The following is a 553116-nucleotide window of genomic DNA, read 5'->3' on the forward strand; positions in this document are numbered from 1 at the left end:
TCTCTCTCTCTCTCACTGTCCACTCTGCCTGTCAAAAAAAAAAAAAAAAAAAAAAAGAAAAAAATATATACATGATGTAAATATGATTATTATCATCATTTTTTGGGTGAGGGAATTAGGGTTAATAGAGATGGTAAGTCAATAAGTAGTAGACACAGAATTTGAACACAGGTCTTGGGTCCCCAATTTTTATGACTTTTTGATTATTTAAGAGTGCAAGATTAGCCTCTAGACATCTAAACAATAATAAATCATTAGATGAAAGACATATTTGGGTCCGGCGCCGTGGCTCAATAGGCTAATCCTCCGCCTGCGGTGCCGGCACACTGGGTTCTAGTCCCGGTCGGGGTGCCGGATTCTGTCCCGGTTGCCCCTCTTCCAGGCCAGCTCTCTGCTATGGCCTGGCAGTGCAGTGGAGGATGGCCCAAGTGCTTGGGCCCTGCACCCGCATGGGAGACCAGGAAAAACACCTGGCTCCTGACTTCGGATCAGCGCGCCACGGCGGCCATTGGAGGGTGAACCAACGGCAAAAGGAAGACCTTTCTCTCTCTCTCTCTCACTGTCCACTCTGCCTGTCAAAAAAGAAAAAAAAAGACATATTTGATAATCCTTAGCATGGATTAACTGTAGTAGAATTAGTATTCTCTCATGAATTTTAAGAAGTTCTCTTTTAAAAAAATATTTATTTATTTGAAAAAGATGGAGAGAGAGAGAGAGAGAGAGAGAGAGGTCTTCCATTTACTGGTTCACTCCCCAAATGGTCATAATGACTGGGTTGGGTCAGGCCAAAGCCAGGATCTGGGAGCTTCTTTCCAGGTCTTCCACATGGGTGCAGAGCCCCAAGGACTTGGGCCATCTTTAGCTGCTTCCCAAGGTGCATTAGCAGGAAGCTGGATAGGAAGTGGAGCAGCCGGGACTCGAACTGACATCCATATGGGATGCTGGTGTGGCAGTCATCAGCTTTACCCACAATACCACAACTTCAGCCCCAAAAAGTATTGTGTTTTTTTTTTTTTAAAGAAAACTTGATTATCTTAACCAAAGGAGTAAGGTTAATACCACCAGTAATAAGTAATATGGATAATACATGGTCCTGATATGATGTAATGAGAAGGATGTATCACTTCTATGATATTTGTCACCAAAATTCATAAATCTGTTCTGAGAAAACATTAGGTAAAGGCAAAAATGAGAGATATTCTACAAAGCTCCTAATTATTCAAAAGTGTCAAGTGTAAGAAACTGTCACAGATAGGCTATAGAGACATGACATCTAAATGGAATGTGGTATTCTGAATTGGGCCTTGGAACAGGAAAAGCACATTAGTGTAAAAAATACAGTCTATACAATTTATTTATTTGAAAGATTTATTTATTTGAAAGGCATAGTGATGGAGTAGGAGGAGAGATCCTCTATCCACTGGTTCATTCCCCAAATGCCCAGAACAACCAGCTGTGGGCCAGACTGAAGCTAGGAGCCAAGGACTTCATCTGGATCTTCTACATGGGCAGCAGGGACTCAAGTACTTGCATGATATGCTGCCTTCTAATGCATAAGAAGCTGGATTGGAAGAGAAATAGCTGGGACTTGAACAAGGCACTTTGATACAGGATATGGGCATCACAAGAGATGCCTTAACCCACTGTGCCACAGTGCCTGCCCCTCTGGAATTTATTTAGTAGCACTGTAGCAATGTTAATTTCTTAGTTTTGATAAATGTACCATGCTTTGTGAAGTGATAACATTAGAAGGAGATGGATAAAAAGCATGTAGGAATCTTATGTATCTTTCCTGGTATTCTATAAACAAATAATTACAAATAAAACTTTAATAAAGTACAAGTATACCTTATTATTTATATTGGGAAAAAAGGTGAAATGAAGTTTCTCTTAAAAACTGAATGAAGACCAAAGAACATGGAGATTTTAGAAATATATTTGAATTAGGCTAAACTCCATGAATTGTTACAGAGGACCATCTATGAGAACAGATAGGTTTAAATGATTTTTTTTGATGCTCATGTTTATGGATAGAGATTTTCTCTACATTTCTATTCTCTCAGTTTGTAATACTCAAATGAATTTGTTTATTTTAAGGAAGGAATCATCGAGAAAAGAAAAATAAGTAGATTTTGCCCCTCCTAATTCAATATTTATTTTCCTCTCCTTCATTTCTCTATAGTGGACAATTATTTTGGGTAATGGATAGATATACAAAATGAGTAGTTAGGTCACAGGGAACAAAGTTTCTTCAGGAACTGTATATAGTTAGCAGCCTGAGGGGTGAATTGTAGGGAGGTAACAGGGTAAGTGGAAAGAAAGTTTTTTTTTTTTAAGATTTTTATTTTATTTATTAGAGAGAGAGAGAGAGAGAGAGAAAGCTTCCATCCACTGGTTCACTCCTCAAATGGCTACAAAAGCTGTAGCTGGGCCAGGCCAAAGCCAGGAGCTTGGAACTTCATCTGGGTCTCCCACATGGGTGCAAGGGTCCACACACTTTGGCTGCCTTCCATTGCTTTCTCGGGTACACTAACTGGGAGATGGATCAGAAATGGAGCAGCTGAGACTCGAACCAATGTTGGAGAGTTCATATAGGATGTTCATTTGGGATGCTGTCATTGCAGGCTACACCTTAACCATTGTGCCAAAACGCCAGCCTCTAGCACTGGTTTTGACTTAGGTCTGTCACTTTGTTGCATGACTTTGGGCAATTCTTAACCTCCAAGAACAGCTTTTTATTCTGTAAAGTGGTTGCTGTGAAGATTAAATAAGGTATGTAATGTACCTATACATAAAATATACAAAATAAAAATAAATTCAAAATTATTGACTATAGATTATGTATTTAGATCTTTGCTATGTATGGATTATTGTGAATATAAAAAAACACACACGAGATGGGGGCCAGCATTGTGGCACAGCCTGTAAAGCTGCCACCTGCAACACCGGCATCACATATGTGTATTAGTTCTTGTCCAGGCTGCTTCACGTCTAATCCAGCTGGCCTGGGAAGAGCTGTGGAAGATGGCCCAAGTGTTTGGGCCCCTACCACACATGTGGGAGACCTGGATAAAGCTCCTGGCTCCTGGTTTTAGACTGGCCCAGTGCTGGCTGTTGTGGCCATCTGGGGAGTGAATCAGTGGATGAAATTCTCTCTTTCCTTCTTTCTCTGTAACTCTGACTTTCAAAATAAATAAATAAATCTTTAGAAACAAACCCACATGAGATGGAATCATTTATACTCTCAAGGAACTTTCATCCTTTGGGGAGAGATAAAATCTACACAGATGAAACAATCAGAGATAAAAGTTAACAGAACTTGTTGTAGCACTAAATTATGTTGGAAAGATAGTAAAATCCGTTAATAGAAAGTAGAAAAATTATTTTTAATAGAAGATTTATCTATTTGAAAGGCAGAGTGACAGAGGGGAGGAGGAAGAAGGGGGGAGAGAGAGGGAGAGAGGGAGAGGGAGAAAGAGAGAGGGAAAGAGAGAGAGAAAGAGAGAGAAAATTGATCTTCTATACACTGGTTCACTCCCCAAGTGGCTGCAATGGCCAAGGTTGGGCTAACCCTGGCCAGGCCAAAGCCAGGAGTCCGGAATTCCATCAGGGTCTTTCACGTGGGTTCAAGGGCCCAAGCGCTTGGGCCATTTTCCACTGCTTTCCAAGGTGAATTAGCAGGGAGCTGGTTTCGGAAATATGGGATGCTAGCATTGCAGGCAGCAGCTCAATCTGAGGTACCACAATTCCGGCTCTGAAAGTAGAAAACTTCTGGATGGCTTAAGCTTTATGAAAGGAGTGGCCCTGAGAAAAGCAGTTAGTAATTGGTATACAGAGAAATAATCACTAATATGTTTGGATTTTAAAGTTTATGAGTTTTCACAAGCATTGTTCACTCAACATTGAAAATCATTAGGTGAGATTTTTTTAAGCTCCATTCTAGGGGCAAAACAAAACAAAACCTCTAGGGGAAAAAAAAAGCTAAAACAAACTCAGAGAGCTTTTATCAAGGGGTAGAGTCAAGTCAAATGCAGGAATGCTGACTATGAAATCTATGCTTTTATGAAATAGCTTCAGGTTGGCCAAGCCCTGGCTGTGCAGCCATTCAGGGAGTGAACCAGTAGATGGAAGATTTCCTCTCCCTCTACTTCTCTCTCCCTTTTCCCCTCACCCTCCATCTCTCTCTTCCCCTCTCCTCTTCTCCTTTCCTCCTCTCCCTTCTGTCAATCAAATAAATAAAATTAAAATCTGAAAAAAAAAACCAGTACTTTCCACTTACCCTGTTATCTCTTTTATTTTATGAAATTTTATGCTTTTTGTGCAGTTTCATGATTGTTTTCTCAGTTATCGCATGAAGTAATCCTGAAAGAAGCTGAAGCCAGACGGACTTACTTCCATAGAAGGGTCCTGCGTTGTGGTAAAGTGGGTAAAGCTGCTGCCCGCAGGGCCATTTTCCCATATGGATGCCAGTTCAAGTTCCAACTCCACTTCTCATCTAGCTCTCTGCTATGGCTTGGGAAAGCAGTAGCAGATGGCTCAAGTGCTTGGGCTCCTATACCCCATTTGGAGACCCAGAAGAAGCTCCAGGCTCCTCGCTTCTGATCGGTCCAGACAGCTCTGGCTGTTGCAGCCATCTGGGGAATAAACCAGCAGATGGAATACCTCTCTCTCCCTCTCTGCCTCTGCCTCTCTGTAATGCTGCCTTTCAAATAAATAAGTAAATAAATAAATAAATAAATAATCTGTTAAAAATGTTCCTATGGCAGTACTAAAACTTATCTGCTTAAATGCATTCTTCCCATCTTTATATGTCACTATATTGTTTGAATTTCCAGATGGAGAGGAGGGAGGGAAAAAGGGAGTGCCACAGGATTGGAATGATTTCTGAGGTGCACACATGTCAAGCAAAGGGTTGGCCTCAACTTTTCAGGGCTGTATTTATTTTGGCCATGTAACCAGAAAGTTATTCAACTGCTTTGTACTGAGGGTGATTTATATGAATGGGGCAAGTGAACTGCCACTTTTACATTGTTGGCATTGTTTCTTCTCATGATTTATATTTATGCCCAATTTTGGAATTTTTCCTTTGGGATGGCAGATCAATTCATGTAGTTGACTATGGAAGCCTTTATTCCTCATTTACTTAATTCTGATCTAGACACAGATTATCACATAAGAATTGTAGGCGGGACTAATTTCACTTAAAAAATACACAGAAAAATACACTTAAAAAATACACAGACACTGCCTGGAATAACTGCAATCCCATAATAAGAGTGCCTGGGTTTGAGTTCTGGTTCTACTCCTGATTCCAGCTTCCTGATAATGTGCACCCTGGGAGACAGCAGGTGATGGCTCAAGTAGTTAGGTCCCTGCCACTCAATGGGAGACCTAATTTTGGTTCTCAGCTTCTGGCTTTGGCCAGGCCCAGCACTGGCCATTGTGGGCATTTGGGAAGTGAACCAATGGATAAAGCTCTGTCTCTGCCTCTCAAAAATAAATGAGCAAACAATGACCAGGAACCTATTGACCAGTGCATTTATAGAAAGGGAGAATAAAGACAATAAAATAAACCTAGACATTAAAACAACATAGTATATTTCTTTATGTTCAGGGAAAAATGAACACTTAACTGAGACTTTTCATGAATACATACCCAGTTTAAGAAACCTTGGCCTTGATTCTATATGATGATTTCACTAGTTTCTATTTTAGCTCTATAGCCTAAAATCAGCAATCTTACTTAACATTCTCAGGCTTTTATATCCTTTCCAAAACAAGTAAATGCCCCGAATTACAAACTAGAAGCTGATATTTTTCCAAGTCAAGGTTGAGCATATTCTACTGTTACCTCCCTCTAGCCTGTATGACAATTGCAAGTGATCACATGTTACTGTATATGATCAATGATTTTTTAAAAAAAATTATTTATTTACTTGGAAGAGTTACAGAGAGAGAGAGAGAGAGAGAGAGAGAGAGAGAGAAACTCTTCCATCCACTGGTTCACTTCCCAAATGGGCACAACAACCGGGGCAGGACCAGGCCAAAGCTAGAGCCAGGAGCTTCTTCTGGACCTCCCATGCGGGTATAGGGGCCTAAGGATTTGGACCATCCTCCGGTACTTACTGAGGTGCATTAGTAGGGTGCTGGATCTGAAGTGGAGCAGCCAGGACACAAACTGTGACCATATGGGATGCTGGCATTGCAGGTAGTGGCTTTACCTGTTATGCCACAACATCGGCCCCTCTACCATGTATAATTTTTTTTTTTTTTTGACAGGCAGAGTTAGAGAGTGAGAGAGACAGAGAGAAAGGTCTTCCCTCTTCTGGTACACCCCCCAAATGGCTGCCACACTGCGCTGATCCGAAGCCAGGAGCCAGGAGCCAGGAGCCAGGAGCCAAGAGCCAGGTGTGCGGCCCACCCCCCAACCCCTGGTTGCCCATGTGGGCGCAGGGCCCAAGCACCTGGGCCATCCTTCACTGCCCTCCTGGGCCACAGCAGAGAGCTGGACTGGAAGAGGAGCAACTGAGACAGAATCTGGCGCCCCAACCGGGACTAGAACTCCGGGGTACCGGTGCCGCAGGCGGAGGATTAGCCAATCAAGTCGCGGCGCCGGCTTTTAATAGTTCGATATACAAAGTTGGACTCAAGTTTTCCCATTTGAAAGATGTCTCAACTCTAAAAAAATTGATGTTACCACTGCAGCAAACAAAGGTTTTTATTTCTGATAACTACCAATTTAAAATGCTCAATCTTAATGTACCTAGGAAGGCAGTGAAAGATGGCCCAAGTGCTTGGGCACCTGCCACTCACATGGGAGATCCGAGGGAGTTCCTGGATCCTGGCTTTGGCCTGGTCCAGACCTGGCTATTACGGCCTTTTGAAGAGTAAGCCAGCAGATAGAACATTCTTTCTCTCTGTCCCTTTGCCTTTCAAATAAAAATAAATAAATAAATAATGTATGTTTAAAAAAATGCTCTTCTTGGAGCAGAGATTCTCACCTTCCTCAGCTTCCACGTCTCCCACAGGCGTGCTGTTAAGGCTAAGGATGCAGGCATCAGGGGCCTGGGGTTGGGTGTGGCTGTATGTACGCAGGTTTTAACAATGAGAGCATAGAGACTGCATATGAGACTGTGTTTTGGGGAAACTGTTAGAGAAAAGGTACATTTCTTAAATGCTGTTTGTTCGATTATGAAAGTGTATTGAGCTGGTTTGAAGCTGGATGTCTGTGTGTTGACTAACCACGAGCGTCGCAGAATCCGATTCCCGCCCCAGCCAGGGGGAGGCGGTACTCTCAGACCTTCTGCTGAAATCCAAACTGGAATAACCTGTTGCGGGTCTCCAACTCCCGCAGTTACAGGTTGGCATCTGCACTGATCCCCGCCCGCTTCGTCGCGCGCCCGGCGCTTGACAGGAGGGCAGTCACGTGACAGCCGCAAAGCGGTGCTTTGCGACCTCGATGACAGGCAAAATGTGCGACAGCCCTGGTGCTAGCCAACCAGGGGCGGAGGCGGCGGCCAGGGAGGAAGCGGAGGAGGCGGAGGCGGCCGTGGCGTCCGCCCGCCTGCTCGTTCTCTCGGTTTCCCCGCCCCCGCCGGTCTCGCCGCGGTTGAAAGGAGCCGGGTGCGCGCTGTCGCAACCAGCTTACATCCTGGCCGGCGACAGTAAGACCAGTCTCGCATCCAGACCAACCTCCCTGTCGGGGCGGCTGCGGCACAGGCTGTGCGGGGCGCGGGCGGGCGGCCGGGGCGCCTGAAGGTTACCGAGTGCATGAGTACCTAGCGCCTCCCGAGCTGCCCCGCCCGCCGGCCCGCCGGCCCTCCCGCCGGCTCGCCCGCCAGCCCCTCGGCGCCCGGCGGCGGCGGCGGCGGCGGCGACGGCCGCAGGAGGCGCCGTCTTCCTCCCAGGTGCGCGCCTCGTTCCAGGAGCGGCGGAACTCGGCGGCCGCCATGGCGTCCAACATGGACCGGGAGATGATCCTGGCGGATTTTCAGGTGAAGTATCTTCCGTGTGTTCTCCTTCCACCTCCAGCCTCGTGGGTTCCTGCTGCCAGAAGGGAGGCCTCTTCCGAGCGTTTGTTTGAACGCTGCGGTGTTGTGGCTCGGCTTTTATACGCCTGTGGCTTGGGGTGTGTGTGTGTGTGTGTGTGTGTGTGTGTGTGTGTGTGTGTGTGTGTGTGTGTGTGTGTGTGTGTGTGTGTGTGTGTGTGTGTGTGTGTGTGTGTGTGTGTGTGTGTGTGTGTTGTGAGCCGTAGGGAAGCATATAATTCTTAGGCTGTGTTGTGGTGAAATTTGTTCAGTACAGGTTGAATGGGATTTTTGAGGTGAGGGGAGTGTTACGATTTTTGGGTAACTGGATGTGTGGAGTGTTTTCTGCATTATATGGGGAAGGTGTAGACTTTGGGGCTATTAAGTGTGGAGCCATTAAATATGGGGTGTTTTCAGTTCGTTGTTCCGTGAGGAGAGTATGGAGTGTGTGTGTGGGTAATGTGTGTGGAGCGTGTGGTGTTATGGGCGTGGTGTATTGTATTAAATGAGTAAAAGAATAGAATGATGGGGAGTGGTGAGGGTAGGCAGGGCATTGTACTCTTCAAAGAGGAATAAACATTTGAGACTTGCATGCCTTATTGGAATCTTTGGTGGGTAATAAGAAGTTAAGGAAGAGGCAGATAGACTGTATATTCCAGAGTGTGTCTGCTGTGAATTCGCAAGCTTAATAAACTACCGGTTAAGATTTGCGGATTCCCCTCTACACACTTGAGTTGCTTGCTTGGTGTAGTTTCTTAAGGAACTTAAAGGATAAGTAAAGGTTATTGATTTGCTGAACCCAGCTACAGTGACACTGGCATCCAAGTATTTTAGGGAGGCCCTTTGAAAATAGAGCTGTATTCGTCATAAGACTCAGAGTTAGAACTAATACCCTATGAACCCTACTTTTGCATTTTGGTGTTTGGCCAAGAAGATATTTTGGTGAGATATTTTAAACCATTTTGGCATTAACTTAGAAGCTACTGTCAAGTACAGGCAGTCTCTTAATTCTTTAACACTGTCTTTGCACGAGGTCTGTGGTCTAACACTAGCAGAGTGGGTTTTCCTTACTGAGATTTTTGCTGCCATACACCTTTACCCCCTTTTAAAAGTCCTTTACTTTTTACATTTTAATGTTCTGATGACTATTTTCAGAGTTTGCTCCTTTGGTTATCCAGTGGTATCTCATATATTAGGAATATGCACATATGTACATATTGGTTGTACTGTAACTTCCAAACTCAGGAGGATTCTTAAAATAAAACTTGGTCACAAAATTAGGTGTTTTGTAGGTTTAGGATTGTCCTGAGGTTTTTGTCTTCCTAAATCGTTTCGTTTTTGTTTTTCGTTCTCCAGTTCAGTCTTTTTGTTGTGAAATAGGACTGTATTTTTTTCTGTTCTAAAATTGTTGTGTTCTGATGGAGAAGGCTTTGGACAACAAGAAAAAGAATATTTTATCTCAGTGAAAGGTTTAAGGTAATTGTAACTTTGTTTTGGTGTCACCAAATTTTTTTACCTTCAATAACTTGTAGCTGCTTTCTCTCATAGTATTTGGCACAATTATTATGCTTACTGTTAACCCTGTATTAGCCACAGGACAGTAAATTTAGGATTCTTGTACTTACTGGCAAAGTAAAGTTTTCTGAAAAAAACAACAGGGATTTTGGTTTGGAAATGAAAATGATTATTTTTTTTAAAGAATTTTTACTTATTTATTTGAAAGGCAGAGAGAGAGAAAAAGGTAACTTCCATATGCTGGTTCACTTCCCCAAACGCCCCCATTAGCCAGGGCTGGACCAGGCCGCAGCCGGGAACCAGGAGTTCAGTAAGAGTTTCCCATGTGTATGGCAGGGACCCAAATACTTTAGCTATTACCTGTTGTCTCCCAAGGAACAGGAAGCTGGATTGAAAGCAGAGCCAGGACTTGTACCCAGGTACTCTGATAGGAAGCAGGGCATCCCAAATAATGTCTAAACCAATCACCTGCCTCGCAAACTGATTATTTTGATCATAACAAATCCTAGTAAGTTTTTCTTTTCAGATCAGTGACACTGCTGGGTACAGTTGTTCATATGTGGAAAAATAGCTAATGTCATGCAGTGAACAGTTTGCCACATATTGAGGTTAATTTTATATTGTCAAATAGGTAAGAAAATATTATTGGTGGATTAAAATTTATATATTTATTTTATGTTTATTTATATATAAATAAATTTATAAATATACTCTATAAATATATAATTTATAAATATATATTTATATACTTATATTTATATATTTATTTTATAAATGAATAAAATTTATTTATAAAACTATAAACATGGGGCCCACATGGGGCCGGTGCCATGGTGTAGTGGGTAGGGCCCCTGTCTGCAGAGCTGGTATCCCATATGGGTGCAGGTTTGAATCTTGGCTGCTCCTCTTCTGACCCAGCTCTCTGCTCTGGCCTGGGAGAGCAGTGGAGGATGGCCCAGGTCCTTTGGCACCTGCACCCATGTGGGAGATCCGGAGGAGGCTCCTAGCTCCTGGCTCTGGATTGGTACAGTTCTGGCCATTGCTGCCATCTGGGGAGTGGACCAGCAGATGGCAGATCTCTCTCTATTTCTGCCTCTGCCTCTCTCTAACTCTGCCTTTCGAATAAATAAATAAATCTTTAAAAATACACATGTTAAGCACATTAACCTTTTGTGTATTCTAGTATCTATAATTCTGGGGCTGGCATTGTGGTGCAAGGGGTAAAGCCTATGACACTGTCATCCCATTTGGCCACTGGTTTCTGTCCCAGCTGCTCCACTTCTGTTGCAGCTCCCTGCTCATGTGCCTGGGAAAACATCAGAAGATGGCTGAGTGCTTAGGCCCCTGCCACTTACATGGGAGACCCTGATGGAGTTCTTGGCTCCTGGCCTTGTCCTGGCCCAGCCCTGGCTGTTCTGGCCATTTGGGGAGTGAACCTAGTACATGAAAGATCTTTTTCAGTTTCTCTCTCTCTCTCTCTCTCTCTCTCTCTCTCTCTCTCTCTCTCTAACTCTGCCTTTCAAATAAATAAAGTAAGTCTTAAGGAAAAAAAGAGCCTGTAATTCTCTTATTAATGATGATACCATATCAGTTTACTCTTCCTAGTCTTAGTTTACAGTGGATTATTCTCCCTGTTTCTTATATTTTTTATAGGATTAACTTTTTAAAGTTTTATTTAAGTTATGCAAGTTTTATTTATTTTATATATACAGATTTAGGAACAAAGTGGGACTTTCCCTCCTTCCTGCCTCCCCTTCCCCAGCTTCTCACTCTCAATTTTTATAGTGATTTGTTATCAGTTTACTTAGTGATCATATAGTTAACCCTACTGTAAGTAAAGGAGTTCAGCAAATAATATGTAGAGAAAACAAACCTAAATAAAACAAAACTAAAGATTGTTTCTCAAGGGAAGAAACAAGTGATATAAACAATCATCCATTCTCAAAATGTCCATTTCCCTCTAATACATTACTAGAGGATTAACTTTTAAAAGTAAGCATTTGTCCAGTTATAAAAAAGCCAGCTACTTTATTTAGAAATTACAATTCAAAATTTGGCATATGGATATTGAATGACATTGGCTTCTTCTATAACAGGACAAATAAATTTCCCCACCCATAAGTGAAATTAGTAAAATTATATTCTATGTAATATAATTATCAATTATAGCTTGAGAGATCAGTGCTGTGTTAGTAGTTTGATTTGATTAAAAATAAGTGTCAGATTTTTATCATTGCTGGATAATTGGTTGCAGTAAATGTAATGTCTAAATATGAAAAAGAATTTGTGAAGGATTTTTTTTTGACAATTTCAGCTGATGAGAAAAAGGACTTGTGGGAGCTGGCCTTGTGGCATAGTGATTAAAGCACTGCCTGCAATGCTGATATCTCATATGGGTGCCGGTTTGTGTCCCGGCTACTCCGCTTTTGATGTAGCTCCCTGCTAATAGTCTGGGAAAAGTGGTGGAAAATGACTCAAGCCCCTGTGGGAAACCTGGATGAAGCTCCTGGCTTTGACCTAGCCTACCCCTGGCTGTTGTCATCTGGGGAGTGAACCAGCAGATGGAAGATTTTTTTCTCTCTGTCTCTCCCTCTCTCTGTAACTCTGACTTCAAATAAATAAATCTTAAAAAGCAATATAGAAGGACTTCTGTTAAAATCATTGGAGAAGTGGTAGTAAGTAGTGGATAGAAGATTGTAGCTCAGACTTAGTGGGATAGGTTGGGAGCATTATAGCTTAGTGAGCTTTTTACAAAACAATTATATTCAAAATTGAACTCTAAAAGAACCCCTTCCCCCTGAAAAAAACCTCTCCCAATTAAGAAAATGAATTGTGGTTAAATACATATAGCAAAATTTTCTATAGTAACCATTTTGATATTTCTTTTCTTTCCTTTTTTGGGAAGATAGAAGAGAAACAAAGATTTTTCTTTCGTCCACTGGCTAGCTTGTTGAATGCCAATTACCATTCCAGAAGCCTGGAACTTAGTCTGGGTCTTCCACATGAGGAGCAGGGACCCAAGTACTTGAGCCATCTTTCTGTCTTGTAGGCTGCACATTAGCAGGAAGCTGGGATCAGAAATGGATTTTGGACTTGAACATAGGCACTGCAAGCAGCATCTTTACCACTGTGCCAAATGCTTGCCCTTAACATTCTTAATTATATAGTCAGTGGCATTAACTGTACATATTGCTGTACAAACATCACCATCACCCATTCTCAAAATGCTGTTCATCTTACAAAACAAACTCATTAAACAGTAACTCCCTGTACCCCACTTCCTCCAGTCCCTGGTAACTACATTCTACTTACTATGTATGAATTTGAGTATTCTAGATACCTCATAAGTGGGATCATACAATATATGTCCTTTTGTGGTTGGTTTATTTCACTTAGTGTAATGTTCCCAGGGTTTAAGTATGTTGTAGCATATATCAAAATTTTATTTCTTTTTAAGGCTAAATAATGTCCTATTGTATTAATATACCACATTTTTATTCATTTTTGAATAAACATTTTTAGGTTGTTTCTACCTTTTGACTGTTGTGAATAAGGCTGCTTTGAACATTGGTGTACAAATACCTATTTGAGTTCCTCCTTTTAGTTCTTTTGGGTATATACCCAGAAGCAAAATTAGTGGATTATATGCTAATTCTTGAGGAATTGTCATATCATTTTTCCATAGTGACTTTGCCATCAAAATTTTGAATGCAGAGAGTTTAAGCATCCTATTTAATCAATTATTTTAAATTTGAACTCAACAACCAAATTTTTGATTTGGAATATTCTATGAAAATTCTGCTTTAAATATACATAGTGTTAACATAAAATATTACTGATAAAGGAATGAGTAGAGTAGAACACCCAGAGTTCTCTCTGGCAAGAGCCAGGAGGGATTGTAATTCCTGTATTAAAAAATAAAGAGAGGAGCTGTTTCTGTAGATAGGCTTGCTATGCAGGCATCTAGAATGGGTACTGGTTCCTGTTCCAGCACAGTGGGCTGTGGTTTGGTTCAGAGTCTCAGTTGCTCTGCTTCTGATCCAGCTCCCTGCTTATGTGACTGGGAAGGTTGCAGAAGATGGCCCAAGTATCTGGGCCCCTGCCACCCACTTGGGAGACCAGTAAGAAGCTCCTGGCTCCTGGCTCCGACCTTGCCAACCCAGGTCTTAGTGGCTATTTGTGGGGTGAGCCAGTGGATGAAATATCTCTTTCTCTGTCTCTCCCTCTGTCTGTAACTCTGCCTTTCAAATAAATAGGTAAAATTTAAAACAAAACAAAACAAAATCCAGAAAACAAAAAACAAGGAGACACTGATGAATCATGTCTATCCCACTCTGCTTAAAGTTTTTGTAACAGGGGCTGTGTCTCAGTGGGTTAACACCCTGGCCTGAAGCGCCGACATCCTATATGGGCGCCGGTTTTGAAACCCTCTGCTATGGTCTGGGAAAGCAGTAGAAAATGGTCCAAGTCCTTGGGCCCTTGCACCCACGTGGGAGACCTGGAAGAAGCTCCTGGCTCCTGGCTTAGGATCGGTACAGCTCTAGCCATTGTGGCCAGTTGAGGAGTGAACCATTGGATGGAAGACCTCTTTCTCTCTCTCTCTCTGTCTCTCGCTCTCTCTTTTTTGGATTGCTTAAATATGTGAAAACAGTTATCTAAACAGTTGCAGTTGCTATCAAATAATGAGTAATATTAGTTACCTTTTACTTTGTGTCCTGATGAACCATAACAATAAAATGAGTTCTCTTTCCTTTAACCTTTTGATAAGTGTTACGCCAATTTGTTTTTCCTCTAAGATAAATTTTTTTTTAAGACTTATTTATTTATTTGAAAGGCAGAGTTACAGAGAGAGAGAGAGGGAGGGAGGGAGGGAGGGAGAAAGAAATGGATCTTCCATCGGCTGGTTCACTCCCCAAATGGCTGCAGTGACTGGATCTGGGTCAGGCCAAACCCAAGAGCCAGGAGCTTCTTCCGTGTCTCCCATGTGGGTGCGGGGGCTCAAGAACTTGGGCCATCCTCTGCTGCTTTTCCAGGTGCATTAGCAGGGGGCTGTATCAGAAGTAGAGCAGCCAGGACTCAAAGTGGTGCCCATATGGGTTGCCAGTGCTACTGGTCATGGCTTAACCCCCTGCACCACAGTGCCAGTCCCCTAAGATAAATTTTTAAAAGATTTATTTTTCTGAAAAGCGGAGTGACAGAGATCTTCCATCTGCTGTTCACTTCCTGAATGCCCACAACAGCTGTGGGGTAGGCCAGGCTGAAGCAGGAGCTACAAACTCCATCTGGGACCCTCGCGAGGGTGGCAGGAACCTGAGTACTTGGGCCATCATCTGCTGCTTTCCAGGTGCATTAGCCAGAAGCTGGATTGGAAGTGTGTAACAGACTCCTCCCATGCACTCTGATATAGGATGCTGGTATCCTAAGAGGTGGCTTAACCTGCTGTACCACAACTCTTGTTCCTCTAAGATAAAATTTTATAACACAGAGTTTTATTTGGGATGTGTCCTTTTAGATTAGTCTCACATGCTGATCTTATATATTTCCTATTTATGTTTTAGATTGCTGATAATATAGAGGCAGGTTATAGCTCTACTCAAGTGAAAGAAAAAAATGAAAAAGTCTCACTGGTAGTGATAATTTATTTCAGACTTTCTCAAAAATAAAACCATATCTGCCTTGTAAAAAAAATATTTTGGAACCTCCTTCCAGTGGTCATAGATTGAGAGTCCCTTTATTTCTTTTCTAAGTTGGCTTTAATTTTGATACTACTTTCAGTTATGTTTCTTGTACCACACAATTGTGCCTTTCTTCTTACTCTTGGTCTTTCCAACTAGTAATACTTTTGCTGCCTATGTTACTTTATAAATTTTCTTCTATTAGACTATCAACATGGGACTTTGAAAGTTTCACTTGCATGTGAGCTCCTCTTTGAAGTGTGGACTCTTTCATGACATTTCTCTATTGCAGTCACTTGCAAGTAGTTTCTGCTCCTTCATAGCCTTTCTCCTTCTAAATGAAGTTGTGGATACTCAATTTTTTTTAAGTTGACACAAAGAGTTATCTTCCACATAAGATGCTGGACTGTGTGGGAAGAAATGTGTTGATCTTAATGGATAGGTATCCGTTGGGATGTTGTGGATTAGGGACGAAACTAGATATTCATGAAGCATTATATTTCATTCCTGGTAGATTAATTTGGGCAGGAGATAGAGTACTATGGCTGTAAGTAGTCTTGTTATTAATCCTTTCTTTCCTTTCTCCTCTCTCCTCTGTCCTCTTTATTTGAAGGACAGATGATGTATTTTAGTGTCTGAATTATAGATTGTTGGGAAAACAAGGTTTTGGCATGCAGAATGTCATTTATTGGTTGGTGGTTATGGACGTGGACTTTGGGTTCAGATCACTTGTATTTATACACAACTCTGCCAGTCACACATGTTGTAATCCTAGGCTAATCATTTCATACCTCTATGCTTCAGTTTCCCCATAAAAAAATGAGTTAAAACATGTAAAATGATTAGAACATGTCCGACATAGAAAGTATTCGGTTAAGTTTTAGCTGTTAACATTTTTGACAGTTTTAACTTTTGTATACATTCAAGGCAAGTTTAGAGATGATCTGTATGGAGCTTGTCAGTTTTCATTTGGTGGAAATTTTAACCCATAAAATGAAGTGACTTATCCAAGTTCACGGGTTGGTTTGAAGCAAAGATTTTATACAGGTACTAGGAAGAATGTTCATTTTCTACCTCATTTGTCAGATCCCTTCAAATTCTTAAGAAAAACAAGACATACCATTCAGAAATTTCTCCAAGTGAGGAAATTTAATGTTAAATTAACAATGCCTGGCATTTAAGTAGGCATTCAGGAAGGAAGGAGAGTGGGGAAGAGAAAGCTGGCAGTATGTCTCATCAGACTTACTATACTACTTAGTGTCTTTCTTCTAGGCTCACAGGTAGACAAAAGTCGTGGAATGAACAGTCTCTAGATTGGGTTGATGCCTTTTGTTTGTTAGACTGGTTTTATGAACCTTGCAGATCAGCTGCCTCTTTTTGTAAATAAAGATTTATTAGAACAAAGCTATATCTACTTGTTTACCTATTCTCTGTGGTTGCTTTCTTGCCACAGTGACAGAGATAATAAGTAGCTGAGACAGCTTTTATTGCTTCCAGGGCCATTAAATTAAAGTTTTTCTTACCTACCCCCAGGAGGGGCAGATAGCATTGCACATAGATAGAGTGACTAGAGCTATATTTGTTTTGTTTTGCTGTGGTTCTCTGAGCAAGTCGTTTATTACCCTATGTGGACTTCAGTTATTCAATCCATAGAATGGAGAACTTCCTAAAGTCCTGTCTACCTGTAAACAGAAGACTGGACTAGATCAGGCCAGATAGTGGCCAAACAATGATCTTTTGGTAGCAGCTCAGGATATTTAGTTGTAATGCAGATAATTGATATAGATGAGGGGTCAGCAACTATAGCTTGGGGGCTAAACTGCCACTTTTTTTTTTTTATAAATAAAGTATTGGAACACAGTCATGCATGTATTTACATGTTGTCTTTGACTAATTTTATGCTCAGTAGTAGCAGAGTTTAGTAGTTAACTACATGTCCTGCAAAGCCCGAAATATTTACCTTGCTCCTTAGAGGAAAGGTTGCTGATCCCAGATCTAGATCAGTGATTTTCATCTGCCTAGTTTGGGCTACTTTATTTTTATGTATCTTGTGCATATTTCTCTTCTTTTGAGTCTTAAGTTTGATTACCAATGATCAGTTTATATGTTTCTTCTCCCTACTGTCAGCTCTTTTGGGAGAACAACTGCTTGGATCTTAACTGTTCCTATATTATCTAGTAAGAGATGCTCATTGAATATTTATTGAAGAAATATTGTTAGTATGGGTTGTTATGGTACAAATAGAGTAGAATTATAAATTTTTATGTGATTTTAAGCTTCAATTGTTGACATGGTTTGGAATAATAAAATGTCATCGAGAGAATAAAAATTTAACTGCTGAATTGAAGATTACAACTTTTTTTTTTTTGATTCATTCTTTTTTTTTTTTTTAATCTTTTATTTAATGAATATAAATTTCCAAAGTACGACTCATGGATTACAATGGCTTCCCCTGCCCCGATACCGTCCCTCCCACCCACAACCCTCCCCTTTCCCACTCCCTCTCCCCTTCCATTCACATCAAGATTCATTTTCGATTATCTTAATATACAGAAGATCAGCTTAGTATACCTTAAGTAAGGATTTCAACAGTTTGCTCCCACACAGAAACATAAAGTGAAAAATAATAGATGATTTTTTTTTAAATGATGATGAAATCAGATCAGACCTATTGTCATGTTTAATCCCAGTGAGAGTCAAGTTGGGAATTGATAATTTCTTTTTTTTTTTCTTTTTTTTTTTTTTTTACAGAAGATCAGTTTAGTGTACATTAAGTAAAGATTTCAATCGTTTGCACCCCCATAGAAACACGAAGTGAAATATACTGTTTGAGTACTCGTTATAGCATTAAGCCTCAATGTACAGCACATTAAGGACAGAGATCCTACATGAGGAGTAAGTGCACAGTGACTCCTGTTGTTGACTTTACCAATTGACACTCCTGTTTATGGCATCAGTAATCTCCCTATGCACCAGTCATGAGTTTCCAAGGCTATGGAAGCCCCTTGAGTTCTCCAACTCTTATCTTGTTTAGACACGGTCATAGTCAAAGTGGAGGTTCTCTCCTCCCTTCAGAGAAAGGCACCTCCCTCTTTGAAGACCTGTTCTTTCCACTGGGATCTCACTCACAGAGATCTTTTTGCCAGAGTGTCTTGGCTTTCCATGCCTGAAATACTCTCATGGGCTTTTCAGCCAGATCCGAGTGCCTTTAGGGCTGATTCTGAGGCCAGAGTGCTATTTAGGACATCCGCCATTCTATGAGTCTGCTGAGTATCTCACTTCCCATGTTGGATCACTCTCCCCTTTATTTATTCTATCGGTTAGTGTTAGCAGGTACTAGACTTGTTTATGTGCTCCCTTTGACTCTTAGTCCTTTCATTATGATCAATTGTGAACTGAAATTGATCACTTGGAATAGTGAGATGGCATTGGTACATGCCACCTTGATGGGATTGAACTGGAATCCCCTGGTATGTTTCCAACTCTACCAATTGGGGCAAGTCAGCCCGAGCATGCCCCAAATTATACATCTCTTCCCTCTCTTATTCCCACTCTTATGTTTAACAGGGATCACATTTCAGTTAATTTTCAACACTTAAGAATAACTGTGTGATAATTACAGAATTAAACCAGTCATATTAAGTAGAACAGACAAAAAAACTACTAAGAGGGATAATGTATTAAGTTGTCCATTAGCAGTCAGGGCTATGCTGATCAAGTCACCATTTCTCATAGTGTCCATTTCACTTCAGGAGGTTTCCTTTTTGGTGTTCAGTCAGTTGTCACCGATCAGGGAGAACATATGGTATTTGTCCCTTTGGGACTGGCTTACTTCACTCAGCATGATGTGTTCCAGATTCCTCCATTTTGTTGCAAATGACTGGATTTCATTGTTTCTTACTGCGGTATAGTATTCTAAAGAATACATATCCCATAATTTCTTTATCCAGTCTATCGTTGATGGGCATTTAGGTTGGTTCCAGGTCTTGGCTATTGTGAATTGTGCTGCAATAAACATTAGGGTGCAGACCGCTTTTCTGTTTGTCAATTTAAACTCCTTTGGGTAAATTCCAAGGAGTGGGATGGCTGGGTCGAACGGTAGGGTTATATTCAGGTTTCTGAGGAATCTCCAGACTGATTTCCATAGTGACTTGACCAGTTTGCATTCCCACCAACAGTGGGTTAGTGTCCCTTTTTCCCCACATCCTCTCCAGCATCTGTTGTTGGTAGATTTCTGTATGTGAGCCATTCTAACTGGGGTGAGGTGAAACCTCATTGTGGTTTTGATTTGCATTTCCCTGATTGCTAGTGACCTTGACATTTTTTCATGTGTCTGTTGGCCATTTGGATTTCCTCTTTTGAAAAATGTCTATTGAAGTCCTTGGCCCATCTCTTAAGTGGATTGTTGGTTTTGTTTTTGTGGAGTTTCTTGATCTCTTTGTAGATTCTGGTTATTAACCCTTTATCTGTTGCATAGTTTGCAAATATTTTTTCCCATTCTGTCGGTTGTCTCTTCACTCTCCTGACTGTTTCTTTTGCAGTACAGAAACTTCTCAATTTGATGCAATCCCAATAGTTGATTTTGGCTTTGACTGCCTGTGCCTCCCGGGTCTTTTCCAGAAATTCTTTGCCTGTGCCAATATCTTGAAGGGTTTCTCCAATGTTCTCTAATAACTTAATGGTGTCAGGACGTAGATTTAGGTCTTTAATCCACGTTGAGTGGATTTTTGTGTAAGGTGTAAGGTAGGGGTCTTGCTTCATGCTTCTGCACGTGGAAATCCAGTTTTCCCAGCACCATTTATTGAATAGACTGTCCTTGCTCCAGGAATTAGTTTTAGATCCTTGATCAAATATAAGTTGGCTGTAGATGTTTGGATTGATTTCTGGTGTTTCTATTTTCTTCCATTGGTCTATCCATCTGTTTCTGTATCAGTACCATGCTGTTTTGATTACAACTGCCTTGTAGTATGTCCTGAAATCTGGTATTGTGATGCCTCCGGCTTTGTTTTTGTTGTACAAGATTGCTTTAGCTATTCGAGGTCTCTTGTGCCTCCATGTGAATTTCAGCATCATTTTTTCCAGATCTGAGAAGAATGTCTTTGGTATCTTGATTGGGATTGCATTGAATCTATAAATTGCTTTTGGGAGAATGGACATTTTGATGATGTTGATTCTTCCAATCCATGAGCATGGAAGATTTTTCCATTTTTTGGTATCCTCTTCTATTTCTTTCTTTAAGGTTTTGTAATTCTCATCGTAGAGATCTTTAATGTCCTTGGTTAAGTTTATTCCAAGGTATTTGATTGTTTTTGTAGCTATTGTGAATGGGATTGATCTTAGCAGTTCTTTCTCAGTCATGGCATTGCTTGTGCATACAAAGGCTGTTGATTTTTGTGCATTGATTTTATATCCTGCCACTTTGCCAAACTCCTCTATGAGTTCCAATAGTCTCTTAGTAGAGTTCTTTGGATCCTCTAAGTACAGAATCATATCGTCTGCAAAGAGGGATAGTTTGACTTCTTCCTTCTTGATTTGTACTCCTTTGATTTCTTTTTCTTGTCTGATGGCTCTGGCTAAAACTTCCAGAACTATGTTAAATAGCAGTGTTGAGAGTGGGCATCCCTGCCTGGTGCCTGATTTCAGTGGAAATGCTGCCAACTTTTCCCCATTCAATAGGATGCTGGCTGTGGGTTTTTTATAAATTGCTTTGATTATATTGAGGAATGTTCCTTCTATACCCAATTTGCTTAGAGTTTTCATCATGAAAGGGTGTTGAATTTTATCAAATGCTTTCTCTGCATCAATTGAGATAATCATATGGTTTTTCTTTTGCAGTCTGTTAATGTGGTGAATCACATTGATTGATTTGCGAATGTTGAACCATCCCTGCATATCAGGGATGAATCCCACTTGGTCTGGGTGGATGATTTTCCTGATGTGTTGTTGTACTCTATTGGCCAGAATTTTATTGAGGATTTTTGCGTCTATGTTCATCAGGGATATTGGTCTGTAATTTTCTTTCAGTGCTGCATCTTTCTCTGGCTTAGGGATTAAGGTGATGCTGGCTTCATAGAAAGAATTTGGGAGGATTCCCTCTTTTTCGATTGTTCTGAATAGTTTGAGAAGAAATGGGATTAGTTCTTCTTTAAATGTCTGGTAGAATTCAGCAGTGAATCCATCTGGTCCTGGGCTTTTCTTTGTTGGGAGGGCCTTTATTACTGTTTCAATTACTGTTTCAGTTATGGGTCTATTTAGGTTTTCTATGTCTTCATGGTTCAATTTTGGTAGATTGCATGTGTCCAGGAATCTATCCATTTCTGATAGGTTTTCCTGTTTGCTGGCATACAGGTCCTTGTAGTAATTTCTGATGATTCTTTTTATTTCTGTGGTGTCTGTTGTTACGTTTCCTTTTTCATCTCTGATTTTATTGATTTGGGTCTTTTCTCTTCTTTTTTTAGTTAGTTGGGCCAATGGGGTGTCAATTTTGTTTATTTTTTCAAAAAACCAGCTTCTCGCTTGGCTGATTTTTTGTAATGTTTTTTTGGATTCAATCCTGTTAATTTCTTCTCTGGCTTTAATTATTTCTCTTCTCCTACTAGATTTGGGTTTGGTTTGCTGCAGTTTTTCTAGGTCCTTGAGGTGCGCTGAAAGCTCATTTATTTGGTACCTTTCCAATTTCTTGATATAGGCACCTATTGCTATAAATTTGCCTCTCAATACTGCTTTTGCTGTATTCCATAAGTTTTGATATGTTGTGTTGTTGTGTTGTTGGAAGATTACAACTTAAAGTGATCCATTTACAGAGACATACAAAACATCTTCCTGGGCTGGTGCTGTGGCATAGTGGTTAAAGCTGCTGCCTGCAGTGCCAGCATCCCATGTGAGTGCTGTTTGGAGGCCCAATTGCTCCACTTCTGATCCAGCTCTCTGCTATGGCTTGAGAAAGCAGTGGAAGATGGCCCAATTCCTGGGGCCCCTGTACCCATGTGGGAGACCTGGAAGAAGCTCCTGGCTCCTGGTTTTGGATTGGTGCAGCTCCTGCTGTTGTGCCAATTGGCGAGTGAACCAGTGGATGGAAGACCCCCCCCCCGCTTCTCTTTCTGCCTCTGCCTTTCAAATAAATAAATCTTTAAAAGAAAACAAAACAAAGGCCGGGGCAGCTCATTTGGCTAATCCTCCGCCTGCGGTGCCAGCACCCCGGGTTCTAGTCCTGGTTGGGGTGCTGGAGTCTGTCCCGGTTGCTCCTCTCCAGTCCAGCCCTCTGCTGTGGCCTGGGAAGGCAGTGAAAGATGGCCCAGGTGCTTGGACCCTGCAGCCGCATGGGAGACCAGGAGGAAGCACCTGGCTCCTGGCTTCGGATTGGGGCAGCGCGCCAGCCGTAGCAGCCATTTGGGGGGTGAACCAATGGAAAGGAAGACCTTTCTCTCTGTCACTCTCTCTCACTAACTCTGCCTGTCAAAAAAAAAAAAAAAAAAAAAGAACTTTCCCAGTGGTATACAAGTACTACTCACAATAAAAAGGAAAAAAACTATTGATAAAAAAACAAAAACAAAAACACCTTGCCTCCATTTTATCTTATATAGAAGAGCTCAGTTGGGTAATGTGGCAAATAACAGGGCTTGAGGCCAAGAACTTTTTTTTTTTTTTTTGACAGGCAGAGTGGACAGTGAGAGAGAGACGGAGAGAAAGGTCTTCTTTTGCCGTTGGTTCACCCTCCAATGGCTGCCGCAGCCGACGCACCACGCTGATCCGAAGGCAGGAGCCAGGTGCTTCTCCTGGTCTCCCATGGGGTGCAGGGCCCAAGGACTTGGGCCATCTTCCACTGCACTCCCTGGCCACAGCAGAGAGCTGGCCTGGAAGAGGGGCAACCGGGACAGAATCCGGCGCCCCGACCGGGACTAGAACCTGGTGTGCCGGCGCACCTTGCGGATGATTAGCCTAGTGAGCCGCGGCGCCGGCCCAAGAACTTTTTAAGATTTGAATGCCTTTATTGAATTGCTGTGTCAGTCACTCTTTCTGATTACAGTTTCACTCTCAAACTTTAAGACGTATTAATTTCAAAATCGTTCATTATGTTAAATCACTTGTCATTAACTTTAAAGTGAGATCGAGATAATTTCAAAAGGAAGTGTGGCAGAATTAATGCAGAGTGATTGGGCCTGTCTTCATACTTACTTGTGGTGATAGAGGAATAATTGAGATATAAAGGATGAGATGTCAAGTTGTGGTAAAGGAAGCCGGAAGAGTTTTCAGGCTGTGTGTACCATTGCTGGCTTTTGAGTTAGGCTTGAGTCCCTTTTTTTTCTTTTCTTTCAGTTCACCCTAATTCCTTGGGTGATTAAACTATTTAATTGAGGAGTGTTAATGAGAGGAAAACTTCTTCTCTTGTGCTCTCCCAGCTTTCTTCCCTATTTTCCCTCAAGGGAATGTAGTGGTCGAACCTGTTTTCTAAAGTAAGTTTTAGGTGTATCCTTTGGCATCTAGTTAAAGTGACGTGGAGACTGATCAGCTCTTTTTTTTTTTTTTTTTTTTTTTTTTGAAGATTTATTTATTTGAAAGGCAAATTACAGAGAGGCAGAGAGAGAGAGAGGTCTTCCATCCACTGGTTTGCTCCCCAGATGGCTGCAATGGCCGGAGCTGTGCTGATCCGAAGCCAGGAGCCAGGAGCTTCTTCCAGGTCTCCCACGTGGGTGCAAGGGCCCAAGGACTTGGGCAATCTTCTGCTGCTTTCCCAGACCATAGCAGGGAGCTGGATCGGAATTGAAGCAGCTGGGGCCCAAACTGGTGCCCATATGGGATGCTGGCACTGCAGGCGGCAGCTTTACCATTACACCAGAGTGCTGGCCCCAATCAGCAGTCTTATTTCAAGTCTAATAGAGGAAGAATAATGCAATTGACTAAAAGCTTTTTGTTTGCTTTGGATGTGACTGATAATATGTGAAACTCTTAACATGTAACCTTTGAAGTGATCCTGTGTTGTGATATAGTGATATAGTTCTCCATAGTTTCTGTGTTTCTTGTGAGTAGAAGCTCTGACTGCCTTTGTTTCTATTATCTTTTCAATGATGTACATTTAATGAACAGGCTTATATCTCCTTCTGGAGATCAGGGTAGGCATATGTATTTTCTACTCTAAAAGATTGGATCCTTTAGGCTCTGAGTTGCCTTTCTGTAATGTAGTCTACTGTATGTGCATGTGTTGGCCTACTTTGCATTGCCCTGTGGGAAATGGGACTGGAGAATCAATCAGTACAGGTAAATTCTGGTACCCCGACTGCTTATTATTTCTGTGAATCATAAAATTCATTGTCTCTCTGACTTGGGGGGATCAGTGTTTTGCCAAAACCCACGAACCTTTGCACGTTCAGTTATCTGGTTGCAAAAGGGTGAATCTTAGATCATCCACAGTTCTCGACAGTTTTGGCAACAAGGATGACTTATTGATAAACACATGACTTCGTGTAAGAAGAAAGGTTAATTAAAAGTTTTGGAAGTCTGTGGTAATTGGCAGAAACATGTTTACCAAATTGTTAAGTTGTTCTTTACTGCCTGTTAACTGAGGAGGACTGGAGAGGTGAATCCCAGGAAGTAGGTTTGAAGATGACTGCAAGAATATTCCTGTGGTTGCTGCTAACTGTCCTTCAGAAGGAGGGTGGATTTTTTCTTACCAGTTTGGAAGTCGGCTTCAGAGTCCTTCCAGTGTACTGAGTAAGATGCATTCATCTAGCAGGGTGGTTCTACCCTCTGTTAGATGGCAGTTACAGATGTGTATATACCTTCCCTGAGTATGAAAGGAGGCAGTTTTGCACTTTCTGGAGCAGAAAGTGAAGTTATTAGAACTTGTTTTGTCTGAGAGATGGGTTACATAATATCTTATGGCTCAGCTTCTTTGGAGGAAGCTTTATCCTCTACTTTAGTGTCTGAAGTGAACCACTGGTTCAGTGGGGCCCTCAGTTCACAGAAGTTTTACTCTAAAACTGGGCCTTGTTTGCTGATGGTTTAGTCAAGCTGAAAACTGATTGTTTCCGCTCAGCTTTTGGGACGGTTCATTCCCTGCTCCAGCTTTACCAACTGATAATGGATATTATTGCTCTGTTCGTTGGTTAGAACTGAAGGCTGTTCTTAAAGCTCTGGGTGGTAACTCTCCTTAATGAAACTTACTATATTTTTATTGATCCTTGTCTTACTAATTGCCTAGCTGTTTGGTCTCCCACTTGGAAAACTGTAGACAGGCGGATTAAAGAAAACTCTCTTTAAAGCTGTGTACAATGAAAGCAGTTTTTAGCTGCTGATCAAACCACCTGGATCATTCATGTAGGGCTCATTTTCTAATTGAGTCTACACTGCCAAAAGCTACCTTTGTTGCATGTATTCATTGTATCAGCTGTAACAGCACACATCAACCATCATAAACTGTGCACAAAGTAAGACTCTGTGTTTTTGACACAGAGGGTACCATAATATGCCAGACTTCTGATCCCTGCCAAAAGTTGACTTGTCACATGATGAGAGAACCTAGTTGCATGGGGCCTGGTTCTTACCTGCACCTGGCAGATCTAGTACATTAGATCTTTGATCTTTCTCTTAGGGCTGTCCGTGTTGTGTCACTGTTGTTTACACTTTTTCTGTTTGTAATGTTGCTATTCTAGGTCAGTCACCTGACTTTGGGCACATTATGTAGTCCTAGAAACTAGTTTGTATTATACATTTGACTTTCTGGACTGTTTGAAGCCTGACAATGATGCATGCACCTGTTATTGCAAAATCCTTTCAACATTGAGTTGACAATCAGGTATTTGATGGACCTTCTGTACTCCCTGCAACCTGAAGGCATTCATGTGGATGAATGTTGAGTGTTGCAATAGCTTTTCCAAAAATTGACTCAAATTTCTCACTTTTACTTCCTTCTGGTCCATGTACCTTAGTAAAGGATTGTTCATGAACATAGCTGTTCCCCAGCAGTGATCTTCTCATCTTGTCAAATTCCTTGGTAGTGATGAGTAAGGTAGGTCCAAGTTATTGCAGGGTTGTATAGCCCTGTTTTGGAAAATTCAGGATTCTACCATGACAGTTTTTGGGCATGATGTTTCTTTTTTCCCCCAACAGTTACCCCATGGCTAGCTTTGTTGCTTTACATTTTCTTATGTGGCAGTTAGGATTATTTCTTGTTTGATATGTGGATTTACTTGTTGGATTAATAAGGTACTAGATAAGCAGGATAATGACCATTTGGTCGGGTATACTGCTTGCTGAGTCACCCAGGGTGGCACATGTGGGCCTGGGGGCCATAATTTTTTTTTAAGGATTTATTTATTTATTTGAAAGGCAGAGAGAGAGAAAGAGAAAGACAGGCAGAGACACAGAGACAGAGAGATCGATCTTCCATCTGCTGGTTCCCTCCGCAGATAGCTGCAATGGCTGGAGCTGGGCTGATCTGAAGCCAGGAGCCAGGAACATTTTCCGGGTCTCCCATGTGGGTACAGGGGCCCAAGTACTTGGGCTATCTTTCTCTGCTTTCCCAAGTGCATTAGGAAGGAGCTGGATTGGAAGTGGAACAGCTGTGAGTTGAACTGGCACCCAAATAGAATGCTGGTACCACAGGTGGCACTTTACCTGCTACGCCACAGCACCAGTCTCAATAATAGGTTTCTGTAGACTTTATAGAAATTCTCTTGTCGAGGGTGAATGTTTAGCTTAGTGGTTTGGATGCTTGTGTCTTGTATCAGAGTGTCTGACTTCAGTTCTTGGCTCTAGCTCCTAACTTGAGCTTCCTGCTAATGCAGACTTTGGGAGGCAGCAGGTGATGGCTCAAGTAATTGGTTGGGAGACTTGAATTGAGTTCCTGGCTCCTGGTTTTGGCCTCAGCCATAGGTGATTGGTTGGTGGCATTTGGGGAGCAAACCAGTGGATGGGAGCTCTGTCTGTCTCTCTGTCTCTCAAATTAATAAGAAAGTAATAAAAAATTATAATTAAAATTCCTTTGATCCTTTTGCACCTCACATCGCCCGTTGCAGCATCCAGGTGTAAGAAATAACTAGAAAAAAAGGCAGTTAACAGCTCCTGGAATGGAACATAGGGATATTGTGACAGTGGGTTGAGAGCAATAATCTTGACACTGAGAAAACCTTGGACACCTAGCAGTTTTGGGGGAGGAAAGACATTAATATTTTCTTTCTTTAGAATCATCTTTTATTATTTATTTTTATACCTAATAGTGAGAGAAGGGCTGGGCCAGGCTGAAATCAGGAGCCTAGAACTCCATCTTGGACTTCCATGTGGGTCGCAGGGGCCCAAGCACTTGAGCCAAAATCCACCTACTCCCAGAACCTGGGTTGGAAGTGGAGGTGCTGGGACTTAAACTAGCTCTCCAGTAGGGAATGAGGGAAACCCAAACTGTGATTTTTACCTGCTGCACCACAACGCCCGCTCCCAAAATCATCCTTGAAGCCTTTCTCATGAAGGAAAATGCCTTGATGTAGGTCTTCCAAATTGTTGCAGTCACATTAAATTTGACTGATTGCTGTGTTTGCCTTTTCTCCATTAGATGACTCTGATTTGTCATTCCTTTTAACTTACAGAGAAGCCTCTTGGAAGCAGCAGGAGTTGGTGCTAGCTTCAGTACCTTCCATGCAAAATATCTGTCAGCATGTATCTTGATATCTTTCCTTATTCCTGACTCCTAGCCTTCACTCAGATTTTGTGGGACAGATGATGGCCACCTGGTTTTTGGCCTGTGCAAAAATGGGACAGATTGAACCATGAGAGGAGTCATTCAGTTAGTCTAGGTGGTTGAAAATTGTTCTCTGATTTTTTGATTTATTTGTTTGAAAGGCAGAGTTACAGAGGAGGGGAGAAAGAGGGAGGGAGGGAGAGAGAGAGAGAAAGAGAAAGAGAGAGTGAGGTCTTCCATCCGCTAGTTCACCCTCCAGATGGCCACAATGGCTGGAGTTGTGCTGATCTGAAGCCAGGAGCTAGCAACTTCTTTCTGGTGTCCCACCTGGGTACAGGGGCCCAAGGACTTGGGTCATCTTCCACTGCTTTCCCAGGCCATAACAGAGAGCTGGATAGGAAGTGGAGCAGCTGGGACTCGAACTGGCACTGCAGGTGGCAGCTTTACCCGCTATGCCACAGTGCTGGACCCATGTTCTCTGATTATTTTTGTCTGAAGTAATTGACAGCACCAAGTTGGCCCTTGAAAGCATTAAGCCTTCAATTCATTGACTATAGTGTTTTTCCCTCCTATTTATTTGGAAGGCAATAAGAGAGAGGGAAAGAGGAGGAGAGAGATGAAGAGAGTTCTTCCATCTGATGATTCATTCTGTAAATGCCTACAGAGGTCAGTCCTGGCCTAGGCTGAAGTCAAGAGCTTGGACCTCAACCTGTGTTTCCCACATGTGACTGGGCCAGGTACTTGAGCTATATCTGCTGCCTCTGAGGGTGAGCATTAGCAGGAAACTGGATCAGAAGATACCCTCACATAGGATAGAGCATGTGGACATTCCAAGAGGTGATTTAACTGTGGCACCAAACACCCACCTCTAGAATTTTGTGGATGATAACATTGCTTGAAATTTTTTCTTATGGACTAAGGAAATTCCATTGTTCCTGGAATAATGCCTTGGGTGAAGTGGAAAGTTCAATATAGAAATTTAAGAGATAGCCACCTGGCTTTCTCAGGTAGACCATGATGGTTTTAGGGATTTCTTTATCTTATTTGGATGTAGGTTCCCAGGGAATGTGGTTGAAATACGTTCTGAAGGTTGACCTCATCCTGCTACTTGGAATCTTAGTGATAGTAATCTTAATTAAATGATATATTAGGACAGATTGAATAGATTTAGAGGCCAGACATATGTCATTTGGCATACTCTTGAGAAATTTCATCAGTAGCCAAAATGATTAGAGATGAAGAGTTGATGTTATCAGAATACAGTTTTGTCTGTGTCTTGTCTGTTACATTTCTGCACATCTTATGAATAGTGAATAGTGGCACTGATTGTTCCAGACCTTTTTTTTTTTTTTTTTTTTTTTTTTTTTTTTTTTTTGGACAGGCAGAGTTAGACAGTGAGAGAGAGTGACAGAGAGAAAGGTCTTCCTTTTTCTGGTGGTTCACCCCCAAAGTGGCTGCTACAGCTGGTGTGTTGCGGCTGGTGCGCTGCGCCGATCCGAAGCCAGAAGCCAGGTGCTTCCTCCTGGTCTCCCATGTGGGTGCAGGGCCCAAGGACCTGGGCCATCCTCCACTGCACTCCTGGGCCACAGCAGAGATCTGGACTGGAAGAGGAGCAACTGGGACAGAATCCGGTGCCCCAACCGAGACTAGAACCCGGGGTACTGGTGCCGCAGGCGGAGGATTATCCTAGTGAGCTGCGGCGCTGGCCCCAGACCATATTTGAAGAATGTTTCATGGTGTCCAGCCTATTTGGCATGTCCTTCCAGACCAAAAAGGTAGGTTGCTTAGAGCCTGGAAAATGAAGATACTAAGGAACTTCAGAAAGGCAGTGGGAAATTGAATTAAAAGATTAAAAATAAGAAAAATAAAAACTTCGGTGTAAGCTTTATCAAGTTAAGACACTTTTATAAGTTATGATAGAAGTCATTTAGTCCAACTCTAAATAACTGAGGGTTTTGAGAATTTCAGCATGTTAATGCGATCTTTTTTTACATTATTAACTGAAGAAAATTGGGTGCCCTGTAAAGATTTGTTTTTAAAGATTTATTTATTTATTTGAAAGGCAGAGTTACAGCGAGGCAGAGAGGCAGAGAGAGAGAGAGATTGAAAGAGATTGAGATTCTTCCATCTGCTGGTTCACTCCCCAAATGGCTGCAACGGCCAGAACTGGGCCGATCTGAAGCCAGGAGCCAGGAGCTTCCTCTGGGTCCCTGCTGTGGGTGCAGAGGCCCAAGGACTTGGGCCATCTTCTGTTGCTTTCTCAGGCCATAGCAGAGAGCTGGATTGGAAGTGGAGTAGCTGGGACTCATATGGAATGCTGGCATTGCAGGTGGTGGCTCTACCTTCTGTGTACTACAGTGCTAGCCCCATAAAGATATTTTTATGATTAGCAAACAGAAGCCAGAAGGCTACAAAAAGTACTGTACGATGGATGCCTCATGATTTCCTATTGAAACTCTTAGAAAATTATTTTGTTGGATGAGAGGAATGAGCAGAAACATTGTTCTGTTGGAGAAGGACTCTTAACTTTTCTGGGCATTTTTCTGCCTATGTTTTGGCTGATTTTCTTAAAACATTGTGCTAATGAGGTGTTTCATTCTTTGGTCCTCTAGAAAGTCACCAGTCAAAATGCTTGAGCATAACAAAAAACTGTTGCCGTGACCTTTGCTCTTGGTAGGTCTGTTTTTGCTTGGACTATACTACTTCCATTTCTTGGTAGCCATTACTTTGTACTTTATCTTCAGGATCAAACTGGTAAAGTCATGTTTCATTTCCTGTTACAATTTTTGGAAGAACTATTTCAGGATCTTTATCTTAATTGTTTCAAATTTCCATTAAGAGGTGGACTTTTGTCTGCAGCTGATCTGGGCACAACAGTTTTGGTACCCATTGGGTAGGAAATCTTCTCCACTTTAATGTTTCAGTGAGAATTATGTAAGCTGAACCAGTTGAAATGTCCTTGATGTTGGCTATTGTTTATGCTGTTAATCATCAATCGTGTTCAATTAGGGCACAAGCAAGATTACTTTTTTTTTTCCTTGGAAATTGGTGTGGATAATCTGCCACTGTGGGATTCCTCTTCAATGATGTCTTACCCCTTGTTAAAGTGAGCTGTCCAGGCATGAGTATGTGGCACAGCCAGTTAAGCTACCTCTTGGGATGCTCACATCAAATGCCTGGTTTGAACCCTGACTACTCTGTGCTTCTGATCCAGTTTCCTGGTAATGTGTCTGTGAGACAGCAGTTGGCTCAAGTACTTGTGTTTCTGTTACTCATAAGGGAGACTTAGATGGAGTTTCTGGCTCCTGGCTTCTGCCTGGCCTAACTGTGGGCATTTGTGGAGTCATCCAGTGAATGGGAGATCTCTCTGTCTCTGTCTCTTCTCTCTTTATCAGTTTTTCTTACATATAAATAAACAAATTAATAATTCTTTGGGTGGGGCAACCCGTCCATTTGTAAACTGTTGATTTCCAGGGGCATTGTCCCCAGAAACTTTTCCCGAAGCACCAGTGATTCCACTTTTCTGCCAAAGTTCATCATCAATTTGATGTTTGTTGTTGCTTTAGTTTTAGCAGAATTCATGTTGCTGTGATTTTTTTTCCCCCTTAACTGATGTTTTATTCTTCTTAGTGTCTCAGTCTAGACTCTGTTCAGACATGGCCAAAAAGGTTGAAATCTCTGCATAGGTTTTTTTTCATAATATGCATTTCAATGAATTTTTTGAAGACCCCCCAGCCCATAGTATCTCCAACAGCAAAGGAGCAACACTTAATGTCCATTATAAGATTCATATTTCCTAGGCTCAGGGTTTCTCTCCTGTAATGCAGCCTACTGTGTGTGCAGATATCACCTGGCACCCTATGGGCCTACCCCACCCCTACTGGTAATGGTCATAGGAGCTGATGTGAAAAAAATGCCTGTACTCTGGTTACTGTTATAGTTGTGAGCAATAAAAAATATTTTATTCTTGACCCAGGAATCTAGTGTCTTCCAGCATCTATGAAATTGTAACAGACTGGGCTGGCGCCGCGGCTCACTAGGCTAATCCTCCACCTTGCGGCGCCGGCACACTGGGTTCTAGTCCCGGTCAGGGCGCCGGATTCTGTCCCGGTTGCCCCTCTTCCAGGCCAGCTCTCTGCTGTGGCCAGGGAGTGCAGTGGAGGATGGCCCAAGTCCTTGGGCCCTGCACTCCATGGGAGACCAGGATAAGTACCTGGCTCCTGCCATCAGATCAGCGCGGTGTGCTGGCCTCAGTGCGCCGGCCACGGCGGCGGCCATTGGAGGGTGAACCAATGGCAAAGGAAGACCTTTCTCTCTGTCTCTCTCTCTCACTGTCCACTCTGCCTGTCAAAAAAGAAAAAAAAGAAAAAAAAAAGAAATTGTAACAGACTAAGTTGGGTGAGACATCAGCTGCTTTGTTCTTTCTTTTTTTTTTTTTTTTTCTGACCATTTTCTTTCTTCTGGGCTCTGTGATAAATATTTTATCTGCTTTGTCTTATCTAATTGGTATTCTTCATCTAATCTGAGGTAGCCATTATTTCCATTTACTATGAGAAGTTGGGATTGGTGTAAATACTGCAAAATGAAAAAAAGATTAAATAATTATTTAATAAAAATAATGAGGTGCAAGGCTAGAATTGGAACTCAGATCTGTTTGACTATGAAGTAATGGATCTTATGTTTACATTTCTCAAAAGGGTATGTTAAACAATACTCAAAGCTATGGAATATATATGTTTAATTTTCTAGAATAGGTAAAAAGAAATATGTGGTTTAGAAAAACATTAGAAAGCAGTTATGTAAAATTTGCATTAATTTGAATTAGAAAATCATATTTTAAAGAAAGCTATAGCTTACTTCTCTTTTGATTGTTTTCTCCCCTACTCTAGTGGGGGAACACATTTCCCTTTTTCTATTGTTATGATACAGTAGTGGAAAAAATTGATAGTACTGCACTTTATTATCTTGTCTTTTAAGAAACAAATTAAACTGCATTATGATATTTTTTGATTCTTTTATCTTATTGTAGCTTTGTGGAACACAAAAAGAATGAGTAGTCAAGGTTTTCTAGTTTTCATGGAATGACCAAGATTCAGAAAGAATGATTAAGAAGAAAAAAATGGGTTTATCTTGAAATTGTGTGGCAGTGATGACTATGGATTATTTAGTACTCTAGCCAAGTGTTCTTGTTACTAGTATTTTCAAAAATTCATTTTTCTAATTTATCAATGTCTATAAAATATTATGTTACTTAAGTCTGTATTAATGCTAAATAATTTTTTTAAAAACAGTTTTATGTTTATTCAAAAGGCAGAGTTACATATAGAAAAGGAAAAACAGAGAGAGAGATCTTTCATCTGCTAGTTCACTTCCCAAATGGCTACAACTACTGGGGCTGGGCTAGGCTGAAGTCAGGAGCCAAGAGTTTTATCCACATCTCTCAAATGGGTGGTGGGAAGTCCTTAGGCCATCTTCCACTGGCTTTCCATGTGTACCTGCAGGGAGCTGGATGAGAAGTGGAACAGTCAGGATTTGAACTGTGATCAAATGGGATGCTGGCATTGCAGATGGTGACTTAATCCGCCGAGCCATAACACTGGCTCCATTGCTAAGTCATTTTTGCCTCATTTTTCTGGGAGTACTATCAGTTTTTTTTAATAAGATTTGTTTTATTTACTTGAAAGTAAGAGTTACACAGAGAGAGAAGGAGAGGCAGAGAGAGAGAGAGAGAGAGAGAGAGAGAGAGAAATGTCTTCTATTCCCAGTTGGCTGCAATGGCCAGAGCTGCACCAATCCGAAGCCAGGAGCCAGGAGCTTCCTCGGGGTCTCCCAATGTGGGTGCAGGGGCCCAAGGACTTGGGCCATCTTCTACTGCTTTCCCAGGCCATAGCAGAGAGCTGGACCGGAAGTGGAGCAGCTGGGTCTCAAACCAGTGCCCACAAGGCTGGGGCTTTAACCCACTGTCCCACAGTGCCGGCCCCTATTGCTTTGTAATTATAACATTTTGTCAAAAGATTGCTAAGATTGTACTTGTGTTTGCTGTCACTGGAAAACTTAAGGGGTGTACTAGTGTCTTTCAAAACTAGCAGGTGTCAAAAGCAATATAAAAGACAACCTTAAGGAATAAATTTCATATAATAAATGTCGATAATTGAAGGCAGGTATTAGTTTGGCAAAGAGATGCTAATACCATTTGTCTTCTTTAAAAAACAATTTTTTAACAAAGTTAGAAACCTAAAATGGTGTAAAATATATGTTAAACAGAAAGAAAAGCTCAGTTAAGTGATGTATCATTTTCTGTGTGCATTGATACAGTCTGTTTTTGCAATGACTTTATTTTTTATTCTACCTTTATTGTATGAATAGAACAGCATGAGATAGTGCTTAAATATAGCTTATTTTAAGAATGGAGAAGGGCAGTCATTGGAGTGTAGTGGGTAAAGCTGCCGCCTGCAATACTAGCATGACATACAGGTGCTAGTTCGAGTCCTGGCTGCTCCACTTCTGATCTAGCTCTCTGCTTATGTGTCTGGAAAGCAGTGGAAAGATGGCCCACAATGCTTGGGCCCCCGCACCCATGTGGGAGACTAGAGGAAGCTCCTGGCTTCCGGTTTTCGTTGTGGCCATTTGGGGAGGGAACTAGTGAATGGAAGATCTTTCTCTGTCTCTCCCTCTCTGTCTCTGCAACTCTGCCTATTAAATGAAATGAAATTAATCTAAAAAAAGAATGGAGAAATTCTGCATAAGGTATTAGTTTACCCACTTACACATATGTGGAGAATAAAGTTAAAATGTGGGTTATGCCAAAAGAAGTATGTTTTTTATTATTAGGATTAAAGATTTTGTTAGGTCATAAATCCCACCCATAACCCAAGTATAATTTAACTTGCCAAGATAAAAATATTATATGCTAAGAAACAGCCACTTCTTTTTCCAACAACATGTCTATCAGAAGGGTTTTTCTTTATTTTGTGCATTGTGTAAGTATGTGTGTCTTTATAGTAGAGCTTGGTATTTCCAGTGGATGGATCCTGAAGGTGCCCTGAGTTAATATGGATACAGTGTTATCCTTTGATGAAAGGGCACTGGTGACTTACTAGCTGTCCCTAGAACACAGTACTGTGTGCTTTTTTACCAAGTTTTTAGGAGGCCTTCATGAAAGTAGCTTCAAGGAACTCCTTGCTGGCCAAGGGAGATCTGCAGTTGCTATTTGTTACCCATGGGTAAAAGATGGAACTGTAGAGTTGCTTTTAGTTGCTTCCCACAATTGCCATAGTAATCCAGGTAGGATGGTTGGAGCTTGCCCAACAAGGTATTTATTCGGAAATATCTCTTTTATGGTTGTTATTGTGACAAATGCTATTTGGTATATAAGGGATTTTGGTAGTACCAGTGATAGTTTGTAATAAAAGCAGTGTTTTAAATTCTTACTGCTGGGGCCAGTGCTGTGGCATAGCAGGTTAAGCTGCTGTCTGCAGAGTTGGCATAACAGATGGGTGCCAGTTGGAGTCCCAGCTACTCTACTTTCTGGTTCCTGCTAATGCACCTGGGAAAGCAGTGGAAAATGGCCCAAGTCCTTGGGCCTCTGCACCCACGTGGGAGACCCAGAAGAGGCTTCTGGCTCGTGACTTTGGATTGGCCCAGACTGTGGCAGCCATTTGGGGAGTGAACCATTGGATGGAAGATTTCTATCTCCCCCCACCCCTCCTTTCTCCATTCAGTGCTTTCTTTCAAATGAATAAATAAATCAATCTTAAACAAAGATCCTTACTGCTTTAAATCAGTATGTACTGAGAGCAAAACAGACATTCATTTGTTTGATAAATATTTAAATGGCCTCATTTTGTGATAATTGTCTTCATATTTTCATTTACTTGACAAAATATTATTGGCTATATTTTCTGTTCTAGGCATTATATAGTTGTTCCTTGATCTTTGTGGGATTTTTTTTTTAGAAGTGTGTTTTTTTTAAGATTTTATTTGTTTGAGAGGTAGAATTACAGGCAGTGAGAGGGAGATACAGAGAGAGAGGTCTTGCATGTGCTGGTTAACTCCCCAAATGACCGCAAAGGCTGGAGCTGAGCTGATCTGAAGCTAGGAGCCAGGAGCTTCCTCGAAGTCTCTCACATGGCTGTAGGGGTCCAAGTGCTTGGATCATCCTCTACTGTTCTCCCAGGCCATATAAGAGAGCTGGATCGGAAGAGGAGCAGCCGGGACTTGAACTGGCACTCATATGGAATGCTGGTGTCACAGGTGGAGGATTAACCTACTATGCCACAGCGCAAGCCTCCTTTGTGGGGTATTGATTCCAGGATCCCCCATGGGTACCAAAGTCTGAGGATGCTCATGTCCCTTATATGAATGACATTTGTATTCAACCAGTGCCATCAACTTGTATAGTTTAAATCATTTCTTGATTGCTTATAATACCCAGCATAATGTAGGTGTTATGTAAATAGCTGTTATACTGTATTTTTAAAGGGATAACGACAAGAAAAAAATTCTGTATATGTTTAGTAAAAAATTAAAAATATTTTCATATGTGGTTGGATGAACTTGAGCATGTGGAATGCCTACTATATATAAGAATAGGTAAATAAGATTTAGAGAGGTGATAAAAATTGATTGGGTTGATACTTTAAAAATTCTCATAGTAATTACAGTACAAAATAACAATAGAGAAATGTAGAACTTAGTTCTAGTGCTTAAAATAGATACATTCATATAATAGTCTATATTAGATTATATCAAAAAGCAGGATATGATTAGGTATCAGGTAGTGGGTAAAAACTATGCAAATCTGGTAGCAAAAAATCATGCCTAAAATCCTCTATGTATCTTTTTTTTTTTTTTTTTACTTTTAATTTATTTTTTGACAGGCAGAGTGGACAGTGAGAGAGAGAGACAGAGAGAAAGGTCTTCCTTTTGCCGTTGGTTCACCCTGCAATGGCTGCCGCTGCCAGCGCGCTACAGCCGGCGCACCGCGCTGATCTGATGGCAGGAGCCAGGTACTTATCCTGGTCTCCCATGGGGTGCAGGGCCCAAGGACTTGGGCCATCCTCCACTGCACTCCCTGGCCACAGCAGAGAGCTGGCCTGGAAGAGGGGCAACCGGGACAGAATCCGGCGCCCCAACCGGGACTAGAACCCAGTGTGCCGGCGCTGCAAGGCGGAGGATTAGCCTAGTGAGCCGCGGTGCCGGCCTGTATCTTTTCTTATATCCAACTTTTGCTGGGACATCTTTGGTAATTAGAAGATCATTACTTTGTAGGTAGTTAATTAATCTCATAAATTTTACCTCTTTATAATCTATTGATTTACTCTATACCTATACAGAATTTCTCCCGATAGCTCCCCTGCCCTGCATGAAGGCAACTATGTTACCATCAAGTTTTTTTTTATTGTTTTTTTTTTTTTCATTTACTTGAAAGGCAGCCTGACAGAGAGAGAGAGAGAAAGAAAAAAAGAATGAATATATCTTCCATTCTATCTGCTAGTTCACTCTCCAAATGGCTGCAGCAGTCAGGCTGGCCCAGGAAACTGGATCGTAAGTGGAGTAGTCGAGACTGGAGCTGGCACTCAGATATTAGATGTAGACACTGTAAAGGATGGCATAACCTGCTGGGCTACAGATGCCTGCCCCACCTTTACTTTTTTTTTTTTTTTTTTTGACAGGCAGAGTGGACAGTGAGAGAGAGAGACAGAGAGAGAAAGGTCTTCCTTTGCCGTTGGTTCACCCTCCAATGGCCGCCGCTGCAGCCGGCGCACCGCGCTGATCCGATGGCAGGAGCCAGGAGCCAGGTGCTTTTCCTGGTCTCCCATGGGGTGCAGGGCCCAAGCACCTGGGCCATCCTCCACTGCACTCCCTGGCCATAGCAGAGAGCTGGCCTGGAAGAGGGGCAACCGGGACAGAATCCGGCGCCCCGACCGGGACTAGAACCCCGTGTGCCGGCGCCGCAAGGTGGAGGATTAGCCTATTGAGCCACGGCGCCGGCCCCCACCTTTACATTTTTTAAAAGGTTATTTATTTAAAAGATTATTTATTTAGAATATGGAGGGAGAAGGAAGAAGTGTGTGTGCGTTTGAGAGAGACAGACAGACAGAGAGACAGACATTAACTCCCATCTGCTTGTTCACTCCTCAAATGCCTATAAACAGCTGGGGCTGGTTAGGCTGAAGCTGGGAGCTGGGAACTCAATCCAGGTCTTGGTGGTTGGCAGGGATGTAAGAACTTTGGCTATCACTTGCTACCTCCCAGTGTGTGTATTAGCAGGAAGCTTTTTTAAAATCAAGAACAGAGCTTGGACTTGAACTCAAGCACTCTGATGTGGGATACAGGCATCCCAAGTGGAGTGTTAGCCACCATGTCAAACACCTGCTTCTACATTAAATTTTGTTATCCAAGCCCTGGTATACCAGGTATTTTTACCACTTTTGTAACTCAGGTTTTTCTTTTCCTTTTTTTTTTTTTCTGGTGGATGTATTTATATGTTAATGATGCATCTCAAAGAGGGAGCTCAGGAGTGAACACAATATTCCAAAAGAGGTTTGGAGTGGAATAGAATGGCTCTCTCCTAGTTTTGTAAATTGTATTACTATTAATGCAGTTACCTCATAATTATGACCGTTCTGACTGGATGGTAACATAAAGTCCCACATGAGTAAGTAAGGCATACCTCCCTTGGTTTAAATTTTGTTTACTTATTTTGTTTTAGTTGAAAGAGTAACACAAAGATACAGAGGTCTTCCATCTGCTAGTTCACTCTTCTCGGGACTGCAACAGTCAGGGCTAGGCCAGGCCAAAGCCAGGAGTCAGGGTTTCCCATGTGGGTGACAGGGTCCTAAGTACTTGAGCCATTTTCTGCTGCTTTGCATGTTGCACATTCTTTTGCAGAAAATTGCCTAATACATACTTGTTTCTTATTATTGGAGACTGTAAATTATTGATACTTTGTTTAAAAGCATATTTATGGTTTCATGTCAGAAATGTCATGTCAGGAAATGCAGTCTATTGTACTGTTATAAAAAAAAGCTAAGTATAACTTGTATACTCTAGATCCTGAAGTACTATGAAGCTTTAGGGCTGGAGCTGTAGGTTTGTTTTATTTGAAAAGCAGGGTTAAAAAGAGAGAAAAGGAGAGACAGAGAGCAGTCTTCCATCCACTGGTTCACTCTCCTAATGACTACAGTGACCAGGGTTGGGCCAGGCTGAAACCAGGAGCTTCTTCCAGATCTTCCACATGGGTACAGGGTCTTCCCCTGCTGCTTTTCCAGGCACATTAGCAGGGAGCTGGATCAGAAGTGGAGCAGCTAGAATTTGATTTGGTGCCCATATGGGATGCCATTGGCAATGGTTTAACTTACTATACCACAATGCTGGCCCCGGAGCTGTATCTGTTACCCACTGTATTTGTAGACTATTGCACTATGCCTGGAACATGGTAGATGATAAGTATTTTTTGGTAGTTTTATTATTATTTTTTCTAGTTATTGACCCCTGGAAGTCTGTGAAAACAAGTGTGTAATGAAATCCCCAACATGTAGTAAATGTTGCTCCCTCTTGTTGTGGCTAGAAAGGAGAATATGAGCATTTATGATGAATATATTTTCTAGTTTTTGTTATTGGAAGATTTATTATAAACAGTATAATATTATTATATACAGTATAAAATTCACCAAATTTTTCTTATTGGAAGGACATTAATGTAATCTAATCAACTCAGTGTTTTAGTCCACATAGTATAAAAATTATCAAATTTTTTCCTTTTGGTGGGATATCAATATAATTTATTCAACTCAATTGCTTAGTTCAGATATACTTAGAAAACATGTATTCTTGCTCAAGTATCATTCTTTATGCTATCCAGGATGAAATTTATATGCTAGTACAGTTATGCACTGCACAATGATGTTTCAGTGACATACTGCATATTTGACAAGGGGCTCCTAAGATTATAATGCACATTAAAAGTTCCTATTGTGTATTGACATCTTAACTGTAGAAATATGATAGTGTAATACTTTACTGAGTATTTGTGGTAATGCTGGTATAAACAGACCTACCAGTCCTATGAAAGTAGTGCATTTAAATATGTATAGTGCATAATACTTGACCGTGATTGTAAATTAGCACAGTATTGGTTTATTTACTGTACTGTATTTTATTTAATTTATTTGAAAGACAGAGCTGCAGTGAGAGGTAAAGGTAGAGAGAGAGGTCTTCCATCCTCTGGTTCACTCCCCAGATAGCCGCAACGGCCGGAGCTGTGCTAATCTGAAGCCAGGAGCCAAGAGCTTCTTCTGGGTCTCGCACGTGGATGCAGGGGCCCAAAGACTTAGGCCATCTTCTACTGCTTTCCCAGGCCATAGTAGAGAGCTGGATTGGAAGAAGAGCAGCTGGGACTAGAACCGGCACTCATATGGGATACCAGTGCTTCAGGACAGGGCTTTAACCTGCTGCGCCACAGTACTGGCCCCTACTATACTGTATTTTTTTTAAATCACTATTTTAGAGTGTATTCCCTTATACTTAACAAAAAAAAAAAAAATATAAGCTCGCTGTATGCTGTGTTATAGCAGTAGCAACTTCACACATTTTGTGTTTACTGGGTCTCTTGATTATATTAAGAGGCCACATTGAGGGCTTGACTTACACCAGGCTTGTATAAGTGCACTCCATAGTGTTCGCACTCCATGGTGTCTAAAGATGAATTCTTCAGAACTTATACTTTTGTTAAGTGATGTATGGCTATACCCAAGTCAGAAGTTATACAGAACTTTGAATTTTATTTATTATATCATATGTAATGCAGGAACTTTGTAAGTGTATACTTTCTTGCTTTCCTGCATGTAAATTAAATGAATCATTAAAGAACTTCATTCTGTCTTATTTCTAAAACTATTAGATATTGTTGATTATTCTGTGAGAATGTTATCATATTGTTTCCTTTAATGATGTTAAGCATTCCTTATTTTGATTAAAATAAAAATGCCTTAATCATCTTGCTAGCTCTTACAGTTTTTAAAGTTGGTACTCCTCACCATCTTGTAATGTGTATAGTATCTATTTCTTTAAAGATTTATTTATTTGAAATGCAGAGCTACAGAGAGGCAGAAGCAGAGAGAGAGAGAGAGAGAGAGAGATAGAGGTCGGTTTGGGATTTCATCTGGTTCAGTCAGTGACAGATGGAACTCTACAATATTCAATATTCAGATGGCAAAGAAACATATCCTAAGTGTATAGTTTGATGAACCTATATAAAAATAAAATTGTAGCTTACACTACAGAGAAAAATGAGGCATTGTGGTACAGCAGGTTAAGCTGCTGCTTGTGATGCTGGCATCCCATATTTGAATGCCATTTCAATGCCTCACTGCTCTACTTCTGATCCAGCTTTTTGCTAATGTGCCTGGGAAGGCAGTGGAAGATGGCCCAAGTGCTTGGGCCCATACCACCCGTGTAGAAGAATAGGATGGAGTTCTTGGTTCCTGGCTTTGATTTAGCCTAGCTTTCAATCTGGCCATTTGGGGAGTGAACCAGTAGATGGAAGATCTTGTTCTTTCTTGTTCAAATACGTAAATCTTAAGAACAAAAACAGAAGACACAGGGAGAAGACAGCCATCTATAAACTAAAAAAAGATGCCTCAGAAGAAAATCAATCTGCTCACACCTTGACGTTGGATTTATAGTCTCCAGAATTGAGAGAAAATAATTTCATGTTTAAACAAACAAGAAACAAATAAAAGGAAACAATATAAAGTCCAGTAATCTCTTTGTTCTAGTCAGTATCCCCGTACCCTTCAGGATAACTTGGTATTTTGACTTATAATTTTATATATGTATAGTTTTGCCAGTTTTTATACTTGATTTGCATGAAACAGTAAAGTGTTTTTTTAAATTTTGGTAAAATATAAAATTTGCGATTGTAACCTTTTTTAAGTGTACAGTTCAGTGATATTAAATATGCTAATATTGTGTACCATCATCCCCATCTATCTACAAAACTTTATTTTTCCAAACTGAAATGCCATTCCTGTTAAGTGTTAACTTTCCATTTCCTTTTGTATCTCTGAATTTGACTACTTTAGGTACTGTACAGATGTGGAATTGTACAATATTTGTGTTTTTATACCTGACTTATTTCACTTAGCATAATGTATTTTTTAGAAGATTTATTGGGGATTCCAGGATGATTGAATAGTGAAAGAATATACTGCTTTAGGCGAGGGGAAAATAGTAGCAAAAAAGTGTAGGAAGGGCATTCCATGCAAATTTTACAGAATGAAGAGGGATGCCATGGGTCAGCGTGCAAGGTGTGGACGTGCAGCAACGATCATTGACACAATATACAGTCCCCATAGCTGAGAGCTGGAGGAAGTGCCAGCTTTGGAGAGTGAGGTGAGAGCAGGCTGTAGTAGCCTCTGCCACTGGTGATATTACTAGAGGAAAACCAGGCAGAGCACACTGTTTTTGAGTCCAGTTTGTAGCCCTAATGGGGGACAGGGTACCCACCTAACCCAGTGAAAAAAGGGCACGTTTCTTTCTCCTTCTTCCCCGACAAGGGAAACTGTAACTGGTAACTGGCGGGGGAAAAGTCGCCATTTTGACATCAGCAGCTGTGGCAGCTCTTGTGTATGCATGTGATCAGGGATTTTACCAGAGGGAAAAATCCATGTTCCCTATTGACTTTGAGTCTGGCTGGGAGGGTTGATGGGGGCTGCCCACCCATGTAGGACTCTGACGTGCCCCCAGCCTCTCAAATTATCAGAGGCTCCAGGGCTCAAACTGCCAAGAGAGAGCACCCACAGGCAGCGTGCTCTGGGAACGTCTTTGCTGTCTTCAGGGGTGGGATAGGCTCGTGGGGTGGAGTAGATCCTCTGCGCCCTGTGATTTCGAGATGTGCTGAGACTGCAATAATTTTGTGACTGCACAATAGGGCACAGGGTGTAGCTATGTCTCTGGGCAATTGCTGTGTGCGGTACCAGAGGCTCAGAACTCCCTGATTGCCTGGGGTAGGTCATTGCAGTGGGATCCGTGCTCACACTGAGGACTGTACAGATCCTTTGTGTGTGGTTCATTAGGTAGTGCAGGTGAGTGTTGTACCCGCTGTGGGCTAACCCCAGTATTGATCATCTTAGAAGAGAGGAGGTGAGGATGTGATTACACCAACAGAGGTGATTGCACCTTACAGCCTGCTGACAATAGAGGAGATTTACCATGCCCAATTTGGGTGTTACCCTGCATACCTGCCCCACCCTAGAACAGTAATCAGAGGTCCCTGGCCACACCCAGCACACCCCTCTTAGTATTCACAGAAAGAGCAGACACTCCACTAAGCCACACATGCATAGTTCAAAGATAAAAGCTATCAAAGGGAAAAAAAACAGCAAGTATTTCCACAAATACCTGAAAATAAACTCAGAAATTCAAGAAACAAGAATAAGGAAGACAGCATTACTCCCCCAAAAGACCACAGTATTAGAATGTGAAGACCAAGAGATTGATTAAATGCTTGAAAGGGAATTCAAAAGATTGACCATAGGATTATTCAGAAGCAGTGAGAAGCAAATTAATGAGTTAAAGAAATCCACACATGACATGGAAGAAGAATTTTCACATGTGTAACTCGAAAAATGTCAGATTACTTTCAGAGGCTCTCCAATTAGACTCACAGCTGACTTCTCATCAGAAACCTTACAGGCTAGGAGAGAACAGAGAGACATAGTCCAAGTCATCAAAGAAAATCTGTGTCAAAGTACAAAGGAAATCCAAAGCAAATAATAGAAGTATTTATGGAAAAATTGCAGGGTCAGGTCATTACTTATCAGTAATAACCTTGAATGTAAATGGCCTAAATTCTCCAATTAAAAGATTAAATACTTTAGTATTGGGGACTTCAAAACCTCACCTTCATCAGTGGACAGATCAACTAGACAGAAAATCAACAAATAAATAACAGAGCTACAAACCAAATACCAAATTACTAGGAGGAAAGAAATAATTAAAATTAGAGAAAAATAAACAAATTTGAACCAAAATAACAATACCAAAGATTAGTGAAATGAAGAGGTGGTATTTTTGAAAAAATACACAAAATTGAGTAACCATTGGCCCAACTAATCAAAAATAAAAGGGAGAGGTGGGAAGAAGACCCAAATTATAAAATTAGGCATAAAAAAAGGGGATGTAACAACAGATACCACAGAAATAAAAGAATTATCAGAAATTACTACAAACAGCGTTATACAAGCAATCTAGAAAATGTAGAAGAAAGGGATACATTCCTGGACACATACAATCTGTAAAAATTGAGTCATAAAGACATAGAAAACCTAAACAGAGGAATGACAGAGATTGAATTAGTAATAAAGGCCAACTCGACAAAGAAAAGCTCAGGACTGGATGGCTTCACTGCTGAATGGTACCATGCTTTTTAAAGAAGCATTTTCCAGTTCTTCTCAAGCTTTTCAAAACAATTGAAAGGGAAGGAATCCTCTCAAATTTCTTCTGTGAGGCCAGTATCACTTTAATTCCAAAACCAGAAGATACAACTATAGACCAATATCCCTGATGCATATAGGTGTAGAAATCCTCAAGCAAACAAAAACTAGCTAACTAAATCAAACAGCTCATAAGAAAGATCATTCATCTGGGCTAAGTGGGATTTGTCCCTGCTATGCAGGGATGGTTCAATATATGAAAAACAATAAATGTGATTTATCACATTAATAAACTAAAGAATAAATATGATTTATGATTTATGATTGGGGCCGGCACTGTGGCGCAATAGGTTGATCCTCTGCTTGCGATGCCTGCATCCCATATGGGCACCGGTTCTAGTCCTTGCTACCCCTCTTCAAATCCAGCTCTCTGCTGTGGCCTGGGAAAGCAGTGGAGGATGGCCCAAGTTTTTGGCCCCTGCACCCGCATGGGAGACTGGGAAGAAGCACCTGGCTTCTGGCTTTGGATTGGTGCAGCTCCAGCTGTTGCGGCCATTTGGGGAGAGAACCAATGGAGGGAAGACCTTTGTCTCTCCCTCTTACTCTCTGTAACTCTACCTCTTAAATAAATAAATAAAAATCTTTATAAAAATAAAAATCCCCATATGATTATCTCAATAGATGCAGAGAAAGCATTTGATAAAATACAGCATCCTTTCTTGATGAAGACCTTAAGCAAATTTTGGATATAGAAGGAACATTCCTCAACATTATCAAGGCATTCTATGACAAACCCACAGCCAGCATCTTATTGAATGGGGAAAAGCTAGAAGCATTCCCAGTATGATCCAGACCAGACAAGCATGCTCACTTTCACCATTGATATTTGCTATATCCCTGGAGGTATTAGCCAGAGCCATAAGGCAAGGAAAAGAAATCAATGTGATACACATTTGAAAGGAGGAAGTCAAACTATCCCTAGTTGCCAATGACATGATTCTATAAACGGGGAAATCAAAAGACTCCACTAACAGACTACTGGAACTCAGAAGAGAGTTTGGTAAAGTGACAGCATATAAAATTAACACACACATATCAATAGCCTTTGAATACACAGACAATGCCAGGACCAAGAAAGAACTTCTAAGATCAATCCCATTCACAATAGCTGCAAACTGTTAAATACTTTGGAGTAAATATACCCAAGGAAGTCAAATATCTATGATGAAATTTACAAAACACTAAAGAAAGAAATAGAAGGTGACACAAAAATATGGAGAAATCTTCCATATTTGTGGATTGGAAGAATTAATGTTATCAGAATGTCCATACTACCAAAAGCAACGTACAGATTGAATGTGATCCTAATCAAAATACCAATGATATTCTTCTCAGATCTTGAAAAAATGTTGCTAAAAATCATATGAAAACACAAGAGACCCCCGAGTAGCTAAAGCATCCACAATACCAGATTTCAAGAGATGCTACAGGGCAGTTATTATCAAAACAGCCTGATTCTGGCAAAAAAAAAAAAAAAAAGACATGTAGACCAGTGGAACAGAATAAAAACTCTAGAAATCGAACCACACATCTACAATCAACTTATCTTTGACAAAGGAGCTAAAATCAATTTACAGATTCAATGTGATACCAAATAAAATATCAAGGACACTCTTACCAGATATAGAAAAAACAAAACAATCTTATACACCAAAAAAAAAGCCAGAGGCATCACAATACCAGATTTCAAGACATAATAGGGCAGTTATAATCAAAACAGACTGGTATTGGTAAAACAAAGCAAAACAAAAAAACAGGTGATTGACCAGTGGAACAGAATAGGAACTCCAGAAATCAACTCACATGTCTACAACTTATCTTTGATGAAGGCACTTAAATCAATTTCTGGAGCAAGGACAGTCTCTTCAACAAGTGGGGCTGGGAAAGCTGGATCTCTGCATGCAGAAGCATGAAACAAGACCTCTACCTCACAGTTACACAAAAATCTACTCAAAATGGATCGAGGACCTAAATCTGTGACCTGATACCATCAAATTACTAGAAAATATTGGAGAAACTCTGCAAGACATTGGCCAAGACAAAGACTTCTTGGAAAAGACCCCAGAAGCACTGGTAATCAGAGCCAAAATTGACAAATCATATTACATCAAGCTGAAAAGTTCTACACTGCAAAAGAAACACTCAGCAAAGTCAAGAGGCAACTGATAGAATGGATAGAATGGCAGAAAATATTTGCAAACTGTGTAACAGGAAAAGGATTAATATCCAGAATCTATAAAGAGCTCAATAAACTTAACCACAAGAAAATAAATAACCCAATCCAGTTAAGAAATGGGCAAAGGACTTGAGTAGGCATTTTCACTTATTTTTTTTTAAGATTTTATTTATTTATTTGAGAGGTGGAGTTCCAGACAGGAGGAGAGACAGAGAGGAGGGTCTTCCATTGCTTATTCACTTTCCAGATGGTCGCAAGAGTTGGAGTTGGGCTGATCTGAAGCCAGGAACCAGGAGCTTCTTTCAGGTCTCCCATGTGGGTTCAAGGGCATAGGCATTTAGGCCATCTTCCACTGCTTTCCCAAGTGCATTAGCAGAGATTCAGATCTGAAGAGGAGCAGCCGGGAGATGAATTGGCACCCATATGGTATGTCAGCACTTAAGGGAGAGGCTTAGTACCACAGTGCCAGCCCTGAATAGGCATTTTTCAAAATTAGAAATTCATATGGCCAACAGTCACATAAAAAATGCTCAGGATCACTAGCCATCAGAGAAATGCAAACCAAGGACATTCTTCTCAGACCTAGGAAAAAATAATGCTAAAATTCATATGGAAACTCAGGAGACCCTGAATAGCTAAAGCAATTTTATACAACAAAAACAAATCTGGAGGCAACATAATACCAGATTTCAAGGCAAAATACAGGGTAGTTATAATCAAAACAGACTGGTATTGGCACAAAAATAGACATGTGGACCAGTGGAACAGAATAAAGACCTCAGAAATTAATCCACACATATACAACTAACTAATCTTTGATGAATGAGTTAAAATGAATCCCCAGAGAAAGGACAGTCTTTAATAAATGCTGCTGGGAAAATGCAAATCAAAACCATAATGAGGGCCGGCGCTGCGGCTCAATAGGCTAATCCTCCGCCTAGCGGCGCTGACACATCGGGTTCACAATAACTAAAATATGGATAACCTAGATGTCCATCAGTTGTAGACTGGATAAAGAAATTGTGATATATATATATATTATATATGTACATACATACATACATAGATATAGATACGGGTAGATAGTCTGGAATATTCAGCCATAAAAAAGGTTGAAATCATGTCTTTTGCACCAAAGTGGATGCAACTAGAAACCATTATGACATGTTTTCTCTGATTGGTGTACCACAAATGTAATGTATAGGAGTGAAATTGACATTTTGTGATTTGATGATTGTTTATAGCCCTTGTCTCCACTGTTGAGGAACAGTGTTTTTTACTTCTTACTATTTGGTCAACTCTTTACTTAGTGTAGGGTTAATCTTATGAGACTAAAGTAAACCGAAGGTAGATCATTATATTTTATTTATTTTTTGACAGGCAGAGTGGACAGTGAGAGAGAGAGACAGAGAGAAAGGTCTTCCTTTGCCGGTGGTTCACCCTCCAATGGCCGCCGCGGCTGGCGCGCTGCGGCCAGCGCACCGCGCTGATCCTAAGGCAGGAGCCAGGTGCTTCTCCTGGTCTCCCATGGGGTGCAGGGCCCAAGCACTTGGGCCATCCTCCACTGCACTCCCTGGCCACAGCAGAGAGCTGGCCTGGAAGAGGGGCCACGGGACAGAATCCGGCGCCCCAACCGGGACTAGAACCCGGTGTGCCGGCGCCGCTAGGCGGAGGATTAGCCTAGTGAGCTGCGGCGCCGGCCCAGGTAGATCATTATAAAAAGAGAGGGAATAAGAGAGGGAAGAAAGAGAAAGGGTGGGGGCGTGTGTGGAAGGGAGGGTGGGAAATATTCTATTTCTAAATCTGTATATATAAAATACATGAAATTTGTTTACCTTAAAATAAAAAGATTTATTTATTTATTTGTAAGAGTTAGTGAGATAGGGAGAGAGATCCATTTGCTGGTTCACTCCGTAAGTAGCTACACCTGCCAGGGCTGAGTCAGGCCAAAGCCAGGAGCTAGGAGTTTCATCCAGGGCTCCCCTGTGGGTGGTAAGAACCCAAGCATGTAGCTGTCTTCCACTGGTTTTCCCAGATCATATGCAGGGAGCTGTATTGAAAGTGGAGCAGCTGGGAAACAAACCAGTGCCTATATGGGATGATGACATCACAGGTGGAGGCTTTACCTGCTAGGCCACAATGTTGGCACTGTTGTAATTTTTTTTTTTTTTAAAGATTTATTTATTTATTTGGAAGGCAGAGCTACAGAGAGGTCTTCATCTGCTGGTTCACCACCCCTCTCCCCCGCCCCCAGCCAGATGGCCACAAAGGCCGGAGTTGAGCTGATCCGAAGCCAGGAGCCAGGAGCTTCCTCGAGGTCTTCCCACACGGGTACAGGGTCCCCAGGACTTGGGCCATCTTCTGCTGCTTTCCCAGACCATGGCAGAGAGCTGGCTCAGAAGTGGAGTAGCCGGGACTTGAACCAGCACCTATATGGCACGCCGGCACTGCAGGCAGCAGTGTTACCTGCTATGCTACCGCGCTGGCCCCTGTAATATTTTTAATAAAGAATTATTTCAAAAGCAGAGGGAGAGAGGGAGAAGCAGAGCACAGGAGAGAGTTTGTTTATCTGCTGATTCACTGCAATACCTGGGACTGGAGCTGGCTGAAGCCAGTAGCTTGAAACTCCATCTGAGTCTCCCATGTGAGTGGCAAGGGCCCAACCACTTTTGCTATCTTTCGCTGCCTTCCCAGGTGTGTAAACAGGGAACTGGATGGGAAGTAGTGCAGCAGGGACTTGAACCAGCACTCCATATATGGGATCCTGGCATACTGGTGTTGTAAGCAGTGGCTTAACTTGCTGTGCTACAATGCTGGCTCCCCACTTGGTATCTTGTTATAGTGTCAGTTTCCTACTGTTTTATATACATTCTGTATTTTGTTTATCCATTCATCTGTTGATGGATAATTGGGTTGCTTCTGCAGGGCTTAGAGATTAGGTACTTAAGGTAAGGCCTACTTAATTAAGTATTTTAACTGACAGAGAAGATGATAAGTACAGGAAATAATTTGAGCATAAGGTGAACATAGTGAATATGCATCAAATATGAAAAAATATTAAATGTTTTGTGCACCTGGAATAGAAAGGTGACTATAACATGGTTCATGCATTTCAGGAGAGTAAAATCTTGTAGGGAAGGTAGATGACCGTTATGAAAACAAAATAGTTTGATAAATACCAAGACTCACTGGAGTGTAATAGGGAAAAGGAAGTATAGTCCCAGAAATAACTCCAAAATATAATTTGGTTTAACTGTCAACACAAATGATTTAATGTAGGATTTCTATTACATACATTGTGTAACTTTGTATGAAGGTAGATGAGTTTAAGGCAGTACTATCCAATAGAAATATAACATGGGTCACACATGAAGGTACTTTTGAAAATTTATGGAAAAATGGAATTGAAAGATTAGCTTATTTCAGTGCAAAGTATATTGAAATTCATGCATAGATTTTTCATAATATTCATTTTCTGTGAGCTTTTTGAAAATTCCTCTGTGCATGGATTCCCACAAAATTTTTACACCAGAGCGAACTTCTTTTTATTTAATTTTCCATGAACTTTAATTTTTTTTTTTTTAATTAGCGAGGGAGACAGAGGGAGAGAGAGATCATTCCCATCCTCTCGTTTACCCCTGAAATGTCAGCAATAGCATGGGCTGGGCTGACCCTGGAGCCAGAGCTGATAACACAGTCCTGGTCTCCTGTGTGGGTGGCAGTAACTCGATTACTTGAGCCATCGCTGCTACCTCCCTGGATCTGCACTGGCAGGAAGCTGGAGCTCAGAGCTGGAGCCCAGAATGGAATCCAGGCACTCTGATGTGGAATGCATGTATCTTTTTTTTTTTTTTTTTTTTTTTTTTTTAATTTGATAGGCAGAGAGACTGGGAGATACCTTCCAGTCACTGGTTTATTCCCCAATACTTAGAATAGTTGGGACTGGGTCAGGCTGAAATTAGGAGCCTGGAATTCAGTTCTGGTCTCCCTTTTTGGTCACAGGGACCTAAGTACTTAAGCTGTCATCTGCTGCCTCCAAAGAGAGCACATTAGCAGGGAGATGTAATTGGGAGCAGAGTGAGCAAAGTCCAGGACTTGAACTCCAGGTACTTTGATATGGCATGCAGGCATCCTAAATTGTATCTTAGATGGTGACTTAACTGCTAGGCTAATCATTCTCCTGCTCCTTCCATTAATTTATTAAAAGAGATTTATTTATTTTATTTGAATTTTAGAGTGACAGAGAGGAAGGGGAGAGGGAGGGAAGGTGTGGGGGAGGAGGGGGGAGAGACAGAGAAAGAGATAGAATCTTTCATCCACTGGTTCACTCCCTCAAATGCCTACAACAGCCAGCATTAGACTGGCTGGAGCTGGGAGCCAGGAACTCCATCTGGGTCTCCAGGGGCCTAATTACTTGAGCCCTTATCTGCTCCTTTCCCTGGGCACTTTAGCAGGAAGTGGATTTGAAGCCTGGAGTAACTGAAACTCGAACTGGCACTTCTATATGGGATGTGGGCCTCCCAGGCAGCAGCTTAACTTGCTATATCACAGCAACCACCCCTTCAAGAACTTTCTGAAATTATATATAAAATATATATTATATATATAATTTTAAATTTTTTGGTAGCCATGTTTAAAATATGCATAAATTAATTTTAATAATATATTTTATTTAAAACAGTGTATCCAAAGTAGTATTTTAACATGTAATTGAAATAAAGTTATTAGTAAGGCATTTTCTTTTCTTTTGTTAAGTATTTACTTATTTTTCATTTTTATTTGAAAGAGAGAATTCTTCCAATGGCTGGTTCACTCTCCCAATGGCTGGTTCACTCTCCCAAATGCCCACAACAGCGAGGATGGGGCCAGGCTGAAGCCAGGAGCTTGGAACTTGGTCCTTGTGGGTGGTGGGGACCTAACCACTTGAGTCATTATCTGCTGCCTTCTGGACTGTGCGTCAGCAGGAAGCTAGAATGGAAACTGAGGATCCAGGACTTGAACCAGGCTCTCTGATATGGGATGCAGGCGTTCCAAGTGGCATCTTAACTGCTGTATCAAATGCCTACCCTGTCTGGGGACTGGCATGGTGGTTTAGCAAGTTAAACTATATAGCCTTTGTCATTGACATCCCATATCGGAGCTCTGGTTGGATTCCTGCCTGTTTTGCTACTGGTCCAGCCCCCTGATAATTGCCGAGGGAAGCAGTGGAAGATTACTCAAGTACTTGGGCCTTTGCTACCCAGTTGGGAGACCTGAGTGGGGTTCCGGACTCCTGGCTTTGGCCTTGCCCAGCTCTGGCTATTGCATCCACTTGGGGAATGAGCCAGTGGCTGGAAGATCCCTTTCTCTTTCTGCCTTGGCTTGTTGTGGTCACTGTGCCTTTCAAATAAATAAAATCTTAAAAAGGTAAATGTATTTTTACAATGACTTTGAAGACATTTTTTAGCCATTCAGTTATCATATGTGGCTAGATAGGTATTGTATTAAAAGCAGTAAGAATTTCTGGAATAATAATTTCTAAAGACTTTTTGTCTATAATTATAGAAGGATCCTGATCATGATAAACTAATCAGCTATTCCTTCTATCTATGACATAAAATGAAATATCATAATAGGATTTTTCATGAGTTTTCAAATTATACAATATTGAAAGTTATCTTAAAAACTCTTTGAGGGGCCGGCCTGTGGTGCAGTAGGTTAATCCTCTGCTTGTGCCGCTGGCATCCCATATGGGTGCCGGTTCTGGTCCCGGCTGTTCCTCTTCCAGTCCAGCTCTCTGCTGTGGCCTGGGAAAGCAGTGGAGGATGGCCCAAGTGCTTGGGCCCCTGCAGCCACATGGGATACCAGGAGGAAGCACCTGGCTTCTGGCTTTGGATCGGTGCAGCTCCGGCTGTTGCGGCCATTTGGGGGGTGAACCAATGGAGGGAAGACCTTTCTCTCTCTTTCTCTCTCTCTCTCTCTCTCTAACTCTCTCAAATAAATAAATAAATCTTTAAAGAAAAACTCTGAAATTCACTATTTCCTTAAAAATTAAGTACTTTGAAATTTCATTAATCAAAGTTATTTGGAAATGCTGTGGTTTCAGTTTGTAGTGATGCTTCAAGAACTATGTAAAAGGACTGCTTATAGCACTTATAAACCATATGATTGGTAACTGACTGTAATAGTTGATTTTAATGAGGCACAAGTGTGTTTCAGGGAATCTTATGTATTATTTATGATAAAGCATCTTAGAATTAAAATAATTTATCTTGGATTGTTTATTCCCTTGCATCTCATCCCCTTCATGGGCCCTGTTATTTTTCTGTTGATTACTTCTGTTGTATTTTCTGAGAACAATAAATCTTAGCCCTGCAAGTAGAATCCTGATTTTAAGCAGAATTGCTTTTTTCCTCCCATGATGAGCAGCTGGATTAGAAGAACACAGATTGAGATTCTTTTCTTTTCTTTTTTTAATTTATTTTTTATTTGGTAAATATAAATTTCCAAAGTACAGTTTATGGATTACAATGGCTCCCCCCCCCCATAATTTCCCTTCCACTCGCACCCCTCCCATCTCCCGCTCCCTCTCCCATTCCATTCACATCAAGATTCATTTTCAATTCTCTTTATATACAGAAGATCGATTTAGTGTATATTAAGTAAAGATTTCATCAGTTTGCACCCACAGAGAAACACAGAGTGTAAAATACTGTTTCAGTACTAGGTATAGCATTACTTCACATTGGACAACATATTAAGGACAGATCCCACATGAGAAGTAAGTGCACAGTGACTCCTGTTGTTGACTTAACAATTTGACACTCTTGTTTATGGCATTAGTAATCTCCCTAGGCTCTAGTCATGAGTTGCCAAGGCTATGGAAGCCTTTTGAGTTTGCCGACTTCAATCTTACTCCGACAAGTTCATAGTCAAAGTGGAAGTTTTCTCCTCCCTTCAAAGAAAGGATGGCCCCGTTCTTTGCACTGGGATCTCACTTGCAGAGATCTTTCATTTAGGTTTTTTTTTTTTTTTTTTTTTTGTGCCAGAGTGTCTTGGCTTTCCATGCCTAAAATACTCTCAAGGGCTCTTCAGCCATATCTGAATGCCTTAAGGGCTGATTCTGAGGCCAGAGTGCTATTTAGGACATCTGCCATTCTATGAGTCTGCTGTGTATCCCACTTCCCATGATGGATCGTTCTCTCCCTTTTTGATTCTATCAGTTAGTATTAGCAGACACTAGTCTTGTTTGTGTGATCCCTTTGACTCTTAGACCTATCAGTGTGATCAACTATGAACTGAAATTGATCACTTTGACTAGTGAGATGGCATTGGTACATGCCACCTTGATGGGATTTTATTGTAATTCCTTGGCACGTTTCTAACTCCACCATTTGGGGCAAGTCTGATTGAGTATGTCCCAAATTGTACATCTCCTCCCTCCCTTATTCCCACTCTTATATTTAACAGGGATCACTTTTCAGTTAAAATTTAAACACCTAGGAATAATTATGTTAATTACAGAGTTCAACCAATAGTACTAGAACAAAAAAAAATTACTAATACGGATAAACTATTACATTGTACATCAACAGTCAGGACAAGAGCTGATCAAGTCACTGTTTCTCATAGTGTCCATTTCACTTCAACAGGTTTCCCCTTTGGTGCTCAGTTAGTTGTCGCCGATGAGGGAGATCATATGATATTTGTCCCTTTGGCACTGGCTTAATTCACTCAGCATAATGTTTACCAGATTCCTCCATCTTGTTGCAAATGACCGGATTTCATTGTTTTTGAATGCTGTATAGTATTCTATAGAGTACATGTCCCATAATTTCTTTATCCAGTCTACTGTTGATGGGCATTTGGGTTGGTTCCAGGTCTTAGCTGTTGTGAATTGAGCTGCAATAAACATTAATGTGCAGACAGCTTTTTTGTTTGCCAATTTCATTTCCTTTGGGTAAATTCCAAGGAGTGGTATGGCTGGGTTGTATGGTAGGGTTATATTCAGGTTTCTGAGGCATCTCCAGACTGACTTCCATAGTGGCTTAACCAGTTTGCATTCCCACCAACAGTGGGTTAGTGTCCCTTTTCCCCCACATCCTCTCCAGCATCTATTGTTGGTAGATTTCTGAATGTGAGCCATTCTAACCGGGGTGAGGTGAAACCTCATTGTGGTTTTGATTTGCATTTCCCTGATGGCTAGTGATCTTGAACATTTTTTCATGTGCCTGTTGGCCCTTTGGATTTCCTCTTTTGAAAAATGTCTATTGAGGTCCTTGGCCCATCTCTTAAGTGGGTTGTTTGTTTTGATGTTGTGGAGTTTCTTGATTTATTGTAGATTCTGGTTATCAACCCTTTATCTGTTGCATAGTTTGCAAATATTTTTTCCCATTCTGTTGATTGCCTCTTCACTTTCCTGACTGTTTCTTTTGAAGTACAGAAACTTCTCAATTTGAGGCAATCCCAATAGTTAATTTTGGCTTTGACTGCCTGTGCTTCTGGGGTCTTTTCCAAAAAGTCTTTGCTGGTGCCAATATCTTGAAGGGTTTCTCCAATGTTCTCTAATAATTTGATGGTGTTGGGTTGTAGATTTAAGTCTTTAATCCATGTTGAGTGGATTTTTGTGTAAGGTGAAAGGTAGGGGTCTTGCTTCATGCTTCTGCATGTGGAAACCCAATTTTCCCAGCACCATTTATTGAATAGACTGTCCTTACTCCAGAGATTAGTTTTGGATCCTTGATCAAATATAAGTTGGCTGTAGATGTTTGGATTGATTTCTGGTGTTTCTATTTTCTTCCATTGGTCTATCCATCTGTTTCTGTACCAGTACCATGCTGTTTTGATAACAACTGCCCTGTAGTATGTCCTGAAATCTGGTATTGTGATGTCCCCGGCTTTGTTTTTGTTGTACAAGATTGCTTTCGCTATTCTGGGTCTTCTGTGTCTCCATATGAATTTCAGCATCATTTTTTCCAGATCTGAGAAGAAGGTCTTCGGTATCTTGATTGGTATTGCATTGAAACTATAAATTGCTTTTGGGAGAATGGACATTTTGATGATGTTGATTCTTCCAATCCATGAGCATGGAAGATTTTTCCATTTTTTGGTAATCTCTTCTATTTCTTTCTTTAAGGTTTTGTAATTTTCATCATAGAGATCTTTAACTTCCTTGGTTAAGTTTATTCCAAGGTATTTGATTGTTTTTGTAGCTATTGTGAATGGGGTTGATCTTAGAAGTTCTTCCTCAGCCATGGCATTGCCTGTGTATACAAAGGCTGTTGATGTTTGTGCACTGATGTTATATCCTGCTACTTTGCCAAACTCTTCTATGAGTTCCAATAGTCTCTTAGTAGAGTTCTTTGGGTCTTCTAAATAAAGAATCATATCATCTGCAAAGAGAGATAGTTTGAGTTCTTCCTTCCCAATTTGTATTCCTTTAATTTCTTTTTTTTTGCCTAATAGCTCTGGCTAAAACTGCCAGAACTATATTGAATAGTAGCAGTGGTGAGAGTGGGCATCCCTGTCTGGTACCAGATCTCAGTGGAAATGCTTCCAACTTTTCCCCATTCAATAGGATGTTGGCCGTGGGTTTTTCATAAATTGCTTTGATTGTATTGAGGAATGTTCCTTCCATACCCAGTTTCCTTATGGTTTTCATCATGAAAGGGTGTTGTATTTTATCAAATGCTTTCTCAGCGTCTATTGAGATAATCATATGGTATTTCTTCTGCAGTCTGTTAATGTGGTGTATCACATTGATTGTTTTGCGCACATTGAACCATCCCTGCATACCAGGGATAAATCCCACTTGGTCTGGGTGGATGATCTTTCTGATGTGTTGTTGCATTCTGTGGGCCAGAATTTTATTGAGGATTTTTGCATCTATGTTCATCAGCGATATTGGTCAGATTATTTTCATATAATTGTTATTAATGAAAAACAAGTAGAAAAATACAGCATGCTATAAATGCTAACATATTTTCTGTTGTTCTTTTAATGCTTTAAATAGTTCATTATGTCACAGCAGATTAAATCCTTAAACTGTAACAGTATATAGGGAAAGTGATGTAAATTCTACTAGCAATCCACATACAAATGTGAATAACTGTGTGTGTGTGTGTGGTTGTATAGTTCCACACTCACTATATATATGTGTGTGTGTACACACACACACATGTAGAAACATATCACCCCCAACTTAATGATAGTTTGACTTAATATTTTATTATTTTAGTTTTAAAGTGTTTTGAAAGTGATACAGATTCAGTGGAAGTCCTTCTTTGAATTTTGAATTCTGATCTTTCATGTAAAGTGATATGATGCTGAATAGCAGCAAGCCAAACCTCCTAGTTAGCTAAAAGACTGACTGATCTTCTGAAGTGTACTGTTATTAAGATGCGATGTTCAGGCCGGTGCCGTAGCTCACTAGGCTAATCCTCTGCCTTGCGGCACCAGCATACTGGGTTCTAGTCCCGGTTGGGGCGCCAGATTCTGTCCCGGTTGCCCCTCTTCCAGGCCAGTCTCTGCTGTGGCCGTGATTGCAGTGGAGGATGGCCCAAGTGCTTGGGCTCTGCACCTGCATGGGAGACCAGGATAAGTACCTGGCTCCTGCCATCGGATCAGCGCGGAGCGCTGGCCATTGGAGGGTTAACCAACGGCAAAGGGAAGACCTTTCTCTCTGTCTCTCTCACTGTCCACTCTGCTTGTCAAAAAAAAAAAAAAAAAAAAAAAGATGCGATGTTCAGTCAGCTAGGTGGATTAAATACACTTTTTAAACTTTACTAGTTTCTAGCAGATGGAATTTGATTTGTAGATATAACTCTAAGAACATAATGATATTCCCTTCCTCCCTTTCCCTTCTATCTTCCTTGCTTCTCCCTCTCTCTTTTTTTAGTTAAGATAATATTTTATAAATTTACATTATAGTAAAAAGGTTTAATACATCACCAAATAAGAAATTTAATAAGTAGAAGGCAAAAGACCCTAGTTTATTGGGAGTATAGTCAACAGCTATAAACAATAATTGAATCTAAAAAATGAACATTTCACGCATATACAGCAAATTTTAAGGTAATCACAGATCGTTAAAACTATAGTAGTATAAGATTTTTTCTCTTTTTGACAGGCAGAGTTAGTGAGAGAGAGAGAGACAGTGAGAAAGGTCTTCCTTTTTCCGTTGGTTCACCCCCAAAGTGGCCACTATGTCTGGTGCATTGTGGCCGGCGTGCTGCGCCATTCTGAAGGCAGGAGCCAGGTGCTTCCTCTTGGTCTCCCATGTGGGTACAGGGCCCAAGGACCTGGGCCATCCTCCATTGCCTTCCCGGGCCACAGTACAAATCTGGACTAGAAGAGGAGCAACCGGGACAGAATCTGGTGCCCCAACCTGGACTAGAACCCAGGGTGCCGGCGCCTCAGGTGGAGGATTAGCCTAGTGAGCCGCGGCGCCAGCCATTAGTATAAGATTCTTTTATTTATTTATTTTTTTGACAGGCAGAGGGGTAGTATAAGATTCTTAACCATTGGCTTGACAAAGTATAAAACAAAGTTTCACAAAAGCTGAATTTGCAGCATTACTAATACACATAGGCATTTCTTTCATTTTTGTTTGTTTTTTTAAATTTTAGCCCCCGCATATAAGGGAGAACATGTGGTATTTGTCTTTCTGTGGCTGGCTTATTTCACTCAACATGATGTCCTCCAGTTGTGCCCATTTGATGCAAATGGTAGATCTTTTGGGGGGCTCCGTTTTAAAATAATTTTTATCTTTTTAGTGACACTGTTTATAATACATTGTACTCCTGATTTCTTAAGAGTAACTAAGTAAATTAAAGATAATGATTGAACTGTGTTATCTGAGTATAATGTCTGTTTTACCTCTCCCTTGAATGGACTTTATTTTGTTTCTCTGTATATTTTATAATTTTTTAAGGACTGGAAATTTTAAATTTATATAGTGTGTGTGTACACACACAGACACACACATACATACACATGTAGTATAACTCTGGATATCAGGTTCTTTCCACAACTCTAGTTTTTATTGCTTGTTGTGGGTTGCAGTTGTTTGTTTAATAATTACTCTAAACAGTTTTTGTAAAGTTTGTTTTCTTGTTGTGTGTGATCTTTGTCTTTGTCTGCTCAGCTGTCTGCAAAATATCCTACACTTGATGACTTAAAGAATGTTCATTTAAGGCTGCTGTAGCATGGTGGGTTAAGCTGACTCCTGCAGCTCCGCATCCCATGTGGGTCCTGGTTCGTGTTCTGGCTGTGCCACTTCTAATCCAGCTCTCTGCTATGGCCTGGGAAGGCAATGGAGGATGGCCCAAGTCCTTGGGCCCCTGTGCTCGCATGGGAGACCCAAAGAGGCTCCTACTCCTGGCTTCGGATTGCGCAGCTCTGATTGTTGGCAGCCATCTAGCTCCCTTCTAATGCGCCTGGGAAAGTGGCGGAAGATGGCCCAAGTCCTTGGTGCCTGCCACTCCTGTGGGAAACCTGGAAGAAGCTCCTGGCTCTGGACCAACCAACCCAGTTGTTGTGGCCATTTGGGGAGTGAACTAACGGATGGAAGAGCTAGCTCTCTCTCTTTCTTTCCCTGTCTGTCCTCCTCTCTCTGTAACTCTCCCGTTGAAATACATAAAAACAAAAAAAATTTTTTTAAAGGGACGTTTATTTTCTCAGAGTTGTGGATGCTGGGTGTTGGAGATCAGGGTACTGGCATGATCATTTTCTGATAAGGGTGCTCTTGTTTGCAGGTGGCTGCCTTTTTGCTTTGTTTTTACATGATAGGTAGAGAGACAGATAGACAGTGTTGTGGTTTGAATATAGTTTGCCCCTTTGGGAAATGTGTGTTAAAATGTAATCTCTGTTGTGAGATATTAAGAGGGTGGAAACAATCTACTGTGGTTTTAGAGGTGAAGCCTTTAAGGATGGTTAGGATTAGAGGTAAAGTCGACAATTTGGAGCCATCATGATTGAATATTGGTGCTTTGTAAGAAGCGGGAGAAAGCCAAGGCACGGACCCGGGCATGCTCCATGTCTCCTGCCATGTGATACCTTGCGTTGCCTTGGGACTTTAGCAGTAAGAAAGCTGTCACTATAAGGGTACTATCCCATCCTGAGGATCCCACTGACATGGTCTCATCTAACCTTAATTACCTCTCAGAGGCTTCATCTCTGAATACCTTCATATTAGTGTTTCGGACTTCAACACATGAAACAGTCTCTTTTAATTCAGATGTGGTCTCCTAGTGTTTTTGAGGTTTCCTTGAACATCTGGGGTAAACACAAAAAATTAAAAAGGAAGAAAAGGGGCTGGCACTGTGGTGCAGTAGGCTAAGCCTCTGCCTACTATGCCAGCATCCTGGAGGGGCTCCGGTTGGTATCCTGACTGCTCCACTTACGACCAGCTCTCTGCTATGGCCTGGGAAGGTGGTGGAGGATGTCCCAAGGCCATGGGCCCCTGCTCCCCTGTGGTAGACCCAGAAGGGGCTCCTGCTCCTGGCTTTGGATAGGCGCAGCTCTGGCCATTGCGGCTATTTGGGGAGTGAACCAGTGGATGGAAGACTTCTCTCTCTCCATCTCTACCTCTTACTTCTCAAATACACAAAATATTTTTTAAAAATTTTAAAAAATGGAGAAAATATAGAGAATGGTGAGTAACCTTTCCTAGTCTTTGCATATTGTCTCTGTTTTGGGGTACAACATTGATTTGAGCTGAAATCCAGATAGACAGTCCCTAATGCTATAATTCCAATATTTATTAGAATCCCAGAAGATCAATATTCATAAGCTCCAAAACTTTTTTAAAGATTTATTTGTTTTAGATTTTTTTTTTATTTAGTTGACAGAGCTATGGCCAGTGAGAGAGAGAGACAGAGAGAAAGGTCTTCCTTTTGTTGGTTCACTCACCAAATGGCCGCCACGGCTGGAGCTACGCTGATCCGAAGCCAGGAGCCAGGTGCTTCTTCCTGGTCTCCCAAGTGGGTGCAGGGGCCCAAGCACCTGGGCCATCCTCCACTGCCTTCCCAGACCACAGCAGAGAGCTAGACTGGAAGAGGAGCAACCAGGACTAGCACCCAGCGCCCATGTGGAATGCCGGCACTGCAGGCGGAGGATTAACCTAGTGCGCCACTTCGCCGGCCCCTAAAGATTTATTTTTGTTTATTTGTAAGGCAGAATGAGAGAGAGAGGAGGAGAAACAGGGAAAGAGATCTTCTATCCACTCACTCCCAAAATGACTGCAATTGACAGGGCGGGGCAAGGGGGAGTCAGGAGCCTGAAATTCCACTTGGCCCCATAAAGTCTAAAATATTGAAAGATCAAAATCTTGAAAATATAGAAAGAAATCATTTAAAAATTCCTTAAAAAGATGTTTATTGGGGGCTGACGTTATGGTGCAGAGGGTTAAACTGCAACTTGTGATGCTGGCGTCTCCTATCAGAGTGCTGGTTTGTGTCCTGACTATTCTGCTTCTGTTTCAACTCCCTGCTAATGGGCCTGGTAAGGCAGCAGATGATGGCTCAAGTCCTTGGGCCCCTGCCACCCATGTGGGAGACCAGGTTTGCGTTCCTGGCTCCTTGGTTTAGCCTTGCTCAGACCTGGCTGTTTTTGACCATTTAGGGAGTTAACCAGAGGATGGAAGATCTCTCTCTCTCTCTCAATCTCTGTAGTTCTGCCTTAAAACAAAGTTGTTTGTTTAAGTTTTTAAAAATGTTTACTCATTTTTATTTATTTGAAAGGCAGAGAAAGAGAGAGTGTGTATGTGATTGATTCCATCTGTTGATTCACTCCCAAATGCCTGCTACAACTGGGCCAGGTTAAAAGTAGGAGTCAGGAACCCCTTCCAGGTTTCTCATGTGGGTGAAAGGGACTCAAATAACTGAGTTATCAACTGCTGCCTTCTAGGTACATTGGCAGGGTGCTGGATCAAAAATAGAGTGGGACTTGATCCCAGCCATTGTGATAAGGGATGCAGGCACCCCATACCAGGCTTACCTGCCATTCCCACAATGCCCACTCTAATATTTACATTTTAAAGGAGGATTTGTTTGAGAAATTAACATATGACAGAACACATCATAGGCCACATTACACAATAAAATAGTAATTCCATACATATTTTGAAAACACAGGTATAATAACAGTCACATAGGTATAACAATTATGAGCAGAAAGAAACAGGTAAGCTTGGGGTTGGTGTTGTGCCATAATTAGGTAAGCCACTGCCTGAGACACTGGCATCCCATATGATTGACTGAGTCTCGGCTGCTACATTTCTTATCTAGTTTCCTGCTAATTGGTCAGGGAGAGCATTTAAAGATGGCCCAAGTCTTTGTGACCCTGCCACCCACCTGGGATACCCAGATGAAGCTCCTGGCTTCAGCCTGGCTCAGCTCCAGCCCCAGTTGTTGCAGCCATTTGGGGAGTGAACCAGTGGATAGAAGATCTCTTTGTCTCTTTGCGCCACCCCCCATAATGCTGCCTTTCAAATAATTAAATAATTAAGAAAAGAGAAATAAGTATACTGTATAAACAGCTATCACTATGGTTGGTAATTGAATGCACCTAGCTTTATTGCTGGTTATTGAGAATACCATGGTGGACTTCCTAAGTCTTTTGATGGGTTTCATCAAAAAACCAGAGTGAGTCACTGCATCATATGGATATCTTTAGATATTATATCTTTCACAAATGTGGATGTACAAAAAAGGCTATCTCTTCAATTGCTGAGGACGTTTCCATGTTTTTATGTAACCACACAATGCCTATAAACAAAGTCAAATTTTTTAAAAAGATTATTTATTTTGAAAGAGTTAGAGAAAGAGAAGGAGAGAGGGATCTCTGTGTTGGTTGACTCCCTAGATGTCTACGATGGGTAGTCTTGGGACAGGCCAAAGCCAGGAGCGTCATCCAGGTCTCCCAAGCGGGCCCAAGCACTTGGGCCGTCTTTTGCTGCTTTTCCTGGCATTAGTAGAGAGCTATATTGGAAGTGCAGCAGCCGGGACTTGAACCGGTACCTATTTGGGATGCTGGCATCATAGGCGACAGCTTTACCTGCTGTGCCACAGTGCCAGCCTAACAAAGTTAATGTTGTGATAATGCATTTACTTTTTTTCTTTTTTATTATTTATTTGAAAATCAGAATTACAGATAGAGGGAGAGACATAGAAAGTGAGATTTTCCACCCACTGGTTCATTCTCCAATTGGCTACAGCAGCCAGGGCTGGGCCAGGCCAAAGCCAGGAGCCAGCAGATTCTTCCAGGTCTCCCATGTGGATGCAGGGGCCCAAGCACTTTGGCTATCTTCTGCTGCTTTTCCCAGGCCATTTGCAGGGAGCTGGATTGAAGTGGAGCAGCTGGGACATGAACAAGCGCCCATATGGTATGCCGGTTTTGCAGTTAGCAGCTTAACCCACTATTCCACAACCCTGGCCCCAGTAATGTATTTTTGAAGTCATGTTTGAAAAAAAGAAATTTAAAAAGCCTAAAATGCTGATGGAAGTCCTGGAGTGAAATGGTTGGAAGCCTGGAGTTCTGATGTTCAAGGCAGCTGAAGAAAACTGTTAATCTCTCTTCGAGAGAGAGGCCATTTTACCTTCTGGATTGGTTCTCTCTGGGCTCCTTGACCAATTGGGTGATGTTTGCCAATATTGATCTTCCCTAGTTCCCCAGACTGACACATTAATCTCCTCTGGAAATACCCACACAGATACAACGAACGTAATGTTTTCCCAGGTTTCCAAGTATTTGCTGTATATAAACATGATGTACACCAATATCTTCCCCAGAATTTAGCTCTTTATATGGCCCCTTTTTCAGTTTGCATTGAGGTTTTCTGGGTTTCTGCTTTAGGTATTAACATTTGGGATTTTACTCTTTCAAGGTTGTTATTTTGTAGATTTTAGACTTCTGGGTCTTTAGACAGTGGAGATACAGTGATTCTAATGTTTGGAAATGGTATCTCTCTGTGTTTGTTTGCATTTCCCTAAAGAGTAATGATGTTGGGGGCCAACACTGTGGTGTAAGGGGAAAGCTGCTGCCTGCAGTGCGGGCATCCCATATGGGTGCCAATTCAAATCCTGGCTGTTCTACTCGTGATCCAGCTCCCTGCTAATGTGCTTGAGAAAGTAGTGGAAGCCAGTGCCGCGGCTCACTAGGCTAATCCTCCGCCTTGCGGCGCCAGCACACCGGGTTCTAGTCCCGGTGGGGGCGCGGATTTTGTCCCGGTTGCCCCTCTTCCAGGCCAGCTCTCTGCTGTGGCCAGGGAGTGCAGTGGAGGATGGCCCAAGTCCTTGGGCCCTGCACCCCATGGGAGACCAGGATAAGTACCTGGCTCCTGCCATTGGATCAGCGCGGTGCGCCGGCCGCAGCGCACCGGCCGCGGCGGCCATTGGAGGGTGAACCAACGGCAAAAGGAAGACCTTTCTCTCTGTCTCTCTCTCTCACTGTCCACTCTGCCTGTCAAAAAAATAAAAAAGAAAGTAGTGGAAGATGGCCCAAGTGCTCGGGCCCCTTACCCACGTGGGAGACCCAGAAGAAGCTCCTGGCTCCTGACTTCAGCCTGGCCTAGCCATGGTTGTTGCGTCCATCTGGGCAGTGAACCAGCAAATGGAAGGTCTCTCTCTCTCTTTCCTTCTCTCTGTATTCCAATAAATAAATAAATCTTGAAAAAATTGAGTTTTGTAAATTCTTATGTTCTGTTTATAAATCTTCTGTTTGACATGTTTTGCAGACATTTACTCTTAGTCTATGAGTTGGCATTTTGTTCTTTTGATAGTGTCTTTAAAAGACCAGTGGTCTAATTTTAAATGAAGTCTATTTTATCAGTTATTTGAAATGTGCTTTTTGCTGTCATGTTTATTGTTTGCCTAATCTGGTCAAAAATATATCCTGTTTTTTTTCTGTTTTGAATATTTATTTATTAGGAAGGCAGAGCATCAAATAGGGAGAAATAGTGAGGGAGGGAGTCATACCTTCAGTCTGCTGGCTCACTCTCCAAATGGCCACAACAGCGAGGTCTGGGCTAGGCCAAAGCCAGTAGCCAGGAAATCCATCTGGGTCTCCCACATGGGTGGCAGGGCTCAAGTATTTGGGCCATCTTCCACTGCTTTCTTGGAAATGGAGCATCTGGGACTTGAACTGGTTTAATATCCCTTTGGATATGGGATGCTGACATATAAGCAGTGGCTTAACTGTGCCAAATGCTGTCCATCCCCTTCTATGTTTTTTTCTATAACAATACTACAAATATAATAAAAGTCACAGGTAATTTGAAATTTTTCAATGCTAAAACAATAAGGCAGTGAGCATTATTAATTTTAATATTATGCTTTGTTTAAGCCAATATGTCAAAAATTATTTGAATGTGTATTCAGGATAAAAATTATTAATGAAATAGTTCACATTTAAATGTTGTACTAGATTCTACGTATTGTTTATTTTACATTTGTGGCACATCTTAACTCAGTAGACTTGTTAACCACGTGTATCTATTGGTTCCTGTATTAGCATATATCTAGAAGTTTTATAGGTTTTGACTTTACTTTAAATTTATCAGCTACTTTTAAGTTAACTTTTATATAAAGTACGAGGTTTGAGTTAAAATTTGTTTATATGTCTTAGAAATTTAATAAAAATTGTTCTTGTTTATTAGAGATCTATTCAAACATGATTTTATTGCTTTATTTTTATTTCTAGTAATGGAAATTTATTGTATAATTAACAGTTAAAAATATATGTGTAAAATGCTCACAGGTGTGTTAGGCTTTTAGTGTCTTAAAAAGGTTCACATACCTATCTGAACTTAAATTACATATTATGCCATTTACATTTTTAAGTATAACCTCATTTCAAAAATTATATATAAATGCTTTTGTACTTGGTTTCTAGGCATGTACTGGCATTGAAAACATTGATGAAGCTATTACATTGCTTGAACAAAATAATTGGGACTTACTGGTAAGTACTTTTTTCTTTCTCTAATAAGTAATCAAAATTTATGAATTTTTGAATATCTTTAACATTCATTATAGATGATTCTGCATACCACAGACTCTCTGTAAATCTAATCTAAATGAGCAAATCCAAATTTCATGTCTTTAATATGAAGTTTATCTTTAGTTTAATATTAAATTACTATGAATACTAAGAACATTTAGATGATTTCTAAAGTTATTCTCTTACCTTTCTCTATGTTATGGTTTATCTTCACATGTGGTACTTTGGTGGACATGCCTGGAAGGAAAGAAAAGTCAGACTTGTCTGAATAACTCTGGTTATTCTTTTCTTGGACTTTTACAAATTATTATTTCTTTCTACACCTGTTAAAGAATTGGCATTCTGCTGTGGTTTTTATCATAAATTTCAGGCAGTTTATTAGAGGTAGTTGTGATTTTTTTTTCTGTTTTAGTAATAATTCAAAAGGCAAAGTATAGTATAGCACTCAACTAAAACTGCATTGTATAATGGTATTGGAGCTTTAGTGGTTGTATTAGGATGACACAGATATTCCTCACTGCTGCAATTTTTAAATGTTAATATTCAAAAGTCAAAATTTCAGATATGTACTTGTAGAAGTGAGATTGGATATAAGTACATATTTACATATGAGTATATTACATGGATTTATATAAATAACTTGTTTTTGGGGCCGTTGCTGTGGCATAGTGTGTGGGGCTGCTGCCTGCAGTGCTGGCATCCCATACGGGTGCCATTTCAAGTCTTGGCTGTTCCACTTCTGATCCAGCTGTCTGTTATGGCCTGGGAAAGCAGTGGAAAATGGCCCACGTGCTTGGGCTCCTGCATGCATATGGGAGACCTGGAAGAAGTTCCTGGCTCCTGCTTTCGGATTGGCACAGATCCGTCCATTGGTGGCCAACTGGGGAGTGAACCAGTGGATGGATGACCCCTCTATTTTTCTCTCTGCCTCTGCCTCTCAGTAACTCTGCCTTTCAAAATAAATAAATAAATCTTTAAAAAAATAAATTTTTTATAAAAAGATTTATATATTTATTTGAAAGGCAGAGTTACAGAGAAAAGGAGGGATAGAGAGAAAGATCTTCCATCCTTAGGTTCTTTTGCCAAATTGCTGCAATCGCCAGGGCTGTGCTAGGGTGAAGTGAGGAGCCAGGAGCTTCATCTGGGTCTCCCACATGTGTACAGCACCCAAGTTCTTGGGCTGTCTTTTGCTGCTTTCCCAGGTATATTAGCATGGAGCTGGAGTTCAAGTGGAGCTGCTGGGAATCAAACTGGCCAGCATTGCAGTTGATGGCTTAACCAACTATGTCACAACACTGGTCCCCTATAAATAACTAATGAAAACTATTTATTTAAATAGCAAGGATGAAGGGAAGATGAAGGGTGGAAGTCAGGGAGATCTTCCATCTGCTGGTTCACTCTCCCAATGCTCACCAAAGCTAGTGCCAACTAGGTTGAAGCCAGGAGCTGAAAACTCAGTCTGGGTTTCCCAAATGAATGGTAGGATTTAATTGCTTGAGTCATTGCCTGCTGCCCTGCAGGGTGTACATTACCAGAAAGTCAGGAGACTGAGCTGGATGGGTCTTGAATCTCAAGCATTGTGATCTGGATAGAGGTGTTCAAGTGGCATCTTATTTGCTTTGCCAAATGTGTACTCCTATAAGTTACTCTTGATCATTTGTGTACCTTGTATAGATGTAGTAATGTTATGTTTTTAGATTTGAAACATAAAAAGCTTTTCCTGTCAAACTATAAAAGTAGTAGTGCTCATTATAATAAAATAAGAACATAAAAATTACAAAGAAGAAAATGTTACAAGTTGAGCATTCCTAATCTGATGTCTTAAATGTTCCAAAATCCAGAAATTTTTGAGTGGTGATTTGATGGCCAAAAAATTTTGGAGTTCGGAGCATTTGTATTTCATATTTTATGATTGGGTGTGCTTGATCTGTGTAAATATTCAAAAATCTGAAACATTTCTGCTCCTAAACACTTTGGATAAGGAATACTCAACATGTAATAATCTTCAATCCAGTCACTTGAAGATAATACTTGTTTTGCACTTTAAGGTAAATTATTCCAAAGTATCTCTTTTAATTTTGTGGTTAAATTTTTTTTCTAGTGTAAATGAAATTATTTTATACCTACTATTTTGTAGTCTACATTTTCACTTGGCATATCATGAATCTTTTTCTAACACAACGTGGCTGTTCATCATTCTTTTTTAGGTTTGCCTAGTATTTAATAGTGTGTTTGTAGCGTAATAATTTTACCAACTAGTCCTATACTAACGTACATTTAAGAATTTTGCGGTAGTTTGTCATTATGAATATTACAGTAGAGAACATTCTTGTTCATACATATTTCATATTTAATCTATTACTTTCCTAGTAGAAATTGAATTCATAATTGAATTTCTGACTCAAATTATGTGCATCCTCTTAAGGTTTTGGATTTTTTTTTAAAGATTTATTTATTTATTTGAAAGAGTTACACAGAGAGAGGAGAGGCAGAAAGAGAGAGAGGTCTTCCATTCGCTGGTTCACACCCCACTTGGCTGCAACGGCCAAAACTGCGCTGATACGAAGCCAAAAGCCAGGAGTTTCCTCCAGGTCTCCCACATGGATACAGGCGCCCAAAGACTTAGGCCATCATCTACTGCTTTCTGAGGCCATAGCAGAGAGCTGGATCAGAAGTGGAGCAGCTGGGCCTCAAACCGTTGCCCATTTGGGATGCTGGTGCTTCAGGCCTGGGCGTTAACCCGCAGCGCCACAGCGCTGGCCCCAAAGTTTTGGATTCTAATTGCCTAATATAATTCCAGGATATTTTCAGTAAATTAAGTTTCTACCAACTACGTATACTTTTGAAATTGCTTATTTCATTAAAGTTTTATGAGTATCTTATCCAAAATGCTTGGAACAGAAGTGTTTCCATATCTTTCTTGTGTTTGGAACTTCTTGAAATTTAGATCTGACTTCAAATTTATATTTAACCACTGTGCTATATGTTTTTCAGCAAAGCATGATGTTAATGACAGATGATTTTTGTGTAAAGTAGTAAGTAAGGAGCAGAAACATTTGGAGTTATGTCTTCAGGATTCTTGTATTCAAATTTCTTTTGCTGTAACAAATGCTTTTCTTTATTTAGTTTATATACCTTTGGGGTATCTTGTGAAAAATTCTTTGAAGCCACACTTATGGTAATGACACGAGAGATATAGGATGGACAAAAGGAAAGTTGTGGACTATGATGCAAGTTCTTTCCTTATCTGCTTCCTGTTGGTCTGGTGTTCATAGGTTTGAAGGTTAAAACACTCATTGTTTGTGAATATTTTCTCAATCCTGTCTGTCTAATATTGCAAAAGCAGAATTTTTCCAGACAGTGTTTAGTTATTGAATGGTAAGATTTGCTTTGCAGCTGTTTCTGAGTCAATTGATTTAAGAAAATATTGTAATAGCAGTTAGGTTGGACAAACTGGCATGAATTGCAGAATTGCACCATCGTGGTGTATTGGGCCCAGGCAAAAGTATTGAGCTGTCTTACGCAACTTCAGACTTTGGCTTTATTTTAAAATATATCTCCTAACTGACTTTGCTCTGCAGAAAATCCACTTTTGTTCCTGGTAATGATCTTCTCTGCTTCATAGCTATCTGCTCTATGCATTTCTCATTGCTCTTGTTTTCATACTGTTTGCAACTTTTAAGTATTTTGAATAATACATTATTTGTTCAAAATTCCTCTGTAACTTTTTATATAATGTCTTCTGTACTCTGCCTGTGCATTACAGTAGGGGCTTAAAAAATGTACTAATGTATACTCTTTAACTGTGTTAGTTATAGAGCTGTTGTAACAAAGTACTACAGACCAGGTAATTTATAAAGAATAGCAATTTTGAGTCCCAGTTCTGAAGGTTGGAAACCTAAGAGCACCTAAGAGTGTTGTGCTGGCTACTGCTAATTGCTTCCTCCTGTATTGGAACATTGTAGAGGTGTCACATGGTGAGCAGAGCAATCATGTTAGATAAAGCACACTTTAATAACAAAGCCATTTCCTTGTTAACTCATGAATCCATTAATTCATGAATAGAGGGAGCAGAACTCTCATGACCCAGTCATCTCCCTAATGTTCCCCCTCTTAAATACCATTAGCATAGGATTTTGGGGTTAGGTTTTGAACAACACATGAAATTTACAGGACACATTAAAATTACAGCACTGATTTTGAGAACAGTATTGAAAAATCAATAAGATACATTGTCTCTTACCTATGTATGTATATTATACTCAGGAATGAGAATAACTTCTTGAAAAATAATGACTACAGATATTTTATAGATTTTGACACACAAATAACAAATATTCTTTATGAAAATATAGGCCAAACCCAGAATTCTTGTCATTAATCTCTTTTTTAAAAGATATATTTATTTGAAAGAGTTCTGGTGGGGCTGGGGAGAGAATGAATGAATGAATGAATGAATGAGAATGTCTTCTATCCACTGGTTCACTCCCCAAATGGCCTCAATGGCCAGAGTTGCATACCAGAGCTGAACATATCTGAAGCCTGGAGCCAGGAACTTCTTCCAGGTCTCCCATGTGGGTGCAGGGGCCCAAGGACTTGGGCCATCCCCAGGCATGCAGTAGCAGGGAGCTGGATCAGAAGTGGAGCAGCTAGGACTCAAGCCAGCTCCCATATCGGATGCCGGAGCCGCAGGCCAGGGCTTTAACCCACTGTAACACAGCACCAGCCCCCTTGTCATTAGTCTGTTTTTTTGATCCTACACATTATTTTCATTATATATGTTGCCTAAAAAGAAGTGCTGCGAAATCTTGTGTTTTAAATTCTTATTTTGGGGGGGGGACTGAAGTAGGTTATATATACTAAAATTCTGAAAACAAAGAACTTGAACTTTAATCCTTTTGGAAAGTATCTCGGCCTAATGTTTTACTTGACATGAACCCTTAGCTTTCCCCTACTTCCACCTACTTCAGACTGTTGCCATATTTTCATTTGTCCTGAACTTATAGTTGAGAGAAGGTGAATGTCATTGGAATAAAGATTCCTTCCTTGATGATGAGTATTTTTCTTTTATACCTAGAAAAATAAGTACATAAAGAAAAATTATTGGCAATGAGTTAGAATCTTTCACCAGATGACTGCCTTTTTTTTTTTTTTTAAAGATTTATTTATATATTTGAAAGGCAGAGTTACAGAAAGAGCAGGAGAGACAGGAAGAAATCTTCCATCTGCTGGTTCACTCCCCAGGTGGCTGCAACAGCCAGGGCTGGGCTTGTAGCTGAAACCAAGAGCCAGGTCTCCCAGTGGGTGCAGTGGCCCAAGTACTTGTGCCATCTTTTGCTGCTTTCCCAGGCACACAAACGGGGAGCTAAATGGGAAGTGGAGTAGCTGAGATTTGAACCAGTGCCCAATATGGCATGCCTATCTCCCTGACTGTGGTTTACCTGCTGTGCCACAATGGCCTCTAGATCATTGCTTTTATTTGTTTGTTTATTTGCATTGGTTTCATAAATACAACTTTAGGAACATAGCAATTCCTCCTACCCGCCTTACAACCCACATTCCCACCCCTCTTCCTGTTCCCCATGACTGCCTTCTTATATGATAATGTGCTTCATAATGGTTACAAATTGTAATCTGATCTCCAGAAGTGACCCACTGCACATTTTTTGTGTTTAGCATAGAAGAATTAAGGTCAAGAGAGAATAAAATTAGTATGGTTTATGTAATTTTGCATAAACATCAAATGTCTAATATAAACATCAAGTGTTAGACCACAAACTATAGTGGTAAACAGATTGCATTAATCTTAAATTAAGAGCCCTGCTTTTTCAGACCTCTTTCCATTAATTTATTGAGAATGGCCTTGGGCAAGTTATAGCTCTCTGAAGCTCTGGACTTACTTATATAAACCAAAGGGTTGGGATTAGATTATACTCAGTGTGCTTCATGAAGTATTTTTGAAAGATCTGTTTTGCTCTCATTTCTATTAAGATTCTGTGATAATCAGTCAATTATGAGTAGTAGTGTAAGCAGATAATTTAATAGATTTTTATGAGTTTGAAACATTTGTACGTTTAACATTTTGTTTATGTTAACTTTATGACATTTATATATATAATAGCAGGAGGCATTGCTCTGCTATGTGTTTCACTGAAGGTGTGTTCTGTATATATGAAACTCTTTCAATAAATTATAATTTTTATAAGCTCCAGCAGGTCCAGGGAAAGATATTTGATAATCCAGTGCTAAGTGAAATAAGTAAACATTAATCTAGCCATACTGTATTTTAAGTACTCTGTGCTCTTAGGAAATGATTTTTGAACTTTGCACTTAAATTCTGCAGCTTGCACTGCTGACATTGATTTTATGTTGAAGGAAAGCTCTAGTGAGAGTGCTTTGTATTTATTCTTAACTTCATGTTCCTACCCAAGATAAAAATGAAACAGACCAGCACAAATATTTCTGCATCTTCTTTGAATTTCTATTTTCAAAATAATTTTGTATCAAGAAAAGCATACAGTTGTCATATACGCTAAAATGGTTAAAACCAAGGAAAGTTAGGCACATAATCTGCCGTATTTTGTTTCATTGAATTGCTTTGTGATATTTGCATCCACCAGTGATCACTTTTGAAGAGATACATCTTAACAATTATCCTAAAGTTCCATAGAACAGTTTCTTCCACTACCCGGCTCAAGATAGGGCTATAGAGGTCCTTGAATGTGCCATGTTTTTCTACTTTTTACAGGGTTATGAACACCTGCAGGTTTATGAATGAATAGTCTAACAAGTGACATGATGAGTTTCTGTCCTCATCAGAAAGCGGGCAGCCATTAAGCACTGCCCTTCATCAGTGGCCATCAGACACTGGTTTGTATTTGCACAGATGCTTGCTATGACAAAAGAGAAGTTACTCTGAAGGGATATCTCATCATATCAGTTTCTCCTCACTTGCTATAATCTTCTTTGTTTCCTTTGCCCATAAGGGACTGTAAACCCATTATTTTCAGAATTTTTTGATTTCTCAACTTTGTAACCTGGCAGGCTTCATTCACATCTTCTACTGTCTGATTGAAGGCCTTCTTTGTACTGAGCATTATGACAAGTGATTAACCTCTATTACCTCATGTAATACAGCTGTTCCAAAAAGTGGAAGCTGGGTATTGACTTTGTTTTATAAGTGAGAAACTGAGGCCTGAGAAATAGCTATTACTGGGTAAAAGTGGTTTTGAACCCAGGTCATTCAGTCCATAAGAGATTGTCATAACTTAAAATCACAGTTTAAGATTATTTTTCAGATTTTCCCTATGTAATATACTTTTCTTCTCTTTTTTCTTCCTAGCACTCATGTAACTAATTTTACATTGTCAAATGAAAGAGTGTTTACTATAATCACATAGTGGTGCTTTACTCTGTTTTTGCTTTGTTTTCAAGATTCTGGAGGAAAAGAATTGTATTTCTTACTCAGTTTTTATCCTTGGTACATGGTGGTTTAATAAATGCTTGATGGATTTTATAAGCTTTCCCAGGCCATAGCAGAGAGCTGGATTGGAAGTGTAGCAGCCAGGACTCAAACTAGCACCCATATGGGATGCTGGCACTGCAGTCATTGGCTTTACCCTCTACACCACAGCACTATTCCCCATGCCCATTCAGATTTGACGGGACTTGCCTGATTTACACTTGAGAAATTTACCAATTTCTAGATTACATTGTATGTCTTTGCTAACACTATGGAATATTCTTATTTGTCACAGTTTTAATAAAGTGAAATGCATGGATTTTAATTATACACTTGTAGCTTTTTTTTTTTTTTTTTTTTTGACAGGCAGAGTTAGACAGTGAGAGAGAGAGACAGAGAGAAAGGTCTTCCTTTGCCGTTGGTTCACCCCCCAGTGGCCGCTGCGGTGGCACGCTGCGTCTGTTGTGCTGCGCTGATCCGAAGCCAGGAGCCAGGTGCCTCTCCTGGTCTCCCATGCGGGTGCAGGGCCCAAGAACCTGGGCCATCCTCCACTGCCTTCCCGGGCCACAGCAGAGAGCTGGCCTGGAAGAGGAGCAACCGGGACAGAATCCAGTGCCCCGACCGGGACTAGAACCCGGTGTGCCGGCGCCACAGGCGGAGGATTAACCTAGTGAGCAGCGGCGCCAGCCAGTTGTAGCATTTTTTTTTTAAAAAGATTTATTTATTTATTCAAAAGACTTACACAGAGAGAGAAGGAGAGTCAGAGAGAGACAGAGAGGTCTTCCATCGCTGGTTCACTCCCCAATTGGCCATAACAGCCAGAGCTGTGCCAATCTGAAGCTAGGGGCCAGGAACTTCTTCTGGGTCTCCCATGTGGGTGCAGGGGCCTAAGAGCTTGGGCCATCTTCTACTGCTTCCCCAGGCAATAGCAGAGAGCTGGATCAGAAGTGGAGCAGCCGGGTTTTGAACTGGTGCCCACCCATATGGGATGCCGGCATTGGAGGCGGCAGCTTTACCCACTACGCCACAAGACTGGCCCCTGGTTGTAAAAATTTTGATAATTCTATATACATAATTAATATCTCTGTAAGTATATAGAATATTTCCATCATACAGAAAAGATTTCTTATAAACCTTCTAAATGTGTTTATTGGTAATCTATTGGTGAAGTATCTATTCAGATCTTTTGTATGATATAGTTGAGTTTTCTTCTTAGTACTGAATTATATAAGTTGTTTATATATTCTGGATACCAGTTCTCTGTCAGCTATTTGTTTTTTTATTTTATTTTATTTTATTTATTTTATTTTTTTGACAGGCAGAGTGGACAGTGAGAGCGAGAGAGAGAGAGAAAGGTCTTCCTTTTGCTGTTGGTTCACCGTCCAATGGCCGCCGCAGCTGGCGAGCTGCGGCCGGCGCATCACGCTGATCTGAAGCCAGGAGCCAGGTGCTTCCTCCTGGTCTCCCATGCGGGTGCAGGGCCCAAGCACTTGGGCCATCCTCCACTGCACTTCCGGGCCACAGCATAGAGCTGGCCTGGAAGAGGGGCAACTGGGACAGAATCTGGCACCCCGACTGACCGGGACTAGAACCCAGTGTGCCGGCGCCGCAGGCAGAGGATTAGCCTATTGAGCCGTGGTGCTGGCCTCTGTCAGCTATTTGTACTGTCAGTATTTGTTCTAGCATTTGGCTTGCTATTTTATTTTCTTGATGTATTTTGAAAAACAAAAGGTTTTAATTTTGATGTAGTTCAATTAATACTTTTCTGTTACTGTTAATGCTTCTATGGGAAATTTTTCTCCCTAGATCTCAGTTTTTCTCCTATGTTTTTTCTTATAAGTTTTATAGTTTTAGCTCTCATATTAAAGTATATGATGTATTTGAGGTAATTTTTGTGGATAGTGTGAATTTTTGGTGATATTCTTATGTTTATTGTCAAATGGATATCGTGTCAGCACTAGTTTTGAGAAGATTATTCCTTCCTTAATTTTTTTAAAAAAGATTTTATTTATTTATTTGAGAGGTTGAGTTACAGACAGTGAGAGGGAAAGACATAGAGAAAGGTCTTCCTTCTGCTGGTTCACTCCCCAAATGGCTACAACTGTCAGAGCTGTGCCAATTCTAAGCCAGGCGCTGGGAGCTTTTCCCAGGTCTCCCATGAAGGTGCAGGGCTTCAGGGACTTGTGCCATCTTCCACTGCTTTTCCAGGTCATAGCGAGAGCTGGATTGGATGTCGAGCAGCCGGGTCTCAAGCCGGCACCCATATGGGATGCTGGCACTTCAGGCAGCAGCTTTACCCACTATGCGTAATGCTGGCCCCTGGGAGGGTTTTTATTACTGATCAGTCTCCATCTTGATTATTGTTTTATTTGGGTTTTCTTTTTATTCATGACTTAGTTTTGATAGTTTGTATGTGTTTAGAAACCTGTCCATTGTCTTCAAGATGTTCCAATTTGTTGGCATATACCTATTTTGTAGTAATTCCTGATGATTCTTTTATTTCTGTGGTCTTTGGTAACATCTCCTTTTTTCGTATCTGATTTTATTACTTGGCCCCCCCCACCTTTTTTTTTTTTGATTACTTAGGCTAGTAGTGCATGACTTTTGTTTATTTTTTTCAAAACCCAGTTCTTCACTGTTCTTTTGTATTTTTTAAAATTTAATTTTGTTAAATTCTTATTTCAATTATTTCTTCCTACTAATATTACATTTGGTTTGTTCCTATTTTTCTAGGTCCTTGAGATGATTTGTTTGGTTATTAATTTGATACATTTCTAATTTATAGATGTAGGGATTAATTGCTATAAGCGTCCCTCTTAACACTACTTTTGCTATATCCCATAAGTTTTGATAGTTGTATCATCATCTTCATTTGTTTCCAGAAATTTTTTGATTTCTTTTTTGATTTCTTCTGTGACTTATCATTACTTCAGAAGCATACTGTTCAGTTTCCTTGTATTTGCATATTTTCTAGAGTTTTTTTTAAACATATATTTTATTCATTTGAAAGCAGAGCTATAGAGAGAGAGTGAGAGAGACAGAAAGAGACAGAGAGATAAAGAGCGAGTGAGAGTGCTTTAATCTGTTGGTTTACTCCCCAAATGGCTGCAATGGCCAGAGCTGAGCCAGGTTGAAGCCAGCACCCTAGAGCTTCTTCCAGGTCTCCCATGTGAGTGCAGAGGAGCTGGATCAAAAGTGGAGGAGCCAGGACTTGAATTGGCACCCATATGGGATGCTGGTGCTGCAAGCATCAGCTTAATCTGCCATATTACAATGCCGGTCCTATGGTTTCTTAAGTTGTTAATTTCCAGCTTCATTCCATTTTGTTCAGAAAAGATACATGGTATGATTTCAGATTTTATGAATTTGTTGAGACTTGCTTTTTCATCTAGCATATGTTCATCCTAGAAAAAGTTCTATGAACTGATGAAAAGAATGTGTATTCTGCAATTGTGGGGTGAAATGTCCCATAAATATCAGTTAGGTGCCTTTGGTCCATAGTGTAGATTGTTGTTCTTTGTTGATTTTTTTGTGTTTTTGATCTGTCACTGAGGAAAGTGGCATGTTGAAGTCCAACAGTATTATTGTTTTGGAGTCTGTGTCTCTTAACATGAACATTTGTTTCATTTTATTGTTTTATTTTATTCTAAAAGATTTATTTATTTATTTGAAAGGTGGAGTTACAGAGGGAGAGAGAGGGAGAGGTCTTCCATTTGCTGGTTCACTCCCCCAATGGCTGCAATGGCCAGAGCCATACTTATCTGAAGCCAGGGACTAGGAGCTTCTTCCAGGTCTCCCATGCGGGTATAAGGGCCCAAGGACTTGGGCCATCTTGTATGGCTTTCCCATCCCATAGCAGAGAGTTAGATCTGAAGTGGAGTACCTGGGTCTCAAACTGGCATGCACATGGGACGTTGGCACTGCAGGCAGTGGTTTTACCTGCTATACCATAGTGCCGGCCCCAACATTTTTTGTAAAATAACCAGGTACCCTCACATTGAGTGCATATACATTTACTATAGTCACACATATTCTTTTTTAATCACTCCCTTAATTATTACATAGTGCTCTTTTTTGGCTCTTGTAACAGTTTTTGTATTAAAGTCTATTTTATCTGATATTAGGGTGGCTATGGCTGCTCGTTTGCTTTTTGTTAGCATGATTTTTTTTTTTTAATTTGACAGGAAGAGTTATAGTCAGTGTGAGAGAGAGACAGAGAGAAAGGTCTTCTTTCCGTTGGTTCACTCCCAAAATGGCCACTACGGCCGGCACTGTGCCAGTCCAAAGCTAGGAGCCAGGTGCCTCCTCTTGGTCTCCCATGCGGGAGCAGGGGCCCAAGCACTTGGACCATCCTCCACTGCCCTCCTGGGCCACAGCAGAGAGCTGGACTGGAAGAGGAGCAACCGGGACTGGAACCTGGCACCCATATGGGATGCCGGTGCCGCAGGTGGCAGATTAGCCAAGTGAGCCAAGGCGCCGGCCCCGAAATGTTTTTTTTCATCCTTTCACTTTCAGTCTGTTCGTATCTTTGTTGGTGAGGTTTGTTTCTTCTAGGCAGCAAATAGAAGGGTCTTGTTTTTTAATCCATTCAGCTAGTCTGTATCTTTTAATTGGAGAATTTAGGCCATTTATGTTCGAGTATTATTGATAAGTAACAACTTGGTGTTTCCATTTTTTTCATAAATATTCCTATAATTTGCTTTGGATTTCCTTTGTACTTTTACTAGGAAATTTTCTGCCATCACATTCTTCATTCTTTCTTGATGTTGACTGTTTTCTTTGTTTAGCACATCCTTGAGTATCATTTTTTTTTTTTTTTTTGACAGGCAGAGTGGACAGTGAGAGAGAGAGACAGAGAGAAAGGTCTTCCTTTGCTGTTGGTTCACCCTCCAACGGCCGCCGCGGCCGGCGCACTGTGGCCAGCGCACCGCGCTGATCCGATGGCAGGAGCCAGGTACTTCTCCTGGTCTCCCATGGGATACAGGGCCCAAGGACTTGGGCCATCCTCCACTGCACTCCCTGGCCACAGCAGAGAGCTGGCCTGGAAGAGGGGCAACCGGGACTAGAACCCGTTGTGCCGGTGCCGCAAGGTGGAGGATTATCCTAGTGAGCTGTGGCGCCGGCCCTTGAGTATCATTTGTAAGGCTGGACAAGTGCTGACAAATTCTTCACAGTCTGCTTTATTTCGTTTTTTAAAAGATTCATTTATTTATTTGAAAGTCAGATTTACAGAGAGGCAGAGGCAGAGAGAGAGAAAGAGGGGTCTTCCATCCACTGGTTTACTCCCCAAATGGTCACTATGGCCAGAGCTGGGCCAATCTGCAGTCTCCCTTCTTGAACCCTGTTTTCAGTTTTCTAATTTTCTTCTTTTTTTTTTTTTTTTTTTTAAATTTCCAGAGATTTGTCCTCTTGCTTGGATATTCTTTTTTCTGCCTCATTAAGTCTGTTCTTAAGGCTTCCCATTGTATTTTCTGTTTCACATATTGAATTCTTCATTTGTAATATTCTTCATTCTAATTTTTCTAATATTGATTTTTGTTTAAACCTCCTGGAAAAATTTTTATACATGTTTTATTTGGTTTTCTTTAACTCATGTATGTGCTTCTCTCTATTTTTTTTTACTAATCGTAAGATTATTCTTTGAGTTCATTTTCAGGCATTTCATCAGTTTTTTTTTCTTTACATTCTAATACTGATGTGTTGTGTTTCTTTTGGGGAGTCATATTGTCTTCTTTGTTCGTATTTCTTCTGTTTCCATGTTTATTTTTAGGCATTTGTGGAAACACTTGTTGATTTTCTCCTCTGCTGGTTTTTATCTTTGAATTATGACTCTGGCTTATTGGAGCATCTGCTCCCTCAGTGGATTTCCCGAGGCTGTGCTGGGTGGCCAGGAGTCCAGGCTGATAACCAAATTGGGTGTAGTAGATCTCTTTTGTCACCTGGCAGAAAGGGTATGAACATATTGACTGGTGTGATCACAGTCTCTCCTCTTCCCTGACCTTGTGATCAATGCACAGGATCAACTCCCAGTGGCTACAAATCCCACCTGCACAGGCACATGACCCACACAAAGGATTAGTGTGGTCCTCAGTGTGAGCACAGATCCCCCTGCAGTGATCCACTCCAGGCACTCAGTGAACTCTGAGCCTCTGCAGTGAGATATAGTGATTGCCCAGTGACCCAGCTACACCCACACCCTGTCATACAGTCACAGAATTCCCACAGGCCCAGCACACAGGGCTCCAGTAGTCAAAGGGAACAGAGGGCCCGCTGTTAGCCTTGAGAGCCTATCCTGTCCACAGAGCTCAGGTGTTCCCAGAGCCAGCCATGTGTTGGTGCTCCACCTTCACAGTTTGAGTCCCAGCACCCATAATAGAGTAAGGGTGGCAGAGCACTTCACCCTCTGCCAATCTTCCGGGTCAGACTCAAAGACAGTGGAGGAATTCAGATTTATCCCTCCAATAAAATTCGTTGTGTGAGTCACAACAGCCTCCATTTTCCTTATTAAGATGATGCTTCCACCCTGCTAGTTTCTGGCCCCTCTTGTCAGGGCATGGGAAGAAAGCAGTGTTCTATCCCTTCACAGGGATAGATGGACACTCTGACCCCCGGCTAGTGCTCCGTGTTGGACTCAAAGTCAGTGTGGTCAGCAAGGTTTGCCTTCAGGCAGTATCACCAGTAACAAGTGCTTCTGCAGACTCCTCTCACTTAACTCCAAGAAGAGTTACTGGTGGTGTCCCCATTTACTGCTGCATGTTTGTACTTTCTACTCTGCTCCTTGATGTCTCTCTTCTTTCTGTAGAATTCCTGCTGCAGACTTCTTTACAACTATCCCCTAGAAATGCAGTTATTCCAGTTTTCTTCTTTTATCTCCCTGTGGTCAAAATCAGCATGTCTTTTCCCTGTTCAGCCATCTTGTGTCTCCCTGATCTGTTTGATTATTAAAATTTATTCTTAAACTACATTTTACTTGAATGTAACTTCATAATATTAAATTTCAGAGATGGGACAAATGTATGCATATTTTTTTTAAAAAGAATTAAATTTTATTACTTATTTGAAAGAGTTAGAGAGGTAGAGCCAGAGAGAGGTATTCCATTCTGTTGGCTCACTCCCAAATGACCGCAATGGCCAGAGCTGAGCTGATCCGAAACCAGGAGCCAGGAGCTTCTTCTGCGTCTACTGTGCGGGTGCAGGGCCCAAGGACTTGGACCATCTTCTACTGCTTTCCCAGGCCATAGCAGAGAGCTGGATCGGAAGAGGAGCAGCCGAGACTCGAACAAGTGCCCACATGGAATGCCGGCGCTGCAGGCAAACCCACTGCGCCACAGTGCCGGCCCCGTGCATTTTCTTTAATAAAAATGTTTTGATTATTTTCCATTGTTTTTTCTTCTAAGATTGATTTTAGAAATATTTTGTCTAGTTTATTGTAAAAATTCTAATGGTATCATTATTGGAATTTCTTTAGTCTTTTATGTTAATTTGAGAGGAATTGGCATCATTCCATGGTCTTTCCATTCAAGGTCAGCTCACCATTTCTTCAAATTTCCATTTTGTGTTTTTCAGTAAAGTTTTATATAAATTCATTTTGTATTTTAATGTGAATTTGGGAGGAAGTCTAAAAATACTGTAGCTAAATTATTTGATAAATTAGTAATGGGATTTATTGTGATAATAAAAAGTACATTGATAAAATTTGAGCATGTTTTATAACTGATGTATTAGTTGCTTAGGTGATCAGTTTGAATTGATCCAATGCACAGTTTGAATGTATTTAATTACTACTATAGAAAATTTTGTATCTTTGTTTTTTTTTTTTTTTTTCCTCTGTCTTATATGATGCTTGGGGGATCATGAGGAAAGGGTTAGGTAGATTGTTTATTCTGAGTGTCTGTGATATGGATGTAGTGATCTTACATCAGCCCACCTGAACCCAAAAGGCATATAGCAAGATACCAAGGGTTCGGTAGTATCTATGTTTCATCTAATTACCAAGCGATTATTATTTTTGTGACCTCACAGTTGCCTTCAAAGAACTATTAACAAACTTTGGTTTAGACTATTTTATTTTTTTTTTACTCACAAAAGCAATTTGATTTGTGAGGTTTAAACAACTGAGATGTTGGTTCTTGGTTTGTTAATAATTTGTTTCTCAGAAACAGGATACAGTATAACTGCCCAGATTTAGAAGAAACAAGTGGAATAGAAACAAGAAGGTTTAATGGGTAGTTTCTCAGTTTCCTGATGTTTCCACTCAGTAGTACAAAATACTCTGAAAGAGAAAGAACTTTTGGGAAAGGATGTTGTCTTTGACAGCCTTTAATACTAAGCGGTATTCTCACTTTCCTACGTAACTCTGGAATACATTCCTTTTTTCTTCTTGTGGAATGTATTGAGGAAGGCAGCAGATGTTATCTACACTCTTGAAGTTAAACTATAATGAATGAAAGACTGTTTAGTTGGAGGTGAATAGATTTACTGTTCATAGCACATTGTATTAGTAATTCACAGTAGGTAGTGCTGTGACAGCAAAACTGTATGATTTCGTTGGACATGTACTTAAAGGATGATGCCTTTTTAGATTTATTTTACCCCATCAAACAACAGACTGTTTTGCTTGGCCTGGGTTTGTTATCTACTTCAGTTTTAGAATATTCTCACAGTAATGTTCCTCTTACCCACTTGCCCTCCACACTGAGTGCACTTTAGTACCTTTCACAAGAGTAATTTTCAGTCAGCAACCTACCTCTTAGTCTCTCATTGGCTGAGTATAAGAGATCCAGTTGCTGTTCATTTTTGCTCATACTTGCCAGCCTTTTTTCTTTTATTCACTCTTTTGGGCATACAGGCATTTCATCATGTTTCATTTAAAAAAAAATTGATTATTTGTGAGGCAGAGAAACACGCACACACACATGCGCACACACACACACACTCTCATGCAAGCATATATACAAAGAAAGAGAGAGAGTGAGATTGTGAGAGCACACATTTCCATCCTCTGCTTTACTCCTCAAATGCCCATGATGGCTGAGCCTGGGCTGGGTTAACTCAGACAGAAGCTGGGAACTCAATCCAGGTCTCGCATCTGGATAACAGGAATCCAATCACGTGAGCCATCAACTCTGTTTCCCAGGATCTCCATTAGCAAGAAGCTGGATTCAGAGGCCAGTCATAGATGTCTAACCTAAGTATAATGAAGGACATGAGTGTCTTAACTGGCATCTTTACTGATAGCCTAACCACCTGCTCTTATTTTTTTTAATTAAAATAACATTTTAAACTTTTTTTAAAATTATTTTTAGTATTTAGAATCAATACTGGATTTTATTGATTGAAGTGACCATAGACATTTTCTTCTTTAGCCTGCTTATATTGTGAATTACTTGAATGTTATACTTACTGATTTTCATTTGCTGCTTCTTACATTTTGCTTATGTTTTATTTAGGAATTTTACATCTCTGCTCGTAAGACAGAATGATACCTATTCCTGCCAGATTGACCCTTTTATCATTATGGGAAAGCATTTCCTCTTTCCCTAAAGTCTTTTTTTTTTTTTTTTTTTTTTTTGACAGGCAGAGTGGACAGTGAGAGAGAGAGACAGAGAGAGAAAGGTCTTCCTTTGCCATTGGTTCACCCTCCAATGGCTGCCGCGGCCAGCGCGCTGCAGCCGGCGCACCACGCTGATCCGATGGCAGGAGCCAGGTACTTCTCCTGGTCTCCCATGGGGTGCAGGGCCCAAGGACTTGGGCCATCCTCCACTGCACTCCCTGGCCACAGCAGAGAGCTGGCCTGGAAGAGGGGCAACCGGGACAGAATCCGGTGCCCCAACTGGGATTAGAACCCGGTGTGCCGGCGCTGCAAGGCGGAGGATTAGCCTAGTGAGCCGCGGTGCCGGCCTTCCCTAAAGTCTTTTTTGTCTAATAGTAACCACATTTACAGTAGCTCTCAGTATTTTCATGATATTTCTGTTTCTAGTTTTCAAAACTACTTTTAACAGTATCTGTTTTTTTTTCCCAAAGATGTGTCTCTTGTCAAATATTTGTGAAAATATTTTTTGAAGTCCAGGTTTTTAATCATTGGACCATTTACCCTATATGCATGTAATGTTACTGATTATATTTTGTCTTAAAACTTTTATCTTTTGTTTTCTTTCTGATTGAAGAACATCTTTTACTTTTCCCTTCATTGTAGGCCTCTTAGCAAATATTATCTTATTAATTCATTTTTCATATTGTCTTCACTTTGTCGTCTTCTTTTTTCTCCAAGTTTGTTTGAAAGACAGGTGGCAGAGAGGGAGGGAATATGCTCCTACCTTGTGGCCCATTGTCCAAATGCCTACAAACAATGGGGCTGGGTCAGGGCTGGGCTGGGGTGAAGACAGGAGCTGGGAATTCAATCCAGATCTCTCATGGGTGGCAGGAATCCAACTTCTTGAACCTTCACTTCTGCCTCCCAGGATTAGCAGGAAATTGGAATCAGGAGCTGGAGCTGGGACCTGGACATCTCAACCATGAGGCTAAATGGCTGCTCCTTAACTTCATTCTTTAAAAATTAATTAACTAATTAAATTTTTATTTTTGTTTATTTGAAAGGCAGAGAGAGACAGAGAGAAGTCATCAGTCTGCTGGTTCACTTCCCAAATGCTGGTAACAGCTGGGGCTTGGCCAGGCTGAAGCTAGAAGCATGAAACTCGATTAGGGTCTTCCACATGGGTGGCAGGGACCCAAGTATTTGAGCTACCAACTTCCACCTCCAGGATGAACATCAAGAGGAAGGAGAAATTCTAAGTGGAGCTGGAACTCCAACCCAGGCACTCCCATACAGGATTCTGGCCCAGAGTCTTAGTCTGTCCATCCCAAGCATCATTTCTGAAGTGTTTTTTTGGGGAGATGTAAATATTCTAGGTAAGAAGGCTGGCTTTTTTCTCTCATTACTTTGAAAACATTTTCTTTTCATCAGGCTTCCATTGTTTCTGGGAAGAAAGGTGTTGGATTTCCTTTTGCTTCTGGAAGTTAAATGTATCTTTTTTTTTTTTTGCTTTTAAGCTTTACTCTGTATTTGGTTTTTAACTGTTTAACTATCATGTGCCTAGTTTAAGTTTTCTTTTTAATTGTATTGCCTAGGGCTCATGGGCTTTATTTAATATGTATCTTAAGTAGAGGGATAGGAATGTAAAAACAAATTCGAATGAATATATTTTAATTCATATGGATCTATTTGGAAGTATATGTACAAATTCACAGATACATTAATTTTAAAAAGATTTATTTGTTTGAAAGGCAGAGTTACAGAGAGGCAGAGACAGAGAGCTAGGTCTTCCATCCACTGGTTTACTCCCCAGGTGGCCTCAAAGGCTGGAGCTATGCTGATCTGAAGTCAGGATCCAGGTGCCTCCTCGGGGTGTCCCACGCGGGTGCTAAGGCCCAAGGATTTGGGCCATCTTCTGCTTTCCCAGGCCACAGCACAGAAAGCTGGATCAGAAGTAAAGCAGCCAGGACTCGAACCGGGACCCACATGGGATGCTGGCACTGCAGGTGCCGGCTCCAATACATGAATGTTTTTAATGCAATCTTTGTTATCATTTTCTGTTTGAATTGGGGCAAAATCAGAGAATATACTTAGTATGATTTCAATACATTGCAGTTTGATACTTTTTTTTTTTTTTTGACAGGCAGGGTTAGTGAGAGAGAGAGAGAGAGAGAGAGAGAGAAAGGTCTTCCTTTTTCCGTTGGTTCAACCCCCAAGTGGCCGCTACAGCTGGTGCGCTGCGGCTGGTGGTCTGTGCCAATCTGAAGCCAGGAGTCAGGTGCTTCCTCCTGGTCTCCCATGTGGGTACAGGGCCCAAGGACCTGGGCCATCCTCCACTGCCTTCCCCGGGCCACAGCAGAGAGCTGGACTAGAAGAGGAGCAACTGGGACAGAATCCCGCGCCCCGACCAGGACTAGAACCTGGGGTGCCGGCGCCGCAGGTAGAGGATTAGCCTAGTGAGCCGCGGCGCCGGCCTGATACTTTATGTAGCGACTCTAAGATGGCTCCCAGTGATGCCTGCCTTTGACTGTTCATGACCTTGTTTAATACGCTTTCTTCAAGTGTGGGTAGAACTTGTGACTTACCTATACCCAATACAGCAAGGTTATGTGATATTATTTTTTATTTTATTTTTTTAAGATTTTATTTATTTGAAAGAGAGAGTTACAGACACTGAGAGGGAGAGACAGAGAGAAAAGTCTTCCTTCTGTTGGTTCACTCCCCAAATGGAGCTGTGCTGATCCAAAGCCAGGAGCCAAGTGCTTCTTCCCGCTCTCCCACACGGATGAAGGAGCCCAAGCACTTGGGCCATCTTCTGCTTTCCCAGGCCATAGCAGAGAGCTGGATTGGAAGAGGGGCAGCTGGGGCTAGGACCAGCACCCATATGGGATGCCGGTGCCGCAGGCAGGAGATTAACCTACTGTGCCATGGTGCCAGCCCTATGTGATTTATATTATAATATATAAGATATAATATTTATACATATGTATACATACATATACATGTATATATACATATATAATATATTGGAAGGAGAAATATATGCAATATTTATAATAATATGTATTATATATTATATTTACATATTATATTTAATAAATATAAATTTCATAAGCACAACTTTTGAATTATAGTGGTTCTTCCCACCATACTTGCCCCTCCATCCCCAAACCATCCCACCTCCTACTCCCTCTGCCATCCCATTCTTCATTAAGATTCATTTTAAATTATCTTTATATACAGAGGATCAATTCTATACTAAGTAAAGATTAGAACCGTTTTCACCCCACACAGACACACAAAGTGTAAAGTACTATTTGAAGATTAGTTTTACGGTTAATTCTCATAGTACAACAAGTGTCAGTTTCACTTCTACAGGTTTCCTTTTAGGTGCTCAATTAGTTGTCACAGATCAGGGAGAACATATGATATTTGTCCCTTTGGGACTGGCTTATTTCCCTCAACATGATGATTTACAGATTTCTTCATTTTGTTGCAAATGACCAGATTTCTTTCTTTCTTTTTTTTTTTTTTTCTTTTGTGTAGTATTTTCTAGAGTACATTAAGGACAGCGGTCCTAATGGGGAGCAAATGCACAGTGACTCCTGTTGTTGATTTAGCAATAACACTCTTATTTATGACATCTGTGATCACCTGAGGCTCTTGTCATGAACTGCCAAGGCTATGGAAGCCTCTTGAGTCCACAAACTCTGACATTATTTAACAATGTGGAAGTTCTCTCCTCCCTTCAGAGCAAGGTACCTTCTTCTTTGATGTCCTACTCTTTCCACTGGGATCTCACTCACAGAGATCTTTCATGTAGGTCATTTTTTTGCCACAGTGTCTTGGCTTCTGTGCCTGAAATGCTCTCATGGGCTTTTTAGCCAGATCTGAATGCCTTAAGGGCTGATTCTGAGGCCAGAGTGCTGTTTGGGGTGTTTGTCATTCTATGAGTCTGCTGTGTGTCCTGCTTCCCATGTTGGATCTGCTCTCCTTTTTAATTCTATCTGTTATTATTAGCAGCCACTTGGTATTATTTGTTATTCCTTTGACACTTAATCATATCTTTATGATCAGTTATGAATTTAAACTGATCACTTGGATTAGTAAGATGGCATTGATACCTGCTAACTTAATGGGATTTGGAGTCCCATGGCAAGTTTTTCACTTTACCTTTTGGGGTAAGTCCGAGGGAACATGTGCTGAACTGTACATCTCCTCCCTTTCTTATTCCCACTCTTATTTTTAACAGATCAATTTTCAGTTGGATTTAAACACCTAAGAATAATTCTGTGTTAAGAGTTCAACCGATGGTATTAACTAGAAAAAGATAATACGAATAAGAATAAAATAGTAAACTGTTCCTCGACAGTCAGGACAGGGGCTGATCAAGTCATTGCTTCTCATAGTGTCAGTTTCACTTCTACAGGTTTCCTTTTAGGTACTCAGTTGTCACAGATCAGGGAGAACAGATGATATTTGTCCCTTTGGGACTTGCTTATTTCACTCAGCATGATGTTTTCCAGATTCCTCCATTTTGTTGCAAATGACCAGATTTCATTGTTTTTCCTGTTGTGTAGTATTGCATAGAGTACCTGTCCCATAGTATCTTTATCTAGTCTTCCGTTAATGGACATTTAGGTTGATTCCATGTCTTAGCTATTGTGAATTGAGCTGCAATAAACATGGAGGTGCAGATAGCTCCTTTATTTGCCAATTTAATTTTCCTTAGGTAAATTCCAAGGAGTGGGATGGCTGGGTTGTGTGGTAGGGCTATATTTAGATTTCTGAGGTATCTCCAAACTGTCTTCCATAGTGGCTTTATCAGTTTCCATTCCTACCAACAGTAGATTAGTGTGCCTTTTCCCCCAAATCCTTGCCAGCGTTTGTTGTTTGTTGATTTCCTTATGAAAGCCATTCTAACTGGGGTGAGGTGAATCCTCACTGTGGTTTTGATTTGCATTTCACTAATGGCTAGTGATCTTGAACATTTTTTCATGTGTCTGTTGGCCATTTGGATTTCCTCTTTTGAAAAATGTCTGTTTAGGTCCTTGGCCCATCTCCTAATTGGGTTCTTTGTTTTGTTGTTGTGGAATTTCTTGGTCTCCTGTAGATTCTGGTTATTAATCCTTTATCAGTTACATAATTTGCAAATATTTTTCCCATTCTATTGATTGCCTCTTCACTTTCCTGACTATTTCTTTTGCTTTACAGAAACTTCTCAATTTGATGTAATACCAATCCTTAATTCTGGTTTTGACTGCCTGTGCCTCTGGGTTCTTTTCCCCAAATGGTTGCGATGGCCATGGCTGAGCCAGTCCAAAGCCAGGAGTCAGGAGCTTCCTCCAGGTCTCCCACGTGGGTACAGGGGCCAACCACTTGAGGCGTCTTGTACTGCTTTCCCAGGCCATAAGCAGAGAGCTGGATTAGAAGAGGAGCAGCTCGGACATGAACTGGCACTCATATGGGATACCAGCACCCCAGGCAGAGTCTTATCCCGTTATGTCAATGTGCCAGCCCCAAATATGGATGTGACTTGGTGACTAAAGTTTTTATTTAGAATTCCATTTCTAGTATTCACTAGCGGTAAGGTCTTAACAAAATTAATAACTATAGTCCTTTTACAGTCATAATGTCATCACAGGATTGTAAAGGATTTTTCTTTTTTTATTTAAAGATTTTAATTTATTTATTTGAGATGTAGAATTACAGAGAGAAAGGGAGAATACAGAGAGAGAGGGGGGGGGTGGATATTCACTCCCCAAATGGCTGCAATGTCTGGAGCTGGGCTGATCTGAAACCAGAAGCCAGGAGCTTTCTCCTGGTCTCCCACATGTGTGCGAGGCCCAATTGCTTGGGCCGTCTTCTGCTGCTTTCCAAAGCCATAGCAGAGAGCTGTTAACAGAAGAGCAGCTGTGACTTGAACCGGTGTGCATATGGGATGCCCGCACTGCAGGTAGAAGCTTAACCTACTATACCATAGCACCAGAACAAAGGTTTTAAGGATTACATAAATAAAATCACATATGGAGGACACTGAGCTATGTGCTTGTCAGTTTTTATCTGACTTGACACTGAATTTTAGAAATGAAAAAGTGTTCCAGCTGCTGTGTAGTAAACTAACCCAAAGCTTAAGGGCATGAAACACACACATTATTATACTCACAGATTCAGTGTGTTAGAAGTTTGGAAAAGGTTCACTGAGAAGGGTATGTTTGTTTGATGGTACCTGGGACTTCACCTTGGACAATTTGAATGGGTAGGGGTGACTCAAATGAGTGAGAGCTGAAATTCTGAAGTCCATCTGGAATTTTTTCATGATATATATTTTCCATGTGTTATGAAAAAAAAGGTTTGCACCATAATAATATATTTTTAATTAACTTTTTCTTTGAATTTTTTGTTTCCTTATGTGTATGTGTATACTGTTGTGTATGTATACATTGTAAATATGTCCATTGAGTTTTCCTGAAAATCCCATATAAGGTAAATCAGGAGACTTTGTGAAGTAAGTTCCTTCACAGGTGAGAAGGTTGCAGGTTATGAGATCTGGAAATGAAAGGATTCTATGATGTATGATTGTTAATTTGATCTTTCAGCTTGCAGTTATCATCTCTAGATATTTGGACAAACATTCTGAATATTTCTCTCTCTTTTTAAAGATTTTATTTATTATTTATTTGAAAGGCAGACCCAGAGGCGGGGGGTGGGGATGAAAGTGAGAGATTTTCCTCTGTTGGTTCATTCCCCAAATGGCTGCAGTGGCCAGGGCTGGTTCATGCCAAAGCTAGGATTCTGGAATTCCATCCAGATCTCCCACATGGATGACAGGGGCCCAAGTACTTACTCCATCTTCTGCTGCATTCCCAGGTGCATTAGTAGGGGACTGGGTCAGAAGTGGAGCAGCCAGGACTCATGGTATGCTGGCACCACAGATGGCAGCTTAATCTGCTAGGTCACAATGTCAGGTGCTTTTGTATGAGATTGATGGACTTTGAATAAAGCAGTCTGTCCACTATAATGTGTGTGAGTCTCATCTAATCAGTTGAAAGCCTGAATAGTACAGATTTAGTAACAAAGGCTCTGATAGAGAAATTGGCCAAGATCAAAGAACAAAATGTTGAGAAAGCCAGGGCATGGAACCAGGTCTCCTGACTTCCATTTTAGCTCTCTTATTATCAGAAATTGCCTTGCTCAGCAAAAGCAATGCAGAAGCTGGCCTCCTACCTTGAATTAAAAAAAAAAAAAAAAGATATCAAGTGCTTTTTATGTATCAGCACTATCCTAAGCAGTTTATAACCATTAATTTTGTTAATTCTCACAGTATCTCTAGAGAATAAATGCTATTATCATCTTTCACTTTGCAGGTCAGAAAGTCAGATAATTTACCAGTGATAGACCTGTTATTTGAACTTAGATATCTGACTCCAAAATTATAATTCTTCATTGCTATCTAGCATTCTCTCCCTATATTTATTTCATCTCTGTCCCCTAATATTAAGCAATGAAGGAAAGATTTCAGTTACTGAACTTTTGATTCTCATCAACCTGAGTCTTTCCATGTCATCGACTTGGCATATTGATGCATGATTCATACTGCTTATCATTAGGCCTCAATTATTTGTGGGTACCTTATCTTCTGTTAATACAGATTCTTTTCTGAGTGGAAATGTCTGGACTATTATCTGACCAGAAAGAAATTTCCAGTGTGGATACTGATGAAATAATTTATCATGAAATTATGTACCTTGGACACACAGACATTCTCTGCTACCACTATTAGTATTTCTCTTTGTGTTCTTCCTCTCTCTCCTGCCTTTCCTTTCTTCTGTGGTGGTGTGGCAGTGGACCAATAGAAGTGCTAGAGCTTTTCGTTTAGGTGGAAGTAATCAGAGAATCTTTCTCAGGATAGATTGCCCTATTACTTTAAGTTGTATAAAGCTTGCTTGTTAGTTTATAGGCTAAAGTAGGGAAGTTTCAACCAATCTAATAATTTGTGACCCTCTAGCACTTTGACTTCTGAGTGCTAATATTTAATCAGTGTACAAATCAGATGATAATCTGTCAGTAGAGAAGCAACAATTAGCAGTTGGAAAGACCCTGGATTTTAGTAGTGCTGACCTTGTGCAAATTGCTGAAACTTACTGAGCCTGAGGTAATTGTCCTGCAGTTTGTATTAGATAATAGATTGAAAGCTACTTTGTTTTGCTGTTCTTTAAATATATTTGGAGCAGCAGATCCAGATTTTCTTCAGGAAAATCAATCAGTACTAAGTGCTAGGGCGGATGCAAAGAGTATAGAATGGATTAATATTAAGGTAAAATGTGAGTATAATACATGTTAAATGAGTAGTCCATATAATGTGTCTTGAAATTGGTTTAGGCAGTAAAGCTTGACAGGGAATACAAATGACTAAGAATGCTCCAGGAATGAGGAGAGGCTTGAATTGGGTACCTACTGAAGTAGCTGAACCTAACTGCTGTTAAAAATAAATGAAAGGATTTGTTATATGTTTCTGAGTGTAAGGTAATTTTCCTTTTACTAATGACAAGGTAGTAAAAATGTTTTTGGTCAACTTGAATATGTAAATTTTAAGCTTAAGAAATAGTCACCATATTTAGCTTGTTAATTTAGTGATGACACATACATATTTAAAGCTGTGTAATATAACATTATTTAAGCTCTTCATTTGCATAATAAACATTAATGTCCCCTCATCACCAGAGTTATTCCCTCAGTCGTCTAGAGCACATGATCTTATATTTTGCTTATGTAGTTTGAGATAAAGTACTTTAAAAAGCTGTGAATGATATTTTCCCTGGGAATTTTTTTTAGTTATTTTAAATTTTTTATTTATTTGAACGAGTTACAGACAAAGGAACAGAGACAGAGCACATTAGCAAAGAGCTGAATCAGAAGTGGAGCAGCCAGGACAAGACCTGGTACCTATATGGGTTGCTGGAGTCCTAGGCAGTGGCTTAACCTGCTGTGCTATGGTGCTGGCCCCAAAAGAAAAGTTTTAAACACAGTAAATGCTAAACAAATATTTGCTGATAACTTTCCAAATGAAAATGTTATGTGACTTAATATTCATTATTAATTATCTTTTTGAGCCTTAATAGGGCATGTAGAGGAAAAGGAGCATATTATATGCAAGATACTATTTCAGACAAATACACGTCATTACCTATTGCACCTGTTCTCACTCTGTAAACCATGTTCTTTTCCACAAAGCATTCTTTTCCCAAAATTTTACCAAAGAAAAGAAGTTATCTTACAGCTGAGTCTTCATAATTATTTCATTTTTCAAGTCTGAAAAAAACTGCTTAGGAAAAAATTATTGCCTGAAATAACTGCAGAAAATTCTAGTTTTGAACACTGGGAAAAAAAAAGACTATCCAGTGAAATCATTGTAAAAGGATGACACAAAAATTCAGCACAGATTTCATAATTATTTGAGGGTTATAGATTCACAAATAAAACTTTTAAATGTCATTATAAATAATCCCATTAAATGTTACATGAAAGGTTTTCATTATAAAACTCATGGATAGCAAATGAATCCCTGTATATTGGGATCCAAATTCCAAGAAAATGGTGCCTGTGTTGTGGTATAAGAAGGTTAAGCTTTCACCTGTGGTGCTGTCATCCCACGTGGTCACTGGTTCAGACCCAGCTGTTCCACTTCTGATCCAGCTCCCTGCTAATATACCTGGGAAAGCTGTGGAAGATGGCCAAGTCCTTAGGCCCATACACCCGTTTTGGGGACCCAGAAGAAGCTCTAAGCATCTAGCTTTGGTCTGGCCTAGCCCTGGCCATTGTGGCCATTTGGGGAGTGAACCAGCAGATGGATGATCCCTCTCTCTGTAACTTGGCCTTTCAAATAAATAAATAAATCTTAAGAACAACAACAAATACCCCCGAACTCCTTTTCTTTCAGTACTGGGAATATAGCCATGAAACAGAACATATAAAAATTTCTGCCGTAGTGATGCTTACATCAATGGGGAGAAAACAGACCATAAATGATGTAATTAAGAATAATTTATAGCCTGTTGTAAAGTAGTAATTTCTAAGAAAAAAATTAAAGCAGAGGATAGAAAGTTATATTGAGGGGTTGGGGAGTAGTCTATAGATTTTTAGGAACATTTGAATAAAGAACTGAAAGAAGTGAGTAAGTGAACCATGTATCTGGGAGAAAGAGCATTTCAGGCAGAGGAAATGGTAGCTTGTACAAAGACCCGTAAGTGGGAAGTTAGGCCCGACGTTTTCCAGGAACAGAAGTGGAGATAAAGATGGCACAGGGAAGTAGGAAGGGGTGAAGTTTAGAGAGATTTCAGGAATGAAGGAGAGGTAACACATCGTAAGGAAATTATCTTTTTATTTCAGAGAAAAACTCAGTGGAAGATCTTGAACAAAAGATTAACATCATCTGACTTACTCTGAAAACCTTAAATGTGCTAACCTTCAGACACATCTGTTGCTTTTATGTTTTAGTTTGCAAATAGAATCTAAAAAGGCAGATTAGTTGTCACTCTCCCTTCTCATGGTCAATGATAAAGAATGAATAGAGAAGATCTCATTTATTTCTTATACAACTGTTGGGGTGTGGGAGTTGGGGTTTTGTAGGAGGGATGAGTGGGTCTTTATGTGATGTTGAACCAGAGTCTTAATTACTACCTTTTGACTTATTGAAGGAAAAACAAACTGAGGAAGTAGGTAAGTGTAACACAAAACATCTTCCTTGAATTTTGCTCTTGGTAAATGATATTTTGGTTTTCAATAACTTTTATTCCCATTCTGCTACTTGATTTTTCACCTGTGAATGTTACTTGACAAAGGTAAATCTCTTAGGTACTGTTAGTCTTGAGATATGCTTCATATTCCCTTGTCTTTAATTTGGTTTGGATCAGTCTTAATTCTTCCTTTTGGGCTATTTTAACAAATTTCTTTTTGGAAAGATTCAGAGAACTTTTTTTTTTTTTCCATTTGACAAATAACAGATTGTGGGATGGTTACATTTCTGAAATTGTTTTGCTTCTCTACCACTGCTTCTGAAAAAACAGTCAACTAAGAACTTATTAAAAGCAAATACTTGGGGGCCAGTGCCATGGCTCACTTGGTTAATCCTCTGCCTGTGGCGCCGGCATCCCATATGGGCACCAGGTTCTAGTCCTGGTTGCTCCTCTTCCAGTCCAGCTCTCTGCTGTGGCCTGGGAGGGCAGTGGATGATGGCCCAAGTGCTTGGGCCCCTCCACCCGCATGGGAGACCAGGAAGAGGCACCTGGCTCCTGGCTTTGGATCGGCACAGCGCTGGCCATAGCAGCCATTTGGGGAGTGAACAAACGGAAGGAGGACCTTTCTCTCGGTCTCTCTCTCTCACTGTCTATAACTCTACCTTTTAAATTAAATAAAAAAATAGCAATATAAATACCTGTCTGTTAGGAATTGTTTTAGGATTGCTAGTTGGAATACTTTCTTATTGCAAAAATAAATAGCATTAATAAAAATAAATTTTTAGTAGGAAGCTATTAAACTACTCATTTTTCTTCTACTTTGATCTTGTCATCCTACCTGTAACTGATAGAGCACTTGGATGACGGTAGTGTTATTTGAAATATGAAAAGAGAAACTATTTCCAAAAATAAGTTATCTACAATCTCTTTATTTATAGTGCCATTTCTTTACCTTCAAATATTTGTTAAATAACTATCTGTGATTTTAAACAAGGAATAATTTCAGTATGGCATTAATTACAATAAAAGCAGTTCACCATTGCTGAGTCCTTTACTATGTAACAAGTACCATTTAAGCACTTAATGTGTTAATGAGTTTCATGAAAATTCAGTGAACAAGTACTGTTGTCCATTCTTATTTTACGGTAAAGAAACTGAAGAAGAGAGAAATTAAGTAACTTTTTAAGATTATATAGCTAGTAAGTGATAAAGCTAGGATACAGTTGCTCTCTGACCCAAAGCTCTTACTTTGAGTATATTTAATAACATATGAGTTTATGAAGGACCTGTGTTTATACATTAAAACTTCTAAATAATAAAAGACTTGTGGCAAAAAATAAATTCTAGATGGTAGGGTATAGTAAAACATTTTAAAAAGTTTCTAGGAGGTATGCTAAAACTCTCTGTAATTTTTCTCAAACCTGGTTATACATCAGAAGGTCTTCAGGAGCTTTTTTTTTTTTTTTTTTTTTTAAACACGTATATTATACAAGCACCTACTTACGCATATACACACAAGGGTAACTAAGTGTATAGTGATGGATGTGTTGATTAGTTTTTTATAAATTCAAGTGTGTAGATTTTGTTTTTAAAATATTTATTTGAGAGGCAGAGTTACAAACAGAGAAAGGGAGAGAGAAAGATGAAGAGAGGGAGAGAGGAAGGGAGTGAGAAGGAGAGAGGGAGAGAGAGGTCTTCCATTGGCTGGTTCACTCCCCAAATGGTCTCAGTGGCTGAAGCTGGGCCGATCCAAAGCCAGGAGACAGGAGCTTCTCCCAGGTATCCCGTGTGGGTGCAGGGACCAAGCACTAGAGCTTTTCTACTGCTTTTCCAGGCCATTAGCAGGAAGCTGGATCAGAAGTGGACCAGCCAGGGCTCGAACTGGCACCCATATGGGATGGCGCTGCAGGTGGAGGCTTAACCTGCTGCCACAGTGATGACCCCTGATTAGTTTGATTGTGATAATCATTACATAATGTGTATGAAGTCATTATGTTGTATACTTTGGATATGAGAGTATTTTAAAAAAAGTTAATGGAGAGCCAGGCGTTTGGCCTAGTGGTAAAGATGCCAGTTAAATGCCTGTGTCCCTACATTGGAGTGCCTGTATTCAATGCCCAGTGCCAACTCCCAACTCTAGCTTTCTGCTAGTGTACATGCTTGAAGGAGTAAGTGAGGCTTAAGTTTTTGGACTGAGTTCTTGGATATTGGCCACCCCAGCCATTGTGAGCATTTGGGGAATGAACCAGTGGATGGGAGCCCTATTTGTTTTTGTACCTCTCAAATAAATTTTTAGAAAAAGCTTACTGAAAAGTAGAATTTTAAAAATTATTTATTTATTTGAAAGGTAGAGTTACACAAATGGAGAGACAGAGGTCTTCTATCCACTGGTTCATTTCATAAATGGCCTTAGTGGTTGATGCTGGGCCAGGTGGAAGCCAGGAGCCTTGAACTACATCCAGGTCTCCCATGGGGGTGCAGGGGCCCAAGGACTTGGACCATCTTCAGTTGCATTCCCTGGTGCATTAGCATGTAGCTGGATCCAAAGTGGAGCAGCTGGAACTTGAACCAGTGCCCATATGTGATACTAGCATTGCATGCTTTTGCTTAACCCAGTGCACCAAAAAATCCAGCCCCAAAAGATAAGCTTCTTTTGGTCAAAAAAATTCAGTGGGATGGGCATTTGGTGCAGCAGTTAAGATGTACCTGGGGGCACCCACATGCCCTATATGTGTGCCTTGGAGCTATTTCCAGCTCCATTTCCGATTCTAGCTCTTTGCTAATGTGTACCATGGGAGGCATCCAGTGATGCTTCAAGTATTTGTGTCCCTGCCACCCATATGAGAGATCTGGATTGAGTTTCAGCTTCCTGTTGTAGGCCTGGACCAGCTCTAGCTGTTGCGGGCATGTAGAGACTGAACTGTTGGAAAGGGGCTTCCCTGTCTGACTCTCTCTCTTCAATAAATAATAAATAAAAATTAAAATATTTATACATGTATTATCATGTGACAGGATTTTTTTCCTTTTCAGTTTTTAATATTTCCATTGTTTGTGTGTGGATATATGTGTATATTTATCACATTTTGTTTATTCATATAGTAAAAGGCATTCAGTGACTTCCACCTTTGACTGTTGTGAATAATGCTGCTATGAACTTGGGCACAAAAATATCACTTTGAGATCGAGATCTTGCTTTAAGTTCTTTAGGCTGTCTACCTAATAGTGGAATTGTTAGGTCATGTGGTAGTTCTGTTTTTACCAAATAATTAAAAGGGAATGAATAACCTGTGACTCCAAACTCACACATTTAATTAATTATATTTCAACATCATTCATTCACTTCCCAAATTTCTGCAACAGCTGGTTCTGGGTCAGGCCAAAGCCTGAATCTCAATCTGGGTTTCCCATGTGAATGGCAGGAAGCCATTACCTATTGCTTCACAGAGTGCATGTTATCAAGAGACTGGACTCATAAGGGGATGCAGCTCGAGAACCATGGCTCTCCAATACAGGATGTGCCAAACCTGACCCCCCTCCCATCCTCTGGATTCTTGAAAATTTATGAGATATCTCTGTGGATGTTTCATCAAGACCATCTGAGAGATGAACCAATGGGTAGAAAATTCTCTCTTTCTTTGTCTCTGTCTCTTCCTCGCTCTGTTTTTTAAAAAGGTTTTATTTATTTGAAAATCAGAGTTAGCAGATGAGGGTGCAGAGATATCTTTCTTTCTTTTTTTTTTTTTTTAAAGAATTATTTATCTGAAAGAGTTACAGAGAGAGGTAGAGCCAGAGAGAGAGTTTTTCCATCTGCTGGTTTACTCCCCAAATGACCGCAATGGCCAGAGATGAGCTGATCCGAAGTCGGGAGCTAGGAGCCTCCTCCAGGTCTCCCACAAGGGGGCAGGGGCCCAACGACTTGGGCCATCCTCCCTGCTCTCCCAGGCCACAGCAGAGAGCCAGATCAGAGGTGGAGCAGCTGCAACCTGAACCGGTACCCATATGGGATGCCAGCACTGCAGGCTGGGGCCTTAATCCCCTGTGCCACAGCACCAGCCCCATCAGAGATATCTTTCATCCACTGTTTCACACCCCAAGTGCCAAAGCTGGGCCAGACTGAAACCAGGAGCTTGGAACTCTATCTTGGTCTTCAATGTTATTGGCAGGTTTTCAAGTACTTGGGCCTTCTCCTATCCTAGGCACATTTGCATTGGAGAAACTGAGAGTTGAATCTGTGCTTATACGGGATACCTGCATTTGCAGGTGTCAACTAAACCTGCACCACAATGACGGTCTCACAATTTTTAAAAAAATTCATGTGTACTCATTATTATTTTTTTTTTTTTTTATTTTTCAGATAGAGTTAGACAGTGAGAGAGAGAAACAGACAGAGAGACAGAGAGACAGAGAGAAAGGTCTTCCTTCTGTTGGTTCACCCCCCAAATGGCCGCCACAGCCGGAGCTACGCCGATCCAAAGCCAGGAGCCAGGTGCTTCCTCCTGGTTTCCCAAGTGGGTGCAGGGGCCCAAGGACTTGGGCCATCATCCACTGCACTTCCGGGCCACAGCAGAGAGCTGGACTGGAAGAGGAGCAACCGGGATTAGAACCTGGCGCCCATATGGGATGCCGGCGCCATAGGTGGAGGATTAACCAAGTGAGCCATGGCGCTGGCCCCATGTGTACTCATTATTAACTCATACCATCTAGCTACCCGGTACTGTTGTTGCTATTGAGAATGTATGAGTAGGAAAAATAAAATCTTTGGAACTTAGATTCTACTGATGAAAGACAAATAATAAAGTAACAAGTATGTACATATTTGCCTAGAGTGTCATAACTGGAATGGATTTTCTTTTAGATAAGATTGTTAGGGAAGGTCGGCCTGAGATGATCTTTGATTAGAAGCCTTAGTGAATTCAGATACTGATACATGTGAATATCTGAAGAGCATTTCAGCAGACAGAAGAGTAAGAAGGAGATTGATGTGAGAGCATGCTTGGCTGGTTGAAGAAATAGTAAGAAAATCAGAGTGGCTACAGGAAGTAAATGTGGAATTGGCTAAAGATGAGGTCAGAGAGGAAGTTTGTAAGGTCAGAGTAAGGAATTTGAATTTTACTCCAGTGATATGGGAAATCATTAGATCCTATTAAGCAGGAAAAGGATTTTATTTGACTTGGCATTTATATGCATCATACTTGCTGCTTCTCGATAGACTGTGGGCCAAGGGTAGAAGCAGGGAGATTAGTTTGGAGACTATGGAAATACTGTTCTAGGTGGAATTTGATGGTGTTTTAGACCATTGTGGTAGCAGAGAAGATTAGTAATGTTTTAAGTTTTGTAGGTGGATTAAGAATAGATTCTTCAGGGCTGGTTTTGTGGCATAGCAGGTAAGCTGCCTTCCGTGATGGCAGAATTCCAAATGGGTGGCAATTTGAGTCCTGGCTGCTTCACTTCCAATTCAGCTCCCGATAATATGCCTGGGTAAAGCAGCAGAAGATGGCATAAGTGTTTGGGACGCTGCCTCCCATGTAGGAGACTGGGATGAAGCTCCTGGCTTCTGACTTTGGCTTGACTCAGCCCTAGCCATTGTAGCCATCTGGGGAGTGAACTAGTGGATGGAAGATTTCTCTCTGTCTCTTTAACTCTTACCTTTCAATTTAAAAATCTTTTTTTTTTTTTAAAGAATAGATTCCTCTATAAATTATATCTAATGATACATAGATTCCTCATGTAGTATTAGATATGGAATATGAGGGGAAAAAAGGAACTAGGTAGCTACATGGTTTTTAACTTGAAAAACTTAACAATTAGAATTGCTTGCAACTTTCCATGGTTGGGAGGGATGGGCTAGGAACAGTCTACCCAGTCAGCCAGTCAGAAACTTGAGCATTATTCTGAGCTCTTCCCAACTCAAATCTTGTAGTGCTGATCAAATGATGTTTCTAAAGGTCAAAGTTAAGTTGAAACAGTTCCCTTCTCATTTATCTTTGGATTAAATAAAACTAAATGGCTTTATATGCCTCTGTCACTCCAACTCTTGCATATGTTTTGAACTATTTTCACTGCTTCCTGACCTAAACCTTTGCTGAAGTCACACACAACTACTTTGAGTTGCCTAAATACGCTAAGAACTTCATTCATGCTTTCTGTCTGGACTCTTTTCCTTGAAAGAGCCCTGGAAAAGACTTCAAGTATCATCCTTTGTTCCTAGTTTTTATTCTGATATTCAGATTATTTGCACTGTTTTGCCTTTGTAATATCCTGTATGTTCTTTAATAAATGAAGGAAAGAGTCATCAGCTTTAGAATAGTAACACAGTAGGATACTTGAGGAAAGTTTAGAAAAAGATACCATAGTGATTAAAATATTTGAGGAAGATTTAGAATTAAATACAATAATAATTGGAAATAGTCTGTTATATATAGGAATGGATAATTGGATATTTATGAAAAATGTTTTTTCTTTCTTCCCAGATAAAAGGAGAAAAATAGGAGAGTCTGTTTGAAGCCACATTAGCCTACAGCCATAATCTTGCAATCTCTTTAGAACTCTCCACTTTAGTATGGACACTTAATTTGTTGCTTCTGTGGCCTACCACATCTGTAGCAAGGGACGTTTTCATCTTAAAATACTTTTTTTCCCCCCATAGCTCACTTCATTAGTATTATACCAGTGAGATCATAGCTGAAGAATGATGGACTCCTTCAGAACCTCTCTTTTTAAAGTGAAATGAGACCATTCTACTCAGGGGAAAACCATGACAGAATGATTCTGTCTTATTCACAATTTTCTCCTCAGTACTCAAAATAGTTCTGGGATGGTAATAAATAACTATTTTTTGGATAATTGATGATAAAATGAATGAATGAATGATTTGAATGACTGGATAACATGAGTGAGTGTTATATACATTAAAATAATGGGCAAACCATTGAGAAAACATTGGAGGGAGTCAGTTAAATTTTCTTGAAGGAAATGATTTGTATCTGGATTTTTTTCAGATTTTTAAAATTAATTTATTTGAAAGGAAGAAGGCAGAATTACAAAAAGGGAGGGAAGGAAGAAGGGAGGGAGAGAGAAAGAGAGAGCGAGAATGAGAGAGAGAGAGAGAGAGAGAATGAGAGAGAATGAATGAATATGAATGAATATCTTCTATCTGCTGGTTTACTCCCCAAATGGCCACAGTGGCAGGGCTGGGCCCATCTGAAGCCAGGGGCCAGGAGCTTCTTCTGGGTCTCCCACTCGGGTGCAGGGGCCCAAGCGCTTGGGCCATCTTCCACTGCTTTCCCAGGCACATTACCAGGGAGCTGATTGGGAAGTGGAGCATCTGGGACTGGAACCAGTGCCTATATGGAATGCTGGTGCAGCAGGCGGTGGCTTTACCTGCTGTGCCATAGTTCTGGTCCCTACACCTGGGTTTTGGTTTCTCTATTAGGCAACAATAGACATTCCTTCCTTTGTGATCCTGAAGTGTTTTTCACATAACATTGCGACCATTTGTTTCCATAGCTGTCTGGAAAGAGCATGTCATCTTTGTATTCATCTCAGTATTTAAGAAAGTACTTTGATTATAGCAGGTGCTCAGTGAATAAATGAATGAATTAATTTGAATTGGTGGAAAGAGGAAGAATATTGTATTTAGCAATCAGTATGAATAGAGGAGAGACAGTCTTGGTTGTCTGGGGATGAATTCAGTTGATTCTATGATTGTAGTTGTGAATGTTTAAATATTAGATTTGGTGGGTCATATGTCTGTTTAGACAACTTGAAAAATTTGAAATGTTCCATACCATATAGTAATAATTCCAAATTGAATAAACGTATACTTTGTTAGAAAACATTTTTCTTTAAATATTTTCAGGAGATGAAAAACTTGGGTAGTTGAACAAGTAAAGAAAATATTGCAATAATAATTATCCTAGTTCACAGGCTTTTAAAACAGGAAATATGCAGAGTTGTCTATACTCTAAATATCAGCTAATGTCTGTTTTTATATATAGTTAAAATGTGTTTATCAGTTTCTCACAAGTTTAATTTTATAAATTTTCTACTTATTTATAAATTATTGTATTTGAAACATTTTAGGTATTTAGTTTCAGTGATCCACAATCAATAATTTGGAGATTGACCAGCTGAGAAGGCTTCTAATAAGAATAATGTTGTGGGCCGGCGTCGCGGCTCACTAGGCTAATCCTCCGCCTTGCGGCGCCGGCACACCGGGTTCTAGTCCCAGTCTGGGTGCCGGATTCTGTCCTGGTTGCCCCTCTTCCAGGCCAGCTCTCTGCTTTGGCCAGGGAGTGCAGTGGAGGATGGCCCAGGTGCTTGGGCCCTGTACCCCATGGGAGACCAGGATAAGTACCTGGCTCCTGCCATCGGATCAGCGCGGTGCATTGGCCGCAGTGCGCCGGCGGAGGCGGCCATTGGAGGGTGAACCAACGGCAAAGGAAGACCTTTCTCTCTGTCTCTCTCTCTCACTGTCCACTCTGCCTGTCCAAAAAAAAAAAAAAAAAAATGCTGTGATGTAAGCCTTGAAACCTGGAAAAGTAGTAGTTACCTACTATAACTCTTAAAAAAAGGTTTATTTTTATTTATTGGGAAGGCAGAGAGAGATCAATCTTCATCTACTTGTTAACTCCCCAAATAAATGACTGTTACTGTCAGGGCTTGACCAAGCTAAAGCAAGAAACCAGAAGCTCCATCTTGGTCTCCCAAATGGGTGATGGGGCCCAAGTACTTGGGCCATCTTCTGCTTTCCCAGGCACATTAGCAGGTAGCTGGATTGGAGGTGGAGCAGGTGGGACTTGAACTGGCTTGGTACTCTTGTGGCCTTATCCCACTGTGCCACTACACCAGCCCCAATCCTCATAAAAATGCTTTCATGTTCTATATTCCTTTAGTAAATTATACTTTTATTGTATCTTTATGTTGAATTATATTTCATTTATGTACAGTTTATTATGTATATAAGATTAAGGTTGGGGACTATATTCTTACCCCAAGCAAATTACTATTTGGAATTATCTAAGACCCTGAAAAGGAAAGTGTTTGAAAGTGGAGGTGTTACTGTTCCTTCTTCATAGAACACACTTTCTATTTCCCCCATCTTGCTAATTAACACTTATCCCTCTTTCCCAGTTGAGATATTATTTCATCCAGTAAGCTTTCCCTGAGCTTTCCTGAAGTCTTGATTAGGTGACTTTGCTTTGTACTCCTCATTCATTCATTTAAAAAACAATTACTGAATGCTTTCTATGTATCCTCACTGTTAAAGGCAGCAAAGATAAAATCATGAGTACAATTGCTATTGTCTTTTTCTGGCAGAAGATACAATACTAGACTGTAGTATGAGAAAGATGAGCATTTGCAAATTATAATCAATATGAAGTACAGGGTTCCATTTGAGAGTATAAAGTTAATTATGTGGAGGGTGGCTCAGGGAAGGGTTTCTTTTGGGGAAAAAAAAAAAAGTATATCTAACAGAAGCTTCCCCTAGAACTAGAATTTAAGCTAGTAAGGCAAGCACATTCCAAGTGGAGATATTATCTTCTGAGACCTTAAGAAAAAGAATTTGATGCCTTGGAGAACCAAAAATCCAGGCCTGTTTTGGCTGGAGAGATCATGAAATTATACAAATGAGGAACTAAAGAATTTCAGTGAATATGTTGAGGTCATTAAATGAGATGAATAAGTGAGAGAGCCTGAATTTAGACTGTGGCCTTTCTAAATCAATGGTTTTCTTTACATTATATTTGGCATTCTTTAGTAAAAAATTACAAGATATCTTTTCAGGTTTTAGTATTTTGTTTCTTTTGCAGCTTCATAAAGTGTTCTCTTAACAACTTACTATTATTTAACAAAGTAGATCTTGTATATGGGATTATTGTTGTTAACCAGAAAAGGGATAATTGACCTTTCACTAGCCAAAGACAATTCCACTGAATTTGTGGTTTTGAAGATCAGTTTTCAAAGAATTTATGTACCTCTATAGTTGTCAGGATTCTCTGTTATCCCCTATCTGTATTAATCTGTGGATTTCGTTGCTTTTTGCCAGTTGGACATTAAAACTTAAAATTCATAGCAGTCATCTTACTCTGTTTTATTTTCATTCAGTAGAGCAGTATTGTAGACTTGACCCACCTCTGTCGTTATATTTAAGTTAATGTTTCACACAGTACACAAACTCCTTTAGGCAATGGATTTTCAGGCAGTTGGTAAAACCTTGAAATGTCAAATGTTTTTTTGTTTTTGTTGTGTTTTCATTTTGATGTGAGTGGGGAAAGGGATGGAAGGGGAAGTAGTTATGATCCAAAGGCAAAGTTGGAAAGGTTAGTTTTTTTACCCCTACTGCTTTGTCCCCTCACTAATACTCCTGAGATTTTCTCTGTTACCTACCCACAGTCTAGAACGTGGCAATCTGTTTGCTTAGTAGCCTTCAAAAACATCCATGCCAGGTCATTTACTTATGCTCTGTTCTGACTGCTGGCTGGCTTACAAGCTTGAAGACCAATTTCAGAAATGGTTTATATAAGGAAATCTCTACTTTTCTCTGAAGGGAGGGGAGAATTTCCACTTTGCTTAAGGCCTTGTCTAAATACTGATGGAGTTTGTGTATTCAAAAGGCTTCCATAGCCTAGGCAGCTCATGACAAGAGCCTCATGTGATCACCTAAGAGTGTTAATTGTTAAATTAACAACAGGAGTCACTGTGCACTAACTTCCCATGCAGGAATTCTGTCCTCAAAGAATTGTATTATGAGAGTTAACAATAAAATTTGTTCTTTTTCTCCCCTCCCCTCCACTCCCTACCTCTTCCCTTCCCTTTCCCTTCCCCCTTTTTTTGACAGGCAGAGTTAGACAGAGAGAGAGAGAGAGAGAGAAAGGTCTTCCTTTTCCGTTGGTTCACCCCCAAAATGGCCGCTACAGCCGGCGCACTGCGCCAATCCGAAGCCAAGAGCCAGGTGCTTCCTCCTGGTCTCCTGTGCGGGTGCAGGGCCCAAGCACTTGGGCCATCCTCCACTGTCTTCCTGGGCTGCAGCAGAGAGCTGGACTGGAAGAGGAGCAACTAGGACAGAATCCAGCTCCCCAACCGGGACGAGAACCCGGGGTGCCAGCGCCGCAGGTGGAGGATTAGCCAAGTGAGCCATGGCACTGGCCTAAAATTTGTTCTTAAAGATTTATTTTCTTTTAGTTTAGTAAGTGGAGGATATTCTTATTTCCCAGAAGTTTTAGTTATGCCTATGACTCCATTGCTTGTTTTCCTAGGTGCTTTCTTAATTAATGATAAAACTTGTGCTCAAGTACTTACTTTGTTTTAATGTATTAAGTGGAAGATATTCTTATGTCTAATAAGTAATGGATATGTCTAAATGCTTGCAAAGGATGTATCATTCTTGGATGCTTCTTTAAAATTAATTAAGTTTCTAAAAAAAGTGAAATGAACTCCAAGATTCAGTGACTTTGAAAAGCCCTTGTTTGGACCGTTGAGAAACGGTCCCTCCCCCATACAAATTGTTGAACTCTTTACTTAGTATAGAGTTGGTCTTCTGTGTATAAAATTAATTGAAAATGTGTCTTAGTGGAGAAGGTGCCTAGAAAGGGGAGGGGGAGGAGGGAGTTGGGAGTGTGTGTAGGAAAAATCACTATATTTCTAAAGTTGTACTTATGAAATGCGTGAAGTTTGTATTCCTTAAATAAAAGCTAACTTTTGTATATATTATGTATATATAATATATTGTATATAAAAGCGTATTTTTATTTGTATTCTTAATTTTTTCCCATGAAATTGAGATTTTAAGAGCAATGAAAGTAAATATTAGAAATGAAGAATTCAATAGATCAGATAAAACATACAATGTAGAGCCTTCATAACAGACTTGGTGAGACAGAAGAAATAATATCCGAGCTATAAGAAAAATCTTTGGGGGCTGGTGCTGTGGCGCAGCAGGTTAATGCCCTGGCCTGAAGCGCTGGCATTCCATATGGGTGTTGGTTTAAGACCCGGCAGCTTCACTTCCAATCCAGCTCTCTGCTATAGCCTGGGAAAGCAGTAGAAGATGGCCCAAGTCCTTCGGTCCCTGCACCCATGTCGGAGACCCAGAAGAAGCTCCTCGATCCTGGCTTTGGATCGGCACATCTCCGGCTGTTGTGGCCAATTGGGGAGTGAACCATTGGATGGAAGACCTCGTCTCTCTTTCTCTCTGCCTCTCCTCTCTCTGTGTAACTCTGACTTTCAAATAAATAAAGAAATCTTTAAAAATAAAAGAAAAATCTTTGGAAATTTTTTAGTCAGACTAAAAAAAAAGAAGAAATTAGAAAAATTAAAACAATGTTGGAGATTTATGGGATACCATCAAATGACCCAACATATGGGTCTTAGGAGTTCCTGAAGGTGTGGAAAGAGAGGATGGATTTGAAGGCCTATTCAGTGAAATAATTACAGAAAACTTTCCCAATTTGGAGAAAGAAAGGGATGTCCAAATATAGGAAGCACATAGGACTTTTATTAGACATGAGCAGAAAAGATCTTCACCGTGACACATTGTAGTCAGACTTTCTGTGGTAAAATATAAAGAAGAGATATAAAATGTATACAAGAGATATGCCAGATTACTTTCAGAAGATCTCCAATTGGACTCACAGCTCACTTGGTATCAGAAATTCTACAGGTTAGGGGACGATGGAGAGACATAGTCCAAGTCTTACAAGAAAAAAAACTGTTAACTCAGAATACTTTACCCTGCAAAGCTCTCATTTATGAATGAAAGTGAAATAAAGACCTTCCATTAAAAACAGAAATCAAGAGAATTTGTCACCATTCATCAAGCCTTAGAAAAGAAACTGAAGTATGTGCTACACATAAAAACATAGAAGGATAGCGATTATGAAAGCATGTGAAGGCAGAATATCTCCCAAGAAAAGTACAAAAGGAATTGAAACAATAGGAATATTTATGGAAAAATGGCAAGGCAAAGTTGTTACTTATCAGTAGTAACATTGAATGTAAATGGCCAGAACTCTCCAATTAAAAGATACAGACTGGCTGAATGGATTAAAAATCAAGACCAATCTATTAGCTGTGTATAAGAAGCACACCTCACCAACAGAGATACATGCAGACTGAAAGTGAAATGATGGAAAAAGATATTCCATGCTAACAAAGCACAGAAGTGCATGTGTGTCCATCCTAATATCAGACAAAATAGACTTTAACACAAAAACTGCTAAAAGAGATCAAGAAGGGCACTATCTAATGATTAAGGGATCAATTCAACAGGAATAAGTGTAACTGCACCTCATTACAGTGCTCCTGGCTGTTTAAAGTAAATGTTAATAGAGTCTCCAGAAGGCATCCTAATGCATGCACAACCAACTGTGGAAAAGGAGCTGTAATCAATCCCTGGAGCAAGGATAGCTGCTTCAACAAATGATGCTGGTAAAACTGTATCTCCACATGCAGAGGTTAAAACAAGACTACTTTACACCTTATACAAAAATCCACTCAAAATGGATCAAAGACCTAAATCTGTGACCTGATACCATCAAACATTTAGGGAACATTGTGTAAACTCTAGAATACATTGTCATAGGCAAAGGATTCTTGGAAGAGACCTCCAGAAGCATAGGCTATCAAAGCTGAACTGGACAAATGGTATTACATCAAGCTGAGAATCGGCTGCACTGCAAAAGAAACACTCAGCAAAGTGAAAAGGCAACTGACAGAATGGGAGAGAATATTTTCAAACTATGCAACTGATAAAGGGTTAATATCCAGAATGTTTAACAAGTTCAAGAGAATCAGGAACAACAAAACAAACAACTTAGTTAAGATATGGACAAAGGACTTGAAGATGCATTTTTCAAGAGAGGAAATTTATATGGACAACAGACACTTGAAAAAATGCTCAGGGTCGCTAGCCATCACAGAAATGCAAATCAAAACCACAATGAGGTTTTACCTCATCCCAGTTAGAATAACTCTCATACAAAAATCAATAAACAATAAATGCTGGCTAGGATGTGGGGAAAAGGTACCTAATGAACTGTTGGTGGAGATGTAAACTGGTGCAGCCACTGTGGAAGACCTACCATATAATCCAGCCATCCCACTCTTGGGAATTTACTCAAACGAAAAGAAATGAGCGTTTGAAAGACTAATGTGCACCCCAATGTTTATTGCAGCTCAGTTCACAGTAGCTAAGATATGGCATCAATCCAGATGTGTGTGAACTGATGACTGGATAAAGAAGTTATGGTATATATACCCTGGATTACTACTCAGCTGGAAAAAAAATATGAAATCTTGTCTTTTGCAACAAAATGGATGCAAGTGGAAACCATTATACTTATTGGATTACGCCAGTCCCTAAAGTACCGATATGTTTCCTCTGATCTGGGATAACTAATGGAATACCTAAAATGTAATATATTGGAGTGAAATGGATATTTTGAGATTCAATGATTGTTATAGCCCTTGTCTCTATTTTAAGGAAGAGTGTTTTTTCTTCATACTATTTGTTGAACTTTTGGTGTAGGTTTAGCCTTATGAGAATAAACTTGAAAAGAGATCTTTGTAAAAATTGAGAGTGGGCCCGGTTGCCCCTCTTCCAGGCCAGCCCTCTGCTGTGGCCAGGGAGTGCAGTGGAGGATGGTCCAGGTGCTTGGGCCCTGCACCTCATGGGAGACCAGGAAAAGCACCTGGCTCCTGGCTCCTGCCATCGGATCAGCGCGGTGCGCCGGCTGCAGTGCACCGGCCGCGGCGGCCATTGGAGGGTGAACCAACGGCAAAGGAAGACCTTTCTCTCTGTCTCTCTCTCTCACTGTCCACTCTGCCTGTCAAAAAAAAAAAAAAAAAATTGAGAGTGGGAATACAGGGAGGAGGAGGAAAAAGGTTGGAGAGTGGGCAGGAGGGAGGGTAGGATGGGAAGTATCACTGTTGTTCCTAAACATGCATATATGACATATATGAAACTTTTATACTTTAAATAAAATACAAAAAAGTATAACATGAAAGAATGAATTTAATTTTTAAGCTAACTCTTGTATTATAGAGTTTTTCATTGTGATTTTATATCTTCTCATTCTGAAGGAAAAAATGTTACAAAGTTTGAGGTACAGATTTTATTTGTTTTGACATTGTTAAAGATATGTTTTGTGGGTAATTTGTTTTGTGGGTAATTTGCTTGAATGAGGACTGTGGAATTAGGCTTTTTATGCTTCAGGGTTTGGGGATCTTGAAAGCCAAACACATTACTAAAAATTTTCTAAAATACGGTTTTAAAGAGAAGTAAAGAAAATTTAGTCATCAGTATTTTGCATCATTAAGGAGACATTTAATATTCTCATTAAATTAAGTTTTAAAGTATACTTGCTTTACTGTATAGTATTTATCGGTTTCTTTAAATGGCCCTCTGTTTCTTGTTTGCAGGCAGCTATCAATGGTGTAATACCCCAGGAAAATGGCATTCTACAAAGGTATGCTATAAACTACGTAATGGTAAGATGACAGCTGAACAAAGCAAAAAAATGTTGTTACAGTTTTTTTTTTTTTTTCTGTTTAATGGATCATCTGATTTTTGGTGCATACATTCATCGATATAGACATTATTTTTTGGATATTTCAATTAGTTAACCTAAAGTCCTTAATAATGAAAGTTCCCAGAGCACTGAACTGTTTGACCTGAAGAAACTAATGTTATAAGGTAGAATGTTATTTTGTAATTTTGCCAGCAGGTAAAATTGAATATGGGACCATGAGAATTATAATAGCTTGTTTAAATTAAAAAGAAATCCATGAATTTTCTCTCACTAAAATTGCAGACTGGTTCTGAACTAAAAGAACACACTGTAAAGTAAGTATTATCTGCAAAGTGCAGATGAGGCAAACAAACAGCAGAATAGAAGAATGAGGCTGTTTTGGAGAGGAAAAATGTAGCCACAAAAATCTTAATAAATGAACTATAAACAGTGCCTTATTTATAGGAAACTATTTTTAGATTGAAGCAAAATTGTGTTTGGTTACCTGTACCACCCTTAATGATTAATGGCTTTATTTAAAATGATGGACTGGGAAGGAGCAATATGGTAGTATAGCAGTGGGACATTCCGAGTCATGCAGGGAAAAATGGATATTTTTTTTAAGACTTATTTATTTATTTATTTGAAAGTCAGAATTACACAGCGAGAAGAGAGGCATAGCACAGAGAGGCAGAGAGAGAGAGAGAGAGAGAGAGAGAGAGAGATCTTCAATTGGATGGTTCTCTCCCCAGTTGGCCATAACATCTGGAGCTGCGCCATTCAAAAGCCAGGAACCAGGAGCTTCTTCCAGGTTTCCCACATGGGTGCAAGGGCCAAAGGACTTGGGCCATCTTCTACTGCTTTCCCAGGCCATAGCAGATTGCTGGATCTGAAGAGGAGCAGCCGGGTCTCGAACCAGCACCCATATGGGATGTCGGCGCTTCAGGCCAGGGCATTAACCTGCTGCGCCACAGTGCCGGCCCCCAAAATTGATAATTAACGAGTAGAGGGGATTCAAGATGGTGGTAGAATCATGAAAAATTTGTCCGGAGTGGCCTGGGAGTCCACCAGAGACTGCCTGGGTCCATGCCAGGGGAAACAGAGAGGTACCTGAAGTGCGGAGAAGGAGTGGTGTAGGGACCCAGCAAGGAGATGGTTGCCACCCCTTCAGAGAACCAAATGAGAGGTGAGAGAGATGAGATGCAGAGTGATGAGTGGGGAAATTTGGTGAATAGCACTTGGAGCTCTAAATGGGAAGAAGGAGAAATTCTGGATGACAGGCAGAAATATTGAACACACCACAATCTGTCGATGTCTTCCTCCTCTCCCCAGCCAGAGCTACAGCCAGTGGGGAGTAGCCATATTGATTGTTTACATTTTCGAGTGTAGGCAGTGGGCTGCTGCTTTTGCCTCCTGCACACAAACCCATCAATTGAGGGGGCCACCTCACAACACATCCCACATGGGAACAAGGATCACAACAATTAAGAGTGAATTCCCAGCCATCACACAAGTTGTACATTAATGAATAATTCTGAACAACAAAAACCCAAGCTAGTTCTATGAACAAAGGAGTAGTCCAGTCCCAGGAGGTGGGGCTTAGTATACCAAAGCCCTGGTATACTAAGTTTTGTTCAGAACCAGTCCATAAGGACCCAGAAACAAACAGAGCTCCAGGGGGTAATGCATGCTTCCACTTGCTACAGGCACAGACACATAGCATAGGGAAATAAATTTAAAAATAAAACCAATCAGAAACCAAACAAAATTGACAAAGAACAAAGGAAAAATCCCGAATCAGAATAAGGAAGAATTTATGAACTCGCCAATGGATCAATCTAAATCTTCAATAAAGGAGGCTTAAGAAGAAGAAATTGAAACCAAGCCAGAAAAGGACTTCAGAAAATTAATAATCTGATTACTTAGAAGCAATCAGAAACAGATTCAAGAACTGAATGAAAAGCATTTCCAAGAAATTGAGATTCAAAGAGAAGCCAAAGGGAAATACTGGAAATCAAAAATTCAGTTGACCAGATAAAAAACAGATGAGATAGTAGAACGAATATCAGAACTAGAAGACAAACTTCTAGAAATAATACTATCAGACCCAACACAAGAAGAAGAAATTAGAAAATTAAAAATCATGGTTGGAGATTTACAAGATTCTATCAAGTGATCCAATCTATGGATCATAGGAGTTCCAGAAGGCATGGAAAGAGAGAACGGATTAAGACTGCCTTCTTGGCCGGCGCCGCGGCTCACTAGGCTAATCCTCCGCCTAGCGGCGCCGGCACACCGGGTTCTAGTCCCGGTCGGGGCACCGGATTCTGTCCCGGTTGCCCCTCTTCCAGGCCAGCCCTCTGCTGTGGCCTGGGAGTGCAGTGGAGGATGGCCCAGGTGCTTGGGCCCTGCACCCCATGGGAGACCAGGAAAAGCACCTGGCTCCTGGCTCCTGCCATCGGATCGGTGCGGTGCGCCGGCCGCAGCGCGCCGGCCGTGGCGGCCATTGGAGGGTGAACCAACGGCAAAGGAAGACCTTTCTCTCTGTCTCTCTCTCTCACTGTCCACTCTGCCTGTCAAAAAAAAAAAAAGACTGCCTTCTTAATGAAATTATATCAGAAAACTTTTACAATAGGTAGATTGAAAGAAACATCCAAGTACAAGAAATACACAGAACTCCCAATAGACACAACTAGAAAAAGAATTCATGAGGACATATTGTGGCAACACTTAGCTCAGTGAAACATAAAGGACAGATCCTAAAATGTGCCCAAGATCACATTCAGAGGTAATCCAATTAGGCTCACCCCAAACTTCTCACTGCAAACGCTACAGTCAAGGAGATAATGGAGAGATATATTCCAAGTCCCAACAGAAAAAAACTGTCAACCCAGAATACTGTATCCTGCAAAATTCTCATTTATGAATAAAGGAGAAACAAGGATTTTCCACAACAGAAATTGAAAGAATTTGTATCTTCCTGCCCAGCCCTACAACTTTGGCTCAAGGATGTACTGTACGCAGAAGTAGGAACTTCACTACAAAGAAGATGAATGTAGAAAATGACCCAGCAGAAGTACCAAGTCCAAAATGCATAAACAGCTCTATTTAAGGAAACATGGCAGAGAAAAGACAACATTTAACAATAGTCACACTGAATGTAAATGGTCTCTACTTCTCAGTTAAAAGACATAGACTAGCTTAATTGATTAAAAAAGAAAACCCTGCCGGTGCTGTGGCTCACTAGGCTAATCCTCTGCCTGTGGTGCTGGCACCCTGGGTTCTAGTCCCGGTTGGGGCGCTGGATTCTGTCCCGGTTGCTCTTCTTCCAGTCCAGCTCTCTGCTGCAGCCCAGGAAGGCAGTGAAGGATGGCCCAAATACTTGGGCCCTGCACCCGCTTGGGAGACCAGGAGAAAGCACCTGGCTCCTGGCTTCGGATTGGCGCGGCACGCCGGCTGTAGCAGCCATTTTTGGGGTGAACCAATGAAAGGAAGACCTTTCTCTCTGTCTCTCTCTCTCACTGTCTAACTCTGCCTGTCAAAAAAAAAAAAAAAAAAACACAACAACAAAAAAAACAACTATCTATTTGCTGCTTGCTAGAAACACACCTTACTAACAAAAGATGTACACAGAATGAAAGTGAAAGGTTGGAAAAAATATTCTATGCTAATAGAATGGTTCAGCATTTGAAAATCAATCAGTGTGATACATCACATTAAGAAATTGTGGAACAGAAACCATATGATTATCTCACTAGATGCAGAGAAAGCATTTGACAAAATAAAACACCCATTCATGATGAAATCGCTAAGCAAATTAGGTTTAGAAGGAACATTCTTCAACATAGTCAAGGCAATTTATGACAAACCAATGGCCGGCATCGTGTTGCATGGGGCAAACTTGGAGATATTTCCACTGAGATCTGGTACCAGACAGGGATGTCCACTCTCACCATTGCTATTCAATATAGTCCTGGAAGTTTTAGCCAGAGCTATTAGACACACACAAAAAAATCAAAGAGATAAAATTTGGCAAGGAAGAAGTCAAAATATACCTATTTGTAGATGATACTATTCTATATATAGGGGATCCACAAGACTCCACTAAGAGATTAGTGCAGCTCATAGAAGAGTTTGGTAAAGTAGCAGGATACAAAAGTCAGTACACAGAAATCAACAACCTTGTATACACAGACAATACCATGGCTGAGGAATAAATTTGAAGATCAGTCCCATTCACAATAGCCACCAAAACAATCAAGTATCTTGGAATAAATTTAACCAAGGATGTCAAACATCTCTATGTTGAGAATTACAAAACATAAAAGAATGAAATAGAAGAAAATACAAAAAAAAAAAAAATAATAACAACAGAAACAGTGTTCCATGTTCAGGGATTGGAAGAATCAATATCATCAAAATGTCCATTGTTCTGAAAGTAGTTTACAGATTCAATGCTATACGAATGAAAACACCAAAGACATTCTTCTCAGATCTAGAAAAAATGATGCTGAAATTCATATTGAGGAACAGGAGACCTGGAATAGCTAAAGCAATCTTATGCAACAAAAATGAAACCGGAGCCATCACAATACCAGACTTCAAGATATACTGTGAGGCAGTTATATTCAAAACAGCCCAGGCCGGTGCTGCGGCTCACTTGGCTAATCCTCCGCCTGCGGCACCGGCAACCTGGGTTCTAGTCCCAGTTGGGGCGCTGGATTCTGTCCCGGTTGCTTCTCTTCCAGTCCAGCTCTCTGCTGTGGCCTGGGAGGGCAGTGAAGGATGGCCCAAGTGCCTGGACCCTGCACCCGCATGGGAGACCAGGAGGAAGCACCTGGCATCTGGCTTCGGATCAGCGCAGTGTGCTGGCCATAGCAGCCATTTTTGGGATGAACCAACGGAAGGAAGACCTTTCTCTCTGTCTCTCTCATTTTCTAACTCTGCCTGTCCAAAAACAAACAAACAAACAAAAAACAACTATCTATTTGCTGCTTACTCAATTCATAATAGCTAAGACATGGAATCAACCTAAATGCCCATCAACAAAAGACTGAATAAAGAAATTGTGGGATATGAACACTATGGAATACTATGTGGCAGTAAAAAAAGGAAGAAATCTGATTTTTGCAACAAATTGGAGCAAGCTGGATAACTTCATACTTAGTGAAATAATCCAGTCCCAAAGAGACAAATATTGTACGTTCTTCCTGGTCTGTGAGAATTAATAGTGCTTCTAAAATGAAAGTTATGGAACTGAAATTGACACTTTTAGAATCAGTGACCTTGGCCGGCACCACAGCTCAATAGGCTAATCCTCCACCTGCGGCACCAGCACCCTGGGTTCTAGTCCTGGTTGGGGTGCCGGATTCTGTCCCGGTTGCTCCTCTTCCAGTCCAGCTCTCTGCTGTGGCCCAGGAGTGCAATGGAGGATGGCCCAGGTCCTTGGGCCCTGCACCCGCATGGGAGACCAGGAGGAGGCACCTGGCTCCTGGCTTCAGATCAGCTCAGTGTGCCAGCTGCAGCGGCCATTGGTGGGGGTGAACCAATGGGAAAGGAAGACCTTTCTCTCTGTCTCTCTCTCACTGTCAACTTTGCCTGTTTTTTTTTTTTTTTCTTTTTTTAAAAAAAGAGTGACCTGAATAGTCCTTGTCCTGACTGTCGAGGGACATTTTTTTATTGTTACTTTTTATTTTGCATTTCTTTTTTTTCTTTGTTCTCTTTCTTTCTTTTTCTCCATACTATATGTTCAACTCTTTATGTAACCTAGAGTTTATCATATGTATATTAAGTCAATTGGAAAAAGAACCCAGTAATATATAAGAGTGGGAATTAGAGACAGAGGCGGTAGTCTGTAACTATAAAGCAGTATAGTTCTGCATACATTTTTACAGACTTACTTTTAATGGTAAAGCCTAAAAACTTGTCATGGGATGCCAAACCCATTAAATTGGTGGTATAAATGCCATCTTAATTGTTAAAATGGTCATATTAAATGTTAAAGTCAGCATGTAGATAGGTTTAAGCATAAAAGTGATCATATAAATAATATCAAGTGCCTGGTAATTAAAATAGATTGAAAAAGGAAGGAATGTCCAATATGGGAAGCAGTCCACACAGCAGACTCCTAGAATGACATTCACTATAAATAACACTCTGACCTCAGAATCAACCCTTAAGGCTTCCTGATCTGGCTGAAAGGCCTGTGAGAGATTTTCAGGCATGGAAAACCAAGACTCTGTGGCAAAAATGTCCTATACAGGTGATCGCTATGAGACCTCAGTGGAAAAAAGGGGCATTTACTCCCCATTAGGATGTCCATCTTCAATGAGTTGTACTGTGAGAATGAACTGCAAATCTTGTTCTCAAACTGTACTCCATATTGTGTGTGTGTGTGTGTGTGTGTGTGTGTGGGTACAAATTGTCTAAATCAGTGCTTAACATGGAGTTGGTCCTCTGTATATAAAAATATAACTAAAAATGAACCATAATGAAGAAGGAAATGGAAGAGGAAGAGGGAGGTGGGATGAGAGTCATGGTGGGAGAATGTGTATGGGGGAAAAAAACCACTATATTCCTAAAGCTTTACTTATGAAAAATGCATTCATGCAATAAAATCTTAACAAAATATAGCAATGGTGAAAGTCCGTGACTTGTTTTCTCATCCCCCTTAAAAAAAATGGGCAGGAAAATTTTTGTCCAGAGTAAATGTCATTAATTTCCAAAGTCTGAACATACCCTTTTATTTTTTTTTTGTGATTTTTCAAATCCATTCAATTCATTTGAAGTCCTAATTATAAATTAAACCAGATGATTATAGCAACTTCTTTTATTCTCTCTTTCTTGGTTTTAAAAGTTTCAGTTTGTAAATATGAATATAGTTTTATTCTTAAATAAATGTTATTACCACTTTTGCTATGCTAAACCCCCATGGATTCACCTATTGGATTCTGAATACTTTTTGGTTCTTACATTTAATAGTATTTGCTGTGTGTTGAACTGTCCCTTTTAAAACATTCCATCACCATTCTCTCATCACAGGTTTTACTTTTTGTTTACTATATTACATGGCTGAATTCAACACTAGATATTTTTCATAAATTTCTCTAATAATTGGGGTTTAACTTTGATAAGAGTATATTTTTTCTTAGTTTTGTTTGCTTGTTTTGAATTAAACAAATGAATCATACCTACATACGAAAATCAATTAATTTAATAATATTTTTCAACTGTTTCCTTCTTGACCTTATCTTTTAGCTCCAAAATCACTATGGATTTTATATCACTGAAAATTTCTATGTCTGCTGATCAGAGGGAAATGAAAGAAGGTTCTTTGTATTCTCTCATGGGGCTTAACAGTGAAAACAGATTACATAAAGCTAGGAGTGATCTGTGCTGGCTGTTGTAATCTATGTTTTTGCACTTGATTACTTTTTTAAACATTTATTTATTTTTTACTTGTGAGTCGGAGTTACACATAGAGAGGAGGGAGAGAGAGAGAGAGAAAGGTCTTCCATATGATTGCTCACTCCCCAATTGGCTGCAACGCCCGGAACTGCGCTGATCCAAAGCCGGGAGCCAGTATCTTCTTCCGGGTCTCTGATTTGGGTGCAGGAGCCCAAGGATTTGGGCCATCTTCCACTGCTGTCTCAGGCCATAGCAGAGAGCTGGATCGGAAGAGGAGCAGCCGGGACTAAAACCACCGCCCATATAGAATGCTGACGCTTCAGGCCAGGGCGTTAACCTGCTGTGCCACAGTGCCGGCCCCAGTTGATTTTTTTTTTTTTTTTTAAGATTTATTTATTTATTGGAAAGTCAGAGTTACACAAAGAGAGAAGAGGCAGAGAGAGAGGTCTTCCATTTGATGGTTCACTCCCCAACTGACTGCAATGGCCGGAGCTCTGCTGATCCAAAACCAGGAGCCAGGAGCTTCTTCTGGGTCCCCTACGTGGGTGCAGGGGCTCATGGACTTCGGCCATCTTTTACTGCGTTCCCAGGCCATAGCAGAGAGCTGGATCGGAAGTGGAGCAGCCAGGTCCTGAACTGGTGCTCATATGGGATGCTGGTGCTTTAGGCCAGGGCGTTAACCTACTGTGCTACAGTGCTGGCCCCTGCACTTTATTTTTATATTAAAGTTGAATAGAGTTTGTGTATACAAATGACTCTTAGTTTGTCAGTTCATACTTTTAACAGAGAAAACTCATACGAAATACTATGAAGAAATTGCTTTGCTATATAGTATTTTTAGAGAGCATTAAACTTTTAGATAGGAGATAATTAAATTCGTGCCATTTTGATAGATGTGTCGATAGTTAATTCATTTTATCAGATTTTATTTTAAAAATTTTAGTTATTATATGCAATCTAAAGGAAGTTTTTAATGTAAACTATATTGGATGGAAAAGAGCCACTTTCCTGTGCTTTCTCCCTTTTCTTGAAATCAGATATTTCTGTGAATCCAAAAGTGGGAATGTGGTGCTTAATGTATCCATATAGTTCAAAAGAAACAAACTAACATTTTTTTGAAAGATTAAGGTACTGTTCTAGGCAACTGATGTATTTTTCTTCATTTAATAATGATTTTAAACCTTAAGAGGTAAATGTTACTTCTTACTAGACAAAGAAACAAAAGGTTAGAGGTTTTACATGGATTTGCCCAGTGTCACACATGTGGTGGAAGGTAATGAATTCTGGATTCCCTTTTTCTCTTGTTTAAAAGATGTTATTTATTTACTTGAGAGGCAGAGTTACAGAGAGAGGGAGAGACAGAAAGAAAGGTCTTCCATCCGATGGTTCACTTCCCAGATGGCTGCATTGGCCAGAGGTGGGCCAGTCTGAAGCCAGGAGCCAGTAGCTTCTTCCAGGTGGTACTTGGGCCATCTCCTACTGCTTTCTCAGGCCATAGCAGAGAGCTATATCAGAAGAGGAGCAACGAGGACATGAACCGTTGCCCATATGGGATGCTGGTGCCACAGGCAGCAGCTTAGCCTAGTATGTTACAGTGCCGGCCATGGATTGTCTCATTTTAACAACCATGCTCTTCATTCTCTGCCCTCTCTGTGTTCTGCACGTTTAGTAAATGAAATCTGTCACTACTTTTGTTTTAAGCCTTTTTTTTTAAGGGAAAAACATGGCATTTAATTATAATTTATGATATTTCCTCCTATAAATTTGTTTTCATAGTTATTTTAGTTGTAAGCTAGTAAAGGCAAATTTCATTATGCTTCATTGCACAGGTAGAGATAAGAATGCATAAAGTAACTTGGTTCAGATGTTACAGCATGTTGTTGCTGCAGTCAGGAATATAAGCAATTCTTCTGGCTCTTCCTCCAAGGCTTGTTTCCCTAAGCAGTATATTGCTAACACACTATATTTATAATGTGTGTTACCTTACACGATCATAATGTAAACCATTTTTTTTAAGTGATAAACATTGAGTGTGTGCTTAAGTGAATATATGTATTACATCTTGGTCTAAAATTTTATTTACTCAACACCTTGTACAGAGCCTCTTTAAAAATTGTTTTTGGAAATAGTTTTTAGGAAGATATGCTAGTGAATTACTAATAGTAGAGAACAGATACTTTGTTTTCTAAGAATAAAACGTATAAATTATTAGTGTAAGTTTGGTTATTCACTAAGTTGGCAATAGATACTAATTCATATTTGTTTTATGACCTAGACAGATACACAGTATGCTTATTGTTAAATTCATTGACAAAACCTAAAGAAGAAAAGGTTTGTTTTCAAAATTGACCGTTATGGTTTCAGGATCTATGAATGCCCACGTTTTCTCCTTCAGAAAATACCTTTTTTAGCCAGTTAAATTCTGTATATTGTTTTCTCTAATGCCCACTTATTAAAAATATGTTTTGGCATATCATTTTATCTCTAAAACAAATGCGATTTTTAGAGGGGTTATGCAAAATTTAGCATAGTATGGACTTTGAAAATTTTAAATAATGAATGACGCATAATTTCTGTTTGCTTTGCTTTTTGTTCTTTGCCCTCATGGGTTTGAGTGGTTTATAGAGGACAGCTTAGTGAGGGTAAAAATGTTCCCTTACTTGAATTTATTTTTTTTTGTTTTGTTTTTTTGTTTGTTTTTTTTTTTGTTTTGTTTTGTTTTGTTTTGTTTTTTTGACAGGCAGAGTGGACAGTGAGAGAGAGAGACAGAGAGAAAGGTCTTCCTTTGCCGTTGGTTCACCCTCCAATGGCCGCCGCGGCTGGCGCGCTGCGGCCGGCGCACCGCGCTGATCCGATGGCAGGAGCCAGGAGCCAGGAGCCAGGAGCCAGGAGCCAGGTGCTTTTCCTGGTCTCCCATGGGGTGCAGGGCCCAAGCACCTGGGCCATCCTCCACTGCACTCCCTGGCCACAGCAGAGAGCTGGCCTGGAAGAGGGGCAACCGGGACAGAATCCGGCGCCCCGACCGGGACTAGAACCCGGTGTGCCGGCGCCGCTAGGCGGAGGATTAGCCTAGTGAGCCGCGGCGCCGGCCCCTTACTTGAATTTAGATGTAAAGTATATTTTTCATGGAATTCTTTTTTAAAGAATTCTTTTTTAAAGAATACTGGTTAAATAGAAAACAATAAATAGAAAGTCAAGCTATGGAATCCTTACTTTAATAGATTAAACATTTAAAATATGTTTATTATTTTTTGAGGCAATAATTGTTTGTATGTATTTTTTTGATGTTGTAGACCAATAGTGAAAACTGATGGGGACATTGATTAACTGGTTGTTTCTTTGGCTTTGTCTCATTTTTTGTTTTGATGGCTAGTAAAGCAAAATTTAAGTTCTTTTCTTTCTGATTGATCTTCAAATAGAGTTATCATAACTTAAAAGAAAGTTTTCAAGTGATAATGTTTAAAAAAATCATAGTAGATAAAATACATACTAAATAATCTGCTGTGATTAAAAATGTCATACTATCTCTTAGAATTAGGACTTAATAAAGAAAAAAAAAACACTCCAGCACTTTGAATACAGAGAATTCTGTTAGGAGATCAATTACAAAGAAATGGAGAAGCCTGAAAAAGCAAAATGGGGATACTGAGGTAACCCAGATGTGATGGCTACAGGAAGCGGCTGGACTATCAGTCCCAGATAAGAACATGTCTTGCTGGACATTGAGGAAGGGAGCCCAGGGCAAGGTTGAATCTCTCAGAGCAGTATAGCTCTGAGAAACTGCAAATTGTCTTGTGCAAAAAATGCTGAAAAATCCAACATCAGTGGCTGATGCCGAAGCAAAATGGATGCCACTGTTGGGGTGATACTCTCTGCTAAGGTGATGTTGCTGAGTCAATGTGAAAACTCTAAGAACTAAGTTGAAAGTTTGTGCTAAAGTCCTTGTTCAGTTACTTGTTATAGGCCATAGTTAGTATTTTCAGTTTCTTCCTCCACTAGTTATTCTATATTCCCTCTGTATTCAGCCAGTATCTCAAATGGTCACCATTTTTTTTAAATGGTGGGCATATCAACCCCAACCCCATCATTTTCTTTTTTTAAGATTTATTCATTTAATTGAGTTACACCGAGAGAGATGGAGAGGCAGAGAGAGAGAGGGAGAGAGTTCACTCCCCAGATGGCCGCAACAGCCAGAGCTGTTCTGATCTGAATCCAGGAGCCAGGAGCTTCTTCTGGATCTCCCATGTGGGTGCAGGTCCCAAGAACTTGGGTCATCTTCTACTGCTTTCCCAGGCCATAGCAGAGAGCTCAGTTGGAAGCAGAGCAGCCCAAATGGGGTGCAGGCACCGCAGGTGGCACTTTTACCCACTACCCCATAGCGCCAGCCCCCATCATTCTTTGACTGAGACTCTTCACTGTGTCTTCTTTTTTAAATTTCTTTTCCTGACTTTTTGGTCTTTTTTAAATTTTACTTTTCATTTTTTCTTCTCACTTTTGAGACAGAGAGCTTGCTTTCCCTGGTTCACTCCCCAGATGCCTTCAACTGCCTAGGTCAGTGCCAAGTAGAACCTGGGAACTGTAAATCAATCCGGGTCTCCCATGTGAAAAATGGTAGGACCTAATTACTTGAGCTATTATTGCTGCCTCATAGGGTCACTTTGAAAGGAAGCTATAGCTGGGTGTTGTAACCAAGTACTCTGATATGTGGCACTGATAACTGGCATTTTGCTGCTTGTTAAACATCTGCCTTCTGTCTTTTTTTATTCATTGTAATTTTCTACTGGACTTGCCCCCAGAAAATCTCCTGGTGTTAAATAGTCTGTTATATAGAAATAACTCCAATTTTCTCTTGATAATCAGGACCAGTCATTCTAGTCAGTACTTAACTGCTTTGCTGGTTGGTTCAGTGTTATAGAAGAGTACAAAATGGCCACGTGACATCTGATGTACTAATTCAATTGAAATATTATGGAAACATTACAAGTTTTGGATTTGTGATCTCTGAACTGTCAAAGCCTAAAGCTCTAGGAAACAGAATTCTGGTGAGCTATTAGTCATAGTAAGAGAAACCACTACCACCACTTAATTTCCATACACATGTTGTTTTGGCAGTATGAGAAATCGCATGGTGTTTTGGCCACTAATACAAGGAATGTACCACATCCTTTAAAGTGTATCCCAAGCTTTGAGGTTATTACTTGTCATACTGTGTCATAGCTGAGTCTTTTTAAAATTTTTTCTATTTGAAAGCATCACAAACACACACACAGACACAGAGAAAGAGAGAGAGAGAAAGAGGTAGAGAGGGAGAGGGAAAGGGAGAGATGGGGAGAGGGAAAGAGTGGGAGCGGAGGAGATGGAGAGAGGAGAGAGAGAGAGATATCAGTCAATCTTCCATTTGTTGGTTTACTCCCCTGGTGGCCAATTGCTAGGGCTGGGCCAGGCTGAAGCCAGAATCCTTGAAATTTTTCCGGGTCTCCTATGTGGATGCTGGGGCCTAAGTAATTAGGCATCCTCTGCTGCTTTCCCAGGTACAATAGTAAGGAACAGAATCAAAAGTAGAACAGCTGGGCCAATTGCTAGGGCTGGGCCATGCTGAAGCCAGAAGCCTTGAACTTTTTCCGGGTCTCCTATGTGGATGCTGGGGCCTAAGTAATTAGACCATCCTCTGCTGCTTTCCCAGGTACATTAGCAAGGAACAGAATCAAAAGTATAGCAGCTGGGGCCGGTGCCATGGCTCACTTGGTTAATCCTCTGCCTGCGCGAGTGCTGGGTTCTAGTCCTGGTTGCTCCTCTTCCAGTCCAGCTCTCTGCTGTGGCCCAGGAGGGCAGTGGAGGATGGCCCAAGTGCTTGGGCCCCTGCACCCTCATAGAGACCAGAAGAAACACCTGGCTCCTGGCTTTGGATCGTTGTAGTGCCGGCTGTGGCAGCCATTTGGGGAGTGAACCAACGGAAGACCTCTCAGTGTCTATAACACTACCTGTCAAATTAAAAAAAAAAAAAAAAAAAAAAGAGCAGCTTGTACTCAAACTGGTCCTTATATGGATGCTGTGTTGCAGGCCACAGCTGTGCTACAATGCCATTCCCTATAACTGAGTCCAGCTTCATGAAGTCATTTTATTGTTCTGTCTAGCTTGCTACTTCTAGGTGTTGGCATACATGAATAAACTATGCTGCACTTTTGCTGTGAAATGAATTTCTTAGGACCAGTGTAGTATGGGAAGCTGTGTAGATCAATAAGGTATTCCTTAAATCCATGAGTAGTGATATTGCTAGAAGTATTGCTGTTGGAGAAGTCAGTTCTATATCCAGAAAAGTGTGAAAACAGGTCACTACCACCTCTTTAATGAGAATAATTCATTAATAGGCCTCTAGGGAATGGTGCCCTGTTGGGGACTCAGTATTCATTTCTGTTGTGTGAAGCTTAGACACTCTGAAGTTTTCCTAGTTAGCCCAAGGTGTTGTGTCCATCCTTAACCTTCTCTCTTGGCATGGCCATATTGTAAATTAATGTATTGGGCAGCTCCAGAGTAACAAGGGGAAAATTGCTGAATAATGGCTTCTTGTCTATGTTACACAGGGGCTTTTCTTCATTGGATAGCATAGAGCTCATTCACCTGAGAAACAAATATATACTGTGTCTGTATCTCTTTCCTAGACCTCCTTGGCATCCAAGTTTCCAATTTTATTCTTTCCATGTCCTGATTAAATGTCCAACTTATTAGCTGTTCATGATTCACTATGGCTTTGTACTTCAGACTACTTCTGTTTCCAAATGAAATGGTCAACTGTGGTATATTAATAAGATCTCTTCACTAGGAGGCTTTCTTTCACTGTCATCTCTCAGGAATATTTCTGGTTAGGGCTATAATGCTGTAGTAGTCTATTTGGGGTGGCTACCAGCATATGATACATAGCTACTGTTTTTCTTTCCAGTCCAAATATTTTCTTCCATTGTTAACTTAGTTTCATCTCTTATTTATTGATCAGAAGTATAGGTCACAGCAATAGACTTTTTATCTTGAAGTGCTTTTAACCACCAGACCCCAGAAACTTTATGAAGTTGGTAAGCCCCTGCATTTTTGTGGAACTTGTCTACTAATCTGGTATGCATGTGTATTATCAAAACATCTATTATTCTTTAAATATTTATTTATTTTATTTGAAAAGCAGATTGAGAGATTGGCAGACAGAGATCATCCATTTTCTGGTTCACTCCTCAACTGGTGACAATGGCCAGGGCTGGGCAAGACCAAAGCCAGGAGCCAGGACTTTTCTCTGGATCTCCCACCTGGGTGCAGGGGCCCAACAACTTGGGCCATCTTCTGCTACTTTTCCAAGCACATTAGCGGGGAGCTGGATCAGAAGTGGAGCAGCTAGGACTCCCAACTGCGCACATATGTGATTCTGGCAGTGTAAGCGACAGATTTACTCGCTCTGCTGCAACACCGGCCCCATGATCTCCTTTTCTCATAACTACTGATCTCTATGGAGTGTCAAAGGAAAAACCTATTTTGTAGAATCCTAGCTACAACATCACTTGATAGGCTATATAAAAAGGTAGATTTGGGGCTGGCGCCGTGGCTCATAAAGCTAATCCTCCACTTGCGGCGCCGGCACCCTGGATTCTAGTCCCGGTCGGGGCGCCAGATTCTGTCCCGGTTGCCCCTCTTCCAGGCCAGCTCTCTGCTATGGCCCGGGAGTGCAGTGGAGGATGGTCCAAGTGCTTGGGCCCTGCACCCGCATGGGAGACCAGGAGAAGCACCTGGCTCCTGGCTTCGGATCAGCGCGGTGCGCTGGCCACGGCGGCCATTGGAGGGTGAACCAACGGCAAAAGGAAGACCTTTCTCTCTGTCTCTTTCTCACTGTCCACTCTGCTTGTCAAAAAATAAAAAAAAAAGTAGATTTGGAATCAAGAAACAATAAAGCTGTGTCCTACTTTCTAACTTCAGTTGTTTTTCATAGGTTCTCTAGGACACTTTGACAGACTTTAGAGATGTGAATTATCATTGCACAGATTTTGATAATATTTAGAATGTTCAATTTGGAATTCAACAGTGGCATTCTTTTGGATTTTAGACTTTGTCTTCCTTTACACATTTAGTTTCTTTCAACATTTCCTTTCTTTCAATCTAACAGCTGGGAGAGAGGGTAGATTTTTGTCTTTAGATCAGTAATTACTGGAGTATCTGAAATCTGGTGACACCTAAACAAGTTGATTTTGAAATTTTTTTGACTGTGACCTACAAAGAAAAATACTTGGAATCCAAAACACACATAAGCAAATATGTAATAGAATAAAAAGATTTATGAAGTAATTTTTGGTCCTGACTATTGAATGACATACACCAATAATATCTGTTCTGTTGTATTTTTGTCTTTGAAAGACTAGTCACAACTTACTGAATCTACTGGGTAAATTCTGTTCAGAGCAGTAGTATGAATAAGAGAATAAATAAAATTTTTTTTCTCCTTAATTCTGTAAACAGTGCTTAAGTTGTCATGTTTTTGGTTCCTGTTTCTATATCAGTTTCTGGCCCATTGTTTTTGTGTAAATTCAGCATGAAAATAATGATATTTTATAACTGGTCTTATATGCTGGTGGCATTGGAATAAGTAAGTGTAAAATACTCATACTCAGGCAAAAGAAGAAATGAAAAGCCACCGTGGCTTTTAGCATAGAGAGGGAGACATCATAGCAAAAGTTGAAGCTGGGAAGGTAGGTAGGATTCAGATCATACAAAGCTTTATAGGCAATTTATCAAAAGAGCGAACTTATAGTTTGACGAAAACTGTATATGAAGGCATTTGTGTCTTTAATTCAAGGGGTGGTGTGGAATGGAATACAGGGGAGTAAGAATATGTTTTAATTAGTTAGGAGGTGCCTACATTAGTCCATACAAGATATGACTGTGGCTAGTCCAGGGTGGCCGCTTCAGAGGGTAAATGTTGATAACTTATCCAAAATATATTTAGGAGGCAAAATTGAAAGGAGTGATTAGATTTGGGCATGGAGAAAGAAAAAGGGGTCGATGATGACATCACAGATTTCTGGCTTAGGTTGGTGATATTAGGAATAATAGAGGAGGATCAAGCTTTGGGAAACATTAATGAGCTTTAGCTTTGCACACACAGAGTAAGGCTTGATATCTTACTAGGTACCAGGCATTGTGCAAATATTATTTTTCCTATGTTACAAACAAGACATCTAACTATTAAGGAGGCAGAGTTGGGATTTTATTTTTACTTTTAAATTGGCAGTGACTGTGGGGCTGGTATTGTGGTGCAACAGGCTAAGCTGCTGCTTATGATGCCAGCATCCCATGTTGGAGTGCTAGTTTGAGTCCCGGCTTTCTGCTTCTGATCCAGCTTCCTGCTATTGTGCCTGGGAAAGCATTAGAAAGTGGTCCAAGTATTTAGGCTTCTGCCATCCACGAGGGAGACCAGGATAGAGTTCCTGGCTCTAGCTCTGGCCTGGTCCAGACCTGGATGTTGTGGCTAGGTCTGATGGCAGGTGGAGCATCGCTCTTTATCTCTCTCATTTTGCCTTTCAAATAAATAAATCAATCTTAAGAGAAAAGGCAGAGACTGGGACATGTTCAGAATTCAGAAGAATCCTGACAGAGAAGGAGATGTTGAGCATACTAGAAGAGAAAAGATAATCCCTAGTTTGTAACATTTATGAGAATATGGTTTTAAGAGTTTTCACAAATTGAAAAATGCCCATTCTATTTTATTAGAAGAGAGAAAGAGAGGGCATATTTGAATTTGTGAATTAATACTAAGAAGGTAAGCGAAGTTCCTCTTGATGGCTTCTAATTTTTTGTTAAAGTAGAAAAAATAGTTTAAGGTCATTGAAGCTTCAAAATTCTCACTAGAGAATTGATGAAGTAAAAACTCTGTTCTTTATACACAGAAGTTTTAGATAATTTGTTTTTTGTTAGGGCAAATGAGTACATGTGCCCATCTGTTTGTTTGCTACCCAGATGCCCACAACAGACATCATCATGATATGATCTTACAAAGAAACATAGACAGGGAAAGATGGGAGGAAGAGTAATGTGATCTTCACTGGGAGAAATTTAGTGGACCAAATAGAATTTGTTTGATTTTAACACATGGGTAGGTAAATTTAATAACAACAGCACAAACAAGGATAGAGAGGGTCCTAGTGGTATCATGTAATGACTTGATTGATGATAATTTTTCTTTTATGTAAACATTTTAGTGAATATGGAGGTGAGACCATACCAGGACCTGCATTTGATCCAGCAAGACATCCCGCTCCAGCTCCTACTCCCTCTTCTTCAGCATTTCGACCTGTAATGCCATCCAGGCAGATTGTGGAAAGGCAGCCCCGGATGCTAGACTTCAGGGTTGAGTACAGAGACAGAAATGTTGATGTGGTACTTGAAGACAGCTGTACGGTTGGTAAGGTTTTTCTTCTTGTAAAGCTTTTGAAAATAAGTAGTTCATTAGGTAAGCATTCAGTTTCTATTCCTTTCTTCTGAGTTGACTGCCAAAAAGAAGGAGGAAAAAACTAAACTGAAACATTTTCCCATGCAGATTATTGTGCTCTGTTTTTAAGTATTATGTTAAAGTTGAGGTAAGTTTGAGAATAATTTTTTTGTTTCATGGATGTGGAATGGATATGATGCTATTTTCAGGATGATATAAATCAAATATGTACAAATTTTAAGAAATACTCTTAATTATTAAGTACCTTAAATATCAGACTTTACAACTGAAGCTCACTCATTTGTTGATACTATGTGTCAGTTTTGGGCTATTGCGTTAGAATACCTGAGTCTGGGTACTTTGTAAGAACTAGGAATTAATTTTTTCACATTTCTGGAGGCTGGGAAGTCCAAGATCAAGGCACCAGCATTTTGGTATCTGTGAAGACTGCTTTTTGCTTCCAAAATGGGGCCTTATACTGCATCCTCTACATAGGAAGAATGCTGTGTTCTCACATGGTAGAAAGCAGGATGGCAAAGAGGGTAAGGTCCCTTTGTCAAGCTGATTTAATCCTAATCATGAGGATGAGCCCACATGGCTGTTCACCATTTTTTAAAAAATTATTTGAGAAGCAAAGAGAAAGAGAGTCAGATAAAACTCCTCCCCAGTGTTTCATTACTGATATGATTGAGACAGTATCTCAGTCCAGGTCCCCCACGTGGGTGACAAGAAGCCAAACACTTAAGCCATTCACTGCTGTCTCCACAGTCTACATTTGCAGGAAGTTTGAATCAGGAGCTTGAGCCTGGAGTTGCGCAGGCACACAGATATGGGCTTCCTTTCTGGCATCTCAACCACTAGGCCAAATACCCAGCCTGCTACTTATTTCTCAAAGGACCTGCCGGTTAGTATTGTCACATTGGTGACATCTGGATTTTGAAGGAGACACATTCATACCATAGCACTGTGGGAAATGAAAAGTCAGACACAAGACATGTTCTCAAAACTTTTTATCTCTGTCTGCCAAGTGATGAAATGCTGTTGTATCAAAGGAAATTCAAATTCTGTTTCTGTACAGACTTTATCAAGTTTGTTGAACTCATCATATGTGATTCAGATTTTTTGATTCACTGTTGTTGAATCAGAAGTTGTATTAATTTTTTCAAGATTCATTTATTTATTTGAAATTCAGAGTTACACAGAGAGAAGAAGAGGCAGAGGCAGAGGGAAGTCTTCCATCCTCTGGTTCACTCCCCAATTGGCCACAAGAGCCAGAGCTTCGCTGATCTGAAGCCAGGAGCTGGGATCTTCTTCTGGGTCTCCCACATGGGTGCAGGGCCCAAGGACATGGGCCATCTTCTACTGCTTTCCCAGGACATAGCAGAGAGCTGGATCAGAAGTGGTGCAGCTAGGTCTTGAACTGGCCCCCATATGGGACGCCGGCACTGCCGGCAGCAGCTTAACCTGCTATGCCACAGCACCGGCCCCATGTATTAATTTCTAATGTAGTATAGTTTTGCCGTAAACATAAATTCCAGATATTTCTAAATTTAGCCTATATTCATTTTGGGAATCATCATCCCTAATTTTATTAATTGACCTTGAAAAGGGATACTGTTAATGATTATTCTCAAACACTATCCAGATTGTTTTCTCTTTGCTTAAAACCATTCAAAAGCTTTCTATTATCCTTAGTGTAAAATTCAAATATTTAACATGGCATCTAAACCCATGCATGATCAAGCCCCTTCCTAAATTTCTTATTTCATCTATTTCCACTATTTTTGCTCACTGTGCCTGTCGTAGTAGACTTCTTTCAGTTCACTGACTAGGTTATTAACTCTGTAGTTTTGTCTTTCTGGATTTCTCTCCTGGATTAGCACCTTTCCTGTGCCCATCTTCATGTTCCTGAATGTTTTTCTGTACTTCCTTTTTTCATAAAAAAAGAACTATAGTAAAGAACACATAACAAAAGATTTACCCCCTTAAGAAATTTTTCAATTTACAGTACGATATTGTATATATACAGATAGATATTTTTATTTTGTATAACTTAAATTCTATATCCACTGAACAACAGCTCCCTATTTTGCTGCCCTTTGAGCTTCTGGAAAACAGCATTCTGTCTTGTGCTTCTATAAGTTTGACTAATTTAAATACCTCAAAGCAGTGGAATCACGTAGTTTTTGTCATTCTGTGACTGGCTTATTTCATTTATTATAATATCCTCAGGGCTCATCTAGGTTGTAACATGACAAAATTTTCTTCTTTTATGAGGCTGAACATATATATCATTATATGTAATACATTAAAAAATATTTTAAAATTTCTTTAACTGATACATAAAACTCAGGTTTTGTGTTTTTAGATTTTTAAAAATTTTATTTGAAAGCCACAGTTAGAGATAGAGAGATAAAGAGAGAGATCTTCCATCTGCTGGTTCATTCACCAAATGCCTGCAACAACCAGGGCTTGTGCCAGGTTGAAGCCAGGAGCCAGGAGCTTCTTCCAGGTGTCTCACATGATGACAGGGGCCCAAGCACTTGGGCGACCTTCTGCTACTTTCCCAGGCTCATTAGCAGGGAGCAAGCTGAATTGGAAGTGGAGCAGCTGGGACTTGAACCAGTGCCCCTTTTGGGATGCTTGTATCACAGGTGGCTGCTCTACCTGCTACACTGCAATGCCAGCCCCAGCACAGGTTTTTTTTTTTTAAAGTTCCATTATCAGTGGACATTTAGATTATTTCCATATCTAATCTGTGAATAATGTTTCAATGAACATGAGAGTGGAAATAATTCATATAAAACCTGAAGTAATCTCATTTGGCCTTGATATATGATCCTATTAAGGCACTGGTTAATATTTTGTTGAGTATTTTTGCATTTGTATTCATCAAGGATATTTGACTATAGTTTTCTTTTCCTGTGGTCATGTCATTATCTGGATTTGGTATCAGGATAATACTGGCCTTGTAAAACTGAATTAGGATATACTTTTTTCCCTTCAACTTTTGGATGTGATTGAGAGAGGTTGGCTCGATGCTAATTCTGTTATGTGATTGGTAGCATTCTCAAATGAGACCTGAGTGTTTCTTTGTTGGAGATTTTTTTTTTAACATTTATTTAATGAATATAAATTTCCAAAGTACGATTTATGGATTACAATGGCTTCCCCCCATACCGTCCCTCCCACCCACAACCCTCCCCTTTCCCATTCCCTCTCCCCTTCCATTCACATCAAGATTCATTTTCGATTATCTTAATATACAGAAGATCAGCTTAGTATACATTAAGTAAGGATTTCAACAGTTTGCTCCCACACAGAAACATAAAGTGAAAAATAATGGATGATTTTTTTTTTAAATGATGCTGAAATCAGATCAGACCTATTGTCATGTTTAATCCCAGTGAGAGTCAAGTTGGGAGTTGATAATTTCTTTCTTTCTTTCTTTCTTTCTTTCTTTCTTTCTTTCTTTCTTTCTTTCTTTCTTTCTTTCTTTCTTTCTTTCTTTCTTTCTTTCTTTCTTTCTTTCTTTCTTTCTTTTTTTACAGAGGATCAGTTTAGTATACGTTAAGTAAAGATTTCAACAGTTTGCACCCCCATAGAAACACAAAGTGAAATATATTGTTTGAGTACTCATTATAGCATTAAATCTCAATGCACAGCACATTAAGGACAGAGATCCTACATGAGGAGTAAGTGCACAGTGACTCCTGTTGTTGACTTTACCAATTGACACTCCTGTCTATGGCATCAGTAGTCTCCCTATGCTCCAGTCATGAGTTTCCAAGGCTATGGAAGCCCTCTGAGTTCTCCGATTCTTATCTTGTTTAGACACGGTCATAGTCAAAGTGGAGGTTCTCTCTTCTCTTCAGAGAAAGGTACCTCCTTCTTTGATGACCTGTTCTTTCCACTGGGATCTCACTCACAGAGATCTTTTGCCAGAGTGTCTTGGCTTTCCATGCCTGAAATACTCTCATGGGCTTTTCAGCCAGATCCAAATGCCTTTAGGGCTGATTCTGAGGCCAGAGTGCTGTTTAGGACATCTGCCATTCTGTGAGTCTGCTGAGTATCTCACTTCCCATGTTGGATCACTCTCCCCTTTATTTATTCTATCGGTTAGTGTTAGCAGGTACTAGACTTGTTTATGTGCTCCCTTTGACTCTTAGCCCTCTCATTATGATCAATTGTGAACTGAAATTGATCACTTGGACTAGTGAGATGGCATTGGTACATGCCACCTTGATGGGATTGAATTGGAATCCCCTGGTATGTTTCCAACTCCACCATTTGGGGCAAGTCAGCTTGAGCATGTCCCAAATTATACATCTCTTCCCTCTCTTATTCCCACTCTTATGTTTAACAGGGATCACATTTCAGTTAATTTTCAACACTTAAGAATAACTGTGTATTAATTACAGAATTAAACCAGTCATATTAAGTAGAACAGACAAAAAAACTACTAAGAGGGATAATGTATTAAGTTGTCCATTAACAGTCAGGGCTATGCTGATCAAGTCACCGTTTCCCATTTAAATTGGCAAACAAAAAAGCGGTCTGCAGCCTAATGTTTATTGCAGCTCAATTCACAATAGCCAAGACCTGGAACCAACCTAAATGCCCATCAACGGTAGACTGGATAAAGAAATTATGGGATATGTACTCTTTAGAATACTATACCGCAGTAAGAAACAACGAAATCCAGTCATTTGCAACAAAATGAAGGAATCTGGAACACATCATGCTGAGTGAAATAAGCCAATCCCAAAGGGACAAATACCATATGTTCTCCCTGATCGGTGACAACTGACTGAACACCAAAAAGGAAACCTCCTGAAGTGAAATGGACACTATGGGAAACGGTGTTGGAGATTTTTTTAAGAAAATATTTATTTGTTTGCAAGGCAGAGTTACAGAGAGAGAGGGAGGGAGGAAAAAAGAAAGAGAGAGAGAGAGGGAGGGGGAGAGAGAGAGAGAGAGAGAGAGAGAGAGAGAGAATATTTTCCATCTGCTGGTTCACTCCCCAAATGGACACAATGGCCAGAGCTGGGCTGACCAGGAGCTAGGAGCTTCTTCCAGGTCTCCCACATGAATGCAGTGGTACAAGTTCTTGGGCCATTTTCTGCTGCTTTTCCATGCAGATTAGCAGAGGAGTTGGATCAGAAGTAGAGCATCTGGGATTTGAACCGGTGCCCATTTGGTATACAGGTGCTGTAGGCAGAAATTTAACCTACCAAGCCATGTAGCAGGCACCACTACCTGAATCTTCTACTTGCATGGCAGGTGCCCAAGAACTTGGGCCATCTTCTATACTTTCCCAGGCACATAAGCAGGGAGATGGATGGTAAGCTGGGTTTTGAACCAGTGCCCCTATGGGATGCCAGTGTCACAGGCTGTGGCTTAACCTGCTGTACCACAATGCCAGACCTGAATTTCAGACATTTTGTGTATATAAATCCAAAATTGTCGCTCCCCGTCTTTGTGGAGGAACGACACAGGACCCTGCGCTGTTCTTCTGTCTGCTCGGCCCTCCCCGGGTTTGCTGCTGGTTCTTCCCGGGTTGGCTACCGTCCCTTCCATCTCCGTGGAAGGGCGGTTCCCCCTGCCACATTCCCCACTTCCGCGGGGGAGCAGCACACCGCCGGCCGGCTCTCTCGGGGGCTGCTCAGGTGTTCCTCAGGTGTTCCCCTTAGATGTTCCTGGTGCATGTTGTCTCTCTCCTCCTTTATAGTCCTCTTCCACCAATCCCAACTCGGCTGCCCACACGCTGAGTACGCTGCTCTCCTCCAATCAGGAGCAGGATCAGCTCCTGGAGGTCATCACTCAAGTTGGCAAGAGGCAGCTGCGTAGAAGCTGTTTTCTCCTCTCCCAGCGCCATATTGTGGGAGAGCAGATGCATAGAATAAGTCTTAATTCCAGTAACTTAGTCTAGTCCGAGTTGCTCCCCACAAAAATGAGTTTTGTAAACAGCATATACTTAAATCTTATTTTTGTATCCATTCAGTTGCTCCTTACCTATTGATTGCAAAGTCTAATCTATTTACATTTAAAGCAATTACCTATAGGAAATTATCTACTGTTTTTGTTTTGTTTGTTACTTTGTCTTTTTTGCTCCTCTTTTCCTACCTTTCTGCCTTTTTATTTGTTTTGATATTTTTGTAGTGTTGTGAATTGATTCCTTTCTCATATTCTTCTATGTATCCTCTAGTGATATTTTTGCTTTTGTTACCAAAACAATATTGGACATCTGTTAGACATTTAATAGGTGTAGCCATCTATTTTAAGCTAATAACACCTTCACTCTTAATCTTTAACATCTCTGAATTTCCAAACATTTTATGTTTATTTATGACGTCAGCAATCACCCGAGACTCTTGCCATGAGCTGTCTAGGCTACAGAAGCCCCTTGAGTTCACCAACTCTGAACTTATTTAGTCAAGGCCGTATCACAGTGGAGGTTCCTTCCTCCCTTCAGAGAAAGGCGCCTCTCTCCTTGATGGCCTGTTCCTTCTGCTGGGGTCTTGTTCACCAGGATCTTTCATTTAGATTGTTTTTTGCCACCGTGTCATGGCTTTCCATGCCTGTGAGACTCTCATGGACCTTTTAGCCAGATCCGAATGTCCCAAGGGTTGATGAATACTGACTTCTAAAACTTAGGGACCAGGTCTTATTCTTCTCTAAATTTTTTCTCAGGCTCAGTGTTTGGTGCAGAATAATAGTTGTTGAGGAAGTGAATGGCTCAATAAGTGAATATATGCATATGTGGTAGATCTTCAGAATGTTTGTGGACATATTATATATTATGAACAATATATGAATGAGTTTCAAAAATTTTTTTATTTATGTATATTGAGAACGAGAACTCCCATTTGCTGTTTTACTCTCTAAATGCCTCCAATGACCAGGGCCAGGCCATGCCAAACCTGAATGTAGGAACTCAGTATAGATCTCTCAAATGGATGGCAGGGACCCTGTTCCTTGAGCCATCACCTGATGCCTTCTATTGGCAGGAGACTGGAATGATTAATGGAGCTAAGACTTGAATCAAGATGCTCCAAAATAGAATGCATGCAACCCAAAAGTTTGTTAATTGCTATGCCAAATACCTAAACCTTCCATGAATGTTTTTTGAAGTACTATCATACAATATACACAAACAAGGGTTCTTTCAGGACCTTTTTAAAAAGATTTATTTATTTGTTTGAAAGTCATAGTTGAGAGAGAGAGAGGTATCTTCCAGCTGTGGTTCACTCCCCAAATGGCTGTAACAGCCAGGGTTGGGCCAGGCCAGGCCAAAACCATGAGCCAGGAGCTTCATCTAGGTCTCCCTTGTGGGTGCAGGGGACCAAGGACTTGGGCCATTTTTCACTGCTTTCCCAGGCACATTAGCAGGCAGCTGGATTGGAAGTGGAATAGCTGGAACTTGAACTGGTGCTCAAGTAGGATGCCGGCATTGCAGGCGGCAGTTTTACCCGCCATGCCACAGCTCTGGCCCCATTTCAGGAATTTTTTGAAATACTCATCAGTATACACATATAAGGGCATGTCATAAGGTTTGTAGAATAAAGGAATTAAAAGATAGATTTATTTTGGTGAAAAAAAAATTTGAAATCCATGAATGGATTTTATGTAATCTGTATTTCCCATAAGCTTTTTTGAAGATGTCTTGCTGGAGTCTATTTGTCACCACCATAAATTCTTTTTAAGTTTTTCTAAATTAAAAGTAACCTTCAAAAATGTATTTGAAGGTCAGATACACACACACACACAAACACAGACAGAGAGAGACAGAGACAGAGAGAGACAGAGACAGAGACAGAGATCTCATTCATTCACTATTTTACTCTCCAAATGCCTGTAGTACTTGAGGTTGGGCCTGGTGGAAGGTAAGAAGTTATTCCAGGTGTTTTGGCTGTCAGGAACCTAAGTAATTGATCCATCGTTATCTTTCTCCCAAGGTGCACATTAACAGGAAGCTAGATGGGAAGTAGAGCCCAAACTTGAACCAGGCACTCTGATATGGGATGCAAACGTCCCAAGCCAAATGGCCCCCTTAAAAAAATTATTTGAAAATCAGGGGAGGGTGGAGAAACAGGACATTTTAAATATGAACTCTTAGGTGTATGCATTTGCCTTAGTGATTAACACACCTATATCCTATGTTAAAGGTGTTCAGGTTTAAGTGTTGGATCTTAATTTCAGCTTCCTACCAATGCAGACCACTGTTAAGTGGTAGTTCAAAACTTGATCTATGACACCCACCTGGAATCCTGGGTTGAGTTCCTGGCTCCTGGCTTTGGCCTGACCCAGTCCCTGGCTGTTGAGTGTATTTGGGGAATGAACCAGTAGATGGAAGATTGAAGTCCTGGCCATTGTGGGCTTTGGAGAATGAACCAGTGGATGGCAGCTGTCAATGTCTGTTTGCCTGCCTTTGTCTCTCTGCTTTTTGGGTAAGATATACACACACACACACACACACACACACACACACACATATATATGATACATATGAATAAAATATATAAATATATTAGCAAAATGTGACATAGCAGGTAAAGTCACTGCCTGTAATGCAGGAATCCCATATAGGTACCTGTTTGAGTCCTGGCAGCTCCACTTCTGATCCAGCTCCCTTCTAATGTACCAGGGAAAGCGGTGGATGATATCCCAAGTTCTTGGGCCCATGCACTCACATGGGAAACCCAGAAATTCGGGCTAATGTCTTTGACCTCGGCCAGTCCTGACCATTGTGACCATTTGCGGAGTGAACCAGCGGGTGGAAGATCTCTCTCTCTGTCTTTCTCTCTCCATTCCCCTTCTTCTTTCTGTAATTTTGTCTTTCAAATGAATAAATGAATAAATCCTAGAAAAGATGTAGTCACTAAAGTTTATGTGACTTGTAATATAATTGTTGCCAACATCTTACTTTCATTCAGAAATTAAATAAATACTAAGTTTTCTGTGGCTATAGTCATGTAATTATTTATATGCAAAGAAATGCTCAGTAAGACAACTTAGATTTTCTGTTATTATCTGGAAGATGAAACATGGTATGCAGCAAACTTAAAGTTGATCAAGAACTTTATATTGGAGTGACACCTAGTGGTAATTTTATTGGCCTGTTAATGTTTCTAGTGCCCTTTATATTCCTGCAGTTTTGGTTTGTTATAATAAATATTTGTTTAATAAAGTTTGTTCAATCAGAACTATGACCATACCTGCTTTGTCTTGGTCTGTTCAGCATAGTCCTTATTCCATTTCTGAAATGTAGCAGAAAAATAGGCTTGTTAATTACTTGAACCATTTGTGTCTCCTTTTCTTTTCTGATTTTAATCTTCCTTAAAGCTACTTTTATTATATTGGATAGTGTTTTATTTTAAATGAATCAGATTGAATGTAGAAAGATTTAAAAGATTTGGAAAGTACATTTTCAATCTGAAAAAGTAGTTCATATTATTTTGAATCAGTGTTTATCTCATACCTATAAACTTAGATTCTGGTCTTGACTGTGTTAGATTAGCTGTGTAAGCTTTGGAAAGTGCATAAGCCTTCTATGACTCATCCTTACTATATGAATAAACATTAAGTATTTTTGTGTAATTTTTGCATGTGAAAAGAAGGAAAGGGTAATAATTTTACTTGCCTTACCAAAGGTACTGTGATTTTGAAATGTGAAGAGGGCTGATTATATCTTGTACTTTGGGGAGGAAAGCCAACAAACATTGTGTGTTGGTAGCATTGTTTAATCCGTCAGAAAACTGATGTCTTATTTGCTCCATGCCCACAATTGTGTACTAAACAAATAACTTTAGAGTCATTTAAAAATTTGAATAAGTATTATGTCAAATTGTGATTTTTTTTAAAAAATTTATTTATTTATATGAAAGAGTTACACAGAGAGAGAAGGAGAGGCAGAGAGAGAGAGAGAGAGGGGTCTTCCATCCACTGGTTCACTCCCAAATTGACCACAACAGCCAGAGCTGCGATGATCTGAAGCCAGGAGCCACGAGCTTCTTCCGGGTCTTCCATGGGGTGCAGGGGCCCAAGGACTTGGACCATCTTCTACTGCTTTCCCAGGCCATAACAGAACACTGGATCGGAAGTGGAGCAGCCGGCACTGCAGGCGTGGCTTTACCCATTAAGCCACAGTGCCGGCCCCCAAATGGTGGTCTTAATGTGCGTAGTTGATTTTATTTATGTATTGAAATATTTCATTAACTTAGTTTCAGATTTTAAATTAACAGCTTATTATTGTATATATTGTGGGGTATAATTTGGGGGGTGAACAAACAGAAGGAAGACCTTTCTCTCTCTCTCACTGTCTATCTGTCGAATAAAAAAATTAAAAAAAGGTATTTATTTATTTGAGATGCGGAGTATAAGAGCTACTGTGCACTGATTGACCTCCCCAGATGCATACAACTCTGGTCAAAGCTGGGAGCCAGGAACTTAATCTAGTTCCTATGGACCCAACTGCTTGAGCTATCACCTACTGCCGCCCAGGTTGTGCATTAGTGGAAAGATAGAATCAGGAGTACAGCTGAAACTTAAACCCAGGCACTCTGATATGGTATATAGACATCCTTACTGGCATCTTAATAGCCAGGCAAAACACCTCTCTCAAGAACCAGATCCTTAGAAACAATGCTATAGACTTTTTCTCACATTACTGCCTCACACATCACCATTTGGGTTGTTTTTATAGATAGGTTACACTTCTGTCATTGCTTTCTTGTTCTTTTAATGGCCTCTGCTAATAGGTTTCACCTTTTCTGTTCCCCATTTGATTCTTTGCTCTATAGCTAGATTATTTTTGTGTTTAAAATCTGTAATAAATTCCTTGTGCTACTCTAGATAATGGTTGAAATTTGGTACTTAAGGTATATCAGCTTATATTGCTTTGTTCATACTTTCTTTTTTGGCTTCTTGTGTTGAAGGTGCCACCCTATTTTTAAATACTTTATTTGTCTCCTCATCCCTCTCTGTGTTCATTATAAAAAAAAATGAATTGGTTAAAATTTGAAAACAAAAAGTGTAGGAGGTTAAGTTGCCACCAGCAACGGCTGCTCTGCTTCCAAGTCTGCTCCCTCCTAATTTGTCGCTCCCCCTCTTCGTGGAGGAACGACACTAAACCCTGCGCTGTTCTTTTGTCTGCTCGGCCCTCCCCGGGTTTGCTGCTGGTTCTTCCCGGGTTGGCTACCGTCCCTTCCACCTCCGTGGAAGGGCGGTTCCCCCTGCCACATTCCCCACTTCCGCGGGGGAGCGGCACACCGCCGGCCGGCTCTCTCAGGGGCTGCACAGGTGTTCCTTCAGATAGATGTTCCTGGTGCATGTTGTCTCTCTCCTCCTTTATAGTCCTCTTCCACCAATCCCAACTCTGCTACCCACACGCCGAGTACGCTGCTCTCCTCCAATCAGGAGCAGGATCAGCTCCTGGAGGTCATCACTCAAGTTGGCGAGAGGCAGCTGCGTGGAAGTTTACTCCTCCCCAGCGTTATATCGTGGGAGAGTAGATGCATAGAATAAGTCTTAATTCCAGTAACAGTCTAGTCCAAGTTGCTCCCCACACTAATTCACTTGGGAAAGTGACAGAAAATGGCTCAAGTAGTAGGGCCCCTACACTTATATAGGAGACCTAGATGGAGTTCCAGGGTCTGGCACAGCCCTGGTTGTTGTGGCCATTTGGGGAGTGAACCAGTGGATGGAAAAATCTTTTTCTCTCTTTCTGTGTCATTCTGCCTTTCAAATACATAAAGTAAATTAAATCTTTAAAAAAGGGCAAATTTAACATTTTGCTTTATTCTACTTTCATTGTAGTGTATAATTATTTCATAAGGATTAGACTATATTTGATTTTTTATGATCTCTTTTTTACTTATGACATTTTTATATATATATTTACAATGCTCTTCTACTCTGCTGTTTTTAAAGCCTAAAACATAATATATTGGACAAGTCTTGTTTGCTAGTTATTTTGAATTTTACTCCATTCTTGATCTTTTACTGTAACACACTGCAGTGAAACTTTTTGAACCTCAGTGATATTTGCCTTAATATGGATGCTTTGAGTTACAATACTGGGCTAGAGAGCACGGGCATTTTTTAATTTGTAGGGGTATTCTATCAAATTGCTTTTCAGAGAGATTTTATTAGTTTATGTCCATCAATGGCATATTAATTTACACCCTTGTCAATAGTCTGTGGTGTTTAAAAATAGAAGTTAAAGTACCTAAATGTAAGCATTCAAACTATGAAACTATCAGAAAAAATACAAAGGAAGAGCTTTGTGACTTTGGATTGCGAATGATTTCTTATATATCATACTAAAAGCATAAAAACAAAAGGAAAAGTAGATGAACCAGATTTAGAAATTTCTGTCAAATAGTGTCAAAGGGCACTAGGAACAGTAAAGAACAGCTTGCAAAGTGATGGAAAATCTTTGCAAATCACATATCTGAAAAGGGATTAATATCCAGGCTATGTAAAGAACTCCTACAACTCAACAATAAAACTAGATAACCCAATTAAGGAATAGGCAAAGCGCTTGAATAAATATTTCCCCAAATAATAAACACATTAAAAAATGTTCAGGGTGGCAGGTGTTGTGGTGTAGTAGGTAAAGCCATTGCCTGTGATGTTGGCATCCCATATGGGCACCAGTTCCTGTCCTAGCTGTTAAACTTCCTATTTTGCTTCCTGCTAATGTGTCTGGGAAAAGCAGCAGAAGACGGTCCAAATACTTGGGTCCCTGCCATTCACATAGGAAACCCAGATGAATCTCCAGGCTTTGGCTTGGCCCAGCAGTCATCTGGAAAGTGACTAGTGGATGGGAAGACTCCTCTCTCTCTGTCTCTCCTTCTCTGTCTGTAACTCTGACATTGAAAAATAAATAAATAAATCTTTTTTTTTTTTTTTTTTTTTTTTTTTTGACAGGCAGAGTGGACAGTGAGAGAGAGAGACAGAGAAAGGTCTTCCTTTGCCGTTGGTTCACCCTCCAATGGCCGCCGTGGCCGCCGCGCTGCGGCTGGCGCACCACGCTGATCCGATGGCAGGAGCCAGGTGCTTCTCCTGGTCTCCCATGGGGTGCAGGGCCCAAGGACTTGGGCCATCCTCCACTGCACTCCCTGGCCACAGCAGAGAGCTGGCCTGGAAGAGGGGCAACCGGGACAGAATCCGGCACCCCGACTGGGACTAGAACCCGGTGTGCCGGTGCCGCTAAGCGGAGGATTAGCCTAGAGAGCTGCGGAGCCAGATAAATAAATCTTAAAAAGAGCCAATTCAACATCATGAATTATTAAGGAAATGCAAATTTAAACCACAATGAGATGCCACTTAATACCCTCTAGGAAGGCTATTATTAAAACATACAAAAACATATACTCACAGAAGATAAAAAGTGTTGGCAGGGACATGGAGAAGGGACATGGAAATCTTTGTGCCTTAATGATGTGAATTAAAATGGTATGGCCATTGTAGGCCGGTGCTGCGGCTCACTAGGGTAATCCTCTGCCTTGCGGTGCTGGCACACCGGGTTCTAGCCCTGGTCGGGGCGCCGGATTCTGTCCCGGTTGCCCCTCTTTCAGGCCAGCTCTCTGCTGTGGCCAGGGAGTGCAGTGGAGGATGGTCCAAGTCCTTGGGCCCTGCACCCCATGGGAGACCAGGAGAAGTACCTGGCTCCTGCCTTCGGATCAGCGCGGTGTGCCAGCCGCAGCGCGCCGGCCACGGCGGCCATTGGAGGGTGAACCAACGGCAAAGGAAGACCTTTTTCTCTGTCTCTCTCTCTCACTGTCCACTCTGCCTGTCAAAAAAAAAAAAAAAAAAAAGAAAAAAAAAATGGTATGGCCATTGTAGAAATTATGGTCTGATAGGCAGCAGATGGTGGCTCAAGTGCTTGGTTCCCTGCTACCTATGTGGGAGACCTGATGGAATTCCCAGGCCTCTAACTTTGTTCTGGCTTGGACCCACCTGTTGTGAGAATTTGAGGAGTTACCAGCAGGTGGAAGATCTCTGTCTCTGTCTCTATATATCTTTCTTAGTCTTTGAAATAAAAAGAAAGCAAACTTTTATAAAATTAAAAATAAGATATTCTGAAATCATGTAGAACCAAATGTAAATACTCTTGTATTAAGTAGGCAAACTTTTGGAATTCTTTTGTTATCAGAACCCTTCAGATATTCACATTTTGTTGGTTTTAATGTTTATAGGTGTATGTAAATGTCTTGTGAATATACAAACTTACATTATGAGCCGCAAGATATGCAGAGGTTGCATCTTTGAATTTGTGAGGTCAGATGGTATAGAAGTATAAACTGTGGAGCATTTATTTATTTATTTGAAAGGTAGAGTGAAGGGGACAGGGGACATAGAGAGAGATCTTCCATTCTCTGGTTCACCCCCTTCCCCAAATGGCTGCAGCTGCTAGGTCTGGGCCATACTGAAGTCAGAAGCCAACAGCTCCATCCTGGTCTCATATATGGGTAGAAGGGACAAAAGTACTTGTGCCATCTTCTGCTGCCTTCATAGACACGTTAACAGGAAGCTGAATTGGAAGCAGAGCAACTGGAACTTGAACCCAAGCTTCCATATAGGATGCTATTTTCATAGCTTAACTCACTGGCCCATAATGCTGGCCCCATGTTTTGCCATTAAATTACTTGTTCTTGGCCAAAGATACTCTAGATCGAATTTAAAAATCTTTTTGGAAGAGTCTTTTCAGCCCTAAAAGTCTAAAGTGCCTTTTGTAATACAGAATCTTAATGTGATTTTCATAGTGTAATGAGAAGTGTTGTGGGAATTGGTGGCTTATGATGTTTAAATTAAGGACATGAGTGGAGATAGTAAAATATTTCTAATGTCAGAAAATGTCAGTGGAACAAAGGGTGAAGAAATTTGCTTCTGAGAATTGTACTTAAGAAAAATCAGATGATGTATTACTCTATATTTTGTTTCTTCTGGGTGACAGGTTTGATTGCCTTGTGTCTTTCCTGAGTTAGTTTATATTTCATTTTAATCTTTTGAGAATTTAGCGCCATCTTGTGTTGACATTTTTTAATTAAAAAAGTGATAATCTGCACTCTAAATCTGAAATGTTTTCATAGTTTTTAAATAATTTTAAATATTCCTACAGAGATGATCAGTAATTTGGCTCAGTAATACTCACCAAATAATAGAATAGGGATAATGCTTTTTATCTTAGTGATCACAATATTTCAGCAGTATAGTACATTCTGTTCAGAAATGATCAATATACATATGGTATCAGTGTTCATTATGTATTTTCTTCTTGAAAGGAAATAATTGGAATGTATTAACTACCATTTGTTTTATACAGATAGAATTCCCCCTGCACCTGTATTTACCTTAATTACACAAATATAAAAGGTTGATATTATAAAGTTAAATCATAATTCCTTCCAAATGACCTTGACAAAAGGCCCTAAATTGTATAATAACTAGAATACATAGAGTATGTTTGTTAAAATTTGGGACTCTGAGGAAAACTAATAGTATTCAAAGTGATGTTTTTGGAGCATTTAATTGACAGATAAAGTATAAATACTTCTTCAGTGTATTAAAGCATAAATACTGTTTTTTTCTTTTAATCAATTGTTTCTGTCAAGCAGCTCTAAATACATTAAGAGTAACTGCTGAGTAAGGTTTAAGGCAAACTTTCTCTCTCCTTTTCTCTCTTTCTTACTCTCACTCTCACTCTCACTCTCAGATTTTCTTGTCACTCAACTGTGGAAAATTCCAGAGAAAGATTACTCCAAAGAAACCAAAAGCAAAGACAGTTTTACTTGAAATATCTTTATTAACCTTCAGGTTAAGTTGTTAGATGAACTTATTTATGTTAATAATTTGGATTAGGTTGCCAGTGCCATGGCTCACTCGGTTAATCCTCCACCTGCGGTGCTGGCATCCCATATGGGTGCCGGGTTCTAATTCTGGTTGCTCCTCTTCTGGTCCAGCTCTCTGCTGTGGCCTGGAAGGCAGTGGAGGATGGCCAGTTGCTTGGGCCCTGCACTCACATGGAAGACCAGGAAGAGACACCTGGCTCCTGGCTTCGGATCAGCGTAGTTCTGACCTTAGCGGCCATTTTGGGGGTGAACCAAAGGAAGGAAGACCTTTCTCTCTGTATCTGTCTCTCATTGCCTAACGCTGCCTGTGAAATAAAAAACAAGTTTGGATTATGTTAACATACAATCATGTGAAATGCAAGCTACCCTATTTTCTAATGTAAAAGTAGGTATTTTTCATGTAAAATAGGATTAATTTGTCCAACAGATTAGGGAATAGGCATTGTTTTCAAAATGCATGTATTTGATGGTAATGAATACAATGCACTACACTATTTTAGTTTAGCACTAATACTTTGATTTGTGGTAAGCCTGTGGTTTTACCTAGCATTGCCTTTGAGTTATCAATCTCAAGCACCCCTAGGAATCTGTTAAGTATAGTTTTGGGAATTACTGCTCCCCATCCACTTGGATAAAACGTGTAAAGAATTCCCAAAAGGTTCAACCCAATCTGCGTGAAAGGTAAGTACCTGCTAAAATAAACTTCTGTACTATTTAAAGGCACACTACTAAATCTAAGCACTGATATAATTTAGCCCCAAATTAGTAGATAGCAGAGGTAGAAAAATGTGACCCAAAACTCAAAAAAAAAAAAAAAAAAGAAAATAGAAAATAAAAGTGTCTATATAAAGCGGATTTGATGGCAGATGAGGATATTAATATAGCTCTTATTAATTTGCTTAAAGATTTAAAGGAAAACAAGAAATTAATGAGATAAAGAATAAATATGATAAAAAAGCTAAATAAAAATTCTGGAGTTAAAGAAAGAAGAGCTACAATTAGATTTCATTTGTGGACTTCACAGATTAGCTATTGAAGACTAACATATTTGAAGAATGAAAACTGAAGCATAAATGGCGAATATACTTGGGGGTGGGGGTTAGGCATCAGCTTACATGGGAGGGAAGATGGAGCCTGAGTGATCTGTAAAGAAAATATAAAATGATCATAACATGTGATTAATGTCCTGCACATAGAGAAGATAGTAAAAAAGGGGGATTTTTAAAGTATAGCCCAGTACTAGCAAAATTTGATGGAAAGTACAAATTCAAAAATCCAAGAAGCTTATCAATATCAAGTAGGAGTAACTCAAAGGAAACTATACCAAATTTCTACTATTGAAAATTAATAGTATAAAAATACTAAAGCCGAGCAGAGGAATAAAATGATGTGCTTCATATAGGAAAAGAGTTTTAAAAATAGTGACTACAGAGTTTTGTTTTTTTTTGTGTGTGTTTTTTTTTTTTTTTTTTTTTTTTTTTTTGACAGGCAGAGTGGACAGTGAGAGAGAGACAGAGAGAAAGGTCTTCCTTTGCCATTGGTTCACCCTCCAATGGCCTCCGCGGCCGGCATGCTGCGGCCGGTGCACCGCACTGATCCGATGGCAGGAGCCAGGTACTTCTCCTGGTCTCCCATGGGGTGCAGGGCCCAAGGACTTGGGCCATCCTCCACTGCACTCCCTGGCCACAGCAGAGAGCTGGCCTGGAAGAGGGGCAACCAGGACAGAATCCGGCGCCCCGACTGGGACTAGAACCCGGTGTGCCGGCACCGCAAGGCGGAGGATCAGCCCAGTGAGCTGCGGCGCCGGCCGACTACAGAGTTCTTATTAGAAACACTGCAAGCCAGGAGACGATATTGTAGTTTGTTTTCAATGATGAAGTTAAAATGTCAACCTAGAATGCTTATCCAACAAAAACATAGATGATTATAGTAAATATAAGTAACTTCACATTTTAATTAGAAGTTAAAAATTGTCATACTGAATATAAAAAGGAAATCCATCCATATGATATGTATAAGAAAACCACTTTAAATGTAAAGTGCAAAAGTTTAAAAATAAAAAATTTAAAAATACACACAGTAATAATCACTACAAGCTGAAAGCGCTGTGTTAATAGTAAATGAAGTAGACTTTGGTCAGAGAATTTTATGAGGAATACATGGGACATTTCATGCTGATGCAAATACCTATTCATCAGGAAGATTAAGTATCCTAAATGTGTATTTATCAAATTAACAGAGTTTGAAATATGTAAAACCCAAAGCTGATAGAACTGAAGTGAGAAGTGGAAAAACCCACATTGTAATGGGAGTTTATAACACTTCTCTCTTCTAGTAATGTTCAGAGTAACAGAAAATATGAACAACATAGAAACTAATTTAACCTACTATATAGATAATTCTCTGATAAATACAGCAAAATACATGTTTTTAATGTGCAGTTGATATATTAATTCAAGTGGGAAATATGCTAAGCCAAATATAAAGCATAAAATTTTTTTAAAAAAGCGTGTTCTCTGGCAACAATGGAATTGTTAGTAATTAAAACAATCTGAAAAATTCCAGAATACTTGGAATTTAAAGAACATACTTCCAGATGAATCATACAGATTAAAAAAAAAGAAATCACAAGGGAAATTAGAAAATATTTTGAACTGAATTATGACAACATGACCATCATTATCTGTTTGATGCCAACAAATTAGTATTTATATATATATATATATTTATTTATTTATTTGACAGGTAGTTATAGACAGTGAGAGAGAGAGAGAGAAAGGTCTTCCTTCTGTTGGTTCACCCCCATATGGCTGCTATGGCCAGCGCTATGCCAATCCGAAGCCAGGAGCCAGGTGCTTCTTCCTGGTCTCCCATGCGGGTGCAGGGCCCAAGCACTTGGACTATCCTCCACTGCCCTCCCGGGCCACAGCAGAGAGCTGGACTGGAAGAGGAGCAACCAGGACTAGAACCGGCGCCCATATGTGTTGCTGGCGCCACAGGCAGAAGATTAACAAAGTGAGCAATGGCACCAGCCCAACAAATTAGTATTGCGAGGGAAATCTAAGATGCTTAATTACAAAAGAAGAAAGTTGTAAAATCTGTGATCAAAATCTTCACAGAAAAAGTGACTTAAGACAATGTGGCATAGCTGGAGTCCTAGCTGCTCCTCTTCTGACCTAGCTCCCTGCTAATGTGCCTGGGAAAGCAGCAGAGGATGGCTCAAGTGCTTGGGCCCCTGCACCCACGTGGGTGCTCAAAATTTATATAAACCAGTGAACAGTACTCCAGGAGCACAAAGCTTGTTTTTGAACCTATAATCTACCACTTTAATTCACCCTGTCAGCACATAAATAAGAAAATAATTTCAGTTGATGGAGGAAAAAGCATTTGACGATATTCAGTACCCATTTCATGTTGAAACAAAAACTAGTAGCAAATTAGGAATAAAGGATATTGCTGAAGAAATGTAACTAATATATAATACTTTATAATGAAAGACCAAAATGTTCCCTCCTGGAATCAAGCACAATGTCTAGTTTACTTGTAAAAATAGTCAATACTTCATCAAAGAAGATAATCAAAAAAGCCATAAGCGCATGAAAAGATTCTCAGTGTCATTAAATATCATTCATTGTCAGGTAACACTGATTGAAACTGCAATACAAACCACTTTTTATCTCCAAGAATGACTAAAACTTAAAAGATTGAAAGGTCTTTTGTTGTTAGTGATAGGGAACAACTGGAACATTGTTGGAATGAAAGATGATACAACCACCTTGGAAAACAGTTTGGCACTTCTGTTCTAAGGTATTTACCCAAAGGAAATCAACCCATATGTTCACAAAAGAATATATGTTTATAGCAGTTTTATTTGCAATAGGGAAAACAGAACTCAAATCCTTCTCAACTGGTGAATGGATAAACAAATTGTACTATATCTGTATATATTATTTGTTGCTGTGTAATTATCCAAAATTTGGAGACTTAAATAACAGTTGTTATCTCAAAGTTTATGTAGGTCAGGAATATGGCATAAATGCAAGCAATATGTCATCTTGAGGCTGTAGGGGAAAAAAAAAAGCAACTTGCAACACCAGCCTCCCATACCAAGTGCCAGTTTGAGTCTTCACTGCTCTGCTTTTGATCCAGCTCCTTGCTAATACCCCTTGGAAAACATGAGATGCCCAAGTGCTTGGAACCCTGCCAGTGTGGGAGATTTGGAGTTCCAGGCTCTTGGCTTTGTCCTGGTCCAGCCCTGGCTGTTGCAGCCATTTGAGGACTGAACTAGTAGATGGAAGGTCTTTCTCTCCCTCTCTATCACTTTTCCTTTCAAATAAATAAAATCTTAAAAAAAAATTATAGGGGCTGGCTTTGTGGTGTAGTGGATATGGTTCAGGACTTGGCTGCTCTAGTTTCAATCCAGCTCCCTCTGTTGGCCTGAGAAAGCAGTGGAAGATGGTCCAAATATTTGTGGCCCTGAACCCCAAAGAAACTCTGGGCTCCTCACTTTGGCCTAGCATAGCCCTGGCCGTTGCAGCCATCTGGGGAATGAACCAGTGGGTGGAAGATCTGTCTCTGCCTTTTGCAGTCTCTGTAACTCTTTCAAATAAATAGAAAATAAATTAAAAAAAAAAAAAGGGACAACTTTTGTTTGTTGGTCGGAATCATTTCCTTGTAGGCTGTAATACTGAGGGCCTCAGAACAAGATGGAAGCCCCAGTATTTGTAACCTAATGACATCCTGTCACCTTTATTTTATTCTTTAGAAGCAAATACGTAGGTCCAACTCAAGGATCAAGGGGAAGGATTACAAAGGACATTAATATCAGGAAATAGGGAATCATGGGACTCCATTTCAGAAGTTGCCTACTATTCCATGTAATGGAATAGTAATCAGCAATGAAAAAGAACTATTTATTGGCACACATAATATGGAAGAATCTCAAAAACACACGCAAAGTAAAAGAAGCCAGACACAAAGGAGAACTGACAAAACTAATCGTTAGGATGAGGAAGATCACTGGTTGGGTGGAGGCAGGATTTGGTATGAGCCAACTTTTGTGATTTCGGAAATACCCTTTATTGTGTGGTAGTTACAACAGCAGCATATGTATTTGTCAAAACTTGTGAATGAGTTTTATTACTTGTAAATTATAATCCATTTTTAAAAGGTATGCTGTAAGATTTAGACTGTTCTTGATATTATATATCTTCACAATTTTGCAATACGCTGAGGGAAAGGGAATAGTGTTTTTTAATGTCAGTGCCATCTTGTGAAGTTAGGTAGACTGAATATGAATTCTGGTTCAAAAATGCTGTATTCCAGTGCTTTGCTCACTAAATTTTTTTGTGTATCCTAGAAGCAAAAATTGCAGTTTCTTCAAAAACTGTAGTTTACTTATGTGTGGATTACTTCATTAAGTGTGAAAATACAACTCAAACTAATCCACACTTTGAGTTCCTTAGTTTCTAAGGAATGTTTTTGCATAACTTGTGTCATTTAATGCTGGCAGCAACCTAATGAATTTTTTCTACTATAGCTAGTGTTCCCATATTGTAGAAGAAGAAATTGAGGTCTATACAGAATATTTTTTAAAATATGAGGAACTCGGGTTACTGTCATAGTTCTGGTTTTGTTTCCTATTCCTCTCTCCCCTGTGGGACAAAAAGCTATTTGACATTTTTTATCTTACATGTTACCTAGGTGATCTGTAAAGAGTAGTTGGGACTTTTAATCTCTTTTTTTTCTGTGTAGGAAATTATTTTAGATTATGAGAGGATGAGTGTTTTTAAGATTGTGAGAAGGAAGTGTAAGGTGGACACTGAGTAGACTTTCAAATGCATCAATCCAGTTACAGAGAGGTACAGTTTTAGAGGTAGCAATCTTAGCCACAAGTGTTACACGTATTTGGTATGAAAATTATGATTCACCTTTCTACTGTTTCCATAAACAGTGTGGTCATCTGATAGTAGTGACAGTTTTGAAGTCCAGGGTTGATTAAAGTTTGTTTCCACGACTATGATATAGAACTAATTTTTGTGATTGCTAATCACTAATCAAATTTTCAAGATAGGAATTTTCTTTAGGAACGTAAAGGATATTACTGAGGCCATGAATGCTTGGATAGTAGCATTACTTACTGAAGCAGCTCTGTTTTTGTAGATCTTTTGTGTGTAAGCTCCCCACTCCCTTGCTTTGTCAGTGTGGAATTATTTTTTGCTGTTTAATATATAAAATTATCAGGCTCTTTTTAAAATTCATGAACTTCTTATAAATGTAATTGAGTTATGTGTTAATATGAAATTATGGGCTAATAGCCATTTAATGTAAGTTGATTTATACATACTGATTTAATGCTTTGTTTATAGTATACTACCAGTAATCAGTTGATTAACTTATAAGTTGGCTTGATTCCTGTAGAATAATTTGTAAGCATTGGCAAATTGTGATTTCTCACTATTTTCACTAATACCATGTCTATTTTTGCTTTTTTTTTTTTTTTAACCTTTCAGTCTTTTGTCTTCAGTGAATACAGTGTCCTTGCCTGTTATGGTTTGGTTGTCTTACACATAGCTATGCTTCACATAGCTATGTTTGGAAAGTTGATTTCTGTCACAAAGCCTTCTCTGGCTATTTGATCTAGCACATTTTTCATACTTTCTGTAATTCTGTTGCTTTTCTCTTTGATGCTATATAAATTCTCTTCTAGATTATATATTTTGGCTTCATTTTTTTCAGTTATTTTCATATATGTTACCTCCTTTCATCTTCAGACTCTTGGAGTCGATAAGATAGGCAGAATAGATACAGAAATAAGAATTATTGAGATTTTGATTTCCCTGAGATAAAGTTTCAACCCCAAATTTCCTATACTTTCCCTATCCTGTAACACCTCAGATTTTATGTTAATTGCTATTGCCACCATATGCTGAGCACATTGAAGCCTTTGTCAGTTGATTAGTTTGAAATAGTCTTCATTCAAACCCCTGATCACTAATACCTATTTCTTTTTAAAAGCCATACTTAAAATTGCGTAGATTATATAATTAACTGCTTAATTTAGTTATTGTCATCTTTTTATCACAGTTAATGTTGAAATCTGAGTTCTTCAGAGATGCAACATGTGTTTGATCAAGGAGATTTGATATTTGGACTACTGAAACATTTCTTATTCATTGACTGCACTGTATGCCAAATATTAATGCTAGTCCTGGATATGAACAATGTTGGCTGTGTTATTTTGTTAGTAATATTTGATCTCTTCTTATTTATACAGGAGAGATTAAACAGATTCTAGAAAATGAACTTCAGATACCTGTGTCTAAAATGCTCTTAAAAGGCTGGAAGACCGGAGATGTGGAAGACAGTGTGAGTCTCTTAATTGCCTGGAAATAAAAGAAAATTAAGTTCTACAATGGACTTAATGATGTATAAAAAATGGTTTTAATTAGTTAGATATGATAGAAGTAAGTTTGCTAATAGTGAGGTAGTTTAAGGAGTCAACCATGATCTTCAAGCTAAATGATTTACATGCTGAACCCAATAACAGTTTTAAATGAGTTAAGCATGTAAATGAAAACATTATGTGGCATGTTTTTCTTACTTCTAACTAGTTTATAGAAGTTTGGCACTTTTTTTTTTTTTTCTCACAAACCTCTTAGGGTGTCAAAGGCCCTGGAATAATAATTTACTGAAAAGTTTCTTATTGGCCTGAAAGAAGTCACATACAATGTGTACATTTATGGCAAGTATTGATTATAGAACAAAGATAACAATAGGAAAGTTTTAAACTTGGAAAATTTAAATGGTAAGAATATTTCTTTGCTTGGATAATGGCAGGTATATATAATGAATTATATTTTATGAATTAGCACAGAGTGTTGTAGTTTTAAGGTAGTAGTTGCTGTTCTCAGATATAAAATAATTCACACTTTTTCTTACAGGATGAGTGGGGAAGGAGGGAAAGAAATTAATTTATTCTAAATTTTCAAATGTTTGAGGTTGAAACAGTTATCAAAACTTTCGTACTAGTTACTGATTCATTATTTCAATGGGCAGGAAAGCTTAAAATCTTCAACTTTTTGATCAGTTCTTTGTGAGTATGAGTATTTAAGTTCATTTGATGTATGGAGATGAGTATTTCAATGAGATATTTACACGAATTTCAGATTGGCAAGATGTCTAAGTTTATAAACACGTTATTTAGAGGTCATCAAGCTTTTTTTGGACAGTCGGATATTAAATATTTATAGTTTGTACCATTCTGGCTCTGCTGCATCTACTTACTTCTGTTAATGTAGTGTGAAACAGCCATAGACAATATATGAAAGAGTGATTATAACTATATTTCAAAGTAGCTTGTTTAAATTTGCATTTTATGTATTTTCCTATGTCAGAAATATTCTTTTGATCCTCCCCCCAGGCCATTTGAAAATGTAACATTTATTTACTTTACTCATGAGCCATATGAAAATAGCAGCAGGCTGAATTTGTTTCTTGGGCCACAGTTTGCTAACCATACTGGCACTATGGCTGTTCTAACTGATACATGGATTTATAAAAAAAACATTGAATTGCTGACTGAGTAAATCAACAACTTGAGAAAATAAAGCAGCAAAATGAATTTGTTTATGAAGCAATATTATTTATTCATTCGTTTATTGAGAAACCTGTGGTTATGAGGCAGACTTATATGGAGTTCGTGAAGAGAAAGGCGATCGTTTTGAAAATGTCCTTAAAGCTATATATTGTATCAGTTGAACAATTTTCATTATAAAGAATACTTTCAGTTACTTATTTCTAAGTACTCTTTCCTTTAGGTGATTTCTGCTGTGCTCATGCCATTAATTTTGTGATAATTCACAAATTTATCTTTCCAACCCATACTTTTGTGAGTTTCATATGCAAATTAGTTATTGACTTTTGTAATGTGGCATCTCAAACTTTGCATACTTATAATGGAACTCTTGATTTTCCCTCCTGTCCCATTTCCCCAATAAATGGTAGCTGTGTACTCACAATAGCCACTGCTAGATCCAAAAATATGGTCACCAATCTTTTCCTACTTCTTACAACACCTAATCCTTTAGTAAAAACTAAGAATTCTATCTCCAAAATGCATTTCAGCTATAGCCACTTCTCAATATTTTTATTGTAGCTGTCTGATCCAGGCCATTAACATCTCTTGCCTAGGCTGACATGATAATTTTATCATTTATTTCTCAACTTCCTTTCATGGATTCTTCCTGTGAATTCTCTGCCAGCAGCCAGAGTAATAATTTAAAAGTAAATTGATTTAGGCCAGCACTGTGGCATAGTGGGTAAAGCCATCACCTGCAGTGCTAGCATCCCATATGGGTGCTGGTTCAAGACCTGGCTGCTCCACTTCCAATCCAGCTGTGGCCTGGGAAAGCAGTACAGGATGGTCCAAGTTCTTGGGCCCCTGCACCCACATGGGAAGACCCAGAGGAAACTCCTGGCTCTTAGCTTCGTATCAGTACAACTCCAGCTGTTGCGGCCAATTGGGGAGTGAGCCAGCGGATTGAAGACCTCTCTCTCTCTCTCTCTTTCTCTCTATCTTTCTCTCTCTATCTCTCTCAATCTGCGTAGCTCTAACTTTCAAATAAATAAATCTTTAACAAAATTTATTTATATGGCTCTTTTATTCAATTATTTTATTTATTTATTTATTTATTTATTTATTTATTTAATTTGACAGGCAGAGTGGACAGTGAGAGAGAGAGACAGAGAGAAAGGTCTTCCTTTGCTGTTGGTTCACCCTCCAATGGCTGCCGCAGTGGGTGTGCTGCAGCCAGCGCACCGCTTTGATTCAAAGCTAGGAGCCAGGTGCTTTTCCTGGTCTCCCATGCGGGTGCAGGGCCCAAGCACTTGGACCATCCTCAACTGCACTCCCTGGCCACAGCAGAGAGCTGGCCTGGAAGAGGAGCAACCGGGACAGAATCTGGTGCCCTGACTGGGACTAGAACCCAGTGTGCAGGTGCCGCAGGTGGAAGATTAGCCTATTGAGCCGCAGCGCCGGCCCTTTTATTCAATTATAGCATTTTATTGAACTCTGAGTAAAACTCAGATCAACTCACTATAGTTTAAAAGGCATCATATGTGGCCGGCGCTGTGGCGTAGCAGGTAAAAGCTGCTGCCTGCAGTGCAGTCATCATATATGGGCGCTGGTTCTAGTTCTGGCTGCTCTACTTCTGATCCAGCTCTCTGCTATGGCCTGGGAAAGCAGTGGAAGATGGCCCAAGTGCTTGTTTCCCTGCACCTACATGAGAGACCCAGAAGAAGCTCCTGGCTTCAAATCAGCTCAGCTCTGCCCATTGTGGCCATTTGGGGAGTGAGCCAACAATGGAAGATTTCTCTCTCTGCCTCTGCAACTCTGCCTTTCAAATAAATAAAATAAAATCTTTAAAATAAAATCAAATAAAAGGCATTATACTGTTTATTCCATCTTCACTTGTCTACAGTCTCATCTTAAGCCTTTCTTACCTCACTTTCCATGCTGCAGTAGGAACCTCCTTTTAAATCATTTAATAGTTTTAAGCTTTTAACGTCTTAACGTGACATATGCTATTTGACAAGCTGACATACTTTATCTCCAGTAAAGGAATGACCTTTTTTCATTCTTCAAGTCTTAGCTTAATGTTACTTTTTCCTAACAGGTGTCTCTGTCTAATTTGGCTCCCATCCCAGCATTCTCCATCATAATAGCACCATTAGAAGAGAGCCCATATCTATTTCTTTACCATTTATGTCCAATGCTTGGTTTAATAGTCATCAAGTAAATGTTAATCGAATTAATGCAGGAATATGTGAGTTAAAGAAAGTATCCCTTTTTTTAAATCATGCCGTACGTTATTTGATGGGGTTGATCTAATGGAAAATTTTGAGACAGTAGTGTGGCAAGAGAACTGTAATGACTTGATCACTGGGTAAGACTAAGCGTTTATCAGTAATCACAAAGTAAAATAATTAAAGATAAAAAGGTGAAAATAACATTCCTTCATATGTATGTGTGGCTATTTTGTTCACATGTTAACTGCTTAGAGATAATACATCAGTTTGAAAACAACATCATATGTTTGACAAGGTTTCATGACTTTAGGGGAACTTTGTTTCCACGTAGATTGTGAAATTATGAATAATTGTCTAATGCATTGTTATTTTTGAACTACTGATCAGAAACCATTAGTGGGTTGTAAAAGTTCATTGAGTGGGATGTGGCCAGCTTTAAAACATGAGAAGAAAAAAGGAAACAAAATAGAATGGAAAATTTCAGAATGTATTGCCAATAATAAAAATAAGCATTTATTTTTCAACAACACATAACTAGTGTGAGTGAAGAGTAAGACTCAGTGCCCTTGAAGTGAGACTGTGTATCTAGTAAGATAGGCCTTTTCTCGGAGGAGCCAGGAATAAATCCTGTATGTTCCTTGTTTAGATTAGATTACTCTTCCTGTAGGCATCCTTACCATCATCTGTGTAGTGAAGAAGGATTCCCTGGCATCCACTCTTTTTCCTAACACTTTCTCTCCTGTTATTATTATTTGCTTTGATTCAACTAGATTATGCTAGCTAATGCAAGGAGTTCAAGGTTTCTTGGTCACTTCTCGTTTAGGTCTCTACGACTTCTGCACATCCCATACCTACTTCTCTCCCTTTTCCTTTTCAATGCCTGAAACCTTTTGGCTATGTCCTGTACAACTGATTCATCATAAGCTAAATTCCTTTTTTTTGTCAACCTCTTAACTGTTCCCTTCACTGATCTTCCTCTGACTGAAATTGATCTTCCTAAGGATATTGTTGCTGTGTAGTCTTCTTAGAGGTAGTTGTTTTTGTCTGCCTGCCTTCATACTACTGGATTAAATGGCAGAATATGTATTCCCACTGTTCCTCATTTCTACTTCCAGACCTTTATCTGTTCTTACTCTTTAAAACTCCTTCAGCTTTTAATTTCATGTCAGAGGAGTATGCCCTGTATTTATTAAGGTCATCTCCCCTCAATTCTTGATGATTTTTAGTTTGTTTTATAATTGTTTTGTCTTAATTCTTAGTAATGTCAATTTCTTTATAAATGATTCTTCCAACACCTTGGCCTCCTAGTTCCTTGAACTTTTCCCTTACAAAGATAATTTTCTTCCCATGGTATTAGAGTTACTAATCGTGGCAACTCTGAAATAATAATTTCAAGCTTCCCATTTTCTTCTCATTTCCTTTAGTGCCCTAACTCCAGCAATCCAGCCCTGCTTAGACCTCCAATCCATTTTTTGGCCATTTTCCGTGATCATTAACTTTTTCATGTCCTCTCTTCCTTATACCAGATTAAATTCCATGATGAGTAATAACTCATATAATCACTTTTTTTTTGTAAACAGTCTTAACTCTTGGTTCATTGTCCTTGCTTGACAAAAATCTTTAAGTGGGTTAAATCTCTGTCTCTGTCTCTTTTGTGTCTCACTGCTAAATGTGTCTGGAAACAAATACAGTTGCTCATTAGTGTATCTTTAAATCTCTAGAACCCCCTGTCCTTTGTTTCTTTCTTTTTATTTGAAAGGCAGAATGGTGGAGGGAGGGAAAGAAGGGAGGGGGAAGAAAGAGAAGGGGGGAGAGAGAAAGAGAAAGAGAAAGAGAACGAATATGCTTCTATCTGCTGGTTTGCTTGCCAAGTGCCAGCAGTAGCCAGGGCTGGGCCTGGCTGAAGCCAGGAACCTAGAATTCTATCTGGGTCTCCCATATGAGTGGCAAGGATTCAAGTACTTGAGCCATCATCTCTTGCCTCCCAGGATGTGCTTTAGTAAGAAGCTTTATCTGAAGTGGAATAGCTGTAATCCAAACCTGGAACTCTGATTTGAAATGTGGGTATTGCATGTGGTGGCTTGAGATGTTGCACTACAATGTCCAACCCTAGAGGGCCCCTTTTTGTTGCTAGATAATCATATTTACCTGGATTATCAATACTCTTTTAAGTGATTATTTTATTCTTATTACCTCCTCAGACCTTCAGAATCCCTTTCCTTCTGTTTCATTCTCAGCTGATGGCTTTGTTGTTTCCTGTTTGTTTCACTGATGAGATAAATGGAATTACAAGAGAATTTCCACAAGCTCTGTATTCGGTCTTTGTTTATATACTCTCCTTTCTCTTGTATTACTCTAGTTGTCTGTCCAAGCTCTTATCTGAGATAAGACTCCATTTTTGCTTTGGATTGTGTGACACATACCCTCCTATCTAGGCAAAGGCTCCAGTCTAATTCTTTCCTGACCCTCTGGTATCAATATTTTTCTCTAGTAAATTTTTACCAACATGATGTTATTTTTGCTTCTAGCAGTTGCTACATTTTACCCCACTCTAAGATTCTAAGATTTATTTATTTAAAATTGCAAAGTACAGAGAAAGAGAGAAGGAGAGGGAGGGAAGAAGAAAGGGGGACTCTGTGTGTGTGTGTGTGTGTGTGTGTGTGTGTATGTGAGAGAGAGAGAGAGAGAGAGAGAGAAAGAGAATACACACACACACATACACACACACACACACATCTCTCTACTGTTTAACTCCCTCATGGCCGCAACAGCCAGAGCTGGACCAGGCTACAGCCAGAAGCCAGGAATTCCATTCTAGTCTCCCACATGAGTGGTGGGGACACAAATACTTGGGCCATCCTTTGCTGCTTTTTCAAAGTCAATAGCAGAGAGATGAGTTGCAAGCAGAGCAGCTGGGACTCGAAATAGGGATGCTAACATTGCAAGCAGTGGCTCAGCCTGCTACACTACACTGCTGGCCTTATTGTAGTACTCTTGATAACAAAAGTTCACTGAGAATTGTTTTTATTTCTTGTCTCCAATTCCTGTCCTCCCATTTCCTTTGGGCCCAGTCTAAGCAGAGACTTATTAGTGTTTTGGTCAAGATCATCTGTGACCACATCACAAAATTCACTGTTGTCTTGTTCAGTTTCATGGCTTTTAACTGTCATCTATGTGCTTTTTCACTTTGATGTTTCTAATTTATATATCCACACTAGACATGCTCCCTGAATTCCAGATTGACATATTCTGCTGCTTACCTTTCTTCTTTACTTGAATGTCTAGAAGAGATTTCAATATGGAAGTCTTCATCCACAGTCTTCCTTCTGTTAGCTGATGGCAACTTCATCCTCCCATTGTTTAGTCTAAAATCTTTAGGGTCATTTTGGTTCCTTCCTTTCATAACCCATATTGAATTCTCACTTACTATTCAGCTATGCATGTTATTTTATTTATTCTTACTAAAAGGTAAGCTCCATAAGATTTAGAATTTTATTTTAAGCTATTGTAGTCACTGCTGTGTTGCCAGTGGATAGGACTACCTGGTACAGAGGAGGTGACTCAGAAAATATTTGTTGAATGAGTAATGTCCTAGGTTAACATGTAAGTTATGTTTGTAAATATGAATTGCTGTCAAAAAAAAAAGTTTGAAATACTTCACCAAGCATTTACCATGCAGTTGGAAATTTGAAATGTGTGTGAATTTTGTAGTAAGGAAATTTAGTGAGATTTTGTATGGTTGTCAAGATAAGAGGTCATGTGTAGACCAGAAGTAGTTCATTTGCTTCAACCAGAGCACTTTAACCAAAGAGATCTCTAGAGTTAGTGATCTAGGTAACATTTGCTGGAGAATTCATCCAAGTTACACGATCTATCAGGCTGTAGGTCCTCACTATAAAATCCTTGGGTTGATGTGCTCTGTTTTGTAGATCTGTAATGATCTCTGGAAACCTACATTGCTCTTTTTTCTAAAAAGTCTATGGAATGAATTGCACAGTAGTCTTAGGGAAGAAATTAGTAAGTCCTATCTTATCTATTTATATCTCTTCCTGAGCTAGAGGATGAATATTTTAACATTTAGATTTGTGCTAGTTTATGATATACTTATGTGAAGTGTATGTTCATGAAGGCACTTCAGAAAGTTCATGGAGATCTAAAATTAAAAGATACATTTAGGGGCCAGCACTGTGGCACAGTAGGCTAAGCCTCTGCCTGCAGAACAGCATCCCATATAGATAATGGCTCATGTCCCGGCTATTCCTCTTGCAATCTAGCTCTCTGCTTATGGTCTGGGAAAGCAGTGGAAGATGGCTCAAGTGCTTGGGCCCCTGCATCCTTGTGGGAGACCTGAAAGAAGCTCCTGAATCCTGGCTTCGATTGGCTCAGCTCTGGCTGTTGCAGCCATTTGGGGAGTGAACCAGAGGATGGAAGACCTCTCTTTCTGTCTCTCTCCCTCTCTCTCTCTCTGTAACTCTGCCTTTCAAATAAACAAATTAATCTTAGCAAAAATAAAAACAAAAATAGAAATACATTTATTTCAGTAAAACCAGCATTTGGGGGCTGGTATTGTGGCATAGTGGGCAAAACTTCAGCCTGTGATGTCAACATCCCAAATGGGCACCGGTTCATTGCCCAGCTCTACTACTTCTGTTCCAGGTCCCTGCTACTGGTCTGGGCAGTAGCAGAAGATGCCCAAGTGCTTGGACCCCTGCCACCTATGTGGGAGACCCAGATGAAGCTCCTGGCTCCTGGCTTCAGACTGGGTCAGCCCTACCTGTTGTGGCCACTTGAGGAGTAAACCAGCTAGTAGATGTCTCTCTCTGTGTCTCTACCTCTGTCTCTGTAACTCTGACTTTCAAATAAATGAATATTTTTTTAAAAGATTTATTTATTTATATGAAAGGCAGAGTTACAGAGAGGCAGAGGAAGAGAGAGAGGGAGGGAGGGGGAGAGAGAGGGAGAGGGAGTCTTTCCTCTGATGGTTCACTCTCCAAATGGCCTCAATGGCCAGAGCTGAGCTGATCTGAAGCCAGTAGCTAGTAGCTTGCTCGGGGTCTCCCACGTAGGTACAGAGGCCCAAGGACTGGGGCCATCTTCTACTGCTTTCCCAGACGATAGCAAAGAGCTGCATGGGAAGTGGAGCAGCTGGGACTTGAACTGATGCTCATATGCTGGTACTGCAGGTGATGGCTTTACCTGCTACTTCACAGCGCCAGACCCAATTCCATGAAATTTTTGAAGAGCTGCATATGCATGCATTTCAAAAATCTTTTATACTGAATTAAACTTATTTTTTAATTCTACTTTATGAGAGATTTTAAATTATTTATTTATTCATGTGGCAGAGAGAGAGAATTGCCATCCACTGGCTCATTACTCACATGCTTGCCATGGTCAGGGTTGAGTCAGGCTGAAGCTCAGTGCTAGGAGCTCAGTCCAGGTCTCTCACATGGTTGTCGAGAACCTAACTACTTAAATCATCTCTACTGTCCCCAAGGGTCTTCATTACCAGTAAGCTGGAGTTAGGAGCCGGAGATAAATATTGAACCCCGGAACTCTGATGTGAGATGTAGGTGTCTTAAGTGCTAGGTCACTGTGTGTGTGTGTGTGTGTGTGTGTGTGTGTAAAACAAGGTTATTTGGGTTCATTAGTTCTTTTGTATTACCTTATTTAGGAAAGTATAAAAAATAAAAAGTCAAAGTATAAAATTGCAGTATCCTCAAGAATTTAGGAAAAATTAATACGTAATCACTGTTCATTTTTGTTTATTTTTTCTTTTTCAGACGGTCTTAAAATCACTACACTTGCCCAAAAACAACAGTCTTTATGTCCTTACACCAGACTTGCCACCATCTTCGTCATCTAGTCATGCTGGGTAAGGTGCTCACTTTTCCTGGGAATCTAAAATAAGTGGTTTGATTGTTAAATTGCCTTAATCTTTATACAAACATCAGAATTAAATAAAATAAAAAGCTCATGAAAGCTTTAACTTATTAATAGCTATTAAGTAGATCAGTTTTCAAACTAGTTTATCTGTAATGTTTGTCTTAGTGGTAAAATCTTTTTTTTTGACAGGCAGAGTGGACAGTGAGAGAGAGAGACAGAGAGAAAGGTCTTCCTTTGCCGTTGGTTCACCCTCCAATGGCCGCCGCGGCCAACGCGCTGCAGCCTGCACACCGCGCTGATCCGATGGCAGGAGCCAGGTACTTATCCTGGTCTCCCATGGGGTGCAGGGCCCAAGTACTTGGGCCATCCTCCGCTGCACTTCCCTGGCCACAGCAGAGAGCTGGCCTGGAAGAGGGGTGACTGGGACAGACTCTGGCGCCCCAACCGGGACTAGAACCCAGTGTGCTGGCGCTGCAAGGCGGAGGATTAGCCTAGTGAGCCGCAGCGCTAATCAATGGTAAAATCTTATCCAAAGAAGCTCTTTAGAAAAATGCTAGTAAGTAAAAGGTAGTAAAAAGTAGTCACTTCTCTAATGGGGAAACTTGAAGATTAGAGGGAAAAGAAATAATAAATGGAATTTCAATCTCTTACTGCTAAGATAATATATAATTTGTGATAAAAATGTAAATTGAAAATATGTCATTATAAAAATTAAAAGAAAATTAAGGAGAAGGGGAGGGTGGGAGCAAGGACTGGGTGGGAATTATTGTTATGCTCTTAAAACTTTTTAATTTTTTTTCTTAGTTTGGAGTAGAGGACCTTTTTTTTATTTAGTTTATAAATACATGTATAGGACATTGCAGTATTATACATATTGTTACTACATGAAGGCAGTGATTCAGGTAATGATAGAATACTAATTTTTATGTATGAATTGTACTGTATAATACCATATAGTACCATCCCAGAACTATGTTCAAGTTGTTTCTAGAGTTTCACAATTTTTATACAGATTTTCTTCTTTTTCAATAAAACTTGGTTATTTTTTGTGTTAGGAGACCTGTATGTCAAACTTTTAATATTCTCAAGTGTTTCCTATACCACCTACCAAATATCTTCATAGATAGTAGCAGAACAAAAATTAAATTTGACTTTACCAAAGTGTTGTATGATCTATGTTCTTACATGTAATGCAAGAAAGAATTTGTGGAAGAGACATAGGTAAAGGTCAGCAGAAAATAAGATTTGTTTGTATGCAAAGCAAATGAATGTACTCAAGTCAGTGTGGGCACACTGGTAGATGAGCTGTGCTCAGTGAGGTCTGGGCCCATCCCCTTAGATGATCAGGAGGTATAGGGAGTGGTATCTGGAGTGGAGTTTAATTGACCATTCATGGGGGTGGGATTTGAGAACCAGCTCAAGGAAATGTCATGGTGTCAGGTGCTTTATGGGAATAGGTATGTCAGCTATGGTAATTTTATTACAATGGCATTATACTTAGCTAAAGATCATTGCAGAGATGCACTGGAAACCATTTTGTGTATTATTGGCCAGCTGTAGTTCTGAGTGGCAGTTTTACAGAGGCATTGTTTTTTTTTTGCTGCACAAAAATGGGTGGGAGGTTTGGGGCCGCAGGTGGAGCTGCAGGGAAGGGTTGGTAACCTCAGCTTCTCGTTGTTAGCCACCTCCTCACCTACGTCAAAAGTAGAAATTACAGGATGGGCATTGTGGGTACAGCAAGTTAACCACTGCAGATACCAGCATCCCTTATTGGAGTGCTTGGTTGAATCTTTGCTGCTTCTTTCTTCTGATCCAGCTTGCTACTAATGCCCCTGGGAGGGAGCAGAAGGTGACCTGAGTACTTGGGGTACTGATACCCATGTGAGAGACCAGGTTGACTTTCTGATTCCTGGCTTTGGCCTGATCTATCCCTGGCTATTGCAGACATTTGGAGGAGTGAACCAGCAGATAGAAGATCTTTCTGTCTCTCCCTTCTGTCTGTCATTCTTTCTTTCAAGTAAAATAAATACATCTTTAAAAAAAGTTAAATCTAATATCATGCTATTTGCTAGTCTGTTAGTAGTGTGTTTTTAGATTAGAATTTAAAGATGTCTTATATTCTTCTTTATCTTCTGTGATTCAGTAATATATTGATAGGAAGTGGAGATTAGACACTATTACAAAATTAGAAGCTACAAACTTTTAGTCCTTGAGTTTATAGTAGTGTTAATACAAATCTCAGATGAGATAAATTAAATAAAGAGTTAAAGGTATAGTAGTGTATCTAGTCAGGTGGAACATTGTTTTTTTGGGTTAGTTGAAAAAGTGTAATCACTGTCATACAATATGTAATCCACATAATTAAAAGCAGGTAAGAGACATCATTGTTTATAATCTATTGCTTTCCAGTAGTGTGATTAAATGGATTATCAAAATGTCTTCCTGGGCTAATGGAAATGTTCTTCATTGCCATGTGGCTGACTTTAGTTTGATTGTCAGTCATTCAGTCCCTAGATGAGCAGGAAACTACAGTGCTGGTGACACACAGTGTTTATTAGGGAATGTATCATATAGCATTAAAGGAGTTTTCCCTAGCTGGCTTTGTAAAATTTTACCAAGTTATAATGATGCTATTTCTTGTGTTGGAACAGTGAGAGAGAGAAAAATTCAAAGGCAAACCAAAGATGTAGTGAAAGGAGGGGCATTTGGAAATTCTTGCTAATGTAAGAGATACATTAGTGTACTTTTTATTAAAACCTAACTAAAAAAGGCAGTGTTTATTTCTTGCAATGTGCTTGTCCAACATATCTTTCTAAAAAACTTGAGGGTTTTTTTTTTCTATTACATGCATCTTTTATTTATTTCTGTTTGAAAGGCAGAGAGAGAGAGAGAGTGTGAGTAATATCTGCCTTTTGCTGGTACACTCCCCAGATGACTGCAGTGACCCTACTTGGGTCAGGTGGAAGCCAGGAGCCTGGACCTCCATCTAGGTCTCCCAAAAGAGGTGGGAGCTTGAGGGAGGCACATGGTGAGGTGGCTGGCAGCAGTTCAAGCATTCCAGCCATCTTCCAGTGCTTTCCCAGGTGCATTAGCAGGGAACTGGATCAGAAGTGGAGCAGCTGGATCTCGAACTACCACTCATATGGGATACTGTTGTTACAGGTGGTGGCTTACCCTGCTGTGCCACAATGCCAGCTTCTACAAATACCTTTTTTTTTTTTTTAATTTTATTTATTTATTTGAGAGGTAGAGTTACAAACAGTGAGACGGAGAGGCAGAGAGAAAGGTCTTCCTTCTGTCGGTTCACTCCCTAGATGGTGGCGATGGCTGGAGCTGCGCCGATCCAAAGCCAGGAGCCAGGAGCTTCTTCCCAGTCTCCCATGCAGGTGCAGGGGCCCAAGCACTTGGGCCATCTTCTACTGCTTTCCCAGGCCATAGAGGAGCTGGATTGGAAGAGGGGCAGCTGGGGCTAACTGGTGCCCATGTGGGATGCCGGCGCCCCAGGCAGAGGATTAACTTGCTGCGCCATGGGACTGGCCCCTCTACATATATCTTTAAAGTTGATTTCATGGAAGGTTATTTTTAAAAAAATCCATGCAAAACTTTAAAAGCTAATGGTAATACTTACTGTTGATTTTGATTCTTTTTTTTTTGATAGAGCAGTAAGTTAAAATAGTTCTGTCATCCTAACTATGTATTGGAATCCCAATACAAATTTCCTAGAGAGGTATATAGCATATTGTATTATCAGATATGGCAGACGGTTAGACTTACTCTGTACTGGACTCCCCAATGAATCAAATTGATTTGTTCTTGCAGATTTTTTTATTTTTTAATAATTGGTGAGTTCAGGGAAATCTGATTCGTAACTTGTAACCTAATTTATAAAAAAAGAAAAATAATTCTGAGGCTTGGTGTTACATTTGGGAATTGGGCAAATGAATGAAACAACACTGATATTGGCAGGAGAAAATGGGAAGTTTTATATACATATCCCTATAACTCTCCTTCATCCCAAATAGGAGATTATTTGAAAAAATGGTATGTTTTCTTGAGGTGTTTGGTTTGATTTAATTGCTTTAATTGTTTTTCTCTGAAGTATTTATGCTGGATGTTAAAAGATAGAGAATACACTAATTAACAGTAATAAAATAATTGCAGTACAGATGTATGACAAGGTCTTGATGCTTGATTTTACCATTCCTACTCCAATGCTTTCAATACTTCACAAAGTATTAATTTTGTCTAAAGCGATAGATAACCCCTAAACTAATTTTTTGGTAACCAAATCAGGAAAGTAATGTGATTATAATTTATCTTTCCTGGCAAAAAGAAAAAGCATGTTAGGAAAAATTGTGAATTTCTGTCTCTACTTTGCTGGGCCTTAGGTTTTTCACATAAAATGAAAGTCATTGTTTACAATTGCTAGGGTGGTTATAAAAATTCATTAGGCAGTAGTGCTACATTGTATGTTGAGCACAAATATCACAGAACATAATCATAACAATGATTTATTTATGCTAACATATTAATAATAATTCTTTTCAGATTTCATTCACTCTTCATAAGAATTCAGCAATAATGCAGGCTTATTATGATGCCTTTGTTTTGTAGGTGAGAAAATCAAGTTGTCTAAAATAGATGAAAAATCGAGCCATTTAGAAGAATTCAGATCAGCAGTAAATGTGTAGAGCTTTATTTCAAAAGCAGCTTCTGTTTTGGAGTCTGCTCTCTGGAATAAAATTAAAAAAAATTCTTTAATTAAATACTCTTTGAAAGGTATTGGATTATTTACTTGTAATTTTCAAGAACATTCACAAAATTTCAATGTGTGAATTTACTTTTAGTTATAGTACATTATAAATCATATGTGACATGTTCTTAAATTTCTTAATTTGTTTACAGATAAACCATTTTACTCTCAAGTTTTCCTAAGAACTGTAGACACTGAAAACTATCTCGAATCATGTTCTATTTTAAAAATGCACTTCTTAACTTGGTTTTACTTCCACTAGGGGGTGCTTGATAATTGAATCATTGAGTTTGTGATTTCTTTCTGGGGAAAAAAGATAGCAAGCAAAGAGTGACAGAATTATTTTCTGAGCATCTCTAACTGAATTTAAAATGATTTTAGAGTAAGTTATGCTTTGTTTTTCACAAGACAGACTTTCAAGCTTTCCAGGAAGTTGAAGCCTAGATACATTGATTAGATTAAATTTAATCGACATTGAAAGGCATAAACTTGGGTATAAAGTTATAACTAAAGGGCCATACACTGAAGAAAATTAACCTACATATTTCTTGGGGAAAAACAAAAGAGAAAATGAGAAACTTAGTCAATACATCAGCAGGTAGAATTATTAAAAAGCATAGGAGGAGATGGTGCTGTGTAGCATTGGGTTAAAGCCCTGCCTGCAGTGCTGGTATCACATAAGGATGCCAGTTCAAGTCCCGGCTGCTCCTGTTCTGATCCAGCTCTCTGCAATGGCTTGGGAAAGCAGCAGAATATGGTCCAAGTGCTTGGGCCCTTTCACCCACCTGGGAGACCTGGAAGAAGCTCCTTTCTCCTGGCTTCTGGCTTCAGGTCAGCTCACCTTTGGCCGTTGCTGTCATTTGGGGAGTGAACCAGCAGATGGAAGATCTCTTTCTCTGTTTCTGGCTCTACCTATTTCTGTAACTCTATCTTTCATAAATAAAAATAAATCTTAAAAAAAAAAGCACAGGAGAATAATGAGAGTAGAAAGCAGAAAAATTGTGGGAAAAAACTTGCAACAAATATGTCAGAATTCCCCATAAACAACAGAATATGAAGTCTGTTAAAGATAGAAGTTCTGAATTAGAATTTTTAAAAATAGGTATATGTTATTTATCAAAGAAGCACTTTTTTTTTTTTAAATAAGAGCATGACTTTTATTTATTTGAAAGGCAGAATAACAGGGAGAGGCACAGAGACATCTTTCATCCTCTTGTTCCCTCCCCAAATGGTCACAACCCCTGGGGCTGAGCAAGGCTCAACCCAGGAGCCAGAACTCCATTCTGGTCTTCTACATGCTTGGCAGAGAGTTAAGTAGTTGAGCCATCATTTTCTGCTTCCCAGGCACATTAGCAAGGAACTGGATTGGAAGCAGAGTTGCTGGGGCTTGACCTATTACTGCAATATGATATTCTGGCACCCCAAGGAGTGGTTTAACTTGCTGTGTCACATCAACAACCCTTCAAAGGACAGAAAATAAAAGAACAGGAAATGATACTCTAACTATTCAGACAAATGTTAACAAAGAATATGTAGTATAGCAATATTAATATCACATAAAGTTGAATTTAAGGCAGTTAAGATATGACAGGGAACTTGCGTGCAGAGGTCATCAAATTTGCTAGAAATATAAGGAGCAGTAGATCAACCACAATATTACAGAAAGTCTTTCAGAAACTGATGGATTAAATGCTAATCAATTTTTGTAGCTATAGAAAATTTGAATAACCCTGGCACATTTCTAACTCCACCATTTGGGGCAAGTCTGATTGAGCATGTCCCAAATTGTACATCTCCTCCCTCTCTTATTCCCACTCTTATATTTAACAGGGATCACTTTTCAGTTAAAATTTAAACACCTAAGAATAATTATGTGTTAATTACAGAGTTCAATCCCATCAAGGTGGCATGTACCAATGCCATCTCACTAGTCAAAGTGATCAATTTCAGTTCACAATTGATCACACTGATAGGTCTAAGAGTCAAAGGATCACACAAACAAGACTAGTGTCTGCTAATACTAACTGATAGAATCAAAAAGGGAGAGAATGATCCAACATGGGAAGTGGGATACACAGCAGACTCATAGAATGGCAGATGTCCTAAATAGCACTCTGGCCTCAGAATCAGCCCTTAAGGCATTTGGATCTGGCTGAAGAGCCCATGAGAGTATTTTAGGCATGGAAAGCCAAGACACTCTGGGGAAAAAAAAAAAAAAGGAAGACCTAAATGAAAGATCTCTGCGAGTGAGATCTCAGTGGAAAGAACCAGGCCATCAAAGAAGGAGGTACCTTTCTCTGAAGGGAGGAGGGAACTTCCACTTTGACTAAGACCCTGTCGGAATAAGATCGAAGTCGGCAAACCCAAAAGGCTTCCATAGCCTTGGCAACTCATGACTAGAGCCTAGGGAAACTATTGATGCCATAAACAAGAGTGTCAAATTGTTAAGTCAACAACAGGAGTCACTGTGTACTTACTTCTCATGTGGGATCTGTCCTTAATGTGTTGTCCAATGTGAAGTAATGCTATACCTAGTACTCAAACAGTATTTTACACTCTGTGTTTCTGTGTGGGTGCAAACTGATGAAATCTTTACTTAATATATACTGAATTGATCTTCTGTATATAAAGAGAATTGAAAATGAATCTTGATGTGAATAGAATGGGAGAGGGAGCGGGAGATGGGAGGGGTGTGAGTGGGAGGGAAATTATGGGGGGGGAAGCCAATGTAATCCATAAACTGTACTTTGGAAATTTATATTTACTAAATAAAAAATAAATAAAATTAAAAAAAAAAGAAAATTTGAATAACCCAATTAAGCATATATTACATACTTTAGAAAACCAGTATCAAAGAGTCACTATCATGATTCCCATTCCCAGACTATTATACTGGAAAGTTAGATGTGAATTAATTTTTATTTTTATTTATTTTTCAAAATTTATTTATTTGAAAGAGTTAGAAAGATCTTCCATCTGCTGGTTCACTCCCCAGATGGCCACAATGGTCAGTGCTGGGCCAATCTGAAGCCAGGAACCAGGGGCCTCATTGAGGTATCCCATGAGGGTGTAGGGGCCCAAGCACTTGGAAGATCCTCCTGTGCTTTCTCAGGCACATTGGCAGGGAGCTGGGAGAAAAGTGGAACTCTGACCCAGCCAGGTCTCAAACCGGCACCCATATGGGATGCTAGCGCTACAGGTAGTGGCTTTACTCACAGCACTGGCCCCATATATGAAATAATAATGAAATGATATCTCCTAGGTTGCTGCAAATAATTGATTTCAACATATATGGGTTGGACCTATATGTTTTTGGCCTACCAGTTAAAACTCTGCTTAGAATGCCTGAATTCCAGTCCTTGGGCCCCTGCAGCCACGTGGAAGACGCAGAAGAAGCTCCTGGCTCCAGGCTTCGAATCAGCCCAGCTCCAGCCATTGCGGCCATTTAGTAAACTAGTGGGTAGAAGACGCTCTATCGCTCTCTCACTCTCTAGCTCTGCCTTTCAAATAAATCTTTTTTTTTTTTTTTTAAAGAGGCTTTCTAGAGCCCTTTTTAAATAAAATAAAATAAAAAGAATGCCTGCATTCCATATTGGAATTCCTAGATTCAAGTTCAGTCAATTTCTCAATCCAGCTTTCTGTTAATGTGCACATGTGGAGTTAGCAGGTGATGGCTCAAGTAGGAGTCTCTGCCATCCATATGGGAGACCTACCTGGTTTGAGTTCCTTGCACCTGGCTTTGGCTTGACCCTACACCAGCTGTTGTAGGTATTTGGGCATGAGCCAGCTAATTGGAGCTGTGTCTGTCTCTCAAATGGATAAAATCAATTCAGAAAAATAACTTATAGATAAAAATGAAATCATAATAGCAACTACCAGACTTTTAGGTTTAAATATAAATGAGAGTGCTAAATACTAAAACTGATTACAGCAAAATGGTAGAGGAAAATTAATGTCTTAAAACTGTTCATTGGAAGGTAAGAAATCTAGAAAACAATTGAATTGTTTGTTCAACTTAAGAAAGCTGAGACAAAATGGCAGATAAGTCTGAAGAAAAATAGAAGGAAAAACTAAAGAAAAATTATTGATAGAGATAATCAACAGGAGTAAAACTATTTCCTTGAAACGTCAGGCCAAGAAAGGATGACAGTAAGGATAAATATGAAATCATGGAACTTAACTATAGATCCATAATATATTTTTGAATTAATGATAATCATTAAATAATACATAGTAAATTAATGTTATTTTAAAACACTCAGATAAGATCTGAAATTTATATGAAATAGAGAATTTTACATAAAATGTACAGTACTAACATGAGTATAAAAGGAAATAGAAACCTCAAGAAACTGAATCAGTAGTTAGAGTCCACATCCCATTCCTTTCCTCCTGGTCCCCTTGGGGCTTTATGTAAAAAGAGATTTTATTATCTATATAGAACAGATTATCCTTATCTTCTGGAAACTATTCTCAGATGGATTGTTACCTCTCTTATTTTATGGCTCAGGTAACCTTGATACCAAAGCCAAAAAATGAAATATAAGAAATTTCAGCTCACTTATGATTATAGATAACAAAAATGAATAAGTAAACTTTTCTCTGGTTTCTCTCAACCTTAGCATTTAATGACCTCTTATTTTCCCTGTCCCTATTCCATTACCTTCAAACAATACATTTTCCTCTAATTTTAAATGGTCTCACTAAGATTTTTTTTATTTAATGAATGCATTTTTTCACAGATACAACTTTAAGAATACAGCGGTTCTTTCCCCCATACCCATCCCCTCTAACTCCCATCTCCTCTCTCCCTCTCCTATCTCCTTCATTATGGTTCATTTTTAGTTTGACTTTATATACAGAGGACCAACTCTATGCTATGCATAGACTTCAACAATTTGTACACACGCACACACACAACATACAGAGTACTGTTTGGGAACAAAATTTGCAGTTGATTCTCATAATACAGCTCATTAGGAATGGAGGTCCTACATGGGGAGTAAGTGCACAGTGACTTCTGTTGTTCCTTTTAGAATTAACACTGTTATTTATGACATCAGTGATCACATCACCTGAGGCTCTTGGCATGTGCTGCCAAGGCTGTGGAAGCCTTTGGTGACCATAGACTCCATCGGTATTTGAAACAGCCATAAGCAAAGTGGATGTTCTTTCCTCCCTTCAGAGAAAAGTACATCCTTCTTTGATGACCTTCCAGTCCACTGAGGTCTCACAGAGATCCTCTGTGTAGGATATTTTTTTACCACAGAGTCTTGGCTTTGCATGCCTGAAATGCTCTCATAGGCCTTTCAGCCAGACCAGGAAGCCTCAAGGGTTGATTCTGAGGTCAGAGTGTTATTTATAGTGAATGTCATTCTAGGAGTCTGCTGTGTGGACTGCTTCCCATGTTGGACTCTCCTTCCTTTTTTTTTTTTTTTTTTTTTTTTTTTGACAGGCAGAGTAGACAGTGAGAGAGAGAGAGAGAAAGGTCTTCCTTTTTGTGGGGAGCAATCCGGACTGGACTGAGTTACTGGAATTAGGACTTATTCTATGCATCTGCTCTCCCACAATATGGCGCTGGGAGAGAAGTAAACAGCTTCCGCACAGCTGCCTCCAGTTCAACTAATAAACTGTAGGACTTGCTCCTGATTGGAGGAGAGCAGCGTACTCGGCGTGTGGGCAGCCGAGTTGGGATTGGCGGAGGAGGACTATAAAGGAGGAGAGAGACGGCATGCACCGGGAACATCTATGGGGAACATCTATGGGGAACATCTAAGGGAACCCGTGCAGCCCCCGAGAGAGCCGGCCGGCGGTGTGCCGCTCCCCTGCGGAAGTGGGGAATGTGGCCAGGGGGAACCGCCCTTCCACGGAGGTGGAAGGGATAGTAGCCAACCCGGGAAGAACCAGCAGCAAACCCGGGGAGGGCCGAGCAGACGAAAGAACAGCGCAGGGTCCTGTGTCGTTCCTCCACGAAGAGGGGGAGCGACACCTTTTGCCGTTGGTTCACCCTCTAATGGCCGCCGCGGCCAGTGCGCTGCGGCCAGCGCACCGCGCTGATCCGATGGCAGGAGCCAGGAGCCAGGTGCTTTTCCTGGTCTCCCATGGGGTGCAGGGCCCAAGCACCTGGGCCATCCTCCACTGCACTCCCTGGCCACAGCAGAGGGCTGGCCTGGAAGAGGGGCAACCGGGACAGAATCTGGCACCCTGACCGGGACTAGAACTCGGTGTGCCGGCGCCGCTAGGCGGAGGATTAGCCTAGTGAGCCGCGGCGCCGGCCTTCTCCTTCCTTTTTAATTGTATTATCATTACCAGGGATTTGATGTTATTTTTATGATCACTTTTACATACTTTTTATGTGTTGACTTTGACATTTAATATGATCATTTTAACAGTTAAGATGGCATTTAAACCTCCGATTTTTATGGGCTTGGAGTCCTATGACAAGTTTTTAGGCTGTACCCTTAGAAGTAAGTCTGTAAAACTGTATGCAGAACTATAATGCTTTGCAGTTATAGACAACCTCCTTCATCTCTTATTCTCCCTCTTATTTTTAACTGGGATACTAAGATTTAACTGTATTAGTAGTGATCTCTGAAAAACATTTCTTGATTACATCTCTGACCTGCTCAAACCCTTCCACTGGATTTCCTTCAAACTTAAGATCTAATCCAGGTTCCTTACTATGGCCTATGAAAGACTTACATAATCTTTTCCCTTACTTTCTCTCTAACCTTTTATCAGTGTACCTCTGGCTCATAGCTCATCAGCCACATTAGCCTCTTTGGTCTTCTTTAAACTTTAGGGCATTTATACTTTGCTATTTATACTTTAGGGCATTTATACTTTTCTGTTTCCATGCCAGTAATGATCTCCCCCCAGGTATCACCATGGCTTCCTCCTTCACTTTATTCAGGCTTTTATTCAAAATTCACAATGTCAGAAAGATTTCCTTTGATATCCCTGTCTAAATCCCTCTGTCATACTCTCTTTAGCCTGCTTTATCACTACAGTGCATTAGTAATATGTTTATATTCACATTTGTTGTCTGTTTCTCTTCATGTAAAACTTTTTGTTTTGTTTATTGTTATATTCCCAGTAGCTGAGAGTACCATAGAAATATTTATGGAAAGAATATTGTAAAGTGATACATTTTTTAGGATATTTGCCTGTTAAAAGAGATCAAAAATAAGGAGTGAATGTCTAATGTTGTAATTCTTAACAGAGACTAGCTATTTGAAGAACAAAATATTTTAAAGATATCGCCAAAATGTTAGGAAGTAGACAATCTCTCCTCCTTGTGTTTGTCCAGTGTTCATTTTGCTTTTTCCCATGATGGTATGGGGTAATGGCAGGAGCTCTAGTTTTATAGTCAGACTGTTCAGTCCTATATCTGTTCTACCCTGAGTTTTGTGGCCTCTAACTTCTTATTTCTTCTGTATGTCCCTGCTTTATTTATTTATTTTTTTAGAGATTTATTTATTTATTTGAAAGTCAGAGTTACACAGAGAGAAAGAGAGTCAAAGAGAGACAGAGAAAGAGAGGTGTCTTCCATCTGCCGGTTCACTCCCCAATTGGCCACATTGGCTGGAGCTGTGCCAATCCGAAGCCAGGAGCCAGGAGCTTCTTCTGGGTCTCCCATGCGGGTGCAAAGGGCCCAAGGACTTGGGCCATCTTGTGCTGCTTTCCCAGCCCACAGCAGAGAGTTAGATCAAAAGTGGTGTAGCCAGGACTCAAACCAGTATGCATATGGGATGTTGGCACTGCAGGCAGTGGCTTTACCTGCTATACCATAGCGCCAGCCCCAACATTTTTTTAAAATAGCCAGGCACCCCAACATTGAGTGCATATACAGTTACTATAGTCACACATATTCTTTTTTAATCAATCTCTTAATTATTACATACTGATCTTTTTTGGCTCTTATAATGTTTTTTTTTTTTTTTTTTGAGATTATTTATTTATTTATTTGACAGGTAGAGTTACAGACAGTGAGAGGGAAAGACAGAGAGAAAGGTCTTCCTTCCGTTGGTTCACCCCCCAAATGGCCGCTACGCCGATCCGAAGCCAGGAGCCAGGTGCTTTCTCCTGGTCTCCCATGCAGTGCAGGGACATCCTCCACTGCCTTCCTGGGCCACAGCAGAGAGCTGGACTGAAAGAGGAGCAGCCGGGACTAGAACCCAGCACCCGTATGGGATTCCGGCGCCTCAGGCGGAGGATTAACCAAGTGAGCCACGGCACCAGCCCCGTAATGGTTTTTGTATTATGGTTTGTGCCGAAGCCCTAAAGTCAGGTATAAATACAGTTGGAGAAAGATTGACATTTTTGGTCTTGGTGTTGCTCGTGAACAACTTACTAGATACTATCGTAATGGACACTTTGGAAATTAAATACAATCTTTGTAACTTGCTTCAATCATAGCTAATAAGTACTAAAAAAGTAGCTCCACCTTCATTGTATAAATTTTCTTAATATTTTGACTAGATAACAGAAAATACAGTATCCCTTGCTTGTAGTTTTCCCTTTGAGAAGTAGTAATTGAGTGTTGATCTTGGACTTTGAGCTTTTTGTGCTGAATCATGGGTCCAGTCAATATATTAATGGCTTCGAATGACCACATGGTTGAGCTCTGATTATGCTGAAAAGCATATGGCCCTCTTGTGTGCTATTTGAATTGTGAAGTTGCTTTCAGGTCTGGCTTTGAATGAGTTGCTATTTATGTAACCATGTTTAGATTTGGGGTGCTAATTGGAGTTCCTCTGATAGTTGAGTAAACCACTGGTATTAAAATGTGTGACTTTTCTTGTCCTTGGTAACTGTTGGTGGGAAAGCAGGTGACAGTAGCCATAAATTCAAAAGATAGTAGAGTTGTTATATTTTCTGTAGGTGCTGGTGGAAGGAATTGAGTTGTGAATCAAGATAGCAGAGTTCTAGGCCTTGCTGTGTCACAGATCTGTCAGACTTTGGAAAGTTCACTGCTTTGCTCAAGGCCTTGGATATTACCTGAAAATAGAGGCTTTCTGGATTCTCAAACATTCATGATACCACTCAGTCTTCCTTTCTTCTGGGATTCTTAGTAGTGGATTATACTGATAAAGATCAGTAGCCAAATTGGAAAAACAAGAATGCTTTATTAGCAAGCAGGCACTGAAGGATGGAAGATGTGGTTCAGATCTTAGTCCTAAGTGAGGTCTTTCACCTCTTACTTCAGATCTGAATCTTAGGACCTGCATGCTCAGGTGACCTATAGAAAGAGTTGTGACTGGGTCTCTAGTGCCTGATAGACTTGGTATAGTAAACCTGCCTTACCAGTCTAGTCACAATAGCAAATACAGCTTAGTGATCTGAAGACAAGCTTTTGCCAGGGTTTACCTACCACACTGGGTTAAGAAGTGGAAAAGACTTAGTGGACTTAGGAAATGAAAGTGTCATCCCACTTTTCCGTGAAACCCAACCTAGTACACAGCATGACCTTTTGAATAATTCTAGTTGACTCTTTTCATTTCCCTGGAAGAAAAAAGTCTAGCATGGGGAGGGAAATTTATAAATGTTCTCATTAAAATTCTTCCTTTGGGGAGAAAATCAGCTTGGGCAAAAATTTTATCCTCCCTAGTAGCAGAGATAAAAGCTTGAGGAAAAGCAAAAGAAAATTCTTATGATTCTTGCAGTTTCCTCTCTAAGATTTCTTTATTTCTTTGAAAGGCAGAATGTCAGAGAGAGGGAGAGGGAGAGAGAGAGTGAGAGTGAGAGAGAGAGAGAGATCGTTCAGCCACTTAATCTCTGCAAGAGGCTGCAACAGCTAGGGCTGGGCCAACTGAAATCCAGGAGCCAGGTACTCTTTCCAGGTTTCCCATATGGTGACTGGGGCCATCTTCCACTGTCTTCCCAAGTGCCTTAGTAGGAAGCTGATTTGGAAGGAGAGCAGCTGGGACTCAAATTGGCACTCTCATTTGAGCCACAACACTGTGCTCCCCCTTGCAGTCTCTTCTAAATTTCACTAATAGGCACTCTACTTTGTCCATTACGTTGACTAATTAAGAGAAAAACTGAGATGTTCTTTCTCTATCTCTGCTTCTAATAATAGTCCAACAGCAGTGCTAATAGGTATCCACTTTGTGCTCTTAGTCTTATTCTAGCAAAGCGGTGCCCCCTTCTGGGTGGTTTTTGTATTGACATTCAGATAAATACTATATACCATGTTCTTTTTCTTATTTTGGTCTTCTCACTGTGTGTTGAGATCATTCTAGACACTTTCTGCCCTCATTATCCTGAGAAAGATCACTAAGAAATATTATGGAACTCTTGTGGGATTTAATTATTAGGAGGACATTCCGAAGAAGCTTTCAAGTAGTTCTCATACTACTTGTTTAACCCAGGGTTGGGAACCTTTTTTCTGTTGAGGGACATTTGGTTATTTATAACATTATTCGTGGGCCATATAAAATTATCAAGTTAAAAACCCAGAAAACCCAATAAAAAAAAGGAAAACAATTATCTGCTAAAATATTAGCCTGTTAAAGATTTATTGACTTTTTTGAGTCCTGCCTGCTGTTGTCCTAGCAGGGCCAGACCAAATGATTTTGTTGGCCTTTAATTGCCCATGGACTGGACATTCCCCACCTCTGCTCCTACCCCTCACAGTCTCTAATGCAAATACAAATTCTTATAACAGTTTTCATCCTCTTGTCTGTTTCCTACAGTTTTAGATTTTGGTGTACTCCCTTAACTCAAGAGAAGTCACATCAATGAGAGCTCTCATTTACAGGACAGCTCACATGGGAGGGGAACCCTTTTTCATTTAGATACTTATGACATGATTTGCCAACCATACAGAATTATCAGCTTAAAAATTAGCTTGGTATAGATTTATTGAATTTTGAGACCCATTAGCGATTGCTTTGGCAGGCCAGACCAAATGATTTTTTGAGCTTGCATGGCCCATGGCTGGGCATTCCCCAGTCAAGGTTTACTCCTATAATAACTTTGGCTTGTGAGAGTTCTGGGATCCCACAAAAGCAACCTTAATCTCTGAGAGCAGCTCCTATTTAATGACCTATGGACCTACTACTAGGCACCACCACCACAATGAGAACCCAGTCTCCAAACACGTGCAACTATGGGAAACACTCAAACCATATCCAAACCACAGCATGTACATATATAAAGTTTCAGAAAAGTGTTATTTATTGGGAACTTAATGTCTGTATTTCTACCATATTGGTAAAATCTCACTAATATTGAATGCTGAAATGCCGCCATAAATGAGACAAATCCATATCAATAAAAAAAATCAAAAGAAATTGGAGTGAGTTATTTTGATTTGTTAAATAGTTTAAAACCAGCGGATGAAAAATCTCTCTCTGTTTGGCTCTGTCTCTCTCTCTCACTCTTTCTCTCTGTAACTCTGCCTTTGAAATCAGTCAATAAATCTTTTAAGAAAAAAGATAGGCCTGCGCCATGGCTCAATAAGCTAATCCTCCACCTTGTGGCGCTGGCACACCGGGTTCTAGTCCTGGTCGGGGCGCCGGATTCTGTCCCGGTTGCCCCTCTTCCAGTCCAGCTCTCTGCTGTGGCCAGGGAGTGCAGTGGAGGATGGCCCAAAGTCCTTGGGCCCTACGCCCCATGGGAGACCAGGAGAAGCACCTGGCTCCTGCCATCGGATCAGCGCGGTGCGCCGGCTGCAGCGTGCCAGCCGCGGCGGCCATTGGAGGGTGAACCAACGGCAAAAGGAAGACCTTTCTCTCTGTCTCTCTCTCTCACTGTCCACTCTGCCTCTCAAAAAAACAAACAAAACAAAACAAAAGATAAAGTGGTTAACTTTGAGATGAGGATAATTCATGAAAGTTTATCAGTTTGGATGAAAGAAGAAACTTGTCCCCAATTAAAGCCCCGATGGAGATCACAACACATCTAATTGGAGTGATGTACCAAACCCATTTATACAGTTTACTGCCTATTGATAGGTCAGTGACTACTGAGATTAGCTTGTTAGTATCACACTTTGAAAAAAGAACTGCAGGTATTCTCTAAGCTGAGGGGAACTGATTGATTTAATAAATAGAAACTTGGTCACTAGCTCATGAAATAAAAATCAGTATATCTATAAATATACTTTTTATCTTCATACTTAATTTGGATGGATGGAATTATGTTTTAAACAGTTTTCTATTTGAAAACCTACTTGATGGATCACAATATATCACTATCACCACTAATTACCACATTTTGATTAATCTTACTTACTTTAGTTAATACATTTTGCTAGATCTAATATATCACTTTATTGATAAACAGTAATTATAAACATAAGGCCACCTGAACTTTGAAATCATCATGAAAAATGTTATTAGGAATTATGTGAACCCAAATGTTTGTTTATCTAGGCATATTTAATTGCCAGCAAAGAAAGCAATTAAAAGTAGCTGCAGAGTAAGAGGCCAACCTTTGTTAAACATGGTTTTAAGATTGTTACAGAACTTGTGGTGATGATAACACGATGTCTTGGAGGATGTTAACAACTGTAGCAGAGTGTTAATTAAGAATGATGTAATCTCCAGCTCTGAATTATTAGTATCATATGTTAGTTTAGCTGGACAGGAGCAAAACCTAGTTCCAGCTATGATCAGAGCTCAAATCATATTTATAGTGGAAAGATTAACATTTTAGTTTTATGCTGTTCCTGAGACATTTTAAAAATCCTGAATGAAATACAATCAAAAGTAAACACCAAGGCCCTATCTCATTTACATATGTGCCAGATTTTCAACCTGATTGCTATTTGAACCTAATCTGTCATTGCTGGCTGCATTAGCTACAACAAACATTACATTTACATATTGATTTCTTATTTTGTTTTAGTGTAAATAATCCATAATTATAGTAAATTTGGTCTTTTGTTGACAAGAGCTCTTATGACTCTGTAAGTTTAGAATGGAAATTTAGATTGCCATGTGTCATGCTTTTTAATTTAAAATCATGGTATATCTAAAAGGATAAAAAGATCATTATAAACCACAAAATATTCCCAAAGGGACAGAGTTAAAAACATTTTTAGGACTTTGTGAAAGGAAATGTAAACTATTAATACAAATTTCAATAGCACATTCTAAAATTATTATTTGCATTTTTCTAATAACACATATAATTGAAATAAATGTTCTTGCTTCCAAGACAGGATACACTTAAAAAATAAAGCTTAGTGGAAGTGACCCTTTTAAGTATATTTTATATTGATGTTTTTGTTTAACATATCCAATGCAGTAAAAGAAATAGCATATGTACGCTGGCGCCGTGGCTCACTAGGCTAATCCTCCGCCTTGTGGCGCCGGCACACTGGGTTCGAGTCCCGGTCGGGGCACCGGATTCTGTCCCGGTTGCCCCTCTTCCAGTCCAGCTCTCTGCTGTGGCCAGGGAGTGCAGTGGAGGATGGCCCAAGTGCTTGGGCCCTGCACCCCATGGGAGACCAGGAGAAGTACCTGGCTCCCGGCTTGGGATCAGCGCGGTGCGCTGGCCGCAGCGCACTGGCCGCGGCGGCCATTGGAGGGTGAACCAACGGTAAAGGAAGACCTTTCTCTCTGTCTCTCTCTCTCACTGTCCACTCTGCCTGTCAAAAAAAAAAAAAAAAAAAAAAAGGAATAGCATATGTAGACAGCAGGACTAAAATGATGCTTTCAGTCTCTATATTGGTGTTAATGCTTCATTTGTCTTAACTACAACTTCAAAGTTGATTTGAGAAGTATAATTTTACTGCTGACACCTCCTAGATGTCAGTAGGCATGTACTGTTATGAAGTAGCAGTGGCAACAAATCCATTGTTCCCATTTTCATAGATCAAGAGTGTGTTTTTGATGTTAAAAATATTGGGTCCAGGGGGCTGGTGTTGTGGCACAGCAGACAGATTCAGCTCTTACCTGTAATGCCAGGCATTCCATATCACAGCTCTAGTTTCAGTCTTACCTGCTCTGCTTCTCATCCAGCTCCCTGCAGATGCACTTGGGAGAGCAGGGGAGGACGACACACAAAACTGGACCCCCACCATCCACGTAGGAGTCCCAGGTGGAGTTCCTAGCTCTTGGCTTTGATGTAGCCAAATTCCAGCCATTATAGCTATTTGAGGAATGAACCAGTGGATGGAAGATCTCTCTCTCTGTCTGTCTGTCTGTCTGTCTCTCTCTCTGTGTCTCTTCCCCCCTCCCTCTTTTTTAAAGATTTGTTTATTTGAAAGGCAGAGTTACAGAAAGAGGGAGGGAGAGACAAAGAGGTCTTCCATCCACTGGTTCACTCGCCAAATGGCCACAACAGTTGGAGCTGGGCCAATCCAAAGCCAGGAGCCAGGAGTTCCTTCCAGGTCTTCCACATGGGTGCACTTGGGCCATCTTCCACTGCTTTCTCAGGCCATTAGCAGAGAGCTGGAATGGAAGTGGAGCAGCTGGGACTTGAACCAGAACCCAAATGGGATGCTAGCTCTGCAGGCGGTACCACAGTACCAGCCCTGTCTCTGTCTTGCAAAGAAACAAATTAAAAAAAAAAAAAAGAATCTAGAGTGGGCATTTGCAGTGATGGTTAAGACACCACTTGAGATGCCCACAACCTAACTATGCATGTTTGAGTGCCAGTGTTCACATCCTGGCTCTGCTTCTGAGCCCAGCTTCCTACTAATGCAAATCCTTACATGTAGCTCAAGTAGTTGGGTTACTGTTCTCCGTGTAGGAGACTCTGACTGAGTTCATGACTCCTGGATTTGGCTTTGTCCAGGCTGGGCTGTTAGCTGGCATTGGAGGGAGTGAATCAGCAGATGGGAGCTCTCTCGCTATTGGCTTACCCTCCCTCCCTTTCAAATAAAATGTATTTAAAAAAATTGTGCCCTGGGGTTGCATTTTAGCACAGTCAGTTACTCTCATCCCTTTGATGCTGGAACCCCATATAGACACTGGTTGGAATCCTCTCTCTGCTAATGTGCTTGGGAAAGCAGTAGAAAATGTTTTAAGTGTTTGGGTCCCTGCAGCCATGTGGGAGACCTGGATACAGTTCCTGATTCCTAGCTTTGGCCTGGCCTTAACAGAAAGAGTGAGGTAGAGCATTTTTCCATTTGTTTTTTAACTTCCCAGATGCCTGCAACAGTCTAGGCTGGGCAGGCTGAAATCAGTAGTCCAGAACTCCATCTGGGTCTCCAAACCATGTGGTTTGGCAATGCCTCAAATGCTTGAATCATCACCCACACTTTATCAGGATCACATTAGCAGGAAGCTAATTTGGAAATGAAGTAGCCAGGACTTGGCCCAGGCATTCTAATATGGAATGTGATGTGGGGATGTAAGCAGTGGTTTAACCTGCTGCACTACCACATCTGCCCCAAGGTACAGTTGTTAAGTGTTTCCAAGTTGCCTGAGTTTTAACCATTGCATAGTTTTCTTCCATGGGTTTTAATCAGTGAGATTTCAGTTTGGATATATTCTCACAGGTGTCTAACTACTTTTTACTTGAGTTATTTGAATACAGAAGCCTTCCAAGCCCTTTTTGGTAGCTTGGGCTGTTGTAGCAAAATATTGCAGACTGAGTGGCTTAAACAACAAACATTCATTTATTTCTTACAGTTACTGAGACCAGAAATCCCAAGATCAAAATGTCAGCAGATTCAGTTCCACCATCTCACAATGTCCTCAGATGGCATCCTTAGTGTCATTTAGTAGTCTTCCATGTTTCCATTACAGCTTACAAAAATCAGTGTTAGAGTTCTTGTTAGATGGCACGGTGGTTTCACTTTTGCCTGGAGGGCAAATCCTAAGTGTTATTTCTGGAGTGTTAGAACTGGGTCATTGTTACTTTCTTCCCCTATGGTATTAAGCTAGTAAGCATGGTTTCTTCATCTGTAAAATCGAAATGATAATAATAACTTCATAAAGCTGGTATGAAGTTTTTAATGCCTGATACATAGTAGCACTGTTTAATGGCTAGCCATGATTGTTAATGGCTCTGTGAATGAATCAGACTAACTTGAGGTCAAAGATAATACCTCAGTTGTCTCCTCCAAAGAATATATTCTGACAAGGACCCTGAATATGATAAATTAACATCAAACAAGACCTGTGTTTAAAAGAACACTCTCAGACTGGATAACATTGGGTTCAATGTATAATTTTTTAGAATATTTTATTTATTCATTTGAGAGGTAGAGTTACAGACAGTGAGAGGGAGAGACAGAGAGAAAGGTCTTCCATCTGCTGGTTCACTTCCCAAATGGCTGCAATGGCTGCAGTTGAGCTGATCCAAAGCCAGGAGCCAGGATCTTCGGGTTTCCTATGTGGGTACAGGGAATCAAGCACCTGAGCCATCTTCCCCTGCTTTCCCAGGCCATAAGCAGAGAGCTGGATCAGAGGCGGAACAGCTGGGACATGAGCTGGCACCCATAAGGAATATGGGTGCTGCAGGCATAGGCTTAATCTACTATGCCACCGTACTGGCCCTGGTACAGTATATAATCATACTTAACGATCAAAGAAAGTTTTATCTTCTCTAAGCTCCTCCAGAGAAATAGAATGACATCAAGCACAATAATGGCCACAGAAGCACCTTTTGTTCATGTTTCTTTATTTTTATTTTTATTTTATTTTATTTATTTTTAGACAGCCAGAGTGGGCAGTGAGAGAGACAGAGAGAAAGGTCTTCCTTTCCCGTTGGTTCACCCTCCAGTGGCCGCTGCGGCCAGCGCGCTGCAGCCGGCGCACCGCGCTGATCCAAAGCCAGGAGCCAGGTACTTATCCCGGTCTCCCATGGGGTGCAGCGCCCAAGGACTTGGGCCATCCTCCACTGCACTCCCTGGTCACAGCAGAGAGCTGGCCTGGAAGAGGGGCAACCGGGACAGAATCCGGCACCCCGACCGAGACTAGAACCTGGTGTGCTGGCGCCGCAAGGCGGAGGATTAGCCTAGTGAGCCTCGGCGCCGGCCACCTTTTGTTCATGTTTCATTGTCATTGTAAGATTTTTTTTTATAATCTTTTTTTAATTTAATTTTATTTTTTATTTATTTATTTTTTTACAGGCAGAGTTAGACAGTGAGAGAGAGAGACAGAGAGAAAGGTCTTCCTTTCATTGGTTCACTCCCCGAATGGCTGCTATGGCCGGCGCTGCGCCGATCCGAAGCCAGGAGCCAGGTGCTTCCTCCTGGTCTCCCATGCAGGTGCAGGGCCCAAGCACTTTGGCCATCCTCCACTGCCTTCCCGGGCCACAGCAGAGAGCTGGACTGAAAGAGGAGCAACCGGAACAGAATCCGGCGCCCCAACCAGGTCTAGAACCCGGGGTGCCAGGGCTGCAGGCAGAGGATTAGCCTAGTGAGCCATGGCGCTGGCAATTGTAAGATTTTGAGGTATGAGTATCCTTCAAAAGTATTCTATTTTTGCCGGCGCCGCGGCTCACTAGGCTAATCCTCCGCCTAGCGGCGCCGGCACACCGGGTTCTAGTCCCGGTTGGGGCGCCGGATTCTGTCCCGGTTGCCCCTCTTCCAGGCCAGCTCTCTGCTGTGGCCAGGGAGTGCGGTGGAGGATGGCCCAGGTGCTTGGGCCCTGCACCCCATGGGAGACCAGGAAAAGCACCTGGCTCCTGGCTCCTGCCATCGGATCAGCGCGGTGCGCTGGCCGCAGCGCGCCGGCCGCGGTGGCCATTGGAGGGTGAACCAACGGCAAAAGGAAGACCTTTCTCTCTGTCTCTCTCTCTCACTGTCCACTCTGCCTGTAAAAAAAAAAAAAAAAAAGTATTCTATTTTTGATAAATTATATTATATCTTACAGTTTATATGCGAAAAAAGTTTCCTCTTTTTAACGTTTAGTAGCATATTTGTGTGAAGGAAAGATTTTTATCATTTTTCCTGAAGAGCAAACTGAGTATTTATGTAGTAACTAACTGCTGAAAGGGACTTTATGTAGGAGACACTCAGGAAATACTGTTGAAACAATGATTGACTTGTCAGTGTAAAACAACTAGCAAGTACTGGCTCTTTGACTTCCAAGCAATTTAAAGCTATAAATATTTTTTCTCATCAATTTACCCTGCCCCACAGCTGTCCAGGATTGTGGAAATAGACTTTTTAAAATAATGTACTTCTAAAATAGTTTGGCAGTCAGTGCTGGTCCTGGCAAACCTGTCTGCAATGTTATTGCACAAATCTGCTAGTCAAGATTAAGAAGCTTAATAAGGCAAGGACCAAAAATATTAAAACATATGCATGGATACATATGTAAAATGAAAGGCGGATCCCTATATACTAATCAGAACTTGTAAAACTCTGAGCTCCTTAGCCTGGCATTTAAAGCCCTCTATTATGTAGTAGGTTCATAGTAATTTTTCAGGTTCTTTCTTTCTTTCTTTTTTTTTTCTTTTTTCTTTTTTTTTTTTTTTTTTTTTGACAGTGAGAGAGAGAGATAGAGAGAAAGGTCTTCCTTTTGCTGTTGGTTCACCCTCCAATGGCTGCCGTTGTTTTGTGTAAATGTAAACACAAATCAGATCTTACCGGTTCCTTTTGTGAACCCTCCAGGGACTTTCCTTTGTAGTTACTACAAGGAGTTACATGATCAGACCCCTGTTAACTTTTGGTTATCACAGCAGCCTCAACTTAAATTTTACTTCCTTAATGCCTTCCCCATTCTGTTGAAAGTAATTCTTTTCACTCTGCCTTTCTGCTAACTTTTATCTTACAATCCTGTTTTATTTTCTTCATATCATGTAATATTTTCTAAAATTATTCATTCATTTGACTTGATCATTGTCTGCTTTACTAGAATTAATAAGTGTATGAAAACAAGGACTATGTTTTTCTTTTTCATCATTGTATCTGTACCAACTAGGAAAGTAATGAACGTGGATAAGTGCTAAATAATTGAAGGAACATGTTGTGGTCTTCCATTTGTTATTTCCTTGTCTAAAAAATGCCACCTGTCTCACCCAAAGAAAACAAAAAATTTTATCTCATCCTAGTGATGAACTCTAAAGTTCTTTCTCCTTATCATTCCTGTTTCAACTTGAGCATCTTTCTCTCACAGAGGCAGAGTTAAGCATTTCCTTTCTAGGTTTCATTTTACTTCTTTTTTTCAGTTTTCTCAATTGTATTGTTTTATTATGTGCATACTATAACTGTGTGTGTCTGTCTGTATTAATACTCTATGAGTTTTCCATGGATAGGAGTTGTATTATTTGGGCCAGATACCTTAGTATCTGGAATGATGCAATACATCAAGTTAGTGTTGATAAACAAATGACTCAAAATCTTAATTCCCATGGTGGTTTATCAGAAGACAACACTGCTGTGTGCGATTCAAAGGTGAATAAGCATTTTGCATTTTGGAAATTCACAACTTATTCATTACTCAGTAAATACTATCCACAGTGTGTGAAACATTATTCTTAGGTGCTAAGGATACAATAACAAATGTCCTTGCCTCAAGAAATTCTATTTCAGTTGGGTATAATTTCCCTTGATTTTGATCAATATTTCATGTTTTATATTGGTGCTTCCTAGGAATTTTTAAACTGCAATTAACCTGTGAACTCTGAGGGAGACAATAGGACAGGCAAAGAAACTGCTTGGTTCTAGTCATTCTGATATTTGTTTATTGCATAGTTACAGATCGGCAAAGGAGGACTGTTGAAGGCCAGAACTATGTAGCAGTACCTCAGATATTTTCCTCATAATTTAGGCATTGCAAAGTTACACTTGAGGCAGGCAGAACAGATTATTTGGACACAGAGGAGATATATTTTCAGTACTGTTGAGAATAATATTTTTTAATACTGATATTAAAAACAGAACTGTTACTTGTGTTTCTTAATTTATGTGGTTAATTTCATATATTCTTCATGGTTCAGGTACATTTCTAATATTTTGATACTTTGGCACAGAGTTTAAAAATTTTTCTCTCTGTTTTACAGTTTTGAATTCTTTATATTCCTGAATATTAAGTGAAAGCACAATTATTTTGAAGGACTTTTCATATAGCAAATAAATTCTGTAGGTTTCACTGTCATCTGAATTTTGACTGAAACTACATTTCTATTTATGTACAGCATTCGTTGAATATAAAGAATTGCTTCCTACTTGATTTCTTTCTGAACAGCTATTTCACTTGGAATTGAACCAGAGCCTCTTGAATAAACATTTAGTGGCATATTTGTAATTTCATAATTGACAGTTGGTTCTCTTGGAAAAAATACATATGCAGACAATAGCTATTGTAAAAAATTCTTATATGTGCAAAGTATTTAGAATTGAAGTTTAAGGACACCTTGGTAGAGAAGGAGTTAACGGGTTAGCTCCCCTTGGTTGTTCTCAGCATGCTCTCTTGCCTTTAGGAGCTGCAAAGATGATAACATTGGGCCCAGACAGGCCTGTGTGGAGGTTAGGGTACTCCTGGGGTTTTTACAGCTAGCTGTAAAGCAAGCCAGAACTTGTTCATCTCTAAGTTCCTTGTTTTTCTTTCAACCCTTTCAGTGCCCTGCAGGAGTCATTAAATCAAAACTTCATGCTGATCATCACCCACCGAGAAGTCCAGCGGGAGTACAACCTGAACTTCTCAGGAAGCAGTACCATTCAAGAGGTGAGTTATGTCTCACAGCTAAGGAATAAAGGTAGCTCATTATAGCTAATGTTGACCCTGTTAAAGAGGGCTTATCTGTTCTGGTTGGAAACTCTCTTTATGTTTCATTATTGGGTTTTTAATTTTAATTAACTGGAGCATCAGCGATTACTGTAGATATACTAAATGACTTGACCTAGAAGATAGCTGCTGTAAATGGGAAGTCTTGATAATTCTTAAACTAGTCAATTTAAAACTTCTTTAAAAATAACTCTTTATTATGTGATGTTTCATGATTTCATAGTGATTATTCAAGATATGAGCTTGGAAATTGTTGACAGCATTCATTTTGGAGACTGCTTATATTTTATTTGAAAGGTTCTCAAATATTTATATTATGTAGTATGTTTCTAAAAGGAATTTGAGGAGCTATATCTTAAGCCATGCAATCCCAGCCTATGGCATTAGTAATAAGATCCTATTGGAGACTGTCATTAAGTTCAGAATATCTGGGAAGAATCTATTTATAGCATCAATATTGTTTTCAATGTGGTCAACCAGGGCCACTGTTTCAAAGAAGAACCTCCCTCGAGAGAGAGAAGAGGTACTTTCTTGGTATGCCTTTGGCCCCATCTACCTAAAAGCCAATAAATTATCTCCTGGGGGGAAAAACTGGGACATTGACGTGGACTTGTGTTTGAAAACACGGAAATAATGACTGTTTGTATTACCCCTCAAGTTATGAAAGCCACAGTCCTTTTGTCTACTAATTTTTTTAAAGAAATTCATTTTTAATTTTGGATTATTTCATAAATTTTATCTTAGACAACATTGCTTAAAATAATCACAGATATCACTTTGAAAGAATAAGTCATTTTCACCCTAATCAGAAGTATATGAATTGTTTCAGTAATAGGCTAAACTGTTGATGGTTTCCTTTTCCATATTTTGTCAGTGAATCCCAAGTTCGGAATTTGACATATACAACTCATTCTTTTAAATTAAATTAATTTTTTCATCACTTTAATAGTTTCTTTACTAGTAACTAAAGCTTTTGAAAATCACATTATTTTTGACTACTAAAGTTAATTTTTTTCCCAGGATGCTAAAGATATAAAATACCATGTCATTTTTAACCTGTATAATAGATATTCTGTTCTCTAAGTTTTCAATTTTAATTTTTGGAAGAATCACATTTTGTTTTTACATTAGATATAATGTTTAACTATGGTTCTACTTTGGAGTTATTACAGGATCTTTGTGATAGTACAGTCTAAATTGTGTGTGTTACTATAAACAAAGAGACATTTTCAAAATCCTCCAAGTTTCATAAATTTCATTCTATTGTTAATTTACTTTTTTGAATTGAAGAACAGTATAATACATGATAAATATAGAGTGCCTTCTTTTTCTTTCTTGTTGGAATTTTCCTTTTTTTAAAAAAACATTGCTAGTTTCTATAATTTGAGTGTTTTTCAACTTTCTCCCACAAGAGGGCAGAAAGGACTATTAAGCTGATAGCCTAAAGATGCCATTCAGTGTTTTCAAATTAGCTTCTCTTATATTAACAAAAAGGAGCATAATGGCCAAGTTATTGTTTGATTTACAGATAATTGGCATATTGCAGGGAGGAGACTTAATTTCACCCTTTTAAATTAAACAGGGAGATTTAAAAAGACATAAAATATTCATTAATGTTCGGTGATTATAAAGTAGTGGCATATATTTATTTTGCCTTTATTACTGTTTCGATGGGAAAATACTGCAAATATTTCCGAAATCGAGTTGGCCATACTGACAAGTTGAAATGTTTAAGCAGCGTTAATGCAATCTGCTCACACCTGATATCCTATGCAGAATGATTCAAAATGACTGCATCAATTATTAAAAGAAATATTTAAAATTCTGTAAATGTGCCATTGTACGCCACAGTTGACTGAAACTGTTCTCTGTGGACTGCCATTTAGGTTACCAAATATATTTTAAGCTTCAGGGACTTGAAAATAGTACATCTTTTTTCATACCACTTTCTAAATATATTTGAAGAATATTCCAGAAATATTTTTGCAGAGACATATCCTGCATCTTGGCAAGAATTAGTATCTTTTTTCTTCTTTTTAGTTAATTTAATGTTTTGAAATTCTGGTTGCCAGTGGAGAAACTCCAGGTTTTTTCTAATGTCAATTGCTGATAATGTGAGTAGACAGGTACATATAGGTTCTAGTCTGTGTAACTTAGGACAAAAATGTGAATCTCTTCTCTAAGCCTAGTTCTGTAACTTCTCTTCTTTAACCTGTGATGGAGGTAGGGATGGTTTCAGATGTATGAGGTACTCTTTATCTACAGCACTGTGATCCATAGTGATACTTAAATATGTACAATTTCTCTTGCTGGATGATTGGAAATCAGTTTAGTTGTACAAGATAAAAATATAATCTTGAAGTAGTATTGCATTTTTATTTCATAAATGATAATACTTTTGCTGATAATGTGGAATCTTAATGATGTCATATATCCTAAATTGTAAATTAATCTCTGTCACCAGTTTCTGGAGTACTAATAAATTCAAGAATGAATTCTGACCAATACAAGATATTAAAGGAAAGGAACAAATTTTTAAAAAACAACAAATATCCCTAATCATTTTTTCCATTAGAGTATGTCATTATTGTGTTTCAAGTGAAAAAAAGTATTTTAGTTTTTGAAAGCTTTGCATATTTAAATTTGTAATATTCTTTCTCAAGAGGGAAGTTTCTGTTTAACAAAGAGGAGTTGAAGTTGAGAGGCACTATGATTTCAACTTTTAATTAGACAAAATACATTTTTTAAAATACCACATTAGAAAAACCGAACTAAGATGTAGTTTGAATGTCAAATAAACTCTTCCATGACCATATGGTCATGCAAGTTGTGGTGCTAAACCAATAGTTGTGTAAGTGTTTGTTCTTTCTGGCTCTGTGGTCTGTTGCCTCACAATGTATGGCTTGTGCCATTTGGGTGCTCTAGCTTTTAATTTAGCTAATTATTAAGGGTTTTTGGTTTTGATTTTGTTTTTTATTTTAAGCTCTTTACAAATCCTACTACTTACATTGCCCTCTTAAATTGAGAAGGCAGTGATGGTATGAAAAGGTCAGAATGGAGAGAATTGCAAGTAGTCATAAGAAAAATCCTTTCTCTTTTCCTTTATGACAAATGGCTTATAAAAATTATCAAATAAGATGACAATAACTTTGTAACTATCTTTTCCCACCTTTTTGTATCCTAAATTGATTACTTTTCACACACTTTAAGAGAGTGAATTTCCTTGAAAATTTAAACAGGGTTACCTTATTTTAATGAATTTTCTACGATGAGAATTCAGATTTTTAAGTATTTAATTGTACAGATTCTAGTAATTTTGTATTAAACTCTGAGAGGTCTGTGGTATATAGATGCAATTGCTATGGGTTATATTAAAAGGAAAAAAAGGTTTCTTTTTCCTTCTGAAGATCCTAAACCCAGGTGTTGTAAAGGATATAAAGTCCCTGAAATTGAGCCAACTTTTCTTGGAAATTAAATCTTTGTTATTCCTTATTTTTGTAGATGTCTTCCAAACTTAAAAGAGTATACACATGAACCAAAATTAGAATGATAAAATCTAAGCATTTTTAGTGCTGAATCATGGATTATCTTATCATCATGCTGGTCTATTACAAGAAGCTCTATGAATAGCTATTGGAATTATTTAAATCTTCTCCCAAGTTTCATTTTATTTCCAGAATCCTTATTAGTGTTGATTTTGTTCTTAATGGGAATGAAAGAAGAAATTTGACAGGCTATAGAGAAATATGTAACAGACAGTAGTAAAACACACTAGTAGTACTAGTGATTAAAATTAGGAAACTAATAGAGTTTGATTTAATATCAAGAAATGAACTAAACACATAAGTAATACCAGTCCTTTCAAAATTCATGGCTATAAATAATTATGAAATGATGAGGTTACCTTGCTGATTTTGAAAATTTGATCCTCATGTTAGGTTTTGTATGTTTTACTTTTCTACTTGCTACTTTTTCAACTTGCTTGACATATATTTTGGACTATTCCCTTTTAACACTTTTAACCAGTAACAATAATTAAATATGTAGTCTTCATAGATTGTACTAATGTGCTATTTTCTAATAGTAGATTGACTGTAATGTCTTAGGTAGCATTGCTTTTCTGTAAATGTTTTATGTATTGGGTGTTTTTATAGTTTACTGTTTGTTTTCTAGTGTGGGGGGAGTACTGGCATAGAACTGAAGAGTGGGGAAACTGAAAATATGCATATGCAAGAGAGTAAATGCTTATTTAATTAAAAGTTTAAGTGGTTTGTTTTTAGTGCAGGATAAATGGGATATAGTAGTCCAATTAGAATGAGGAGTTTTAATTAGCATATATCATAGTTGATTTTTTATAAAAATTTGAAATCACAAATGACATCTTAGCAAGACTGAAAGAGATAATTTCTTAAGCATCTGGCCAATGAATTCAAATCTTTATTTAGTTTTCAGAAAAAGAAATTTTTGAGTTTCTTTTAAATATGCATATATACTATTAGTTTCAAGATGCATTTTAAAACTGAGATCTCTTTATATCATGCTACATCAAATAAACAAACCAGTAATGATCATTTTATAAATATTGAAGTTTTCTGTGATTTGTAATAAATTATCCCCTTAGGAAATATGTTTAAGTATTATTTACTGTGTCATCTTTGGAACTGAAAAGACTTTTTTCTACTCTGTAACTATTTTAAAGTAATTTGTGTTGGAAATTTTTTCAATTCATATAAGTATTTCTTCACCTGCATTTCAAGAAGATAGAAACAATGAAGTTTTGTTGAGAATTAAAGACAGTTTTTTATCCCTTTGTTACTTAAGATATGTGCATCCTAATATCTTAGCCAGGCACAGGCACATTTCATAAGCTGATTTGTGTGTTGGTAGTTTTGAAATGCCTAGGTTAAGAGAAATTATGTTCTGTTATCAGAAACTAATAAACATAAGACATTTTTTACATGCAAGAAAAGGCAGAGAGTAAATAATTGCACTGGTGACCAATACTGTAATAATCCTGTTTTACAATATGCACTTGACAGGTTGTAATAGTGCTAATTGAAGAGACTAATTCACACTTGCTTCATTCTATTCAAAGGCAAAATCAGCAGCTTGTTTTGCTTTTGACCAGATGGTCCTCATGAACACCTACTGTGCACTTTAAGTGCTTTACTAGAATTACAAAGGCTGGGGGCTGCGTTCGACTCCAAATGATTTGAGAAGAGATGGGGGGGGGGCACTTCTGTGCTCAATGGATTTGGTGCAAGTAAATTAATTCTAGTGGGCCCATTACACACTGAGCCCCCTTTTCAAAGCTCTGAGCCTCCTCGCTTGCTCTGTAGCAATGAGAAAGAGAAAGAGAAAGGCAGATTACTGCAAACAGAAATAAAAAAAAGGAGTATGAAAGGGAGAAAAGAGGCCTTGAAGCCTTTCATATCATTTGAGTTTTTCAAGTGCGTTATTTTTGGGGAGGGTGGATGTATGAAAAGCCAATTGGAGTTTTTTTTGTTTTAAAGTGCGCTATTTAAGCACCATGAATATAGGCGCAAGAGCAACAGTTGACTGAGTTTACTGTGGTGAAGCTTTGTGTCCGAGGATGAATCAGATTCATTATATTCAACTCTTTGTGTTTTAACATGAATGTAGGGTTAGTTTCACAAGACTGTGTCTGTTTAGGATAATTATAATTTAATATTTTCCTTTCATAAAGTTATCACTGTAGATGTCTAAAATTTTAATCAAAGCAGATTTAGTACATTGACTTTGAAGCACCCTGACAGTTTAAAATTCAAAGGAAAGCTTTTTTAGATTTCAAAAGAAAAGAAAGACTCATTCTAATGGCATTGAAGCAGAGATTATTATAACTAATTAGAAGTCACACATCTGTTAGCTTTTGGTTTGTGACTTATTTATGTATTTTTTTGAGTAAAATATATACTTTAAAAATATATTGCTGTTATTAAGTGAACTTGGAGGGATAAAATGCACTTAAAGGAGAACCATTTATTTGAGCCAACAATTTCTGTAAATCTCTGCGTGGTCCCATAAAAATATGGAATGTAATAAAGTGCATTGTTAATTGGAATTGTGTAATTAGTAACTTTAAGTTGGACTATACATTCAAACAAAATATTTTCAGCACTTCTATTAGCATAATTCTAGTTATTAACCAATGTTATTATGAAATAAGTATATTTACATATCCAGTTTGTGCACATTTATGGATATTCCTTAAAGCTATTCATGTACAGTTGTTGGACTTGCCAGAGTGACACTGTAATTTTTTATAAGCTATATAGGTTAAGATACAGGGAACAGATTTAGGAATATATGTCAGTATGTTTTTATAGTTTTTATAGTTGAATTCTTGTTATAGTTGTGTGGAATAGTTTACTTTTTTAGATAGCACTGATATCAGTATTCCACACCATTATAATTTTAACTAGAACCATTAGCAGAGAATACACAAAATTATACCAGTAGTATATAAAGAAGATTATTGATTCATAGTCTTTTCTGAGTTTAGCTCATCTATTTAAATGACACTCTAGAATTTATATTTCAGTTGGCATAATGTACCAATAAGATTTTTATAGCAATATGGTTTTAATTACATTCTTAGAGAATTTGTAAGTAACCACGAAAATCTTTATTTCTCAAGCATTTTTAATTGGAAAGGGTAGCTTGTTTTATTTGATATTTAAAATAAAATTTGATTCATTTCCTACTGTGGACTTTAGGACTTGTTCATTGAAATATAAGTTGTGGGTGGGAAGAAACATAAGGGGATTCCCAAACCTTCAAACAACAAAATATCCAATGAAATTTGTAAGCAGTGAGGTGTTAATGAATTGATATCCTTAGGGAGACAAGTATTTCAAGAAAAAAATTGAAGATTAAGAAAAACTCACTGAATTAAGAAATTATTTCTTCAGTACACATAAAAAATAAAGTTAAAGCTAGTGGATCTTTCTTGGAGGTACTGTAAAAAACTGTCATTAAAGCCAAAACCTCAGCAGATGTAGTTTGATCATGACCATGCAGTCACTTATTTAGGTAGGGCTGGTTCTTTGGTTTCATAGAACAGTGGTTGGAGCATGTTTCCTAATGAAGAAGATTTTATTTCATTATTGAAATATTAATCTCTACATTCTGGAATGCCAAAGACAAGGCTCTCTCCTGTAGGTTAGGCATTCAGAAAGGCTGCAATTTCTTCATAGACTATCATATTACTTAAACTGAGACATATTTTCACTATTAAATATCTATCCTCCAGCCATAAAATAAGGAGTAACCTAATTCCTCCTGACACTTCTACAAAATACACAAACACAGAATTAAATCAGAGTTTGATACATGAATATAAAGTGCTCAAAAATATAAACTGGACTAAGATTAGGTATGTTAAGACTTGCATGTAAAAATTACTTACATGTTTATCCTTATATGCCAAAAATTGTTTGACCATAGCCTCTTAAGACATCTGGTTATGATAAACTTTCTTTTGTTTCATATGTGTTTTGTATTAATGCTATGCATTCAGGGAATTATTCTTTTTCATATATATTGTGGTAAATATTATTTTAAAGAAATTTTATTGCTCGATTTAAGGTTAAAATATTGTATTACTCTCAATATATTCCTTTAAAAATTTTTTTTAAAGAAAAGAGACATTAAAGGCTCATAGCAAACGTTTTGAATAAATGACAAAATGTATTCCTTGCTTTGTGATCATTGCGTGACCAGACAGTAGAATACTGGATTGTTCTAAGGTTTTACAGCTGCAAGGCAAAAGCATCTGTTCAACGTAAAGCTTTCATTGTTTAATTTTGACACTGACTTTTCCATGCGTCTTGTACCAAGCACTGGATTAGATGCCACTAAGATGAAATTTGTTTTAAGTTGCTCCCAAAGTGCAGCTGCCCCTATATGTAGCCTTGTAGCTTAACCAAAACAGACTGATATAGGATCAGTCAGAATCTTTGATAGGGGCACTTCAGTAGGGTAGGGAGGCTCAGAGGAAGAATGTTAATTATATATCATTAATAACGGAAAATTAGTTTTTAGGCTTATTTAGTGTGTATGGAAGTGTCCCCCTCTTTTTAAAGAAATAAAACTTGTTAAATATTTGATTTTTAAAACTTGAATATAATTGTTAAGTATTTAGGCTATCCTTATGTGTACCTAACACTATTTTTCCATAATAACTTGCAGGAAAAATGATCAGTTTATTGGTCACTGAAGTAATAATTGACTGAAAATTAAATCCATTCTGAAATGGCTCTGCTAAAATCTTGAGAAGTGGACATTTTTACAGAAAGATAATTTTTCTTTAATGTTTCAAGTGAATGAAAAATGAAAGAGCACCTCACTTCCCAGGTTTCCTGGGATTGTGTGAATTTCTACCCAGCTGGTCCAAATTGATTGATACAGGGCCAAATATTTGTCTGCCTACATTTCAAAGTCTATAATTTGCTAATGAATTGTGGTAATAATCTTTCATCATACATGAAAGATTTAGCCAAACAATTTGCTAAGTATGTATTTTGATCATAAATTTTTTTGGACTTACACCAAGCTTTACATCTATTTTACAGCTAATGTCCGGGGGGTGGAGGGAGGGCAGTGGGGAAAAATAATACTGAACATGGACTTGCTAGAAAGGGATCTAGGAAATGAGAGAAGAAGGTACTTTGGGAAAGAATAATACTGGGAAAGCTCTATGAGTGACAGAAGAAAACAAATTATTTGTACTTAGAGTGCAAAATTGGATTAAAAAAACCCAATAGAATTGTAGCCTACAGTGTACAGAGATGACATCTATGTATATGAAGGCAAGGAAGTATTCTTTTCCTCCTTCAACTACAGCTATTCCACATGTTGATTATGTAATGCTTTTCAAGAAACTTGATGTTGGAAGTTTTGAGTAATTGAAGGCGTGAAAATAAAAGCCAAATGTTTGTTGTAGGTGTTTTATCTAAAAAAATATCCAATGAAGAAATAATTGTGATTTGATGAATTCCAGAAACTGAGAGAAGAACTCCTAATTTTAAGATGATTATACACATCTAAGGGAATATTTTCTCATTTGAGCTTTTACTTGTGATAGGATATGTAGCGTTAAATAACCCCTACTTGCAAAAGTGCTAACCTTCTTTTAAGTATTTTGGGAGAGAAGCATAAAATATACTGATCTGGAAGTCTGTTGGAATGAGGGCAGGCAAAAATAATTGTTCAAAATAAGACTATCTTATGCAAGTAATTTATCATTCATTGTTAGAGATCAAAGTACCATAACTTCCTGTTTGACTAATATTATCTGAATTGTTTTCATATTGTTTTGAGAGGAATATTAAATAAAATTGTTAAAATTTCCCTTGCCTTGCCACTAATAGTAGGTAGTTTTTTTTTTTTAAATGGAATTGATCTTGTAAAGAGAAACTCATGTATACTAATAATAAAATGGACTTTCTATTTTATACATTTTAAAGATAAACAACTCTGGAATTTCTTTATACCTTCTAGACCTTTTTAATAAAGTTTTGGTTTGGGGACCCTGGTTTTGTTTTTGTTTCTTTCCTGTTTGCAGTATGGTAGAATAGATCTGTAATAATTATGAAGGCAGAATATAATGAAAATCACGTTTAAAGAATCCTGACTTTTTAAATAAAAACTCAATTTCAAAAGCAAATATTAGAGTTATAGATTGTATATACTATATTCAAAAACTATGCCATTAGCGTTTGTTTCTACTTCTTTTAGTGTTCTGTTTTCAAAAGCACTTTATATTTACATGCCTAATGGAAATGTGAAATAGTTCTTCTTAAAAGGTTTGTGTATAGTGTGCTATAAAAATCATCATCATAAGAAAAAAAATCATAAAAATATCACTATTTCTATTGAACTAGAAGATGTTTCCCTTATTATTTCTTCATGTCATTTATGAGAGAATTTTAATATGGTGTTTTTTTAAAGCTACTATTTTGTTGCTGGGAAAATTTTGTTGATCATAACGTACATACGCATCAATACTTTACTTAAAATTTGAAATAGTAGAAATATAATAAAATTTCTGTAAGAGTCCTGATTTTTTTTTAAAGATTTATTTATTTGAAAGAGTTTCAGAGAGCGAGAGAGAGAGGTCTTCCATCTGCTGGTTCACTCCCCAGGTGGCTGCAACAGCAGGAGCTGCACTGACCTGAAGGCAGGAGCCAGGAGGTTCTTCTGGGTCTCCTACATGGGTATAGGGGCCCAAGGACTTGGGCTATCTTTCACTGCTTTCCCAGGCCATAGCAGAGAGCTGGATCAGAAGTGGAGCAGCCGGGACCGAACTGGAACCCATATGCGATGTTGGCACTGCAGGCAACAGCTTTACCAGCTATGCCACAGTGCCGGCCCGGTAATTATTAATTGAATATGTAAATAATGTTTGTATATAATGAAAGTTATAATATATGAGGCATGGATCTAAAGTAAGTGTGATTGGCTGGTGCCACGGCTCACTAGGCTAATCCTCTTCCTTGCGGCGCTGGCACACCGGGTTCTAGTCCCGGTCGGGCACTGGATTCTGTCCCGGTTGCCCCTCTTCCAGGCCAGCTCTCTGCTGTGGCCCGGGAGTGCAGTGGCGGATGGCCCAAGTGCTTGGGCCCTGCACCCCATGGGAGACCAGGAGAAGTACCTGGCTCCTGGCTTCGGATCAGCGCAGTGCACCGGCTGCGGTGGCCATTGGAGGGTGAACCAACGGCAAAGGAAGACCTTTCTTTCTGTCTCTCTCACTGTCCATTCTGCCTGTCAAAAATAAATAAATAAATAAAGTGTGATTGATATATGTATATGTTATAAATATAAACAAATGCTAACTGTCAAAACAGTAGACTTTGTTAGTATTATATGTATCCGTTATTGTTCAAAAGTTATTCTAGATTTCCAAGAACTAGCTTTAGAACTTATGATGCTCTTCCTCTCCCCTCTGACTTATGGCCAACCTTTGTTTTGTAATGGTGGAAAATTGATTTGTTGAAACTATCAAAAGTAGATTAAAGCTAAGTGGTTATGGAATCTAGGTGAATTTGTATTTATTTAGATTAGGTATCTTTTTCTTGAGTCCTTTCTCTCTCTGTGAACGTATATCTGTCATAGCACGCACCACACTAATTTGCAATTAACTGTTTACTTACTTATTTATCCTGTTAGACTATGTACACCTTAAAAAAAGGAAAGTGTCAAGGTCACCTTTTTATTTCAGGGCCTACTACTGAATTTGTTAGATAGTAGGTGTGGTTAATGAATGTCTTAATTGAAAAACAAAAGCATCTGTAAGAGTATTATTTGTTACTGATGGCTTTTGCAAAGAGAACTTATCCGAGCAAATCTCAGTATTTTAAGCATTTTGTGTGTTCATGTTGAAATAAGCATGCTCTTTTTGGTTGTAATGCGACAGTCTCTTTGATTTGGTTATATAAAGTCTCTACTATTTCTTTAAAATACTGCATGAAGGTGCAAAATAAAATTTTAAAATACATTTATGTTATTCTTGTAATATCTGATAATCTTGATTGCTTCCTCCTAAATGAGTGTCATCTCAGAATTGCCCCCCTTCCTTCCAACCACAGAGGCTAGGGTTGGCAGGCCAAAACCAGGAACCAGAGCTTCATCCAGTTTTCCCACGTGGATGTAGGGGCCCAGGCACTCAGGCCATCTTCCACTGCTTTCCTAGGCACTCTAGCAGGGAGCTGGACTGGAGTTTGAGCAACCAGGACTTGAACTGGTGCCCACATGGGATGCTGGTGGTGGCTCAACCCATCATATTAAATGCTTTCCCCTACCTAAATTCTTTAAAACATTTTCTTAATCTAGGGATTAACTATTCCAGATTTTATTCAAATGAACAGTACTTTTCAACTGGTAATTAGTTAGCTTATAATAGAGGAAAGATCATTGTTCTCGGATTTTAGAAATCTAAATTCTAATCCTTCTGTCACTGACAAGCCATGTGATTATCTGTTTTGTTCTGAGTGACCTTTTACCTCCTCATCTGTTTGAAGTTTTCATGGTTTACAACAACCAAAATTTTTTGCCAATTAAAATATAAAATGTCTTAGAACCATAAAATATTCATGAAATCCCTCTGTCCCAGTGAACCTGCTACATACACTTCTGTTGCAACACCTCTTGTCTTGTTACTTATTTTCTATTTGCTTTTCTTTCTTCATTGGCTCTGTAAGGGAAAGGTCGCAGCCTTTTAATCTTTATGTTGCTAGCACTAAATATACTGCCTCACTCTTTTTAACTGATTGTTGAAATAGCAAATCAATCAATATCCAGGAGATGAAAAAAAATTTGGAGGGGCCAACACTGTGGTGTAGCAGGTAAAGCTGTCACCTGCAGTGCCATCATCCCACACGGGTGCCGGTTCGCATCCAGCTCTCTCTATGGACTGGGAAAGCAGTAGAAGATGGCCCAAGTCCTTGGGCCCCTGCGCCCGTGTGGGAGACCCGGAAGAAGCTCCTGGCTCCTGGCTTCGGATCAGTGTAGCTCCTGCTGTTGTGGCCATCTGGGGAGTGAACCAACAGATGGAAGACCTCTCTCTCTCGCTCTCGCTCTCTCTGCCTCTCCTCTCTCTGTGTAACTCTGCCTTTCAAATAAATAAATAATTTTTTTAAGAAATTTGGAAACCTGCATTCTAATACTTTTTTTTCCCTATCTAATCTTGTGGGATTCACATAACTGCTCTAAGTCTGTGTCATGTATGAAACATGGGAAATGAGTTAAAGATTTTTCTGGTTCTAAAATTTGATGGTTACATGTTAATTTAGAAGTGTCATGTACTTCAAGTCAACCATTTGTGTGTATGTATGAGAGGAAGTGAGAGTGAGAAAACTGGTCAATAGAAAGTCACTGTATATGTAAATGTGTAAATATGCCACTATGAAATGTAAATAGTTCTTTAGTCCTTGAGGTGTTAAGGAATTCAGGGTCCAAATAGTGTTCTCTGATGCTATGGTATTTGAATTCCTATAAATCAAGGTTTTGGATCTTTTTCCTTTGATAGTAAAGAATTTTTATTTTTATCTTAAAGATGACTTTTTACTTTTGATGCATTTGGTGCAACACATTATTAAAAATCAGTTGCTTATACATAATTCCTTTTTTATGATTTATTCATTTGAAAGCCAGAGTTATAGAGAAGGGGAGAGACACTGAAAAAGAGGTATCTTTTATTCACTTGTTCACACCTAAAATGGCCACAACTGCCAGGGCTGTGTAAGACTGAAGCCAGGAGCCTTGAACTTCATCCAGATCTCCCATTGTGGATGATGGGAGTCATGGTACTTGAACCATCATCTGCTGCCTTCTCAGGCTCGTTATCAGGGAGTTAGATCTGAAGTGGAGCTGCTGAGACTTGAACTGATACTCATATGGGGTGCTAGCATCACGTATGTGACACTCATGTGTGCTGCTGGCCACAACTCCAGCTCCAAGTCTTTATAATAGATACATTTTATAATATTGAGAGGCAGTAGAAAGTAAATGGTATTTAATTTGATATTATTACCCTCAGTTTTGTAAGTGAATTAAAATTTTAAAGGAGTCTCAATACTATGGTGATAGCATAAAGACAGATATATAGATCATTGGAATTAGGAGTATAGAAATAAATCCTTATATTATTGGTCAGTTAATTTTTGACAGCTATTTGAAGACATGAAAACAATAATCTTTTCAAAGTATGTTGCTGGGACAACTGGATATCTACATGCAAAAGATTGAAATTGGGCTATTCCCTCATATCTTGTGAAAAATTAACTCAAATTTATTCACAGACCTAAATGAAAGAACTGAAACTTTAAAAATTCTTAGAGAAAAACATAGGAAACGGTCTTCGTGGCCTTGTATCAGACAATGATTTCTTTGATATGACACCAAAAACACAAATAAGGTAAGGAAAAATAGGTTAATTGGACTTTATCAAAATTAAAAACTGGTGGCCAGCGCTGTGGTGCTGGCATGTTTAGTCATTATAGAATACAAATAAAAAGCCTAAAGGAATTGAAATCAGTAGATCCGCATGTCAGAGAGATAACTGCAACTCCATGTTTACTTTAACATTAGTCAAACTAGCCAAAATTATGAAACTACCTAAATATCCATCAACAGAGAAATGTATAAGGAAAATGTGATTATATATATACACAATGGAACCCTTATTTGAACTTTTAGAAAAAAAGGAAATTCTTTCATTTTGCGTAACAAAGATGATCCTTTGGACATTATGCTGTGTCAAACAACTCAGTTACAGAAGGAAAAATATGTGATCTCACTCATGTGAGGTCTAAAAAAGTCAAACTCACAGAAGTAGATAATACAGTGGTGGTTATGGGAGGCTGGGGTAGATTTGGGATTTCAGGATAGAGAATGGGAAGATACTGGTTGAAAGGTACAGAGGTTCAGTTAGGAGGAATAATTTTTAGCAATCTATTGTATAGTGCGGTGACTGGTTAACCTAGAAGTGAAGAGGCCACTTGGGATGCCTGCATCTCATATGGTAGTGCCCCAGTTTGAGTCTGGTCCCCCCTCTGCATTCTGGCTTCCTGCCAGTACAGGTCATAAGACAGAGCGGATAAACAGCTCAAGTAGGTGGATCCCTCCCACCCACATGGGAGATTCAAACTGAGTTCCCAGCTCCCAGCTTCAGCCTGGCCCAACCCCAGCTGTTACTGGTTTATGAGGAGTGAAATAGTGGATTAGGGAGCATTCTTTTTCTGCCTCTCAAAAAAAGTAAATAAATAAATAAGTAATTCTAAAAATTACGATATATATTACTAAGCAGATTTAAATTTTTAAAATTAAAAAAAAAATTATTTCTGAGAGAGAGAGCTCCCATCTGCTGGTTTACTACTCAGGTGCTCACAATGGTTGCTGCTCAGCCTAAACTGAGGCCCAGAACTGTTAACTCAATCCAGGTTTTTACACATGGATGGCAGGGACTCAATTACTTGAACTATCACTATTGCCTCCCAGGGTCCACATTAGCAGAAAACTGGAATCAGAAGCTGTAGCCAGGAATGAAACTCAGGTACACCACTGGAACATGGGCATCTTAACCAGCATTTCAACTACCAGACCAGATTTCCACCCCTAATTTTTTTTTCCTTTCTTTTTTTTTTAACTTTTATTTAATGAATATAAATTTCCAAAGTACAGCCTATGGATTACAATGGCTCCCCCCCAAAAAAAACTTCCCTCCCACCCGCAACCCTCCCCTTTCCCGCTCCCTCTCCCCTTCCATTCACATCAAGATTCATTTTCAATTCTCTTTATATACAGAAGATCAGTTTAGCATATATTAAGTAAAGATTTCAACAGTTTGCACCCACATAGCAACACAAAGTGAAAAATACTGTTTGAGTACTAGGTATAGCATTAAATCACAATGTACAGCACATTAAGGACAGAGATCCTACATGAGGAGTAAGTGCACAGTGACTCCTGTTGTTGACTTAACAAATTGACACTCTTGTTTATGGCATCAGTAATCACCCTAGGCTCTTGTCATGAGTTGCCAAGGCTATGGAAGCCTTTTGAGTTCACCAACTCTGATCATATTTAGACAAGGTCGTAGTCAGAGTGGAAGTTCTCTCCTCCCTTCAGAGAAAGGAACCTCTTTCTTTGATGACCTGTTCTTTCCACTGGGATCTCACTTGCAGAGATCTTTCATTTAGGTGGTTTGTTTTGTTTTTTTTTTTTTTTTTTTTTTTTTTTTTTTGCCAGAGTGTCTTGGCTTTCCATGCCTGAATTACTCTCATGGGCTTTTCAGCCAGATCCGCATGCCTTAAGGGCTGATTCTGAGGCCAGAGTGCTGTTTAGGACATCTGCCATTCTATGAGTCTGCTGTGTATCGCTTCCCATGTTGGATCGTTCTCTCCCTTTTTTATTCTATCAGTTAGTATTTGCAGACACTAGTCTTGTTTATGTGCTACTTTGGCTCTTAGTCCTATCATTATGATCAATTGTGAGCAGAAATTGATCACTTGGACTAGTGAGATGGCATTGGTACATGCCACCTTGATGGGATTGAATTGGAATCCCCTGGTATGTTTCTAACTCTACTGTTTGGGGCAAGTCAGCTTGAGCATGTCCCGAATTGCACATCTCTTCCCTCTCTTATTCCCACTCTTATATTTAACAGGGATCACTTTTCAGTTAAGTTTCAACACTTAAGAATAACTGCTTATTAATTATAGTATTCAACCAAAACTATTAAGTAGAACAAACAAAAAAAATACTAAGGGATAACGTATTAAGTTGTTCATCAACAGTCAGGGCAAGGGCTGATCAAGTCACCATTTCTCATAGTGTTCATTTCACTTTAACAGGTTTCCTTTTTGGTGCTCGGTTAGTTGTCACTGATCAGGGTGAACATATGATATTTGTCCTTTTGGGACTGGCTTATTTCACCCTGCATAATGTTTGCCAAATTCTTAACAGGGATCACTTTTCAGTTAAAATTTAAACACCTAAGAATAATCGTGTGTTAATTACAGAGTTCAACCAATAGTACTAGAACAAAAAAAATACTAAAGTGGATAAAGTATTACATTGTACATCAACAGTCAGGACAAGAGCTGATCAAGTCACTGTTTCTGATAGTGTCCATTTCACTTCAACAAGTTTCCCCTTTGGTGCTCAGTTGTCGCCGATGAGGGATGAGGGAGAACATATGATATTTGTCCCTTTGGGACTGGCTTAGTTCACTCAGCATGATGTTTTCCAGATTCCTCCATCTTGTTGCAAATGACCGTCCACCCCTAAATTTTAAATATTTTCACTGCAAAAAGAATTCTTTTTAAGATTTTATTTAATTTACTTAAAGTCAGAGTTAGACAGAGAAGGAGAGGCAGAGAGCAAGAGAAAGAAGTCTTCCATCCGCTGGTTCACTCCCCATTTGGCCACAACGTCCAGAGTTGTGCCAACCCGAAGCCAGAAGCCAAGAGCCAGGGCTTCTTCTGGGTCTCCCACATGGGTACAGGGGCCCAGCACTTGGGCCATGTTTTATTGCTTTTCCAGGCTATAGCAGAGAGTTGGATCAGAAGAGGAGCAGCTGGGATTGAGCTAGCGCCCATATGGGATGCCGGCACTGCAGGCAGTGGCTTTACCTGATGTGCTATAAGCTGGCCTCACTGCAAAAATTTTAAATGAAGTAAAGGATATGTTAATTAGCTTAATGAAATTATTCTAGAATATGTGTGTGTGTTTGTGTGTATTATGTTTGCATATATTATGGCAATTTGCCATGTATGTGACTTCTTTATGTTTTTTAAATTATAAAATGTACATAACAATTTGACACTTTAATCATTTTTAAGTGCATGATTCAGTGGGATCAAATAAAATTCACATTTATGTGCAGCCATCATTTCCATCTATCTTCAGAAGTCTTTTTGTTTTCTCAAATTGAAACTTCCATTAAGTTTTAATTTTCTACTAGGTGCTACCCAAACTACCATTTTAGTTTTTCTCTTTAAGAATTTCACTACTCCAAGTGCTTCATATAAGTGGAATTATACAATATATGGCCTTTCATGTCTTGCTTTATTCCACTCAAATTAAATTAATGTCATCAATATCCATTAATATGGTAGCATTGGTCAGAATTTCATTTCTTGCAGTATTTCATTCTGTATACGTGCATGGGCGTATTTATCACATTTTGTTTATCCATTCACCCCTTGAATGAACTCTTATGGTTGCTTCCACCTTTTAGCTATTTGATTAATGGTATTGTTTTATATATGTGGGTATACAAATGTATCTTCAAAACTCTGCTTTCTGTGCTTTTGAATATATACCTATAAATGAAATTGCTGCTGGATCATATGGTAATTCCATGTATTTTAAAACTCATTTAATTTACTGAGAATCAGTGTAACTATACACTTAAAAGTAAAGCACACAAAAAAATGGTGAAATGAAGACTTAAAAGAGAGCTACGTATATTAAATGAAAAATTTTACCAAAAAAATTTAGAGAACTGGGCATAATATACCTGGATAAAGCATGAGGGTACTTCAGAGGTTCACAGACAATGGAATTAATATATAAATTTATTTTATTGCAGAAAATATTTAATATTCATACACAGTTTTTCATAATATGCGTTTTCCATGCACTTCAAATTTTTATTTGTTTGTTTTTATTAGAATAGGAGAGAGAGAGAGAGAGATCAAGACTAAGACCAAATACAGATCTGCTATCTACTGATTCAGAGCCCAAATGTCCACAAAAGCCTGTGTTGGGCCAGGTCAAATTCAGGAGCCTGGAACTCAATCCAGACTTCAGTGTGGGTGGCAGGGACGCATGTACTTGAGCTATCATCTGCTACCTTTCAGGGTGTACATTAGAAGGAAAGTGGAATCAGAGGCTGAGCCAGACTCCTATCCAGCCACTCCAGTCTGGAATGTGGGAATGCCGAATGGCATCTTAACTGCTCTGCCAAATGTCTGTACTGCTGTGAACTTTTTGAAGACTCTTCATAGCATGAATTAGAATTTTTTGTACCCAAATAAATTTATCTTTCATTCTATTTTCCACAGACTTTTTGAAGTACCTTTGTAGTGCAAATATAAATATGTTGTACACAAATACTCCAATTTATTCACATTTGCTAAGAATTCAAAGAACTCTTTTGGCGATGGTGACTATGTGTTTTGCCTTTCTCTTGTTGTTAAAGAAAGAGAAAATAGACAGTAACTTTAGAGAAAATTTTTCTTGAGTTTTATATTATTATTTATATATTATTTTATGTTATATTGGATAATTTTGTGGAACTACTTTTCATGAGCATTTTTGTTAAGTGTGAAGAGAACAAATTCCTACTTTGTCTCAAGAGAACAAACTCCTAAGATATTATCAAGAGGTGATATTTACTTCATCATGCAGAGTTTCTATAACTAATTTCATGTAGTGCTTCCATCAGTATTGTGCTTCCATATTGTTGTATAAGTGAATGGAATGAATGCTTTCTTTGGAGAATAAATATACTAATCTGTTACAAAAACTATTCTCTGTAGGGAAATTTTATCATCTATATTTCTTGTAGATATTCATTGAAAAGGAGAATTTTTTTTCATAATCTGATATTTCTTCAGATACTCTTCAAGTCAATGATATTCTGATTGTTGACCTTGAAAGTGTCCGTTACTTTGTTGAGGGGGAGAGTGCAGGAAGCTCCACACTGGGTTAGTGTGTTATGCTTTTTAACTCCCTTCCTCTGCCTTACTTCATTTGATCTCCATCCACTGATTTACTCCCCAAATGGCCTCAATGGCCAGAGCTGTGTTAGGCTGAAGTCAGGAGCCAGGAGTTTATCCAGGTCTCCCACGTGGGTACAGGGGTTAAAGGTACAGTGGGCCATCTTCATGCTTTCCCAGACGCACCAGCAGGGAGTTGTATCTGAAGTGGAGCAGCCAGGACTCAAACCAGTGTCCATATGGGATGCTAGCACTAATTCACTGCACCACCCCAGTTCATTTGATTTTTATAACTTTTGTTATGTGAGCTCTCCTGTTATGGCTGTACAAGTTGAAAATAGCACGTCCCCAGGCTGTATATCACATGGGTCTTGATGTAAGTTTACGGCCCAATAGTCAACTCTTCCTGCTGTAATGAATTACTAACTCAGAATACAAGAGTAATTCAGAAAGTTTATGTTAAAACAGAATTAAAGGATTAGTTAATTTTAATGCAAAATTTTGAAATCTATGTGTAATTTTTAAGTAATACTCATTTTTCTCAATTTTTTGAGTACCTACCTATAAATAAATGATACTTGGGTCATAATAAAGTCATTGCTGGGTTGGCTCTTCAGCGGATTAAGCTACCGCTTTGTATATCCTAATCCCAAATTGGAGAGCCCCAGATTGAGTTCCACCTTTGCTTCTGATTCAGCTTCCTGCTAATGGCAGTGGGAGACAGCAGGTGATGGCTCAAGTACTTGGGTCCCTGCTACCTATGTCGAAGACCCGGATGAATTTCTTGGTTCCTGGATTCAGTCTTGCCCAGAACTGGCTGTGGCAGACTTTTAGGGAGTAAACCAGCAGATGGAAGATGTTTGTTCCAAACCCCACCCCCACCCCCCATCTGCTGTCTTCCTCTCTTTCACCTTCTCTCCCCTTCTGTCACTCTGCCTTTCAAGTAAATAAAATGAATAAATACCATAAAGTCAAGTAATTGCTTTCTCCCATTGTTTGATTTTTAGTGCTTTCAGTGATTCCATATCCTAAATCTTTCATTTATCGATATGGTCTGTAATGTAGCCTTAGGCTTTCTCACCTCCTTCTATATTACTACATACCCACTTTCCTCTCTTTTAAAATCATCATAACAGTAATATTTAATTGTGAGAATGAAAGTGAGGCAACATTGGTGAGTATAACTTTAGTAAATCTAAACTAATTTGTGTAACGGTTACTCTTCTTTCTATGCTGTACCTTACATTTTACCAATTGATATCATTTACTTGTCCTTTAAAAAGGAATGTGAAGGGCAGGCATTTGACACAGCAATTGAAAAATTGCTTGGAACTCTGTATCCTATATCAGAATGTCCTGGCTTTGCTCCTGATTCTAGCTTCCTGCTAATGTGCACTCTGTGTGGCAGCAGGTGATGACTCAGGTACTTGAGTCCCTGCTACCCATACGGAATACCCAGATTGTGTTCCTAGCTCTTGGCTTTGTCCTGGTCCAGCTCTAGCTGTTGCTAACATTTAGGGAGTTGAATAACCTATGAGAGAAGAACAAAAAGATGAAAAGTATGTGAATCTATCTCATAATAGTTCCTTTAGCTTTTCTCTCTTAGCTTGACTTTTTCTCATGCTATTCAGAGACACATATAAGGGGTCCTCAAAAAGTTCATAGAAGTTGCATGTTATGAAAAAACTAAGCAGGTAGCTCACAGATTTTTTTGTGCCTGGACCAGCAGGATTATGGCACAGTGGGTTAAGTTACCACTTGAAATACTTGGTGGTCTGTACTGGAGTGATGATTTGTGTTCTGGATGCTGTGCTTCCAACTTCCTGCTAATGCATCTGGGAAAGCAGAGGAGGATGGCTCAAGTACTTTGGCCCTATCACCTATATGGAAGACTAGGATGGGATTTCCTGGCTCCTGGATTTGGCCTGGCCCAGACCTGGATGTTGTGGGAGTGAACCAGTGGATAGAAGGTATGTGTGTGTGTGTCTATGTCCATACTTCAAATAAGTAAATAAATCTTTAAATTTAGGTACCAAAATAAATTTATCTTTTAATTCCATTTTCCACAAACTTTTCAAAGTACCCTTACTTATTTCAGGAAAACTATACTCAGATGATAAATCCTTCAGAAAACCTTCTATAATCTTCTCTATTCTATGTGTGTGTGTTTAAAGATTTACTTATTTGAAAGGCTGAGTTACAGAGAGAGACACACAGAGAGACAGAGATTAGCTAGTGCTGGGCCAGGCCAAAGCCAGGAGCCAGTGTTTTTGACAAATATTTTATTGACGTTATTAGTCATATAGTCTTGATGCTAACTCCGGTCAGTAGAAAAAAGATGATTGTTAGATAATCAGTAATTTTGTCAATCTTATAAATTGTTTGCAGCTTGAAATCAGCTACAGTGTGAGCATTTGTCCTATGGAATTAAGCATACTTTTCAAATGGTGGCTTTTTGTCTTAGGAGAGCCATTTTACCAGGATATCTTGGCTGTTTGTCTTTTATTTTTTATTTTTTTGAAGAATTAATTATTTATTCGAAAGGCCAACATACAGAGAGAGATAGGGAAAGAGTTACTCCATCTGCTAGTTCACTTCTCATATGGCTCTTACGGCCAGAGCTGGGCTGATCTGAAGCAAGAGCTTCCTCTGACTTTCCCACGTGGATGGCAGAGACTGGGGCCATCTTCCACTGTTTTCTTAGGCACTTTAGCAGTGAGCTGGAATGGAAGTGGAGCAGCTGGGACTTGAACCTGTGCCTACATGGGACTTGAATCTGTTGCCCCACACAGCCGGCCCTGGAAATCAAGATTATTAAACACACACGTTTCAGTAGCACTGTACGCATGACATTTCTGTCTCATCACCTTGGTGGTTTTTTTTTTTTTTTTTTTTTTTAACAGGCAGAGTTAGACAGTGAGAGAGAGAGAGAGACAGAGAAAGATCTTCCTTCCATTGGTCCACCCCCCAAATGGCCGCTACGGCTGGCGCGCTGAGCCGATCTGAAGCCAAGAGCCAGGTGTCTCCTCCTGGTCTCCCATGTGGGTACAGGGCCCAAGGACTTGGGCCATCCTCCACTACCTTCCCGGGCCAGAGCAGAGAGCTGGACTGAAAGAGGAGTATCCAGGATAGAACTGGCACCCTAATCGGGAATAGAACCCGGAGTGCTGGCGCTGCAGGTGGAGGATTGGCTTAGTGAGCCGTGGTGCTGGCCATCATCACCTTGTTAAGCTAATCCTGCTATAACTTTGCTGCCTACTAAGTTTCTGGCATTTTTGCTTTACTGACAAAATCACCTTTCAGTTTCCTGGCTGGGAGTCAATAGTGAATCATCTCAAATTGGCTAAAATATTTTCTGTTACATTATAAGAGGTAACTGATTAATTCTTCTATTTATAGATGATATTAAGATCAACAAATGAAAATATAATGACTTAGGACCTTAAATATTATTTTAGGCCGGCGCCACGGCTCACTAGGCTAATCCTCTGCCTAGCGGCGCCGGCACACCGGGTTCTAGTCCCGGTCGGGGCGCCGGATTCTGTCCCGGTTGCCCCTCTTCCAGGCCAGCCCGCTGCTGTGGCCAGGGAGTGCAGTGGAGGATGGCCCAGGTGCTTGGGCCCTGCACCCCATGGGAGACCAGGAAAAGCACCTGGCTCCTGGCTCCTGCCATCGGATCAGCGCGGTGCGCCGGCTGCAGTGCTCTGGCCGCGGCGGCCATTGGAGGGTGAACCAACGGCAAAAGGAAGACCTTTCTCTCTGTCTCTCTCTCTCTCTCACTGTCCACTCTGCCTGTAAAAAAAAAAAAAAAAAAAAAAAAAGAAAGAAAGATAGATAGATTTATTTGAGAGGAAAAGTTACAGACAGAGAAAGCGAGAAACAGAGAGAGAGATCTTCATCTGCTGGTTTGCTCCTCAAGCGGCTGCTTTGCCCAGAGCTGGGTTGATGTGTAGCCAGGAGCCAGAAGCTTTTTCCAGGTCTCCCATGCAGATGCAGGGCCCAAGCACTTGGGCCATCTTCCACTGCTTTTTCATGCCATACGTAGAGAGCTGGATTGGAAGAGGAGCGGCTGTGATATGAACTGGTGCCTATATCGGATGCTGGTGCCACAGGCAGAGGCTTAGCCTACTATGCTACTGTGCAGGTCCCAGCAATGACATTTTAATAAAACCTTTCTTATTTTATAGAAATATTAACTGATAAAAGCTATTTCAATAATAATAATAATAATCCTAGTTTTATTAATGGGGCCTATGCAGTGGTGCAGCGAGTTAAAGCCCCAACCTACAGTGCCGGTGTTCCATGTGGGTGCTGGTTTGAGTCCTGACTGCTCTTCTTCGAATCCAGTTCCCTGCTAATGTGCCAGGAAAAGCAGTCGAGGATGGTCCAGGTCCTTGGGCACCTGCATTCATGTGGGAGAGCTAGAAGAAGCTCCAGGCTCCTGGCTTCCGGTTGGTCCAACTCTTACTATCCCAGCCAATTTGGGATTGAACCAGCGGATGGAAGACATCTCTCTCTGTCTCTAACTTTGTAACTCTATCTTTCAAATAAATAAAATAAATCTTTTAAAAAAATTTATAGTGTGCTAGCATTTGTTTCTGACTGTGTATATATGAGAGTGTTACTAAGTCATTTACTGGTACCAATTAGCATTTGAACCGGGTTTCCCTTGGGGGTGCAGGGGCCCAAGGACTTAGGCCATCTTCTGCTGTCCCAGGCCTTAGCATAGAGCTGGATTGGAAGAGGAGCAGCGGGGACTAGAACCAGCACCAATTTGGGATGCTGGCGCTTCAAGACAGGGCGTTAACCTGCTGCGCCACAGCACTGGCCTCGGGCAACTTTTTAAGTTACTGTATAGAGTACATTTTTATTGACTCTGCATGTAATTAGTTCACTTAAATTCTGTGCTGAAGTGTTCTGGTTGTAGAAAAAGATCAGACGTACGTTATGATGATCTGAGCATCTTAGACAAATTCTCAAAGTTCTGGTCACTTTTCAGAAATTTTTGTTATGATGACCACTGTATTATGTAGTTGTTTTGCCCAAGGGATCCCACATATCACTTTTAGCTCCAAAGTTCTTAGAATCTGTGATGTATTTTCTTTTAAAGATTTATTTATTTGTTTGAAAGGCAGAGTTAGAGAGAGTTAGAGGCAGACAGAGGGAGGGAGATCCTCCACCCTCTGGTTCACTCTCTAGATGGCCCCTACCGCTGGAGCTGTGCTGATCCAAAGCCAGGAGCCAGGGGCTTCCTCCAGATCTTCCATGCAGGTATAGGGGTCCAAGGATTTGGGCCATCTTCTACTGCTTTCCCAGGCCATAGTATAGAGCTGGACTGGAAGTGGAGCAGCCTGGACTCAAAATGATAACCCATAGGGATGCCAGCACTGCAGGCGGCAGCTTCACCCACTACAGTGCCGGCCCCAATGTAGAGAAACTTTATTTTTGTGTACTTTCATCTAGAATGTCTGTGATATGCAGATACATGTGGAAACATATAACAAATGGCCATACTTTTATTTTAGTCTACTATGTGCTTTACAATATTTACATAATGTTATACTTTTTTCATGAGCAAAAGCATTTTTTAGGGTGCTGGTGGGTTAAATGGCACCGTGGATTAAATGCCATCTGCAATACCAGCATACCTTACAGGAACTGGTTCAAGTCCCAGCTCTCTACTTCAAATGCAGCTTTCTGCTAATGCACCTAGGAAAGCAGCAAAAGATGGCCCAAGTGTTCAGGCCCCAGTACCCATGTGGGGAATGGATGATGCTCCTGGCTTCTGGCTTTGGCCTGGCACAGCTCCAGCTGTTGCAGCCATTTGGGGAGTGAACAAGCAGGGAGATAATCAATCAATCAATCAATCAATCTCTCTCTCTCTCTCTCTCTGTAACTTTGCCTTTTGATAAATAAAAATCTTTTAAAAAATCTTTTTAAAAAAGTGTTTTTCAGGCCGGCGCCGTGGCTCAATAGGCTAATCCTCCACCTTGCGGCGCCGGCACACCGGGTTCTAGTCCCGGTTGGGGCGCCGGATTCTGTCCCGGTTGCCCCTCTTCCAGGCCAGCTCTCTGCTATGGCCAGGGAGTGCAGTGGAGGATGGCCCAGGTGCTTGGGCCCTGCACCCCATGGGAGACCAGGAAAAGCACCTGGCTCCTGGCTCCTGCCAGGATCAGCGCGGTGCGCCGGCTGCAGCGGCGGCCATTGGAGGGTGAACCAACGGCAAAGGAAGACCTTTCTCTCTCTGTCTCTCTCTCTCACTGTCCACTCTGCCTGTCAAAAAAAAAAAAAAAAAAGTGTTTTTCGTGGAACAAAATTGAAATGCAACTATTAGAAATGCAATAAAATTTTTGAGGGATTAGTATTTTAGTATTTTATATATTTATGTATAAATATATAAATTGTATATTATATATAATATTGTATGTAATTACATAATTATATAATATATAACATACAATATATAATTATGTATTATATAATTGTTATATATTATAAATTATATATCATGATGTATTATAATATAAATTATGTATTATGTAATATATATTTATATATAATATATATTAGTATTTAGTATTTTATATATTTTAGTATTTTAGTGTATTAGTATATGCCACAGGAGTAATGAAGCCTTAAAGATGGTAGACCAGGTTTAGGATACTGGAGTTTATCATGAAGTTGTGAATCCTTTTTCGACACTTAGACTATGAGGCAATTCTTTGCACTTCATAAAACTGTTTTCTAAAAATTTGTATTTATTTGAAAGAGTTACTGAGGGAAAGAAAGACACAGAGAAAGATCTTCCATCTGCTGGTTCACTCCCCAGATGGCTGCGATGGTCCAGGCTGGGCAAGGCCAAAGCCTGGAGCCAGGAGCATCATCTAGGTCTCCCATGTGGGTGCAAGGACATGTGGGACATCTTCTGCTGCTTTCCTAGGCACATTAGCAGGGGAGCTGGATGGAAAGTAGAGCAGCTGGGACTCGAACTGGTGTCCATATGGGATGTGGGTACTGCAGATGGTGGCTTAATCCACGGTGCCACAATGCCAGCCCCCATAACCACTGTTTTGAAGAACAAATCATTTACAGCTCACTGCTTGGAAGTCATTATACACAATTGTGGCTCTAACACAAAATCATAATTACTAAATTTTCCACTATGAGGGACATTTAGGGGTACTGTAATCCTATCCATCTTTTATTTTTTAGTAACAGGGCTTGGTCAACTTTGAAACAAATAGTTAAATTTTGTGGCCCTCTGGATGCAGAGGGAAATTAATTATTCAGTGTACAAACAGTACTGCCTAGCTGGATATACATCCAGACTATCTGATTTTAGAGCCTGTGTTTTTTGTTATACTGTCTTGTTGAAAGAATGAAGCCTTGAACAGATTCATTTGATTCTCAACTTGTTTCCTCTGTTGTAAAATGGACAGTTTCAGGGTTAGAAGTTTCAATGAAGTCTGTTCATTTTAAATACCCACCTTCCTCAACCAAGTGAATGTTAGAAAGTTGGGCCTTTGTTTTCCACAGCTACATATAACCACCATTATGTCTTACCTCTACTAGTGCATTGTTGGATCTTCCTACTTTGATTCTCATACTTGTAACCTCGCTTTAGTCTTCACATAATAGCCAAAGAAATATTTTAAAAACATGTTTACTCCATTGCTTATGATTTCCTGTAATTCCTATAACAGAAAAAAAAAAAATCAAATGCCTTAACCTTGACTTTAGTAATCTCCTAAGAGCTGATCTGTGTGATTTGGTCTTCCTCCTCAGTCTCATCTTTTACCACTTTCTCCCACAACCATTATTCAGTCAGCATATTGACCCCTTTACTTAAATGCACAGATCTCTTGCTTATCTCATCTCCTTTGTTCTGATTGTTCTGACTGGAACATCCTTTGAATTATTGGCTCCTCATTCTTCATCTCGGCCTAAATGTTTTCTTAGAAAAACTTTCTCTGTCACCATTCCCCCAAGTCTAACTATTGCCACTTTTTTCTTTCTGTCATTAAATCCACTTTGTTTCCCTCTGATGATTCATGATTTGTAATTAATATTTGCTTACCTATCTCTCGCACTAGACTATAGGCTTCATGGAAGCAAGACGATACCTGTCTCATGCCCTGGTATATCCCCTAGCAGCTAGTTCAACAGCTGCAACAGAATTTTAATGCCTCTGAGAAACTTTTAGTCAAACTTGCTGTATTCTTCTCTTACACTGATATAACACTGTTAAGTCCACCACCTACTAGCACTCTGACCAAGATAATTAGCCTCTCCAAATCCTCAGTTTCCTCATCTCTATAACAGTGATATATCGGGATTTGTTATGAAGATTAACTGTTAATGCAATCAGAGATCTTAATACAATCCTAAAATATAAAGCATTCAATACAAGTTTCATGTCACTATAATTTTAAGATAGATTTTTGCCTGGATTGTTTTAGAATTATTTATTAGTATATCCATTGCTTCCTTTTTGTTGTATACCTAACGCAGAGGATGCTACAGTGTTATATAGGAAGTTCAGGTGTAGCAGCACTACTAGATGATATTGTAGGCCCCAAATACCTATAAAATAATAATAATTATTTTGTTTATGTCTGTGTATTGTGGTGAACTAAAAGCAAACAGCTTCACCTTTTGAGACCCACTTATTCACTAGAAGCTCCAACCATCCCAGAGGGGTCCTGCTTTCTTTTTTTTTTTTTTAAGATTTTATTTATTTATATGAAAGTCAGAGTTACACAGAGAGAAGAAAGGCAGAGAGAGAGAGAGGTCTTCCTTCTGTTAGTTCACTCTCCAATTGGCCGCAATGGCTGGAGCTGCGCCGATCCGAAGCCAGGAGCCAGGTACTTCTCCTGGTCTCCCATGTGGGTGCAGGGCCCAAACACTTGGGCCATCCTCCACTGCCTTCCCGGGCCACAGCAGAGAGCTGGACTGGAAGAGGAGCAACTGGGACGAGAACCCGGCGCCCATAAGGGCTGCTGGCGCCACAGGCGGAGGATTAACCAAGTGAGCCATGGTGCCAGCCCCTGTCCTGCTTTCTTCATTTGTATATGTCTATAATTTCTTGTACCTTTGCTTTGTTCATTGCTCTCTTGTGCTTTGGCTTCTTCTACTTTGCATATCCATGTCGAGTAAGTTTTTACTGTGCATGTGAAAGTTTGCCACCTCCATAGAGCATTTTCCCATCCTCCTCATAGACAGAATACCTTTCTTCTTTCTATTGGCTCTTTGTTTGTGACTTTATTTTGATAATTAATGTAATATCTTAAATTTGGGGCATTTGCACAAAGATTTCATAGACTCCTATGTTTACTAGATATTCATGATGTTCGAATCATCTGCTAAGCAACATGCTAGTAGATTATAGCACATAGATGATTTGTATGTGGGCTTTGTATCTGTGGAAATCAACATAAAACATATTCAAGATAATTTAATAGAAGTTTTAATAGAAGTTTGTATGGGGACTAAAGTGAGTGAGATTAACTTTAATCATAGGGTTGAGGAAGGCTTTGTTAGGAGGCAATATTTTAGCTATACATCAAAAAATGAGTAAGGAGTGGAGGGAGTGGCGTAGCAGGTTAAACTGCTGCTTGGGATGCCTACATTCCATAGCAGAGAATCAAGCATGAAATCTGCCTCCCGTTCCTATCCATCTTCCTGCTAATGCACTAGGGAGACAGCAGAAGACAGCTGAAGTAGTTGCATCCCTGCCATCCATATTGGAAATGGACACCCACATGGAGTTCCCTGGCACCTGTCTTTGGACTGGCTCAGACTCAGATATTGAGGATATTTGAGAAATGAACCAACAGATAAAAGCTCACAGTCTCCTTTTCTCTGTCAATTTCTCTCTTTTTGTAACTTTGCCCTTCAAAAAATTAATAAGCTATTCTTAAAAAGTAAGAATGTTGTAAGTAATCAAGAGGGAAACGCAAAATAACTTTGTTTTAAGGAGACATGTTTTTTCCCCCCATATACCTTGAAAAAAGGTTTCTTTTCATCATATCAGGATTTACCAACATAGTCCATGATATATAGAAAATTTTCAGTGTTTGAATAATACACATAAGTGATGAAAGTCTAACGCAAACTAACATAAGCCACTCCGTGTGTCCATCTCTTACATCTGCTTTGTACTGAACTTTTTTTTTTTTTTTGCATTTTTGTTTTTAAGATTCATTTATTTAGAAGTCAAAATTACGGAGAGAAGGGGTGGGGGTATATCTTCTGTCGGCTGGTTCACTCCCACAGATGGCCACAATGGCAAGGCCTGGGCCATGCCGAAGCTAGTTACCAGGTCTCACACATAGGAAGCAGGAACCTAAACATTGGGCCAAATTCCTTTATTATTCCCAGGCCATTAGTGAGGAGTTGAATCAGAAGTGGATTAGCTGGGACACAAATCTGTGCCCAGTGTGGAATGCCGGCATTGCAGGTGTTCGTTTTCTCTACTATGCTACAGCACTAGCCATGTTTTTTTGTTCTCACTTAGCAGTTCTCCAGAGAGGATACAGAGCCTGCTACATAAAGCTCTGTGTTTATATTCTGCCAGTATAGTAATTCTAATAAATTTTGTCTTTCACATAGTTGCAGGAAAAATCCTGTTACCGATTTAAATGATACAGCTTGGATCACATCTTAGTATTCAGATAGCACTGTAGTGAATGAGAGAATAATTACTCTAAAAATTGATAATTATTATTATATAATAAATTATATAATAAATATTATATAATAAATGTAATGGGATAATTGTAGAAAAATTACATTATCCTACTGTATATTTTTAAAATTAACGCTTCTTTGTATAGAATGGATTGTAGAGAAGAACAGTGAAAACACGGCGGGGGGGGATTGTAATACTCCAGCTGAGAAATGATGATAGTCTTGTTTTAATTATGTATTGAAAGAGGTGGACAGTGAGATTAAAGAGGCAATGAAAGAAGCTTCCTTGATTTTTTTTTTTGACTAAGATAATGGGAATGCTGTTTATTGAAACAGAGCCAACTAGGAATGAAGGTAGTTTAGTTTTGGTTATATCGCATTTGTCTATTAAATGTCTGAATGTGGAGAAGTAGATACATCAGTTGAGCATTTTTCTCATCTGTAAAATGGAAATAATGCTATCTATTTAACGAGGTTATTGAAGGGTGTGTTAATGTTGAAAGCACCTCAAATTTAATTGTCAGTTGAATGATTGAGGGCCAGCACTGTGGCATAGAAGGTTAAGCCGCCACCTTCAGCACTGGCATCCCATATGAGTGCTGGTTCAATTCCTGGCTTCTCCACTTGCAATCCAGCTGTGCTGCTAATGCGCCTGGGAAAGCAGCGGAGGATGGCCCAAGTGCCTGGGCTCCTGCACTCACATGGGAGACCCAGAGGTAGCTGCTGGTTCCTGACTTTTGATCATCCCAGCTCTGTTCTTTGCGGCCATTTGGAAAGTGAACCATTGGATGGAACATCTCTCTTTTTCTCTCTTTGTCTCTCTCTGAATCTCTGCCTTTCAAATAAATTAACAACAGCAAAAAAAGATTGAAGCAATCAGTGAAAGAAATTGATACTTGAAGGATAATAACCATAGCTTAAAAAAAATTGCAACTGAATTACTTCCTTTAGTAGTTTTGTTGCCACAATAGTAGTTACAAAACAAGGTTTACTTTGTATTGCTTGTCATATTTGGTAAGTAAAGGGATCTGGCATAGGAAAATGTATATTTTTTAAAAACAACTATTGTTTTTGCTTAATCATATTTTCAAATTTCTACCTTCTTTTTGTTTTACTTTAAAAGTGATGAGTTATGTAAAGTATGTAGGTTAGAGCAAAAAGGTTCTCTATGGTCACCTAGTGAATGAACTTGCCCTCAATATGTGCTTGACATTGATACTAATGAACTTCTTCCTTGATATATGCTTGATGTCGCCAGACCCATGAATTAATAAAAATGGCATTGTGGTTTCAGTAAAGTATAGTTGCCTAGTTACCTCGTTCCTATATACTTCCCGATGAAGCTAATACTATTTGGACTTATTAAGAATTGTGGAAATTCATAATGAAGTTGTTAGGTTTTATATTTTGAGGGTAGTTTGAAGGGGAGGGGAGGCAGGTGAGGGATTTGTGGTTAAAGCTGGCTGGAGCAGGCAAAGGGCCTATAGTCAAGTATGTTTTGAATGGACAGACACTATATCAAAAAGTATTAAATTATCCTCAAATTACAAATCCTTCTCATTTGTAGTTTATATATTTTGCCAGATTTGTTTCACAATTTACAAAGTAAACTGAATAGTGAGAACAAAAAGATTATCCCATATATTTAGATTGATGTGGAAAAGTCTAATAACAACTTTACCATTATGGTATTATTTTGTTAAATGTCTCAAGAAGTACTTGAATAACATTTTCATGTATAGATAGTTCCAGAACTCGGAAATCTAAAAAACAGGACATACAAGTCTTGCAAGATGTATGGGTTTTTCTGTGATAAATATTTAGAAATGGAATGGCTGGGTTGAAGGGACATATTCTTGTCTCTCTTTTAAAATATATTTCCAAATTGCCCCTCAAAGATTTTCCTACTTTTCAACCACCTGCAATAGATGAGAAACATGCTAGAATATGCATAAGTATGTTCTTCCCAACGGTAGATTCTTGTCAATATGTCTAGCTTTTGCTGAATTGAAGGGGCAGAATGGTATTTTTGTTTTAGTTTGAATTTATTTAATAAAATTTCATGTTTTTTCTTTCTATATTGGTTTTTCTTGATGATATAGCTTCTGAACCAAGTTAGTATTCATTAAATTAGTGATAAATGTGCATATAATAATGTGTAGACTATAACAACACAAACGCAACTGAGTCACATTGCTGATTTTTCTGTAGACCAAATATATGTCATAGCGTGCCTTTTATTGCCCTTTTCATGTTTATCACAATGGGAGTAAAAAATTGAGAGGTAGCCTAACACTGTAGTTCAAAGTCTGTACTCTGGTGCCAGGCAGACTGGATCATAATATTACTTTTAGCGCTTACTGTTTTGTGACTTTGGATAAATTGTATATCCTCTCTGTGCCTTAGATATTTCTTCTGTAAAATAGTATCTGTGAAATTCATATAATACTGCCTGCTCACAGTAAGTGCTATTTGAATTTCTGCCAAATAAATCAGTTGAATTAATATATTTTATTACATATTGAGTGCATATAATTCATTAACCCCCTAAGATATCAGCATTTTTAATAGAACCTTATTATGCAAAGATACACTGTACCTCAAGAATTAATGTCTACAAATCACATCTTTCCATTTCCTTTATAATGCCTTTCAAGATGATTATTAAATGGAAAATAATGTATTTTAAAAGTTTTTTTTTTTCTAAAAAGGAATTACTTTCTCTTTCAAATGTTTGTATGGTTGATCTTTAGAAACCAATGTGTGTTTAGAGTAATGAGTGGCAATATAGTAAGGTAGGGAAAAACCCACAGAGTTTTGAAGTCAGAAAGAAAATCCCACTCTACTATTTAATAAAACAATCTCTGTATCACAGGATTGATATGAACATGAAATGTAACATATGCATAATGTATAGATTACCTTAGTGCTCAATATGGTAGCTGTAGCTATTATAATTGCCTTTTCTCTATGCCTTACTATTACCATTGATATTTTTATCATTTTAGTGGTCTCATTATATCATAAATATTTGTTTCTGGCTGTGATCCCTAGAAGGTTATGAGTTTTTTTCTTTAAGGCAAGAATTTGTATCTGTCTTTTTTTTTTTTTTTTTTGACAGGCAGAGTGGACAGTGAGAGAGAGAGACAGAGAGAAAGGTCTTCTTTTGCCGTTGGTTCACCCTCCAATGGCCGCCGTGACCGGCGCGCTGCGGCCTGCGCACTGCGCTGATCCGATGGCAGGAGCCAGGTACTTCTCCTGGTCTCCCATGCGGGTGCAGGGCCCAAGTACTTGGGCCATCCTCCACTGCACTCCCTGGCCACAGCAGAGAGCTGGCCTGGAAGAGGGGCAACCGGGACAGAATCCGGCGCCCCGTCCGGGACTAGAACCCGGTGTGCTGGCGCCGCAAGGCGGAGGATTAGCCTAGTGAGCCGCGGCGCCGACCCAAGAATTTGTGTCTTTATCCATTTTTGTTTCTGTAATGCATAGGCTAAAATTGGGTAAATGCTATCCTATTTTGTTTGCTACCAGTTTGGACCTTAGAATGCTTTAAATTTCAGCTGGCTGCCAACATTAAAAAGTTAAGGAGCTTTTCCATTTATAGCAGAACAGGATTCTTCTTTTCTCAAAGAATCAGAAAATTCTGGTGATGCTGAAGCCCAGATTTTTTAAAAATTATTTATTTGAGCGGCTGCCCACGTGGCTTACTTGGTCAATCCTCTGCTTGTGGCGCCGGCATCCCATATGGTCCCAGTTGCTCCTCTTCCTGTCCAGCTCTCTGCTGTGGCCCGGGAGGGTAGAGGAGGATGGCCCAGGTGCTTGGGCCCCTGCACCCACATGGGAGACCAGGAGGAAGCACCTGGCTCCTGGCTTCGAATCGGCGTAGCTCTGGCCATAGCGGCCATTTAGGGGGTGAACCAACAGAAGGAAGACCTTTCTCTCTGTCTCACTGTCTAACTTTATCTCCCAAATAAATAATAAAAAACTATTTATTTGAAAGGCAGAGTTAGAGAGGGAGAGGAAGAGGCAAAGGGGGAGAAAGAGAGAGAGAGGGAGAGAGAGAGAGAGAGAGAGGTATCTTCCATCTAAAAGTTCACCCCCCAAGTGTTCTCCAATGGCCAAAGGCAAGAGCCAGGATCTTCATCTGGGTCTCTCATGTGAGTGTAGGGACCTAAGAACTTGGGCCATCCACCATTGCTTTTCCATGTGCATTAGCAAGGAGCTGCATGGGAAATGGAGCAACTGGGACTGAACCTGCACCCATATGGGATGCTGGCACAGCAGGTGGCTGCCTTACCTACTCTGCCATAGCATCAGCCCCTGAATCCTAGTTTTTTCCTACCACCAGTCAGCTGCTGTGGCATAACATCTGCCTTCTTAGATAGGGCATGCTCTCCAACTTGCCATAGTCTAACACTCCAAAGTACTTCCACAAAACTAAGGCTGGGTGCCCATTTCCCCATCACATTTCATTCATTTGTCTTAATGTCTCTGGCTGCTGTAGACACTGCATGCCAGAGAGGTTGGAACATAGGAAGTGGTCAATAAATGCTGAGTAGATAAATGAATCAATCTTAAACATACACGAGTGTAGAACACTTATGAGGTTTACTTAAAATGTCGAAGATGGAGGGTTGTAGTTCTGCTTTAGCAACAGCTATTCCACATCTTTACTTTTTCAATATACAACCTGAAAAATAAGTGGTGATGTTGAGGAGTGTCAGAGAATGATGCTCTGAAATAAGTGACTTTCATTGGATGTAATTGCCAGGCTGCTGTAACTTTCAAGGCTAGACATCCTTGAATTTATTTGATATTGGCATAGTGCAGTGAAACATGACAAAAATAAAATATGATCAAATGTGTTTGCCATTTTTTTTGGAGTACATGACAATATCTGTTCACTTGAGCAAAAACATACAAACAACACCCAGCTGTGTTTGAAGATAAGGTATCTTTGATCAGAATCTCTGAAATATCCCTTTGAGTTAGCTATCACTGTAGAAAACTTTATTAATTTGTACCTTACAGTAATTTGGGATTTATTATTTAGTTGAACTAAAACATGTCCCAAGTTATCCCAGTAATTGATAAGTGAGTAAGCTTTATTTTGGGAGGAAATGGGGTCGGATAAAAGAAGGTGGGAGATGATCTATAGAAATTATCATTTTTGGAGAGGTGTTGTGGTGCATTAAGAAAGAGAAAATGCTTCAATATCCTGGAGATTTTCCATTTGGATCCTTCTTTTGCTATTTACTTGGAGAGTTTGGAACCCCAATTAATTCTGTAAACTGAGAATAAAAACTTTATTTAAACAAATTTAACCTGACAATACCTTTGCATTTCATGTTTTCTTTGTCTGGAGCATTCTTTCTGAGACTTAGGCCTTCTCACTTAAATTGCAACCCATTTAACATAGAGAACAAATGGCAGGGGTCTTTTATGCCTTTCATAACACCTAACTCTAAGATTACCTTATTTATACATTCACTAATTTATTTTCTGTTTGCATCCCCCTTCACTCTCCCTCACCCTTATGCACATGCATAGAAAATGAATATAAGCTCTGTGAAGCAAGGGCTTTGTTTTAGTCATTACTACAGAATAATACCTTACTCATGTTAGTCAGTCAGTACACCTTCATTGACTATCTGGACATCTGAATGAATGCTGAGGAATTGTTAGAATTCAGTGAATGTATTTGTTATATCTAGAAGGAGCCATGGACTCCATCTGGGTCTCACATGGTTTTCAGGTACACAGGCACTTGGCCATCACTGCTGCCTCTCAGGTGCATTAGCAGGAACCTGGATTGGAAATACAGGTGGAACTTAGATTCTAGGCACTCTGATATGAGATGATGTGTACCAAGTAGCAGCTTAACCCATTGGTCCACATACTTGCCCAAAACTTAGACAAGATTTATAATTCTGTTGGGAAATTCTCCTAGCATTTTGTTAGTAGAACATTACATGTTTTCTTTAATTTTGTAATTATAGAATATTTGGCTATTTAATGATTATAATATACCCATTATACTCTCTTCTGTCAATTTTGGTATACTCATGCATATAGTTTTTATTCTCAGGCTATTTTAAAATTACTAAAAATAATAAAAGTATGAGTGTGAGACATTAATTTAGCTATGATGTTTCTACATTTATTTTTCAATGACTGTAAATAAGGAGGTGAAACATGAAACTACCATTATGTTATGTGTTGCTGTATATTTTCTACTTTCTTAAGAAATCTTAGTGTGTTTTCCAGTAGGTTCACTACTAGGTATGAGTGGCAATTTAAATCAATTGAAAAATTTTTAAAGCTAAAAATTCTGCTCTTCCATCAGGCTAGCTACATTTCATGTATGCAGTAGCCACATGCATGTCAACTCCATTGTACAGCAGAGATAAACATTCTGTCATCACATAAAGTTCTTTTACCTCTGATAAGTTATCCTATACACAATCCTTTACTCTTTATTTTACCACATTGTCATTAGATTTTTTATTTGTAATTTGAAAATGAAGTTTACTACATTCTAAAAATACTCTTGATAACTTAAAATCTTTTTCTCCCAGGTGATTGTTGATGTTATCAAGTGTATGTTTAAATCAACTTGTTCTTTTTATCATTGTCTTTACATCTGTTAATATACTCAATACCTGAGAATTTCACCTTTATTTAAAGCTCTAAATGCTGTGGTGAATACAGTTGAAGTAAGTCCTGCAGGTGTTATTCATGTTTAAGACAACACAACTATGACAGTGTCTCCTTGTGCTTCTTTTGCCATATACAGTGAAAAAATGCTTATTAAATGGTGATTTTTCCTCCTTTATCTTATTAAGTAAATTATATGGTCTTTTTTTATGGCAGCCTCCATAGTTAGAGATGTAAGACAGCAATTTCTTGGTTCTATAGCATGACATAGTTCAGAGCTGAGATTAGAGAAACCCCGTAGAGTTGTTAATACTTGAGGGCATCTCCAGCTAGAAAAGTATGTGAATTTAGGCATGGGAGGAAGGAAGGATCTGCTTTAAATTTAGTGTAGGGTCACTGAATCTTAATGATAGATTAAACAAGGGAGGTAGAATAATGAATAGGGGTATGCTGTGTGTAGCACTAATACCAGAAGTCCATGGTTTGTGGCGGTTTTTAAATGTCCTTTCCCATATGGTTTTCAATAGAGCAGGTTATGGCAGGGATGAGCTAAGGAATAGCTTTGTTAATGAATAAATAGGAGTAATTTTTTTTTTAAAAAAAAGAGACTTTAGGCAGTTTATTTAGAATGTGTGCTTATTTAATGAATCATCTGGTTAAGTTTTTTTTCCTGATCTTAAAATACATTAAGTGGAAATGTTAAGGTATTCCTGATATTTTCTTTCTAAGATAGCTATTTCTGCAATTCAGAGCAAGTCCTGTCAGTGAAATCTTTAGTCTGGATTTTAACTGCCTTAGTTAAAAGCCAGTTGCATGGAAGTTTAGAGCATGAATAGCATCAATCCTAAATTAGAGTTTGTTTTATAATATTAGACTTTCATTCTTGGTGTCAGTTTACCTGATGAGATTTGATTAAATAGTGTTTTGGAGCCAGTTACCAACTCTACCGCATTTGCCTAAAATTAACTAAGTATGTAATTTCAGTGCCCATTTCTTATTAAAACTTTGCTCTTGGTCAGTGCAGGTACTTTTTAATATTTCCCCTCTGTACTCCTGCATCCATGTCTCTCAGATAGAGGAGAGTAATGCTGAAAGCTAATCTTGGACAGTAGCAATATAGAATAATAATAATAAAAACTAACCAAATGCATTTTTAAATATCTCTTAGGGCTGTTCTATTGTAGAGTTTACTTAATATTTCCTAAAGGAGAGGTTAAGCAGACTGTCTCTGGTGCCTTAGTTAAGCAGAGAGAAGGGAAATGTAACTCTCCTGACTCCAGGGCCCCAATGCAAACACTGGCCTAGTTGTTCCCAAACTTTCTTCTTGATGTGGGTGACTTGAATGGTTTATTTTCACTTGATGAGCCACACCCCCAGCCCACTTTAGTATTCATGGCAGACCCCAACACTAAGTCCCTTTGTTGTCTTTGTTTTTTGCATTTTTTTGTTAACAAGAAAAGATAAAATTATGAGAGACCTGATTATAGACTGAGGCTCTATTGCTAATGGTTCCCACCACTTTTTTTTCACATCTCAGAAAAAGGCAAAGGCCTGGATGGGTAACAGAAAATAGCAAAGCAAACATAAACATCACATCTGAGCATCCATGTAGTGCTATCAGAGTAGCAAAGGATGTAGTCTTTATCAAAATATAAAAATGGCTCTTTGCTAGAAAACATTAAGATTGTAAGTGTTTTTAAAATTGAAAGCTTAAAAATTGAATTTTGATTTTAAAATTGAAGTTTGCTCTAGAATTAATGGTTGTTAATGAAAAAAATTTACAAGTAAAAGAAATCAAGAATTTAAAAAATTATATTTAATCAAGTAGCTTTTTGCGCATGCATATGCATGCTGTGTTTTAACTGATGCGAAATCAGGTTCTTTGAAAAAAGATTAGATTAATGGCATTGCCCCACATATTCTTTATTAAAGCTGCCACTTTTTACAGAGGTTGCAAATAAAACACTATTTTTGGTAAGAGTTTCATTTCTCCAAAACGGAAAGAATAGAAGAGGAATTAGGAATAGCGCCCAGTTGTTAATAGAGGGTAAACTGAACTAACAAGATGGGAATAATTGACTTAGTGTCAGTGGGCTACGTAGAAGGACCAGACCAGATCCATATTCTTGGGTTCCAGCCCAAACCCTTAAGTTAGTAGGAGGTAAAGGAGACTTAGAAGACATTTGCCCAAAGTTTATAAAAGAAAGAGCCTTTGCTAATGCTCACATGATCATCATCGTTTATTTTAATATGCTATTCTTTTTTTTGATTTATTTCCCTAGGAAATTTTTATCTTGCCCTTTCTTTCCCAGCTAAGTGGGACACCAGGAAATATCCTCTTCACTTTGAAACTTATTCAGTTGTTGAAACAGTAACAAGTTGCTGTTTGCTCTGGCAGTTGTCCTTCCTCTGCAGCACTTAAGTGTAGGAAGTTGACAGTCTTTAACTGCTCCTCATTGAATGTTGCAGCACCACAGTGGTGAAAAGGCCTCCTTGCTTTCATGACAGAAGGAAGCTTCACCCACAGTCGACCACTCACTTGTAATCACTTAATGATGACTCTTTAAAATAGTAGTAAATGGTCTCATAGAAAATTCTTGCACATTACGATTATAAAAGTACCAGGTAGAAAATGATTTTAAAAATAATTTATTACAGTCTTCCCTTTTACAGAAGAATAAATTCAGACGAATAAAAGATGTCATTATAATAAAAAAAGTCTAGACTTAGAATTTCATAGAACTACATTAAATTTTGATCTTATTGTTTACTTAATTATTGAACAAATTATTTTTTATCTTTGACTCTTAGTTTTCCTTTTTTGTAAAAGGGTATGATGAAGATATGTTAAAATCTAGTAGCTATTTTATAGAAGATGCTTGCATGCTCACTTCCCTTTTACTTTTTCTTTCCAGACATCACTGAGATAATTAGTGTTTTTTAATTGAATGACTGCCATTTTATTCATTGCATGAAGTAAAATACATTTATTTTCTTAGTGTTATTAAGCCATTAAATGTTGAAAAACTTTGTTCTTTCCCTGCTTCCACAAAGTGCAGAGAATAGAAATATTGTCCTAGAGGCCATTATTTGACTGACTGATGAGCTTGACCTTTTTCCTGTGGAGCTTGTTTCAGCTAGCCTATCAGTGGTAAAAAGAAATGAAAAAAAAAAAAAAAAACCTGTTCAGTCTTTCATTTAGCTCAAACATATGCTTGAGGAAATTTTGTCAACTCAGTCAACATGCACAGATTTCTTCCTAGTTTATTTAGTATATTAAATAGATCTTTTATTGTGAATTTGTGATTTTACTGCAATTTCTAAATATATGTTACAGCTAGAAAGCAATCACACTTAAGCTTGATGCAAGAAAAATGAGTATTAGTACCGATTTTCAATTAGCAGAAACTAGGATTAAGCTAAGGGCGCTATGAAGTCTGTAATGAAGAGGTAGCACTTCTCTGAAACAAAATTATGGCATGTCTAGAAGTTCTGTAACAAACCATTGTTCATTATATTCATTCTCAGAAAGAAATTGTAAACAACAGGTGTTTAGCCTCACTGTTAAGATGCCTGCATTCCATATCAAAAATAGCTGGATTCAGTTCCCAGCTCTTGCTCCTAACTCCAGCTTCCTGCCAGACTGGAGACAGCAGTAATGGCTCAAATTATGCATTCTTGCCACCTGCTTGGGACACCTGGATTGCATTTGGGCTCCTGGCTCCAGCCTAGGCCAGTTCTGCCCTGGCTGATGTAGTCATTTGGGGAGTGTGCCAGCAGACGGGAGCATGTGCTTGTGCGCTGTCTTGCTCTGTTTCTGTCTCTCTGCCTCACACATAAACAAAAATTAAAAAGAATAGTCCATCGTTAGAGAGTTAAAGAATTTTATAATCAGTAAACTAGATAAGCATGACTTTTGGGAAGAGCCTATCTATAATCTGCAAACCCTAAAGCAATACTTCTGAAACTTGATATTGTTAAGAATTATTTAGAGAGCCTGTTCAAAAAAAAAAAAAAAAAAAAAAAAAAACAGATTGCTGGGCCACCAGAATGTCCAATCTACTAGGCCTGCAGTGGGGCTCAGATAAGACTGATCCACCCATTGCACTTTGAAAACCAATATTGTAGAAAAGTAAACGATCCATTTCTTGAAATCCAGACTTAGCCTTTAAATAAAGTTACAGATTCATTTTAATAAATTCATGTTATTAGTTCTGTCTTTGCTGTTGTTTTTACTCATACCAAACTGTGAGTATAGGAAATTGTAATTTTACCATGTTTCTAATGGTACATCTAATCTTTGGTAGTTTTTTAAGGTGGTCAAAATCTGTTTCCAGTCATGCATTTAAGTTACTTTCCATATTTGATTAACTTTATTATCATCATCCTGGTAATCTTAACTGCCAGTTGTCGAATTTCTTCTTAGGCAAATAAGAAGTGAAATAAGTTTTACACGAAGCAAAACTGTGTTATCGTTGTTAAAATGAAAAGTTCAGTTAGAGCCAAAAGATGCTTTAAAAATGCAGAATATAGTCAGTTTAAAGCCTGATTAAATGCAACTTCAGTTTTATAGTTTTCCTGAAATAACATCGTCATTGTTTTCTGGAAAATGGTGTTTGAAAAAAAGAAATGTCTTGAGTTACTGTTTTTAGAAGAGAATTGCTCAGTCTTTTAAATAGTTAATGAGAAGAAGTAATAGTTAAACACTTGGACCATTGATTTCTGATTTGAATTCTCCAACACAGACCAGCCCTGGGGGAAGGAAAAAAAAGCTTGCTAATTAACATTTGATTACTGATGCCACCTTCCCTTTCCCCTTGCACCATCCGGTTTCAAACATTTTTTTTTTTTTTTATTCAGGAAGGATTTTTAAGAGGGTTTAAATTGCATCTTAATAAAACAAATCCATGTGCAACTGCAATGTGTATACAGTATTCTAGAGAAAGGAAAAGAAATCCTTAGTCCTTAGTCCTTAGACTTGAAGTATATGTTCAAAACCCACTCTGAATTAAGTGATTGGTTTCTTAACTTCTTTCCAAGCACCAATGATTGCTAGGAAACTGGAATTAAGCTTGCTGTGTATGCCTTATTTTTATGTAACACATGCACACAGATACTTATTTGTTCAGTGCAGTTATTATTTAGCAAACTCTTAAGCAGAATATATTTTGATAGCATGAAGCACTTGGAACTCAAAAGTTCAGTGTATTTAAAATTTGGGTGAGCTCAACTTCTAATATGACCAGAGGACTTTTTCTTCTGGGAATGATAAGAGAATGAGTTGGATGTCTATAGTTTCAGGGTACTTTTTGTAAGGACTGTAACGTGCCATAGTATCTTAATGCAGAATATCTAGACATCAGACTACTGATAGCTATTCTAAGCCCATGGAAATTACAAATTTTACTTTTATGTTTTTTTGCTATATTAAAATATTGGACATATAAAGAATGATGGGCCAAATTTCAAAAGGCTTTTAAATGTTGAAGTAAATCAATAAAGCTTTAAAACTTTATTACATATCTTGTAGTATTCTGCCAAAACCATAACTTCATTGTTAACATTTGGTTGATAGGATAGTTATTTGGGAAATCAGTGTGACAGACTTTATTTTTAAATGAGATCTCTTTGGGGCAGAGAGAGCTTTATTAGCATTTTTAAAAAGTGTAATAAGAGACTGATTTTCCTTCATCCACAAAAAAATTCTTAAAATATTATTTTTCACCTTAAAATATTTGCAGTTTTCCATTGTATATATTTATTAATGCTTCTATTCTTTCATTTTCTTGCTTTAGTTTTTTAATTTTCCTTCATTATTTCCTATCTCGTATAGATTTGCTTTTTTTCCTGCACTTAGGATTAACTCGAGTATTTTCATTAAAACCATAGGATTTTAGAGCCTTGAAAATCCGAAGTTATCATAGTTTATTCTTTTTCTAAAATTGGGTAAATTAGGTTTCAGAAATGCTCCACCAGTTTGCTCAAAGTAATAGCTCTGAAAAGTTAGGATTAAAAATCTAGTGTTTTTCTCATTAGGAGACATGTCAGACTTTGTGATTTTATTTTAACCAGGGTCTATTTTCACTTGGGTAGTATCTGAATGACATTTGAAATTCCTTGAAATGTCTTTTCATAGTTTGACTGGCATGTGGCTCACAAAGAATGATTTTTATTATGACTGATGATGTTATCTAGTAAGTTTTATATATTTCAGTTATTCTGATGAAATTTAATTTAAAAAACTGAAAATTTACAGGGGATCAGTATCTTGTGAATATACTTTATGATTTTATATTAATATGCAGATCATAATAAAAAGGTCTTTTACAGTGCTGAGTTTAGCATTAAAATTTCTCCATTGGAGAAATAAGATGCTTGAAGTAGAAATTATTGCTTAGCTTTTTACACTAATTATAATTGAAATGGATGTTTGTTGACAGTGAAAATCTAGATAATAAGGAAACATCAGTACTGTAATAAATCTGTACTATTTTAAGGTAATCTGATTTGTATTTTTTTCCTCATTCACAGACAACTATTTTACCTGAAATAGCAAGGATGAACTTAAATTATCCCTTTTAAAAAAATCTAGAAATCACATTTTGGAAAATCTATTATTAATCTAGAACTCTTGATCCAATAGCAGTCTAGTTTAGAATGTAATTTTAATGTTCAGTTGGTAATCAATGCATTTATTAAATTCCTTCACAACTAATTGAACCATTTGCATGGTTTAACAGCCTGAAATCACATAGATTTAGAGCTTAAAGCAAAACAAGTGTCGAAAAGATTATGAAGGTTCAGCATGATCTTGAGCCAGTGCTGATCAAAGAAAATGTGTAAGACAAAAAGGCCCTTAGGAAATGTTACCCTGTGAAGTGCCACTTGTCCCTAACTGGAATATAACACAGTCTCCAGTGTTGAAACTCCATCAGAGACAGCACAATAATAATGGCATCTGAATGTGCCAGCCACAGCAACCCAGCCTGTATGTGTATTCTTTGACTCTGTCAAGCACTCTCAGATCTCCAATTACTCTCCTCTTCCCTCTCTGACTCTCTTCCCTCCTTTCTGTATCCGTGTCTCTCTCTCCCTCTCTCCGGGCTCCATCTATCTCCCTCTATTAATTTGCTTTTCCTTTCCTTCTCCTTCTACTGCCCTTTCTTTTTCTCTTCCCTTCTCCCTATCTTTTCTCTCTATCCCTTTTCATTCTCCCTCTGAGAGGATTGTGTGTCTTTCATCTGATTTGTGATGACTTTAAATTCATCTACATCATTTTATACACAGCTGTGTTTTATCATTCAGGTTTCCTAGAATACTAATTTCTTAGAGTCATTTTTACTCTTGCTTTGTGTACATTTTGGATTTTTTGTTTCCCTGTAGGATTGTGATCTGAAATTTTAATTAAATATAATCATCAGTAAAGATAATGGAATTTTTATATCTCCTGTTATAAAAGCACCTCTCATTTGGTGTTTTTGCTATTGTAGCACTTGTGCTGCTTTCATGTAATAGTGAAACATACCTTTGGTTACAGCATTGATTAGCATGGAATTACTTTTGAAAAACCAATCTGTCTTCACTTGAATTGCTATTTAGTAATTGTGGTTTAACAGAAGTTTCTTTTGGCTTAATCTTGGAATACTTTGAATTTAGCCTTTGCATTGGAACAATCAAACATTAGCCTAATATGCTTTGCATGGTACCTTCTCAGCCAAGTTCTGTCTGTATTAACCAGTTTATTCGATGACAAATTGCTTAACAGATGTCATTCAGGGGAGAACAATGAAGCCAAATACTTGTGCATTGGCTAACAGTACTCTAACTTTGATCACTTTTGTTTAACACATCAGTGTGGCATTGTGCTTTATACCAACATAACACTATAGCCAGAACATGCTTTTCAGGGGGTTAGAATTGCAAAGGAATGCTATTCAGTTCAGTGCAGTTACCGTTTATTTGATGAAAGAAGAAAATACTGTTTATTTCATAATGCTGTGGTGTTGTATTTTGGAATTCAGGTAGAATTTAAAGAATATCACTCCAAAGTTAGTTGTATATTTTCTCCAATATTGGGGCAGCTTTGCCACCTTTCCAATAAATAAGAATATTTGTCCTGCTTTTTTTCAGAAGTAGCCAATGAAGTTTGGTATATCTAGACAGCATAATCCAAAAAGAAAGAATTCTAGAAAGGATGTTTTTATCTTTAAAGACTACTCATATTTCAAGCTCTGTCCTTTTCTCTCTTATTAATATAATGGTTTAGGTTTATAGAGCACCATTCTTCTTAAGAGCATTAATGTTTAAACATAATAGTCACAGCTAGTGAAAATGATTAGACGTTAGCCCAATTTTATTTGGTTAGTTAAATTGTCGGATTGATAATGATTAATGAAAATTTATTAACTTTGTGCGACTGAGTATAAACAAAATACTGCATAGTAGGTTGTCCATTGCTAAGAACCTCTGAAGAAAAGCTATTTGTTTGAATTGAGTGGAGATGTAACTTTGCCCCAAGCTCCTTAGATCTCATTTACTAAGTCTTTTTTCACAGGTGTACACTGGAGATAAAAAGTAGATTAAGTTATGTGTTTTGTTTTCCCTAGTGAACATATATCTCTATTTCAGTGGAAGGGTAACTTAGATGTGTTTTTGTATAATAAAGAGCAATGTGATAACAAAATGCTGTAATTGGACAGCACAGTACTTTAGGTTCTGGATTATAAAACATGAATGAATACTGCCTATTGAAGTATGAAAAACCATACTGAAGTCTTATGAGCAACATTTCAACACTCATTTCATTTATTAGAGTAGGGTAATAATACCCTAACTAACCTAAAAGCTAGTTAAGATGGTTGGTCTCTCCATTACAATTACAATTTGTTGACTTACTTTACTTGTAAATAAAGCATACAATATAACTTCTGTATGTATGTAGGAAAAAAAAGAGCCAAAGACACGACTTAATTACTGCATAACATAGAGTTAAACCTTCTAACATCTTACTCTGTTTAAGTTGCTTACTTACTCTCATTTTATTATTCTTTATTTTTATTTATTTTATTTACTTGAAAGACCAAGAGAGAGACAGAGACATCCTCTACACTTGTTCATTCCTCAAATGCTCACAATCTGGGCCAGGCTGAAGTCAGGAGCCAAGAGCTCAGTCCCTGCCTCCTCAGGCACTTGGATATGGAAATCCCCAGAGGTGTCTAAACCATGCCATATGCCCACCCCTACTTCTTGTCCTCTAAAGTAAAAAGAATAATGCTACTGTTAGGAAAAAACTATCTTTAATAGCGTTTACTGTGTTCTTTTCAGAAATAATCTCAAAAGCATATTAGTGATGGCTCTAATGATAGTAAAATACATGTGTTCCATTGAAATAGTTCTTTTTTTTTTTTTTGACAGGCAGAGTGGACAGTGAGAGAGAGAGACAGAGAGAAAGGTCTTCCTTTGCCGTTGGTTCACCCTCCAATGGCCGCCGCGGCTGGCGCGCTGCGGCCAGCGCACCGCGCTGATCCGATGGCAGGAGCCAGGTGCTTCTCCTGGTCTCCCATGGGGTGCAGGGCCCAAGCACTTGGGCCATCCTCCACTGCCTTCCCGGGCCACAAGGGAGAGCTGGCCTGGAAGAGGGGCAACCGGGAAAGAATCTGACGCCCTGACCGGGACTAGAACCCGGTGTGCCGGCGCCGCTAGGTGGAGGATTAGCCTATTGAGCCGCGGTGCCGACCTAAAATAGTTCTTAAATTGAGGTGATTTAAAAAAAATAATCTGTGCTGCTTTACTAGTAAGGCTTTATATCATTGCAACTTATACCAAAAAACGGAAGCAGCTTCAGGTCTCCACCTCCATGCCCTCCCAGAGAAAAACCACTACTCCTCTTTTACACACAAAAGCCTGAAATATATGTTTTTGTTTGAATCATTATGCAGTTAAAATATGAAATATAAAAATTTGCAGCTGTAGTTTGTCCTAAGCATACTTTATACCTCAAGTGTCTTGATTGGAAATGAACTTGAAGTCAGCCAAGACTTGGGGGTGGAGGTTGGGCATCGGGATATGTCTTGAACTATTATTTCATCTAGTCTTCATTGAAAATCTGTTTTTTAAATTGGGTGTGTGTTTTGTTTTTTACAATATTTTTGACATGTGTTTTTCTGGTTTAAAATTCTTATTTTGAATTAGAAGAAAGCAGGACATATATTTAAATTAATATGAAACTATCATTAAGTCATGTAGAAAGACTATCTTAATTGTGCTCTCTTTTTTTATAGGTAAAGAGAAATGTGTATGACCTTACAAGTATCCCTGTTCGACATCAATTATGGGAGGGCTGGCCAGCTTCAGCCACAGATGACTCAGTAAGTAACAGTCAAGTTCTTAGTTTTATTTCCAGCTCTCTTTTTTGCCACTTGCAGTCTCAGTGACTTTGATAAGTCAACAGAATCAAGTTTTTTGAGTATTCCATTGAAAGAATTTTATAAACCAAACTGACAGTAAGAGGAGTTGTAATAATTTGAGTTTGGGGCAGGCATTTTTGTGCAGTGTGTAAAATGTCTGTATCTCATATGGATTACCTAGGTTTGAGTCCCATGTTCACATCTGATCCAGCTATTTATGCACACCCTAGGAGGCAGTGTGAGATGGCTCAAGTGCTTGGATTGAGTTCTTGGCTCCTGGAGTTGGCCTGGTCCAGTCCGTGTTGTTGTGGGACATTTAGGGGTTGAGCCAGCAGATGGAAGATCTCTTTGTCTCTCTGGCCCCTGACTGTCTCTGTCTCTTTGCCTTTCAAATAGAATGAAAGTAGAAATTTTAAAGTAAATGAACAATTAAATTTTACAGATAATGTCACTAACACTTTGATCTTAAACATTCCCTTACATTTCACTTCCGTAAAAAGTAGAAGAAAGATTTAGTCTGTCATTTATATCTATTTTATGTATATTTATAATGACTTTTCTATTATAAATTTGAAACCTTTCTTATCTTTGCCCTGTTTCTAGTCATTATTTTCCAAGACAATAGGTTTTTTTTTAAGACAGTAGATTTGTATCATCCAAGTAGGACAACTAAAATTACTTTTGGTCACTTTTCCCCATATACTTGTTTGTTCTAATCCGGTAACCATTTTTTAAAGGAAAGAGAAGACTATTTCAAGAATTTTGAAATTAATTCTGTTTTTAAAATCAATAAGTAAAAAGAAATTGGGACTTTATAAATATTTTTAATGATAATTAAGTAATGATATGGCTGACATTGAATTACTTTTTCATTTTTTTTATCAGTACCATGTTTATGTCTAGGTTATAATTACTATTCCAGGACCACCACCATATACACTTTCTTTTTTCCAGATTTTTTAATTTATTTGAAAGAGTTACAGAGAGAGGTAGAGACAGAGAGAGAAAGAGAAGTCTCCCATCTTCAGATTTACTCCCCAAATGGCCGCAACGCCAGAGCTAAGCCGATCTGAAGCCAGGAGCCAAGAGCTTCTTCTGAGTCTCCCTTGTGGGTGCAGAGGCCAAGCACTTGGGCCATCCTCCACTGCTTTCCCAGGCACATTTTTAGGGAGCTGGATCAGATGTGGAGCAGCTAGGACTCGACCAGTACCCATATGGGATGCTGGCGCCTGTGGGTTGGGTCTTTAACCTGCTGCGCCACAGCACTGGCCCCCCTTTATAAAAAATAATTCTTTGTGGAGGAAAAGAAATTTTGAGACATTTGTGTACGTAGATGCTACATGAGTTTAATTAAACTGTGCCTTTGTAAAATGCTTTGTATATTACAAAACTCCAAAAATAATCAGAAAATAGCAAACTTAAAATAAAAAACTTAGGGAGCAGGTGTTGTGATGCAGCAGTTTAAGCTGTCATTTGGGTTTCCTGCATCCCAATTTTGGAATGTCTTGTTCAAGTCCCAATTACACTAAGCTTCTTATCCAGCTTCTTCCTAGTGTACCTCATAGGTAGCAGATGGTGGCATAAGTACCATTTATGTGGGAGACCAGGATAGAGTTCCTGGTTCCTGCATTGAGCCTAGCGTAAGCCCTGACTTTTGCTGGCATTTGGGGAGTGAACCAGTGTATTGTAGATCTCATTCTTTTTCTCCTGTTTTCACTCTGTCTGTTCCACCCTGTCTGTTCCACCATGTCACTCTACCTTTCAAAGAAGTACAAGTTTAAAGAAAAAAAAAAAACCTTTCCATAAAAAAGTTGAATAGGTATAAGGCATTTGCATTTATTTCTGAACAATTTATTTTAGCATTGATATTCTAGTATATTATGGGAATATTGACATGAGAAACTTGATAAAAAATAAATTTATTTTCATAAAAATAAAATAACAGTGTTCATAAATGGTAGCCTACTGTTTATATCTAAGGGGACATGAAGAAAGCAATAGTGTTCTTAGCATTGTCTAAATACCTGTTACAAGAAATAGTAACATTAATTGAATAATTAAGGCATGCACACATCAGTCTGAGTTTCAGTTTCCTCACTGATTTGTAGCATCCTTAGAAAATTAGTTTATAGTACCTGGCTCATAGTAGGTGATCAACAAGTCAGAATCATTATTGTAACTGGTCTTAATTCAACTCAAGAAAAGGATCAAAGGCAAGAATTGAGAGACTTAAATGAATGAAATGGTATCTTATATTTGCTTCATAATAATCTATGGGGGTCTGTGAATATAGAGGTAATTCAGATTAGCTATCTGTTAATCTTGCTGAATTTCAGTGATGCAAATATTTGGTTTATTTGACTTTTCTCTCAATTTTTGTGTTTATTTGAAACTTTCCAAATAGAAAGTATAAAACCAAAATATGTGGAAATAGAGATATGTGGAAATAGGGATATGTGGAAATAGAGAAAATTTAGGAATGTGGAACTTCTCAGGGTTGGGAAAGTCAATTGCTCCTGGACTACACACTTTGGAAACAGGCACATCAACTGCAATTCTAAGAGTAATAGGCACATTCAATGAAATATGATCAATTCGGTAACATAGTGTTTTATACAGTTTATGTATTTATTGAATTTGTAGTTCAGTCTTTTTGTGAGACTCGTTTTTACGTTTATTTTTATAACATTTTATTTTTTGCCAAATATTTGTACTACACTATCATTACTATAGGAAAATATAAAGGCATCTAACATACGCTGTATTCTGGACTGTAATGCTACCTGATGCTGTGTCTAATCACAGCAAGCCAAGAGGGAATCCCCATTAAAAGGCTTGATTCTTGTTTCCTCATTATTTATATTTGCACCTTGTCCCAGAACCTGTGAAATGGTGCCTGCTCAGGCTTCCCCGGAGCAAATGTTGCCACATTGGCAGGATGTTGCCTGAGCTGTGAGATTTGGTACAACAAAGATGTTTAGGACCAAGCTGCTTTTAACTGGTGCCACAGCAGATTCACTATCTGAGGTGCTAGAATTGAGGCAAAAATGGCTTATAAAAGCAGTCTTCTAAGGAAATCTTAGCCAAATAAATGTCATAGAACCTGTATCATGAGAAATATAAACATTCCTAAAGCAGGTACTTTTAATCTGTATTGTTGCAAACAGTGATGTTTTTATACTTACTGAAATCACTCATGTGGAGGCATCTGCTACAAAACATTATAGTCCTCACAGCTTTGGGCATGAACTGGGTACAGCTGAGAAATGTCAGCTGTGTAAACAGCCTGAAATGTGTTACCAACAAAAATATAATTAATTTCTTTCCAAGATAGTGTGCCATAACTTAATACTTAGAATGGTTTAACTTTCAGGGGAAGCACCTGAACATTTGCTTCCCAGTGCCAGAGTAGGAAATTGGTTACCAAATGTCATTAAAAGTGAAGTTAGTTGCACTTTTCCTGCTACTTAAAGAATTTATGTGGCTTTCAATATACAGTAACTTTAGATACCATTGGCTTCCATGAGTTTATAGATAAATCATAGATCAAGAAATAACGGATTTGGAATGATGGAAATGTCCTAAAATGAGATTGTTATAAAGATTGCACATATCTCCATTTACTAAAAATCATTGAATTGCATTGTTTATTGGGGGTTGACATGGGGAGAGAGAAAGAAAAGATCCTCCTGTCCACTGGTTCACTCCCCAAATGCCCACATGGATCTTGGGCCAGGCTGGCTGGAAGCTAGGAACTGGGAACTCAGTTCTGGTCTGGGAACTCAATTCAGGTCTCCCATGTGGGTGATGGAAACCCAACTACTTGAGCCATCATTGGTTTGCCTCTTACTAGCCAGTAAGGTATCTAACTTATTATTAGTTTGGATAGCCAGTAAGGTTTTCTAACCTATATACTCCAGTGTGGAACTCTGGTTTCTCAACCAGTGTCTTAACTGTTAGGCCAAATGCTTGCCCGTTGAAGTTATGGAAGAGTTAATGAAGAAGCAGATTAAAACACTTTTTCCTTTATGTGTTCATACTCCCTGATAAATACTTTTGCAGGAACACAGGAGATGTTTTCTTCAGTATACTTCTCATTAATCTTTGATTTAGCAAACAAGACAGAGAAACAAACTTCTAATAATTAGATTTTTATAAAAACTTGAGTCTCTTACAAATCTGATAGACTTTAGTCTTTAACATTTTCAAGCTACTCAGTGAAGTCAGCAAGCATTTAAAACATTGTTACTCATATCCCTTCAGATTTGAAATTTTTTTTTGTTTGCAGTTTCACTCTAATAGGTTATGGGATACTGTAAGAATTGTCAATAATTCTTTCAGCTCCTTTTGTACTCTTTCATCAGGAAAATAGGTATCTAAAGCTTTACCAGTAGGGGAATATTTTCATGCTGTGACAGTTCAGTTGTGAGAACAAGGAGTTACAAGTAGGTGAAATCTCATTTTACACTTCAACAAGGAGGCACTTGGTTTCCAGAGAATAGAAACAATATTAACACTGTGAATTATTTCTAGACACCTTATTATAATGTAGACAATTTGAATATATGTAGTTTTTTTTAAAAATTACAATGTTTAATCATGCTTATACAAAGGAAGAAAACTCCTTCTGTTTTAATACTTTTTGTATAATTTTTTTTTTCCCTTTGGAGATTATTGGTATTCAGCCACTGTTCTGTCAGTAGCCAGGGAATGTTAAATTTGAGAAATTTCAATTTTAGAATCAGAGGTCTTTTGGCATGTGTTATGAATCCGATAGCTACTTACTAAATATTTTTACATGGAGAATATGAGATTACATGTAGGCAAAACCATTGCACAACGATAACACAAAGCAAAAAACATGTATATTTCTTCCCTTTCCCCTCCTTTTTTAGATAATAAAGAATCTGTGCATGAGGGAATGTCACTTTAATCTTTCTGTTCGGGACCATTTTCTTTGATTTCTCTTTGATGCCTTGTGTTTAGCAAGTGCCAAGTTGTCGACATACTCCTGACTTTGCTTCTACTCCCACCTTACAGGAGCTGTTGTCCAAATACAGACTCTTGGAGTTATCACATACTTGTAATATTGTAGTTACTAACTAAGGAAATTATAAGCCTGGACTATGGTCATTCTGTCCATTGCTGCCTATTTCGAAAGTGCAGTGTGAATCAGATTCAGCCTTGCTTACTTATCTTCAATGGCAATTCAGTACCTGCTGATAAATGGCTAGATTTTTATGCTTATTAGAACACCCCCAAAACTAGTTGCAGAAGATGCTATAGAAAACCATCGCTTCCTTCCACACCCCCAAAAAAACCCTAGCCAGTCGTTGTCACCAGAGTGGTGAAAGAAAGGAAGTGTCAACTGCAAAGCACAGAGTATGGAGCCCAGCAGCTGTCCCTTAATTCCCAGGCTCCCCAGAAGGCAGGGGTGAAGATTCTTACAGATTGAATTTGGGGTTGAGAAGTACGTGTCCCGTGCATGGTTGGTCCCTGGTTGGTCAACAGTGCTCATGGTCTTCCTTTTATTGGATGGTGATGTTTTGTAGAGAATTTTGAGGATAACACAGTGAACTTTAGCCTATGTGTGGGCTATATGCAGGGGTAGCTACTTTTTACTCTGGGCCTGGAGTTCCTGGATAAAAAATCCCTCAGAACAAGACCAGACATCAAGATGTTATCTCTAGGGGAGATAAATGATCTCATGAGTCCAATGATTAGAATCTTGTAGTGTTGGCTGCACAGCTCCCTTAATTTGGTGAGTTAATTTTTAATAAGTGGTTGATTTGTAATCATAAAACCAGGGTAAGGAAACTTGAAGCTAAGGGAGAGAGGCTGGAAGACTAGGATCTGATTGTCTCTAGCCTCTGAATTCAAGGCACTACATAGATTGATGCTTGTGTTCCAAATCCTCCATGCTTTTATCTGAAACTTCCTTTCCAGGTTTATTTTCCCATATAGCATAGAGTAAATATTTGAAATATATGTATATATTTGTTGAATGAATGATTGAATATTGTACCATATATGTCTCAGTTTAGCTTAATACTCATCTTGTTCTTCAGATTTACTTGTTGTCTTTCACTCTGTCATTTAGTAGTACTCTTCTTACTATTTACAATACTTAACAGCAATATTCTTATTTTAAGATCTTTAAGAAATCCTGCCTATTTCTCTCTTCCCATGCTACCTTGTTCAACCCTCTTAGAAATTATAGTCCTGTTCTTATATTTAAATTCTTTTCACTTTTTCTTAATGCTTATTTCCCTTTCTCTTTTCATTTTTTTGTTTATTTCTGTCTCTTCCTTCCTTCTACCTTGCTCTGTCACTTAGTATCTGAGTCATCACAAATAATTAAACTCCCTGGGCATAAGTCTCTGTAACTACAGAACAGAGGTTATTGGTAGTTGTTCAAAACTATATTTGCAGCAATATTGATACACAAAGACATTTCTTCTCTTTTTTTCTTTCTTTTTTTGTTTTTAAATTTTAGCCCCTGCATATAAGGAAGAACATCTGATAATTTGTCTTTCTGGGTCCTGCTTATTTGGTTATGAATGTTATACTACTATAGTTTTAATGATCTGTGATTACTTTACAGTTTATTGTATATGAGTGAAATGATCATTTTTCCATTCAGTTATTGTTTCTAGCTGTTGTCTACAGTCTCACTAATATATGTTCTTTTTGCATTTTACTTGTTAAACTTCTTATTTAGTGAAGTATTAAGCCTTTTTACTGTAATTTTAAAATGTTATCAGAAAAACTAAAAAAAAAAACAACAACAAGAGAAGGAAAGAGGACAGGGGAAGGGTGGGAGGAAGAGAATATCATCATATTGTTAGTATTATATCTACAAATTGAATCTGTTAAAACTAATTAAAAATGAAAATGAAAAAGGAAAGAATTATGCAAACACCTTATTAAAGTTTATTCATTTCTCTACTTCATATGTTGTTGAAACATGCATCATAATATATTTTCTGTTAATCTTTTTTTAAAAAAGAGTGGGTAATTGTAAGGATGGTTAGTCTTAGGTTTCTTTTGAACATTGAACTGTCTAATATGGTTAACCTTTGACTGTTATTAATTTTTTTTCATCCATCTATTTACTCAGTTAACATTTGTGGAGTAGCTTTTATAGGCCAGTATTGCTGCCTCTTAAATTTGCAAGGATAAGATTCTGCTTCAGGGATTGTAGACTGTAGTGGGAAATATACTTTGGTATGCATGTTTTCCCTTTTATAAATTCTAAACATTGTAAATACTTTTGTATGCTGTGTAAGATCAAATGTGTTTTGTGTAGTCATTTATTTGAATTGTCCAGAATGCCACTAAATTGACATTTATGGCATAAAACAACTATAGGATTAGTTTCTATGATTATAGTAACTCAATAACTTTTTGAGAATCCGATTAATTTTTTTTATAATAAAATTAAATCACCAAAACTAAACATTTCCTTACTGCCAAGTAGAATTATAGATTTGGAAAGGAGAGTGCTACATTGTGAGCTGATCTGTTCCACCACTGTGTGTGTCACCAAAAGAGAAAACGAGTTAGTAGACAAATATGACATTGCTATTGTTTGGTTAAATTATTTAATTTATGAGTTTTGGCTTCTTAATTTGCAAAATGGGGACAGTGTTAGCAACCATAAAAATCTGTTGTGGAATGGGCATTGGAATTCTGTATCCAATATTGGAGTGCAAATTCATGAACTGCCTGCCCTGTTTCGCATCCAGCTTCCTGGCATTGTGCCTGGGAGGCAGCAGACGCGGGTCCAAGTGCTTCGGTCCCTGCCACTCATGTGGGAAACCAGATGGGGTTCCTGGCTCCTGGCTTTTTATTGGCCCAGTCCTGGCTGTCATGAGCATTTGGATAGTGAACCAGCAGTAGGAAGATCTCTTTCTCTGTCACTCTTTCAAATAAATAAATTCATCCTTTTTTAAAAATATGTTGGGGAGATTAAGCCTGTTAATATATCATCTTGAGCCATATGAAATTGTCCTTTTTAAGGACAAAAATTATTGCATATTAGCCATTTCATATGGTTTTACCTAATAATCAAAGAACATAATGTACTACAGGGATTGGCAGTTATGATAGCCTGCCCAAATCCCATTTACAATATGTTTTTAGTCAATAATGTTTTATTGGAACACATTACACTAATTTGTTTATATAGTATGTATAGGAGTATTCACCTTCTAACAGCAGGGATGTATAGTTGCAACAAAGACCATATGGCTACAAAGACTAAAATATCCTTATCTGGCTTTTTACAAAGAAAGTTTGCCAACCCCTGGTGTAATGTCTGGCATTTTGTAGGCATTCAACAAACATTAACTCCTTTTCCCTTGAGAAAGCACCTTCTTTATATCATACACATGCAGAATCGGAAGCATTCTTTGAATAGCTTCAGGGTCATCTTATGCTATTTAAATTATTTTGTTAACTTGTCCTGAAGCAGACAGATTCAAGCAATCTTTGGACATTTTCACTGGCTTTTTCTTTATTTGGTGAGGTCATGGATAATGTTGCTTCTAGTGGTGGTGAGACTCAGTAGCTTGGGAAGGATCATTGCCCTTGTCAATATATAAAGTCTTCTACAAATAACACAGATAGTGACTAAACAGAGGGAAAGAACAGCTTTGAAAGCCATAGAAGAAAGTTTTGAGTTTAAAAGGAAAGAAAAGTTGTGAAATGGACTCCATCCTGAACAGAGAGTGCTTGGAAATGTGGATGAGCCCTTCATGGAATGTGTTTACTCAGTAAATATGAGTAAGAACACATAGAAGCAAGACAGCCCTGTATAAGAATCTTACCAACACTGAGATCTTGTGCTGTGAATCTTGATTTCAGTTTATTAAAATCCTAAACCTATGGACTGCTGTTTCTGTACATGAGGGGACAATTGGGACTTTTCCCTCCCTCAGTATACAACTAGAGGACAAGATAATGATAGAATAAGTAAAAAGTAAGTAGCAATATTACTTAAATATATAATAGATTGTTTACATGTTAAAAGACAGACATTTTGAAAACTGATATTAAAAGCAAGATTCAATTGTATGCTGTCCACAAGAAAAACACTTTAAATTACAAATTAAATTAGATTAACCCACTGATAGCATTTTTCTGTAAGTAAGTGAAAAAAAATTTACTGTGCAAACACTAAACATAAGAAAGCTGTAATTATTATATGACATCAGAAAAGATAAAGGGTAAGGAATAGTATCAAAACTAAAGGGAGGAATTTCACAGTGATTAAAAGGTCAGCTCAATCCTTGGGCCCCTGTACCTACATGGGAGACCTGGAAGAATCTCCTGGCTCCTAGCTTCAGATCTGCTCAGCTCTGGCCATTGCAGGCATTTGGCAAGTGAACCAGCAAATAGAAGACCTCTCTCTTTCTCTGTCTGTCTCTACCTCTGTACCTATCTCTGTCATTCTGTCTTTCAAATAAATAAAATACATTAAAAAAAAAAAGGAAAAAAAAAGGTCAGCTCATCATGAAGACACAGCAATGCTCAATGTAGTATGTACTTAATGATTTCAAAATATGTAAAACAAAAACCATCAGACCCAGGCTCCCACTTTTCCTTCTCCTTCCTCTCTTAATTTTTACAAAGATCTACTTTCAATTCACTTTATACCCATAAGATTAATACTACACCAAGTAAAGAGTTTAACAAATAAAACAAAAAGCAAACAAAAACACTGTTTCTAAACAGTAGAGACAAGGGCTGTAAAACAATAATTGAATCTCAAAATGTCAACTTCATTCCTATATATGACATTTTTGGTACTATATCATTTACCATAGATCAAGGAAATCATATGGTATTTGTTTTTTTGGAACTGGCTTATTTCACTAAGTATAATGGTTTCCAGTTGCATCCATTTTGTTGTGAAAGGATTTCATTCTTTTATATCTATATATTCCATATTCTACACGCACACACAAACACATATACACACACACAACCAATTGATCTTTGACAAAAGGAGCTAAAAATCAATCCCAGGAAAAAGGACAGTCTCTTTAACAAATGGTTCTGGGAAACTTGTATCTCAACATGCAGAAGTATTAAACAAGACCCCTGCCTTATTCCTCATACAAAAATCAACTCAAAGATCTAAATGTATCACAGGATACCATCAAATTACTAGAAGAGAACATTGGAGAAACTGCAAGACACTGGCATAAGCAAAGACTTCTTGGAAAAAACCCCAGAAGTACAGGCAATCAAAGCAAAAATAGATAAATGAGAGTATTTAAGCTGAGAAGCTTCTGTACTACAAAGGAAACTATCAGCAAAGTGAAGAGGCAACTGACAGAATGAGGAAAAACATTTGTAAACTACACAACTGATAAAGGATTAATATCAAGAATCTACAAGGAAGTCAAGAAACTCAACAGCTACAAAACAAGCAATCCAGTTAAGAAATGGGCAAAGAACTTGAACAGGCATTTTTCAAAAGAGAAAATTCAAATGGCCAACAGACATATGAAAAAATGCTCAGGATCACTAGCCATGAGGGAAATGCAAATCAGAACTACAGTGAGGTAACACCTCACCCCAGTTAGAGTGGCGGTCCTACAGAAATCAACAAGCAATAAGTGCTGGTGACGATATGGGGAAAAAGGTGTCCTATCCATTGTTGGTGGGAATGTAAGCTAGTACAGATATTGTGGAGGACAATATGGGGATACCTCAGAAAGCTGAAAATAGATATACTATGTAACCCAGCAATCCCACTTATAGGAATTTCCTCAAAATGCAATCATTAAATGGAAAAGTTATCTGTACCCCATGTTTACCGCAGCTCAATTCACAAATATTAACATATGGAACCAACCCAGATGTCCATCAACTTAGGGCTGTATAAAGAAATTATCTATCTCTCTATCTACCTATCTACCTGTCTTCCATTGGTCTACATGTCTCCTTTTGTGTCAGTACCAAGGCTGTTTTAAATATAACTTCCCGGTAGTATGCCTTAAACTTTGGTATTTTGTTGCCTCCAATTTTGTTTTTCTTGTTTAATATTGCTTTAGTTATTTGGAGTCTCCTGTTTCCATATGAATTTTAGCATTGTTTTTCTAGATCTGAGAAGAGTGGCATTGGTATTTTGATTGAGATTGCATTGAATCTGTAATTTCTTTGGGTAGTATGGACATCTTGATGATACTAATTATTCTGGTCCACAAATATAGAAGATTTTTCATTTATTTTGTGTCTTTTTCTATCTCTTTCTTTAATGTTTTGTCATTTTCATTGTAGAGATCTTTCACCTCCTTGGCTAAATGTATTCCAAGGTATTTAATTAATTTATTTCTCCTCCTTCTTTTCCTTGTCTTGCTTCTTCCTCTTCCTCTTCTTCTTATCTGACTATGATATTTCCAAAGGTTTGTCTTCTAGCTTAGATATTCTTTCTTCTTCCTCACCAAGTCTGTTGTTAAGGCTTTCCACTATATTTTTATTCAGCATATTATTCATCATTTCTAATATTTCAGTTTGATTTGTCTTAAATCTCAATTTCATAGGAAAATTTTATTTCCATGTCATATTGATTTTTTAATGGTCAATTTGTTTCTTATTACTTCTGAGTAATCCTATGATCAATCTTTTGAATTTCTTTTCAGGCATTTCATCAGTCTCTTTATCTTCACATTCTGTTATTGAATAGTTCTGTTCCTTTGGGGGTAGTCATATTGTCTTCCTTATTTTTGTTTCTTGAATTTCTGCATTTATTTTTAGGCTTTTGTGGAAATACTTATTTTTTTTTTTCTTTCCTGATGGCTTTTAAATTTGAACTATGCTTCTGTGACTTAGAGGGGTATCTTTTCTTTCAGTGAATACCTGGAGGTGTGTGATAGGTGTGGCCAGGTAGCTCTAGTCGGTGCTACAGGTTGGAGTGAATTTCCAGGGTCACACCCAAGTTGCATGTGGTAGATCTTCTGTATTGTCAGTGGTGGGGGGATATGATCGCCTCTGTTGGTATAATCACACATTCACCTCCTCTTTTCCAAGGTGGTCAGTTCCCTAGGTTAGCCCACAGTGGATGCAACACTTATATGCACTGCCACATGAACTGCACAAAGGATCTGTGCAGTCCTCAGTGTGAGCAGGGAAACTTCTGCAGTGACTCACCTCAGGCATTCAGAGAGCTCTGAGCTTCTGGTGTGGAACACAGTGATTGTCCAGAGACCCAGCTATACCTTGCTCTCTATTGTGCAGTCACAGTGTTCCCACAGTCTTAGACACACAGTCTTACTCCCACAGTCATGAGGTGCAGAGGATATGCGCCACCCCCACTAGCCTGTCCCATTCATTGAGAGAACACAGATGTTCCCAGAGCCCACTACCTGTGGGTGCTTTACATTGGAGGTTTGAACCCTGGAGCCTATGATAGGCTGAAAGGATGGGGGCACCACAAAATCCTACATAGGTGGGCATCCCCCTCTCAGCCATCCTAGTCAGACTAAAGTCAATGGGGAACACGGAGTTTTCCCTCTGGTAAAATCCACTGATCACACACATGCACAAGATCCACCACCACCGCTACTGGTGTCAAAGTGGCACCTTCTCCCCACTGGTTGCCAGGCACCATTTTCAAGGGATGAGGAGAAAGAACATGCTTTTTTTCTTCTGGGTTAGGCTGGTGCCCTGGCCCCCATTAGGGCTTGAAGCCATACTGAAAGACAGTGTAGTCCATGTGGCTTTCCCTCTGGCAGTATCACCAGTGGCACTGGCTGCTTCAGGCTGCTCTCACCTCAGTCTCGGAAGCTGTCGTATCCTCAGGCTCTTGGCTGTGGGGATCATGTGTTGTATGCATGCTTGCTGCTGCATGTCTACACCTTTTCCTTCTGTAGAATTTTCGCTGCAGATTTCTCTACAACTTTCCCCTGGGAATGCAACTTTTCCACTTTTTTCCTGCTATTTTCCCCTCCCAAAAATAGTATGTGTTTTCCCTATCCAGCCATCTTGGAATCCCAAAATATACCATTAAAAAATGAAAGGACAAGTCAAACATCAAGAGAAAGTATTTTGAAAACATATATTTGGAAGAGTCTGTTTCTATGTTATATAAATACATCTTACAGTTAAACATTAAAATCAAATGAATTAGTTTAGTAATGTTTACTTTTGTTAGGTTTGCAATTTGAGTAGGAGAACACGAGGGAATTTTGAGAGGTGATTGAAATTTTTTGTATTTTGATTATACTGGTGTTTTAAGAGTGTATATGTGTGTGTGTGTGTGTGTGTGTGTGTGTATTATCTCAAACCATACTTAAAATAGGTGTATTTTACTACAGATAACTAGATCTCAGTAAATTTTATTTTTATTTGGTAGGTTGGGATGAATATCTTGATCTGAAACTTTAGTATATGAAAAGACAAAATGCAGAAGCAATATTTAACCCCAGTTCTGTCACCTCCCTAATGTTGCTGCTCTATCTCTGTACCATGCTATTTTTTAAGTGCTCATGTTTCTCAGAGTAGTTATGATTTTAAAATATCCAGTCCAATTTTACTCATTAGTGCATTCACACTGGTGAAACTGTATGCCTTTTTTTGAGGTGTGGGAGCTATAATAACAATAAACATGAATGGACTTTCTGAAGCAGTAAAGTCTATTTCCCAGTATCTGACCTAAATCTAAATGGCATTACAATTGTATTAAAATCATTTTATATTTGTTGCATGTTATCAGGATACTAATTATATATGCATGCACATCTACACATAGATAGCCAAAGAACTTAGGTAACCATTGATCTGATGATGGCTGAATGTTTTGGAATAAGGCTGCCTGACATTCCTTAACCATCTATATATGCACTGTCAATATAGCAGCAAATAAATTTAAAATCCCTGCCCACATGGAGCAGGAGATGGAGAAAGGAATCAGATAATGACCATAATGAACAGGTTAAAGGCATGATGTATTGGATAGCGATAAATGTTTGGGAAACTGTTGAATGAGTTAGATTCTTTCATAGCTGAAGCAGTCAGCCTTAACATATTAGCTGCAAAGCTATTTGCAATTATCTTAAAATTCCAATTGATAGTAATAGTTTCCTGATAAATTGTCATCTCTCTAAAGGGTCTTATGATTAACGCTGAATAACTGGTTTTTGAATGAAACTACCCTACATAAAATTATCAGTTTGAATGCATACTGTATTTGCTGATTGATATCTGAAATGAGGTTGAAAAGATAACATTTAAGCCTGTTTTGTTCATTAAGGAAAATTTAACCTTTCGAAAGATTCATCATTCTTAATGAAATGTTATTAGTTTGTTTAATATTTACCTTCATATTTTCAACTTATTTACAACTTTATTGCATCTGCTTTGCTTTGAATGGTCCTTCCTCATGCTGTAGACTGGTTTAGGTACCATATTTCTTCTGTCCTCTCATATTAATAATGCTGCCCATGCAGCTTTCTCTATGATACTGTATTTTTCCTTGTATCTCTCTCTTACCCATTAGATTGTAAGCAGGAGGGTGTATTTTTTTTTTAATAATTCTTTAGTGCAGTTCCTGTATGTATTCAAGTACTTAATAATTTTGGACCAAATTTTCATTCTGTAGTTATTGATCATTCCTTATGGCTGTCTATAAATGACTTTTTTTTTTTCTGCTTTCTTTTTCTTTTTTTTTTTTTTTTAAACTTTTATTTAATGCATATAAATTTCCAAAGTACGACTTATGGATTACAATGGTTTCCCCCCCATACCGTCCCTCCCACCCACAACCCTCCCCTTTCCCACTCCCTCTCCCCTTCCATTCACATCAAGATTCATTTTCGATTATCTTAATATACAGAAGATCAGCTTAGTATACATTAAGTATGGATTTCAACAGTTTGCTCCCACACAGAAACATAAAGTGAAAAATAATAGATGATTTTTTTCAAATGATGATGAAATCAGAGCAGCCCTATTGTCATGTTTAATCCCAGTGAGAGTCAAGTTGGGAATTGATAATTTCTTTTTTTTTTTTTTTTTTTTTACAGAGGATCAGTTTAGTATGCATTAAGTAAGGATTTCAACAGTTTGCACCCCCATAGAAACACAAAGTAAAATATATTGTTTGAGTACTCGTTATAGCATTAAATCTCAATGTACAGCACATTAAGGATAGAGATCCTACATGAGGAGTAAGTGCACAGTGACTCCTGTTGTTGACTTTACCAATTGACACTCCTGTCTATGGCATCAGTAATCTCCCTATGCTCCAGTCATGAGTTTCCAAGGCTATGGAAGCCCTCTGAGTTCTCCGACTCTTATCTTGTTTAGACAAGGTCGTAGTCAAAGTGGAGGTTCTCTCCTCCCTTCAGAGAAAGGTACCTCCTTCTTTGATGACCTGTTCTTTCCACTGGGATCTCACTCGCAGAGATCTTTTGCCAGAGTGTCTTGGCTTTCCATGCCTGAAATACTCTCATGAGCTTTTCAGCCAGCTCCGAATGCCTTTAGGGCTGATTCTGAGACGAGAGTGCTATTTAGGACATCTGCCATTCTATGAGTCTGCTGAGTATCTCACTTCCCATGTTGGATCACTCTCCCCTTTATTTACTCCATCAGTTAGTGTTAGCAGGTACTAGACTTGTCTATGTGCTCCCTTTGACTCCCAGTCCCTTCACCATGACCAACTGTGAACTGAAACTGATCACCTGGAACAGTGAGATGGCATTGGTACATGCCACCTTGATGGGATTGAATTGGAATCCCCTGGTATGCTTCCAACTCCACCACTTGGGGCAAGTCAGCCTGAGCATGTCCCAAATTATACATCTCTTCCCTCTCCCATTCCCACCACCATGTTCAACAGGGATCACATTTCAGTTAATTTTCAACACTTAAGAATAACTGTGCATCAATTACAGATCTAAACCAGTCATATTAAGTAGAACAGATAAAAAAACTACTAAGAGGGATAATGTATTTAGTTGTTCATTAACAGTCAGGGCTATGCTGATTAAGCCACCATTTCCCATAGTGTCCACCTCACTCCAACAGGTTTCCCTCTTGGTGTTCAGTCAGTCGTCACCGATCAGGGAGAACATATGGTATTTGTCCCTTTGGGACTGGCTTATTTCACTCAGCATGATGTGTTCCAGATTCCTCCATTTTGTTGCAAATGACTGGATTTCGTTGTTTCTTACTGCGGTATAGTATTCTAAAGGGTACATATCCCATAATTTCTTTATCCAGTCTACCGTTGATGGGCATTTAGGTTGGTTCCAGGTCTTAGCTATTGTGAATTGAGCTGCAATAAACATTAGGGTGCAGACCTCTTTTTTGTTTGCCAATTTAAATTCCTTTGGGTAAATTCCAAGGAGTGGGATGGCTGGGTCGAATGGTAGGGTTATCTTCAGGTTTCTGAGGAATCTCCAGACTGACTTCCATAGTGGCTTGACCAGTTTGCATTCCCACCAACAGTGGGTTAGTGTCCCTTTTTCCCCACATCCTCTCCAGCATCTGTTGTTGGTAGATTTCTGTATGTGAGCCATTCTAACCAGGGTGAGGTGAAACCTCATTGTGGTTTTGATTTGCATTTCCCTGATTGCTAATGACCTTGAACATTTTTTCATGTGCCTGTTGGCCATTTGGATTTCCTCTTTTGAAAAATGTCTATTGAGGTCCTTGGCCCATCTCTTAAGTGGGTTGTTGGTTTTGTTTTTGTGAAGTTTCTTGATCTCTTTGTAGATTCTGGTTATTAACCCTTTGTCTGTTGCATAGTTTGCAAATATTTTTTCCCATTCTGTCGGTTGTCTTTTCACTCTCCTGACTGTTTCTTTTGCAGTACAGAAACTTCTCAATTTGATGCAATCCCAATAGTTGATTTTGGCTTTGACTGCCTGTGCCTCCCGGGTCTTTTCCAGAAACTCTTTGCCTGTGCCAATATCTTGAAGGGTTTCTCCAATGTTCTCTAGTAACTTGATGGTGTCAGGTCGTAGATTTAGGTCTTTAATCCATGTTGAGTGGATTTTTGTGTAAGGTGTAAGGTAGGGGTCTTGCTTCATGATTCTGCACGTGGAAATCCAATTTTCCCAGCACCATTTATTGAATAGACTGTCCTTGCTCCAGGAATTAGTTTTAGATCCTTGATCAAATATAAGTTGGCTGTAGATGTTTGGGTTGATTTCTGGTGTTTCAATTCTGTTCCATTGGTCTATCCATCTGTTTCTGTACCAGTACCATGCTGTTTTAATTACAACTGCCCTGTAGTATGTCCTGAAATCTGGTATTGTGATGCCTCCGGCTTTGTTTTTGTATCTTTGAAAGTTGGAGAGAGAGAGAGAGAGAGAGATTGATTTCCATCCCCAATTTTATTCCCCAGATGGCTGCAACAGCTGGGGTTAGGCCAGGCCAAAGCCAAGAGCCAAGAGCTTCATCCAGGTCTCCACGTTGTTGGCAGCCAAGTATTTAGGCCATATTCTACTACATTTCCCAGGTTGTCAGCAGGGAGCTGGATAAGAAGTGGAGCAGTTGGGACTTGAACCTGTGCCCATATGGTATTGCCAGCATTGCAGCTAGTGGCCTCACCCATCACACCACAATGCCAGCCCCAGTGAGTTTTTTTTAGTTGTGTATGAAGGGAGGCACTGACAGAAAAAAAAAAAAAAAAACATTGTTAAACTTATATTTCAGAGAGCTGAAAAAATAATGTATTCTTCCCTCCTGCTTCTTGAAAACTGAGGTACTCATATTTTATCATGAGCAAATCTATTGAGCTAGGCAGCTGAATTCACTGAACGAAGAGGGCTCTAAAGTAGGATTGGGATGAAGACTGTGGACTTCTGATGCTGGTGGTGGTGGGAGTTACTTCACATGCAGCTTAATGATGATAACCATGTGAATAGAGTGTAAGAGATGTTTGAAAAAGATTATTTCATAAGATATTCAGACGAGTTGAGGAGTGAACATTAGATACCAGTAACAAGAAGTCAAAGATGTCAAATTTATTAAGTATAACGAAGTGTGGAAATGCTCTTTCACTGCTGGAAGGATAGAGGACTTTATTGTTAATATGAGAGATAGTGAACCATAGTACCTATTTTTGGTATCTGATGTGCGTAAATCGGGCCAGACAAGAGAACCAAATGGCATATATGCAATTGAATTTCTAATCAGCCATTTTAGAAGTATTTCAGAGACTGATATGATGTAATTCCAATATTTTTGTAATGATTTTAAACTGTAGTCTTCTTACATTCACATGTTCCTGTGTTAGACCTATCCCAATGTAAAAGATGAATCTGTAAAACAACATTATTCTGGAGTCGGATATTATGCTAAAAATGATGTAGAAACTTGCGTTTCAACTTGAAGGAAAGTAGATAAATTAGGCTGAATTTTTCTATGTCTTAATATATTATATCCTATCATTCTATGTATAGGACACTTACAAAGGCTTAAATTGAGCAATAAATAATGTAGCATTTGTAGTAATTTTGAAATAATTCTTATATCATTGAAATACAGAATTGAAAACTTGGGCCTTAATATGATTACAATAAGCTTGAAGCTGAACTTTACTATTATTCACTAAAGGCATAAGTGAGAAGTATTTGTGACTTTCAAGTGTTCACCACAGTACTTTGGTGAGTTTGTGTGCTCAAACAGTAGGCATATTGATGTAGCAGACAATGTATAACAGTACTCTTTTTATACTAAGTTACTTAACACAGTGGTAGGTGTTTTAATATTAAGAGACATTTGTGTGATTATTTATAGTTGTAAAGCATAGATGATCCTATTTTAGCCAAGTATTAGATTGTAAGTATATAACTTTTTGTAGAACTAGCATACTATGGAATACAGCCAAAATTATCCTAAATTTTCCTCAGAGTTACTTCAAACACCTTTTTCTTTTAGCTTGCACATGAGTACTGTTAATAACTTTCTTTATGAGAATATGAGCTTCTTGAGGGCAGCAAGCAGGTTATTCATCTTTGTATCTAAAGAGCCTAGTGTGGTCTCTGGCACAAAATAATAGTAATGTTTCTTGAGTTAATAATAATTGTGGCACCGAAAAGTCAGTGGTTGGCTCCAAATTGCAATAACTAACTGCTAGAGTAGTATATGGCTACTTTCTTTAGAGGTACACTACTCTATTTTAAGAAGTCATGCTTTTCTGTCTGTTCCTGAAAAAAGTCTTGTTGGAATCCTTGTGTCTGACCCTATTCTATAACTGAGAAATGGAAGGTTGTTTATAATACATATGTGTGATACTTAATCTCCGGCATTTGTGTTTACAAGTTAACATGCTGTTATTACACTTGAACAGCTGTAACATATGTGATAAGATTTATTAATAAATCATTTTCTTCAGCACCGGAAATATGAACGTGAAGAGCAGTAGTCTCAGCTTATTATGTTGCACTTTTAAACCGTTGGAATTTATATATAATCAATTGCCTATAATTTTGTATTTGTGAAAATATCATTATACCCTGTTTTAGAGCTAACAGAAATTCCTTGGCATTTTTCTAATGTATAAAACAAATAGGATGTTTATAGTTGTGTTTAGTTAGCTATACATTCTTTAGAGATTTTCTAACCCAAAAAGAAGGCTTAAAATGAGCATTCATGCATAGTAAGTAGATTCCTGAGTTCAGGCTAATTTAATCAGTAGTCAAGTTAATTGCTGTTCCATATCATAACATTCATTAATATTCTAAATATAGAATATATATCTTTAAAAAAAAGATTGCTTATACTGATTGCTCCCAAAGCCAATGAAAATCTTTTTGTTCTTTTATTCTATGTTTGTTGACAGTTGTGATCAACATGGAATGAACTGCTTTACAGTTTATTACTTTCCAAGTACAAATTTGAATGCTGTGGATTCAGATGTATAAAAGAGATAAAATTACAGACAGCTTTGAGTGGCAGTTACATATCAAACCTCATGGGGGTTTGACAGGCAACGAATATCGTTATTAGACGCTTTTTCCATAATTGCTGACATTTATCCAGTGTTTCACAGTATTTGCTAATGTATTAATGCAGTCAATCTCTGAGAGGCTGCACATGCCTTTTTAGCCCTGGCTTTTATGGGATTCTGAAATTCATAGACCCACAGATACTTATTCCCTGCTGGTTGCCGTAGTGACAGAGCTCAGAGATAAGCCAAGACAGAGCCCTTTTGTGATTGCTTTTCAGGTGACATTCAGCGGCAGCTTGAGTAGAGTGTCCTTTTATAGTTCCTGTAATTCAGAAAATGATAACAGCTTTTTGCTGCTTAGAAGAGAAGTCTGTGGACTGCTCCCTGTGGGATTTCAGTTTGCTATGGCACTTCATACCAACACCAGCCTGATAAAGTTCTTATTATTGTGGAGATTTCAAAGTGCAAGGGGACTGAATTAATTATGACAAGTTAGAAAATACAGGACTGATACTACAAATAAAACTTTAGTACATGTTCCCCAAGCACATGAAACAAGTTAATTCACATTTTAAGCTATTAGTGTTGGTATAGTTAACCACTTGATTAATAAGTGTATGTACCCAGCTTCTTAATTGCTGCTATTCCACTGCTAGTTATTTCATCTAAAGTTTAGAAGTTATCTTTGTTTTGTATGTATTATCTTCTCATTTTAAACCATTGCTTTAGCATTTTATTATTTAGAGGCATGTGGCTTTATTTGGACACTTAAAGTTCTTTTAATGTTTTTTCAGTATTCTGAACAATGAAATAATTTTAAATGGATGCTTATAAACAGCAGCTCATATAAAGTGCTTCAAATTCAGAAGAAAACATCTGTGGTGATGGGGAACAGGGGGAAGAGGAGCAGTTCAAGTAATAACTAGAGAAAATAGAATCTTACCTGGAAAGATCACAAGATCATAAAAAGCCATTACAAGGGGTCTTCTAAAAGTTCGTGGAAAATATGTATTATGAAAAGACTATGCATGAATTTTGTTAAGATTTATTTTATTTGTTTAAGAAGCATACTGACAGAAAGAAAGGGAGAAATGGAGAAAGATATCATGCTTCTACTGTTTTACTCCCTAAATGGCTGCAATAGACAAAGCTGGGCTAGGTTGAAGCCAGGAGTCTGCAACTCCATCCTGGTCTCTCACATGGGTGGCAGGAGCCTAGCAATTGGGCTGTTGCCCACTGCCTTCCCAGGTGCTTTAGCAGGGAGCTGGATCAGACACAGAGCAGCCTGGACTTGAACTGGTACTCTGATATGGGATGCCGGCATTGCATGTGGCAGCTTAACTCACTGTGCCAAAACACAGGCCCCTATGCATAGATTTCAAAAATTGTTTGTACCAAAATAAATTTATCTTTTAATTCCATTTTCCATGTTTCTGAAGCACCCCTATGTTTTTCCCTTACACTCCTTGCTAGAAGAATTAATAGTGTTAATTCTGCAGGACAATTCCAGTAGTACTGGCTAAGTACTTGAAACCTTGAGAGTCAGAAGCCACTGTCTGTATAGTTGATGTTGCTATGAAAGAGCCTACACTCCCACTGAAAACACACAAACACACATGCACACCAAGAAGAAGCACGAATACTACAGATTGAATCGTGCAGATCTGATGAAAGATATAAAGCACTTAAATATCTGACCCCTAAATTTTAAATGTAATTCACAGTTTAAACAGCATGAACTGAACAGAGAAGTAACTTGAGAATCTGAAGAGAAGGAAAAGGATAAATGTGTTTCCTAATTTCTTAATTGCTATAAACCATGTTGGATGAATAAGCATATGGATAGCACATGAATGAAGGCTCAGAAGAGCAGTTTGGCTTAACAAAAACAGATCAGTTTATCTCAAATTAGGTGTGCAGTTGAAAAGCTGGAAATCAGATTTGTGTTACTTGTTTCTAACCTTTCAGTCTCATTTAGAGCAGATGTAAATGCAACTCTCAGAAAGTCCAAATATTTGTGATTCAGACAAAAAAAAAGGCTAACCTTCAGACTAGTGACAAACAAATATGACATTTTCAAATGATATTTAGTAGACCTTTATTAGCACTGTGTTACCCCATGGTGCTCATGGTACCCCCTTGCTAGTTAACTTAATCGTCTACTTTGTTATATTAAATCAAAGAAAGAAGCAAGATTTGTAAGAATTGCATTATTACAAGAAGTGATTTGCAGTGCTGTGGTTATCCATTTAGGAGACTTTCTCAAATTTTTGTCATTCACTGAGATGGTCTTTTAAGACTGTATCATTCCCATAGTGTTTTAGAATTGAAAAATATCAATTTATAAGTGCTACTAAAATCAAACAAGAAAGCAAACTAAAAAACACAACATATATAGGATAGGGGAAAGGAGCATGTATTCTCTCAAAAGATGTAGAGAGACTCCATACTTGAAAGTGGTTGGTACATTCAGGAAATTGATTCTTTTTACTCATATAACAACTTTTCCTCTGAATGTAGAAGCTCAAAAATAACTTTAAAACTTAGATTTCTGTTATTTTAGTAAAAAATTGGAGTTAAATGAAATCTGGGAACAGCAGCAACAAAGATCTTTATGAAGTTTAATCATTTCCCTTTATATCTACAGATATTGTTTTGTTATTTATTAATAATAGTAAAGGGGGCTGATGTTGTGGTGTAGTGGGCCATATAGGTGCTGGTTCAAGTCCCAGCTACTGCACTTTGATCCAGCTTCCCTCTCATGGCTAGGGAAACGAGCAGAAGATGGCCCAAGTGTTTGGGCCCCTGCCACCCATGTGGGAGACCTGGATGAAGATCCTGACTATGCACTTCTTGTTTGTTTGTTTGTTTTTGACAGGCAGAGTTAGGCAGTGAGAGAGAGACAGAGAGAAAGGTCTTCCTTCCGTTGGTTCACCCCTCAAATGGCCGTTTTGGCCAGCGCGCTGAACCGATCCGAAGGCAGGAGCCAGTTGTCTCCTCCTGGTCTCCCATGTAGTGCAGGGCCCAAGCACTTGGGCCATCTTCCACTGCACTCCCAGGCCACAGCAGAGAGCTGGACTGGAAGAGGAGCAACTGGGACGGAAGCCGGAGCCCCAACCGGAACTAGAACCTGGGGTGCCAGCGCCACAGGTGGAGGATTAGCCTAGTGAGCCGTGGCGCCGGCCCTGACTACGCACTTCTTTCTGCCCCAGCCCTGGTCCTTGTGGCCTTCTTGAGAGTGAAACAGCAAAAAAAAAAACAAAAAAACAAAAAAACAAAAAAAAAAACTTAATACTTTACCCTTTTAGTATTTTTTATGTTCTACTTAAAACTATTGGTTGAACTCTGTAATTAATACACAATTACTCTTAGGTGTTTAATTAACGCTATAACTAGTACTCAAATAGTATTTTACACTTTGTGTTTCTGTGTGGGTGCAAACTTGAAATCTTTAGTTAATATATGCTAAATTGATCTTCTGTATATAAAGATAATTGAAAATTAATCTTGATGTGAATGGAAGGGGAGAGGGAGTGGGAGAGGGGAGTGTTGTGGGGGGGAGGGAAGTTATGGGGCGGGGGAAGCTATTGTAATCCATAAGCTGTATTTTGGAAATTTATGTTCATTAAATAAAATAAAATAAAAATTAAAAAAAGGTTGTGAAACAGCAAATGAAAGATCTCTCTCTCTCTCTGTCTCTCTGTCTCTTCCTCTCTTTCTGTAACTCTTTCAAAATTAAATAATAATAATAATAAATAAGCATTTGTCCTCCTTTGTTCTTTTATATATATATATATATATATATATTTGACAGGCAGAGTGGTCAGTGAGAGAGAGAGAGACAGAGAGAAAGGTCTTCCTTTTGCTATTGGTTCACCCTCCAATGGCCACCACGGCCGGCGCGCTGCGGCTGGCACACCGCATTGATCTGAAGGCAGGAGCCAGGTGCTTCTCCTGGTCTCCCATGCGGGTGCAGGGCCCAAGCACTTGGGCCATCCTCCTCTGCACTCCCTGGCCATAGCAGAGAGCTGGACTGGAAGAGGGGCAACCAGGACAGAATCCGGCACCCCAACCGGGACTAGAACCCTGTGTGCTGGCGCCGCAAGGCGGAGGACTGGCCTATTGACCCACAGCGCCAGCACCCCTCCTTTGTTCTTAGTACATTGCTGAATGTTTTGTCTTTGATATTCCTATTAATCATTTCTAGAAAGTAAGTTATTAGGCCGGCACTGTGGCTCAATAGGCCAATCCTCCGCCTGCAGTGCAGGCACCCCAGGTTCTAGTCCTGGTAGGGCACCAGATTCTGTCCTGGTTGCCCCTCTTCCAGTCCAGCTCTCTGCTGTGGGCCAGGAGTGCAGTGGAGGATGGCCCAGGTCCTTGGGCCCTGCACCCCATGTGAGACCAGGAGAAGCACCTGGCTCCTGGCTTCGGATCAGCGCAGTGTGCCCGGCACAGTGCGCCAGCCGCAATGGCCATTGGAGGGTAGACCAACGGTAAAAGCAGACCTTTCTCTCTGTCTCTTTCTCACTGTCCACTCTGCCTGTCAAAAAAAAAAAAAAAAAAGTTATTACCCCCATATTTCCATGTGAAAGGTTAGGAAGATTTGGTAACTTGTTCTGTTCAACAACACACAGATATGAAGTAGTGAAATGGAGATCCTGACCCAGGTTTGACTCTGAAGTATATCTCTTTCCACTATACCATAAAGGATGTTCTTAAGCACCTAAAAACTCAAGTTGTTACTTTCCCTATCCAAAAATATGTTTTACAACTTTGCCTGTTGTGTTTCCTTGAACAATTTGTCTGGTGCCATAAGATTAGTCCTTTTGCTTTAAACTCATCTTAGTTTAAGATGAATTTCTCTTTGGGAATAGCAATAATAGTAGATAGCACTTAAAAAATTCTTACTATATACAAAGCATTACTCTTAGCAATACACATATAGTAACTCACTCAGTCTCCTTGATAACCCTGTGATCTGAAGATTGTATCTTGCCCCATTTGATAGGTGAGCAAATTGAAGCACATTCATATAACCACATACTTAATAAGTAGCAGCAGTATTTGGACCCAAAATGACCTTACCACACTATATGTCGTTCATAGTAGCAGAGGAAGATCAATGTTAGTATGTCTGTGAAAGCCTCTCTATCACCTGTGCTTTCAGATGCCATGATGTTCATTGTGGAGCAAGTTGATGATAAGTATGCTACATTAAGTATGACTGTAATTCCATTTATATGGAATGTAAGATGGCAATGATAAATCCTGTTTCTGTAATTGTGAAGTTTGACCACTGTGTGTACCATAACTGCCAGTTCGTTTCCTTTCTCGTTTCATTGGTCTAGAAACAGATGACAATCTTAATTACTTGTAAGCTTTTAACATCTAAGGATAAGAAGGTATTGTCATTTTAGCCTTCTTCGTTTCTTTTCCTTTTAAAAGATTTATTTATTTATTTATTTATTTGAAAGAGTTACACGGAGAGAAGGAGAGGCAGAGAGAGAGAGAAGATTAGAAGGCCTTTTTAGTGAAATAATAACAGAAAACTTCCCTAATTTGGAAAAAGAAAGGGACATCCAAGTACAGGAAGCACATAAAACTACTAATAGACATGAGCAGTAAAGATTTTCACAACATATTGTATCAAATTCTCCACAGTAAAACATAAACAAAAGATTCTAAAATGTGCACAAAGAGAAATGCCAGATTACTTTCAGAGGGTCTCCAATTAGACTCACAGCAGACTTCTTATCAGAAACCCTACAGGCTAGGAGAGAATGGTGAGATATATTCTAAATCTTAAGAAAAAAAAAATTGTCAACCCAGAATACTGTACCCTACAAAGCTCTCATTTATGAATGAAGGTGAAATAAAGACCTTCCATAACAGAACTTGAAAGAATTTGTCACCACTCGTCTGGCCTTACAAAAGATGTTTAAGAATGCACAGAAACATAGTCATCTCTATGAAAGAAGGTAAAGGCAGAAATCTCCCAATAAAAGTACAAAGGAAATCCAAAGTAAACAGTAGGAACATTTATGAAAATTGAAATTACTCTGGTTTTTCTTCTATAATTCCTTAGATTTCAGAATATTCCGTTACTGAAAATCTAGCCACATATTAAGGCAATTTGCTAAAAAGAAGACATCAATTAAATTACACCATCTCTTTTTTTCCTTCTCTTACTACATATTATTTGTGTGAAAAAAAAGTTTAGTACAAAATCCATGCATACTATGGGTCTTCAAAAAGGTCATGGAAAATGTATATTATGGTGAAACTATAGTAAAAAATATATATTATAGTAAAAGAATTTCAAAAATTTTCTGCACCAAAATAAAATTTACCTTTTGAAAAAAAAAAAATTCCAAAAATGATATTAAATGTTATCCCCATCATAAACATGAAAGATACTATGGATTATTTTAAACCTTGGAAACCCTTTTACATGGAACATAAGGATATTGCAACAGTCCCACATCCTACACTTTGAAATCAAAATAACTCTGTGTAGAAAAAGAGCAGTGGACTTGGAAATCAAAAAACCTAGTTTCTTGTCCAATTTGCGTAAGATCAAATCTCTTCACCTGTGCTTTGTACCCCATTCCTTTCTATCTCTTTAGGAACCATCTCAATAATTCTTTCTCATTATAATTAACATCTTATTTAAAGTCTCTCATTTTAAAAGAACCCATATTTACATGCATATACCATAAAGGAAAAAAAAAATGCTTCTGACTGTAGCTACTACTTTCTGTCTTCTTCCTTGCTGCCAAAATTAGAAGAGTTATCTATGTTCACTGTCTCCATTTTTTTTTCCTCTTCAACATATCAATTATACCACTTGGGCTTATCCATTTTTCCACCACAATTACATTTCTTCTGATGCCAGTGACTACTATGTTGCTAAATCATACAATCCTCACTGTTTTTGACTTCTTAGCAGCAGTTTAAAAATTTTTTTTATTGAGTGTATTCATTCAGAGAAATATATGCAAATATTGAAGATAGAACCTGATGAATTTTCTTAAAATAACTGTTTATGTGTAGCCAGCATCCAGATTAAGAAAGAGAACATTTCCAGCATTCTTGAACTCTTCTCTGTCTTTATCCAAGAAGTTAGTTTTGCCTGGTTTTGAACATGATATGAATACAATTGCATAGTATGTACTATTTGTCCCCTTCTGACTATCCTTACCTTCCTTTCTTTTTATTCCATTTTATTGGTGAGATGGATCCATATTCTGTACTGTGGGTTTGGGTTAGGGGTGTTCAGGTAGTGTTTTTTTTTTTTTTTTTTTTTTTTTTAAATTAAGTGATTCCAGGGGTAGAAAGGAGGGAGTAGGGAGCATGGAGGAGGGATGCTGATAGAGGAAGGTCATATCAGAGTCACTGCTGTACGTGGAAGTGATCCCACTAGAACCTCCTGAGAAGCATTCAGAATGCCTCCTAGGACTGGTCACCTGGCAGATGGAAAGGTGAGATAGTAATCAGCATTCTACCCTCCTCTCTGGCTAATGTTGCTCCTGAAGGGCAGTAACCCCACATCTTAGGGCTTCCGAGTGTAGGAGAAGTTACTGGGACAGAAATTAGTAATGTATATTGAAAACGGACACTGAGATCTGGAGGAACTACCCATCTGAGCTTCAGGGGAATCTAGCATAGGCTCAAGGCATGTGATGATCATGGGTAATCTCCTAGGTAACCTTTACTGGATGACTTTATTAATAATCTGGATTATGCCATTTTTAGTAATCAATGGTTATTAGGTATTTGATGTCAAAACTTCAGAAAAGTATACCTCCCCCTGCATATGCCGCTTCTTCCTCCTTAGTAGAATAGTGTCTTTCGTTCTTATATCTATTTTTAAACTTTTATACTCTATATATTAACTTCCACAAGTAAGAGAAAATGTGATATTTGTCTTTCTGGGTCTGGCTTATTGTGCTTAGAATAATGATCTCCAGCCCCATTCATTTTCTTGCAAATATCAGGATTTCATTCTCTTTTTATGGCTGAGTAATATTCCTTCTCTCTCACACACACATGCACACAGACAAACACACCACGTTTTCTTTATCCAATCATAATTGATGGACATCTAGGTTGATTCTGTATCTATTATGAATTGGGCTGCTATAAACAAGGAAATGCCAATTTTGCTTGTATTAGATATATTCCCGGGAGTGAATCCATATTCTAATATATCATTACAGATCATTCATTCTCATTGTTTTTAATATTCTCTTGATTGGAATTCCACATTATGTGTTTGTTCAGTTGTTGATGTGGGCAGACATTTAGGTAGTTTATACTTCTAGACTATTTGAAATACCTTATAGCAACATTCAGTTCTATTGAAAAAAATCAGTAACGTGTTCTTTAGCTTCCTAAACACCACATTGTCCTGGTTTTCCCTTGCCCCTCCCCCTTTTTAAATCTTTTTTGCAAACTCTTCCTTCTTTACCTAGTCACTAAATACTGGAATTCTTGTGAAGTCTTAAGGTGAGGTTAGACATTTTTTCTTCTTGTACTCCCAAGGTATCTATTGTGAAACTCAGCACATTGGTACAATTGGTTATTTACGTTTGTTGTGTATAAGTTCATTTCATTATGTGTTTGTGAACCCTTTAAAAGCAGGGATACATGCTCTTTTTATCTCTCTTTCTTTAAGCACATAGCAGGTACTTAATATTTATTGACAGAGTGATTAGAGAAGAATAACAAGAACAAACAAGGAATGGCAGAGTATAAGATATGAAAAGTTGTGTAAGGTCAAATTCATGCTTTAATAGTGGATTCTTCCCTGTTGTTGGTAAGCCTTAATTCAGCTTCAGGTTCCGGGCAGGATAAAAGGGAGAGTTAAACCGTGTTTCACTTTGGCTGGTTAAGTTTAGTAGTCAGATGTGTTTTTATTATGTGTCTGCTTACTATATGACACTTGGATTTTACTTAAAGGTCTTATACTTTATTGCACATGTGATGAATACATATGGAAAGCTAAATAAATGATAATGTTGTATTACTTTGTTCTTAGGATAAACCTGGTAATTGTTGGAGGAATAAAACCAATCATCTGTTTTTCAGTTTTGTTTCTCATATATTGAGAACCGAATCCTATTTTTCTGTTTTAAAGTTCTTTCACACAGATCAACTCATTTTTCTTTCATAATCTATTTAATAAAGCACAAAAGTTACTGCTTTACAAATAAGGAAACTGAGGTTCAGAGATATATGACTTTGGCAAGAACACTAGAAAAAATACATGTGATCATGTAATGGAATATCTTAAAGTATCTTTAGACTGATTTGCTAATTTTGCTAAGGCTGGGTTTTCTCATCTGTCATCTGCATGTATTAGCAGCTTTTAGATCAAATGAGGTAATGGAAATGAATTACCTGACTAACTAGAAGTTTGTTTGATATGACTTTGGAATCATAACAACTCATGGATGGTTTTATCTAGACTGGAACCTCAGAAGTGACTCCCACGGAATTACATGGCCTTCCTGGTTTACTATACCTCCACATTACATTTGTCCTTTGATCTTGAGAGATTTAATGGAAGCCAAATTTTCTGAAAATTCCCAAACTGTTTCAAAGTTAAATATTTTCCTTCAAATGTTACTATTTTAATGAATGAATGTAATCCAGCAAAGTCCTCCAGTATTTTTTACCTTTATACTTGAGGCATTAAGTAGATTCAATATAGTAAAGGCTCCCTAAAGTTTGGAACTGATGAGAATAGGTACATGTTGTAGAAGATGATATTGATGAGACCTAGAAAACAGAGACCAGGGTATAGTGTGAGATTACCAAATTCTAGATGATGGAGGAGAGAACCATATCCTAGAGTAGGATCAGGGGGGAAAGAGTAGAATCTAGAAAAAGCTCCAGGCTGCTATCTATTTGTGAACAGTTGTGTCTACCATGCTGCCAGGTAAGCACAGCTGTACTATCAAAGGTTCCCCAGAGGAATCAAATGCACTCCCCAATCCCATCCCACCCCCCAACACACAATCTACCCCAGGGATGTCTCCCTGTATTAGGGTATATTACTGTAGCCATCTTTCTCCAAACTGCCTCTGTATGTCCCAATGGCAGCGTAGTGGTTCTTAAAGCTCAAGAAATTAACCTTGGTCAGTGTCTCCTAGAGTTACCAAAGCAGGAGGATGCTTAATCCTCCTTCCCTAGTAGATTTCATGGTATAGCAATGGCTATAATATGGTTTCTCCCTTCCCTGTTCTCTCTACTCCAGGACATACTGAACAAAGACTTTAGTGTTAGATGGTTGAAAAGGTCTAGTTTGGGTAATGTTTTGGTTTTGTCATGTAGGTTTGAATGTCATTTTACTGGGAAAAAGTTCATATGACATCATTTGGGAGGATGCAGGGGCCAAGTGTCTGGGCCATCTTCCACTGCTTTCCCAGGCCATAGCAGAGAACTGGATTGGAAGTGGAGCAGCCGGGACTCACACCAGTGCACATATGGAATGCTGGCACTGCAGGTGGTGGCTTTACCCACTATGCCAAGGTGCCAGCCCCATTACTAATTCTTACATTTACTTAAATGGGAATCTTAAAAACTATAATTAATAATAAAATAATGCTAGGGATTTTGTTCTTCTGTGAGAAATTTAAAGTGTGTTAGAGTATGTTTATGTCAAATACACATTATTAGATTGTTTCCACATCAATCTGAAAATGTTTCTATTAGCTTTCCTATACAGCATTATAAATTTAAGAGCTATCATAGCTAACAAACTAGAGTTGAAATGACATTTGAATTACTCTAATTTCCATGAAGTCTGCAGGGACAAAATATATTAGTATGCAAAAACAATTATATATAAACATTAAATGTGAAATAAAACTAGTGTGCCTTCATCAATAATGAAAATATATAAATTCATGTTAATATGTTGTTGAATTTGAGTTGTGTTTATATTTCACTTATTTTGGTTGATTATGTTAAGACATCAGTGACTACTGAATTAAACTCAACAAGCCATCTCGTGTCAGAATAATTCTGAGCCTTATACTTTTCTCTCAGGTCAATCAGATTGCTACTTAAACTCTGATGATAATTTTTAGTACTTATCTCACTTAGGAGTGGTTCCTTAGGAGTGGTTCCAGGTTATAGAATTAGGTAGATTATATATTTTTCCAGAAAATTAAAAGCATGTCATATTTTATCTCGGAAAGGAAAGTTGGAAAAGTACCTATTTGAATTAAAGTAACATGCATTTGTTGTGTCATTAGCCTATGTAAAACAACCTACTTTGGTAACAAAAACTGATTATATAAAACCCAAGTTTTATATAGGACATTACCTAAACACAAAATGAAAGTTATGTTTCTTTTAAACCTCAATGTTTAGAAGTTCACAGTAAAGATTATGGATACTAAGCTGGAGAAAAATCACTTCGGTGGGGTGGGCCAGCAAGGATTAGCTAGCCCAGTGAAATTCTTTTTTCTCATTTCTAGATAGTACCCATTTGTGCTTGTGAACCTAACTTGATATGGTTAATTCAGACTTCTATGTTTCTGTGGAGAAAAAGCCAGGACAAGATGTGTAGCAGCACTATGTCCATATGCCAAGACCAAAGTTGTTAGCATAACTGCCTGAGTTTTGCCAAGGATTTATGCTGCTGGAAACACAGCCAGAGCTCTTATGTTTGCTATCCAGAGTTGCACAGTGTTGTGGGGTAAATGGCATCCCACTCTTGACTAGACATGTGCCAAATGGCTGGTTGGTACTCTTCATGCATACAAAGCAGGCTTGAGATGTATTATTGCATATATGAAGGTTCTGTGGTTTTGATGTGCTACAGTTACCACTGTAAAATAATGAGGTTTTCCCACTAACAGAAAAACCTCTTTATCAAACTTAAAATGAGGAACCAGCCTTAGGTTAAAGCACCTTTGTAACTGAACAATTGGTCTTGATTCTCTGTGAGTATGTTGTGATTATAGAATAAGGCAAGAGGTTTGTTTTGATAAGATCTTGGACTCTTTTAATCAATTTCCTATATTGACTTTTTATGCTTTTGTTAATAAGTGACTTTCTAAATGTTATTAAAAAAATCCTGAGGAAAATTTTGAAATTCCCGTGTACGATGAGTTAAAACTGTCAAGATACTGAAATTATGTTACCATAACATGATCACTATCAAACTGATTTCATTCACCAACTTTTCACAAACAAGCAAGTAAATTCTTTCGTTGTATTTCTTGTTCCACCTCATTACTTGGTTCTTTGCTTTTCGTGAGAGCTCAGGTCTTTCAGATTCTGTTTCAAAGCCAGTGTCCGTGAGCTCTGGCTTGTTGTGTCCTCCAGTAATTTCATGTGCATGTGTATGTGTAAAAACACTGAATTCCTGTTAACTCTGACCAGGTAATGGACACTTGAGAATTTATAAATAAAATTGCAGTGTGGCAAGTACAAATCTGTTCATGACTGTTTTGCTAGAGCACATTAGCACTGATGATGGTGTAAACATATTTCCCAGACTCTCTGGATCCTCATCTAAATAACAGCAGCAAATAATGAAGGAGCCATCCTCATTCTGTTTCCTTGGGTAAAAATGGAATAAAAGACCATTTTATTTATTTTTTAAATCCCCTATCAGCAGAAAGTAATTAACTCAAGATCCACAATTAGCCTCACAGCAGTCTGTATCAACCACCTCCAACCATCCCAGGTCTTTCAGAGGTGGCATATTTCTGAGATTATTTTGTGCTTGAAATAGAGAGGCTTATAATGACTATCTCGAAACACATTTAAGTGTGTGAGGTTTTCCCTTTTTCTTTTTGTGCTAATGTATACCCTCTGTAGTGACAGTTTGCTGATTAGCAAGTGGAAAATAAAAAATATTAGAAGAGAAGATTCCTTCCTACCTAGTATAAAACTATGTCTTTCCTTTGGTAAGATTAGAAATAATCTTTTCTTTTCTCTAACTGGAAATTTTATATTGAATTAATCACTTGACAAAAAAACATTAACAAAATGAATCAAATATTCTAGCAAAATGAACAAAACTTAGAGACGCACTCATCACCATCGCTGGTTGATATAAAGTATATTCATTTGCTCTGCTTTGTTAACCTTTTTTGTTTAGTTTTATCTTAAGGAAAATGTTCAGTTGTATAACATTCCTGTATAATTCTGATACTGCCCAAAGAGCTTAACCCTGGAAATATATTCTGTGCCTATCCGAGTGTTTTTTATGCAACCTACTCTTATAGGTTAAAATTACATTTTGTGACACTGTTTTTGTGGTTGAATTAGAAACTTTTTTTTTTTTTTAAGTTAAACCTGTGATAAGTAATTGTCACAGTTAGCACCCTGGTGCAATGCTAATTTGAAGTGACATGTCCATACTGGCCCTCAGAAACATGAAGAAGCCTAACAGGTGTGAGGGGTGTGGCTTCCCATGGGCTCTGTTGAACTTCTAACCAGAGAAAAATAGCAGAAAAAGTGAAATGAACCTTGAATAAAGCTGTCAGCAGTAATTATCTCAGCAACACTTTGTGAAGAGATAAAATAAGCAGTGGTGCTTTTATAACCTGAACACTTTGCCTCCAAGATAGATTTTTCACCCATTTAACTTAAACTGCATATCTTTTAAGAGATATTTCCATAGATCCTAAGTAAGCAATAACAGTGTAACAATTTTCATTAAATACAAATTGCTGGGTGCCATGCATTTGTTATACACACATGATTTATTTTTGGTATTTATTTGTTGTAAGTCGTTTTGATAACACAGCTTTTCCATGCATCTTGTTTTGGTGAGCCATTATGATGTTAAGTCTCAGTAGTTTTTGAAAATTACATTCTCTTCTGGGAAGGGATACTTTCACATTTGGAAAAACTGCTTGAATGTTTGGTTTCCACTTACTTTGAGGGGTGTTCATTGTACTAGAGTTGGTCCATATGAAACAAGATCATATGTTAATAAGCTGACCTGCACATCATCATATGAATGCTGCTGTGTTTGAGTAAGGAAGATTTGATAAATACTTTTCAGTCTATTCTCTAAGCACATTCCTTATCATCAGTGTTGTTAAAGTATGCATTTAGTTTACAAAATAACTCTACTGACTATGCTTGCTTCACCTGAAAAGTATAAGTGAGATTATTCTTTATAAATTCCCTGAGTATAGAAGCCAACTTCGAAAAAAAACAAAAGCCAGGTGATATTTTGCAAAGTAAGTTTTCTGTATTTTCTCCATTACTTTTATATGCCTTAAAATATTGTTCTGTATATGCATAATCTAACAATATCTAGAGAATCAAATTTTTCCATAATTTAATTTTTCTTAATTTAATTTTGTCATATTTCTGTGGCCCAACAATTAGGGACATAACACAGTAACCACGTTGTTTAATATTTCAAGTGGAGATGTCATTTTAAAAAACTAGGAGTCAGCTTATTTTAGTTTTGAGTCTGCTATTTATTAGCCCCTTGTTCTTGGGTAAAAATATGATCCTCATTTTTCTCATCTGTAGGTGGCAAGGTTCATTCTTGCTAAGAGAGGATAACAAAGATTAGGTATAGCAGAATAAAATAGAATTTACTTGGCCTACACTTCATTCACGAATGCAAGTGGATTTTTAGCCAACTGTTTAAGACACTCATTTTCCACACTGGAGTAGCTGGGTTCAGTTCCAAGTTATGGCTCCTGACTCCAGCTTTCTACTAATAAAGACCCTGTGAGGCAGTATTGATGCATCAAGTAATTGGGTTTCTGCCACCCATGTGGGAGACCTGGATTGTGTTGATAGCTTTGACCCAGCCCAGCTCCAGCAATTATGGGTGTCTGGGGAGTGAAACAATGGATAGGAACTTTTGTTCTTTCTTCTGTACCTCTCAAATGAATCCACAAAACACCTTAGTCTAGAAAACCATTAGCTTTATCAAGGCAGAAACTATTTACTGTTGGTTGTTATCGCTAGGACACAGCTAAGTTCATAGCAAATTGTAGTTGCTCAGTAACTAAAGTGAGTAATACTGTTTAAAAACAGTTTACTTTTTCTAATTGTTCCCCCACCATTGTGTAGGCAGGTAGTTAGGCAGACAGACACAAAACACACATTCAAATCCTCACAACATTCCTAGGACCCCAAAAACCTTACAAAAAATAAGATTGAAGTGCTGAGAAGGTGGAATAATTGTCAAAAGTCATAGAATGATTAGCCAGCAGAGCCAGGATTTCAGACCTTGGCACTGTGGCTTTGGGGTCCAAGTTCATGGTTACTCTGGTGTTTTACATCTCCAAGGAGAGAGATATCTACTTACTGAAGAAATTGCCTTATACACATTTTCCCATAAACTTGTCAGAGGTGCAAATGACTGGGAGTCATGAGAATGCATTTTGGAATGAGATTACTTCGTCTTCAGTGGTGCATTTCCTCTTCCCCTGTCTTTTCTAGAGTAGCAGGTTTCCTGGCCCTCTGCACTTACTGAAGCAATATTGCCATCTCTCTTAGGACCACCTTTTCCCCAGCGACAGAAATGTCATACAGAACTATGCCCTGGAGGACTTACACAAATGTCAAATGACAGAATCATATTCTATGGAAATTTGATTTTCTTCTTCTCAGTCAAGTTCAGTTTCTGCGGCTCATGTAAAACCTGTCCGTGTGACATCCTCACTACCCAAGTCTACTCAGCTCCTACCTGGATTTATGGGCTGCCTTTAAGGAGCTGGAAAAAAAAAAAAAGGTTTTTATTTCTGGAAGTTTGGTCTAAGTGTCATTAGGTATGATTGACTTCTTTAAGACACCAAGTGCTTTATAGAACAGAAAATTTTGAAGTTGGACAGGTTATAGAAGATATGAGTTTTGAGAAAGTACCTTTACTTACATTTTATCATTTAATATTCACATCCTTGTTAAGTGGACAAGTGAGAATGTTGATGGCAAACCCAGACAAGAGTAATGGAACAAACAAAAGCTTAGGAATAAGAAAGTATAGGCATTTTTTTAAGAAAATGACCAAACAACCTGTTAACAGTTTACAAAAGTAATGGAAGCTAGTAAGTGGGAAGATAGGTCAGGTTATGACCTTGAACATTAGGTTGAAAATATTGCTCAGGGTGAGAGTAAAGAATTTAGAAACCATTAAGTCCAATTTGTTTTACAGGCAATGAAACAGAACAAAGTTAACAGGGTCGCACAATGAATATGAAACAGATTTAGCAACTTAATCTCGAACCATTGTTTTGTGTTCAGTGTTCTTCCATTGTATTGGCCCACTAGTGTTTTTACACACATAGAATCATACCACAGGCAGCATTGATGGGAGAAAATCATACAAGTTCACCTTGGAGGCTACAGCCATATAAGAACATGCTTGCATTGCTTTAATGGTGTTAACAGAAAAAGGTAGCTCACAGGTTAGTTAAAGGTATTTAAGGTGAATGTTCTCAGTAGACTTAAATGGTCTCCCAGAGTCAGTACAACAGAGAGGAACACCGGCGCTGTGGCTCTCTAGGCTAATCCTCCACCTACGGCGCCGGCACCCCTGGTTCTAGTCCCGGCTGGGGTGCCGGATTCTGTCCTGGTTGCCCCTCTTCCAGGCCAGCTCTCTGCTGTGGCCCGGGAGTGCAGTGGAGGATGGCCCAGGTCCTTGGGCCCTGCACCCACATGGGAGACCAGGAGGAAGCACCTGGCTCCTGGCTTTGGATCGGCACAGCGCGCCGGCTGCAATATGCCAGCCGTAGCAACCACTTGGGGGGTGAACCAATGGAAAAGGAAGACCTTTGTCTCTGTCTCTCTCTCTCACTGTCTAACTCTGCCTGTCCAAAAAAAAAAAGAGAGAGAGAGAGAGAGATGGGTTCTTAGAAAAGCAGCCAGAGCTCAAATATCTAAAAAGCGTAGTCTGCACTGGGTAGCACTTACAGGAATGTTACAGGAAGTGACAACATAAACCCTTAAATGATTGAAAATTACCTTGTTCACTCAGGAAAAAAAATATATATTACTAAGTATGGATCAACATCTTTGGCATAGAAATAAGTAATATTTTTAGATGCTCTGTGTATGTTTCAGAACACAAACTAATGAAGTTAAATGTGGTTGATATAAGCTGACTTAAACAATACCAATACTGTTATCTAGGTTTAGACTCTTAGAGAAAGAAATTATTGGGCATTATAGCTGAAAACACCTATATGATAATTCTTTTGTCATGGAGCAATGATGAATTATGTTGTTGTTCTTTAAAAGTCACAAAATTAAGTTCAGCATTACAGGCACATTTTCATTTATCATTTTTATTACTACCACCAAACATGATTTCTGTTTTCTAGAAGAGGAATCTTGAGGTCTCATGAGGTCAAACAACTTTCCTAGGAAATAACATTAAAGTTCAAAGCTAAGATATATGGCCAGGATATATAAATCCAAGTGCCTGTCATAAAATAAGAACATAATAAATGTTTATTGAGTGACTAAATTATAAGTTATTCAAAACTACATCCATGTTTGCTAGTAATAGGAGGAAGAAGCGCAGAGTCAAAAAGAATCCACACATGCTCCATATCTCTTTTTCCCCTCATCAGTCTTATTAATTAGACACAATATATTTGATATGTTCTTTTTCCCTTTTGTGCCCTGCACCAGAGTGCATTGAAAAGGAATTATGTTAAGTAAAGCAAAATGAGGCAGAAATTGAGCATTGAGGATTAGGGTGCTGATGTTGTGGCATAGCGGGCATTTGTGTCCCAGCTGTTCCACTTTTTTTTTATTTAATAAATATAAATTTCAAAAGTACAACTTTTGGATGATAGCTATTCTTCTCCCATACCTGCCCTCCTACCCCCAAACCATCCTACCTCCTACTCTGCCTCCCATCCCATACTTCTGCATGTGGAAATCCAGCTTACCCAACACCATTTTTTGAATAGATTGTCCTTGTTCCAGGATTGCTTCTAGCTCCTTGATCAAATATAAGATGGTTATAAATGTTTGGATTGATTTCTGATGTTTCTATTCTGTTCCATGGTCTATCCATTGGTTTTTGTACTAGTACCAGGCTGTTTTGATTATATCTGCCCTATAGGTTGTCTTGAAATCTGGTATTTGTTCCACTTCTGATCTAACTCCCTGCTAATGTCCTGGGAAAGCAGCAGAAGATGACCCAAGTACCTGGGACCCTGTCACCCATGTGGGAGACCCAGATAAGTCTCCTGTCTCCTGGTTTAGGCCTGACCCCGAGCTAGCCATGATGGACATCTGTGGAGTGAACTAGCAGATGAAAGATCTCTCTCTCTCTCTCTCTCTCTCTAACTCTGACTTTCAAAATAAATCTTTTTAAAAGAGAGAGAGAGAGAGAAATGAAGGCCATTTTAATTAGCTTCCGTGCAAGATTACTTTAAAATAGAACTCTTGGTTCTACTGAAATGACTTCTTTCGTTTTAAGTTTCCCACCTGCCTGAGTCTAGTTCTTTTGTTTTAAATTTATTTATTTGAATGGTTATAGCGTACAGCAGTGGGCCATTCAGAGGGCAAGAGCCTGGAACTTCATCTGGATCTTGCATTGGGGCCATCTGCTGCTTTCCCAGATGCATTAGTAGAGAGCTGGATCTGAAAGAAAGCAGCCAGGACTCCAGCCAGTGTTCTGATATGGGATGCTGACATCACAGGAGGTAGCTTAATTTGTGTCACAATGCTGTTCCAGGATAGGTAAACCTAAGTATTTTTTTAAATAGGTATGAGAGAAACTCTGCCACGACACGGTATTAAGCTGGCCTATTAGGACCATATTTCTTATTGTATGACTTATCTGACATACTCAATGGAATAAGTAAATTGTTTAAGTACAAAAATATTGTGGTATCTATATATTTAATAAAATATGTCAATTTAGTAATTTTGCTAATTCTGCATCAGTAAGCATCTCTTAATCTTTTTTTTTTATTTGACAGGCAGAGTTATAGACAGTGAGAGGGAGAGAGACAGAGAGAAATGTCTTCCTTCCATTGGTTCACTCCCCAAATGGCCACTACGGCCGGCAGGAAGCCAGGTGCTTCTTCCTGGTCTCCCTTGCGGGTGCAGGGGACCCAAGCACTTGGGCCATCCTCTAATGCCCTCCTGGACCACAGCGGAGAGCTGGACTGGAAGAAGAGCAACCGGGACTAGAACCTGGCACCCATATGCTGGCGCCGAAGGCGGCCATGGCACTGGCTCCCAGCATCTCTTAATCTCTTTATGGCATTATCTGGTTTTAGGGGCTGCTTTATATATATATATTATATATATATATATATATATTTGTATATATATATATGTATGTATATATATGTATATATATGTATATATACACAAATATATATATATTTGTATATACTTTAATATATATATGTATGTATTTTTTTTTTACAAACATAGCCTTTATTAAATGCTGCTCAATCCTCCAATGAGGATCTTTCATTACAAAACAGTTTTCTACACAACTCCAAGTTAAGAGATTGGAATGGTACTCTGATAGCAAAGACCTCTACATAGGCAACTTTTTAAGATCTCGACAGAGGAAGCTTACTGCGTTTCCTTTAAGTAAAGCCAGGCAGTGACAACTAGCACTGTGCATCACCACAAGGTGGGACTCTGAGCCTCCCTCATGGGATCAGAAAGGACTAGGAGAGGGCAGGTTGTGAGGCCTGGAAAGGCCCTGCCCTCGGCCTTTGAGAGGAAGAGGAGGAATGAACTGAGCGGCAGGCTCTGTGCTCACCGCTTGGGGAGTTGCAGATGAAGAGGGATGTTCATGAGGAAAAATGAACAATCTCAAGACTTTTGGTTTACTTTCCCAGCTTTGATTTCTGTTTTGTGCTTTAGAAAGCCTGGAGCTTGAAGGTTTTGCTCAAATTCCAGAGTACAGGAATATCTTCAATGAGGGAGCTTAGGGCAGGGAGTTCCCCCCAGCATATTTCTGGGAAGGGATAAAGGGAAGCTGATACCTTAGTTTATTTTAGGAAGTAAACTTTTTCCTAGGATGTAACTAAGAACTTCAGCAGTGTTAAAAAGCACATCATGAAAGGGAAGAATATACAGAGCAGTGTACTGTATGTGCAACACAATCAAAGAATTCAAGTCATGATTCTTACCAATTCCATAATTATCTCACTCATAAGATGATAAAATTCATTTCTATGAAACTTCAGAAGTGACACAAATCACTGACTAGACAAAGGTTACAATATACTGTGGCCATGATAGAACACAGGGCTGTGTTTAATCCATATACTTTCCATTTACAGTTGCCAGGAAAAAAAAAGAAAAACCTGACTTTTAATTATAGTCAAACACAGTTGCAGTAAAATATTGTATGAATTACCTTAAGATTATATTATAAGGTATATATGGAACATAAATGAATATTATGTTTAGACTTGGGTTCTATCTCCAATAAATCTCATTATGTATATGCAAATATTCCAAAGTCATCTGTTCTCCAAAACACTTCTGGTCCCAAGCATTGCAGATAAGGAATACTCAACTCATAATGAGTTGACACAAAAGTTAGAAAATTACTTAAATGGATACAATTTTGAAGCTTATGGAATTTTACTTCAGTCAATTCTCCTAAAATAAAGGAATCATATTTGAAAATATGGGTACAAATATTAAAAGAACGTTATCTTTGGTACTTGACTCAGTCATTGGAAAATTTTTATGTATGTTTGCAGTTATTTAGGCTTATGAGTCACTTTTTCTTCAATAAATTATGTGACATAGGAATATAGATTTTCAAGTCTTTCTGATATAAATTTAGAGCTTGAACTGAAATGAAAAATATAGTACTGGCATTGTGGCACAGCACATTAAGCCACTGCCTGCAATAATAGCATCCCATATGAGTGCCAGTTTAAGTCCCTGCTGCTCCACTTCTGTTCCAGCTCCCTGCTAATGCACCTAGGAAAATAGCAGAAAATGGCCTAAGTACTTGGGCCGCTGTCACCCACATGGGAGACAACCAGATGGAGTTTTAGGCTCCTTCAGATTCTGGAACTGGAAGCACAGCCAGGGCTCAAACATAGGCACTCTGTGTGGCATGTAGGCATTTTAACCACTTAGCCAAATGCCCACCCCTCTGACACTTCTTACTTGGATACCTTGCACAAGTTTTTTCTTTTTTAGTAAATATAAATTTCCAAAGTACAGTTTATGGATTACAATGACTCCCCCCCCCATAATTTCCCTCCCACTTGCACTCCTCCCATCTCCTGCTCCCTCTCCCATTCCATTCACATCAAGATTCATTTTCGATTATCTTTATATACAGAAGATCAATTTAGTATATGTTAAGTAAAGATTTCATCAGTTTGCACCCACACAGAAACACAAAGTGTAAAATACTGTTTCAGTACTAGGTATAGCATTACTTCACATTGGACAACACATTAAGGACAGATCCCACATGAGAAGTAAGTACACAGTGACTCCTGTTGTTGACTTAACAATTTGACATTCTTGTTTATGGCATCAGTAATCTCCCTAGGCTCTAGTTCGTCATGAGTTGCCAAGGCTATGGAAGCCTTTTGAGTTTGCCGACTTTGATCTTATTCCAACAGGATCACAGTCAAAGTGGAAGTTCTCTCCTCCCTTTAGAGAAAGGTACCTCCTTCTTTGATGGCCCTGTTCTTTCCACTGGGATCTCACTCGCAGATATAAAATATATAATATTATATAAAAAATAAAATAGATATTTATGTATATTTATTATATCATATATATATTATAATATATATATTTTTCAGATAGCAAAAAATTTTTGTGTTTAGTAACCTTATTTTCTTAGGAAACACTCAAAATAAGTTTGAAACAGTATGGAGAAACATAGAGGTTGGCAGTTTGTGATTTGAGAAAAATAGCCTCACTAGGCTAATCCTCCGCCTAGCGGCGCCGGCACACCAGGTTCTAGTCCCGGTCGGGGCGCCGGATTCTGTCCCGGTTGCCCCTCTTCCAGGCCAGCCCTCTGCTGTGGCCAGGGAGTGCAGTGGAGGATGGCCCAGGTGCTTGGGCCCTGCACCCCATGGGAGACCAGGAAAAGCACCTGGCTCCTGGCTCCTGCCATCAGATCAGCGCGGTGCGCCGGCCGCAGCGCGCCGGCCGCGGCGGCCATTGGAGGGTGAACCAACGGCAAAAGGAAGACCTTTCTCTCTGTCTATCTCTCTCACTGTCCACTCCGCCTGTCAAAAAAAAAAAAAAAAAGAAAAATAGCACCAGGTGATTCTTGATTTCAAAAGTCACACTTGCTTCAAAAAATAGAAAGAACACAACAAAAACAAGTCAGGAGCAGTATAAGTTATGTTCATGTGTATTTCTTAAAAAAAAAATTGTTGGGACCAGTGCTGTGGTGTAGCGGGTAAAGCCACTATCTGCAATGGCAGCATCCCATATGGATGCCGGTTCAAGTCCTGGCTGCTCCACTTCCCATCCAGCTTTCTTCTATTGCCTGGGAAAGCAGTAGAAGATGGCCCAATTCCTTGGGCCCCTGCACCTGCGTGGGAGACCCAGAGGAAGCTCCTGGCTCCAAGCTTCAGATTGGCACAGCTCTGGCCGATGTGGCCAATTGCGGAGTGAATCAGCGGTGGAAGACCTCTCTCTCTCTCTCTCTCTCTCTCTCTCTCTCTCTCTCTCTCTCTCTCTCCTCTGCCTCTCCTCTCTATATATAACTCTGACTTTCAAATATATATATTTTTTAAAAGTTTGTTTTAAAAGAAAGTTTGAGATAGTGGCCCACAAGCACTAAGCTGGAATCAGGGGCACAGTGGGGCTCAAACCCAGGTACACCAATATGGGAATCCCAAGAGATGGCTTAGCTAGTGTGCCAAATTCCTATCTGTCTCTCAACATTAGTATCTTAAGAGTCTAAAAATGAAGCTGTTTATAAAAGCAATCCTTATTTCTTCCAAATATGCTTGTTACCATGATGGTGTATTTGTGTTTATGTACTCAGGAAAAAGTCTGAATTTGTTAATGTTTGTGTTTATTTTATTAAACCTCACTAACTTGCCAAATTACTTGAGGAGTATAACACAGCAACACCAGGCAAAGAATGGTTTTTTGAGCTATTTATTTACACGAGAGTCTTGTAGATGCTTAATCTTGACCTACACATCTCTCTTTAATATTCCACTGGTTTTAGAATATTATTTGTCACTTCCATTTTGACAGTGTGCTTTTTTGTGAGGTGACTAAACTGCTATTTAACCCTGCTACAAGAATGTGGCAATGGGCTAGTCCAGACAAGTGGATATGCACTTGGTAACTAGCATTTTTAATAAACTTGCTTCAGCCTGCCACACATTAAAGCTCTGTGACTTTTCTAGCACCTAAGTGACATTAAAAAAGCTTAGATTGTGAATAAAAATAAATAAGCTTTTCTGATTTGCACTCTGGTTGGCAGTGAATGAAATTACAGCCTCATGACTCAGCTGTCCAGCTGAACAAGGAGCATCTGAAAATTTTGAAGGGGTGATCTAACAGTCATCTTCAGGGTTCCTTATTTGTGAAATGTTAGAATGTGAAATGTTAAGCCGGCGCCGAGGCTCACTAGGCTAATCCTCCGCCTTGCAGCGCCGGCACACCGGGTTCTAGTCCCGGTCGGGGCGCCGGATTCTGTCCCGGTTGCCCCTCTTCCAGGCCAGCTCTCTGCTGTGGCCAGGGAGTGCAGTGGAGGATGGCCCAAGTCCTTGGGCCCTGCACCCCATGGGAGACCAGGAGAAGCACCTGGCTCCTGCCATCGGATCAGCGCGGTGCACCGGCCGCAGAGCGCTGGCCACAGCGGCCATTGGAGGGTGAACCAACGGCAAAAGGAAGACCTTTCTCTCTGTCTCTCTCTCACTGTCCACTCTGTCAAAAAAAAATAAAATAAAATAAAAAATAAAAACTCTAAGAATGTGAAATGTTAGAAATGTGATAAAAAGCTCCATGGCCTTTGGAATTCAAATCTCATTTGTGCTTAGTAGCTGATTTGTCTTATACCAGTTACTCTACCTCTCTGAAGCTGTTCTGTGATCATGCTCTTTAGTTTGTGGAGTTGTCAAGAATGGCAGACATACTTGTATGTTACGGTATGCAACTTAATTATATTGTACTTGAAAAATTGATGCTGTCCAGAAGTAGCTATCTTAATTAAACTAAAGAAAGTAAACATTGTCAGAGTTTACGACAAGATATAGTAAGCCTTAATAGTTATTTGAATAGATAAATTTTAACTAGCTGTAAGATGAAAATGCTTGAGTGTTAATTTTGGCATACCATTCAATATCTCTGATGTCGAGTAAGCTTCTTAATCTGTGTAAGGTTTAGTAACATCTTTAAAATGAGGATTATAATAATACCTACCCAGCAGGACTATTGTGAAAATTAAATGGGGTCATGCAGATAAAGCACATTATGTAATACCAATATATATTAAACTCTGAATAATTGCAGTTATTATTCAAATATTTTTAAAATACTCATTGGTTTCATTGGTGTATGTATACATATGACAAAATGTGTTAAATTATACACTTCAAAATAGAGTTTATTATCAGTTATACTCAATAAAGCAATACTCAGTACTATTTATATATACACTTATATCTTCCTGGTATTGCAATATTCTATTTAAAGCTAGTACCCAATAGCATTCCCAAATTTGGATAGAATTAATTATGCTGGTGCCTTGTTATGATGACAGACTCTAGATATGGTTTTTTTTTTTTTTTAATCCTGTTAATGTTCTTTTAAAAACAGGAGGGAATCATGTTTTACAAACTGATTTTTAAAAAATACAAAGAGGAAATCTGTAATGTCAGATTGGTTTTGTTGTGTTTAGTGAGTTTGTCACCTACAGGTTAAGGAACTTGCAGGTAACTTAACCAGACCCTTTCAGTGTTGTATTATAATCACAGTCCAACAGACATGGAAGATACCTGTGAAGTCATTTGGCAGATCAGTCCCATATTTTAGAAAAGGAGATGTTAAGGCTGCTGGTGACTGAGCCAACATCCTAGAACTCAAGTCTTCTAACTTCTAGTCTGAACCTCTTAAAATGTGTTCGTTTCTTTTACTATGACATGCCGGAGGAGTCTGACACCTACTTGCATCAGGTGGTCCGAGTGGGACAGTTCGGCACCAAGGGTTTGGCCATCACCTTTGTGTCAGATGAAAATGATTCCAAGATCCTCAGTGACGCACAGGACCACTTTGAGTTCAATATTAGTGAACTGCCTGATGAGACAGACATCTCTTCCTACATTCAGCAGGCATGATAGAAGATTTGTCCATTCTGGAGCACGATCATCTTTGTCTTCTGGAGAGGATTGCAGGCGTGGGGGTGAAGGAGACACTATTGCTGCCTGCCCCTCACAGCCCCCACCCCTCACCTGAAGCTTCCCTCTTTTGCATCACCACCACTCCTAAACCTCAATTCTGGATTTGTCAGAATTTTTTTTAACAAAACTCAAAAAAAATGTGTTAAGTGCTATCAGTAATTGAGAGACTTATTGAAGCATATTACTTGGGAAAAGGCTAAAATTTGTCAGTGAAGCAAAAAATACTTTCAAGAGCTACTTCAAATAAAAAAAAAAAACAGTATTAAGAAGAGCCTTAAACACTCTGAAAGCTAAGCTTTAAAATAATAACCATGTGTTTTGTTAACGATTTGTTGGAGGGGCTGGCTTTGTGACACAGTGGGTTAAGCTGGTGTGACACTAGCATCCCATATCAGACTGCTGATTCAAGTCCTGGTTTCTCTGCTTCCAACCCAGCACCCTGCTAACGCTCTTTGGAAGGCAGCAGAGGATGTTCCAAGTGCTTGGGACCCTGCTACCCACATGGGCGACCCCAGTGGAGTTCTGGGCTTCTGGTTTTGGCCTGGCTAGCCCCCACTCTTGTGGCTATTTGGGGCATGAGCTAGTGGTTAGAAGATATTTCTGTCACTCTCTCTCACTCTGCTTTTCAAATAAATGAATAAATCTTTTTTAAAAAAATAGCAACTTGTCAGAGATAGACAATGATCAATCATGCTGTTTTACATATGTCTTAATATCTCATTTTAATACATTAATAAAGACAATTTAGGCTTTCATAATTGCTTAAAAGGAAAAATTTTGGAACATTTCTAAAATCTCACAATGAAAATACTCTTTAGGCTTCTCTGTTATTTCAAATAATAATTATTATTCAAAGAAATTAGTCGCATCTGTATACATTCATTAGCTCATAACTTTGTCGCCTTGGGATCACTTTGCACTTTTTCTTTCCTCCCTCCCTCCTCTCTCCTTCCCATTCATCCTTTCTTCCTTTCTTCCTCTCTCATCTTATTGAGAGGCGGAGAGAAAGATAGAGCTACCATTTCCTGGTCCACTGTCCAAATGCCCCTACCAGCTAGGGCAGAGAAGCAGCAAAAGCTAGGAATTAGGAACTCAATTTAGGTCTCCCACATGGGTGACAGGAACCCACTTGAGCCATCACTGCTGCCTCTCAGGTTTGCATTAATTGGAATTAGGAGCTGGACCTGAAGCCAGTGCCAGGAACAGTATGTTTATGAAAGACAGTTGTATTTCCTGAAAAGTCAGTGAGTGAATAACTTTGTTTTTATGCTTTTGCACATCCCTTTAATATCTGACTTAATAGAAGGCAATTGTATTCTCCTAGTTCTTTTCTTAGCATTTAACTAATTGTATCATTGTTTTAGTTGAGGTATATGGAAAAAATATACATAGATCTGTAGCTCTGTAAATTATTTAAATAGGCTTTTCAGATGATTGTGTATATTCTTCTTTGATATTACACTGAAATTTGACAATTAGTAACTTCCTAAATATTCATTTCTGTAATGAAATCGAAACTGTATCGGTATACTTTTTGTACATTGATCTGGGCTGGCATTGTGACACAGGAGTCTGTGATGCATCTTTTATGATCACCAATTTGAGTTCCAGTGGCTCCACTACCATCCATCTCCCTGGTCATTTGCCTGGAGATAACAGCAGAAGGTGGCCTGATTGCATGACTCTTGCTACCCATGTGGGAGACCCAGATAGAGTGCCAGGCTCCTGGCTTCCACTTGATCCAGCCCTAGTTATTGCAGACATCTGGGGAGTGAACCAGCAGATAGAAGACCTCTCTCTCACATATTCTTTCTTTTCTCTGTCACTGTGCTTTGTAAATAAATGAACAAATATTTTTAAGTAAAAAAGAACCACTGGTGTCTTACTTTGCATAGATGTGTTACTCGTTTAATTTTAAAACATTTGCGTTCATTATCCATTTGAAGAATATTGGTTCTCTGAGCTATACATATTGTATAAATGTTGACACATCTCATGTTATCAAAAAATTGCATCTGTTAATATTACCACCTATCTCATCAGAAGTCTTGGAGTTCTGAAAAATTTTCAAATTCATGATGTCAGATAATGTCCTAAATTTTTAATTTTTACTTAAAAACTTAAATTTTGTCATTGGCAATTAGTACTTTCAGACCTGTTCCTTTAAGTAATAGGTTCACTTAATTTTGGAGGAAAAAAACCCACAAAACATGCAAATTCAAATAGTCACAGTGTTCTGACCTCTCATTTGTTTAATTAGCAATGGTGTTCCATGAACAACAGTGGCTGGTTCAATACACAACTCATACTGTTGCATAAGTCCTTCCTTAACAAAACCATCGTATTTTGGTAGGCAGCAGGAGTCCTTTGCATACTTCCAGTTTGTCATATAGAATGTTATACGAACATGTTTTCAACAGCCAAGATTTAATTGAAAGTAAGAATTTTTATAATCCAGGAGGGATATTCCTAAGTGAAACTTATATTTTCAAAATATTTTATTTATGTGAAAGGCAGAGTGACAGAGAGGGAGAGACAGAGAGAAATATCTTGTATCTGTTGGTTCATTCTTCAAAGGGCTGTGACAGTTAGAGGCAGGCCTACCCAAAGCCAGGACCCAAGAACTCCATTCAATTCTCCCATATAGGTGGCAGGGGTCAAAGTATTTGGGCCATAGTTTGCCCTTCTTAGGTGCTTTATAACCGAGGTGAATTGGAAATGGAACTACTGGGACTGATACTAGCATGCCAATGTGAGATGACTGCATTGCAGGCAGTGGTTTAAACCACAGTGCCACCACACTGGCTCCAAAACTGGCATTTTACAATGAGTACATAACACTGAAAATTTTAGCACAGTTTGATGCCATTATCTGATACCTGATAAGGTCCAGCATATTTGCCCACTGTTGATTTTTTGAAATCAGTGTAGAGTCGAGCATTGTGGTATAGCAGGTAATGTTGTTGTGTATGATGTTGGCGTCAATTTTGGCACCAGTTCGAGTCCTAGCTGCTCTGCTTCCAGTCTAGCTGTCTGCTAATGGCCTATGAAATAATGGAGGATGACCCACGTACTTGTGTTCCTGCCACCCACGTGGGAGACCTGGATGAAGTTCCTGGCTTTGCCTGGCGTGGCTCTGGCCCTTGTGGGCCATTTGGGGAGTGAACCAGTCTATCTCCTGTTCTCTATGAAACTCTTTAAAATAAATAAATAAATAAATCTTTTTTTAAAAAAATACTTGGGCCGGCGCTGCAGCTCACTTGGCTAATCCTCCGCCTGCAGCGCCAGCACCCGGGGTTCTAGTCCCGGTTGGGGCGCCGGATTCTGTCCCGGTTGCTTCTCTTCCAGGCCAGCTCTCTGCTGTGGCCCGGGAGTGCAGTGGAGGATGGCCCAAGTCCTTGGGCTCTGCACCCGCATGGGAGACCAGGAGGAAGCACCTGGCTCCTGGCCATTTTGGGGGTGAACCAACAGAAAAAGGAAGACCTTTCTCTTTGTCTCTCTCTATCTCTCTAACTCTGCCTGTCATAAAAAAAAATACTTATAAAAAATCTGTATAAAATACAGTGAAAACGTCAAATGTTATCAACATATTATTATGAAATTTTGATGTTAGAGAACCCTTGAAAAAATCTTAAGAGGCCTATGTCTATAGGTAATACTTTCAGAATTATTGATAAAATATGTTCTTCATCTTTTTTAAAAATTTAATTTATTTACTTGAATGGCAGAGTTACAGGGAAAAAGAGTGAGAGAGACAGATATCTTCCATGCTCTGATTCACTCCCCAATGGCTATAAGAACTGAGGCTGGGCCAGACTGAAGCCAGGAGCCCGGAACTCCATCCAGATCTCCCACTTGGTGGCAGGGGCCCAAGCACATATGTTACCTTCTGCTGATTTCCCAGGCACCTTAACAGGGATCTGGATTGGAAATGGAGCCACCACAAAGCTGACCCTGTGTGCTCCCAATTTTTTTTTTAAGGCTTGTTTATTTTATTTGAAAGAGCTAGAGAGAGGGAGAGACAGAGAGAGCTTCCATCTGCAGGTTCACTCCTGAGATGTCCACAATGGTCAGAACTGGGCCAGGGTGAAGCAAGCATCAACTGGGTCTTCCATGTGAGTTCAGGGGCCCAAGTACTTGGGCCTTCGTCTGCTGCTTTCTTAGGCACATCAGCAGAGAGCTGGATGGGAAGTGGACCAGCCACTACATGAAATGTTGCACATATGTAATGTCAGCATGGCAAGCAGCAGCTTAACGCATTATGCAATCATGTCAGCTCCTCAGCACCTTTTAAATCAGCATAACATGTTCTTACTGGACCTAAGGGTAAGTACTCATTAATAGAATAATAAGAAAATCTTGAGCATCTGTTGTCTGCTCAGCATTTTATTATTGCTTTACCCGTGGTCGCTTATCCTTATCCCTACCTTGTGTGGACAGCATTAATCTAATACTTAATCATTAGAACAGGTTTTTTTTTTAATTTGTTTCTTTTTTTTCTTTTTCTTTTTTGCTCTATAGATGTATATTCATCATATTCCATGACAGTTTTCTTTTTTAAAGGAAAAAAGGTTTATTTGAAAGAGTTACTCAGAGAGGGAAAGACAGAGAGTGACATATTCCAACCATTGGTTCACTCTCCAAATGGCCACCAAAGCCAGGAGCCTGGAGATTCATCCAGGTCTCCCACATGGGTTACAGGGGCCAAAGTACTTGAGCTATCTTCTACTACTTTCACTAGGCCATTCACAAGAAACTGGATTAGAAGTTTCATTCTCTCTCTTTCTGTCTCTCTTTTAGGTTTATTATTTATTTAAAAGGCAAAATTACAGAGAGGCAGAGAGAGACAGAGATCTTCTATACACGAGTTAAATCCCCAAATGATCTCAATGGCCAGGATTGAGGCAGGCTCATATGTAATCATTGACGTCAAACGTAAGAGTGTTAATTGTTTGCAAATAATATGTCCCATTCTGTCAGTTGCTACTTTACTTTCCTGAGTGGTTCTTTTACAGTACAGTAGCTTCTCAATGTGATATAATCCCATTTGTTAATTTTGGATTTTATTGCCTGTGCCTTTGTGATCTTTTCCAGGAACTCTTTGCCTGTGCCAGTGTCTTTTTTTTTTTTTTTTTTTTTTTTAACAGGCAGAGTGAGAGAGTGAGACAGAGAGAAAGGTCTTCCTTCCTTTGGTTCTCCCCACAAATGGCCGCTACGGCTGATGTGCTGCGGCTGGCACGCTGCACCGATCTGAAGCTAGGAGCCAGGTGCTTCCTCCTGGTCTCCCATGCGGGTGCAGGGCCCAAGCAATTGAACCCGGGGTGCCGACGCGGCAGCCGAAGGATTAGCCTAGTGAGCCGCAGTGCCGGCCTGTGCCAGTGTCTTACAGAGTTTCTCCAAAACTCTCTAAGGTCCAAAGCTCTCTAAGCTCTCAGGTCATTTGTGTAAGATGTAAGGTAAAGGTCCTGCTTCAGCTTCAGCATGTGGATTTCCAATTTTCCCAGCACCATTTGTTGAACAGACTGCCCTTGCTCTAGGGATTTGTTTTAGCTCCTTGGTCAAATCTAAGTTGGTTGTAGATGGTTGGGTTGACTTCTAGCGGTTCTGTTCTGTTACATTCGTCTATCTATCTGTTTTTGTAAAATTACCAGCCTGTTTTGATTATATCTGCCTTGTATATGTGTCTTTAAAAAAAAAAAAAAAACAGGCAGAGTTAGTCAGTGAGAGAGAGAGAGAGACAGAGAGACAGGTCTTCCTTTTTCTGTTGGTTCACCCCCCAAGTGGCCACTGTGGCTGGTGCTACGCTGATCCGATGCCAGGAGCCAGACACTTCCTCCTGGTCTCCCATGCGGGTGCAGGGCCCAAGCACTTGGACCATCCTCCACTGCACTCCCGGGCCACAGCAGAGAGCTGGCCTGGAAGAGAAGCAACCGGGACAGAATCCGGCGCCCCAACCGGGACTAGAACCCTGGGTGCTGGCGCCGCAGGCAGAGGATTAGCCAAGTGAGCTGCGGCGCCGGCCATTGTATATATGTCTTGACATATGGTATTGTGATGCCTCCGGCTTTTGTTATATAACATTGCTTTAGCTTTTTGAGGTCCCTTGTGTTTCCAGATGAATTTCAGTATCATTTTTTCTAGATCTGTGAAAGTGGGCATCCTTGTCTGGTTCTGAATCTCAGTGGGAATGCTTCCAACTTTTCCCTATTCAATATGACACTGACTGTGGTTTTGTCATAAATTGCCTTGATTTTGTCGAGGAATATTCCTTCTAAACCCAATTTGCTTAGAGTTTTCATCATGAAAGGGTGTTGTATTTTATCAAATCCTTTCTCTGAATCTATTGAAATAATCATATGGTTTTTCTTCTAAAGTTTGTTAATGTGGTGTATCACATTGCTTGATTTATTGATTGATTGATTGATTGTTGATTTTTTTTTGATTGATTTGAATGTTGAACCATACCCACATACCCAGGATAATTCCCACTTGGTCTGGGTGAATGACTTTTCTGATGTATTGTTGAATTAGATTGCCCAGAATTTTCTTGAGAATTTTTGTGTTTATATTCATCAGGAAAATTAGTCTGTAGTTCTCTTTCTCTGTTGCATCTTTTCTGGGTTTAGGAATTACGATGATGCTGGCTTCATAGAAAAAATTTGGGAGGGTTCCTCCCTTTCAATTATTTTGAATAATGTGAGAAGAATTGGAGTTAATTCTTCTTTAAATATCTTGCAGAATTAAGCAGTGAAGCCATCTGGTTCTGGGCTTTTCTTTGTTGGGAGGGTTTTTATTACTGGTTTAATTTCCATGTTGGTAATGAGTCTGTTTAGGATTTCTGTCTTCATGGCTTAATTCGGTAGGTTGCAGGTCTGGTTGGGGGGTGGGGAGAAATGGAGATGGGCGGGGTGGGGGGGTGCCCAACCTCTCTGTTCCTCCATACCTTCTGTTTTGTCCTGTGTGGAACCTCACAAGCAGTTTGCCAAGCTCCCCCTCATGCTGCTATTTGCAGCTCTGTAGAATGGCAATTTCCTATCAAAACTGGTCTGCTGGGGTCTGCTACCAGCCTCTGCTCTATCTCCAGCATGTATCTTCTCTCCTTTTTAACTATTTATTTTACTCTATGTGACTTGCATTAACTTGTTGCTATATCACCATCTTGGGGCCCCCCTCTGGCTTAAGGTTTCCATGCAGGGATGGTTTTGTCGTGATTGTTGCCCCTTTCTTTGACTCAGTCTTTCTCAAAGGAAAAGGAACATGAGCCAATTGTTTCATCCCTTCTGGGGTCTCTGTGTTTTGGAAATGCCCATAAGTATGATAAGTGAAGGCTAATTTTGTTCTTTCTTTTCTTCAGTTTCTGTGAAGCTTCCGTCTTCTAATTATTTACTTTCAGTAGTTCTGCTCTGCTTGTCCTGTGTCCATGTGGAGGAGAGAGCACTGCTCTGGTTTTGATCTAGCTCCCTGCTAAACAAAGGAAGGGAAGGAGGGAGGGAAGACTACAGTACACAAAGTGCAGAATTTCTAAGTGACTTTGTACATAATCATTGGGCACTTGAATAATTTAGCCAGGTTGGAATCTCAACTCTATTTTTTATCCTTTGTGTACATTTAAGTAATGAGTCCCAAGCAAAATACTTGAGCCTTAACTTTTTTTTCTTTTTTATGTTTTATTTATTTGAAGGACAGAGTTAGCGAAATGGAGAGAGACAGACAGACAGACAGACACACCCCAGGAACTTGGGCCATCTTCTGGCACATTAGCCAGGAGCTGGATTTGAAGTGGAGCAGCTTGGACTTGAACCAGCACTCATGCGGGATGCTTGCCTTGCGGGCCACGACTTAACCACTATACCACAATGCTGACCCATGCCCTAACTTCTTGAAATTTCTTTCTGAGTAATTGTTCCTTCCAGGGGATCTTCAGACACACAGACACTGGATTGTTTCAATGTAACTGTCTTTAAGTGTTCCTTTTTCAGTAAGGTGGTCAAAGCAGAATTATTAACATCAGTTTATAAATTAGGAAACTCTGGACTGGAAATGTAAAATTATTTTCCAAGATGTGAGGTGAAGTAGCACTTGAGTTGAAGTTTTTGGCTTCTATACAGATCTCTTTTCATTATACTGCTTTGCCTCTGATTGTCCATGACATTTACTATTTTACTAGCAGAGGATTTCAGAGTAGGGGATAAGGAGTTTTTTCAAATGAAAAATATTATGACAGTAGCATGGCTCAAAGTTTATCCTGTGATTCTTATATAACTTAATATTGTTTATTTATACTGAAATGAAATAAATTGAGCTTGCTGTGATAGCTGTAATGCTGAATATGATCGAGTAAAAATGGGCTGACATTGGGGCACAGTGGATTAAGCTATTTTAAAATTTCTTATTAAGTATTTATTTATTTTTGTATTTGAAAATCAGAGAAAAAGAGATCCATCTGCAAGTTCACTGCCCAAATGCCAACAAAAGTCAGACCTGGGTTTGGCCAAAACTAGGAACCTCAAACTCAATGCATGTCTCCCACATCTGTGTAGGAACCCATGTATTTGAGCCAATACCAACAGCCTCCCAAGGTATGCATTAACTAGAAGCTGGAATGAGAAGCATAGCCAGGACTGGACTATCTCAGTTGGCATCTTAAGTGCTGTGCCACCTGGCCCCTTTTGATATTTGATAATTGTTTTAATTCTTCTGTTTAGACGCATGACATCATTACAAACATCATGCAAATATACTAATTGTTAAAATAATGTTGGAATAAAAAGCCTAGTACAGAATGTACTATATACAAGGGGTCTTCAGAAAGTTTGTGGAAAATACAGATTATGAAAAAAATGGATATAAAAATCTTTTACACCAAAATAAGCCCACCTTCTATTTTCATTTCTCCATTTACTACTTAAAGTACTTTGCATAATATGCACTGTAATACAGGTATTCCCTAAAGTTATCATTAATGGTGATACAGTGTTTTTTCTTTGGGGTAGTATGTGATGTTCCAATACATATATACATTGTATAATGTCCAATTATGTTAAAGGTATTTATTTCCTCAAACGTTTTACATGTCCTTATGGTAAAAACATACACGCTCCTATCTTAGTGTTTAAACGCTTATTTTTTTTTAACTTTTATTTAATAAATATAAATTTCCAAAGTACAGCTTTTGGATTACAGTGGCTTTTCCCCCCCATAACTTCCCTCCCATCTCCTGCTCCCTCTCCCATTCGATTCACATCAAGATTAATTTTCAGTTATCTTTATATACAGAAGATCAGTCCAGGGTGGCCAGGATCCAAGTATTTTAACCATCACGTGCTGCCTCCGAGTATCTGTATTAATAGGAAGCTAGAATCAGAAATGGAGCCAGAGGACTGGCATTGGGACCCAGTGGATTAAACCACCACCTGCACCATCAGCATCCCATTAGAACTCTGGTTCAAGTCCCGGGTGTTCTGCTTCCTATCCAGCTCCCTGCTAATGCTCCCAAGAAGGCAGGAGGTGATGATCCAAAGTACTTGGGTCTCTGCCACCCATGTAGGAGACTAGGATGTAGTTCTAGGTTCCTGGCTTTCTCTTGGCCCAGTCACAGCTCTTGCAGCCATTTGGGAAGTGAACCAGCTGATGGAGAATCATGCTTTCTCTCTGCCTCTATCTGTGTAACTCTGCCTTTTCAAATAAATAATAAATAAAAAGAAAAACAATAAAAAAGATAGAAAGTCAGGAGTTGACCCCAGACTCACTCTCCCATATCAGATATTTGTATCCCAGTTGGCATCTAAACCAAATATTCACCCCATGATTTTTTTCTATAGGGAAATTTGCAATACATTCTTATCTGTAGTTAGCCTACTGTGCAGTAAAACTTCAGAACGTTTATTTAAATATAACTTATTCCACATTAATCAAGCAGTCTTTGGTAGCCACCATTAAACACTTAATCTCCATGAGATCATAATGAACATATAAAATTTTTAAATGTACTTTCAAGAAATAAAAGTTGAGAGCAGACGAATATTACACCCATTGGGGCTAGTGCTCAGGCACTGGTCTCCATTGAGAAGAGTCAACTGAGCAGAATATACCTCCCTTCAGATTAAAAAAAAGAGAGAGAAGATTCACCATGCCAAACCTGGGTGTGTCACCTTAGGCATGCCTTTAACCCTGGAGAACTGAACAAAGCTCGCTGGCCACACCCACTACAAGCCTCTAGAGATTCACTGTAAGCAGACAGTCCACTTATCTACAGAGTCATAGTAGAAGAAACCAACAGGCATCTCCACAAATGCAGAATCACAAACACAACAATCCAAGAAACAAGAATAAGGAAGAAACATGACACTCCCAAAAGAACACGACTCATCAATACTAGATTATGTAGACGATGAGCTGGATTACATAGAAGTAATAAAAGCAAATGCTTGAACTACTGAAATCCATTCAGTACATGAAATAAAATCTCCTGAAATTGAAATTTTAAGGAGGAATCAAAATGAAATGAAGAATTCAATAGAACATGAAATTGAGGTATTAAAGAGCAATTAAAATGAAATGAGGAATTCAATAGAACAAATAAAATTGCAGTTGAGAGTCTTAAAAACAGAATCATTCAGAAGATAGAATATCAGACTTAGAAGACAGAGCACAGGAAAGTATACAGGGAATCCAAAGACAAGAATAGGAAATTAGAAATCTAATTCGAAATCTACATGAAACTATTTTAAAAAAAAAACAACACAACATTCGAGTTCTAGGAGTTCTTGAAGGCATGGAAAGAGAAAAAGGATTAGAAGGCCTTTTTAGTGAAATACTAGCAGAAAACTTCCCCAGTTTGGAAAAAGAAAAAGACCTCCAAGTACAGGAAGCACACAGAACTCCCAATAGACATTATCAGAAAAGATCCTCGCCAAAACACATTGTAATCAATCTTACCACAGTGAAACATAAAGAGGAGATTCTAAAATGTGCAACAGAGAAAGACCAGATTATTTTCAGAGGATCTCCAATTAGACTCACTGCAGTCTTCTGATCAGAAAACCTGAAGGCTAGGAGAGAATGGCAAGAAATAGCCCAAGTCATAAGAGAAAAAAACTGTCATCCCAGAAGATCCCAGAAAAAAATCCCTGCAAAGCTCTCATTTGAATGAAGGTCAAATAAAGAACTTTCATAACAAACAGAAATTGAAAGAATTTGTCGCCACTCGTCCATCTCTGCAAAACATGCTTAAGGATGTGTTACACACAAAAACATAGAAACATGGTCATCAATATGAAAGAGGGTACAGAAAGAAAATCTCTCAGTAAAAGATCAAAGGAAGTTCAAAATATAAATTATAAATATCTTTGGAAAATGGCAGGATGAAGTCACTACTTATCAGTAGTCACATTGAATATAAATGGCCTCAACTCTCCAGTTAAAAGGCACAGACTGGCCGGCGCCGTGGCTCACTAGGCTAATCCTCCGCCTTACGGCACTGGCACACTGGGTTCTAGTCCCGGTCAGGGCGCCGGATTCTGTCCTGGTTGCCCCTCTTCCAGGCTAGCTCTCTGCTGTGGCCCGGGAGTGCAGTGGAGGATGGCCCAAGTGCTTGGGCCCTGCACCCACATGGGAGACCAGGAGAAGCACCTGGCCACTGGCTTCGGATCAGCGCGATGCACCGGCCGCAGAGCGCTGGCCACCGTGGCCATTGGAGGGTGAACCAACGGCAAAAAAAGGAAGAGCTTTTCTCTCTGTCTCTTTCTCTCTCACTGTCCACTCTGCCTGTTAAAAAAAAAAAAAAAAAAAAAAAAAAAAAAAAAAAAAAAAAAAACAGACTGGCTGAATGGATTAAAAAACAAAACCCATCTATTTGATGCTTACAAGAAACACATTTCCAACAAAGGTGCATGCAGACTGAAAGTGAAAGTTTGGAAAAAGATATTCCATGCTAACAGAACCCAAAAAGGAGCTGGCATAGCCATCTTAATATCAGACAAAATAGACTTTAACACAAAAACTGTTAAAAGAGACATAGAAGGGCACTATATAATGATTAAGGGAGCCCTCATGGGATGCTGGCACTGCAGGTGGTGGCTTTACCCACTATGCTGGCCCAATATTTGAATATTTAAATTCACTTGTTTCCTTTAGAATTCCCCTTTAGGCTTCTGTCAGTCTTCCTGCCTTGTAATGGCCCTAAACTTTGGCTTTTATCCCTCTGAGTCCCTTAAAAATTAAAACTATAGTTCAGCAGACATTATGAGTTGATGTTGAAGTTGTAATCCCTAGTACATGTGAATGTGACTATTTGGAAAGAGGGTTTTTGCTTTTATATAGTTAAGAAGAGGGTGTTAATGTGGGCCCTAATCCAATAGGACTGATGTCCTTATCCAAAGGGAAATTTGGACAGAGACAGAGGCACATAGAAGAAAGAGTACCTGAAAACACAGAGGGAATACCACCCTCAAGACCCTGAATGCCTGGGGTTATCAGAAGTAGGAAACAGGAAAGGAACAGAGTCCCTTTACAGCCCTCAGAAGGAACTAACTCTATAGACACCTTGATTCAGACTTGGCGCCTCCAGAACTGTGAGACACGAGCATTGCTATTGTTTACGGCACTGAATTTGTGGTATTTTGTTATGGCAGCCCCAGGAAACTAATATTTCAAGGATCAATAGGTGCCTCTCCCCCCGCAGCAGCTGGCATCAGATTCACTTTCATTCATTTTTGATAGCTGTAGATTTCCCCTAGTTTCTTATCAACACAACCCTGCATTCCAAAATATTTTATTCAGAAATCTATTTGTTTTGTTCTAAGAAGATTTCTTACTCTTCATTTTGTTGGATGTTGGAAATGGAAGTCTGTTTGATTCAGGTCATGGCTGCTTCACTTCCAGTCCAGCTCCCTGCTAATACGTCTGGGAAGGTAGTGGAAGAAGGTCCAAATGCTTGGGCCTCTGCACTGACATGGAAGGCCCAGATGAAATAGGGTCCATCCTCGGCTATTGCGGGCATTTGGAGAGTGAACCAGCAGATGGAAGAATTCTCTCTTTCAATGAAATAAATAATTTTTAAAAAATCCTTATTTTATGCTGAAACTTAAGCACGGAAAAGCCACCTTTTCCAGATACCCTTAATGCTTTAGGAGTTAAGGAACTGAGGTATTCGTTCTACTAATCAGAAAAGTATCAGTCACACATTGGCTCAAAAATGTTTATGTTTTGTTTATTTTCAGTGCTTTACAATTTCCTGGAGCCCCTGTCTATCATTTAATGTGAAAATTGATCTTGGCTCTCGTAACATCCTATATGTTGCAATACACTTTCTGATAATATAATGCCCCTAGTGTTAACATTCTAATCTAGCTTTAAAAATAATAGAGAATGGCCGGCACCGCGGCTCTAGTGATCCTCCGCCTTGCGGTGCCGGCACACCGGGTTCTAGTCCCGGTCGGGGCGCCGGATTCTGTCCTGGTTGCCCCTCTTCCAGGCCAGCTCTCTGCTGTGGCCCAGGAGTGCAGTGGAGGATGACCCAAGTCCTTGGGCCCTACACCCACATGGGAGACTAGGATAAGTACCTGGCTCCTGCCATTGGATCAGCGCGGTGCGCTGGCCGCAGCGCGCCGGCTGCGGCGGCCATTGGAGGGTGAACCAACGGCAAAGGAAGACCTTTCTCTCTGTCTCTCTCTCTCACTGTCCACTCTGGCTGTCAAAAAACTAAAAATAAAAATAATAGAGAATACCAGAAAGGCAAAATAATGTTGTAAAGCATGGATACATTTTTTATTTACAAATTGTGGATTCTGCTTTTTACAGATGTGTCTTGCAGAATCAGGGCTGTCTTATCCCTGCCATCGACTTACAGTAGGAAGAAGATCTTCACCGTCACAGACCCGGGAACATTCCGAAGAGGTAAGCCCATTTTCCAGCTTTTCACTGAACACACTGACTATCCTCCACCCACCTGCCTACTTCTATTCTTTTTTATCTATCACAGCATTTAATTGATAAAGTTGATGTAGCGTGAATAAAATCTTGTTAAATTCTTGAAGGGAGAAATTATTTGTGCAATGTTATTGGTAATGTACTAGTTCTGTATTTCAACAGAAAAGATTCAGGTAGATTCTTTGAAATGATTTTTCCTTAGAACTGGCACATCAACACAAGGTTTTTTGTATCTGCTGACTGTAGATGAGTACATTTATTAGGATTGATCCTGGAAGTTCTTTAACATATTTGTTCGGAACACTTCTATGAACTAGGTCTTGTGCTTGTTATTAGAAAACAAAGATTAGTAACACACTGAAGCCATACCAAGATGCTCAGAGTCAAGGGTGATAGTTCAGTAAGCTGATGATGGTATAATGGAAAGACACAGTGACAGTAATGTGCACAAGATGCTGTAGAAACAAAGAGTGGGGAGCTAATGAGATTGAACGTGTTTGTGTATATGCTGTGGGTATGTGGACCTGAAGGATGTTAAAAAGCAGTAACATAATTCTGTTCCATGGCTGCCAGTAGTATTTCATGCCTGCCTCTGACCTTGACTATAAGAAAATGTGAAAGAGAACATGGACTTTTACAACTTGCTCATCTAACAAGTGTGTATTTGGGTTCTTCGTATGTTCTAGCCATCACTACATCTTTAAAAGTGTATCCAACAAAGGTCATACTATATACCACAGAAAAACATCATTTACACCTGAGTTTTGTAGAAGAGAGTGTAATTGAAGTATTCAAAAGTTTGTGCTAGTCTAATAAAACTTTTTTCCACTTGCATTCTATCTAAAATGTAATTGCTTATTTTTATTTAAACTAATATGTTTGGATACTCATTAATGAAGTGCCACAGGGCATCCTCAAAATATTTCTATCACTTAAATATGTGAAAGAGATACAGAGCTGTCTAAGTGAAGTTCCATTCTGTGATCATCTATGAAAATGAGAATTTGCCGCTTTAATTTTTTACATTTTCTAGAAATCTCAGAGAAGCAGTCTTTTTTCCCAGCTGCAAATATGTGAGATTTTCAAAAAGTTCACGGAAAGTACTGTATTATGAAAGTACAATGCATGGCCTTCAAAATTCAAAATTTTTTGCATTAAAACAAATGTTTTTAATTCCATTTTCCATGAACCATTTGAAGTATTATTGTATTACTGTACTGTGCTATACTTAGTCTCCAAAAATTAATTTCCTTTAAAGCTCACACTGTTTTTCCAACACTGTATCTCACTAATCTTTGTGAAAATAATATTGAGTTTCACTGCTTAGCAGAAATTGCCAGAAATAGTCTAATGAGACATTTCTTTGTAATGCTTGAGTGTATTTATAATGGCAATGTATGTAAGTCTACTACCTCAACTTTTTATGGATAATTCCAGTAATGTTAAAATGTAGCCAACTTGCTCTAACCAAAACTTAATTACTCTGTGCCCTGAGAGGTGACAGGTAACTGCTTTACTTCATTTATTTATTCCTCTTCCTCACTATTTTATGTGTTATTTCAGCAGTCCCTTTAACAGAGAGAAGTAAATGCCATAAAGTGGGAAGCAGTTTTTGTGTTTAGAGTGGGGTAAGGAGGCTTTGCCAAGCTGCAACAGTCACAGCTTCAATAGTATCCTAACATCTGGTTATCTGAGATGAATCTATTAATATTCTTTCTTTCTCTAATTCTAAAATGAGTCCCTCCAGGTGGTTGGTAAGACAGAGAGAGAAGCTGTGACTTAGTTTTTATGTTATCAAAGAATTACAAAGCTGGAAGGGATTTTTGAGATCTTTTGGCCCAACTTATATTTATACTCACCTCCATCTTGTATTCAATTAAACATCTATTTGATCTTATGGTAGATATCAAATATTAGCACCAGAATGCCCCCAAAATATGCTGATGTTTTCTCTCCAGTGATATGGTTCTGCCCACTGTAGGCAACAAGTTCCATTGTTGAATGGCTTAAGCTGAAATTTATGTCCTTCTAGCTACTACCCAGTGGTTCCTTTTTTTTTTTTTTTTTTAAGATTTATTTATTTGAAAGACAGAGGTACAGAAAAAGAGGGAGAAACAGAAGGAGAGGTCTTCAATCTGGTGGTTCACTCCCCAAATGGCCACAGTAGCTTAGACTGGGCTAGGCCAGAACTAGGAGCTTCTAAAAAGCCCATGAGAGTTTCTCAGGCATGGAATGCTAAGACACTGTGACAAAAAAAATGTCCTAATTGAAAGATCTCTGTGAGTGAGATCCCAGTGGAAAGGACAGGCCATCCAAAAAGGAGGTACCTTTCTCTGAAGGGAGGAAAGAACTTCCACTTTGATTATGGCCTTGTCTAAATAAGGTCGGAGTTTGTGAACTCAAGAGGCTTCCATAGCCTTGGCAGCTTATGACAACAGCCTTGGTTGATTACTGATGTCATAAATAAGAGTGTCACTTGTTAAATCAACAACAGGAGTCACTGTGCACTTACTCCCCATGTAGGATCTCTGTCCTTAATGTGTTGTACTATGAGAATTAACGGTAAAAATAGGCTTCAAGCAGTACTTTATACTTGGTATGTCAGTGTGACACAGTGAAAACTGTTGAAATCTTTACTTAGTATATACTAAGTTGATCTTCTGTATATAAAGATAATTAAAAATGAATCTTAATGAAGAATGGTATGGGAGAGGGAGTAGGAAGTGGGATGGTTTGCGGGTGGGAGGGTGATTATGGGGGGGGGGACTGGTATAATCCTAAAGTTGTGCTTTTGAAATTTATATTAATTAAATAAAAGTTTTCCTAAAAAAAAAAAAAGAAGAAGAAGAAAGAAAGAAAGAAAGAACCAGGAGCTTCTTCTCGGTCTGACACACATGTGTAGGGGCCCAAGCACTTGGCCACACTCCAGTGCTGTCCCAGGCACATTAGCAGAGAGCTGAATTGGAAGTTGAACAGCTTGGAAACAACTGAACTGGCGCCCATATGGGATGCTGGGGTTGCAGGCAGCAGCTCTACCCACGATGCCACAATGCCAACTCCCACCCAACAGTTCTGATTCTATGGAGTACCTCTGCCTCCTTTTCTCAGTTGCTTGAGTGAGACTGTGCAGGGGCCCAGTAGACCCTGGCCTTTGGTCCAAAGCTCAGTTGACAATGCAGGAGTGACAGTGCAGGAGAAGGAGAAGGAAGCCAAAGGGCAATCGGAACATATAACTCTTCCCCCCCTCAAACCCAAAATGTAGTTAATGTTAGAAGATTAGTTTATAGATTTGGTTATAGAAACATTTATTAAATGCTCAGTATGTGATGGTAAGATTAATTTATATTTTCATATATATGATTAATGAGAAAAAAATTGAGGTAAACATGAGATGTTAGGGGAACAGATGGGGTAGGGGTAAATTTCAAAAACATTTTCATTGAAGAACCTTTTTGCATTATCTGCCTGCATAGCCCTAATGCCTAGCATAATGTGCGATGTGTACCAGACATAGAATAAATATTTGTGAATAAGTGTATTTTAAAAAGACTAGAGATGTTGAAGTCCAAATTGAATTGTGAAGAATGAGTCACTGTCAGCCAAATAAAGAATCCCAGGAATCATATTCCATTCAGAACAAATAGTATGATCTGGATGTTGTGTATGGAAGGAGATAAATGCAGTTTGATATTGGTGCAGAATAAAATGGGAGACAAAGGAGTGAAAGATATGTTAAGAGAACAGGTTTTTGAGAACTTGTACTTTGGGGATCCATAAACCCTTTTTTTTTTTTTTTTAAGATTTATTTGAAAGGCAGAGCTACAGAGAGGCAGAGAGAAAGAGAGGTCTTCTATCTGCTGGTTCACTCCCCTGATGGCTGCAGTGGCCAGAGCTGTGCTGATCTGAAGCCAGGAGCCAGAAGCTTCTTCTGGGTCTCCCACAAGAGTTCAAGGGCCCAAGGACTTGGGCCATTTTCTACTGCTTCTCAGGCCATAGCAGAGAGCTGGATCAGAAGTGGAGCAGCTGGAACTCCATCCAGTGCCCATATGGGATGCCAGCACTGCAGGCTGTGGCTTTACCCACTATACCACAGTGTTGGTCCCGATCCATAGACTTTTAAGTGGAGAATGATCTCCCCCCTCATACACATTTTAGAGAATAGTGTTCTAATTGCTATGCAGAAATGAGAGAGAGAGAGAGAGAGACAGACAGACAGACAGACAGACACAGAGAGAAAGGTCTTCCTTTTTCCATTGGTTCACCTCCCAAGGGTCCACTACGGCCGGCACATTGCGGCCGGTGCGCTGTGCTGATCCGAAGCCAGGAGCCAGGTGCTTCCTCCTGGTCTCCCACACGGGTGCAGGGCCCAAGGACCTGGGCCATCCTCTACTGCACTCCTGGGCCACAGCAGAGAGCTGGACTGAAAGAGGAGCAACAGGGACAGAATCTGGCATCCCAGTTGGGACTAGAACCCAGTGTGCTGGCGCCGCAGGTGGAGGATTAGCCTAGTGAACCATGGCACCGGCCCAGAAACTAGATTTTAAAGAAATCTGATGACAGAGAAATCAGGTGGGAGTCTGTTGTACTAATAACAAGCAAGAGATCATAATGTAATATACCACATTAACAGAATGAAGGAAAAACAATGTAAGAACATCTCAAATGGTGCAGAAAAGGCATTTGAACAATATGTTCATGATAAAAACAGTCAACAAACTAGGAATATTAGGGAACTACTTCAATATAGTTATGAATTACCCACAGTGGCTATCATGTTCAGTGGTGAAAGACTGAAGATTTTACCTCTTAGAGTAGGAACAAGGCAGAGATGTTTGCTTTCACCACTTCTATTCAACATAGTACTGGAAGTTCTAGTCAGGGCAGTAACACTAGAAAAACAAATAAAAAGTATCCAAATTGGAAAGGAAGAAGTGAAATTATCTGTGCTCACAGATGATATGCTTTTGTGTATAGAAAACCCTAAAAATTCCAGGAGTAAATTATTTAGAATTAAAAAAATGAATTTAGCAAAATCACCAGATAAAAGTCAACAAACAAAAATCATTCCATTTCTATACATTGCTGTTGATGAATAACTCCATTCAATCTGAATAATTCCATTTATAATAGCATCAAATAGAATAAAATACTTAGTAGCTAAGTTAGCCAAAGAAATGAAAGGCTTATACAATGAAAACTATAAAACATAGCTGAAAGAAGTTAAAGAAGACAAATAAATAGAAATACATTCCATATTCATGGGTGAAGAGATTTATCTTAAAATGTCCATACTGCCCAAAGCAATCTACAGATTCATGGCAATCCCTGTCAAAATCCCAGTGTCTTTTGCACAACTGAAAAAAATTTTTTAAGATTTATTTATTTATTTGAAAGGTAGAGTTAACAGAGAGAGAGAAGGAGAGACAGAGAGAGATCAATCTTCCATCTACTAGTTCACTCCCTAATAGCCACAGTCAGGAACCAGGAGCTACTTCTAGGTCTCCCACATGGTACAAGGGCCCAAGGACTTCGACTATCCTACGTTGTCTTCCACAAGTACATTAACAGGGAGCTGGATTGGAAGCATAGTAGCCACAACGCAAAGCATTGCCTATATGGGATGCCTACCCTTCAGGCTGTAGCTTTAACTTGCTGCACCGCAGCACCAGCCCCAAGTGAAAAAACTTTTTGTGATTCATATGAAATCTCAAGGGACCTCAAATAGCCAAAGCACTTCTGAAAAAGAAGAGAATAGCAGGACTGATACCTCCTCTTTTCAAAACCTATTACCAAGTCACAACAATTAAAATTATGTGATAATGGCATAACACAGGCATGAATAGACATATAGACCAAATTGAATAGAATAGAGAACCCAGAAATGAACTCTGGTTATATGATAAAATGACTTTTGACAATGATGCAAAGGAAAAAGGACCATCTTTTCAACAAATGATGCTGGAACACTGGATATCCATATGCAAAAAAATGAAGTTGAATCCTTACCTAACCTATAAAAGAAAGCAAACTGGATCAAAGACCTAAATGTAAGACACAAAACAATACAATTGTTAGACGAAAACATAGGGAAAAGTTTTATAACATTGAATTTGGCAGCGATTTCTGGACTATGTATGATGCCAAAGGCAAAGGCAACCAAATAAAAAATAGACAAAGTGTTCTGCCCTGTCCTAGAACTCCCAGCCTAGCATACTTGGCTCTGGGTGTTTGACCCACCAGTTCTCTCTTAGCCCCAGAGCCAAGTGAGCAGGTCTTGCCTGAGGTCAGGATCCCAATCAAGCAGGCTTCACATTCTCTGTGTGACTCAGCCAGAATCCATCCTGCCCAGAGCTACCCTTTTTGCTACCTCCACAGATGCTTTGGCTGAAGGTCACAGTACAACTGTTGTATGTGTGCTCACAGATAGTCCCCATCACATACTTTTACCCACTATCACATATGACCAGGACTGACACCTGCAGCTGGGCTATTGCATACTGCAAGCCCTGGCTCCCACAGTTGTTCATGAATAAACAGTTCTCCCTGCCTTCCAGTTCCTGCCATCACCACCATAATTGCAACAGCTTCCAGCCCCCTCTGTCCTATGTATTCCTGCACTCAGCCCCACTCCCTGCCTGAATTCCCAGCCCTCACACCTATGTGTGAAGATGCCTGCAGCCCACCTCTGCTGTGGAGCATGTACACACCACTGGTTCTGGCCTCCATCACTGTCAGCTCTGGCCATTAGCTGTTGGACACACAAGCACAGGCTGAGGACTGCAGTAGCACTTACAGCCTCTAGATTTTTCACAACTCTTGCCAACAAGAACCATGTCAATACCAGTATCACGGACTCCAGCTTCTGGAGACAAAGAGATTCAGTGGTCTCCCTCTACAGATCTGCAGCCACCATTTACCATCACACTTAGTGCCTCACAACTTTAGACTCAGAACCACAGAATGCGACAACATGCTTCCCTTCCTTCCTACCCCCGACTTCTCCCACAAGTGAAGATCTTTCTCAAGTCAGTCTATAAAGTCTGGAACACTCTTTAAATGCCCGAACATCATTCTTGGAATACCAGGATCATGGAGAATCAGAGAAATAATGACACCGATGCAGAAACACAAACTTGTAATAATTGACTCCGAAAAATTGAAATTACACAAATTACTGATAGAGTTCAAAATAACTGTCTTAATGAATGTTAGCAGTTATAAGGCAACACACATAAAAATTTTAAGAAAATCAGGAACACAATGTACAAGAAGCTAAGCAATGAAAATGAAATTGGAAAACAAAAATTTTGGATCTTAAGAATAGAATTACTGAGCTAAAACATGGAATAGAGGGATTCATCTAAAGACTAGATGTGGCAGGAGAAAGCGTAAATGAATAATTGAATAAGTCAATGATTTCAGTGACTTGAAATCATTTAGTCATTGAGGAGAAAAATAAAGAGAATGAAATTATTGAAGAAAGTCTTCAAGATTTGTGGAACTCCATTATGGGGGCAATATTTGCAGAGTAGGATGTCGAGAATGAGAATAGAAAGGGACAGACGGCTTACTTGAAGAAATAATCTTTGAAAACTTTTTCCGAATCTGCGCAAAGATATGAACATCCAAGTTTAGGAAGCTCAGAGATTTCAACCCAAAGAAGAGTTCACCAAAACACATTATAACCATATTTCCAAAAAAAGAAAGCATTCTGAAAACAGCAAGAGAAAAGAAGCATATCATTTATAAGGAAGTCTTACTATTGTTACTGGTTGATTTCTCAGCAGAAACCTTGCAGACCAGCAGAGATCGGAATGATATGTTCAAAGAACTGAAAGAAGGAAAAAAAGTAGTCAACCAAGAATACTTGAGACCCATCAAAGCTGTCCTTTGAAATGAGAAAGATAAACTTTCCCAGATAAACAAAAGCTGAGGATGTTCATAAGCACTAGATCTACCTCACAGGAAAAGCAGAAGAGGGTTCCTCTACTGCTATGGATCATTATGCTACTTAGTAACATTAAAACATAAAAAAGTGTAAAACTCTAGTACAAGTAACTACCCAATCAAATTCTGAATACTTTTTATTTATTTATTTTTTTTGACAGGCAGAGTGGACAGTGAGAGAGAGAGAGAGAGAAAGGTCTTCCTTTTTCCGTTGGTTCACCCCCAAATGGCGGCTGCGGCTGGCGCGCTGATCCAAAGCCAGGAGCCAGGTGCTTCCTCCTGGTCTCCTATGCGGGTGCAGGGCACAAGGACCTGGGCCATCCTCCACTGCACTCCCGGACCACAGCAGAGAGCTGGACTGGAAGAGGAGCAACCAGGACAGAATCCGGCACCCCGACCGGGACTAGAACCTGGGGTGCCGGCGCCACAGGCAGAGGATTAGCCTATTGAACTGTGGCACCGGCCAAATTCTGAATACTGTTAACATTGTAATGGTGGTATAGAAATTAGTTATACTTCCCATATGGGAATTAAAAGGCAAAACTGTGAAAAACAATTATAACTCCAGTAATTTGTTTATAAATATTCAACATGAAATTTCATGAGTTATGACTTCAACAACATAAAATATGGAGACAGGATTAAAATGTCAACTTTTTGTATGCAGTCAAAATTAAATTATCAACCTAAAATAACCTGTCTTAAGTATAAGATGTTTTATGTAAGACTCATGATAACCACAAAAACAAACCTGTCCTAGATAACACAGGAGATAAAAACAAAGGAACTAAAGCAGGCTACTGCAGAAAATCATCAAATCATAAAATAAAACAGGAAGAGATGAATAAAGGAACAAAGACTGTACAAAACAATTCATAATGGAGGCTGGCACCACAGCTCAGTTGGCTAATCCTCCGCCTGTGGCGCCAGGACACCTGGTTCTAGTCCCGGTCGGGGTGCCGGATTCTGTCCCAGTTGCCCCTCTTCCAGCCCAGCTCTCTGCTGTAGCCCGGGAGTGCAGTCGAGGATGGCCCAGGTCCTAGGACCCTGCACCCACATGGGAGACCAGGAGAAGCACCTGGCTCCTGGCTTCGGATCAATGTGATGCGCCGGCCACAGCGCGCCAGCCACAGCGGCCATTGGAGGGTGAACCAACGGCAAAAAGGAAGACCTTTCTCTCTGTCTCTCTCTCTCACTATCCACTCTGCCTGTCCAAAAAATAAATAAATAAATAAAATTCAAAATGGAATGTCCTTTCCTATCAATTATTACCTTCCATATAAATGAAGTAATAAAGATATACAGTGCTTGTGAATGCATTTTTCAAAGAGAGTTCCAAATACATGCTGCCTACAGGAGACTGACTTCGTTAAGGACACTCCTAGGCTGAAAGTGAAGGGATGAAAAAAAAAATTCTACATGCATGGAAATCAAAAGAAAGTAGGGATAGCTGGGCATGTAGAAGAGGAAATAGACTTTAAGTCAAAAACTGTAGAAGGAGACAAAGGTAAACATTATATAATAATACGGGTTGGTTCATCTAGAGGATATAATAATTGTAAATATATATATGTACCCAACATCCAAATACCTAAATACATAAATATATGTATAATATGCTACTTATAGCAATGAATAGATAAACCTGGCAGAGAATCAATAAAGAAACATTGAATTTGAACTGTTCTAGACCCAGTAAACTTTTTTGTTGTTGTTGGACTAATAGCTCTTTTTTTTTTTAACTTTTATTTAATGAATATAGATTTCCAAAGTACAGCTTATGGACTACATTGGCTTCCCCCTCCCCCCCATGACTTCCCTCCCAACCGCAACCCTCCCCTTTCCCGCTCTCTCTCCCCTTCCATTCATATCGATTCATTTTCAATTTTCTATATATACAGAAGATCAGTTTAGTATACATTAAGTAAAGATTTCAACAGATTGCACCCACATAGAAACACAAAGTGAAATATACTGTTTGAGTACTCATTATAGCATTAAATCTCAATGTACAGCACATTAAGGACAAAGATCCTACATGAAGAGTAAGTGCACAGTGACTCCTGTTGTTGACTTTACAAATTGACACTCCTGTTTATGGCATCAGTAATCTCCCTATGCTCCAGTCATTAGTTTCCAAGGCTATGGAAGCCTTTTGAGTTCTCCGACTCTTATTTAGACAAGGTCATAGTCAAAGTGGAAGTTCTCTCCTCCCTTCAGAGAAAGGTACCTCCTTCTTGAAGACCTGTTCTTTCCACTGGGATCTCACTCACAGAGATCTTTCATTTAGGTTGGTTTTGTTTTGTTTTGTTTTGTTTTTTTGCCAGAGTGTCCTGGCTTTCCATGCCTGAAATACTCTCATGGGCTTTTCAGCCAGATCCGCATGCCTTTAGGGCTGATTCTGAGACGAGAGTGCTATTTAGGACATCTGCCATTCTATGAGTCTGCTGTGTATCTCGCTTCCCATGTTGGATCACTCTCCCCTTTATTTATTCTATCGGTTAGTGTTAGCAGGTACTAGACTTGTTTATGTGCTCCCTTTGACTCTTAGTCCTTTCATTATGATCTATTGTGAACTGAAATTGATCACTTGGACTAGTGAGATGGCATTGGTACATGCCACCTTGATGGGATTGAATTGGAATCCCCTGGTATGTTTCTAACTCTACCATTTGGGGCAAATCAGCTTGAGCATGTCCCAAATTATACATCTCTTCCCTCTCTTATTCCCACTCTTATGTTTAACAGGGATCACATTTCAGTTAAATTTCAACACTTAAGAAATAACTGTGTATTAATTACAGAATTAAACCAGTCATATTAAGTAGAACAGACAAAAAAAAAATACTAAGAGGGATAATGTATTAAGTTGTTCATTAACAGTCAGGGCTATGCTGATCAAGTCACCATTTCTCCTAGTGTCCATTTCACTTCAACAGGTTTCCTTTTTGGTGTTCAGTCAGTTTTCACCGATCAGAGAGAACATATGATATTTGTCCCTTTGGAACTGGCTTATTTCACTCAGCATGATGTGTTCCAGATTCCTCCATTTTGTTGCAAATGACTGGATTTCGTTGTTTCTTACTGCAGTATAGTATTCTAAAGAGTACATATCCCATAGTTTCTTTATCCAGTCTACCGTTGATGGGCATTTAGGTTGGTTCCAGGTCTTGGCTATTGTGAATTGTGCTGCAATAAACATTAGGCTGCAGACCGCTTTTTTGTTTGCCAATTTAAATTCCTTTGGGTAAATTCCAAGGAGTGGGATGGCTGGGTCGAATGGTAGGGTTATCTTCAGGTATCTGAGGAATCTCCAGACTGACTTCCATAGTGGCTTGACCAGTTTGCATTCCCACCAACAGTGGGTTAGTGTCCCTTTTTCCCCACATCCTCTCCAGCATCTGTTGTTGGTAGATTTCTGTATGTGAGCCATTCTAACCAGGGTGAGGTGAAACCTCATTGTGGTTTTGATTTGCATTTCCCTGATTGCTAATGACCTTGAACATTTTTTCATATGTCTGTTGGCCCTTTGGATTTCCTCTTTTGTAAAATGTCTATTGAGGTCCTTGGCCCATCTCTTAATTGGGTTGTTTTGTTTTTGTGGAGTTTCTTGATCTCTTTGTAGATTCTGGTTATTAACCCTTTATCTGTTGCATAGTTTGCAAATATTTTTTCCCATTCTGTCGGTTGTCTCTTCACTCTCCTGTTTCTTTTGCAGTACAGAAACTTCTCAATTTGATGCAATCCCAATAGTTGATTTTGGCTTTGACTGCCTGTGCCTCCCGGGTCTTTTCCAGAAACTCTTTGCCTGTGCCAATATCTTGAAGGGTTTCTCCAATGTTCTCTAGTAACTTGATGGTGTCAGGTCGTAGATTTAGGTCTTTAATCCATGTTGAGTGGATTTTTGTGTAAGGTGTAAGGTAGGGGTCTTGCTTCATGCTTCTGCACGTGGAAATCCAGTTTTCCCAGCACCATTTATTGAATAGACTGTCCTTGCTCCAGGAATTGGTTTTAGATCCTTGATCAAATGTAAGTTGGCTGTAGATGTTTCGGTTGATTTCTGGTGTTTCAATTCTGTTCCATTGTAGACCCAGTAAACTTAAAATATATTTGGAGAACATTTAACACATCAGCAGCAAAATACACATTCTTCTGAAGTATATGTGTACAGAATGCTTCCCAGAATAGGTTATATGTTAGGCCACAAAAAAGTCATAAAATGGCTGAGAAAATTGAAATCATATCAAGCATTTTTTCTAACCATGGATATGAAACTAAAAGTCAATAACAGAAGTAAAATTGCAAATCACTGTGCTCCTGAAAAACGTAGATCAGGCCGGCGCCGCGGCTCACTAGGCTAATTCTCCACCATTCCAGCGCTGGCACACCGGGTTCTAGTCCCGGTCGTGGCACCGGATTCTGTCCCGGTTGCCTCTTTTCCAGGCCAGCTCTCTGCTGTGGCCCGGGAGTGCAGTGGAGGATGGCCCAAGTCCTTGGGCCCTGCACCCGCATGGGAGACCAGGAGAAGTACCTGGCTCCTGCCATCGGATCAGCGCGGTGTGCCGGCCGCAGCGTGCCAGCCGCGGCGGCCATTGGAGGATGAGCCAACGGCAAAGGAAGACCTTTCTCTCTCTCACTGTCCACTCTGCCTGTAAAAAAAAACAAACAAAAAAAACAAACAAAATAAACAAACAAACAAACTAGTAGATCAAAGAAGAAATTAAAATTTTAAAATATCTTGAGGTAAATGAAAATATAAACAGCAAATTAAAAAACTTGGTACAACAAAAGCACTTTAAGTAGCCAAGTTTATAGCAATAAAAACCTTTAGTCAGGAGTCGGCGCTGTGGCTCAGGGGTTAATGCCTTGGCCTGAAGTGCCGGCATCCTATATGGGCACTGGTTTGAGACTCAGCTACCCCACTTCCGATCCAGCTCTCTACTATGGCCTGGGAAAGCAGTAGAATGTGGCCCCAGTAAATTTTGATTACATGCTGTATGCCATGTTCAGGTCTAAATGCTGGGAATATTGCTGTGAACAAAGCAAATTCTTACCATAAAGAAACTTATAATTAAACAAACAAAAAAAAGGAAATCAAATGCAGGTAATCGCCAAAATCTGTATTTTGCTTTTGAAATTTGTCGAGACTGTTGTAGGTTGGTAAGGAAGAGGCAAGAGGATGCCATTAATGTAGCAAGCTGAATGCCTTCTAAACAGCTCTGTTGAAATGACCACTCAGGTTTACTCTTTGCAAAACTGAACTTAATATATTCTTCCCAATATCCATCTCCTTCCTCATGTTAATGCTCATCATTGAACCAACCCCCCAAAAATATATATATTTATTTATTTCATTCGTTGGTTTAATGCTTCTTTGAAACCGTACCAGTTGATCTGATACATTGAGATTTTTATGAAGTTTGCCTGTTTAAATATTCACAACATTATTTTTATATTCATGTTAAATTTGTTGCCCTAATTTGTTAGTTGAGAAGTTCTTTGTTTTTTTTTCTTTTCTTTTCTTTTCTTTTTTTTTTTTTTTTTTTTTTTGCTGTTAAGAGTTTATCTTCTGCCAATTCATTATCTTGATTCCACTGCTACTTGCCTTTGTCACAATAGTGAACTGATAAATACAGTCTTGCATTTTTATCCCCTCCTAGTTCCTAATCTAGTTCCTCTTCATCCTAAAAACATGTTCAGATCTTATCATCATGAAAAATACTCCTTCAAACCTGGCTCCCCCTCAAGCTACAACTCCATCACCACCCCCACCACGCACACACACAGCCAAGCTTCTTTGAATGATCTACACCAGATGATTCTCCTTCATCTTCTATTCACTTAAGTCATTCTAATTGGCTTCTTATCTGACTAAAATTGAATCTAACTATTAAATTCAGTTTATAGCTTTTGTCAGATACCATACTATGTCATATCTTTAAATGTTCACAACACTTCGTGGGTCAGCATTGCTCATACTCTACTCTTGCAGTATGAAGACATTTGCCAGGAGTTCTTCAGAGCACAGTAGATTCTTGAACTCCACCTCTTCTGAATTTAAATTAGTTGTCTTTGATATTGTTATTTTTCTTGTTATGTACCATAGCTATTTATTCCTTAATCTTTTTAAGATTTATTTATTTATTCAAAAGGCAGAGAGGCAGAAAGAGAGTGAGAGAGAGAGAGATATCTTCTATCTGCTGGTTCACTCCCCCAAATGGCTGCCAGGGCCAGGGCCTGGCCTATTCAAAGCCAAGAACCAGGAGCTTCTTCCGGGTCTCACAGGTGGTGCAAGGTCTTGGAGCATCTTCCACTGCTTTTCCAGGCTTATTAGCAGAGAGCTGGATCAGAAGTGGAGCAGCTGGGACTTGAAGTTGGCACCTTTACCTGCTAAGTAACAGCACCAGTCTGTCTTCCTTAATCTTAATCCTATTAAACTTTTATTTATTTACTTGAAAGTCAGTGTTACACAGAGAGAGAAGAGAAGCAGAAAGAGGGAGAAAGAGAGAGAGAGGTCTTCCATCTGCTGGTTCACTCCCCAGATGGCTGCAATGGCTAGAGCTGTGCCAATCTGAAGCCGGGAACAAGGAGCTTGTTCCAGGTCTCCCACGCAGGTGCAGGGCCCCAAGGACTTGGGCCATCTTCCACTGCTATCCCAGGCCGCAGCAGAGAGCTGGATCAGAAGTGGAGCAGCTGGATCTCGATCCGTTGTCCATGTGGGATGCCAGCACTGCAGGTGGTGCTTTACCCGCTATGGCATAGCGCCGGCCCCAATCCTACTAAATTTACTTTGTTTTTGTCTTCCCTCCCATTCTAGGAATTTTCTGACCTTCTTTGACTTTCTCTGAATTAATTTGCTTATCTTTTATAGCCATCTTCCTTAGTGTTTTACTGGTTTCTCTTCCTTTACCACTTAAAAAATGATACAGATACAAGTAAAGTTACAGAAATATGTACCATATATGGAGGTATTATAAATTCTTATCCTTATCACTCTTCCTCTATTTTTTCTTTTTTTTCCGCTCTATTTTTCCAACAATGGTCTTATTCCTTTCTGTAGCTAATATTTTTATTTATAAATATATGCTGATTACTTCCAAATCTAAGTCTGTTCTTGATCTTATTCCTGAGCTCCTGGAAAGTTTTTTTGTCCTTGTTGTCTACATATTAAATATTTCACCTGGATGCCCTAAGGCTACTTCAAGGTTTTGTTTTTTTTTTTTTTTTAAGATTTTTATTTATTTATTTGACAGGCAGAGTTATAGACAGTGTGAGAAAGACAGAGAGAAAGATCTTCCTTCAGTTGCTTCACTCCCCAAGTGGCCTCAACAGCCAGAGCTGTGCCGATCTGAAGCCAGGAGCCAGGTGCTTCCTCCTGATCTCCAATGCGGGTGCAGGGGCACAAGCACTTGGGCCATCCTCCACTGCTTTCCCAGGCAACAACAGAGAGCTGGACTGGAAGAGGAGCCACCAGGACTAGAACCCGGCACTCATATGGGATGCAGGCGCCAAAGGCGGAGGATTAACCAAGTACGCCACAGTGCCGGCCCCTCAAGTTTATTCTTATGAGAACCAGCCTCCGTGTTGTCTCTCACCAGATTTGTCCTTCTGTAGAAATCTTGATGTTGTTTTGCCTTTTCCATTTTGTTCTTCCCCAGAGATCATTGGTCAACAATTCTCCTATCAGTTCTATTGTACTATATTTTTGGTTTGTCGCCTTTAGTCAGTTTCTGTTGCTCTAGTGTAGGCTGTTAACTTCTAATACTTCAAATTGTGAAATAGGTCTCCCTTCTCATATCCTCATGTCTAATCTGCCATATGCCATCACTGTCTCTGTCTGTCTGTCTGTCTATCTCTCTCTCCCTCTTAGGCACACACACAGCCATCAGAATTATTTCCTTGAACATTCCTTTGCCTGAATACCATTAGTGATTTCCCTTTTGCTATCAGGGTTAAATCCAAATATCTTAGCACATCTGTTTAAGGACTGCCACAATTGAATTTCCATCAAACATTTTTTCTAGATATTTATTTATTTATTTGAAAAGCAGAGTTACAGATGCAGAGCGAGAGAGAGAGAAAGAGAGAGAGAGAAAGAGAGATATACCAGTCTTCTATCCTCTGGTTCACTCTCCAAATGGCCGCTCGGAAGCCAGGAGCCTGGAGCTGCTTCTGGGTCTTCCAGAAGCCCAAGAACTTGGGCCATCTTCTACTGTTTTCCCAGGCCATAGTAGAGATCTGAATTGGAAGTGGAGCAGCTGGGACTTGAGCTGGTGCCCATATGGGATGCCGGAACTACAGGCTGCAGCTTTTTACCTGCTAGGCCACAGTGCTGGCCCTCCATCAAACATTTTCCCTTGCTACCAATCCACACTTTCCTCTTACATACAGGGCTGGTGATTCACTTTGTCTTTCTGAATTTTTTATTGATTTTTAAAATATACACTTACTTCCTTGAATTTTTTCTTTACCTAGTTTACAAGTCTTTCTGCCCCTGTCTTCGCATGAACCTTGATACCTTTCTTCAAAGTGTGAGTTAAGTTTTAGCACTTGTGTAAGACCTTGCACTCTTCCTTACTAGTTCTAAAATCACTTATCACTGTCCCCTTTATTCTCCAATATCATTTGTTTATAGCTTTATTGTATTTCTTATAAATACACACGTATATACCACATTCTAAAGAAGTATCTTATTGAATGGGAATTTCTTGAAGCCTGGAGCCTTGTTTTATTTCTATATCCCTACCTTTTAACCTAGTCCCTGAACATAACAGGTAGTTCGTTTTCGGAATGAAACATGCTTCATTTATAAGCTTGTTTTAATAACAGTTATGAATTTTTGTCTGTCAGCATTTCCTTTAGAATTTCTTCTTGTTGCTCCCACTCCCAGTGAGTTTGTTGCTCTCCTTTGAATTTATGTGTCATGACACTTATCACTCAGTATTATAATTATCTATATATCATAGATAATGCTCCTTGAGAGAACATGGGCTGTGTCTTTCAAACAGCTTCAGACAGTTTGGCACTAAGTAGGGATTCATAAAATTTTGTTGAATGATGAAAGGAATAAATGAATAAAATAAAGCCAAAATAGAATCACAGAATTTTGAGCTGTTTTTTAAATTCTGAATCAATAGCTTCTTTGGATTCAAACAATTTTAGGACAGCCATAACAGATAGCAAGAGATTGTCTATTCTCATCAGCAAACATTAATGAAAAAAGATTGTTTATCTCATTTTTTAGAAAAAGCTTTCCCTAACCTGTTAGATGACTGATAAGAAAATGTGAAGAGATTGGGAGTTCCTTATACATAATTAAGTAGCTCATTCTTGCAGTTACTTCAATAATTCATATTTGAAATATACTTTTTTCAACAAAATTGGCTTTTTAGATACCTGCCTTTGAAGATGTTTTGGTTGTAGGATTTTGTTTTCAGGGATTTTAAGAGATTGGAGGACTCTGTACTTTCTGAAGACAAATAATGATTTAGGTAGACACATGGATAAATTGAAATCACTATCAGTATGGAATAAAGTGTTATTGTATTGAAAAGGGCTGTTATTTGATTGGAAGCTGAATTTTGATAAAGGGGATAGATGTAGCACAGTGAAATAAAAGATGAAAGAAGAAAGAAGTGTTTATAGAACATCTCCCTTTTTTCTTCCATGTGTCCCCCAACCACTATTCTTAAACTAGTGCCTCTCAAAGAGAAGCCTGTATACTAGGCAAGACTAAGTGAAGACTAAGAGGATAGCTCAGCTAAGAGAGGCTGTGAGAAGTTTTGTCACCCTTCCCTGGGCCTTCCTTTCTTTCCACTTGGTTGAGAACCTGACCCAGCACTAAAAAGTAACATACAGTAGGTCTTGATTCTTTATCTAAGACTAAGTCTTAGTGTTAAAGTGAACTTCACACTGCAGACATTTGATTGCATGAAACAGGAAATTCAAACACAATTGTCCTAGTAAATATGTTATTTTGTAGAGGAGGCTCTCTGATGGCTTTGAAATAAGAAAGAGTTTTGAATTTTTAGGCTATTGAATAGCTGAAACTGGAAGATTTTGGTTTTGCAGAAAAAAATATGGAAAGGATTAGGATTTCATTTAGCAACAAATTTTGTGCAAAATAGAGGTAGAATCAGAAGAGGAAGTAAATGGCTTATAGCACAGACAATTCATTTATTCATCCAAAAAGTATATCTTTGTTACCTGTCTATACAAAGCATTAGAAAGACTGAAATGAGAGTGAAAATGTAATTGTTGGCAATAATGTTTGGATATGCCCGAGCAGAAAATGCTGAACATACTGAGTCAAATGGAGTAAATATCTTAGCTCCACATTTGAAACAACAAGACCCACTAAACCAATGGTTTTAAAAAGTGTTCCACAGAATCCTGAGATTCTTCAGAGATACCTTACCTGTCAAATGGGTGGGAGGAAGAAAATGCCAAATCCAAGAGCATTAAAACACCCATGGCTGTAGCCCTCTAACATCAAGCAGAGCAGTTCTACTTCTGTCTATTGCAATATGCATAATACATTATGCATTGTCATTATACATGCTTTATTTAGGCACGTGGAGCATGCGGGGCAGGGGTAACCCTGTGAAATAAGGTAGAAAACTACTGCTGAGAGATCTCTAAGATCTCTTCCAGCTTTAAAATCTGTGATTCAGTAACTGGCTGATTTCTGACATTCCCTGTAGCTAAATAAGAGTCTTTGATTGTGTTTTTCTTAATGCTTTTCTGGCAGATATTTATTTCTAAAGCAGGCTCTTCTGCGTAGACTCAAAGATGGAATTATTTTCCCATTTTTATACCTTAAGTACAAAGAGCTATATTTTAAAAGAGAAATCTTGGCCGGCACCACAGCTCAGTAGGCTAACCTCCACCTGCGGCTCCGGCACCCCAGGTTCTAGTCCCGGTCGGAGCGCCGGATTCTATCCCGGTTGCTCCTCTTCCAGTCCAGCTCTCTGCTGTGGCCCGGGAAGGCAGTGGAGGATGGCCCAAGTGCTTGGGCCCAGCACCTGCATGGGAGACCAAGAGAAGCACCTGGCTCCTGGCTTCGGATCAGCGCGGTGTGCCGGCCGCAGTGCGCCAGCCGTGGTGGCCATTGGAGGGTGAACTGACAGAAAAAAAAAGGAAGACCTTTCTCTCTTTCTCTCTCACTGTCCACTCTGCCTGGAAAAAAAAAAAAAAGAGAGAGAGAGAAATCTTATTTACTAAATAGCCCTTGTAGACTTTAATTATTGAATAGAGTACAGACAGGCATTTAAACAGATAGCTTGCTTGTACCTCTTCTCTACTGAAGCATGAGTATTTTTGACAATATTTACAAATTGATTCAAATGTTTTAAATGTCATGATCATGGAATCCTATTCTAAACTAAAGAACAGCAGCCTGGTTCATATTTTGAAGTTGATTTTTTGTTTGTTTTAATTTACTTGAGAGAGAAACCAAGAGGAGTGGGAAGGAGAAAGGGAAGAGGGTACAAGAGGGGAGGGAAGGGAAGGGCACGAAGGTCACTCCCCCAAATGCCCACAGTGACCAGGACTGGGCCTGGTTAAAACCATGAGTCAGGAACTGCATTCAGGTTTCCTGTGTGGGTAGCAGGGACTTAACTACTTGAACTGTCACCGTCTGCTTCCCTGGGTCTGCAGTGGGAAGAAGCTGGAATCAGGAACTGGAACCAGAATTTGGGCCCAGGCAGCTGAATGTCTACTTACCAATGCTGATGTTTTTAATACCTTAAGCTTAACTGATGTTACTGAAAACAGAACAAAAGAAGTAGAGCATGTTTTTCAGTGCCTAGCATGTTGTAAATTTTCAATAAACATTTTTTGAATTAAAATATTATTACGTTTCATATTTAATAGCTGTAAGTTTACAAAGAGTAGTGTAGTTCATACTATCTTCCAATAACACAATAAGGATAGTCTACCATATTTATCTCATTTCACTAAAGAGAAATTTAAAAACCACTGCAGTAAGAAAATTCCAACTTTGATAATGCTAGCATTGGTTCTGTCTTCAATAGATTAGTGTGAGCTTTTTGAGACATTCATAGCTTACTTTTCCTTCTGTGCATTTGTACCCATTTCCTCACTTAAAAAGTGCTTAACTATATCCTGTAGCTGAAGATAATCTGTTTTATTAAGTTTGTAATCATCCTTCATTTTCCCTCCAACCTTTGGCCTATAGGCATCACATCAAATTTAGAGATATATGTAAGCCTTAGCTTTATTCTATTAAATGATGTATTGATAAAACTTACAATACTGTGTCCTGTTAGGATTATATAGCATTAAATTTGATATGATAAAATCACTATGAAACTAATCAGAAATTTCCTTGAATAGCAAAGCACCGATGTTCATATGGTTAGTGATAGTGATGGAGATGACTTTGAAGATGCTACAGAATTTGGGGTGGATGATGGAGAAGTATTCGGCATGGCATCATCTGCCCTGAGAAAATCTCCAATGAGTGAGTATTGATAACTCTTTGCGTTCAATATTATAATTCTCTCTTCTAGTACACAACTTTCATGAACAGTGAGTTAAAAATCTCTTTATGAACTCTAGGTTTGAAAAGATGAAATATAGTGAGTGGACAGTCTTTATTAGAACAAGAGCCTTTTCTGTTTTTATTTTATTAAGCCATCAAATTCCCAGCATATTAGTAAAATTTATAAAAAATGGAAGGGAATGTTACTTTGGTTTCACATATACAATGGGGTAAGATTTGCTTTCCTTTAAACCTAGAGGTTGCTCAACAAACAGCTGTACTTTCTGTGATTGTACTTGTTTCCTATCATACTATCACAGAATCACTTTTAAGAATAGTAATTCTACTTTTCAATTCAATAGTAGCCATCTTTGGAAAAAATATATATATGCCATCTCTCTCACTTGCACTTATGAGATGCATGCTGTAGAACAGTAAGCAGTACTATATGCAAAGTGACTGCTAACATATGTCCTTAAATTACTCACTTACTCTGAAATTAAGGAACTCCTGTGGGCCGAAACAGATGTGATATTTACATAAAATTTATTACTTTCCCAATTTGTAAGGCTTTTAAAATAATTTCAAGACCCTTTTTATATAATATAATCACAAGGTATTTATTTCAAGAAAACACTGAAATCCTATTTGATGACTGGCATATATTTTAAATGCTTAGTAGGATTGTGTCAGTTTTCAAAATTTGTGAGCTGGTAGTTTTTTGAAGGTTCTTTTTCATTCTAACTTGATGAAATCTCCTAATGTATGTTGAATTAAAATGTCCCTTCAGATATATCACAAAAGCTAAGATTTAATTTTATTTCCTCTTTATTGATTACATATATTTCTTATATGTGGGATTAGATGTTATGTGGTTTGTTTTTTGTGTCTATTTGTTTTGGTTTTTTTTTGTTTTTGTTTTTTCTTTTGTTTGTTTTTTAGTGCCAGAAAACGCAGAAAATGAAGGAGATGCCTTATTACAATTTACAGCAGAGTTTTCTTCAAGGTAGGGTTAGGATATTAACTATATAAAATTGATGTTCTTGTATGCAACTGTGATTTTTCTGGGGCAATTTTAATCATAGATTATTCAAAATTTCTCCTTAAAGTATTCAAAGGATAGACTTATTAATTTATACTATCCAGATAGGGAAACACATACCATTTAATGTAATATAACAACTAAGCCATTTATGCTGCTTCAAAGATCTATTCAGCTTATTGCTATATTTTTATAGAAGTTCAATAAATGAATCACTGGCTTAATATCTGAATTATATACCTAAGAGAACGAAAATACAGAATACTAGAACAGATAGAATAATATTAAGTAAAAAGATAATTTTAAAATTATAAATATAAATGAATTTTCTTTCCATTTTTATTTTAGAATTGTTTAGCATTTTCTTTAATAGTCTAATATAAAACATTTTATATTATTTGAAAGTCTGATGAAATAAATTTAAAGAGGATAAATATTTAATCCTCAACTTTGGTATATAAATAATATTTAATTTAGTGCTCTTTTCTGATGTAATGTGATTTGGAAACTGCAAAAAAATAATTCACTGTCTCTGTTATAATTCCTAAATAAATGAAGTAACAAAGGAATTTAAGGCTGATGTAGACCAGAAAAATCTTATGAAACTCATTAATCAAGAATTACTCTTTATAATAGCATAATTTCATTGTACTTGTTAAATCTATTTACTTTATTTTACTTAAATTTACTTGAAATTTCAGTGTTTCAAATATCAGTATAGGCCAAGAAGAATTCTAAAAAATAATGGAACTCATTTCCAAGCTTTTAAAGAAATGTTGTACTGTTTGGTCTGCACTAACTTAAAAGTCATTGTTTAGATTTGTGAATCCTTGAAATGAATTTAAAATGTATCTTCATTAATAGATTCAATTTTTCCTATAGATATGGTGACTGCCATCCTGTATTTTTTATTGGCTCATTAGAAGCTGCTTTTCAAGAGGCCTTCTTTGTGAAAGCCCGAGATGTAAGTGCACTCTTCCACCTTTACTGATTTAAAAGTGCATCCTAAAAAAAAAAAAAAAAGTGCATGGTATACCACTGAGGCAATGATTAATGTTTTGTGTTTTAAGTTTGAAGACTTGATTTTGTTTCTTGTTCATCTACCAACCAAATCTTCACCAAAATGCCTGTTTCAGAGGAGCATTAGCGTAGTAGGGTACTGCTGACTCTTCCAGAAAGCCTTGTAAATTTGGAATTAGGGATTTTTTTTTTTTTTTGGGGTGGGTGAGCCAAAGATGGACATGCTTAAAAGGAGCCATGCTATATATTTGTATTCTTTTCAGTTACAAAAATGACATATTCTTGATAGAGAATTTGTCTTTCATTCTTTTTCCCAAAGTGATTATTTCATGTAATAGTCCAGTGCGCCCCTTTTATCCCTGGGGATAAGATTCCAAGATCCCCAGTGCCAAACTCTGTATATTTGGAACCTGAAATTTGAAACTTTTTGAACACTGTGTATTCAGAGTTTCAGATTATAGGTTAAGGTGTTCTTAGTTTTTCAGGCATTTGGTACAGTAGTTAAAGCACCATTTAGGACATGCTTATCCCATGAATTCAAGTCTCCACTTCTGATTCCATCTTGGAAGACAATAAGTCAAGTCCTTGTGTTGTTGCCATCCATATTGCAGGCCCAGATTGACCACCACGCTGCTGCCTTCAGCCTGGCACAGCCCTGGCAGAGGGTATCTGGGGAATGAACCAATGGATATAAGAGATTTTAAAACTTGAAAAGCTTTTTTTAAACTTATGGTACAGGTATTTGACTCAGTGATTAAAATACCGTTTATGACACCCTTATCCCATATTAGAGGGTCTGGTTCAAGTCCCAGCACCATGTGTGGTTCTTGATAATGTACAACCTGGGAGGTAGCATGTAATTACTCAAGTAGTTGGATCTCAGCCACCCATATGGGAGACCTGGATTAAATTCAGGTTACTGGCTTTGTCCTGGCCCAGCCCTGGCATTTACAGGCATTTGGGAATGAACCAACAGATGAAAGCGTGTTCACTTTGTCTCTCTGCCTTTCAAATAACATAAAAATTAATAAATAAAATATCTTTTAGATCTGAAGAACTACAGAATCTTCTGCTCCTAAATATTGCAAAATAAATTTCTTATTTTGTTGTTTTCCTGTACATATACAGCTATGATGTCTAGTTTTTAAGTTAGGCACAGTCAGTATGACATTAGCAACAATATAATAGGGCAATTATAATAATATAATGAAATAAAAGTTACATTATTATGGTCATCTCCCCTGCCCCCCATTTCTGTCTGTTTCTATTTTATTTTCACCTTTTCACTTTGGGATAGCCAAATTGCCACAATCAGTACTCTTGCATTTTGGGGACCATAGGTGGAATAAGAATTACTTGAATAAGAGGGCACTGTGATACCACAAGAGTCAATCAAGTAAGTGAAGTGACTACTCTGATACTCAAATAAAATAGCATGTATAGTAATATATAAGGTGAGACAGCAGAATAGTATGAGATTTTTATCAGACTACTCAGATTGGTATGCAATTTGAAACTTTGGAATTTTTAGTTTCTAGATTTGTCTATTTCATGTTTTCAGATCACAGTTGATCACAGATAATTGAAACCCTCAAAAGAAAAACTGAGGATAAGGGGAGCTACTGTAGTTATCTAATAATGACAGTATTTAGTCACTTTTAGAAAAAAAAATGTTTTTTAAACATAGAAACAGGCTTTATAATCTCAAAATCAATTATATTAAAGTTTATAGCAAAAATTCAGAACATACATTCTGAGCAAGAAAGTTCTCATCACTCTATTTGTATGCTGACACAGCAGGCAAGACTCAGTAATGTGTCTTGCCTAACAGCAGCTTCAGCACTTCCTTGCTATGGCTTGAATGTCTTCTCCAGAAATTCATGTTAAAATTTAAATACCATTGGCCGGCACTGCGGCTCACTAGGCTAATCCTCCACCTTGTGGCGCCTGCACACTGTGTTCTAGTCCCGGTCGGGGCGCCGGATTCTGTCCCAGTTGCCCCTCTTCCAGGCCAGCTCTCTGCTGTGGCCAGGGAGTGCTTGGGCCCTGCACCCCATGGGAGACCGGGAGAAGCACCTGGCTCCTGCCATCGGATCAGCGCGGTGCGCCGGCCGTGGCAGCCATTGGAGGGTGAACCAATGGCAAAGGAAGACCTTTCTCTCTGTCTCTTTCTCTCTCACTGTCCACTCTGCCTGTCAAAAAAAAAAAAAAAAAAAAAAGAAAAGAAAAGAAAAAAAAATTAAATACCATTGCTAACAGTGTTCAGAGGTAGTATCTTTATTTTTTTTAAAGATTTATTTATTTATTTATTTGAGAGTCAAAGTTGCACAGAGAGAGGAGAGGCAGAGACAGAGAGAGACAGGGGTCTTCCATCTAATGGTTCACCCCCTAATTGGCCACAACGGCCAGAGCTGCACCAGTCTGAAACTGGGAGCCAGGAGCTTCTTCTGGGTCTCCTGTATGGGTGCAAGGGCCCAAGGAATTAGGCCATCTTCTACTGTTTTTCCAGGCCATAGCAGAGAACTGGATTGGAAGTGGAGCAGCCGGGTCTCGAACTGGCGCCCGTATGGGATGCCAGCGCTTCAGGCCAGGGCATTGACCCACTGCGCCACAGTGCCGGCCCCAGAGGTGGTATCTTTGAAAATGTTTACTTCCTGGAGCACTGTCCTCCAGAATGGATTAAGGACCTTATGGTAGAAATGGGTTAATTGTCTCAGGACTTTGTGCCAAATCCCTTAACCCACAATCCCCCACCTCCTTGATGCTTTCCACCGTGTAATGATACAGCAAAAGGCTCTCACCAGACATGGCACCTCAGAGTTGAACTTCGATTGCTGGAACCATGAGCCAAATAAACTTAGATTTAATATACCCATTCTCAGGTATTCTGTTATAGCAGCAGAAAATGAGCTAGGGCACTCCCTTGTATTTAACAAACCTGGCAGTAGTATATCATTTATGCTTCCCTATAATCTTATTCTTCTTTCATGTTTCCCCACTGCCAGGTATGCTTTCACCATGATCTTACCTGGATGACTCCTGTTCTTCCTTTGATACTTCACCTTTTCTGGTTCTTCTACTTCTCTGACACTGGCCATAGCCACCCTTATCTTATTGTTACACTTAACATTGTTTATAACTACCCATTCTTTCTATATATATATATATATATATATATATATATTATACACACACACATCTTCCAAGGAGATTGGATTTGGGGGAGGGGGGGACAGGAACTGTGTCCCTTATGTCACTCACATGGTAGATAATAAATTTTTAATGCATGAACAGAAAAAGAGAGGGAGGAAGTAATAGTGTATTGATTTTACTGTTTTTTTTTCCCCCCACAGGCAGAGTGGACAGTGAGAGAGAGAGAGAGAGAGAGAGAGAGACAGAGAGAAAGGTCTTCCTTTGCTGTTGGTTCATCCTCCAGTGGCCACCGCGGCCAGCGCGCTGCAGCCGGTGCACCGCGCTGATCCGATGGCAGGAGCCAGGTACTTCTCCTGGTCTCCCATGGGGTGCAGGGCCCAAGGACTTGGGCCATCCTCCACTGCACTCCCGGGCCACAGCAGAGAGCTGGCCTGGAAGAGGGGCAACCGGGACAGAATCCGGCGCCCCGACCGGGACTAGAACCCGGTGTGCCGGTGCCGCAAGGCGGAGGATTAGCCTATTGAGCCACGGCACTGGCGATAGTGTATAGATTTTAAAATTGAATTCTAATATGATAATTAGCAAACTTGGAGCTATCATTACCAATTAAATAAAGTAGATGGAGAAACAAACTGTTCCTTACTCTAAGAATAATAGAATAACCCTTTTTAAAGGCTGTTTTAAGCATTTTTAAAAATTTATTTGACAGGTAGAGTTATAGACAGTGAGAGAGAGAGAGAGAGACAGAGAAAAACATCTTCCTTCCATTGGTTCACTCCCCAAATGGCTGCTACAGCCGGCAGGCTGTGCCGATCTGAAGCCAGGAACCAGGTGCTTCCTCCTGGTCTCCCATGAAGGCGCAGGGGCCCAAACACTTGGGCCATCCTCCACTGCCTTCCCTGGGCCACAGCAGAGAGCTGGACTGGAAGAGGAGCAACTGGGACTAGAACCCAGCACCCATATGGGATGCCGGTGCCGCAGGCGGAGGATTGATTAACCACGTTAGCCACGGCGCCAGCCCCCAGCATTTACTTTTGAACTACTAAATCTGTATGAAATGACTTTTATTTTGAAAGAAATGCATGTTTATTATAATATATTTAATGGATTCCATAAATACAAGTTAATGGGAAATGCTGGAAAGCAAAGAGAAAGTATTCTAGTACAGATTAACTATTAACTTTATGATATATATTTTTCCATGTTTTATAGTATGTTTAGATGAGTATTTATGAATATATATAAATTGGATCCTGTTATAATTCTACCTTTTTCAACTTTTGATAGTATGTGGTCATTTTCTTAACTATATATTCTTTCATAGTATTTTAACTTTTTTTTTGGACAGGCAGAGTGGATAGTGAGAGAGAGAGACAGAGAGAAAGGTCTTCCTTTTGCCGTTGGTTCACCCTCCAATGGCCGCCACGGCTGGCGCGCTGCTGCCGGCACATCACGCTGATCAGAAGGCAGGAGCCAGGTACTTCTCCTGGTCTCCCATGGGGTGCAGGGCCCAGGCACTTGGACCATCCTCCACTGCACTCCCTGGCTACAGCAGAGAGCTGGCCTGGAAGAGGGGCAACCGGGACAGAATCCGGCGCCCCAACCAGGACTAGAACCTGGTGTGCAGGCGCCGCAAGGCGGAGGATTAGCCTATTGAGTTGCGGCGCCGGCCTTAACATTTATTATAAAAAGTTTCTAATACAAAAAATAGAATAGTATAATAAACACCAAATTCCCCTAGACCTTATATTCAGTAATTATGAAGAGCAGATATTTAGCCTAGTAGTTAAGCCAACATTGGAGTATCCACTACCCGTATGAGAGTGCCTAGATGCAATCTCTACCTTTACTACCAATTCCAGCTTCCTGGTAATGTACACCCTGCGAGGCAGCAGGTGATGACTCAAGTAGTTGAAGCCCTGGCCTTTACTTGAAGACCTGAATTGATTCCTGGCTCCTGGGTTCAGCCTGACCTAACCCCAGCTATTGTAGATATTTGTGAAATGACTCAGCAGATGAGAGCTCTATCACTCCCTCTGTCTCCCTGCCCTCTCAAACAAATACACACTTAAAAAATAATGTTTTATTTCAGAAGTTTTACTTTTTTCCATATTCAGGCTTCCTAAAGTCTTAATAGAGTGTTATGACTTAGTAGCTTCAGAAGTTTAGCCACTACAAACTGACAAAATAGCAATATGTGAAACAGTTGCTTACATCTTATAAACTTTCTTGGATTTGTAATTCTGATGAATAAATTTTTATAATTTTTGTTTCAGTTCCTCTCTGGCTGAAAATAGGAATGTTGCTGGAACAGAAAAAAAATACAATTAATAAAACAAATATAAAATAAAGTAATAAAGTTTTTAATTTTTTATGTTCATAGCTGTTAAGCTTTTGAAGTTAATAAAACTTAAACTCTTCAAAACATTTAGAATACCCTTTATAGTTATTATTTGCTAAACCATTTCAATGTAAATTATAAACATTATACTTGACCCGTAAAAATTTCATTATGTATTTTCCATTATTAATTATATTCTCTGAGTCATAATACCTTTATTACATGTAACAAAATTGAAAATTTCTTTATATAATCTAATATCCAGTATGCATTCAGACTTCACCAGTTGTCCCCAGAATATCTTTATAGGTAACCTTTTTTTTTCTTTTTGGAATCACAATCAATTCAAAGATGAAAAATTATAATTGAATACTAGAATTAAGTATAAAGCTTTGTTGAGTTCAAGTGAAAAACTTTTTGCAAGAAAGCCTGGTAAATAATACTGTTTTAACACAATTTTTAGCCATTATGAAATCTTTCATTGTGTAGCCTTGCTATTATATGTAAACAGTCACTTTTTACTGGATGTAAATATGTTCCAAAGAATATCTGATTATAGCTTCTACTTCATCCATTTATCAAGTCATTCTGCAATAAGAATATGTTTGGGATATATCTGTTTCTGTTTCTCTGCAAGATAGCAGTTGAGGTAACTGGTAATATTGGGGCATTTTGCACCTTAAATTATAGCTCCCAAAATAGGCAAAGATATTTTTAAAATCCCATTTCAAAAGCATCTATAAGATATACCATGAGAATGCATACCTCATACGGTAAAGCTCTAAATGCAGATATTTAAATAACAACATATTATAGACACATTTTACTGTCTTGTGTCATAAATTTGTATTTGAATTTATTCACACTGATAATCCCTTGAGGAAGATAAGCTCCTGTTTATTAAATCCTAGATATTTCCAGTGAAACAATTGATTGTTTGCCTTTGATTAGTATCTAAATATTTTAGCAGGTGAACATCATTGGTTCATGTAATTAAATATTTTGCTTCATATGAGATTTGTACCAAAATTCATTGATTTCCCTGGACTGCTAAAATGTCTTTATCTTTCTCCCCTTGGTCCAGAGTTGTTTTCATTTCAAAGTTTAAATCAACCATTTATGCAGTTTACTACATTTCTCTAAAGTAAAATTTAACCTCATGACAGAATAATTACTCAAAATTAAAGCTAAATAGGTACATTTATTGCAGTGTTCAAGCAGAGGGGAGTATAAATATTCTTTTAACTCTGTGTACAAAACAGTAATTGTAGTACTACTTCAGATTTATAAGATGCTCTGTGCCTTATGGTATCCTTTACCTATCCCATTTGAACCCCACAACAAACTAGTGAGATCGGGACATACAGTATCATTTTAAATATGAGAAAGCTCAGAAAAACTTCATAACTTGCCCAAAGACACATCAATATTAAGTAGTAGAGACCAAATAACAGCTTACTTGTTCTAATACATGTAAGTTATGGTTTCCAAAATACCTCCACACTTCATTTTTCAGTGTTACCTTCTGTAGTGCAAAATTCAATTATTAAACTTTATCTCTTCTTTTCAGATTTCACGTGAGTTAAAATAAATCTTATTTAATATTATTTTTTAAAGTTTCTGAGTAAGTTATACTTAAGAAACTTGCTTATGCTCAGACATTTAAAAGTGAGTGTGACCAACACTGTCGCACTCTTACTAAATTTTTTTCATCTTAAATATCACATGTTTAATTTAAACTGTGGGAGGCACATTAATTTTACCAGGGCAACAGATGAGCCTCAAGCACCAACATTCTTTACTTGAAGTGAGAAATTGAGTTCCAAGAGTAAATAAAAACAAGATTGAAGGTTTAAATCCTCTGCTAGGCTTTTTGAACTTATATACTCATTAAATGTTTATTGGAGTGGTGGGATTACAAAGGATTTGGGGAGCTTCATCAACTGGTATATAGTTAATCACTAAGTAAAACACTACATTTGATAAAGTGTTTCTCACGATGCCACATTCAATCCATCTTAATGAAAACTGCTTCAAACTGATTTCATTTGAGAGCACTTGATGGTGTGAGAGTGCTCTTAGTTCTTTCTGCTTATTTCTTGAGGAATTTACATTACTGTCAATGCAGAGCTCAAGCTGCAGTAAAGCACGTATTTTAAATTCAGTGTGTTTCTTTTTTTTGTTAAAAATATCATGGCAGAGTTTTGACTTATAATAACATTATCAATCAGTGGTATGACTGCCTTCTTTTTCCTTCAACTATGAAGAGTGCTTATCCAAATAAGGGCTTTAAATATTTTTCTTAAACCTACTAAGTATCTAGGATATAGAAGTTTCCTGCCCTTGATAAACTCACTCTAGAGGTTCTGAAAGATAAGACAATACAAATAGATCTATATAATATAATGATGCTATCGAAGCAAAGAGAATAGCTCCCTCAGCAGCCTTAGGAGTGAGATTTCTAGAGGAGATACCGCTAACCTGAATCTGAAAAGGTAAAAATACTTGGCCAAATAATGGAATTCTAAACCAAAGACAGGTCAAAAATAAGGGCAATGTGAGACTCAAATGAGGGAACTAAAACCAGTTTAGTGTTACTAGAGCAAAAGAAAAAACAGAGCAGAGAGTTGCTTTGTAAGACATGAGCCTGGGAGCTGTGTGTGAGACAATGTGGGAGCTGTGATTCCCTGGCATTGGCAGGCATTTAAAAGACACTTCTTGAATAAAATTTGTGTTTTATCATTAGATAAGTAAAGCCAATGTTTACCTCCTTAAGTTTGCAAGAGAGTTTCCACTGATCATACCATCATTCCCTGGGACTTACTTAAGATTCTCTTTCTCCTAATGGCCTCACCACCTCTCATGCCTATGCCTCTGAAACTCTCTTCTACACAATCAAATATACCCTAGAGAATGGTTAGATATTTGTAGTACCTAAAATTCAACAATGATAAAAATCCCAATGCCAAAGCTTATCTCCCTTGTAAAGGATTGTTCCTTTTTTAAAAAAATGTGTATTTTGGGGCTGGCGCTGTGGTGCAGCAGGTTAACGCCCTGGCCTGAAGTGTCGGCATCTCATGTGGGTGCCGGATCTAGTCGTGGCTACTCCTCTTGTGATCCAGCTCTCTGCTATGGGCTGGGGTAGCAGCAGTGAAGGTGGCCCAAGTCTTTGGGCCCCTGCACCTGCCTGGGAGACCCAGAGGAAGCTCCTGGCTCCCAGCTTCGGATTGGCGCAGCTCCAGCTGTTCCAGCTACCTGGGGATTGAGCCAGCGGATGGAAGACTCTCTCTGTCTCTACCTCTCTTTGTAACTCTCTTTCAAATAAATAAAATAAATCTTTGAAAAAAATGTATTTCATCTCTGTGATAATAATGCCATTAAACATTATTTATTTATTTATTTATTTGAACGACAGGTATTGACAGAAAAAGAGATATCTTCCATTTACTGGTTCACTCCCCAAATAGCTGCAATAGCCAGGATTGGGCCAGGAGCAGGAGCTTCTTTCTGTCTCATGTGAGTGCAATAGGCCATGTATTTGACCATCCTCTGCTGCTTTCTCAGGTGCATAAGCAGGGAGCTGGATTGGAAGTGGAGCAGCTGAGACTTGAGCTGGTGCTTTGGGATGCAAGCACTACAGGAGGCAACTTAAACTTCTATGTCACAGCCACAACACTGGCCCCAGGATTGTTCCTTTCCTAAGCATCCCTTTGGGAGACTGGGCTTTGATATCAGTAGTCCTGTTATAGCCCTGTATCTATGAGGGAGCTCTTCTATCTGCTGTCCTTAGACTCAGTGTTTCTTCTAAATATTGTATATGTAAATTAAGGAAACAAGTGCTCAATTCCTTATTTCCCATTCAATAGTACTGTGACCTCAAACAAGTAATAGGTTGTTCCTAATCTGAAAAAAGAAACGCAAGGAAATAATGACTATAATATCCACTTGATCTGGTTATTCTAAGGGTTAAGTGGAATACTGGCAAAAAAAAAAAAATACCCAACATTGAGGCTAAAATAGGAGGTGCTATTACAGTTTTGGACAAATTTGAAAAAAATTTAATCATGGGGCTGGTGCCGTGGCGCACTAGGTTAATCATCCGCCTGCGGTGCCTGCATCCCATATGGGCGCCGGTTCTACTCCTGGTTGCTCCTCCTCCGGTCCAGCTCTCTGCTGTGGCCTGGGAAAGCAGTGGAGGATGGCCCGGGTGCTTGGGCCCCTGCACCTGCATGGGAGACCTGGAAGAGGCACCTGGCTCCTGGCTTTGGATCGGCGCAGCTCCGTCTGTTGCTTCCATTTGGTAAGTGAACCAACGGAGGGAAGACCTTTCTCTCTTTCTCACTGTCAAAATTCTTCCTGTCAGTTAAATAGATTTCTCTGTCTCTTTCTCTCTCGCACTGTCTATAATTCTACCTGTCAAATAAATGGATTTTAAAAAATTTAATAACAGAACTAAATTTTCTCATTCAGTTTACAAACTAGCTCTAAGGAAAGTTACAGAAAGGAATTTTAAGAACCCCATGAGCATTTCTATCACTAAAATTAATGTTTCACTCTAACAGTGCTTGTTATCATGTTTTATTATATTTACTTTTAAAAATCAGCCCATTTTAAAGTAATGCTATTTCTAATACCTTGGGTTGCAACAAACTTAATGCCATCATTAATTAATGTCTTTTAAGAAAAATAATATCTATACAAATCTAAAATCACAGCTGTAGCTGGTGAGTTTCTAGCAGCCCATCATCCAGTAAACCGGGCAAACAAATTTCTTTGTGCTTTGGAAAATATGCCCAGTCTGCTCATCTTGTCTGTGTTATTTTTTCAATTGAAATTCCTTAAAGGCAGGGCAATATCTTTTAGAGTAATTTCATATGACAGCTAGAACAACATCCTCAACATGTGTGAGATAAGACTTAAAATGCTAATATAACATTTTTAGGAAAATGTTTTTATTATATAAATGTAAAAAATAAAAATAATACAGAGATATTTTTAAGTAGAAAGTGAGAGTTACCACATAATTCCAAACCTGAAAATCACCACTATTAAATACATTTGCTCTTTAAAAAAATAAGCCTGAATATTAGTCAAAAAGCTGATATGGGAGAGCATTTAACCTAATGGTTAGGCTACCCACATCCCGTATGAACCTTGGTATGGGAACTTTCTCTCAGTCTCTGTCTCCCTGCCTCTCAAGTGAATTAATAAACCCATACTTTTTGTTTGTTTGTTTGTTTGTTTTTTTGAAAGAGCGAGAGAGAGAGCGAGATCTTCCATCTGCTGGTTCACTCCCCAAATAGCCACAGCAGCCAAGGGTGGGCCAGGCCAAACCCAGGAGCCAGGAGCTTCTTCTGGGTCTCCCACGTGGGTGACAGGGACCCCAACACCTGGTCTGTCTTCTGCTTTCCCAGGACCATAAGCAGGGAGCTGGATCAGAAGTGAAACAAGTGGGACTTAAACTGGTGCCCATGTCAGATGCCAATGCTGCAGGTGGAGGCTTAACCTTCTACACCGCAGCCTCAGCCCCTAAATCTATACTTTTTAAGCTGATATATATTGTATAAATACCACACACCAGATATGCTGATATTTCTACTAAACAGGATATTGTTAGCACCATTTAGAATTTCCTTTAATTCTCCAACTTAGTTATCACATCAGTCTAAAATTATAAAAGTCTTCAGTGCCCATATTAAAAATACTTTAAAATGTTTATTTACTTATTTTCACGTACTTGAAAGGCAAAGCAACACACACATACACACAGAGAGAGACAGAGACAGAGAGAGCGATCTTCCATCTGCTGTTTCACTCTTCCAGATGCCCACAACAGCCAGTGCTGGACTAGTCCTAAGCCTGGAGCTTGACACTCCAACCAGGTCCCTGACATAGGTGACAGGAGCACAGGTACTTGAGCCATCTTTTGCTTCCTCTCAGGATACATTAACAGGAAACTGGATTAGAAGTGGAGTAGGTGGTGTGTGAGCTGGCGCTCTGACATGGGTTTCTGTATCCCAAGCAGAGCTTAGCCAGCTGTGCCACAATGCCTGCCCCAGAAGTATTTTTTAAATTAGTTAATCAATTTATTAAGTTAGCTTCAAGATACTCTACCACGTACAACTTTCTTCCCAATTTACTGCTGTTCACCGTTTTTTAAACCATACTTGGAAAACAAATATTAGTAAAATTTATTAAAATATCAAAAGTAAGACTGAGTTCCGCTTATAGACTTTACCTATTTCTGTATTATTTCTTCCAAAAGGCCCTCCCTGATTCTAAACAATATTTTTTATTCGTATTACTTATGTTAAAACAATAAAAAGCTAAATTGGGTCTCCAAGTATTTCACATGTCAGTTCAATAAGTGTTTCATATCTAACCATAGTACTTAAAAAGCATGATCTGGTAGAAAGAGTACTAATCAGAGTATTCAGGTTTGTATTCTGGCTTCCTATTTCCTAACTAATAACCAGTATATTCTGCCGGTGCCGCAGCTCACTAGGCTAATCCTCCGCCTGCAGCACTGGCACTCTGGGTTCTAGTCCTGGTCGGGGTGCCGGTTCTGTCCGGTTGCTCCTCTTCCAGTCTAGCTTTCTGCTGTGGCCCGGGAAGGCAGTGGAGGATGGCTCAAGTGCTTGGGCCCTGCACCTGCATGGGAGACCAGGAGGAAGCACGTGGCTCCTGGCTTCTGATTGGTGCAGTGCGCTGGCCGGAGCAGCCACTTGGGGGGTGAACCAACGGAAGGAAGACCTTTCTCTCTGTCTCATTCTCTCTCACTGTCTAACTCTGCCTGTCAAATAAAAAACAAACAAACAAACAAACAAACAAAAAAAACCAGTGTATTCAAGTTCTCTGAGGATCTATTTTTTTCAGCATTTGAAACTTTGGATTATAGTATGTACCTTAAAAGATTGTCTAACCTAAACTTAATTATATATGTAAAACATCTTTGAAACCTATAACAAATATTATGGAGATGTTTGCTCATAGAAATGGACTGAATTAGGTACATTTGGATCTAAAGACTAGACCTTGATACTGACTACATATATAAACTTCTGTTTTCTCTGAGCTGGAGGTAAAAACATCTTGACAATGAACCTACATTTGAATAATGAAGTCTTACCTTAATCATAGCTGAATTATTCATATATACATGTTAGAAAAGATGAATAGTCGGGCCGGCGCCGCGGCTCACTAGGCTAATCCTCCGCCTAGCGGCGCCAGCACACCAGGTTCTAGTCCCGGTCGGGGCGCCAGATTCTGTCCCGGTTGCCCCTCTTCCAGGCCAGCTCTCTGCTGTGGCCAGGGAGTGCAGTGGAGGATGGCCCAAGTGCTTGGGCCCTGCACCCCATGGGAAACCAGGAGAAGCGCCTGGCTCCTGCCATCGGATCAGCGCGGTGAGCTGGCTGCAGCGCGCCAGATGCGGCGGCCATTGGAGGGTGAACCAACAGCAAAGGAAGACCTTTCTCTCTCTCTCTCTCTCTCTCTCACTGTCCACTCTGCCAGTCAAAAAAAAAAAAAAAAAAAAAAAAAGAAAAGATGAATAGTCCAGTTTAGTTGGTCTGAAGTGTGTGTAAGAAAGCAGTGGGAGATAGGGCTGGAAGGTGGAAGTCTGGAGGTGTCTAATCCTAGAAATCCCTGAATGCCAGATAAAGACATGTTTTTGTGTTGGACAGGGATTAGCTTTTTTTAAAAAAAATTTATTTATTTATTTGAAAGTCAGAGTTACACACAGAGAGAAGAAGAGGCAGAGAGAGAGAGAGAGAAGTTCTTCCATCCAGTGGTTCACTCCCCAGTTGGCTACAACGACTGGAGATGCTCCAATCTAAAGCCAGGAGCCAGGAGCTTCTGGGTCTCCCACACGGGGACAGGGTTCCAAGGAATTGTGCTGCTTTCGCAGGCCATAGCAGAGCTGGAACAGAAGTGGAGCAGCCAGAACTCGAACCAGCACCCATATGGCATGTCAGCACTGCAGGCAACGGCTTTACCTGCTAAGCCCCATGGATTAGCTTTTGAATGTTTTTGAATAGCAGAGTGACAGTGTCTGAACTGCAACATGGAAAAATTAATATGTAGCAAAGATGGACTTGAAGGAATAAATGAATAACAGTGAGACTGATCTATATATGTTTGTGTACCTATGGACTGTCAAGCAATGATGAGAAGATCATACTATAGTAATAGCACAATGTAATTTACATTTTGGCTCAAAATTTCACAACCTGTTTGCTTTTATCTCCTTTTTTTTTTTTTTTGACAGGCAGAGTGGAGAGAGAGAGAGAAAGGTCTTCCTTTGCCGTTGGTTCACCCTCCAATGGCCACTGCTGCCGGCACACCGCGCTGATCCGATGGCAGGAGCCAGGTGCTTCTCCTGGTCTCCCATGGGGTGCAGGGCCCAAGGACTTGGGCCATCCTCCACTGCACTCCCGGGCCACAGCAGAGAGCTGGCCTGGAAGAGGGGCAACCGGGACAGAATCCGGCGCCCCGACCAGGACTAGAACCCAGTGTGCCAGCGCCGCAAGGCAGAGGATTAGCCTAGTGAGCCGTGGCGCCGGTACATTCATACAATTGAATGCCATGTAACCATGAAAAAAAATGAAGCCACTTAGGGGCTGGCGCTGAGGCCCAGCAGGTTAAGCCCTGGCTTGCAGTGCGAGCATCCCTAAGGATGCCGGTTCAACTCCTGGCTGCTCCACTTCTGATCCAGCTCCCTGCTAATGTGCCTGGGAAAGCAGTGGAGGATGGCCCAAGTCCTTGGGCCACTGAACTCACCTGGGAGACTTGGAAGAAGCTCTTGGCTCCTGGCTTTGGATTTGCTCAGCTCCAGCTGTTGCAGCCATTTGGGGAGTGAACCACTGGATAGAAGACTTCTCTCTGTCACTACCTCTCTCTGTAACTCTTTGAAGTAAATAAAATAAATCTTTTTTAAAAAATGAACCACTTCACATATATTGATGTGGGATGATCTTCAAGACATAAGTAAAAAAATGAAATGCATAGGAGCATATATAGTATATTAGCTATTATGTTATAAAAATTACATTTGTGTGTAGCTAGATGGATAGATAGCTAGTTAGATAAGTAAAAGCTACCCAGACCAGGCTAATCATTTGCTATTACTTCAACCACGTATTGGACCTCAAATCTATGTAATCTGGCATTTCTGGGACATGCAGATGTATACTGCACTGTTACTCCAAATCCCAATAGGCGTTCTCTGTTAGAAAGACTGGACCACATATTAGCAGTGAAGTTCTCCCTGCCCTATTGCATGCAATCCAGACTAGATTAACCCCAAGCAGCAACTTCCATACCTTATTTTCCTTTCATCTGATCATGGTTCTTATTTGACCTCCCAAGAATTGTTCTCTCTTCTCACTAGCCAGAGCTACAAAGATTGTTTTCTAAATGATTTTTAGGTCATTTCCCTCAGGCCAGCAGTAATTTTTTTTTTTTTTTTTTTTTTTGACAGGCAGAGCTAGACAGTGAGAGAGAGAGACAGAGAGAAAGGTCTTCCTTCCATTGGTTCACCCCCCCAAATGGCCACTATGGCCAGCGTGCTGCGCCGATCTGAAGCCAGGAGCCAGGTGCTTCCTCCTGGTCTCCCATGCGGGTGTAAGACCCAAGCACTTAAGCCGTCCTCTAGCAGAGAGCTAGACTGGAAGAGGAGCAACCGGGACAAAATCTGGCGCCCCAACCGGGACTAGAACCTGGGATGCCAGCGCCACAGGCAGAGGACTAGCCAAGTGAGCCGCAGCACCAGGCCAGCAGCAATTATAATGTCTCTGCCACTCCTATTAAATGAGTGATTAATAATTACCATGGCTTTGTGTTTAAACTCAGCTTTTTATAATTTACAATATTCTGCTTTGAAATCTGTCTGCCAGACAATACCTGATGGTATTAAAAAGCAATGAACATATACACCCACAAATTATTCTAATTCCTGTGATTTTCTGTAAGAATGCAGTATTATCAAAACTTTTGTAAAGAAAAATTCTTTTTAATTCATCTTTAATTCTCTGTTTTGTGGTTCTTACACCCTTGGAATGTGTCAATAGAAAAGAGAAATAGTCTGTCAGTTCTTTTTCTCTTTCTCAGTGGCCTAAAAGTAGGAAAAGGAGTTCTTTTCATTTCTGCCCTTGAAAATTTGTACTTCAGAGCCGACACTGTGGTGTAGGGGATAAAACCACTGGCTGCAGTGCTGGCATCCCATATGGGTGCCTGTTCGAGGACTGGCTGCTTCACTTCTGATCCTGCTCTCTGCTATGGCCTGGGAAAGCAGTAGAAGATGGCCCAAGTCCTTAGGCCCCTACACCAGTGTGGAAGACCTGCCTGGGAGAACCCAGAGGAAGCTCCTGGCTTCTGGCTTCAGATAGGCACAGCTCCTGCCGTTGCAGCCAGTTGGGGAGTGAAACAACAGATGAAAAACCTTTCTCTCTCTTTCTCTCTCTCTCTCTGCCTCTCTGCCACTCCTTCTCTCTCTTTGTAACTCCAAGTTTCAAATAAATAAATAAATAATTTTTTTTACAAAAATATGCACTTCATATTCACACTCATGCTGTTCTGGCTATGATGGACTCAGTGTGGTATTGTTCCTCTCAGAACAGTAGACTGTACTGCCAGCATCCCATATGGGCACCAGTTTGAGTCCCCGCTGCTCCACTTCCTATCCAGCTTTCTGCTATGGCCTGGGAAAGTAGTGGAAGATGGCCCAAGTCCTTGGGCCCTTGCACCCACATAGGAGACCTGGAAGAAGCTCTGGGCTTCCGGCCGCTGTATTCAATTGGGAAGTGAACCAACCGATGGAAGATCGATCTCTCTCTCTGCCTCTCCTTTTCTCTCTGTATAATGCTTTCAATTAAAATACCTTAAAAAAAAAAAAAAAGAATAGTAGAAGACCAAAACCGTTAAGAGGATCATTTTCTAGTCTTAGTACTGCTTCTGAGTATTCTCCTGGAAAATCTTTGTCTAGCTTGAACATTGCTGCTACCCTCCCATGCCTCCAAACTCCCTCTAGGATCCTAGCTTCTCCAAAGAGCATCCAGTCAATTGAGCTTCTAATTTCTTTATTCATAAAAACTTTAGTCACATGTTGATTTTCCTAGTTTTTTTTTTATAGTCTAAATATTGCAGTGTGTTAGCAATGAAAATGTAAAAATCTATCCAGTGTATTTTTTTAAAGCTTGTTTTATGAGAGTTGGATTTTACATTAAGCTTCTTTCAAAATCCTCTGATTTCCATATGACAGTTGCTTCTATGTGGGACTCAAGAGATATCTGCATCCTTCAGAGTATGCTATCCCTACTTCTGCTGCAGGAAGTAGGATGAAAAAGGCATCACCCTGGCATCACCTCATCTTCAATAACTGGCTAGACCCTTTTGGAACTTCTCCACATTGGTTGCTGCCTGTTGATCTCTGAAATCATCTTTGCAGACAAACAAGACAAACTGTTAATGATTCATGTCAATACAACCTACACTGACATTCTAGCTTGGAGTTCTTTGGCCCCACTGGAATTCTTTGTTACACAGGCCCCACTGGAACTCTCCAAAAGTTTTCTTTTTATTTTTTCTGTTTTTCATGCTTATTTTTCTATCATCTAAATTTAAAATTTAGAGTTCACAGGGCCAGCATTGTGTAGCAAGTAAAGCTGATACCTGCAATGCTGGCATCCCATATGGCTGCCAGTTCATGTTCCAGCTGCTCCATTTCCATTCCAGCTGCTTGCTAATGTGCCTGGGAAAGCAGTGGAAGATGGCCCAGGTGCTTGGGCCCCTACACCCATCTGGGAGACCCAGAAGAAGCTCCTGGCTCCTGGCTTTGGCTTGGCTTAGCATTAGCCGCTTTATCCATCTGGGAAGTAAGCCAGCAGATGGAAGATCAATCTCTCTCTCTCTCTCTCTCTCTCTCTCTCCCCCTCTCTGTAACTCTGCCTTTCAAAAAAATAAATCGGATTAATGCTCTGGCCTGAAGCGCTGGCATCCCATATGGGCGCCAGTTCAAGACCCAGCTGCTCCACTTCCCATCCAGCTCTCTGCTATGGCCTGGGAAAGCAGTAGAAGATGGCCCAAATCCTTGGGCGCCTTCACCGGCGTGGGAGACCCCAAGGAAGCTTCTGGCTCCTGGCTTCGGATCAGCACAGTTCCAGCCGTTGGGGCCAATTGGGGAGTGAACCAGTGAATGGAAGACCCCTACCCCTGCCAATCCTCTGTGGATCTTTGACTTTAAAATAAATAAATAAAATCTTTTTTTTTAATAAATAAAATCTTTAAAAAAATTTTTTTAAAGTATTTGAAGAATAGGGTCTGGGGGCCAGTGTTGTTGCGTAGCAAGTAAAGCCACCGCCTGCAACACCAGCATCCCATACAGGTGCCGGTTCCTGAACTTGTTGCTCCAGTAACAATCCAGCTTTCTGCTCATGGCCTGGGAAAAATAGCAGAAGATAGCCCAGGTGCTTGGGCCCCTGCCACCCACTTGGGAGACCTGGAGGAAGCTCATGGCTCCTGGCTCTGGTCTGGCTTAGCATTCACTATTGTGCCATCTGGGGAGTAAGCCAGCAGATGAAACATCTCTCTTTCCTTTTCTCTCTGTAATTTTAACTTTCAAATCAGTAAATGAGTATATATCTTTAAAAAATTATGAATTTAACATCAAGCATTGTGGATAAATTGCTACCTGTGATGCTAACATTTCAGATTGGAGTGTGGGTTCCAGTCCTGGCTGCTTTGCTTCCCATCCAGCTTCTGCTGATACACCTGGAATAACACAACAGAGGATGGCACAAGTGCTCAGGCCCCTGCAACCCACATGGGAGACCCAGATAGAGTTCAGGGCTCCTGGCTTTGACTTGGATCAGCCCCAACTGTTGAGGTTATAAGAGGAGTAAACCAGTGGATGGAAGATTTCTTTCCCTCTCCATATTTGTTTATCTCTCTATCACTCTGGCTTTCAAACAAATGAAACAAACATCTTTAAAACAAGTACAGTAAAATTTTGTCAGCATCACAAAGAAGTAGAGGACCTAAAATGTAATTTATTGGAGTGAGATGGACATTTTGAGATTCGATGATTGTTTACAGCCCTTCTGTCTTCCGTTGAGGAACAGTGATTTTTTTTCTTCATACTATTTGTTGAACTCTTAGTGTAGGATTAACCTTATGAGTATTAAGTAAACTGAAAATAGATCTTTGCAAAGATTAAAAGTGGGAATGGAAGAGGGAGGAGAAAGAAGGGTTGGAGTGTGGGTGGGAGGGAGGGTGAGATGGGAAGTAACAATGTTTCTAAATCTGTATAAATGAAATACATGAAACTTGTATAACTTAAATAAAATTTTAAAAATAAATAAATGTCAGATCACATTTCACTTTCACAAAGAAACAGCCAGTCTGATTTTCATGCCTAGACCCTGAAACCACCTTTATTACTACAGCACTCATGATCACTGATTCGTTAGCTTTACTAACTCACCACTCCCATCCAGACAGAGCATTGGATTTTACAACTCTGGAATTATATCATACCCAAGCATAGAAAAGGGAAGTAACTTTCCCAAGGTTATGTGGCTAACAGGTGGCAAAATGGGAATTTTAACTTGGACAATGTGGCTTCACCCCTGCCTGCCTCAGTTCTCACATGCACTTACCCGAGTCATGGTTAGATGCTGGGTAGGACCTGTGGACATCTATATTCAAGGATTTTGGCAGTAAGCCGTATACTAGAATGATCCAAATTAGATCCTGAATTTAAAACAATAAATAACTACAGAGGACACTGGCGCACTTGGGAAATTTTAAATATGGACCCTCTATTAGATGATACTATGTAACCATTAAGTATCCTGGGTATGATAAAGATGTGATGGTTATGTAAGGGAGCATATTGTACTCAGGAGACAAATACTAGAGTATTTAGAGTGGAAGTGTCATAATGTCTGCAATTTTCAAATGTTTTAGGGAAAGAATTTTAAAACAGAATGATGAAAACATATGGCAAGAGGTTAGCAATTAGTAAATCTAGATAAAGGATAAATGAATGTTTATGTACCAGTGTGTCAGTTGTTTGTTTCTCTAAACCATTCCAAATTTAAAACAAAAACAAAAGAATCATCATGATAATTATTCAGATTATTATGGTAATGATAATTATAATGGAAAAATAGCAGAAAGAGTAAGAAGAGAAATGAAATCAGGTCCTAGTGTACACAAAGGTAATTATTTTATACTTTAATTCTTAGACTCAAAAAACCTTAAATAAAATTGATAAAAATTATTTGTCAAATAAGCTTTAAAATCATTAAGCATATAGATTATAGATGTTCTTGTACTAAAAAAGAAACTTCCTTTTTATTCCATCAGCAAATAGTTCCTGAGTGTCTGCTAAGTGGCTTATTTTGAGATATAGTTCAATCCTTCCAGCTGTAATGTTCTGTGTGATACTACATATCTAAATACAATAGCATCTGTAGCTCAAGGCCAAGTCACATTAGTTTCTAGATGTTTCCTAGGCATCAATTAATGACTTAGCTCCTGGATCTGAATGTGATTAGTGAGGCACTACAGGCAGGGACACAGTAAGCATCCCAGACATTCCTGCCAGAAGGAAAGGTGAAGGATCTACTTAATCTTTAATTCATTTTCATAGCTATCATTTCTCTTGAAATTGCTTTCAATATGCTTTATTTTGCATAGACAGTCCACAAATATCTTAATAGCTAACTTTCATTCAGCAACTGTGATGGGCCAGGAATCATAAAAAAGTACTTAATGTACTTTATTCCCAATCTTTATTAACAATTCATTGTACCTCGTGGACACATAGCTGGTAAGTAGCAAAACTGGTTTGAGAATAGAGCTTTCTATTACCTTAAAACCTGGAGACTTTCCTTTATGTTGTGTTACCAAAACTATAACAAACACTGGGTCTGTGCATGGTATAGCAGAGTTGCTTGCCTTTGTGGTCTACCAGGCGTAGAACCCTTTCTTGCAAATTAGAAAGGACAAATAAAATACATGCTTTTTAATGCTCCAGTATTACCACTGGTTATATGGTGCCACAATTAAATGTTTTCCCTGCCACCACCACCACCCACCACACGCTCAATTCTTGATAGCAAGGGAACTTTGTTTTAATTCATCTATATATTCACAGTGCCTACCACATGACACTCTGTAAATGTTATTGAACTAAATTATTAATGGGCTAAAAGGAAAACTGGTTATAGTAATGGAAGACAACATTTTCTTATGCTTTTTCTATGTACTAGTTGCTCTTTCTTCACAAAAGCGGTTTTTCAGTTTCTTTGCCATTTCAGCTTCTCCCAGATTGGTTGATATGTTGAACCCAGTTTTCACTGTTGTGGCCTGTGCTTAATTGAGCTCAATAAGATAATCAGAAATCTGAGTCTAGAGCTCATTTAGCCGTGCCTATAATTTAATCAGAGTTTTCTGTTGCCCAGATTTAGTATCTTTGCATTTTATTAAGTCTTTATTTTTTTACTTGCTTATGTCACAAAAGCAGGAGAAAATTTTTTATTGGAAGCATATTAGAAAGAAAAGATTATTTTAAGAGTATTCAGTTTTCCCTTTCAAAGCTGTTAGACGAGTACCCCCATCCTGAAGATTCTCTTCTGATACTCTTTATCATCTCTTTTCTCACATTCAGTTTAGAGCTTAAAGTGGGAATTTTTTTAAGTGTATTTTGCTGGCATCTCATGTTTAACAGTGTCAGGGGTTTGTGTCCCTGGAACGAAAACTGTTTCTCCAGAGCCTTTTTTCTCTCAGCTTCCAGTGAAAAGAGGGGCGAGGCGAGCCAGTCGCTTACCACAAAGCAGTGCCACCACAAAGGAAAGATTAAGGGTTTAGAGAGAGGTCAATATGGGTTTTTCTCTAACTAAACACTTTCCTAAAGTTTCCTTGTGGAAAAATAATGAAGTCATCTCAGAGTTTTTAAAGAATTTTTATTTCTTTTTCGCCGTCTGCATTCGCTTGTCTTCTCAGCATGGATGTTTAATCTTCCTAGGCTTTGTGAATTGGCCCAAATGAATAAGTGGTGAGCTGTCTCTCTAGGAGCTAGAGGCTTATTCTAAGGGCCTAATCACTGAGTAAACACATCTTTGCCCTCCCTCTCACAACTGCGATATAATAGTGGAGATTCTAGCACAGTAACCTGGATATTGCAGGGACCAATGCTTTGAAATGCAGAATGGTTGATCTTCCAAAACAGACAGTGCCTGATCTTCGCCTGCCTCTTTTTTCTTTTTTAAATTAAATATTGCCAAAGAGATGCTTTTTTATTGCTTGATATTGTGCATTAGTGCCCCTGGATTTCCAAGTTTAGTTTCAGTCAACACTGTCGGCTGCACTTATAGGGAACTCTGCATGTTGGGTTTCTTGGTAGTCTTTTTGGCACATGTGTGTTTGGTTTGGAAGAGCACTTAAATTAAATCAGTGAGATAGCAATGTAGATCACTAATCTCTTTCTCAAAGTCTAAATGTTCAGTTTCAATGTTCTTGAGAGAGATAGGCATTTTAAAGATTTAGCCATTGCTATTGTTTGGTTAGAAATATGCTGATTTAAAAGTGGACAGCTCCCTTGTTCCCAGTGTCTCATTAAATGTAGTTGCTGAGATACGATCAAGCCGAATTAGAGGTTAACATCCCTCTGTCTATTCAGCAAGAGAGCTCCTAAGAAGAGGAGCTCTGAATTTGTTAGTGCTGATGGGTTCATGTTCTTTTCCCTAAAGCAGCAGATTGCTTGGTTTACTAAAACTGATTTAGCATTGCTGCTGCCATTTGGTGTCTATTATGCCAGCAGACTGTGGTTGATATCAGCATTCATGTTTCTTTCCTTAAACTGGCTGTGACCCATGCTAGTTTAGGGTGCAAAGAAGACTCAAGGAGATCCAGTCCTCCTCACCTTTGAGAGACTTAGTCTAGAGGGGAAACTGGTAAACAATTGTAATACTAATGAAAAGAGAGAGCAGGGAAAGTTCCATAGAGGCATTTGTTTTGATCCTTAAAGGTTGAGTAGGAATTTACTAGATAAGTATCTCTCCAACAATGTATCAGATTAACAAACTTCCTAGAAACCCTGCAACTGTTATCTGCAGATACCAACATAGATGAAGAAACCCTGAGTCTTTCTTGTTCACCATTTTATTGCCTGTGCTTCCTGCTGGGCCTGACAAAGAGTATTTCAACAACTGCTTGTTGAATGATTGAATAAGTGAATTAACACGTAAAAGCAAGCTTAGTTCAGAGGAGCTACTTATACCCAGAAGTGCTGTCCTTAGTCCCATTACTTGCTGTTCCAGAAGCCCAGAAGCACTGATGTTATATGCAATCTGGCATCTTCATATTACATGAGCACTCCCACAAGCCTTAAGTGCTGATTTTCTTGCTGCCTCAGTAGTCTCAGAGAAGGAACACTAGACATGGGTCAGTTGATCTGGGTTCCAGTTCCCAGTATATTTCTTGCCAACTAGCTGTGGAAATTTGGTACAGATCAGTTTTCTAAACCTCTGTTTCCTCATGTACTAGTGAAGTGAAGAGTACCTATTTACAGGGTTATTCTGGAGATTAAAGTCCGTAATGGTTGTGAGAGTGACTAATAGGGTATCCTATTATAGTACATGCTTTTAGAATCTTAATGTGCTTGTCTACCTCTGGCTGTCCTCATCTAGTACAAAATTTTCCCTTACAGACAATATTTTATTAAGAACTTTATTATTATTTGCATTCTCTATCGGAATAATTCCAAGCATCAGACTTGAGTAGTCTTTCATCAGTATGACCCTTATATTTTTCTTTAAGTGTCTTTCTTTTGATTAGAATCCCACACAAGCAAATTTTCATATACTGACTTATCACACTGTTATTTCATATGAGGGGAAAGAGCCTAAGCTTCTTTGAAATTTTCCTTGGGTAGAATTACACAGATTGGTTTGTAGGTTGTTTTTACCATCAAATTCTATCTTTCCTTTTTGTCTGATCATTTTAACTATTTTCACACTCAGCTTTTCTGTAAAGTGGCACTAAGAAGTTAAATCAACAACAGTTTTGTTTTTTTCATAATTTCATTGTGGTTAAAGCTGATTTGTTGTGAGCTATGTTGTTCGATTTCAGTTTTTAGTTTTAATTATTTTATTGAATGTCTGTAACGGGACACTTTTAAGAGAGCAAACTGTTATTATAATTTTCCATATTAGAAACCACATGGAACATTTTCTAAAATAAGGAGGAAACAATACATGTAAACTAAATTTTTTTTTATCTTTTTAAAATGATAAAGATGTTACATGCTCTCAGGACTTATAGGAACACAGTAAGGAATTTGTAATTACCCATGGAATTAAAACTTCATTTCAGACTTTTCCCTTTCAAGTAGAAGAGATTTTTCTTTGTTCATAGTGAAAAAAGTATGTAAAAGGGATCTTACCATTCAATCAATATTTTTTCTGTTTGGTTGGGTAGTTCAAAGTTAATATTTCTTTTTACATGTTAAATACATAATTGTGAAGAATAATAAACCCATTTTATTTAAGGAAAATTCAGTTTTATAGGATATCTGCTTGAAAATGGGCTTATACATGTAAGCAGAACTATGCAATGGCAGTGTTTAATGTTAATTGTAGTTACTGGAGCTTCTTTAGCATGTAGGGAAGCAAAATTTATTCATGTTAGTAGATGCTTTAGGAACTCCAAATGTAGGAAATGTAAGATACTCTTCTAGAAAATAGCATTTAATTTTTGTTTTTATTGTTCCTATAGATTGATAATGCTTCAATGCCTCTCTGAAATTCAAGAAATATTAACATTGGTGGATGTTATCATTGATCAATCTTTTCTTTTCTTTTCAGAGAAAGCTTCTTGCTATCTACCTCCACCATGATGAAAGTGTACTAACCAATGTGTTCTGCTCACAAATGCTTTGTGCTGAATCTATTGTTTCTTATCTGAGTCAAAATTTTATAACCTGGGCTTGGGATCTGACAAAGGACGCCAACAGAGCAAGGTAATACTATTGTTCACAAGTTAAGTTGGGCTGCTATTTTTTTTAAAGATATCATTGTGTTTAGTTTTTCATCGTAAGCGTTTTTCATCCTTAGCACTCAGTTCACTACCATTACATTTCAATATATAAAAGCTATTTGTTTTGGCTGACATGAGTAGTTATTTAAAATTATGAAACTAATACCTAAACTTATAAAACATTCTTCTTAAATTCAAGAATAAGAACAAAAATACATGTCTGTCCTCTACTTTTGCAATAAAACAGGTATACTGCATTTCTAAAATGTTATTGAACATTTAAAGAAAATGTTTTTAATGATGTCCAGAAAAGACAAAGCAAATCTAATACACAATCCTACTGGTAAGTTTATTTTTTAATAACTTCAGTGAAAAAGGCAGGACATTCTGAACCAGTCCAGTGGAATTGGAAATAGCTTAACTCTAGCATATGCTAATTGATGTCATCGCTTTATTGCACACATTCTTTTGCACAGAGCCAGCAATACATCCATATTCTCAATAGGAAAAAAAAATCCCTTTCCTAACTGTCAGGATAAGTTTACTTAGTTTGTTAATCATAATATCTGTAAGTGATGAATAATTCTTCATATTTTGCCTATTTGAGCTTCCCATCTCAAATATATTTAATCATGTTTAATTTCACATATGTCCGTAACATCCCATGATGCTACTATGGGTGTGTTAACATAATCATAATCAAAGGCTGATGGCTCATGAACAAGAAGATTAAATTAATTCATTTCAACACAAGCCTATTATAGCTACCTAATTTAAGCAATTATACAACAATTAGAAATCATCTGTTTTGTCTTTTTATTGTACGGCTCACTGGCTTTTTTTTGGTCATCACTCAGATTTTGTTATATGTAATCTGAATCTGAAAAGAAAGATGGTTCTTCCCTTAAATGTGAGGCAAAACAATGTTGAAGCAATTTCTTCATCTAATACTTCATTTCTTTAAGCAAATGGTTAGGAAATTTCCAGGATGACTCCTTTCTGCCTTGGAAATATTCCCTGTTATACATAAATAAAGAACCTTTAGCACCTGTATTTGTTTAAATTAAATTAGGTTATTATTCACACTCAGTTAAAGGTGATGAAAAGCAGTGCCAAAAACAGATAAAAATGCAGCATCGAAGGTCTTTCATGAAGTAAAATACGTAGACTAGAGACTTGGCTAAATCTTTCCCCATTCACTGGCAGTAAGGAATCTCCTCCTTTCCTTTTATCCAAAACTTGATAGAGAAGGAAACACTATTTCTAAACCATCTGTAGTGGCTAAGTTCAGCAGGCTACCTGCTGTTATTTTGTTCTATCTTCCATTTAATTCCTTAGTTCCTTTTATTTTACAATGACAAAAAATTGCAGTGTAGTTTCTTTTGAAAAACAGTGTTTGAGGGTTTTTTTATGACTTGCAATCAACAGCCATGTAATTGCTTTGTTATGTTTTACTAAAGAAGTCTGTTAAGTAGCACAACTTTGATACACTAGTAATAAGAGTTTGCAGGTTACAGAGACACCTGTGGTGACCAAAGCGACAGAAGCTGCTTATTAGAAAGAGCCAGTACAGCTGTGTCCTATTAACTCCTTATGACACTCTTTTAAAAACACTAAATAAAGGCCCTGTTTAAGGCTTTAGAGCTATTTCTCAATGAATTGCAGGACCGACTATGAAGTATGATAGAATATTTCAGTCTTCATTTTTAAAGTGTAGCATCCGTTATTAAGTAACTGTCATCAAAATAAAACAAATAATGTTAAAAACTAAAAATAGAAACACCTAGGAATTCAATTTAATAAACAATTAAAGGAACCACAAATGAGGCAATGCAGTGAAAGAGAATGGAATGATTTCTCAAATTTAAGGTAGCATCGTTATTCAAAATCTAATTCTGTCCATATTAAAAATTTTAAATTCCTTTAAGGTATGATGTTCCTCTATATTAAAGTAACAAAATTACATTGCCACTTTTAATGTAATAGTACCAGTGATGGAACTATAAGGCAAATGAGAAAGTACAGATTTTTTTTTTTTTTTTTTTTTTTGACAGGCAGAATGAACAGTGAGAGAGAGAGAGACAGAGAGAAAGGTCTTCCTTTACCGTTGGTTCACCCTCCAATGACCACTGCGGCCAGCGCGCTGTGGCGGCGCATTGCGCTGATCCAAAACCAGGAGCCAGGTGCTTCTCCTGGTCTCCCATGTGGGTGCAGGGCCCAAGCACTTGGGCCATCCTCCACTGCCTTCCCGGGCCACAGCAGAGAGCTGGCCTGGAAGAGGGGCAACCAGGACAGAATCCGGCGCCCCGACCGGGACTAGAACCTGGTGTGCCGGCGCCGCAGGCAGAGGATTAGCCTATTTAGCTGCGGCGCCGGATGGAAACTACAGATTTTACACACACAAGATAAAATTTCATTAAAATGGCATATTCCAAAATAAAGTTGATTTCTTTTGATATATGAAACTGTAAGAGAATTGGTTAGGCTGATTTATTGCCCATAAAAAAGGTTTCACTTGGCGATAATTTGCTTAGCACCTATCATAGATAAATAAAGTTATCTCATTAGGTTTCCTGCTTTATAGTCTTTCTTGGATTTTAACATTACATTTATGCAAAGATACTTATCAGTAAAATTGATTGAATCATTCATTTGATGCTTTCAACTTTGAATAACAAAACCTGAAATTTTCACTCAATTCAGTGAAAGACTGCTTATACTAATATTTAATGATCAGTAGGCTGCATATCAAAGGTTGTTATACTGGGGCTAGTATTGTGGTATAGCAGATAAAGCTGCTGCTTGTGACACCAGCATCCCATGTGGGCACTGATTCCAGACCCAGCTGTTCTACTTCCTATCCTGCTTCCTGCTAATATGCCTGGTAAAGCAGCAGGATATGGCCCAAGTGCTTGGGCCCTTGTACCCATATGGGAGACCCAGAAGAAGCTCCTGGCACCTGACTTGCAGCCATTTGGGAAATAAACTAGTAGATGGAAGATCGATCTCGATATCTCTCTCTCTCTCTCTCCCTCCCTCTCTCTCTTTCTCTCTCTCTCTCTCTCTCTCTCCCCCCCCCATGGCTCTTACAAATAAATAAATATTTTTAAAAATAAGTAGTTATACTGTTATTTGTACATTACCACAGAGACAGTCACATATTACTAAATGGGACATATTAATATATGGAAATATGGAAGAGTTTTCTAGACTGTGAAGTTCCTTGTAACTGTGATTATGACAGATCGAACAGTTTGGAAATAAATTCCTAGTGGATAGTCTCTGGTCTTAATTTGCTATCCCGGCTCAGGCTACCATATAAAACTATAGAGAAATTCAGGCTTGTGAGTTCCTTAGTCTGGATGTTTCCATAGTGGTTTTCTTGGAGCACCCCCTGAGTATGGCTGGGGACATTAATGTCATACACTTTTGCTAAAGGAGTACTGTGATTAAGCCTATAGAAGCATTAGTCCTCCAATCGAAATTTACTTTTAATCTCTTGTGTGTATAGCAGATAAGTGAAGGATATTAGGCTAAGGGAACACTTTGGTGAAGTGACCCTAATATGAGTGTCACTTGCTATTATAATTTTCTGATTTTTCTAACAAACTGGAATAAAAAAAGAAACTTTTCTGCAGAATATGTTTATGATTTGTATTTTTCAGCCTCTAAAATTATTTTAGTAACTTTTTCTCTAAATTGAATACTTAGATTGAACAACTTATGTCTGTATAACATGTATTAGAATAACTTCTAATTGATTTTGAACCATTCCAATTATAGACCAAAACACTAGACTTTACCAGTTAGTGATTACCATCTCTCTTCTCTCTTACTAAATTTTTAAATAAGAAGGGCTTATTCATTTTATTTGTCTTATTAAAAACAAGGTACTTTAAAAATTATGGGAGAAAGAAATTCAATAAGCATTTAACAAATAACTGTATGTATCTTACTCTGTCCTAGAATGTTGCTTATAATTTCCAGATGGCATATTTAAATGGAACTTTCTTGCTTGGGTGATTGTGTAGTCTTGTTAACTATCATTTCTGATTAGATTTCAGAGCCATTCTTGAAGCAGTAGGCAGAAAGTACTTGCTAGTCTTAAGAGATGTGCTAGAAAGTATAATTTCTTAAATATCTATTTGACCAGTGATCCTGATAGAAATGTAGGATATACCTATAAATGAAAGAGTTAAAAAAATAGATAACTGTAAGCAAGTAGATCCTGCAAAATCACTTCTAAAAGTAACTAAAAATATCTTAAGAAAGGTGTATATTCCTTCATTTTTATTCATTGAGTAAACACTGAATATTTAATATGAACCAAGAATGGTGCTGTGCACTGAGGATGAAAAGTTGAGTAAGATACAAACCTAACTCTGCAAACATTCATAGTCTAAAAGGCAAGATATATGAGTTTTATATAATATACTTTAAGAGTGTGGATGGGACAGGAGTTTAGCAAAGCCAGTTAGATGCCAGGTCTCTTGGAGCTGGCATTGAGCATAGAGTTAAGCTGCCACTTGTGATGCCGGCATCCCATATGGGTGCTGGTTCAAGTCCCAGGTGCTCTACTTCTGATGTAGCACCCTGCTGATGTGCTTAGGAGAACAATGGGAGACTGACTGTCAAGTACATGGGACCTTGCCACCCATGTTGGTGACCCAGATGAAGCCTCCAGCTCCTGGTTTTGGTCTGGCCTAGTGTTGGCTGTTGGGGCAATCTGGGAAGTGAACCAGTAGATGGTAGATTCTCTCTCCTCTCTCTCTCTATTTTCTGTGTATGTGTGTCTCTGTAACTCTGACTTTGGAAATAAATAAATCTTACTTAAAAAAAAAAAAAAAAAGACAAAGAAGAAGATACCAGGTTCCACATCAGAGGACCTGGGTTTATTTCTGGCTCTAGCTCCTGATCGCAGCTTTCTGCTAATACAGACCTTAGGAGGCAGCCATGATAGCTGAAGTAGTTGAAGTAGTTCAATGGGAGATTGAATTGAGTTCCAGGTTCCTGGCTTCAACCTGTCCCAGCCCCTGATGTTACAGGCATTTGGAGAATCAACCAACAGATGGGAGATCTCTTTCTCTCTCTCTCTCTCTCTCTCTCTCTCTCTGTCTTCTGCCTTCCAAATAAATAAATAGTTTTAAAAGAGAAATTTTATATTAATACTCCTAATTTTTCGGGTTACAGATTTTGCTATTCTTTACAAAAAGGTTAATAATAAGCCTCATAATTAGATATCTGGAATGAATGGTCAGTGGTTGAGATAATTATGGAGGAGAGAAAGATTAGAGGGAGCTGGTCTTGTAATCTTGTATGATCTGAAACAGAAGAGAGTTAAAGTCAGGATGGACAGATCGAAAGACATCCTTTTGTTAATGATTCATCCTAATATTGGCTTATGCTTACAGGCAGATAGTGAAATGCTGATCATATATTAAATTATATGTATAACATAAATAGACATCATGGTCTAATAATATTTCTGTGTACAGTATATTCATAGTAATTGAGTGCTTATCATGAAGGAATAATTTCTTAAAATCCAGAACAAATATCACTTCCAAGAAGCTTTGCCACTCCTCATCCTTCCCCTGCCTCCGTATGAGTTAAAATGTATTTTCTATATGCTCCCATAAAATCTCTATACTAACTTGTACTATTATGATTATTATGTATTAAGGTTGTCCACTCCCTAAGGGAGGTATATCTGTAATGTCATTGCTTTAGCAAAGTGCCTGTGCTGTATTCACATTAGCCAAGATAAAGAATCAAATTAGGAACTCACTCACAAATGAATAAAGAAAATGTGGTATATGAGGAATTAGAAAGTTTTGAATTAGAAAGTTTATTTTTATCTGAATGCAGAATGGTGATTACTAGAGCCTGGGAGTGGGGAAGGGAAATAAAAGGAAATTGTTCCCAAAGCAGTTAGTTAGAAGAATGTGTTCTAGTGTTCCAACCCAGTAAGGTAATAATAGTTCACTAAAACCTGTTTTATATTTTATGAAGAACTAAAAGAGAGGCACTCAAAGCCTCCAAATTAAAAGAAATGGTAATAACCATGATTTGATGAGTACACACTATACCCTGTAAAGATGAACAATTATTACATGTCAGTCAAAATACATTTAAACCCTTCTGGAATGTAACATATAAATGACAAAAACTGAAGTGCTATTTTGATAATAAATAAATGTTTTTTTGTTTTGTTTTGTTTTTGTTTTTGACAGGCAGAGTGGACAGTGAGAGAGAGAGAGACAGAGAGAAAGGTCTTCCTTTTGCCATTGGTTCACCCTCCAATGGCCGCCGCGGCTGGTGCACTGCAGCCGGCGCACCACGTTGATCCGATGGCAGGAGCCAGGTGCTTCTCCTGGTCTCCCATGGGGTGCAGGGCCCAAGGACTTGGGCCATCCTCCACTGCACTCCCTAGCCACAGCAGAGAGCTGGCCTGGAAGAGGGGCAACCGGGACAGAATCTGGCGCCCCGACCGGGACTAGAACCCGGTGTGCCGGTGCCACAAGGCGGAGGATTAGCCTAGTGAGCCGCGGCGCCGGCCTTAATAATAAATAAATGTTAATAGGTTAAATGAAAAACAGTGGATAAGAGAGAACCACCTTGAATAATGGCAAGAGCATCAGAAATGCTGCTACCTTTTCTAAATGTGTGATCTTTCCCTGTAGCTACTAATAGGACTAATAAAACTAAAGTGCGATCATTTCATTTATTCAGGTGGTTAAGATGCTGCTTAGAGCACCTGCATATCAGAGTGTGTGGGTTCAAGTTCCAACTCTACTTCCAGTTCCAGTTTTCCTGCCAATGTGCACCTTGGGAGGCAGCAGGAAACTTTCCCAGATTGAGTTCCAGGCTCCTTGCTTCAGCCCTGCCCCACCCCAGGTGTTGCAGGCATTTGGGAAGTGAAGCAGTAGATGGAAAATCTTTGTCTTTCTCTCTCTCTCTCTAACTTTCAAATACATAATTTTAAAAAATTATAGTATGAATTAAAAATATCTAAACTGAGTACCTCATCATCTGTTTGCCCTATAGGGCCCCAGAATATTGTGGCCTGTGCTCATGTGTCTGGATTCCCTCTGCACATCTGGAAAGAGGCTTGCATTCCAAACCAGATGAGTTTTTTTCAGTAGTTCCAGAGTTTTTCCTCAGACTTCACCAGGTCTCTGTAACACCCCAGAAGCAATTGGCTCTCCAAATTGAGCCATTTTGTACCACTGAACCTTCTGCAGTGGTGGTACCATTGATTAAAGTAAATATGTACATGATACATGAGTGCTAGACTGGTTACATCTTAAGATATACCAAGAAGTCAGGCACATTCCAATTGGTCACCATCAAAACACCAATACAGTAAGTGTTCATTTGCTTCTCTCTATTATAGCTTTTTTTTTTTTAAAGATTTATTTTATTTATTTGAAAGAGTTACGGAGAGAGGTAGAGACAGAGAGAGTGGTCTTCCATCCTCTGGATCACTCCTCAGATGGCCGCAATGACCGGAGCTGTGCCGATCCAAAGCCAGGAGCCAGGAACTTCTTCCGGGTCTCCCCCGTGGGTGCAGGGTCCCAAGGGCCATCTTCTACTGCTTTCCCAGGCCATAGCAAAGAGCTGGATCAGAAGAGGAGCTGCTGGGACTAGAGCTGGCACCCATATGGGTTGCCGGCACTTCAGGCCAGGGCTTTAACCCACTGTGCTACAGTGCTGGCCCCTCTATTGTAGCTTTTTAGGGGCAGGTGTTTAGTGCTGTGATTAAGATGTGACTTGGAATGCCTGGTGCAAGCCCTAGCTTTTCCATTTTTAATCCAGCTTCCTGCTAATGCATAACCTGGGAGGCAGCAAATGATGGCTCAAGTACTTAAGTCCCTGCCACCATATGTCTGTCTCCATGTGGCTCACTGCCTTTCAAATAAAGTGAAAATAAATGAAAATTTTAAAATACATTTTAATTATTTGATATTATTTGAGAAAGAAACAGAAAGATCTTCCATCTACTGGTTCATTTTCAAGTGCCTTGCAACAGTCATGACTAGGCCAGGCTTAAGCCAGGAACCCAAAACTCTATCTGGGTTTCCCTCATAGGGAGTAAGGACCCAAATACCTGTGCTGCCTCCCACTTCTTCCCAGGGGACATATTCAGAATTGGAACTCGGGCACTCTAATATGGTATCTGACCATCCCAGGCAGTATCTTAAGTAGTGCACCAAAAGTTAATTGGTTCAATACTGGGTGCATGGGAGCACTGGCACATGAGTATGCCCTTCATGCTGAGCTGTGAATTCTTGGTTGAAGTTGCTTCATCAAGGAAAGTCACATAACCTATGTTAACAGTTAACCACCAGTATTATGTAGTTTAGTGAATATCTTGAGTTATGACCTGGGGAGCTCACAGAAAAGCACAGGTGCTGGTTTAGACCATTTGATTCTAGAAAACATGAATGAAACATTGAATTTCACTAGACAGTGCCAGCTGGTTAGTCAGCCAGCTATGAGTGCTAAAGAATGGGTTGCTTATATCTATCTAACTTCCTGAGGTGAATATGTTTCACACATCAGTGTGCGTACTACAAAGTGTTAAATCAGGCATTGCACACTATTTCTAAGCAGTGTTCAGGGTAGCTACAAATAGTTCCCTATAAATTGATAGTGCCTGGGTTACGTGAGTTGCCCGTATACATAGCATTGTGTTATATTCTGTATACACAGTACCAGTGTTCACAGACAGAATTCTATTGCCTATCAATATTAGCTTTTGAACCTAATGCCCTTGGGTGCAACATTTCGGGTCACTGCAAACTTCCGCTGCTGTGCTGACAGGTACTTGTTAGCCTTAATATTCAAGTGATAGTTTCCCACATTTCTTACTCTTTGGTAAGAGTTAATTGACTTAAAGTGCTTATTATCAGTAGACTGTCTTCACCTTACTTTCCATCCCAGTAATTAGCCATATTCACAGTGGCTTACCCTTAATTCCAGACTACTCAGTGATTCATGCTTGGCTGAAGCCTAGCTGACCATGTTACTCTAACCCTGCACTTCCATTTGATCCAGCAAATGCTGCCCAAGTGTGGGGTCTGCATGGAAGACACAAGAAGTGTTAGTGTTTGTCTGCTCCACTGGGAGCAGATATGAATTCTGCAGAGGTGGCGATAAAATACATAAACAGGATATAATCAAGCTACAGGGATTTCCGGAGAGCCTTTATAGCAGATTTCCATAAAATTTCCCCCAAACTTCTTTCTTGCCTTTGTGCAACATTTTCCTTCCAGTACTTTTAAAGGAAGTGTATTGCTATCCTAAACATCCCAGGTCAAGGGCTTAATTAATGCTTTAAAATAAAGGTTCCAAAACACCAGGAGAGTTTGTCATTTTCTCCCTGGTTTGTTTTGTGAAGAGGGAGGAGAGAAGGTGAGGAGGAACCCCTCCTGTTCCATGATTACATCCTACCCACTCATTTTCTCCTTTTCTCCTCTGCTTTTGATTTTTAGTGGCGGTCTTAACAGAATGTCAAGATCAATTTGCAGCATGGTTTAACTCAAGGTTTGCGTTCTGCCAGCAGCAATTGTCCCTGCAAACAATGCCGTGTGTTCTTGTAACTTCAGAAGCTTTTAGAAGGATCATGGCAAGGGCAGCATCTAATGACTTTATTAGTGTAAGGTTTCAAAATGGGCTCAGTAATTGTTCATATCTTTTTGTCAGCAAGTCATAATTACTGCTCAGCATTGTCCAGGGGTGCACTTGTGAATAGTTTCCTAATAGTACTGAAAGCAAGGGGGGATGGATAAAAGGTGATGGCCTCTGAACAAGCCAGTCTCTATTTAGATGATGGCTAAACTGTTTATAATATATTCTTTATTGTTTTTAAAATAGATTTTCTTTTTAAAAATGTTTTTCAAAATGATTTAAAATCACCCAGTTTCAAACACTTTTAACTCTGATTTGGATACTTGGCACACTACTAGTGGTCTAGTACTATAATTATTACTGCCTGGTGGTGTATGCATTGTATCTGAATCAAAGCACACTTATGTTGAAAAACTAAAAGCCTGTTTTCCCTCTACATTAATCTAATTAGTGCTGTTCAAGAAGTATGCAGTTAGGTATAGTTGTAAATTTTGCCTATATGAAAGCTGTTGTTAGAAAAGAACAATGCAGGCCGGCGCCGCGGCTCACTAGGCTAATCCTCCGCCTTGCGGCGCCGGCACACCGGGTTCTAGTCCCGGTCGGGGCGCCGGATTCTGTCCCAGTTGCCCCTCTTCCAGGCAGCTCTCTGCTGTGGCCCGGGAGTGCAGTGGAGGATGACCCAAGTGCTTGGGCCCTATACCCCATGGGAGACCAGGATAAGTACCTGGCTCCTGCCATCAGATCAGCGCGGTGCGCTGGCCGCGGCAGCCATTGGAGGGTGAACCAACGGCAAAGGAAGACCTTTCTGTCTGTCTGTCTCTTTCTCTCTCACTATCCACTCTACCTGTCAAAAAAAAAAAATCCAAAAAAAAAAAAAAAAAGAACAGAACAATGCAAATATGATGCTATCAACAAGCCAGTCCAAAGGACAACATTGTAAATTTTTATTAATCCAGTTTTTTCTCTGGCACTGTATCTGTCCTGTTATTCTGTTAATGTTCTCCTTGGTCTTTCTCCTACACACTCTGTGCTTTGAATATTCTAAATATATTAATTATGAGAGTCACAGAGTTAAAAGAATGTCTTATCTTGAGATATATTGAATTAAAATTAATATGCAAGCCTTTGGTCCTTTTTGTGATCTGCTGCTGAATTCTTTCCTTTTCTTTGAACCCTTATGGTATACTCATGTACATTAAATCCCCAAAGCTAATTAGTTATTCTAATATTTTTTTAAAGATTTATTTTATTTATTTCAAAGAGTGACAGAAAAAGAAATCTTTCTGCTGGTTTCCCAAATGACCACTTTGGTCAGGACTGGGCCATGCCAAAGCCAGAACATGGATAGCAGGGGCCAAAGTACTTGAGCCATCTTTTGCTGCATTTGCAGGCACATTAGCAGAAAACTAGATTGGAAGTCGAGCAATCAGGATTCCAACCAGTGCTACCATGTGGGATGCCAGCATCACAAGCGACAGTTTAACCCACTCTGCTTCAACATTGCCCCTATACTAGTATTTTAGAGTATACAGGTTCAAGTAAATATGGCTGAAAAATCATGAGTTATCTGATGATACAAAGCATTAATTTTCTTTTTCTTTTATTTATTTATTTGACAGGCAGAGTGGACAGTGAGAGAGAAAGAGACAGACAGACAGAAAGGTCTTCCTTTGCCATTGGTTCACCCTCCAATGGCCGCCGCGGCTGGTGTACTGCAGCCGGTGCACCGTGCTGATCCGATGGCAGGAGCCAGGTGCTTCTCCTGGTCTCCCATGGGGTGCAGGGCCCAAGGACTTGGGCCATCCTCCACTGCACTCCCGGGCCACAGCAGAGAGCTGGCCTGGAAGAGGGGCAACCGGGACAGAATCTGGCACCCTGACCGGGACTAGAACCCGGTGTGCCGGTGCCACAAGGTGGAGGATTAGCCTAGTGAGCCGTGGCACCGGCCACAAAGCATTAATTTTCTAATGAGTCATCTAGTGAAGCACATCTGAAAAGTAAGTTGCTAAAAAGTAACTTCTAAAATGTAAGATGTTTATAAAACCTTAACGGTGGCCAGAGCTGTAATGTAGCAAGTTAAGCCATTGCATCCGATATGGGTGCTGGTTTGAATTCTGGCTGCTGCACGCCTAACTAGCTCTCTGCTAATGTGCCTAGGAAAGCTACGGAAGATGGCCAAAGCACTCGGGCCCCTGTCCCCATGTGAAAAACTCAGATGAAGCTTCTGGCTCCTGGCTCCTGGCTCCGGCTTCTGGCTTCAGTCTGGCCCATCCCAGGCCATTGCAGGGTGAACTAGCGGATGGAACATTTCTCTCTGCCTCTTGCCTCTCCCTCTCTGTAACTCCACCTTTCAAATCAATAAATAAATCTTTAAAAAAAATTTTTTTAAATATTTATACCCCATCATGTCTTTTGCTTTTCTTCTTGCCTGAAGTTGAAACGCTTTCCAATTTGTTTTTGTTTTTAAGATTTATTTGTCTGAAAGTCAGTTACACAGAAAGCGGGAGAGACAGAGCGAGATCTTCCATCCACTGATTCACTCCCAGGTGACCACAATGGCTGTGCTGGGCCAGGCCAAAGCCAGGAGCCAGGAGCTTCTTCCAGATCTCTCATGAGGATGGCAGGGGCCCAAGCACTTGGGCCATTTCTGCTTTTCCCAGGCTATTAGCGGGAAGCTGAATTGGAAATGAAGCAGCAGGACTTGAACTGGTGGCCATATGGAACGCCAGCATCACAGGTGGCCGCTCAACATGCTATACCACGATGCTGTCCCCTCAATTTGTTTTTTTTTATATACTCTGCCATTATTAATAACTTTTATATGCATGATTATTTATGCACAACTTTTACTAGCATGTTGCTTATACCATTTTATTATTGCATATTGTTCCTCTTTCATAAGTATTGGTAGTAAAACAGAGAATTATAAAAGAAACATGTTATTTCATCATAAAAATATATATGGAAACTGACTTTTTTCTTTTTTCAATATTTGCCTGTCAGTCTCAAAGAGGTTGCAGTGCCCAACAGTTGTAGTGATTTAATTTGCCAGATACACTACCAAAAATCCCGAAAATTTCAGTCTGAAATTTGGGTATAACATGGAAGGCTGTGTCTTCTGTGTGCAGGTAATTTTTAGGGAATAGATTTGATGTCCTTGCCTCAAGCATATTTTTGTGTCTATGAATATAATAGCATTAGGGTAATTGAAAAGGGTAATATGTTTTTATTGTTCACAAATAAAGGGTTAACTGTAGGGACTAAAGATTATTTGTTTGTTTGTTTATCTGAAAGGAGGAGCAACAGAGAAAGGGGAAAGAGATCAAGGAATATCTTCCCTATGCTTCCCAGATAGCCACAACTAGTAAGGGCTGGGCCAGGCCCAAACCAGGAGCCAGGAACTCCATCATGGTCTCCCCCATGAGTGGCAGGGCTCCAAGCACCTGGGCTGTCCTCCACCTGCTTCCCAGGTGCATCAGCAGGAAGCCAGGTAGGAAGCAGGACTCAAACAGGCACTCTGATACACAGTTCCGGCATTATAAACAGCTGCCTAACGTTCTGTGCCACAATACCCACCCCACGTGTCAGGATTTTTTAAAAAGCCACCTATCATTTTATCTACTGTTGGCTAACTCAGCCTGTAGCTGCAGCAACAGTTTTAGGAATCCAAAACAGTCTGTTCATGAACCCTTTTTCTCAATACTTAATCAGCGCTCAAAAAGTCTTCTTTAGCATATACTTTTCTATACACCTCAATTAAGAAAGGAATGAGGCAAGTTTACATGAAAAATAAAGAAGCTTTGCTATGCCTCAGTCTGAGAAATTATGTTGCCCATTCCCAGTATAAATGAGGTGTTAGACTCTCTGAGGAGTTCCCAAAGAAATCACACAGTGTTAGCAGCAAAAATGGATACTGTGGCTATTATGAAAGCTATATAATATTAACCTATTAGTTCTTTTTTAAAAAAATATTTTTTATTGGAAAGAGTTACAGATAAGCAAAGGCAGTGAGTGTGAGAGAGAGAGAGAGAGACAGACAGACAGACAGACAGAGAAAGTTGATTTCACATTTGCTGGTTCACTTCCCAAATGGCCAAAGCTGTCAGGGCTGGGCCAGGCCAAAGGCAGGATCCAGGAGTCTCATCCATGTTTCCCACGTGTCTCCTAGCAGCCCAGGGGCTTGCGCCCTCTTCTGCTTTCCCAGGCACAATAGCAAGAGGCTGGATCAAAAGTGGAGCAGCCGAGACTCAAAACCAGTGCTCTTATGGAATGCTGGTGCTGCAGGCAGTGGCTTTACCCACTACCTCACAGTGCTGGCACAATCTATTATCTCTTAAAATAAAATCTTTATAAATAGTCAATCATTCAAAAACTAATTTCATAAATTATAAAATAGAGAGCAATTAAGAAGTGAGTCTCAGTCAGTTTGGAAGTTAGGAAGAACAAGATGATAGTATGCAAGTGGTATTATATTTCCAGATCTTTATTTTAGTCTGAAAATAGGGGGATTAACCTATTTGATTAAGATCTGTGGGGCCGGGGCTGTGGCATAGCGGGTAAAGCTGCCACCTGCAGTGCCTGTACCCCATATGGGTGCCAGTTCTAGTCCCAGCTGCTCCACTTCCAATCCAGCTCTCTGCTATGGCCTGGGAAAGCAGTGGAAAATGGCCCAAATGCTTGGGCCCCTGCACCCACATGGGAGACCCAGAAGAAGCTCCTGGCTCCTGACTTGCAGGCATTTGGGAAGTGAACCAGTAGATGGAAGGTTTCTCTCTCTCTCTCTCTCTCAGTGATCATTTCTAAAAAAAGCTTCTTACCATCATTATCTTTTGTAATACACTCCCAAAACTTTCCATAAGCTATTACTTTTGCTTTTTTAAAAAATGTATTTGTTATTCTTCCACTAGACTGTGAGCTTTATAAGAACAAGAGTTGTATCAATTTTTTCACTTTTGTTTCTAATAATGTTTAATAATTGTTTGTTGGATATTGTAGGTGTGCAAGACAGGATATTGGATAATAATTCAAATGAGCTTTGGATTTCATCATTCCAAAATTTGAATTCTTGCTATGCTACTAAGCCAGTAGGTCATCATAGTGCCCTTAGGCAAGTTGCTTAAACCTCTTATATTGCAGTTTTCGTGTGGTAAAATGGAGATGAAACCATATTCCTCATAGAGTTGTTATTAGAATTAATGGTGGAATTGATGTAAAAGTCTGACCCAAAATACTCATTGCATCTGTCTGTCGATGATTTCTTTGTCTCAGACATTGGTAGAGAAAAGCCAAGTGGTCAACTGAAACCACTTTCAGTTTGGTGGTACTCTGTTGAGTCAATTTCCTAGTGAAAAATGAACTTACTAACCTTGCCTGTATTTCTAAATCTTATCTGGAAGGATTCTGTGAAATATCTCATTATAGGCCTTACTGAAGCCCAAATAGTTAAAGCTTATAAAATGCTTGTGAGTTCTTAGTCTAGGAAACTCATGGTTAGTTGGGCATGGGCATTCTTAATGGCCTATGCTGCCTTCTAGTTATCATACTATATTCTGAGTATTCATAAAGCATTTGTCTAAGTGGCTTTTCTAGATTTTGTAGCAGACTGAGAAAAAAAGCTTACTTCTCTGAACTTTTTTTTAAAAGGAGTTCTTTTTAAAAAAAATATTTTTATTTATTTCAAAGGCAGAGTGACAGAGACAGATCTTCCATCTGCTGGCTGTGTCTTCAAATACCCTCAACAGCCAGGGCTGGGCAGGCTGAAGCCAGGATCCCAGAACTCAGTTGCCCTCCCACATGGGTGGCAAGGACCCATATGAACCATCATTGGTTGAATTCCTGCTACCTACATGGGAGACCTGGATGTAGTTTCTAGCTTCCCAGCCTGGCTATTGCAGCAATTTGGGGAATGAACCTGCATATGGAAGATAACTCTCTCTCTCTTTCTCTGACACTTTACCTTTCAAATAGAATAAACAAATCTTTAAAAACCAAAAGTTCATGGAACTGCATATTATGAAGAAACAATGTATAGATTTCAAAGAAATCTTGTAGCAAAATAAACTTATCTTTAATTCCCATTTTTCTACATACCTGTTAAAGAACCTTCATATATCTGTTTTTTCCATTTTAACATTTACAATTTGACTACTTTAAAAAATTGATTGGAGGGCTTGCGCTGTGGTGTGGTGGGTGAAGCCACCTCCAGCAACACTGGCATCCTGTATGGGTGTCAGTTGGAATCCTGGCTGCTCTACTTCTAATCCAGCTCCCTGTTAATGAGCCTGGGAAGGCAGCAGAGGCTGGCCCAAGTGCTTGGGCTTCTGCATCCACATGGGAGACCTGGATGAAGTTCATGGCTCCTGGCTTTAGTCTGCCCAGCTCGGGCCATTGTGACCATTTGGGAGTAAAACCAGCAGATGGAAGACTTCTCTCACTCTGCCTCTCCCTCTTTGTAACCCCGCCTTTCGAATAATTAAATCTTTGTCAAAAATTGATTGAATTTCTGTACAAGAATAAATAGGATATGGGACAGGCACTGTGGCACAGCAGGTTAACGCCCTGGCCTGAAGCACCAACATCCCATATGGGTGCAGATTTGAGACCCGGCTGCTCCACTTCACATCCAGCTCTCTGCTATGGCCTGGGAAAACAGTGGAAGATGGCCCAAGTCCTTGGGCCCCTGCACCCACGTAGAAGACCGAGAAAAGGTTCCTGGCTCCTGGCTTTGGGTCAGCACAGCTCTGGCCATTACGGCCAATTGGGGAGTGAACCATCGGATGGAAGACCTCTCTCTCTCTTTCTGACTCTCCTCTCTCTGTGTAACTCTGACTTTCAAATAAAAAAAATCTTTTTAAAAGAAAGAATAAATGGGATATTAAACAGGAAAATAAAATGTAAGTGGGAAATAGAGGAGTATTAATTAACTCTTGGGGGAACCAGCACTGTGGCATAGCAGGTAAAGCAGCTGCCTGCATTGCCACCATCCCATATGGGTGCCGGTTAAAGTCATAGCTGCTCCACTTCCTATCCATCTCTCTGCTATGGCCTGGGAAAGCAGTAGAAGATGGTCCAAGTCCTTGGGCCCCTGCACCCATATGGGAGACCCAGAAGAAGCTCCTGTCTCCTGGCTTTGGATTGGCACAGCTCCAGCCATTGTGGCCATTTGGGGAGTGAACCAATAGATGGAAGACTTCTCTCTCTCTGCCTCTGCCTTTCTGTAACTCTCTTTCAAATAAATAAATATTAAAAAAAAATAAGCTCTTGGATTGACTTAAACATTATACCTAAACACTGAATTCAGCTCTGTAATTCAGGCATCCAACAGAAAAAGATGATGTCATAGTTATATACTTTTTCATTTGTCCATTTGGTAGATGTTAAGTATGCTTCTCTTTGTGCCAGATATGATACCATAAACTTTCAGTTTGCCATTTATAGTTATCATTGTCTGAGAAATGGAAATATAGGATATACAGGAAATATATTTGTAGGAAATCTTAAGATTTCCTAGCATCAGACTCAATGGTGAATTTTGCTGCATGATTTTTCTATTTGAGAGCCATTGGGAAAAGCAATAGTTATCTCCTGTTGTTTTACAGAAGGTATTATTTTAAATAGATGTTTTCAATATTAATCGCTTGTGTAGTTGTGTTAAATCTTTTTTTTAATAATGACAGTTCTTTAGAGAGCATAAATAATTGGTCCTTAAATATTCCTTTTTGATGATTCAACTCATAACGTATGAAGTATGGAGGGAAAGCATACAGAGTCAACATATTCTCATCTCATTTGTCAACCATCAGCTGTCTCAAATGAGCCGTTATCAAGTGCTGAGTTGCAGTCAATTCTTGCTCAGATGGTTTGATGAGTGCTGTTGTCCATTTGTTTTTTTAAAGACTTCCCTTCTATGCATGGGACTCCTACTAACGCACTCTCACATTTTTTTAAAATCTATTAGAGTGATAATTCTTTTCAGGAACTAAGGAAATTATATATAAATGCCAAGGTTCCCATAAAAACCAACCAACCCTGAAATAGATGACGTTGAAAATCTTTTATGTAATAATAGTCACAAAATCTCCAAATATGGCAGCTAGAAAAAATTCAAGAACATGATAACAAAAAAGTATGTCTTCAAATGTCTCTGTGATAGAATAGGGCATTATCTCATAATTTATAATCAAAGTTATATAGCAATATAATATAATGACAAGCATGATATAAAATTAACTTTTCTGTATGTATATGAGTCTGAGATTACTGCTCTAAGTTATTTTAAGGAACATTCTATGAAATATTTAATTTGGGAAAGTGCAAATTAATTTTACTCTGAAGCATAAAAAATGAAGGAAAAAGTAGTAGTATTTATTAATCCAACAACTAATTCCAAAAGCATGTATTATTTTTATTTTATATAATAATAAAACAGGCTCACTTAATTCTGTCTTTATGATCAGTTATGAACTTGGTTGAACTCTTACTTAACACAGAATTATTCTTAGGTGTTTAAATCCAATTGAAAATTGATCCCTGTTAGAAATAAATGTCGGAATAAGAAAGGGAGGAGATGTAAAGTTCGGCACACGTTCCCTCGGACTTACCCCTAAGGGTAAAGTGAAAAATTTGCCATGGGACTCCAAATCCCATTTAGGTTGGCAGGTATCAATGCCATCTTACTAGTTAAAGTGATCAGTTTAAATTCATAACTGATCATAAAGATAGGATTAAGTGTCAAAGGGATCACATAAATAAGACCAGTATCTGCTAATAATAATTGATAGAATTAAAAAGGAGTGAATGATCCAACATTGGAAGCAGGATCCACAGCAGATTTGTAGAATGACAAATGCCCTAAACAGCACTCTGGCCTCAGAATCAGCCCCTTAAGGCATTCGAATCTGGTTAAAAAGCCCATGAGAGACACTGTGGCAAAAAATGACCTACATGAAAGATCTCTGTGAGTGAGATCCTGGTGGAAAGAATGGGCCATCAAAGAAGGAAGTGCCTTTCTCTGAAGGGAAAAAAGAACTTCCACTTTGTGGCCTTGTCTAAATAAGGTTGGAGTTTGTGAACTTAAGAGGCTTCCACAGCCTTGGCAGCTCATGACAAGAGCCTTGGGTGATTACTTTTGTCATAAATAAGAGTATCAATTGTTAAGTCAACAACAGGAGTCACTGTGCATGTAGGAACTCTGTCCTTAATGTGTTGTACTATAAGGATTAATGGTAAAACTAATCTTCAAACAGTACTTTATACTTTGTGTGTTTGTGTGGGTGCAAACTGTTGAAATCTTTACTCGGTATAGAGTTGATCTTCTGTATATAAAGATAATTAAAAATGAATCTTAATGAAGAATGTGATGGGGAGCTAGTAGGAGATGGGATGGTTTGGTGGTGGGAGGGTGGGTATGGGGGGAAGAACAACTATAGTCCAAAATTTGTACTTTTGAAATTTGTACTTATTAAATAAAAGTTTTCTATTTTTTTTATTAAGATTTATTTTAGTTATTTGAAAGACAGAGTTACAGAAAGAGGTAGAGACAAAGAGAGAGAGGTCTTCCATCTGCTGGTTCATTCCCCAGATGGTTGCAACAGCTGGAGCTGCGACGATCCAAAGCCAGGAGCCAGGAGCTTCTTCCAGGTCTCTCACGCAGGTGCAGGGGCCCAAGGACTTGGGTCATCTTCTAGTGCTTTCCCAGGCCATAGCAGAGAGCTCAATCGGAAGAGGAGCAGCTGGGACTTGAACTGGTGCTCATATGGGATGCGGTGCTTCAGGCCAGGGCTTTAACCTGCTGTGCCACAGCACCGGCTCCCCTCAAATTAATGTTTTACAAAGTTCTTGATTATGATAATTATTGGGGTTATATAGAACTATGTATATATTACAAATATTACAAAAAAACCAACTAGCTAATTAGATACAGAATAAACACATGTGTAACAACATTTAGGTTTGAAGATTCTAAGGGGCCAGTGCTGTGGCATAGTGGGTAAACCTGCCACCTGCAGTACTGGCATCCCAAATGGGCTCTGGTTCGAGATCTGGCTTGCTCCACTTCTTTAAAAGATACACACATCTTAAGTGCATAGCTCTGTGATTTTTACATATAGATATGCTCAAGAAACTACTACCCAAACAAGGCTCACTTCATAATGGGAGTATATTAGGAGTAGACAAATTGTCTTAATGGTGAAGCATAATTTATTTTGTAAAGATATGCTTATTAGAAATGGGGAAGAGAGTACATCTGAGTATTAAGGTTACTTAATGACTGTAGAGAGACAATTAGTGTCATCAGGACCTATTGCTTCCCTGTGATTAGACTCACATGACCAGTGATGTTTGACTTCCCGTTGCATCAAAAGTTTTCTATTAAAAAAGGTGTATATTTTGAGGCATTACAGATATGCAGTTTATACATAGAGCTATTCACTTTGCCCAGTGTCATTTATTGAATAGGATTTCCTTTCTCTAATGTTCTTGGTACCTTTGTAAAAAAAAAAAAAAATCAGTTGCTTGTGTGTACATAGATTAATTTCTGAGTTCTATATTCATTTCCATTAGGCTAGTGTCTGTTTATGTGCTGATAACTGTGATGTTTTTCTTACTATAGCTTTGTATGGTTTTTGCCTCCAGCTTTCTTATTTTTGCTCAAGATGGCTTTGGCTATTTGAAGTCTTTTGTAAGTTTGTTCATACAAATTTTAGGAGTGTTTTTCTACTTCTGCGAAGAATTTCATTGGTGTTATAATAAGAATTGCAGTAGATCTGTAGATTACCAATATGAATTCTAATTTATGAACATGGGATGTCTTCATTTTTTTATGTTCTCGTCAATTTCTTTTTTAAAGATTTTTTTTTTTTTTTTTGACAGGTAGGGTGGACAGTGAGAGAGAGAGAGACAGAGAGAAAGGTCTTCCTTTTGCCGTTGGTTCACCCTCCAATGGCTGCCGCGGCCAGCGCGCTGCGGCCGGCACATCGCGCTGGTCCGAAGCCAGGAGCCAGGTGCTTCTCCTGGTCTCCCATGGGGTGCAGGGCCCAAGCACTTGGGCCATCCTCCACTGCACTCCCGGGCCATAGCAGAGGGCTGGCCTGGAAGAGGGGCAACTGGGACAGAATCCGGCGCCCTGACCGGGACTAGAACCTGGTATGCCGGCGCCGCAAGGTGGAGGATTAGCCTATTGAGCAGTGGCGCCGGCCAGATTTGTTTTTAAAAGAGATTTGTTTGTTTATTTCAAAGGCAGAGTTACAGAGAGGCAGGGGCAGAGAGACAGGGGGGTCTTCCATCCGATGGTTCACTACCCAGATGGCCACAATGGCTGAGGCTGGGCCAGTCCAAAGCCGGGAGCCAGGAGCTTCTTCCTGGTCTCCCATGCTGGTGCGGGGACCCTGGGGCTTGGGCCATGCTTTCCCAGATAGAGATCTAGTGGTGACCTGGATTGGAAGAGGAGTGGCTGGGACTGGAGCCGGTGCCCATTTGGGATGCCAGCACTGCAGGCAGAGGCTTCGCCAACTATGCCACAGAGTCAGCCCCTTCAATTTCTTTACCAATGTTTTGCAATCTTTATTGTGTAAATCATTTATTTTGTTGATTAAATTTATTCAGAATTTTTTTTTTGCCCGGCTAGTATGAATGAGATTGCTTTCCCAATTTCTCTATTGCAAAGAGCAATTTCATTATTTGTGTATAAAAATAATGAGTTTTGGGGCCGGCGCTGTGGTATAGCGGGTAAGGCTGCTTCCTGTGGTGCCAGTGTCCCATATGGGTGCTGGTTTGGGTCCTGGGGGCTCCATTTCCGATCCAGCTCTCTGCTATGGCCTGGGAGAGCAGTGGAGAATGGCCCAGGTCCTTGGGAGACTTGGGGGCAGGGGGGTAGTCTAGGCTCCTGGCTTCAGATAGGCACATCTCCAGCCATTGCGGCCGTTTGGGGAGTGGGCCAGTGGATGGGCCCACTCTCTCTCTATCTCTGTCTCTGCCTCTCCTTCTCTGTGTAACTGACTTTCGAATAAATAAATAAATCTTTAAAAAAAATAGTGAGTTTTATATGTTGATTTTGTATCCTGTAATCTTAATAAATTCACTTAACAGGTTTTTATTTTATTTTTTGTGGGAATCTGTGGGTTTTTCTATACTTATAATAAAATTGTGTCATCTGCAAAAAAAGAAAAAAAAAACAGGATCAGGGCAAAGGACTTGAACTGGCCTTTTTTTTTTTTTTTTTTTAGATTTACTTATCTGAAAGAGTTACAGAGAGAGAGAGAGAGATCTTCCATGCACTGGTTCACTCCAAAAATGGCTGCAACCCGCAGAGCTGGGCCAGGCTGAAGCCAGAGCTTCTTTGGGTGGCAGGGGCCCAAGGGCTTATGCCATCTTCTGATGCCCTCCCAGGCACATTATCAGGGATATGGATCAGGGGTTAAGCAGCCAGGACTTGAACCAGCATCCATATGGGATGTTGGTGCTGCAGGCAGTGGTTTTACCTGCTATGCTATAGTGCCCACCCCTCAAAAGAGTAAATTCAAATGGCCAACAGTTGAAAAAATGCTCATGATCACTAGCCATCAGGGAAATGCAAATCAAAACCACAATGAAGTTTCACCTCACCCCAGTTAGAATGGCTCTCAGGCAGAAATCAACAATCAATAAATGCTGGCAAGAATGTGGGGAAAAAGGTACCCTAATCCACTGTTAGTGGGAATGCAAAGAATGTTGGTGCAGGGTCCGGGCAGTGTGGCACAGTGGGTTAATACCCTGGCCTGAAACGCCGGCTCAAGTTCGAGTCCTAGTTGCTCCACTTATGATCCAGCTCTCTGCTGTGGCCTGGGAACCCAGTAGAAGATGGTCCAAGTCCTTGAGCTCCTGCACCCATGTGGGAGACCTGGAATAAGCTCCTGGTTCCTGGCTTTGGATCCGCACAGCTCTGGCCGTTGTCGCCGATTGGGGAATGAACCATCAGATGGAAGACCTCTCTCTCTACCTCTCCTCTCTTTGTATAACTCTGACTTTCAAATAAATAAATCAATCTTTAAAAAAAAAAAAACTGAAGAATGTTGGTGTAGCTATTATGAAAGACAGTATGGAGATACCTCAGAAATCTGAAAACAGATCTACCAAATGGCCCAGCAATCCCACTCCGGGGAATTTACTTAAACAAAATGAAATCAGCATATGAGAGAATTATCTGTACTCTCATGTTCACTGCAGCTCAATTCACAAAAGCTAAGATATGGAATCAACTCAGATGTCCATCAAGTGATAACTGGATAAAGAAATTATGGAGTATGTACACTTTGGAATACTACTCAACAATTAAAAAATAAATGAAATCCTGTATCTTGCAACAAAATGGATGCAACTGGAAATCATTAAACTTAGTGAAATAAGCCAGTCCCAAAAAGACAGTTACCATATGTTTCCCCTAATCTGTGGTAACTAATATAGGTACCTAAAATGTAATGTATAAGAGTGAAATTGACATTTTATGATGGTTTACAGCCCATGCGTCTACTGTTGAGGAACGATGTTTTTTTCTTCATACTATTTGTTGAACTCTACTTAGTGTAGGATTAATCTTATGAGTATAAAGTAAACTGAAAATATATTTTTGTAAAAATTAAGAGTGGGAATAGGAGACAGAGGAGGAAGAAGGGTGGGAGCATGGGTGGGAGAGAGAGTAGGGTTGGAAGTTTTATATGTTCCTAAATGTATATATATGAATACATGAAATTTGTATGTCTTAAATAAAATTTTAAAAAAGGCTCAGATTTAGTTAATCCAAAGAAACAACTAATAAGTAATAATAAGAAACAACTAACAAGATCAAGTTCAACTCCAAAGTCTTTGTTCATCCCATAATGATATGCTATTTCTACTAACTCATACTTGTCGCTCCCCGTCTTTGTGGAGGAACGACACAGGACCCTGCGCTGTTCTTTTGTCTGCTCGGCCCTTCCCGGGTTTGCTGCTGGTTCTTCCCGGGTTGGCTACCATCCCTTCCACCTCCGTGGAAGGGCGGTTCCCCCTGCCACATTCCCCACTTCCGCGGGGGAGCGGCATACCGCCAGCCGGCTCTCTCGGGGGCTGCACAGGTGTTCCCCTTAGATGTTCCCCTTAGATGTTCCTGGTGCATATTGTCTCTCTCCTCCTTTATAGTCCTTTTCCACCAATCCGTGCTCTGCTACCCACACGCCGAGTATGCTGCTCTCCTCCAATCAGGAGCAGGTCCTGCAGTTTATTGGCTGAACTGGAGGCAGCTGTGTAGAAGCTGTTTCTCCCTTCTCAGCGCCATATTGTGGGAGAGCAGATGCATAGAATAAGTCTTAATTCCAGTAACTCAGTCCAGTCCGGGTTGCTCCCCACAATACTTTGTCTAATATGTTAGTATTTGGATATTTTACCACTTTTCTCAATCAGGTTTTCATAGAATAAAATTATAAAAACTACACATTGCTAAAAATCAGGATCATGAACCTGGGAACCAACCCCTGCTTAGTTTGAGAGGCCATATTACCTGTGGAAGTGAAAAGTCAGTGAAAGGAGCCCTGGAGACAATGATAGTTCATGCCTGCTATCTTCTAATTAAACTTATTTCAGAAATAGTTGGAAGGGAAGAAGGAAAGTTGCATGGTCAGCATTGTGATGGTGAAAATAAAGGTTACTGAAGGATGAATTGGCCTGTTTGTGTAATAAACATACCTTAGGCAATACAGAGGTGGGGAAGACATAGTAATTTTTGTTTTTTAAGATTTATTTATTGGAGGGGCTGGCAATGTGGTACAGTAAGTTAAAGCCCTGGCCTGTGGCGCCGGCATCCCATATGGCACTGGTTCTAGTCCTGGCTGCTCCTCTTCCAATTCAGCTCTCTGCTATGGCCTGGGAAAGCAAAGAAGATGGCCCAAGTGCTTGGGCCCCTGCACCTGCATGGGAGAAGCACCTGGCACCTGGCTTCAGATTGGTGCAGCTCCTGCCGTTGCGGCCATTTGGGGAGTGATCCAACGGAAGGAAGACCTTTCTCTCTGTCTCTCCCTCTCACTGTCTGTAACTCTACCTCTCAAATAAATAAATAAAATCTTTTTTACAAAAAGATTTATCTGTTGGAGCCGATGCTGTGTCATAGCAGGTATAACAGCTGCCGGCAGTTCCCACATCCCATATGGGCACCGGTTTGAATCCCGGCTGTTCTACTTCTGATCCAGCTCTCCGTGGTAGCTGAGGAAAGCAGTAGAGGATGGCCCAGGTCCTTGGACCCCTGCACCCATGTGGGAGACCTGGAAGAAGCTCCTGGCTCCTGACTTAGGACCGGCCATTTGGGGAATGAACCAGCACTTGGAAGACCTCTCTTTTTCTCTCTGCCTCTGCCTCTTGGTAACTCTTTCAAGTAAATAAATAAATCTTTAAATCAGAGAGAAAGAGAGGTCTTTGATCTGCTCTTCAAATGGCCACAATACCCGGAGCTGGGTCAATGAGAAGTCTGGAGCCAGGAGCTTCTTCTAGGTCTTCCACACAGGTGCAAGGGCCCAAGGACCTGGGCCATCCTCTGCTGCTTTCCTCGACTACCACAGGCGCATTAGTAGGGAGCTGCTTTCCCAGGCGCATTAGCAAGGAGCCGGATTGGAAGTGGCACAGCCAGGACTCGAACAGCACCCATATGGGATGCTGGCACTGGAAGAGGTGACTTTACCCACTACACCACAGCACTGGTCCCAACAGTTCTAAAAGCTGTCCAGTCGAACCACCTTGGAATACAAAGTTCTCCCTGACTTCTGAGCCCCCTTTCCCTTCTCTGTTTTCCTCCTCCTATGACCCAGTAAATCTAGGCCATAGTAACAAACCAAATTACATTTGCTGTTTGGAAGCTTTGTTTTTTGTTTGTTTGTTTTTATTTTTTAATTTTTTTTACTTTTGACAGGCAGAGTGGACAGTAGGAGAGAGAGAGAAAGGTCTTCCTTTTACCGTTGGTTCACCCTCCAATGGCCACTGCGGCCGGCGCACCGTGCTGATCCGAAGCCAGGAAGCCAGGTGCTTCTCCTGGTCTCCCATGTGGATGCAGGGCCCAAGGACTTGGGCCATCCTCCACTGCACTCCCGGGCCACAGCAGAGAGCTGGCCTGGAAGAGGGGCAACCAGGACAGAATCCGGCGCCCTGACCGGGACTAGAACCCGGTGTGCGGTGCCGCAAGGTGGAGGATTAGCCTAGTGAGCCGTGGCGCTGGCTGAGGCTTTGTTTTATCACAGCCAAAATATTCTTAGTATCTTAGGGACAAAATGTTTTATCTTGTCATATATTTAGTAGGTCTTCATAAATATTTACTGTGATAAGAGACAAAACTGAAGTAGTATGTTATGACGTTTAACATAAATTTGCTCTTATACAGTCGCTGTAAAACCAGTCTTCTCTTTATATTGCTAGAGAAGGAATTTATGCATTCGATAAGAGATTAGATTAGGTGTTCTCTATTAACCCTCCGTACTAGTATTCTATCATCTAGATTTAAGAAAAAAATTTACCCTTATATGAGAAAATTTTTTTGTGTATTTAAAATGTTTATGTTCTCACTAGTGTGAGAAAAAAAAAACAATTATCTATTTATAATTATTGACCCTCTCCAAGTTAGTCTCCCATAGATTAGCTACACCTCTATCATTAAACTGTCAGAGCCTCAAAAGCCTTTTTCACTTGATTGATTTATAGATGATAAAAAAGATTAAGAAATTGCATTTTGTTTTTTTAAACTCTATTAAAATAATTTAAAATTTACTATTACTATTACTATTACTGGAAAGTCTAAGCCTCGGATGGAGGAGATGCCTTTTAGATTAACTCTTCCCAAAGTTTCATCTTGTGTTTTCTTTTTCTTTTAAGATTGATTTATTTGAAAGAGTAACATGCAGAGAGAGCTCTTCCATTTATCTACTGATTCAGTCCCAGATGGCTGTAATGGTCACAGCTGAGCCAGGCTGAAGCCAGGCACCAGGAGTTTCATCCAGGTCTCCAGTGTGGGTGGCAGAGGCCCAAACACTTGGGCCATCTTCCACTGCTTTTTGCAGGCCATTAACAGGGAGCTGGATCAGAAGTGGAACATCTAGGACACGAACCAGTGCCCGTATGGGATTCTGGCATTGCAGGCAGCATCTTTACCTACTATGCCACAATACCAGCCCCTCATCCTGTGTTGTCTTAAAATTGCCTTTTGTTTGCTTGTGTTGTATAATATACATATCATACTTGTATTTGCATGCAGAAGCATTATACCATCCTGTTAGGAAACAGTTTGATACTATGAATCAGTAGTCGTTAAGAGTTTCTGCACTTTTACCTAATACACAGAATTTTTTTCTAAGAATTTACTCTAAGATATTTGTCCTAATAATATTTATAAGCTAGAAAGAAAATTCTAACTTATAGAAAAAATAGATATGATTTATAGGCATATTTACAGAGAGGCAGAGTTACAGAGGCAGAGGCAGGGAGAGAGAGGCCTTCCATCTGCTACTTCACTCCCCAAATGATCAGCTGGAGCTGGACTGATCCAAAGCCAAGAGCCTAGAGCTTCTTGCAGGTCTCCCATGCAGGTACAAGAGCCCAAAGACCTGGGCCATCTTTTGCTGCTTTTCTAAACCCGTTAGCAGGGAGTTAGCAGTGGAGCAGCCAGGACTCAAACTGGTATCCATGTGGGATGCCAGCACTGCAGGTGGCAGCTTTACCTGTAAGCCACAGTGCAGACCCCTTTAACTATTTCAATTACTAGCTTATTACTATTACTCAAAAATCTAAAAAAAAAAAAAAGTATGTCTACCCAGCTAATGATTACCACAAGATAACAAAATAAATTTGAAGAAAACACTAATAAGAAATGTGATTAACATTATATTAGAAGTTTGAGATTACATACAGTTTTTCTTTATGTGAGCTGTTTTACTTATCTTTATTTCATGATTGACTAGTAACTTCACGTTAACCGGAATCCAAAAGGCATAAAAAGGTATATAGTGAAAAGTCTCCTTATTACCCTTACTCTAAGTTATCATTCCCACAGACAATATTTTGAGTTTCTTATTTATCCATGTTTTCTCAGTTTGATGGTACAGATTATTTATCCCCTTTCTTTTTCTACTCATGCTAGATTTTAAAGATAATCCATTATCAGTTTATAAAGAGCTCTCTATTTTATGGCTACATAGTTCTCTTTAAATTTCATTAAAGTAGTATTATTTTATTCAAATAGGCTCTACTGATGGACATTTGGATTAGGTCTAATATTTTGTCATTACAAACCTGCAGTAATTAACTGTGTACATAGTTGATTTTCACATGAAAATAAATTAAAACCTGGATATAGAATTGCTGAGGGGAAAGAATGTGTGCAATTATCTTTACTAATCTAACAAGTAAAGAATGCTTTCTTAATATAGCTTTAATTGGGTATTAGCTCATTATGAGTTATTTTCAGTAACCTTTCATATACCTATGAGTCATTACTGTTTCTTTTTCTGGGAGCTTTTTGTCTTATTTATTGATGTTTAATTTTTGGTTTATAAGAGTTCTTTATGTTTAGGAAATTAGCCTTTTTATATGTGACTTGAAATTCAAAATTTTTATCCATTTGTCATTTATCTTTTGGCCAGGTTATGATACTTTTTTATTAAGTAGAAAAAGTCAAAATCATCTACCTTTGAAGGAGTTATAGAGAAAAAAGCAGAGTCAGAGAGAGAGATCTTCTATCTCCTGGTTCACTCCCCAGATGGCCACAAATGACTGAAGCTGGACCAAGCCAAAACCAGAAGCCAGGAGCTTCTTCCAGGTCTCATGTGGGTGGCAGGTACCCATGGACTTAGGCCATCTTATGCTGCTTTCCCATCTTATGCATTAGCAAGGAGCAATATTGGAAGTAGAGTAGTCAAGACTCCAGCCGTTGACCATATGGGATGATGGTGCTGCAGGCCATGGCTTAACCCACTGTGCCACAGCACTGGCCCCATAAATAAATCTTAAAAAAAAAAAAAAACACAACAATTAAAAAACAAACAAACAAACAAGATATGGGCCTCACTCCAGATCTACTGAATCAGAATCTTAGGATGGGGCTAAGGAACTTGCCTTTTCTTTTCTTTAAGATTTATCTATTTATTAGAAAGGCAGAGGTAGAAAGAGAGAGGAGTGACAGGAGAGATCTTCCATCCACTGGTGCCCTTATGGCGGGAGCTGCAGGCCGTGGCTTTAGCCCTCTGTGCTCCAGCACCAGCCCTAGAATTTGCCTTTTAATGAAACTTTCTAGGTGATTCGTAGGTCACCAAAGATTGAGGATCACTGCCCTTTTAGTCAGACTCCCCCAGCTTACTCATTTGCCCTGTTTCTCTAACTCAGTTTGAACCAAAGAAATCAAACTACTTCTAGCAATCAAAGCCATCCTCAAATGACAAAAGGGGCCGGTTAATCCTCTACTTGCAGCCCCAGTATCCCATATGGGCGCGATTCGAGATCCAGCTGCTCCTCTTCCAATCCAGCTCTCTGCTGTGGCCTGGGAAAGCAGTGGAGGATGGCCCAAGTCCTTGGGCCTCAGCACCCGCATGGGAGACCCAGAAGAAGCTTCTGGCTCCTGGCTCCTGGCTCCTGGCTCCTGGCTCCTGGCTTCAGATCGGCCAATTGGGGAGTGAACCAATGGAAGGAAGACCTTTCTCTCTGTCTCTTCCTCTCACTGTCTGTAACTCTACCTTTCAAAACAGCACTCTTTGACTGGCATGATTGTGGTATACTTGACAGAGCTAGTGACTTGATAAGTGTTACTTCATGTGTTAAAGGGCTTTGATTTTATTTTCCTATTAAAGGGAAAGGAGAATTCCATTTTAGCTGGGTATATATTTGATGTAAGGTTCTTTTTCTGTCTTAACATTCTTATTTTTCTATCGATTTACATAAATTTCACTGAACACACCCTGAACACATGAATGTGTAAATGATGAGGCTTATTACTATAGCAGAAACTCCTTGTTTGGCCTGTTTTACACGCTTAAACAGACATGGCTTCAAAAGAAGTAATGGAATGTAAGCAGTTGCAGCTAAGGAAATGCTTAGCTGAGCAATATTAGAGAAATCCTTTGTATGGTTAAACATTTCTTTTTTTCTGCACAGTAATCTCTCATTTTGGAGAAGTGATTCATACATTATCAGAAAGTTGTGGTTCAGGGGGAAAGAGTCAGAAATTTTAATAACAATTCTTAATTTTAAATTAACATTGTTAGGAGCTGGCATTTGACCTAGAGGTTAAGACTTGAGCCCAGACACTCTGATATAGATATAGACATTTGGGGAGTAAGCCATCAATGGGAGCTTTCTCTCTCTCACTCTCACTCTCATTCTGTCTTCTTGCCTCCCAAATAAATGATGTTAACATTATTGGCATCATTATCTCATGAGGTTGCCTGTACTCCCTCCTTAGTATGTACTTTCCCTTTGTCTCTAATTAGACCTTGCTTTCCTGCTCACCTTATAAAAAATTAATTACCATAAATGTATCAAAAATGACTTCAATGTTATATCCACATTTAAATGTTTAAAATTGTGTAATATTGCATAACTGTAGCATCTGTAATTGTATTTCCTTATTTTCCAAGTATTAATACCTGCCCTTTCATTTCTAAGTGAAAATAAAACCCGTGATTTATTTTTTTAGTCAGCAATTCCTTGATGCTATTATCTTTTTTTTTTTTTTTGGACAGGCAGAGTGGACAGTGAGAGAGAGAGAGACAGAGAGAAAGGTCTTCCTTTGCCGTTGGTTCACCCTCCAATGGCTGCAGTGGCCAGCGCGCTGCAGCCGGCACACTGCGCTGATCCGATGGCAGGAGCCAGGTACTTATCCTGGTTTCCCATGGGGTACAGGGCCCAAGGACTTGGGCCATCCTCCACTGCACTCCCGGGCCACAGCAGAGAGCTGGCCTGGAAGAGGGGTAACCGGGACAGAATCCGGCGCCCTGACCGGGACTAGAACCCGGTGTGCCGGCGCCGCAAGGTAGAGGATTAGCCTAGTGAGCCGTGGCGCCAGCTCTGATGCTATATCTTACTGTGCAACAAAACTCAGTGTTAGCCTGTTAGGTATAAACTATTACTTTAATCCTGAAAGTAATGATGATAAAAATGTCAAATGCCATTATGCATGGAATTATAGTAAAATAGCTTTTGATTTTTAAGGACCTGCTGTATTCTTAAATAATCAGTGTTTATGATCTCCATTTTTTATATATTTTAAAGATTTATTTTATTTATTTGGAAGAGTTACAGAGAGAGGTACAGACAGAGAGAGAGGTCTTCCATCCTCTGGTTCACTCCCCAGATGGCCGCAATGGCCGGAGCTGTGCCGATCTGAAGCCAGGAGCCAGGAGCTTCTTCCGGGTCTCCCACATGAGTGCAGGGGCCCAAGCACTTGGGCCATCTTCCACTGCTTTCCCAGGCCATAGCAGAGAGCTGGATCGGAAGAGGAGCAGCCAGATCTTGAACCGCGCCCATATGTTAATGCCAGTGCTTCAGGCCGGGGCTTTAACCCACTGCACCACAGTGTCAGCCCCTCCATTTTATATTAAATTAACCTCCTTTTATAGTACCTGTGCAATAATTGTGGAATTTACTTTATATTTGAGTACAATTTAGTAAAAGCCAGTGACTTACAAAATTATGCCTTTGATTGAAAGATACTAAACTGTATCCTTTTTTTATTAAAATATTTACTTTTCCCCATATCTGATTTATTAGTAATAATAGATCCCTGCCTCAGAGTCTGAAAATTTTATTAATGAATGACTTATATAGGCTAGCCATCAGATTGTGTTTTCCTCTCCAAAAACAGAGCCATTTCCTTTTGCCACAGAATGGTCATCATTGTTTCTCCCGTTGGGTTTAAGATCGCAGGAATCCATGTATGGTAGAAACCATTTGTTCCTTCGTGATATCTGACTCTAATAAACACAGTGTGCAGCTGGGTTAACAATTCTGGCCCTGCTACTAGACACATCAGCACATATTTATCTGCCCAAAAAGAAGAAAATAAAATTATAAGAACCATACTTTTTCTCTTAAAATGACTTGTTTTTCCCATCTTTGTTTTTCTTCTAATGTTCTGAGCTGAATTTTTTTCTGTAGGTAGTGTGTTGTAGATAACTTTGTGCTGTAAATAAAATTGAGAAGGAGAAGCAGAGCCTCCTAGCTTTGAGAAAGATTGAATGTCAGTGCTGTGAAGTGCTACCTCAAGTACTTCTTAATTATATTGGAAGAACTGGACAGTAGGAATTTTGTAATTTGGTAATGAGCATTGACTGTACAGACTCTCAGTGATTGCAGTTTGAAAATCTCAGACATGAATCAGAATTTAGGAAGATGAATCAGAGTAATTAAAAATGTTTAAGGTTGTATTTATTTGAAAGGCAGAGCAAGAGAGAGAGAGAGAGAGAGAGAGAGAAAACACTGGATCCTCTATCCATTGGTTTACTCCCAAGTTGCCTTCAACAGCTGGGGTTGGGCCAGGTAAAAGCCAGGAGCCAGGAACTCCATCTGGATCTTCCACAGGGGTGGCAGGGACTCAAGCACTTGAGCCATCATCTGCTGTCTCCTAGGGTAGGCAATAGTAGAAAACTGGATGTGAAGTAGAGATGGGACTCAAACCCAGGCACTCTGATATGGGATGTAGGTGTCCCAAGCAGTAGCTTAAATATAGTACTACTATGCTGCCCAGATTAATTAAAATATTAACAGTCTCTGTTTGATTAGAATTAACGCTACTAGAGAAAGTAGGCCTCAGTGTGTGATCCCTGTATATTTCGCAACTAGTTCCAAAAGTTTGGAACGATTTACCGATACTTAGAAAAAAACTGATATCTTTGTTTTTTTTTTTTTTTTTATATTAAAGTGAATGGCTATGTGCCTTTGAAGACTATACATCCCTTGAAAGTGTGTTGAATAGTTGTGAAATTTGTGTCATGTTACTTAAAGCCCATCAGATACCTACATTTTCATAATTATTTTGACTTACTCATTTTCACAAAGAGAGAATTTGGGAACTATACAGTTTCTCGCCAAAAGTGCCTTGAAATGGAACTCTTTTTTTTTTTTTACTTTTATTTAATGAATATAAATTTCCAAAGTACAGCTTATGGATTACAATGGCTTCCCCCCACCCCCATAACTTCCCTCCCACCCGCAACCCTCCCCTTTCCCTCTCCCTCTCCCCTTCCATTCACATGAAGATTCATTTTCAATTATCTTTATATACAGAAGATCAGTTTAGCATATATTAAGTAAAGATTTCAACAGTTTGCACCCACATAGAAACACAAAGTGAAAAATACTGTTTGAGTACTAGTTATAGCATTAAATCACAATGTATAGCACATTAAGGACAGAGATCCTACATGAGGAGTTAAGTGCACAGTGACTCCTGTTGTTGACTTAACAAATTGACACTCTTGTTTATGGCATCAGTAATCACCCTAGGCTCTTGTCATGAGTTGCCAAAGCTATGGAAGCCTTTTGAGTTCACCGACTCTGATCATATGAAATGAAACTCTTAATACCACTAAGCCTCCTTGCTCCTCCTTCCTTTCCTTCCTTCCTTCTTTTCTTCCTTCCTTTCTTGCTTTCTTCCTTCCTTTTATGGCAGGAGGGCATACTGTTTAGATAGTATTTACTCTCAGTTGTAAGGCTATTGCTGTGATGGGCTTCTAAAGTGTGATATCCATTTAATTCATTGGTATGAAAGCAACAAGGACTTATTTTCTCCTTTTTGTGGGAGATGGCATTCCAACTGTTTTTGATATCTTTAATTTTAGAGGTTGACAGTGATCAGATCAGAGTCAAGACTGATTTAAAATAGTTTGCTAAGAAGCAGAAAGAAAAATGAGATCCTAACTTTCCAAGTCCCCTGACCTAAACATCTCCATTGTTGAGTTAAAGCTATATGGGTGTGAAATTTGGTATGGAGGCTTAGGCTGCTTGAGCACCTTTTATCCCATAATAGTTGTGGAATGTGGAGATTTGAATTTTCATGGGGGCACTGATGTTTCATGGCTGACGATGGATTTCTTAAGGCCTTGTCATTTCAAATTGTCATAAGGTCTGGTTATTGCTGATCTAACTGTGTATATGAACCTGCCTCCCAGTGAACTTACTGCATGGTGCTAACTTGTCTTGACATTCTTGCTGACAGCCCTAGTGCCCCTTAACTTCTACTGTCACAGCACAGGTTTTATAGGTAATTCAGCCTAAATTTCAGAGATGAATTTCTATAGACAGAAAATATATTGTCTTTAAAAATTAAGAGGTTTGATTCTGTTTTGAATTTGGTTATCAAATGAATCTGAGAACATGACATTTTAATGCTGCTTGTCTTTTCAAATAGATTTACCTTCTAATGCATGTGACGACAGAACTTTGCTCATCAGCTAGAACATACATTTCAGAGGAGTTGTTACCTAAAATATTATCATAAGGCATAAGAAAACACACGATTTAAGTTGCCTTTCATGAACATAATTAAGAATTAATAAGCCAGTACCAGTGGCTAGTCCCCAGAATTTCCACTGTTTTGCCTTTTGTGACCTGTGTTATTAAAAGTCCATTATTTTTACAGACTTTATTAAATTGGATCTTATTAAAGCATTCTATATTTGCATTTGGTCTTTCATAATTCATTATTATTATGACATTTACTTTTTACCATCAGATCTGAAAACATATCATAAGCTACCCTTTTCTCTTGAAAGAAATGCTAATTTCAAACAGTCCTCTAATAGAAGAGAAAAGCTTTATCAGTTTTTTCATTTATTCCAGATCGTGTTAAGAATACTAATGCTAGACTCTGGTATGCTAATATCTCTGTGCTTTTTTTGGTTAAAAGCTTAGAATTATTATTTTTATCCCATACTAAGTATGAAACTAGAAGACCTCTACTACTGGAGAAAACAGTTCTGAAGTGCAGTTCTTCATTTGGAGACTTGAGAAAAGATTTCTAAATTCGATTTCTTGGGATAAGTCTTATCAAATTATCTTTGTACCACACTATCCTATTGGTCCTATTTAAGAAATTCTCTCATCTCAGAATTCATGTTTTGTTCTTATAATTTAGGATAGTTCAGCTTGCATGGTTCAGACTAAGAATCCTATGCTGTCAGCCCCAGACATCATTTAAATTGTCTTCTGCTTTTCAATATGTTAATCATTTCTATATCATTTAAGATTTAGTTGAGAACTCAATATATCAAGATTGTATAAATTAATATCGGTAAGCTGTCTAATTTTTACGTAACTAGTAAATCAGTTTCTTGTTGGTTTTTTTAGAGTGAAATAAAATTTTGAATTGTTTCCTGTTTTAGATTTCTGACGATGTGTAACAGACATTTTGGTAGTGTTGTTGCACAAACCATTCGGACCCAGAAAACAGACCAGTTTCCACTTTTCCTAATTATTATGGGAAAGCGGTCATCTAACGAAGTGTTAAATGTGATCCAAGGTAAGGTACATGTCACAAGAGAAGTAGAATCTTGAGTATTATTGTAACCTTATGATTTTTAACATCAAAGCTGACAGTATGTCTTTGTATTGGTAAATATCGTTGTGTTTTAAAAGATAAAACCTCTTGAATAAGAATGTCTTCCAAAAGTGCCATAGAAAATAAGATATGCTGCATAAAAATTCAAGAGAACCATATTAATATAATTGTACAGTCCCTATGACATGAAATTTTCAACTCAAATGTTCAGAATTGGAAAATTCTCCAAACTAGCAACTAGGTCATAATCAGTTACCAAATATAATGTTTCTTATTTATATTGATTTATGATAGTAGTGTGTATTAATTGAAAGAAATGCTTCTGTTTAGTTATTTGGAAAACCCAGTAACCATAGCTGGAAATGGAATTGTCCACAGTGGCAATTGTTTCTCCTTATTTGTGTGATTCCATGTTTAGGATACAACCCTGAGGCATGAAGCTATCAGCTGCCTGTGAATTTAACAATAGTATCCTTTCTTGACCAAAAAAAAAAATGAATACAGTTTTTATTTTTTGCTGTTACTAACGCACTCTGGGAAATGGTATAAAATTACCTTGTTTGTGGCAATACATAAAGTGAAAACAGTGTAACTTTATGCTATCAAGAAAAAGATTTCTTATGTTTGGGATACTGTCCTCATTTAAGTCTAATACAGAAAGGGTAATCTAAATTCCAGTGCTTTTAAAACCCAAACAAAACAGACTTGTGGTACTTTATGTTTCTCAGTAACTAAAGCGTTCAGTTCATAAGCAGTGTTAGAAAAGACCTGCTGATGCCAGCATTGTGGTGTAGTGTTTAAAGCTGCCACATGTGATACCAGCATCCCACATGGGCTCTGATATGAGTCCTGGCTGCTCCGCTTCCAATCCAGCTTCCTGCAAAAGTCCTGGGAAAACAGTGGAAGATGGCCTAATTACCTGGGCCCCTGATTCCCATGTGAAAGACCCAGAAGAAACTTCTGGCCTCGACCTGGCCCAGAACTGGCCATTGTAGCCATTTGAGGAGTGAACCAGTGGATGGAAGATCTGTCACCCTCTCTCTTTCTTCCTCTCTCTCTATAACTCTGACTTTCAAAATAAATCTTTAAAAAAAAAAAAAAAAGACTTGCTGATGTAATTGATTCGCATGGGATAAATGGATAAGGAAGATAGCATAGCGTTTTATTCCTGCTTTCACTGTCAGACACAGTATTACAATAGCTAGGGATTCTCAAAGTGTGGTTTATAGACTCCAAAGATAGCCTAAACCTTTCAGGGATCTCCAAGGTCAAAATTATTCTCCAAATATAATACTGTTTTTAGAAATCTTTATTGCTGGGGCCGGTGCTGTAGCACAATGGGTTAAAGCCCTGGCCTGAAGCGCTGGCATCCCATATGGGCACCAGTTCTAGTCCCGGCTGCTCCTCTTCTGCTCCAGCTCTCTGCTGTGGCCTGGGATAGCAGTGGAGGATGGCCCAAGTGCATGGGCCCCTGCACCCATGGGAGACCAGGAGGAATCTCCTGGCTCCTGGCTTCAGATCGGCACAGCTCCGGCCGTTGCGGCCATTTGGGTAGTGAATCAGCGAATGGAAGACCTCTCTCTCTGTCTCTACCTCTCTCTGTAACTCTGTCTTTCAAATAAATAAAATAAATCTTAAAAAGAAAAAAGAAATCTTTATTGCCTTGACATTTACACTAGTCACTTAAAAGCAGTGATTCATAAAACTTTTGATACGTTAGCACAAATCAGACCATGGCACAAAATTATACTAATATCATATTTTTCACTGCCACATACATGCAGGTAAAAAGGGGAAGAAGAACAAAAGGAAAGGAAAGTCATTTAAGAATTATCCTTAGTGAAGCAATAAAAATTATTACTTTTATTAAATGTTAATCCTTTAGTTTGTGTGACACAGTGGGAGATATGGATAAAGTACTGTGTTTTATTTGAGCTGAACTATTTGTTTGTTTGTTTGTTTTTACAGAAATAATTTTTACTTGAAAATGTGACTGGGGCAGGCATTTGGTATAGCAGTTAACTCACCAACTGAAATGTGCACATCCCTTATCATTGCCTGGTTTTGATTCCCAGCTCTGCTTCCAATTCCAGCTTCCTGCTAATGTACACCTGGGAGGCAGCTTTGATGATTGAAGTGCTTAGATCCCTGCCACCCATTTGGGAGACCCAGATTGAGTTCCAGGCTCCAGACTTTGGTCTGGCTCAATCCCAGCTGTTGTGGGTCTTTGTGGAATGAACCAGAGGATAGAATATCTCCTATCTGTATGTCTACCTTCCAAATAAAGAAAGTAAAAGTAATTTTAAAAATATATGATAGGCAAATTTGGTATTAGGCAGACATTTTCTCCAAAATGAACAAAGTTAATCTGTTGCTTCTGATTAAAAGAATTGATTATATTTGTCACCAATGATAAAATTTGAGTTTTCAAGCAAAAATTTGTATCCTCTGACATAAATAGACAGCTGAAATGTTTTTCTGATGACATCAGTGGTGGTATTAGCAATATAAGTTTTCGATGTCATGTAATGAAGTTTGTTAATTTCAGAAGAAATACATAAATCTATGAATGAAGATTTTCCAAATGACTGATTGGTGATATAAAATTACACATGAGTAGAAGATCCACTTGAAAAACTATTGATTTTAATATACCAACATACAGGGGCCGGCTCTGTGGTGCAGTGGATTAAAGCCCTGGCCTGAGGCGCTAGCATCCCATATGGACGCTGGTTCTAGTCCCGGCTGCTCCTCTTCCACTCCAGGTCTCTGCTATGGCCTGGGATAGCAGTGGAGGATGGGCCAAGTGCTTGGGCCCCTGCACCTACTTGGGAGAGCTGGAAGAATCTCCTGGCTCTTGGCTTCAGATCGGCACAGCTCCGGCTATTGTGGCCATCTGGGGATTGAGCCAGTGGATATAAAATAAAGCTTTAATATATATATATATATATATATATATATATATATATATATATATATGCCAACATATAGAAAGCTCACTGATAGGATTTCAGATGCCAGATGTATCTAATTTGAAGAAACTTCTGCAAGGCCAGCACTAGGGCATAATGGGTAAAGCCACCGCCTGTGGTGTCAGCATCCCACATAGGCTCTAGTTCATGTTCTGGCTGCTCCAATTCTGTTCCAGCTCCCTCTGATGCGCCTGGGAAAGTAGCAAATGATGATCCAACTGCTTGGGTCCCTGTACCCACAAGACCCAGAAGAAGCTCCTGGCTCCTGGTTTTAGACCAGCCCAGCTTCTGCTGTTGTGACCATTTGGGGAGTGAACCAGTGGATGGAAGACCTCTTTCTCTCTCTCTCTCTCTCTCTCTCTGTAACTGTGCTGTTCAAGTAAATAAATCTTAAAAAAAAAAAAAAAAAAAAGAAGAAAGGAAAAAAAGAAAATTCTGATGTTAATTTCAGTGTAGTATCAACCAAGAATAACCCCAATTATTTATTAAAATACTTCTACCTTTTCCAGTTGCATATCCATGAAGGGCAAAATTTTTTTTTTTCACAAATTGCAACCAGCAGAGCATACCTGGTGTAATATAGAAGGAGATACGAAAATAAAGTTTTTTTCTGTTAAGGCAGACATTACAAAGATTTGCAAAACTATTAACAGTGCCACTCTTCTCATAAAACTTTCTTTAAAAATATTTTTCTTAAAAATGTAATATTTATATTAATATGTAGTGGGTTTGTTATCATTACTTGTAAATGAATGATAAATGCTTTAAATACTTAAGTTTTAATTTCCAGCATAGTAACTATTGGTAGCTAAAACCCACATCAACAAAAGTTTTTTGAGTAGAAATTTTTGAGAACGCTATAAAAATCTATAATGAGTAAATTTTCCCTGAACTGCATTAACTGGTTCCTTTTCCCTGTCTTGGATCGTTAAAGACTTAAGTGTAAATTACCTATGAGTCCAATTTGACAGTGGATCCTAGTTAGAGCTGATGCATAACTGATGAGCAGTGGCTTAAGCCTGAAAATTAATGGCTGGTATGTGGTCTACTATAATAACTATAGTATTTTCCCATTGATTATTCTAGCATACTCCATAAAGTATTCATTTCCTATGCTGTAAGTTGTAGTCACTACAGTTTGCAAATGAGAAAAGGAGGTCCAGAGACTTGTCCAGTAACAAAATCTACATTGAAGGTGCTCTTGCACCTCTTGTGCCATCTGTCATATATATTAATAACTATCATTGATTGTTTTACATTATCTCTGATCCTTCTAAGAACCTTACAGAGAAGTATTATCTTCATTATTATCTTCATTTTGATAATAAGGAAACTGGTCCTTAGTGCCAATCTACTTGTTCTCTTACTCATCATCTGCTTATTAAACAAATATTTATTAAGCCCTTGTCATGAGCTAGACAATTTCTAGGTACTGGGTTATATAGCTTATAAGTAGCAGAGCTACACTTGGGGCTCTGATTCTAAAACCAATTGTTGTTTCTTAGTGTAGAGATAACATTTGTCCTTTATTTTATTTATTGAAAGAGTAATGCTGATGTGAATGCATTGAATCATTTATTAAGGACCACAGATGCTCCGTAATCTCATGTTGCCAGTGATCATAAGGAAAAATAGGGAAAGGGCCATTGGAAGATGGTGTTTGTCAAGCCCTACTTTGGAAAAGCACTAGCAAGGATGCTTGCTTTTCATTGTCCTATTCATTTATTTACTAGAGCAAGAGACCTCTTCTCAGGCCCTAAAGAAAAACTTAACTGTTTATGCCTATAGGCTTGAGAGGAAGTAATTGCCATATCTTAATATAGCCTCATGAGTATTTTTCTTGTAGGTGTATCCCAAGCAAGTAACAAGGACTTAATGCATACAGTAAATGACATGTGTGCGCTATATGTTTGTGATTGACTTGGATATGAAATAAAATAATATTAAGGAAACTTGAACATTTTTAATATGTTCATAAAGTTATGTTCATTTGAAAGCAGGTGAAAGGGGGAAATATCAATTCAACAAAGAAGAAATAAATTTTTTTGAAATTACTGTTTGACAACAGAATTTTTAGTGGTAGTAAATTAACTTTTTAAGATTTATTTATTTATTTATTTATTTGAAAGAGTTACAGAGAGAGAGAGAGGTCTTTCACAACAGCCAAAGCTGAGCTGATCTGAAGCCAGGAGACAGGAGCTTCTTCTGGATCTCCCACATAGGTGCGGGGGTCCAAGGACTTGAGCCATCTTCTACTGCTTTCTCAGGCCATAACAGAGAGCTGGATTGGTAGTGGAGCAGCAGAGTCTTGAACCGGCAGCCGTATGATGATGCCAACACTGCAGATGGCAGTATTACCTGCTGTGCCACAATGCCAGCCCCAGGAAATAAATCTAAGTAAAGGCTGTGCACTGTACTGGCAGGGAGGGCAGGCTTTTTTTTCTTTGTTTTGAGAGGTAGCGTTACAGACAGTGAGAGACAGAGAGAAAGGTCTTCCTTCCATTGGTTCACTCCCCAAATGGCCACAACGGCTGGAGCTGCACCGATCCAAAGTCAGGAGCCAGGAGCTTCTTCTGAATTTCCCACATGGGTGCAGGGACGCAAGGACTTGGGCCATCTTCTACTGCTTTCCCAGGCCATAGGAGAGAGCTGGATCAGAAGAGGAGCAGCCAGGAGTGGAACCAGTGCTCATATGGGATGCTGGCGCCACAGGCGGAGGATAACCTACTGCACCACAGCACCAGGAGGGCAGGCTTTTGAGTCAGACTCATCTGGTTTAATTCTGGCCCCATCACTTAAGCAGCTTTACCTTGGTTAGGTATACTACTTGAGCTTTCTAAGGCTCATTTTCCATCTCCTTAAAATCCAAATTATAGAACCCTCTTTGTAGAATTTTTGTACAGGTTAAATAATATAGAGTATATGTATGTATGTAGCCTGATCAATGACATATAAAACATCTGTTAGTTGTTGTTACTTATTAACTAGATTTCTTTTAGAAAGAGCTAGATGGATAAATCTTTTTTATTTTTATTTATTTGAAAGTCCATTATGAAGAGAAGAAGGGGGGATAGAGAAATTGATCTTGCATCTGCTGGTTTACTACCCTGATGGCCATAGTGTCCTGGGCTGGGCCAGGCCAAAGCCGGGAGCCAGAAGCTTCATCTAGGTCTCCTACATGGGTGACAAGGGCCTAAGGACTTGGGCCATCTTCCACTACTTTTTTCAGGCCACTAGTAGGGAGCAAGATAGGAAGTGAAACAGCCTGAACTCGAATTGGCACCCATATGGGATGCCAGTATCACAGGCAGCTGTTTTACCTGCTACACCACAGCGCTGGCCCCTGATACCTTTTCATAATTTTAAAGAACTTTTAAACCTCATGACTTAGACATTCATCTTTCTAGTTTGAAGAATCCTTCAAATCTAACTCTTTAACTGCTGGTATACTACTTTACTTTTTCATTGAACATAAAAATAATTTACATGAAAGTATTTTAACTAGACATTAACATACTAGTCCATAATTTTTAGACTATAGTTAGTCCTTTCAGATTACTTCTAGAATGACTCTACTTTTAAATAACTTAATCAGTTGAATTTGCATATAAAAACTTTGTCTAAAATAAGGTTTGGCCATCTTTATGTATTGTTAGGTAACACAACAGTGGATGAGTTAATGATGAGACTCATGGCTGCAATGGAGATCTTCACAGCCCAGCAACAGGAAGACATAAAGGATGAGGTAAGGACAAGGCTAAGCAGACCTTTCACAGGATTTTGATGAGTTAATTTGTCACGTGATATAGCATCTGAGGTTATACAGTTGGGTTTACCATTCTGTCTATTCTTTTCATCACCCCAAGGCTCAATAATTTGTTTAAATTTACAGGCTTTTTACACTTTTCTAGATTTGGGGTAGTGACAGGAGATCAGTTTCAGAGAAAGGAGTTCACAGGCATGTTTACAGAAGATACTACTTTCCAGGAAATGATGGCTACTATATAGGGTTGTTTTTTTTTTTTTTTTTTTTTTTTTTTTTTTTTTTTTTTTTGACAAGCAGAGTGGACAGTGAGAAAGAAAGAGAGACAGAGAGAAAGGTCTTCCTTTTCCATTGGTTCACCCCTCAATGGCTGCTGTAGCTGGTGCGCTGCGGCCGGCACACTGCACTGATCTGAAGCCAGGAGCCAGGTGCTTCTCCTGGTCTCCCATGCGGGTGCAGGGCCCAAGCACTTGGGCCATCCTCCACTGCACTCCCAGGCCACAGCACAGAGTTGGACTGGAAGAGGAGCAACCGGGACAGAATCCGGCGCCCCGACCGGGACTATGACCCAGGGTGCCAGTGCCGCAGGCGGAGGATTAGCATAGTGAGCCATGGCGCCGGCCTACTATATAGATTTTATCACTCACTTGTAAGATTGCCTGACACTTTTTAACTATTGAGATTGATTAACAATGAACACATTTTATATTTGGATATATATATATATTTAATGAGCATAAATTTCCAAAGTACAGCTTATGGATTGCAGTAGCTTCCTCCCCCCATAACTTCCCTCCCACCCACAACGCTCCCCTCTCCCACTCCCTCTCCCCTTCCCTTCACATCAAGATTAATTTTCAATTATCTTTATATACAGAAGATCAATTTAGTGTATATTAAGATTTCCACATTTTGCTCCCACACAGAAACACAAAGTGTAAAATACTATTTGAGTGCTAGTTATAGCATTAATTAAACACCTAAGAGTAATTGTGTATTAATTACAGAGTTCATCCAATATAAAAATATATATATATGTATATATATATATATAATGCAACTTCTGTATTGTTGTGGCTTCCCCCCCCAACCTCCCTCCCTCCCGTGGCCCTCCCCTCTCCCACTCCCTCTCCCATCCCGCCCTTCATCACGTTTCATTTTCAATTACCTTCATATACTGAAGATCAACTTAGTATATACTAAGCAGGGATTTCAACAGGCTGCACTCACACAACCGAATCAGGTATAGGTTCGACTAGTAGTGTTGTTTTTGAGTTTCATTGTTAAACACATTAAAGACAGAGATCCTACGTGGAGAGCATGAACCCAGTGACTCCCGTTGTTGATTTAACAATTGGCACTCTTATTTATGATGTCAGCAATCACCCGAGACTCTTGCTATGAGCTGTATAGGCTATGGAAGACCCTTGAGTTCACCGACTGAACTTGTTTAGTCAAGGCCGTATCACAGTGGAGGTTCCTTCCTCCCTTCAGAGAAAGGCGCCTCTCTCCTTGATGGCCTGTTCCTTCTGCTGGGGTCTTGTTCACCAGGATCTTTCATTTAGATTGTTTTTTGCTACCGTGTCATGGCTTTCCATACCTGTGAGACTCTCATGGACCTTTTAGTCGGATCCGAATGTCCCAAGGGTTGATTCTGAGGCAGGAGTGCTGTTCTGGGCATTTGCCATTCTATGAGTCTGCTGTGTGTCCTGCTTCCCCCCCGCAGGATCATTCTCTCCCTTTTGATTCTGTCCTTCATTATTTGCTTACACTGGTCTTATTTGTGTAATCTCTTCGACACTTACCCTATCTTTTGGATCGGTTGTGTATTTATACTTATCACTTTACCAAGTATGCTGGCATTGGTACCTGCCTCCTTGGTAAGGTTGAGTTGAAATCCCCTGGCACATTTCTAGTATTTTTAAGTATTGTGAGAATCAGTAAAAAGTCTCTAGAATTCTGAATTTTTTATTGTTCCATACTCAGATGTTATAGATAACATGAGCATAGAACTTTAAATAAAATAACTGCAGTACACTGATAATGATAATAGTATTCAACACTTACTAAGTAGCTATAATGTGCTAAGCACTGTGCTGAAAATTTAACATATATCATCATGTCTTCCTTTCTTATCACGGTCTATTCCAGTACCTCCTGTTTACCTAACCCAGTCAGTGGCTGAAAGGTGTGACGACCTCCTTAAGAAAAAGCTATGTAGAGCGTGGATCCTGAGAGACACATGAGAGAGAAACTAACATAGATTGTACTGTTATCTCCATGTTTCAGACTAGAAAACTGAGATTCAAAGTAGGGAAAACTGGCCAAAATCATATAGCCAGTAGGGGCTCTAATATTTTCAAGTAACCATTAAATACTCAAGAGAAATTTCTGGAATTGAATGAAACAAATACTAGCATTTCTCATTTGAGATGCTAAATTCACAGATATTTGTAAAATTATCCTTTTAATTTTTCTGCTTTTACTTTAAAAAAAAAAGATTTACATAGAGCAAATAAGGGTGAGTGTGATTTCTGTGTAATGATAAAATATGAGTGTTGTTAATAGAAGTACCATGTAGTTACTGCAAATGTGAAACATGTAGACAATTTTAACGTAACCTTGTACTATTATATTTTACTTACTGCTGTCTTCCAACAGCCTGTGAGTTTGTTAAGAGCAAGATTCATAACAAATTTGTGTTTGTAAATCTATCTCTTAACAGTCCTAGGCATCTTAACAGTATGCCTAGGACAAAGTTAGCACTCAAATATTTGTTAAATATTGAATAAATTAATTTTACATGAAATAAGACACTAAAGAAACTCTTTTCTCACAGTGGTATAATCCCTGATTATAATAACAAATATGAAAATTTTGTGTGCTATTTATGGTTTGGTTTTAATATTCATTAGGTTTATTTATTGCTGTAAAATTTTTGAGTTTTCTTGATAGTGTTTCATTTACTTTGAAAGAAAGGCAATCAAGTATATGATGGAAAGATGTTTATCTGTTACTCTAAAAATTGACAGTGACATTTTGAAATAATGAAGTACTGTACTTAGTTAGGAATTTGTAATAATAGGTGTGTTGCCATTCAAGATTACATTTATCCTAGAACAGAGGCATTGATTGACAATAATTCACTAAATACATTCTTCAGCCATTTAAATCTTGAGTCTCATTAGTATCAGATTTACAGATTATGCTGTATAATAATATGAATGCACAATATTTGCATGCATATTCCCAGTACATTCTCTCATCTTAATTTGTGTTCCCCATAATTCATTGCTAAAGAAATTGACTTTAATTCCTTTAATACTGAGCACAAAATTTAATATGAGGGTTACAGAAAAATCCAAGGCTCCATATAATTGAATTTTTATTGAAATTTAACTGTAAGAGGTAAAGATTTCTCTTTGTTTTTAGAGTGTCATGAAAGTTACCAGGTTTCATAACTGGTGCTCCTGTGCAAAAGCTTTTCTAAGTTTAAAGACTTCTTTAGACTTTGCTTAGATCATAATGATTTGTTATATGCTGAATATGTGGCAAGAAACGTTGGCCTTTTAATTGTGCATTGCAAGGATTTTTTTAAATTACAAATAAAACATGATCTTAATCCTGCAATTAAAATGAAATTAGTGAACAGGTTTGGGTGATGGCTTCCTAGGGCTGAATTTATTTAAACTTAACATTGGTATATTCCGCCTGTCACTTCAGTGATTCCATTGTATTATTGGGGCCAATGTTGTGGTACAACAGGTTAAGCCACAGTTTGTGACACTGACATCCCCTGTTGGAGTGCTGGTTTGAATCATGGCTGCTCTACTTCCCATCCAGCTCCCTGATAATACTCCTGGGAAAGCAGCACTAGATGGCCCAAATCCTTGACCCTCTGCCACCCATGTGGGAGACCCAGATGGAGTTCACCTTGGCCCAGCCCTACTAGTTGCAGCCATTTGGAGAACAGATGAAAGATCTCTTTCTCTGTCATTCTTTCTCAATCACTCTGCCCTTCAAGTAAATAAAATAAGTCTTTTTTAAAAAATAAAAAAGCATTGAATTTTTCACTTTAAATGGATTAATTGTATGCTATGTGATTTACATAATATTAAAAAAAAAGATTTATTTTATTTATTTGAAAGAGTTACAGAGAAAGGTACAGACAGAGAGAGAGGTCTTCCATCCGCTGTTTCACACAACGGCCAGGGTTGTGCCCATCCAAAGCCAGGAGCCAGGGTCTCCCACGCAGGTGCAGGGGCCCAAGGACTTGGGCCATCCTCCACTGCTTTCCCAGGCCATAGCAGAGAGATTGAGCAGAAGAGGATCAGCTGGGATTAGAACTGGCACCCATATGGGATGCTGGTGCTTCAGGCCAGGGCTTTAACCCACTGCGCCACAGCGCCGGCCCCCATAAATCTTTTTTTTAAACTTAGTTCAGTAAGGTTGCTGAAGGAAGATCATGGCTACTCAAATAAAAAATGATTGCACTTGAATGTCAGTCTACATTCAGCTTTAATAAAATGAATAGTAGTTAATAGTGTGCCCTTCAAATCTTGATATAACATTGAAGAAAATAGTAAAAATAGCTAATACCTTTGGCAGGTTTAGTGGAAATTATTCAAATAGACTTTAAAATAATAGAAAGGGAGTCTGTTTCCTCAAGTGTACTGATTATTGAAGGCAGTGGTTTCTAAGTATGACCTGGATTCTGTAAGAAATACAGGTTCTTGGGCTTTACTCCAAATTTCTTGAATCAGAATTACAAGGGTGGGACCCAGAATCTTTGTTTTAACAATTCTTCCAAGGAACTCTGATGCACATTGAAGTTTGAGATCCTCTAATTTGAGAGAAAAGTGTGAGCATAAGCTTCTGTAATGAAGCATGAAGTATAAAACATTTCATGGCACAAATTCTATATGGTAAAAATCCACAGAACTCATCCAAATTTATATCTTAGCAATATAGAGTTTGTGTTTCTGAGATCTATTAGTGCTAAAAATACATAGTTTCAAATTTTTAGAATAATATGTAAGAAACTATTCTTAAGAAAAAAATGAACTTTCATTATCAAGAGTTTGATCTTTTCAAAAACTTGAAACTTTTTGTTATTCTTTAATGTGAGAAATCAAAGATACATAATAGATAATATTTTAAGTCCTCAAAGCTACCACAGAACGCTACAACAGAACACTGAAAAACATTTTTTTAGAGTAAGAGCAACCAAAAAACAAACTAGTAATCTCCCAAGGTTAAGCGGTCAGCTTTTCATATTTTGGTTTTGTTTAACCTCATTGACTTAAAAGTCTGAGTTTTTATTACACATATTTTATTAGAAATATGTCCACTTGGTGGCTGGTGCCATGGCGCAGCAGGTTAATCCTCCACCTGTGGTGCTGGCATCCCGTATGGGCGCTGGTTCCAGTCCCAGCCGCTCCTCTTTCAACCCAGCTCTCTGCTGTGGCCTGGGAAAGCAGTAAAGGATGGCCCAAGTGTTTGGGCCCCTGCACCGTCATGGGAGACCGGGAAGAAGCATCTGGCTCCTGGCTTCAGATCAGCACAGCTCCAGCTGTTGTGGCCACTTGAGGATTGAACCAACGGAAGGAAGACCTTTGTCTCTCTCTCTTCCTCTCACTGTCTGTAACTCTACCTGTCAAATAAATAAATAAAATCTTTAAAAAAAAAAAAAAAAGATCAAGTCACCGTTTCCCATAGTGTCCGTTTCACTTCAGGAGGTTTCCTTTTTGGTGTTCAGTCAGTTGTCACCGATCAGGGAGAACATATGGTATTTGTCCCTTTGGGACTGGCTTATTTCACTCAGCATGATGTGTTCCAGATTCCTCCGTTTTGTTGCAAATGACTGGATTTCATTGTTTCTTACTGCGGTATAGTATTCTAAAGAGTACATATCCCATAATTTCTTTATCCAGTCTACCGTTGATGGGCATTTAGGTCGGTTCCAGGTCTTAGCTATTGTGAATTGAGCTGCAGTAAACATTAGGCTGCAGACCGCTTTTTTGTTTGCCAATTTAAATTCCTTTGGGTAAATTCCAAGGAGTGGGATGGCTGGGTCGAATGGTAGGGTTATCTTCAGGTATCTGAGGAATCTCCAGACTGACTTCCATAGTGGCTTGACCAGTTTGCATTCCCACCAACAGTGGGTTAGTGTCCCTTTTTCCCCACATCCTCTCCAGCATCTGTTGTTGGTAGATTTCTGCATGTGAGCCATTCTAACTGGGGTGAGGTGAAACCTCATTGTGGTTTTGATTTGCATTTCCCTGATTGCTAATGACCTTGAACATTTTTTCATGTGCCTGTTGGCCATTTGGATTTCCTCTTTTGAAAAATGTCTATTGAGGTCCTTGGCCCATCTCTTAATTGGGTTGTTGGTTTTGTTTTTGTGGAGTTTCTTGATCTCTTTGTAGATTCTGGTTATTAACCCTTTATCTGTTGCATAGTTTGCAAATATTTTTTCCCATTCTGTCGGTTGTCTCTTCAGTCTCCTGACTGTTTCTTTTGCAGTACAGAAACTTCTCAATTTGATGCAATCCCAATAGTTAATTTTGGCTTTGACTGCCTGTGCCTCCCGGGTCTTTTCCAGAAATTCTTTGCCTGTGCCAATATCTTGAAGGGTTTCTCCAATGTTCTCTAGTAACTTGATGGTGTCAGGTCGTAGATTGAGGTCTTTAATCCATGTTGAGTGGATTTTTGTGTAAGGTGTAAGGTAGGGGTCTTGCTTCATGCTTCTGCACGTGGAAATCCAGTTTTCCCAGCAGCATTTATTGAATAGACTGTCCTTGCTCCAGGAATTGGTTTTAGAACTCAGAGGGCTTCCATAGCCTTGGAAACTCATGACCGGAGCATAGGGAGACTACTGATGCCATAGACAGGAGTGTCAATTGGTAAAGTCAACAACAGGAGTCACTGTGCACTTACTCCTCATGTAGGATCTCTGTCCTTAATGTGCTGTGTATTGAGATTTAATGCTATAACGAGTACTCAAACAATATATTTCACTTTGTGTTTTTATGGGGGTGCAAACTGTTGAAATCTTTACTTAATGTATACTAAACTGATCCTCTGTAAAAAAAAAAGAAAAAAAGAAAAAAAGAAATTATCAACTCCCAACTTGACTCTCACTGGGATTAAACATGACAATAGGTCTGATCTGATTTCAGCATCATTTAAAAAAAAAAATCTATTATTTTTCACTTTATGTTTCTGTGTGAGAGCAAACTGTTGAAATCCTTACTTAATGTATACTAAGCTGATCTTCTGTATATTAAGATAATCGAAAATGAATCTTGATGTGAATGGAAGGGGAGAGGGAGTGGGAAAGGGGAGGGTAGTGGGTGGGAGGGACGGTATGTGGGGGAAGCCATTGTAATCCATAAATCGTACTTTGGAAATTTATATTCATTAAATAAAAGTTAAAAAAAAAGAAATATGTCCACTTGGATCCTTTTTTAAAAGCTATATTTTATTTATTTGGAAGTCAGAGATACAGAAAGGGAGAGTCATTGAGAGAGAGATCTTCTATTCCATCCTCTAATTCACTCTCCAAAAGGTCACAATGGCCAGAGCAGGGCCAGGCTGAAGCCAGGTGCCTGGAACTCCATATGGATCCCCCCACATGGGTCTCCCAAGCACTTGAGCCATCTTCTGCTGCCTTACCAGGTGCATTAACAAGGAGCAGGATTGTAAGTGGAGCAGCCAGGATCAAACTGGTGCTCATATGAGATGCCACCGTCACCCACTGCACCACAACATCAGCCTCTTGGGTCCTCATCTGATCAAAATATTCAGACACAAATGAAAGAGCTGACAGGGACTAGAGCTGTGGCACAGTGGGTTAAAGCCCCAGCCTGCAATGCCGGCATCCCATATGTGCACTGGCTTGAGTCCTGGCTGCTCCGCTTCCGATCCAGCTCTCTGTTAACGGCCTGGAAAAGTGGAAGAAGATAGCCCAACTCCTTGGGCCCCTGCATCCACGTGGGAGACCCGGAAGAAGCTCCTGGCTCTTGGCTTCGGATTCGCTCAGCTCCTGCCATTGGCAGTCATTGGGGGAGTGAACCAGCAGATGGAAGACCTTTCTCTCTCTCTGGCTCTACCTCTCTCTGTAATTCTGTCTTTCAAATATATAAATTAAATCTTTAAAAAAAAAAAAACTGACAAGCATCTCCTTTCATTTCTACTAATCTCAAGTTGGGATTTTCAAATGATAGGAAAAAAAGAAAATAAGATGACTTCTGCTGAAAGTGGGATCCAACAAACTATATAAATAATGTTGGTAAAATATTACAAATGTATCAGTTACCTTCTAACTGATTTTAAAAACTATTACTAGTATTAATTATTTTTTAATCTAAAAGTTATAATCTTAGCAGTTTTCACAAAGTTGGCAGTTTGCACATGGGCCAGTATCATGTATTCAATATCAAAGGAATTAAAGTCAATTTTATTATAAATTAATTATGGGGAATACAAGTTAACATGAATGAATTGGCTAGGACTATGCACACAATTTTTTATATTCACATTATTATACAACATATTCTGTAAATCTAATGAGATGCAATTTATACGGAAAATAATTGGCAAAATCCAACACTCTTACATTTTAAAAACATAAACCAGGAATGAAGGGAGCTTCCCCAACATGATAAAAACCATATAGTCAAAAACCACAGCTGACATGCTCAGTAATGAAACCCTGCAAGCTTGTCTGCCAACATCAAGAAAAAGACAAGGGTACCTCCTTTGACTACTGCTATTCAACAGTACTGGGACTTCTAGTCAGAACAAATAGGCAAGAAATAAAATACATCCAGACTAGTAAGGAAGACCTAACGTCATCTGTATTCACTGATGACATGATCATATATGTGTGTGTGTGTGTATATATATATATATATATATTTGTAAAATATAATATAAAATAAAGATAGTGTACCAAAGATAGTGTTGGAACTGGTAAATTACTCAGCAAAATTGCAGATGATATAAGCATATAAAAATCTGTTGCATTTCTGTATAGTAGCAGTAAGAAATCTGAACTGGAAATTAAGAAAACAGTTGTATTTACAAAATCTTTTTTGAAATAGTAAAATACTTGGAGAGAAATTTAACCAAGGAAGCTCAAGCTGTCCACTGCAAACTACAAGCTACTTCTGAAAGAAATTAAGGAGACCTAAATAAGTAGAAAAACACACCCTCTTCATAGATTGAAAAGCATAATGTTTAACAATAAGCAAATTCAAAGCAATCTACAAATTTGGTGGACTCCCTATCAAACTTTCAAAGACTTTTTTCGATGGAAATAAGAAACTCATCCTAAAATTTATATAAAATCTCTAGGGACCCCCAACCAGGCAAAGTTGAAAGATTCCCACTTCCTTATTTCACAATTTACTTCAGAGACTCAGTAATAGAAGGAGTACAGGACTGGCATAAAGACAGATATACAAACCAGAGAGATAGAATAAAGCCCAGAAATAAATCTTCACATATGTGGTCAGTTGATTTTCAACAAGGATACCAAGAACACGTATGGGGAAAGCAACAGTATCCAACAAATGATGCCAGGGAAACTAGATATTTAGATGCAAAGGAGTGGGATTGATCCCTTACCTTATACCATGTACAAAAATGAATTTAAAATATACTAACGACCTAAACTTAATTGCTAAATATATGAAAGGCTTAAGAGAAAACATAAAGGAATAGCTTGAATTCAACAATGGTTTCTTAATGTGACACCAAAAACACAGCTAACAAAAGAAAGAATAGACTGGATTTTCTCAAAATTTAAAACTTTGTGCATCAAAAGCTGCTGTTAATAGAGTGAAAAGACAACCCGTAGGAAAGAAAAAAAAAAAACTGTAACTCATCTCAGATAGGTTTAATATCCAGAATATATAGCTAACTCCTTTAACACAATAATAAAAAGAAATCAGTTCAAAAATGAGCAAAGAAGTTGGATAGATATTTCTTCAAAATAAATGTACATATGCACAAATGGTCAGCAAGCATATGTAAAATATTCAAAATCATCAGTAACTAAGGAACTACGAATCAAAAGCACAATGAAATAGCACTTAGAATGACTAATTAATAAAATAAAAGTGTTGGCAAGGATGTAGAGAAATCTGGAACTTTTGTACATTGCAGTGAAGATAAAACATCAGCCACTGTAGAAAACAGTTCAGCAGTTCCTCAAACGTTAAACAAATAATTGCCATAAAAGCCAGTAATTCTACTCCTGGGTATACCCAAAAGAATTGAAAACAGGGACTCAAATAATTATATGTACACAAATGTTCATTCCATGATAGCAAAAAGGTGGAAGCAATGCAAATGTCTATCAGTTGGTGAATGCATAAATAAATGTGATATAGCCATATAATGAGATATTACTCAGCCATAATAAGCATTGAAATACTGATAACATGCTACAACATGGATGAAACTTGGAAACATTATGCTTAAAGTGAAAAACAAGCCAGACACAAAGTGACAAATATTAAGTGATTCTTGAATAGGCAAATTTTTGCCAAAAAGAAGTCTTGAATAGGCAAAGCCATAGGGACAATAAGTGCATTAGTGGAGTGGTACAGAAATTATTGCTTAGGAGTACAGAGTTCCTTTTCGGGTGATTTTTAAATGCTGCAGAAATAGATGGCATGGCAGTTGCACAACATTATGAAGGCATTTAATGCCATTAAATTATGTACTTAAAGTATGTTGTATTTTATGTATATTTTTACCATAATAAAGAAAGAACACAAAGTACATGAATACATACAATGCTTAGTTCTTTTGAGTGTAAAGAAGTGGGAGATTACTATTAACTGGCAGTTTAAGAAGTTGTTGATTGTTGAGCTCAGTACTTGCTGAAGATTACGAGGAACTGACAGAGTAGAAAGGATTCAAGCTCTGCCTTTATGAGCTTTAATCATGAGCAGTTTATTACTGTGCATTCAATCGCATACTTTCATCTCTTAGGAAAGCAAGGATGATAGGTGAAGTAGCTTAAAGAAGGAACTAAGCATATGTTGAATGTCTGTTAGTGCCAAGCATTATGATCAATATTCTGTGTAAATGTCTTCCAGTTTTCATGAGATAGTTATTGACCATATTTTATTAAGGAGGAAACTGAGGCTTGTAGAGGTTATTCAATTTTCCCAATGTCACAAAACTATGGAAAATCCAGAATACACACTCACATGCCTTTCATATATCATGATACCCTGTAATTATGTTAAAGATGCATGGGATCAGTGCTCTTACCAAGATTAGGTAGAATCAAATCGAGCTGACCTAAAGAATAGATGAGACATGCTTCGATTCCCAAATACCATATTCACTTGAGTAGAATAAGAAAGTTTGTCATAACTGTCTACTTTTTTGCAGGGCACAGTGCTCACTGTTAAAAAGATAGAGCCACACCCTCTTTATTTACATTTATTGCTCTTAAAGTGCCTGGTAATAGATTAATTCATCCATTCCTGACACCTCAGAGTTGAAGTTAATTATTGTCATATATGAAACTAATGTAAAGAGATCTGTGACTCATCATTGGCATTATAATTCAACACACCTGTTCAGAGCCCCCCTTCACATTTTTGGGTCTTTTGCCTGAGGTGGAGACTTCTTCATGGATTACAGTAACACTTTTTGACAAGCTTAGACTGGGTGGAGCTGCTGTGTAATGACAGAACACAATTGATGATATCTCAGTAATGCAGTCTTTTTTGATTTGGGCTGTCACCACTTATTACTGTAAAAGCATTCATTGTTAAATAGATGGCCCAACCTGTCCAACTTTTGCTTTCAGTAACAGTAAGGCCTAACAAAGTATGTTTACTTTTCTAGTTATGAAATGTTAGCTGGCCTTGGGGGTAATACATCTAGTTATTTTAGTTTCTTTTATTTAATATTGTGTTAAAAAGTAGCTATATTAGCGTTCTCCACATAAAAAAGTAAACCTTCTAAAGTCTTCTCAAGTGGGTATTTAGATGTTCCTGATAACATAAACCTGACAAGCACTGAAAGAAAATATTAACTGAAACATTTTCTCCCTTTCCAGAAATCCTTTAAAATGAGTTAGAAGAAATTGTTCATGTCCTAAGTATTACACAGACTTAAATCCCTATCTTGGGAGACAGTTGTATCCCTCAGAAATTTTTCTTTCCTACAGGACCATTCACTTAGTTGGTCATGTTTTTGAGAAGGTGTTTGGGGGCTGAAAGTACTTTTCCATGGATATTATTCCTTCACCTTGAATTTGTTTGCTACCAAACTGAGGAACTTTTACTGGTTGTTTCATGAGAGGGCTAAAAAAAAAGTATAAGATGTCATCACACACACACACACACACACACAAATATGTGAGAATATGCATGTGATATTTTGTTTGACTAGCCATACTGTATGTACATATTTCAAAACATTATGTTGTGCATGATAAATATATATATAATTTTTGACTAAAAATTCATTTTTAAATAGTATGAGGGCTAATCCTATTCTTTAAGGAACTTATCTAAATTTAGAGAGCCAAAGCCTATCCTTATGAAAATATCTCTAACAAGTTTATTATACAACGTGTAAGACTGCAGAAGGATCCATCTTTATAGTTAGAAAGGATTTCTCAAGGCAGGCATTGTGGCACAGCCTCCACTTTTGACACTGCCATGCCATATCAGAGTGCTGGTTCAAGTCCCAGCTACTCTGCTTCCATCCAGCTTCCTGCTAATGGGCCTGAGAAAGCAGCTGAAGATGTCCCAAGTGCTTGGGCCCCTGCCACCCACATGGGAAATCCGAATAAAGTTTCCGGCTCCTGACTTTGGCCTGGTCCAGCCCTGGTTATTGCAGCTATTTGGGGAATGTACTAGGGAACAGAAGATCTCCCTTCCCGTGTCTTCTCCCTCTGTCACTCTGCCTTTCATGAGAGACAGACAGGTCTTCTATCCACTGTCCAGTCCCCAAATGTGTGCAACTGCTAGAATGGGACATGGTGAGAGCCAGAGCCAGGAGTTGGGAGCCAGATCTCCATGTGAGTTGCAAAACCTTATGTACTTCAGTCATCACTAGTGCTTCCCAGGATCTACATGAGCAGGAAACTGAAGTCAGGAGCCAGAGTCAGAAATCAAACTCCAATATGGGATGGAGGCATTTTATTACCTCTATTAAAGGCCCACTCACTCCTTCAGTATTTTTTAAAGATTTTATTTAATTTTTTTTGAAAGGCAGAGTTATAGAGAGAGACAGAATGATCTTCTATCCACTGGTTTACTCCCAGATAGCCACTACATCCAGGGCTAGAGCAGGCCAAAGCCAAGAGCCTGGAACTCCATCCGGGTAACTTGTGTGAGTGGCAGGAGCCCAAACACTTGAGCCAGACACTTCTGCTTTCCTAGGTGCATTATCAGGGAGCTGGATCAGAAGCAGAACAGCTGGAACTCAAACAGATGCGTGCATGGGATGCTCGTGTCACAAATGGTGGTTCAATCCACTGGGCCACACATGGGCCTCATCTTTAGCATTTTTTTTTTTTTTTTGACAGGCAGAGTGGACAGTGAGAGAGAGAGAGAGACAGACAGAAAGGTCTTCCTTTGCCATTGGTTCACCCTCGAATGGCCGCCACGGCCGGCACGCTTTGGCCGGCGCACCGCGCTGATCCGATGGCAGGAGCCAGGTACTTCTCCTGGTCTCCCATGGGGTGCAGGGCCCAAGCACTTAGGCCATCCTCCACTGCACTCCCTGGCAACAGCAGAGAGCTGGCCTGGAAGAGGGGCAACCGGGACAGAATCCGGCGCCCCGACCAGGACTAGAACCCGGTGTGCCGGCACTGCAAGGTGGAGGATTAGCCTAGTGAGCTGCGGCGCCAGCCTTCTTTAGCATTTTTAATGAGTCACTTTTGCTGTACCAAATTACTTTTCTCTGATATTTTTGCCTCTAATGGGAGATACTGAGAATTCTCTAACACCTTTCCTCTAGCTAGAAGTTTGCCTTCACTCCACTTACCCTATCGAATTACCTGTCATCCCAGGAAACAAGTACTTGTAATTTGGTATGAAAACAGCAATGACAGTAAGCAAAGACAGACATAACACAAAAGACTTCACAGAGGAGGAAACATTTGAGCTCTAAAGATGATATATTGTTCAACAGGTAATCTACCATTAATTTATTTGTTTTGGCCACTAAACTCTGCATTTTTTTTTAGGGACCTGCTGTATGCCTACATTGTGCTCAATGCCAGTAGATAGAAGGCTGACACAGGTCTTTAGAATTTCATTGACATGCAAGTATAGGATTCCAGTATAATGACATAATTGCCTTGATGGAGGTATATGAAGCACATTGAGTTAAAAAGGTCACACTGGGGAAAATTCTTTTAAGCTAAAACTCAAAAGATTAGCAACATTGAGGCAGGTAGATTTGTGGAGAACTTTCTTCTAGAATAAAGGTTACTTTTCAGTAGATTACTAGATTAAAATACACTATCAGCCAAAAGAGACACCCATCATAATAAAGTGAGAGCCACTTGGTTGGGCAGAATGATTCTGATTTCAGATTAGATATTTTACATCAACAATAACCGTATATATTATATATACCTCCCATTTCTTATTATACTCATTGTTGCAGACCATTTTTAGCATAAAGTGCATCAGAGTTAGTCAAAGCAAAGAAGAAATGGTTCTCCTCATTCCACACTTCTTTTTGTTGTTGAAAGTTTAGGTCTTATTTTTTAAATATCCAGAAACAGAAAACATCCCTATATGAAATTCTAGCAGACTAGAGAAAACTATTTTAATAGAATTGCTTTACGAATTTTTAGCTGCTCATTGTTGTTTTATTAAAGCAATTTACCACTTTTGTGCTAAAATACTTATCATAGCTTTTCATAGCTTTAAGGCCTTGAACTAAAGATGTTTATTTTCCTTGAGTGATAAGATGCCTAACAGAGAACAGTTGAAACTCATAGAAATAAAGAATGGTTCTTCCACTCTGAAAAATAGTTCTGACAGTTTGCCAGTAGGTTAAACATATATTTGACACATAACCCAGGAACTGAGTCCTAGGTATTATTCTTGAAAACTATGTCTTTTGTTCATACAAAAACTTGTACATGGATGTTCTTCAAAGCTCTATTCATAATTATTGAAACAGAACAACCCAAATTTGTGGACTTCAATTTAACTTCAGTGGGTGAATGGAGAGACTGTTACGTTAATGACAATTCCGCTCAACAATAAAAAGGAACAACTTGGTCAAACATTTGGCACAGTGGCTAAGATACTGCTTGAAACACTCAGCATCCCATATAAGAGTGCCTGGGTCAAGCCCTGACTCCTCTGCATTCTATTCAGCTTCCTGCTATTGCATATCCTAGAAGGCAGCAGAGCAGGTGGTGGCTCAGGTACATGGGTCCCTGCCACCCATGTGGAAGATCCTGACTTCTGCCTGGCCCAACCCTGCCTAGAGTGGGTATTTGGGGAGTGAACCAGTGAATCAACTGTTCTCTCTCTTTCTGGCTCTCACTCACTCTCTGGCTCTTTCTCTCACTTGCTCTCTGCGTTTCAAATAAAATGAAAACTAATAAATTAGGTGCAAACTATTGAAACATACAACAGCTTCAGTGTATCACAAGGGAATTGTATTTAGTGAAAGAAACCAGTTTCTGAACTTTCCATACTATAGAATCCCATTACATGATATTTTTGAAGAGATTAAAACTATAGGGAATGAGAGCTGATGAAAAATTTCGAGGATTCAGGAGAGAGTATGACTGGAAAGGGTTACCAAGTGAGGTTTTTTGGGATGATGAAACTATATTCTGACTGTGGTGAAGGTTACATAAATTAATACTTGTGTTGGAATTCATAGAGCTGTACACCCAAAAGGATCCATTTTACTGTATATTCATTTGAAAATAAAATTAAGAACAAGGAAAATAGTCCTTAGAATGGACTTTAAAATGGATTTCATCAAAATTGTATTTTTAATATGTTTTATTAACCTTTTTGCATGCCTATCATAGTAGGCATAAAACCAGGCCAAATGCAAATTTGAAAGACAAGTGTTAAAACAGTTACTTTATGGAAGAGGAAGCTGAGGCACAGAACATTTAATGATTTTCACGGGTAATGTGCCATTTGGAAAAATCTGATTTTAAAGACAACAGTTAAGATTGTACAATCATATAAATATATACTGCATTCCTGGGGCAGACATTTATGCAGTGTTTAAGACACTATTTGAAATGCCTGCATCAGAGTGCCTGGGTTCAAGTCCTATCTCTGCTCCCATTCTAACTTGATGCTATTGCACTCCCTGAGAGGCAATGGTGATGGCTCAAGTAGTTGAGTCCCTGCTACTCACATGGGAGACTTGGATTGAGTTCCTGGCTCCCAAGCATTTGGGGAGTGAACCAGCAGATGAGAGCACCTGATATCTCTCTCTCTCTCTCTCTCTCTCTCTCTCTCTCTCTCTCATTCTCTTGAGCTCTTATTATAATTTTTAAAAATATATTAAATAAATAAAATAAAATATATTCCTAAGCCTCTGATCTGTTGAGTGAGTCCAGTTTCCTCTTAAGTGAAATGGAGATAATAATTACCTAGCTGTTATGCATGATTTGAGGATTAAATAAGATTTTATACATATATAAAGGGTCTAGTTTTTTATTGTTATTTTTCTTCCCTTTAGTGTTTTTTTAAGTTTTTTTTAGTTATGGGACATCAAGTAAGTTGAGGGGGTTGGGAGGAAGTTTTCAAATGATTTTGAATTTCAGCAAGTTGGTGAAGGGGTTATTTTGTTTTTAAATAACATTTTTGCTTTAAAAATTATGCCTTTGCTATAAAGTATTTCTTTAAACCTTGTTTCATAAGTTTTATATTATACACATATGTGATATATTTAATTCTACTTTAGAAGTTGTAGAGGATAGAATAATTATATGTAAACCACAAAGAATACAAGCTGTTGCATCTGTTCATTGCAAATATACCAGGTGTAACTGAGACAAAGAACATCTTGAACTTGTTTATTCTTGCAAAGCAATAGAAAGATTCAGCTTTGCAGCCTACCCGAAGTGTTTGTGCATGTATTTTACCTGGGAAGAAGTTGAAACCTCCATAGTTTTTTGCTCCAAAGATCAATTTGAATGTATACCTGTAGGTATCTAGTTTTTATTTACTAGGAAATGGAACTACAGGATTTTATGTTGACAGTCCAGACCAACCAACCGTGGAGAACAAACCTTTGTATGCTTGAGAGCCCTTTTATATTTACTTCTCAAAATGACAGTCTTCTGTGAAGAAACTAACATATATGTAGCCACTCTTCCCTCACTCTTCAAGTTTCAAGAGACTACTCCTTACCCATTCATGTGCTTTCTCTTTAACTACTGAACACAATTAATCCAGTAAAATACTTACCCTGTATTGCCCTGAAAAATTCTTTCACTGCCTGCTATGTGACAAGCACAGGCCAAGCTGTACAGGGTAGCACAGTTTCTACCCTCAGCGAGCTTCCCACTTATCTCTAATACGAAAACCTCAGTATCTGAAGTCATTAGAGAAAAATTAAGTTCACATGTGCAAGTGGAGTGGAAGGAAGTTGAGAAGAAGAAGACATGTGAGTGGGCCAGAGGAATCTAAAGGAAGAGTTGGTTTGAATTAGCCCTGGGTAGGTGGAAGAGTCTCTTTGTTCCAGGAGTTACTCACTGTCTCAGAGACAGCTATAGATCAGTGGTCAAGAGCTTGAGTACAATATTGACTGAATTAGAATCCTAACTTGCCACTGAGCAGCTCTTTTAGCTTAAAAAAAAATCACTTAATCTTTATTTAACTCAATTCCTTCTATTAGTAGCCACTTAATAAGACACGTGTAAAGATTAAATCAAGTGTTAATGCTTGGACCGATGCTTGACATCTAATAAATACTCAGGAAGTATTTTCTGAAGTAATAATACTATGAACTGAATTTGGAAGAATGAATAGGAGGTAATCACTTAGGTTGAGGAAGAAGGGCATTTTAACAATTTGGAAATGTAATGGAGCTTGGAACATGTGGGAGAAATAATGCAGTAAGAGGGACTTGTTCATAGAAAAAAAGAATGAGGAGCTCGAAACTCTGTATTAAGGCACCTTTTCCTTGAAGATATATTTACATTCTTCTATAGAAAGCCTTAAACTGGGGCCGGTGTTGTGGCATAGTGGGTAATGCCACTACCTGTGACGCCAGCATCCCATAAGAGTGCCAGTTGAGTCCCAGCTGCTCCACTTTCGATCCAGCTCTCTGCTATGGCCTGCACCCATGTGGGAGACCCAGAAGAAGCTCCGAGCTCCTGGCTTCTGTCCAGCCCACCCCTGGCCTGTGGCCATTTGGGGAGTGAACCAGCAGATGGAAGATTCTCTCTATATATACTTTGGCTTTCAAATAAATAAAATAAATCTTTTTTTTTAATTAAAAAAAAGAAGCCTTAAACTATGGGCAATGAGTATTCATTCATTACTTCTCTAAAGTAGAAACTCACATAATTAGATTTGTGATTTAGGAAGTTTTAATACTGATGTCTCTGGCATTTGCTCACTCACTTTGTTCATATCTTTATCATGGTACTATTTTGTTATAATTTTTATTTTGTATGCATTTTGAAATTCAGTACTTTTCAAAGTGTGTTCCACTGAGTACACATGTCTAAGCTTTCTGGTTTTCTATGCTAGATTTGCTAAATCAGAATCTCTGCTGGTGGTCCAGAGAGTCTGTATTTTCACAAATTCCTGTGTAATTAGTGATTTTTATGTATCATCAAATTTGAGAACCATTGGTTTAAGTGGAAAGAAGATTTGCTTTAGAATCAGACAGACCTAAGTGCTATTCACTCCCTTATTAGGTATATCCCATGGACAAATTACATATCCAGTTCACATCTTGGTTTCCCTATTTGGTGAAAATAAAACCCTATTGTGATATTTTAGGGTTGAAAACAAACAGTATATGTAAAATGACTCACAAGTAATGGGCCCCTCGTATATTTTGCCTTCCTTTCCAAGTTTATACATCTCCTTCCCATAAATAGGTGAGAAAAGAAAGTTTTATTCATCATACTGTTTCTAGTTCGTAACACAAGGCCTAACATCTACTGGGTGTATAGTTAACTGTTTTATAAATGTGAATGAATGAATGAATTTTATGGAGAAGGACTGGAATTTGGGAGATATATTAAGAGATTAAGGCTGTAGACTGACCAAAAGATGACAGGGGCTGGAGGCTGTGGTATAGCTGGTAAAGCCGTCGCATGCAATACAGGCATCCCATATGGGCACCAATTCGTGTCTCTGCTGCTCCACTTCTGATCCAGCTCCCTGCTAATGCCCTGGGAAAAGCAGCAGCAGATGGCCCAAGTGTTTAGGCCCCTGCACCCACGTGGGAGATCTGGAAGAAGCTCCTGGCTCCTGGTTTCAGCCTGCCTTAGTCCCTGTCATCATGACCATTTGGGGAGTTAACCATTGGATGGAAGATCTCTCTCAAGCGTGCGCTCTCTCTGTAACATTACTTTCAAATAAAGTACTCTTTTATAAAAGAGGGAGAGAGATGACAGGGTCCAAACTGAGATATTTTGTTTAAAAAACATGTGGATTGGAGTCTAAGTTTCCAGGAAAATTTGTAATTTGTTTCTGGATTCATTTAGCCTTAATAAAAACTCAGTTTATGCCAATTTCCTGTAAAGCAGACACTAAGACAGCAACCCATCATTTGAAATCTTGCCACTGAAGAAATTAGCAAACCAGTCTTAAATCCAGCTTTTCAACTCACCCCACATACCACTTCTATCCAGATGAAAAAGAATCTTTTCTAAACATCTCCACCGGAAATTCCAGAGACATTCTAGCAAAGCAAGACAACCTCAGCACTTACAAGTTACTTAGTACTTTGAGTTCATCTCTCTGTTTTCATAGTCCTACATGAACTCTTCTGAAATTTCTCTATTTAAAACTTGGTAACAAGAGTTTTAAAAATAACCAGTTAGTCTAAGGTTTAGGCTCCATTTTCGAGGTAATAGATAATCTCTGGCAGAATGTTGTATATCAGGTTTGTCTTAATTCTAATTTCATTGTTTTGAAGCACCAGCAGTTCACTGATGATTTACAGACAAATCAGTTTTGCAGGTACAAACTTACAGTGCAGATGTCTGTGGAGGCAAATGCTCATTCACTGTTCATTTTTTAAGAGTCTACCAAATACCAGACACTACTTAATTCTAAGGATAGAGACAAGGCAAAGTCTCCTCAATTTGTTTAAGGTCTGAAGAGAAAAATCAGCATGTAAACAGGTGATGAAACTGTAGGGTAAAGCAAAGCTAGGGGTAAATAACCATTCCTTTTCATCAGGCTCTTCTCTATGGGCAGGTAATTAAATGAACTAAACTCCACCTCTTTTTCCTATTCAATTCATTTGGAAAGTGAAAAAATTATTGCTCTACACCCAGGAAGATGCGTGACTATCCCTGACACTGACTGTACTATTTGGAAGGAGGAACATTGTGAGATGGAGAAACACAATAAGGGTGTAGGTTCAAGAGAAGTGAAGTCACAGAAAGTGCTCTGAATGAGACACCAGGAGACCTGCATTCTAACAAGCTGTGTGGTACTGGGAAAATCACTTAACTCATTCTGAGTCTCAGTTTCCTCCTCTCTAAATAGAGATAAAAGTCCCTTCCTAGCCAACCTAATTGGTGTTACTATTACATATGAAAGTGCTTGGTAAATTTGAAATATAAAACTTCAGGGGCTGGTGCTGTGTTGTAGTAGGCTAAGCCTCCGCCTGCAGCACTGGCATCCCATATGAGCACTGCTTCATGTCCTGGCTACTCTACTTCCAGTCAAGCTCCCTGCTAATGTGCCTGGAAAAGCAGTGGGGCATGGCCCATCTGCACCCACATCAGAGACCCGGAAGAAGCTCCTGGCTCCTGGCTTTGGATTGGCTCAGCTCCAGCTGAGGCCAGCTGGGAGTGAACCAGCAGTTAGAGGACCTTTCTCTCTGTCTCTCCCTCTCTCTGTAACTCTGTCTGTAATTCATTGTAATTCAAATGAATAAATAAAACCTAAAAAAAGCTTTAAAGTTTTAAAGATAATGCATGTGTATGTCTATGTGTATATACAGACTCACATTAATGTAGAAAGGGCAAGGTTTACAGCACAGCAGGTTAAGCTGCCACTTGGAACATTTGCATCCCATATCTGAATGCCAGCCATTCTTCTGATCCAGCTCCTTGCTACTGTGCCTGGGAAGCAGCAGATTATGGCCCAAGTATTTTAGTCCCTGCCTGCCATGTGTGAGACCCAGATGCAGTTCCAGGCTGCTGGCTTCAGCTGTTGCAGCCCTTTGGGGAGTGAAATAGCAGATAGAAAATCAATTTCTCGCTGTCTTTCTGGATGTGTGTGTATTACTCTTTCAAAGAAGTAAATCGTTTCAAAGATATTTAGATAGGAGGGTATTCATTCATACTTAATATATTTTTCTTTGCAAATACTTTGTTAATGGTAGATTTAATGAAACAAAAATTTTTATAGACTAGAAACCACAGTGATAAATTGGGCCTAAGACCACAGAATTTATTCTTACCATAGAGATGCAGCCTTCCAAGTCATTGCTGATTTCCATTAACCTAGTACATTTCAGAGCATAATTCTGCCATATGCTTCTCCATTTGTTCCTCTACTTGTGCTGATCTAAAGTAGAGGGTATCTAGGAGCTAGCCCTGGGCCCTCCTACCCTTTGCCCCCACTGCCTGCACTTAGAGTGTGGTTACTGAAGGCAGACTTGAATACTTACAGAACCAACAGAGTGGATTAACCAGATAGACTGTAAAAATTAAGAGGGAAAGAGATATCTTTTTAAAATTCGGCATTTCAGAGAAATTAAAGTACCATTATAAGAACAATAAGAATTTCATCAGACTTTTGAAACATATTCACAGTTTAGTCTAACTATTTTCTTCCAAATTATATCTAGTATGTAATCAGTGAATAGAACTTCTGATGTTCCTATATGAGGCCCTAAGACACCAATCCAGGAACACACCTACAGAATGCCTTGGTCAGGGTATAGCAGTGAGGGAAATGGGCAGATACTTAGGCAACCCAAGATTCATGTTCATGTGATTCTTCATGACCCTTCCCCTGCTTTTCTCCTCTGCTACTTCCATTTTACTGCTAGAAAAATGATGCTACTAGCAAGGGATCATTTACTTATGTCCTCCTCAGGCAGTTCTTAGGAAAAATTCAACTGCTTGCCCTAAGGTCATACATCTAGCTATTAGAAAAAAGGGAACTGTATAGTATTCTATAGAGTACATGTCCCATAATTTCTTTATCCAGTCTACTGTTGATGGGCATTTGGGTTGGTTCCAGGTCTTAGCTATTGTGAATTGAGCTGCATTAAACATTAATGTACAGACAGCTTGTTTGTTTGCCAATTTCATTTCCTTTGGGTAAATTCCAAGGAGTGGGATGGCTGGGTTGAATGGTAGGGTTATATTCAGGTTTCTAAGGCATCTCCAGACTGACTTCCATAGTGGCTTAACCAGTTTGCATTCCCACCAACAGTGGGTTAGTGTCCCTTTTTCCCCACATCCTCTCCAGCATCTATTGTTGGTAGATTTCTGAATGTGAGCCATTCTAAACGGGGTGAGGTGAAACCTCATTATGGTTTTGATTTGCATTTCCCTGATTGCTAGTGATCTTGAACATTTTTTCATGTGTCTGTTGACTATTTGTATTTCCTCTTTTGAAAAATGTCTAATGAGGTCCTTGGCCCATCTCTTAAGTGGGTTGTTTGTTTTGATGTTGGATTTTCTTGATTTCTTTGTAGATTCTGGTTATCAACCCTTTATCTGTTGCATAGTTTGCAAATATTTTTTCCCATTCTGTGGGTTGCCTCTTCACTCTCCTGACTGTTTCTTTTGCAGTACAGAAACTTCTCAATTTGATGCAATCCCAAATGTTAATTTTGGCTTTGACTGCCTGTGCTTCTAGGGCATTTTCCAAGAAGTCTTTGCCAATACCTATATCTTGCAGGGTTTCTCCAATGCTCTCTAATAATTTGATGATGTTGGGTCATAGATTTAAGTCTTTAATCCATGTTGAGTGAATTTTTGTGTAAGGTGAAAGGTCTTGCTTCATGGTTCTGCACGTGGAAATCCAATACTATACAGCAGTCAAAAACAACGAAATCTGGTCATTTGCAACAAGATGGAGGAATCTGGAAAACATTGTGCTGAGTGAATTAAGCCAGTCCCAAAGGGACAAATATCATATGTTCTCCCTGATCGGCGACAACTAACTGAGCACCAAAGGGGAAACCTGTTGAAGTGAAATGGACACTATGAGAAATAGTGACTTGATCAGCTCTTGTCCTGACTGTTGATGTACAATGTAATACTTTATCCATTTTAGTATTTTCTCTTTGTTTTGTTCTAGTACTATTGGTTGAACTCTGTAATTAACACACAGTTATTCTTAGGTGTTTAAATTTTAACTGAAAAGTGATCCCCGTTAAATATAAAAGTGGGAATAAGAGAGGGAGGAAATATACAATTTGGGACATGCTCAATCGGACTTGCCCTACATGGTGGAGTTAGAAACATGCCAGGGGATTCCAATACAATCCCATCAAGGTGGCATGTACCAATGCCATCTCACTAGTCCAAGTGATCAATTTCAGTTCACAATTGATCACACTGATAGGTCTAAGAGTCAAAGGGATCACACAAACAAGACCAGTGTCTGCTCATACTAGCTGATAGAATCAAAAAAGGAGAGAACGATCCATTATGGGAAGTGAGATACACAGCAGACTCATAGAATGGCAGATGTCCTAAATAGCACTCTGGCCTCAGAATCAGCCCTTAAGGCATTTGGATCTGGCTGAAGAGCCCATGAGAGTATTTTAGGCATGGAAAACCAAGACACCCTGGGGGAAAAAAAAAAAAAAAAAAAAGAAGACCTAAATGGAAGATATCTGCGAGTGAGATCCCAGTGGAAAGAACGGGGCCATCAAAGAAGGAGGTACCTTTCTCTGAAGGGAGGAGAGAACTTCCACTTTGACTATGACCCTGTCAGAATAAGATCAAAGTCGGCGAACTCAAAAGGCTTCCATAGCCCTGGCAACTCATGACTAGAGCCTAGGGAGATTACTGATGCCATAAACAAGAGTGTCAAATTGTTAAGTCAACAACAGGAGTCACTGTGTACTTACTTCCCATGTGGGATCTGTCCTTAATGTGTTGTCCAATGTAAAGTAATACTATAACTAGTACTGAAACAGTATTTTACACTCTGTGTTTCTGTGTGGGTGCAAACTGATGAAATCTTTACTTAATATATACTGAATTGATCTTCTGTATATAAAGAGAATTGAAAATGAATCTTGATGTGAATGGAATGGGAGAGGGAGCGGGAGATAGGAGGGATGTGAGTGGGAGGAAATTATGGGGGGGAAGCCATTGTAATCCATAAACTGTACTTTGAAAATTTATATTTACTAAATAAAAAATAAAAAAAAAAGAAATGGAGAGGGGAAATAGTAAGGACAAAAAAAAAAAAGAAAAAGAAAAAAGGCAACTGGGGATGGTGCTGTGTCGTAGTGGGTTAAGCTGCTGCCTGCAGCACCAACATCCCATTTGGGCACCAGTTCATGTCCCAGTTACTCCACTTCCAATCCAGTTCCCTGTTTGTGTGCCTAGGAAAGTAGCGGAAGATGTCCCAAGTGCTTGGGCCCCTGCCACCCACATGAGATACCCAGAAGAAACTTCTGGCTCCTGGCTTCAGGCTTTCCCAGTGCCAGCCATTGTAACCATGTAGGGAGTGAACCAATAGATGGAAGATCCCTTTCTCTCCCTCCCTCTAAAACTCTGCCTTTCAAATAAATAGCAAATAAGTAAAATCTTTTTTCTAGCTAAAAGGTATTTTTCCTATTTTAGAGATAAAATTGATCATTGTTGAAAGGTATCAAGGAACTTACCCAAAGACACAGAAATTAAATGGCAGACCCAGAATTCAAACCATGTCATCTCAGTTTGAAACCTTTTCTCTAGACTGTTCTCGCTACCAGGATGGAATTAGTACTAGAATCCACAGCATTGGCTACAAAATGAAAGTCCTAGCCACAGTACACCATGAAGCCCATACCACCAGGCAGCACATTTTTTCAATGACAGTTTAATGCAACTTTTCAAACAGTGCCTTCATTATTTACACCTTGAGTGCAACAAATTGAAAGTATTCCTCACATCTTTGTTGTTTGTCTCTGTAGTTATCAAGACAGCAACTCATGTGATTGCCTTCTGTAATTTTGATACTTTTTTTTAGGTTAAATTCACGTAAAAATGTTAACCTTTTCAAAATGTATGATTTAGTGGTATTTTGTGCATTCATAATGTTGTACACTATCATGTCTGTCCAGTTCCAAGACATTTTCATCATACCCATTAAATAGTCACTCCCCTTTCCCCTACTCCCTACACATGGTACTTGGCAACACTAATTTGCTTTATGTCTGTATAGATTTGTGTGTTCTAGTTGTTATATGAACATAGTAAATGTAATCATACAATATACGCTTTTTGTGTCTGGCTTTTTCAAGGTTCATTCATCTTGTAGCATGTATGAGTACTTTATTCTTTTTATGGCTACATTATATCCATTCAATGAGCATACCACATTTGTTTTATCCATTCACCTTAGATGGACTGTTGGGCTGTTTCTGTCTCTTGGCTGTTGTGAATAGTGATATGATGAACATTTACATATAAATATCTCTTTGAGTCCCTGTTTTCAATTATTTTGACTACTTACCTAGAAGTAGAATTATTGGATCATAATAATTCTATGTTTAAGTCTTTGAGGACCCACCATACAGTTTTCTAGGGTGTCTGGCTATCCTGTTTTACATTCCATCCAGCAGTGTACATGGGGTACAATTTGTCCATGTCTTTGCCAGAACTTGTAATTTTTCCTTAAGAAAAAGAAATAGCCATGCAAGTGGGTATGAGGTAGTATCTCATTGTGGTTTAGATTTGCATTTCCCAAATGATTAATGATATTGGCTATATTTCTCTATCTTTGTTGGCCAATTGTTTATCTTCTTTGGAAAATATCAGATACTTGGAAAATACTAATACTTAGAAAATATCAGATACCACTTAAATATCTTGTTTGGTAAGATTATAAGAGTACTATATTGCCTAAGCAGTTTTCAGAAATAAGATGTGAAATATATGAACTCCAAATCTATCTTGATTCGAAATTTAAAAAGAAAAAAAAATCTTTTTGATGCCTAATTAATTACTCCCCTTAAGAACAATCTAGGGGTGGGCATTGTAGCACAGTAGGTTAAGTCAACACATAGGAGTCCCACATCCCAAATTGAGTGCCAGTTCAAGTCCTAGCTACTCTGCTTCCAGTATAGCTTCCTATTCATGCATCCAAGGAGGTGACAGATGATGGATTAATTGCTTGGGCCACTGCTACTCCACATGGGAGACCCAAATGTAATTCTGAACTCCTTTCTTTGGCCTGCCCCAGCCCTGGCTGTGTGTGGACATTTGGGGAGTGAACCAGTGGATGGAAGATATTCTTGTGTATTCATTTTCTTTCTGTCTCTTGCTCTCTCCCTCTCCCCCTATCCCTTGACAATAAATAAATAAATAAACACTCACCAAAAAAACAAAAGTAGTTTAACTACTTAAATCTCTCCTCCCTCTGTTCTCCCACCAACCAAGTAGTTATTGATTTGAGCACAGTGCCTTAGAAAGTCAGTTGTTCTTCTAGTTCAGTTCAGTCCATATTTATTTAACATCTACTGTGTGCTAAGCACTGTGCTCAGAAGTCATCATAAGAAATATTTGATGCCTAAAAAGAAATATCACCCATGCATATTATGTTACAGAGGATAGTGTTTTAATAACCTAGCATCCTACATAAGAAGATACATTTTCTCAGAAGAGCTGTTGGCTCATTCTCATTCTTAACATTTCCCTCAAGCCATCTTAGAAAGCTCAGACCCCAAGAAAGGGCTAACGGCAATAATGTCAGTTAAAAGAAAGTGAAACAGGAGCATTTAGCACGCAAAGGCTACCGACATATTTGAGATCAGTCTCATGTACATAATTATCTCTTTTAAAAAAAAATTCATTTATTTATTTGAAAGGCAGAGTTACAGAGAGGCAGACGCAGAGAGAGACAGAAAGAGGTCTTCCATCCACTGGTCCACCCCCCAAATGACCGCAAAAGCCAGAGCTGGGCCAATCCGAAGCTAGGAGCCAGGAGCTTCTTCTAGGTCTCCTATGTGGGTGCAGGGGCTCAAGGACTTGGGCCATCTTGAAGGCCATAGCAGAGAGCTAGATTGGAAGTGGCGCAGCCAAGACTGGAATTGGCACCCATAAGGGATGCCAGCACTGCAGGCAGTGGTTTTACTTAAAGCTACAGTGCCGGCCCCATCATCTCTCCTTTCCCCCACAATATATATGAAGAGTAAATAAGATAATGTATAAAGTGATTAGAAGAGTACCTGACATATAGTAATCATTCACTAAATGTTAACTACTGTTACTAGTATCTATCAAGTGCCAACCATATATTAACTTATGCTGGAAATTCAGAGGCTAATAAGACAATATCCCTGCCTTATAAGTACTCACAGTCTAGTGAGAGAAAAAAAATACATAAATATATAATTATATGATGCATTATAATCTTTAGAGCACAAAATGAAGTAATTTAAGTGTGACTTTGCCTAAAGAAGAGGGAAAGGAGAGTGGTCCAGGCCAATGATAAATGGTATGTGTGCAAAGGCAGGGAGGCATAGGAAAGCCTAGTCTGTCCAAGGAGTTTGAGAGAGTTTGTGTGAGTCGACATCAGGGTGTGTGGAAAGGAAATGGACAGTGAAGCTGATCTATAGTGTGTGAGGCCTTCTGTGCTAAGAAGTTTAGACTTTTTTAAAGTATGTGGAAATCACTATCAGAAATGAATATTAAGATATGATTTACATTTTAGAAAGGTCACTCTTTTATTAATACTGTTTTTTCAATAACAGTAATTTGGTAACAGCAGTATATAATTACAAAATCTCATTTAAAATTGGGGAGGGGGTATCTTTGTTCTTTTTTTCAAAAGTGTAGGCTATTTTAATATTTCTCTCTCTTTTTGTACCTGGCCTAGTGCATTCCAGATAGTAGGTGTGGAATGGAATAATTGCCTAAAACTAAGCCAAATACCAAGTGGTTCAGAACAGAAAGCCTCCAAACAGGTGGTTTTCTTCAAGTACGTCTAGAGATGGAAATTGTTTCTCCTCTTTTCCTAGATGATTAGAACCTGTCCAGTCTTCTCCTGCGTTCACATAATTAATCAAATTATTTTTATCTATTACATTAAATCTCTCTCAAGACCTTCTATTTCTTAGCCCATATAAAATTTGAAATTGCTGCTGTGAGATCTGTGACTTTCAATCTTTCACAGTAATGTCAGAGCTAAATTATAGCTTCTGATTATTTTTGTAGTAGACATATTAGATACTTTATACATTTGACCTTTTCTTGAAGTTGCTCATAAACTTCAAATCCCATTAGGCTTTTATTCCCTACTTAGTAAATTAAAAGTGTAAAAGGCTGTAATCAGTATTTTTTTTGTTTTTTGTTTGTTTGTTTGTTTGTTTTTCTTTTAGCAGTATTGATAATGTTTTTAAAGGGTTGAAAAGTTTTTCTAGAAAGCTCCAGATAGTAAATATTTTGGCATTAGGGATTGTATGTTTTCTGTCACAGCTACTCAACTCTGCCGCTAAAGCACAAAAATAGCCATAGACAATACATAAATAAATGCGCATAGCCATGTGCCAATAAAATTTTATTTAGAAAAAATTTTATTACAAAAATTTATTTACATTAATTTTATTTATGGTCTTTGGCCCAAAGACCACAATTTGCTGACCTGTAATTGAAAGTAAGTTTCCTCCTTCCATCTTATCTGTATGGTTTCAGGAAGGATTCCTGACTGCAGTAGTAGGATTTATCAGAGACCACCGTATCATCTCTCCATTGCACATAGGCATGCAGATGCACACACATTCCCAAAAAATCTCCAGAACACATAGCAAGACCTGCCTTGTAACAAGGCTGCCATATTGGAGAAGAAATACATGTTTGTGTCTGTGTTACTTTCTTGTAGTGTATACTCTTAGTGAACATGTTCCTGTGTGAGAAATTTACATGTCTATTTGGAAACCTTTTGTAGGGTCTGTGTTCAAAATGAAATACAGGTCTTGTCTTCCAATATCCTGCCTGGCTGCTAAAGGAGTCAATCTCAATCCTAGTATGTCACCATTATTCTAAAACAATATGGATTACCTTTCCTCTATATGGCTCTCCTGGAAGCAAAAATAACATCTCAGCTACCTTTCACTTAAGAAATACTTTCTTTTTTATTTATTTATTTATTTTTTGACAGAGTGGATAGTGAGAGAAAGAGAGAAAGAAATACTACTTTCATTTCATTTTATTTTCTGTTTTATTCAACAATTAGGATTTAAAATGATTGGGTTACTATAGATCAGCAAAAAGGTATATACATTACTTTTTAAAAATTACTTATTTGTTTGAAAGAGTTACAGAGAGGCAGAAGCAGAGAGAGAGAGGTCTTCCATCTACCAGTTCACTCCCCAAATGGCCACAATGGCCAGAGCTGCACTGATCTGAAGCTAGGAGCCAGGAGCTTCTTCCAGGTCTCCTGTGCAGGTGTGCGAGCCCAAGGACTTGGGCCATCTTCCACTGCTTTCCCAGGGCATAGCAGGGAGCTGGATCAGATGTGGAGCAGCTGGAATTTGAACCAGTGCCCATATGGGATACAGGTGCTGCAGGTGGCAGTTTTACCTGCTCCGCCACAGTGTCAGCCCCTCAGAGCTTTTGATACATTACTGTTGAGCACTTCAGATTCCATGCATTCTTCCTACAAAGAGAAAAAAATGGAGTCTTTCAGTTAGGGAGCAGTGAGGCAAATACACTAATGCGTGTAGCACAGGGTAGTATGGAGAGCAATGACAAGTATACTACAAATGAAAAGTTCCAGCTAGGGTGGGATTATGAAAATCAATTACCTTCTTAATGTTTCAGTTTCTTCATCTCTAAAGTGACTCTTTTGGACATGTTAGTCTGCCATACCCGTAGCTGGCTTGAAGCTGAAGCTGGAAGCCAAAAATGTAATCCAGTTCTCCCCCAATGTGGACTGTAGGAACCTTTAGCCATCACCACTGCCTCTCAGGGTCTACATTAGTGAGGACTGGAGGGTCCAGAGTTGGGAATCAAACTGCAGTGCTCCAGTATGGACACAAGCCTCTTAACCACTACTAAAAGCCTGCTGCCAGTCACTTGTATATTTTTGAAGTGTATGAAGGACTGGTCAGATTTTGAATGGTAAAGCTGATGGAACAGGAAGTCTTCCAAGGTAAGAGAACAACATTATTTAAGGAACAAAAGAAAAAAATAATGTAAAGTGTGAGCACTGTGAACTATTAACATCAGATCAGTAAACTAATGTCAAAGTGGTGCAATCATGATTATCCATGTCTTCCCCTAGTAAACAGTTCCCCTTATCTATGTCCTTTGTGCAAATGTGATGCCTAATATAAAATTGGTGCCTAATGACTATGAGAGGAAAGGAAAACAGAAGAAAGAAAAGATAAGAAGGAAGAAAGTTGGTTCAGGAAATCCTATTTTAGCAGATGCCACAGTGTTTGACTGAGATCTCTGTATTTAATGCCCTTTCGTATCTGCACAAGTCTGTTTTGAAACAAAACTGTTTACTTCAGATACTTTTATTATATACTGTACTTGTGCTCCAAGGGCTTCCACCTGTGATAGCTTGTCCCCCTGTTGTATGTACATAATATCATAACTTATCATTCTTGCCCAGCCAGTAAATGCATTGACTTGGATAGTGCCACTTTGTGGATAAGCTCTTATCTATTTCCTCAGTTTTTACTGCAAACAGTTAAATATCTTATGCCTGAAAAACTTACTTATTTATTCAAGATATGCTTATTAAATACCTCTCAAAGATTAGGGAATGCATACACACTGTATATAGTATCATGGGGGAATCCTGTACTAAATAATTATACAATAATTAATTAATTGCAATAGTGACAAATGCTTTAAAAGGAAAGTATAGAATGTTGGGAGATAAACCTAATCTGTAAACTAATGTGAAGGGATGAATTCAGGAAAGTAATTTAAATTTTTAAATACCTTAAATATTTCTCAGGGTGGATTTAGTAAAATGGTTAAGATGCCATTTAAGACAGCTGCATCCTGTATGAAGTGCCTGGGTTCAAATACCAGCTCTGCTCCTCATTTCAGCTTCCTGCTAATGTAGACCATGGAAGAAGAAGTGATGGCTAAAGTACTTGGGTCCCAATCACCCATGAGAGAGACCCAGATGGAATTCTAGCCTCCTGGTTTCAGCCTGGTCTAGCCTGGCTATTGTGGTCATTTGGGGAGTGAACCAGTGGATGAAAGATTCTCTCTCTCTCTCTCTCTCTCTCTCTCTCTCTGTCACTCTGCCTTTTAAATTTAAAACAAACAAACAAAAAAACCAAAAAAAAAAAAAAAACCTGTTCTCCATTTCAAATATAGAAAGATAAGATTACTTCATAATTTATCAATTATATTCTAGAGATATATAAATTTGGAAATATAGACTTAATCCACAGAAGCTCAAGATCTTTAGAAATCTTTAAATAGATGACTGAAAAAGGAGGTATTACTTGGCCAAGAATGCATAGTTTGCTGCTGGCAGAGTTAGGACTTTAACACAAGTCTGCTTATCTTCCTATTAACTCTCCTCAATTACTTGAAAAACAGAGAAAGAATGTATCAAATATAGATCAGCTATAGCCATATAAACTGTGAAGTGGCTACTCGGTACAAACTTGTGTTTTGGGTAGAGGACAGAGTTTACAGAGTAATGAATTAGGGAAACACAAACATTAAAGGAAATACACAAAATTCACCTTATTAGGCTTTTACATCTAGTTATAGTTAAACCTCACTAAATAGACTAAAGTGAGAGATAGTTGGAATTAAGTGAAAATATTTTTTTAAAAATATTCTTTAAATAGTCAGCACCATGGCTCAATAGACTAATCCTCCGACTTGCGGCGCCGGCACACCAGGTTCTAGTCCTGGTCGGGGCGCCGGATTCTTTTTTTTTTTTTTTTTTTTTTTTTTTTTTTGACAGGCAGAGTGGACAGTGAGAGAGAGACAGAGAGAAAGGTCTTCCTTTGCCGTTGGTTCACCCTCCAATGGCCGCCACGGCTGGCGCGCTGCGGCTGGCACACCGCGCTGATCCGAAGGCAGGAGCCAGGTGCTTCTCCTGGTCTCCCATGGGGTGCAGGGCCCAAGCACTTGGGCCATCCTCCACTGCCTTCCCGGGCCACAGCAGAGAGCTGGACTGGAAGAGGGGCAACCGGGACAGAATCCGGCGCCCCGACCGGGACTAGAACCCGGTGTGCTGGCACCACAGGCGGAGGATTAGCCTAGTGAGCCGTGGCGCTGGCCTCCAGTAAGCTTTTAAAATCGATTTTTATTCATGTGTGTTACACAACACATGAAGTATTCTGACTACTTTGCAACCTGAGTGGTCTGTCAATTAGGTTAAACAAGGTTACTGATATTTTGTTCCCACATGTCCTTTCCCTTTCATCATGGCTAATATAATAGCTTCAGGTGAACAGCATGTAATTCTTCCTATTTTTTTTACTTTAAAAATTAGGAATCAGTATTATTTAAGCCAGTGATTTTGGAATTAGTTATTTTGAAAAGTAGAAGTATCAACCATCAGAGAACAGGTCACTCTTGAATAGACATCAGAAAGAGCACTTAAGAAAATGATGAGCATATACTCTGCCTTAAATAAGCACATAGTAAAATGGTGAAAAAGAAAATATGCAGTTAAACTATATGGGGGACAGTGTTGTAGCAGAGCAGGTTAATCCACCACTTGCTACATCAGCATCCCATATGGGAGTGCTGGTTGAATTTCAACTGCTCTGCTTCCTGGTATTATGCCTGGGAAGGCAGTGGAAGATGGCCCAAGTACTTTGGCCACAAACACTGGACCAGGATGGTGTTCCTGGCTCCTGGCTTCAGCCTGGCCCAGCCTTGGCCATGTAGGAAGTGAAGCAACATAATGGAAAATCTCTGCCTCCCATTCTCTGTGTCTCTCTGCCTTTTAAATAAATAGATTAAAAAAAAAATAGCCATATGAAATTTCCAGTTCTGTAGTCACAAAAAGTCAAGTGTGTGATTTTATGTAGTTCAACCTAATACACAAATGACCAAAAGGGGAACCTACACTATGATATAGAAAGGTATGGGTATTTATTTATTTATTGTAACTCATTTGACAGAGTTAGACAAGGTATGGGTATTTATTAAGTACATATAAACTCACTTGAAAAGCTAAACATGTTCTAAAAAATTTCAACTTAGGTAACTTCTGTTATCCACACTTTATAACTGTAGAGAGATTAGCTGATGACCAAAACTTAGTGGTGTGAAGTAAGGTTTACCAAGATGTTTACTTTTAGCCTCTCTCTGTACTGACCAGGGGACTATTTCCTAGTCAGTCCTTAGTCCCAATCCTAAAGTCTCCAAGTTTATCAGGGGGAAGAGAGAAAGGACTAATAATTTAAACAAGTGTCAGGTGCTTTGCTAGTTTATATTTTATTGCATTTCATTTTCATAATAACAATATAAGACAAATGTTTCTATTTTACAGTTGAGAAAGCTGAGAGGTAGAGAGGTTAAATAACTTACACAAAGTCATACAGTTTGTAAGTAGTACAATTAGAATTCAAACATTGTCTTTTACTATGCATCATGTAGGTTTGTATACTTATTTATCTGCTGTATACTGAAAGTTCCTTATTTCATAATAAATTCACATAGGAATAAAAATAAGGGGATTATCATTGATTTTCTTTTCTTTTTAAAGAATAGGTAAAACAAATTTGAATCTTTTTTCTTTCTTTTAAGGATGAACGTGAAGCCAGAGAAAATGTTAAAAGAGAGCAAGATGAGGCCTATCGCCTTTCACTTGAGGCTGACAGAGCAAAGGTAGGTTTAGTCAAGGTACTTCTGGGATATAAAGAACTCAATCCTAAAAGTCTTTCATTATTTAAGTTCCAACCCTTTTATCACTTGATCCCTAAAAATATTGAGTTTGCAATGTAGGAAGCTAGATTCCATTAACCGAAAGATTATAATTCTGTCTGTAGTTCTTAAAGCATAGTTCATTTTGAGAAAATAAAATTTGTCAAGAATCATTAACAATGAAAAACAAAAATGAACCTAGTGTCTATTTTGTTTCTTGTGATAGAACCCAGCATTTTTTGAAATGTTCTTTCGGTGGTTTTAATGGGCAGTCAGAGTTGAGAATCACTGATGAGTGCTTCTTGATCACTTGCTTCTTTTTTTGGGCATTGAAGAAGGAGATGAAATTGAATAAGGCAGTTTCTGCTCTGAGAGGAAGACTCACAAAGTGGTAGAGTGGTCAAGAATACAAGGGGTTGTAACATAAAGCGAGGATCCAAAGTGTCATAAGGGAAGCAGTACATTCTGTGGCAGTTCAGCAAGCAGGAGTTTCAGTGGAAAATTTTTTCCAACTTTTTTGGAAAACCAGGAAGTGAGAATTTACTGGAGAATGTTTAATACATGAACTAAACAGAGAAGGAGAATGGGAGGGGAGAAGAAATGATATAAGTGAGTGTCTACAGCCATACCACCCTGAACACGTCTGATCTTGTCTGAGTGAATGCCAAGAAGTCAGAAAGCATGGAGGTGCATAGAGGTGATGTGAATTAATTTGGCTATGGAAAAAAAGAGCAGAAAAGGCCAGAAAGAAAGAAAAAGGAAGAGCCTGAAGGACCTAAATATCAACATTACACAGAGCTAAGAAAGGTGTTCGAGTAAGAACTCAACATGCTTAGAGAGCTGTGCTTCGTTACGGGTTTCATTTCCATTCTTGTTCCTGAGAAAAACATTCCATTACCACGGTGTACCTCTGGGTCATATTGGGAGTAAGCCCTTTGAATGTAGCCAGTTCCTTTTTTTTTTTTCCCCTTGAGATAAACAAGTACTTACTGATTGCTTGTGCCCCCATTATTTTATCAACAGAGAGAAGCTCATGAGAGAGAGATGGCAGAACAATTTCGTTTGGAGCAGATTCGCAAGGAGCAAGAAGAGGAACGTGAGGTAGGGCATGATTTTAAGAAAAATTATTTAAAAACTGAGTTTATTTCCACTGTATTCAATATCAAGGCTGGCTGTTAATATTTCTTGCAACTTACTTCTTCCTACTTTTCCTATACTCATTTTGATGTAGAAAACTAAACCATTCCTTAAAATGATCATTCCTGATCTATTATATGGAACGCTTAGAAAATTTGCTCTTGTACTAGATTTGTAGTTTTCTGTTGTTTTCAATTCTGTTTCCTTTTGGTTGCCTGAGAAGTGCTTCCCATCCTTCTTGGATATTGTCTCATTACAAGAACATAAACATTGTGTTTTCCTGTCCCTTCCCCAGGCTTTACCTGCTGAAGATCAGTTACTTCTGCATCATCTTACTTTTGGTCCTTAAATACAGGAAATCCATTTAGCATGGGTTTTGTTTTTGCATATCATACCCATACCAGTATAGAGAGTTTTTTATTCACTCATTTTGCAAACATTCTTTGAATACTTACTATGTATGCAAAATCTGTTAAGGAATAGTGATATAGATATGGATACTGCTCTTTAGGAGTTCATACTCTTATAAAAATAAAATTATAGCACTATATGTAAAAATTAGAGAGAGGCAGGCCTAAAGTCCATTGGGAACAAGGAAAAGGCATAATTCAGGATGGCTTCATGGAAAATGACTTTGAGAATTCTATACATGAGACTAATGGCAATATTTACTTTTTTAAAAATATTTTATTTATTTATTTGAAAGGCAGAGTTACAGAGAGGCAGAGGCAGAGAGAGAGAGAGAGGTCTTCTATCCACTGGTTCACTCCCTAGAAGGCAGCAACGGCTGGAGCTAGGCCCATCCAAATCCAGGAGCCAGTAACTTCTTCCAGGTCTCCCACATGGGTGCAGAGACCCTAGGGCTTGGGCCATCTTCTACTGCTTTCCCAGGCCATAGCAGAGAGCTGGATCTGAAGTAGAGCAGCCAGGACTTGAACCAGCACCCATATGGGATGTGAGCACTGCGGGCGGCGGCTTTACCTGCTATGCCACAGCACCAGCCTAGCAAGATTTACTTAATAAAAAAGGAGGCCATATTTTTTTTCAGGATTTATTTTGTTTATTTGAAAGGCATAATTACAGAGAGAGGAAGATCTTTCATCTGCTGGTTCATTCCCCAAATAGCCACAACCCTGACCCATGCCAGGAGCTAGGAATTCCATCCAGGTCTCCACATGGGTGGCAGGGCCCAAGCTCTTGGACCATCTTCAACTGCCTTCCCAGGCACATTAGCAGGGAGCTGGATCAGCCTTCCCAGATGCAGTTACCAGGGAGTTGGATCAGAAGCGGAATGGCTGCAACTGGAACCAGAGCTCCAATATGGGATATGGCATTATAAGCAGCAACTTAACCTGTTGTACCACAAAGCCAGCCACAAGGAATCAGCCATCTAACATGTGACAGAATGACCTGGAGGGGGCCCTGACTGTAGCTGAGGAAAACTCCATTAGTCATCATTCTTAGTCAAGGATACCACCTCTTCCATTTATTCAGCTTTGGTTTTTGAATAAGAACTGTGCTGAGTACTGTGAAAGAAACAAAGAATAATAAAATATTTTCTGCAAGAAGAGATTATACCTTAGAGAGAAAGATACATGTCTACAAGTAACAGCAAATCAAGAAAAATGCCAAAATGCTTAGGAGAAGTAAAAGAATAATAAAATATTTTCTACCTGCAAGAAGAGATTACACCTTAGAAAGATACATGTCTACAAGTAACAGCGAATCAATAAAAATGCCAAATTACTTAGGAGAAGTAAAAGCAAAATACTTAGGGAGCTCAGAGGAGAAGAAAAATGTTGTACAATTTTGATTATCAAACAACATGATAAAAGTAATACTTGAGTCAGATCTTACAAGATGTGTGAACTCTGATTGCTTGGAAATCAATTATTATTCATGTTCAAACTCTTCCTGAGTACCTATCATATACATACAAGACACTAGGCCTGACAAGCCTTAGTCTGTGTACTCTGAAGATAGAAATTATTTTGTTGAACATCTTCTGTGTATCAGGTTTTCTGCTTTACATATGCTCACTTACTAACCATTAAGACAAACTACAAGAGTAGCGATTTCTCTTCACAAGTGAGAAAACTGTAGCTCATTGACTCACACATGGAGAAATGAGAACAATTAATTCTTACTTAAGTCTTTATGACTGCAAAGCTTATACTGGTTCTCAAATTCCATTCCAGCACATGGCCGTTTATTATGTTTGTCTAGATGGGTCATGTGTGTACAGTTTCACAAAACTTTAGACAAGAGAGAGATCCTTTTAAGCTGCTTTAAGGAATATATTTCAGGGGCCAGGACTGTGGCCTAGCAGATAAAGCCCCTACCTGCAGTGCCAGCATCCGATATGGGCGCCGGTTCAAGTCCCAGCTGCTCCACTCTGATCCAGGTCTCTGCTATGGCCTGGGAAAGAAGTGGAAGATGGCCCAAGTCCTTGGGTCCCTGCACCAATGTGGGAAAACCCAGAAGAAGCTCCTGGCTCCTGGCTTCAGATTGGCACAGCTTCTGCCATTGCAGCCAATTGGAGAGTGAACCAGCAGATGGAAGACCTCTCTCTCTCTCTCTCTGCCTCTCCTTTCTCTCTGTGTGTAACTCTGACTTTCAAATAAATAAATAAATATTTTTTAAAAAGAAATATAATTCAAGAACTTAGGATTCTTGCATCTTTATGTTCTTTCACATATGCTCTCTCTTTATCTTAACAGTTACATGTATCTTCAGCTGTACTGTCTTGCTAAAATGTCAAGGGTACACAATTAATTGCATGTTCCAGATTTATACCTTGGTAGCATATGCACTGTCTTCAGATGATTTACCTAATTTACCAGACTAAAATTTTTGCTCTTTTTCCAAATGTAGGTAAAGCCTGACCTCTCAAAAAAACCTATAAATATCCTTTAGCAAAACTCAGTACAGATTGAGCATCCCATAAAATTAAAAATCCAAAATGCCAAGCTTCAACCTTTTGGGTACCAGTGGAAAATAACATACCTGATCCCATGTGACTGGTCAAGATGCAGATGCACTAAAAAGTATTATATAAAATTACCATAAGGTTTTGTATATTAGGTATGTATGAAACAATAGTGACTTAACAATGGTTAGACTTGGACCTCATCCTCAAGATAACACATTAAGTGCATGCAAATACTACAAAACCAAAAAAAAATTCTAATTCTAAAACACTTCTTCCTGACTCCAAGCATTGTCAGATGAGGGATAGCCTCAACCTGTGTATATACTCTTGCCACTAGCTTTTGAGGATGAGGCATAGAGGAAAGGAGGGAAGATCAGATTTGGCAGCTAACTATTACTTGGACTTGTCCATTGATTTGCTACCATAAAATGCAAATTTGGATAATATTGAGCACTCTACCCTTCCTCACTTGAGACACAATTAAAATTAGCTCTTAAAAGCCACATTGTGTTTATCTTAATTTAATCCAGTTTTATCTAAATTAATTTGACCCTTTTTTTCATGGGACAGCAGTGAATATGATTCAGCACAGTAGGCATTACAAACCAAGTACCAGGGAAAAGCTGATATTGTGCAATCTCTGAAGAAACTGAGACCCAGAAAGATTAGACAGTTTGCCTGTGGCCACCAAACTGGTTGAACACATAACCTGGATTAGAAGCGGTAACACTGCCTCCCTTCTTACTGGAAACCCTAACCCATACAATTACATTGAGAAATAAGAGTGGTTTTATTATTTTTATTATCTCCAGCATTTCAATATCCTTTAGAAAAATGGAGCATTGAATAGTCAAATGACTTTGGTCACAGGGAATTCCTTAGTAGCTGACTGCATTTTGCTATGTGTAACTGTTGAAGTGAATCAATAAAATGTGGAAAGGTATATTGATTTGGTCTTTGTCCATGATAAGGGAAAAAGTTGTAAGACTATTCTAGGGGCACGCTTTTGGCTTAATGTTGAAGACTATTCTGAAGGAAAAGCAAAGATCTCCCATTTTACTAATTTGTGTATTTACTTTTTCTTTCTAAAATCAGTTTCAACTAACATATGAATGCATGAAATTCAAAGGCATGAAAAAAAGAAAGGATACATATACAGAATTCAAGGCAAAAAACCAAATAAAGGAAGATAGATCAAAAAGTAATATTAGCATGTTGACAACAGATAATCCAGTACAGACGTCAGATGCATTTGATAGGTCTTTGTACATTTGCTCAACGTGAGCCTCAGATTTTGTGCTATCCTTCTCTTGGGCCAAAACAAAGGAAAATATGATAGCTTACAAGTTATACTTTTTTATAGCATTGGAAAAAGGCTAATCTTTCAGAAGATGCCCAGATTTTTCTAGCACTGTGACCATATAGCAGTATTTCCTGTAGTTCCTCTTCAAAGAGGAAGCTTTGTGATATAGTAAAAACTATCCCCAGCTATATCCAAAAGCTGCAATAGCAAGTAATTTATGATGCTTCCTTTAACCAATATAACTCTAGGAAAATGTATTAAATGTTATAAAAACCATTAATATAACACCAAGTAATGAACATAGTGGTAAAAGATAACTTCTGATTAGGATGGCCATAAGAAAGACTTCAAAGAGGGAGAAAGCTCTGGGGGAGTAGAGGGATTCTGATAGTTTAAGAGGAAGTAGAAGAGCATTTTGATTGAATTGATCAATAGATGCAAGAATGGTTGGATGGAGGGCAAAAGGCAGGGTACGGGCTGGACAATCATGAACAAAGGGACAAAGACACAGGGCTTACTCAGAAAATAGTATATGGACAAATTTAGAACATAGTTCAATAATTAGTGCTATGGTTATCAGAGGTGGGAAAGAATGTACTCAAAGCTATTGTCTTTTGCTAATAGAACCCTTAGGACAAAGGAAGTTACATATTTTGCCTGTGTACTCAGGCAAAAAGCCTCAGTGCTTCTTCATGTAGGAAAGTTAAGTAGTATTAAAGACTATTATTATCAAAAAGTTTGAAGCTAGGGCTGGCCTTCTGGTGCAGTGGGTAAAGCTGCTGCCTGCAGTGTTGTCATCCCATATGAGCATTGGTTCAAGTCCCGGCTGCTCCACTTCTGATCCAGCTCCCTGCTAATGGCCTGGGAAAGCAATAGAAGATAGTCCAAGTCGTTTGGCCCTTGCATACATGTGGGAGACCCAGAAGAAGCTCCTGGCTCCTGACTTCAGATTGTCTCAGCTCTGGCCATCTGGGTATTGGGCCATCAGCTGGAATACCTCTCTCTCTCTCCCTCTCTCTGCCTCTCTGTAACTCTGCCTTTCAATTAATCTTTAAAAAATATATCATGCCATTGTAATCCATAAGCTGTACTTTGGAAATTTATATTCATTAAATAAAAGTTAAAATATATATACACACACACACACACACACACACACACACCATGGAGAAAATATTTGGAAACACATAGAAGGCAAATAAATGCATGAAAATATATTCAACATTGTTAGTCATTAGGAAAATGCCAAATAAGATCACAATAGATGCACACCATTTGGAATGGCTTTTTGAAAGGAAAAAAAAAATACCAAGTATTAACAAAGATGAGGAGCAGCTAGAACTCTTAAACGTTAGTAGTGGGCAAGCAAAGTATCACATCCACTTAAACACACATAAGCCAGCAGCCACACTCCTAGGTCTTTACACCCGTGAAATGGAAGTAGCAGTTAAGTTTACATTCAAACAAAAGTCTGTATGAAAATATTTACAGCAGCTTTTTTTGTAGCTATCAAAAACTGAAAACAACTAAAGTGGAGAAGGGGTAATCAAACTGTATTTGAGCAATGAAATACTGCTTAGCAATAAATAGGAACAAACTAACATATTCAGTAACATGGAAGAATCTCAAATGCATTATTCTAAATGAAGGATGACACTTATGTAACATTTTTAAAGGTTTATTTACTTATTTGTAAGTCAGAATTAGAGAAAGAAAGAGAGGTCTTCCATCCGCTGGTTCACTTCCCATAAAGCTGGGCCAGGCCAAAGTCAAGAGCCAGAAGCTTCTTTTGGGTCTCCTACATGGATTCAGGAGCCCAAGCACTTGGACCATCTTCTGCTGCTGTCCCAGGCTCATTAGCAGGGAGCTGCATCAGAAGTGGAGCATATGCATGCCAGCTTAACCCACTGCGCCACAGTGCTAGCCTCAGAACTATACACTTTAAAGGGTGGATTTCACTCTATGTAATGCATAACCTAATCATACAGTCTACTTTGTTTCTTCTACTTCCTACCCTCTTCCCTTTGTTCATTCTGTTTCAGCCACATTAAGTGTCTTACTGTTCTTCAGTCAAGCCAGGCACCAAGACTTTGGCATTATCTGTGACTCCTGCCTATACATATCTAAATGTCCACGTGGCTTCCTCTCTCCTTTAGGCCTTTTCATACTGAGGATTGCAGTATTTAAAATTATAGCTCTCCCTTCCTTCTGCCAACATTTCCTGCACTCATCCATGGTACTCATCATTATGTGATAGCTATATATTTTCCTTAATCTGACTTCATTTTTTTAATCTACATACTACTAGAATATATGGTCCGTGTAGGCAAAAATTGGTATCTGTTTTGTTCACTGCAGTTTTCTCATCATCTAGAATCAGGCTTGATACATAGAAGGTGCACAGTAAATAGGTGTTAGCCTATTTAACACAAAGTGTTAGCCAGCTGCTAATTGTTGTTTAGTATATGCTCATAGAAACCTAGAGGCCTGTGTGTGTGCATGTATTTGAGTGTGATTGTATATGTTTAAACCAGTCTTTGCTTTTTATTGTAAGAAAATTGTATATTATGATTTCTGTTTAAAAGGAAAATATGTAGAAACAGTGTTTCTTGTGTATCTTTTTCACTGCCTAATTTCATTTCAAACAGTGTCCCTATTTCTCATCCCTCATGTGAATGCTTAAGTATTCAGGTACTTCTATAAAAACAACAACAAAAAATCCAGGATCAGTTCATGTTTCTAACTTACACCAGGTTTCCTTGTTTTATTACAAGTCTAAAATAATGCAAATAAAAAACTATTTGTTGAGCAAATCAAATAGAAGTTTAACAATAGTGTTTACTGTGACTGCTGTTTGAGTGTAGGTGCCCTTTGTGTCGTCATTTTACAACAGTGTTTGCTTACATAAGGCCTTTGTTTTTAACTATCATATTTGAAACTAAACTCTTGATGTGTTTTTAGCCTTTTGGCCAGTGAAACAGTTGGGTATTCAGATCCCAAGGTTGCTGGCTTACCTTATGTCTCAGCATTGTTTTCCACATTGGTTCTATTGGTGTGGGGTATCTGAGGTCTTTTTTCTTACTAGTAAAAAGCCCCAGAGACTGCATACATTGAGTAGCAGATATTGTCTGCACATTGAATGAATCAATGAGCTACTGTTGTTTATTCTTCTGTAGTATATAATTGGTTGAGTTCAGATAATAATGTAGCATCTGTTGTTGTACTGTGCAGGGAAATGTCAAAATAGAAAGCATATAGACAGGTGGATTAAAGGAAGAATAGGAGAAAAATCAGGAAATATCACATTGTTTTGATTTTTAAAAGTAGGTACAAAGGAATAATCATAACAAAAATAATAATAACAACAATAGCTGTCATTTGTTGATCACAGTGTTATACAGCATGTGAATTGATCCTAAGCATTTTTCTTTTTTCTTTTTTTTTTAAAGATTTATTGATTTATTTGAAAGTGTTACACAGAGAGGAGTGGCCGAGAGAGGTGTGTGGGGGGGGTCTTTTATCCGATGATTCACTCCCCAGTTGGCCGCAACAGCAACAATCTGGAGCCAGGAACTTCCTCTGGGTATCCCATGTGGGTGCAGGGGCCCAAGGAGTTGGCCATCCTCTGCTGCTTTCCCAGGCCATAGCAGAGAGCTGGACAGGAAGTGGAGCGGCTGGGCCTCGAACCGGCGCCCATATGGAATGCCGGCGCTTCAGGTCAGGTCCTTGATCCACTGCACCACAGCGCCGACCCCAGCATTTTTCATTTATTGAGTACTGACCATGTGTCAGCACTTGCTAGATGTTTTTAAAACATTACTTGGGAAAGGGTGTTTAGTGCAATGTGAAGACACTACTTAGGATACCCACATTCTATATCAGAGTGCCTGGGTTTGGGTCTTTACTCCACTTCCAATTCCAACTTCTTACTAATGCAGACCTCGGGAGGCAGAGGTAATGGCTCAAGCAGTTGGGTCCCAGCCACCCACGTGAGAGATCTGGATTGAGTTCTAGGCGCCTGGCTTCAGCCTGGCCCAGCACTGGACAGACTGTTACTGTGAAGCAGAGCATGCTAATACCAGACTTCTTCACCTACAGGACCTCTCAGGCTGCTAGGAGCAAAAATAGAATTTAGTGAATTTCTGTCATGGATTCCAATATAGGTAGGGACTTCATAGACCTTATAAACGTTTTTTAATAGAGATTTGTTTATTTATTTGAAAGCAGAGTTAAAGAGGAAGCAGGAAAGAGGGAAAGAGAGAGATCTTCCATCTACTGGTTCACTCCCCAAATGGCCACAATAGCCACACTCCCCAAATGGCCACAATAGCCACTGCTGGGCCATGCTGAGGCCAGGAGTTTCATCCTGGTCTCTCACATGGGTGCATGGGCCCAAACACTTGGGCCATCTTTCGCTGCTTTTCGCTGGTGCGTCAGCAGGGAGCTGGATTAGAAGTGGAGCAGGGACTTGAACTGGTGCCCATATGGAATGCCGATAGCTTTACCCTCTTTATCTCAGTGCCAGCCCCCATTATAAACTTGTAACTTCCTTCCAATGAAATGTTATGAATGTGAAAGAATGTAGTACTTTAGATTGAGATCTAAGAAACTTGAGTTTAAGCCCAGCTATAACTGTGAGATCTCTCGGCAATTTATCTGACCTGTTTGAGTCAGTATTCACAAATGTAAAATGAGGGGTTTGGTCATAGGTGCAGAAAACTATCCTGAGACTTGACCAAATCCCATAGCAAGTTAGTGGCAAAGCTGGAACTAGGACAGTGGTCTCCTGCTTTCAGAAAACCTGTTATTTGAATTTGTTCCTTTTTTTTTTTAAACTTAAAGTGAGATGAAATATATATATTTCAGATATCTGACATTTTCAAATGTGCAGATTTAGGGGGCTGACACTGTGGTGTAGCAGGTTAAGCCACCTGTAGTACTGGAATCCCATTTGGGTACCAGTTCAAGTCCTGGATGCTCCACTTCTGATCCAGCTCCCTACTAATGCTCCTGTGAAAGCAGCAGAGGATGGCCCAAGCGCTTGGGCCCCTGTACCCACATGGGAGACCCGGTTGAGGCTCCTGGCTCTTGGCCTCGACCTTCCTCAGCCCAGCCATTGCAGCCATCTGGGGAGTGAACCAGCAGATGGAAGATCTCTCTCTGTCTCTCCCTCTTTCTCTATAATTCTGACTTTCAAATAAATAAATAAATCTTTTTTAGAAAATGTGCAAATTCAATAGCATTCATAGTATTTATATTCACAATATCGTCATAAATCCATCACCGCTGTTTCCAAAAATTTTTACCATGCTAAACAGAATCTTTCCATTCTATTTTGACATTAACATATTATGCAAAGTTCTACAAACTCTTCAGTTATTTCTACTTGAGAAATGTGTTTTCACCAATATAAATATTTGCATGTATATTTTTCATGAATATTTCTAGAGGACTTAATTCATACTAAAGAAAGGAAGCAGTTGGCTGTTTACTTGTTCACAATTATCTGAGTTCTTTAGTTATAAAAAACCGACTTTTTTTTTTTTTTTTTTTGGACAGGCAGAGTTAGACTGTGAGAGAGAGAGAGAGAGAAAGGTCTTCCTTCGGTTTGATTCACCCCCTAAATGGCCACTCGGCCGGCGCACTGCACCGATCCGAAGCCAGGAGCCAGGTGCTTCCTCCTGGTCTCCCACGCGGGTGCAGGGCCCAAGCACTTGGGCCATCCTCCACTGCCTTCCTGGGCCACAGCAGAGAGCTGGACTGGAAGAGGGGCAACCAGGACAGAATCTGGTGCCCCAACTGGGACTAGAACCCGGGGTGCCAGCGCCGCAGGCGGAGGGTTAGCCAAGTGAGCTGCGGCGTCGGCCCGGCCTTTCTTTTTGATGTAGTTACCTATCAATTTAATACGGGATTATTTTAATTAACTGCTTGTTGGGCTAATTTTTTTTTAACTTTTATTTAATGAATATAAATTTCCAAAGTACAGCTTATGGATTACAGTGGCTTCCTCCCCCCATAACTTCCCTCCCACCGGCAACCCTCCCCTTTCGCTCTCCCTCTCCCCTTCCATTCACATCAAGATTCATTTTCAATTCTCTTTGTATACAGAAGATCAGTTTAGCATATATTAAGTAAAGATTTCAACAGTTTGCACCCACATAGAAACACAAAGTGAAAAATACTGTTTGAGTACTAGTTATAGCATTAAATCACAATGTACAGCACATTAAGGACAGAGAACCTGCATGAGGAGTAAGTGCACAGTGACTCCTGTTGTTGACTTAACAAATTGACACTCTTGTTTCTGGCATCAGTAATCTCCCTAGGCTCTTGTCATGAGTTGCCAAGGCTATGGAAACCTTTTGAGTTCACCGACTCTGATCATATTTAGACAAGGTCATAGTCAAAGTGGAAGTTCTCTCCTCCCTTCAGAGAAAGGTACCTCCTTCTTTGATGACCTGTTCTTTCCACTGGGATCTCACTCACGGAGATCTTTCATTTAGGTTTTTTTGTTTTGTTTTGTTTTGGGTTGGTTTGTTTGTTTGTTTGTTTTTCCAGAGTGTCTTGGCTTTCCATGCCTGAAATACTCTCATGGGCTTTTCAGCCAGATCCGCGTGCCTTAAGCGCTGATTCTGAGGCCAGAGTCTTGTTTAGTGCGCTAATATTAAGAAATGAAAAACACAATTCTGTTGTTGAGCTTTTGGCTTGGTTAATAAATGGAGCAATGACTTTTTGATGAATTTTTAGAAAGCAGCAGCTTCTTTTCATCCTCTCCTATCTCCATCGTACCTCACACACACACACACACACACCCCATCCATCCCACATTTTAACACCTGATTTTTGTCCTACGTAGGCCATCCGGCTTTCTTTAGAGCAAGCCCTGCCTCCAGAGCCAAAGGAAGAAAATGCCGAGCCAGTGAGCAAACTGCGGATCCGGACCCCCAGTGGCGAGTTCCTGGAGCGTCGTTTCCTGGCCAGCAATAAGCTCCAGATTGTCTTTGATTTCGTAGCTTCCAAAGGATTTCCATGGGATGAATTCAAGTTACTGAGCACCTTTCCTAGGAGAGACGTAAGTTGTCATACCCATCTCAGGGAGTGTGTATAAATGGGAAATACTCCATCGTTAGGGCTGTACAAAATAGTTCAAGAAAAGTTGTACAGTTCAGGCCAGTACAAGATACCCAGGAACCTTTTTCTGTACATCGTTCTCTCTTTTTTGTAGAAGATACGGCTTTCTAGGCCCACAGACATATTCCTAGTACCCTATGTTGGTACTTCCTTTCTAGGGGTCTAGCTGTGCCCCTGTTCTGCATTCATACAGCCTTTCCTGAGGCCTCATCTTTGTATACCTCAGAGTACACCTGAGAGTTATATGCCCAACAACTTAACAGTGAGTCAAGGTTGATGATTATAGGTTCACTAAGAGCAAGTGATACTTACCAGTATTTTGTGATTTGCTGGTCTTTTACCTTTGGAAGTCAGGGATGGTGACCTATATTTACTAAGTACCTGCATTTAACTAACATATTTAATAGACTCTTGTATTTTAAGACAAAGTAGAGAGATGTAGCTCTACAATTAGGTAGATTCATCAAATGGTTGTGGTCAGAAAGAGTTGACTACCACCTCACTCCAGAGAACCAAGAAGCTCTGTATTTAATCTTTTATTTCCCACCATATTTATTGGCATCCTAAGTGAAGACTTTGTCAGACTTACAAATTATTAAAAATAAGATTCATGAAAACCTTAAAATACTGAAAATATAGACAAAATGGAACTGCTGAAATTTTATAGAAATACATAGAGATATTACTTTAGCAGAGGCTATGGTTAGATTAAACTGAATAAACATTAATAATGTTGTTGTGGCTACTGAGAAAAATGCTAGCTGCATTTTTAGAGGCATAGTTTCAATAAAAGGAGAATTTGGTCATCCTATTCCACCTTACTTTAAACTACTCCTGAAGAGTCCTTAGGCTTTGAGCTGAAATAGGAAACCTGGAGAAATTACATGTCTACAGCAGATCTAGTAAGAACTTGAAAGAACTGGAAATCTTGTCATTTGAGGGTCATTTCCTCTAGAGAATAAAGACCACGGAGGTGTGTTTGCTTTCTTCAGCCCCTTGAAGGCCTGCCATATAGAAAAGGGATCTCACTCTGTAAGGCTCTAGAGACAGAACTGGTACCAAAGAGTTGAAAGTTAAAGGAGGCAAATTTTGACTTAATATACAAAAGCATTTTCTAAGAAGGGAGTATCTAGTGTTGTAGTAATTTCTCTGTCATTAGAGATAATCAAGTACTGTTCTTTTCCTCAATAATGGATATGCATAGAAAGGGGTCTGTTCTTGGTGTTCCTGCTTTGTATAGAATGATACTTGAGTTAGCTTAACGCCAAAGATACACTGTCAGTCTTAATATTCTGTGATTCCTTTAGACTTTGCCCAAGATACCAAAAACAAGAAGTTAGTTAGGGCTCATCTAAATCCCTCAAACTGAAACAGAAACCAGTGGTATAGTTTTAGCTTCTCTGCTCAGCCACAAATCCCCACTGGGTGGAATGAGGTTCCTACCACTCACTTATCTCTAAGCCTTATTGTCCATGTTGGACCCCAAGTGCTAGCCATAGGTCCTTTCACCAGCCCCACCTGCTGCTCCAAGCCGTTCCCCCTTGTTTGTACAGAGGGTACACAAAAATGCACATGGGAAAACATACATGCACATGTTCTTGCCACAGAGGCAGGTAAGAAGCTACGTCACTGAAGTTGAACATTTAAATATTTATAAAAGAAGCAATGTCAAAAGATATTAAAGATCATCCTGATTCTTATTATTTATGTTCTATGACAAATTTGTCACCTTGAGAACATTAAAATTTAGGAGCTAAATTAATTCTTGCCAACTTTTAGATTTTAAGTCACTCTTCTTTTGGGCCTCATTTTTAAAATGAAATTTCTAGGGGCTGGCACCATGGCTTAGTAGGTTAGGCTTCTACCTGAGGTGCCAGCATCTTACATGGGCTCCGGTTTGAGTCCCGGCTGCTCCACTTCTGATCCAGCTCTCTGCTTATGGCCTGGAAAAGCAGTGGAAGAAGACCCAAGTGCTTAGGCCCCTGCACCTGTGTGGGAGACCCAAAAGAAGCTTCTGGCTCCTGACTTCTCATTGACCCAGCTCCAGCTATTATGGCCATTTGGGAAGTTAACCAGCAGATGGAAGATGTATCTCTCCCTTTCTCTTTCTGTAACTGCGCATCTCAGATAAATAAATCTTGAATGAATGAATGAATGAATGAATACAATGAGAGTACTGGAAGAAATAGAGTCTAAGGACCTTTATGGGTTTTAAATTTAAACTTTATTTTCTTTCAAATTAATTTTTTAAAGACTTACTTATTTATTTGAAAGACAGAGTTACAAAGAGAGGGAGGAAGAGACAGATTTTCTCTCTATTGGTTCACTCCCGAAATGGCCACAGTGACCAAGATGGCGCCAGGAACCAGCAGCTTCATCCAGGTCTCAGGTATCAGGGCCCCAAGCACTTGGGTCATTCTCCACTGCCTTCCCAGATACATTAGCAAGGAGCTGGATTGGAAGTGGAGCAGCCAGGACTTGAACTGGTGCCTTTATGGGATGCTGGCATACATACCCTGCCACAGCGCTGGCCCCTCAAATTAATGTTTAAGCCTGATTACTGAAAGGGCCCAGGGAGCAGACCTCTTAAAAGAAGGAAGGTTTTTGTTTTGTTTTATTTTATCAGTATTAGCAACCTCATCACACAGGGTAAAAATGTAGATTATGAAAAGCAAGCAGGGGAAACTGTTGAAAGCAAGCAGGGAAACTGTGACATGAAATACAGAGGAACTTGGGAATGCTACCTATGAGTAGCATTGAGTTCTGCTGAGCAAGTTTGCAGCCGTTTTGGTACAGACTGTATTGTGTCAGTACAAATTAGCTCTAAATGAAGAGCTAGTCACTTTGAGTGAATCTACTTCTTATACGGTGTTCTATCACTCACCTTTCATTTTCACTCACCTTTCGTTTTGTAATGCTGATGTAAACTATTCAATCTGGTCTCTTCTCTCAATGTTCCTTTCAATGACCCCATTTCTACTTCCATCCCCATCCCACAATGAGTTGAGACCAGGGTAGGCCCAATTCCCCAGAGAAAAAGTCAAACCAGAGAGATTTGCTCCTATAGGGGAAATCAGGAGACTCTAATACCCATTACAAGTCCATTTCTCATGGTCCTTGATAAACCTTAAATTCTCTCTCACAGAGAGTGATCATTCCCTCTTGCTTAGAACTCCTTAGTGACCTTAGGAATACATAAAGACCCCTAGAATGTTTTTGGAAACTTTTTACCATCTGGTACATTCCTGCCTATCATTACTTATTTTCTATCCGTAGGAGATTCACTATTGATTAAAAGCACAAGAAACTCTCTTGCCTCTACACTTTTATGTACTCTGTTCTCTCTTCCTGTTTTGTTTTTTGTTTTTTTTTTTTTTTTTTTTTTTTTGACAGGCAGAGTGGACTGTGAGAGAGAGAGACAGAGAGAAAGGTCCTCCTTTGCCATTGGTTCACCCTCCAATGGCCGCCGCGGCCAGCGCACCACGCTGATCCGATGGCAGGAGCCAGGTACTTATCCTGGTCTCCCATGGGGTGCAGGGCCCAAGTACTTGGGCCATCCTCCACTGCACTCCCTGGCCACAGCAGAGAGCTGGCCTGGAAGAGAGGCAACCGGGACTAGAACCCGGTGTGCCGGCACCACAAGGCGGAGGATTAGCCTAGTGAGCCGCGGCGCCGGCCCTCTCTTCCTTGAATGTCTACCCTCCCCATTTTCTTGTTTAAATTCATCTTTTATTTTTATTATTTTTAATTAACTTATTTATTTGAAAGGCCAAGTTACAGAGAGAAGGAAAAACAGCTCACAGCTCTTCCATCTGCTAGTTCACTTTCCAAATGGCCACAAGCCAGGAGTCTGGAACTCCATCCAGGTCTCCCACATGAGTGGCAGGGTCCCAACCACTTGAGCCATCTTCTGCTGCTTTCTCAGGCACATTATCAGGGAGACAGATCAGAAGTGGAGCTGCCGGCAGAGGCCTTCCATGGCCTTGGCAACTCATGACTAGAGCCTGGGGAGATTGCTGACGCCTTAAACAAGAGTGTCAATTTGTTAAGTCAACAACAGGAGTCACTGTGCACTTACTCCCCATTGAGGATCTCTGTCCTTAATGTGTAGTTCAATGTGAATTAATGATATGACTAGTGCTCAAGCAGTAGTTGGCAATTTGTGTTCCGTGTGGGGGCAAACTGATGAAATCTTTACTTAATATATACTAAATTGATCTTCTGTATATAAAGATAATCAAAAATGAATCTTGATGTGAATGGAATGGGAGAGGGAGTGGGAGATGGGAGGGTTGTGGGTGGGTGGGAAGTTATGGGGGGGGGGGAGCCATTGCAGTCCATAAACTGTAATTTGGAAATTTATATCTGCTAAATAAAAGTAAAAAAAAAAGAAGAAGAAGAAGAAGAAGAAGAAGTGGAGCTGCCGGAACTTGAATCGGCACCCATGTGGGATGCCGGCATCACAGGCAGTGGCTTAGCCCACTATACCACGTCAGTCCCTAAATTCATCTTTTAATGCCTAGCTCAAGTGTCATTCCCTCTGTGAAGCCCCCTCTTTTCTCCCGAGCTCCCTACTGTGGACCATTGCAGTTTGTATAGTCCTCTCTAATAGTGCTTGTCCTGTTGTTACATAATGATTTCCAGAGAGTTCATATCATCTTCAAATCTGGCTCCTCTGTAGTTACCACCATCGTGCCTCATTTGTAAGCATTCAGTAACTGTTACTCAATTTTAACATTTAATGACCTCGGGGTCCCCCAAATCTCTGGTTCCAGAGTGAAGGAGAGAGGTTCTTCCTAATGAGTACAGATGCCCTAGGCCCACCCAGATTCCAGTCCTAAACCCAGAAAGCCCACCCAAGACTCCTTAGTCCTCTCAGAGCCAGGGGTAGGGTGAGAGTTAATGGCCCTTCATCCTTCTCTGATTGCTCTTTCAAGTTGAAGAACTGGTGTTTTTGCAAAGCTATTCTGTAGCAGCCATCTGTGTCTGCAAGGATTAGGATCTAATTTGTAAAAGTCATCTTAAATTACAGCCAAACTAAAGACTGTTAAAAAGCACATCTTAAAACCTTGCTTCTTTAATAACAAATAATATAAGACTTAGCTCTGGGAGTCTTATTGTGTCTTCAGCCTTTTTTCCACAAAGCAGAGACTGATTTTCTCACCAGAGGACCTGTTAAACTTTCTTCTGTGCCCCTGCTCCCTTCCAAAACAATCCTTCGTGTTAAGATTTCCCAGCTGTCCAACTATTTACTAAATGTCTGCTGGGTATACTTCACTGAACCTGAGTACTGCGGGATGACTAAAATAGCAGCAGCCACTAGCTTTCCCCAGAAAAGCTGCTTGTCAAGTTGCTAGGAACATTGAGCTGTTTGTTTTCAGTGAGTTTCATTTGCTTGTTTTTCTTTTCTTTTTTCATTTTGCTAATAACAGTTATCAAGAAGAATAATACTATTTATTACCTGAGTTTAGGTCACTAAGCTCTACCTGTTTGACATACTAGAACCATATGAACATCAGTGTTCCATCTGCTTTATTTGGGCATTTCCCTGGGAGTGAATCCTAAAAACCGAGTTGTTACACTGACCCCACCACTAATCACCTTGTCTTGGAGTTAGAGTAAGGGATTGCTGCCAGTTACATAACAAGATAGATATCACTGTCTATTGTTCCCAATTATACTCAAAATGCTGGTTTTTTAAAGAAGAAAAGCCTTAATGTTGACCAGTGAGGAAGCTTAGGAAACAGTTCAAATCTGCCTCCTTGATAGGAGGCAGTGGGACATGTTGGGGAAAGCTTTCTGGTTTAAGTAGGTGGGAGCTTAAATGTAGAAACTGCTGAGGAGGCAAATTCTTATGGTTGGGTGTGGGGTGAATGGTGGGCGGTGCTTGGAATCAGGCCAGTTGTATTGCTACCGTGTGAACCAGCTTTCCTGAGAAGGCAGGACCTTAAAGGAAAGTCGTCTGGTATCACTTCTCCTTTTCTGTTGTTCATCTTTTTTTTTTTTTTTTTTTGTTTAATGAAATCACATAGTATGTAACCTTTAAAAAAAAAAAAGTTATTTAAGTTATTTAGTTGAGAGGCAGAGATAGAGAGAGAGGGAAGGACAGAGAAAAGTCTTCATCCATTGGTTCATTCCCCAGATGGCCCAGAGCTGGGCTGATATAAATCCAGGAGCTTCTTCTGGATCTCCTACGTGGGTGCGGGGGCTGAAGCACTTGAGCCGTCTTCCACTGCTTTCCAGGCCATTAGCAGGGAACTGGATTGGAAGTGGAGTAGTTGGGACACAAACCAGCACCCATATGGGGCGCCGGCACTGCAGGTTTCCAGAAGCTCAACATACTATGCACAGCGCTGGCCCCCCCGTTCGTCACTCTTGAGGAAATAGGGTCATTACCACTCTAGCTACTTCCTGCTGACCAGGGGCATAGATTATGGGCTGAAGAATGAAACTGTTTTCTATTTAATTTTAAATATTATTGAGTTCCAGGATTTGGTCTGTGAAGAAGCTGATTGTGTATCAGCACAATCTTAGGTGGAGTCTATTGGAAAAATTTAGAAATGTAAAACATGATCAGTTTGAGCATAATGAGCATTAATTGTTTAAATATTTATTTTATTTATTTGAAAGGCAGAATGACAGCGAGATCTTGTCATCACTAATTCACTCTCAGAATGGCTGAAACAGCTGAGGTTGAGCCAGACTGAAGCCAGGAGCCAGCCCTCCTGGCTTCTGGATTGTCTATGTGGGTGGCAAAAGCTCAAGTACTTCGGTCATCATCTGCTGCTTCCCAGGCACATTAGCAGGAGACTGGGTCAGAAGTTGAGCAGCTAGGACTCAAATTGGCACACTGATATGAGATATGGGTGTCTCAAGCAGTGGCTTAACCCCCTGTGCTATAACACCCGGTCTAAGAATTAAATTCATTTTAATTAATTTAAATTGCCCACATGAATTATAAAAATGTGTAGTCCCTAGCAGAAAAGCCAGTTGAGCTTGAAAATAGTTGAACAAGTCATGTAGAGGATCCTCTCTCCTCTATTCTAATAACCATGTATCTTTTTGTATTACTTTACTTACTTAGATTTTGATTTTCCCAGAAGTGTCAATGTAGGTACAGGAAGTGATATTGAGAAACTGCCTAAAATCCTCCTTGTTTATCTAATAGTCTAATATAACTTGGTTATTTGAAACTATACAGGGGACAGAATTCAAAGATGTCTGTTGAGCACTTGTGTTCCTAACAGTGTTTTTGGCTATCTGACCAATAGTAGCTTACAGATTTTAAGTCTTGTACTGGTTTTTGTAGACACCAGCAACAGATGTGAGAATACCAAGAGTACTTTCTTTGTTTTTTTCTTTTTAAGATTTATTTATTTGAAAGGTAAAGTTACAGAGAGAGAAGGAGAGTCAGCAAAGAGAGAGAGAGAGATCTTCCATTCACTGATCACTCCTCGAATGGCTGCAACAGGCAGAGCTGAACCAAGCCAAAGCCAGGAGCCTGGAACTTTATCCAGATTCTCCAGCTGGGTGGCAGGGACCCAAGCATATGGGCTATTTTTCTCTGCTTTCCCAGGTACTTGAGAAAGAACTGGATTGGAATTGGAGCAACAGGACTTGAACAGATATTCCTATGACATGGTGGTGTTGTAGGTGTCTTAACCTGCTGTGTCACAACACTAGCCCCCAAGAATGCCTTCTCCAATATTGTCATAATATGCAGTTAGCATCTTTTTTTTTTTAATTTTTTTAAATGTTGGCTCCTTGTATAGGTTGCAGTTATGTCAGGCAGAGCCTTTTGTGAGAGTTACTATCAGGCAGTCATCTATGAGAACACTTCATGACTTCCCAGCTTTATTTATTTTTGTTTAAAACTAACACAAGTGACTCCATCTTGATTCTGATAATCTTTATATCCCCATCTTGTGATCAAAATTTTAAAAGCACTGCTGATCAGTTTTATCCTATACTTAGGTTTTGTTTGTCCCATATTGCCAGGATGGACTAATGCTGGTTGTTAATCTAGTCCCACAGTAGAGTGATTGACAACTAGTAATTAGTGTCAAAACTGTTCTAGGCATATTGAACAACAAAGAGGTTTTGGAAGGAGTGCTTTTTAGGCTCTAAGTTTACCTGGAGCCTATTTGTTAAATTTAACTTTATCTGTTCTGTAATAGTCATCAGCTCAAAACATTGGGCCAGCCTTGTTTTATTAGGAGTTACACTTTTGCAGAATTTTGACAGACTTAAAATTTTACATTAAAGTACAATAGCCTTGCCAGCACTGTGGTACAGCAAGTTAAGCCAGGCGCCAGTGAGTTAAGTCACCATCTACAGTGCCAGTATCCCAAATGATGCTGGTTCAAGTCCCAGCTGCTCTACTTTCAAAAAAATAAATAAATCTTTAAAAAATAGGGTACAGAAGGGCCAGTGTTGTGGCATAGCAAGTAAAGCCACCACCTGCAACACAAGCATCCCGTTGCTCCACTTCCAATCCAGCTTCCTGCTAATGGTCTAGGACAAGCAGAAGAAGTTGCCCCAAGTGCTTGGGCCCATGCACCACATGGGAGACCCAGAAGAAGATCTTGGCTCCTGGGTTTGACCTGGCCTTGTCCTGGCCATTGCAGCGATTTGGGGAGTGAACCAGTGAATAGAAGATCTCTCTCTGTCTCCCTTCTCTCTCTGTAACTCCACTTTTCAAATAAGTAAATAAATAAATAAATAAATAAAATATTTCTTTGAGTAAAGTACAAAATAAAATCAATAATATCACAGGCAAATCAAGTTTGTATCAAAATAATGAATGGAATTATAATCTAATAACAGATGTATTATAGGTTTGGGTTGATGATTTGCCTGAGTGCAACAAGAAAAGTAATATATCGTAATCTCAGATTTTTTTTTAATATTTATTTATTTGAAAGACAGAGTCACAGAGAAGCAGATGCAAAGAGAGAGTTCTTCCATCTTCCACTCCGCCAGTGGCCACAACAGATGGAGCTGGGCCAGTCCAAAGCCAGGAGCCAGGAAATTCTTCTGGGCCTCCCATGTGGACACAGGGGCCTAAAGACTTGGACCATCCTCTGCTGCTTTCCCAGGCACGTTAGCAGGGAGCTGGATCAGAAGTGGAGCATCAGTAAATCCAACCGGCCCCCATATGGAATGCTGGCACCAAAGGTGGTGGTTTCACCTGCCACGCTACAGCACTGGCCCTGGATTTTTTTTTTTTTTTTTTTTTTTTTTTTTTTAGATACTCCAGGTGTGTTGGCATTGTGGCATAGCAGGTAAAGCCACTGCCTGCAACGCCAGCATCCCATATGTGCACCAATTCAACTTCCAGCTGCTCCACTTCTGATCCAACTCCCTGCTAATGTGCCTATGATAACATCAGAAGACAGCCCAAGTGCCTGGGCCCGTGCACCCACGTGGGAAACCTGGAAGAAGCCCCTGGTTCCTGGCTTGAGCCTGTCCCAGCCCTGGCCATTGTGGCCATCTGAGGAGTGAACCAGCAGATGGAAGCTCTCTTTCTCTCTCTCTCCCTGTTTCTCCCTCTCTCTTTCTGTAACTCTGCCTTTCAAATTAATAAATAAATCTTAAGACATGAAACTCCAAGTTTAGGAAGTCAAATCAGGGCAAACTTTAGCCTTTTACCTGTAGTTCCTAATTTTTTGAGGTTTCAGGGCCAATTAAGTAGTGACAATTTTATGTACACACAGTAAGGCTGGGAATCCTAGAAGCAAGGCATTTTGTGTGTACTTCTAAATATGCCAGTGTTTTCAATTATATCCTATAAGGAAAAGAACAGATTTTTTTACTGAATATGTAAACAATCACATTACTGCCAAAAAAAAATACTCATTTTTTTTTTAACTTTGGAGAAATTAAGTAAGAAGGAAAAGGTAGATGCTTTTCACTTGTTTACAAAAGAACACTATAGGAAAAGGTAGATGCTTTTCACTTGCTTACAAAAGAACACTAACGTGTTGTAAATTATAGAAGTCTCAAGGAAAAGCTTTTCTAGGGTATCTGAAACTAAAAAACAGCCTAAGTACAAAAACAATGTTTTAAATAAAAGACATAGAAACCATCAAACTTTCTATTCATTGTCTTATGTAATTAATTTTGTCTTGATTTGTTACCTTTATTTATATATTTATTTATTTGACAGGTAGAGTTGTAGACAGTGAGAGAGAGAGACAGAGAGAAAGGCCTTCCTTCTGTTGGTTCACTCCCCAAATGGCCACTACAGCCAGCACTGCGCCAATCTGAAGCCAAGAGCCAGGTGCTTCTTCTTGGTCTCCCGTGCAGGTGCAGGGCCCAAGCACTTGGGCCATCCTCCATTGCCCTCCCAGGCCACAGCAGAGAGCTGGACTGGAAGAGGAGCAACCAGGACTAGAACCAGTGCCCATATGGAATGCTCATGCCACAGGTGGAGAATTAACCAAGTAAGCCACGGTGCCAGCTCCATTACCTTTTTTTTTTTTTTGAGATTTATTTATTTATTTGAAAGTCAGAGTTACACAGAGAGGAAAGGCAGACAGAGAGAGGTTCTTCCATCCAATGTTTCACTTCCCAATTGGCCACAACAGCCGGAGCCGCGCCGATCTGAAGCCAGGAGCTTCTTCCAGGTCTCCCACGCAGGTGCAGGGGCCCAAGGACTTGGGCCATCTTCCACTGCTTTCCCAGGCCGTAGCAGAGAACTGGATTGGAAGAGGAGCAGCCAAGACTAGAACCGGCGCGCATATGGGATGCCGGCGCTTTGGGCCAGGGCATTAACCCGCTGTGCCACAGCGCCACCCTGATTTCTTACCATTTTTATGAATCCATGTTTATTTTTTAAAAAAAGATTTACTGGGGCTGGTGCTGTGGACTGGAAGCTTCCTGCTAATGTGCTTGGGAAGACAACAGAAGATGCCTCAAGTATTTGGACCCCTGCCACTCATGTGGGAGACCAGAAAAGAGTTCCTTGGTCCTAGCTTCAGCCTGTCCTATCCCTAGCTGTTGCAGCCATTGGAGAGTTAACCAGCAGATGGAAGATCTCTCTCTCTCTCTCCTGACGCCCCCCCAATTCTGCCTTTCAAATAAATAAATAAATAAATAAATCTTTCTTTCTTTTCCTTCCTTCCTTCCTTCCTTTTCCTTCCTTCCTCCCTCCCTCCCTCCCTCTTTCACTTTGATAAGGGATACTGTCGTGCCAAGTGGCAGCTTAATCCACTGTTCCCAGTATTGGCATTTTGAGAAAATAAAGCCTTTATTGCTGGCCAGTAAGGAGGCAGGAGAAATGACTCAAATCTATCTCCCTGACAGATTGAGGGTAGGGTTCTTGGGGAAAGCTTTATGAATTAGGTAGGCGGGAACTGAAATATAGAAGTTCTGGCAAGGCGAGTTCTGATTGGAGGGGCTTAGAATCAATCAGGGCATCATAGTTATCACATTTAGTAGCTTTCCTGAGAAAGCAGGAACTTAAAGTGGGCAGTCTGATATCTGGACCTACAGTGGCCCATATACTGGCATTTCCCAGAAAAGCTGGTTGTCTCTCTTGCCACTAGTATTAGATTATCAGTATTCCCCAGGCTTCCTCTTCTGTGTCACTTCTTATCTTCCCTTTTTTTTCTCCTCCTTCCTTCTCCATTCTCGCCTTTTTCCTTTAAATCTTATTATGTCCTTTTTTTCCCCCACTTCTTTCCACTGTCCCTCCTCATTACTTCACCCCACAATTCTTCCCTTTCTTGCCTCCTTTTTGCTTTCTTTTGCCTACCCATATATACATCAGTCAGAGACTCTCCCCATACAAATGGAAAATGAAGTCTCTCTATTTCTAAAATAACTTAAGAAGCTTCCTGCTAATGTGCCTGGGAAGGCAGCAGATCATGGCACAAGTGCTTGGACCACTGCCACATGTGGGAGACCCAAAGGAGTTCCTGGCACCTGGTTTTGGCTTAGCCCAGCCCCAGCTATCATAGCCATTAGGGTAGTGAACCAGAGTATGGAAGGTAATCTCTCTGTTGCTCTTGCTGTCACTCTGCTTTTCAAGTGAGTGAATGAATGAATGAATAAATAAATAAATATTTTTTAAAAAGTATTTAAAATAACTGGAGAGTACTAGAAAAGGCGGAAGAGAGATATGCTTCAGGGACTGGTGGTTCATATGATGTCAAAAGACAAAATTATAGGGTGGGCATTTGACGTAGTAGTTGGAATGCCTGCATATTAGAGTATGTAGGTTCAAGTCCTGGCTATGCTTCAATTTCTGCTTCTGCTCCTAATTCCAACTTCCTACTGGTGCACTTATTGGATGCAGCAGGTAAATGATTGGAGTAGTTGAATCACTGCCACCTATGTGAAAGACTCAGTTTGAGTTCCCAACTCCTGGCTTTAGCTTGGCCCAGTCCCAGCTCTAAGGGGCATTTTGGGAGTGAACCAGTGGATGAGAGTCCCCCACCCCTTCTCTCTCTCTTAAATAGTATAAATAAGTAATTTTTTAAAAGACAAGATTACAACAAGATTAGTTAGAAATCTTTTTTTTTTTTTTTTTTTTTTTTGACAGGCAGAGTGGACAGTGAGAGAGAGAGACAGAGAGAAAGGTCTTCCTTTGCCGTTGGTTCACCCTCCAATGGCCGCCGCGGCCGGCGCGCTGCGGCCTGCGCACCGCGCTGATCCGGTGGCAGGAGCCAGGAGCCAGGTGCTTTTCCTGGTCTCCCATGGGGTGCAGGGCCCAAGCACCTGGGCCATCCTCCACTGCACTCCCTGGCCACAGCAGAGGGCTGGCCTGGAAGAGGGGCAACCAGGACAGAATCCGGCGCCCTGACCGGGACTAGAACCCGGTGTGCCGGCGCCGCTAGGCGGAGGATTAGCCTAGTGAGCCGCGGCGCCGGCTGATTAGTTAGAAATCTAATGGCTTTTGTTTGCAACTTATGAGTTGAGATAGATTCCATTCTGGAAAATAGAATGAGAGATTCCATTGAATGAGCATCAATAGAGCAATGGGTTTTGTAAAGTTGAAAGAAGGAAAGAAATGGAAAGGAACCTGATGAGTTAATGTCAGGTGACTTCAGGTTATTTTTTTCATGAAGATTAAAGTGGAGGGGACTTATTACATTGACTCAGCTGGACCAGATTCCTGTTTTGATGAAAAATTGGTCTATTTTGGTATCTGTTTGCTTCTTTAAAGTTGATGTATGTTCCTTAAAATATGATTATGTGGCACTTAGCATGAGTGACTCCATTTTGGTCTGTTAGGGCTTAAAGCAGGAACTCAATTCAAAACAATGGCTTCTCATAGTTTTAACAATTACTGTCACCTACATGAGAATGTGACCAAAACTTAGACCATTACACTAACCTAAATTGCCATCATTTTGGATTTCTAAGCTCAGCACATTATTGTTTATAGGTTACAATGTCCTTGTGATCACACATTTCTTTGAGGTTTTGTCATGCCAGCCCAGGAGAGACCATTTCACATTCAGCAGGTGGCCACATACAAACGTTTGAAACATTAGAGAATATAGAACATCACAGAGACTACTATTAAGACTACCAAGAGGATAATTCCAAAACCCTGAAATACACTCCTTAGCTTATGAACCAAACCAACTAAAACTGAGTAAGTCAAAGGATGGGTCAGATGAGGAATCTACCCAACTATTTTAGTCATTGGTTTTCTTGTAACTGAGTCTCTGTAATACTTGATATATTTATCCATATACAGTAAGAAGTGTTGGCAACTGCACAGACTCTTCTCTGCTCAGCCAGAAGGGTCCAATCTGTTATCCAGCATCTTATGACTGGGTTAAATTAAAGTAGAGATTGAGAGCTAGTGAGTTTAGAAACCTGACTCTACAGAAGGGACTATTTCAACAATAATTATGTTACGGATATTAGTAAAATTACCCACTAGGTGAAACTAAAGGATCTGTTAAGTCATGTTAAGTTTTAGGTTTAACATGACAGATCCAATACTTGATAAAGTTACCCACAGGGGATACTGATTGTGGAATTCTAATTACAGAATTATCCTACTAAGTAAAAGAGGTAAGCATAAGCAAGGAAAGATTGAGAGGTAAGAGTCCCATTGTAATGCGGAGTCTTGTTTTGGAAAAGCTGTCCACAGAATGAAGTTATTGACTTCTCATCCTTGTTTGCAGTTTGAACATCTCTGGTTATGGCATTAGGCAGTTTAGGGAACTCTCTGTGTGGCCCCCAAGTTAGACATGAGACTCATCCCTTGCCATTTGTATTGAGTTCTCTAGCTTCAGTTTACAGTACTGCAGGAGCAGAGAAGTGCTTGTCTTTAGTTTGAGAGTTACAGCCAAATGTTGGAAGAAACTGGAAGAATTCGGGATCCAGTCTTGTCTACAGGTAGATTAAAAACTTGAAAACAATAGAGCTACAATCTAATAACAAGTATACTACAGTTTGTTTTTTAAAGAAAACATTTTCTCTATATATCATTCCCATTTCTACCAAAGATAATTAAGATAAGACTAATTCATTTATGAAGTTTAGCTTGACCTGATTATTTACCTAAGTGCAGCAAGAACAATGAATGCAATAGTCTTTTTACCTTCACTTGGCTGGAACTTTTAGTAAAGATCTTAGATTGGACTTCTAAAACCTCTCAAGGATAGGAAGCCAAACCAAGTCAAACTTCAGACTGCACCTGAGGGTACTTCATTCTGTGTACATTTTCAAATATGACAATCCAATCAAAGCCTTGGTAATATTATTAGTATTTTGGTTATAATGAAGGTGGATTCTTACTGAATTTATACAAATAACTTGTAATGCCATAAAAATAAGACTACTCATGAATAGTTTAAATTCTGAAGGAAATTGGGTAGAGAGAAAAGAAATGCTTCAATTCTATTCAAAAAAATATACTTTTCCAGATTGCTGTAAGGTATAGATAGCTTTAGGAAAATGTCTTCTTGGGTCAGTGCTGTGGCACAGCTGGTTAAAGCTCTGGCCTGAAGCACCAGCATCCCATGTAGGCACTGGTTCTAGTCCCGGCTGCTCCTCTTCCAATACAGCTCTCTGCTGTGGCCTGGGAAAGCAGTAGAAGATGGCACAAGTGCTTGAACCCCTGCACCCACGTGGGAGATCCGAAAGAAGAATTGGGAGCAAAGCCAGGACTCGAACTCAGGCACTCTGACATAGGATATAGGCATCCCAAGTGGCATCTTAACCACTATACCAAACACTTGCCTACATAACTAATTCTTGTTCTGATTGATCTTTTTATTTATTTATTTATATTTTTAGCAACTTTTTTATGTAAGGTGAAAATTTTCATGTATTTCATATATTAAGATTTAGGAGCATAATGATACTTCCCACCCTACTCTCCCTCCTGCTCATGCTCCCATCCTCCTTCCTCCTTCCTTTTTTGTGTGTTGATTTTATATCCTACAACTTTACCAAACTCTCTTATGAGTTCCAATAGTCGCTTAATGAACTCTATTGTATCCCCTATATATAGAATCATGTCATCTGCAAACAGGGATAATTTGACTTCTTCCTTTCCAATTTGTATCCTTTGGATTTCTTCTTCTTGCATAACAGCCCTGACTAAAACTTCCATGAATATTTTGAATAGCAATGGTGAAAGTGGGCATCCTTGTCTGGTTCCGGATCTTAGTGGAAATACTTATAGCTTTGTCCCCTGTGGACAATAAGACTTAAGATGGCCATGATTAAAAATATGACAGAAGGTCAGTATAACAGTGCAGGAAATTTGGTGTTGCATGGCATAGAACATTTTATCTTGGTAACTAAGGTTAAAAGTGATAACATACAAATGTTTAGGAATTTCATACTCACATCGTTTTTGGTACAATTGATAACATATCCATGCAAAAATAGCTCAAACATGGTTAAACATCATGTATTATTTGATAGTGGTTCCCATATAATTAACATGTCAAATAAGCCTAGTAATTTTTAAAATTACTTTCTAATTTATTTGATGGAATTCCCACTGAATGGTTCACTTCCAAATGCCTGCAATACTTGGGGCTGTGCTGGAGCTAGAGCTAGAAACAAGATACACTGTCCCAAGTCTCCCACATGAGTGGCAACAACCCAACTACTTGAGTACCGGGGTCTGCATGGGTGGGATGCTGGAGATGAGAGCCAGAGCCAGAAATCAAACTCAGGAACTCAGGCATCTTAACCACTAGTCTAAATCCTGCTCCCACATAATTAGTTAAATCTCTTTCTCGCAGATGCTTTGAAATGTCCCTGGGCCCTTTGGAATGTCCCAGCATTTGATGTTAAAAAGATATACTTTAGAGTTCAATTTTAAGAAGTTCGTCAAATGTATCAAAGGTTAAAAACACTTGGTACAAAATAAGGTCACAGGTCACTTTGAAATAATAGTTATTCATTTAACCTAAGTGAAAATTAAAAGACTTCAGAAGGCAAATACAGAAAGCTGTATAGTTGTAGATAAAACTACACCATTGGCCCAATTAACCAAAAAAAAAAAGGTGATTGAAAACCAAGTTAATCAAATTAGAGATGAAAAACAAACACCACATAAATAAAAAGAATCATCAGAAATTACTACAAAGAGCTGTATGCCAACAAAACGGGAAACCCAGACAAAATGGATAGATTCCTGGACACATAGAACCTACCTAAAATGAGTCATGAAGATATAGAAAACCTAAACAGACCAATAACCAAGACAGAAATCAAATCAGTAATAAATACCCACCCAACAGAGAACAGCCCAGGACCAGCTGGCTTTACCACTGAGTTCTGCGACATTTAAACAACTAACTCCAGTTCTTCTCAAGCTATTCAAAATAATTGAAAGGGAGAGAATCCTTCCAAATTTTTTCTATAAAGCCAGCATCAACTTGATTCCTAAACCTGAAAAAGATATAATAGAGAAAGAGAACTACAGACCAATTTCCCTGATGAAAAATCCTCAACAAAGTACTAGCCAATTAAATTCAACAGCACATCTGAAACATCCTTCACCTGGACCAAGTGGGATTTATCCCTGGTCTGCAGGGATGATTCAACATTCGCAAATCAATCAATGTGGCAAATCACATTAACAAATGGAAGGACAAAGACCATATAATTATCTTAATAGATGCAGAGAAAGCATTTGACAAAATACAACACCATTTCATGATGAAAACTCTAAGCAAATTGGGAATACAAGGAACATTTCTCAACATAATCAAGGCAATTTATGAAAAACCCATGGCCAGCATCTTGTTAAACTGGAAAAATGTTGGAAGCATTCCCACTGAGATCCAGAACCAGACAAGGATGCCCACTCTCACCATTGCTATTCAGTATAGTTGTGGAAATTTTAGACAGAGCCATCAGGCAAGAAAAAAAAAAGGGATACAAATTGGAAAGGAGGAAGTCAAACTGTCTCTATTTGCAGATGACATGATTCTATATATAGGGGATCCAAAAGACTCCACTAAGAGACTATTGGAACTCATAAAAAGTTGGTAAAAGTAGCAGGATATAAAATCAACACACAAAAATCAACAGCCTTATATTATCAACAGACAATAGCATGACTGAGAAAGAGCTACTAAGATTAATCCCATTCACAATAGCTACCAAAAAATCAAATACCTTGTAATAAATTTAACCAAGGATATCACAGATCTCTACAATGAAAACTACAAAACATTAAAGAAAGAAATAGAAGATACAAAAAAAATGGCAAAAACTTCCATGTTCGTGGGTTGGAAGAACCAATATCATCAAAATGTCCATACTACCAAAAGCAATTTACAGATCCAGTGTAATACCAATCAAAACACCAAAGACATTCTTCTCAGTTCTAGAAAAAATGATGCTGAAATTCATATGGAAACAAAGGAGACCCCAAATAGGTAAAGCAGCCTTATACAACAAAAACAAAGCCGGAGGCATCACAGTACTGGGTGTTAAGACATACTACAAGGCGCTTATAATCAAAACAGCCTGGTTCTGGTACAAAAACAGATGAGATCAATGGAACAGAATAGAAATGCCAAAAATTGACCCAAGCATCTACAACCAACTTATCTTTGATAAAGGAGCTAAAATCAATCCATGGAGCAAGGACAGTGTCTTCAGCAAATGGTGCTGGGAAAACTGGATCGCCACATGCAGAGGCATGAAGCAAGACCCCTACCTTATACCTTTCACTAAAATCCACTCAAAATGGACTAAAGACCTAAATCTATGACATGATACCATCGAATTTTTAGAGAATGTTGGGGAAACCGTACAAGACATTGGCATGGACAAAGAATTCTTGGAAAAAGACCACAGAGGCACAGGCAATCAAACCCAGAATTGACAAATAGGATTACATCAAATTGAAAAGCTTCTGCACTGCAAAGGATGAATAACCAGAATATATAAGAGATGAAGAAACTCAACAACAGCAAAACATACAACCCAGTTAAGAAATGGGCAGAGGACTTAGACATTTTCAAAAGAGGAAATTCAAATAGCCAACAAACGCTTGAAAAAAATGCTTAGGATCACTAGCCATCAGAGAAATACAAATCAAAACCTCAGTGAGGTTTCACCTCACCTTCATTAAAATGGTTTTCATACAGAAATCAACAAACAACAAATGCTGGTGAGGGTGTAGGGAAAAGGTACCCTAATCTACTGTTGGTGAGAATGTAAGCTGGTAAAACCACTATGGAAGACAGCATGGAGATACCTCAGAAGTCTGAATGCAGACCTACCATATGACCCAGCCATCCCACTCCTGGGAATCTATCCAAGGGAAATGAAATCAGTATATGAAAGAGCTATCTGTACCTCCATATTTATTGCAGCTCAGTTCACATTAGGAAAGACTTAGAATCAACCCAAATGCCCATCATCTGAAGACTGCATAAAGAAATTATGGGATATGTACACCATGAAATACTATACAGCAGTTAAAAATCCAGTCAATCACAACAAAATGGATGAAACTAAAAAACATCATACTTAGTGAAAAAAGCCAGTCCCAAAAGTATGAATGCCATATATTTTCCCTCAACTGTGATAACTAATAAAGCACCTAAAAGGCAACCTGTAGAAGTGAAATTGTCACTTTGAGAAGCAATGACTTTGGACAGCCCTATCTTGACTGTTGAGGAACATGTTTTTGTTATTATTATTTTTTCTTTTCCTTTATCATATTCTCCTTATCTTTTTTCTCTCATGCTAATCTTTGAACTTTTACTTAACATAGAGTTAACCATATGCATATAAAGTTAACAGAAAATAGATCTCAGTAAATAGGAGTGAAAACAAGATAGGGAAATGGGGGTGAGAGTGTGGATGGAGAGGCCGGCATAATGGCAACAATCACCATGGTCCTAAAGTTATAATTGTGAAATGTGTGAAATTTGTAACTGCAAAGCAGTGTAGTTCTGCATGCATTCCTACGGACTTTTTTTACTTCTAAGGGTACAGTTTTAAAACTTGCCATGGAAACCCAAATCCCCTTAAGCTGGGTGATAAAAATAGCTTTTAAGTATTATAGAGATTATATGGTTAGGATTAAGTGTTAAAGTGATCATATAAATATGACCAAGTGCTTGGTAATAATAATAGAATTAAAAGGGAGTGAATGCGCCGACATGGGAAGCAGTCCACACAGTATACTCATAGAATGATGATTGCCTTGAGTAGCACTCTGACCTCAGAATCAGCCCTTAAGGCATTCTGGTCTGGCTGAAACACCCAAGGGAGCATTTCCGGCATGGAAAGCCATGCCTTGGAACAAAGGCCTCTATTTATTATGGTTCCCTTGGTGCAGGGAGGATTTGTTCTAAGCCTTGGCAGTCATGACAGAGTATGATGACATGAAGAGCCAGTTATCAGGGGGACTTTGGGCAAGTCACATCACCTCTCTAATCTGGTCCTTTCATCTGTAAAATACAGATAATAGTAGTCATATATGAAGCGATTGTGAGAATTTCTAAAATATTTTTATTTATACAAAGGGAACATATTTCATGTATTTCATATATATAGTTTTAAGAACATAATGACACTTTCTACTCTGCTTCCTTCACTCCCATCATCCCTTATTCCTTTCTTATTTTTCCTTTAATTTTTGCAATGACATAATTTCAGTTTACTTTATAATCACAGTCTTAATCCTCCGGTAAATAAAGGATTCAACAAGTACTAAGTAGAAAAACCACTGTTCCTCAAGAGTATAGACAAGAGCTATAAGCAGCAATCAAATCTTAAGATGTCAATTTCATTTATATATATTATATTTGTGTACTCTATATATTAGTTATGACAAATCAGAGAAAACGTGATTTTTTTGGAACTAGCGTATTTCGCTTACTATACACATGCAGTTGCATGCATTTTGTTGTGAAAGACAGGATGTTATTCTTTTTTATGGCTGAGTAGTATTCCATCCAGTGTATTTGGTTTCTTCAGTTGTCAGTTGATGGACACCTGGGTTGATTCTATATCTTAGCTATTGTGAATTGAGCTGCAATAAGCAAGGGGGTACAGACAGCTCGTAGCTTATTTCATTTCCTTTGGGGAAATTTCCAGGAGTGGAATAGCTGGATCATCTATTTTCAGATTTCTGAAGAATCTTCATGCTGTGTTCCATAACAGCTGTACTGGTTTACATTCCTACCAGTAGTGTATTAGGATACCTTTTTTGTCACATCCTTGCCAGCATTTAATATTTTTTTTTATAGTAGCCATTCTAATTAGGGTGAGGTAAAACCTCATTGTAGCTTCTATTTGCATTTACCAGAAAGCTGTGTTCCTAAGCATCTTTTCATGTGTCTGTTGACCATTTGTATTTATTCCTTTGAAAAGTACCTGTTCATATCCTTAGCCCTTTTTTTAAAAAGATTTATTTTAGGGCCAACTCTGTGGCATAGTAGATTAAGCCTCAGCCTGCAGCACTGGCATCCCTTATGGGCACTAGTTCTAGTCCCAGCTGTTCCACTTCCTATCCAGCTCCCTGAAGATGGCCTGGGACGGCAGCAGAAGATGGCCCAAGTGCTTGGGCCTCTGCACCAACAGGGAAGACCTGGAGGAAGCCCCTGGCTCCTGGCTTTGTGGATTGGCCCTGCTCCTGCTGTTGCAGCCATTTGGGGAGTGAACCAGCAGATGTAAGACCTCTCTCTCCCTCTCCCTGTCTGTAACTCTGCCTCTCAAATAAAAAAAAAATCTTAAAAAAGACATTTATTTGGAGTCAGAGTTATATAGAGAGAAAGGGAGAAGGGAATGGGGGGGGGGGGTCTTCCATCTGCTGGTTCATTCCCCAAATGGCCACAGTGGCCAGGGCTTTACTAGGCCAAAGCCAGGAGCCAGAAGCTTCATCTAGGTCTCCCACAAGGATATAGGAACCCAAGGACCTGGGCCTTCTTTGCTGCTTTCGAAGGCAAATTATTAACAGAATTGGATTGGAAGTGGAGCAGCTAGGACTCAAACCAACAACCATATGGGATGCCAGCATTACAGGTGGCAGCTTAACCCATTATGCCACAATGCCAGACTCTAATCCATTTCTTAAGTGGATTTTTTGTTGTTGTTCTTGAGTTTTCTGAGCTTCTTATATATTCTGGATATTAATCTTTTATTGGATATATCGTTTGTAAATATTTTCTCCCTTTCTGTCTATTGCCTCATCACTTTGTTGAGTGTTTCCTTTGCTGTACAGAAACTTCCTAACTTTATATAATCCCATTTGTCTATTTTTGCTTTTATTATCTGAGCTTCTGGGGTCATATCCAAGTCCTTGCCTAAGCCAATGTCTTGCAGTGTTTCCCCTGTGTTTTCCTTTAACAGTTTGATGGTTTCAGGTCTTGGGTTTATATTCTCAATCTGTTGTGAGTTGATTTTTGTATAGGGTATAAGGTAGGGGTTTAGGTTCATACTTCTGCATGTGGAGATCCAATTTTACCAACACCATTTATTGAAGAGACTGTCATTTCCCTAGGGAGTGATTTTAATGCATTTGCCAAAGATTAGTTGATTATAGATGCATGGATGAATTTCTGGGTTTCTAATCTGTTCCATTGTCTGCATGTCTATTTTGTGCCAGTTTAAATTATGAGTGCCCTGTAGTGTGTCTTGAACCTGCTATTGTGGTGCCTCCAGCCTTGTTTTTAATTGTTTCAGATTGCTTTAGCTTTTCAGGGACACTTGTGTTTCCATATGAATTTTAGAATTTTTTTTGTTTGTATATCTGAGAAGAATGTTCTTGGTGTTTTTATTGGAATCACATTGAACCTATCATTTTCTGTGGACTGTATGGACATTTTTATGATATTAATTATTCTGATACATGAACTTGAAAGAATTTTCCTTTTTATGTGTGTGGTCTTCTATTTCTTTCCTTACTGTTTTGTAATTGTTATTATAAAAACTTTCATGATCTTTGTTAAATTTCTTTCAAGATATTTAAATTTTTTCATAGCTATTGTGATTAGGACTGATCTTCCAAGATTTTTTTTAGCCATGACATTGTTTGTGTACCCTATGAAGCTCCCATTTAACAATGAGTAGAACTATACACTGAGTCCTATGAGTCATCCTAAGAAACCAGTGACCCAGAAGGTGACTCTTAAGGATTCCAAAACATTATACAGAAAAGCTTTTTGTTTAGGATAAAGAGAATACCCAACTGTGCCAGTTACTATATATGTTACCTTGGAAATATTACTTAACATCTCTCATCCTCACTTGTCTTACCTATAAAATGGGTCTACTTTATGCCTCAGGGTTTGTATAAAGTTTAATGATAGAATACTTTATTTTTTAAAAGATTTATTTTGTTTACTTTAAAGTCAGAGTTACACAGAGAAGGAGAGACAGAGAGAGAGAAAGAGAGGGGACTTCTATCCGCTGGTTCACTCCCCAATTGGCCGCAACAGCCAGAGCTGTGCCGATCCGAAGCCAGGAGCCGGAAGCTTCTTCCAGGTCTCCCATGTGGTTGCAGGGAACCGGCCCCCATATGGGATGCTGGCACTGCAGTCGGCAACTTGACCTGCTATGCCACAGCACTGGCCCAGACAGAACACTTTCTAAAGTGTCTGTGCAGGGCAAGGAGTAAGACATCAATAATAGTTAACTCCCATACTTGAATGAAATCTGAAAAAGGCTGTTAAAACCAAAGAGATCATCAAATTACCCCTAAAATTTTTAAAGACAAATTTCACCTTAGAGATCTACCTCCTCTTGGAAGCTTTAGGTCCATCTTATTGAAACAAAACAGAAAATTGTACTAACACAACTCACTGAAAAGTCTCTCTGATGTTGTTACATTTCTATGCACCCCTACCTGAGAGGTTTTGCTTTGTGGAAATGGAAATCTGTAGAGAGACTGGAAGAGTGTGCTTCCTTAGAGGAAAGTAGGACTCATATTAAGATGATGTGGTTTCTTCCCACACACAGTGCCCTGGCCAGGGGGAAGTCCAGTTGGTGAGCTGTGCTGTTCCTTCCCAGCACAAGGTCTATACATCTTAAGGCCTCAAATGTTCTCAGGACCCACATGTGCCATGTCTGTGCCCTCACATTACCTCACTTAATTCTTACAACCAGTACTATTGATTTTTATGTTAATTTTTTATCCTGCAACTTTGCCAAACTGTTTTATGAGCTCCAATAGTATCTTAGTGGAGTCTTTTGGTTCCTCTATGTATAGGGTCACGTAATCAGTAGACAAGTGTAATTTGACCTCTTCCTTTCCCATTGGTATCTCTTTGATTTCTTTTTCATGCCTAATGGCTCCAGCTAAAACTTCTAGAACTAAATTGAATAGTAATGGTGAGAATGGGCATCCTTGTCTGGTACCATATCTTAGTGGAAATGCTTCTGGCTTTTCCTCATTCAATATGATACTAGCTGTGGGTCTGTCATATATTGCCTTGATTGTGTTTCCTTCCAAACATAATTTGCTTAAGGTCTTTTTTTTTTTAATCATGAAAGGTTGTTGTATTTTATCAAATGCTTTCTCTGTATCTATTGAGATACTCATATGGCTTTATTCCTTCAGTTTCTTAATGTGTGTCTTATTGATTTGTGTATGTTGATCTCTAAGATAATTCCCACTTGGTCCAGGGGGATGATGTTTCCAATGTGTTGTTGGATTCAATTAGCTAGTATTTTATTGAAGATTTTTGCATCTGTGTTCAATGGGGATATTGGTCAGCAGTTCTCTTTATTTTTCTGGTTTTGGAATTAAGGTGATCATGTCCTTACAGAAGGGGTTTAGGAGGATCCCTCCCTTTCAGTTGTTTTGAATAATTTGAGAAGAGTTGGAATTAGTTCTTCTTTAAAGGTTTGGTATAATTCAGCAGTAAAGCCATCCAGTCCTGTGCTTTTCTTTTTATGTGTGTGGCATCCTCTATGATGTCACTTGGAAGGCTGTACCAGTTTCCCCTCAACTTTGTCCCAGGTTCTTTTTCACTTTGTTGATTTTACCTTGTATCCTTTTATACCAAAAGTGGAATCATAGAGGATGTATTTGGTGTCCCCAGGAACAGTTTAAAACAGCACATGGGAAATACACCAACCAAGGAAGTTTATAGGTACCCTGGGCCAAAAGGCTTTTTTTTTTTAATCTTAATTTTATTTGAAAAGGGTAAGGAATCTTGTATCCCCTGGTTTACTTCCCAAATACCCACAACAGCCAGGGCTGGACCAGGCCAAAGCTAGTTGCCCAAAACTCCATCTAGGTCTCCCATGTTGGTGGCAGGGACCCAAGTACTTGAGCCATCACCTGCTGCCTGCCACTGTGCACATTAGTTGTAAGCTGTATAAGAAGCAGTCAACCCAGATGTCCATCAACTGAAGACTAGATAAAGAAATTTTTTTTACAGATTTATTTATTTAGAGCCCAGTACTGTGGCCTAGCAGGTAAAGCTGCCGCCTGCAGTGCCAGCATCCCATATAGGCAATGACTCAAGTCCTGGCTACTCCACTTCCAATCCAGCTCTCTGCTGTGGAATGAGCAAGCAGAAGATAGCCCAAGTCCTTGGGCCCCTGCACCCACGTGGGAGACCCAGAAGAGGCTCCTGGCTCCTGGCTTCAAATCTGCTCAGCTCTGGCCATTTCAGCATTTGGGGAGTGACCCAGTGGATGGAAGTCAGTCTCTTTCTCTCTCTCTCTCTCTCTCTCTCTCTCTCTCTCTCTCTCTTTCTTTCTCTCTTTCTCCCTCCTCCCTCCTCCCTCCTCCCCCTCCCTCCTCCCTTCTCCCTGCCTCCCTCTGCCTCTCTGTAATTCTGCCTTTCAAATAAATAAATTGTTAAAAATATTTTTTAAGGATTTATTTATTTATTTGAAAGGCGGTGTTACAGAGAGGCAGAGGGAGGATAGGTCTTCCATACACTGGTTCACTCCCCAAAAGGCCACAATGACCAGAGCTGGGCCAATCTGAAGTCAGGAGCCTGGAGCTTCTTCCTGGTCTCTGATGTGGATGCAGGGACCCAAGGACTTGGGTCATCTTCCACTGCTTTCCCAGGCACATTATCAGGTAGTTGGATTGGAAATGGAGCAGCCAGGACTCAAATCAGCACCTTTGTGGGATGCTGGCACTGCAGGTGGCAGCTTTACCCACTATGCAACATTGCTGGCCCCCTAAATGAAGAAATTATGGCCTATATACACTATGTAGTACTAGTCAACTATAAAAAAAAGAAAAGAAAAAGAAACATATGCAATTGGAAACCATTATGCTTAGTGAAATAAGGCAGTCTCAAGAAGACAGACAGAATGTTTTCCCTGATCTGGGTAACTAATAGAGTACCTAAAATGTAATATATTGGAGTGAAATGGACATTTTGAGATTTGATGACTGTTTATGGCCCTTGTCTCTTGTGTTGAGGAACAGTGTTGTTGTTGTTTTTTTTCCTCAGACTATTTTTTAACTTTTTACTTAGTATACGGTTAACCTTACAATCATTAAGTAAACTAAAAGTAGATCTGTGTGGGAATGGGAGAAGGAGGATGAAGAAGGGTTGGAGGGTCGTTGGGAGGGAGGGAGGGTGGGAAGGATCACTGTTTCATACTTTGTACATATAAAAAACATGAAACTTGCATAGCTTGAATTTAAAAAAAAAAAAATTAACAAAGCAGCAGAGTAGCTGGAATTTAAGCCAAACCCTCTAAAATAGGAAACAAGTCTCTCAATTGGTAACTTAACTACTGTACCAAATGCCAGCCCCAATGCCAAGATTTTATTCAGGGTTAACCAGGCAGGTACCTTCCACCTGGCACATATCTATGTGCAAGACTCCCAGAAGGAAGCAAATGTTCAGTATAAACCATATCGCTTGCACAGTTTAGGCATAATGAGCACTCTTATCAGCTCTGGAAATAGTGGGAAGACTTCTGAAACCCAGGTTCACAGATGCTTAGCCACAAGCCAACCCTGTAGGTAGACCTTTCAATGAATAACCGCCAAGCCTGCTATGTTAACCTTTCTCTGCACAGAGTAGTCCCTTGGCCCAGAACCCAGGTATTTTTACAGAAAAATTATTAGGCCATGGGCACTTAAACTCAGAGTGAAAACACCCTGCAGAATTGATCTTAGTTGTCCTTTTTCAGGGTCCTGTCAGTTAAAACAAATTTCATTAACCATTAAATTCTGTTTTGGAAAGCCATTTGGTGTCTTTAACTTTCTTCTTCTTTTTTTTTTTTTTAAGATTTATTTATTTTATTTGAAAGGCAGAGTTACAGAGAGGTAGAGAGAAAGAGAGAGAGAGAGAGAGGTCTTCCATCCACTGGTTCACTCCCCAGATGGCCACAATGGCTGGAGCTGCGCCAATCCAAAACCAGGAGCCAAGAGTTTCTTCTGAGTCTCCAAGGTGGGTGCAGGAGCCCAAGGACTTGCCATCTTCTACTGCTTTCCCAGACCATAGCAGAGAGCTGGATCGGAAGTGGAGCAGCCAGGACTAGAACCAGCACCCATATGGGATGGCAGCACTGCAGGCCATGGCTTTACTCACTACACCACAGTGTTGGCCCCGTCTTCCACCTTCTTAAGTTTCCATGTTAAACCTTTATTATACTGGAATGAAGCCATCAATTCAGTACAGCACAGCTCTGGCTAAGGAAGACCTTAAAGGTCTGAAAACCTGAAGGCCTTCCTGGACTAAAGTGGTATCATAATAGCATATACACCAGAAGTACAGTTCCAGAGGGTACATGTGGTATCCCTGGAAACAGATCTATTACAATTGTTAGGACAGCTCAAGCAGGACATATATTAGGCAGTGCAAGTTAACAGGGCCCCTAGCATGTGGCCTCCCACTGTAGGGCCTCTCACTCTAGAGTTTTCATTCAATCCAAATCATAGAGTTCAGTGCTCAATTTCCAAGTGACTGCCTAACATGGTCAGTTCCAAATGGTTTTGCTTATCTATGACACTCAGAGTGTGGATAACACCTGGAAGTAATTTGAATAGAAAGTGTAGAAGCTGGGACCAGCCCCCCTCTGTTTCACGATCCCCACTTTCATGCATGATGGTAGACTTGGAAGTCAGTTTGAATGCAGAGCACTCACAGCAGCTTAGAAAGGCAACATAGGAGATTTACTTTCTGGAAGAGAGGAAAGTTTCCAGGAACCATTCTGAAAAAGCAAATATCATTAATTCCATCTTCCTTCCCCTACACCTCCCTTGCAGCCAGGGTTTTGTTTTCTCCATTCTTAAAAATCATTGTGCCCCAGCTACATTTTTAAAAATCATCCCCTACTTTCATCCAGACCTTTCCTCTGGGTACACAAGAGGGACAAAAGCATTTTTATAGAAAATCATTTAGGGGCAGGCAATGTGGCATATTGGGTAAAGCTGCCACCTGCAGTGCCAGCATCCCATAAGGGCTCCGGTTTGAGTCCCGGCTGCTCCATTTCCAATCTGGTTCTCTGGTGTGGCCTGGGAAAGCAGTGGAAGATGGCCTAAATCCTTGGGCCCCTGCACCAACATGGGAGACCCAGGAGAAGCTCCTGGCTTCGGATTGGTGCAGCTCCAGCCATTGTGGCCATCTGGGGAGTGAACCAGCAGGCCTCTTTCTCTCTCTGCCTCTGCCTCACTGTAACTCTGCCTTTCAAATAACAGTAAATAAATCTTTAAAAAAAAAATCATATATAATCAAAATCATATACAAACTTATCCAGAATGACACATCATGTTCAGGAATAATTCAGGACAAAATCTTCAGCTATAAAAAATTTCACAATGAATATACATAACCTGCCACCTCTTTCATCTTTACCAGGTGTCTAGAGAGCAGCCTAGAAAAGATCAATGTGTTTTTTGAAAACAGGTGCATGTAATAATCAGAATGTGTATCATAAGAAAGGTGAGAGGGGTAGAGTCAAGCTATAAATTAGTCAAAATTTGCAAACTACAGCTGATCTAAAAAGTCAAACAGAAGTCAACAGCAGTGAGAATCCTCCAAAGGGAATTGAAAGTTGATGTCAGGAGTGGACAGAGATAGCACATCTGTGATGTGCCTGCCCTCAACTTGTAGCGTTTATCAGGAATCACGTGTCAGGAATGCTATCAGTCTCTAACACATAATATGATTGGCTACATGATTTCAGGTGGTCCCACCAACAAAACAAAATGAAAGCAAGCTCTAGTAGTAGGCATTCAGCCTAAAGGCTAAGAAGCCTGTTACATGGATTCATTTCCTAGCTCTGGCTTCTCACTCCAACTTCTTGCTAATGTGGACCAACCCTAAAAGACTGGGGTGATGTCTCAAGTAATTGGGCTCCTTCTACCTATGTGCTCAGTTCTAGCTTCAGCCCTGGCAAGTATGGTCATTTGGGGAGTGAACCAATAGATAGGGAGCTTGCTCTCGCTCACTCACTCTCTCTCTCTGCCTCTCAAATAAATAAAAATTGAAAAGCCCCAAAAAATTTCTTTAAAAAAAAGTCCTTTCCTATGGATATTTGTATGTGACCAGACAGGATGGATAGCATCCAGGATGTTTTCGCATTATCAGGTCCCCCCAGAGGGGTGCCCTCAATCTACAGAAACTCCAGAGTTGAAGTCCTGGTTTTGGAGCCTGTGCCTTCTTTTAGCTCAGCACAGCACAATCTGAGGCTGAAATATGAAACAGCTCACTGTGGACACTTTTCAGGCTTCGTCAGATCCAGACACTTAGGGTCTGTGGATTCAGAAGTCCAAAAGGAGCAGTAGCAAAGGCAAGAATTTGTCTGTAACTTTATCTCTCAAATAATAATAATAAGATTTATTTATTTATTTATTTATTTATTTGAAAGGCAGAGTTAGAGAGAAAGGAAGAGACAGAAAGAGAGGTCTTCCACCGCTGGTTCACTCCCCAAATGGTCGCAATGGCCAGAGCTGGGCTGCTCTGAAGTCAGGAGCCAGGAACTTCTTCTGGTCTGGGGTGCAGGGGCCCAAGCACTTGGGCCATCTTCCACTGCTTTCCCAGGCAGCTGGCTCAGAAGTGGAGCAGTCAGGACTCAAACTGGTGCCCATATAAGATGCTGGCACTGCAGGCAGAGGCTTTACCTGCTATGCCACAGTGCAACCCCAAACTATTCCTATTATTAAGAACTGACTAAAATAATACATATCAGTGAATTGTATTAAATTTTACAATCCATTATTAACATTTTAATTTGACATATATGTCAGCCCCACTGTATTATTTTTGTAGTGTCAGTTTAATAACTACTTTGAAAGTTCTTTGGTTCCAAGTGACTTTAAAACATCAACCCAAACTTAAAACTTAATTGGAAAATTTTGAGCACCTGTTGTTTATGTGTATTCCATTCTCAGGTTTCTTAACCAGTTGATGCTTCTTTTCCTGAAAAATAAATGGTTAATGACATAAAAAACTGGAAAAAATGTATTTATTCATTTGAAAGGCATCACAATAGAGAGAGAAGGAGATAAAGACAGATCTTTCATCCGCTGGTTCACTCCCCAAGTGGCCACAACAGCCAGGTCTGGGTCTGGCCAACCCCAGGAGCCAGGAATTCCATCCCCATCCACCATATGGGTGGCAGGAGCTCAAGTACTTGGGACATCTTGCACTGCTTTCCCAGTTACATTAGAAGAAATCTGGATAGGAAGAGGAGCATCCAAGAATGGAATCAGCTCTCAATTTGGGAAGCTAGCATCACAAGTGAAGGCCTAACCTGCTGTATCACATACCACCAGCCCCAGATCTGTCATTTTATATAACCATAGGTAACTTCAACCTTTCACAACAGCAGCTAAGTTGCTATTTCATACCATGGATAGATGATTCTATATCATCATACCCTGCCCATTCATCCTTTCTTTTCCTAAACAAAGTTTTCACCATATTCCAGGACTTCAGGGTCAGTCTGTTCAATCTCACTTCTGACATCAGCTGTGTTGGGTAATCCTCTAGACCATTCCAAGGGTCAATGATTCCCTAGCAAAACTCCTGGGACTCAGTGTATGACTGAAAGGTTACAAAGCAAAATCAACAAAGAGAAGATGTACTTGGGACAATATTCCAGGGGAAATGAAATATAACTTTACAAGTGTCTTCTCCCAGTGAAGTCAAATAGCAATTAGCCCTACTATATTAACCCTTCTCTGCACGTGTAGTGTTATTTTTTTAATATATTCAGATCTCAAAATCACTTCTAGGATTTACTGCTAGAACTATAGGAAGAACTCTGTAAATAGAGAAACTTCAAAGTATTTTATTTTACCTCCCACTTTAAGATGGAACTTAGTCCTGTGGCTGAGATTAAAAATAATCTCAGAAGAAGGACCAGTTAACCTTGTATTTTCAAGACAACTTGAGGGAAGTGAAATCGTTAGAGATGTCCATCACCTCCTTTGTAGGATACTAACATATTCAATGCAAATTTGCCCCAAACTCTATAATGGTCTGCTCAGAGGCCCTGCATTTGTCATTGGGGCTACAGCCACTTTGCCTCAGTGCCAGGGAGAACACGTTCTTCAAACCAGCTACTTAAAATAAAGGGGGAGTTTGGATATTTCTTTGCTTGTTTTATTAACAAATATATACTAATACTATAAGCATGATTGTTTTTAACATTGCTTTCCCTGTTCAGTCACATTTCAGAGATATTGTAGAACTGAAATAAGAACACACACAAGCTGTTGAGGCAATTGGGGCTTGTCCTGAATTTTGGATCTGCTCCTCTCTAAGTGATCTTAGATTACTTCACTTACTGTTAAAATGGAAGTAACAATGCCTACTTGTTGTCAGCATTAAAGAAATAATGTAAAATGCTTATAAATAGCATTAAACACAGAGTAAAAATCTAATAATGATAGCTGGTATGATAGTAAGCTTCACTGACTCCTTCCTGTCTCTCTTTTATGTTTTGGTTTCAAGAAAGTAAAGAATATTTGTTGTATTAATTTCTCATTACTGTACCAAAGTACCCTAAGCATACTAACTTTATAAAGAAAAGAGGTTGATTTAGTTTTAGAAGCTAAAGGTTCAAACAGTATAGTGCAATCTCTGATAAGGACACCATGAAAAGTAGCAGGAGCACATGTGGAAAGAGGAATTATTTTGATAAAGGAGGCCAAAGAGAGCCTGAATGGGGCCAAACTCAGGCTTTTATAACAGTGCTATCATGAGAAGTAACCAGGCTCTCAACAAGAAATACCTTAATCCTTCTTCAGAGCACATCCCTGTTATCCTAGGGCCTCCCACTAGGCCCCATCATCTCCCAGTATTGCCACACTGAGGACTCCAATACACAGACTCTGGAAGACAAACCACATCAAAACAATAGCATTTTTCTAATATTAACTGTTTGGAAGCTTTCAAGTAAAGATAGAAAATAGTATGCTTTCATGCCTAATAACAAAAGGTTGAAAATGATGCCAAGTGGAAATATCTGGTGTTAAATATCTGCTTTCTGTTTTGCCAAATCAACAGAGATATTTTGTAGTTGGAAACAATCCTGAAATATTTTTCTCCTCCTGTTCTCAGGCTATTTCCTCATAAATATTTTTACCTCATTTATGTCAGGGGCCTCTGGGACCTGCGCTGAGTAAAATCATTTAGAGCAGTAGCTACACTGTGATTTACTTTGTATCCAGAGTTTCTGTTGCAGGGCCTACACAGGTCTGGCACAAAGTAGCAGCTCACTGAATTGTGGGCAGGAGGGTAGATGAATGGAAGTTACACGTTAGGGAGGGTATGACAATGATTGTGACATGGTCTTGTCCACAAGGGCCAAACATGATAGGCGAGATAAAGTTGGTGATCACTCTGGTAGGCATGGAACATTTATTGCCAAGGTAGGCATAATACAAAGAATGCACAGATTTGACTGAACGTAAATGTCTCTGAGAGTGGTATGGACTGTGGTGAGTGATGTTCTTAAAGTTAAGAAATTAGAATTGTATTCTATAGGCTTCAGGGAACTACTGGTTTTAGAACAGAACTCACAGTCAAAGTCCTAAAGCTCAGGTCTGAATGGAGCTTATCTAACAACCATAGTTTCTTCTTAAGGCACACCACAGCCTTGCTGTACTTAGGAACACTAGACAGCACTTCAGTACATGGTATGAGAGCTGAAAAAGAAGAGTGTTACCTTGTTCAGCCTTAGCTAGGAATGGCAGCATCAGGCAGCTAAACACTCACCACTTTTGACCCTTCAGCACATGTCCTCCAGTAACTGTGAAAGTGCTCTAAGTATTGATTCTAAGATTTAAAAAAATTTTTCAAGTAAGCAAATGCACAAATAAGGAATCTGCAGATAATGATGACTGCCTGTGCTTTTTATGCTTTGTAGACTTTTAGTAAGATTTAACTAGCATTTGCCACTTTCAAGATACTTTTACATACAACTCTATATTCATTAATTTGATAAGCTTTTTTTTAAGATTTATTTATTTATTTTAAGGCAGAGTTATAGAGAGAGAGGGAGAGGGAGAGAGGGGTCTTCCATCCACTGGTTCACTCCCCAATTGGCCGCAACGACCGGAGCTGCGCCAATCTGAAGGCAGGAGCCAGGAGATTCTTCTGGGTCTTCCACGTGGGTAGAGGGGCCCAAGGACTTGGGCCATCTTCTGCTGCTTTCCCTGGCCATAGCGGAGCGCTGGATCAGAAGTGGAGCAGCTGGGACACATCTTCCATCTGCTGATTCAGTCCCCAAAGGCCTGCAATAACCAGGACCAGGCCAGGCTGAAGCCAGGAGATACTAACTCCATCCAGGTCTTTCATGCGGATGGAATTAACTCAAGTACTTGAGCCATCATCTGCTGCCTCCCAGGTACATTAGTAGGAAGCTGAATTGGAAGTGGAGCCAATATTTGATCTGGCTTTCCAATATAGGAGGCAGGTAGCTCAAGCAGTGGCTTAATCTGCTATATCACAATGCCCACCCCAGAATGACATACAACAACTTGAATACATACATATGTATACAACAACATACATACAACTTGAATGAATCACTGAGCATACACTGAAGTAAAAAAAGGCAGTCTTGAAAGATTGCATGCTGTCTTATTCCATTTATATAACATTTTTAAACTGACAGAATTATAGAGATGGAGAACAAATGAGTGGTTTTGTAGGGGGTGAGTGTTATTATAATTTCTTTTTTAAAGATTTATTTTATTTATGTGAAGGGCAGATTTATGGAGAGAGGGAAAGAGACAGAGACAGAGAGAGAGAGAGAGAGAGATCTTCCATCCATTGGTTCACTCCCCAAATAGCCGCAACAGCCTGAGCTGGGCGAATCCGAAGCCAGAAACCAGGAGCTTCATCTGGATCTCCGATATGGATGGCAGGGTTCCAGACTCTTGGGCCATCTCCTGCTGCTTTCCCAGGTACATTAACAGAGAGCTAGATCGAAAGTGGAATAGCCAGCACTCAAACCAGCACCCATATGGGATACTGGCACTGCAGACAGTGGCTTTACCCACTATGCCCCTGACCATAAATTTTTCGGTTTCATTCTATCTCTTGGTTGTGGTGGTAGGCACACAAATCTATACCTGAGATAAAATTGCATGTTCACATAAACACACATTCAAATGAGTATACATAGAAACTGATGAAATGTGAATAGAACCTGAATGTAATTAACAGAATCATTCATGTCAATTTGCTGGTTTTGATGTTATATTGTAGTTATATTAGATACCATTGGAAGAGCAGGGTGAATGGCACACAAGAGTTTACTAGTTTTGCAACATGAGTTTATAATTATTTCAAAATAAAATGCTTTTTTTTAAAAAAGAAATGGACAGTTGCCAAGCAGAATAGGAACAAAACTGTCAGAATATAAGCCTACATCATATGCTTGGGGAATTATACAGTTTGCTATGATTGGAATTTAGAGTATGAAGTCAGACATGGAGGGAAATAAGAAATGAAAAATCCTGTAAAGCTTTCTATACATTAATACAACAAAAAATTTTGAGTACCTCTTAATGCACAAGACATTAGGTATATTATAATGAACTGTTTTGTGAAGAACTGTTCTATGAACTATCCTGAGAACTATGCACTAGTCTAAGAACTAGTCTATGAAAAGATCTATTCATACTATATGTTCACTAACAGGGAACAAAGTTCTTATCCTCATTAAACCATGCTAAGTGCTACTTTGAACTACTTTAGGTGAGTATTAAAGATGAGACATTCAGGCTTGGAACTGCCAAGTAGTATATACAAATTGACATAGCTAATAAATTGGAGAGCAGTGGCTCTACCTAGACCTTTTGATTCCACATACATGTCTTATTCCCACTGTCTAAGCCGTGTTGATTGTTTTGATCAGGAATGATTGGAGTAAGGAGAGCCTGGAGAGAGACACTTGTATAGGGCTATTGCAACAGACAAAATAAAGGCTAAAGTGGCAGCAATAGGGATGAAGAGGCAACAGCAGAATCAAGAGGAAGGAAGGATTGGTGGAATTCTGTGCCTGTACAGCAGTGTCAGAGTTGCAAGGAGGCTATTAAGACATAGTTGGCAGAGGTGAGTTGGAGGGTCCCAGGCTGAATGACTAGAAAGATGGCAATACCACAGGCAGAAATCAAGACAGGCAGATAGGGTAGCACTTTAGGATTTCTTGAGTCTGGGGGGAGGGGGACAAGAGAAAGTGATGCTTTCTAGCAGAGGATAAAGAATTTTAAGCTGTGTGGCTGGCTTGACAGCAGAATATGCCTCTGTAGGTGACTGGAGCAGATTTGAAGAAGACAAGTGATTGTTAGCATAGGGTAGCTGTTACAGATCTGGAGCTCAGACTGAATCTCAACTCTGCCATTCCCTGTTTTCTGCTGGGTAAATCACTAAGCCTCTGTGTAGCTCAGTTTCCTCATCTGAAAGATAAGGATGATGATAGCACCTACTTCACAGGGCTGTTGTAAAAACAAAGTGATATTTATAAAATACTAGAGCATAAATTCCCAATCTAAATAAGTTGTTAAGATAAAGTTGATGGGAAGAAAAGGAAAAGATCTTGCTAACACACAAGTATTGTGGGAACCAATCATAACATGAGAAAACCCATCATTTTGTGCTCCTGACTGGATCAAAGGAATACACAAAGGAATTTTTTAAATGTGTTTGAGGTAATTACAGCCATTTCAGGGGAGCTGAGTAGAATTCAGAGCCTTAATAAAATCTGCCCTTGCCTCTTTCTAACTCATTTACAAGGACTTAGAATGGCAGGGAGTGACAACAATGAATATAGCCATTTCTTTTGTCCCTGTTATATGCTGAGTGCTTCAGATATATTAGTTCTCTCAAGATAGATATTGCCCCCACTTTACAGATAAGAATAGGGAAGCTTAAAGAGTTTAAATTTCTCAAGGTTGCACAACAAGAGTCAATAACAGCATTTGGTTCTCAAAACCCACGTCCTTTTCCCATACTATGCTGAATGTAAAATGGAGTGACTACTACTGATTATGTGTAGATATGTTAATGTATTTAAACCTTTCCAAAATTAACTACTCTGCCCAGAACTTAATTTGTAAGGTATTTATAAAGCATTATATCATACAAAATTGCTATATCAGAAATCAAATGAATTTCTGAAGGCTATACCTATAATTCAATCTGATTCTGTCTAGCTCTGAATAAAAAATCATTAGCTCTGTGCTCAGTATTCTAGGTGCTTCTACAGAGATGCTTTGCTCACTTAAAGTCTGTATAATAACCCTATTGTAAATACAAACAACTGCAAACATGTATATACGCAGATTAACCTTTTCTAGACACTCCTTGTAATTTTCAAAGCCAGTGCTAGGGTTCCAGAGTGTATTAGCACAGGCATCAACATGCCAAATCCCCTGGGCCTCCCTGCATTGCCAGCCCCAGCCCCAGCCTGCACCTACTTCACCCAGGCCACACCCTACTCTTCACCCAGAGCCAAGACCTCAAGGCTTAATGTTTATGGTTGAATCCCAAACCTGTAGATTCTTTTTCTGTTTCTAAATTCATTTCACTTTCTTTCCTTTAGTTGGCTTTGTGTAAACCTTGTGTGAACAGGCCCTTTTCATACATGAGTTTTAAACTGTAAGAGCTTGAAAAGGCCCTTGTTTTGTAGATGACAAAAACCGAGATGCAGAAACAGAAAAATAACTTACCCAAAGCTTAGGAAAACCAGATACCAGAAGCAGAAATTGTTGGCTCAGGTTTACGTAGTTGCAAAGTGAAGATAAGATATATATTGTTTTAGATTTTAAGAAGAATTATAGGGCCGGCACCGCGGCTCACTAGGCTACTCCTCCGCCTTGCGGCGCCGGCACTCCGGGTTCTAGTCCCGGTCGGGGCGCCAGATTCTGTCCCGGTTGCCCCTCTTCCAGGCCAGCTCTCTCCTATGGCCAGGGAGTGCAGTGGAGGATGGCCCAAGTGCTTGGGCCCTGCACCCCATGGGAGACCAGGAGAAGTACTTGGCTCCTGCCATCGGATCAGCGCGGTGCGCCGGCCGTGGCGGCCATTGGAGTGTGAACCAACGGCAAAGGAAGACCTTTCTCTCTGTCTCTCTCTCTCTCACTGTCCACTCTGCCTGTCCAAAAAAAAAAAAAAAAGAAGAAGAAGAAGAATTATACACATGAAGTTTGAAGTTATTTGAGATTTTGTGTAATTTATCGAATTGTTTCTTTACATAGCGCCTGACACAGTAGTATGTGTGTCATACTAATACTGGTTTATTTAACATAAAAGTATTAGTGGCCGGCGCCGTGGCTCAATAGGCTAATCCTCCACCTTGCGGCGCCGGCACACCGGGTTCTAGTCCCGGTCGGGGCGCCAGATTCTGTCCCGGTTGCCCCTCTTCCAGGCCAGCTCTCTGCTATGGCCAGGGAGTGCAGTGGAGGATGGCCCAGGTGCTTGGGCCCTGCACCCCATGGGAGACCAGGAAAAGCACCTGGCTCCTGGCTCCTGCCATCGGATCAGCGCGGTGCGCCGGCTGCAGCGGCGGCCATTGGAGGGTGAACCAACGGCAAAGGAAGACCTTTCTCTCTCTGTCTCTCTCTCTCACTGTCCACTCTGCCTGTCAAAAAAAAAAAAAAGTATTAGTAAAATGGCTGGATTATAGAAAATAGTTGTACCTATTAGAATGAGGTGGGAGGAAAGAGAATCATGAAGCTCATCACCAACCTAAGACCAAGTTGGACATTTACTGTCCTTGTGCTCCCCTCTCATAGCTCCTTACTGCTTTCAGTTGTGGAGTGCCATTTTCTCGTCTGACTTCTGTCCTATACTGCACTCATTGAAGACAAAGACAGTGTCTTCTTCAATACTATATTGTAGTTACTATATTCCAGTACCTAACAGTTTCTTTCATGTCGTTAATACTCAGAGAATATTTGTTTAGTAAATACATGAGGAAAAATAAAATGTTCCTGGCCATTTGTGCATCTGCTGTTTTTGTTTGGTTTTGTATTTTCTAAATCACCAGGCAGAAACTCATGAGTAATGTTAGAGTTAATAGTCACTCTCATTTATTCCTGATTTCTTTCCCTCCCTTCCTTTATTCTGCTTCTTCCCTGCATGGCCATGGAAGTAGAACTCCCAGATCTGGGGGGACAAACATGGAGTGTTTTATGACACATCTGGTTCCAATTTTCAGGTATCTTTTAGCAGCCAAATGTCAGCCGGTAATTTTGACATCAGCACCAGGACATTCTTAGAAGAACATGGTGCAGTGGGAAGGGGACTAAGCTGGGAGCCAGGCATCCTAAGGCAAAATCTTTATTCTTTCAGCTACTTGTGTCATCTCAAGCAAGGCAAATACTTCTCTCTGGATCTTATTTTTATCATCTGAAATACGAAGAAATTAAAATAGGTTCTTTCTTAATCTTCTTTCAGCTTCTGTTGCTATGTGTTTCTGTGGTTAAATAACCTGGATGCTGCTAGTACCTGCCCCAGTGATAACCCCCTAGAGCAAAACCGCTGTTTTCCTAGTTCAGCTGGTTTTAAGACCATCTTCTCTCCTCTTATATGAGAATATCTCTGTCCCAAGCAGTTTGTGGGGACTTAAGCTTTTATTTACTGTAGCTGGAGGCTTCTATAAGCTGAGGCTTTGACAATATTTCACATTTATTTATCTGAGCCAGAGCTTAGGATCAGGTGGCAGCTAAGTCACTTAAGGTTATTCAAATGCATTGAAAATGTTGCTTAATAATTCAGAACCAGTTTTCTCTGTTTAGAGTATTAAGATTTTTTAAATCCTTCTAATTAGCCAATTCCAACAGCAGTTTAAATAGGGGGAAAAAAATCTGTCCCTTCTGAAAGGGTAACTGATGGAAACCTGTTATCAGCTGTTGTGTCTATGCAGCAGGACTGATTGAGGCTAGGACCAGAGACTGTCCAGAGCCAAGGTACCTACTAGAATGACCTGCTAACAGTGTCACTGACACTCTGCCTGCTCTGGGAGTGAGGGTAGGACAAAGAGGTCTGAGGATACAGCTCCTCTAAATAACATGTCTTTGGATTGATGGGGGCTTTGGAAAGCAGTGAAGAAACTTCATTCAGTCATTCAGTAGGTCAGTTTTCCACAGAAATTTGTGAACTCATATTGTTTCCAGAAGAATACCAGGTCCTAGGGACAGGTGGCCAGTGGAACTTCTTGTGCCTTCAGAATTCAACCTACCTTCAGAATTCAACATAACTGAAGAGATAGACTCATAAATAATTGAAAAATTGCCTGAGAGAGACAATAGGCAGGTAACTCAGCATGAGACCCTAGATGATGCTTTGAGCTAGATCCTGTAGGACCCCTTGCCTGGTTAAAGTATAGAGTGCCATTTTAGCAAAGGACAGGATTGACACTGCCAGTACCTCCATTCCAATTAAACACTGAGCTTGAGTCTGCCAGCTCATGTTGTCTGGAGCCTTGTTGGAAGAAGCTAAGATAAAACAAAGGTGTTCATTCAGCAAACAAGATTTGATCACATGCAGAGCAATGGAGAAGGTCCAGGAGGGAGAGACCATGACAAACATATGTCACTATGTTCCATCAGAGTGGGAGAGGTTGTCAGTTATGAAGAACTATTACAGGAATAGGATAAGGGGATTAAACTCTGTCACTCAGGCCTGGTTTCATGGGGAAAGTAGCATTTGAGGTGAGCTTTAAAGGATATATGAGGATACTTCAAAAAATTCAAGGAGGGGCCAGCCAGCATTGTGGAGCAGCAGGTTAAGCTACTGCATGCAACACTAACATCTGTGATATGGGATATGTCAGCCTGGCCTGATATGGCTCCCTGCTAAACAGCAGAAGATGGCCCAAGTAGTTAGGCCTCAGCCACGCACGTTGGAGACCTGGATGGGGTTCCTCACTCTTGATTTCAGCCTGGCCCTGTCCTAGCTGTTGCAAGCATTTGTGTAGTGAACCAGCAGAAAATCTCTCTCTCTCCCTCTCCCTCTCTCCCTCCTTCCCTTTCAAATTAAAATAAATACATAAGTAAACCTTTAAAAATAAAGATAGGTTTGGAGCAGGCATTTAGCCTAGCGATTAAGACAGTGCTTAAGATGCCATGTCCCACATCAGAGTGCCTGAGTTTTATTCCCAGTTCCAGCTCCTGACTGCAGCCACTGGTGATGTAGATCCTGGAGCAGCAGTGATGGCTCAAGTGATTGGGTTCCTGCCACCCAGGTGGAAGACCTGAATTGAGTTCCCGGCTTCATTCTGGTCCAGGAAGGAATTTAGAGAGTGAACCAGTGAATGGCAGTACTCTGGTGTGTGGGTTTTTTTTTTTTTTTTTTTTTTTTTTTTTTTTTTTTTTGACAGGCAGAGTGGACAGTGAGAGAGAGAGACAGAGAGAAAGGTCTTCCTTTGCCGTTGGTTCACCCTACAATGGCCGCCGCGGCCGGCGCACCGCGCTGATCTGATGGCAGGAGCCAAGTACTTCTCCTGGTCTCCCATGGGGTGCAGGGCCCAAGCACTTGGGCCATCCTCCACTGCACTCCCTGGCCACAGCAGAGAGCTGGCCTGGAAGAGGGGCAACCGGGACAGAATCTGGCGCCCCGACCGGGACTAGAACCCGGTGTGCCGGCGCCGCAAGGCGGAGGATTAGCCTAGTGAGCCGCGGCGCCGGCTAGCACTCTGTTTTTGTCTCTCTGCCTCTCAAATAAATTTTATAGAGAAGAAAAGTTTATTTTGGTGGAAAAAATTCTTTGAAATCCATACTTAACAAGGACCCTTCAAGAATTTCATGAAAATGTGTTTTATGAAAAAACTATGCATGGATTTCAAAATTCAACATCCTTGTTCAAGGGACAGTAAAACTCTGAGAATGAAAAAGTGACTTGTCAAGATCACAGGGTAGTCAGAAGCAATATACCAGGAGACAGGTTTGCAGTCTCACAGAGGATGCTTATTCTCTGACACTCTGCGCTCTCACCCTCTGAGGACATAGGGATTGAACTGATAAGAAATGGCCATGAAGAAAAGACTGTCCAGGTAAAAATGGATGTCTCCAGCCACCTTCAAGAACTACTTTTCTTCCTAGATAATTTTGTTCCTCCTCATGTTACTTTCCCTAAAGCCCAAGAGTTTGGGAGTTTCTGGTAAATGTCTGGTATTGTACAGGCACCTACTGGACTAGCCTTCAAAGAAAATACCTGCTCTTTTCATGATTCTTGCCTTCCAGTTTCATATGCTTTTGGGTAGATGAAATGTAATATCAAAATAGCTCAGAGAGAGCCTTGGTAACATTTAAGATATTGAATGTGCTGCATCTGGTAACTAGAAAATTTAATGATCTCCTGCTGTTTTGGTAATTGGATAAGTAAATACATCAGAATAAATCACACCAGCAAGTCTTTTGTATGTCGTTAGGGACTCAACTCTTTTAACTCCTGTTCAAAGCTCCAGTTCTTGAGCAGTGTTTGCGTGCGGAGTTACACACACACCAGTTCTCATGTCCCTGCTTAGATATTAAAATGCACCCAAAATGCTCAGTTTCTCTCTAGCCACTCTGCCTGAAGGGCACTTCTAGTGCACCCCTTCAGATCTCTGTGGAGCCCATGAGAAAGAATTTTTTTCAAAACTTTACTAATAAGACATTTAAGCTCCAGACTATCCAGACAGGTCATTATAGGCCTTCTGTGAGCCTTATCAGAAACAAATTGGGAAAATGAGCCAAAGCAAAAGGGAACAGTCCTGTTTCATTAATGAATCATTTAAAAACTCTTAAGTGGGATATGGATAGGATCAAACATTCTGTTTAGCTTTCTCAAGTGGAAGTCTGGTATGACGGACAAGAGCCAGAAGGAAATGGCTCAGTGTGGGACTGCTGGATGTTGGGTGATGTTAGCAGCTTACATAGAGAAACCTGAATTTAATCTCATAAGAAGAGGTTAAATTACTTGCTCAAGGACATACCTGTGGTGCCAGGTTGTAAAACCAACCAGGGCTCTTTCTTACTGCCTTACTAACTCTTTATCAGTGCTCAGTGGTGAAACTCTGGGGCTGGCAATCATCAGGATTTCTCAAAAAACTTTGAATCCAAATTAACAGCTCTGAACCTAACCAGTGAACAGGCTGTCATTTGTTTCTTAATACTCCATTCATTAACATGGTGGTTAATGTTGCAGACCAATCTTTGATAAGAGCCATCCCAGGAACAAGGACCTGGCTGCCTTCCTTGGCGCTGCCTCTGAAAGTGAGGCATGTCCTCTAGATGAATGCTTCCCTGCCTTTGCAGTGACCACACACATTGAAAATGGTGTATATGTGGCCTATATGTGGTTGTCCAGAGTCAGAAGCAACCCAGTCCTGAGGCTTCTGCCTGCCCCAGGGGATGAGGAGACCAGGCTATTGGCACACAGCAGGGACTAATTCGCACTGGATTTCTCTTCTTACACTACAGAATCCCATACTTGAATTTGCCTATCCCCTGTTTAACTGCTTTTAGAGACAGCAAGCTTACAAGCTGGTGTGTGAGGCAGGAGTAAACATGCTATTTACTAGAAATGATATCTTCGAGGTCCCATGAAGGACTTATCTTGGGAACTGACTTCCCAGAGTGGGGAGACATGTCGGTTCTTATGCTTTTTATACTCTTTAGGTGTTCTTGTCTCTTTTATTTTCATGCTCATTCTGCAGACCAGATCTCTTATTTTTAAATGAAAAAGAACTTTCCCTCCTCACTCTACTCTTGTTAGAATCCTTTATTTCCTCCTTGCCTTCCCATCTAACATTGTTGTGTAATAGAATGGTGACCAATGCCACCATCAAGGATACCAATACAAGGGGAGGGTGACATCTCTTATTTCACGTCCATGGTGTCTCCAACAGTGTGCCAAGATTGAGGCTATTTCAACATTATTAACATTCTAGAGTTATTCATTAAATAGCCCATCTAAAGGCATAGGCTGGGAATAAAAAGTCCACATTTCCTTACTGAGTAACATTGGGTAAGTTCCGCTCTCAGGGCTTTTCTGTCCGCATGTTACAGAGATGTCTTCTGTTTCACAAAGACTCATCCAGCTCTAACAATAACTAACTCTATGGTAATTGAGGAGCTAGATGAGTAAAATTAGTCCAGATGCCTAAGATAATAATATACTATGTCACAGGAGAACATGCACTTCAGTCACAAGAAGGACAGTTGTTCCAAATAAGAGACTTGGAATAAGTAGTCCAATGCATGATTACAATGCTAAAATAATCTTGGGTAGTGGTTAAGAACGTGGACTTTGGAGCTGTATCTGATTTTAAGTCTTTGCTCTACCACTTTCTGCCTGTGCAGTCTTATACAGGTTATAGAATCTTTCTTAGCCTCTATTGGTCATTTTTAAAGTGAAAATAATGGTACCTCCCTCATCAGATTGTTGCGGTGTTTATAAAATATTTAGCATAGTTAGCACCTAGTAGGCTTTCAATTCATGTTAACTGTTGTTAGCATTATTATGTGAGAAAACAAAGAACAACTGGGTAGTTTACAAGACACCACCTCTTTGTCACCTAAACCTTCTCTCCCTTGGTTCTTCATTTAATTTTCTTTCCTTCTCCATTCTTCTCACCTAAGAAAACTCAGCAAAGAAAGGAAATGTCCTAGGCACCTTGCTCATTATAGCCACAGCAGCACACTCAACCTCGCTCTCTAATACCCCAGTTGCTCAGTAATGGGAAGCACAGCATCTGTCATCATTTTCTGGAAATGCCACTGTGCCTGTGGTTCAGTGAGACAGATTGGCCCAGCAGCTGCACAGGAAGCAGATTTGGAGATCAACCATAGAGTAGTGGCATAAGGAGACCTCTCCAGATTGGAAGTTCCTTTTGGGGCTATGTTACCACCTGCAACAAAGGTAGAAGAGAAGTTGCCAAGAGCTACAACTGGCATTGTTGTGGTGTGCTTATTGTTGTTGTTCATTACCATTAATAGTAGTAATAGTGATCCCTTATGTTTGCAAAGCACTTCAGTTACCAAAGGCTTTTTACACCCTGATCAGCACATGACCAACAGATTAGCTCTTCAGTTCTCCCTCTGATACTCTGTGGGTGTAACTGCCCTCTTTGGGGATTCCCAGCTCATCAAAAGGTGTTTAAAGAAAATGGGCAATTAGCTGTTAGGACTAAGTTGACAGTAACAAAAGACAGTTTGTGTTCCTACTGGGAATGACAAAGACCATCCCACAATAGGAAAAGGAGCCATGACACAGCTGCAGAGTGCAGCTTTCTTTATGCCCAAAGGGAAAGCCAGTTAGTCCGGTAACTGTTCTCTGTTTAGAAGTAGGATCAAAAGTTGAGAGGCAGTGAAGGGCAGTGCTTTGGATTTAGGCTGGTAGCTCACATACCTGGGTGCAAATTCTGGCCTTATCTTTCTTAGCTTTGTAATCTTGGGCAAGCCCCATAACCATGTTTAACCTCAGAGAATTCATCTACAAAATGGAGGTAATAGGAATGCTTATCTCATAGAATTGATAAATGATAGCCTTTTTTTGGAGTCATGTTGTTAATAATTATTTATTAAATGTTTTTCTAATAGAATAACTAATAGAATAGGCTACTCCTAGGAAGCCAAAAAGATGATTGTTCACCCAACTTCAAAGTAAATGCTAGTTTTGAACAACGCTAAAGCAGATACATTCACTTTTGCTAGAATCTGCAGATTTAACATAATGAAGCCCTTGTTATGCCTCTCAGGGTAGAAGGAGCTTGGAATTTGAAGTGAGAAGACCAGGTTCCAGTAAGAGCTCCAGTAATTCCTGTTCGTGTGATTTTTGTATTGGTAATGACCCTGCTTGGGTTTGCCATTCTCATCTGTAAGATGAGTCCAGTCTCTTAGGGTAGTGTTGACGTTTAATACATTTGTAAGTGCTTTGAAAGCTGTAAATAATAGTTATTATGTGGGCATTCTTCAGAAGGAAGTTTATTAGCACATTTGCTTTGTGCTCAAATAACTTTAAAGAAGCTTCTCTCTCTTTTTTAAGATTTATTTTATTTATTTGAAAGAGTTACACAGAGAGGTAGAGACAGAGAAGTCTTCCATCCTCTGGTTCACTCCCCAGATGGCCGCAATGGTAGGAGCTGCGCTGATCCAAAGCCTGAGCCAGGAGCTTCTTCCAGGTCTCCCACACGGGTGCAGGGACCCAAGGACTTGGACCATCCTCTACTGCTTTCCCAGGCCATAGCAGAGAGCAGATTGGAAGAGGAGCACCCGGGACTAGAACTGGCACTCATATGGAATGCCAGCGCTTCAGGCCAGGGTGATAACCCAGTACACCAAAGTGCTGGCCCCAGAAGCTTCTCTTTAAGAATAAGCTTTATTATACCTATATGTTACAGATAGGAACTGTATTTTAAAGTTGATACATGCCCTGACTGGTTGACATTCTCATCTTTTAATAAAGAACAAAAAGACTTTGAGAAAAAAAGGGCTATGATCCTTGTATCATGTTATATAAATCATAATTGTCAAGCAATTTCTTATTCATTAGAAGTATTTGGGGCCTTAAGGGCCATTAAATAATGCCCCTTCATTTAACTGGTTCAAAACTGATTGAAAGACATAAGAACAGTTGAAAGATAGATATAGGACTCAAGTGGGTATCAAATGATCACCTTTGTTACCAGAAGAGTTGATCAGGGATTATGTGGTTTGGGATCTGCAGCCCAGGGGCTTGTTGATAGAGCTCTCACCCCTGAAGTCGACAGACTTGTCCACCTGCAAAAGAGCAGGTTAGCTCAGGAAAAGGGAAAGGAAGAGGCTAAGTTCAGATTCTTCTCTCAGACTCAATAAACAAGTCCCTCCACTTGGAAACATGAATATGAATAAATTTTCCCAGAGCTCTCATTGTGGCTCAGCAGGTTAAGCCTCCACCTGTGATGCTGGCCTTCCAGATGAGTGTCAGTTCCAGTCCCAGCTGTTCCACTTCTGATCTAGCTCCCTGTTAACGCATGTGGGAAAGCAATGGATGATAGACAAATACTTGGACCCCTGCCACTCCTGTGGGAGTCCTGGGTGGAATCCTGGGCTCCTGGCTTCAGCTTAGACCAGCTCCAGCCATTGAGACTATTTGGGGGAGAGAACCAGCAAATAGAAGATCTGTGTGTGTGTGTGTGTGTGTCCCTGTGTCCCTCTCTCTGTCACTCTACCTTTCAGATATGTAAATAAATCTTAAAAAAAAAAAAAAGATCAACCCAGATGTCCGTTGACTGGATAAAGAAATTATGGTATATATACACTATGGAGTACTACTCAGCTGTAAAAAAAAAAAAAAAAAAAAAAAAAAAAGCAGAAGAAAGAAAGAAATCCTGTCTTTTGCAACATGATGGACACAATTGGAAACCAATATACATAGTAAAATAAGCCAGTCCCAAAAAGACAGGTAGCATATGTTTTCTCAGATCCAAGGTAATTAATACAATACCTAAAATGTAATGTATTGCAGTGAATTGGATATTTTGAGATTCGATGACTATTTATAGCCCTTGTCTCTTCCGTTGAGGAATGGTTTTTTTTCTTCATACTATTTGTTGAACTCTTACTTAGTGTAGGGTTAACTATATGATCATTAAGTAAACTGAAAATAGATCTTTATAAAAATTATGAGTGGGAATGGGAGAGGGAGGAGGAAGAAGAGTTGCAGTATAGGCGGGAGGGAGGGTGGGGTTGGAAGTATCGCTATGTTCCTAAATCTGTATATATGAAATTTGTATAACTTAAATAAAATTTAAAAAAAAGAAAAAGTGGGGCTGGCTCTGTGGTGTAGTAGGCCAAGCCTCCACTTGTAGCACTGGCATCCCATATTGATGCGTTTCATGTTCTGGCTGTTCCTCTTCTAATCCAGCTCTCTGCTTATGGCCAGGGAAAGCAGTGGAAGATAGCCCAAGTGCTTGGGTCCCTGCACCAACATGGGAGACTTGGAAGAAGCTCCTGGCTCCTCGCTTTGGCTGTGGCCATTGCAGCCATCTGGGGAGTGAACCAGTAGATGGAAGAACTTTCTCTCTGTCTTTCCCTCTGTGTGTATCTCTACCTCTCAAGTAAATAAATAAATATTTTTTAAAAAAGCAAGAAATATTCCCCATAGTAAAGATTATAAGCTCTCACTAGATTCTCACAATTCTGGGAGGCAAAAAAATGTCTCGACTTTATAAATAAAGAAACAGTGAACCAGAGGTTAAGTAACTTGCCTATAGTTCATGAGCTAGGGGGTTACAGCAGTAGAAATCCAACCCCATTATCCCTCCCTAGATCATACTTCAACCATCCCAACCACTGGGGAGCTCAAACCATGGAGGTGATATCTACTAACACATAAAACAAGTATTGAATCATTATAGCTTCCATGTCAGGCTCTGTGGTGTAATTCCCCACAATCATCCTTTCACTCAGTAGAAAAGGAAATTGAAACTGGAAGCATCCCGCGGACTTGGCTAAGAGCTGAGATTTGAACCGAAGTGTTTGTACTTCCAAGGCCCACCTATAGTCCTGTTGACTCCAAAGAAACACTAGCCCTAGCATTAAAAAAAGTTTTGTTTTTTGGTTGGCACCGCGGCTCACTAGGCTAATCCTCCTCCTACAGCACCAGCACTGGGTTCTAGTCCCAGTTGGGGTGCCAGATTCTGTCCCAGTTGCTCCTCTTCCAGTCCAGCTCTCTGCTGTGGCCCAGGAAGGCAGTGGAGGATGGCCCAAGTGCTTGGGCCCTGCACCCGCATGGGAGACCAGGAAGAAGCACCTGGCTCCTGGCTTTGGATCGGCGCAGCATGCTGTCTGCAGCGCACCGGCCGCAGCAGCCATTGTGGGGTGAACCAACAGAAAAGGAAGACCTTTCTCTCTCTTTATCTCTCACTGTCTAACTCTGCCTGTCAAAAAAAAAAAAAAAAAGTTTTATTTTTAGGAAACACAGATCTCCCATCTCCTGGTTCACTCTCCAAATGCCCACAGTGACTGGAACTGGGCCAGGCCAAGGGTGAAAGCCAGGGAATTTAGTCCAGATTTCTCATGTGGGTGGCAGAAACCCGTTCATTTGGGCCATCACCACTGCCTCCCAGGATCTGCATTTGCAGCAATTTGGATTCAGAAACCAGAGCCAGGAATTGAACCCAGGCACTCTAAAATGGAATATAGGTGTCTTGACCACCAAATGCCTACCCCTCACCACATCTTTTTTAAATGAAAAAATTAAAGTCTAGAAAAGTGCCTTGTCCACAGTCATATTGCTAGAACCAGGACCACAATGACAGCATGAGACGGCATACAGCCTCAGTAGTCTGCACAGGAATTCTGAGGAGACTGAGCTTGCTGGGGAATTGAAGGAGAGGGTGGACTTTCAGAAACATAGTTCATAACTAAGCGGATGGATTTCCTTAAGCCTGGGGATGTTTATTGTGGTCTGTCTGTGTCTGAGGGATGGGACCAGCTTCTCTCTCACATTGATGGGAGGAGGAAGACATGCATAAGCGAAGTGTTTGCTGTCTGTATGAATAGGAAGTGTTCTCCCAGTGTGGCAAAGGGTTGCTCCTTGGAACCAGACTCTGCAGGGGTCTCTCTGGTCACAGTGGCCCTGGTACGCAGGCTGGAAAATGGTGGTAGTTGGTCTCTGGAAGTGAACAGGCAAATAAATACTACAGCAAACTTGTGACAACACAGATTTTCTGTCTTGAAGGTGCTGGAATTTTCTGAAGTGCAAATGTTATTCAAAGTTAGAAAATACTTTGAAAAACATTTCTCAGTTTCTTACTTCCCGATTCCACACATTGAACCTGAAGGCTATAACTCGTGGAGTAAGAAAGAACATTATTAGGCCACTTGTATAAGGGGGTGAGGTGTTATTATGAGAATTATGAGAAAAATTAAAAGGCCTGAGTTCTGGTTCTGCCTCTACCACTTATATGTATGATCATAGGCAAGTCCAATAGGCTGATTTCCAAGTACTCTTGCAATGTGTTTCTTCTATAAGCTGTTAAAATACATTGATAATATTTTTAAAAGATAATCCTTTTTCCTAAGTATAAAATACTAGATCCAGACTCCTTTACTAAGTTTCAAAATAAAAGCAATACCTTAGCAAAACTAAATAAAAAAAGGGTTGATAATAACACCTTACCCCCACATGATTGTGAGTTAATATTTTATAAAGATCTTGCAAACTATAAAGTACTATACAAATATCACTGCTGTTACTATTTGTAGTATTACTTAGCAGTTGCCCTCAAGTAGTTCCCAGCGTGGTAATAGTTGTAGTGTATTTATACTCGAGGTATGAAAAACAAGAGAGAGGTCGAACTATGTGGCTAGAAAGATCCCCAGAACAAGGCAGAAACTCGAGTAGAACCGCATGTCTGCTGCTACTCAACTGTGACCTGAGCCCAGTCACAGACACCTGTCGGTGTCCCAGGTTGCCCACCAGAAATGAAGGGCTGTTTGGCACTTAAAAAGCTTCAGTACCTTAACATTCTGGAATTCACAGCATGACCAAGGGTGAGACTCTGTCTCATTGGTTCACATTTTTCCAAATAGCAATGTTATGCTTTGTAGAAAAGGAATTGAAACCCAGAGAAGTAATAAAAGTAAAATGTATGTGAAATTTCTAACTGCAGAGAAAATTGATTGAGAAGAGTATAGCTCTTGGGGTCTGCACTGTGGCATAACAGATTAAACCACCGCCTGCAATGTCTGTCACCCCATATGGGCTCTAGTTCAAGTCCTGACTATTCCAGTTCCCATCTAGCTCTCTGCTAATGAGCCTGAGGACAAAGTGTTTGGGCCCCTTCCACCCATGTGGGAGATCAGTAGAAGTTCCAGGCTCCTGGTTGCAGCTGTTTGGGGAGTGAATCAGCAGATGGAAACTCTCTCTATTTCTCCCTCCCTCCCTCTCTGTATCTGCCTTTCAAATAAGTAAAAGAAAAAAGTATAGCTCTGTTTGGCAGAGAATATGTCCCATTTTTGCTAATATAAACTGTTTCACAAAGCCATTGGCTAAATTATTAATTTAATAAGAAAATCTATCAATTCAGGTTTTCTAAAGTACAGTGAAGAAAATGTCAAGGTGGTTGACTTTCATTTTCTAACTCTGGATAGTCAGCCAATACCTCGTACCTGAGAACGCCCCTCCTCCTCTAAGGGGTTTCCCAAAGGGTGGGTTTCTCTGTTGATTTACAGAGTCAATAATTCAGTAAAGTCCCAAGTAAATGGCAAAACACAAGCTCACATTGGGTTTTTGTATTCGTATTTTATAAATATTTCAGGAATTTTTTTTCCCTTGACCCTTGACCTTTTGCCATTTTCAGGTGGAGATTTTATATCCTGATAGCTTGGTTAGAAGCAACCTTAGGATCTTCTCCAGCTTCTTTCTCTGTGTAGATCCCACTCTCAGCACCATCCCTTGGTGGTAGAATCTGGGAGTCAGGCCCAAGCAAGAGTGCCTTTCTTCATATTCTGGCTCTGCACTAATAGATGTGAGGCCTTGAGCAAGTTACTTCATCTGTTGCATGGTTCAGTATCCTCATCTGTAAAATGGGGATGATGATAACACCCACCTCAGAGGGTTACTGTGAAAATTACATTATTCTGTAAATGTAAAGTGCTTTGAATATTTCTGATACAAAGTAGATGCTCAGTGAAGCATCTACTAGCATCTTTATCTTCATCACCTTTTAGTAAGCCCCTCTTTGAATGCTCTAGGGAGAGTGGAGTCCACTAACCTCACTTCTCCCTCCCACTCTGTTTCCCCAGGATGGCTAGCCACATGTGGCCAGATGCGTTCAGGTTATCATGAGCTTGAAGTCAGATCTTTGGCAAGATAACCTATGGTAAATTTGGCTGTAACCAATCAATGACAACACTAATTTCATGCAACCATTGTGAAGACTAGTTAAGGAACTATATCTGCAAAGTATTTACCATGCTTCCAGCCACTTGGGTAGGGCTCAGTAAGTGAGAGTTGCTGCTGTGATGATGATGACTGAAAAACAAGAAAATAAAAAACAGGAGGAGGAAGCAAAGTAAAAGAGAGAAGCACTGGCAGCAACATTGACAGCTACTGCTGTATCTGTTTACAAGCTCTTTCAGGGGCTGTTATGGCATAGCAGGTAAAGCTACCACCTGCAATGCCAGCATCCCACGTGGGTGCCATTTCGAGTCCCAGCTGTGCCGCTTCCAGTTGAGCTCTTTGCTAATGACCTGGGAAAGCAACAGATAATGGTCCAAGTCTTTGGGCCTCTGACATCCTGTGGGAGACCTGAATGAAGCTCCTGGCTCCTCTCCCCCTCTCCCCCTCTCCCCCTCTCCCCCTCTCCCCCTCTCCCCCTCTCCCCCTCTCCCCCTCTCCCTCTCTCCCCCTCTCCCCCTCTCCCTCTTTCTCCCTCTCTTCCTTTGTTTCTGTCTCTTACTCTATCTCTGTAACTCTAACTTTTAAAATAAATAAATAAATAAATAAATCTTTTTTTAAAAGAAGTTGTTTCTGCCTGGCTGAGTTCTGCTTCCCCACAATTTAACTCCCCAGCCCTAGCTCTACCCACTGGAGCTGCGTAGAACACATGTGCTCTGTCTTCCATGTGCAGCCCTTCAGATACCCAAAGAAGGCTGACACGGCCCCTCTTTGCTCCTGTAGCAGCAGCCCCACAACCACTTCTCATTGCCCTCCAGGCAGACATCTCCAGTGCTTGGGTTGTTTCTCAAAGAAGAATTTTTCAGCTCCTCCTTACCAGTAGGTCCTTCCTGGCATGTGCCATGCCCACCTACCCCACCTCACCCCCAGATTCATTCATTCATTCATTCATTCAAAAGACAGAAACAGGGAAAACTCTTCCATCTGCTTCCTTCCAGGGCTGGGCCAGGCTCAAACCAGGAACCAGGAACTCCATCTGTGTCTCCTATGTGTGTGGCAGGGGACAAGCACTTGGGCCATCCTCCACTGTTTTCCCAGGCACATTAGCAGGGGCCTAGTTGGGAAACAAAGCAGTTGGGACCCAGAACCATCTGTGCCATTCTTGAATGGGACCCAGAAAACTGCCGACAGGAATCACAGTCTGGCCAGTATCTTGCTGAGGAGAAGCATGGTGTCTATAACCCGCTACGTTTCCCTTAGTTAATTTGTCCATGCCAGGGAAATGAGAATGGATAAAGTTTAGCTTTGGTTATTTTAAAAGCCTGTCTAAAAAGACCTCAGGGAGAACATGGGTGGATGTGGGACATGGGAGGGAGCACCCCAGCAGAGCCTTGTTCACTTTGCAGTAGTCCATTGGCACCACAGCCTCATGGAAGCTCTAGAAAGGGGTCTCCAGAGAGTGAGGCAGTACATGAGAGAGAAGGCAACACTCCTGCTGGGAGCTGGGCTAAAAACAAAGGCTTCAGGAGGATTTAGAGATAAGAGCTTCAGCTTGAAAACTGGAAAGTCCAGCTCCTACCCAAAGCAGTGCCCAGCCAGTAGTGGCTGCCACCTTCCGAGCACCGTGTCAGCTCAAGAACTGTAGTGGAAGCTTCTCCAGCGCTATTCCATCTAACCATCACAACAACCTATGACGTTAGAGAAACTGTGGTCCCATTTTACAGGTGGGAAAACTGAAGCTCGCAGGTTGTGTAACTTCTTTACAGTCGTCTAGGTAAGAAGGATTTGAATCTAGGTTTGCATTGCTCTTTCTAACCATGATGCTACATTCACAGGCCTTTTCTAGCCGTATGACCTTAAACAGATTGTATCCACTCTGAGCTTCAGTTTTCTCATCTTCACTACCTACATGGTTGTGATATGCATTAAATGAAATAATATACTTTAAATGCCTAGCAAGTAATAGGTATCCTAGAAATTTTAGGGTCCTCCTTTCCAAACCCTCTCTCACTTAAATTGTCTGAAAAATAAATCACTTACCTTTTCTTGGACACAGTTTTCTCATGTGACAACGGAATATGATTTATGAATCTCTGACCTTGCATATTGATAACCCTGGCAGAGTGCAACTCAGGCCTGATACTCCACTTCCCAGCCTCCTTTGCCTCCTAGCACATAACCCTGCCTGCACTCACAGCTCTGGCACTATTACGGGTTTTCTTTCTGCCAGCAAACATCATATTTACAAACCACAAATAACAAAGTAGAAGATGCCGGAAGAGCTCTGGCATGTTAATTAAGAACAATAGCAGAAGCAGCTGGACAGAAAATGCCAAAGAGTGGGAAGCAGAGACAGCACAGCTCTGTTTGTTGACAGAAGCCTGCGCAGGCCTGCACGGTGATTGGGGAAGTAGGTAAACATTGCCAGCAGCTTGCCCCACTGTGCTGGAAGACAGACAGCAGGCCGGGCCCTCCTGCCACTGTGCGGGGCCCATCTGCCCACAACCCAAGAGATATGAGTAGAGTGAGCTTTGTTCTAGGTTCTTATAAGCAGAGAGGATTCTAGGGTCGGATGCGTCTTCTTGATGACCCTCCTGGGCATACCAGATTTCCATATGGATACAGTTGAAGATAGTGTTATTCCCCCTTCAGCTTGCCAGCTCGCCTGTGACACTTGGCCTTGGCCCCCAGGGCATCTCCTCCCCCAGCCCGAAGGAGACAGCAGGGCCAGCTCATTAGAAGTGGCTTGAGTGGAGCAGAAGACAAGATTGCCTGCCTCAGAGACCCAGAGCCCTCATGTTATCTAGCAGAGCAGCAGCCTGAAGCCTTTCTGGGGTTTTTCTGGCCTCGTATCACTCATAGCTGCCCGTTGGTCTGTGTGTCCATCCATCCTTAGTTGCTCTCACACACAGCAGCCGTTATTAAATACCTGCTCTGTGCTAATAATGTTTTTTCTCATTTCATCTTCACATCCATCCTGACTACTTTTAAAAATTTTGTTACAGTCACTCTCAGGCTGGGAAAACAATCCCTGCCCCTGACCTAGGAGAGCATAAAGCTAATTTTTTTTTTAAGATTTATTTATCTATTTGAAAGGCAGAGTTACAGAGAGGCAGAGGCAGAGGTAGAGAGAGAGAGAGAGAGAGAGAGAGAGGTCTTCCATCCACTGGTTCACTACCCTGATGGATGCAATGGCCAAGCTGGGCCAATTCGAAGCCAGGAGCCAGGAGCTTCTTCTGGGTCTCCCCACACAGTTGCAAGGCCCAAAGCACTTAGGTCATCTTCTACTGCTTCCCATGCCATAGCAGAGAGCTGGATCAGAAGTGGAGCAGCTGGGACTCAAACCGGCACCTATATGAGATGTCCCCTGCACTTCAGGCGGAGGCTTTACCTGCTACACCATAGTGCCAGCCCCCTAAAGCTAAATTAAAATCCCTGTATAACTAGCCTATCCGTTGAGTCAAGAAGATTTTGTCTGTATTTACTTTGTTGTTGATTATATGCAATAATTATTTTGTTATTTCTAAATAGAAAGTTGCATTATGGCATTTGATTCATTTTTTTCCACAGTAAGCAAGAGACTGCAAGGCCTCCATAGGGCTCCCTCACTAAGGGAAACACTCATCTTTGGACACTTTGTGGCCATTGTACAGTTTACTGCATGTAGTGTTAGCAGGAAGATCAACCTCAAAAAGGCTCCCCTGCTATCAGGAATGAACTGAGCCTGTGGCAGTCCCTAGGAATGCTGATTGGCTGTTTAGGCAGCATCTTTCCTGAGGGCCCCTGTTCTGCTGGCCAGGCTGTGCTGTGCCGGGTGCAAGGGAGCTCCACCCTCCAGAAATAGGTTGAGTCTCCAGAACTTATGCCCTGAGGACGAATGCTGCTAGTTTCCCCACTTGACTTACACTCAGAGACAACCTCTCTGAACTCTGGTTTCCTTGCTTTAAAAATGGAAGTAGTACCTACACAAGGTTATTTTTAAGATGAAATGAGATAATGTAAAAATGCTCGTGCCAGTTCACAGTAAGTTCAAAGTCACCATGCATAGATAAAATGAATACCATGTGGAGAAAATAGTCCTTGTTCCAGTCTTCTGAACATTTGTGTATGTGTGTGTGTGTGTGTGTGTGTGGTTTTTTTTTTTTTTTTTTTCAGGTAACTCAGCTGGACCCAAATAAATCATTATTGGAGGTAAAGTTGTTCCCTCAAGAAACCCTTTTCCTTGAAGCAAAAGAGTAAGCAAAGCCCAGCGGTGGAACCAGCCACTCCTCGACAAGCCAGCGGCCTGCCTCAAGAGAACGGCTCCTCGCCAACCCACCCACACGCTCGTCTCACTCAATTCAGTGTCACACTTCTGCCTCTTGCAAGATTGCTGGGAAAAAAAAAGTAATAATAAACATACCTACTTAAAATTTCCCCTTCACGAGTATATGTTCCCGACCTTCATTCCAGAGAATGACAGCTCTGCTGTCCTCTCTCTCCCCTGCACTTGGCCCTCGTAAAATAACTAAGGAATGCACTGCTCCGTGTGAGCGATCGCTGTGTAGAATCTTTACCTCTCCAGTGCCTGTCTTTTCCCCACAGTGTCTGGGACAGTTCTTTCTGACCTGCAACGCCAAGATGCTTGAGATATTTGGTATGTCTCACTGAGCCAGGCCTCATACAACACTGCCTTTTTATTTTCATGACTGGATTTCTACTTTGTCACCTAATTTTAAGAGGCGCGGTTGGGGGGGAAGACAAATGAGACATTCTTGGTGTGGAGATTAAACGTTGTAGGAAAAAAAAAGCATATCACTTTTGTTGGCACTTTCTGACTTCTGTACTGAGATGTAAGGTTTTGTTTGAGGACTGCATTTCACATAAAGGCAACATGGTTGTTTACTGCTTCTGCCTTCAGTCCCTGGACATACTTGCTGTTCCTCTGCAGCCTGGGAAAGTACTGAGGAGCACAGTTTGAGTGAGGAGGTAGTGCGCAGAGAGGACCAGTACCAAGGCTTTGAAATCCACACCAGCTGTAGGAAACTGCTTTTAGGTTTGCATTTTGGCAGTTGGAACCTTCCAGATACCAGACCCAGGTTGCTAGTTCGTCAGTGTACACTGAACACAATTCTTACCTGTCACCAAAATCGGATCAGCTGCCCCGTGAGCTCTTCTGTAATGGGGAACTAGTTCCACTGTTTGATTCATTTATCATTTTAGTATTAGATGATGGATTCCCTTCTCAAATGAAAGGAATCTCTTTTTATGGCTGAAAATTTAGACTTGATATATTTATGTGAGCAAACTTGGGGGCTCAGCTCACAGGACTTGTCTTACCTGGAACTGCATTTAGCAGTTTTGAATTTAATTTAGTAAATACAGACTTTTGTTAATCTGGATTTGGGGTTTGGAGTTTAGTTCATAGGAATACAATTTGTACCTTCACAGTTAGTGATTTCTTTTTTTTTTTTTTTTTTTTTTTTTTTTTTTTTTTTTTTTGACAGGCAGAGTGCACAGTGAGAGAGAGAGACAGAGAGAAAGGTCTTCCTTTACCGTTGGTTCACCCTCCAATGGCTGCCATGGCCAGCGTGCTGTGGCCGGCACACCACGCTGATCCGATGGCAGGAGCCAGGTGCTTCTCCTGGTCTCCCATGGGGTGCAGGGCCCAAGCACTTAGGCCATCCTCCACTGCACTCCCTGGCCACAGCAGAGAGCTGGCCTGGAAGCAGGGCAACCAAGACAGAATCCGGCACCCCGACCGGGACTAGAACCCGGTGTGCCAGCGCCGCAAGGCGGAGGATTAGCCTATTGAGCCACGGTGCCTGCCAGTGATTTCTTTTTAATCTTAGAATGCTTCTCCATATCTGTTTTCGTATCACCTTTGGTCTTTATCCTAGGGGTTGTTCAAAAAAGAGAGTCTAAATTCTGCATTTGTTCTCCCAACCCTTGTAAAGGGGTTCTCAGAAGATTCTAACCAAAGTTGGAGATATGCCTGGTCATTTTCCCTCTGTCCAGAAGTAGGTGTTGGCTTACTGCCAGCTTGTGTCTTTCCTCTGATGTTTCAACCAGGGACCTCCTATAGACACTCTTAAAAATGCAGTGTTCCTAATAGACTAGTGCTGCGTCTAAGTGTGGACCTTCTGTGGCCCCAGGAGTCTCTCCAGAGAGACTGAGAGGAACACCCACTGATGGGAGGAATTCAACCAGGGCACTTCCTGTCCAGTTCCACCCCTACCTCCTAACCAAGAGACTCCACAGGATAGTCAGTCATTTCCAGTGCTAAGGGCACTGGGGCATCAGCTTTTTTTTTCTTCCAGGAGCTCTTATTCTGTAGAAGCTATGGAGAAGTTGCAGTCCTAAACTCAGGAACAGCAGCCGGGGTGTGGGTAGGGCTTTGAGGGAAGGGACTCTGAATTCACTTTAATTTGTAACATGTTCCATCTGATTTGGATTTGGTTACATCACAATGTTCCCTCCTACTTATCTTTACTTCTGTATTCCAACAATGTAGACTACTCTGAAAACAATTTCATAAAAGTGATTAAATGCTACCTAAATGTGTAAAGTTGACACACACATGAGTCCGGCCCTGTGGCATAGTGGGTAGTCTCTCCCTGCAACGCTGGCATCCTGTGTGAGTGCCAGTTTGTGTCCTGACTGCTCTACTTTGATCCAGCTCCCTGCTAATGCACCTAGGAAAGCAGTGGAAGATGGCCCAAGTGCTTGGGACCCTGCACCCACATGGGAGACCCAGAAGAACCTTCTCACTCTTGGCTTCAGATCAGCTCAGCTCCAGCCATTGCAGCCACTTGGGGAGTAAACAAGCAGATGAAGATTTCTCTCTCTGCCTCTCTGTCTCTGTCTCTCTCTCTCTTTCTCTTTCTCTAACTCTGCCTTTCAAATAAATAAGTCAATCTTAAAAAAAAAAAGTACCATTACAAAAACAAGTTGATATATGCTTTTTCATCATTGTTTTAGAAAGTTGTTCTCCTTTAGAGAAATTTTGCCGGTATCCTGTTGCTTTTTAGAAGGTACAGTTTTTTTAGAGGGCTCTAGTTTGAGATGTTGCAATTCTCTAGCGCTGCTAGTTTTAGGGAACAAACAGGTGCAAGCATCCAGTTGGAGTTGGACAAGCACATTTTTATGGGGATCTTTCTTTTAATGTAAGAGAATAAGATTTAGGCTGTTACAGATTTTACTTATTGGTGACATTAGAAACATGAAATAAGTTTGCGATTGCATTCAAATTACTATTCCCACTTTAAAATTGCATCGTTGCTCACAGGTTGGGCTACCATCTGGGATACCAGCATCTTCTATGGGCACCAGTTCGTGTCTCAGCTGCTCCACTTCTTATCCAGCTCCCTGCTAATGCACCTGGGAGAACAGCAGAAGATGGCCCAAGTGCTTGGGCCCTTGCCACACATGTGGAAGACCTGGATGGAGTTCCAGGTTCCTGGCTTCAGCCTGGCCAAGGCATGGCTGTTGCTGCCATTTGGGGAGTGAACCATCAGATGGAAGATAGACATTCATTCTCATTTTCTCTCTCGCTCTCTCTCTCTCACTCTCTCTCTCTCTTTCTCTCTCTCTCTCTCTCTTCATTCCCCACCTCTGGCATTCAAATAAGAAATAAATCTTTAAAAAAAAAAATTGCAACTCCCAAAAGCTAAACATGCTGACCTGAGTATGCTAACTCAGTTAGATAGGTTTTTTGGTTTTGTTTCATATTTCTTCTCTTATTAGAAAAGCAGAGAAAGAGAAAGATGAAGAGAGATCTTCCATCCACTGGCTCATACCCCAGATGCCTGCAACAACCAGGACTGCCCAAGCCAAAGCTGGGAACACAGAACTCAGTCCAGGCCAGGCTTCCCACATGATGACAGGGGCCCAAGTACTTGAGCCATCATCACCTGCTGCCTCCCAGGAGGTACATCAGCAGGAAGCTTTATCAGTAGCAGAGTAACCAAGACTCAAACCAGGCACTCTGATGTGAGAGGTTGGTGTCCCTCGCAGCCACTTAACTGCTATGCCAAACACTTGCCCCTGGAATGGACTGTTAAGAGAAAGCAGAGTGCTGGCAAATTCCTTCCAAAGCATGGATTTTTTTCATTTGGATCTAAGAAAGGTTCTTAATTATTCCCATCAGTAGCATCACTGACACATTTCCACCCAAGCTTTTCAACCTCTCAACCACCTAGTCCTGGGTCCCACAGGTAGATGGGTCATGGAGTCCTAACTCTGCCCACAAGTAACTCACATAGGCATCACACTTTACAGTCTATGTAACCCTTTTGCATGCAGGATATAATTTGATCCATACACATTCTAAACATTTCAGTGTCTTCCTGTTTGATACCTGTTGACCTGAAGGTGAGTAACTTCTCAGAACGTCAGTGTCCTGACAGCATTCAGGTAGCGCTTTGTCGCGTACCACAGCCTCCACACTCCGCCACAGCCCACTGCTATGAGGGAGACGAGGCAGGGACGGGCATTCCACTTTGGAATGCAGGGCCCAGCGCTCTAAAGTTACACACATGTCAGTAGAATCAGGACTCGAGCCCTAGCCTCTGATTTTTCACTTCATTCATCTCCAAGAATGGATCTTGGAATCCTCTACAATTACAAACAAAAAGCTAAACGTCTTTTCTGGAAATGGAATCTGTATTTCTTAGATGGTCAGTGGGAACTGTTGATCAAGAAGATTGAAGAACCACCTTTTAAAAAAAGAAAGATTTATCTATCCATTTTTAAAAGTCAAGGTTATGGAGAGAGAGGGAGAGAGAGCTCTGCATCTGCTGGTTCACTCCCCAGATGGCTGCAGTGGCTAATGCTGAGCGGGGCTAAAGCCAGGAGCCAGGAACTTGAGTCAGATTTCCCACAGTGGTGGCAGGGGCCGAAGAACTTGGGCAGGCCATCTTCCACTGCTTTCCCAGGCCGTAGCAGAGAGCTGGATCAGAAGTGAAGCAGCGGGGACTTGAACCAGCTCCCATTGTGGAGGCAGGCATTGCAGGTGGCTGCTTTACCCACTGCGCCACAGCACTGGCCCCGAAGAACCACTGTTGACACGATGCAAACATCAGATCATTTGGGAAGTTGAATCTGTCCATTTTGTTTACAAAGTCATATTTTTATCTCAAATAAACCCCAAAAAGGATGAAATGCAACCAATAGGCTTTCTTGCCTTGAACCTCCCTCTGCGTTTAGTATTTCTCCCTTGTCTTAAATCATCTGCCAGTCGGCTGCTCCCTTGGAAAGTTTGGTCGAAGGAAAAACAGCAGATCTCCAGTGTTCAGTCTGTTAACTTACTTTGCACACTGCGATTCTTGGCGTGGGGAGGTGGGGTAACGGGTGGTTAAGAGGCAGCCTCTGGGGGCCTGCTTGGTGGCGCACTAGGTTAATCCTCCACCTGCGGCGCCGGCATCCCATATGGGTGCGGGGTTCTAGTCCCGGTTGCCCCTCTTCCAGGCCAGCTCTCTGCTGTGACCTGGGAAGGCAGTGGAGGATGGCCCAAGTGCTTGGACCCTGCACCTGCGTGGGAGACCAGGAAAGAAGCTCCTGGCTCCTGGTTTTGGATCGGCGTAGTTCTGGCCGTGGCGGCCATTTGGGGAGTGAACCAGCGGAAGGAAGACCTTTATCTCTGTCTCTGTCTCTCACTGTCTGTAACTCTGTCAAATAAATAAATAAATAAATCTAAAAAAAAGAGAGAGAGCCTCTGGAGCCACATCATCTGGGCCCAGGCCATTCCTCCACGGTCACTAGCAGTGTGTGCTTGAAGTCACTTCACCTCCCTGTGCCTCAGCTTGTAGCTATAAAATGGCAATAAGAACAGTACCTGGGGGATAAGGTTTGATGAAGATTAACTGAATTAAGGTGAAGCACTTAGAACAGCTTTTATCTATCTGTTCTGCAAACTCTGGCGGGATTATGATAGGAAAGGAGAGGTGGTGATGCCAGCAGTGAGAGTGGCAGTTTATGGGAGAAGACAGAGTAAGCCGGCGCCGCGGCTCACTAGGCTAATCCTCCGCCTAGCGGCGCCGGCACACCGGGTTCTAGTCCCGGTCGGGGCGCCAGATTCTGTCCCGGTTGCCCCTCTTCCAGGCCAGCTCTCTGCTGTGGCCAGGGAGTGCAGTGGAGGATGGCCCAGGTGCTTGGGCCCTGCACCCCATGGGAGACCAGGAAAAGCACCTGGCTCCTGGCTCCTGCCATCAGATCAGCGCGGTGCGCCGGCCGCAGCGCGCTGGCTGCGGCGGCCATTGGAGGGTGAACCAACGGCAAAGGAAGACCTTTCTCTCTGTCTCTCTCTCTCTCACTGTCCACTCTGCCTGTCAAAAAAAAAAAAAAAAAAAAAAAAAAAAAAGACAGAGCAGACATGAAGAGTGGACACAAGGGCAGGCGTTTGGCTCTGTGGTTGACTCTTGTGTCACCCACATCCCATGTTAAGGGTCTGGTTCAAGTCCCAGCTCCTTTTCGTCTGATCCAGGTTGCTGCTTGTGCAGATCCTGAGGAGGTAGCTGATGGCTCAAGTACTTGGGTCCCTGCCATCCAAGTGGGAGACCAGGTGAAGTTCCAAGCACCTAGCTTCAGCCTGGCCAGACCTGGCTGTTCTGGGCATCTCTCTCTCCCTCCTCTCTCTCTCCCCTTTCCTTTCTCTGAAATAAGATGAAAATAAATTTCAAAATTCCCTTTTACAAAACAGAGTGAATACAAGTCCAAGAGCACTGTTTCTAGGACCCTTCAAGGAAGAGTCGAAGAGCCCCGCACTAAGTCCCTGAGTCCCTGCAGTACTGGTGTCCATAAAGAGAAGCCTAGGATAGAATGGGGGGGTGGGGGCTAAATGTGCCTAGTACGACGCTCCAAACTTTGCAGACCCCACCTTGTGTAACCTCACAGCCACAGGCGGTCTTGCCCTTATTTTGAAGAGGCTGCAGGCTCCAAGGGACGAAGTGATTGGCGTGAGCGCCACAGTTAATGCAGAGCAGAGCAGGGTTCTGGACCCAGACCTTGGCTCCAAAGCCCCTGCTGTTTTCATGACACTGCAATTCTGCCTTCAAGGAAAGTACGACATCTTACCAAGGCATTTCAAATCGTTGTTAGAACAACAATAACTTTTTATAGTATGGGTGGGTACTAAGAGAGAGACGCACAGCTTCATAGAAAACTCAGTCTCCAAGGTGGCTCGAGCCAGAATTTAAGCAGTGCCTTTGACTTTGAAGTGCATGCAGTGATTTGAGAAGAACCCTGTACCGCCTACCTCCCTGACTCCTCCAGAATCCATACCCCTGCCATTCCTTCCCTTGAGACTGTCGCCATCTGTCACGTGGCTGTAAGACCACATCCTCACCGACCTGCCCCCTGCAGTCCCTTCTCTTCTACAGAGGTCTGCACATGGCTGCCAGGAGGAGCGTTCTGAAACACCCGCCTCACCATGTCACACCCCTGCCTTGATCCTCGCCGAGGTTTCCCTTTAGCCTACAGACAAAACCCAGACCCTCAGCTTGGCTTGAAAACGCCTATCATGAGGCCCCCACCTCCTTGGTGTCTGTATTGCCAGTCTGCCCTCACCGCCCTCTCCCCCAGCTATCTGCAGTTTGCTGAAAGTTCCAGCTCGCTGTCCTCTCTGGCCTTACACACCACTCTCCCTACCACCACCACCCCCCCCCAGGCTTCTGCTGCCCACCCATCCTTCACTCTCAGTGTGGACTTGGCTTCATCCAAGATGGTTCCTCCACCCTCGCCACACACCCCCTCACGGCCGCCTGTGCTATGAATCTGCCCTTTCCTGGCTAGCACTGGATCGCGTAGCTCTGAGCTTACATGTCCTTCCTTCTCCCAACCCCAGACTCTGAACCCCCAAAGGGTCTGAGTCACTTCATATCCTCAAAGCCTAGCAAAATGACTAGCACCTAATAAGCACACAGTAAGTTTGAATTTATTAACTCAATTTAAACAAAGCAAGCATGGTATCTGTGTACTAATAAGGTGGCCACTAACGTCTCTAACACTCAGCTCGTCTGGGAACACTGAGGGCACAGACAGATCTTAATTCTGTCTTCGCTTCCAGAGCCAGCCCAGGTCTGCCGCATCGTGGTCATGTGCTCAGTGGTTACTGAAGCAGTTAATTAATTGGAGCTGCAGCAAAACCAACTGGGACTGCTGAGGAAAGAAAAAGAGTAAAGGAATTGGGATTGAGTACGTAGCCATGCCCAGCATGGTGCTAGGGACTTTGTACGCCGTGTCCTCCCACGCCATCCTTAGAATTACTCTGCAAAGTTGGTGCTATTGTTCTCCTCATCTTACAGTTAAGAAAACAGGTTCAGAGACATTGTGTCGCTGCCTCGGAGACACACAGCTAGTGAGGAAAGGAACTGGCCCTCTGTTTGCCCCGGTACCCTCCTCTACGAGGAGCTTCAGGAGGTGTGGCTTCCACGGAAACCCAGTGACGCTCCTACCTCCCAACCTTGCCCTCAGGGACCCTGTGCTCCCACGTCTCTGCCTGCCTCAGTGGAAGACCCTCCTCCGTCTCTCGTCTGCGGAGTTTTCCTGTCTGGGGGCTGCTAGACTTCAGCGGTCCCCGAGTTCCTTCATCAACCCTCTGGTCTCCTCTCAAACCCTACCAAGAGAAGAGGCATGTTGTACTTGGAGAGCAGCTCAGATGTTGCCTAAGGTATCAACTCCATGAGAGTCAAGTCAATCTGAATTGTTCCATTATCCTTCAGCACAAATCAATGCCTGTGGATAAAAATACACTTAATTATGTGTATTGTGCTCCTAAGTCAGGCGTGGACAGGTGTACTTGTATTCCTCACAACAACCTTGTGAAGTAGCTGGTTCTGTTCTCTCCAGTTTGTTAGTCAGCAGACACAGCGATGTGGTAATTTGTCCATGGTCACACGGCTAGAAAACCAAGGAGCCAGGAATGAAGCCCAGGCAGCTTGGCTGCAGAGTTCGACTACTACTGCGCTCCACTCCTCCAGGAAACCTCCTGGGACAAGGTGAGGGCCTCTTCTCATCCCCGTATGTGGCCCTAGGATGGCCGTTTTTACCTTGCTGTGATTGTTTGCACAGACAATAAATGTGATAGAAATGGCTGAACTGCAAAACTATGTGGATCTTACTATGCTTGTTTCTTACATTGATAAACTGAGGCTTGGAGAGGTCATTTGTCCCGAGTTTCATAGCTACTGTAGTCCATGGCCATGGCCCATGCTCAGGCTGTGTCTCTCCTAACAAGTTTTGTTTTTCCACTGTGGAGACTGCATTAGTTTTGACTCACTCATTCATCACTGAGGCCTTTTGTTAAATGTGATTCCCAGCCTCCAGCGTTGACCCTGGGGTAGGTTGGGGCCCCCAATTTCAGGAGGAGCTCAAGGTGTTCCAAGAGCTGTGGGAACCCCCACGAGGCCCATGGTATTTTGGGGCAGAAAGACGCCAGGGGAGAGGTAGACACCATCTGCAGGCTCTGCCCAGAGTCCACCCCGTGCCCAGCGGGCCTGCCAAGCCTCACAGTCCTTGAGATTCAGGATCAGAGAAGGAAGGCACCCCACAGCGTCAGAATGGAGCCAGCCCTCAGGCGCAGGTCTCCACTGCCTGCCTGCCTGCCTTGGACATACATGAGTAACGTGTAAAGGACTTTTCTGAGGAGCTGGCAACAAGGAGAGTCTTCTGAAACATTTCTCCCTGTGTTTGGGGACAGGGAGAAGCACACGTAAGGGAAGCCAGGTGTGTAGCCCGCAAGGTTGCTGTATTCTCAGAGATGGCCCAAGGCCTCAGCTGAGCGCCCCCCATGAGCACTGAGCCCACAAGGTCCCTTTCGTGATTCTGAACTTTTCCACACAACAGGGCTGCTTGTACCCATTCTCCAGATGGAGATACCAGGGCCCAGGGCAGAGCAGTGACTCGCCCAGGACCTCCATTCTGACAATACCTGTAACCATGGCAAGCATCGGCGAGGAACTGACTTGCACAGCTATCCCCTCTATGCCTCAGTTTCTCCAAATGGTGCATTTCATGTTTTATTACATGCGATGGGAGTCACAGGCACAGGGAAGAACAGGCTCTCTGAAATAAAAGTACTGTGCTGGGGGAACCCCACGGGAACCCAGTGGGGTCCGGGTACATCTGAAAAATGGAGGCTTGAGAAGGGGGGAGGACGCACTGCCGGAGAGGTGTGGGGCAGGCCCTGGGCTGTGCTGTTTGTGTCTCACTGGGTCCAGTTTCATTTTGGGCTTCATAGCAAACATGTTCTAATTAATGGAGCCTTGAGAGGATAGAAGGTGGAATGGATGCGGTGACCTAGGGAGGGAGAGGAGCCAGAGCACCTCTGGGATCCTGAGCACCCCAGGCCGGCCGGAAGGTCTCTGGGCCATGCAGATCCACCAGAATTCTGGTTCCAGGGGAGTCCTCAGATTAGGGTTCGAAGTCCCAGGTACCTGGGAAGGCACCTCCTGTGGCCAGCTCCAGCTCTCCAGTTTTCCTCCTCATAGGGGCAAAAAGGTGCTAAGAAGGAAGCAGGTTTTTTCTGAGTAAAAGTGAAGAGACACTCATTCAGCAACTGTTTAGCAAATAGTAATACTGAAGCTCCGAGTGTTTGCGTGCCAGACTGAGCACCAGTCGCGTGAATTGCTTTATTGACTCCTCACAGTGACCCAGTGAGAGTTACTGTTACCCCCGCCTTACATGGGAGGGCTCCAGTCCAGCTCAGCTTCCAGACACCTGCCCAGCAGTGAGAACACAACGGTGAGCTGGGGGCACGGGGCGAGGGAGAAGCAGGCTGTGAGCGCACAGAAGGGGTGGGGAAGAAGCCCTCAAAGACAGAGGCTCCTTTCCTCCATCCCGCGAATGTGGCCAGAAACGTGGCCTCACCTCCACTTGCTCGTCTCCCACCAGTCTCTCTTCTGTAGATAGAAGGAATAGTTCTCACCATGTGCCTCTCAGAAAGTCACTTCCTCTCTGTACCTCAGTTCCCCGTTAGCAGCTAGAGGGTGTGGTGTCAGAGAAGCCAGAGTGCAGAGTCGCTGGGAGAGCCTGCGTGCACATGTGTCTGCTGTGCCTCAGACAAGAGAGCGGAGGCTAGGGCCTAAAGCACGAGTCTTCAGGGTAACTGGCCTGGGACTGTGAAGCCAGAGGAGGCAGGCACCTGCGCACCAGTGCTAGCTCCAGCCTGGAGGCCATGTGTGAGCCAGCTCCTCTACCCCAAGCCCAACAGGAAAGAGTGCATAGGTTGGGTTAACAAAATGTATTCCGCTCCAAATTGGAGCAGGACCGGCCAGGCAGGCCCTGAGCCAGTCATGCAAGCTAGAAAGAGATTGTGCTCCCAACAGGAAATGGGGGTGGGGTGGGAGTGGAAGAAGCTGAGTAGGGCTTTCCCTTATTTAAGGGAAAGAAGCCAAGGGTGGGGGAGCGTTCATTTGCAGGAAAGGGGGCCTACAGGGGTCACTCAGCCTTCCTCCTCCCAGATCCATGCCTCTTATCTTGGGTTTGTTGAGTGGGGATTATAGGCTGAGAGAATGTGGCTGCCAAAGCCCTGCACTTCTGAGGAGGGAACTGGACTAAAACCTACGCTGATCTGGCTCAGGAGCTGCCCTACTGCCCTTTCCAGTCCCTTCCCTCCCCGCCCCCGCCAGCAGTGGTCTGGCTGCTGCAGTCCTCCTGGAGTGGCAGAGAGGAAAGCCCAGAGAGGGCTGGCGACTCATGTGTGGTCACACAGCTTGGCAGAGGCTTCATGTCTGGGTAGCATGTCATCCCAGAAGCTGATTCTTGGAATTACCATTTCCAAGGGTCCTCTGGGGAAATGGATCCAGGCGCACCGTTCAAAAATGAGCACCCTGCAGGTGCACACTGTCCTCTAAGCCCCGGAAGGGGATCTTCAAATCGCTCCTTTGCACTGTGTTCTCTGCATCCCTTCCCTCCCTCCTTCTAGTCAATTCGAAATCCAGGTCCTTCCAAACTCAGCCCGGAAAACGTGAGAATTTCAGATTTTAAATGAGAGAGAGGTCAGGAAAGAGGCCGGTTCCAAGATAAATATAATCAGTAACTTTCTCATGCTTCCATCCTTACTGGTTAGATGCAGTGGGTGAAAAGCACCCATTTCAGTAGCTACAGAAAGTGAGGAGAAAGAGAACTATAGGAAGGAAACAGCATTCCCCAGGGCAGTTAGGAGTTGTGAACAAAGTCACCATGTCCTGGATGCCTACTCTTCCTCAAGTTAATTTCTAAAGACAGTTAAATCAAAGTTCCAATTTTTTTTTATTTCTCTTTGCACCTACAAAATTTGTGTTTAGTCAGACGACTGTATTTTGAACATAGCCACAAGAATGCTGAAAAAGAAGAATCAGGAACCATAAATATGACTTGCCCTCCCAACTGTTACAGAACTAAAATAATTAAAATACTGAGGCTGGGGCAGGAGAGTAAACAGGTCCCTGGAAGAGGAAGTAATGAAACCTGCCCAAGACATCTGAGATTTCGGCCGGGCCGCAGCGGGGAAGGCTGGATCACGCAGCAGTGCTATGCTAACTAGGTGATCAGTTGGGGGAAAGTTACAAATGTCACACCTTCTACCAAAATTAATTTAAATGAACTAAAGATATAAATGTAAATCATGAAAAAGAGCTAATGTAAAATATGGAACTGATATAGGTTAATACTTTAGAAGACTGAATTGGAAAATCATTAGTATGATACTGTAAACAGAATCCGTAAAGAAAAGGTAACACATTTGGCTACATAAAACAATCAACAACTCCAGAAAAACAACAGCACAACAGGACACATGAAACAGAGTTATCAGGAAATCCACACATGTTGCGGAGGAAAGGACACTACTACTATCTTTGATGCATAAATCACTATTACAAATTAAGGAAAAGAGAAGCTCTATGATAGATAAATAAGCAACGGTACATACAAATAATTTAAACACACACACACACACACACACACACACGTGGCCAAAACACAAGGGGAAAACTAAGGAGATGCAAATGACATAGACAATGAGATACTATATGTCTTGCCTGGATCGGGAAAGATTAAAAAGATCAGCAAGAAGCACTTCCGTTGAGTGCGTACAATGACACAACCTTTTCCCAAGTTAGCTATTAAAAGCCTTTAAAAAAGATATCACCATTCAATCTTTATTTCCAGGAATTTAGCATAAGGAAATATTTAGGCAAATTCACAAAGGGTGTTCATGGTAGCAATGTTTAATAGAGCAAAGAGTGAAAACAAACTAAATACTCATTAATATAGAGATTAATACATCCATATGATGGAATATTTTAAAAAGCCTTTAAAATTTTGTAGATATATTACTATGAAAAGTGTTTATCATATTTATAAGCAACAGAATCAAGTAACAAAAAGTATATTTTTGTAAATATGGGTACACAAAAAAGTTTCTAAAAATATATATGAAATACATTTTGCTGAAATGTCTGAAATGCTTAATAGCACATTTTGCTATAACAGTGTTTCCATTTGGGAAACCTAACGACCACAGGGGTCTCTTTCCAGGAATCCTTTCCCGGTCCGAGAATGGAGGCTCCCCTGCACCCCTGTTCTGTTAGGCTCTGGGTGACCGCGCCCCAGCTGGCCCGTAAGCTCTGCGATGGCCCATCATGGTTGATTTATCTTGGGTCCTCAGGGCCTGGCACATACTAGGCGCTCAACAAATGCCGTTACAAGAATGAATGGCCCTTTCTCCAGTGTTCCCGTGAATGGGTCGGTGAACTGAATTAAAACTGAATGGAATGGAAGCCCCTTGTTCTGATCCTACCCACCAGAACGTTAGATGAGGAGAAAAAAAGTCTTCTGAGAGTGGGAGTTGGGTCTGGATTTCAGCAGCACCGTGCCCCAGGCAAGTTTTGTCGCCTGGCCTCCTCGTGTCTAAAACGGGGGACCAACTGCCCACACCGAGCGTTTAGCGGCGGTACACAGTAGGCGCTCCACAAGAGGCAAATAAGCGGTGAACACTACTCTCCGCGCGCTTGTCCAAGGCTCCGAAGCGCCTAACCAGAAGGTCGTGGAAATAAGTCGGCGACGGTGGGCGCAGGGGCTCGATCCGGAGGAGCGCGGTGGCCTCCGGGGTTCCGTGTGGCAGTGCTCTTGCTCCCTCGCCTTTGGCTGCCTCCTCGCCTCCTTCGGTGGGAGATCGAGGACCGGGGAAGAAGCTGAGCACCAGCCGGAGCCGGGCCCAGCGGGTACCGAGGGAGGCCTTATGCCAAGCAGAGGTTCGCGGCGCCCGGCCTTAGCCCGCTCGTGGAACTGTGCAACCATCGGTGTGGGATGCGGGACTGCCGGGTTCGAATTCGCCCTGTTGCCTACTAGTGGGAGACGAGGCCACGTTTTCTCTCCTGACCAGTGGGAGAGTAGGACCTGCTCCGCAGAGGGCGATGTGACACACTTTAGGAGAAGCGCTTGGCATAGGGCCCCTCACAAGAAGAGCGCCCTAGAAACCCAGAACCGCGGTTCTTTCTGGCTCTCCGAAATTGTACCCGGTCCCTGGCCCTGGCCTAGGTTGGATTCGAGGAAAAGGGTCCTCTTTGGGGAGTCAGGGGTCAGGGACAGCAAGCCAGGCCACGCTTCGCCCTATCCACCCAGGGCTGCGGGAGGCTGCGGGTCGAAATCAGCGTGGGTCGGTCTGGAAGAGAGCTTCGTGTCTGCGTCCACGGGAGCGCCTGAGGCGGTGCGGGAACCGCGGGTCGGCCTGCCGGCGGAGACGCCTGTTCCCCAGGGCGCCGTCCAGTTTTCCTGTGCGCCCCCTTCCCGGGTGAAGAGTTTCAGCCAAACTAACGGAATCCGGCGCGGCCGGGGAAGCGGTGGGGGCGGGAGGGGACGATTCCGTCCCGGAGCCACCGGTTTGGGGATAATTACTTTTAATGTCAGAAAGATTTAGTTTAATATCATCTCTATTAGGCTGCCGGGAGGGTAATTAAACGGGACGCGTCGCAGCCGGCAAACAGATGGCGTCTGCTTGCTCCGAGGCTGCGGGCAAACAGCGCAAAAGTCAGCGCCTCCGGGGTCCCCCATCGGCGCCCCCGGCCCTTCTCCCACTCAGCACCACCGAACTCGCGCCCTCGGCCCCCGCCCCCACACCGCGCCCTCAACCCCAGCCTCGCCCTGGGTCTCCACCAGGATAGTCCCTTTGGACCCTGGCGCTGCCTGGGCGTGGGCGTGGGGGAAGGGGGTCGGTCTACACTGCGGGCGGGGGCGGCTTTTCTTGGCTGGGTGTTATCTCGGGACCCCAGCCCCCGGGCACCGCACAGGTGTCAGCAAACGATTATACGCGTTCGAGAGAGGACTGCCTCTGCTCTCAGCCGCCTGGTTCGTGGCCGAGGTCCACTCCACCGGCTTCCGGTGTCCGCGGCCAGCGCGGAGCCGGGCTGGGGCTCCGCGGACCCGTGCGGGGTTACGCGCAAGGATGTGCTCGTGTCTGGGTGTGCAGTCACCCAGGTGGCGGTCTGTGGGCTCTTGAGTGTTAAGTCACACACCAAGTGGAAGTCGCAGGCTGACAGCACGCTTATGAAAAGCTGTGAGGTCAAACTTTCTCTAAAGGGGTTCCCTTGAGTGGGAGGGCAGCGTCAGAGGTGAGCGCGCCCCCGTGGGCGCCCACTGCATGCAGCTGTGAGGGTGTGGCCAAAACTTTTGCGAAGTGAGGTCACACGTGCAGGGTTGTGCGCCCAAGTGTGAAGCCTCACTCATTTCGGGGGGGGGGGGATAGCGCCTGCTGCCTCAACCCGGTCACCCCTGGCTGGCGTGTACCCCCTCAGATCCTCTCCTCTCCAGACTGCGGTCTGGATCAGGAGGGACTGGCCCCGAGGGGCCGGGAAATGTGGGGAGGGGCTTTCTGTCCTGCCCAGGTGTGGGTCTAACGACGGGTTTCCCCCGCCTCCCTCCCTTACGCGTTCACTCACACGGACACCCCTACCTGGGGGTGAGGGCGGAAAGGTTGCGGGTCCCAGACCTGCGGGGATGTGAACGCGCGGAAAGAGGGTGGATTGAAGACCAGCGCCTGCCGTGGAGGTGGGAGGATGCCATCTGTCTGGGCTGGGCTGCGTCCCAGGACGTGCCCCTTCCCCTCCTCAGAAAACGAGGTTCCTTAGACATCCGCGACAGAACTCCGGGTGTCTGAATCCCCGCGACTTGACCTTGGCTTCCGCGGATTCCCCAGGTCTAGAGTGGGGGGAATCTCCCAGCGGTCCGGCTGCAAGTGCCAAGAAGGGTACCTGGGTCACCGCGCCCAGGAAGCTCAGCAGATATGTCTAGTTTATTTCGTTTGAGGTTTGAAATTATTTCCCGAAACCTTTGTCTGCACAAACCCGGGGAGCAGGCGGCTGGTGGCCCCCCGCGCGGAATCCGGCGCGAGTCTGCGCGCTCCCTCGCACTGCCCGCCAGGGTGCAGTACTTAGGCTCACAACCTCCAGGAGCCCAAGGTGGGAGCGGGGCGCTGCGCGCCAGAGGACCCGGTATCCCTGACGCACTCCCCTGCGCGCACTGCACGCAGAGTCCCCTCACGGAGGCTGACCTTTCTCTCTCCCCAAACCCACGCCCAGGCTCCAGTGAGCTGGATTTGCTGGGAGCCAGCGGCCAGGTTGCTGTCGCCATCACAGGCTCGGTCTGGCCAGCGTTCTGGAAGCGCTCCTGCCGGTCCTTGGGCACATCCTCCACAAGGCCCCTCCAGCCCAACCTCTGGGTTGGCTTTTTCCAGGGGAGCGCGCCGCGGCTCGCCCAGGGCTCGAGGTTCCGCCGTCTGCCCAACCGTGGGGCCCTGTGGCAGGAGGCGGCTCCCGCACTCCCTAGCCCCGTGGGTCGGAAGCGGCAGGGCTGGCAGGGCAGGACCCACGTGTGGTGCCAGACAGGCCGCAGTGCCCTGGGCAGAGTCTGCGCGCCCAGGAAGCCCGCGCCCAAGACGGCGTGGGCCAGACCCCCGCCACCCTGGGAGTTGCAAAGAGCCACGCAGAAACGCACGGTCTTGAGAGAAGGGGGACAACAGAGAAGCTCGTTTTTCTCGTTATTTAAACGAATTTTCTTTACTTCGAAGGCGCGAGCGCGAGAAAAGCAGGGAATAAAAATGGGAGTAATTGAACATGAGGGGGAAAGACAGAAAAGGCACAGAGGTGGAAGCAGAGCAAGAGAAACCGAGGGCGCCCGGGCGAGGACCGCGGCGCTGGCTCCCGACGTTGCCGTTCTTGAGGGGAACAAACTCCGAAACCTGTTACCTCTTCTGCAGACGGAGCTGTTCCTCAGGGCCGTGACGTCAGGACGGGGAAAGTAAAGCGAAAGTGAAAAGCGCTGCCGGGGGGCCGCAGCCTCCTTCCGGGAGGGACCCGCAGGTGAAGGCGCGTCCGGCTTCCAAGGGATCTGGGGAGACACAGAGGCCGCTTTTGACTTTCGTTTAAAAACGGTAGAAAGCAAACTGTTCGTCCATTGAAAACAACGACCCAAACCCCCAAATCCCACCACAGAAAAGAAATCAAGGTGCTGGAGAAACGAGGGGAGGAGTAGAGGGCCGGGATGGGGGGCGGGAAAGTCACTGGGTTGCGCCGGGCGCCGGCAGGAAGCGCAACTCCTTTCCCCGGCTGGGCTCCTCATTGAAAAGCGAAAAATTCCCCCACGGGCCAGACTTACCCTCCGGGATGCCTATCATATCAGGACTTTTAAAATAAAGGCATTGAGCTTTGAAGACTGCAGCGGGAAAAAGAAAAAAAAAAAGCCCCAACCACCACAAATGCGTTGAACTTGGGAGCAAAGTCGAAACCGAGCCGGAAAGAGGCAGGAAAAAATTGTCTTGGCATTTATGCCGTAGACACCTTCCCTTCCCCACCCCGCACCGCCGTCCCACCCCCACCCTGACCGCGGTAATTGAATTGTCACCTGCCCCCATCCCGCCCCGGGCCGCCGAGGCCACTAGGGAAGCTCGGCCTTGCCAAGCGCCCCCGGCCAGCGAGAGCGGCGCGGGCGAGCCGGCGCCCCCGGAGCCCAGGGGTTACACCAGTCTACGTAGAGAGGCGCACCGGACACGGTAATTAGGAGCAATTCACACGCTCGCGGGCGCACGGAAACTACTTGTCACGGTATTTTCAATGCTCCTCCTCGCCCACTTTTTTCCTTGCCCGGCGCGCCCCCTCCCCTCCCCGAGGCACACAGTGGCGCTTTTGGAGTTTCGAATCTTTCGGACACTGTAGAATGAGGGGCTCCCCGGGCGCGGGTCCGGCCAATCAGAGCGCCGTCTGCCTCCCCTGGCCAATGGCAGGCGCCACATTGTTGTCCAATTCTGTCTAATGGAGCCCTAAGGAGCAACAATAGAGCGGGCGAGCGGCTCATTGAGAGTCTGGCAGCGCCGGGCAACTGGGCCCCGGCTGCGCGCAGCGTCCGGCGCGCACCTCGAGGGCACGCGGCACTGCGAGAGCTGGCTCGCGGGTTCTGGCTGGCCGGCCCCTACACGGGCCCCCGGCTCGGCTTTCCGACGGCAAGGTCGGACCGCGCCGCCTTCTGAGGGGGTCCGGAAGTTCGGAGATGGTGACTGAAGGAGGGTGACGTGGTCAGATAAGGGGCCGGGGGCAAGGGAAAGAGGCCGAGAGCGCCAGCGTCGCGAGCGGAGCCGGGAGGCGCGTGCGGCGCCCGCGGAGGAGGAGGACCCCGGAGCCCAAGGCAGGTAGCTGAGGGCCGCAGAGGAAGCAGAGGAGGCCCTTCGGCCTGTGGCCCCTGCTGCGGAGGCCCAGGCCTGGCGGGCCCTGGGGACTGGGAGGCCCGAGAGGTATGGGGAGCGAGGCACCGCGCACAGGGACGAGGGCTGGGAGTCTCGGATCGAGACATCAGAATTCGGTTCCGGGCTCCGGCGGGAACACGGGTGGGGGAGTGGCCCAGAGGAGGCCCCGGTGGAGGCTGAGCGCTGGGCCTGCTTAGGCCTCGGGAGCTGCGGCGCAGGGGGGACTCCCGCGTCCGTTCCGAGCCAACTGAGGAGGCGACTTCTCTGCTCCACTGGGGCCTGGGGGACTATCCAAGTCCCAGAAACTGGGCTGAGAGCAGAACGAGGGAACCTGAACTCCAGCGGGGCCCCGTGGGACAGCGGCATGGGGAGGGCGTGTCTAACGACTCCGTCCCTAAACCTGGAGGGAAGGGCAGAGTGAGGTGCCCAACGAAAAAGGCCCCCCTCTAGCAAGGCCTAGCGTTTCGCAGGCTGCTTCTGCCCTTTCTAACTACTTCTCGGGACTCTAAGGCTGAAAGCCGTGCCACAGGTTTTACCCTAGCCCGCCGCCAGCCTTTCCCAGCGGAGTCCTGTTCTGTGCACTGCTGTTCCGCTCGGGTGGGTGCACGGGGCTCCCAGATACCCATAAGGGCTGCTTGTGGAGGTTTCCCTGGCCCTCCGAGCTGATCTCAGGGCTGTGTTTGCCTATCCAAAGAAAGTTTCTTCAGCTCAACGTTGTCTTCAAGGCCTAGGAAACAGCTCCACACCCATTCTCTTTCCTGTGATGCGGGCCTCCTAGGGCCGATATTGTCCACGGTCCCAGGGCCTAACTTTGTCCCGGAATTGTGGGCAGTTCCCCGGCCCTCGCTCTACTTGCAAAAGCTAAGCTTCCTGTTCCCGACTTTTCTCTCAAACTTTCCTGCTCCCATCCACATTAAAAACAAAACTCCATTCCAGCCGACTCCACTTTGTGCCTAGGTACCTCTGCCCTTCCCTTCACCGTCCCACCAAGCCACGTTTGTCTCGGGGTTTCTTGTTTTTGCCTCTGGCGTCAGCCTGATGGGCCCAGATTTCCTTTCTAATCCGAGACCACTGTGCAAACATTTCTCTCCACCCATCTCACCCCAATGAAGCTAAGCTTTGGGGGATATTTTCTCTTTTTTTCAAATTTTTGTTACGTCCATCTGCACCAGGGGCTTTCAACATTGTCTTTTTACTCCCCCCCCCCAAGTGGAACCACTGATTCAAACGAAATCTGACACCCCGCACGTAAATCAGACACAGGAGCATCTGTGACGGGCAGGGGTGGGAGAGCTCCGATTCCCGAGGAGTTCCCAACGCGCCTCCTCCCAGCATTTGGCAACCACTACCCCAACTTCCGCGGCCCAAGCTTTCCTCCCTAAGCTTGCACCCCTCGAGGCTGCGTTTGAGCCCAGCGTACGGTGGCTCCTCACCCAGCTCTCTCCCCCTTCCCCACCTCTCTCCAGGTCAGGTCCTGCCATGGAGCTGCGCTCGGAGCTGCCCAGCGTGCCCGGCGCGGCGACGGCGGCTGCGACTGCGACAGGGCCGCCCGTGGCGTCGGTGGCGTCGGTGGCAGCGGCCGCAGCGGCGGCCGCGTCTCTGCCAGTGAGCGTGGCAGGCGGCTTGCTGCGGGCGCCGCCGCTGCTGTTGCGGGCGGCCGAGAAGTACCCGCGGACCCCTAAGTGCGCGCGCTGCCGCAACCACGGCGTAGTGTCGGCGCTCAAGGGCCACAAGCGCTACTGTCGCTGGAAGGACTGCCTGTGCGCCAAGTGCACGCTCATCGCCGAGCGCCAGCGCGTCATGGCCGCACAGGTGGCGCTGCGCAGGCAGCAGGCGCAAGAGGAGAACGAGGCGCGCGAGCTGCAGCTGCTCTACGGCACTGCCGAGGGCCTGGCGCTGGCCGCCGCCAACGGCATCATCCCACCTCGGCCCGCCTACGAGGTCTTTGGCTCGGTGTGCGCCGCCGACGGCGGGGGGCCTGGAGCTGGAGCGCCCGCGGGGACTGCAGGCGGCGCGGCAGGCGCAGGGGGCGCAGGTGAGAGCGCGGCCAGGCCGGGGCGGGGGAGTTGGGGCAGCGGGGTCGGAGCCCCTGGCATACGGTCCGGGGACCTGTGTCGATACCGAGAGGGTAAAATCGCTGACTCCAAACTCCGAGTGTCAGAGTTCACCGTGCACCCAGCCCCTGAAGTCAGGCGTAGACATCTGCATCTCCTCTCTCCCCTTTGTGGAACATTTGCACTTGACTTTTTCCCACCGCGGGCACAAATGTAGACGCTTTCACCTCTTTCGCTACCCAAACGCGGGCAGGTCCCTGCTTTCCCGCTCACTTGGAGGGCTGTTCTCCCCAGAGCGGAACCCCGCGTTTCGTAACTTGTCTGTGTCTCTGCACTACGCACGGCGGGCGCCTTTCCCTCGCTCCTTTCTAGCTCGCCTCAGAAATCCGATCCCCTCCAAGCCCCCCCCCCCCTTCGTTTTCCCCAGGCACTAAAGATGCCGCAGTTGCTTGTCTCCAGGTGATTCCCAACTATCCCCGACTGCCGCGTGCTGCGCCCTCCTTTCCTTCCTCGCTTCTTTCTCCACGCGTCCGCGTTTGCCCGGGGCACGCACCCTCTCACTTCCTAGATCCCTTTTCTTCCCTGTCTCCTACCTGCCTAGCCCACACTCTTCTCTCTGGCCGAAATTGGGCCGGGGCCGTGGCGGGTAGGGGAAGTGGGGCTCCGCTCTCAGTTTGGAAGGAAGAACTTCTCAGCTCTCAATTGTGGGAAATTGTGGGAAATAGTTCTACTTCTGGCTGTAGAGAACCTGCTAGATACCCAAGGTATTGCCCCTTAACAGACCAAGCTGCCTAGGGCAGGGTTGCGTTTGGGATCCAGGAGTGAGGTTTTCTTTGCAGTGTACGAGATACGTAGACGTTAAGGCGGCTCCTGTTTGAACCCTGGACCCGGCCACTGCTCCAGGGCAGGTTGGGCCGGGGAAGGCGTTGAGGGTGGAGGTGCTGGTGCGCTGAGGCGAGAAAGGCAACTCTGGACCTGGAGTCCAGCGCGCGGGAGGTTGCAGTTCTGGGTTCAGAAAGAGAGTGAGACCCTGGGCAGGGAAAGAGAAGCAGGGCTGGAGGAGCGCAGAGAGGCAGGGATTCCGCAGCAGAAAGGGGAGCCCTGGAGCGCAGTGAGTGGGGGTGTGCGGCTCAGGGGGAGAGAAACCTGGGATCAAAGGGTTGAGCCGCTGAGAGCGCAGCCGGCTGCTTGACACCGCTCCTCACCACCCCCCTCTTCTCCCCCGCCAGAGGCCAAGCTGCAGAAGTTTGACCTGTTCCCCAAGACGCTGCTTCAGTCGGGCCGCCCGGGCAGCCCGCAGCCGCCGCCGGTGAAACCCTTGTCACCCGACGGCGCGGACTCGGGGCCCGGGACGTCGTCTCCAGACGTGCGGCCCGGCTCAGGCTCAGAGAACGGCGACGGCGAGTCCTTTTCGGGGTCTCCCCTGGCCCGGTCCTCCAAGGAGGCGGGCGGCAGCTGCCCCAGCAGCGCTGGCCCCAGTGGCGGCGGCGAGGAGGACAGCCCGGGCTCTGCCAGCCCTCTGGGCTCCGAGTCCGGTTCGGAAGCTGACAAAGAAGAGGCCGAGGCCGCCCCGGCGCCAGGGCTGGGCGGAGGCCCTGGTCCGCGGCAGCGGACGCCGCTGGACATCTTGACGCGCGTCTTCCCGGGCCACCGGCGGGGCGTCCTGGAGCTGGTGCTTCAGGGCTGCGGCGGCGACGTGGTGCAGGCTATCGAGCAGGTGCTGAACCACCACCGCGGAGGCCTGGCGGCCGGCCTGGGCCCCACCGCGCTCCCGGATAAGGCCGCGGTGGGTGCGGCAGCAGCTGCGGACGACGCGTGGCCGGGCCGCGTCGACGCCGCCGCCGCCGCCGCGGCGGCCGGAGGTCCCGGGCTGCCCGCGCCGCTGCAAGCTGGGCCCGCAGCACCTCCGCACCACAGACCCTTGCTGGCCGGCGCCATGGCGCCCGGGGCTCTGGGCTCGCTGAGCAGCCGCTCCGCCTTCTCGCCACTGCAGCCCAACGCCAGCCACTTCGGCGCCGACGCGGGAGCCTACCCTCTGGGCGCGCCGCTCGGCCTCAGCCCTCTGCGCCTGGCCTACTCGGCGGCCGCCGCACACAGTCGCAGCCTGGCCTTCATGGCGCCCTACTCCACTGCGGGCCTGGTGCCCACGCTCGGCTTCCGCCCACCCATGGACTACGCCTTCAGCGATCTCATGCGCGACCGCTCGGCCGCCGCGGCCGCTGCTGTGCACAAGGAGCCGACCTACGGCGGAGGCCTTTACGGGCCAATGGTCAATGGCGCGCCGGAAAAGCAGTAGGGAGCGGGGCCCTGCAGCCGGGCGGCCCCGAAACAGGCACCCCAGCCTTGTACCCTTGGGCAGACCCCTCGGCGGCCCGACGCGCTCTCTGCGCCCTGGCTGGGGTCTCGCCGCCCCAAGGTGGTTTTTCTGTCTTGTTTTGGAGGGTGGAGAGGCTGATCAAAGGGGAGCAGCGACAGGTGCAGATCCTCATATCTCCTGCGGGCGGCCCCCTCCCCAGTGCTCCCCCAACCCTCCTTTCCGGAGAGTTCTCGGACTGCGGCTGCGGCGTAGGCTCCTGCCGCGCCTTCAGCTGCGGTCACCCCGCTCTCCCGCGCTCTCAAATGGATGGCAGGATAGTCCGAGGGTCTCTTCGGTGTTTCTCCCTACCCCTTAAATTTTTTTTTTTAAATATTCGCTCTAACAAATATAAATTTAGGATGTATAAATCTCTTGGCACTGAGTCGAGTCTTTGGGACACACATATATATCAAATGTAAAAAAAAAAAAAAGGAAACAAGTTCTAAGGTGCACTTTCCTCGTTGCGGTATTTGTCGCTCTCTTTGTTGCTTATGCAGACAAGCATGGGTTTCCTTGGTGCAGTGTGAGTTTTTATATATGTATAAATCTATATATAATCTATACATATATATATACAAGCCAGTGTATAATGTTATAAAATGGAATTCTAAGTTATTAATTGTAATTTGTAGGTGACCTCGGTATTAACGTGAAAAACATTCAAAAACAAGCAAAAAAAAAGGACAAAATGGAAAAAATTAGACTATGCGCGCAATTGTGCTTATCAGGTTTTATAGGTTAAATATATTGTAAACTCGGGAATAACCCTGCCCTCCCGCCCCTCTTGCCTGCGGCCGGTCTCACTCGATAAGTGGCCGTCGAGGTGCGCGCTGAAGCAGGAGCAGAGTGACGCGTGACTGAGCCAGAACCGCCCGCTTGAGGGCCCATCCTCGCCTCCCAGGACTCGCCAAACGCCCTGGCCGAAGGGCCGGCAGCGGGAATCGCTGCTGCGGAGCACCGCTCACTTTGTGCTTTCCTTTGCATAGATATGAGCTAGAAATAAATGTTATTTTCTAAGAAAACAACGCCATATCCCGTCCCACTCCTCGGGCTGTCGGGTGGAAAAGATCTGCCGCGCGGGCCGCGGGTGCCAGGGAGAATCTTTACCGAGGACCCTTCAGTGCCCGACCCTCGCGGGTCCCGGGAGAGGAAACTACCTGTGGCTCCCGGCGCGCGGCTCGAAACGGAGGAGCCGTACCCGCTGCGCCCCGGGGGCCCTCCCAGCTCCGGGGTCGCCTTGTCTGTGCTCTGGATCCGCAGTCTGCAGGCCGCGCGCACCCAGACTGGGTTCCTGCGAGGCTGGAGGCCCAGGTCCTGCTCTCCCTGGGGCGCGGATTTAAGTGCAGCCCGGGGCTCACAGTGCGCTCCGCCCTCGTCGCAGACGTCTGGAACAAATGTCAACGAAGGCTGAGGAGGGGTGGCCGCGACTGATCAGCGGGTTCGGAATTATTTGGATGGGGGAGGGTTGCTGCCCTCCCGCGAAGCCGTGTCGAACGAGAAAGGCGGTGAGGACGCGCCTTTGGGACAGATCTCACCCAGTACCCGTTTTATTTCTCGTCTCACGCGGAGTGGAGCAAATTAGCGGCTCCTAGACCAACCCTCTTCTCCCATCCTCCTGCTCCCCTAAGGGTGATTCCCCCTCTTTAGGAAATGGGGCGCCCCCTCCCCTAGACTGGGCCCGGCGACTTCCCAAGGTAAACTTCTGGGGCCGGCTCGAGTTCCGCCAGGCGGTGAAACTTAATAGCAGGACAAGAAAACGGTTTAATAAAGAAGGGCTTTAATGGGGGAACTAATTTGATTGAGTTGCCTAATTCCACTTTAATTGGAAAGGGGGGTTGGCTGTTTGGTTATAAAGTGCGAGAGTGACGAGGAGATGGAAGTGGGGGGAGAAGGAGCGAGAGGAGAAAGATGCGGGCAAAAGAGACCTGGGGTGAGAAAGGGAACGAAGCTAGGGGGAAGAGGGAGAGAAGAGAGAGAAAAGAGGGGCGCGTGAGAGGAGAGGAAGGCCCGTGGGGCCTCTTTGAGGGCGAACCTCCTCGCCGCGCGCTCCGCGGCCCCCGCTCGGGTTCCGAGGCCTTGCGATCTGGCTCTGCCTGGCGGTGCCAACCTCCCTAGCCCCGGCCTGGCCTCGCCGCACCCGGGGGGAACCCGAGATCGATCCAGGTCTCTTGGTTTCCGAGAGGAACCTACACTGGGTTCCTGGTGGCCCCTGGGGTCCCACCACGCTTAGACCAGGGCTGGAGGCTGGGCGGTGGGTGGGAGGCCTGCGGGCTCTTCAGCTTGCTCCCAAGAACTTCTGGAGCCTGGAGGATTTCGGGATGGCTATTTTTAGTTCATCCTCGAAGCAAGCCTGGGGAGAATCCCGCTGTCGTTTATCACCGGCCCCATTTTACAGAGGAGGAAACTGAGGTCCAGAGTGACCCAAGGACTTGTCCAGCCGTCCGCGGGCCCGGAATCTCCTTTCCTTTCCACGGCTCAGTGGCCCTTCTCCCGTTCTCAGGAGCCGTCTCTACAGGCAAAGGCGGGGAGCTCTGCCGAAACACTCCTCCCGTGTACACTTGTGGCCCGGAGGGGAGAAGCCCAGAGAGGCCCTGCCCTGCCCCGGGCCGCCCCGCCAGCCCCTTCTGAGTGCTCAAGAATAAGCCATGGGCAGTGGGGACCCGAGGACGAGGCCGCGGGGCTCCCAGGCTCCTCCCCCTCTGCGGCCGGCGCGACTTGGTGGCCCAGGCCGGGCACCCGCAGTTCTGGGTGGTGGTGGGACAGAGCCCTCGGCACGCGCCTGACCCACCGGCCACTGCGCAGTCGGGAAGAGCGAGGCGCAGACACCGGCAGTGACTCTCGCAGGGCCTCCTAGGCAGCAATGGGGCGCTCCAGGTTCTGAGAGCTTCCGCCGCGGGCGGGAGGGCCCTGCGGCCGAAGGGCCGCTGGGATCCGCTTTGGGTGCCCCGGGGCGAGAGGAGGCGGCGGCCGCGCTGCTTCTTTGCCTCCTGGGAGGGGAAGGGGGAAATGGAGTCCCTTTCTTGGCCGCTACTGTGCCCGCTGATTCTCTACTCCTCCCCGATAGCCAGCTGGAGCCGAGCCTGCCTGGGCGCTGAGAGGACAGGGCGCAGGGCCCGGCGAGGCAGCTCCCACCGTTGGAGAAATATTCACGGAATTACAAATTCTGGCCCCGCACTCCAACCAGCTACATTCTGCCGAGGCCCCACGGCGCGGCCAGGTCCTGTGTCCTAAGCGAGCTCCCCAGCGGGACCGTGCTGCGTGGGTGACCCGAGCCGCAGCCGAGAGCCAGGCTGGTTCCCGGCCGCAGTTATTCGTCGCGGATTACTTGGGTGGGCAAATATTGACCGAGTGTGTACTTACTGTGCGCGGGGCCCATCCCACGGCCCCGCGACACCCAAGTGCGCGACAGGCGCCCCGCCCGCCCGCCCGGGCGCTGGGAGGAGGCGGGCAGCGGACGGCGGAGGAGGTGGCCGGGAGCGGCCGGCCGCCAGGTCTGCCTGCACCGCGCGAGGCGGGCGACGCCTGAACCTCCTCCGCTGTCTCCTCAATGACACGGCGTCTGTCTCTGGCGCTGTGAGCACGAGACGAAATAATGTGTGAAAAACTCTTAGCTCGGCGCTTGCCAACTAGGTGTTCCCGACCACAGTCCTCGTGTCCTTCGGTGGGGTCTTGTCCCACGAAGCAGAGGCGCAAACAGCTCCGAGGGGGCTGAGGGCCCCGAACAAGTGGGACTCAGCCGTGTCGCAGAGTGAGGGAGACGCTCTGCCCGGAGCCAGGGGTCACAGTCGGGGCAGCGCAGTTCTCAGAGCAGAGGAGGCTGCCACCCAGGCCTGAGGGCCGGTGCAGGGCGGCGCTATGTCTTGGGAAGGAGGTCGGGAGCGAAGCAGGGGACCCACACACAGCAAGGGAAGAAGTGGGGACCGAGAGCAGGGATCAGAGGTCAGACCGTGTAGCGCCTCCTGCGCCTGGGTTTCAGAGCAATGGAACCGAGCGCCCTGACAGCTGTGCTGGTGAGACTGAGAAAGGCCCCACCCTTCCCGGGAGCAGCTAGGGAAAGTGGCCGTGCCAAAAAATCACGCGGGGGGTCAGGGAGAGGGAAAGAGGTTCCTCCAAGACCTATAAGCCAAGAGGAGGGCTCTTAGCTGATCCCCAGGTGTCTGGGCTGGGGACTAGAGACAGGAGCCCTTGGAGCAGAGACAAGAAAACAGGTTCCACGTTCAGAAATTGCATGAGAAACGTGTATTATGAAAAAAACGCACGTGGATTTCAAGAAAATATTGTACCAAAACTAACTTACTTTTGATTTGATTTCGTCATGAACTTTTTGACACTGATCTGCTCCAGACCTTGACTCAACAGCGGCCTCAATGGTTTTATCACAGGGCCTCTAAAGTGTGGATAGCAAGTGGGAGAAAGAGTCGGCCGCCGGCAGTGGGGCTGTGGGAGGAATGAGGAGGCCCAGCATGCACCCCACCTCCACATCTCCCATGGAATCGAGACTTTCCCTAGTGGAGGCCACGGGCCTGTGAGGGGTGCTGAAACAAACCCGAATGATTGGCATTCTGCCTCTCTCCATTTCTGCTCATACCAAGCGGACTGATCTCTTACAATCATTCTCTTAAACTTTAACATTCTCACGCCCCGTAAAGATCATTGTTCTAGGAAGCCTATCCCAGGATTTGCCAATGAATCTTGCATTTCTACCTGTCCCTGTCCTTCTAGTCCCCTTCCTGGGCTTTAACTGCTGCTGCCTTTCTCCCTCTCCCCTTTGTCGATGCCCACCTCGCTGTGTCTCTGCATCCAGCCACTCTGAGCTCCTTGGGCCCACCTAAGAGACGGGTACCTTCCTGCCCCTCTGCCTTGCAGCTTGCTCTGCCTTTGTCATCTACTTTGAGAACTGCCCTCCCCTCCCCAAGGCCCAGCCACACACGTACACTTATTCTTTTAAAATATTTATTTATTTACTGGAAAATCAGAGTTACACACAGAGAGAAGGAGAGGCAGAGAGAGAGAGAGAGAGAGAGGTCTTCCATCCGCTAGTTTACTCCCCAATTGGCCGCAACGGCCAGAGCTGCACCAATCCAAAGCCAGGAGCCAGGAGCTTCTTCCAGGTCTCCCATGTGGCTGCGGGGGCCCAAGGACTTGGATCATCCTCTGCTGCCTTCCCAAGCCATAGCAGAGAGCTGGATCAGAAGTGGAGCAGCCGGGACTCAAACCAGCATCTATGTGGGATGCCGGCACGGCAGGCGGCAGCTTTACCTGTTATGCCACAGCGCCGACCCTAAACGTACATTTATGACAACACCAGTGGAGCTCCTCACTTGCACAGGTCCCTCTCAAGCTCCTGCACTTTAGGCACATGCTCAAGTGACTTCTTTCCCTTAAAGCGTCAGGTCCCATTAAAAACTGCAAATGCCACTGCACAAGATGGGTATACCTAAATTTCTGGCTTCCTATTCCTGCTAACTAGTGTTGCATAACACATAACCCTAAAATTTAGTGGCTTAAAACAGTCAGCCTTTTAATTATCTCATACTTGTATGGGTCTGGCATTTGGGCAGAGCTTGGCTGGGTCGTCTTGTGCTGCATGTGTTGTTGAGCAAGATCTCTTGATGATCTTGATGAGCTGGTGAATGTGTTGGCCTGGGGAGGTCCAGGCCAGCTTCAGTCACATGTCTGATGCCTTAGTATGGATGGCTGGAAGGCTCGGCTCTGCTGGATAGCCGAGGGGAGCACCTGTATGTCCTTCCATCATGGCGGTCTCAGGGTATCTGACATCTTACATGTTGACTGGGATTCCAAGGAAAGTGACGCAGTGAGCCAAGTGGAAGCCATGTGGTCCTTTACACCTAGCCTTACAGGAAGTGATGAGACTAGTATTTGCAGGCTGTTGACACCCAATTATGCCCACTTAACAAGAAGCAACTGACAATTTATCAGTCTCCTCCTCCCCCTCCTTATGTTTATGAAAAAACTCTTAATAACTAAAATGTCCAGGGGTGACCTTTTGGCCTAAGGGCTAAGATGTTAGTTAAGATGCCCATGTCCTGGGGCTGGCACTGTGGTGCAGTGGGTTAAACCACTGCCTACAGTGCCGGCATCCCCTCTGGGTGCCAGTTTGAGTCCCAGCTGCTCCACTTCTGATCCAGCTCCATGCTGATGCACCTGCTTGGGCCCCTGCAGCCTCCTGGGAGACCTGGAAGAAGCTCCTGCCTCCTGGCTTCCGCCTGGCCCAGCCCCTGCCATTGTGACCATTTGGGGAGTGAAGCAGTGAGTAGAAGACCTCTCTCTCTGTCTCCCTGCCTCTCTCTTTCCTCTCTGTAATTCTGCCTTTAAAATAAAAATAAAACAAATATATATTTTTTAAAAAAAAGATGCCCATGGGGCTGGTGCCGTGGCATAGCTGATAAAGCCACTGCCTGCGGTGCTGGAATCCCATAAGCAGCTTCTCTTTTGATACAGCTCCCTGCCAACAGCTTGGGAAGGCGGTGGAAGATGTTCCAAGAGCTTGAGCCCCTGTACCCAAGAAGAAGCTCCTGGCTCCTGGTTTCAGTCTGGACCAGCTCTGGCTTTATGGTCATTTGAGGATTGAACCAGCAGATGGAAGACATTTCTCTCTGTTTCTCTCTCTCTCTCTCTCTCTCTCTCTCTCTCTCTCTCTCTCTCTCTCCCTTTCAAATAAATAAATAAAGCTTTTTTTTTTTTTTTTAAAGAGAGGCCTATGTCCCATATTGGAGTACCCAGGTTTGATACGTGACTCTGGCTTCTGACTTCAACTTTCTGCTAATGCAGGCCCTAAGGGCCGTGGTGATGGCTCAAGTGATTGGCTTTCCTACCCACATGAGAGACCTGGATTGAGTTCCTGGCTCCCAGCTTCAGCCTCTCCCTGGCCCAGGTAACTGTGGGCATTTGGGGAGTAAACTGGAGCATGGGAGCTCTCTCTTTCTGTCCATCTCTCTCTGTCTCTGAACAAATGAATAAGTAAGTAAAAGTATTATGAGTCTTTATATATGTTTCTTATTTATTTATTTAAAATGTCCAAAGTGTATTCCAGGACTAGCTGGAGTCAGGTGCTCCAACACCCACATTGGGTTCTTTTTTTTTATTTTATTTATTTTTGACAGGCAGAGTGGACACAGAGAGAGAGAGAGACAGAGAGAAAGGTCTTCCTTTTGCCGTTGGTTCACCCTCCAATGGTCGCTGCGGCCCGCGCATCGCGCTGATCCGAAGCCAGGAGCCAGGTGCTTCTCCTGGTCTCCCATGGGGTGCAGGGCCCAACGACCTCCACTGCACTCCTGGGCCACAGCAGAGAGCTGGCCTGGAAGAGGGGCAACCAGGACAGAATCTGGAGCGCCGATCAGGACTAGAACCTGGTGTGCCAGCGCCGCAAGGCAGAGGATTAGCCTATTGAGCCACGGCGCCGGCTCCCCCATTGGGTTCTTTTTCTCACTTAGATCAGTGTACTCTAAGTTGACTTCATATCTGGTTGGCTTTCTCAAAATGAAGTGCAGATGGCCACCAATGGCCTCAGGTTTGTGTGTTACTTCCTCTTCCAGTAGTGACACAGCAGGTCTTGGCACTGACTCCTCGGCTAGACTCTTGCCACCTTCCCATCCCAGAACCAGTCTCATAATTGTGTGGCTGGGCCTAATCCCTGCTCTCGCTGCTGAAATGGGACAGGAGTGCTCAGCCCAACAAAACACACAAATAGGCGTGTGCGGGCAGATGGTTCCACAAGGGCACAGCAGGCTGGGGCAGCAGATGTCCCTCTGCAGGCAGCCCTCTGTTACTGGGCTTCTGCAGGCAATGGGCCCACTGGAAAACCATGCTTTCAGAATAGCTGCATGTTTGCCCTTTCAGCCCTAAACAGTTTTTTCAAGCACTTTAGGGTAGAAGTTTTATAGAGATACTCCTGGCTTTCTCATTTTCTTTTCCAAGGAACACTGAGATGCTCCATGCTTTCTTTGATTCAGCACCAACACCATCATCATCATGGGCCATAGGGTCATGGGACCTTATGGGAGTGAGGGTTTGCTGGTGCTGGCAGTAAATGACTCAATATTTCTGGGATTTTCTGATGTGTGTTTTACTTTGAAAACTTAAAAAAATCTTACATCTGCTGGTTCACCCCCCAAATACCCACAACAGCCAGGGCTGGGCTAAGTGAAACCAGGAGCTTGAAACTCATTCCAGGTCTCCCGCACTGATGATCATGAACCAAGTACCTGGGCTGTCACCTGCTGCCTCCCAGGGTGTACATTAGCAGGAAGCTGGAATTAGGAGTGAAGCTGGGGTTCAAACCCAGGCACTTGGATAAGAGACACAGGTATCCTAAGTGGTGTCTAAACCATTATGCCAAATGCCTGCCCCTTAAATATGTATTTCTTTTTTTTAAGATTTATTTTATTTGAAGAACACAGTGACAGAGAGGGAGAGAATGACAGAAAACAAGAGATCTTCCATCTGTTGGTTCATTCCCCAAATGGCTACAACGGTCAGGGTTGGGCCAGGCTAAAACCAGGAACCAGGAACTCCATCCTGGTCTCCCAGGGTGGTGGCAAGGGTCCAAGTACTTGGGCGATCTTCTGCTGAATCAGAATCAGCAGTGGAACAACCTGGGCTTGAACTAGCACTCCAGAATGTGATGCCATTGTTGCAGGAAGCGATTTAACCTGCTGTATCACAATGCTGGCCCTAAAATATATATTTCTAAGACATGAGGACATTTTCTTACAAATCACTGATCATCAATACATTGTAATCATATATAAATTAATTATTAATTATATTATAATTATATATAAATTAATTATTAAAATAATTCTAATTAATAACTAATTATTAAAATAATTATTTTATATTCAAAATACCCAATATATGTTAAAATTTACCCAATTGTCTGCATTTGAGTGCTTTAAAATTGATTTTGCTGGAATGATGACTTGGTTGTCTGCAGAACGTACTGTCAAGCTCCCCTCCTCAAAGCCCTTGGGCCCTTCAACCCACTGATTTGATTTTTATTTGATTTTTAATTAGTTTATTTGAAGAGTTATATATTTGAAAGGCACAGTTACAAATAAAAGGAGAGACAGAGGGGAGGGGTAGAGAGAGATCGTCCATCTATTGATTCACTCCCCAGATGGCTGCAATGGCCAGGGATGGGCCAGGCTGAAGCCAGGAGCCTGGACCTCCGTCTGTGTCTCCCATGTGGGTTCGGGAGTACAAGGACTGGACCATACTTCCTCTGCTTTCCCAGGCAAGTCAGCAGGAGCTGGATGGGAAGGGAAGCAGCCAGAACCCTGGTCATATGGGATGCTGGCACTGCAGGCGGCTGCTTAATCTCTGCACCACAACCAGCCCTAGTCTAGTGATTTCTAACATCCAGAATCAGTTTTTCTGTGCCCAAGAGCTTTTATTCCAGAACCACAGAAGAGAGTGTAACCAGGGTTGGGAAGATGGGAGCTGTCCTTTCCAGAGAAGGGAGTAAGAGTGCACACTGTAGGGAATTTAAAACAATAATATTATTGGGGCCAGTGTCGTGGCACAGTAGGTTAATCCTCTGCCTGGGGCACTGGCATCCCATATTGGCGCCGGTTCTAGCCCCGGCTGCTCCTCTTCCAATCCAGCTCTCTGCTGTGGCCTGGGAAAGCAGAAGATGGCCCAAGTCATTGGGCCACTGCACCTGCGTGGGAGACCTGGAGGAGGCTCCTGGCTCCTGGCTTCAAATCGGCGCAGCTTGGGCCATTGTGGCCATTTGGGGACTGAATCAGTACAGAGGACCTTTTTTTCTCTCTGTCTCTCCCTCTCACTGTCTGTAACTCTAACTCTGAAATAAAATAAATAAAATCTTAAAAGAAATCAATAATATTATTGACTAAAAGTTGTTCTGCTTTTAAAATTGTTACTATATCCCAACAAATCTAAACAATGTCAAAATAAAATATTTCTCACCTCAAAAAACCATTGCTGGTGGGCTAAGTTCTAAACAATCTCCACAGTGATTTGTTAAAGATTTATTTTATTTATTTGAAAGGCAGAGTTACAGAGAGGCAGAGTCAGAGAAAGAGAGAGAGAGAGAGAGGTATCTTCCATTCACTGGTTCACTCCCCAAATGGCAGCAAAGGCTGGAGTTGGGCCGATCTGAAGCCAGGAGCCAGGGGCTTCCTGCGGGTCTCCCACATGGGTGCAGGGCCCCAAGCACTTGGACCATCTTCTACTGCTTTCCCAGGCCATAGCAGAGAGCTGGATTGGATGTGGAGCAGCTAGAACTTGAACTGGTGCTCATATGGGTTGCTGGCACTGCAGGTGGTGGCTTTACTCACTGCGCCAGAATGCTGGCTCCTATAGTTGTCGCTCCCCGTCTTCGTGGAGGAACAACACAGGACCCTGCGTGTGGGGAGCAACCCGGACTGGACTGAGTTACTGGAATTAAGACTTATTCTATGCATCTGCTCTCCCACAATATGGCGCTGGGAGAGAAGTAAACAGCTTCCGCACAGCTGCCTCCAGTTCAACCAATAAACTGTAGGACTTGCTACTGATTGGAGGAGAGCAGCGTACTCGGCGTGTGGGCAGCCGAGTTGGGATTGGCGGAGGAGGACTATAAAGGAGGAGAGAGACGGCATGCACCAGGAACATCTATGGGGAACATCTAAGGGGAACATCTAAGGGGAACACCTGTGCAGCCCCCGAGAAGAGCCGGCCGGCGGTGTGCCGCTCCCCTGCGGAAGTGGGGAATGTGGCCAGGGGGGACTGCCCTTCCACGGAGGTGGAAGGGATAGTAGCCAACCCGGGAAGAACCAGCAGCAAACCCGGGGAGGGCCGAGCAGACGAAAGAACAGCGCAGGGTCTTGTGTCGTTCCTCCACGAAGAGGGGGAGCGACACCTGCGTTGTTCTTTTGTCTGCTCGGCCCTTCCCAGGTTTGCTGCTGGTTCTTCCCGGGTTGGCTACCGTCCCTTCCACCTCCGTGGAAGGGCGGTTCCCCCTGCCACATTCCCCACTTCCGCGGGGGAGCGGCACACCGCCGGCCGGCTCTCTCAGGGGCTGCTCAGGTGTTATTCGGATAGATGTTCCTGGTGCATGTTGTCTCTCTCCTCCTTTATAGTCCTCTTCCTCCAATCCCAACTCTGCTACCCACACGCCGAGTACGCTGCTCTCCTCCAATCAGGAGCAGGATCAGCTCCTGGAGGTCATCACTCAAGTTGGCAAGAGGCAGCTGCGTAGAAGCTGTTTCCTCCTCTCCCAGCGCCATATTGTGGGAGAGCAGATGCATAGAATAAGTCTTAATTCCAGTAACTTAGTCTAGTCCGAGTTGCTCCCCACACTATAGTGATCTTTGAATTTAAATTATTTATATATATGAACACAATGTATATGTCTTTTTTACATACATATAAAATTGTCACTATTTTTCATTTTTGTAAATTTATGTTTTTGCAGCCGGCGCCGCAGCTCACTAGGCTAATCCTCCTGACAGGCAGAGTGGACAGTGAGAGAGAGAGACAGAGAGAAAGGTCTTCTTTTGCCGTTGGTTCACCCTCCAATGGCCGCCGCGGCCGGCGCGCTGCAGCCGGTGCACCGCGCTGATCTGATGGCAGGAGCCAGGTGCTTCTCCTGGTCTCCCATGGGGTGCAGGGCCCAAGCACTTGGGCCCTCCTCCACTGCACTCCCTGGCCACAGCAGAGAGCTGGCCTGGAAGAGGGGCAAGTGGGACAGAATCCGGTGCCCCAACCGGGACTAGAACCCGGTGTGCTGGCGCAGCAGGCAGAGGATTAGCCTAATGAGCTGTGGCGCCGGCCTTTGCATTACATTTCTAAAAGGTTGAACCTATAGGTAGGTTTGTGCAACTACCATCACAATCAGGATTCAGAAGTGTTCCATCACCCCAGAAAACTTGCTTGTGCTACTCTTAGGATCAAACCCTTTTTCTAGGGGCCAGTGCTATGGTGCAGCAGGTTAACACCCTGGCCTGAAGCGCCGGCATCCCATATGGGCACTGGTTCAAGACCTGGCTGCTCCACTTCCTATCCAGCTCTCTGCTATGGCCTGGGAAAGCAGTAGAGGATGGCCCAAGTCCTTGGGCCCCTGCACCCGTGTGGGAGATCTGGAAGAAGCTCCTGGTTCCTGGCTTCAGATCAGCGCAGCTCTGGCCATTGGGGCATCTAGGGAGCAAACCAGTGGTTGGAAGACTCTCTCTCTCTCTCTCTCCCTCTCTCTCTCTTCCTCTCTCTCTCTTCCTCTCTTCTCTCTGTGTAACTCTGACTTTCAAATAAATAAATAAATCTTTAAAAAAAAAACTTTTTCTTTTCCAGAATGTTATGTAAATGTAATCATACACTATGTAACCTTCTGAGGCTTCTTTCACTCAGCATAAGGTTTTTGAGAGTCAAGTTGTTGCATATGTCAATAGTCCACGCCTTTTGCTGATGTGTAGTATTTGATTGCATGGACATACCAGTTTTTTCAAAGTTAAAGAACATTTTGTAACATGCATCAGTACTTCATTCTTTTTCACTATAAAATAGTATTCACTTATCTGGATATAGATACACATGACATTTTATTTATCCACTCATCAGTTGATAGACATCTTAGTTTACACTTTTTGGCTATCATGAATAGTGTTGCTGTGAACGTTTGTGCACAAGTTTTTGTGTGGGCATGCATTTTCTTTTCTGTTGGGTATATGTCTACAAGTGGAATTGCTGGATCATATAACTCTGTGTGTTTAACCTCTTGACTAACTTATGTCTCAGAATAGCCTGGTTATTTTTCATAGCAGCTATATCATTTTACATTTCCACCAGCAGTGTAATAGGGTGTAAATTTCTCCACATCCCTGACAACACTTGTTGGCTTTTTTTTCTTCATTAATTCTTTTATTTATTTAAAAAAAATTTATTACTCTAAAGAGAACAGATTTCATATATTTCATAGATATAACTCTAACACTTGTTCTTGTCTATCTTCTTTATTCTAACCCTCCAGGTGGTTATGCAGCAGCATCTCACTGTGGTTTGCATTTGCATTTTCCTCATGGTTAAGGATGTTTAGGTTCTTCTCATGTGTTTTTGGCCATCTGTACATCTTCTTTGGAGAAATGTCTGTTCAAGATTTTTTTCCCCATTTTGAAATTGTGTTATTTGTCTTTTTACTGAGTTGTGAAAATGCTTTATATAGTCTAGATTTAAGCCCTTTATTATCTAGATGATTTACAAGTATTTTCTCCTATTCTGCAGTTTGTTTTTTTCTTGGTGGTGTCTTTTGAAGAATGAAAGTTTTTAATATCAGAGAGAATATTTCTTCTTCCCATATCAGAGTATGGATTTGATTTCTGGGTCTGGTTCCTGACTCCAGCTTCCTGCCATTGCTGACTCTAGGAACCAGTGGTTATGGCTCAAGGAATTGAGTTCCTTCCACTCATATGGGAGACCTGGACAGGGTTCCAGGCTTCCTGCTGCTTCCCCAGCTCTTGTAGGAATTGGGGAGTTTCTCTCTCAATCTCTCTCTCTCCCCCTCATTCTGACTTTCAAACAGACAAATAATTGAAAAAAGTTTTTAATCTTGATGATGTCCAATTTATCTGTTTTTTTTTTCTTTTGTTACTTGTATTTTTGGTGCCACATTAAGAAACCACTGCCTAAGTAAAGATGAAGATTTATACCTAGGTTTTCTTTAAAAGTTTAGTTTTAGCTCTTATATTTACATTTTAATCTGTTTTGCTAATATATATACATATATATACACATTCATGAGGTAATGATGCTAATTTATGCTTTTGCATATAGGTGTCCAGTTGTGCTAGCACCATTTTTTGTTTGTTTTTTAAAGATTTATTTATTTATTTGAAAGTCTGAGTTACGTGGAGAGAGAAAGAGAGGCAAAAAGAGAGAGAGGTCTTCCATCCACTGGTTCACTCCCCAACTGGCCACAACGGCCAGAGCTGTGCCTGTCCGAAGCCAGGAGCCAGGAGCCTCTTCGAGGTCTCCCACATGGGTGTAGGGGCCAAAGGACCTGGACCATCCTCCACTGCTGTCCCAGGCCATAGCAGAGAGCCGGACCAGGAGTGGAGCAGCTGGGACTTGAACCGGCGCCCAAATGGGATGCCGGCACTGCAGGCAGAGGCTTCACCCACTACACCACAGCGCCGGCCCCTAGCACCATTTGTTGAAGAGATGGTTTTTCCCCTTATTATTATTTTTTAAAAGATTTTATTTATTTACTTGCGAAGCAGAGTTACAGAGAAGAACAGAGAGAAAAGTCTTTCATCTGCTGGTTTACTCCCCAAATGACCATAACAGCCAGAGCTGATCCGATCCAAAGCCAGGATCCAGGAACTTCTTCTGAGTTTCCCATGCAGGTACAGGGGCCCAAGGACTTGGGCCATCTTCTACTGCTTTCCCAGGACATAGCAGAGAGCTGGATTAGAAGAGGAGCAGCCAGGATTAGAACTGATTCCCATAAGGGACTCCCATAGGTACCGCAGGTAGAGGCCTAGCCCACTACGCCACAGCACACTGGCCATGCGTCTTTCCCTTGTTGAGTTGTCTTGGTCCTTCACAGAACTCAATCCTAAATGTGAGGGCTTATGACTATGTCTGTCTATGCCAGCACAACACTGTCTTGATGACTTGAGCTTTGCAGTAAGTTAGAAATTTGGAAGCAGAAGTCTTTCAACTTTGTTTTCTTTTTCTAGATAATTTCGGTTATGTTGTGCCTAATGCATTTCCATATGAATTTCAGGATTAAAAACTCATAACTAAGAAGTTAGCTGGATGGCCGGCGCCACGGCTCACTAGGCTAATCCTCCGCCTAGCGGTGCCGGCACACTGGGTTCTAGTCCCGGTCGGGGCGCCGGATTCTGTCCCGGTTGCCCCTCTTCCAGGCCAGCTCTCTGCTGTGGCCAGGGAGTGCAGTGAGGATGGCCCAAGTGCTTGGGCCCTGCAACCCATGGGAGACCAGGAAAAGCACCTGGCTCCTGGCTCCTGCCATCGGATCAGCGCGATATGCTGGCCGCAGCGCGCTGGCCGCGGCAGCCATTGGAGGGTGAACCAACGGCAAAGGAAGACCTTTCTCTCTGTCTCTCTCTCTCACTGTCCACTCTGCCTGTCAAAAAATAAAAAAAAATAAAATAAAAAAAAAAAAAGAAGAAGTTAGCTGGATGTTGGTGTGGACTGTGTTGGATCTGTGATCAATCTGAGAAGTATTCCCATCTTAAAAAGACTAAATTTTCTGGTACATGAACATGGGATGTTACTTTGGAACTTTAATTTCTTTCAAGAATGTTTATAGTTTATAAAGTATAAGTTTTACATTATTTTGTTAAGTTTTTTTCCTAAGTATTTTATTCTTTTTTATTTTTTTTAAAGATTTATTTATTTATTTGAAAGGCAGAGTTACAGAGATGCAGAGGCAGAAAGAGAGAGAGAGAAAGAGAGAGAGAGAGAGAGAGAGAGAGGTATCTTCCATCCACTGGTTCACTCCTCAGATTGCTAAAGTTGCGCCCATCTGAAGCCAGGAGCCAGCAGCGTCTTCCGGGTTTCCCAGGTGGGTGAAGGGGCCCAAGGACTTGGGTCATCTTCTACTGCTTTCCCACGCCATAGCAGGGAGCTGGATCGGAAGAGGAACAGCCAGGACTCAAACTGGCGCCCATATGGGATGCTGGCACTGCAAGTGGCAGCTTTACCCACCAAGCCACAGTGCCAGTCCTATTTTATCCTTTTTGATGTTACTATAAATGGAATTGTTTCTTAATTTTATTTTTCTTTAAAAATTTTTAAACACACATTTCTTAAATGGCTTATTTACTTATTCAAAAAGCAGAGAGAGAGAGGAAGAGAGAGAGAGGGAGAGAGAGAGAGGGAGAGCGAGTTTTCCATCCACTGGTTCATATACCAAATGCTCACAATATCCAGACCAAAGCCAGAAGCCAGTAACTCCATCTGGGTTTCTCAAATAAGTGGCAGTGTCCTCAGTACTTGGTCTATCATCTGTAGCCCATCCAGGCACATCATCAGGAAGCTGGATTGGAAGTGGAGCAACCAGGACTCAAACTGGCATTCTAATATGGGATGCATGAGCTCTAAGAGGCTTGTCCCACTGTGCCGCAATGCCCACTCCAGCTTTATTTTTATTAATTTCCACCTTAATATTATTATTTCCTTCCTTATACTTGTTTTAACTGCTCTTTTTATTATTATTATTATTTTTTTTTTTTTGACAGGCAGAGTGGACAGTGAGAGAGAGAGAGACAGAGAGAAAGGTCTTCCTTTGCCATTGGTTCACCCTCCAATGGCCGCCGCGGCCGGCGCGCTGCGGCCGGCGCACCGCGCTGATCCGATGGCAGGAGCCAGGAGCCAGGTGCTTTTCCTGGTCTCCCATGGGGTGCAGGGCCCAAGCACCTGGGCCATCCTCCACTGCACTCCCTGGCCACAGCAGAGGGCTGGCCTGGAAGAGGGGCAACCGGGACAGAATCCGGCGCCCCGACCGGGACTAGAACCCGGTGTGCCGGCGCCGCAAGGCGGAGGATTAGCCTAGTGAGCCGCGGCGCCGGCCTTCTTTTTATTATTTAATATTCAGATTTGTCTATGTATTTTTGATAAAAATTTTTTTGTTAAAAACATTTTCTTCCTGTCTACAGCTTGTTTTTTCTTTTTAAAATTTTTTTACTTATTTGAAAGATTGAGAGATTGGAGGCAGGGGAAGAGTTAGATAAAGAGAGATTTCCCATCTGCTGGTTTACTCCCCAAATGCCTACAACAACCCAGTCTGAGCCAGGCCAAAGTCAGGATCTGGGAACTCCACAGCCTCCCATGTGGGTGGCAGGGACTTCACTTGCTGTCCCCCAGGGTGTGCATTAGCAGGAAGTTGGAATGGAGATCAGAGCTGAGATCAACCCTGGCACTTCCCAGGAACTCTGATATGGGATGTGAGCATGCCAAGCAGTGCCATAACAGCTATGACAAATGCTTACACCCATAGCTTGTTTACTCATTCCTTTAACAATACTCTTCACAAAGTTGAGTTTTTAATTTTCATTAACTCCAACTTGGTAATTTTTAAAATAGACTGTGCTTTTGTTGTCATATCTAAGAACTCATTGTCTTACCTAAAGTCATAAAGATTATGCCTATATTTTCTTCTAATATCTTAATACTTTGGCATTTTGACTTTAGATCCATGATTCATTTTGAGTTAACTGTTATATGAGATGAAGTTTAAGTTGAAGTTTATTCCTTTCCATTTGGATGAGCAATTGTTCCATGCACTATTTATTGAAAAATGTTACCTTTTCCCAACTTGTCTTTGCAGCTTTGCCAAAAGATCAATTTGCCACACTTGTATGTGTCTGTTTATATTCTCTTCCATTAGTCTGTATATCTATTCCTTTGCTGGTACTGTTGTGACTACCATAGATTTATAGTAATACAGCACGTATTAAAATCCTCCAAATTTATGCTTCTTTTTCAAAACTGTTTTGACTATTCTTTCCATTTATTTTTTTAAAAATGTTTATTTATTTGAGAGAGAGAGATCTCCAGTCTTCTACTCCACTCTCCAAATACCTGTAAGAGCCAGGGCTGGACTAGGCTGAAGCCAAGAGCCCAGAACCCAATCCAGGCCTCCAGTGTAGATGGCAGAGACTCAAGTACTTAAGTCATCCACCTGCTGCCTTCTTGAATATGCATTAGCAGGAAGCTAAGTTGGAAGAGGAGCTGAGAACTGAACCAGGGATTCTAACTTGGGATGGATGCAGGCATCTCAGCTGGTATCTTAACCCAAGAGCCAAATGCTCATTCCTCCATTTAAATTTTAGAATATATTTGTTTATGTCCACAAGAGCTGATACTAGGAATTGATTGGAACTGGTTGGAATTGTATTAAACCTATAGACTGATCTTGAGAGAATTTAAAATATATAGAACATTCCAATCCATGAACTTGGTATGTCTTTTCCACCACTTATGCATTATTTCATTTATTTTATCAGCACTTTGTTTTCAGCACAGTATGTTTTCTGTATACTGATTGCAATTATGTGTTAGATTTATGGTGGTTTCATTTTTTGAGGCTATTTTACTTTTTCTAAAAAAAGTTTTGTTTGAAAGGCAAAGTGACAGAGAGATGGCCACAACTGTGAGGACCAGGCCAGGACAAAGAAGGGAGCCAGTAACTCCATTGGGGTCTGCTATGTAAGTGGAGGGACTCAGATACTTGAGTCATCATTTGCTGCCTCCCAGGCACATTAGCAGGAAGCTTGATCAGAAATGGAGTAAGAGGGGTCAGCACTGAGGTGAAGCAGGTAAAGCCACCACCTGCAGTGCCAGCATCCCAAATGGGCAGCGGTTCAAGTCCTGGCTGCTCCATTTCCAATCCAGCTCTCTGCTATGGCCTGGAAAAGCAGTGGGAGATGGCCCAAGTCCTTGAGTCCAGATGGCCCCTGGCTTTGGGTTGGCACAGCTCTGGCTGTTGTGGCTATCTGGAGAGTGAACCAGTGGATAGAAGACCTCTCTCTCTCTGTCTCTCTGTAACTCTGCCTTTCAAATAAATAAATAAATCTTAAAAAGAACGAAAGAAATGGAGCTGGGACTGAGACCCAGGCACTCTGATGGTGACATCTTGGGATGATGACATCCCAAGAGGCGTCTTAACTGCTGTGCCAAGTGCTCACCCTTCTCCGTGCATTCCTTCCTGGATATTGTGTTGTGTTCAGTGTGGGAGACAAGTTGGTATGTGCTGCTCCATCTTAACTGAAACCAGAACAAAATGATCACTTTTGAATTACTCATCCTTTAATAAGCTTGTGTTCAATGTAGAAGTCAATTCATAAGACTCTCAGTTAGGTGGCAGGCCCCGACAGACGCACACTCAGCATTTATTTCAAGAGGAGCCTTGTGAGGGTTGGAATCAGTGGAATTTACTTAGGGTGCAATTCATTACTCCCACCTCGGTGGTGCTAAGCATTCCTGTGCTTAGAGTAGTTGTGGCACAGCAGGTTAAGCCACCGCGTGGAATGCCCACATCCGAAATTAGAGTGCCAATCCAGCCTCCTGCCAATGCATCCTGGGAAGGAGCAGAAGATGGCTCAATGTTTGGGCCCCACATGGGAAGCCCAGATTGAGTTCTGGGCTACTGGATTTGACTGGGCAGGCCTGTTGGGGAGTAAACCAGAAGATGAAAGATTTTCTCTCCCTCTCCCCCTTCCTCTCCTTATAACTCCCTATCTCTATCTCCTTATAACTCCCGATCTCTATCTCTCTCTATGTCACTTTGCCTTTTAGGTAGATGAAAATCAAAAAAGCAAAACAAAACAGTAGCTATAAAGTAAATCAGATAACATAGTGAGTTAAATTCAGAACCTGAGTTCCATCACCCTATGTGACCCCACGGAGATTTTGTGCTTAAAATTCAAAGTGTGAATTCTGAGGGCAATATTTTTGTTTGATATTCATGGTGTAGTTCAGATAAAAATCAAAGATTAATCCTAAATACTTATCTGTGCTTTGTACATTCTCTGAACCTTTATGGAGTTCACACTTTTGGAAGTTCTTTTTAATGTGTGACTTTTTTTTTCAAATTTTGTAAAAACATTATCCTTTTCAATCTTACCTCATTTATAAAAACTGCTGATGAATGTAGATATAACATTGAAATAGACTACCCAAGGCAAATGAAGCTGTGTGCACAGTAAGGACAATTTTTGAAAAGTTAATGTTAACTTTTGGAATATTATGTAATGTAAATTAAAGCATGGATATAAGAACTAATAATTTATCTTTTAATTCACATGATTTATTTTTGTTTTTATATATTTTTAAAGATTTATTTATTTATTTGAAAGGCAGAGTTAGAGAGAGAGAGAGAGAGGTCTTCCATCTGCTGCTTCACTCCCCACATGGCCTCAATGGCCGGAGCTGTGCCCATCCAAAGCCAGGAGCCAGGAGCCTCATCCAGGTCTGCCATGCGGGTGCAGGAGTCCAAGGACTTAGGCTGTGCTCCATTGATTTCCCAGGCCATAGCAGAGAGCTGGATTGGAAGCAGAACAGCCAGGAATGGAACCAGCACCCACATGGGATGCCAGCACTGCAGGCCGCAGCTTTACCCGCTACTCCACAGCGCTGGTCCCCAACATGATTATTTTTAGAATTATCTTTTGTTATACGCCATGAAGTTTTAGATAAGGTTATTAAGACACAAAAATATCTGTGATGATCCAGAGTCAACCTTCAACAATGTCTACTGAAACTCACCCTTAAAGATTGGCACATAAAAATCATGGAGCAGGGGTTGGGGTTGTGGTGTAAGGAGTTGAACTGCTGCCTGAAATGCTAGCATCCCATATGGGAGATAGTTCAAATCCTACCTGCTTCACTTCTGTTCTAGCTCCCTGCTAATGTGCCTAGGAAGTGCTTAGGCCCTTGCTACCCATGTGGGAGACCTGGAAGAAGCTCCTGGCTCCTGGATTTAGCCTGGCCCAGCACTGGCCATTTCAAGTGAACTGGAAAATGGAAAATCTCTCTATCTTTCCCTCTCTCTCTCTGTAACTCTGTCGTTCAAAAACTAAAATAAATCTTTTAAAAAAATTGTGGAGAAGGCCATTGACTAAGCCCCATAAAATGAAAAGCATGGACATTTTCATGAAAAAAAGAATAAAATTTTGAAGTGGAATACAGGAGAAATTATCAAAGATACCAGAATAAAAAAAAAAAAAAAAAGCCAGGGGCTGATATTGTGGGGAGAAGCACTGGTTTGAGTCCTAGGAGCTATGCTTCCAATCCAGCTTCCTGTTTTTTTTTTTTTTTTAGATTGATTTTTTTTTATCTTTTATTTAATGAATATAAATTTCCAAAGTACGACTCATGGGTTACAATGGCTTCCCCCCCCATACCGTCCCTCCCACCCACAACCCTCCCCTTTCCCACTCCCTCTCCCCTTCCATTCACATCAAGATTCATTTTCGATTATCTTAATATACAGAAGATCAGCTTAGTATACCTTAAGTAAGGATTTCAACAGTTTGCTCCCACACAGAAACATAAAGTGAAAAATAATAGATGATTTTTTTTAAATGATGATGAAATCAGATCAGACCTATTGTCATGTTTAATCCCAGTGAGAGTCAAGTTGGGAATTGATAATTTCTTTTTTTTTCTTTTTTTTTTTTTTTACAGAAGATCAGTTTAGTGTACGTTAAGTAAAGATTTCAATTGTTTGCACCCCCATAGAAACACAAAGTGAAATATACTGTTTGAGTACTCGTTATAGCATTAAGCCTCAGTGTACAGCACATTAAGGACAGAGATCCTACATGAGGAGTAAGTGCACAGTGACTCCTGTTGTTGACTTTACAAATTGACACTCCTGTTTATGGCATCAGTAATCTCCCTATGCACCAGTCATGAGTTTCCAAGGCTATGGAAGCCCCTTGAGTTCTCCGACTCTTATCTTGTTTAGACACGGTCATAGTCAAAGTGGAGGTTCTCTCCTCCCTTCAGAGAAAGGCACCTCCCTCTTTGAAGACCTGTTCTTTCCACTGGGATCTCACTCACAGAGATCTTTTTGCCAGAGTGTCTTGGCTTTCCATGCCTGAAATACTCTCATGGGCTTTTCAGCCAGATCCGAGTGCCTTTAGGGCTGATTCTGAGGCCAGAGTGCTATTTAGGACATCCGCCATTCTATGAGTCTGCTGAGTATCTCACTTCCCATGTTGGATCACTCTCCCCTTTATTTATTCTATCGGTTAGTGTTAGCAGATACTAGACTTGTTTATGTGCTCCCTTTGACTCTTAGTCCTTTCATTATGATCAATTGTGAACTGAAATTGATCACTTGGAATAGTGAGATGGCATTGGCACATGCCACCTTGATGGGATTGAATTGGAATCCCCTGGTATGTTTCCAACTCTACCAATTGGGGCAAGTCAGCCCGAGCATGCCCCAAATTATACATCTCTTCCCTCTCTTATTCCCACTCTTATGTTTAACAGGGATCACATTTCAGTTAATTTTCAACACTTAAGAATAACTGTGTGATAATTACAGAATTAAACCAGTCATATTAAGTAGAAAGACGGAGTTACAGAAAGAGGTAGAGACAGAGAAAGAGGTCTTCCACCCGCTGGTTCACTCCCCAGATGGCTGCAACAGCCGGAGCTGTGCCAATCCAAAGCCAGGAGCCAGGAGCTTCTTCTGGGTCTCCTACGTAGGTGCAGGGGCCCAAGGACTTGGGCCATCTTCTACTGCAATCCCAGGCCATGGCAAAGAGCTGGATCGGAAGAGGAGCAGCTGGGACTAGAACCGGTGCCCATATGGGATGCCGGTGCCTCAAATGAGGGCTTTAACCTGTTGCGCCACAGCGCCGGCCCCAATCCAGATTCTTGTTAATGCACCTGGGAAAGCAGCAGAAGAAGTGGGAGACCTGGATGGAGTCCCAAGCTCCTGTGCTGTGGTCATTTGGGGAAGGAACCAGTGGTTGAATGATCTCTCTCTCCCTTCCCATCCCCCCCCCCCAGCTCTCTCCCTTTCTCCATCCCTCTCTGTAGCTTTGCCTTTCAAATAAATAGATAAATAAATCTTTTAAAAATATATACAAATTAAAAACAATCATTTGTTTAGTGAATAAGCAGGGGTCAGTGTTGTGGCACAGTGGGTTAAGCTTCTGCCTGTGATACTTGCAAGTCAGAGTGCTGGCTGGAGTCCCAGGTGCTCTGCTCTGATCCAGCTCCCTGCTAATGCTCCTGGGAAGCGGTGGGAGATGGTCCAAGTCCTTGGGTCCCTGCCACCCACAAAGAGACCTGGATGGAGTTCCAGGTTTATGGCCCAGACCTTTCTTATGTGGCCATTCACTGTGCCACAACACTGACTTCCATCCCATAGAATTTTTTTTTTTTTTTGGACAGGCAGAGTGGACAGTGAGAGAGAGAGAGAGACAGAGAGAAAGGTCTTCCTTTGCCGTTGGTTCACCTCCCAGTGGCCACTGCGACCAGCGCACTGTGGCTGGCGCACCGCACTGATCCGATGGCAGGAGCCAGGTGCTTCTCCTGGTCTCCCACACGGGTGCAGGGCCCAAGTACTTGGGCCATCCTCCACTGCACTCCCTGGCCACAGCAGAGAGCTGGACTGGAAGAGGAGCAACCAGGACAGAATCTGGAGCCCCAACCGGGACTAGAACCCAGTGTGCTGGTGCCACAGGCAGAGGATTAGCCTACTGAGCCATGGCATCGGCCTGATCCCATAGAATTTGATATTTTGTGTTTTACTTTTCCTTTGTTTCAAGAAATTTTTAAATTTCTCTTTTGGTTTCTTCAATGACCCATTGGTTATTCAGGACCATGTTGTTCAATTTCCATGTATTTGTGTATTTTCTTTGCTGTGGTAGCAGAAGATATATGATTTCAATTTTTAAAACTTTACTTAGATGTGGGCATCATTTGGTGCAGCAGTTACATTGCCACTTGTGACACCTGCATTCCATATCAGATTGCCTGAACTGAACCCTGGCTCTCCTGCTTCTGACCCAATTTCCTGCTAATGCACATCCTGGGAGGCTGTGGATGGTACACGTGAGTGCCTAGGTCCTGCCGCGCAGTGGGATATTTGGACTGAGTTTTGGCCCAGCTCTGGCTGTTATTATTTGGAGAGTAAACCAAGGGAACTCTCAAAAAAAAAAAATGGAAATAAAAAAATGAAAAGTTAAAGAGTACGAATTCTGTTAAAAATTATTGAGATTGATTTGTGGACTAACATAAGATCTACACTGGAGAATATTGCATGTACCCATAAAAATAAAGGATGAAATGTCCTGTAAATGTCTGTTAAGTCTACCTTCTCCATCATATTGCTCAACTCTGATGTGGTCCAGTGTTGAATGCACTTATATTTACAATTGTTATATCCTCTTGTTGAATTGATCATTTTATATTGATAAATGATGTCTGTCCCTTTTTATAAGTTAAGATCGTTTCATCTGATATAAGTATGGCTACTCCTGCTTGCTTTTGCTTTCCATTTGTGTGGAACATCTTTTCCCTTCCATTCATTTTCACTGTATGTATTCTTTAATGGTGACTTAGTTGTAGGCAGCATCAGTAAGATTTTTTCTTTTAAGATTTATATATTGTATTTGAAAGGCAGAGTTACAGAGAGAGGAAGAGACAGACACTCAGACACACAGAGGGAGAGCGAGATCTTCCATCTTCTGATTCATTCGCTAAATGGCTGCAATGACTGGGTCTGGGCCAGGCAGAAACCAGGAGCCCATAAATACAACTGGGTCTCCCATGTGGGGATAAGGGGCACAAGCACTTGGGCCGTCTTCTGCTGCTTTCCCATGCACATTATTAAGGAGCTGGACTAGAAACAGAATGGCTGGGACTCAAACAAGTACTCATATGGGATGCTGGTATTACAGGTGGCAGCTTAACCTACTGTACCACAATGACAGCCCCTCTCCCCTTTCTAAATCCATTCAACCAGTCCATATATTTTGATTGGAAAATTGAACACACTACATTCAAGTTTATTATTGATGGGTAATACAAGGTTGTTACTGCAATTTCTGATTATTTTGTATATTTGTTCATTTTGGCCTCTCTTTTTATTTGCCATTGTAGTTTGGTAGTTTTCTGTAGTTTTGATTCCTTTCTCATTTTCATTTCTGTGTCTGTTTTATTCTTTCATGTGTTTTCATGATGGTGGCTATTGTCCTTTTGCCCTAAACATTTGTTTTTTTTTTAAAGGAAAAGGTTTACTGAGGGAAACCCAACAGACTGGAGGGAAGGGGCAAAGAAGGAAAAGAGGGAGAAGGAGAGCATAAGAGATAGCAAGAGAGAGAATGAGAGAGAGAGAGATCGAGAGAGAGAGAGCGAGAGAGCGCGCGCGCCACATGTTCAAGAACAGGTCCTTTTAAAACTTTACACGGGCGGGGGTGGGCAGGGAAGTAGGAGCAGTGAATCCCATTAGGATGGGGTGGAGCTGACACTGGTGGTTGGGCCATGTGCTCACCTGGCTTCCAGCAATGGCGGTGGGCGCTAGAGCCTAGGATGGTGTTGGGGTGTAGATTGCACCATAGATAAGACTACAGCATTTTACTAGTATTCCCCCCTTTTGTTTGTTATAAAGCAGGAGTTTTGTGGGGTTACATTAGCCCAAAAAGCCCAGGAGGGGAAAGGGACGATGATCTGTCTTTAGAGCTACTTCCTGCCTGCATGGGGTAGTGAGGCACTCTCTGCTGTCACGGGGCACTGTCTCAAGCTGCTGTCTCGTGGGTGGGGAGCCAAGTATATCCCTGTAGCAGCATTTGGTTGAATGCCTGGCTGGTGAAGGCCTTGGTTTGTTCCATTATCAACTCCTGTAAACACTTAAACAGACACGGTAGAATAAAAGGGTGCGAATAGCAACCAATGATCCCAAGAGTGACATTAACCAAGAAATGAGAGGATTTCATAAAGGAGAGGAAGTGAGGGGGGTCTCTGGACCCCTGTGAAGACTTTTTGATGGATATAGTTTAAAGCTGATCCCAACCAAGACCGGGAGAAAAGCCACTCATCTTTTGCGGGTAGAGGGGTCTGTCTGTAGAGAAATTCTGAGCAATCATACAACATTAAGTGGGGAGAGTACCATCAATACACACAGGTCAGGAGTAGAGCCATTGATGTTAGAGTAGAGGCCATGATTACAAAGGAATGAGGCCCCAAGTGGGCTAGATAGAGTCTAGAACAAAGGACAGAATCATTATTAGAGGACCTAAGAAAGGTGCTAAGTCACGAATAAGTTCTCTGCTTGAGAGGCAAATAGAAACCGACAGGAGGAGCTTAATAATAATCATGTGGGCTTTAAGGCCTTGTCAGTTATGAGGCCCAGACCTATCTATCTCTTCACATGGGGTACAACCCAAGGGAGGTGTGAACTTCCTGGGGAAGGCACCCTGCTTGCCCGGGAGGAGAGCTGGCCAGGTAAAGGCAGCTGGCATCTCTAACAGGAAATTTACAGTTCTGCCTGCAATGTTACTGACCCTACTTGGCTGTCCCCTCAGCAGTGGTGGTTACTTTGGAAGCTGGGCTGAGTGAAGGGCTTGCCAGCTTAGAGCCAGCAAGATCTGTGGCGCTGACCTGGGTGTTCTTCTACTCCAGGGAAGTTCTATTTCCAGTGATCCAACTTCTAGCTGGCAGAGCTGCCAGGGCTCTTCATAAGCTGACTTCTGCTGAAGCCCAGGCTTTCCACATCCAAAACCAATGCAGTGGACTGGCCTGTTGGGTCTCCTGATGGCAGATCACTGAACAGAGCAGCCTTAATTGACTTGTCACCTATCTTTACATTGCTTCTGTTGCCTGGCTTTCTTTTCCTCCTGGTTTTTGTTAAAGCAGACCAGAGGATGCAAGTCAAAGGGGTGCTCAAGTCCCACTTCTAATCTTTGGTGGCCTAAACTAGAAGTCTATAGTCACAGGCATATTCTGATAGTGGTTTATTCTGGGGTAGACAATGCCCATGAGGAAAGCTATGTCCTTACTTTAAAACTTTCCCTCCTTTTGTTTGGTCTGAAAGGGAGGCTTTGCCTGTTTACTGCGCCAATGGCAAAGTAAATCTAGCTGTGAAATTATAATCTAAGCTCCCATTTTGGCTATGGTATTACAGAAAATGTTAGTAATCCCTTTTATAAGGTCTAAAGATCAAATTGTGCATCCTAGAAAGCCCTTCATTCAATATAGTCAGTTTCCCACCTTGAAGAGAATAGAGAAATGAGGGAAAAATTGGGTTTAGAATAGAGAAATGAGGGAGCAAGTCCCAGACGGCTTACTGACAATAGCAATATCAAATGAAAACTTAGCAAGCAATTTCAACCATTAGATAACAACTTAGGAAAACATTTACCAGAAGGTCCAATGCCTTCTATAAATTTTAAGAATACATGTATTTGGAAACATCTCTTAAATATCAAACAAGGTGTAGCTTGTTTGTAGCAAATTCAAGCACAAGCATATAAAAACATTTTTAGTTTCTTTCTACCAACAGATTTAAAACATCTGATACAGAGATTCAGGTCACATGAATCAAAATGTAACTTTGATTAATTTTAGCAGTTAAAATTTATGAGCAACCTTTTATCTATAAGACAATTCAGTTATTAATAAATTTTCCCATGTAGACATACAATATGTATACACATATAACATACAAAATAGAACAAAAAAGCAGTTTCAGCTGTTTCAGTAATAGCTTTCAAAAATCTTTAACTCCTTTTTGTAAACTGCTAATTGATTCAAATTACTTTCTGCTCTTAGTAACCTCAGTTAACCATACTTTCTCAGTTGGAACCTATGGTATGATATTGGCTTCATCTGTTTACAGAACCATCCCAAAGTACTGAATACAATAGAAGTGGCTGGGAAAAGTCCATCGGAACCTAGAGGAGGACAGCTAAACACAGAACAATGTTTTAGTTTTATGAGCACCAAATCTGATATACAAAACTGTGGATGACAGAAGACTTCAAATAGCCATGTTTATAATTATAAACTTATTAACCAACAAGAGGCACTTGCTTATTTCACGCAGTATTTTCAAAAGCACCTGTAGGATTCTACAAAACATTTAACCCTTTCAGGCCTCTGGACCTTTCTCATTTAGATAACCACCATGTCTAGTGACACAAGATCATTAGACTTTTTAACTTTCAGACATTTGTATCAGTAGAATTTTATTTTATAAAAACTTAAAAAATTTTGGGCCGGCACTATGGCGTAGCAGGTAGAGCTGCCACCTGCAGTACTGGAGACCCACATGGGCACTAGCTCAAGTCCCGGCTGCTTCACTTCCAATCCAGCTCTCTGCTGTGCCCTGGAAAAGAAGTAGAAGATGGCCCAAGTGCTTGAGCCCCTGCACCCATGTGGGAGACCTGGAAGAAGCTCCTGGCTCCTAGCTTCAGATCAGTGCAGCTCCGGCCATTGCAGCCAGCTGGGGAGTGAACCAGCGGATGGAAGACCTCTCTCTCTCTCTTTCTCTGCCTTTCTCTCTCTGTATAACTCTGACTTTCAAATAAATAAATAAATCTTGAAAAAAACTTAAAATTTAGCACAACTTCATATCTTGACAGCACTTATTTTTATTTATTTATTTTTTGATGGGCAGAGTTAGATGGTGAGAGAGAGAGAGAGAGAAAGGTCTTCCTTTTCTGTTGGTTCACCCCCCAAATGGCCACTACGGCCGGCGTGCTGCACCGATCCGAAGCCAGGAACCAGGTGCTTCCTCCTGGTCTCCCATGCAGGTGTAGGGCCCAAGTACTCAGGCCATCCTCCACTGCCTTCCTGGGCCACAGCAGAGAGCTGGACTGGAAGAGGGGCAACCGGGACAGAATCCGGTTCCCCAACCGGGACTAGAACCCGGGGTGTGGGCGCCACAGGTGGAGGATCAGCCTAGTGAGCCACAGTGCCGGCCATTGACAGTACTTCTAATATACTTCAAATAGCCTGATTTGTTGGTGTCTCTACAAGATGAGAGACATATATCCTTCGATATTTCCAGTTGGGCCCAAACTAGAAAAATCAAAATCCAAATTTACTGGAAATTTCAGAGTCCAAATTCATTAGGACTTTGATTTTTTTTTGAATGCCTGTCAAGGATGCCAAGAAGGCTTAAAATACCTGGTTGAAATAAGATCCCTTAACATCATGACATAACATAGACCAGATTTGATTATTGTTACAAGGTGATTATTCAAATGATTTATAATAAGTATATATTCAAACAAATCATGACTCTTAATAAAAACTCAGCTGTTTCTAAACAATATGACCTAGCAGACACATTAAGAGAACATAATTGATTATTTTAATTCATTGCTTTAACAGAGGATCAGGTTCTACATCTATGTAAAAGAGAAATAGAGTAATAGCTTTTGTATCCAAAAATTTCTTTCATAATCTTCTGTGGCTTCCACACACCCTCTTCAACTTACTTGAAACATTCTATCATTTCCATTCCAGTCTAGAGTAAACTAGCCATCAGGATGAAGTCATTCTTACAAACCATGTCCTTTATTCAAAACTCTTTCCTTCTTAACTTTCCTTACCAAGCACACATTTCTATACTTGTGATGTTTTCCACCTGCCAATTTTCTTGACTTACCTTTTGAAACAACCTGTTAAAAATCTCCAAATTAAGACAACATTTTAAAATAAGATCACACATCAAATTTCAGTCTGAGTTACTTTAAGCAGTGTTGAACTATTTTTCATGGATAGTTCATGAAAACATATTTATTAAACAAACCCAAATAGTTTTTTATAGAATATAACATGCTGAGTACCAAAGTTTACAATTAGATGCATTTATCTCATTTGCCTTTACCCAATTTAAATTAGCAGTTACACCTAAATGACTTAAGATGCTGATATTATATTGTATCTCTATCTGAATTCAATTAAAATTAAAATTGCATTCATCTAAAACAAATACTAATTACCCATTGTTGTTTCACTGAGTACTGATTTACTGAATTGTAAAATAAGTTCAGCAAGTTACAAAGCAGTATTTTTAAAGGTAGTGATCTTCCTAGATTCAAAGAGAAATTTCTTCAAACTGAGTGTCTAGTTACAGTTGTTTTTTACCCTAAGAACACCGTAGGCCCATGATGCCCTAGTCAACAGTCAGCCACTTGGGACTGCCTCTTAAACAAAAGTTCAGGCAGCTGCCAGACAGTTCCCAAAGGTGACTGTGGGCCAGTGGCCGATGCACCAAAGACAAGAAGTCCACTGGGGTGGAAGTCAAAAGACCTAATTTTCCTGTCTGGCTTGCTCATGATAAAACAAAAGAGCCAACGGAAGGGTGGGATACCTAATTTGTTTCAATAATCTGGGAGCTCAGAAGGATGGGATTACCACTCCCTTGACATTCTTATGGTAAAACTGGAACAGGATAGGGCGGGGTAAAGACCAGCTGGAGAACAAGAGCTGGAGGGTGAAAGCATGAGATGCCATTCCCAAACTTTCAGGAGGATCATTGATTAAGACAGGGAGAGTAACTTTGGACCAGGCCTGGTTCTAAGATAAAGTTGGAATTCCTAGGTGGGAGGAGAAGGTACAGTGAGCCAAGACAGTGCAGAGTAGGAGCTGCAAACGTAGAAGGAAGATGTTTCAGCTCAGGCCCTTGACCACTAGTGGAAACTTGGGGGCCCAAAGGACCTGGGCCAGAGAGCAGAAAGGACACATAGACACATAGAAGGTTTAGACCAAAGATACAAAAAGCTTGAACATATGGGATCTCCTTGCATTTTCCTGATAACTCACAGAAGTGAGAAAGCTATCAGGATCAGTGTTTGAGGTCTGGAGCCAATTTGAGAGGGACCATATTGCTTAATTGGAATGTGGGAAGAAAGAAGATCCCATGGCGACCTCTAGAGTCAGATTGGCAGATATCGGGTGTCCTCGAGATCCTGGCTTGTTGCTGTTGATTTCTTCTCTGAGGATTCGTTCTGAGAGGAGGAGCGTGGTGGGGGCAAGAGGTGCGGAGTCACCACACAGACCCTGGGAGTCGGGTGAAAGCGGGCCAGAGGCGAGCAGCCTGCAGACTCGTTTATTTCAGTTAGTACAACAGCTTATATAGCCAAGACAGCCGATCTGGTCAAGGGGCGGTTTATGCCCTAACCAATCACAGCCTGTTGCCAGGCAGGCTCCAAAGCCATCCAATCACAGCCTGTTTCCAGGCAGGCTGCATTGCCAGGTGGGATTCAAAGCCATTCCTGAGTAACTGACACTCGCTTGCCAGCGGCCATCTTGGCATGGCCTTCTCATTCCAGCACACTGGCTGTCTGACTGACAAGAGGATATGGGAACAGAGGGTGGGGGTCATCACCCAAGTGCCCACTGGAGCCCAGAGCTTAGCCTGTAGAAGGGAAACAGGAGGTTGAATCGTCACCCGCACCCACTGTTGCCTGGACAGAGTCTGTAGAGACCAAAAGTCCTTAGGGAGTTGTGGTCTGTACCCAGTACTAGGACTTTAAGATGAGAGTAGAACCACAACTCGCAGTAGAAGTCACTGTGGGAATGTCCTATTCTGTGTCTTACCTCAGAATTTTGAAGGCCGGTGTGTGGATAGAGATCACAGAGTGTTCGGTGGCGTGGAAGGAGTTCTGGGGGTGTGTTTTGTGACTGGCAGAAATCCAGGACCCCAAGGCAGCTCAGAGATCCCCGAAAGGAGAGCATCCTTTCGGATCCTGGGGGAGCCTGGATCCGAGTCACGGCACCAATGTAAGGCCGTCACAAAACACACCAAAAACCCCCAAACACTGGAGTAAGGGAAAAGGTTTATTGGGGGGAAACCTGACTGACTGTAGGGAAGGGGTGAAGAAGGAAAAGAGGGAGGAGAGCATAAGAGAGATCAAGAAAGAGAATGAGAGAGAGAACAAGAGACACACACACAGAGAGACAGAGAGAGTGAGAGAGATCAGGAGACAGAGTGAAAGAGCGCCCTAAACATTTTTTTCAGAATTATTTATTTTACTCGAAAGAGTTACACATAAAGAAATCTCCAATCCACTGTTTCACTCCCCAAATGGCAGCAAAGGCTGGGATAGGGCAGGGCTAAAGCCAGGAGCCAGGAGCTTCTTCTGGGTCTTCCACATGGATGCAGAAACCCATGCACTTGGACCATCTTACACTTGTTTCCCAGGCACATTAGGAAGCTGTATCAGAAATGGAACAGCTAGGACATGAACAAGTGCCTATCACAGGTGGAGGTCTTATTTGCTACCCCACAATGCTGCCCCAACCCCTACCATTTCTCGAAAGGCTGGTCTAGTGGTGATGAGTTCTCTTAGTTTTTGCTAATTTTGGAAAGATTTCATTTCGCTTTCATTTCTGAAAAATGGTTTTGTTATATATATATTCTTGATTGGTAGTGTTTTTCTTTCAGGACTTTGAATTTATCATCACATTCTCTTCTGGCCTATACGATTTCTGCTGAGAAACCTGCTGTGAGTCTAATGAGGATTCCCCTATATGTAACTTGATACTTTTCACCTGCTGTTTTTAGAATTCTCTTTTAATCTTGACAAGACTAAAATATGCCTTGGAAGAGATCTTTATAAACTGAATCTACTTGAAGTCCTTTGGGGTTCCTGGATCTGGATGTCCATTTCTTTTTCAAGGCTTGGAACACTTTCACCTATTACTCTGTTAAATTTGCCTTCAATGAGGGCTGGCACTGTGGCATAGTGGGCTAAGCCTCTGCCTGCAGCTCTGGCATTCCATATGGGTTCCAATTCTAGTACAGGCTGCTGCTTTTCAGATTCAGCTCTCTTCTATGGCCTGAGAAAGCATAAGAAGATGGCCCAATTGGTTGTGTCCCTGCACCTGCATAGGTGACTTGGAAGAAGCTCTTGCCTTCTGGCTCCTGGCTTTGGATCAGCCAAGCTCTGGTCATTGCAGCCACCTGGGGAGTGAACCAGCAGATGGAAGACATTTTTCTCTGTCTCTCCCTCTCTTGGTCTGTAACTCAACCCCACAAATAAAAAAATAAAATCTTTTTTTAAAAGATTTATTTATTTTACTTGAAAGTCAGAGTTACACACAGAGAGAAGGAGAGGCAGAGAGAGAGAGAGAGAGAGAGAGGTCTTCCATCTGCTGGTTCACTCCCCAACTGGCCTCAATGACCAATCTGAAGCCAGGAGCCAGGAGCTTCTTCTAGGTCTTCCATGTGGGTGCAGGGGCCCAAGGGCTTGAGCCATCTTCTACTGCTTTCCCAGGCCATAGCAGAGAGCTGGATTGGAAGTGGAGCTGCCAGGACTCAAACCGGTGCCCATATGGGATGCCGGCACTGCAGGTGGTGGCTTTACCCGCTACACCACAGTGCTGGCTCCAATAAAAAAATCTTCAAAAAAATTTGCCTTCGGCCGGCGCCACAGCTCAATAGGTTAATCCTCTGCCTGCGGCTCCGGCACACCGGGTTCTAGTCCCGGTCGGAGCACCGGATTCTGTCCCAGTTGCTCCTCTTCCAGTCCAGCTCTCTGCTGTGGCCGGGGAGTGCAGTGGAGGATGGCCCAAGTGCTTGGGCCCTGCACCCCATGGGAGACCAGGGAAAGCACCTGGTTCCTGCCTTCGGATCAGCGCGGTGCGCTGGCCGCAGCACGCCGGCCGCAGCAGCCATTGTGGGGTGAACCAACGGCAAAGGAAGACCTTTCTCTCTGTCTCTCTCTCTCACTGTCCACTCTGCCTGTCAAAAAAAAAAAAATTTGCCTTCAAGGACTTCTCCCCATTATTCTCCTTCTGAAATCTCTAAAATGTGAATATTTGTTGCCTTGGTGGTAGCTCACAAGTCTCATAGGTCTCTTTTGCTATTGAGGTTTTCAACTGCATTTTTGTTGGATTGAATTTTTCACCTCCAAGATTTGTTCGGTTCCTTTTTACAATTTCTGTTTCTTTACTGAATTTCTCATGCTTAGTGTCAATTATTTTCCTTATTTAGTTGAATTGCCTATTGGTATTCTCTTGCATCTAGCTGAATTTCCTCTGTATTACTATTTTGAATTCCTTTTCAGACATTTCATAGATTTACTTCTCCTGCAGAATTCCTCTGTTTCTTTGCAGGTGTCATACTTCCTTGATTTTGATGTTTGCATCCCATCATTGATGTCAGCACATCTAGTGTAAAAACCACCTCTTCCAATTGTGTGGAATAGTTTTCATAGGAAAAGACTTTTTAAAAAGATCTATTTATTTATTTGAAAGGCATGGATACAGAAAGAGAGAAACAGAGAGAAAGAAAAGTCTTCCATCTGTTGGTTCATGCCACAAATGTATTGGGCCAGGCAGAAGCCAGGAGCCAGGAGCTTCATTTGGGCCTCTCACGTGAGTATACTGGCCCAAGCATTTGGGCCTCTCACATGCTGCTTTCCCAGGCCATTGGCGGGGGCTGAATTGGAAGAACAGCCATATGGAATGCTGGTGCTTCCGGTGGCAGCCTAACTTGCCTTGCTATAGCACCAGCCCCAGAAAAGACTTTTTCACATAGACGGGATACAAGGTATTGGCTAGATAAGTGCTTTGGCTATGGTTCTAAGTGAACACAGAAGTGTAGCCTATGTGTGATTTCTTTCTTTTTAAATATTATTTTATTTTATATGTTTCAAAAAATAATTTTTCTTAAACAATCAGTTGTTGACTTTATTTTTATTTGAAAGACAGAGAGAGACAGAGAAGGAGAGAGAGGGAGAGAGCAGTAGCAACTGACAGAGCAAGATCTTCCCTCTGCTGGTTCAGTCTCCAAATGTTTGCAACAGCCAGGATGTGGCCAGACCAAAGCCAGAGGCCAAGAATTCAATTCTGGTCTCCTACATGGGTGGCAGGGACCCAAATGCTTGAGCTGCTTCCCAGGATACTCATTAGCAGGAAGCTGGATAGAAGTGGAATGTCCAGGAGTTGAAACAGGCATTCTAATATGAGATGCAGGTGAGCTCCAAAGGTGCTTGCCCCCAGCCCCGCAGAATGGAGTTCCAGTGGAGGTGGTAGCCATGACCCAAAAGCTGCAGACTGTGGAGAGGCTGCCCCAGGCCCAGCCCCTGTAAGCTGAGTGCTGGTGGAATCAGGGCACTTGCAGTGGCAGCCATAGTCCCAGGGCTGCTGGTTCTGGAGAAACCCATCCTCCTGACCCACAAGGTAAGCACTGATGGTGCTAGGGCTTGTGGCAATGGCAGCTGTGGCCTTAGGGCCATGGGATACGGAGAGACCTGTCCCCAGGTCCCAGGAGGTGAGCACTGGCCCTGGGGCTTTAGGTGGCAGCTGAGATCTCGGGGTTGCATGATGGATTCTAGCCGTGAAGGTGTTGTGATGACTGCACTGTGCTAAAAGCTGCTTGGGTTCTGGGGGGCTGGTGCCGAGGCTGATTGTGAGTTACTTCTCTGGAGCAAAGCAGCCACGGGCCCCCAGAAGCTCTCTAAACTGGATTTAAAGCTTGTGAGGACTGTATAGTTCTCCTATAGTTAGGGTTGCTGATCCACAGTGATGACAGGGGCACTGGGGGATTTCCTGCTGGTCTTTTCCTGACAATGTGGAGTTCCCGATAGCCAGAGAGTCAGAGTCACATTTGCAATGCATTTCGTTCCTCTCACCACGTTGCCATTTCTAGTCTCTGTGCTGTTTAGAGTTCCTATCACTCCTTCGCTGAGTCCCAGAGTTCTTCCTCCGCCACGTTCCTCAAAATTCAGTCATTCCTTCATTGGTCTGTGTCTTCTCTTTTTTGGTAAGCATATTTCATAGGTGGTGCTGTGTATATAATATAACATCAGAATGCACACCATGTCCAATTGTCCCACCAACAGAGATGTGAGAATTGGTCAGTGCATTCAGGTGGTGATAGTCTGACTCTGCTGTCATTGAAGTGTGTTTTGCACCATATGCCCTGTAAGTAATCTGTGAGCCTATAATTTGACACCTTACAAACATCTAGTTTCTCATTATTTTAGACAGAAAAATGTGAATGTACTTAATACTATTGAGCTGTATACTTAAAATGATAAATTGGTAGATTTCATGTTATGAATATTTTACCACAATAAAAATAAAAATTTTTAAATGTAATGCTAATACAAATGTAGAGTTTACTATGGTCTAGGCAGTGTTCTAAGAATGTTACATAATATAAACATACTTAGCTGGTGCTGCGGTGTGGTGGATAAAGCCATCACCTGTGGCCCTAGCAATCCATATGGGTGCTGGTCCAAGCCCTAGCTGCTCCACTTCCAATCTAGCTCTCTGATAATGTACCTGGGGAAGCAGCAGGGGATGGCCCAAGTGTTTGGGCCCCTGCACCCACGTGGGAGACTCAGAGGAAGCTCCTGGCTCCTGGCTTCAGACCCACCCATCGCCGGCAGTTGTGCCCATTTGGGGAGTGAACCAGCAGGTGGAAAATCTTTCTGTCTCTGCCTTTCCCTCTCTCCCTCTGTAACTCTCAAATAAATAAATATTTTTTAAAAACATACTTAGTATGTAAGGAATGTGCTTAGCAAAAGCCTAGGACATAGAAATTGATAAATGATAGCTGATAATAATAATAACAATACTATATTTGAAAAAATTAATGCCAATACTTCTTAACCTCTTCCAAAAATTATGAGAAGAGGGAACATTTCCAAAACCAATTTATGGTCATCATCCTGATACTAAACCCAGACAAAGATACCACAAAAGTAGAAAATTCAAGCTAATGTCCCTTGTATATAGATATAAAATTCTCGATAAAATACTAGCAAACTGAATTCAATGGCTCATTAAATGAATTATATACCATGACCAGGTGGGAATTATCCCTGGGATGCAAAAATGGTTTAACTTATAAGCCAACCAATGTGATACATCACATTAATAAAAGAAAAACCCATATGATTTTTGTCTTTGTGCCACCATAATAAAACACTTGAGATTGGACAATTATAAGGAGTAGATACTTATTTCTTCCTACTTCTAGAGGCTGGGATGTCCAAGATCAAGGTGCCAGGTGGCTTAGTGTCTGATGAAGGCCCAATCTCTCTGTTTCTAAATGGTGCTGTGTTGCATCCTCTGGGGAGGATTAACGTGTGTCCTCGCGGGGCAAAATGCAGGAGAGCAAAAGGTGTCTAATCTGCTCCCTCCATCTCTTTACTAAAGTGCTAATTCTTTCATGACATCCGAGCTCTTGTGACCTAACCTCTTCCCCAACCCCCTCACCTTTTAAACCACCGGGGGATTAAGTTTCAACACAAATTTTGGGGGACATGCAGACCACAGAAATCATCTCAACAGATGAAGAAAAAGCATCTAATTTAGTTCAAAATTTTTTCATCATTAAGACTCTCAACAAAATAGTTATAGAAGGAGCTTAACATGATCAAGACTGTTAAAAGTCTACAGCTAACATTGTAGCTAATGGGGAAAAGCCAACAGTTTTCCCTCTAAAATCTGGTACAAGACAAGAATGCCCACTGGTACTACTTCTATTGAACATGGTACTGGAAGTCCTAGCCAGAGCAATTAGACAAGAAAAAGAAATAAAAGGCATCCAATCAGAAAAGAAGGGGTAAAATGATCTCAGTTTGCAGATTACATGATGATATATGTAGAAAACTCTGAAGATACAATGACAACAAAAAGCTGTTAGGGCTAATAAAAAATTCAGCAAAAGCTGTAGCAAAAAAACCTTCAACATACAAAGTTAATTGCATTTTTACACAAAAGGAACTATTGGAAAAGAATTTAAGAAAGCAATGAAATGTATGCAGCAACAAAAAGAATAGAATACTTAGGAATAAACCTAACCAAAGTAGAGAAAGACTTGAACACTGAAAACTATAAAACATTGGTGAAGAAAATTAAAGAAGACATAGATGAATGGAAAGACATCTCATTTTCATGGATCAGAAGAATTAATATTGTCCATGCCACCCAAAGTGACCTACAGACTCAATGTTGTGGTACAGCAGGCTAAGAAGTCATCCGCGATGTCAGCATCCCATATAGGTTCCAATTCAAGTCCTGACTGCTCCACTTCTGATCCAGTTCCCTGCTAATGTGCCTGGGATAGCACTGGATGATGGGTCAAGTGCTTAGGCCCCTGCCACCCACGTGGGAGACCCTAGTGAAGCTCCTGGTTCCTGGCTTCAGTCTGACCCAGCCCCAGCCACTGTGGCCATTTGGGGAGTTAATTAGTAGATGGAAGCTCTCTCTCTCTCTCTCTCTCTCTCTCTCTCTCTTTCTCTCTTGCATATGAGGGGATGGTCAAAAAGTTCATGGAAAAATGCAAATTATGAGAAAACTGCACATGGATTTTAAAAGTTTTGCATAAAAATAAACATTTAATTCCATTTTCATGAACTTTTTAAAATACCCTTGCACATCCAGTGGAATATAATTCAGCCTTAAAAAGAGAAGGAAGCCATGGCCGAGCTTGGAGGACAGATGCTAAGTGAAATCAACCAGACATAGAAACACTGATAGCATGACCTCACTTAGATGTGAATCCCAAACTTGAATCCTGAAGGCAGAGCTGAGTGGTGCTTGCCAGGGCCTGAGAGGGGGAGAATGGGAAGTTGTTTGTCAAATGGAACAAAAGTTCTGGGGCTCTAATTTACAGCATGGTGACTCTATTGCATACTTACATTTGCTAAGGGATCTGATCGGTGTTCTCACCACATGCACCACGGAATCACACCAGTGTGAAGTGATGGACATGTTAAGCAGTTGAATTGTGGTAATCCTTGCACAATATCTATGTATGCCAAAACATTGCCTTGTATGAGGGCACTTCACAAAGCTCATGGAACACGTGTATGATGAAAAAACTACATGGATTTCAAAAATGTTTGCACCCAAATAAACTTTTAATCTCATTTTTTAGAAATTCAAAAATAATTATTTATTCAAGAGGTGTAGTGCTGCAGATAGAAAAGAGAGACAAACAGGTAGGAAGAGAGAGCATCCGACTGCTAGTCCAGTCCCCAGTGCCTTCGGTGGTTGGGAGGCCAAAACCAGGAACTGTGATTTCAATCCAGCTCTCCCATGTGGCTGGCAGGAACCCCTCTGCCTGAGTCACCGCTGCTGCCTCCCAGGGTCCACCTCAGCAGGAAGCTGGAATCAGAGGTGGAAATTGAACCCTTGCACCCCAGTGTGAAATGCTGACATCTCATCCAGCGTCCTAACTGCCAGACCAAACACTTGCTCCTTGCGGAACTTTTTGAAGTACCTTTTAAATACATACAGTTTTTATTTGTCAAGTATACTTCAATGAAGTTGATAAAAACCTTGGATATTCTCTTTTCTCAATGTACAGCTAATGTGGTAACTGCTCACAGGGCTTTTAGGGAAAGGGGTAAAATAAGAGATCTTCAAAAGTTTATGGAGAACACATAGCCCTTGAATTTCATTTTCCACGTCTGTATTATGTTCACTTGCTGTGGCATCGTAGTGATCTGACCACTCCTTTAATCAAAGGACTCCATCCAGGACCTGGCTCAAGTCTCCAAACTCACTGGGTTATGATGTTTCCATGGTAGCAACTGATTGGCAGTCCTCTGCCTCCATGCTCTTGATATTTGTTGGTTTATGAGTCAGAATTCTAGCTGGCTGCCCGTCTGTCTCATCTCTAGAACACCATGACCTATCAGCCATCACCACAGATCCCTGTCCACCAGGATCTCTGGTTGCCATTCCCATCTTATTGCCTGTCATACACACTTTGCCTCTGGTGTTTTGGTGCCACCCCTTGGCTTCTGCTAGTTCCGAATTCTGCCTCCCATTGACACCAGGTAGCCCAGTTCTGTAGCTGCACTCTTACCTCCAACTTGGCTTACAGCGGAAAGTATCACTGTTTCTCATAGTGCACTCCCTATTGCACAATGCACATCCAGTTAGCAAACTGCGTGTCCTCTAGCCTTTTTTTTTTTTTTAAAGATTTGTTTGTTTATTTATTTGAAAGGTAGAGAGAGAGAGAGAGAGAGAGAGAGAAAGTGAGATCTTCCATCTGCTGATTCATTCCCCCAGATAGCCGCAATGGCCGGGGTTGCGCCAAATGGAAGCCAGGACCCTGGCTGAGGCCACTTGTCCACTGGCTGGATTGGAAGTGGGGCAGCCGGGACTGGAACTGGTGCTCACGTGGGAGGCCAGCATCACAGGCGGTGACTTGACCGGTGCACAGCGCCACCCCGCTCTAACCCTTTCATGGAACTTAGTTGGTGGCTGTCTGGTCTTATCTCGTAAATCCACTCCATTATGCTCACTTCTCTGGGCCTCCCAGTTCCTTCCATAATGGTCTGGTCATTCAGCTAAGTGGTAAGACACCCTTGGGACACCCCTTCCCTACCCCATATTGGAGTGCCCAGGTTTGAGTCCTGGCTCTGCTTGGTTACCTTGGGGCAGGTGTTTGGCCTGGTGGTTAAGACGCCCACACTCCATAGCAGAGTAGCTGACTTCAAGTCCTGGGTCTGCTCCTGATTCTGGTTTCCTGCTGATGTGCAGCCTGGGAGGCAGTGGTGATGGTTTGGGTAGTTGGTCCCTGCCACCCAGAGGGAGACCTGGGTTGAGTTTCTGGCTCTCGATTTCAGCCCAGCCTGACAGGACACTCAGAGCCAGTATTAACAGGTTGCTAGAATGGTTTGTTAAAGCTGTGAGATATCAATGACCTACAGTAATTTAGGTAGAAATGTCATAACTATTTTGGCACAGTAATTTTATTTAAGTGCAAGAGAGACAGAGTGCATTCCCATTCTCTAGTTTACTCCCCAAACGCCCACAGTAGCTGGGGAGGGGCTGGGCTGAAATTGAGAGCCCTGGGGCGCCTGGCTCGGTCTCGGGGACCCTCCGGGAGGCTGTGCGGACCACTCCTCAGTCACCCCGCTGGGACAGCTTCCCCAGTGTGCTGGGGCCGTCCTGGGGCATGGCTACCTTGGCACCTGTGGCCTGCTCTGCACCTGGCTGAGGAGCCCCGGACATCCCCAGAAGTTCTCAGAGGGAGCCGAGAAGCTGGGGGCGTGTTTGGAAATGGGGCAGGTGACTTCTGCAGTGGGCCAAGCAGACTCGGGCCACAGCCACTCACGCCTCCTCCTGACCACAGCAGCCTCCCAGCTGACCCCTTGCCATTGTGCCGTTGAAAATCCACGTCTCTGTGCAGTTCTGCACCGGTCCCGGGGCTGCAGGATGCCCACGTCTACAGAGATCTTCCCCTGTGCTGGTGCGTCCGTCTTCACAACAACCTCACGGGGCTCACCCCGCCGAGGAGCACACCGAGTCTTCGGAGGTCTGAAGACCTCGGGCTACACAGGAGCTCCCTCACAAACCTGCCCCTGCCTGCTTCTCCTCCCTCTGCACCCTCTCCTCTGACCCTGCCACCCCAAACCATGCGGAGTTCCCGGACAGACCCAATTTGATGCCTGCCTGCCTTTCCATGTGGAGGTTCCTTTACTTAGAATATTTCCCCTTTCTGCGTCTTGCAAATGCCTTTTTTTTTTTTTTTTTTGACAGGCAGAGTGGACAGTGAGAGAGAGAGACAGAGAGAAAGGTCTTCCTTTTGCCGTTGGTTCGCCCTCCAATGGCCGCTGCAGCTGGTGCGCTGCGGCCGGCACACCGCGCTGATCTGAAGGCGGGAGCCAGGTACTTCTCCTGGTCTCCCATGGGGTGCAGGGCCCAAGCACTTGGGCCATCCTCCACTGCACTCCCTGGCCACAGCAGAGAGCTGGCCTGGAAGAGGGGCAACCGGGACAGAATCCGGCACCCCGACCGGGACTACAACCCGGGGTGCCAGCGCCGCAAGGTAGAGGATTAGCCTATTGATCTGCGGCGCTGGCTGCAAATGCCTTCTTGTCCTTCAAGACCCAGCTCAGGTGACACCTACTCCAGAACGTCCTCCCAGCCTGCCAGGAGGAATCGGACCCTCTTTGGTGCTGCCACATTTGCTGTGCTCTCTACTGAACACTGACTCAGGGTATTCTCTTTTACTGCTTACATGTTCACGCCCTGCCCAGGATAGCTTGAATCAGTGCTTGGTGGGTATTTGCCAGGTCAAAGGAAGACCAGCTCACTTGTTTTAGCTCTGGCTCTGGGGTAACTTGTGCTTTTCCCCACTTTTTAACATTCCTAGGTGGATTTTTTTTCCCCAGTGGGCAGCAGCCTCTGTTTTCTTGAAAGCCAGTCTTGCCCAGAGTAGAGCCTACAGGAAGGCAGGGAATATAGCAGCCTCCTCATCACCATAGCCCTGCCCCTAGTCCAGCCCTGGTCCAACGTGGAGCTCCGCTGTGCTGTGCTGTGCTCAGTCATGGCGTTGTGTGCCATGGGTGGGACTGCAGTGAGGCCAACAGGCCTTGTTTCTGTGCCCAGATCTGGTTTTTTCCATCCTGGGAAGAAGGCTTGTGTGCCAACAGCTCCTCTGGGAGGTGGTCCCAAAAGTGCTTCCGCAGGAGGGTGGCGAAAGCAGAAAACAGAGCTCATGTTTCTGCAGCGAGGTGCACTGGGGCAGCTGGAGCCTCATCCTACAGCTCCAGGATGGCTCCGCTTCCGATTCCAGTGTCCTGCTAATGCACACGCGGGGAGGCAGCAGGTGATGGCTCCAGCCACATAGTGGAAGACCTGGATGGAGTTCCAGGCTCCTGGCTTGGCTCCGGGCATTTGGGAAGTGCATCAGCTGAGGGGAGTGCTCGCTCTCTCTGCCTTTCAGATAATAAATGAATCAATACTGAAACTCTCCTGCTTTGTCTCTCCAACAGTTCGTGTTCACTGAGAACCTCAGGCTGTGATCTCATTTGGAAACAGGTTCTTCTTTTTTTTTTTTTTTTTCTTTTTTTGACAGGCAGAGTGGACAGTGAGAGAGAGAGACAGAGAGAAAGGTCTTCCTTTGCCGTTGGTTCACCCTCCAATGGCCGCCGCGGCCGGCGCGCTGCGGCCGGCGCACCGCGCTGATCCGATGGCAGGAGCCAGGAGCCAGGTGCTTTTCCTGGTCTCCCATGGGGTGCAGGGCCCAAGCACCTGGGCCATCCTCCACTGCACTCCCTGGCCACAGCAGAGGGCTGGCCTGGAAGAGGGGCAACCGGGACAGAATCCGGCGCCCCGACCGGGACTAGAACCCGGTGTGCCGGCGCCGCTAGGTGGAGGATTAGCCTAGTGAGCCGCGGCGCCGGCCATGGAAACAGGTTCTTTTCAGAGTTGGTCCCAGGAACGAGGGAGGGCATGGGGCCTGGGCATCCCCAGAAGAGCAAACAAAACAGAGGCATAGAGGGAGGAGTGGTGGGGGAGACAGAGGCAGGGCTGGGGCTGTGCTGTCACTGGTGGAGGGACCCAGGCACTGCAGCTGGCACCAGGGGCTGGACAGGGCAAGGACACTCTTCCCAGAGCCTCACCAGAAACCCGAGGCACTGGCACCTGGATTTCAGAACTGGGAGACGAAGACTTCTCATCGTTTGAAACCGCCAGGTTTGTGGTACTTCTCTAACACTGTGGGTGGTCTCTCTCTCTCTCTCTCTCTTAAGATTTATTTATTTATTTGAAAGTCAGAGTTACACAGAGAGAAGGAGAGGCAGAGAGAGAGGTCTTCCATCTGCTGGTTCACCCCCTAATTAGCCCCAATGGCTGGAGCTGCTCCCATCTGAAGCCAGGAGCCAAAGTTTCTCCTGGGTCTCCCATGCAGGTGCAGAGGCCCAACGACCTGGGTCATCCTCTACTGCTTTCCCAGGCCATAGCAGAGAGCTGGATCAGAAGTGGAGCAGCCGGAACTTGAACCGGCGCCCATATGGGATGTGGGCACAGCAGGCAGTGGCTTCACGCACTACCCCACAGCACTGGCCTGGTGTCTTATTCTTAAAAGCCTGGGGGCCCTCAGCAAGGAGAGACCACCACACGGCTGAAGGCTGACCTTGGCCCTGGTGTTGTACGTTCACTCCTTAAATAACAGGACGTGGAGAAAGCCCCTCATGGTGCCTGGGGCAAGGGGGGAAGACTTCCCAGAGGAGGCAAAAGCATCCTCTGGGACTGACTGCAGGCAGGCGGCCTGTGCTGGACAGGGTGGCCGCCGTGGTGCTGAGAGCAGCTCCTGGCGGCGCTGCAGCTGACTGCGGCGTGGAGGGGCTGCGTCCAGGGCAGGGAGCTCCAGCCTGGGCTCTGACTTGAGGGTCCGCGTGGGACGGTTGGTGTGGATGCAGGGGGCCGGGCCTGCGGGGCTGGGCTCAGGATTTCGTCTGTGCAGGTGAGGAGGGGCATGTGGAAAGAGAGGCAGGGGGAAAGCCCGGAGCCTGGCGTGGAAGGAGCACAGGGGTCCCCACGGAGTGTCGCCCTGGCAAGCAGAGAGCAGCTTGCCTTGCATTCCGTTTGGACATTTCACCACGCTTCTTCGGAGCCGCTGAGAAAGCTGAGGAGGCGGGGGTGGGGGTGGGGATGGAAGCCAGAGGAGAGGTCTGCCCTTGGGAGGCGGGGGGGGGGGGGGGGGGCAGGTTTAGCAGCTGGGGAAGATGCCAAGAGCGGAGGGCGTGTTGGGGGGGGGTGGTTGGCGGAGGATTCTGCCGCGGAAGGGGAAGGCTGGGGTGTCATTCGTTCTGTGGTTGACTCTGTGTATCAGGCGTAGGGTCAGCCGCTGAGAGAGGAAAGGCCAAGGGGGGCGCGCGCGCGCGCACACACACACACACACACACAACTACTGGGCCATCGGTGGGCCCCGAGGGGCTAATAATCCTGGACTCCTTGAGGGACTACTGGCCAAAGCTTGCCCTGCTTCACACACATATTCTTCTGGGGGTCTGCGCTGAGATGCGCCAGGGGCTCTGTTTCCACTCACTGTTGCTGGGGGAAGGACGCTCTACTGCGTGTGCATCTCCCGGTGGTGGTGGTGGTGGTGGTAAAGCGTCCACCCTGCCCAGCAGGGCGCTCCATCTGATGTAGGCGGCCGAGCCGAGGGAGTGAGGCCCTGGGAGAGCGCTCAGCCCGTGAAACAACCCGGCCACAGCACTGCGCTCCGCCTTTACAGACGGTGACACCACGGTAAACTGGGCACAGACTGGGGGCGGGGCTGCCCCGTGGCATCCAGGACCTCCTGTCATTCTCCCCCAGGCCTGTGAGGAAGGCAGGGTCACAGGTCTCCCGGGCTTGCAGCTGAAGGGCGGGAGAGAGAGGTTGCACAGCCTTCCCAGGGCTTCAGCCGCAAACGCTGAGCAGGTGCAGCCCTCCTCCTCCGCCGTGTGCCGTCTCTCCTGGTGTCACTTGTCTCCAGCAGGCCAGAAATTGGGGGTGCAAGGCAGAAGTAGCACCAGGACACTTCTCCCCTTGTCCCCTGCAGGGCCGGGAGCGCGCGGGCAGCCCTCCCACCGCCTGTCCAGCTCCTGCGTTCCCTCCCTGCTTGCGACGTGCGGGAGCCTAGGGCGGCAGGGGGGCTACATTCAGCACCCAGGTGTGGGGCGGGGCCGCTTTCCATTCCTCGCCGGGGCAGAGGAGTGGGGAAGCAAGGCTCGAACGACCTGGTTTATAGATCCTGTCATACAGTATTCTGGGCCTCAGTTTCTCCGTCTATAAAATGGGGGGGGGGATTTTTCAGCAGCCCTGGAATCCCAGGGCTCTCCTTCAAGGGGAAGAGGAGACGGAGAGTGCCCCGTCACCAGCACGGCGGACGGGCGAGGCGCGTTAGCCTTGTCCCACGCGCTCTTCCAGGTAGCGCACAAGGCACAGGGACGTTAAATGGCCTGGCCAGGGAACCAGCTGGTGCCTGATCTGTGACACGACCGCCCACTGCGTGCCCTCTCACCCTCAGCACCCTCCGGAGCGCGGGCCTCTTGCCACGGCCACACCGCGCGTGTCGGCTGTGCCCTGCCTGCCTCTTCAGTGCTTGCGCCCTGCGGCGCGCGCCTGTGTTCTCCCTCCCTCTCTGGGTCTCCTGCCCTCGCACCCGCGTCCCCAGGACCCTCGGTTTTCTCCGCCGGTCTTCTGCTGCCCCCGTGTGGCCCACCGTGAACAGGCGGCTCCGCGTTCCTCCGGGCCCAGCGCACTTACCTGGACAGGCCCTGGACGTGAGCTCCGGTGGACCCGGGAGTGGGGCGTCTTCTGCATCCGTGCGGCCGCCCTAGGCTTTCGGCACCGGGTGTTTGACCTGATCCACTCCCCGGGTTTCATTATGATTGTTCTTGTTCTCAATGGCCTGGCTGTAGCCTCAGTTCTGCCTTGTCCCTGGGAGTTGCCCAGCTCCTGCCTCAGCCTCAGGCCCAAAGGCGACTTTGGCCCGGTCAGGAGCCCCTTTTGCCTCTGGGGTCCACAAACGTGGTGCGGCTCGCCCTGCACGCGCTTTTCCCGCAGCCCTGGAAGCAGCTGCACGCGCAGGGCAGGTGCACCCCGTTGTTGCACTGTCAGGGAGATACCGCCCTGGGACTGAACCCAAGCTGCCTTCAGTTATTTTTCTTACATCACCGCCTCTTCCCACAGCCTGCTGAACATCCTCCTCCTAAATTGTTTTATATGGCTTCACAATGCCTAAATTTTTTTTATTTAAAGATTTATTTATTTATTTGAAAGTCAGAGTTACACACACAGAGAGAGAGAGAGAGAAAGAGCGAGGTCTTCCATCTGCTGGTCCATGCCCCAGTTGTCTTCAGTGGCTGCAGCTGCGCGGATTCGAAGCCAGGAGCCAGGAGCCAGGAGCTTCTTCTGGGTCTCCCACGCAGGTGCAGGGACCCAAGGACTTGGGCCATCTTCCACTGCTTTCTCAGGCCAAAGCAGAGAGCTGGATTGAAAGTGGAGCATCCGAGTCTCGAATCAGTGCCCATATGGAATGCTGAGGCTTCAGGCCAGGGCATTAACTTGCTGCGCCACGGCGATGGCCCCTCAATGTCTAAATCTTTTATGTGCCCAAGTGTATTTTAAAATTGCACAAGTAGTGCGGGGTCGCTGTGGAAAGATTGGGCAACACATCAGAAGACTTCCAGCTAAGCGTGACAAAGACATATGTGCCTTCCCCTGAAACCACTAAAAAGACAGTGACGAGCTCTTATTAAAATATTTAAAGCCACAAGACAAGGAGAACAGCAGAGGAGATGGTAGGAGCAACATTATATTTTTTCTCTGTTTTTTTTTTGAGGTATAATTGACAAATATAATTGTATATATTTAAGATGTACAACGTGGTATTTTGAAGTTTGTTATTTGAAATCCATGCATGTTTTTTCACAATGTACATTTTAATGATCATTTTAAAGACTTCTCATACATGGATTTTAATTTTTTTACATTCAAATAAACTCATCTTTTAATTTCATTTTCCATGACATTTTTAAATAAAAAAAATCTTTATTTTAAAAGGCAGAGAGAAGAAGACAACGAGATTGACAGAGGAAGAGTGAGGTCTTCCACCCACTGGTTTACCCCCAAAATGCCTGCAACAGCCAGGGCTGAGCTAGCCAAAGGCAGAGCCCAGAACACAATCTAAATCCACCTGGGTGGCAGGGACCCAAGTGCTTGGGCTGTTACCTGCTGCCTCCCAGGTACACTCCATGAGCTATTGGGTACCCTTGTCTGTATACATTGCGAAATGATTACCACAATCAAGGTAACTAACCTATCCATCCCGTCACACACTTACTTTGAATTTTTTGGTGGTGGGAATATTAAGATTTCCTCTCGACAAATTTCAAGCAGATCATACGTCATTACTGCGTGTTGGGAGCTGGAGAGAAGGCAACACAGACTCAGCAGACCTCAGAAAGCTCCATCTGACACCCCAAGCAAATGGATTTCCTCTGGGGACCCCCGAAAGGCGCAGGCCCTTCTAGGGGCCAGATGGCATCTTCCGCAAAACGGGAGGAGGCGGCGCTTATTCACCGAGGATAAACAGAGGGTCTGCGGCCTCCAGCAGGGGGCGCTAGAGGGCGGGAGCGCTGCACTGAAAACAGGCGATGAAGCGAGTGTTCACAGCCTCCGCGCCCAGCACACACACCCTCCCCCGCCTCAGTGGGCACCCGGTACCTGAGGACCAGGCAGACACCTCTGGGCAGGAGACTGGAAGATGACCCCGGTGCTGGCGGGGGCGGGACACCCTCCGAAATGATCCAGTCCGCAGCGGCTGACAGCAGCCAGACCCTCATGCACGGGGCTCTCAATCACCTTTAACCTTTTCCTTTAAAACAACTGTTTCCGCTTCTAATAACATCAGACTTAGAGTAAAATCACAATATTCCCTTTAAAATCTGGCTATGCGCTTTTTATGATGATGCCCCTTTACTCCCAAATAATTTAATGTTTCGTAGAACAAAGGAAATTCTTTTTAGCACTGAAATCAACAGTGACTCAGCGCTGTTATCTGACCTGCAGACTCAATGCGGGCTTTTCTAACTGTCCAGTAACGCCCTTCTCGGCAGAAGAGGCCGGTCCCGGACTCCACTGAGTTGTCCTGTCTTCCTAGGCTCTTTTCCCTCGAAGCAGCTCCTCAATGCCTGCATGTTGATTGACAGGGTCCCTGCAGGGTGTCGCTGGTGCCCCCTACTGGTTACGGTGAGGTCGTGGGCCAGCGGCAGGACCCGCAGGAATGCCGCTGTGTTCTTGTCAGCAACCCACTCAGGAGGCACCAGGAGTCCACTTCCGCATTACTGGTGTCGTTAGCTCTAATTACGCTTCTAGGAAGCTGTCAGCTTTCCGCAGTGTAAAGTCACTGCTTTTATTTTGTAATTAATAAGTATCTGCCACTCACCACTTGGGCATTGGTGATTCCTGTTTGAATCGGTTGTTATCGTGATGTTATCTGGTGTGAGTTGCTAATTTCTCCGTTCCTTCCAGTTTATTAGTTGTTCTCTTTTTTACTGTGAAGAATTTTCATTCAATTTGTACCAGTGTAGACCTATGGACCATATTCAAGCCATGAGTTATAGTCTGTTATTATTGACATACCTTTTAGGCTCAGTTTCTTCTTATTGATATATATTTTCGTGCTCAATTTGCCGTATTTTTTATTTTCCCAGGTTTGTCCATTGGGAGCTTCTGCAAGCTGGCTCATTTATTCTGCTGAAGCCTGCGGGCCCACGGACGCTCAGCCTGATGGGACGGCCTTGCCAATGTGACGGCTTAGTGTCTCCAGCACCCTCTGGGCACTTTCTGCCACGAAGATGTTCTGGCCTCATCCGGCACTGTCTGTGCTCCAGGACAGGAAGAATCAGTCATTTGTTCGAGGAGACTTGGCAAAAAGCAAAAAATAATCAGCCAAGGAGAGCTTCATAGAACAGACAGAAACAAAACCAAAATACCAATCAAGCCGAGAAAAGCTACTTAGGGGGCAGGGCGTTCAGCCGAGCAGGGAAGCCGTCCGTCCGTGTCTCACAGCGGCGTGCCTGAGTCTGAGCCCCGGCCCTGACTCCTGCCTGCAGCTTCCGGCTGGCCCTGGGAAGCAGCGGTGAAGGCTCAGTTAG

General features: G+C 40.8%; 2 protein-coding genes across 2 annotated transcripts; both read left to right on the plus strand.

Moving 5' to 3' along the window:
* Positions 1-7615: 7615 nt before the first annotated feature.
* On the plus strand, positions 7616-481556 carry FAF1 (Fas associated factor 1). The gene is made up of 19 exons (XM_051857780.2): positions 7616-7994; positions 65433-65501; positions 108691-108737; positions 126416-126618; positions 149779-149870; positions 159095-159186; positions 184424-184529; positions 231463-231549; positions 290638-290733; positions 311071-311197; positions 312161-312224; positions 313143-313224; positions 337641-337795; positions 372798-372934; positions 379602-379690; positions 413817-413897; positions 414957-415034; positions 426162-426377; positions 481300-481556. Exons 1-19 carry the CDS (start codon positions 7950-7952, stop codon positions 481381-481383), a joined length of 1950 nt encoding a protein of 649 aa, XP_051713740.1. The 5' UTR covers positions 7616-7949; the 3' UTR covers positions 481384-481556.
* A 19555-nt stretch (positions 481557-501111) lies between these two features.
* On the plus strand, positions 501112-504322 carry DMRTA2 (DMRT like family A2). The gene is made up of 2 exons (XM_051857793.2): positions 501112-501869; positions 503118-504322. Exons 1-2 carry the CDS (start codon positions 501314-501316, stop codon positions 504182-504184), a joined length of 1623 nt encoding a protein of 540 aa, XP_051713753.1. The 5' UTR covers positions 501112-501313; the 3' UTR covers positions 504185-504322.
* The last annotated feature ends 48794 nt before the right edge of the window (positions 504323-553116 follow it).

The sequence above is a fragment of the Oryctolagus cuniculus genome, chromosome 7, assembly GCF_964237555.1.
Source record: "Oryctolagus cuniculus chromosome 7, mOryCun1.1, whole genome shotgun sequence".
Taxonomy (NCBI): domain Eukaryota; kingdom Metazoa; phylum Chordata; class Mammalia; order Lagomorpha; family Leporidae; genus Oryctolagus; species Oryctolagus cuniculus.

What these genes read in the sequence shown, in the direction of transcription:
- FAF1 (XM_051857780.2), top strand. Translation starts at nt 7,950, where the DNA reads ATGGCGTCCAACATGGACCGGGAGATGATCCTGGCGGATTTTCAG. An exon ending in AGGAAGACATAAAGGATGAG is followed by an intron (nt 379,691 to 413,816) that starts GTAAGGACAAGG and finishes CTTTCTTTTAAG; the next exon opens with GATGAACGTGAAGCCAGAGA. An exon ending in GCACCTTTCCTAGGAGAGAC is followed by an intron (nt 426,378 to 481,299) that starts GTAAGTTGTCAT and finishes TTTTTTTTTCAG; the next exon opens with GTAACTCAGCTGGACCCAAA.
- DMRTA2 (XM_051857793.2), top strand. Translation starts at nt 501,314, where the DNA reads ATGGAGCTGCGCTCGGAGCTGCCCAGCGTGCCCGGCGCGGCGACGGCG. An exon ending in GGCAGGCGCAGGGGGCGCAG is followed by an intron (nt 501,870 to 503,117) that starts GTGAGAGCGCGG and finishes CTCCCCCGCCAG; the next exon opens with AGGCCAAGCTGCAGAAGTTT.